Here is a 551,895-nt window from a genome sequence, read left to right on the forward strand (position 1 = left end):
CCCAAAGTGCTGGGATTACAGGCATGAGCCATCACGCCCAGCCCACGCCAACGATTTTTTATACAAAGCTTCTTGGTACTGGAGTTCCAAGTCAGGCATTTGGAACATTGTAAGATGTGACAAGCAAATCTTCTTTCTGGACTACACCACTCCACTAGCTTTGATCACTGCCACATCTCATACACTCAAAAATATCAAAAGTGAAAAATAAGATTTTAGAGCTGATTTGATTTTTATAAAAAACAACTTTGTTGACATATACTTTAAATATCATAAAATTCACCGGTTTTAAACATACAATTCAATGATTTTTAGTAAATTTACCGAGTTATACAACCATCACCATAATCCAGTTTTAGAACATGCCTATAACCCCACTAAGATCCCTAATGTCCACTTAGAATTAATGCCCATTCTCATTCCTGGCCCTAAGAAACTCTACTTTTTATCTGTATAGATTTGCCTTTTGTGGACAGCTCCTATAAATTGAATCATATATTATCTTCTGTATCTGGTGTCTTTCATTCAACATAATGATTTTGACATTCATCCAATGTCGTAGGGTATTTCAGCAGTTTGTTCCTTTTTGTTGCTGAATTGCTGAATAATATTCCATTGTATGGCTGTACCACATTGTCTTTATCCACTTTTCAGTTGAGGAACATATGCTGCTCTGCTTTTGCCTCCACCCTTGTCCCTGAATTACAGGGCATAGACTGACAGTTTTCTCTTTCCCTCTCGTGATGCCTGCTGACAGCGTTAGACAATACGGCAAATTATTTTCCGTAAGGATGTGTGACTAGGCTTTACCAATCTTTAACGACAAGTGAGAATATAGACATCATGGTAAGACTCAATCATTAGAGCAGTGCCTCTGAAATATTTCCAAACGACAGACGACTGTGGCAGAACCCTACATGCCATGGGATATATACCTCACACACTCCCAGTTGTTGCCACTACGGAAAACAGTACCACAAAATAGGAACAACAGCAATGACAATGATGACCACAACAAAACCTCCCGGAAAATAATGGGGAAAATTGGGTTCTTTTAGGTATGCTCTTCTTGGACAACCCCAATGAGAAAAATCACATCAAAATTTCTTATACCAAAATAGTAATGAAAATGTTATCCTGATATAAATATTGGCTGATACACACTGATGCCTATGGACAACAAACAATCCTCTCAGAACATACTTTGAGTACTGCTGTTCTACCCTACATAGTGTACTTGAAGGTAAGGATTATTATAAAGTGAATATATATCCCAACATGTGAGTCAGACTTGTTAGTCACATATTTTGTTTTTTAACCTTAATTTTTAATTTTTTTATTTTTATTATTCTTTTTACTTTTTTAAAAAAAGCTTTAACTTTTTCTTTTGTTGTATTCTTTTTTGATTATATATTTCCAGAGGTGAGTGCATTTTTTAACTTATTTTTAAATACATAAACATATAGATACTAGTGTAATAAACCCCCAAATAGCCATCACCCAGGCCAACAGCCATCAACCTATGGCCCATCTGCCCCATCTGCAAACTCACTAACCTCTCTCTCCACATTATTTTGAAGTAAATCTCAGGCATGATATCATTTTCCCATAAATATTTCATCATGCAATTCTAAAAGAGAGTTCTTTCCTAATAATATAACCATAATACCATTATCACATCTAAAATATTTTAACAGTATTTGCTTAGTACAAAATTTGCAATCAGTGTTTCTGTTACTTGAATTTCTTTCTTGGAGAAATAAACCCTATTGGTAAAATGACCTCTGTCTGATAAGGCCTTTGAAAAGAAGGGCTCAATGCATGTCCTGATAGAGTGTACATGATAACATTTCTTTACATCTAAATCATCTAAGTAATCTTTTCAGGCTGGGATTGAAAGGACTGAAGGGAATATAAAAATAAGCTTGGAAAACGTATGCCATATGGACATTAAAGGATTACTCCCTTCTTTCTGGCTATGAAATGACTAATTAACTATTTGCAGCTGAAATGTGTGGGATCGTTTTCAGAAAATGGAATATCCTTCTCTCACTGAGCATATTGATCAGAGACATAATCTAGACTGTCTGGGAATACTTTTTCTGTAGCAGAACAAATCACACCCTTCAATGCACTGTTTAATTTTAGATATATCTTGTCACATTTATTTAAATGGTTTGGCTCCAGATTTTTTTTTCCCTTTAGGAGTGCCTGATGAACACATGTATAATTTAGCTGTCATTTTTTTTTTTCAGAAGGCAATGTGGGGTAATAGGAAGAGCAAGTCCAAATTTTGTCACACACTAGCAGTATGACCTCATACAAGTTACTTAACCTCTATGAGCAGGAGATTTTTTTCATATGTTGATAAATAAAGATTTGCAAGGATTAACTGAGATACCAGACTTAGCACTCTGCCAGCACACACTAGACAAGAAATCATTGCTGGATGGGCATGGTGGCTCATGCCAGTAATCCTAGCACTTTGGGAGTCTGAGGCGGGCGGACCACTGGAGGCCAGGAGTTTGAGACCAGCCTGGCCAACATGACGAAACCGCGTCTCTACTAAAAATACAAAAATTAGCTGGGAGCGGTGGCACACATCTGTAATCCCAGCTACTCGGGTCACTGAGGCAAGAGAAGCACTTGAACCTGGGACGCGGAGGTTGCAGTGAGCCGAGACTGCACTCCAGCCTGGGCAACAGAGCGAGACTCTGTCACAGAAAGAGAGAGAGAGGGAGAGAGGGACAGGGGGAGAGAGGGAGAGGGGGAGGGAGGGAGGGAAGGAAGGAAGGAGGGAAGGAAGGAAGGAAGGAAGGAGAGAGAAAGAAAGGAAAGAAAGAAGGGAAAGAAAGAAAGAAAGAAAGAAAGAAAGAAAGAAAGAAAGAAAGAAAGAAAGAAAGAAAGAAAGAGAGAAATCATTGCTTTTGTTAACAAAATAGGAATTTTCTATAATAAATATGTATAATTTGGCCAAGCACGGTGGCTCATGCCTGTAATCCCAGAACTTTGGGAGGCCAAGGCGGGTGGATCACTTGAGGTCAGGAGTTACAGACCAGCCTGTCCAACATGGTGAAACCCCATCTCTACTAAAACTATAAAAATTGGCCGGGCACGGTGGCTCACGCCTGTTATCCCAGCACTTTGGGAGATCGAGACCATCCTGGCTAACATGGTGAAACCCCGTCTCTACTAAAAATACAAAAAAATTAGCCAGGCGTGGTGGTGGGCGCCTGTAGTCCCAGCTACTCGGGAGGCTGAGGCAGGAGAATGGCGTGAACCCAGGTGGCGGAGCTTGCAGTGAGCAGAGATAGCGCTACTGCACTCCAGCCTGGGCGACAGAGCGAGACTCTGTCTCAAAAAAAAAAAAAAAATTAGCTGGGCGTGGTGGCACACGCTTGTAATCCCAGCTACTCAGGAGGCTGAGGCAGGAGAATCACTTGAACCCAGGAGGCAGAGGTTGCAGTGAGCTGAGATTGCGCCACTGCACTCCAACCTGGGCAACAAAGCCAGACTCCCTCTCAAAAAAAGTGTAATTTATTAAAAGTTCCCTATCAATAGATTTTTTTCTTTAACAGTATGTCCTACTGATGCCTCAACAAGACCATAATGTTACTATGCATGGGTCAAATATCTAAGGAATAATGTTCTTTCCATCATTGCCTTGAATGTAAACAAGAACTTAGAGTAACAGAACTATAATTGACATTCTCAAATCATTCTACTTCTAAACATTTTTTAAAAATCAGATCAACCTAAGCATTTTTATTTATAAAATATCAAACTTACCTGGTTGAGACTAACAGAAGAAAATGACTAGAAAAAACAAAAAAGCCTCATTCTCTCATCTTAGCAACAATATAAAAAAATTAAATCGTTAGGGTCAATTCCACATCTGATGCTGGCCTGAGGTACAAATGTGGAGAAACAAGAAAACTTCCATTTTTGTCCATCCATTGGCAGGCACAGCATGAAAATCATTTATAGTAGAATATTAGTGAAATAGAATGCTAGGTCGTCAGCAAATGAATACTTTATGCTTCATGAATGGTTTATAAAAAGCTTTATTAAATATTTTAGCCAATTTTCTCTCCCTTTACAAGTAGAAATATGTGTGGGTAACTGATTCTGTGATTGATGGTTCAAGATTTTGTCATACCTTGTAGTTGGCAATACATTTTCATTGTCTGGTTCTACAGAAATTAAGAGCCTAATAAATCAGCCTGAATGTGTCCTGACCTTAACATAGTTCCTGGTACTTTTCTCTGGTGAATTACTTCTCTTTCTTAGAAGAGGACACACTACCATAATTCCAGCTGCTTGTGGGCTCTAGCTCATTATTTGGAGTTTTATTACAATGTGTTATAAGCATTCATGAAATGTGGCATGAAATTTTCTTTAAGAGGTTAGCTTCAAAACCACTATTGTGGTCAATCACATAGATGGATAGCTAAATGCTCAGACTCTAAAGTAGTTTCTTACTATCCCTTGCCAATTGGCTGCAAGGTGAGCTGAGAACCGTTCAGCTGATCACATTTTCATGCTACTGTTATCTATTCAAAAAAACTACTAAGTGCCTAGTCCATACTCAGTCCTCTCTAGGTGTTGGCCTGTAAAGTTTGTAATCTCAGAGTGAAGACACAGTAAATAAAGGACTACTTTACAGTAATAGGTGCTAGTCATTTATCAAATATTTATCCAGAACCTACAATGTGCAGGTGCTGTGTTGGGCACTGGGGATACAATAGCAAACTAAGCAGAAAAAGATCCCTGCCCTCCTGGATCTTGTGTTTTAATGTGCTATAATATGCACAGGGCGCTGTGAAAGGCCAGATGAAGATCTAAAGTAGATTAACATAGGCCAGAGGTCAGAGAAGGCTTTTCAAAGGAGGTTATACTTCCGCAGAATTTGGAAAGACAAAAAGGAAAGCAGCTAGATAAAGAAGACATTCTAGGCACAATATAGGAAGTGTGAAGTAGCAGGATACATTTGGGAAACTACTGGTTGGCTGATACAGCAGCTGCTTTATCTGAGAACTGCAGAGTGTCATTGAAATATTTTAAGTGAAGAGTGTCATGATTATGTTTGCATTTTAGAGTGCTCACTCTGCCTGCAGTATAGACAGTGGACTGTGGACAGGCCAGAGACCAATTAAACAGCTGGTGACACATTTCTGATTGCAGAGAGTTAGAATCTACAGGACTTTGCAACTCATTAGGACAGGAAAAGATGGAAGGAGAGGGATCTAGGTGACTCTGGTTATAAAATAAACTTCTAGCAATAAATGCAACTACTTGGGTCACTGATGCTGATGAAAATTCTTCTTCATCAACCAAACATTAGAGGGATTTTATAGCTCATTCAGAAACCTAAGATTAGGTCACCTTCCCAGCCGCTCTGGACCCAAAATCAGTTTCTGAGTTAAAGAAGCTGAGTATTCTTGGAGGCAGTGATCATTAGCTCTGAGGAGGGCTTTGGTGACTAAGAACGAGCAGTTTATCAACATGGGCTCCCAGGACTCATTATTATCTTCATTTAGGTTAGGCAGTACAGTAGGAATGGAGTAAAATAGGCTGTGTATGAGAGAAAAGGACAGAGGCAGCTTAGGGCTTCCATTGTTTCAGCCTGTCCATCATCTATTCCCGTTGCTTCTAAGAAAAATACCCTGGTTTTCTGCTGAGAAACCACATTTCCCCCACTTTTTGTCCTTTAGTTCTCACAGGGCAGAGCCCACCTCAGCAATGGGCAGAAGACCTGGCTGATAAGAGTATCTCATTTTCCTGCTCATGGTTCAAGTATGAACATGGACTGAGGCAGGGCCAGTCAGCACCAGAAGTGCTGGAATTTTAAAAAGAGAAGCTTTCTCTCTTGGATATGGCTATAATGGTTGGTATATATCTGTAATTTCTGGGAGCGACATTGCCCTCACAAGGAGAAAGGCTGCCTGAGAATGAAGCCGACCTAGAGGAAAACAGAAAGATGGAAATATTCTGATCGCACTGTTAGCACAGGATCCAGCCATGCCTGATGCCCCATTCTATTTCAGGATTTTCAGTTAAGCAAGCCAGTTTTGAGTTAGGTTTCTGTTCCATGCAATGGAAGGAGTCCTTTTTTGCCTCACAGATGGCAAGAAGATAATTCTTTTTCCTATATTTTGTGAACTAGTACTATTTTTTTCTACCTTCTCCTTTTTTCTCTTCCCTTTCCTCCTTCTTTTCTCTACACAAGAATATGTGAACTCTTCGAAGGGCAGGAGAGGGTATTAACATTGATCTCCTAGCCACTTACAGCCCAATAGTTTCTCTAGTCCACATCCTGACACCTCATAGGGCAAAGGTCTAATGGGTTATCCTCCCACAATAAGGTTTTTGAGCCAAAATAAACTAGTTATTTCCTTATAATAGACTGTTCTCTAACCCAGAAGATAGTTTCAAAACAAACGATGCCATTAAATACATGTTTTGTTGACTAGTTACTATGACAATCTACTACAAAGAATTGCAATTCTTTGTGTCTGTGCTTCTTCACTGTGTGAATTCACTCCCCTTTCCAACAATTAAATGGAGTCTATTTCCCCACCCTAGAACCTAAGCTGGGCTTGTGACTTCCTTTAACTAATAGCCTGAGACAGAAGTGATGTTGTGTGACTTCCAAGGCTAGGCCTTAAGCAACCTTGCCACTTCAGCTTTCAGGGTTTTGGTATGCTTCTGTTATCAATTAAATAAAACTGGTTTCATGTTCAAGAGGGTAGGAGGTCACAAAGAGAGAGGGGCTTCACTGAAAGCCACCACCATCTGCCAGACACGTGACTGAGGCCTTCTTGGACCAGCCAGTCCCCAGCTGACCTGTTAACTGACTGCAAACACATAAAAGCCTAGCTGACACCATGTGGAATCTAAGAACTACCTGTTTTAGCCCAGCCAAATTATCAAAATCATGAGCAGATAAGTGGTGGTTGCTTTAAGCCACTAAATTTTGGGAAAATTTGTTAGGCAGCAATAGATAACTGACACAACTAGTTATACAAAATGTTGGTTTTAAAATCAGTTTCTGGAGGGACTTCTCCTGTAAGACATGATAGAGTAACAGGGACTCCTACCTAAAACAACTAAAAAACAGGACATAATATATACGAAACAAAGTTTTGCAGATAGGAAGCAATAGGCAGTGCAAGACAGTGATCCCTGACAGAAAGGAAGCAAGTAAGGTAAGCCCTGTGATTGCTTCAGCCTGTTGTCTGGAGGTTCCAGGATGCAACACAGGGAGAGGGAACCCACAGTGCTCCCACTAGGGACAAAGTCATAAATTCAGGAAGGCTAAAGCAGTAGGATTCGCAGAGGACAGTACCAAAGGGACAAAGCTGCAGAAGGAGGAAAGAGCTGCACAAAAAGAGAGAAAGCTTTGGCAATCTGCACAGGGTTCTCCTTGAATTTTTAGCTACATGCATATAAGGAAACTACTCAAGGCTGGGGGAAAAAAGCCACCAGAAAAGCGAAGGCAGATTAATTCCCTGAAGTTCACATACAGCTGGGAAGTGTTTGTGCTCCCACCAACCGCAGTTGAAAACCCTGTAATACCTCGGGCATTAGGTAGAATACTAAAAGAGGGGTCTTACTTCACTAGTGGAGAAAAATTAGCTCTGGCCTAAAGGCTGCTCTGGTCCCACCTACCAAAGCAAGCCCCAAAAGGATAAAACTATTTTTGAGTAACTTGATTGCATTCCAGAACAAAGCTTGAGAATATTCTAAGAAAAAAAAAAAAAAAATCAGTATCTTGACAATGTAAAATTGACACTGTCTGGCATCTAATCAAAACTTAACAGTCATGCAGAAAAGAAAGAAAATATGTCTCATAGCAAGGGGAAAACATAGAAATAGAACCAGAAAGGGCACGGGTGATAGAATTAGCAGACAAGCCCGGTACAGTGGCTCACACCTGTAATCCCAGCACTTTGGGAGGCCGAGGCGAGTGGATCACCTGAGGTCAGGAGTTTGAGACCAGCCTGGCTAACATGGTGAACCCCGTCTACACTAAAAATACAAAAAATTAGCCAGCCATAGTGGCTCATGTCTGTAATCCCAGCTACTCAGGAGACTGAGGCTGGAGAATCACTTGAACCAGGGAGGCGGAGGTTGAAGTAAGCCAAGATTGTGCCACTGCACTCCAGCCTAGAAGACAGAGGAAGACTCCATCTCAAAAAAAAAAAAAAAAAAAAAAAGAATTAGTAGACAAGAACATTAAAATAATTATATTTATAGTCATACATTCAAGAAGGTAGAGGAAAACACAAGCATGTTTCAGGAAAGACATAGAAGATACAAAGAGTGTCTGGGCGCAGATTACACCTGTAACCCCGGCACTTTGGGAGGCTGAGATGGGTGGATTGCTTGAGCCCAGAAGCTCGAGACCAGCCTAGGCAACATGGCAAAATCCTGTCTCTCCAAAACAAACAAACAAAAAAGAGCTGGGCATGGTGGTATGTGCCTGTAGTCCCAGCTATTTGGGTGGCTGAGGTGGAAAGATCACTTGAGCTCAGGAGGCAGAAGTTGCAATGGGGAGATCACACCACTACACTCCAGCCTGGGTGACAGAGCAAAACTCTGTCTAGAAAAAAAAAAGATACAAAGAAAAAGACCTAAATTGAACTTCTAGAAGTTAAAGATACAATTTTGAGGTGAAAAATACACTGGATGGGATTAATAGCAGATTAAATGCTGCAAAAGAGAAGATCAATAGACATGAAGACAAAACAGTAGAAACTATACAAAAAGAAACACAGAGGAAAAAATATAAGTGAGAAAAAGAAAAAAGAACAAAGAGTCAGTGAGCTACGAGAAAGCTTTAAACCACCTAATAACATATGTACTTGGACTACCCAAAGGAGAAGAGTCAGTATAGAAAAATTACTTGAAGAAACAAAGGTCAAAATATTCCAAATTTGATGAAAACTATAAAACCACAGGTCCAAGTTCACTTAATCCCAAACAAAAGAAACATGAAGAATATAATGTCAAGGCACCTGAAAAGACATTCCCACCAGTGCCACAACAGTTACAAATGCCATGGCAACATCAGGAAGTTACCCTATGTAGTCTAAAAGGGGGAGAAACCCTCAGTTCCAGGAATTGCTCAACCCTTTCCCAGAAAATCCATGAATAATCCACCCCTTGTTTAGCATATAATCAAGAAGTAATGATAAGTATAAGCAGTTAAGCAGCTCACGCTGCTGCTCTGCCTATGAGTAGCCATTCTTTTATTCCTTTACTTTCTTAATAAACTTGTTTTCATTTTACTCTATGGACTTGCCCCGAACTATTTCTTGTGCGAGGTCTAAGAACACTTTTGGGGTCTGGATTGAGACCCCTTTCTAGTAACAATAACACTTAACTCATAAAGTTGCTGTGAGGAATAAATGGGATCATATATAGCAAGGAGAGCTAGCAAATAGAACTCAACAAATATTATCTCTAGCTGTATCTATGGGAGTGGAAGAGATTGGCAAAGGAGAGGGTGTACAATAAGAAAAGAGGTTCAAGAGCAGAACCATGGAGAACAACAACATTTAGGTTGTGTACTGGGTTGAATAGTGTCCTCCCCAAAATTCGTGTGAACAGAAATCTTAGAATGTGACTATATTTGGAATTAGATCCTTTGCAAATGTAATCAAGTTAAGATGAAGTCATACTGGGTTAAGATGGACCCTGAGCCAGTAACTGATATCCTCAGAAGAAGAGGGAGGCCGGGCACAGAGGCTCATGCCTGTAATCCCAGCACTTTGGGAGGCCGAGGCGGGCGGGTCACTTGAAGTCAGGAGTCGAGACCAGCCTGGCCAACATGGCAAAATCCCATCTCTACTAAAAATACAAAAAATTAGCCAGGCATGGTGGCAGGTGCCTGTAATCCCAGCTACTTGGGAGGCTGAGGCAGGAGAATTGCTTGAACCTAGGTGGCAGAGGTTGCAGTGAGCTGAGATCGCGCCACTGCACTCCAGCCTGGGCGACAAGAGTGAAACTCCGTCTCAAAAAAAATAAAAATAAAAATAAACAAGAAGAGGGAAATTTGTTCAGCCGAATACAGAAAAAATAAAAAAGAAAACAATTAAGAAAAAAGGAGGGAAATCTGGACACAGAGACACACACAGAAGGAAAGTGATGTGAAGACACAGGGAGGAGTACATAATGTGAAAAATGCAGACACAGCGAAGAAGGCCAAGTGATGACAGAGGCAGAGATTGGAGTTATGTATCTACAAGCAAAGGCACATCAAAGATTGCCAGCAACCACCAGAAGCTAGGAAAAGGCAAGAAAGAAGGCCAGGCACGGTGGCTCATGCCTGTTATCTCAGCACTTTGGGAGGCTTAGGAAGGCGGATCACCGGAGCTCAGTAGTTTAAGACCAGCCTGGGCAACACGGTGAAACCCATCTCTACAAAAGATGTTAAAATTAGCCACGCAAGGTGGCACATGCCTGCAGTCCCAGCTACTTGGGAAGGTGAGGCAGGAGAATTGCTTGAGCCCAGTCTGGGGTTCAGTGAGCCAAGGTTGCACCACTGCACTCCAGCCTGGATGACAGAACGAGACTCTGTTAAAAAAAAAAAAAAAAAAAAAAAAAGCTGGGCGCGGTGTAATCCCAGCACTTCGAGAGGCCAAGGCAGGCAGATCACCTGAGGTTAGGAGTTCGAGACCAGCCTGGCCAACATGGTGAAACCCTATCTTTACTAAAAATCCAAAACAAACAAAAAAAAATAGTTGGGCGTGGTGGCAGGTGCCTGTAATCCCGGCTGCTCCAGAGGCTGAGGCAGAAGAATCACTTGAACCTGGTGGGGCGGAGGCTGCAGTGAGCTGAGATCGAACCTGGGTGACAGAGCGAGACTCCATCTCAAAAAAAGAAAAAAAAAAAAAGACAAGAAAGGATCCTCCTCAAGAGCCTTCAAAGAGGGCATGACCTTGCTCTTGCTGACACCTTGATTTCTGACTTCTCACCTCCAGAAGTGTGAAAGAATAAATTTTTTGTTTCCTTGAACCACCGTTTGTGGTACTTTGTTACGGCAGTCCCTAGCTAACAAATACAGCTGGTGAGCTGTCATGGAAAACATAGAATAGGTAATAACAAACTTCATCATTTCAATAGTTTCAGAAACATAATTTCAAATTGATCCTTACAAATACCTTGTGAAGCAGCAGAACAGTTTACAGATAAGGAAGTGGACGATCAGAGGTATTAGGGACTTGACAGAAAGTGGCAGAAACAGAATCTGAACTCAAGTAAGGGGTCCTATTCAAATAATCTGACTCTATTAAGCAAAAAATTTAATCTCTTCCCACGTTTCTTAAAGTTTTCTTCCCCGTCACAACTCCAACTTCATTCTCCTGTCTCCAGGAATTTGCTTTCAAGGAGGATCATTGATCAGTAATTTGGACTTAAACATGAATTTTACTAATATCACATTCCAAATTTCTGCATTGTTACAGCCTTAGTTTTTGTTATGGAAATAGCTTATCCCCAACTACCCCGCTAACTCTAGTTACCAACCATTAGAGTAGGGCCTTTTTTTTTTTTTTTTTTTTTTTTGAGAGACAGGCTCTCACTCTTGTTGTTGCCCAGGCTGGAGTGCAGCGGCACAATCCCGACTCACTGCCGCTTTAGACTTCTTGGGCTCAAGGGATCCTCCCGCTTCGGCCTCCCAAAGTGCTGGGATTACAGGTGTGATCCTGCGCTCGGACAGTTGGGACATCTTAATACAGTATAACCTCATCTTAACTTGATTACATCTGCCAAGACTCTATTTCCAAATAGGGTCACATTCTGAGGTTCCCAGTGGACAAGAATTTTGGGGGGGGGGGCATCATTCAACCCAGTACACCAGCTAAATGTTGCTAGTCCTCACCGATTTACCCTTGAACCTCTTTTCTTATTGCACAGCCTCTCCTTTGACAGTCTTTTCCACTCCTATGCATAGATACAGTTAGAGCTAATATTTGCAGGAAAAAAATATTTTCACAGAAAGCTGTGAAGTGACAAAGATGTAAACAGTAATGTAAATGTTAAAAGTAGTGGCAAAAACAGCAATTACTTTTGCACCAACCTAATAGGGGCCTTTGCTTCAATGTTTCTTCTATTAAACCATCCCGACCGCTCCTCTATGGACAGATTCAAGATTCACAGACGCTACTCTAGCTGCTTAATTCTGGAGTAAAATAAAAACTTTCAGAAAGACTACTAACTAAAGTATTGTCTGTACGTATTATTCTCTAAAGCATCATTAGCATAGGCTTTGCAATTAGGAAGTCTGTGGGTTTGTTCCTGGCTCTGCCGTGGGACATTGGGAAAGTTAATCTCTCTGAGCGTCGGTCCCCACAGATAAGAAAACACATATTCTTGTTATTTCTTGAGAAGATTAAATATTAGGCAAAACGCCTAGCACAGAATAGGGTCTCAGCATCTTCTGCCCCCCAAGAGCATGAATCAAAGGTTCGGAATTGCGTCGTCTCTCGGCTGCCCCTTGGCAGCCAGGTCCTCAGTGACCTCTTCACAGTGAGCTGAGACCGAACCTCTTCACAGCCGCGCGTGGGTGCGGCTTTGGGGCGTGGTGGGAGGGAAGGATAGGGAGGCCGGCTCCGCCCCCTCAGGGCGACCGGCGCGCCTGATCGCCGCGGCCTCCGCGCCCCCGCACTCGGATTCGCGCCCGCCAGCGCCTCTTTTCCCCTAGTCCTGGCGACGGCAGCACCTGCAAGGGTGGGTCCAACGCGGAATGAGGCACAGCCTGGGACAGCCCGGGCCCGGCGCGCCGCGGCCGCGCGAGGCCCCCGCCGTCGCCGACGCCCGAGCGCCGGAGCCCCGGCCCCGCCCCGCGAGCGCCGAGACTTGTTGGCCGCGGAGACTGCGACCCTCTTCTCTCAGTCTGCCTTACTACCATGCCGCTCTACGAGGGCCTGGGGAGCGGCGGGGAGAAGACGGCGGTCGTGATCGACCTGGGAGAGGCCTTTACCAAGTGAGTGGCCGTGACGCCAGCTGTGTTCGACCCGAGGGGAGGGCGGGTGGCAGAGCCCCAGGCACTGCCTGGGTCCTCATCGCCGACTCGCTGGGCAGCTCCGGGCCTCCCCTTTTCTTCAACCAGCGCCCTTGCAAATAACAGCTCTTATTATTTCCTCCCTGGGCGATGCGAATCCGAGGATCGGGGTCTGACTCCCAGAGAGGCCCAGAAAGCTTCTGTTGAATTGCCCTCGTCGCCGCCCCTTGTCATCACCCCAAACCCAACAAACCCTTTGGGATCATCTGTGTAGGGGATGACAACCGTGACCTAGACCCCGCTTACCCTGGGCTCCTCAGTTGAGGAAGGCAGCCAACCGAATGTAAATGCTCGATGACGAATTTCATCATAAAATATTGAACGGAGTTTATTTTGGTGCTGAAAATGGAAAGATGTTTAAGACAGGGCTATCGCTGCTCAAGAATTAGGGAGACTGGGCACATTAAGAGGTGAAACCCTATAGATAAGATTCTGGAAATCCTTTGTTGGCTCCCCTAAACTCGAAGGTTAGATTTGACATGTTTTAAACAAACCAACTTGTAAACAATAGAGAGGAGGTTCTCAACCTTTCGGATGGCATAGATCTCTTTAATGGCTGGATGAAAACCACAAATGCACAAATCTTAAGGTACTTATACACAGTTTCAGGGAATTGGCAGACAATCAATGTGGTCCTGGGACCCTAGATTAAGAGTCCTTGTGATGGGCTCAACAGAGAGGGAAGTAACAGGCAATTACATCATATATGTATTTATGAAAATGAAACATTTGAAAAATCTTTTTATATCTCTAGGCACTTCCTGACGTGTAGTAGGTATTTAATAACTATTTATTGACTAAGTGGTTAAAAGAGCCTATTTAAAAATTGGACCCCAGGAACTCCAGAATTGGATTAAACATAGTCCTTGGTTAATGACATTCTCTTATTGTTCTATGCGAGGCCCTTCCTTATTTATATTTTCTTATTAAAATTATTTTGAAAGCGTAATAAACAGTTCGAGGCTTCTAGTCAAAGATAATTATTTTGGCTGTACTTGGAAGAAATAAGCAAAAAGCTATATTTGAAAAAGACAGCAGGAGGATGATAAGATAAATGTATGAAGTAAAAAAAAGGAATTGAAGTCTAATGGCTTGCATTCTGAGATGTTTGAGGAGCACTGATGCAAGTAAACATGGAGACGGGAATAGGAGGAGATGGAGAGAATTATTTGGGAATACGAGGAGAGCAGTATCAAAAACTAGACAGGACAAGAAGACAGGATGTTAAGACTAAACTAGTATGATGATCATTTTTAGCAACGTTTTTAGCAAATTTTTGTTTTACTAACATGAAACAAAAATGGAAATACCTAAATACTCAAGAAAAGAGCATCGTTTTTAAAATAATGAAATATGTGGTTTTAAAAATAATACTGTAATTCCAGCAGTTTGGAAAGCTGAGGCGGGCTGACCACTTGAGCCCAGTAGTTCAAGACCAGCCTGGGCAACATGGGGAAACCCAGCTCTACACAAAATACAAAATTTAGCCGGCGGTAGTGTCGTGCCCGAAATCCTAGCACTTTGGGAGGCCAAGGGGGGAGGATCGCTTGAGCCTGGGAAGCGGAGGCTGCAGTGATCTGAGTTTGTGCCACTGCACTCCAGCCTGGGCGACAGAGCGAGACCCTGCCTCAAAAAAAAAAAAAAAAAAAGTGATAGCAATGAAGATTATGTTAATATGGGCAGAAGCTTACTGTATGAGTTAATTATGTATGAAGTGTGATTAAAACTATGTCAAATATATATGCATAATCATAAGAAGTAGACTGAAAGTGAATACACCAATATGGAAGCTAACAATATTAGAATGATGGAATTATGAGTGATACAGATGAATTATATGAATGAAGTCACATAATGTAGTACAGATTCAGAGTTGTAGATATGTCTTGCCTAAATTCTGCTAAAATTAACAACTAGGAAAAAAGTTGGCCAGGCGCGGTGGCCCACGCCTGTAATACCAGCACTTTGGGAGGCCGACGCGGGCGGGTCACGAGGTCAGGAGATCGAGACTATCCTGGCTAACACGGTGAAACCTCGTCTCTACTAAAAAAAAAAAAAAAAATTAGCCCTGCGTGGTGGCCGGCACCTGTAGTCCCAGCTACTCAGGAGCCTGAGGCAGGAGAATGGCGTGAACCCGGGAGGCGGAGCTTGCAGTGAGCCGAGATCGCGCCACTGCACTCCAGCCTGGGTGACAGAGCCAGACTCCATCTCAAAAAAAAAAAAGTAAATGCTGCCCTAAAATAATACATTTGTTTTTTTCAGCATCACGAATTTCATAGAATTTTTTTCTGTTAATACACAAGCATTAATAAATAGTATTATTAGTTTTGTGGAGTGATTTTTTTTGATCCCTTAAAATACATCAGGTATTTTCAAATGTTATTGTGGCCATTGTTTTGAAACAAATACAGAGAAAATTAGTTTCTGTGACAAATATTTAAAAGAATACTATAAGTTGTTTCAATTTTCCATTTATTTGCAGGTGTGGATTTGCTGGAGAAACTGGTCCAAGATGTATAATTCCTAGTGTGATAAAAAGAGCTGGGATGCCTAAGGTATTTAAAAAAAAATATTAGCAAAATAAATGCCATACTATAAAATGTTTTAAAATATGACTTCAAGTAAGATTGATTAAAACAGTACTAAAGGCCAGCCGTGGTGGCTCACGCCTGTAATCCCAACACTTTGGGTGGCTGAGGCGGGTGGATCACCTGAGATCAGGAGTTTGAGACCAGCCTGGACAACATGGTGAAACCCTGTCTCAACTAAAAATACAAAAATTAGCCGGGAGTGGTGGCAGGCACCTCTAATCCCAGCTCCTCAGGGGGCCGAGGCAGGAGAATTGCTTGAACCCGGGAGGCGGAGGTTGCAGTGAGCCAAAATCAAGCCATCGCACTCCAGCCTGGGGGGCAAGAGCAAGACTTCGTCTCAAAAAAAAAAAAAAAAAAAGAAACAAGAAACAGTACTAAATATATACTTTGTGGCTATATTTCCAAGGAAAAGTTTTTCTTTTTAAATCAACTTTATCAAGGTCTAATTTTGCACACCATAAGTATATCATGTTGTACAAGTACCACCACAATCCAGTTTTAGAATGTTTTCATCACCCCAGTAAAATCCCTAATACCCGTTTACAATTAATCCTCATTCCTATCCTCAGCCCATTAGGGTGTACCTTCTGTTTCTATAGATTTGTCTTTTCTGTACATTTTATGTAAATGGAATCATATATCAAGAGAAAAATTTTAACTTCAGTAAAATACTTTTATAAGTCTTATAACCACTGAATTATTTTATTATTTATAATATATCAGATATTTATTCCCTTATTTACAGTTTCAAAACCCAGAGAATTTTGAAAACAAACTTTCAAAAAGTTTCTTGCCACAGCTAATTTGGCAGATTAGAAATTACAACCAGTAGAAAGAATGATTTTGCATGTTATAAAATTCACTTGTTAAAAAATGAGATGTAGCTGTTACCACAGTAACATTATATATGCATTCCAGAAAATACCTTTGTTCTGCAAAATGGTACATTTTTAAAAAACAAAACAAAACAGGCTTATGGGAAAAATAAGCTTGAGGTAGTCCATATAAAACCTGTGTAACTTTGTAATCAGAGGACTAGCAAAAACAATAATTGATGCCTCCACAAAATTTAAATAGGATTGGCAGGCAGCTGAGTGTGGCTGGAGGCTGTCTTAGGGAATATTAAAAATAAAATTGTGGGCTGGGCAGATTACACGCCTGTAATCGCAGCACTTTGGGAGGCCGAGGCGGGCAGATCACGAGGTCAGGAGATCGAGACCATCCTGGCTAACACAGTGAAAACCCATCTCTACTAAAAAAAAAAAAAAAAATTAGCCAGGCATGGTGGCAGGCACTGGTATTCCCAGCTACTTGGGAGGCTGAGGCAGGAGAATGGCGTGAACTCGGGAGGCGAAGCTTGCAGTGAGCCGAGATTGCGCCACTGCACTCCAGCCTGGGCGACAGAGCGAGACTCCATCTCAAAAAAATAAAATAAAATAAAATCGTGGAGGTGGTGCGCACCTGTAGTCCCCAGCTACTTGGGAGGCCGAAGTGGGAGGATCACTTGAGCCCAGGAGGTTGAGGCTGCAGTGAGCCAAGATTGCACCACTGCATTCCACCATGGGCGACAGAGTGAGACCCTGTCTCAAAAATAAACAAATAAAAATAAAAGTCATGGATTGAAAATGTTAGCCAGTGGGTTCTGAGTCAGTGCAGATGGTAGCAAGCTCTGAGCCAGTGGGACTGTTATTAAGTAGCAACTAGGAGGAAATGCAACCCAACAGAGTCATGGATCCACTCTGAGGCACGAATTGCTGGTGTAGGGAGTTATTTACACTTTTCTTATGAATAGATCTGAAAGCATATCTACCTGTGTGATAACTGAGTTGATGACTTTCTTTTTCTTGATGAAAGTTATACTTCCATTATAATTATAGCTTGTCTTGCCTAATATTAACTAATACAACTATAACATTTTTCTGACATTATTTCCTTTTTTAGCAATCGCATATAAGCATATTTGGTTTTATAAAAACACATGTTGGCCAGATGCGGTGGCTCACTCCCAGCACTTTGGGAGGCTGAGGCAGGTGGATCACCTGAGGTCAGGAGTTCCAGACCAGCCTAACCAACAAGGAGAAACCCTATCTCTACTAAATATACAAAATTAGCCGGGCATGGTGGCACATGCCTGTTAATCCCAGCTACTCAGGAGGCTGAGGCAGGAGAATCACTTGAACCCGGGAGGTGGAGGTTGTGGTGAGCTGAGATTGTGCCATTGCACTCCAGTCTGGGCAACAAGAGCGAAACTCCATCTCAAAAAAAACAAAAACAAAAACAAAAAAAAACATGTTATAGCAGAATAGACGAGACCAGCAGTTTATATTTGGCATTTACATACATCAGAAATCTTTTTTTTTTTTTTTTTTGAGGCGGAGTCTTGCTCTGTCGCCCAGGCTGGAGTGCAGTAGCATGATCTGGGCTCACTACAAGCCCCACCTCCCGGGTTCATGCCATTCTCCTGCCTCAGCCTCCCGAGTAGCTGGGACTACAGTTGCCCGCCGCCACGCCCAGCTAATTTTTTGTATTTTTTAGTAGAGACGGGGTTTCACCGTGTTAGCCAGAATGGTCTGTATCTCCTGACCTCGTGATCCGCCCGCCTTGGCTTCCCAAAGTGCTGGGGTTACAGGTGTGAGCCACTGCGCTCGGCCCAGAAATCTTTTTAATTACACTTGATTAAGGAATCATTTCATTGATTTTAAATTTTTCTGCAAATCCTTGGACAAGCCAGAAATATGGTAGATATTGGTGGTTTGATGTTCAAAAATGTGATGGAAGCCGGGTGTGGTCTCTCATGCCTGTAATCCCAGCACTTTGGGAGGCTGAGGTGGCCAGATCACTTGAGGCCAGGAGTTTGAGACTAGCCTGGCCAACTTGGTGAAACCCCATCTCTACTAAAAATACAAATATTAGCCAGGTGTAGTGGCAGGCACCTGTGGTCCCAGCTACTCGGGAGGCTGAGGCAGGAGAATCGCTTGAATCTGGGAGGCGGAGGTGGCAGTGAGCTGAGATCATGCCACTGTGCTGCAGCCTGGGCAACAGAGGGAGACTCCATGTCAAAAAAAACGGGGGCGGGGGATGGAAGTTCCTGTTTACTAATTTTTCATGTCATTTTGCTTTATAACAATTGGCATTACTGTGTTACCAGATAGATTTCTTACTGGATTAGACCCTGTACGTTTTTGTTGCCACTTTCCTTGGTGCTTTGAGCTTTTATCTTTTTTTTTTTTGAGATGGAGTCTCACTCCATCACCCAGGCAGGAGTGCAGTATCATGATCTCTGCTCACTGCCACCTCCTCCTCTCGGGTTCAAGCCATTCTCCTCTCTCAGCCTCCCAAGTAGCTGGAATTACAGGCGCCCTCCACCACACCCAGCTAATTTTTTTTTTTTGTATTTTTAGTAGAGACGGGGTTTCGCCGTGTTGGCCAGCCTGGTCTCAAACTCCTGACCTCAGGTGATCCACCCGCCTTGACCTCCCAAAGTGTTGGGATTACAGGCATGAGCCACTGCGCCCGAACGAGTTTTTATCTTCATTTGAAAAGACAGATACCTAAAAAATTATTTATATTTGATTATATATGGTTTGGAATCTTCTTTAAGCCACATAAAATCAAGAAATTAGGCTGATGGTACTTCTTTTGAAAGAGTAAATGAAGAGAGGTCTGCCAATGATGCATCAGAGTACTGAGAGCTTTCTGAGGATCATAAGTGAAGCCATTGTTATATATTAGCATTGACTTAGCACTCATGGCTTGGTAATATGTGTGTAGGCTGCTTTTGTGCTAATGGTGTTTGTTGTCATTTTTATCACACATATTTATGAACAACCACAACTATGTACCTGGAACTGTATTATTTGAAGAAAGATATATCATAAGCAAGCCAGAAATAGTTCTTGTGCATAGAGCTTATAATCTAGCAGAAAGGGGGACATTTTACAAGTAATTCAGTGTGGCGATGTTGCAAAAGAGAAGATATCAGTGTTTTTGGACTAACAGGGACTGAACCAAGTTGAGTATTTGAGGAAGCCTTTGATGCTTTTTATTCAATGCTGAATTTTTTTTTTTTTTTTTTTTTGAGACAGGTTCTCACTCTGTCACCCAGGCTGGAGTGCAGTGGCACGATCTTGGCTCACTGCAACCTCTGCCTCCCTGCAACCTCCACCTCCTGGGTTCAAGCAGTTCTCCCACTTCAGCCTCCTGAGTAGCTGGGACTACAGGTGCACGCCACCACGCCTAGCTAATTTTTGTATTTTTAGTAGAGATAGGGTTTCACCATGTTGGCCAGGCTGGTCTTGAACTCCTAGCTTCAGGTGATCCACCTGCCTCGGCCTCCCAAAGTGCTGGAAATTTGTTTGTTTGTTTGTTTGTTTGTTTTTTGAGACGGAATCTGGTTCTGTTGCCCAGGCTAGAGAGCAGTGGAGCCATCTCAGCTCACTGCAGCCTCCTCCAGGGTTTTCAAGTGATTCTCCTGCCTCAGTCTCCAGAGTAGCTGGGACTATAGGCACACACCACCACGCCTGGCTAATTTTTGTATTTTAAGTAGAGACAGCGTTTCACCATGTTGGCCAGCCTGGTCTCGAACTCCTGACCTCAAGTGATCCATCCACCTCGGCCTCCCAAAGTGCTGGGATTACAGGCATGAGCCACCACACCTGGCCTCAAAGCTGATTTTTATCATTCAAGCCAAAATGATAAGTCAGATGGAGGAAAAATGCATGTGAGCCATGCTCTTTACTTCCTATGAACACACACTTCCATTACCACAGACTAAAACATTCTGCCATCTTAGACATTCCGATTCTTAAGGATTCCTAATTTAAGAGATTACTCTGTATTTAATTTTTATATTCTCAATACAGATTGCTTTTAATTTATTCCCAGAAAATGTATTAGTAAATAATTACATTTTAATCTTAATTTGAGGTTATTTTATTAATATAAATTAATAAATCATTTTAATTTTTTACAGCCTGTCAGAGTTGTTCAGTATAATATCAATACAGAAGAATTATATTCCTACCTAAAGGAATTCATCCACATACTATATTTCAGGTAAGATACATTTTGTTTTCTAGCTTTTATGATTAGATAGATTTTCCTAATGCCATAGTGATAATTGGTTGTGTTACAGCTGAGGCCAAAAAAAAAAAAAATGGACTTCTATTGCCATTTTTACATGCTTATTTTCAACCTTTTCAAAAATATATTTGAAGACTAGAAAACTGGCAGACATAAAGAGATACTGAAAATGAAATATTCATTAATGAAGTGAACTGATAATTAAATTATTCTACATTCATACAGTGAAATACCATGCAGCTCTTTAAAAAGAGTTCTGCATCTGTATGTAGTAGTACAGGAAGGTGTGTGGGATATATTGATAAGTGAAATAAGCAAGTTAAAGAACCACATCTATGGAATGAGTATTTCTGTTAAAACATACCCCCATACATCCATAAGAATGAAAAAAAATACAAACTTCTATCAGTGATAGTTCTGAGTAGTAGAGATATAAGGTTCTTGTACTTTGCAAGTTTTACGTGTCATAATATTTGGAGCTTTGTGAGCATATATTACTATTGTAACCTAAAAAAAAAGAAAATATCGCCAGGTGCTGTGGCTCACATCTGTAGTACCAGCTACTCAGGAGGTTGAGATCAGGGGATGGCTTGAACCCAGGAGGCTGAGGTTGCAGTGAGGTGAGATTGCCCCTCTGCACTCCAACTTGGGCAACAGAGCCAGATCCTGTCTCAAAAAAAAAAAAAAAATCTATATAATGGCTCAAGTTGGTAATCATAGTAGGCTATAATTTTAGGTTTCTGAGATAAGTAAGTTAATGAATTTCCTAGCACACTGCACGGTACATAGTAAGAGGTCAGAAATGTTATCTTTCTGGGGTAATAAAATGAAGATGTCTTTTTGTGATAAAATATCTTAAGCTAAGGTAGTACAGTTTCACTGTTCTTAAATTGTATGACTTAACAAAATGAATAAAAACTTTTACTTTTAAAACCAAAACTTTCACTTTTCAGGCATCTATTGGTGAATCCCAGAGACCGCCGAGTTGTGATTATCGAATCGGTATTATGTCCTTCTCACTTCAGAGAGACACTCACTCGTGTTCTTTTCAAATATTTTGAGGTACCTGTCTTTATATCAAATAAGTAAATTGCTTTTGAAATAAAAAGAGAAGCAATAAAATTCTTACCAATTTTTAGGGAATCTTTCTTCTCTTTTTTTTTGTTGGTAGGTACTCAAAACTTAAACTAATAAAAGCCCTTATTTTGTCTCATATTGTGTATGGCACACAGTGTAGTTGGGGAACCAGATGACAGAAGATTCTTCAAACTGGCCATTTATTTTCTTCCTTTGTGTGGTTATTTCATGCTTTAGCATTTCATCCAACACTTACATAATTGGATATTTCTTTTTATTACTGTTTATTTATTTTAATATAGGTTTTTCTATTTGGGGACTTTTTTTTATTCAGAATTAAAAGGTATATTCTGTGCTGTGGACTTTGCAATGTATTTCTTCCAGATCTTTCTAGCTTCCATTGTTTAGTTGTACTGTTCTGAATTTTGTCATTTTAGGCTTCAAATTCCTTTAAAATGGAATATTCAGTGCCTCCCTTAGAGTAAGTTGGTAATGCCAGGAATGAGACTTACCTCATAATATAAGTAATATTACCTGTAGCTTTGATTTTATAGGAATCAGGATTATTTTATCACCAAGAATATGTTTTAAGATTAGTATATTTCATAGTAGACCAGAATCTTAATTATTCAAATTTTTAAAAATCTTTGCCTTAAAATTTAGGTTTTATCAGCAAGGGAAAATGTAAGATTATATGTATTAAGTGAATAAGAAATTAAGCACATATAAATGTATTTTCATACATTTACTGAATTCAAAACATACCTAATACCAAAAATCACAATGTCTTTATGAGGTAAAGGCACTTAATATTTCTAAGTTATATTTTTGTAAAGCAGGTACAGGGAATCAGGTTGCATAGCCTCCAGTACCTACTGATGTCATGAGTCCAGGAATTTCATTTGTAGTAAGGAGAACATAAAGCAAAACAAGAAGTCGTGTCAGCTGTTATCTGAATAAAGTAGAATATTCTCTGTATTTATAATTAGAGTTTGTGTTAATATCTTCTATATGACTAGAATACCTACTTTATTTAGATAAGGGGAATACAGCCATTATTTTGTCTGCCATTCGATTATGATGGACTGTCATATTTTGATTGAATATCTAGTATTTGAGATGGCACCAGGTTTGGCAAATTCTTACTGAAAAAAATGTTGCACAGAGCCAACTATTTGTATATTTTGTTCTTTGGTTTAATTTTAACTGCCAGTTACAGTTCAATTAGCCGGACGTGGTGGCATGCACCTGTAGTCCCAGCTACTCAGGAGACTAAGGTGGGAGGATTGCTTGAGCCCAGGAGGTCGAGGCTGCAGTGAGCTGTGATTGCACCACTGCAATCCAGCCTGGGCAATGGAGCAAGACTTTGTCTCTAAGTTAAAAATAAAAATTTAAATAAAAAGAAACAGTAAAAATATATAGTTCATATTACAAACTTTGCAAATAAAAACAATGAAGAATTTTTTTTCTCTATTTTCATCTTAATGGTAAAGGCATCTATTTTTTAAATTTAACATCTTCCTCTATATTTATGTTTCTTGACCTCTTCTTTTTTTCTTTTTTTTTTTTTGAGACAGAGTCTTGCTTTATTGCCCAGGCTGGAGTGCAATGGCGCGATCTCGGCTCACTGCAACCTCCGCCTCCTGGGTTCAAGCAATTCTCCTGCCTCAGTCTCCCTTGTAGCTGAGATTACAGGCAGATGCCACAACACCCAGCTAATTTTTGTATTTTTAGTAGAGACAAGGTTTCACCATGTTGGTTAGGCTGGTTTCGAACTCCTGACCTCGGGTGATCCGCCCGCCTCAGCCTCCCAAAGTGCTGGGATTACAGGCGTGAGCCTCTGTGCCCAGCCTCTAGACCTCTTCTTTTATCCCTTTCAATTTTCCCTTCCAAAAGAGAACAAGAATAAAGAAAAATGCTTCATAATTGTCATTTTGGAATGAAACAGTTGAGCTATTTTTATTACAGTGTATTTTGGTTATTGAGTGAATTTATATAAATCAACAAACTAGTTCTTAATTACTCTCATAAAATGGTTGAGTAGGTATCACCATATAAATTAATATAATGTTCCTGTGAATTTTTTCAAATATATTTGGATATAAGGCAAATACCTTCAAATAATGACACTCATTCCGGTTTTGTTGTATTGATTTTGTTATTTTCTAGGTTCCATCTGTCTTGCTTGCTCCAAGTCATCTAATGGCTCTTCTGACGCTTGGAATTAATTCTGCCATGGTCCTAGATTGTGGATATAGGGAAAGCCTGGTGTTACCCATATCTTTTTTGTCAGCCAGCCACCTTTGCAGTTTTTACTCTACTTTAACTAAAATAATTAGGCTAATTATAAATGATTTGTATTGTACTGAACTATTTTGGGTTACTATGTACAAATATGAATTACAATGTGGAAAAAGTTCACAGGATTATAAGACTTAAGTTTACTTTTTGTAGAAGTTATTATTGTTTGGTCCCAGGATATACTCCAGGAGTATACCTCATGAATATTATGTTCAGTTTTTAAAAGAAAAATCAGGATGTGTCAAGTTGACTAGAATAGTCAAGTTTTAAGAAAAAAATCATACAAAGAGTAATTGGAGAAACTGAAATGAGTATGTTCGATCCAGAAAGATTTCAAAACTTAATGGCAACATGAAATCAGCCTTCAAACAGCTGAAGAGCTCACTGGCCTCTGTAGTCGCAGCTACTCAGGAGGCTGAGACAGGAGAGTGGCGTGAACCCGGGAGGCGGAGCTTGCAGTGAGCCGAGATCATGCCACTGCACTCCAGCCTGGGCGACAGAGCGAGACTCTGTCTCAAAAAAAAAAAAAGAATACGTTTTTTCTTTTCTTTTTTTTTATTTTTTAAATCTCCAGAGGCTTTCGTGAAGGCAGTATGCCTTAATGTTTACAAGCTTGGGTTTTAGAATCAAATACACAATAAGTGCAATGCAAATCTCAGCTAAGCTTTTTACTACTTGGTCAGGTAGCTTAATCTCTTCGGGCCTCAGTTTCTTTATCTATAAATTGGGGATTATAATATTTCCATCTCATAGAAGAGTTGTGTTAGTTGAGTGAGGTAATATATATAAAGTGTTCAGCATAGGATTTGGCACATAGTAATTTTCTCAGTACGTGCTGTGGTTTTTATATCATTGACCATAGGCAAGAACTTACTAATAATTCAAGCTGTCCCAAAATTGAATTACTGACCGTATAAACTAGTACATTTCTTTTCATTATAAATATTTAAGCAGAGTATAGATGAGCATCTCTTAGAATTGTCCTAGTGGACATTGCTTTATTGAAAAGGATGTTGACATGCATGAATGTAAGACTTGCAATTTTGAGATCTACATGTATATTTATTAGAAAAAATATTCATGGAAGGAAATTAAGCATCATTAACTCCTAAGGAATTTAATCAAGCAGTAGTGTTTTTTAGTATAAAGTACTTTGTGTTTAATTCTTAAAACAACCATGCAACATGAGTATTATTATTCTCCTTATATAAATGAGAATATTGACAGTTGGGATGGGTAGTTGACTCCTCTTCTTATAAACATGTAGCCAGGATATAAACCCATGTTTGTTTCCAAAGCTGATGCTCTTACCAGTATACTTAGCAAACCCACAGTAAATATTGTTTACTTCCCTCTCAGCTCCGTCCTGTAGAAATATAATGTGGACCATGTATGCAATTTAGAGTGTTCTAGGCTGGGTGCCGTGGCTCACACATGTAATCCTAGCACCTTGGGAGGCTGAGGTGGGCAGATCACCTGAGGCCAAGAGTTCGAGACCAGCCTGCCCAACTTGTCAAAACCCCATCTCTACGAAAAATACAAAAATTAGCCGGGTGTGGTGGCACATGCCTGTAATCCCAGCTGCTTGGGAGGCTGAGGCACAAGAATCACTTGAACCTGGGAGGTGGAGGTTGCACTGAGCCGAGATCGCACCACTGCACTCCAGCCTGGGCTACAGAGCAAGACCCTGTCTCAGAAAAAAGTTAATAGAGTTTTCTAAGAGCCACATTTTAAAAGGCATGAGAAAAGATGAAATTAATAGTATATTTTATTTAACCCAATGTATTCAAAATATTCCAATATTCCATCAATACAAAAATTATAATGAGGTATTTTAGTGAGGTTTTTTGGTATTAAAACCTTCTAAATTTGGTGTGTAGCTTAGTCTTAGAGCACATCTCAATTCAGACTAGCCATATTTCATGTATTAAGTAGCTGCACAGGCCTAGTGGCTACTTTATCAGATGCCCCAGCTGTATCTAATGAATTGTGTGTGGTCATGTGCTTATGTGTATTTTTATTCTGTTTTCTTTGATGAAGAACATGAAAAAAAACTTACTCTTTGATTTTTCTGTAACTATGTTAAAAATAAGAAATAAAAATTTGTCACTAAAGCATATTTAGAACAGTACTGCAGAAGGTGAGGAAAATATCAAGGAAACCACATTTTATCTCCTAAAATAGTAGTATCCTTGACTACTCTATAGATATATGAAGGAATCCCAGTTCTAAATTGTTGGGGAGCACTACCCCTAGGAGGAAAAGCTCTTCACAAGTAAGTTTCTTGGAATTTAACATATTCATTTCACCTGTGCCACAAAAACAGTTGCTAATCTGTTTGTTGATCAGTGATCAATAGAGGGCTTGTGATACGGACAGTGAATTTTATTCATTCCGCCCTCTATTAGCTTCGAGTATATTCATTTTTTAAGAATAAACCAGTTTTTTAAATTTTTAATTTTTGGGGGTACATAGTAGGTGTATATATTTATGAGGTACCTGGGATGTTTTGATACAGGCATGCAATGAGAAATAAGCACATCATAGAGAATGGGGTATCCATCTCGTCAAGCATTTATCCTTTGAGTTACAAACAATCCAGTTATACTCTTTACATGATTTTAAAATGTACAATTAAGTTATTATTGTCTACAGTCACCCTGTGGTGCTATTAAATAGTAGGTCTTACTGTTTCTATTTTTTTGTACCCATTAATTATCCTCACCTCCCTTGTATCCCTCCACTATCCTCCCTGGCCTCTGGTAGCCATCTTTCTACTCTCTATGTCCATGAGTTACATTGTTTTGCTGTTTAGATCCCACAAATAACTGAGCACATATAATATTGGTCTTTCTATGCATGGCTTATTTCACTTAACATAATGATCTCCAGTTCCATCAATGTTGTTGCAAATGACTGGATCTCATTCTTTTTTATAGCTGAATAGTATTCCATTGTGTATATGTACCACATTTTTTTCTTTTTTTTTTTAACTTTTATTAAGTTTAGAGATACAAGTGCAGGTTTATTACATAGGTAAACTTATGTCATGGGGAAGACCTTTATTATTATTATTATTATTATTGAAATGGAGTCTCGCTCTGTCACCCAGGCTGGAGTGCAGAGGCATGATCTCGGCTCACCGCAACCTCCGCTGCCTGGTTTCAAGCGATTCTCCTACCTCAGCCTCCCGAGTAGCTGGGACTACAGGCGTGCGCCGCCACGCCTGGCTAATTTTGGTATTTTTAGTAGAGATAGAGTTTTGCCATGTTGGCCAGGCTGTTCTCAAACTCCTGACCTCAGGTGATCCACCCGCTTCAGCCTCCCAGAGTGCTGGGATTACAGGCGTGAGCCACCGTGCCTGGCAGGAAGATCATTTTTATTTAAATCATAATAATCGGGCTGGGTGTGGTGGCTCACACCTGTAATCCCAGCACTCTGGGAGGCCAAGGCAGATGGATCACCTGAGGTCAGGAGTTCAAGACCAGCCTGGCCAACATGGCAAAACCCTATCTCTACTAAAAATACAAAACTTAGCCGGGCATGGTGGCGGGCACCTGTAATCCCAGCTACTCGAGAGGCTGAGGCAGGAGAATCACATGAACCTAGGAGGTGAATGTTGCAGTGAACTGGGATTGCGCCACTTCACTCCAGCCTGGGCAACAGAGTAAGACTGTCTCCAAAAAAAAAATCATAATAATCTATTATGTAGTTGAAAGTATCAAATAAGGATATCAGTTTCAATATTTTCATTCCAGTAACTTTTTTTTTTTAATTTCAGAGAGTTGGAAACTCAACTATTGGAACAATGTACTGTTGACACAAGTGTTGCTAAAGAACAGAGCCTTCCCTCAGTGATGGGTAAATTCATTTTAAGTGGTTTAGGAGTGGTTTACACTCTCTTTTTGTTCTTCAACTTGTATTTTAGTCTTTGCTCCATTGCATGATTATTCTCTTTTCTCCCCATGCCACTCTGATGGTACTGCTTCAACTATAAGCTCACCATTGAACTTTTAATCACTAAATTCAATAGTTTGATTTTAGTCATCCTTTCCAGAACTTTTGACATTGTGGATCATCATGTACTCTTGAATGCTTTCTTCTCCTTGGCTTTCAGGATTCTTTTTTTTAGTGGTTGTCTATTATTTCCCCAAATATTCCTCTGGTTTCCTCTGCTCTTGCTTTCTCTACTTGTATTCGACTAGGGATCTAGTGTTTGTTCCTTCTTTTTCTCTACTGGCTTTTTAACTGTGATCTTATCTACTCCCACAACTTCTACATCTGCATGCTGTTGATTCTGAAATGTGTCACTGGGCCTGATCCTTCTTCTGAACTTGATATTCATATTTCCAACTGATTATTAGAGACTGTGCATGTCTCTAGGCACCTCAAACTTAAGATTTCCAAAAGTGAATACATTATGTCTTTCCTCAAATTCATTTCAATTATTAGATAAAGGTAATATTTTCCTTGTCTCCCGTTTTACAAAACTGGAAGTTAGCCTTTCAATTCTTCAGAAATCTCTTTCAGATCTCATTTTTCTTTCTTTCTTTTTTTTTTTTTTTTTAACCTTCCACACCATTGAACACCCGAGAGCAAAGACATTGTTTTAATCTAGGCCCTCATTTCTTAGATTATTACAGAAGTCTACTCTGGATGGATTCGGTCTGTTTCACACTGTTGCCAGGAATAACTTTCCACAAATATTTTTATGTTTTTGAGACAGGATCTCACTCTGTTGCCCAGACTGGAGGGCAGTGGCGCGATCTTGGCTCACTGCAGTCTCCACCTCCTAGGCTCAAGCCATCCTCCATTCTCAGCCTCCTGAGTAGCTGGGACTACAGGCGCAAGCCACCACACCCAGCTAATTTTTGGGGGGTACATTTTGTAGAGATGGGGTTTTGCCATGTCGCCTAGGCTGGTCTCGAACTCCTGAGCTCAAGCAATCCACCAGCCCCCGCCTCCCAAAATGCTGGGATTACAGCCTGAGCCACTGTGCCCAGCCAATTTTTCACAAAATAAATATAAATACATTGCTCTTTTGCTTGAGAATTTTTGTAAGCTCCTACAGGTTAAAATCCAAATTATCTGTTGGATATAAATGTTTCTTCAAAATCTGAGTTTGTTCTACCTCTTATCCTTAGGTCACTAAACTTTATCCTTTGCTCCTTATTAAAGCTACAGTAAATTTCTTACAGTTGTCGAGGCACCGTGAGTCCTAGCACAGCCCTGTGCCTTCATTTATTCTTTTTCTTTCCCTGGGATGTTTTTCTTTGCCTAGTTTGGTTTTTGATCCCTCTGCATGACTCAGCTGGAATGTCATCTTAATGGTGAAGCCTTCCTCATCTTCCCTAAGCAGAATAAATTGCTCCTCTCTGTTAAGCCCTTGGCAGTAATTTATTATAGCACATATGACACATTCTCATTTGCCTCTTAACTCACTTGTTTCCCCCAGGAGACTTTGAGGATCCCTGTCTTATTTATTTTTCAATCTGCAGCACCTAGTATAGTGCTAGGGCATTGAATATATGTTGGAAAGCGAGATTTTTGCGACACTTAGGCATACCTATGTTTTCCTGTTGTTCCCTATTGATAGTTAAGTTAATAGCATTTTTCATTCTGTAGATCCAATTATAGCTTTCAAATTCCAGATAACTTTGTGATGTCTTAGTATATTTTGGTGACAGGTAATTTATAAAAGGTCTTCAAAGATAATAAATTCAGTGTAGCATCCCAAGATGTTCTTTGTAAAGGTCTTTAAACCCAATAATATTTCCATAAAATTATAAACGATACATTCTTGGATATTCTTTTTCTAGTCAACCTTGTACTGATTCTAACCTTTCCTTTTAATACTCACAATCTGAGTCTGTGATAGCCATGCAGTCCTACAAAATTGTGGAATCAAATCATACAAATATTTGCTGAAGCACCCACTTAGTAGGATCAGAAATGCAAATACGGCTGGGCACGGTGGCTCACGCCTGTAATCCCAGCACTTTGGGACGCCAAGGTGAGTGGGTCACTTGAGGTCAAGAGTTCGAGACCAGCCTGACCAATATGGTGAAACCCTGTTTCTACATAAAAAAAAAAATTAGCTGGGCATGGTGGCTAATCCTGTAATCCCAGCTACTCGGGAGGCTGAGGCAGGAGAATCGCTTGAACCTGGGAGGCGGAGATTGCAGTGAGCCGAGATCGAGCCATTGCACTCCAACCTGGGTGACAGAGGGAGACTCCGTCTCAAAAAAAAAAAAAAAGAAAAAGAAATGCAAACAAATTTAAAATGTCTCTTTTCCAGGTTCTTAGCAAAGATTATATGCAAGTCTGAGATATGCTTGAGTATTCTTAAGTGAATTTTGAATGAGCCTCTTTCATTTAGTGTTTAGAACTTAGTTTAAAAAAGAATGAATATATCATAGTAACTCAAAAAGGCTAACCTAAGTACACTGATTGGAAAAATGTACAGTTTAAATTATATACCAATATGTTATGCTTCTTATTTTCCTAACTGAAATGTAAGCATTTTTTTTAGAGCCAGAGCCAGGGAATGCCTCTTGTTTCTAGTCTTTACTTGCAAAATTTAAATAGTTATAATTATTTGCCCCTTATGATTAAGGAGCTCCTTCCCAAAGCAGCATCTACTCTTAGCTAAATTAAACTCTTTATTTCCAGGCCTGCCTTACATTTGCCTAAAGAAAACAGTTTCTCATATTACCAAAGTTCTTTGACATGTTAAAATTTATATAAATGTTCCAAGAGAGAGCATTGAAGTTGTGGAATGCTGTAGGTTTTAGCACTTATTTTTAAATTGCAGGTTCTTACAGTCAAGTTACATTTCTCTCATCTATTTATAATCAGGATTAAATCTTCTGGCATATCTTTATCCTCTTGATTTTAACACTTAAAGATAGGAAATCTTCAAAAATTTTTTATCATGTACTGGCCCCACAGGTAAAATAAAACTTCGAACATGTTATCTTTAGTATGTCTGTTTATTTATACACCATATATGTACTATTGTTACTATATTATGAAACACAAAAGTAAGCCTTTGGAAAGGATGAGATAATAAAGGTAAAATAATAAATAATTCTAAACTTATACTTACTAAAGATAAAAATCTTTTGCAATATAATTAAATATTAAATATGCTTTTTTTTAAAAATTATGGCTTAACATTTTAATGGTGTGGTTTCTAAGTTTACCTAATTTTAATGGCTCTCAGAACTGAAAGTTATAGTTGACAACAAATGTAGATCCAGGTGGAAGAAGGCCATAATTATGCTTATTAAATAATGATTTATTTTTCAGCTATAGATGTCTATCTTCCCTGATATCAATAATTTATTCTTATAAATCAATGAAAATATTTTTACATATTTTACAATGGGTTAAAAATTATTATTATTATTATTTTTTGAGACGGAGTTTCACTCTTTTTGCCCAGGCTGGAGTGCAATGGCATGATCTTGGCTTACCCCAAACTCCTCCCGAGTTCAAGCGATTCTCCTGCCTCATTCTCCTGAGTAGCTGGGATTACAGGCATGCACCACCACACCCAGCTTTTTGTATTTTTAGTAGAGACGAGGTTTCTCCATGTTGGTCAGGCTGGTCTTGAACTCCCGACCTCAGGTGATCGGCCCACCTTGGCCTTCCATAGCGCTGGGATTACAGGCGTGAGCCACTGCGCCTGGCCCCAAAGTTAAAAATTCTTAGTTTCGAAGACTTTAAGTTAGAAAATTTTGTTTCTGAGACAGATTTTTGGCAACAAAATTTTATAACAATGGTAATATATCCAAACCAAAGGCTCCCTGTATTGCATGAAGGTAGATATACTTGGTATCTTTAGCTGAACTTTGAATGAGCCTCTTTCATTTAGTATTTAGAACCTAATTCAAAAAAGAATGAATAAGTACTTTCTCAGTTGTTTTTTAAATGTCACCTTTACCTTGAAGGACAAGATTAAAAGATTGTGTGTGGTACTTTTTAAAAATATGTTAGCACATTACTGACAACTATTTATTATCACCAGAAAGATAAACTTGAAACTTCAATTTTTTGCTTCAATTTCCATGGTTTGTCTTGGCTTTGAATGATGATATTTCTTCCCTAAAACAAAATTAAATTTTTCTGTTAGACTTTTTGAGAAAATTATAGTAGTTGTATTTTTAAAATTTTTTCTAAATTGAAAAATAGAAATGTGAAGGCAATTTAATAGACTGTTTTTAATTATTAAAGTTTTATAATTCTAAATGAAATATTTGTTTTAGGTTCAGTTCCGGAAGGTGTCTTAGAGGACATTAAAGGTAAACTAAGTTCTCATTTTTGTCCCTTTCATCCTTAAGTGTTACTTTGGAGGGCATATGCTTCTAAACATTTACACAGATAGAAAATATATTCATAATGTAATATCCTAAAAGTATTTAATATATAGGTTATGGGATACTCTAAGTACAAATTCCACTTTTTTTTCACACTTAGGGAAGCTGTGGCATAGTGATGATGTGTTACTGAAGCAGCTTCTCAATTGTATACAGAGTATACAGGGTTACCAGGGAACTAGTATTTTGCAGTGTGAAAGAACAGTTAAATTGCTTAAGAAAGCTACTGGTTTGATGTAGTATAATGTTTTTTACTCTAGTTTTCTTTATACATTTTTCTAAGAACTTCCGGAATTGTGACCAAAGTACTACACAGTACATTGTTTTCACCTAAGTGAGATTTATTGCTTCTACTTTGCTAGGGTGAATTTCTATGATAAAGTTCAAATTGGGTTTTCTGGTATTTTTATTCACTAAAATAAAATACATTTAAAATATAATCTTCAATACTTGGCATGTCATTAATGTTAATAATTTAGGATGTTTAATAGATAGACAGTAATGGATTTTAGAGTTAAATGAGAGCTGGAGATAATCTAATACAGTTGGGGCTGTGAAATGTTATTTGTCCAGTGTCACACAAGTAGGTAGGGTTAGAGCTCAGGCTACAAAATAGATCTTGCTTTCCATTATATTACCTATTATTTTTTATGTGTTTTAATTACCTAAATTCTTTTCAATTGTTATAAAATTTCAATCATTTGTAATGCTTATTACAGTAGTTCAAATAATACAGAAATATCTCAGGTAAAATGGTTTCCTTTCCTCTCTTCCATTTCTATCCTCCGTGATATAACAGTTGTTGACCATGTGGAGTGTTTTCTTTTCATATGACCTCCAACCTGTGAAAAGATGTGTAACTCTTCCATTAGTCAGGGAGACATCAGATTGGCAAAAATTTGAAAGACATCTGGTATTAGTGAGATTGTAGGAAAATGGATGTTTATTGTTAGTAGTAAGGATTGCAAACTAACCTTTTTGGAAAGCAATCTGGCATATTTATGAAAATTCAAAGTGTTGTATCCCATCTAAAAAGTGTTATTGCATGAAGTTTGCTAACTTCATTATAAGGAATGTTATGTAGCTGTTAAGAGCTAGAGTATTGTTTTGGAAGAAGGTCCATAATGTTAAGGAAGAAAGCATGTTGTTGAAGGTATGTTCAGTAGAAACCCTTTCTGTTAAAAACAAATATGCAGGGGCTGGGCACGGTGGGTCATGACTGTAATCCCAGCACTTTGGGAGGCCGAGGTGGGCGGATCACGAGGTCAAAAGATCGAGACCATTCTGGCCAACATGGTGAAACCCCGTCTCTACTAAAAAGTACAAAAATTAGCTGGGCGTGGTGGCACTCGCCTGTAGTCCCAGCTACTCAGGAGGCTGAGGCAGGAGAATTGCTTGAACCTGGGAGGCGGAGGTTGCATTGAGCCAAGATCGCGCCACTGCACTCCAGCCTGGCAACAGAGCGAGACTCTGTCTAAAAAAAAAAAAAAAAAAAAAAATATATGCAGGCTGGGTGTAGTGGCTGGCCCCTGTAATCCCAGCACTTTGGGAGGCCAAGGCAGGTGAATCACTAGAGCCCAGGAGTTCAAGACCAGCCTGGACAACGTGATGAACCCTGTCTCTACAAAAAATACAAAAATTAACCAGGTGTGGTGGTACAGACCTATAGTCCCAGCTATTTAGAGGGGCTGAGGTGGGAGGATCACTTGAGCCTGGGATCTCCTGGTGGAGGCTGCAGTGAGGCAAGTTCAGACCACTGCACTCTAGCTTGGGTGACAGAGCAAAACTGTCTCAAAAGAAAACAAAAACAAAAACTAATATGCAGCATACACATATTCATTGTATTGTGTGATCTTGAACTGGGATGCAGAGGTTGCAGTGAGCCAAGATCACGCCATTGGACTCCAGCGTGGATGACAGAGTGAAACTCTGTCTCAAAAAAATAAAAATAAAACTACAAAAAATTAACCAGGCATGGTGGTGCACACCTGTAGTCCCAGCTACTTGGGAGGCTGAGGTAGGAGGATCACTTGAACCCCAGAGGCGGAGGTTGCAGTGGGCTAAGATTGCGCCACTGCACTCCAGCCTGGGCAAGTCAGTCTCGACTCCATCTCAAAAACAAAAAAAAGATCTCAAGGCTAGGTATTTACTTTGCTTAGATAGTCACGAGAACTTGAATAAAATATAAAACATATAAGTAGCTTTAGTGCCTAGCTCACTGTCTAGCATAGTAGCATATTGTGGATTCTCAACACATGTGTTTTGAATTTGTGAATGAAATTCACTACATAATGTATTATGAAAAGAATTGTGTATAATATATATCATATCAATATGCATTATATATATTATACACAATTCTTTTCATAATATATGGCTAACATGCTTTACAAGTAATACAACCAAGTTGTCAGATTTCTTGCATTTAACATCAATTTTGTCTCTACTTTAAAAAAGGTATTCCTTAACTACCTTGAAATAATTTTAAGCAGCTTATTGTAAAAAATACTTTGCAATAGAATTTTTAAAAGAAAAAGTTTTCAAAATGCAAAAAGTAAAGTGATATAGTAGAAAGAAAGTGGTAGTGTTGGGGTGTGCTAATGAGGAACAATCATTACAAAAAGCCCAAAATTAAGGAATGTTAAATTGCAACTAAGAGCAAAATTTGGCATTGTACCAGCCAGGCGCAGTGGCCCATGCCTGTAATCCCAGCACTTTGGGAGGCCAAGGCAGGTGGATCACTTGAGGTCAGGAGTTCGAGACCAGCCTGACCAATATGGCGAAACCCTGTCTCTACTAAAAATACAAAAATTAGCTGGGCATGGTGGCGTGTGCCTGTAATCCCAGCTACTTGGGTGGCTGAGGTATGAGAATCGCATGAACTCAGGAGGCGGAGGTTGCATTGTGCCGAGATCACGCCACTGCACTCCAGTCTGGGCAATAGAGTGAGACTCTGTCAGAAAAAAAAAAAAAAAAAAAAAAATTGGCGTTGTGTTCTGACCAACCAACATTTTTATTAATTTTATTTCTTTTTTTTTCCAATTTCTTTTTGGTAACATCTTTTCACAACAAGTTTCCTTAAAAAGAATCAGACAGAGAGAGGGAGAAAGAAAATCTGGTTTAAAGAAATATGCTATTCAGTTAGAATAGCTACATTTTTATGATGGTAAAATTAATTTTTATTGTGGTCCTCCTTATACAAGAGATATCAAACAACAGTTTCCTCAAAGGTGATTTTTTTTAAATGAGGTTTTATACAAGATGAATGTACAACATGTTTTATGACACCTTAGTCAATGAAAAAGGTTGTTTTTTTGTTTTGTTTTGTTCTGGTTTGTTTTTTTTCTTTGAGATGGAGTTTCACTTTTGTTGCCCAGGCTGGAGTGCAGTGGCGCGATCTCGGCTCACTGCAACCTCCACCTCCCGGGTTCAAGCAATTCTCCTGCCTCCTCCTCCGGAGCAGCTGGGATTACAGGCACCCGCCACCACGCCCGGCTAATTTTTTGTATTTTTAGTAGAGATGGGGTGTCGCCCTGTTGGGCAGGCTGGTCTCGAACTCCTGACCTCAGGTGATCCGCCTGCCTCGGCCTCCCAAAGTGCTGGGATTACAGGCAAGAGCCACTGCACCTGGCCAAAACAGGTTTTTTAATGAACAAATTATTGTTAGCTAACTAAAGATGGGAATAGAGTTTATAAAATCCAAAGGAATAGATGATGAGCATGTTCACTTGAATAGAATTGTTTTAACTGGGGTGTAGGTACACTCTGTTCAATTATAATAACTAGCCATAATAAGGTCTCCTTTTCTTCCTTAAAGCGCGTACTTGCTTTGTAAGTGATCTGAAGCGAGGACTAAAAATCCAAGCAGCAAAATTTAATATTGATGGGAATAATGAGGTAAGTTTAAAAAAAAAAAAGGCATCTTTTTGCAAAGGTTACAACATGTGTGGACTTATGTTTATGATATTTATATTTCAGCGTCCCTCCCCACCCCCAAATGTTGACTATCCATTAGATGGAGAGAAGATTTTACATATCCTTGGATCAATCAGGTTAGATCTTAAATTTTTACGGCAAAGTAGTAAACTAAAATAAACTTTTGGCTTTTAAAAATATTTGTATGAGCCTTTATTTCACTATTGCCATTTTAACAGTTCAGTGTTTATTGTTAAGCCTCATTATTCATGATTAATTTTATTCAGCTTTTTTTTTTTGAGACAAGGTCTTGCTGTGTTGCCCAGGCTGGAGTGCAGTGGCACGATCTCGGCTCACTGTAACCTTCATCTCCTAGGTCCAAGCAATTCTCCTGCCTCAGCCTCCCAAGTAGCTGGGATTACAGGTGCCTGCCACCATGCCTGGCTAATTTTTGTATTTTTTAGTAGAGACAGGTTTCCGCCATGTTAGCCAGGTTGGTCTCAAACTCCTGACCTCAGGTGATCCGCCTACCTTGGCCTCCAGCAGTGCTGAGATTACAGGCATGAGCCACTGTGCCCGGCCTATTCAGCTTTTTAAATTTTTAAAAATAAAAAAAAAATTATCTCCTATTTATCAAGGTAATTGAGAATTAGTTCTCATAAATACAAGAATTAGCCACCACCATGACTGGCTAATTTTTGTATTTTTAGTAGAGATGGGTTTCACCATGTTGGCAAGGCTGGTCTCGAACTCCTGACCTCAGGTGATCCACCCGCCTTGGCCTCCCAAAGTGCTGGGATTACAGGCGTGAGCCACCACGCCTGGCTGGTAGTTCACACTTGCAACCCCAGCACTTTGGGAGGTGGAGGTTGGAGGATATCTTGAGCCCAAAAATTCATGAAACTAACCATTCTTTGAAGTGGGGCAGGAAGTATGACACTTTAAAACAGGGGTTAGCAAAATATTTCAGTAAAGGACCAGACAGTAAATAGCTCAGGCTTGGCCGGGCGCAGTGGCTCATGCCTGTAATCCCAGTACTTTGGGCAGATCACCTGAGGTTGGAAGTTCGAGACCAGCCTGACCAACAAGGAGAAACCGAGTCTCTACTAAAAATACAAAATTAGCCAGCTGTGGTAGCACATGCCCGTAATCCCAGCTACTCAGGAGGCTGAGGCAGGAGAATTGCTTGAACTCAGGAGGCAGAGGTTGTGGTGAGCCGACATCGCACCATTGCACTCCAGCCTGGGCAACAAGAGCAAAACTCCATCTCAAAAAAAAAAAAAAATTGCTCAGGCTTTATGGGTCCATATGGTCTCTGTTGCAACTACTCAACTCTATAGTTGGAATACAAAATTAGCCATAGATAATATTTAAATGAGTGAGCATGACTGTGTTCCGGTAAAACTATATGCAAAAACAGGTGGTGGCTGTATTTCATTCTCAGGCCATAGTTTGCTGACTGCTGCTTTAAAACTTTTTGTTAGAAAGAATGCATTTTTCCAAATATACTCAGTCTTTAGGACTTAGTAATTCACCGTTTATTGATTTGACTATTCTGTCTGATGATCCAATATAAGTTGTTGTTAAGACTTACATAATCATATTAGTAACAATATAACATTTGTTTATAATGCAACTTTATAAAATTTATATTATAAAAGTTTCCTTGTAAAATATAAGGTCAGAAGATACACAAAAAATTATTATGTAATGTATTGAACATCCTATTAGGTTTTGAGTAATGTAGAACTTGAAGTATTAAAAGAATGAACATAAATACACAGAAGTTAAAGGCAGTAGGACAGGGTAGCAAAAGAGTAAGAATGTAGTACTTTTTGCTAGCTATTTTTATATCATTTTAATCTCTTATTTAAGTTATATTTATTAAATTACTTTTTAAAATTTTCTCCTGATTGTTTATTGAATCTCAGTATAAAAGAAGAAGATAACTACTTAAAGAAATACAGAGGCCAGGCATGGTAGTTCACACTTCTTTTTTTTTTTTTCTTGAGACGGAATTTTTGCTCTTTTCCCCCAGGCTGGAGTGCACTGGCGCGGTCTCGGCTCACTGCAGCCTCCTTCTCCTGGGTTCAAGCAATTCTCATGCCTCAACCTCCCAAGTAGCTAGGATTACAGGCGCCCATCACCATGACTGGCTAATGTTTGTATTTTTAGTAGAGATGGGTTTCACCATGTTGGCAAGGCTGGTCTCGAACTCCTGACCTCAGGTGATCCACCCACCTTGGCCTCCCAAAGTGCTGGGATTACAGGCGTGAGCCACCGTGCCTGACTGGTAGTTCACACTTGCAACCCCAGCACTTTGGGAGGTGGAGGTGGGAGGATACCTTGAGCCCAAAAGTTCAAGACCCTGCCTCTACAAAAAAAAATTTTTTTTTAATTAGCCAGGCATAGTGGTACACATCTATAGTCCTAGCCTTTAGGAAGCTGAGGTGGGAGGATCACTTGAGCCCAGGAGTTTGAGGTTACGGTGATCTATGATTGTACCACTGTACTTCAGCCTGGGCAACAGAGTGAGACCCCATCTCTTTTTTTCTCTTATTAAAAAAATTTTTTTGTAGAGATAGAGTCTCACTGTGCTGCCCAGTTGGTCTCAAACTCCACTCAAGCAATCCTCCCACCTTGCCCTCCCAGAGTGTTGGGATTACAGGCATGAGCCACCGCCCTGGGCTCCCCATCTCTATTTTCTTTAAAAAAAAAAAAAAAAAAGGAAATTCAATGAACATGGAATTGTTGGTTCCAAAATAATAGGAAAATGCTAATGTGAATAAAGGAAGCCAGTATGTCTTACTTTCCAAACCCAATTAATTTACGTTTACTAACATGTTTTTTGTGTTTTGTTTTTTTGTGTGTTTTTTGTTTTGTTTTGTTTTGTTTTTTGAGGTGGAGTTTCACTCTTGTTGCCCAGGCTGGAGTGCAATGATGTGGTCTCGGCTCACCACAACCCCCACCTCCCGGGTTCAAGCAATTCTCCTGCCTCAGCCTCCCAAGTAGCTGGGATTACAGGCATGCGCACCATGCCCAGCTAATTTTTGTATTTTTAGTAGAGACGAGGTTTCTCCATGTTAGTCAAGCTGGTCTCGAACTCCCGACCTCAGGTGATCTGCCTGCCTTGGCCTCCCAAAGTGCTGGGATTACAGGTGTGAGCCACCGCACCCAGCCTAACATGTTGTTTCTACCAAAAGGTATAGTTCCATTGAAACCTTCTAATTAGACACAATACTGACCAGTAGTTGGTTGGTGAAGCAAAAAAAGGGTTATTTAAAGGAAAGGACCATTATAAAAAATCGTATACTAAACATTTTATTTTAACTTAAAATTTGTGTGTATTTATGTTTTTCCAAGACCTTTTATTTGAGGCTAAGTCTGCTTATAGAGTGCTGACTTAAAATTATATAAACCAGTAATTCATAATTTATGATTTCCAGCTTTTTTTTTTTTTTTCTTTTTATAAGTACAGTAAGAGCTTAAAGTTACTAGGAATCAGTCTTGGTACAGAATCCATCTAGTTGGCTGGGCGTGGTGGCTCATGCTTGTAATCCCAGCATTTTGGTAGGCCAAGGCGGGCGGATCACTTGAGGTCACGAGTTTGACACCAGCCTGGCCAACATGGTGAAACCCCATCTCCACTAAAAATAAACAGAATCCATCTAGTTATTTTCTTCTAGACTTTTACAGTTGTCTCACCTGTTACAAATATTTTTAAAAATGAACTTGTCTTTCCAAAGCTTTCAACATTCATAGAAAGAACAACTTGTTTTCTACCTTAATATTTCACTGGTTAAGTAATAATTGTTAAGTTATGTAATTTTAATATCAAATCAGCTGACAAAAGATTGGGAAAAAGAAGAGTGACTCTTTGTAAGCATGCAGCTCAACTGGTGGAAGAAGTCTGCAGGCATAGTGGCAAGGGCCTGACCAGCTATGCCCGTTCAGCATACTGCAGGCCTCAGTTAGTATACTTTAGTGGTGAAGTGGAAAAAATTAGCTAGTAGATTGAGTCTCATGAAGAGGATTTTATGTTTTGAAAAGGATTTTTAAAAGCTTTAAAATAGTTATGCATAATATCCCAATTTTATAAAAAATAGAGTTTATACCTGTATATGTATAGTTAATTTTGTATTGCATTGGTTAGGATTGGTTTGGCCACAGTTATACAAACCTGAAAATAGTGGCTTCAACAACTTAGAAGTTTATCTCATTTAAAAGAAGTTCAAGGCTGGGCGCAGTGGCTCACACCTGTAATCCCAGCACCTTGGGATGCCAGTGCTGTTGGATTGCTTGAGCCTGGGATGTAGAGGTTGTGGTGAGCTGAGATTGTGCCATTGCACTCCAGCTTGGGCAACAGGGCAAGACCCTATCTCAAAAAATTTGAAATTAAAAGAAAAGAAGTTCAGAGGTAGATCATCCAGGGACAATATTATCATCTCATATTAGAGACCCAAACATCTTTCCATCTATCATCTCTGAGATATAGCCCTTATCCTTGAGGTCCAGGATGGCTGTTGGAGTTGTAGCTACCACGTTTTTGTTTCAAGCAAGTAGTCCTAAGAAGGGAAAGAAGGAAGTACTTAACTCTTAATTGAAAGTCCAACATAGGCCGGGTGCGGTGGCTCTTGCCTATAATCCCAACACTTTGGGGAGGCTGAGGCGGGCAGATCGCTTGAGGCCAGGAGTTCGAGACCAGCCTGGCCAACATGGCAAAACCCCGTCTCTACTGAAAATATACAAAAAATTAGCTGGGCGTGGTGGCACAGGCCTGTAATCACACCTACTTGGGAGGCTGAGACATGAGAATTGCTTGAACCTGGGAGGCTGATCCGGGATCACACCATTGCACAGAGCGAGACTCTGTCTCAAAAGGGAAAAAAAAAAAGTCCGACATATTACTTTTGCCTACATCTCATTGACTGGTACTTAACTACATCTAGTTGCAAGACAGACTTTTTTTTTTTTTTTTTTTTTTTTTTTTTTTTTTTTTTAAAGAGATGAGGTCTCACTGTGCTGCTCAGGCTGGTCTTGAATTCCTGGCCTCAAGCCATTCCCCTGCTCTGCCTCAGCCTCCTGAAATGCTGGGATTATAGGCATGAGCCATTGCATCTGGCCAAAGGCTGGTAAATACAATGTTTTAACTAGTGGGATGGGGTGGAGGCACAATATATCCAGCTTAAAAATGGAGTTTTATCTTTTTTTATTTTCAAATCCTACAGATAAACAGGCAGTTGTAAAAGATAATACAGAGAGGTCCCATATACCCTTTCAGTTTCTCCCAATGGTTAAACATCTTATATAACTATAATATGATATCAAAACTAGTAAATTGGCATTGGCATAAAATATATGTCAGTTCTGTGTTATTTTATCATGTGTGAGTTCTACAGTCACTACAACAATGGAGATATAGAACTATTGCCAGACAGAAAGAAAAATACTGCTTGATCTCACTTATATGTGGAATCAAAAAAAAAAGTCAAATATCTAGAAACAGAGTAAAACAGTGGTTGTTAGGAGTTGGGAGGGGAAGGAAATGAGGAGAGGGTCAAAGGACACAAACTTGCAGTTATGAGTGATGAATAAACCTAGAGATCTAATGTACAGCATGAGGACTTTAGTTAGTAACACTATTCTATACTGAAAATTTGCTAAGAATAGATTTTGGGGCCGGGCGCAGTGGCTCACGCCTGTAATCCTAGCACTTTGGGAGGCCGAGGTGGGCGGATCACGAGGTCAGGAGATCGAGACCATCCTGGCTAACACGGTGAAACCCCGTCTCTACTAAAAATACAAAAAATTAGCCGGGCGCGGTGGCGGGCACCTGTAGTCCGAGCTATTCAGGTGGCTGAGGCAGGAGAATGGCGTGAATCCAGGAGGCGGAGCTTGCAGTGAGCCGAGATCACGCCACTGCACTCCAGCCGGGGCAACAGAGCAAGACTCTGTATCAAAAAAAAAAAAAAAAAGAATAGATTTTGGGTGCTCTTACTACTTATGGAAGGTGATGGATAAGTTAGTTTGCTTGAATGTAGTAATTACTTCATTATGTGTGTATATATATGTATATATCAAACTATGTTGTGTACCTTAAATATATATATAATTTTTAAAAAAATATGGAACTCTTTCATCACCACAGAGATCTTCCTCATGCTACCAAAAAGAAATAGAGTAATTTTAATTTGAGATTAAACTGGAAAATGGATATTTTATTAAGCAACTAGTGATCCTTGTATTATTTTAAAAAACAAAGAAATGGGGGGTGATTGCTTATAAATCTCTTGTATCACTAGCTAATCTGCTTATTGAATCTTACTAACTTTCATAGAATACTATTTCTTTTCTCTTATTAGGTTTGGGGAGTTATAATTGGACACAAAATAAATGTAAATCTATACATAATAATAGTAACAGCTAATAATTTAGGGAATGCCTCCTATGTGCCAGACCCTGTTCTATTAACTCATTGCATCTTCACCTCAAACCCTGTGAGGCAGGCATTGTTATCCTCTCCATTTACAAATGAGAACACCTTGTATTTTAATAATTATTCTTTGTTAATGTAGTATTGGTACTTAAAAATACTATGTAAATGGAAATAATGGTGTATTCTGTGTAATATTATAATACGTGACACCAACAGAAAGCTCTCTTTTTCAAATCCCATTAGAGATTCAGTTGTGGAAATTCTTTTTGAACAAGATAATGAAGAGCAATCAGTTGCCACTTTAATATTGGATTCCCTTATACAGGTATTTTATCTTGTCAAAAAATTCCCTTTATTACCACAGTCCTTTAAATATAAATTTTAAATGTTATTTTAGGCAACTAGCAATCCTTGTCACATATTATTTTTAATATGTGTCAACAACTAATCTGCTTATTAAATTTTATTAATTTTTACAGAATACGGTCCTTTTTTAACTTTTTAAACTTTCATTTTAAAATTTTATAGTTCATGAGTTTTACTCTGGCACTGAGAAATGGCATCTACAACATTCCAAACCCCAGGATAATGAGTGCCATGGACATGTGCTTTTTTTTTTTTTTGAGACAAAGTCTCGCTCTGTCACCCAGGCTGGAGTGCAGTGGCGCGATCTCAGCTCACTGCAGCCTCTGCCTCCCGGGTTCAAGTGATTCTCCTGCCTCAGCCTCCTGAGGAACTGGGATTACAGGCACCCACCACCTTGCCCAGCTAATTTTTGTATTATTTAGAGACAGGGTTTCGCCATGTTGGCCAGGCTGGTCTTGAACTCCTGACCTTGTGATCCGCCCGCCTCGGCCTCCCAAAGTGCTGGGATTACAAGCGTGAGCCACCGCACCTGGCCTTTTTTTTCTCTTTTTTTGACAGTGTTGCTCTTGTTGCCCAGGCTGGAGTGCAATGGCATGATCTCAGCTCAGCACAACCTCCGCCCCCGGGTTCAAGTGAGTATCCTGCCTCAGCTTCCCGAGTAGCTGGGATTACAGGCATGTGCCACCATGCCTGGCTAATTTTGTATTTTTGGTAGAGATGGGGTTTCTCCATGTTGGTCAGGCTGGTCTTGAACTCCCGACCTCAGGTAATCCACCTGTCTCGGCCTCCCAAAGGGCTGTACAGGCGTGAGCCACCAAACCCAGTGACATGTGCATTCTTTTAAGACCAGGGACCAGATTTTTATTTTGTACCTAGTGTGGCTTGTGGTTCCTTCCAATTCAGGGTTGTATAGTATTCAATTTTAAATTCCACAGGACATATGGTAATAATATGTCTCTTTCGTTTAATGACTATGTAATTATAGGACTTCGCATGAAATACCATTGCCTTGGAAGATATGTTTACCTCTAGGGCTCCATTCATTGAAGGACCTTATCATCGCTAACTCTTAAAGAGAACTGATGTAGAACCATAATTTTTCTAGGAGTGTTATCTTCCCACTTAACAACTGGCACTGTGAATACACCTTAGAAAAATTAAATTTCTACATATTTCACTTATCCCAAAAAAGAGAAGTTATTTCTTCTCATGCTCTTTGCCCTACTTAATCATTGCTACCCTGACAGTGAGAACACTCACATATGCCCTATGGAATGTAAAATTCTATGCTTTTAGACTTTAAACTATTTTAAAATCTTTAAAGTTTATGTATATATTTGGCAGTATGTTTATGGTGGTTATATTTGCTACATGAAAGAAACCTTGCTGTGGCCCTTTTTGCGATACAAACGATCACCTGTTTAATCTGTAGTATAATAATAATATGTATAATAATAGTATATTTATGTATATTTTCTTAAGTTCAATCAAGCATTATTTGTACAGTTCAGAATAAATCCTTCTTTTTTTCTTTTTAATAACAGTGTCCGATAGACACCAGGAAGCAACTAGCAGAGAATTTGGTAGTCATAGGTGGCACTTCTATGTTGCCAGGATTTCTCCACAGATTGCTTGCAGAAATAAGGTATTTGGTAGAAAAACCAAAATATAAAAAAGCACTTGGCACTAAGACATTTCGAATTCATACTCCACCTGCAAAAGCTAATTGTGTGGCCTGGTTGGGAGGTAAGAATTTCACTTTTAAAATATAATGATTATATAGTATTTGGTCTCTGAATGACACTATTAATGGATATATTAGAATAAATAATTCAGGGTTCAGAATTGCCCACTTTATAAATAGAACTAACACTGACTTTTTCTTTTTTTTTTTTTTTTTTTTTTTTTTTGAGACGGAGTCTCACTCTGTCGCCAGGCTGGAGTGCAGTGGTGGTGCGATCTCGGCTCACTGCAGCTTCCGCCTCCCGGGTTCAAGCAATTCTGCTGCCTCAGCCTCCTGACTAGCTGGGACTGCAGGCGTGCACCACCACGCCCAGCTAATTTTTGTATTTTTAGTAGAGACGGGGTTTCACCATGTTGGCCAGGATGGTCTCGATCTCTTGACCTCGTGATCCACCCACCTTGGCCTCCCAAAGTGCTGGGATTACAGGCATGAACCACCATGCCCAGCTGACTTTTTCTTAAATTGTATTAATTTTCAGAATTTTATACCTATTTCTCTTGGCATTTGCACCGTGATATTAAGTAAACGTTCTCATTTAGTTAAAGTCATCCCTCAAAATAGTGAAAGCTATGAATTTATTCCAGTGATGCTACCATTTCTTTCTTTCTTTTTTTTTTTTTTTGAGACGTTTCATCTTTGTTGCCCGTCCAGCTGGAGTGCTATAGCGTGATCCCAGCTCACCGCAACCTCTGCCTCCCAGGCTCAAGCAATCCTCCTGCCTCAGCCTCCCTAGTAGCTGGGATTATAGGCGCCCGCCACCACGCCTGGCTAAGTTTTTTGTATCTTTAGTAGAGACAGGGTTTCTCCATGTTGGTCAGGCTGGTCTCAAACTCCTGACCTCAGGTGATCCGCCCGCCTCTGCCTCCCAAAGTGCTGGGATTACAGGTGTGAGCCACCGCCCCTGGCTTACCATTTCTTAAAATGTTCATTTTAATGTCTTCTAAAGCTAGTGAGCCACATATGAAAATTGGCCTCTTTAATTTATGAGTATATTTGTGACTGAGTTCATTAAATGTTTTAAGTAGTGATGGTTTCACTGAAATAAGCAATTAACCTAATAAGTACAGTTGACCCTTGAACAACATGGGTTTGAATTATGTGGGTCCACTCATATGCTGTTTTTTAGGAAATATGCTAGAAAAATTTTGGAGATTTGCAACAATTTGAAAAAACATAGACAAACCATGTAGCCTAGAAATATCAAAAAAATTAAGAAAAAGATACATCATGAATGTATAAAAATATATATACAGATACTGGGCTGTTTATGTGTTAATCGACTATTCATGTTATTGGTAAGACTTCTCAGTCAACAGTAGACTATTGGTAGTTAAGTTTTCGGGGAGTCAAAAATTATACATGGATTTTCAACTGCTTGGGGGTCCACACCCCTAATCCCTGCATTGTTCAAGGATCAGCTGTAACTACTTTGAAGGGAAAAACAATCATGAATATGTACATTTATACAGGTTCTGATATGTGTTTTATGATGCAGTTAGAGCTAGAAGGTATCAGGATTGTGCATTTAGAGAAAGAGTAGTATGACATTTTAAAATGAATGTTACATTATTTCTTGTAAAATAGAATTTGGTCAAAACGTAGTTTTGATCTAGGACAAATTGATTTAGTAATGGAATTGTTTTTAAAAGACTGCCTTGTGGGTCTTAATAAGGTCTTCAGTATAGTATGTTAGGACATTATGATGATGTTTATTGGGTTTTGCAGTACCATTTTATTTATTGATATGTAACCTTAGTTGTGAGAGAGAAAACTCAGAATCTTATTGATTGTATTTACACAAAGTTGAAAATACTTTCACTCCACTCTATCTCACTTGCTTTTAAATGCAATAATACTTGTTATCATATTCACTATTATCTGCTAAAGGCCATTTCAATTACTTTAACATGGAGTTATGGCTTACCCTGTTATTCAAAATGTAAAATAAAGAATGGCTTAACTGGAATTACTTTGAAGATTGTGGCTATGCATTGCTGAATTTTACCAGTCCACTTTTGTCATATAGTGAAGTAGATGTATGTGTACATAAAGTTTTCTGGTAAAAGTTTTCATCTTAGCTATAAAAAATATTTTTGTCACACAGGGGCTATTTTTGGAGCATTACAAGATATACTTGGGAGCCGTTCTGTTTCAAAGGAATATTATAATCAGACGGGCCGTATACCTGATTGGTGTTCTCTCAATAACCCACCTTTGGAAATGATGTTTGATGTCGGGAAAACTCAACCACCTCTGATGAAGAGAGCATTTTCCACTGAGAAATAGAAGTTTGATTAAAAATCAACCTTGCTTCATATCAAATATTTAACCAATTATAAGCAAATTGTACAAAGTATGTAGGATGTTTTGTTATAGAGGACTATAGTGGAAGTGAAAGCATTCTGTGTTTACTCTTTGCATTAATATATAATTCTTTTGACTTTGTTTCTCTTGTGTAGTGGTAAAATGGTAGCTGGTGCTTATTGAGATTTGCTGTATTTATATCAATAAAGTATAGTAAAGCAGTTTGATTTTGGAAGTTTGTTATGTGGCTTTTTTTTTTTTTTTTTTTTTGAGACGGAGTCTCGCTCTGTCACTTAGGCTGGAGTGCAGTGGCACAATCTCTACTCATTGCAAGCTCCGCCTCCCGGGTTTACGCCATTCTGTCTCAGCCTCCTGAGTAGCTGGGACTATAGGCATACGCCACCCCGCCCGGCTAATTTTTTGTATATTTAGTAGAGACGGGGTTTCACCATGTTAGCCAGGATGGTCTCAATTTCCTGACCTCGTGATCCACCCTCCTCGGCCTCCCAAAGTGTTGGGATTACAGGCGTGAACCACTGTACCAGCCTATGTTGCTTGTCTTTCAAAAAGAACAGTATTTCTCCACAGTTCACATAACCTGTTCTGGGCTCATTAATTGTGTTTCCAGCAGTTACTCCATTTAAAGCATAAATAGTGTTAACCATTACCAGTTATTTCAAATACTAACATGGGTCCATTTAAAAAAAATATTTATTTTGGTACTTGGGTGTCCATATTATAATAATGTTGTTTTTCCAGAAATATATTTGATCTTTGGACTGAGAATGTTTGGTAACATAGTCAAGCATTTGTTAAGCCAAGTGTGGAAATGTTCACTTTTTAACTTTACAGTTTTTTTAATGAGCAATTCTACATTTCTAAGAAAAAAGATACTTCATTTTTATATAAGGTTACAACTGCTTTATAAAAATGTATTCACAATGTCATTAATCTTTGCGTTTGTGCTTTATATCTTCTCAGGGCAGAGGTTCTTGAAATATGTACTCAATCATTTAACTTTTATTTTATTTTTTCATTTGTTTTTAATGAACTACCTCTTGTTGAAATTTTGCTGGCTTCATTCTTTCGGGATACCTGTGTCCTCTAGTCCTACCGCTCTTCCATAGCACTCTTTCCTTAAGCACAGTATCCATAATTGGGGCACTTCTAACTTTTACCTTGTAATCGTTTCAACAGAGGTTTTATCTTCTTTTCTGGAATATAAGCTCTCGTAGAACAAGGCTTGTCTATTTCTTAACTTTGAAACCTCCCAGGAGGATTGCCAGGAATAGGTATACTATTATTTGCCAATTGGATGGATTTACTATTTTATTAACATTATCTCTTTTTTCAGTAAACATGAACTTTACATTTATATTGACCTCATATTTTGGTGAATTTAGATTATTTATGAGAAGTTTTCATCATTGAATAATATCAAAAACAGGATCTGTGACTGAAATAGAGCTTTAAAACTAGCTATAAAGTAGCAGACAACTAGTGGCTGAAGTTAAGGAATGTAGCCCTCTGTTATAGGTTGAATTATGTCCCTCAAAAAGATAGGTTGAAGTCCCAACCCCTGTACCTTGTGAACGTGACCTTATTTGGAAATAGAGTTGCAGATGTAGTCAAATTAACATGCGATCATTAGGGTGGCGCCCCGATCCAGTAAGACTGGCATCTTTATAAGAAGAGGAAGCCGGTTGTGGCGGCCCATCCCTGTAATCCCAGCAGTTTGGGAGGCTGAGGCGGGTGGATCACTTAAGGTCAGGAGTTCAAGACCAGCCTGGCCAACATGGTGAAACCCTATGTTTACCAAAAATACAAAAATTAGCCAGGTGTGGTCCTGTATGCCTGTAATCCCAGCTACTCCAGAGGCTGAGGCAGGAGGATTGCTTGAACCCGGGATGCGGAGGCTGCAGTGATCCAAGATCACGCTACTGCACTCCAGCCTGGGTGACAGAGTGAGACCCTGTCTCAAAAAAACAAAAAAAAACCCTAAGGAAAGCCATGCCTAACATATTCCAGGATTGACAAGGAGACCAATTTGGCTTGTGTAGAGTGAGTAAGGAGAAGAAAAGCAATAGTAGATGGGGGAGTGGGTGGATATCTTGTAAGGATACATCTTACTGAGTAAAACAGGGTGCCCTTGGAGGGTTTTGAGTGGAATGACAAGATCTGGCTTGTTTATACCGGATTATTCTGGATGTTGCATTAAGAATAGAGTTTAGAGAGACAAACTGAAGCAGGAAAATCAGTTATGAAACCATTGCAGTAATCCCAGTGAGATGATGTTTTAAGCCAAGGTGCTAGCAGTAAAGATGAGAAGCCTGATTCTGGATACATGGAAGGTAGACCAACAGGATTTCCTGATAGATCTTATGTGGGTGTTTCAGTTACCTATTGCTATGTAACAAACTTCTAAAAGTTAGTAGCTTAAAACAATATGAATTGTATTTGCTTATGGTTTTGTGGGTCAGAATTCAGGCAAGACTCAGGTGAGCAGTTCTGTTCCACGTAGTATGAGCTGGAGATAGCCACCTGGCTGTATTTAATTGGTGTGCTGGGATGGAAGGTCTAGGACAGCCTTGTTTACAAGTCTCAGTGTCAGTGCTCTCCACATGCCTTCTCTGTCTTCCACATGCTTCTCTCCACATGGCTGGCTTAGGCTCCCTCAGCATGGTGGTCTCAGAATACTGATTTGTTACTTGGCAGCTTGGATCCAAACTCCATTGTGTGAGTTCTCCTCAAGACACTGTTTGCATCATGCTTTCTGTTGTCCTATTAGCCAAAGTTAGTCACATGGCCAAGCTCACAGTCAATATGGGAGGGGAATATTGAAAGACACTTTCACAATGGGGTTGGAGAGATAGGAATCAATAATGTTTCCAATATTTTTCATCCATGCAACTAGAAGGATGGTGTTACCGTTAATGGAGAAAAAAAGGAAAACTACAGGAGAAACAAGTTTTGGGGCAAAGATCAAGAATTAGTTTTTGTACATGTTAAGTATGAGATATCTACTAAACATCCAAATGGATATAGATGTTTGATATTTAAGAGAGAGATCTGGGCTGTCTTAAAAGTTTTGAATCGGCCGGGCACGGTGGCTCAAGCCTGTAATCCCAGCACTTTGGGAGGCCGAGGCAGGTGGATCACTCGAGGTCAGGAGTTCGAGACCAGCCTGACCAATATGGTGAAATCCTGTCTCTACTAAAAATACAAAAATTAGCCGGGTGTGGTGGCGGGTGCCTGTAGTCCTAGCTATTCGGGAGGTTGAGACAGGAGAATTGCTTGAACCCGGGAGGCGGCAGTTGCAGTGAGCCAAGATCATGCCACTGCACTCCAGCCTGGGCGACAGAGTGAGACTCCGTCTCAAAAAAAAAAAAAAAAAAAAAAGTTGTGAATCATCAGCAAGTATCACAATTGAAACTGTGAGATCACCAAGTGCATGAGTGTGGATAGAGAAGGGGACCAAGGACTCACCCATCGATGGAGCACTCCCAAGTGAAGAGATAGGAGAGAAAGGAAGTAGCTGGTGAGATAGGGTAGAAAACAAGAAAGCGTTAGTGTGCTGGAAGCCAAGGGGGAGATGTGGATCCAGCATGGAGTGATAAAATTTGTAACAAATTTCTGATACTCCAAGTAAATTAGGACTTGCAATTAACAATTCGATTTTGTGGAGATGAATGATGACCTTTTCATGTACAGTTTAGTAGACTAGTGGGGTGTGCCGGGAGGGACGGAAAGTCCTGACTAGGGTGGGTTGAGAAGAGCAAGAAGTGCCTGACATCTGGGAACTAATCTAACACAAGTAAGCCTCAATGCTATTACAGATTGATATGACGCTTTCGGCAAACTATGCTTTTCTTCTGTTTTTCACATAACATACACTTCAGACAAGTTGGTTACTGTCCAACTCAAAACACCAAACCTCCCTCTTGCTAAACGAGTGACTTACTTTATCAGTTTCACCTTTATCCCTCCTTTAGTCTGCCATCCTTATAGATAAGATTTCAGATCCTAGAATTGCCCTGGTTTTCTGAGAGCACCCAATTCAGAACCCCTACTTACTTAGACCCTCCCCCAAATTACCCAACAAAAGCCAAGATCCTATAATCACCATCTTACTGAATCACCCCACACTTCTCCCTTGTTGCCATGAGTAATAAACTAAACGTATTTGACAACAGGTGTGGGGGTTTTCTGGTTTTTTTTGTTTGTTGTTTTGTTTTGTTTTGGTCTATGGCTGAAGGGCATTGTCAGGGTTAAGAGATGGGAGGGAGGGGAAACTTGAGCTTAGGCAAAAGGGGATGGGCTTTTGCTACACAGGGGAACAGAGAAATAGAATGGCAGCCTGTGAGGAAACTAGGTCGAAGTTTTTAAGATAAATAACAGCATGTTTGTGTGTTGAACGGAAAAATCAAGAAGGGAGAAAAATGGATCCTTTAGTAGAGAGCTGGGGGATGACACGTGGAGGGTACAGGATCCAGTGCTTTAGGCAGGGTTGGCTTCAGGTAGGAAGGAGCATAAACCGTTCGCCTACGTGGTCTGGCGGGTGAGATCCTGGAATGTGTCTGGCTGTGGTGGTCCGAGTGGGCGAGGACATTCTGCTGACTTCACAGTTCTCAGTGCAAAGGGGAGAAGGCGGAAACCTTTCCTCCCTCACATATCCAATTGCCTATCCTAATTTTCATATCTCAGTTGTTTTGTACGTCTTTAAAGAGCCTTTACTAGAATCTTAATTTCCTAGTATCCATCCCCAAGAAGAATGGAAGAAAACTTGATGTATGCACTGGTGGTATAAATCTCACTACAAAAAGAACTATTTTTCACTATATATTTCTTCAGGGATAGACTCCATATTGAGAATAGGAAAAAGGACAGAGAGAGAGAGAGAGGAAGAGAAACAGAGAAGGATAAATTGGTTCTTTTTCTTCGGAGTCCTCAGGTGCCTCTGAATGTTTTTACATCCGGTCTCTTAAATTTTAGAAGAGCAGCCAAAATGTGGGGCTCATAGGTTTGTTAAGATAACAATTAAAACTGCCCTCTACCACTAACTATCCAAGTATGCACAGTAACACAAAAAACTAGTCTTTAACAGTGGGCATTTGGTTTCCTCTGTGTTTTAAGGAGAACACGGGGAGGACGTGTGATTTCAATTGCGCAAACACAGTTTGTGACCTGTTTCGTTTACAAAAGGTTAACTTTTTACTGGAGAATCTGGTTAATATTGAAAGTGTTTAAATTAATTCTGCTTGAGAACTCTGTAGTTTAAGTGCTTTAGTGAAAGCGTTTAAGTTTCAGGAAAAAAGTTACAACCCGCGCCCAACGTGGGGCTCGAACCCACGACCCTGGGATTAAGAGTCCCATGCTCTACCGACTGAGCTAGCCGGGCGCCTGTTACGTTAGCCTGCTTTTTTACTTCTTGAGGACTGTTTAACTACATGGTTTTATATTCTCCGCGTAGTTTCTTTTCTAAAAAAATTTATAACGTACTATTAGATCGGCACTTCAGAATTATTTTTCAGAGCGTTCTAAATATTTAATTGTACTTAGATTTAAGAATGTTTGTATATGTATCCAAAGATCATTGAAAACTTATGCGAATCTTTATCATTACAGAGTCATTGAATCTTTTTAACAAAGTGTTTAAAAATATTTACCAACCAATATGTTTTGTTTACATAAACACATATCAAGGCCATCCAACTTCCATCAAATGGCATTCCGGATTCCTACATGTTTGGGCTCCGCATTTAGAAACAAAGTCCAATCTCTGAGGGGTTAGTTTCCCTGAACAACCGCGGGGCTTAGCTATTTTCTTTAGCATGGTCTGATGAAGGAGAGTTAAATTCAGAAAAGGGGGGCTTCGAGTCAATTAATATAAGGTCTCTTTAGCGTAATTGTCTGACAATGAGAGATAGGACGTTTGGAGGGTGCTATTATTCTCCTCAAGTGACAGGAGCTGGGAGGAAAGAATTATAGTCTCTGAATCTAATGGTAAAGAATGTGAACTCTAACAGGCAAAGGGTCAGAAACCCGATTTTAATCAAATTACCATAGGAGATACTGGAATAATGTCATATGGAAATACATATACTCTGAAATGATGGTGAACCTTTCTAGATAAGAAATTCTGTCCGGGCGCGGGATGCCTGTAATCCCAACACTTTGGGAGGCCAAGGCAGGTGGATCACGAGGTCAGGAGTTCGAGACCAGCCTGGCCAAAATAGTGACCCCCCCCCACCCCCACCCCCCCGTCCCCAACTACCGTCTCTACTAAAAATACAAAAACTTAGCCGATCATGGTGGCCGGCACCTGTAATCCCAGCTACTCGGGAGGCTGAGGCAGAAGAGTCGCTTGAACCCGGGAGGCGGAGGTTGCAGTGAGCCAATATCACGCCATTGTACTACAGCCTGGGCGACAGTGCGAGACTCCATATCAAAAAAAAAAAAAAAAAAAGAAAAAGAAATTCTTCTAATTTCTGTGATAATGGAGAGGGGTGTGGTGTTTATACTACTACTTAGCAGTGCAAGTTAAAGACCAATTTGTAAACCTGAAAATAACAAAGAATTCTTAGGATAGTATCCCCAAAGCACAGTATTTGGAAGCTAGAAACATTGGGCATCACATTTCCTGAGGTATTCAATTTAAAAATAACATATGTCATAAAATAGTATACATTTAGAGTTGTCTTGCTCTGTCGCCCAGGCTGGAGTGCAGTGGCATGAGGCTCACTACAACCTCCGCCTCCCGGGTTCAAGCAATTCTCCTGCCTCAGCCTCCCAAGTAGCTGGGACTACAGGCACCCGCCATCATGTCTGGCTAATTTTTGTAGAGACGGGATTCACCATGTTGGCCAGGCTGGTCTTGAACTCCTGACCTCAGATGATCCACCCGCCTAGGACTCCCAAAGGACTGGGATTACAGACATGGGCCACCACGCCTGGCCTTTTTTTCTTTTTTCTTTTGAGAGGGAGTCTCGCTGGGCTGGAGTGCAGTGGCGTGATCTCAGCTCACGGCAACCTCTGCCTCCCGGGTTCAAGCAATTCTCCTGCCTCAGCCTCAGCCTCAGCCTCCGGAGTAGCTGGGACTACAGGCATGCAACACCACGCCCAGCTAATTTTTGTATTTTTAGTAGAGACAGGGTTTCACCATGTTGGTCAGGCTGGTCTCAAACTCCTGACATCAGGTGATCCGCCTGCCTTGGCCTCCCAAAGTGCTGGGATTATAGGCGTGAGCCACCGCGCCCGGCCGAAAGAACCCCCAAATTCTTAATTATTAATAAATATTGAGTGCACTAGGCACTCAAATAGTGTTTATCACACACAAGTAATGATGTTAATTAAAAGATTAACTGATACCTAAACAAGTTTTGAGTACTTACGGTTTACCTCCAAGGCCAAACCTTCTGCAACTATTAACCTTTAGCTTTCTTCAACACTTTCTTGGACTATCTTGGTCTAAATCCGAACTCCCCAGGAAAGAACTGCAACTAGAGGCCAGGTGCAGTGGCTCACGCCTGTAATCCCAGCACTTTGGAAGGCCAAGGAGGGTGAATCACCTGAGGTCAGGAGTGTGAGATCAGCCTGGCCAACATGGTGAAACTCGGTCTCTACTAAAAATACAAAAACTAGCCTGGCATGGTGGTGCACACCTGTAATCCCAGCTACGCGGGCAGTTGAGGCAGAAGAATCGCTTGAACCCCGGGGGTCAGAGGTTGCAGTGAGCAGAGATCATGCCACTGCACTCCAGCCTGGGTGACAGAGCAAGATTCAGTCTCAAAAAAAAAAAAAAAAAACCACTTACAACTAGAATGTTTTAACGAGGGTTAGGTAAATTAAGTGGCTAGTCTTCCAAGTCATTCAAGTCCTTTTATCTATCGGTTTGTTCAAGAATAAAAACATCAATTGTAATGCTTCATTAGCAGGAAAAAGCAAAAGTAACTGAAATTCCTTTTTCCCCCTTACTTTCTATACCCAATTCTGCAAGCCCTATGTCTTAGCCCATATTCTGCTGCTATAACAGAATACCACAGACTAGGTAATTCATAAACAAGAAAAGTTTATTTGGCTCATGGTTTTAGAAGTCCAAGAGCATGGCACTGACATCTGGCAAGGGCATTGTGCTGTGTTATCCCATGACAGAGGATCAGAAGAGCAAGCGAATATGTGAGACAGAGAAAGCTGAAATCCAGTGAAACTCACCCCTTTATTAGGAACCCACTTCCAAGATAACTAACCCATTCTGAAAATGTCATTCATCCATAGTGCCCTCATGACCTAATCACCTCTTAAAGGCCCCACATCGCAATACCATTACATTGGCAATTAAATTTCAACACGTGTTTTGAAGGGGACATTCAAACCATAGCTCCCTACACATCTGAAATCCATCTACATATTTCCACCTCCACTGCCACCACTTTAGTCCAAATCACTCTCCATTACTGCTAGCTCACAAAAGTGCAATAACTTTCCAACTAGTATCCCTGCCTCTCTTCTTTCCCTTAGCTATCATTCTTCACACAGAAACAAGAGGTCATTTAATGATTTAAATCAAATCATATAATTCTCTTGCTTTAAAAACTCCTGATAACCTCACAGTAGAAAACCAATAATAAATGTGAAAAGAATGATGGAATTAGAAAATCACCATTTGGCAACCATTGTAATAATCAATTCAAATAAGAATCATCAGATATTAGAATTAATGAGTGAAATGTTGAGGCGTAAACAGGATGTGTACATATTCTCAAAGTATTTCCTCACAAGATACTAATTACAAAGGGAAAAATGAAACATTATCAGGGATAAATCTTCAGCAAGTGATCAAAGTTAACATTACCAGCAATAAAACAACTAACATCATGTCCCTTCTAATGTAATGCTCTGACATGAATGAATACAAGGTCATTTCTGTAGTATTCCTGCCATAAATGCATCACTTGAATCAAATAACAAAAAAATCAAACCTAAATTAAGGAATATTCTACAAAATAAATGGTTTGTATTCTTCAAAAGTGTTCATGCCATGAAAACTGAAGAAATACTAAGCAACTATTTTCCAGACTAAAGCAGATTGGAAACATGACAACTGAATGCAAGGTGTGATCTTGGATTTTCTTTTGCTATGAAGGACATTATTGGGCCATTTACCAAAAAAAAAAAAAAAATGCATAAAGTTGATAGATCATAGTATTGGTAATTTTCTGATTTTCACAATAATACTGTGTCTCTGTGAAATAATGTTCCTGTGTTGGGGGAAAATACACACTGACGTATTAATATTTAGGAGTAAAAAAAATGCTGATGCCCTATTTACAATCGGATTAAAATTCAAACCACTTCAAGATTTGGTCTCCTGTGCACTTGTTCTCTTCCTGTCATTCTTCCCCACTTAATCATTATGAGAGGTCACTCTGACGTGACAGTTCCCAGCGCAAGCCAAGTTTTTTACTGTTCCCTAAACCACTGTCTTTTGTTACCCTATTTTAGTTTAAATATCACTCACTCAGAAAGTCATTCCCTGAGCACACTGCCTAAAGTTAGTACCTCCATTGTCTATTAAAGCACTCTTTCTTCTTACTATTTTGCTTATTTATTGTTACCTATTTATTCCCACTGAATGGAAATTACATTAGAAATGGGGGTATGCTCTGTTCACGGCTTTTTCTTGAACACGTGGAATATACTAGCGCTCAAAAAATATCTTTAATCAGACTTATCTTTAACTCTTACCAAAAAGCGTTATACTCATAGAAAGAGCACTAATACTTCCGTAAAATTCTAAGCTGAATTCAAAGACGATACCCTTTAAGTGAAACTTCACGAGAGCCTGAGCACAAGGAGGTGAAGTGGATGCCATCAAGATTCTGGGTCAGGGTCGGGACGCGGAGGAAGACAGGTTACTTCGCGCCTACTGCTTTTTCTACTTTTTGTGAGAGTATACCAGCATCTCTCCCTTTGGCTTAAAGAAAGAATAAAGTGAGGAGAGAATAATAATATAAAAGATAAATAATAATTCCAAGGAAAGGAATAGAGCAGCTTCTCAGATACCACGACGCCAAGCGGCTCAAAGTACGCGAACCGAAGGAGGAGCCTTTGCTTTCCCCAACCCCGCCTCCATTGCTTCTGCACATGCGCGCCGCCAGCCTCTCGCGGCCCGCTTTTTTCCCACAATACTCCTCGTCCTGGGGGCCGGAGCCGCGGAACGAGCCACAGAGAAAAAGGTTATTGGTTGGCAGTTCAGCCAATGAGCGGGCCTGTTACTAGTTTGCGGCATCCTGTGGTATAGGGGAAGCGCTCCGGGCCTGGAATCCCTACGCGTCCCTTTGGGTTTAGCACGATGAGCTCAATCGGCACTGGGGTGAGTTCGCTGTCTGTCGGTGTAATAGTTTAACCTAAGGATTGGGGTTGAAGGGAACTCGGACAGACCACATGGGGTTCGCGGACCCGGGGTGCTCTGAGACCGCCTTCGGCTGGGTGGGCCATTTGCAGCTGTTTGGAGACCGGTCGTCTTTATCCCCTATATGCTAGGCCTGCGTCTCAGGTGACCGTGACTCCTGAAGCTTTTCAGCGCAGGTGTAGCCGGCTTGGCGTCGCCGCAGTGAGGTTTGGAGCCGCTTTGGATTGCTGAGTCACTTTCTTCAGCCACTTAGGGAAACCGAAAGTGGAAACTCGTGGGGCTTGAAATAGTGTGTTCTCTTGAGAACCACCGAGGCAGTGAGATTTGGGATTCCGGGGTCTGGAGATCGTGCTTTTTGTGGACTGCGTTTGCAGTTCCTAGGGTGCTGCTGATTCACAGGCCTTCTCTGTCTTTAAGTGTGCAGATCATTGACCGCTCAGTTTAAGAGTCACTGGAAATCCTGTCGGAACAGAACTAATAAAAATGGTCTGAAAAACAATCTGATGAATCCTTCAGTTTTTCCTTTCTCGTTTTTCCTATACAAATTACCTAACAGCGCTTGTAGGCATTTATTCCGTAAACGTTTAAATGGTTACTTAGGAACTTAACAGCTTCAGACTTTTCATAGACTGTTGAGGATTTTGCAGTGGGACTTGTTAACTTGTTTGGCTTTCCTTTGTTAAACGTATTGCATATGTGCAGTCAGTTTACTCCTTTTATGTACTTCTCTATATAGAAAATACAGTTTCTAAAAGATTTATTGGTTATTTGCACTAGAGTTATTGAATAATGAGTTTCTCAGTTCCTCAATTTCTACTTCTTAACAAGATTCTCATGCTCAGCCTTAAGTTCAAGTACCGGTGTTCTAAATTTGATAATAGGCAACTTATGTCTGGAATGGTTTAATCCATTCAGTTATGAATGCTAAAGTTCTGCCATACTTTTCTTGGATAAGTAAATGCTCAATATTAAATCTTGTAGCAAACTGACTTTGCAATTATATTAATATTACCTTGAATTAATAGTATTTCATTCTACAAACCTTTTAAAGAATACTTGATAATGTAACCATGTGGGATATTTTAGTAACAATGGTAGGGTTAATGATCTGGGTTTAACAGATCAGGAAACAGACTCAGAAAGTACCACTGCTGAAGGCTTTTCTTCTGTCTTCATTTCTCCCAAGAACTCCAGATACGAATATTTGTTTGTCTGCTTGACATGTCTGTTCACTTGATCGTTTAATAGTCATTTCGTACTGCATGTGAAAGTAGAGCTCTGGGTTTTCTCCTCACCTTGCCATTTTGCATCTACTACAGTCTTCAGCTCAGTGAATGGTCATATGAAAAAATCTGTTATTCATCTTTAATTCCTTTTTTTACTTTACTCCCAGAACCAACGCTTTAGCAAGTTTATTTTTTTATTTTTATTTTGTTTGAGACGGAGTCTTGCTCTGTTGCCAGGCTGGAGTGCAGTGGCACGATCTTGGCTCACTGCAACCTGTGCCTCCCAGGTTCAAGCAATTCTCCTGTCTCAGCCTCCCGAAGAGCTGGGACTACAGGTGCGCACCACCACGCCCAGCTAATTTTTGTATTTTTCGTAGAGATGAGGTTTCACCATGTTGGCCAGGATGGTCTCCATCTCTTGACCTTGTGATCAGCCCGCCTCACCCTCCCAAAGTGCTGGGATTACAGGCATGAGCCATCACGCCTGGCCTAGCAAGTTTATTTTTATTATTTTTATATTTTACTCTACTCTCAAAAAATATTCCCTTCTACCTCTTCTCTCGTCTAAGCTACTACCGCTATCTTTGGAACACCTTATCTTTGCTTCTGTTGTTCTCTCTACAGCTTATTTTCCGCATAAAGCCAGAATGATGTTTTTAAAAATATAGATGATACCACTCCCCCTGCTTAAATTTCTCATTGCATTTAGAATAAAATACAGAGTCCTTTTTCCATCCTGGAAGACACAACATAATCTGGCCCTCAGCTACCTCACTAACACAGTTTACTCTTCTTTCTGCTGCTTACAGTGCTTGGGACACAGTGACCTTATTTCTGTTTCTTGACTGTGCTAGCCTTATTTCTACCCTAAGATCTTTGTGCCAAATGTCAAGAAGACTTTTCCTTCATATCTTAAATGGCTAGCTCCTTGTCATTTAGGTTTGACTCAGCCTAAATATAACTGCCCAGAAGGCCTTCCCTGATGATGTAGTCTGTAGTAGTTCATTGCTTTACTCTTTTATTTTCATCTTAGTGCCTTTTCTGATTTACTGCTGTACCTCTAGCACCTAGATTCATGTCTGATGTGAAACTGAAGGACTTAATGAATGAGTATACCTTTGTATTCCGTATAGTAACATAATAGATACTCATTAACTGCTTGGTGAATGCCGAATGATTTGTTTGAAGTCTTTTAGTTTGTTAATGGCAGAGTTATCGTTACAAATTTAAATGTTCGAACTCCAGTGCTGGTTCTACTGCCCCATATTAATCTTTTTCAAAAATGAGTTTTGTAGTCTGGGTGAAAAGTGTTCTGACTTCACCTGGGACCTGTATCCATTACTCTTCAATAGCTGAAATCGAAGGTATATAGCTTTATCTTAGCTACTGTTGCTGCTCTGACAAGTTTCCCTTTCCTCTCTTGAAAGCAAGGTCTTTGTTGGGATATAACAGGTTCCTGATGTTTCAGCCATTTAGAGGGGAAGAAACTGTATGGTCATTACTGCCAAAGATACAAGCTTACTGTTGCCCTTTTCTCCTTAAGTATGACCTGTCAGCCTCTACATTCTCTCCTGACGGAAGAGTTTTTCAAGTTGAATATGCTATGAAGGCTGTGGAAAATAGTAGGTAAGAAACATTTAACCAGGTATTACATGTCTCCTTTTATTTTATATATTTTTGGCGATTAGGCTTTGTTATGTTACTTTGGTACAAATTAGTATATGTCCCCAAATCTCAATTTATTCATTTCCAGATCTCTTTCTAGGCCAGATGCTTTCCATGAGCCCCAGTCCTATATTTCTCGTTGATTCCAGGATTATCCACTTAGATTTTCCATGTTGCAGAGTGTATAAATCACATTCATTATCATCTTTTTGTTTTCCATTTTCAAATTCTTGATTTGTATCATAGGCTTCCTCAGCCATTAGGTTTGTGACCTTGTTATTTTTTATTTCTCATACATCTTGTGTTTTAAATGTCTTATGCAATTAGTCACATGTTCGATTCAGCAAAGATTTTTTCTATGTCTGTTTCTGTTTTGAGACCTGAGTCTCACTCTGTCACCTAGGCTAGAGTGCAGTGGCACGATCTTGGCTCACTGCAACCTCCGCCTCCTGGGTTCAAGTGATTCTCTTGCCTCAGCCTCCCCAGTAGCTGGGATTACAGGCATGTGCCACCATGCCCGGATAATTTTTGCATTTTTAGTAGAGACGGGGTTTTGCCACGTTGGCCAGGCTGGTCTCAAACCCCTGGCCTCAAGTGATCCGCTCACCTCGGACTCCCAGAGAGTAGCCCCAGTCCTATATTTCTCGTTGATTACAAAGAGCTGGGATTATAGGCGTGAGTCACTGTGGCCAGCCTAAATACGATTTTAAAAAGTCAGATTTATGCAAATATGAGGAAATATCTTTAAAAAATTGAAACCTTAAAAACGAATGTGTTTTTTCCTGAATGAAGAAAAAATGCAGCCGGGCGTGGTGGCTCACGCCTGTAATCCCAGCACTTTGGGAGGCTGAGGCGGGCGGATCACCTGAGGTCAGGAGTTTGAGACCAGCCTGGCCAACATGGTAAAACCCTGTCTCTACTAAAAAATAACAAAATACAAAAATTAGCCGGGTGTGATGGCACACGTCGTAGTTTCAGCTACTTGGGAGGCTGAGGCAGGAGAATCACTTGAACCTGGCAGGTGGACGTTGCAGTGAGCCAAGATTGCACCACTGCACTCCAGCCTAAGCAACAGAGACTCTGTCTCAGAAAAAGCTAGGATTTTAAAAATGAGACGTAGTTTCACTCTTGTTGCCCAGGCTGGAGTGCAATGGCACAATGTTGGCTCACCGCAACCTCTGCCTCCCAGGTTCAAGCAATTCTCTCAGCCTCCCAAGTAGCTGGGATTACAGACATGCACCACCATGGCCCGCTAATTTTGTATTTTTAGTAGAGACAGGGTTTCTCCATGTTGGTCAGGCTGGTCTCGAACTCCTGACCTCAGGTGATCCGCCTGCCTCAGCCTCCCAAAGTGCTGGGATTACAGGCATGAGCCACGGCGCCCGGCCTAAAAGTTCTTCTTTTTAAAGATGTATTAACCTGTCCTTTGATACTACACCCAAAGTGAACAAATGCTAGTTTCTTATTTTAAAAAAAAATGTTTATTTATTTTAAAAAAGAGGCATGGTCTCACTCACTATGTTGCCTCGGCTGGTCTTGAACTTTTGGGCTCAAGTAATCCTCCTGCCTTGGCCTCCCAAAGTGATGGGATTACAGGTGTGAGTCACTGCGCCTGGCTTATTATTCCTTTTTTTTAAAAAAAACTTTTTTTGGGGGCAGGACATAGGATCTCGCTTTGTCACCCAGGCTGGAGTGCAGTGGTGTGATTACAGCTTACTGCAGACTCGACCTCCTGGTCTCGAGCTATTCTCCTCCCTCAGCCCCACAAGGTAGTTGGGACTACAGGCATGTGCCACCACGCCTGGCAAATTTTTTGTAGAGACAGGGTTTCACCATGTGGCCCAGGCTGGTCTCAAACTCCTGAGCCCAAGTGATCCGCCTGCTTAGGCTTCCCAAAGTGCTGGTATTATAGGTGTGAGCCACCGCACCCAGCCGAAGTCTTTGAATTCTTATGAAAATAATTTTGACCTCGAAGACTGCCTGAAAGGATTTCAGAGATTTCCAGATTTTCAAGAATGTTTTAAACAGTGTGGAAGATGTTGAGTTGAGATAATTAAGACAGGCTTCCTGCTGGGCGTGAGCCACGCCTGTAATCCTAGCACTTTGGGAGGCTGAGGCAGGTGTATTGCTTGAGCTCAGGAGTTCGAGACCAGCCTGGGCAACATGGTGAAATCCCGTCTCTACTGAAAATACAAAAAATTAGCCGGGCATGGCAGTGCGCGCCTGTAATCCCAGCTACTTGGGAGGTTGAGACAGGAGAATCACTTGAACCCGGGAGATGGAGGTTGCAGTGAGCCAAGATCACGCCACTGTACTCCAGCTGGGGCAACAGAGCGAGACTCCATCTCCAAAAAAAAAAAAAAAATAGGGACAGAGTTTCAAAATGTTGGCCTGGCTGGTCTTGAACTCCTGGCCTCAGGCAAGCCTTTCACTTGGGCCTTCCAAAGTCCTGAGGTTACATTCTGACCTGTACTGCTTGAGTTCAACTAAGTTTGCAAACCTTTTGGGGAAATTCATTTAAATAGGCAGTAGTGAAGAGGAAATGTATTCTAGCATCCAGGATAACCTCAAAGACATGGAATCAAAAATGAACATGAGGTTTTTGAAGGTTGACAGTGAGGTAACCAGTAGAGTACAGAATTTATAACAGGAAATTGAATATGCTCAGGGGGTTCTGCCAGACCCTTAGGAGTTTAAACTTGCAAGGGGAGCCATGGAAGACACCTAAAGTGTTGGGGAAGGAGTGTCAGAAATTCTTAGAAAATTTGTTGTGTGCATCTGTTGTTCATTTTTCTGGGAGGAAATGCCATAGTTTCATCAGATTTTAAGAGGCCTGTGAATAACACAATTCCCCTGCTTTTTAGATTGTGGATCCCTTTTTAGATTCTGACTATGGCAAAATGAAACACAGCTAGGAATTAGGCTGGTCTTAGATTAAACGGATTAGAGAAGTAGAAAAGATGGTGTAGTAATCTAGGCCTGAAATTATAAGGATCCCAATGCTGGTATAATTATTGTAAAGAAGTGGACATGAAGGAAATTTTGAAGAAAAAAATTAATAGTAAATAGAAGCTCAACATGGAGGATGTAGAGCTTGGTGATGCTATTATCCAAAACAGAGAAGTTGTGCCGGTAGTCCCAGCTACTGAGGCTGAGGTGAGAGGATTACTTGAGCCTCAGACTTCAATTCAATCTTGGGCAGCATGGCAAGACTCCATTTCTTTAAAATTAAAAAAAAGAAGAAAGAGAAAGTTGAGATAATTTTACCAGAAAACTGTACAATCAAGCATTGCTTATTTTGTCTCTATTGTTTCCGATCAGAACTACCTTTATCAAAAAGGAATAGAAGAATAAAGTGTAACACATTTTCATCTTGAAATGGCAACAAGTAATTTCTCCACATTTTACTTGAGGTTGTGTGTGTGTGTGTTTGAGACAGGGTCTCACTCTGTTGCACAGACTGGTGTGCAGTGGTGCAATCTTGGCTCACTGCAGCCACCACCTAACTGGGCTCAAGCAATCTCTCACCTCAGCCTCCCAGGTAGCTGGGACTACAGGCGTGTACCACCATGCCTGGCTAAGCCAGGTTTCGCCATGTTGCCCAGGCTCGTCTTGGACTCCTGGGCTTAAAAGATCCTCCTGCCTCAGCATCCCAAAGTGCTGAGATTACAGGTGTGAGCCACCATGCCTGGTCTTAAGAGGTTATTTTAAGATCTTTTTATTTTAAACAGTTGTAGCAGAACATATATTTTATTTTTATATACGTATTAGAAGCAATATGTTTATTATGGAAAAATTGGAAGAAAGAGATGAGCAAAAGGAAGAATAAATCATAATCCTTCTACCCAGAGCAGTCACTGTTAACTTTTTAGTTTGTATCTAACCTTTTATGTCTGTTATGTACCATTTTTAATGGACATGAATTTATGTCAACATTTGTTTATAACATGATTATCATAAGCCAGACACTGAGCCATATTGTGTTTCGTTAGCATCATTTTTATACTTACATATTAATATATTTTTAGTCAAATGATGTACTAGATTCTGGAGGGAGGGTCACATGATATTTATATGGATTTAATGTATTTATTACACTTTAGTGTGTTTTCTCTTCCTGGTTTTCAAATGTTTTAAGGTATTTGGCATGCCTTAAATGTTACTTATTTTGTTTTTTTGTTAAACTTAAGTTTATGAAGTTTCTTTTATTTTCAGTTAAAAAACTGATTTTCTTCTCCTTGTTTCAGTACAGCTATTGGAATCAGATGCAAAGATGGTGTTGTCTTTGGGGTAGAAAAATTAGTCCTTTCTAAACTTTATGAAGAAGGTTCCAACAAAAGACTTTTTAATGTTGATCGGCATGTTGGAATGGTAAGGTCATGTTTAAAATGTTCCTTTTTGTCTTGTCCAATTTCTTTTGAAGTAACTGATTGGAATAGATCACTGTGCAGTCACAAAAGTAATCAGAGCAAGTTACTGCATTTGTCCAGTTCACTGTCCAGTAGAAAGGCAGCATTCTCATAACCTTATTAGTGATGGGGGAAAAACCAAGTTGCTGAAAGAAGAGCAGGTGAGGGAGAGGGCTGGGGAGTATGCGTAGAAATGAGATCTTGGCAGCACACATTACTAATGAAGGTATATGCTTGAGAGGTGAAGAATCTTTAGCTTTCTGTATCTCTTGTGGGGATCACTGTCAAAGTAAAGATGCCATCAGATAGCGAACACCTTTATATAAGGTGGAACATCAGGAAAGGATGTTTAATGAAAAGGAAAAGTGAACACATCCATAATAGTTTCATAGGGCATCACTGAAATTAAGTTATTCATGCAGCTGGTATCTAAGTTATGAGTGACTAAATTGCAAGCCAAGCCATAGATACATGACTGGTATATACTAAAGTTACCCTACATAGATGGCAGACTTGGCTTAGTGAGAACCACTACTGAAAGAAAAAAAAAAAAAAGAATCAAATGATTCTAACCCTGCCACCTGAAAAGGAAAGGAAGAAAGGAGAATATCTCTATATTAGGTTTTATGCTGGGAGCTCTTTACATAAATTACCTTGTTTAATCTTGACAACCCAGTGAAGGTTATATCAATGTCATTTTCTTTTTTTTTTTTTTTTGGTTTGAGACAGAGTCTGGCTCTGTCACCCAGGCCGGAGTGCAGTGGCGCCATCTCAGCTTATTGCAGCCTCTGCCTCCTGGGTTCAAGCGATTCTCCTACCTCAGCCTCCCAAGTAGCTGGGACTACAGGTGCCCACTACCATGCCCAGCTAATTTTTATATTTTTAGTAAAGGCAGGGTTTCACCATGTTGGCCAGGCTGGTCTCGAACTCCTGACCTCAAGTGATCCATCTGCCCGCCTCAGCCTCCCAAAGTGCTGGGATTATAGGCGTGAGCCACTGCGCCCGGCCTAATGCCATTTTCACAGGTGAAAAAACAGATGCACAGCAAGTAAAGAAAAGCTGGGATTCAAACTTGGGTCTGCATGTTACTCAAGAGCCCTTTCTAAATGAAAAGACACCTTATATGACCCACATCGTTCAGCTGATAGCTTTCTTATATCTAAATGAGATTTAATGTTACACACAAACACAAAAAGTACTGGTAAAGTATAACCAGTAAACCATAAAGCTAATTTTTTTCTTCTTCAAAGATTATTTTATCTCAACAATATGTTTCTCCTGAACAGATTTTTTTATTTTGCTGCAAATGACAGGATTTTATTTTATTTTTTGAGATGGAGTCTCACTCTGTCATCCAGGAAGGAGTGCAATGGCGCGATCTCAGCTCACTGCAACCTCTGCCTCCCGGGTTCAAGCAATTCTCCTGCCTCAGACTCTCAAGTAGCTGGGATTACAGACATACGCCGCCACACCCAGCTAATTTTTGTATTTTTAGTAGAGACGGGGTTTCACCATGTTGGTCAGGCTGGTCTCGGACTCCTGAACTCCAGTGATCTACCCGCCTTGGCCTCCCAAAGTGCTGGGATTATAGGCGTGAGCCAGCGTGCCCAGCCTAGCATTTTATTCTTTTTAAAGGATGAATAGTATTCCATTGTGTATATATACATTTTCTTTTTACTGTTTTTTTGTTGTTGTTGTTGTACAGATTTTTCTCGTCACCCAGGTACTAAGCCTAGGACCCAATAGTTATTTTTTCTGATCCTCTTCCTCCTCCCACCCTCCACCCTCAAGTAGGCCCCATTGTCTGTTGTTCCTGTCTTTGTATCCATGAATTCTCATCATTTAGCTTCCACTTATAAGAGAGAACATGTGGTTTTTGGTTTTCTCTTCTTGTATTAGTTTGCTAAGAATAATGCTGAACAGATTTATTATTGCCAGTGAAACTGATATGTTTTGATGAAACTTGCTACATTGTAACCTAGCTAGTAGGAGGTGATCTTGTATTCTTTTATGTACTAGCAAAAGTTAATATTTTGAAAAAAATTATGCATGCATATATATATGTATGTACACACACACAGAGGTCTTGCTCTGTTGCCCAGGCTTGAGTGCAGTGGCATGATCATAGCTCACTGCAGCCTTGCGCTCCTGGGCTCAAGTGATTCTTCTGCCTCAGCCTCCCAAATAGCTGTGACTACAAGTGTGCCATCACACCTGGCTAATTTTTTAGTTTTTTTAAGAGATATGATCTTGCTGTGTTGCTCAGGCTGGTCTTGAACTCCTGGGCTCAAGCGATCCTCCCGCCTCAGCTTCTTGAGTTGCTGAGATTACAGGCATGAGCCAATGTGCCCTGTCAACATTAGACATTGAAGAGGGCTGGAGAAAATTAAGACTTAATATCCTCCCTCCTTCCACAGTTGTCATCTTCAAGTGATTTGAGAATTATATGACTTTACAGTAAGCTTTCTCTAAAGCAACAGAAGATTCTTTAAGTGATGTAACTTACTGGCATGGGTTACCTTGGGGAAGCTATTCTAAACACGCGTTTCCTTGTCTGCAAAACAAGAGTGATAATAGTACTTGGCACATACAGTTGTTGTGAGGTTAAAAATTATTATGCAAAATGCTTAACATGTAATGAGTGCTCAGTATCTCTTAGTAATTATCATTATTACTATTACTGGGTAGCGTAGGAAAAAAAGGCTATTAAAGATTGTGATACCACTTTTAAATTCTGTAACTGTCCTGGGCTAGAGGGTTTCAAAAACTTGGTTGGTTTATGGTACCTTAAGTGTCTCAGTAGTTTTTCTCATGGCTTCCCTAGGCCGAAAATACCTAATGGTTTCATTTATTAAGTATTTAGATCCAAAGAACTTAGTGTTTACATCCTAAAAACTTAGTAGCCGTTTTTTTTTTTTAAATACACACATAGTGAAAAATATTTTTATTTAAAAATTAAAATGTTTTATTTTAAGCAACCAAAATTTCTAGTATATACACTGCACAACCTCCCAAATTTGGATGTGGCCACTGTCATTTCCTGTTCCACACTGATTTTTGCACAGTACTTACTTTTTTTCACAGCAACCACTAACAGCCAAGCTTCTCAAAGATGTGGTGGCATTGAAAGGAATGTAGTAAAACGATCTAATGTTCAAACGGAACTACTTGGACATTTTTCTCCAAACTTAGAATGTGCCACACTAGGCCAGGTGCAGTGGCTCACACCTGTAATCCCAGCACTTTCGGAGGCCAAGGCGGGCGGATCACCTGAGGTCGAAAGTTCAAGACCAGCCTGACCAACATGGAGAAACCCTGTCTCTACTAAAAACACAAAAATTAGCCGGGCGTGGTGGCGCATGCCTGTACTCCCAGCTACTCGGGAGGCTGAGGCAGGAGAATCCCTTGAACCTGGGAGGTGGAGGTTGCGGTGAGCCGCGATTGCACCACTGTGCTCTAGCCTGGGCAACAAGAGCAAAACTCCATCTCAAAAAAAAAGATATGCCACACTAACATGTGATTTCACTGCAGTGCCTGAGGACCTCTCGGCACATACATAGTAACTGCAATTCTGTTTTTGTTTTTGTTTTTGTTTTGAGACAAAGTCTCATTCTGTTGCTCAGGCTGGAGTGTAGTGGCGTGATCTCGGCTCACTGCAGCCTCCGCCTCCCGAGTTCAAGTGATTCTTGTGGCTCAGCCTTGGGAGTAGGTAGGATTATAGGTGCCCGCCACCAAACCTGACTAATTTTTGTATTTTTAGTAGGGGTTTCACCATGTTGTCCAGGCTGGTTTCAAACTCCTGACCTCAGGTGATCCCCCTGCCTCGGCCTCCCAAAGTGCTGGGATCACAGGCATGAGCCACCGTGCCCGGCCTAGTAACTGCAGTTCTAAGCCGCAAATCTTGAAAGAGGAATGGTTTATCATTGTAGTTTATTCAGCCAATAGGCTGAAAAAAGATTTGCGATTGTGCCTTTTAGAACAAAACAGTTACAGGTTGAGTATCTCTCGTCTAAAATGCTTGGGACCAGCAGTATATCGGATATTTTTCGATTTTGGAATATCTGCATTATATACTCATCAGCTGAGCATCCTTAATCTGAAAATTCAAAATCCAAAAAGCTCTACTGAGCATTTCCTTTTTTTTTTTTTTTTGAGATGGAGTCTCGCTCTGTTGCCCAGGATGGAGTGCAGTGGCGCGATCTCGGCTCACTGCAACTTCCGCCTCCCAGGTTCAAGCAATTCTCTGCCTCGGCCTCCCAAGTAACTGGGATTACAGGTGCCTGCAACCACGCCTGGCTAATTTTTGTATTTTTAGTAGAGACGGCATTTCACCATCTTGGCCAGGCTGGTCTTGAACTCGTGACCTTGTGATCCACCTGCCTCAGCCTCCCAAAGTGCTGGGATTACAGGTGTGAGCCACCAGGTCCGGCCTGAGCATTTCCTTTGAGTGTCATGTTGGCACTCAAAAAGTTTCAGATTCTGAAGCGTTTTAAATTTCAGATTTTTGGATTAGATATCCTCAACCTGTAATAACTTTAGAGAAAAGAACAAATTTGGGCCGGGCACGGCGGCTCACACCCATAATCCCAACATTTTGGGAGGCTGAGGCAGGCTGATCACCTGAGGTCAGGAGTTCAAGACCAGCCTGGCCAACATGACAAAACCAAACCCTGTCTCTACTAAAAATATAAAAATTAGCCAATCCCAGCTACTGGGGAGGCTGAGGCAGGAGAATCCCTTGAACCTGAGAGGCAAAGGTTGAAGTGAGCCCAGATGGTGCCATTGTGCTCCAGCCTAGGTGACACAGTGAGACTCTGTCTCAAAAAAAAAAAAAAAAAAAAATCTGACCAAGACCCATGGTTTTTATTCGTTATAATGAGGTAGTGGTAGTAAATCAGGGGAAGAGGATTTATGATAGAAGTAGTCCTGAATATTGGCCGGGCACGGTGGCTCACGCCTGTAATCCCAGCACTTTAGGAGGCTGAGGCAGGCAGATCACGAGGTCAGGAGATCAAGACCGTCCTGGCTGACATGGTGAAACCCCATCTCTACTAAAAATACAAAAAAATTAGCCGGGCGTGGTGGCAGGCGCCTGTAGTCCCAGCTACTCAGGAGGCTGAGGCAGGAGAATGGCATGAACCCAGGAGGCAGAGTGTGAAGTGAGCGGAGATCATGCCACTGTACTCCAGCCCTGGTGACAGAGCGAGACCCCGTATCAAAAAAAAAAAAGGAAATGTCCTGAATATGAACATTGGACAAAGCAATGAAGTTATACTTACTAAATTTCTAAATTATAATTTCATACTCAAGCATCAAAATGCCTTGTAGAGAGACCTTTAAGCCAAAAAAGTTTATTTTGAATGGTAATACTTGTTAAAAAAATGTTTAATAAGTCTTTATTAATTGCAGACTTTGATTTGTGATAGGAATGTGTTCCTCTAGTAAATTGGTGCTTTTTTTTCAGGCAGTAGCAGGTTTGTTGGCAGATGCTCGTTCTTTAGCAGACATAGCAAGAGAAGAAGCTTCCAACTTCAGATCTAACTTTGGCTACAACATTCCACTAAAAGTAAGTTGATAACATATTGAGGAACCTTTTGGACAGTAATAGAAGTTTATTAATAAGCTCTTCTGCTTCCCTCCATAGCATCTTGCAGACAGAGTGGCCATGTATGTGCATGCATATACACTCTACAGTGCTGTTAGACCTTTTGGCTGCAGGTAAGAAATTTTGTGAATTATTCAAAAGGCAGATCTGTACTATAGATATTTATTATGTTCCCCAGCATCTTAGCCTTTTACATACTTAAAAATAGAAACTCGTCGATAAGTATTAGGGCAATGATTAAATAAAACAGTGTACATAGAAACTACTTGAGGCTGGGTGCCATGGCTCAAGCCTGTAATCCCAGTACTTTGGGAGGTTGAGGTGGGAGGATCCCTCGCGCCCAGGAGTATGAGACCAGCCTGGCCAACGCAGTGAGAACCTATCTCTACAAAAAAAATTTAAAATTTAGCCAGGTGCAGTATCACATGCCTGTAGTCACAGCTACTTAGGAGCTGCTTGAGAGGATCATTTGAGCCCAGGAGTTGAAGGCTGGAATGAGCTGTGGCCATACCACTGTACTCTAGCTGGCGCAATAGAGACTCTGCCTCTTTAAAAAAAAAAAAAAAAAAAAAAAAAAGGTTTCAATAGTGAAAAGGACTATATAGATCTGAAGTGATTATAAAACAAGGAACTGATAACAATGACTTTAATCTGATTATAATAAGCTCTCGGTGTTAGTCCCTGATATTCTTAGGTAATTTTAAAAATTACGTCTCACAATTCCCATTAGGCACGGTTTCTCTTTCTGTTGAAGTGCTGATATTTTATTGTGGGGTAAAGTGGAGATTCAGCTGCATAAAGACCTGGAATAGGTATAAATATTCAAATTTGGCTTCACAGAGAAGACTTGTGACTAGATTTTTCTAAAATGAAAAGACATGTTTGGCTTATGACTTAAAACAGTCAAACATGTTTGGTCAAAATAATACATATACTAACATCTGAGTGCTCAGCTGTAGTCCTACCTTTGAGTTGTTTATCATCAGTCATATTTAATTACTAAGATATTAAAGAAAACTTGAGTTTTATTCTATTGGTAATATTACATTAGGGTTTTGTTTTTACTTTTTGAGACAGTTACTGTCACCTGAGCTGGAGTGCAGTGGTGCCATCATGGCTGACTGCAGCTTTGACCTGGCTCAAGCGATGCTCCTACCTCAGCCTCCCAAGTAGCTGGGACCACAGGCATGGGCCACCATGCCTGGCTAATTAACAAAATTTTTTTTTGTAGAGACGGGGTCTCACCATGCTGCCCAGGCTGACATTAGTCATTCTTAAGCTTCTCAGTTAAATTACATTATGAAACACTTTGTTTTCAGACCATGTAAAATACCTTTCAACTGAGCTCTGAGTTCATCAGTTAACTTCTCTACTCTTTTTAAGGGAGTAAGAATAGTAGAGATAACTTTTTTTCATAACTTTTTTTTTGTTTGTTTTGTTTTGTTTTGAGATGGAGTCTCGCTCTGTCGCCCAGGCTGGAATGCAGTGGCACGATCTCAGGTCACTGCAACCTCTGCCTCCCGGGTTCAAGCTATTCTCCTGCCTCAACCTCCTGAGTAGCAGGGATTACAAGCACCTGCCACCACGCCCGGCTAATTTTTTTATTTTTAGTACAGTCAGGGTTTCGCCATGTTGGCCAGGCTGGTCTCAAACTCCTGACCTCAAGTGATCCACCTCAGCCTCCCAAAGTGCTGGGATTACAGGCGTGAGCCACCGCACTGGGCCAGAGAGAACTTTTTTAGTAAACATCTATTGGGCACTGAGTTAGTCATAAATGTGGAGACACAGGTGTGAAGTCACATTGATAAAATATTAGTGATATGATAAAGGGACAACAATTAGGGAACGGACTCTTTCTGGACAGGAGGCAAGGAAGAGTGTGAGATGTAGGGAGACTTGGTAGTTGCAAGCACAGGAACTGGTATGAAAATACGTGCGCCAGAGAGAGTTAAGTATGCTTGGTGTGTAGAGTATGAGGTTTAGAGATGATACTGATGTAGGAAGGGGTCCAGTCATATAAAAGTCTGTGCTCCATGCTGATTTTCTTCAAAGAAATGTTGAAAGGCTTTAAAATAGTGACAATGAGCTATATATCCTGAAGGATAAGTCTCATATCGGTAGAAAATGGAAGGAAATGACGGTAGGGATGGGAATTGAATAGTTAAAATATTCCGCATATAAGATGATGTGTAAGATGCTGCTGATTTCTTTTCTACTCTAAGGCAAATATAGTTGTCCCTTGGTATTTGTGGGGGATTGGTTTTAGGACCTCCCATGAATACCAAAATCCAAGGTTGCTGAAGTCCCTGATATAAAATGGTTAAGTATTTGCATATAACCTGTGCATATCCTCCTGTATGTTGTCATCTCTAGATTACTTGCAATACCTAACACAGTGTAAATAGCTGTTACACTGTATTGTTTAGGGAATAATGACAAGAAAATCACAGTTGTTCAGTACAGAAGCAATGTTTTTTGAAAGTTTTCTATCTGTGGTTTGTTGAATCCACAGATGCAGAACTCATGGAAACAGTGCCCACTGTATGTCACAATTTCAGAAAATCAGTATTTCATACAATCAGCTAATAGCCTAATTTGTTGAGCACAGAAAAATACACTGAACCAATTCTGATTATTGCAGAGAAATGATTGGCAGGATATTGGGAAATAGAATGAAGGGTGGAAAGAATTTCACATGGATTCAGTATACTCTCCGTCAGGAATTTTGTTCCCTTGATCTTTTTGTGTTTATGCCTTATTTATTGGGCCCTCTCATAGTTGTGGTTTTCATCTATCGTTACTCCTTTCCCTGTACTGCTAGACTTTCCAGGAGACCTTCATCAGAAAGATTAATACTAAACAAACAAAAGCTACATGAATTTTGAATAATCTCATGTAATAGTTTTAATTAATTGAAACCACTGTTTCAAAGTACTTACTGAGTTATATGTGTATTAGTAATTTATCTCAGAAAGAAAATATAACTGCATTTTAAAATAATTTTTTCACAAATACTTTTATGTTATTGCCATGGTTTAAGCTGTTTGTATACTTTCATGCAGTTTCATGTTAGGGTCTTACAGTGTGAATGACGGTGCGCAACTCTACATGATTGACCCATCAGGTGTTTCATACGTGAGTAATTTTGAATCATTTGAAATTCTATTTTAGTTTAATGGTATTTCATTAGCATTTAAGTCTCATTATAAGATTATATGAAATTAAAAAAAAACTCATTCAAGGAAAGTAATTTTTCTTTTTTTTTTTTTTACAACAACCTCTTGTCCAACAGAATTTTTTTTTTTTTCCTTTTTGGGGGAACAGGGTCTCACTGTGGCCCAGGCTGGAGCACAGTGGTGTGATCACAGCTCACTGCAACCTCTGCCTCCCAGGTTCAAACAGTTCTTCTGCCTCAGCCTCCCGGGTAGCTGGGATTACAGGTGTGCACCACCTGGCTAATTTTTTTTATTTTTAGTAGAAACAGGCCTTTGCCATGTTGGCCAGACTGGTCTTGAATTCCAGTCCTCAAGAGATCTACCCACCTGGGTCTCCCAAAGTGCGAGTATTACAGGTGTGAGCCACCAGGCCCAGCCATGTTTTCTTATCATTAATAACTGATACGAGGCAGAGGAAAGATTTTTTTTCAGTATGTTATTTATAGAAACTGTATAGTGCATATAGTATTTTGAATATGTGATTTTCCTTTATTACTATAAACACTGTCTTAAAACTGTATTTAATGTCTTTTTTCCTCATTCTTGCCCAGGCTGGAGTGCAGTGACACAATCATAGCTCACTTCAGCCTCTCAACTCCTGGGCTCAGGCGATCCTCCTACCTAAGCCTCCCAAGTAGCTGGGACTACAGGCTCATGCCACCATGCCTAGCTAATTTTTGTATTTTTTTGGTGTCTATAGAGACAAGGTCTTTCCACGTTCCCAGGGCTGGTCTCAAACTCCTGGCCTTAAGCAGTCCTCCTGCCTTGGACTCCCAAAATGCTGGGACTACAGGCGTGAGCATCGATGTCCAGCCATGTCATCCCTTTTATTTTATTTATTTATAAGATGGAGTGTCACTCTGTCTCCCAGGCTGGAGTGCAGTGGCTCGATCTTGGTTCACTGCAACCTCTTCCGCCTCCTAGGTTCAAGCAATTCTCCTGTCTCAGCCTCCTGATTAGCTGGGATTACAGGCATGTACTACCATGCCTGGTTAATTTTTGTATTTTTAGTACAGATGGGGTTTTGCCATGTTGGCCAGCTGGTCTCCAACTCCTGACCTCAGGTGGTCTGCCCACCCCGGCCTGCCAAAGTGCAAGGATTACAGGCGTGAGCCACAGTGCCGGACCTAATTTTGTTTCAGACAGCGTCTCGCTCTGTCACCCAGACTGGAGTGCAGTGGCGCCAAACCTCCACCTCCCCAGTTCAAGCAATTCTGCCTCAGCCTCCCGAGTAGGCTGGGATTAGAAGCATGCATCACCACACCCGGCTAATTTTTGTATTTTCAGTAGAGACGAGGTTTCACCATGTTAGCCAGGCTGGTCTCGAACTCCTGATCTCAAGTAATCCGCCCACCTTGGTCTCCCAAAATGCTGGGATTATAGGTGTGAGCCACCTTGCCCTGCCTTCCCTTTTAAAGAGAAGGTTTAAATGTGATTTCTAAGAGCTTTCCCTAAATTATTACCATTTTTTTTTTTTTTTGAGACAGAGTCTTGCTCAGTTGCCCAGGCTGGACTGCAGTGGTGCAATCTTGGCTCACTGTAACCTCTGCCTCCCGGATTCAAGGGATTCTTGTGCCTCAGCCTCTCAAGTAGCTGGGATTACAGGCCTGTACCATCACACCTGGCTAATTTTTGTATTTTTAGTAGAGACAGACTTTCACCATGTTGCCCAGGCTGGTCTGGAACTCCTGGCCTCAAGTGATCCACGTGCCTCAGATTCCCAAAGTGCTGGGATTACAAGCACTTTGTGTGAGCCACTGCACCCGGCCTGTTACCGTTTCTTAACTGTTTTCTTATCCTTACATTTTTGTCGTTTTTACTAATTGAAGAAAATGAAGATTCTTAAATATATTTTGCTGTAACAGAAGTATATATGTGTACATCCTTTTTTTTTTTTTTTTTGATGGAGTCTCACTCTGTTGCCCAGGCTGGAGTGCAGTGGCGCGGTCTCAGCTCACTGCAACCTCTGCCTCCCAGATTCAAGCGATTCTCCTGCCTCAGCCTCTGGAGTAGCTGGCATTACAGGCACCTGCCACCACACCTAGCTAATTTTTTTGTATTTTTAGTAGAGACAGGGTTTTACAATGTTGGCCAGGCCGGTCTCCAACTCCTGACCTGAGGTGATCTGCCCACCTTGGCCTTCCATAGTGCTGGGATTACAGGCATGACCCACCACACCCAGCTGTGCATCCTTATCTTTAAAAAAATTTACAAAATAATAAAATTGGGGGTTTAGAGTACTGAACTCATAGGAATTAACTTTATTTCTGTCTCTCAGGAATATATAATTTCATTTTTCATTGTCATAGTGCTAAAATCTTTTCCGTTCCTGTTCCCCAAAATGTCTTAAAGTGTATATGATTACATAATTTACATATTTTTGGATATACCTTTATTAAAAATACAGGTTGTTTTGGAATTGTTTGGTATTTTAGTATTTTTGAGCCCTTTGGCATTCATCAGAATGTGTTTGACTATATTTTTCTATACTTGCTTTTAAAAGTCATTTAGCATCCTTTCACTAGGTTATAGAAACATTAGTAGTCATTAATTACATATGATAGTGTACTAATTCAGTGATTATATATATTTTTTTCTAAATAGGGTTATTGGGGCTGTGCCATCGGCAAAGCCAGGCAAGCTGCAAAGACGGAAATAGAGAAGCTTCAGGTAATAATTAATGCTTGAATTTTTACTATGTCGTCATCCTAATGCAGTGAAATTTTATCACCACAGACATTTCAGTCTAAGGCAGGGATGTCCAATCATTTGGCTTCCCTGGGCCACACATAAAATACACCAACACTAATGATAGCTGATGAGCTTAAAAAAAAATCTCATCATGTGTTAAGAAAGTTTACGAATTTGTGTTTGGCCCCATGTGGCCTGTGGCTGGGGAAGCTCGGTGTAAGGATATAGTGTGGTTTGATGTTGAGAGTTTATGAAGCTGCTAAGTCACTGAATGGGAAAGCTGGTAACATATTATCTGTAGAGTTGTGTTATACATCCCTTTATAGATTCTGAATAACTGCTATAAAGCCTCAATCTAGAAAAACACAACTTTTGATATGATTTCACAAAATCCTTGAAACCTATTTATGAATCTCTGTGAGCTCTAGTTTGAAAATTTTGTTTAAAATTTTGAGTTAATAAAAAGTTATATTTTTCCTATATTCTTTCTTTGGAACACAGCTTTTATGTCTGGCTGTGCTCCACCGGTTCTCTTAGCTTTGCTCCTAGCCAGGTAAGGCATAAAGCCTACACTCTTACGACTACCCACTTTTTCTTTCACAAAATTCAGCTATTAGTGTGAAAAAGTTTTCTTAAAAACTTGGTTTTCCTTTTAGCCATGCGTTGATCAACTTAAAGACTTCATGGATACTGTTTCAATATTATTGATTACCTGTCAGAAACTTGCCTAAAAAGCAGGCATACCATTTATCAGTGTTTTGGTAAACTGAAGTGAGATACAATTTCACATACATTTAATGTTAATGCTGTACTAGAACCCTGCTCAACTAATTACTCATTCAACTTATTTAAGACCAGCTTCTAGAAAATACTTATTAGTGCTTGGCATTTATACAATGCTAAGTTCTAGAACCCCCTATAAAACCTAATTTGTTTCGTATTTTAGTAAAGCTGACAAAAGGATCTTAGAGGTCATTTAGCCCAAGCTCAACTGCAGATTAAACACACTGCATAGGACCACAGAATCAGCTGGTTCTGAACAGTATCCAGACCTTATGAGTCTTAGACCTATGTTCTTTTCCATTGCACACTTACTAGTATGATGCTAGGTTCCTATCTTCTACTCTTTTCCTTTTGTTTTCATCTCTCCATACTATTATATGGAAATTTGAAAATTAGAATATTTATGTCAGTTGAGGGGGATTACCCCTGTAATCCTACCAGTTTGGTAGGCCAAGTTGGGAGGACTGCTTGAGCCCAGTAGTTCCAAGACCAGGCTGGGCAAAAGAGTAAGACCCTATCTCCCAAAACAAAATGTTAGCGAGGTGAGGTGGTGCGTGCCTGTAGTCCCAGCTACTTGGGAGGCTGAGGCAGGAGGACTGTTTGAGCCCCAGCCAGGAGTTGGGGGCTACAGTGAGCTATGATCACGCCACTGCACTCCAGCCAGGGCAACAGAGCGACACCTTATCTCAAAAAAATAAAGGAAATTAGAATATTTAGAGCAGTTACTATCTGTCTTTCTGTAGTTAAATCCTAGCAAGGAATGGGAAAAACAATAAATCCCAGAGAAAAATCAAGAAAAAAAAATCACTTTAATTGAGGAACACTTTCAGTTTGTGACAAAATTATGCTGTGAATCAGGTGTTGCAAATTATGGCCCACTGCCTGCTTTTGTGTAAGTTTTATTGGAACACAGCTACATTCAGTCCATGGCTGCTTTTAGAATACAACAGTAGACTTTAACATTTGGAACAGGGAACAGAAACCAGAGCCATACAGCTAATAAACTTGAAAATATTTACAAGTTGATGCTTTACAAAATCCATCTGCTGACCCCTGCTCTGTACCATTGTTCTCTTCTGATGGTCTGTTTACTAAAAAATAAAAACTTCACAAACATGTAAAAAATAGATTTGCCATTTAAAATGTGCTTTTCAAGTTTGACTTTTTAGGATGCAATTAATTCACTAAATACAGAACTTAACTAAGGACAAAAATTTAAAGATCAGCATTCTTTCCCTTCCCATCACGCTCAACTTAACATGAAGAACTGTAAACATCCTAAGCTTACAACAAACCTATCTAGTTAGACTTCAGTTAACCACTTACACATCCCCCTCCCCCATGAACTATTTGGAAAAAGCTGCAGGCGTAATATTGGATCCCTAAATACTTTATTCTCCTTATACCATTATCAGACCCAAGTATCATCTAATAGTCCATAATCAAACTGCCTAAGCAGTTTCTACACTGTCTTTTTAACTATTTCAAACTATCAAGGTTCGCATTTTCTTCCTTAGAACTTTTAGTCTTTTTCTTCCCCAAAATATTTGAGTCCATGCCAGTTGCCTTTAGTTGTACCCAAATAATGGTTTGTCTATTTCCTAAAAGTAGTACTCTTAAATTTAAATTTAGTGTTATTTTTGTTGTCATTGTTCCTTCTTCCTCATGTGGTTGTGCAGGCAGAGCTTGAGCATCCAGATTTCAAAATTAAAAAATAAAAGATAATCTAGTTTAATATATAGTAGTTGAATCACCTTAAGTCTAGACTGCTGTATGAGCACCCATTATCTTTCACTATATTCCATCATCCCCCAACATATCCACAGTAGATGAAGGGCAGTTTGCTCAAACATTGTTTTGATCCTGTCATGTCTGTTCAGAAATGCCTGTCTATTCAGAAACCCACGTCTAATAACAAAATCTTGGACTGGTTACTATCAAAACCCAACAACATACAGACTCCTCAGCTAGGCCCTAGGGATATTTTTCTACCTTGATTTCCAAATGTTCATTGAAAGAATGCTTAATTCTAATTTGGAAAAAAGTTTTTGGCTTCCCACTTCTGCTTTACACGTTCATCTTTCTTGAAATCAAATCCAATCCAATCTATATTCTAAGAACCTGCTCAAATCTTGGTTCTTCAAAGCTTTCCCTGGTATTTTGCATTTTTGCTTTGAATAGTTCCACGAAGGATAACTTCTTACTCCTTCCTTCATCTTTCTGTATCTTGCATATAGTAAATATTAATGACTTGTTTGCATTTTGTTATCCTAACTTGGCTATAAAGAAAATCAGATGTCTTCACCAGTCGTTCAAACTTCAGGTCTGCCTACAGATTCATAGATGGCTGTGGATTTTTATAATTTTGTCACAAAGTTAGTGGTAACTACAGGTTATCTCAGAATATCTTTTTTGGCGTATAAATTTTTTTCTTTTCCTTTTTTAGACAGTCTCTCTCTCTGTCGCCCAGGCTAGAGTGCAGTGGCGTGATCCCGGCTCACTACAACCTCTGCCTCCTGGGTTCAAGAGATTCTTAGGCCTCAGCCTCCCGAGTAGCTAGGGTTACAGGCGCGCACCACCTCCATGCCCAGCTCTTTTGTATTTTTAAGTAGAGACAGGGTTTCACCATGTTGGTCAGGCTGGTCTCGAACTTCTGACTTCAGGCAATCCGGCCGCCTCGGCCTCCCAAAGTGCTGGGATTACAGGCACAAGCCACTGCACCCAGCCTGGAGTATAAATTTCAAAACATTAAAATATGAATCAGGAAACTTCGATTCTGGTCTTTTTCAGACTTTAGGTTATTTTCCTTGGTTTTATATCTGAGTATAAAAGTGAAAATAGTTATTACACAAGTGGAAAATGTTCTTCTGATGAACAGTATACATTTTATTTTCTATAGATGAAAGAAATGACCTGCCGTGATATCGTTAAAGAAGTTGCAAAAATGTAAGTTGAAATTTTTCTTACCATCCACAAAAATATTTCATTTGACCTTTGCATATATATATTACATTAATCCTAAGAAGCTGTTTTCCTGTAAAATAACTTAGTGTATAATTTTTAGAAGGTAAATTTAACATTCTAAGAAGCCTCACGAAGGAAGAAAATGTTTTTAAGCAATATTTTTTAGTAGTAATGAATAGGATGGGAAAAATAGCTTGACAAAATAAACTCCTGTTACAGGTTAAGGACATATACCATTAGGGTCTTAATTTGTTAGCTCCCAACTTCTCAAATCTCTTAAGTCCTAATAATAGTAATCTTAAGATTGCCTCTATTGTAAGAATGCTTACAAACTTTATAGGTTACAACTAATTATTTCAATACATGATCCATGAAGCTGGCTCATTTATATAATCTGCTATTTATTTGGGAAAGATATGTTTCACTTTTTCAGGTTTATTATAAAAGTTCCTATAACAAGGTAAGAAGAGCAGTATTACAAAACATTTCAACAACCAGCTTAAGAAACCCTGAATAGTTTATTACAGGTATATAAAGTAGAATACTATTAATATGTAACAGGTATTTGGACAGTAAACAATAAAAAAGTCAATTAACCTGGGTAGTGATGTTTCTAAAATTTTGTGATTCTCTAGATCAAAGAGTGTAGACATTTGGTATTACAAAAAGATTCCAACAAAATACGTTGTGTAGCCAGCTTTTTAGATTCAAAAGTTATGGATAATCGTAATTCATAACAACTCTAAGTATTCCACATTAGAACTACATAAACAAGGTCTAGTCAATCACCTGTCTGTATGGTAGTGTATCAGGTTTTACATCTAACAATACGTGGAAGAAAAAAATTCCAATGGGCTCTATTGTTTAATAAACATACTATTTACATCACACTCAGAGTCTCTTATTAACCGGTCCATCATTACTGCTACTGCCTTTACCCCTCTTGCCACCTCCTCCCCTCCGCCCTCCTAGTTTCAGTTGTGAAGCAAGCAGAAGCCATTCTATGATTGTCAGTTAATAATGGCAACACTAGGAACCAACATGCAGCAGAGCTGCTAAGAAAGGAAGTCAGATATCTTCCTTGAATTGTATAGTATGTTATCATGATATACTCTGTTTCCTTCACCGAACCAATCCTTTGAAGTCCTTCTGGAAATCAGTTCTTACCATCTTTTATATTTAGGTATAATGGTAGTCATCTGTTAAGTGTTCCATGTTAGGAAAGCCATCCCTTCATCATTTAAGAAAATGGAGCAGCATGTTATCTTTTACTTAGTTGTAGAAAATCAAGATCCTCTCATATTATAGCAAGGTTTTAGAAGACCCTCCAAAAAGTAAGGTATGTAACTCAGTGCATAGTATTAGATAAAGCTATACTCTGCTACTGTACTTAATTTGATACTTTTTTTTTTTTGAGATGGAGTCTCACTCTGTCGTCCAGACTGGAGGGCAGTGGCACGATCTTGGCTCACTGCAACCTCCGCCTCCCGTGTTCAAGCAATTCTCCTGCATCAGCCTCTCAAGTAGCTGGGATTACAGGCGCCCACCACCACACCTGGCTAATTTTTGTATTTTTAGTAGAGACAGGCTTTACCATCTTGGCCAGGCTGGTCTTGAACTCCTGACCTTGTGATCCACCCACCTTGGCCTCCCAAAGTGCTGGGATTACAGATGTGAACCACCGCACCTGGCCTCTTGATACTTTTTATGTTACTTTAATATGTTGCATGACAGTGCCTCCTTCTTTGCTGTAATTTGTAAGGTACTACAATGTGAAGGCCAGGTTATGTGGCATATATGCCATTATAAAATGGACAAGGAGCTTAAAAAGACTACTGCCAAGAAGCTATAGGTTGAAGAGACCACTAATAATTGCAAGCACATAAATTAGTTTTTTTTTTTTTATTTTTTTGAAACAGAGTCTCACTCTGTTGCCCAGGCTGGAGTGCAGTGTCGTGATCTCAGCTCACTGCAGCCCCTACCTCCTGGGTTCAAGCAAGTCTCCTGCCTCAGTTTCCCGAGTAGTTGGGACTACAGGCCTATGGCCACCTCACCTGGCTAATTTTTGTATTTTTAGTAGAGACGTGGGTTCACCATGTTGGCCAGGATGGTCTCGAACTCCTGACCTCATGATCCACCCGCCTCTGCCTCCCCAAAGTGCTAGGATTACAGGCACGAGCCACCATGTCCAGCCAATTAGTTGGTTTTAAATATATTTAAGTTAATGGACAAAATATTCTAAAAGGGCACAGTTAATGACGCCTCTTCCTAGTGAATCCGTGTTCTTTATGAGGTATCTTTTATAGTTGTATCTTTTTTTTTTTCTGAGATGGAGTCTCGCTCTACTGTAGCCCAGGATGGAGTGCAGTAGTGTGATCTTGGCTCACTGCAACCCCTGCCTCCCGGGTTCAAGGAATTCTCCTGCCTTAGCCTCCTGAGTAGCTGAGATTACAGGCGCCCACCACCACACCTGGCTGATTTTTGTTTCTTAGTAGAGACAGGGTTTCACCATGTTGGCCAGGCTAGTCTCGAACTGACCTCAAGTGATCCATCCGCCTTGGTCTCCCAAAGTGTTGGGATTACAGGTGTGAGCCACTGTGCCCAGCCAAGTTATATCTCTAAAGCAATGTGCAAAAATAAACTGAACTTGGGTTGATTAGGTATATTCAACATTTGTCGGGAGAGTAGATGTTTCATTTTATTTCAGTCCCTGTGTAATTTGTCTTCTCTAATGTTAAATACTATGTAGAATGTGTCTGTGTAATTTTATAGATACTTTTATTATGGATGGACATTCTAATTTGTACTGACTTTGGGTCTGTGAACTACTTCAATGTTTGGAGGTTACCAAAATCTTACCTTTCCCTTTTCTATTCTAGAATTTACATAGTACATGACGAAGTTAAGGATAAAGCTTTTGAACTAGAACTCAGCTGGGTTGGTGAATGTAAGTTATTTTTGTACATTTATTTGCCTTAGGAATGATCTGTACCACAGCTAATTTACAACTGAGTGTCCTTTCTAATATAATGAAAGCTAAAGCAAATTTACTAGGTTGTCTAATGAAGGGAAAGTTCTGCTTAATAATTGACTTAAGTTGTGAACACGTTATTTTTTGAAACATCCATTTCATGGTTTTAAGATACTATGCTATAAATTAATGCTCAGGATTTATAAATAGCATAATTTACTTTCATTTCCATAAGAACTTAATATGTAGGCACATATAATCTCATGTAGAAGCAGCACACAAAAATATTCGAGTATTACTCATAGTACAACTTTGCAACCTTAGGTGAGTCAGATATGTGGATTGGGTAGATCCTATGGTATACTGCAAGTTACAATATGGTACTCAATTTAAAATTCATTTACACATGTGGCTTAATTTACAGTAACTAATGGAAGACATGAAATTGTTCCAAAAGATATAAGAGAAGAAGCAGAGAAATATGCTAAGGTAAGCCACAGCACAAAAACTTCTCTTGGCCAGGTACAGTCAGGGAATCACTTAGCCCAGGAGTTTGAGACCAGCCTGAGCAGCACAGCAAGACCCCCATCCCTAATTTAAAAAAAAAAAAATTCTCTAACCAAAATTATGTGTTGAATAATATAAATAGACTGGGGTGGTTTCTATGAAATAACACTGAGAGTTCAGTTGAACTAAAGATAGAAATTTTCTAGGTTATCTCTAGTGGGTAAAGTTGCCTTGGTTCCAAAAAAAAAAAACTTGGGAGGTTTAGACTGCAAAGAGTTTTTTAGGACTTTTAATACTTTAAATATTTGTTCTTTTTTTTTTTTTTTTTTTTGAGACGGAGTCTTGCTCTGTCACCCAGGCTGGAGGGCAGTGGCACCATCTCTGCTCACTGCAACCTCTGCCTCCAGGGTTCAAGCGATCCTCCTGCCTCCGCCTCCCAAGTAGCTGGGATTACAGGAACATGCCACCATACCTGGCTACTTTTGTATTTTTGGCTTCACCAATAATACAGAGACGGGTTTTCACCAGGCTAGTTTCAAACTCTTGAACTCACGTGATCTGCCTACTTTGGCCCCCGTAAAGTGCTGGGATTACAGGCATGAACACTGCACCAGGCCTCTTAAGTATATATTCTATCAAAGATACAGTCATTGCATGTTAGAGCAACATTTGCTTAATTAACTTTGCTTGGGTATCTTATTCTGAAACTGTTCATTCAGTTACAAGTAGAGGAATTTAACCACTTAATTCAGGTTGTTGTAGCTTAACTTGCCCACAGGTGTGGGATATAACAATTTTAAAAATCAATTTTAAACACCTGTTTTCTCTTAACAGGAATCTCTGAAGGAAGAAGATGAATCAGATGATGATAATATGTAACATTTACTCCAGCATCTATTGTATTTTAAATTTCTACTCCAGTCCAATGTAACTATTTAGCCCTGGATTATACATACTGTCCAATTTTCATTAAATTTTTGTCTTATAACTATTGAAGTTTGGTTAATATCTGCTTTACAAAATTGGTGGGGGTAAATGAGGACATTTACTCAGTATTAAAATATAGATTTATGACTACTGAAAAATTCCCTGGTTAAAATGCTGCAGAATTAATTCCAAGACTGTAGATTAATTCAAAGCCCCATCTTCATCACTCAACTAGAATTTACAGATCATATTCTCCTGGGCTTTTGTACAAAAAGCACCTACCAACTTAGTGGACAAATAACTGATACGGTTTCCCACTTTCATATGAAGTAACTGGTGGTCATCAGTCACTGTTAATCTTTAGATGTGATACAGATGACAGATGTTTCAGTTTTGGATAATTTTTCAAAAACTGACCCTTCTCAAAAAAGACCCTTCAATACATGAGTCAAGGATGTTTTTGCTTTTTTCCTTTATTGTGGTGAGGGGCGGATTTAAGGATCAATAAAGTCCCTATTCTGTCACTAAAAAAATTTCTTGATCTCTAAAGATTAAAATAAAAATACCAACATCAGACAGCTTTCATGTTAAAAATCAGAATTTATGTTAAAGTGCTCTGTAAACAGAACTGTTACTAAGTGGAATAAACAGTACTGTGGCCGATAAGAATAACTTGAAGCTGAAAAGCAGTACTCACAGCAGGAACAATTTGAACTCAGGCCATGTATACACACCCTCTAGTGGACTCATGCCAGTGTCACTCCATTGAAGTGTTGTGCTTTCCTAAGAAGGTAATCTAGCCACTGAATTTGGGTGCAGGGTATCGCTGGACTTTGAGCATTTGTGTAGTTTAAATAGCAAATCATTATACCTGAGTATTAATAGCTAACTACTACACAAACAACTCAAAACCAGTAATGTCATGTCATTACCATGGCTTCTTTTATGTAACATTATCTGCTACATTTTACCACTCAAAATATATTTAAAATATGTATTTTAAAATATATTAGAGCATATGGCTCAAGCAATCCTCCCACCTCAGCCTCCCAAGTAGCTGGGACCACAGGCAAGCACCACCATGCTTGGCTAACTTTTAAAAATTTTTTGTAGAGACCGCATCTCACTATGTTGCCCAGGCTGGTCTTGAACTCCTGGACTTGAGCAATCTGTTCACCTCAGCCTCCTAAAATGCTGAAATTACAGGCATGAGCCACCGGGCCTGGCCACAACTCATATATTTAACTGTGAATGACACAAGTGTTGGTCTTAGAAAAATACAGGAACAATACTAAATTGGATCCATTTACAGACAGGTAAATTGACTATCCCTAAGCCAATCTATGGTCATTCCTATACTTTCCCAAAGTTCCAAAGTATGAATGTCACATGAATGTTGAATTCTTCTTTGAATGTATCTATTCTTAAAATTTACACCAGCATAGTTAAAACCCTCTTTGAAAGACACTGGTTCTAAAGAGACCCAAATATGAGCAGCTAAGCTACTATAGATGCCATAATATAAGCAGATATACCTAGTTCTTCAACTCTTATGAAAGAAAGAACATCGAGTGACGTGCTTTTCTTTTTTTGAGATGGAGTCTCGCTCTGTTGCTTAAGCTGAAGTGCAGTGACATGATCTCGACTCACTGCAACCTCTGCCTCACGGGTTGAAGAGAGTCTCCTGCCTCAGCCTCCCAAGTAGCTGGGACTACAGGCACCTGCCACCATGCCTGACTAATGTTTGCATTTTTAGTAGAAATGGGGTTTCACTATATTAGCCAGGCTGGTCTCGAACTCCTGACCTTGTGATCTGCCCGCCTTGGCCTCCCAAAGTGCTGGGATTACAGGCGTGAGCCACCATGCCCGGCCACCAAGTGATTTTCATACACACTGAACAGGATTAACAAATGTAGGTTCAATTGTAAGGATACTTTGTAACCACTGATGAGATATGACTAGCCTCTTTAGGAAAAAAAGCTGGTAAATTTTACTTTGATAAACGTAAAATTTATTTTAAGCAAAGACTGAGTACCTTATTACCATAAATCATCTTGATGCTGGTACCTAAAAAAAAAAAAAAAAAAAAAAAAGTTTAAAAGTTTTGCTTTAGAGATTCCAAAGAATATATTTAGACTTATAAAAGCACTTATCTGATAAGATTCTATTTGCTTTTCTTTATTCATAGAGACCTAAAAAATAAGAAAGTCAACTTCTAGGTTACCAATGTTTAACAGGTCTCAACATCAGAATATTCTTCATTTCACAGGAAAAGTAGCAAATTAAGACTACAAATATTCTCAGTTTGTAAAAATATCCACCTATCAAAGGAACTTCAAAACATGAAATGCAACTATTGTAACCCCAACCAAGTATAGCTTTTTTTTGTTGTTCCCACTGACCATATGTATCTATTATGGCTGAACTATAATAAAGTATATACCACCACCTCCCCCACTCCCCCCCGCACAAGACTGAGAGTTGTTTAAAAAAAAAAAAAATCCTTTCCTTGTATTTCAACTGGTGAGCACAAATAACTATTCACATGCTAAAGGTACACACATTGAAATCATACTAACTGCTGGATAAGGTATACTATTTGAAAATCACTGATTCAGAAATGTGTCAATCGAAGGCTTCTAAACTAAGATGAACATGGAGGCTGGGTGTGGTGGCTCACACCTGTAATCTCAACACTTTGGGAAGCTGAGGCAGGAGGATCGCTTGAACCCAGGAGTTCAAGACCAGCCTAAGCAACGTAGTGAGAGACCTTTTCTCTACAAAAAATAAGAAAGTCAGCCAGGCATGATGGCATGCGCCTGTAGTCCCAGCTACTCAAGAGGCTGAGGTGGGAGGATATCTTGAGCCCAGGAGTTCAGGGCTGTAGTGAGCTATGATGGCACCACTACACTCCGGCTTGGGTGACAGAGCAAGATTCTGTCTCAAAGAGAAAGAAGAAAAAAAAAAAAAAGCATGGTTTATCACCTGAACAGATCTGGAAAACTGAATCTTTGAAAATACATAAGTGTGGGGGGACCAATTATTTTATGAACTACAGTAGTGGGATTTTTTTTTTCTTAAAAGAAGTTAGGACTTCCTCTCTACCCCAGTTTAACCACAACAATTTAATAAAACTAGTACTGTAGCTCAAAACAGGACATTAGTTTATAAGCTCATAGATTTCAATCTAGCTTTGTCATTTAGTAACTGTGTGACTTGGGCAAGTTACTTAATTTTCTCATCTATAAAATAAGGATTATGTACCATTTTAAATGGCAACAAAACTGGAATTATTCAGATACACATCTAAATTTGTCCAAGGTTTTAATGTTGGAAAATTATTAAATGAGAAAAAGAACTAAAACAGGAAGTGTTATCAGAAAAGACTGTATTGCTAAGATACCACTTCTCTCCAAAATCATTTATTAGATTCGATGTAAACTTAGTCAAATTCCCAAGTGGCTTTTTGGGGGAAAGTGGTAGAAATCAATAAGCTGTTTCTAAAATTTATATGGAAAAAGTGAAAGAATTAGAAGAGCCAAAACAATTTTGAAAAGCACAAGTGAGAAGACCCACATTACCTAATTTCAAGACTAACTATAAAGTTCATAATGTAGACATAATATAAAATGGAGTTTAAAAACAGACCCACAAATAGTCAACTGACAAAAGTAAAAAAGCAAATTACTAGAGAAAGGATAGTGTTTTTTCAACAAATGGTGCTGGAACAACTGAACATTCATATGCAGGAAGAAAAAAAACCCCAAACAAAAACCTCAAACCATATCTTATACTACCTATATATAAAAAGTAGCTCAAAAGTGATCATGGACCAAAATGTACCTCAACCTGTAAAGCTTCAAAGAAAACAGAAGACATGTGTGACTGGTTTAAGAAAGAGTTCTCAGATACTACACCAAAAGCATGATCCATAAAAGAAAAACAATTGACAAGCTTTATCAAAATTAAAAGCAGCTGTTCTCCTTCCTAAAAACACTATTAAGGGACTGACAAGACAGGAAAAACTCTGGGGGAAAATATTTGCAAATCACATGTCTGACAAAGGACTTGTGTCCAGAATATATGAAGAACTCTCGAAATTGAACAATATGAAAACTCAACTTTTAAAAATGGGCAAAACAATAGGACCATTTACTAAAGAAGACACACTAATGACAAATATGTAAGGAAAGATATTCATTAGGAAAAGGCAAAATCACGATGAGATACCACTCTACATCTATTATAATGTGTATAATTAAAACTATACATTCTGACCACACTAGCACTGGTGAGTACGTAGACTAATGAATGCTTTATTGCTGGTGGGAAAGGAAAATGGTACAGATGCTTTGGAAAACAGTTTAGCAGCTTCTTATGAAGTTTAACACTTAGAGTATAACCCAGCACTCCTATTCCTAGGTGTTTACCTAAGTGAAATGAAAACTTCAGCTACATGATTCATGCATACTATATGATTCCAACTGTATGACATTTTTGAAAAGGCCAAACTATATGATCAGAAAAACAAAGCAGTGGTTCTCAGGGTGGGGGTGGGGGGTTGAGCATGGTAAGAAGTTTAGTTAAATTAGCAAAAAACAACTTCCTGTAGTGATGGAAATGTTCTGTATCTTGATTGTATTTAGCTGTAAGACTGTTTAAATTTGTTAATATTAATGGAATCATACGTATAAAGAGTAAATTTTACTGTATTATATCACAATAAACCAAGACTTAAGAAAAACTGCCTAGTATATAGAAAATGTTGAAACGCATGTTATCCTTCACTTCAGTTGAGCATCTGGGCACCACACTAGCATGTGTGCCACCTGGGATCCTTTTTATTACACTGCAATAATCACACTGGCTAAACCTATTCTTTAAACTTGTAACACTACCTAATTTTAACAGTTTGAGGAAAGCATTCCATTTTAATCCAAAAAATATACCTCTTCCCCCTGCCCCCCAGACAGAATTTTGCTCTTCTTGCCCAGGCTGGAGTGCAGTGGCACGATCTTGGCTTACTGCAACTTCGTCCTCCTGGGTTCAAGAGATTCTTCTGCCTCAGTCTCCCGAGTAGCTGGGATTACGGGCGCTAATTTTTCTATTTTTACTAGAGACGGGGTTTCATCATGTTGGCTAGGCTAGTCTCAAACTCTGACCTTGTGATCCGCCCGCCTCGACCTCCCGAAGTGCTAGGGAGCCACCGCGCCTGGTCTTTTTTTTTTTCTTTTTTTTTTTTTTTTGAGACCGAGTTTCACTGTTGTTGCCCAGGCTGGAGTGCAATGACACAATCTCAGCTCACTGCAACCTCTGCCTCCCGGGTTCCAGCAATCTCCTGCCTCAGCTTCCAAAGCAGCTGGGATTGCAGGCACACACCGCCACACTTGGCTAATTTTGTATTTTTAGTAGAGACGGGATTTCACCATGTTGGTCAGGCTGGTTTCGAACTCCTGACTGCAGGTGATCCACCCACCTAGGCCTCCCAAAGTGCTGGGATTACAGGCATGAGCCACTGCACCCAGCATACCTCAATCATAATAAACATTAATTGCTTATTAGAACTGTTAAAGGACACATGAAATAGAAAACGTGATTCTTGCCCTTTACAAAATATTCTGAGAAGCCGTTTCCTTATAAAACCACTAAATTATATCTTACCCTCCTTTAAACTGGGGTGAATTTTAAAGATACCTTTTCGCATGTTGCTGCTTAAACTAAACCACCACCACCAAAAAAAAAAGTAAGAAAAAAAAACCAAAAGACCTCAGTGTAGTGGTGTCCAACTATGGTCCCAGCTACTCATGAGGCTGAGGTGAGAGGATTGCTTGAGCAGTGCTGCATTGTGCTGTGAAAGTGCCTGTGAATAGCCACTACACTCCAGCCTGGACAACATAGCGAGACCTTGCCTGTATAAAGTTTAAAAAAAAAAAAAAAAAAGATAACAAGGCCAGGCGTGGCGGCTCACGCCTGCAATGCCAGCACTTTGGGAGGCTGAGCTAGGTAGATCACGAGGTCAAGAGTTAGACACCAACCTGACCGACAAGGTGAAACCCCGTCTCTACTAAAAATACAAAAATCAGCCGGGTGTGGAGGCAGGTACCTGTAATCCCAGCTACTCAGGAGGCCGAGACAGGAGAACTGCTTCAATCTAAGTGGAGCTTGCAGTGAGGCAAGATCGTGCCACTGCACTCCAGCCTGGGCGACAGAATGAGACTCCATCTGAACAACAATAACAAAGAAAATAACAAAGAGGGCAAAGAAGAAAGCCATCCATATTCCCACAACCTGGAATAACTATTTTAGGAATTTTTTTTTTTTTGCTTGCTTCCATGGTGTTTTTTTTTTTTTTCCGGAGACAGGGTCTCACTCTGTTGCCAGGCTGGAGTACAATGGCAGGATCAAAGATCACTGCAGCCTCAATCTTCCGTGCTTAAACTATCCTCCCACCTCAGCCTCCCGAGTAGCTCGAATCACAGGCATGTACCACCACGCCTGGCTAATTTTTTAAAATTTTTGAAGAAACACGCTGTATCTATATTGTCCAGGCTGGTCTCAAGTCATGACAAGTGATCCTCCCACCTCGGCCTCCCAAAGTGTTGCGATTATGGGTGTGAGCCACTGCCCAGCCTCCATTGTTTTTGCAATGTAGGTACTTAAATTATGTGGTATGTTCATATGTACCTATGTATTTATTGTCCCTCATATAAATATTAAAACATTACAAATAAAAGTAATATTCCTTCTTTGACCACTCAACCCCTTCAAGAGGTACTCTATTATAAAGTGTATCCTTCCAGTCCATATATCTCTTTGAAATAAATACTAGTATAATGTGATTAACATATAAAGATAGTTGATGAGCAGGATTCCTTACTCATGTATCTTGGGTTTGTCTTTGAAGTGTATCATTTGGACTTATATTTCATTTCTACTACATGGAATCACAAAGTTTTGAGAAAAATTCATGTAAATAAAGAGTTGAACTATTAAGATCCATGTGGAAATGGGAGTTAATTTTTTTTCAGGAAAAGTCAATGGGATTCAAGATTAATATAATATAAGGGAATTATTCTTAAGATAGCACCGAAGAAAATTCTGATAATTTAGAGAAAAGGAAATGGTATAGGAAAATTACAGGTATAAAGATAATAATATATGATATTTAGTAGGTCTGATTGGTTTGGGTGTCAGTAGCAACCAAGTGATAGCAGTAAAAATTCAAGGCAAACATTTGGATGCCTACGATGTATCACATCACCAAGGAAGACTAAAATTTAAAAAGTTCAGATATAGTTCTTTCCCCAGTGAGAAAAGCAGATACTAAAAATCACTGGCAAGGTCTATTAAACGTGTATACAAGCTGGGCACAGTGGCTACCGCCTGTAATCCCAACACTTTGGGAGGCCGACGTGGGCAGATCACTTGTGGTCAGCAGTTTGAGACCAGCCTGGCCAACAGAGTGAAACCCCATCTCTGCTAAAAATATAAAAATTAGCCGGGCATGGTGGCAGGCGCCTGTAGTCCCAGCTACTTGGGAGGCTGAGGCAGTTGAATTGCTTGACCTTGGGAGGCAGAGGTTGCAGTGAGCCAAGATGGTGCTGCTGCACTCCAGTGTAGGTAACAGAGTGAGACCCTGCCTCAAAAAAAAAGTAAAAAAGAGATGTGTATACATATACTTGTATGTCTACACTGAACTATAAACATGTGCTTTGGGGAGGAGAGAACATAAATTCTGACAAATATGGAAGGGAATTTGGGAACATTTCCTGGACACCTAGTGGAAGACCCCTCCAATGAGTGAATTCAGGAGAAAAAGCTTATCAATAATTATGAGTAAAAAACTTCTGAGATTCCAGTAATTAAAACAAAGTAGATTATGTAAAAATATGAAGGACAGAATTTACATGATAGTGGGAATGCATGCAACAGACAACTTTCTCAAAGTGTGGTTCGAAGATCACCTAAGTCAGAATTCTACAGATTTGAACTCACTAGGTAGGAAGAGGGACCCAGGAATCTGTATTTTCAATAAGTATCTGAGGTAATTCTTATTAACACTCTAAAATTTGAGAATCACTGATTTGGAAACAGGTTACTAAAAGGAGAATAGGGTAAGAGAAAAGGTTACTTTTAAAGTGATGACACTTAGGGCAGGGTGTGATGGCTCACGCCTGTAATCCCAGCACTTTGGAAGGCCAAGATGGGTTGGTCACCTGAGGTCAGGAGTTCAAGACCAGCCTGGCCAACATGATGAAACCCCGTCTCTACTAAAAATATAAAAATTAGCCAGGCGTGATGGCAGGCGCCTGTAATCCCAGCTACTCAGGAGGCTGAGGCAGGAGAATCACTTGAACCTGGGAAGCGGAGGATGCAGTGAGCCGAGACCACGCCACTGCACTCCAGCCTGTGCAACAGAGCAAGACTCCAACTCAAAAAAAAAAAAGGAAGAGATGACATTTAGAAAGCAAAATGGGGGATGAAGCAGTAAGGGATGATGGGTGTCTAGGAAAACTTTTTTTCATGATTGTGTAAGGAATGTATGTCTCGGAAATAGCAGCATACATACACCTAGATGAAAAAAAGAGTGGGGGGTGGGGGGAAGGGGAGGGAAGAATCTGGCAGAAAATTTATAGGGATGGTTCCAAATATTTTAGAATTCAACATCAGCTCCCAAGGAAGACAACATACAGATGTTAAGAGAACATTTCCAACATGTGAGTGAACGAAGAGCCAGGGTGCCAATAAAGAAGAAATTCTGTAACTGTTCACTAATGGTCAGGGATTGAAAAGCATCTTTCATATTTTACTGACAGGTCAAAAAAGAGAAAATTAGCTCTGACTTAATGCAGACCAGGTCAATTTGGTCAAAGAGAATTTTATAGACGAGCTTTGGTTCCACCATTGCAAAACAATATTCCGTTACCAGCAGTATTAGTAGGATTCAGGATTACACTGAAAGCATATTCTACTCACACATTCTATTAACAACTAATTGGAATTTCATTTCATAGGATAAAAACTGACAGAAAATTCATCATTTATAACTAGGTGTTCTATTTACTATTTTAGCTGCAAAAGATTTTTAAAATGGTTTTACTGCAACTTCCCCCCAAAACATTTTCAACATTTAAAATGTAGCCCAGTTCTAATTACCATCTAACCTTTGACCTGTCTCTTCTATAAGTGAAGCAAATGTGTCTAAATACAGTTCTTACATATTTCTGGAATAAAAACCTACTAGAAATGAACATAGATCCTTCCTTCATAGGCAATATAATAATTCATTCACAACCTCAAACACATTTGACATGGAAAGCCTAAAGGCAAGCCACAAAGTAGGCAAGTCATACACTAAATAGTTCTGACAGCAAAAGGTTTCTCTTCCTTCCTGGCAACCCTCTCTTTCATGATAAGCAGCCAAATGAATCTTTCTGACAAATGACATCATATATAGACAAGACATGCCATTCTCCCCCACCACCCGCCCTAGATATCTGGACGGCTTCCAAACTGAATTTCAGGAGAAGCTAGCCTAGCATAAAATCCATTCTTTTCCCTAAATGGAAATCTGACAAAACAGGAAGTACACAGCAGCACAGAGAAGCAAGTTTTGTGTCTTAAGTATTTACTGGTAACAGACTAGTTCTTCGTGACTAATAAAATGCAGAACTTCAAATCTGAGAGGAAAACAGCAAGTCTGCCTTGGGTTACCATGGCCTCGGCAATTCTAAGGCCTTAAAAGCAGTATCACATGATACACAGAGGAATAAGAAACAAGAAGGTGGTGCTTTTTTTTTTTTTTTTTTGGTTATGTTCCTTCATACAAAAATTCCCCTCCCTGTCCCATCTGACCAAGATCTAGGCCACCAAAATTATACAAACACTGGAAGAAGCTTTATGATTGCATATATAGACTAAGAAACTAAGATTTTTTGAGAAACAGTAGGAATTCTGGTTTGATTTGAGGGAAATAATTGGGGATTTATTTTTATTTTTTTGCTTGCCATAGGATTTGAGGTAACCCTAAATGTAAATAAATACAAATCCCTAAGATCCCTAAGTGGGCTATTTGAACTGGCAGACTCAGTAACATATTAAACCTATCAAACACGCCAACAAAAAGAAAAAAAAAAAAAGAACATGATTTCATCCTCCATGCCTTTTTTCCCACTCAACCCACTGCTGTTAGGAATTTTTCAGGTAATGATTAATTTGTATCTAACGTCTAAGCTATTACACATAAGTGTAGTAGTATATCTAAGTGCCCAGCAAATGTTAAAGTACCAAATTTAAAACGTTATCTAGTTGATTCCTCACCCTGTCCAAAGAAGGTTGAGACAGACCTACAGTTAAGTCATGAAACCACTTCTGTGGATCACATCAGACTTTTTTTTTTTTTCTGAGATGGCATCTTGCTCTGTACCCAGGCTGGAGTGCAGTGGCATGATCTCGGCTCACTGCAACCTCCACATCCTGGGTTCAAGCGACTCTTCTGCCTCAGCCTCCCAAGTGGCTGGGACTACACATGCGCGCCACCACGCCTGGCTAACTTTTGTATTTTTAGTAGAGACAGAGTTTCACCATATTGGCCAGGTTGGTCTCAAACTTCTGACCTTATGATCCACCCGTCTTGGCCTCCCAAAATGCTGGGATTACAGGCGTGAGCCACCGCACCCAGCCCATCTGATTTTTTATACAAATGAACTACAGAAGAAAATATTGAATCACACGGTAGTACTTTTGTGTGTGGGCAGTATAGACATACATAAAACTGAAATGTCACCATAATGACATTAATGAAATGTCACCATAATGAAATTAATCAGTGTGGCTATTACTTGAAATATCTGTTTTACCAACCAATGAAAGCAATCAGAACTCTTGTTAAATAAAACAGTGAGATAGAGGGGGCATTAAAGTTTCTGTCAGAATTTGATTCTAGGAACATCAGCCAATTCCTCAAATGCTAAAATTATCAAGTAAATGTCTAAGACTTCTGATTCTCAGAGTTTGTTAAAAAAAAGTTAACCTTGCAAAGAACAGGTGGATATTAGAAGCTTAGAATTCTTGTTTTAAAAATACGGTGCTAGACTGCAACCCTAAAATATTAAGAGCTGTAAATACCTAGCCCAATGACCCTCATTCTCTAAAAGCAAAAGCAGTGATGTATCCCAGGTCACAGCCAATGAGTAATAGGCTTATGAGTAGAACACATAACATCCAGTTTTCAAATCCAGTGTTTCAGTATTAAAGTGCTTATTCAATCCAACGTCCTGTTGAATTATTGTAAAAATTCTGAGAATTCTGGAGCTAAGCACACACAATACTGCTTTAACTCCATGAAGGCCTATGAGCCTGATATTTTATCTCCCCAATTCCTGCCATTCTCATTTTGTCCAAATCATGATGCCACACCCTTAGCAATATCACAGCAAGCAAGGATCAAGTGTCCTCATGAAATATCTCATCCAGTTCCTATTCTTAGGCTATACCCAGTTTCACACCTAAAGGCATTATGGTATTGTGATTAAAAAAGAAAAATACTTGGAGGGTGACACTATGGGTTCAATAATTTATTGAGCCACGTGGCTTATCTATCCCACTACTGGCAGGTGACGAACCCTTAGCCCTGGATGAACTTTTCCCACATTTGTACCACTGATAATTATTAGGAAGATCTGTGAAAAATGAGGTAACAACAAGCAGAAAAACCATTCTCTGGTGGTTATTTAGAGATACAATCTTTTTTTAAAAAAGTGATTTCATTTTAAGTGACTGGCCAGGACATTCTTGAATGTACAAACACTGACAAAACACATTTTTACTGGCATGCATTTGTCCATTAAACATAACCTTTTAGCTTGTGATACCTTTTATAAATTTTCATTACACAAATGAATGCCTACTAAGTCCCAAGGCCTATGATAGGTTCTAAACCTACAAGGAAGAAAAAGGTACAGTTTTCTGCCTGTAAAGATTGCACAACACAGTAAGAGAGACATATGTAAATAAAAGGCTAAAGTGCAATACAAAAAGTGGTAAAGAATCATGTAAGAGGAAACATGAAATTCACATGATGATTACCTATATAGTTCTACCTATTGAACTATCAGAAAACTTCACTTAAAAGGTAGCATTTGAATACAAGGAGATGGGATAACAATCAAATTGGTGAGAACAGTATGAACATAAGTAAATGAGAAAACATATGGCTTGTACAAGAGAACCATGATAGTTCAATGTGACTGCAGCATATGATGCTTGAAGGGAAGTAGTAAAAAATAAGGTTGGAGAGAGGTGGATATGACCTTTAGTAGGGTCTCAGAATCAAGACAAGAGAGTCTAGATGCTTAATGTCTGTATATCAATGCAATAAATGTATACATTTAAAACTCACTTGGAATGATATGCACGTAAGAGTATTACATATGTTACCACCACCACCTCATACCCAAGTACTTCCTAGATACTTGGCACCATTCTAAACATTTTACATGTATTTACCATGTAATACTAATTCCAACCTTGTCAAGCCAGTTCTATTATTATCCCCATGTTACAGATGAGGCAAGGAGAATAAGAAATTTGCTCTAAATCACCCCTCCTCACAAAAATCCTGGCTATACCTACACATTCTAAAGCTAGAAGTATCTTCTTTGCTACCCCAGCATAATTTTTAAAGCTATCATTCTTATGGGGGCACAGGAAAAACCTACAAAGTAACCTAAATGACTTAAGAATCCTTAAAAAAATAAAAGGTGTCAAGTGAGAGCCAGACGGGCACTGGGTGACTCTGTGCCTCGCTGAGGAAAAATAACTAAACAGGGGTAAAGGAGATCCTAAGAAGCCAAGAGACAGAATGTCATCATATGCATTTTTTGTGCAAAGTTGTCGGGAGGAGCATAAGCACCACCACTCAGATGCTTCAGTAAACTTCTCAAAGAGTTTTCTAAGAAGTGCTCAGGGAAATGGAAGACCATGTCTGCTAAAGAGAAAGGAAAATTTGAAAATATGGCAAAGGCGGACAAGGTCCATTATGAAAGAGAAATGAAAACCTATATTCCTCCTAAACAGGAGACAAAAAAGAAGTTCAAGGATCCCAATGCACCCAAGAGGCCTCCCTTCAGCCTGAGTACTGCCCAAAAATCAAAGGGAGAACATCCTGGCCAGTCTACTGGTGATGTTGCAAAGAAACTGGGAGAGATGCGGACTAACAGTGCTGCAGATGACAAATGGCCTTATGAAAAGAAGGCTGCAAAGCTGAAGGAAAAATACAGAAAGGATACTGCTGTATATCGAGCTAAAGGAAAGCCTGATGCAGCGAAAAAGGGAGATGTCAAGGCTGAAAAAAGCAAGAAAAGGAAGAATGAGAAAGATGAAGAGGATGAGGAAGAGGATGAGGAGGAAGATGAAGAGGATGACGATAATGAATATGCTGATAATGAATGCACTGGTTTTAGTGGTTTTGTCTATAAAACATTTAACTCCCCTGTACACAACTCACTCTTTTTAAAGTAAAAAATTGAAATGTAAGGCTGTGTAAAATGTTTTAAACTGTACAGTGTCTTTTTTTGTATAGTTAACACACTACCAAATGTGTCTTTAGATAGTCCTGTCCTGGTGGTATTTTCAGTAGCCACTAACCTTGCCTGGTACAGTATGGGGGTTGTAAATTGCCATGGAAATTTAAAGCAGGTTCTTGTTGGTGCACAGCACAAATTAGTTATATACGGGGATGGTAGTTTTTTCATCTTCAGTCGTCTCTGATGTGGCTTATACGAAATAATTGTTCTCTTAACTGAATACCACTCTGCAATTGCAAAAAAAAAAAAAGTTGCAGCTGTTTTGTTAACACTGTGAATGCTTCTAAGTAAATACTTTTATTAGAAAAAAATAAGGTGTCAAAAGAGATAAAAAGTGAAGCAATAAAAACATACACATAACCACACATTCATTAAAAACTCAGAATGTTGTAAACTGATGCACAAATGTTAGGTTTTTAAATATACTGATTTTTTCCTGAATCTGAACACAGGTATCTTTTTAACTCAAAGCTAGCACTACAATGGAAAAACTTTTAAGTACATATTTAAATCAAATCAAAGACTGTCTTGATAAATATAAAAAAATAGCTCAAATTTCATAAGCTCACATACCATCCCAAAAGGAAAACTCCAAAAAAGTTAGGTTTCATAAAAGCAGACTAAAAAGTGGAATCAACAAGAAAAAGTATGTATATTTAATATTGTGATTGGTATGTAATTGATAATGTAAAAGACTGGCTTTTTTCTAAAACAAAATCAGGAAAGAGAGCAGCAAATAAAACATTTTTTTTTTTTTTTGAGACGGGTCTTGCTCTGTTGCCCAGGCTGGAATGCAGTGGTGCCATCTCGGCTCACTGCAACTTCCGCCTCCTGGGTTCAAGCAATTCTCCTGCCTCAGCCTCCCAAACAGCTGGGATTACAGCTGCCTGAAACCACACCCAGCTAAGTTTTATATTTTTAGTAGAGATGGGGTTTCACCATGTTGGCCAGGCTGGTCTTGAACTCCTGACCTCAGGTGATCTGCCTGCCTCGGCCTCCCAAAGTGCTGGGATTACAGGTGTGGGCCACCACACCCGGCTTTTTTTTTTTGAGATGGGAGTTTCGCTCTTGTTGGCCAGGCTGGAGTACAATGGTGCAATCTTGGCTCACCGTGACCTTCGCCTCCCGGATTCAAGCGGTTCTCCTGCCTCAGCCTCCAGAGTAGCTGGGATTACAGGCATGCGCCACCACGCCAGGCTAATTTTGTATTTTTAGTAGAGATGCGGTTTCTCCATGTTGGTCAGGCTGGTCTCAAACTCCCAATCTCACGCCCGCCTCAGCCTCCCAAAGTGCTGTGCCTGGGCAATAAAACATTTTTTTAAAAGTCTTGGGAAAAAAGGCAGTGGAGGTGGGGTGGGAGGGTGATGATGGTAGCAGATCCATAGGAGGCTAACTGGTGAAATCCAGCTCCTTCTCCAGGGTTAGCTCAAAAGTCCACCTACTGCATGTTTTGACGTAATTATTAAAAGTAATTTCTTATACTGAACATTTTGTTGAAATAAAAATGATTTATAAAAACAAGACACAACACCTTTACCTGGATTTCAGATAAAGAATCTTGGCTAAACATTCATGTTCCATAAAAATATCTGTTCCCTCTAGACATTATTTTAAAAATAAACTAAAACAGAATACACAAAAATTAGTACACTCTGGAAGAGGGGAAAAAGAAAGATATTTCACTCTATTCCATTTGAGCCCTTTTAAAACATACATATATGAAGGGACTTCAAAAAATTTGTGGAAAAACAATTAAATGATAAAAAACATAAAGTTTACTTCTCAACGTAAGTTCCACCAAATCAAGACACTTTTGTAAGCAATAATACCAGTCATTCAGTCCATTCCTAAAGAACTGAGGGTCCTGGGAATTTAGCTATGTCAATGCAGTCTTTTTTACATTAACAGAAGAAAAATGGGTGCCCTTAAAAAAAATTGGTAAGATTAGGAATCGAAGTCAGAAGGAGCCAAATCAGGGCTGCAAGGTAGATGCCTCATATTTTCCCATCAAAATTCTTACAAAACTGCCCTAGTTTGATGAAGGGCCTTGGCTGCATTGTTGGGGTAGAGTACGTTTTGGTGAAGCTCTCTCAGGCGTTTTTCTGCTAAAGCTTTGGCTAATTTTTTTCAACAAAATACTCTCATAAGCAGATGTTATCGTTCTTTGGCCCTCCAGAAAGTCAACAAGCAAAACGATTTGAGCATTCCAAAAACCTGTTTTGCCTTGACCTTTGCTCTTGACCAGCCTGCTTTTGCTTTGACTGGACCACTTCCACCTCTTGGTAGCCATTGCTTTGACTGTGCTTTGTCTTCAAAAGTGTACTAGTAAAGCCATGTTCTATCTCTTGTTACAATTTTTCAAAGAAATCCTTTAGGGTCTTGATCACACTTGTTTAAATTTCCATTGAAAGCTTTGCTCTTGTCTTCAGCTGATCTGGGTGTACAGTTGTGGCATCCAATGAGTGGAAAGTTTGCTCAAATTTAATTTTCCATCAAAATTGTGTAAGCTGAACCAATTGAGATGTTGGCATAAACAAGATTAACTTTTCCCTTGCAAATCGATGTGACTGGTCTGCTGCTGCAGGCTTCATCTAAAACTTTGCTTCGTCTTAAACTAGTTATGCATTTGTAAACTGCTACTGATTTCTTTGGGGCATTGTCCCCATAAACTATTTGTAAAGTATCAATGATTTCACCATTCTTCCACATCACAACTTTCACCATCAATTTGATGTTTGTCCTTGCTACAATTTTAGCAGAATTGATTTTGCCTTGATAGGGACTCTTTGCAAACTGATGTCCTATCCTTCTTAGTGCCTCAAACTAGATCCTGTTCAGACATGTTATAACAAGTTAGTATGAGTTTATTTTGGTGCAAGAAAATTTATGTTCTCACAAAACTATATTTTTTTCAATAATGAAAAACAAATCTCTCCTTAATTTGAGAAGCATCTGGTTTTCCTGAACTTATTTTTTCTTAATTCAAGTTGAACTAAAGTATCAGTTACACTTAAGTCTAATAGAATGGAATTAAAAGTCACAATGTAGAAACAATGTAGGGTTTGGGACAATGCCTTGTCCCAATTAGGGAACCCGCAAAGATTTTGACAAAATGAAGAATAAATGCTTACTGGACATTTCAAGCTCTAACTAGCATGTTTAAAACAGATTTCATCATCTTTACCAACCAGTGGCTTTTCTTGACTTGCCAAATCAGTGAATGGTACTGCTCGTTCCCTCTTTCTTAAATCTTGAGTATGTTTCATTTTCTTTCTTCTTCACCTCTATAATCAGAGATCAAATGCTGTCAAGTTTTCCTCCCCCCACCAAAACAATTCCTTGCTCACCTATTCCTTTCTCTCTCCAGTTCCTACTCTAGTTTCATCTCATGCTGATACCACTTCAACAGTATCTTGTCTCCCTACTTCCAATTCCTGTGTCATTTCTTCAGTTACAATGGGCATTGTTTCTAAATAATTTTCCAACACTGTATTTTGTTTATGACATGCCTTTCTGTGCCTATTCAAAAACTCTCAGCAAAAGTAACTAAAATTAAAAGGGAAATCTGTATGGAAAAATATGTGCAGCAAGTTACCACTATAATAAACTCAATCAATTAAGAAATAAAACATCAAGATTCTAATACATAATTAGAAATGTGAATAGACAACCTGTAAAAGAATCAGTAAGTGAAATCACAGAACAAGGTCCCATTTCACTAATTCACAACAAAAACACTATAAAGAAAAAAAGAGCTCAATGTATTTTGCACCTATTAAATTAGTAAAAATGAAAATTATAGACTATTTAATGCCACTAGCTAAACTCACAGGGAGGGTGATAGTGTAAATTATAACCAGCTTGAAAAACAACACAGCAATGTTTCAGGAGTCATAAAAATGTTCATACAACGACTCTTTAAATGTACTCCTAAAAGAACAGTCCAAAAGAGAAAATACTGTATGCATGCAGAAGATACCTGAAGCACAATACTGAAGCACTATGAAACTTACAGTCATGCAATAGAAAAATGAAAAGGATAAAAAAGCTTGATGGAATATTTTCAGACATTAAAATCATTATAGAGACTGTCCATTACACTGAATGCTTGTTATAATGTTAAAGGAGCAAAGAAAACCAAAAACTACCCTAAGACTAAAGAAAATACATACAAACAAGGAGGAAGGAAATTTTAAAAATCTCTTAGAGTGGCATTAAAAGTGATTTCTTTTTTCTTTTGAGACAGTCTCACTCTGTTGCCCAGGCTGGAGTGCAGTGGTCCAATCCTGGCTCACTGCAACCTCCACCTCCCAGGTTCTCCTGCCTCAGCCTCCCGAGTAGCTAGGATTACAGTCACGTGCCACCACGCCAGGCTAAATTTCGTAGTTTTAGTAGAAATGAGGTTTCACAATGTTGGCCAGGCTGGTCTCAAACTCCTGGCCTCAAGCCATCTGCCCACCTTGGCCTTCCAAAGTGCTGGGATTACAGGTGTGAGCCACCATGCATGGCTGCATTTTATTTTGTTTAGTTCCATTATAATTTGTAAAACTTGAAATAAGACAAGACAAAAATAATGGTCAATTTCTGCTTACTCCCAATCTTCCAAGACCCTCTAGAACCCTGTAACACCCCATTGGACTCTGATGTGCAGCTAACCCTAGAAACAGGGGTAGGTTGGCCACACAATTTTCCCTAATCTTCAGCCAATCATCCTTTCTGACCTGGTTTACCCTCTGTCCCAAATACATATTTCCTTGTATTCTTGCTCACAACCTTTCATCCAATTAGAATGTCTTCTCTCCTTCTAATTTTACACATTATATCTCACTATCCTTGAAAAGCCTTTAATAACCATTATAAATTTCTTTCTGCTCTGCTTTCTAAAGCAATTTGTCTCTTTTAAAAGAACCACTAGATCTGATTGTATACAGAACTTTGACAAATCTATTATCAGGAGCCATGTAAGTCTATAAATAAGGTTATATAGATTGCTTAAATATTTTGAAATAACTACTTAGATTAACTTTCCACATGTGTAATTACATTCTCCCTTTTATTGACCTTAAGCTTCTGGAGCACAGATCCTTGTAGGAAAGCCATTATGTAACTCATATTTGCTTGAATCTGAATCCTAAAATACGCTGTCATTCCAGTTTGAATTATACGAACCATTATCTATGACTCCATGTGGCCATAAAATCAGCAGATAAATCTGACACGGTGCCGGGCGCAGTGGCTCATCCCTGTAATCCCAGCACTTTGGGAGACGAGGCGGGTGAATCACGAGGTCAGGAGTTCGAGAGCAGCCGGGCCAATATGGTGAAACCCATCTCTACTAAAAGCACAAAAATTAGCCGGGCGTGGTGGCATGCACCTGTAGTCCCAAGCTACCCAGGAGGCTGAGGCAGGAGAATCGCTTGAACCTGGGAGGCAGAGGTTGCGGTGAGCCAAGATCATGCCACTGCACTCCTGCCTGGAGGACAGAGCGAGACTCCGTCTCAAAAAATAAATAAATAAATAAAAATTGAATAGGGCAAAAGACAACATAGAAATTTCAAAGTCTGCTTTGGTTACAAATAAGTAAATTATGTAACTTTCCATAAAATAACTAAATCTTTAGGAAAGCTGCTACATTCAACACAGCAATCATTTCCACTTCTCAATATATACTCGTGTACAGAAACAACTGCACAGTTGAACAAATTCTATGTTTTTTTTTTTTTTGAGACGAGTCTCACTCTTGCTGCCCAGGCTAGAGTGCAGTGGCACGATCTAAGCTCACTGTAACCTCCGCCTCCCGGGTTCAAGTGATTCTCCTGCCTCAGCCTCCCAGGTAGCTGGGGTTACAGGTATGTGTTACCACGCCCGGCTAATTTTGTATTTTTAGTACAGACAGGGTTTCACCTTGTTGGTCAGGCTGGTCTCGAACTCCTGACATTAGGTGATCCACCCACCTCTGCCTCCCAAAATGCTGGGATTTCAGGCGTTTTAGCCACCATGCCCGGTTATCATTTTTCAAAAGATACACAGATACACACACACACACACACACGAGCAACATGACCAGTCTTGATTACCTAAGAGTAACTAAGTAAAATTACTTACCACAAACAGATCGCAGATCCAGGTTTCTCAAACTGGAGCATCTGCTTAATTTTCCCATAAAATCAGTCTTATTCTAAAAGACAAAAGACTTGTTAAAAATTTTGAGTATGTGATAGCTCAGACGTTCAGAATACAGACTGTTGATGAAAAAAAAAACCACACACACAAATTTGCTTCCTTCCTAAACACTCTCATTGATAAGACTGGTAAAAAAAAAAATCACACACATGTTCATGGTGTTCTGTGATAAAAATATCAAGTCCTTAAAACTGGAAACCACACGAATGGGCACACAAATCCGTAAGAATGTGCTAACTTTGAGATTTCCAACTAAAATACCACATTGGGAAGATAATTATGTATTATCGTTCAAACTCTTATCAAAGAAATAAAACATTCTTCAATATAGCCTTATGTCACAGAAACATTAAAAAGTTGGTAATTATGATTCCTATTAGTTTGGGCTCATTTAACTAACAGGTTACAAAAATACAATTACCTCATAATTTCATTCATTTATACCCAAAACATTGCCTGGTAATTACTAATATTCATCTATAGTTACCATTAAGATATTATAAAATACTTAAAAAGGGATTGGAGAATAAAAAGAGGTCTGAAGAAACTAACACTCCGATACATTCTTTACTTTTTTAATTTTTAAATGGAATGCTTCTTATGTCATCCTTGCACAGGGGCCATGCTAATCTCCGTATGGTTCCAATTTTAGTAGGTGAGCTGCCAAAGCGAGCATGACACATTCTTAATGGTCCTCTAAATCTACATTTTATTAGCAATTACAAATCAATTTGGTATTAAGCTAAGTATCTGGAATATTTTAAAATTTTAAGGTTAAGACAGCATCTGTGAAACATTAATTTTCAAGAAAGAATTATTGTTATGTTGAAAAAACAAGCCTGAGCAACTAACAAAACCCCATCTCTACCAAAAAAAAAAAAAAGTTTTAGCGGGGCCTGATGGCACACACCTGTAGTCCCAACTGTTCAGGAGGCATGAGTTTGAGGCTGCAATGAGCTATGATCATGCCATTGCATTCCAGCCTGGGTGACAGAGTAAGATCCTGTCTCAAAAACAAAACAAACCCGAACAACAACAACAAAAAACCTAAGAAAACGAAAGATGTTAAGTTGGCTTATTTCACATTTTGTATACAAACGTGCATACAGATTTAGAAGAAGTATCTGCAACAGAGCACCTATCAGGTGGGGGAACCTAACAGTGATTAAATAAAACAGTTGCTGCTTTCTGGGAACAGAGTTTCAAATTTGGGAAGAGTCAAACAAATGCAAAGAGGCACACGTACAGGGGGTCTTATCAGGCTACAAAAGCACTGAGAGAATGAATACACACAAGAAGGGGAAACTTTAGAGAAGACTACAGGGAAACACGAAGTAGTTAAACACAACTAACCTTGAAAATAATTTGTTAGTATTCCTAAACATCACTTTTGTGTAGCAAAATGTTTCACTGTACAAATGCTCACCTAAAGTGAAAAAAAAAAAAAAAGTGGAAAAAAAAAATCACTCCTAGGGTCCAAGAAAAATTCTCATATATTTTATGGTATGTGTAACTTAAAGACTGCGATTATTTTTTTTTTTTTTGAGACAGTTTTGCTCCTGTTGCCTAGGGTGAAGTGCAATTCCACGATCTCAGCTTACCGCAACCTCCATCTTCCAGGTTTAAGCGATTCTCCTGCCTCAGCCTCCCAATTAGCTGGAATTACAGGCATGCGCCACCACGCCCGGCTAATTCTGTATTTTTAGTAGAGACGGGGTTTCTCCATGTTGGTCAGGCTGGTCTTGAACTCTCGACCTCAGGTGATCCACCCGCCTCGGCCTCCCAAGGTGCTGAGATTACAGGCATGAGCCACCACGCCCAGCCGATTATTTCTACTTGAAGAAAGAGAGGTCCAGGATAAAATGTTCAGAAATGAAGCTAAAGACAGACCAGAAATTTTTTGGGGGGGGCGGGGCAGTAATAAAAAGGACAACAAATCTAAGTGCAGTTAAGAAAAAAAAGCTTTCTAATGGACTATACAAGCATCCCTAGCCTTAAATACATAATCTATTCATATATATATACATACACATATACACACACACACACACACCTATATATTTGAGATGAAGTCTGTCACCCAGGCTGGAGTTCAGTGGCACAATCATGGTTCACTGGAGCCTTGATCTCCTGGACTCAGGTGATCATCCCACCTCAGCCTCTTGATTAGCGGGGAACACAGGTGCACGCCACCACGCTGGCTGATTTCTTGCACTGTTTGTAGAGATGAGGTTTCACCATGTTGTCCCAAACTCCTGGGCTCAAGCCATCTGCTCACCTCGGTCTCCCAAAGTGCTGGGATTACAGGCTTCAGCCACCACACCAGGCCTTCAGCCTTATATTTCCACTTCTGGGAGTTTATTCCAAAAATAATCAGGGATGTGAAAGAAGATTTAGATGCCCAGAAATTTCAGCATCTAAAATTCATCATTTACGTTCATGCAAAAATAACTGCGGTTTCAGACCATGAATTTTATATCATTATAACTAGGCTCAAACACATCTTTATTAATCAAAATAGAAACCATTACAATCAACACATTTTTAAGTTGTTTATTCCTGTAGTGTAGAAATCCATGCTTTAGGATTCGACGAACTCTTGGAAAGCATTTTCTGCATCCTGCTAGTTGTGGAAGTGTTTTCCCTGCAAAAAGGTGTCGCAATGCTTGAAGAAGTCGTAGTCAATGGAGAGAGGTCAGGTGAATATGGCGGATGAGGCAAAATGTCACAGCCCAATTTGTTCAACTTTTGAAGCATTGGTTGTGCAACATGTGGAAGGGCATTGTGAAGAATTGGGCCTCTTTCTGTTGACCAATGCTGACTGCAAGCGTTGCAGTTTTTGGTGCATCTCATCGATTTGCTGACCATACTTCTCAGATGTAATGGTTTCGCCAGGATTCAGAATGCTATAGTGGATCAGACCAGCAGCAGACCACAAAACAGTGACCATGACCTTTTTTTGGTGCAAGTTTGGCTTTGGTAAGTGCTTTGGAGAATCTTCTCAGTCCATCTACTGAGCTGGCCATCACCAGTTGTTGTATAAAATCCACTTTTTCTCGCACATCACAATCTGACCAAGAAATGGTTTGTTGTTGCAAAAAATAAGGGATAAGGACACTTCAAAACAATGACTTTTTTTTTCGGTCAGTTCATGAGGCACCCACTTATCGAGCTTTTTCACTTTTTAATTTGCTTCAAATGCTGAAGGACTGTAGAATGGTCCACATTGAGTTCTTCGGCAACATCTCAAGTAGCCTTAAGAGGATCAGCTTTGCTGATTGCTCTTAACCGGTAGTTATCAACTTCTGGCGACCAGCCACTACGCTCCTGATTTTCAAGACTTTCCTTCCCTTTGCAAAATTTCTTGAAACTGCCAGGCACAGCGGCTCAAGCCTGTAATCCCAGCACTTTGGGAGGCCAAGGCGGGCGGATCACGAGGTCAGGAGTTCGAGACCAGCCTGGGCCAAGATGGTGAAACTCCATCTCTACTAAAAATACAAAAATTAGCTGAGCATGGTGGTGCGTGCCTGTAATCCCAGCTACTGGGGAGGCTGAGGCAGAATGGCTTGAACCCAGGAGGCAGAGGTTGCAGTGAGCCAAGATCATGCCACTGCACTCTAGCCTGAAAGAGCAAGATTCCATCTCAAACAACAACAACAAAAAAACTTCTTGAATCACCACTGCACTGTAAGTTAACAGTTCCTGAACCATATGCATTGCTGATATGGTGTCTCTGTTGTTTTACAACCCATTTTTAACTCAAAAACGAAAACTGCTCGAATTTGCTTTTTTGTCTAACATCATTTTCATTGTCTAAAATACACATGAAGGCTGGGCACGTGGCTCATGCCCGTAATCCCACCACTTTACGAGGCCGAGGCAGGCAGATCATGAGGTCAGGAGATCGAGACCACCATGGCTAACATGGTGAAGCCCCTTGGCTCTATTAAAAATACAAAAAATTAGCTGGTGTGGTGGCACGCGCCTGTAGTCCCAGCTACTCGGGAGGCTGAGGCAGAAGAATTGCTTGAACCTGGGAGGCAGAGGTTGTAGTGAGCCGAGATGGTGCCACTGACTTCAGCCTGGCGACAGAGCGTGACTCTGTCTCAAAAATAAAATAAAATAAACATGAAATAAACAGAGAGTAATAAGTCATTACCAAAAGAACAAAGCGAGAAATGCCCATTAAAATGATGTATAACATAACCACATTTATTTAACAACGTAGTCCAACATCAAATGGCAAATTCCAATAATGCAAAAACCACGATTACTTTTGCAACGACCTTCTTAGACACAATATTTTGCAAAACATGTACAAGGATATTCACTGACATATTACTGCCATTATAGAAAAATAAACACGTTACATAAATTATGATATATTTATCCCACAAAACACTATGAAGACATAAAAGATGCTTTACGATAAGATATTTCCAATATTCCCAATGTTTTCTATAAAGAATAGACGGTAATGAACAACACTAGAATATTTGGTAAAACAAAACCAACAAAAAAGACAAAGCCTTTTGTATAATATATAACTATAGTGTAAACCGTAACTACCTTTTGGAGGAGGGAAGACATTTTTGTATTCTTCTTTGGGCTTTTTAATAATTTCCAAATGTCCATGCATTATTTGGATTCAATAATAACAGTTTAAACTTTGATCGTAGAATTATGGATGCTTACCCCCTAGAAAATTCAGTAATATATTGTTTTATAAGGTCTTTTAAAAAACTGCTTCACTCCTACGAGATTGCGCCACTGCACTCCAGCCTCGATGACAGAGAGAGACTCTGTCTCCAAAAAAAAAAAAAAAAAAAAAAAAAAAGCCTCACTCCTAAACACTCCCATTTACAAGATCTTTTCTATATAAGAACTTTTTAAATAGGCGGGTGGGGGGGAGGAAATCACAAAAATACGCATAATGTTTTATAACAAAAACATGAGGTATATCAAAGTCCAGAAATGAGAACCACGTAAATGGGTAAACAAGTCCATAAGGATGTCCTAATTTTGGGATTTCATTCTAAAATATTACACTAGAAAGCTAATTATACAGACTCATTTGAATCTGACCAAACAAAACATCTTTTAACTACCCTTCCTCCCATTCTGGTATTTCTTTACTAATCCATAGAAAGTTTTTCCAGGTAGTCCCCCGCAATTCTAAGGATTTTTAGACTTTATGACTCACCTCAGTAATCACTGAGATGTTCTGTTTTCTTCAGCACAACTGCCAAAAAACCCAGTAATTGTTAAGTCACACAATCATTTTCTAGTTATGGGCGCCACCAATATAGCAGTAGGGTTTAAAACAGAGGTATTGAGGGTAACTATTAGGATCTATCCAGTGTGACTAGGTCACTCACTAGAAATGCCAACATGCATTTCACGTTTTTATGAATACTTTTGAGCAAAATTACTGTTACGAATAAAAAACTGATTCTGCTCGGCTGTTTTCTTACTGAGAAAATTTAGTCCACGTGGATTACTGACGATATGTCACATTTTAAAAATTACTCCATTCTATAAAACTAGTCAATTTTATACTCCAATTCCGCTATTTAAAAATGTGTGTTTCGTTTAACAGAATATAAGATGTTAACAGAAAAAGATCAACGTCTATCTTATCGGGGACGTCCTTTTGTCTAAGATGTTTTCAGTCCCTGCAAAACCACTGTTTGCTTTCAAAAAGTAGCATAAGCCTCGTGCAGAGTGACAGACCCTTGTCTAAGGTCACAGAAGAAGCGTCTGCGCTGGCAAGTAAATTCCTCAGCATCCAGAAAGCCAGCGCTTTCTCCAGTTTCCTCATAGCTTTATCCCGTGAGGAGCACGCGGAAACCTCTACCCATGCAGGATGTTTCTAAGAACCACTTCTTCCCTGTCTTAACTAAGAAGGCTCCCACAGCTGGTGCCAATCAGGTGGAGAACATGGCAAGTCCCCGAAATGCACTTCCAAAGACAGGAAAGATTGCAGTGGGACAGAACCCAGAAAATCTCTCACATTCTCGAAAACCCGAAAGAGAACCTCCAAGAAAGACGTTTGCCTCTCCTCCACCTCTTTATCTCGGCGGGAGAGGAAGCCTCGCCCCCATTCATCCCGCCCCTTCTCCCCACCCCGCCGCAGGGAGAAGTTTACCATGGCTGCCTGCGGCCCCTTCACTTCCGGTGCCGGTGCCGCTAGGGCTGCGCCATCCCCCCAGTCAATCGGACAACCATAGCCTCCAACTGACCTTTCTGACAGCTCTGAGACTCCTCCGGCCACGACTAGGTGCTGTCCTGGAGGAAACGGTGGAGGACGGCCGCACAAAAACCAATCTACCTGATGAAAACTCCGTTCCCTTCTCGCCAGAAACATAAAATGCGATGGAGCTACGGCCACCGCTGCCGAGACAAAATGGCGCCGACAAGCTGGTTTAGCGCAAGCGCCTTGGACAGACCCTGCCCCGCCCCCGTGCAAGCCCCTGGCTGCAATTCTGGGTTCCGTTTCCATGGGACACTCCGCCGCCAATCCTCGTGTCGAACTGCTCTTCCTGACCCCTCAATTCACCAATCAGTGCCCAGTCAAGCACATCCGGAGTCGTCTCTACCAATCATTTCTCAGGACTTGCTTACTCAATAACCAACTCTCCAATAAAGTTGGTTTTCGGAAAAAGCCAATCATAAGTGGAAGATGTCCTACCTGCTGTTTTTCTCACCAATCCATGAAGTTTCACAGCTACATCCAATGAGGACGGCAGGTAGCGAGGTCCTATCCGAAGCTCTTCGGCGTCATGAGCAGCCAATAGGAGTTCGTGTAGAAGCGAGTCTGCTCAACAGCTTGTTATTTGGTGGATTGTGGCAGTAAATCGGGGCGAGTGGGGAACCCGGCGCAGGAACTGCAGCCGCGGCTGGGAGTGGTGCTGCCCGGACGGGGGCCCACGGAGGTCAGAGGGGAGGAGGACTCTGGAGCTGACAGCGCGCACTTCACCCGCAGTTGGTAGGTGGGGAGAGGGGAATCCGGGGATACTGAATGGACGAAGTGGCAGTAGCAGCAGCTGCTGCTGCCCGAGGTCCCGGTGCAGTTGGAAGCTTTGGAGGTGGGGAGAGGGATGCTAGGCAAGTGGCACGGCGAGCGCAAGGGAAGGGGCCAGCCATTGACCAGCGGCAGCAACTGCAGGAACCGCCGCCGCAGTTGCAGCCGCCTCCTCGTCCGCTTCCTCGGGTTCCCGGGAAAATGGCTGTGGGGCTGGCCGCGCCGCTAAGTTTGCTTCCGCGCGGTGAAGAGCGGGCTGCTTGGGGGAGCCGTCCCCCAACTCCGCGGCGCGTCCACCTCTGCGGAGTCCGTGGCAGGACTCGAGGGGCTACGAGCTGATACCTCTCTGGGCTGTACAAAAAGTTGAGGCGGGCGCTGGGAGGAGGCAGCGGCTGCTGCGGTGCGGCTCCCCTCCCCTCCCACACCCTGTCCGGGCCACCTCCCCTCCTCCTCCCCTCCGCCCCCCGCCCCCTCCCCCACGCGGGTCCCCCGGGGCTCTGGCGGCTCCCGGCTGAAGGCCGCGGCCCCTGCCCCTTTGGGTGAAGGAGCGCTTCTCCTTTCTGACATGGTGCAGAGCGAAGGAAGGAGAGCAATGGCGCCGTGACACTCCGCTGCCGCCACCGCGGGCCCGGGGCGGGCCGAGGGGGCCGAGCGGCGGAGGCGGGGCGCGGGCCGAAGTCGGGGTATCCGGGGGACCGCGGAGCGGAGGCTCGGCGGTCGTCTCCGCGGGGGACCTGGGGAAGCCCGAAGGGAGCTCTGGCCTTTTCCGGAGCTATCTGTCCTGGAGCTCCGAGTTGAGCATTCCGGGTCAAAGTGGCCAGCGAGGCGGGGGCGCGGTGGGCCGCTGGCGAGCTCCGGGGCGGAACGGGCTGCCCTTTGGCGCTCGTGGGGTTCTCGCTGCCCCCTCAGCTCCTGCGTCCTGGCTGCCCTCGTAAGGGGTCTTGTCCCTTGGCTGGTGAGGATTCTGCCCCTCCCCGCTGGCGTTTGTTTACTTTCTTTCCCTTGGTCGCTCCCCGCAGTTGACTGATTATGTCTGTGCCTGTCTTTCCCCCTCCCCATAGTTCTAGCGACTGCGAAGATAGCTCGCTGAGCTGGAACCCCACAGATCACCAACAAAAATGAAGGTAAGTGGAGTCAACTCTGCCCCGATCCTCGCGCCCTGAACACTGCCAATCCTAAGGCTAGTGCCGTGGAATGTCATTTGTTTTGCTACTCAAAATTGATGTTCCTACTGATCAGCAGTTTCGGCATAGGAGGATGTGTTGAATGGGTGAAAAATGATCTGTGTGTCTAAATGCGGAGTTTAGGCCCTCTCTGTAGCAGTACTTTGGAAAGGCTGGTGCAGCCTTTCAATTGTTGTCCATTCGGATAGTATTTTTAAACACTTCCTGTGTTGGCAGCAACCTTTGCAGAAGTAAAGCTTTTGTCCTGCTTTGGTTCTTTGGGGGATTTTTTGTAAATTTTTTTTCTTCCCGTGTGCCAATGCGATTTTCTAAAAGAAAGAATACGTGGATTAAGTAATGAAGGTATCATTTCTTCTGTGTGTAAAATGAACTTATGTGGCTAAAATATTTGAAGTTGAAGTATAATAATAGTTTTAGTTAAATCTTTCCAATAAGTATTTTAAAACATATACTAAAAAGATACATATTCTACTGAGGATGACTGCAAATATCAGTATGTGGATGGTTAAAGGGAAAGGATCTCATATAGCGTTCTTGAATGCTGTGGCCATTGAATGTTTCAGGTCAGATTTTTGTTTGCCAAAAGCATTCCTATTCAATTTGTATTTTTTGTAAATGCACTTACTTTAAAAGGTACCCAATTCCTGTCTTATTTACTGTTTCAGCATATTAAGCTCTGAAATATAGCATTTTCCCAAACTTTCTCGTGGTTTTCTATTTTCTCGAAGTAAATGACATATTTAACCTTCTTTAATATTACTTGGGAAAACTTATTAGAAAACAAAAAATCATTTTCTACTTCAAAACGTATCTCCAAAGTGTACACTGTTAACTTTGCACTTAACAATGTTAAGTTGAACTTGTATGGATACACTTTAACTTCCGGAAAAAAAAAAAAAAGGTAAAATGACAGATTGAGATAGCAATCATCCTGTTACTGTAAAAATTAAAATGAGTGGTAGAGTGACATTTCTTACATCTTTCTATGTATCATTCTGGTCGTGTCCATTTGCTGAAAGTAGATGTTTCTTAGTAACGCTTATTTTTTTATACTAAGAAGATTAGTGTGGTAAACTAGGTATACCTACAAGTCTGGAGCCATCAGTTCATATCTGCATTCATCGGCTGAATTCAGACTTAAAACCTTTCAAGTGCAGCTTTTAGCAAATGAATTTTCCAAATGATACTTTCCTTATGAAAAGATGTTACCTTTATGTGGCTATGTCAATAAACAATTATGTATTGTTAGTGTTAATATTAGTAGCAATATTTCTTTTAATTTGAAAAATTTCAGGAAGCTATAAATGAATAACTTAGTTTTATGATATGTGTAATATGAAATATTTTTTCTGTTTTTTTCTTATCTTTCTGCTTATATAATAGTAGAATTTTTGAAAAATTTTGTATCGAGACAAAACATTATTAATCACTGATAATTTTGAATTACAACTTTAAAACATTTTATCATATCAGGACATCAGTCTATAAAATGAAAGGTTGCTAATCAAGTATTTAGGGTATTTTTCAAATTTTCAATGATATTAATAAGCAAGTCATTTTAATATTCTTAATGCTTCAAACACAACCTTTTAATGAGACTTGAGGTTGGAGTAGGGAGGCATAGTAATGACATTCACAGTTTTATGTTCCTTTCACCAGGCGGCAGATGAGCCTGCCTACCTGACAGTGGGAACCGATGTCAGTGCCAAGTACCGAGGTGCCTTCTGTGAGGCAAAGATTAAGACTGTGAAAAGGCTGGTGAAAGTTAAGGTAATATTTGTTTTTATGCAATAGTTTTATTAACTCTAGATTGAAGAAATTTGGGGAGAGAGAGACTGCAAATCAGCATTTTATTGAGTCATTATATGAAAACCCTTTATATACCAAACTTAAAGGAAAAGCACATCAAAAATAAAGAAATAAAAAACTCAAAAGGAGAAATTATTCCAAAATGCTACCATCAAAATACCATGCTCATGATATTTCCTGTCATTTGGCTCTTAACTATTTGTGGTAGCATACTTGGACTGTAATCTATTTTCTCCCCTCATTTAATGTTCAGGTAGAGACAATTTTAGTGTTTAGGACAATACAAATACAACAGGAATTATGTTTTCAAGACAGTGTAAAAAAGCATTTAAAAAGTTTATTTTGTGACTGGGCGTAGTGTCTCATGCCTGTAATCCAAGCACTTTGGGAGGCCGAAGTGGGCAGATCACTTGAGGCCAGGAGTTCAAGAGCAGCCTGGCCAACGTGGCGAAACCCTGTCTCTACTAAAATTGCAAAAATTAGACCCGGCGCGGTGACTCACGCCTGTAATCCCAGCACTTTGGGAGGCTGAGGTGGGTGGATCACCTGAGGTCAGGAGTTCGAGACCAGCCTGACCAACATGGTGAAATCCTGTCTCTACTAAAAATACAAAAATTAGCTGGGTGTGGTGGCAGGCACCTGTAATCCCAGCTGCTCAGGAGGCTGAGGCAGGAGAATTGCTTGAACCCGGGAGGCGGAGGTTGCAGTGAGCCAAGATCATGCCGTTGCACTCCAGCCTGGGTAACAGAGCTAGACTCCATCTCCAAAAAATAAAAAAATTAACCTGGCATGGTGGTGCACACCTGTAGTCCCAGCTACTCGGGAGGCTGAGGCAGGAGAATCGCTTGAACCCAGGAGGTGGAGATTGCAGTGAGCCGAAATCACACCACTGCACTCCAGCCTGGGTGACAGAGGGAGACTAAAAATATATATGTATATTTTTGGCTGTGTGAAGTGGCTCACACCTGCAGTCCCAGCACTTGGGAAGCCTGAATGGGGGGATTGCTTGAGCCAAGGAATTCAAGACCAGCCTGGGCAACATAGTGAGATCTTGTCTGTCCAGAAAAAAAGATAAAAAGTATTAGCCAGGTGTGGTGGCAGGCACCTGTGGTCCCAGCTACTCTGGAGGCAGAGGTGGGAGAATTGCTTGAGCCTGGGAGGTCAAGGCTGCAGTGAGCTGTGATTGTGCCACTGCACTCCAGGCCGGATGACAGGGCAAGACCCTGTCTCAAAAAAAAAATTTTTTTTTAAGATGCTTTTACTCTGAAATAACTTTTTTTTTTGGTGGTTCCTGCCAGTAATTTTCTTATATGAATATATTTTTAATAGTCTTCGTTACTTTATACTTAGATACCTCCTATGCTTATTATAAACATTTTTAACATTATAGAGGTATATCATATAGTTAATGAAGTCCTCCTTAAAAAATTTTATTTAAGTTGATGAATAATAATTTTACATATTCATGGGCTACATAGTCATGTTTTGATACATATAATGTATGGTGATTAAATCAAGATAATTTGCATATCTATCATCTCAAACATTTTTCATTTCTTTGTGTTGGGAATATTCAGTATCCTCCTCTTAGCCATTTGAAACAATGTGATATAGCATTGTTAACTACAGTCATCCTGCTGCGGTATAGAACACTGTGAAAGTCCTCCTTGATACGACTCCAAAGAGATTTGATGTGGTCTTCCAGATTTTTTTTACTGTGCCAGTCATAAAATTATTGTCATTGGTATTGGATCATGCTGTATTGCAGTTTGCTTTATTCACTTATATATCTGATGTTTTCCTACCAGAATTAAGCACCATAAAAGGAGGAAACGTCTGACTTGTTCTATGCCCAACACATAGAGTAGTGCCTGATACATAGTGGACCCTCAAAATTTGTTGAATGAATCAGTGAACTAGAGCAGTGATTCCTAAAGGGTCCCTCCAGACCAGCAGCATCAGCCTTACTTGGGAACTTGTTCCAAATGCAAATTTTCCCCACCCCAGATCTACTTCATCAGAAACTCTGGGGGTAAGATCCAGTAATTGTGTTTTAATAAGCCCTTTAAATATTTCTGATGCATGTTAAAAGTTTAAGAATCAGGTTGGGCACGGTGGGTCATTAATCCCAGCACTTTGGGAAGCCAGAGTGGGCAGATAACTTGAGGCTAGAAGTTTGAGACCCACCTGGCCAAAATGTTGAAACCCTGTCTCTAGTAAAAATACAAAAAATTAGCCAGACATGGTGGTGCAAACCTGTAATCCCAGCTACTTGGGAGGCTGAGGCACGAGAATTGCTTGAGCTGGGGAAGCGAAGGTTGAGACCCTGCCTAAAAAAAAAAAAAAGTTTGAGAAACATTGACTAGAGGAGTGTGATTTGTAGGTTAAATAGATGTATCTATGATTATTATAAAATTTATGTTTCAGTTTTCTTGATGAACCTTCAAGTATTAGGATAGGATGTCAATTGACATTCATTTCTTTTTGTTTCATACAGTGTTTTTATCATGTCAGCTATATAGGATTTGATTACTCTATATTTATTTGGGATTCTTTAACAATTCAAATTTGGTATTGTGGCTCTTATTTACTTAAAATTAATACAATGATTGTTTTAGGAGGTCTTACCATACATTACCTAGATTTTGAATTTATTTGGACCATCTATTATTTGGACCATAGTAACCAGCCATCTGTTACGGATGGTTACTTTATGTCTTTAGATGTGTAGTAGAAGGGAGCACTTGTTTGTATCAGTGCATATTACGATTATTGCTTAGCTTCACTTTATAAAGGATCAGAGTTCTGGTTTTAATTTGTTTACCTTTCATATAGGCAATACAGTTTGATACTGTTGTTTTTCTTTGTGTACTTGGTGGCAATCAGAACCTTTTGTGACTTGATAAAAAGCAATAAAGGCAGTTTTTTTTTACAGTAATCATTAAAGATTATTATATAGTTCATTTAGTAAACAGTTATTAAGTGCTGATAATATGCATTGACACTTGCTAACTGTTGGGGATATAGCAATGAAGGGAAGACTCAGCCCTCAAGGAGCTCACAGTTAATAAGAGAATGTAATAAGTATTACATTAGCAGGGGTCACCACATGGTGCTAAGAAAGCATAAATTAAAGACATTATTGTTATAGTGTTACTATAAATGTATTTGTTTTAAAAGTAATATGCAAATTATTGTGCAAAATGTTTTTCAGGTACTCCTGAAACAGGATAATACCACACAATTGGTACAAGATGACCAAGTAAAGGGTCCTTTAAGAGTATGTATGTTGTACGGTTTAAAATCTGAAATAATCATAGATTTATACCATATTTACTGAATTTACATTTCTACATAGACTTAACATTTTATGAGAACGTTAATCAGAAAACAATACATATGAAGGGTTTAAATATAATTAGTATAAATTGTGATATTGCAATGGCTGTATTCTGTTTTAGATACTAAACATCTTCTAGAAGGGTAATTTAATATATATAAACATGTTAAGTTTTTCACCTACCTTTCTGTTTTGAATTCTTGAACTGGATACCTGGCTTTGTTTTTCACATTGTTGCTGTATCTGAGGTGATGTTTAGCCTTCTAAGTTGAGTATCATAACCATCAATCTTTGGTTGTTCTAATTTACCAAGTAAACTATGTTCACTTCCTAATTCAATTTAATGAATACCTAGATTATGTTTTCCATGCATTTCTGGCCATTTGTTTATGTAATAAATCTGTTATATCAGAGTACCACTTTGGTTAATATCTGATATACAAAGGTCTGGAAACTGAAAGAAGGTCAACTGGTCCATCCCTATCTCTCCAGGTGAACCTTTATCTAAAAGGTACCTTAAATACAAATGCTGAATCCAATATTCACTATTTCTGTGAAAGAAAATGGATGCTATTTTGGTTGTCTTATAATTTTACAGTTCTTCGATTTAATTTTCTTGAAGGCAATGTGATATAGTGGAAAAGCTCTAAAGTAAGATTTAAGAGACTGGGCTGTCATGCTGGACTCTGCATATTATTTTCTCTTTCTGAACGGCAATTTTCAGTGTGTAAAGTAGGGGTAATAATAGCTACCTAACTTTTGTCAAAGTGTTTTGGAGCTCAAATTGCATAATAAATAGATAAGTACTATGAATGATAAAGATCTCAGACAGTGTAAGATAGAATTATCATAAGTATGGTGTTTATTTTTCTTAGCTAGATTATATAGTTGGTGGGAGTGATTTGGTTTATTTGTTTAAATTTGGTAAGGAAATTGGGATTTCACATTTTAGGTTGGAGCTATTGTTGAAACAAGGACATCTGATGGATCTTTTCAGGAAGCTATTATCAGCAAGTTGACAGATGCTAGTTGGTATACCGTGGGTAAGTAATTAAGTAATTTAACACAGATTTGATTTGGAGGTTGCATGTATCTGTGTTTTGTGGATACACTGAATCATTGTGTTGGTGGAGAAATATATATTATTTCCTGTCAGTTTACTGGATATAGCTGACTAAAATTCTAAGAATGCCCTGTAGGTAACAAAAATAATTATCTCTTACAGTAAGTTGGCCACTTTTGTCTATTTCATCCAAAAATGTACTTCTATTTTAGGTTACTTTGATGTTTCTTTTCAAGAAAGTTAGATCACATGATTGTGATCACTTTTTCTATAATTACAATTAAAATTGCATAGTTGCGATCGTTACTGTATTGCTACATATTTTATACAAGGGTAATGTAGATGTTGCCAGACAATTTACAGATTTAAAAAATCCTGACCATGGTAGATTCAAGAATAGGTGATTGTTAACTTAGTTTTTGATTTTTGATACAGTGTGGGTGCTCATATTAACAGCTTTCAAGGTCGGGCATGTTGGCTCATGCCTGTAATCCTAGCATTTTGGAAAGCTGAGGCGGGTGGATCACTTGAGGTCAGAAGTTCGAGACCAGCCTGGCCAACATGGTGAAACCCCGTCTCTACTGAAAATACACAAATTAGCCTGGTATTAGTGGTGCATGCCTGTAATCCCAGCTACTCTGGAGGCTGAGGCAGGAGAATCGCTTGAACCTGGGAGGCGGAGGTTGCAATGAGCCCAGATCATGCCACTGCACTCCAGCCTGGGCGACAGAGTGAGATTTGGTCTCAAAAAGAAAACAGCTTTTAAGAAAAATATAGATGCTCCTAATATGAATGCATGAATGCATTCTTAACATTCCATGCATAAGCTTATACTGGCTTTAGATAACTTTATTGTATTAATAGTGAGAAGCAACAAGTGTCATAATACTTGTAAGTTAAAACCTTAAAGTAGTACTTAAATAGTTGCTGTCATTATGTTGATGAGAATAGCATTAAGTAACATTTCCAAATCTCCTCTCAGTACTTTCAAACTGCACAATCCTGTGGATAACATCCAATCTATAGCATTGTTGGTTTTTATACTTATTTCTTGGTTTAAGTGGTATAATTATTTTGTGGTTTTCTTGTAGAAATAAAAGAATGACCATTTAGGTTTACTTTTAGTTTACTTGATTTGTTGCTTTGGGTAAAAATCATTCACATCCAGTTGATGCTCAGTGTTGTGAAGAACTATGCTTTGGTTAAAAATTTCTCTGTCTTACCCTGTACCTTCTATTAGTAGTACCAATTTGCTGTGTGTAAGTACTTTTTTCAAACCTCTTTGATGCTTCTTGGACTTACTAGAATTTAGTGTTGGTTCACAGTGGTGCTATTATTCTGAACTACATATTTTTAGGAAGCTTAGTTGTGGCTACTGATAGTTGTTAAATTTTAAAAACTAAGTGGCCAGATGCAGTGGCTCTAACCTGTAATCCCAGCACTTTAGGGGGGCGAGGTGGGCGGATCACCTGAGGTCAAGAGTTCAAGACCAGCCTGGCCAACATGGCGAAACCTTGTCTCTACTAAAAATACAAAAATTAGCTGGGTGTGGTGGTGGGCGTCTGTAATCCCAGCTACTCAGTAGGCTGAGGCAGGAGAATCGCTTGAATCTGGGAGGCGGAGGTTGCAGTAAGCCTAGATTGTGCCATTGCACTCCAGCCTGGGCAACAAGAGCAAAACTGCGTCTCAAAACAAATAAAAACTAAGCTTAATGTTAACTCTTAGAGATTAAGTAAATACATCTTTGCTTTATCAAACTAAGACCTGATAAAAATTACAGGTGTGTGTAGAATCACCGGAAAATATATGATGCATATTCAGATATTTATATTGCACCTTATATTTTAACTCACTATAAAGGTTGTACTCACTTTGAAGCTTTACTGATAAAATGCGCATGCTCTATAGAAGGATTACTTTTCAGGTTTTCTCATTTTGGGTTTCTTTATCCCAGAGTAGTTATTCAATTATGAATAGCAACCTTTGTCCTCTACATGAGTAGCGTTTTAGTGTTTCTAAAAACTAGTCACTGCTAAGCATTCTCTATGGTGATTTTCTGTGTTGGATAATTACAGAAGAAATTGTATAATTCTTGTTCTCAAAGAGCTTTAGAATCTTAATTGCATATAATTGAGGTATCAAGCATTAGTGGACATAAGAATCACTTGGTGCTTGCTTAGAAAAATGAGGATTTGAGGACCCCAAGCCTCTCCAATTAGTAGGCCTGGGGATGGCAGTACAAGAATGTTTTAATAAGCATGTCAGTGATTCTGATGCAGGTAGTTCACACTTATAAAAACAGGGAAAAACAGATTTATTTGGGAGAAAAATTCAAAATATTAAAGATTTTTGCACTTACGTGCATGAAGGAAATTCATAAAAAGATTTTGAAAGGCACTGTTCCATTCAGAAAACTCAAGATAGCACTGCTCTAAAGAACGTTTAGATATTGAAGGAAGTGGATCACATAAAGAATGATCAGAGTATAATGACCTGAGTTACCAGTTGGTTTAAAAAAAACAGTACAATGAAATGTAAAACCTCTTGGGTCATGAACATCCTGTATTTTTCTTTCAGTGAGTACCTACTACCTACCTATTAGGTGTAATTGCTCTTTTCTGGAATTTTTTTTGATTTCTAGTTCCTAGCAAAGTATTACATGGGTATAGTCAGAAAATTATTCAGAGTGTTTATGACGTGTGTTACCTTTTTTGGTTTCATGAGATACCAGAAATTATGTCAGATTATTAAAAATAAAACAAGAGGATACCACATTGCTGGTTTGGATCAAATAGGAGTTATGATCATTAGTGATCTAAAGTTATCATTAGAGTCAGTGATATTAACTTCTTCTTGCATAATACAGGTATCAATTTCCCTTCTGTTAAACATGATTAACCAATTTTGAAAGAGATTATGGATATAGTATGACTCAGTTTTTAAAAAATCTGGTAATATCTTACCCTCTAATGGTTTATTTCTTGTTTGTTTGTTCGTTTTAGAGACAGGATCTTGCTCTGTTGCCCAGGCTTTTGTTCAGTAGCACTATTGTAGCTTCCTGCAGCCCTGAATTCCTGGGCTCAAGCAGTCTTACCGCCTTAGCCTCCCAAAGTGTTGGGATTACAGGCATGAGCCACTGCTCTCAGCTTCCCCTTTAATGTTGAATAGTAAACAGCACCAACTCAAGGGGATTTTTTTGTTTCTGTTTTTTGAGCAATAGAAATATTTCCTCTTCCTACCATTCCTACCATAGTTTACTCATTGATAGTTGTTATCCTTGCCATTAAAGATAAGGAATCTGTAATATGTGGAAGTGTGTTATCTGTTCAGTCATTCAAAAGGTGTTAAAATTGGGATTAGAATTCATACCTCTATCCAGCCCAAATCTCTAGTTATGTTTTTTAAAAAAGGAATTAATATGTCCAGTTAAATGTTACCACTAACTCCTGGTAAATACAACTGTCAGTAAGACATTTTGAAGGTACTCTCTGTTTTGCCTTTTTGTAATATAAAAACATATACTTGAAAAGTAAGGAAAAGTTAAAGGATAGAAATTTCAGTAATTCTAGTAATTAACTTTGAAAATGTACACACACAGATCATTTATCAAGTTTAGCACTAAAATCTATCATCTGTATTAATGTTTTTGTAACAAGAAGTGCTTAAGATTCAGATTATTTTGTACCTTGTAGTTACTGTTTTGAACATCGGTTATATCAGATTTTGTGTAAGTTCTAGTTAATATTGAGTAGAGGAGGTTTAGATTCAACTGGTGAATTAATTAAATTTTGTAGAATGTCCTGCAGGTTTATAAGGTTTTTAATGTAGTCAGACTCGCTTATGACAAATGTTATAATCAAAATCAACCACAAAATGTTTTCAAACCCAGGTGGCTCTTCTACTGACTAGAAGATAATTCATTAAGAAATAAAGTAGTAAACAAAAAAAAGTGTTTAATCCTATCATAGGCTTTAACTCATTTTTTAAATGGCCTTCCCTAAGACTTAGTATTCCCATGATATTTTCTTAATGTAATTATGTATTTGAGTGTTAATTTCTTAAATTTTCAGATTCCTGGAGTTTTTTTTTGTTTTTTTTTGTTTTTTTGTTTTTACCTTAGCTGCTGAGGGACTTCTATAGTTATCACAGTTGATTCTATGAATAACAGAACTATTGAAGCTAAAGCAATCTTGATCAAGAAGAACAAAACTGGAGACATACCACCTGATTTCAAAATATACTACAAAGCTATAGTAATCAAAATATCATGATACTGGCACAAAAATAGACACATAGATCAGTGGAACAGAATAGATACCCCAGAAATAAATCCACCTATTTATGGTCATTTGATCTTTGACTAGGGTGCCAGGAGCACATACTGGGGAAAGGACAGTCTCTTCGTAAATGGTGTTGGGAAAACTGGATATCTACATGCAGAAGAATGGAAGTAGACCCTCATCTCACTCGATATACAAAAACTAACTGGATCAAAGTGGATCAAAGACTTAAGACTTGAAATTGTCAAACCACTAGAAGAAAACATAGGGGAAGAGGCTTTATGACACTGGCCCGGGCATTGATTTTTTTTTTTTTTTTTAATGACCCCAGAAGCACAGGCAGAAAAGCAAAACTAGACACCTGGGATTACATCAAACTAAATAGCTTCCACACAGCAAAAGAAACAATCCAGAGAGTGAAAAGACAACCTTCATAATTGGAAAAAATATTTGCAAACTCTGTATTTAATACGGGGTTCATATCCAGAATTTATAAGGAACTTAAACAACTCGATAGCAAGAAAACAACCCAATTTTTAAAATGGGCAAAAGGCTGGGCACGGTGGCTCACGCCTGTAATCCCAGCACTTTGGGAGGCCGAGACAGGTGGTTCACTTGAGGTCAGAAGTTCGAGACCAGCCTGGCCAACATGGTGAAACCCCATCTCTACTAAAAATACAAAAATTAGCTGGGTGTGGTGGTACATGCCTGTAATCCCAGCTACTTGGGAGGCTGAGGCAGGAGAAATGCTTGAACCCTGGAGGCGGAGGCTGCAGTGAGCCAAGATCATGCCACTGCACTCCAGCCTGGGCGACAGAGCAAGACTCCAATCTAAAAAAAAATAAATGAAAATAATAGGCAAAGGACCTGAATAGAAATTTCTCAAAAGCAGACGTACAAATGGCCCACAGGTATGTAAAGAACTGTTCAACATCAGTAATCATCAGGGAAATGCAAATTCAAACTACAAAGAGATTTTACCTCACACCTGCTAGAATGGCTATTATCAAGAAGATAAAAGGTTACAAGCACTGGCAAGGATATGGAGAAAAGGGAATCCTTGCCCGCCATTGGTGGGAAAGTAAATTAGTATAGCCATCATGGAAAATAGCATAGAAGTTCCTCAAAAAATTAAAAATAGAACTACCATATGATCCAGCAATCCCACTCCTGGGTATATAACCAAAGAATTAAACTAGTATGTCAGAGATGTATCTGTATTCCCATGTTTATTGCAGCACTATTCACAATAGCCAAGATATGGGATAAATTTAAGTCTCTATGAGCAGATGAATGTATAAAGAAAATGTGATATATATACATAATGGAATACTATTCAACTTTTAAAAAGAAGGAAATCCTGACATTTCTTACAACATGGTTGAATCCAGGGGACATTATGCCAAGTGAAATAAGCCAGGCACAGGAAGACAAATACCATATGATCTCACTTAAAAAGTCAAACTCTTATTAGAGAGTAGAGTGTTGGTTATCAGGGGTGGGGGCAGCTTGGTTGGGGTGGGCGGGGGGTGAGGGATTAGGTAAATGTCGGTTAAATGATACAAAATTTCAGTTAGAAGGAATAAGTTCAAGAGCTCCATTGTACAACATGATGGTTTTAGCCAATAACAATGTATTGCATACTTGAAAATTGCTAAGAGAGTAGATTTTGAGTGTTCTCACCACACACAAAAAAATAAGCCTGTGAAGTGATCCACATGTTAATTAGCTTGCTTAGCCATTCCACAATGTATACATATTTCAAAACATGTTGTATAAGATAAATACATACTATTAATGTTAAATTTTTTTTTTTTTTTTTGAGATGGAGTCTCGCTTTGTTGCCCAGGCTGGAGAGCAGTGGCGCGATCTTGGCTCACTGTAAGCTCCACCTCCCAGGTTCAAATGATTCTCCTGCCTCAGTTTCCCAAGTAGCTGGGATTACAGGCATATACCATCACCCTGGCTAATTTTTATATTTTTAGTAGAGACGGGGTTTCGCCATGTTAGCCAGGCCAGTCTCGAACTCCTGAGCTCAAGTGATCCACCTGCCTCTGCCTTCCAAAGTGCTGGGATTACAGGCATGAGCCTCCGTGCCCGGTGAAATAAATAATTTTTTTTTAAAAAAACTACTGGCCTTACCTAGGGCATCCGTATGTTTTAAATTTTAAAATGTTTGCTTCATTATGTGAAGAATTCTATAATTTTGTTAATCATAACTGCTGTACATGGATATAACAATAATGATACTTAATTTTCCAAAGTCAGAATTCATGACTTCTTTCTCAGACTTCATTTTATACTTCTGTTTCATGCCTATTATGTCTTTTGATATCCCCTTAACTAAATTGTAGCTCATCAGTTAACTTTCTGATTCTGTTTCTTTACCTATAAAAGGAGGATAATGGTTCCTACTTTGTAGAGGCTGTTGTGAGGATTAGGACATGGTAGAAGCTTAATAAGTGATAGCCAATTATATTTATAGACAGATAAAATTAATTTACTGTTATTATTTTACTATCTTTCAGTATCAGTGCTGTGATAACAGGGAAATGGGTCTTTGTATTTAGTAGTTGATCAGATCCTTTTATTTGAATTCTAGCTGATTAGGGTTAGGATTTGTGTGTTTGTTTGCATTGGCATTACTTTGTCTAATGTGTTTAGTATGGTTGGTGTTACTGTGAAAGTCTCAGCTTTGTCATTTTCCTCTTAATAGATTTTAATATTTTAATCCCTATTAGGATTCTCTAGAGAGAACCAATAAGATATAGATAGATGATAGATAGACAGATTGATACAAGAGGGGATTTCTGAGAGCAGTGGTCCCCAGCCTTTTTAGCACCAGGGACCGGTTTCGTGAGAGACAATTTTTCCATGGATGGAAGTGCTGGGGGATGGTTTCGGGATGAAACTCTTCCTCTTTAGATCATCAGGCATTAGCATCTCATAAGGAATGCACAACCTATTGGTAGATCCCTCGCTTGTGCAGTTCACAGGCATTTGCGCTCCTATGAGAATCTAATGCCACTGCTGATCTGATAGGAGGTGGAGCTCAGGTGGTAATGCTTGCTTGCCCACCGCTAACCTGCTGTCCGGTCCGGTTACCAACAGGCCATGGACTGGTACAGGTTTGTGACCTGGGGGTTGCAGACCCCAGTATTAGAGAAATTTGCTCATCATACTATGAGGACTGAGAATGACCATGACAGGTTCTCTGTAAGCTGGAGACCTGAGATGCCAATAGCTAGGCTCTATCCAAGTCAGAAAGCCTTAGAACCAGGGAAGCTGAGGATATAATTCTTAGTCCCAGGCCAAAGCCTTGAGAAGATCTGAGGGACTGCTGGTATAAGGTGCAGAGTCCCATAGCCAAAGAGCCTGGAGTTCTGATGTCCAAGGGCAGAAGGAGAAGAGTGTCCCAGCTCCAGGAGAGAGAGGAAATCCCTTTCTCTCATTTTTTGTTCTGTCTGGGCCTCCGGCCAATTGGATGGTACTTGCCCACAGTGAGAGTGAATCTTCCCCACCTGGTTCACTGGCACATGTGCCAGTTTCCTCTGGCACACCCAGAAGTAATTGCTTTACCACTTCTCTAGGTATTCCTTAATTCAGTCAAGTTCACATCTAAAATTAACTGTCAAAATACCTAACATAGTAACAGAGATACCACTTTTGGTTATATGTATGTTCTGCTAGACTCAATGAACAATCTATTCAAAAGCCATTTTTGGAAAATATAAGACATTTCATAGAATTATTAAATCCTTGTAGTCTGACTTTTTTTCCTCTTAGCATGCTATAGAAGACTGAACTAAAAAGAAGCTAGACTTGCTATATACAACATTAATTATTTCACTCTTACAAAAATTATACTCTTCAGTGCCTACAAATGTTATGTTCTTTTAGATGAGAGCTCTAAGATGGAAGTTAAGAGAGGAACTTTCTTTTAGATGGAGCTTCTTCATGGTTTTGATCATCAGGGATGTCATGATTGATAAGTTCATAATGTTGTTGGTTTTATAAAAAACATAGAAATATAGAATCAGGGTCTCACTTTGTTGCCCAGGCTGGACTGCAGTGGCAATTATAGCTCCCTGCATCCCTGAACTCTTGGGATCATGTGATCCTCCTACCTCAGCCATTCAAGTAGTTAGGACTACAAGCACCTGCCACCATACCCAGCTAATTTTTAATTTTTTTTTTGTAAAGACGGGGTCTCGCTGTGTTAGCCAGGCTGGTCTCCAACTCCTGGACTCAAGGGATTCTCCTGCCTTGGCTTCCCAAAGCACCAGGATTACAGGTGTGAGCCATCACACCCCTGCCCCCCATTGTTGGGTTTTCTATTTCTCTTTCAGAAAATCTTGCAAAATTACAAATTTATAAAGTACCCAACATACATTTGTATAATTTTGTGAATTAAAAAAATCTTAGTCTGGGTTCAGTGGCTCACACCTGTAATCCCAGCACTTTGGAAGGCCAAGGTGGGTGGAACACTTGAGGCCAGGAGTTTGAGACCAACCTGGTCAACATGGTGAAACCCCGTCTCTACTAAAAATACAGAAGTTAGCCGGGCCTGGTGACGTGCACCTGTAATCCCAGCTACTTGGGAGGCTGAGGCACGAGAATCACTTGAATCTGGGAGGCCGAGGTTGCAGTGAGCCAAGATCATGCCACTACACTCCAGCCTGGGTGACAGAATGAGACTCTGTCTCTAAATAAATAAATAAATCTTAAATTATTTCTTTTTGTTCACTTAAGGTTGGGAGGGTTCCTATATAAAACTGTAAAATAGTTGTTTGTATCATAATCCCCTTTTGAGCAATCTCTTTTTTTAAAAAAAAATTTCTATCCATGATAAGGTATATTTAAGTGAAATGAATTTTTCCTTCCAAAAATCTGATTTTATTTCAAAGTGATTATTGAAATTTTTGAATTGTTGAAATTCAAAAATTGCTGAAATATTTTGTTTAAAATGTTGAAATTGTTGAAATTTTTCATCAGAACATTTTGGTTTAGGGCTGCCATTGATTAATGATAAAACATTATAGAAAATATTTTGTTATATAAATTTTGGAGTGTTGGTCTTACATTCACATTTTCCTTTTTCATACCTCCATTTAAATGTGTGTGTGTGTCTAGTATCGTCATCTTTGGTATTGTAGGCATTAAGAAAAGTTGAAAACCTTTCAGGTTTTATTCTTTTTGAAATCTTATACTTACAGATACTAATACTAACAAGAATTATATTGTTTGGTTTGTGATAATTTAATGATTTAAAAACTTTAAGAGAACAGTGGTTAATTTTTTAGACTTGACACTATATGAATCATAGTTTTTATATCAAATATTTAGCACCCTATTACTCAAGTGCAGATCAGTGATGTAATCATTGGAGGATGTTGTGTTTTAACCTGTCATTGTGCCTGCAGCTAGTCATTAATTTCTGGATCATTGACTGTGTATAGCACAGCTGCTTTTTTAGAATCATGGTTCTTTGAGTATGTGCTTCGGGAGTTTTTAATTTTTTCCACATTGTCTCCTGCATGTAAAAGAATCTAAGCTAGGTATCTGTAGTCTAAGAGGGAGAACTGATTGAAGTAAATAAATATTTAACATGTTGAAAGCTTTTATATAATTTTCTTTCAAAAAACTTATTCATTAAAGGTAAGCGTAGGATTTGAAGGCAAAGTGTTTGCTAATAAAACAACCTTTTCAGAAAATAATTCAGGATTATAATTTCATAGGTAACCAATTAAAAAATTCTAAGATATCAAATGAATGTAATGTAGAATTTCTTTTTGTTAACACTGACTTATTCTGTTAGAATGGAAAAAAGTATCTAGAATTGTGAAAATTAGTACTAAATCTTGATAATTGTTTTTGGGTACATATGTATGCTTTCTTGTTAAGTGAATATGGATGTTAAGTGTCTGAAGTAAAGATTATATCTTATTTTATTCATAACCTGGGGCAATGAGGTACCTTCTGAGAGCATTTTCTTTTTAATAAACTATAAATGTTGGATGCTAAAATCAGAATACAGTCTCAAAAGTTAAACCTATACAATTATCAAAATAATATATTGTTAGTGATTAGGAGAATATTAGGGATAAATTGTAAAATTCCTTACCCCATTTCCTTGAAATGTTTAAATATAGTCAAGTAGTACGATTTTGTTTGTTTGTTTGTTTTAGACGAAGTTTTGCTCTTGTTGTCCAGGCTGGAGTGCAATGGCGCAATCTCTGCTCACTGCAACCTCTGCCTGCCGGGTTCAAGAGATTCTCCTGCCTCAGCCTCCCGAGTAGCTGAGATTACAGGCGTGTGCCACCATGCCTGGCTAATTTTGTATTTTTAGTGGAGACAGGGTTTCTCCATGTTGGTCAGGCAGGTCTCGAACTCCCGACCTCAGGTGGTCCGCCCGCCTCGGCCTCCCAAAGTGCTGAGATTACAGGCGGGAGTCACCGCGCCCGGCCAAGTAGTATGATTTTTTAAAATATGTACTAAAGGCCAGGCGCGGTGCTCACGCCTGTAATCCCAGCACTTTGGGAGGCTGAGGCAGGTGAATCACAAGGTCGGGAGATGGAGACCATCCTGGCTAACATGGTGAAACCCCATCTCTACTAAAAATACAAAAATATTAGCCGGGCGTGGTGACGTGTGCCTGTAGTCCCAGCTACTGGGGAGGCTGAGGCGGGAGAATGGCGTGAACCCGGGAGGCGGAGCTTGCAGTGAGCTGAGATCGCGCCACTGCACTCCAGCCTGGGGGACAGAGTGAGACTCAGTCTCAAAAAAAAAAAAAAAAGTAGTAAAAGCAAAAAATTTGAGAAAGCATCTATGTAATTATGATTTTTTTTAAAGTTTCTTTCTTTCTTTCTTCTTTTTTATTTTTTTTTTTTGGGACGGAGTCTTGCTCTGTCGTAGAGGCTGGAGTGCAGTGGTGCAATCTCGGCTCACTGCAAGCTCCGCCTCCTGGGTTCACGCCATTCTCCCGCCTCAGCCTCCCGAGTAGCTGGGACTACAGGCGCCCGCCACCACGTCTGGCTAATTTTTTTTGTATTTTTAGTAGAGACGGGGTTTCACCGTGTTAGCCAGGATGGTCTCGATTTCCTGACCTGACCTCGTGATCCGCCCACCTCGCCTCCCAAAGTGCTGGGATTACAGACGTGAGCCACCGCGCCTGGCCTAAAGTTTCTTTTTAAAAAAACCTTTATATTTGTCTTTTTTTTTTTTTTTTTTTTTTTTGAGACAGAATCTTGGTTTTGCTGTCACCCAGTGGCACAATCATGGCTCACTAACCATGGTTGAGCCTTGGTTTTTCGCGGCTCAAGCAATCGTTCCACCATGGCCTCTCCAGTAGCTGGGACCACAGGCATGAGCCACCACGCCTGCCCTACAAACTTTTATCTTTCTGTTTCCTTATTTCAACCTTTATTTCTAAACTTCTCAGCTGGGTACAGTGGTTGATGCCTGTAATCCGAGCACTTTCGGAGGCTTAGGCGGGAGGATAATTTGAGGCCAGGAGTTTGAGACCAACCTGGGTAAAATAGCAAAATCCTGTCTTTATTAAAAAAAAAAAAAGTTTTTTTAAACAGACTACTTACATCCTTTTCTAACAAAAGAAAGAACTTGTATCTTATGACTTTAGAATTTGGCAGCTGGTACATGTGTAGTAGGTTATCATGCAAATAAATAGAAGCAGTAGAATAATTCAATAGCAATACCAGGAGTCAGTTTCTGGAAGTTAGGGGTACTCTAATATTAAACTTTTGTGGAAAAATCCATAATACTTTTTTTAATCAGGTTTTTGTTCATTCTTCTAGGATTGCAGTTAATTTAATATTTATGCTTTGACTAGGTTGCTAATGAGTTAAGAAGGTGGTTCTGTAGTGATAGAAATCAAAAAAGCAGATGGAAATACTTAAGCAGTCGTGGGCAGCCATTTAACCTGTGTTTTTGGTATCTGTAGAATGAAAAATATGGCATGGTATGCTCATTGTAAAGGTTTTGAAAAATGACTAAAATAATGGTTCTTACAAATATTAAGCTCTAATTAATAGCAATAATAGCATTCTGTGCTTTTAAGTTTTTATTTCATTAGTGTGCATAAATTCTCTGTTATCTTTTGCTTATTATAGTGTTTGATGATGGTGATGAGCGAACATTGAGACGTACCTCACTTTGTCTGAAAGGAGAGAGACATTTTGCAGAGAGTGAGGTAGGGTGACACGGATGGACGATTTGGATTGAACTACAGGTACTGATCTAGAGGTAAAACGTAATTTAATTAATCTATTTCTTATACAGACACTTGACCAGCTTCCATTAACAAATCCAGAGCATTTTGGAACTCCAGTAATTGCAAAGAAGACGAACAGAGGAAGGAGATCTTCTCTTCCTGTGTGAGTTTTTTCATATATGGTATCATTTTAATTACAATTATTATAACCTTAAACAAGGGATTTTGTTAGGATGGCTAAATTCATTTGGGTAAGCTTTCCATAGCATATTGTATCCTTATGTTAGACATTTTACCCTGAGTGGACCTTGTTCTTAATTATTCCCAATATTTGCCCAGGAATGATAACAACTCTTACTTCTAATAGATTATTTTTGTTTTAAGTTACTTTGCCGAAGTTTTTTTTGTTTTGTTTTGTTTTTGATTTTGTTTTTTGAGACGGAGTCTCGCTCTGTTGCCCAGGCTGGAGTGCAGTGGTGCAATCTCGGCTCACTGCAACCTCCGCCTCCTGGGTTCAAGCAATTCTCCTGCTTCAGCCTCCTGAGAAGCTGGGACTACAGGCATGTGCCACCACACCCAGCTAATTTTTTTTTTTTTTGTATTTTTAGTAGAGATGGGGTTTCACCATATTGGCCAGGCTGGTCTCGAACTCCTGACCTCGTGATCCACCTGCTTCAGTCTCCCAAAGTGCTAGGATTACAGGCGTGAGCCACCACACCCAGCCTGAGCCACTGCGCCAGGCCCAAAGTTTTTAATTGATATGATGATTTTTCTATTTTAAGTGAGTATATGTTTTTTATCTTTTACTTCAAAAACATTTCAAACTTAAAGATTGCAAGAATAATACACGAATATCTGTGTATGAATGTCTATATACTCTTTTTTTTTTTTTTTTTTTTTTTTTTTTTTTTTTTTTTTGGTGAGATGGAGTTTGTCTGTGCCACCAAGGCTGGAGTGCAGTGGCATGATCTTGGCTCACTGCAACTTTTGCCTCCCAGGTTCGGTGATTCTCCTGCCTCAGCCTCCTGAGTAGTTGGGATTACAGACACACCATCACGCCTGGCTAGTTTTTGTATTCTTAATAGAGATGAGGTTTCGCTTTGTTGGCCAAATGGGTTTCGAACTCCTGACGTCAAGTGATTTGCCCGCCTTGGCCTCTCAAAGTGCTGACTGGGATTATAGATATGAGCCACTGCACCTGGCCTAATGTCTATATACTCTTTATCTAGATTTACCAGTTCTTAACATTTTTCACACATTTGCTTTACGATTCCCTCTCTATATATATACTAATTTTTTTCTTTTCTTTTTTTTTTTTTTTTTTGAGACGGAGTATCACTCTGTCGCCAGGCTGGAGTGCAGTGGTGCAATCTCAGCTTATTGCAGCCTCTGCCTCCCAGGTTCAAACGATTCTCCTGCCTCAGCCTCCCGAGTAGTCAGAACTACAGGCGCGTGCCACCACGCCCAGCTAATTTTTCTATTTTTAGTAGAGACAGGGTTTCACCATGTTGGCCAGGATGATCTCGATCTCTTGACCTCATGATCCACCTGCCTCAGCCTCCCAAAGTGTTGGGATTACAGGCGTGAGCCACCACACCCGGCCTATACTAATTATTTTTATATTTTGTAATAATTTTATTTTTCTGAACTATTTGAGAGGAAGTGGCAAGCATCATGATCCTTTATCATTAAATATTTAGGAACAAGGAGATGTTCTTACATAACCAAAGTATGAATACCAAATTTAGAAAATTTAACGCTGATAGACTACTATCATAATATATGGTTAATATTTCAAACTTTGTCAGTTGTTCCAATAATAGCCTTTATAGCGTCCCCCAGTTCCCCTGATTACAGGATCCAATTCAGGATCATGCATTGCATATAGTTTATATGGTTCTTGAGTCTCCTTTAATCTAAAAAAATTCTGTAGCCTTTTTTCTTCCATGACATTGACTTTTTTTTTTTTTTTTTTTTTCCCCTGAGACGGAGTCTCGCTCTGTCACCCAGGCTGGAGTGCAGTGGCTGGATCTCGGCTCACTGCAAGCTCCACCTCCTGGGTTCTTGCCATTCTCCTGCCTCAGCCTCCCGAGTAGCTGGGACTACAGTCGTCCACCACGACGCCTGGCTAATTTTTTGTATTTTTAGTAGAGACGGGATTTCACTGTGTTAGCCAGGATGGTCTCGATCTCCTGACCTCGTGATCTGCCCGCCTCGGCCTCCCAAAGTGTTGGGATTACAGGCATGAGCCACCACGCCCAGCCGATGACATTGACGTTTTTGAAGAATACAAGACAATAGTCTTGTAACCTGTTCCCTAATATGTTGGATTGTTTTCTCATTGTTAGATTCAGGTTATATATTATACTCCATAAGTGATGTTGTGTCCTGAAGGAAAGCACAGCAAGAAGTATTATCAGTTTGTCCCATATCTGGTGATACTAACTTTGATTAAGGTGGTGCCTGCCAAATTTCTAAACTTCAGAATTACTATAGTTACCGTTTTTCCCCTTTGTAAAATCTGTGTGGAGATACTTTGAGACTATTTAAATATTCTAGTCTCTGTCAAACTTTGATTCACAAATTTTATCATGTACTAATAATTCTTGCCTGAATCAGTTAGTACTATTATGATAGCAAAATGCTGATTTTTCTAATTTTTCATTCTTGCTACATTTTTTGGTTATCGCTTAGCTATAATGAAATTCTTTTCCTAACGCTATGGATTCTAATTTTACTTAATGGGTTACAATTCAGGTTGTTCCAGATTTAGCCAAGGGAGCCTGGGAGCCTTTCCAGGATGGCTTCTGTGTTCTTTTGATATGGCCTCACCATTTCTTGAGCACTTTTTCACCTTCTGGCATGACAAGGTATCCTAGGCTCATGTTAATTTTTTCCTGCGCCAACCCTGGAATTGGCCATTTCTACAAGGGTCCCTCATTTATTTTAGTGGGAATTAATATTTAGAAACCAAGATCCTGGTATTAGATATGTACTCACTGCTGCTGGGGAGTATATAATGAGTATTTTTAAAGGCAAAGTCAGATAACACCTAAGCTGCAAACCAGAAAATAATAAAAGACCTCCGAGGACCCTAAATGGAAATCCCAACTCAGCCATATACTAGATATATCACTTTGGGAAAATTACTTAACCTCTTTAAAGTTAACTACATTTATGTACATTAAATCTTCACAAAAACCTGCAAGATATTATTATTCTCAATTTATAGCTGAGGAAAATGGGAACAGTAATGTCTTGCTGGTTTTTGTATTAGATAATGTATAGAATTTTCTTTTTTGTTGTTGTTGTTGTTTTTTTTGGTTTTTTGTTTGTTTGTTTTTTTGAGATGGAGTCTCACTCTGTCACCCAGACTGTAGTGTAGTGGTGCGATCTTGGCTCACTGCAACCTCTGCCTCCCAGGTTCAAGTGATTCTCGTGCCTCAGCCTCTCGAGTAGCCAGGACTACAGGTGTGTGATACCACACCTGGCTAATTTTTGTGTTTTAGTAGAGATGGGGTTTTGTCATACTTGCCAGGCTGGTCTCCAACTCCTGACCTCAAGGGATCCACCCGCCTCGGCCTCCCAAAGTGCTCAGATTACAGGTGTGAACCACTGCACCCAGCCGATAATGTATATAAATTTATTAGTGTGTAATAAGTACTCAGGACATGATATATATTTAATAATTCAATACCCAGTATTTTATTTCTAAGCTAACTCCATAGACTTCTACTGAAAACTCCTTCATACTTATTTTATAATTTTAACAAGTTGAGTTATCTGGTTTCTCAGAGTGCAGCAGATTGGAAGATGTGTCAAAAGGAAATACAGGAAAGATCAGTAGATGCAGTCAATAAAGAAAACTGTGGAGTCTCACAGCTGAGAAGTCTATGACAAGAAAAAAAGGACTAAAACCATAAAAATATAATGAACCAAGTGGTTTTGAGCCATTTAATAAGAGTTAATAGCTCTGCATACTTTAATAAACTCCAACATTATCAATATATTGCAGGATGTCTTAAAAATGTAGGCTTGGCTGGGCACGTTGCCTCACACCTGTAATCCCAGCACTTTGGTAGGCTGAGGCGGGCAGATCACTTAAGGTCAGGAGTTCAAGACCAGCCTGGCCAACATGGTGAAAACCTGTCTCTACTAAAAATACAAAAATTAGCTAGGTGTGGTGGCATGCGCCTGTAATCCCAGCTACTCAGGAGGCTGAGGCAGGAGAATCTCTTGAACCCCAGGAGGCAGAGGTTGCAGTTAGCTGAGATAGCACCACTGAACTCCAGCCTGGGTGACAAAGCGAGACTCCATTTCCAAAAAAAAAAAAAAAAAATATATATATATATATATATATATGCTTAAAATTTGTTGAAACTTAAGGGTAAACTTTAGTTACCCAGATAAGTTACCTTAAGTAAACCTTATGGGTGTTTTAATGAGATATTTTCATAGCCAGTTAGAAAATTAAAGTTATATGTTATATTATCTGGCATAAAAATAGAAGGGCAATCTTAAAAAAAAAAAGTATTTGGCACAATAAGTATTTAATGGTGGTGTAATTAGGTTTTTCTGTCCCAGCTGGTGGTGGCATGAGAGCCTAAGTCTAAGCACTCATTGATCTGGCGAAGTGGACTCAGAGTTACCATAGACAACTCAGGACTACATACCTCTGTGAGGCTAAGGAAGGACCCATGTCTTCAGTTACAATAAGAATGGAGAGGCTACTACTTTAGGGTGTAGTCCATTAGAAATTGAATTGACTATATTAAATTCACAATACTCTGTATCAAATAATTGTTTGTGTTAGGATAATGATCAAGTTATTCTAACTTTTAGTACTGAAGATGAAAAGGAAGAAGAAAGCAGTGAAGAGGAAGATGAAGACAAGCGCCGTCTCAATGATGAATTACTAGGAAAAGTTGTAAGTGTGGTGTCTGCAACGGAGAGGACTGAATGGTATCCTGCTTTGGTAAGTAAAGTTTCTTTGCAGAGTTAATCAGCCGTCTAAATATTTGTTTTAAATGGATTTTTTTAAAAGCATTTAAAATATTTTGAAAGTATTAAACAAATTTGGACTTTATTGGAGATTTTTTAATTGAATAATCATAGTCAGGTCCATAATACTTCACTGTCTTCTTTGGTTATTCTTTCTTTAATTCTCTGTAGGCTTTTATTGAGCTCTTTTATATTTCTTCCCTCATAATATGTCCAATGGCTTTTTACTCTATTCCCATTACCTTAGGTTCCCTTTTTTTTTTTTTTTTTTTTTTTTTTGAGATGGAGTCTCGCTCTGTCGCCCAGGTTGGAGTGCAGTGGCGCGATCTCGGCTCACTGCAAGCTCTGCCTTCCGGGTTCACGCCATTCTCCTGCCTCAGCCTCCGGAGTAGCTGGGACAACAGGCGCCTGCCACCACGCCTGGCTAATTTTTTGTATTTTTAGTAGAGACAGGGTTTCACCATGTTAGCCAGGATGGTCTCGATCTCCTGACCTCATGGTCCGCCCACCTCGGCCTCCAAAGTTCTGAGATTATAGGCGTGAGCCACCGCGCCTGGCCTTAACTTGATTCTTGAATTCTTTCTTTACTGTTAATTCAGATTAATTTTCCAGTACTAACTTTTATAGAGAAATCGTTTTTTCTTGCTGTTGTGACAGGGTCTCACTCTGTTTCCCAGGCTGGAGTGCAGTGACGTGAGCACAGCTCACTGCAGCTTCAGCCTTTTGGGCTCAGGCGTTCCTCCTGTTTCAGCCTCCCAAGCAGCTACAAGTACAGGAGTGTGCCTCCACACCTGGCTATTTTTTTATTTTTTATTTTTTGTAGACATGTAGCCTCATGATGTTTCCAGGCCAGTCTCAAACTCCTGGGCTCAAGCAATCTTCTCACTTTGGCCTCCCAAGGGGCCGGGATTACAGGTATGAGCTGGTATGCCTGGCTGAGAAGTCTTTTTAAAATATCATTTAGTCATGATAGTCCCATTCTCAGAAATAGACAACCTTCAGCGAGTCTGCCTAATTGATCAGTTTTGCATTTTTTAAATGGATATTTGAGGCCATCCCTGGCTCTCAATTTATTTCCTATTTTTAATGTAAACTCTACTCAAGTTCTTTAACTGCCCTGTATTTAAGATACATCACTCCTCTAAGCATTTATCCCTGCCTTAAATTAATTAGTATTTACTGAGGATCTGCAGTGAGTTCAGCTTTGTTCTAAGCTCCTTAGAAGATAAACAAATACGAGGCTTTAATGTATTGCCCTCAAGAAGCTTACTGTAGACATGTAAGAGATTACATAGTTATTAAAGATTGTATAGTAAATTAAAAAAAACAATTTGGTACTGAATGGAGTAAGAAAGGAGGGGTTCACCTAAAATTTAAGGAAGATTTTAGAAATGACAAGTTTTGGATGGGTTGGTAGAGAAAGCTAATTTTTGCTTACACAGAGAAGGAATAAGAAGAAGCGATACACAAGAGAATTATTTCAGAGAGGAATAAAAAATGATTGGAAATTAATGCCTTTTTTCTTCTCTTCCTACTCCTTTACTTCCTCCTCCACTTCTTCATCCCCTCTTAAATATCTCTTAAAGTTCAGCTCAAGTCCTACATTCTTTGCAAGGTTTCTCTTAAATACTCTTGTTTTGTTTTGTTTTGTTTTGTTTTTGAGAGAGGATCTTTGTTGCCCAGACTGGAGTGCAGTGGTGTGATCACGGCTCACTGCAGCCTTAACCTCCCTGGGCTTAGGTGATCCTCCCACCTCAGCCTCCTGAGTAGCTTGGGACCACAGGTGTACATCACCACACCTGGCTAATTTTTGTATTTTTGTGTGGAGATGTGGTTTTGCCATGTTCTCCAGGCTGGTCTCAAACTCCTGGGCTCAGACAATGGCCTTGGCCTTCCGAGGTGCTGGAATCACAGGTGTGAGCCACTGCGCCTGGCCCTAAATATTCTTAACATAAGTATGCCCCTTTGATTTTTGGTATCACTTATCTCTAATAATAATTGTGGCACAAAATGTATCCCAAATTAGACTATAATCCTGTAAAGAGCTGAAAGTATATTTTTAGGTTTCTATGTGCATGTAAATATATTACTCAGTTCCTAGATAATAGATTTAATTTGTATGGGGAAATTCTGAAAGTCCCTTGAACCTTTCAGTTGTATAGAAAAATAAGTAATTTGGATTCAGAATATTCAGATTGTAGGTTTGCCAAGAGTTTTTTTTTTTAATAACAAATTCTTTTATTTACTCAGATTTATCATTTACCAGGGGATATTGAAAATAAAAAATAAGTAAGACACTATTCTTACATTTGACGATTTTATGTATAATGTACAGAATAATTCAAGTAACAGTAATATAAAATAGTATATGTTCAATATTAGGACTCCCTGGCCTGAGAGATTACATTTATTTGAGGAAAATACAGAAAGCCTTCACAAAGCAGGTGCTTTTGAGGTGAGCTTTGAAGGATTTAAAGATAGTAGGCAAAGCTTCACTAGAGGAAACAAAAAAATAGGTTAAAAAAATAGCATGCCTGTAATCCCAGCACTTTGGGAGGCTGAGGTGGGCAGATCACGAGGTCAGGAGATCGAGACCATCCTGGCTAACATGGTGAAACCCTGTCGCTACTAAAAACACAAAAAATTAGCCAGGCGTGGTGGTAGGCACCTGTAGTCCCAGCTACTTGGGAGGCTGAGGCAGGAGAATGGCATGAACCCGGAAGGCGGAACTTGCGGTGAGCTGAGATCGCGCCACTGCACTCCAGCCTGGGCAACAAAGCAAGACTCTGTCTCAGAAAAAAAAGTAGGAATGGGTTTGTTCATGGAACTGTTTGCTCTGGGAATCCATTTTGGCTAAATATTAGATGCGAGTGGGGGAATAATAGGAAATATAGCTGTGAACATAATTTGAATCTAGGGCAGAAGGGTCTTTAAAAGTTCATCTAAAGAATTTGGACATAATTCTGCAGAGAATTTTCCAAAAGAGTGTTGTTATTTGAGCTACATGTTTAGGAACGTGAATGAAGAATGGCGTGTTACTAGAAAGACTGGAGGTGGCAGGAATCTATTTGAAGGCCATTAAATAGTTCATAGGTAAGGTAATTAGACCTTGGGTTATGCCTACTCATCCTTTAAAATTTACCTTAAGCTTTTCCTGCCACACCTTTTCCTTGCCCAGGTTAGGTGAAATCTTCCTCCTTGATGTTTTCATACTATTATGTGCCTAGTGGTATCACTGTACTTATCCTCCATTGTGTTCTTTTTGTGTATCTTTTTATGTTTGCCCCTCCAGTATACTGTTAGCTCCTTGAGGGTTGGCACAGCTATATTATTAGTCTAATAATTACTGGCACCAAGCAAACAAACAAATACTTCCATCTGGTGTTAAGACAGCTGATGTGACTGCCAAGAATATTCAATTATCTGGATATACACTATTCAGTATGATAACCATGAACCATATGTGGCCATTTAAGTTTAAATGTAACTTAATTAAAATAAAATAGAATTAAAAATTCAGTCTCTCAGTTGCACCAGCCACATTTCAAGTGTTTAGCACCATGTGACTCACTGCTACTGTATAGGGCAGTGCAGATATAGAACGTTTCCATCAGTGCACAAAGGTCTGTGAATGGTGCTGGAATGTAGCAGAGAGAGGCTAGTGTTAGGGAGAGCATGAACAGATATATTTAATCAGCTTTTAAAAAATATAAAGTTCTATAAAGGATACAGAGAGTATTTACCAATTATATTGTTAAGATACTATTTTCAGAAGTTAAGAAATTAAAAAGTTCTTTGTTCATGTTTTAACTTGTTTTAATTACTAAGGATTGTACATATCTTGGTTAAAAAAGGTAACATAGATTTTTTTTTTTTAATGACCAGATTTCAAAAAAGATCCTTATTCAAGTATATTTTTAAAAATTATATGCCAAATTTTCATCACAGATTATACATTTTATTTTTTGGACAATAATTTAGCTTAGAATAAATCCTCATATTTTTAAAGTGCTGGTCACATTTGAATTTATATTTCTTTTCTTTTTGAAATGGGGTCTCATTCTGTCACCCAGGCTGGAGTGCAGTGTTGTGAATTTGGCTCACCGCAGCCTCCACCTCCTGGGCTCAAGTGATCTTACCATCCCAACCTTTTGTGTAGCTGGGACTATAGGCACACACCACCACACCAGGCTAATTTTTGGTATTTTTGGTAGAGACAGGGTCCCACTATGCCACCCAGGCTGGTCTTGAACTCCTGAGCTCAAGCCATTTGTCCACCTTGACCTCCCAAAATGCTGGGATTACATGCATGAGTCACTAGGCCTGGCCCTGTTATTTCATTAATTATTCACTTTATAATCTAATGACTATGGATAAATTAAATTTCTAGGCAACCAATGTGCAGACAAAACATATAAGGGTATATTTTTTTGTATGCAATTCATTAATAATAGGAGCTATTTATAATGAAGCTGTTTTTTGTAAAATATAATCTATTTGAGAAGTTAGGGGATCCAGAATTGTTCTTTTGAAAAATACTGTTTTTCTGAGCACAGGAAATAGGAATCAATCTGTTCTTATTTTATATTTCAGGTAATATCTCCCAGCTGTAATGATGACATCACAGTGAAAAAGGATCAGTGTTTAGTTCGATCATTTATTGATTCTAAATTGTGAGTAATGAATCCTTTAATGATGTTACGTGGGAGGAAAAAAAAAATAGAATTACAATGATAGACACCTCCCCCACCAAAACTTTATTTTTAAAAGTCTAATCATTCATGAACTGAGAAGTTGTTACCTAATAGGTTTTGACTTTTTGTAATGTAGGGTATTTTTCACTAATAAATTTTATATAAAAAATGTGAACATTATGTGAGAACAATATTAAGAACAGTTTTTTTTTTAGCAAAAGATGGTATTGATTTTTTCCTTAATTGTAAAATTCTATATTTTTATCATGTACTAGTAGTATGTGACATTTATTATTAACTCCGAAGCTTATTTTTTAATCTCTATTACAAGAGCAATTATTTTGACTTTTTTCATGATTACAATCCAGACTTTTGGGCCGGGCGCAGTTGCTGACGCCTGTAATCCCAGCACTTTGGGAGGCTGAGGTGGGCAGATCATGAGCTCAGGAGATCGAGACCATTCTGGCCAACATGGTGAAACCCTCTCTCTACTAAAATATAAAAAATTAGCCGGGTGTGGTGGTGCATGCCTGTAGTCCTAGCTTCTCGGGAGGCTGAGGCAAAGGAATTGCTTGAACCCGGGAGGCAGAGGCTGCAGTGAGCCGAGATCGCGCCACTGCACTCCAGCCTGACGACAGAGTGAGACTCTGTCTCAAAAAAAAAAAAAATCCAGACTTACAGAAACTTTTTCCTAACCTCATCTCTGCTTTGTGATCAAAACAGTGAAATTAAAAAAGTTTTTTGAGTTATAGTTCTCTGTGAAAAATTTAATGCCATAATATATTTTATAGTGATAAAAATATTTCAATATTACTGTCTAGTAAATGTGCTTTTTTACTAAAATGAAAAATAAATTTCACAAATAATAAAATAGACATTGTTGTCTACAAGTGTTGAAAACATCATGCTGATATGAATTACCCCGTACTATCTGTAGGAGGATTGTATAGATTGAAATATTGTGAATGTGAGGCTCTCAATGTACTTTGAGTATATACAACTTCAGAATTAAGATAACTAACTTTGCCCGTATTTCCTCTTCTTACCTTTTGTTAAGGACTAAGATAAAAACATTTTATAGACAATATTTTGATTTTGAGGTTTTTATTTTTCTATGTGTTAACATGAACTATTTAAGTGATAATTTTTATTGAATAAATTGTTTTCCTCCCCTTCTTCTTGATAATTAGTTACTCTATAGCAAGAAAGGACATTAAGGAAGTAGACATTCTCAATCTACCGGAATCTGAGCTCTCCACTAAACCAGGTAAAATAAAGATGAATTACCCTATTATTTTATGTTGTGGCTCTATTTGGAAAATAGCAAATAAAGCAAGACTGATACTCTCTGGTACCACCATTTTAACTGTTTAGAGTTGATATCCACTCTTACTTGATTTTTTTTTAATGTCTAGATACAATATTTGATTTGTGATTAGATAAGTTTAACTTTTCGTATTTTACCATTGTCTCACAGTATTCCGTAAAGTAATAACAAATGTTTATATAACATTATAACTTATGAAATATGTTAAAGCTTACTGTATCATTTTATAAATGACAGCCGAATTTGAATTCAGATCTTTGATTCTGAATGCCATGCCTTTTCTATTGTTCTATGCTGCCAATTCCATAGCAACTGCTGAAGTACATTTTCACTCTTAGGGCTTCAGAAAGCAAGCATCTTCTTAAAAACTAGAGTTGTTCCTGATAATTGGAAAATGGATATAAGTGAAATCCTTGAGTCATCCAGTAGTGATGATGAAGATGGCCCAGCTGAAGAAAATGATGAAGAGAAGGAAAAGGAGGCCAAAAAGACAGAAGAAGAGGTGGTAGGTGTAATTTCATGTTTGTAACAAAAACATCTTAATACTCTCTAGTGAAAATAATACCTTCATATATTTTTCCCTCTGTTTAGATTCTCTATTATTTGTTTCTGTCCGTTTCTAGCATTGCTTAATTTGGGTGTTGAGGAAGCATTTTGGCTCATAGCATAGTGTGTAAATCAGAACTAATTCTTAGTAAGAGATTACAAGAAAATACTTTTCAGGTTAGTTAATCAACAAGTGCAAACTGGTTTTTTTGGGGTCTTTTCCAAAACAACCCAGGAGGGAAAAAAATGTAATTTTTAGGTATTTTATATGTGTAACTCATTTAAACTACTACCATATGAAGTAACTGTTGTTATCCTACTTTAAAGGTAAGGAAAGGGAGATTCAGAAAAGTTAAGTAACTTTCCCAAGCTGGCACAACTAAAATGGGTAGAAGAGGGATTTGTACTCAGGTCTGGCCTGTCTCAACTTTAAAACCTCTTTCAGACATTTCACAATATTTCAAGGATAATTAAGGTTAAAAAAAATCCTATCCAAACCCCAAAGAAAATTTCATTTGGCAATTTGATAAATCATAGAAAATATTTAGATTATATGTTCTAAGTGCTAATGGTTTTCTTTATAATATTGCCATGTCATTTATAATATGCATATAATTGTAGGAAATCATCCATGGAGTACTTCATGATTGCTTATATGAATACTGTTGTTTATTCTGCAGTGTTGTATCAAATGGGATAAACTGTCTAGTACATTTTTGGTTGTTACGGGGTAAAAGGGTTTAGGGGCAAGACAAAGACAATGAATTTACTGAAAAGGGGGACCTATTTGAGCATGAAAAATATTGGCCTGGAAAAATGTGGGATTCTTGTTTCTGTTTTAAATACACAAATATGAATTTATGAAATGAAACGAGTATAGTCATATGTAATGAAGGGCATACGCTATTTCTTTCCTTTTACTTCCCCTGCAGTATTTGGTTTTTTTACACTCTGAAATCAGAATGGCGGTTCATACTTACAGGCTGCCTACAGAGTTGCCATAGTAACGTGCTGTTGGTTTTAAGTGAGCATGCTCGGAAAGACAGGAAGGTTTAGCAGAGGCTTGGCAGTTTGCCAATGGAGGTTTGCCAGATGCTTTGAAATGGGCTGTCTTTCTTTTCCTTTCATGTAATGTCTGATTTTTATGTGGAAGAGAATGTAAGTAGTGCTGTATAACCCTGCGGATGCTATGCCCTAAGAGGGAAAGCAAATATTTGCAAGTCAGACTGAAAAATGTCCAGACCCTGTACTGATTAAGTAGAAGGGGAATCTAACCACTTTGCATTTGAAAGAAAATGCAGCATATAGGTAAGATTTTTTTGTGTGTTTAGTTACCATTTTGATTGCCAAAAACGGGATTAAATAAGAATTTTAGGTATTGATGATGTAGCTGATAGGGAAGGACTCAGAACCAAGCGATATTCTTTCTTGTAAAAAAGACAGTAGGAGTCTATTTTTAGAATATCAATGGATGAAGGCTATTTTTCTGAAACAAGATAGATTCTGAAATGAAAATGATAATGAGACAGTTTGGCAAAATTCAGGATTTAAAGTCAGAATATTAAATGTGATTTTTGTATTTTATCTGTATTTATTTATAGATTATATGTTTTCAGGCTAATTAGGCCACATTTTCAGGGTGTGAACTGTTGCAAATCTGTGATTTAGCTTTTGTTTTTTAAATTAACCTTAGGATCTTATATTGTCCAATATTGAAGAAAGATTAGTCCCTTTATTTTTGCTAATACTTTTAATTGCTGTCCGTTCCAGAATGCATTTTCCCTACCCCCCCCCCCCCAAAAAACCCTGAAATTTTAAACAAAGAGGGTAAAAAGAGCTTTGTAGGAAGTGGCAGAGGGAGATTATAAAATAGTAAATTGTAAGTAGTGCTCTTATTACAATGATTAATTTCATAAATATTGTAATGTTTTATTCAAGCTGTGAGTATACGTTAGTATAAAAGAATGAAGAGCAGAGGCAAAGCTCTGTTACCTATTGTTTGCAGGTAATAGTAAATAAATTTTTAAAGATAAGGAAGCTTACAAGGATAGTATCTTAAAATGTGTCACCTAAATTATGAGCCTGTTAAAATTAAGTGAATCAGGATGCTTTTCATCTACTGGAAAATAACAGCAAAATTACAGAATTTAGGCACTGATTCATATGATTATTTATTTTTCGGATGGTCAATTTCATAGCATATGTTTTATTGAATTATTAAACTAATTCTTTTTCTCTGGCCATACAGGAAGATTTTCTTGAGTGAAATTTTGTTGCTTTAGAAAAAAATCAGCTGCATTTCTTGCTCTTGGGTTTAAGATTTAGTTGCTGAATCATTGTAACTTCTCTTGAACAGTTATTTTTTAAAAGTGTAATATACTGATAAACTGAAAAGCACTTTATATACAACAAAGAGGAGGGGAATGACTATGATGTAAAATGAATAAAAATCTGATAAGCCATGGCCTACCTGGCTTAGTCATTATGGGCCTTTATCACCATGTAGGTGAGGCTACGCTGTTTTATTACATTACAGATCAGAGTCTTCCCAAAATGTAACGATGCTATGCTTTTCGTGAAGATTCAATGTTGCATTACAATAATCAAAAAGATCTTTTGTAAGGTTCTCTAAACCACTATAACAATACTCTAGTCTGTTATTTGTTGTTTTTAGTATAGCAAGCAAATTTTATGCAGTAGAATCATACAAGTGTTAGATACTTCTGCAGTGTTAATGGGCAGTGAACATTGTTTTTATATTTGATGCTTTGGGTATCTTAACTAGCCTTAATAAGGAGATTTGAGATTCTGTGACTTTACATGAAAGAGCACCTTTTCCACTTAATATTAATTTGAATTCCTAAGTATTGGTAGTTCAGGATTTGAGTACAAGATATAGATCTCATGCTGTTACTGTGTGGGAAAAGATTGAGGATCTGACAGAAAGTAGGTTTTATCTATATTGATTACTTTAAACTTGAACTCAATAATTATATTGAAAAAATCCCTGGGGGATATTTTTATGGGTATTACTTAAATGTTTTTGTTAAGAAAATTTTGTATTAGAAAAGATATTACTGGATTTTTCACCTTTGAAATTGATCAAAAAGTCCATGTAAACATAAGTAATCATATCAATTATTCATTTATTCCTGATTTATATTTACTTTGGATAAATATAGGAGAGTTTTCTAAGGGTAAAATAAATGGATGGTTGTTTAGAAAACTTGAGTATTAAGGGGAATGTGACCAGTGTTAGCTTTTAAAATCATTTTGGCTTATAATAAGTAGGCTTATAGGTTGGGCCCTTTTAAAAATTTCCTATTTAGTAATGAAAATTTGAATTCAGTGAATTTTTAAATAACTACTGCCATTTCTGTAATACTGGGAATTGTTTAGGGACCACTGATACATTAATGCCTAAGATTATATTCCAGTATTGTAAAAAATCATAAGTACTTGAGTTTGTTTACTCATGGAAACATGAATATTATTTTTGATGTTTAAATCATATTATTTGTGCATATTTATGCCTTGTAGATTGTAAAGGCATTTGTTGGTGGTCATTCAAGATTACTTTAGGTATAAACTTACAGTAAATGCTGGATAACTTAGGAAATCCATGCTAAATTGGTGGAATTTAAAGAATATTTTAAATGTAATGTTAATATTTTAAGTATATCTAATAACTTAAGTTGCCAATGAAGCATTTCTAAGCAGATCCTAAAAAGCCAACCTTCCATGAATAATTGGGACTTTAGCTTGCAATCATATATGACAACTGACTTGCTAAAATCTTAAAGTTTAGCCCATTAAGCAAACAAAAATGCCCTTATGTATTTAGCAGAGTCTTTCTTCACAGTGTTAGTGTAAGAGTCTAACCCAGTTAGGGTCATCTAATCAGATTAATGAGGATTCCACATTTGTACACAAAAATATAGCTACATACAGCTATATTTTTATGTATTAAGAAAACACTTTTATATCAATGCATTTTATAGTTGTGGTCATATGATATAGTTGACTTGTACTAAAAATCTTGGATTTGATAGCATTTAAATGACATCTTGATGATTAAAATGTGTACCTTTTCAAATGGGGAAAAATTACTAGGCTCAGTTAACTGATAAAATACAAGAATCATGTAATCATTTATTTTAGGCAGGCTGTTGTTAAAACTGTTCTCTGAAATTATAAGTGCCTTACTATGAATATATCATCTCTTATGTGAGCCCTGAAATTTTCTGTAGGTGTAAAACAGGAAAGAATAGTACCACTCTAAATTTTATGATTACCAAATTCCACTGGGCCTTCAGCACTATTGGTCAGTTCCCAATTTCTGTAAGCAAATCATTATTTCCTCCATTAAACCAATAATCCTATACCCACTCCACACAACTTCATAAAGAAATTGGGAGCTTCAGATGCGAGCATGCTGTAAACCTGTTTGCCTGCTCTCTTTCGCTCAAGGCACAATTGATAGTGTTTTGTCCTCCCTATAAGATGAGTCTCTCAGGTTATGCTGTGGATCTCATTCCCTTCCTCTTTTCAGGAAAAGAGAGACTATCGACTCTCTCTTTTCTTGCATCTTTAACTTACTCCTTTCAGTTATATCCTTCTCATCAGCTTTTTAAAACATGCTTACATCTCTCCCAGCCTTCTGACAACCCCTCCATATTTCCTCCACCAGTCTTCAGACAACCTCTGTGCTTTCCTCTCCAGATAACTACATTCCTTCTTCATCGTCATGGCCAGAATGCTTAGAGTTACATACACTGTTCATGACCTCCCCTTTACTCTTAACTCACTGTAGTGTGTCTTGATTTCCCACAACTAAAACAACTTTACTAAGGTCACCAGTGACTCCAACAAACTTTTGTACTAAACCAAACACATTTTTGTCTTGATCCTATTTGACTGTTGAGTAGTATTCAGTACCTCTGACATACCTAACTTCTTAGAATGCTTGATATCCATGACGACATCACATTTTTGGCCTACTTCCTATCTAAAATGATATAATGACTTGATATCTATATGTACATCAAAGATGTCTCTTCTTAGCTCAAGACATTTATATCAAACCAATGAGGATTTTATCTTTTTTTTTTTTTTTTTAAGAGACAGAGTTTTGCTCTTGTTTGCCAGGCTGGAGTGCAATGGCGTGATCTCGGCTCACCACAACCTCCGCCTCCTGGGTTCAAGCAATTCTCCTGCCTCAGCCTCCCAAGTAACTGAGATTACAGGCATGCACCTCCATGCCTGGCTAATTTTGTATTTTTAGTAGAGACGGGGTTTCTCCATGTTGGTCAGGCTGGTCTCAAACTCCCAACCTCAGGTGATCCGCGCATCTCAGCCTCCCAAAGTGCTGGGATTACAGGCATGAGCCACCGTGCCCGGCCAAGGATTTCATCTTAACTTGTACGTACTCAGACTCAGTATGTGCAAGACTGCGTTCATCTTCTTTTTCCCTAAACCTATCCTTTCCCTGGCTGTCCTTAATTCATTTTGATAAAAGCAACATCCACCCAGCTGTCCAAGCCAGATACATAGAAGTCACCTTGATTCTTCTTCTCTTAACCCCCTGTCCAATCAGATACCCAGTCCATTCTCTTCTACCTGCTCGAATAGCTCTCAAATTTGCCCACTTCGTTTGGTTTCTTTTCTTCTTTCTGCCAATCTTACTCCAAGCCACTGTTCTCTTTACCTAGCCTAATGCAATAACAATAACAACTTAATTGTTCTTTCAACATCCATGCTTGCCCTCCTCCAATCTGTTCTCTGTACTGGATCTACAGTAGTTGTTTGTTTTTTTTTTTCTAACTGAAAATATATATGTGATTCCTTTAGGAATAAAATAATTTTAGGGAACAAAAGAGGTTGTGGTTTTTATTCTTTTGGATTAAAATATTTCTAAAGCATATCGCGTAATACTACCTTTTTCTAAAAGCAGTATAATGTACATTATTTAATGTAATATTTACTCAAGATTTAATTATTGCATTCTTATAATACACATACTGTCTTGGCTCTTAGTCCTTACACTAAATGACATATGTCTGTAAAGATTGTGAATTTTTCTCCAAGTTTTCTTTCTTCTAAGCTATATATTGTCAATTGTCAGTTTTTACATATGATAACTTTCTGGACAGTTCTTCAGAATTCCACTTGGGATGGGGCTTATTGATAACCTATGTAGTCATTTTGACCTATGGCTCACCTGAGTTGCCAGACTTACTATTTGTTTTGTTTGCTTTTCACTTTAAGTTAAACGTGAAGTTTAACTGAAGTTTAAAATTTTAAGCTTTCTTTTTAAATTTGTCTTTATTTGCTGTTTCCCTAAGGTGTTGTGACAAAATATATCTGTTGTACGAGAACATACATCAAGATGTACCTTTCATTATACCACTATTAAAACGTTTACCTTTTGTAGGAGATACAAACAAGTAAAGATAACCACGCCAAATAATGTTCTTAGTTTATTCATGGAGACTTGGTGGTTTTTAAAGTAAGACTGTTTGTTTAGTCCTTACAACAGTCTATGAAAATATGTATATAAATAAATATATACATATGAAATCGCCTCAGAGTGCATTGCCTGAGAAAAGAGAGATTATGAAGGGAGGTTAGATACCTTATCCCATAGTTTCTCCCAAAGTGGACTTTCTTTTTCTTTTTTCTTTTCTTTTTTTTTTGTTTTTGAGACAGTCTCACTCCGTCACTCAGACTGGAGTGCTGTGGCGCGATTTCCACTCACTGCAACCTCCGCCTCCCGAGTTCAAGTGATTTTCATGCTTCAGCCTTCCCAGTAGCTGGAATTACAGGCATGTGCCACCATGCCCAGCTAATTTTTGTGCTTTTAGTAGGGACGAGGTTTCACCATGTTGGCCAGGCTGGTCTCGAACTCCTGGCCTCAAGTGATCTGCCCACCTTTGCCTCCCAAAGTGCTGGGATTATAGGCATGAGCCACTGCGCCCAGCCCCAAAGTGAACTTTCTAGAACCTTACAACAAATCTCCTAGAACCTTCTCTTTATTTATATATATATATATATATATAATTAAAACCGAGGTTTAGAGAGGTTTCAGAATTTTTTACAAGCTTTTAAGAAAATGTTCTCTCCTCCTCTAGACTGTAAGATCTGTGAAAGCAGGGGATCTCAGGATTTTTGTTTTTTCCTTTTCCTACCAGTATATATACCTAACAGCTATCAACACAGAGCTTGCTTGGCTCATATTAAACCTTCATTAAATGAATGAATGTGGATTATGCAATTGTTGTAGTAAATTACTCTTTGAAACAAGGTGGTGGGAGATTTGTTATAAGGTTCTAGAAAGTTCACCTTGGCAGGGGGAACTAAGGGATAAGATATCTAACTTCCCTTTATAATATCTCTTTTCTCAGGCTGTGTACTCTGTAGGCAATCTCAATTTCTTACATAATTTTGTGAGTTTATAAAATAAATTATTTTTTGCTTAAGCCATCTTGGGATAGTTTTCTGTCACTTGTAGTAAAAGTTATTGAGTAACAATGCTCCTTGCTTGTATTTTGTTCCACTTACTCCAGGTATCTTCCTTGTGGTGTTTTCCCTTCGAATTCATTATCCATAAACATCTTTATAAAACATAGGCGGTTCCTGATGGTAACCCTTTATTGGCTTTCAGCACCTTCAGGACGAAGTCTGGGTTTTTTATCACAGGCCTTTAGAAGTCTGCCTGATCATGATGTGACCCATGCCCACCTCTTTATTCTCCCTTCCATTATTCTTCCATGATATGGGACTTCTTATAGCTCCCCTGCTGCCACTTAGATATTGTTCAGAAGGTGCTGTTGAGCTGTAAGATACATTACATTGAATATTGCCTTTGTGTTGCCCATTCCCTTTGTTAGTATTAAATATAATAGGAAAGATAAAACGCAAGTTTTAAAAACTCAGAAAATGAGTAAATGATAAACAACAGCTGAGATTTTAAAAATTCAACAGATGTCTGTAGGAACAAAGAGGGCTCTACTTGAATTAAAGTGGGTGAGTACAGCTTACAAATGTTCTATGCATTTACCTTAGTTTTAGTATTTCACATTTTTAAAAAATCACACTATTTAATATATTATAAATTTAAAATTTTATACAAAAAATGTAAGCAGCTATTGGATTCGCTGCTTCCTTCCCGTGAGTCCTCCAGTCCAGACATGTCCTCAGAGCTGCCACTTCTGATGTACTCCTTGCAGTGCTTAGCTCCCCACAGTGGAGCTTGGAGGGTGCTGTCTTAACATCTCTCCTTCCATGATAGGGATCTGCCCATTTCAGGGGATTCTTCCTGCTGCCTTCAAACTGAGCCTCATTTTTGGAGGTGGTAGGGATGAAGGAGAGGGGATGGAGGGGTTGTAAGAGCTGAGGAGTGTGAGGACTTGTGATGGAGTTTCAGAGTTGGGGTGAGAAGGGTAGCCCATGAAGAGGGCCAGAAGAGGGACTATAGACAGCATCATAAAGAAATTTAAATTTCTTTATATTTGGTAAAAGTATTTAGTGTTATAAATCATTATGAATGAATGTACTAAAAGAAAGAATATAATAAAAGATCTTACTTTTATTTATCATGAAGGGGAAACAAAGTTGCTTGTGTCCAAAGTAACATTATTGCACAAAAAAAAGTCCTTTGGTATTGAAAAAAATGAGTGGTATACTGGAGTACACCGCCCCACCCCCCACCCCCAATACACACAAAAGGTAGGGGTGTTATATAATTATTAAAACTTTTTTTTTTTTTTTTTTTGGAGACACAGTCTTACTCTGCCTCTCAGGCTGGAGTGCAGTGGTGATTATAGCTCACTGCAGCCTCAACTTTCCAGGCTCAAGCCATCCTCCCACCTTAGCCTCCTGAGTAGCTGGGACTAGGATTATAGGCATGCACCACCATGCCCGGCTAATTTATTATTATTTTTTTTTTATAGAGACAAAGTTTCGCTATGTTGCCCAGTCTGGTCTAAAACCCCTGGGCTCAAGTGATCCTCCTGCCTGGCCCTCCCAAAGTGCTAGGATTACAGGCAGGAGCCACTGAGCCTGACCAAAAATTTTAAGGGATTCCCATAGAGGTTCTTGAAACCTGAGAATACCCATCAACAATATGTTCTGTTACATACAATACACAGTATAGGGAAACCACAAAGATCAAGTTTAGTTATACCTTTCCTCACTTTAAAAATGTCAATTTTTGTGGCTCCGATATGTTATACGCTAGGAAACTATCCCAAGCCACCAATTAGAACTGTGTACAAGTTACATGGGTCTGAGGAGCTTTGGGTAAAGTTCATCATCTTTTACTGACATATTTTGACAATTTGGACACTATCTGTCCACCTTCCTAATGTGTATTGGAAACTAGAGTTGCTAGCTAAGAAAGTTAATAGCTCCTACAAAAATAAGATATCTTATTTTTCAAATTGTATTTGTCTCTGTATTACTCTGTTCTCACGTTGTCATAAAGAACTTTGTTAGATTGGGTATTTTATAAAGAGGTTTAATTGACTCACAGTTCCACAGGCTGTACAGGAGGCATGGCTGGGGAGGCCTCAGGAAACTTATAATCAGGACAAAAGGTGAAGGGGAAGCAAGCATATCTTCACGTGGCAACAGGAGAGAGAGAGAGAGAGAGAGAGAGAGAGAGCATGAGCACGCAAAGGGGGAAGTGCTATACACTTTCAAGCAACCAGATCTCATGAGACCTCACTACCATGAGAACAGCAAGGGTGAAATCTGCCCCATGATCCAATCACCTCCCACCAGGTCCCTCCCCGAGTATTGGGGATTACAATTCAACATGAGATTTGGATGGGGACACAGAGCCAAACCATATCAGTTTCCCATCCCACTAAAATGGTAGGAAGTCTGTTTACTAGAATTTTTGCCATTTCCAAATGAATAATCGTTCATTTTCAGATTTATATATTTGGACAAGGGATAAGGTGAATGCCAGCAAGTCATGGGCCATAACCACCTGTGTCTTTTTTTTTCTACTTCTTCTTCTTCTTTTTTGGGACAGAGTCTCACTCGTTTTGCCCAGGCTGGAGTGCAGTGGCGCAGTCTCAGCTGGGATTACAGGTGCACGCCAGCATGCCCAGCTAATTTTGTTTTTGGTTTTTTGGTTTTTTGGTTTTTTTGAGACAGAGTCTTGCTCTGTTGCCCAGGCTGGAGTGCAGTGGCACAATCTTGGCTCACTACAACCTCCGCCTCCTGGGTTCAGGTGATTCTCCTGTCTCAGCCTCCTGAGTAGCTGGGATTACAGGCGCACAACGCCACGCCCAGCTAATTTTTTGCATTTTAGTAGAGATGGGGTTTTACCGTGTTGCCCAGGCTGGTCTTGAACTTCTGAGCTCAGGCAATCCGCCCATCTCGGCCTCCCAAAGTGCTGGGATTACAGGCATGAGCCACTGTGCCCGGCCTAATTTTGTATTTTTAGTAGAGACGGGACTTCACCATGTTGGCCAGGCTGGTCTCGAACTCCTGACCTCAGGTAATCCACCTGTCTTGGCCCCCCAAAGTGCTGGGATTACAGGCGTGAGCCACCGTGCCCGGCCCCACCTGTGTCTTAAGAACATCCTCAACTATTCTTATTTCCTCTCTTTCTCTGACTCTTGCATTTATATTATCATAAATCTTAGCTCTCATACTCAATGAATGTGAAGCAAGAAAACTCTACACAATTCATTTGCACAGATATCATTTTCATTCACATGAGTAATGTCTAAACTAAATGGCAGTCATTAGTCGTAAAATTGTGAGTAAGTCAGGCACAGTGGTTCTCTTTTCTTCCCTCTCCCCTTCTCTCTCCCTCTCCCCATCCCTCCATCAGTCTCTCTGTCTTTCTCTCTGTCTCTCTCTCTTCCTCTTCCTTTCATGGGAAGAGGTGATCTTTCCATCCCAGCTGGCAGGACTAATTCAGGCATGCGTTCTCTTCCTTGTGGACTGTTATAATGGCTTCCTTTTCCCTTCCAATCCATCAAACTCATTCTTGGCTGAGAAATTTTAAATATACAAATCTGATCTAATTCTCTTTAGCTGTCTCAAGCTTCACATCTAGCCACAGTATCAAGTTTTGTTTCTTTAGCATACTATTACAAAGTCCTTTCCTAATCCCAGCCTGCCTTTGTCAGTTTCATGCTTACGCTGTTTGCCCATTTGCTGTAGCTCCAGGGCTGTCTACTATTTACATTTTGAAGCTGCCTAATACTACCACTGCCAGTTCATCTCGAGGAAAACCATTCATTCCCTCACTTGCTCCTCCTGTATTCTTTGATGTATTTTACAACACTTACCACATCGTGTTATATTGGCTTCTTTTACCTTTCTACACCTCCTGCCAAACTCAGAGCAGCAAAAATAGAAGGTACCATGTGTTCTCATTTTAATCCACAGTGCTTTTGAACAATCTCTGATTCATGGTAACCATTAGTAGATGTTTGAGCTTAATCTGAAGACATGTGCCTAAAGTCAAAAAATTCACAATCTAGTAGTGTAGATAGATATCCAACTACTTATAATACTAAGCAGTATATACTAATACTAACTAAAATTGGAAATTTCTTGAAATTATCATCATGAATGTGACTCTTGGATCTCTGGCATTTTACTGGGTGCATAGTTATTCTTTACATGTATAAATGTAAATGACTAAATGAAGGGAAGAAGTCTCAGATGGTCTAGTGGACCTCTACCTCCCATTCTTATAACCCTCTCGCACTCCAAAACCCTTGAAAGATGCAACAGTGCCAGGCCTTCACCAGCAGAGAAATTGCTATGAAAATGCCATGGACAGAGAAAGCAAACCGTGATAGCAATTAAGAGCCCCATACAAAAGTCACGAAGGCACATTCTTCTAATTGGAGGCGTTCTCTAGCATATGCAGTTTTACTGCAAGGTGACTAGCAGCAAGGCTAGTTTTCAAAAATAATTTTGAGGAGTGGCTTATTGTAAGAGATAAGCAATTTTAATTTTCACAGAAACATCAGATAAGTTTAAAACTTTGTTTATAGCATCATGTTTTATTTATTTTTGGTGGAAAAGAAATTTCCCCTCAAGGCATTTGTTTGTAAGTAGAATTCTTTATTCATTTATATCTTGTTTAACTGTACCAAAACTACAATTTTACAGCCATAGTTTCTCGTGAAACCTAAAGCACTCTTGGTTACCCACTAACTTTTAAAAAAAATACACATAAATCAAATTTTATCTATAAAAATATATTCTTAACATTAAAAATTTATCAAATGTTGGGTACAACCTAATTTGCAATTGATGAGTTGATTTTGTTTACTTGTATTGGGGAGCAACTTTGATTTTAGTGCCTTTTTAAAGAATTGCTTTTACATATATTGAATATAGAAGTGTTACCTGAATTCTGTAGGATCATAAATACTGGAATGAGGCCTGGTATAGTGGCTCACACCTGTAATCCCAACACTTTGGGAGGCCAAGGTGGGTGGATCACCTGAGGTCAGGAGTTCGAGACCAGCCTAGCCAATGTGGCGAAACCCAGTCTCTACTAAAAATACAAAAATTAGCCAGGTGTGGTGGTGCATGCCTGTAATCCCAGCTACTCAGGAGCCTGAGGAAGGAGAATCGCTTGAACTCGGGAGGCAGAGGGTTGCACTGAGCTGAGATTGTGCCATTGCACTCCATCCTGGGTGACAGGAAGACTCTGTCTTTAAAAAAAAAAAAATACTGGAATGAAGTTTTCGTCTGAAGAGAGAATATTACGATTACAGGGCACAGGCAAAGCATAGAGCCAGTCTGGCATAAGTGGTTTTTGGTTTTGATTTTTTTTCCTCACGCTAGAAGTTCTTAAAATTAATGTGTGAAGTGGTTCTTGGGCTACTGAATTACCTATTTTCTTGAGTTAACTCATTGGCAGTTAACTTTATAAAAGCAAGATTTTTAAATTCACATGGGGAAAAAACTGCCATCTCTTAATCTGAGCATTAAGTAATGACCTTCACTAACTACTTTATAGTGATTATTAACTTTGTAAATTGCTGATTTTGGTTAGAACTTATATTTAAATTTCTTTATATTTGGTAAAAGTATTTTAGTGTTATAAATCATTATGAATGAATGTACTAAAATAATGTAATAAAAGATCTTACTCCCTTTCTCTTGATTGCCTCATGGTTTTTTATTATATATTTTGATCAACTACATGCTTATTGATCCTGGCTGTATTATCAGCTATTAGATAACACAATTTTAAAGTGCCTGTTGCCCTCTGGACACCGAAGACTCAACATTTATTGCTTGAGCATTGCCTTTGTTTTGAATATGGCTTTGTAAAGACAAAAATCCAGGCTGGGTGCTGTGGCTTATGCCTGTAATCCCAGCACTTTGGGAGGCTGGAGTGGGCGGATCACTTGAGGTCAGGAGTTTGAGACTAGCCTGGCCAAATGGTGAGACCCCCTTCTCTATTAAAAATACAAAAAATTAGCCAGGTGTAGTGGCACACTCCTGTAGTCCCAGCTACTCAGGAGGCTGAGTCAGCAGAATTGCTTGAACCCAGGAGGCAGAGGCTGCAGTGAGCCGAGGTCGTGCCATTACACTCCAGCCTAGGCAGCAAGAGCAAAACTCCATCTCAAAAAAAAAAAAGACAAAAATCTGAGCTCTTCTTTTAGAACAGAGGAGAGTAATACTCTAAGTTATGATCATTTATATGGAGGAAACATATCAGTGTTTTGTTTTTCTCTAGTAGTGCTAAACTTTAAGAATTTTAAAAGAAGCTAAATCAGTAATTATGTATCTAGTTTCCTTCCCTAAGAATTACTTCTGGAATTATTTTGTTATCTTATTTTTAGGTGTTGCAAAGTCAAGTACAGGGGCCATACTAGAAAGGCAAAAGAGAAAACCAGGTTATTGTGAGATGAGGGGGTGATGAGGTCTGGGGTAAAATAGAATGTATATGACTCACTTAAATGTATTTAAATATCTTTAAAACATTGTGCCATCTAAACAGAAATCCTTTGCCACTGTGACTTTGCAATCCCTGGTTTATATTCATCTGGCAATAACAAAAACTATGTTTATATGAAAATTATTTTTATATATAAATATATGATATAATGAACATGTGTCATTATTGTGCTCATCTGCCAGTATATTTGTGTGGGCCACATAGTATTTAAATGGGCTTTAAAAAAAATATATCAGGTGAGGTGAAAACGTAACACTCCCATTTTATTCCTGAATGTTTTCCTCTTGGCTAATCTTAGTCCTTACAGTGATACTGAAAAGTAGAGTTAGAGTGGTAAATGGAGTGAAGGGTAGACATTGTATATCTTCATAAATATGACTTAAAATCTGTCATTGTAGGATATTGAGAAAATTCAGATTTTTCAGCTTTATTAAAATTTGATGACTTTACATTGGGTTCACAAAAATAAAAGAAGACATGTATCTTTTCCAGTTCACTGTGCCATACATTTATATATTTTATCTTTACAGCCTGAGGAAGAACTTGATCCTGAAGAGAGGGACAACTTCCTCCAGCAGCTTTATAAGTTTATGGAAGACAGAGGTATTTTCATGCTCATTATTTTAAAGTAGTCATTTCTTTTTCATGTTTACATTCTAGGTATATGCATTGTTTTTGTTAGTATTGCAGATAAACAGTTTTGGATTTTATTTATTTATTTATTTTGAGGCAGGTTCTTGCTTTGATGCCCAGGCTGGAGTGCAGTGATTTGCTCCTGGCTTACTGCAGCCTTGACCTCCTGGGCTCAAGTGATCCTCCTGCCTCAGCCTCTCGAGTAGCTGGGACTACAGGCACGTGCCACCATACCCAGCTAATTTTTTATTTTTCTATTTTTTGTAGAGACGGGTTTTGCCATATTGCCGAGGCTGGTCTCAAACTCCTGGCCTCAAGTGATCCTCTTACCTCTGCCTCCCAAAGTGCTGAGATTACAGCTGTGAACCATCATGACTGTCTAGTTTTGGATTTTAAATAAATCCTAGAATCAGTTACACCTGACAGTAGTAAAATATTTGGAATTAAACTGTTCATACCTATTTTACATAGAAACAAGTGAGAAAATATTTTGATACAATTTAGTTTTCCCTGTCACTTACAAAGCTAAAGAATATTCTGATATTTCAGAAATAGAAAGTGACCAGTTATGTTAATCTGCATACCCACTAATTACTAATGCTATATTTGTGGCAAATAAACTAGATAAACTAGCCTGATCCTTGTTCTCAGCAAATTAAACATAATAGGAGACCAATCGTTATCTGAAAAAGATGAGATTTCTAATATAGGTAGAATAATAGAACAATTATAAACCATCATACTCCTTGCCATTTGTTAGTCCTAGAAAATCTTAAGATAAATTGGTCCTAAACATTCTGTGTGGCCTTCAGAAATCATCCTTCAGATTACTGCTAACAGTCTTAACATTTGTGTCAAAGTAGTGAAAGTGGAACCAGGGTATAAATCTTATCTTTTCTGTTGTGTTTGTTTATGCCTAAACTTTTTTTTTTTTTTTTTTTTTTTTTTTTTGTGACAGAGTCTTACTCTGTCACTCAAGCTGGAGTGCGGTGGCGTGAACATGGCTCCCTCCAGCCTCCACTTCCTGGGCTTAAGCAGTCCTCCCACCTCAGGCTCCCAAGTACCTGGGACCACAGGTGCACACCACCACACTCAGCTAATGTTTTCCTTTTAATTTTTGTAGAGACAGGATATCACCATGTTGCCCAGGCTGGTCTCAAACTCCTGAGCCCAAGTGATCTTCCTGCCTTAGCCTCCCAAAGTGCTGGGGTTACAGGTGTGAGCCACTGCACCCAGCCCTATGCCCAAGCGTCTTGAACCAGCAACATTGTTGGCCACACCATGCAGTGTTTACTTTAGTTTTACTCAATTCATTGGCAGTTAAAGAGGTAGCTTTATTAGTATAACACCTAAAATCTGAAGATCCCCACAAAGCTATATAAATAAGAGAGAATTATTATATATATTATTATATATAAAACATATAAAAAAGAATTATTATATATAAAACAACACAAGAGAATTATCTTGTGTTGTTTTACATTGTTTAAGGCTCTTTAAATATGTGCCTCTAATTAATGAAATTGGGGAAATTAGAAATTGACCGCTTTGTTTTCAAATTAGTATTTCTCATTTGAATAAACATTTTATTTCTACCTACTTACATTGAAAAGGTACTCCAATCAACAAACCACCTGTTTTGGGCTATAAAGATCTCAATCTCTTCAAACTCTTCAGACTGGTTTATCATCAGGGTGGATGTGACAATGTAAGTATAACATTGCTTTTTGAAACATGTATTGATGTGGTAAAAAGTTAAGTTATCTTATATTGCATTATTATATGCACATTGGATAATAAATACATTTTCTTAATGAACATAGAATATTAGGATAAAGATCTTTTCCTGGCCAGGCACGGTGGCTCACGCCTGTAATCCCAGCATTTTGGGAGATTGAGGCGGGTGGATTGCTTAAGCTCAGGAATTCAAGACTAGCCTGGGCAACATGGCGAAACCCCATCTCTACAGAAAATACAAAAATTAGCCAGGCATGGTGTCGCATGCCTGTGGTCCCAACTACTCGGGAAGCTGAGGTGGGAGGATCACTTGAGCCCAGGAGGTCGAGGCTGCAGTGAGCCCTGATTGCACCACTGCTCTCCAGCCTGGGCGACAGAGTGAGACCCTGTCTCAAAAAAAAAAAAAAAAAAAAAAAAAAAAAAAAAAAAAAAAAAAAAAGATTAATTCCCTTTGCAAATGTTAACATAAAAACTTAATTTTCCAGATTGATAGTGGTGCTGTATGGAAGCAAATTTATATGGACCTTGGCATTCCTATTTTGAATTCAGCTGCTTCCTACAATGTAAAAACTGCTTATAGAAAGTAAGTAGTATAGTTTATTCATCAAAGAATATATATTTATAGGAAATATTTTCCATTTACTTTGTTAACAAGAATACATCAATCTAGAAACATTAAAGTTAGAGAAAGTATATAAAAAGGTTTAGGTTGACAGATACTTGTGATTGAAAGTTATTTCAGCGCATCTAATCTGCTTTACTCCATTTCTTATGTTGTCCTGATTTCCTTTCCAAAATCAGGATGCAGGTAGTGTCTGCGATTATGATACATATTACAGAGCTACATCTTTTGGGGTGAACAGCCTTCATATCAAAACTTATGATAGTTATGTTTAGCTATCACAAGCTCAGACGTCTCAGGACGGCATTTTATGATCAGTTTTTCTGTTTATGATTCTATCTAAAACACCAAGAAAATAGTAACACAGAAAAGAGTAACAAAAATTTTTTTAAATTACTGGGCTTTACTTTTTAAAAATGTGTTTAATAACATGAATTCAAGTTAGATGCAAAGACTGTAAGATTTCTTAAATGAAATATTGTTTGTTTAGGTATCTCTATGGTTTTGAGGAGTACTGCCGTTCGGCAAATATTCAGTTCAGAACTGTTCATCACCATGAACCAAAAGTAAAAGAGGAAAAAAAAGACTTAGAAGAATCAATGGAAGAGGCTCTCAAATTAGATCAAGAAATGCCTTTAACAGAAGTGAAGAGTGAACCTGAGGAAAATATCGATTCAAACAGTGAAAGTGAAAGAGAAGAGATAGAATTAAAATCTCCGAGGGTGAGTTCTTAATACTAGTTTTATCTGGTTTAAGTATTATTTAAAATTTTTTATTATAGCCATTTTCATATATACACAAAAGTACTACAGTGAACCTAGTTTATTTTCCAGTATTTAATGCTGCTTAGCTAGCTACTTTTTTCGAAATATATTGTATATTATTTCCTCTACCTGAAAACCCTTCCTTCTGTTTTCTGTTTATATTCGATCAAGTCATTCTTGTCTGGGATGAATCCCAGATATTCCTTTTCCAGTCTTCTGCTAAAGTATCACCTCATTGAAGGCTGTCTTGGTCACCTTATCTGAAATTGTAACCTGCCTCCTCTCTTTGGAACTCTCAGTCCCTCTGATGTTGTTCTTTCTGTAATTTACTTATTTATTCTGTTTATTGTGATTATCTATTTTGCCCCACTCTACACTAGAATCACACTCCACGAGGTCAGGGATTAGTGTTTATTTCGTTTATTGACAGATGCCACGCATTTAGAATAGTGCCTGGCACATAATAAAGGCTTATTAAATAGATGTTGAATAAATGAATCACCTCTTTATAGTGCCTGTGCCCTAAACTAGATGATATCTTGTCTTTGTAACTTTATAGCACACTGTGTAGCTCTAGTGATGCGTACATGTATGCTGGTTGTATCTTCCAACTTTGCTCCTTCTTTCCTTTAATATATAAGGTCTATTTAGGAATTGTCATCTAGCATTTGGATCAGTGTCCAGTGATGTTACATAGTAGGATTTATCAAATTTTAGAAAGAGAAAGGAATTTACCACACTATCAAAGAAGTTTAATTACTATGTCTTATTTTTTGGTGGAATCATATTTAATGAAAGAGAATGTGAAATTGCTTTGTCTTATAGTTCAGAAACCAGTTTTCAAAACTTCCTTCATGTAGTAAATGGAATCTTCTAGTGAATGTCATGAAATTTCCAAATTGTTTTTTTTTAATTTTTTTTAAAATTGTGGTAAGTACATATAACATAAAATTTGCCACCTTAACTCTTTTTAAGTGTACACTTCATTGGCATTAAGTACATTCTCACCGTTGCATAAGTGTCACCACCGTCCAGTTCCAGAATATTTTTACCTTGCAAACCTGAAATTCTGTACCCATTAAACAGTAACTCCTCATTCCTCCCCAACCCTTAGCAATCAAAGTTTTACTTTCTGTACCTATGAATTTGATATTCTAGGTACTTTTATATAAGTGAAATCATACAGTGTTTGTCCTTTTTTACTGGCTTATTCACTCACCATAATGTCTGTAAGACATTATGTTGTAGCACATATCAGAATTTCCTTCCTTTTTAAAGGTGAATAATATTTTATTGTATGTATTGTGGACATACTTTCTTTTCATTACCTAAAAACCTTCCTCATCCTACATAAAATATCTGCAGTGTGCTGTCTAGTATGGATGAACCATAAATCTACCTTCTCCAAGATTTTCTCCCAGTTTTTTACTATTTTAAAAAGTGCTGCCGGGCGCGGTGGCTCATGCCTGTAATCCCAGCACTTTGGGAGGCCAAGGCAGGTGGATCTCGAGATCAGGAGATCGAGACCAGCCTCGCCAATATGGTGAAACCCCATCTCTACTAAAAATACAAAAAAAAAAAAAAGTGCTATAATACATTTGCTTGTAAAAATATCCTCATCACTTATCCACATATATAAGCCAGGCTTCTAAAAATGGCATTTCTCACCTGTAGTCCCAGCTACTCAGGACGCTGAGGCAGGAGAAGTGCTTGAACCCAGGAGGCAGAGGTTGCAGCAAGCTGAGATCGCACCACTGCACTCTAGCCTGGTCGATAGAGCGAGACTCCATCTCAAAAAAATGAATAAATAAATAAAAACAGTATTTCTGGGACAAAGGTATACAGACCCAAATTTTATAGCAGTTGTTTTCATTCATTTACCTATAGATATTTTAAAAGCACCTGCTAGGCCGGGCACGGTGGCTCACGCCTGTAATCTCAGCACTTTGGTAGGCCGAGGCGGGCGGATCACGAGGTCAAGAGATCAAGACCATCCTGGCCAACGTGGTGAAACCCTGTCTCTACTAAAAATACAAAAATTAGCTGGGCATGGTGGTGCGCGCCTGTAGTCCCAGCTACTCAGGAGGCTGAGAATCGCTTGAACCTGGGAGGTAGAGGTTGCAGTGAGCTGAGATCACACCACTGCTCTCCAGCCTGGCAACAGAGCGAGACTCTGTCTTAAAAAAAAAAAAAAAAAAAAAAAAAGCACCTGCCACCTGCTATGTGCCAGCCACTGTGTAGATCTGAGGAGATGGAAGTGCCATCTTGGAACTTGTGTGTTAGTGCTTTAAGATAGAAAGAAATTAATTTCTTCTTTTTCTGCCTTTGAAGTGTAAATAGCACATAGCCAGCAACTAGGGAAAACATTTGTTTACTGAGATATTAATTGTATCCTAATGCTTCCTAAGTTGCTGGCTCTTTATCTGCTTTATTCCAAGAAGAGGAGACTTCTGCCAGTGTATAGAAGTTGACTTGAAGGAGAACCTAGGAGATAGTGAAATTGCTCACCAGTCATGGTCATTTCAGCATTCAGTGGGCTAGATAGAAGCTAGTGGTGGTAAAACATATTGCTGTTGGCCCAGCGAGCTCTCCAGATACTCATTCAAAGAAGTCTGCTCACTTTTTTGCCATTGATGCAATTCAGTCCTTTAAAAATGTAATCATCCACAAATACAGTGACAATGTAAATTTTGTCTTACTAACGGTAGAATTAGAGACCACAGAGCCTTTAAAGAAGCAAAATTCAGGGGATTGGTTTTATTATTGTTACGTTTTATCATTAACATTAGATAATTTATTTTAAATTTTTATTATAGTCGAGAAATAATAAAAGTGAGATAAAATGATGTAGTAAACAAAGGAGAAAATTTTTATTTCTTTTTTGTTGTTGTTGTTTACTTTTTTCATTCAAACAGATTCTGACAGATATTTCTTAGGTAGTATATAGCCAAAGTAGACCTGGACATAATTAAGTAATTCTATCAGTTATTCTTTTACTTTCAAAAGGAAGAGAAAGGTACCTTTGAGTTGGTTTTCAGGGCCACGTTTCAAGCCAGAGACATTGCTATGAAGGTTAAAGGAAAAGATATTTTTTCCTGCTTTTTTCCCCTTTATAGTGATAGCTATTTTAAAGCTTTTATCCCCTCTACTAGGGACGAAGGAGAATTGCTCGAGATGTAAATTCTATTAAAAAGGAAATTGAAGAAGAGAAAACAGAAGACAAATTAAAAGATAATGATACAGAAAATAAGGATGTAGATGATGACTATGAAACTGCAGAGAAAAAAGAAAATGAGCTACTACTGGGGAGAAAAAATACACCAAAGCAAAAAGAGAAGAAAATTAAAAAACAGGAGGATTCTGACAAAGACTCAGATGAAGAGGAAGAGAAAAGCCAAGAGAGGTACATTATCTTATGTTTGTTCTCCAGAAGCACCTGTCTGGGGTACAACAGCGCTTTGTTCCTGCTTAGAGATTCAGGTTTGAGGGAATGTTTTCTTATTGGGACTTCCGTTCCTCTTGTCTAATGAAGGTGAGACACATTGTGAAGATGATGTGTATTGCCTTTCGGAATTGGAGAATATACTGGTCGCACCATTTTAATAGCACTTGTGCCCTAAACAGTGGCCTCAAAGAAGGCTGCGCCACCCAGTCAAAAGAAAGGTCCTGCAGTTGACAGCAGGGAAGGGAGCTGGAGAAAAATGGAGGAAGTGGACAAGAGGAAACAGCGACAGCAAAAATTCCATTTTAAAAAAGGTACAATGTGGGAAAGCTAACAAACACATGGGTGCACAGTACTAGAGATGTTTCTGTGTGTTAGCTTTAAGACATTTTTCTTTTTCAAGTTATTGTATTAGATTATGTGGCATGCACCCCTGATTCTAGTTTGGAAAATACATTCTTGCCCCACATCACACCAATAAATTTCAGATTTTTTAATGTCCATCCTGTTTGCTGTTGAGTAAAACTGTATTTTTTTTCTGTGTATTAGACAAGTATGGACTGAACTGACTTAAAAATAGTCAAATATTAGGCAGTCCAGCAAGATCAAGGTAGTCTCTGACCAAGTTATTAGCTGCTTCTGTAAGTGTTGTCAAATGGATTTACTAATTTTAGGACACGACTAAAAATGAATTTTAAATGAGCAACAACATAACATACTTACTTGTAATACCAGCTCTCTTCCATAGTTATTTTTCTATTATTATGTGATATTAAATTTTCTAGAAATTTGAGTTGTTAAGCCAAATTTGGGAAAACTGACCTGCCATTGAGAGAATAAATATTTGGAAAAATAGGATGATTGGTGAATGGGAGAGGTAATTTGATTAAATACAAATAGGCACAGGAGCTATCACAATTACATATGACCTAGGTTAGTGAGTAAAAAAAAGTTCTGTAATGAAATATAATTAGGATTAGGAAAAGTAGGAGGAACTAATTGGAGTTGAGTATAGTGAGTATAGAATTTTAAATATTTGGACAAAAAATTTAAGCAAAGGTGAAAAACATCAAAATATGTATATTGTAATATGTATATAAAACATATAATACATCTATGTAAAATGTGATTTAAAAAGACTGTAACTCTTTTGTAAATGGACAAAGATTTATTTTAGAGAAAATTTCACAGACTTGAATGTAAGAACAATATTATCTTTAAGTAGTTTTTCTCATAGAGTTTTGAATTTACCTTATCACTCTATTATTGGAAGGTGCCTTCCAAGAGAAAACATTCTCACTACAAATGGGCTGTCAAAGCTTCATGTCAGGACCCCCAGGGATCACCAAAATAATGCCCTATATTTATTACAGAGCCCAGTAGTACTTGTTGAGCTTTTAATGCTTGTGACACTAGAATGATCTTTGATGCAGTTCTCCTATAAGTCTTTACAGGATTGATACACAATATTTTATTATAAAAATATTAAAAGTATTTTTAGCTCTCCCTGTGTTAATCTTCCTTATACCTGATTATCAATACAAAGAAAAGCCGATGGAAGATGAGTAAACAAATAGAATTCAACACAAATGTAAAGCTTTGTTCTTGTGGTGGTATCCTACAGTGTCAACAAATGACCTAATACTCAAATTTCTTTTCTTTGTTAGGGCTGGGAAACCTTTAAAATATAAATTAGTTTAAAAGACATGGTTACTAAGGTAGATAGCCCTTGTTCATTATTTTGCCCACCAAAAAAACTAGTCTTGCCAAGAACTATTCTAATTCTGGTAGTAAAGCAGATTTAAGATAATTCAGTTACAGGAAGTTACAAAATATCCTTAAATCTTTTTTTACATACAAGGTGGCACTTAAATATGAATTCTGAAGAATTTTTTCAGAGCATATTTTTCTTATTTTGTTTTGTCAAAAGTGATTGATTACAGATCATCGTTAGCTGGCACTTAAATATGAATTCTAAAGAATTTTTTCAGAGCATATTTTTCTTATTTTGTTTTGTCAGAAGTGACTTATTTTATTACAGATCATCGTTAACTGTGACTTGATTGGCTTTTAAAAAGTATGGATTTACTTTGGGTACAGTGCACCTTTACATAATAAATTCCTTAGTAAGTAGGCCACAGAAATCTTCTCCTTCTCCTCCTTCTTCTCCTCCTCCACTGATATGTTATTAAGGTAATACTTAGGTTGTGAATAATCTACCTGTTGGATTCTTTTAGCATATTTTATTCTCCATTAAGTTATTAGTAGCATTATCAGTATTATAACTTACTGCAGGGAAGAAACTGAAAGCAAATGTGACTCTGAAGGAGAGGAAGATGAGGAAGACATGGAACCCTGCCTAACAGGAACCAAAGTGAAAGTAAAATATGGACGAGGGAAGACTCAGAAAATTTATGAAGCCAGTATTAAAAGCACTGAAATTGATGACGGAGAAGTTTTATATTTGGTACATTACTATGGATGGAATGTCAGGTAAGCAAGAAACTATTTTCTTACTATTGAAATTTTTTCGATGATTAAATAGAACATCAACTTAATGTTATGAAGAGTGAAAGCAAATAATGGTACATATTTACAAAGCACACCTTGGTTCTGAATTTTCCAAGACTTTGACATTCCTGCTGTTATACTAGCAGTGTCAATGCTTCTAGCCAGAGACTACCAGGATCACACCTGTAGTTAGAACAAGTTACATTTATTACTCATTTATAGTGAGGGAGAACACACAGCAAGGGGAACCATAGGGCATCTTAGTAATATGGTGTTAAATGAATCAACAGAGGCTCAAGGCACCATCTTTGGGAAAACAATAATTCATAATTCTGTGGAGACATATTACTGACTATGAGCAGGGAGCCAGGCCTGCAACTTCCAACCGTGCAAGTGTTTGTTTCATTAATCAGAAATCAAGCCTATGTCAAGCACTGTAATAATTCTAAGTCGACTAATTAATAAAAAAGAACGTTAGAACTTACATTTGATCTTCCGTTAGATGATTTTGGGGAGGGTTTAAGAAAGGCAGGGCATGGGGGCTCTTGCATGTAATCCCAGCACTTTGGGAGGTGGAGGCGGAAGGACTGCTTGAGGCCAGGAGTTCAAGACCAGACCTGGCAACATAGTTAGACCCCCATCTCTACAAAAAATTAAAAATTAGCCTGGCATGGTGGCACGCACCTGTAGTCCCAGTTACCCAGAAGGCTGAGGTGGGAGGATCACTGGAGCCCAGGAGTTGGAGGCTGAGATGAGCTATGATCATACCACTGTACTCCAGCCTGGATGATAGAGCGAAACCCTGTCTCATAAATAAAAAAAAAAAAAAAGAAAAAAGAGATTTTGCTCCATATTGGATCCTGTCAGGAAGTTGGGGTAATTATAGTTGGTTTTCGTAATAAATCTTATCTAGAAGGAGAGACAGTTAGACCAAGGTAACATTATAATTGGTAGAGAAACAGCAATCACCCACATTAGTCAAGAAAAAGAAGATGTTTGTCGTTTTTGTGGATTAGACAATGTTCCTGTTTTTTCTGTGTTCAGACACGATTAGGACATGGTCTTGTTTCTGTTTTGATACATCATGGTCACAGAATGGACTTGTCTGATGTTGATGCTCTTTGAAATTGTTCATGTTTCAACAGCAGGACAGTGTGGCCTAGCTATGAGTGCCAGACTAGCTCTAAGCAACACCAAGGCCCAGCTGATAGTGCCAGGCAAGTTCCTAAATGTCAGGGGCTGCCTTTCTTGTTCTCTTTTACAAAATCTGGCATATTTAATATCTCTGGTTGCCCTGTATTTATTTGGAGCCAGACTGCTCCTGGGTTTCTCTATACACTAGATGTGTGCTCTGTTATAACTCAAGTCCCTCATCTCTACACTGGGAAAAATACAGTTCCTATTTTGTAGAGGTGTTGTATAATGCAGTAGTTCCCTCTCATCTGCTGGAAATGTGTTCCAGGACCCCCAGTGGATGCCTGAAACCTCACATAGTACTGAATCTTATATATCCTATGATTTTTCCTATACATACATACCTACAATAAAGTTTAATGTATAAATTAAGCACAGTAAGAGATTAACAACAATAATAAAATAGAGCAATTATAACTGTATTGTAATAAAAGTTATATGAATGTGGTCTTTCTCTCAAAATATCTTAATATTTTTGGACCATGGGTAATTGAACTATGCTGTGGCTAAGCAGGGACTACTGTAGTGATAATATTTGTATTCAGATGTAAATGCTTAGAACCATGCCTGGCACTTAGTGCTCCATGAATGTTAACTGTTTTCTTTTCTTTACAATGTGTTATTGAATTCAGGGGAAAAGGAATATATCATACCAACTTTCAGTCATTACATTTCCAGTTGCATCACATGATAGCCTTCTTTCTTCCTCAGATTCTTTAGTTCACAACTATCCACTCCTATTTCACATCTGTATATGTCTGTGTTCTGCTTTCTAGAATTTCCCCTATCTTTCTTTCTCATTTTTTTAATGTTTTACTTTATGACTCTTCTCAGCAGTCATTTTATTATACGCTCAGGTTTTGGATTAGTCATCTCTCTAATTAATTACCTAACTAGTACTCTCCTGGTTCATGGTTTTTCGTTGTTCTTCTCTACTCCTAAAAGCTGGTATAATTCTGGCCTGTTCAGTTGAGATGAAGCCACCATGGTTCCTAACGAATTTAGCCAGACTCCTGAAAGGGAGTATCTGCAAGTGTAAGAAGTGTGAGAAGAGTCCTGGTCTCTCATTGAGAAATCCTGGGACTATCCTTTGTTAGCAATATTAGTGCTAGAAGTACCTACATGATATATTGCTTTGTCCAGTGTCGCCAGGACCAAGTACACTAAAAATCAGGCCTGTGCTTCTTGGTTGTCTGATACCTCCTATGGAATTGGATAGAGTTATCCCTTTGTTAGCCCTGGATCAGGTACATATTGCACTTACCAGACTATACTTGATTTTACTATATGTCTATCTTTTATAACAGATTATGGGTTGCATGAGAGCATTGGCCATGTTTATTCTCTACATACTTCCTGATACAGTGCATACTAGTAGGCCCTCAGTAAATGTTCAAATGAATAAACATTTCCATATAAGTTAATAAAGTACAGATGTTTAAAAGCCTAATATGATGCTCATAGCCAGTCTCGTTTTAGAAACTAGATACTGGGTTAATGAGTGAGAGATAGTTTTCAAATCATAGTACAGGCAGTTCCTAACTTATAGTGGTTCAACTTCAATTTTTTTTTTAAATTTAAAATGGTTCAAAAGCTATATGCATTCAGAAGCCATGGAATTTTGAATTTTGATTTTTTTTTTTTTTTTTTTTTAAGACGGAGTCTTGCTCTGTCGCCAGGCTGGAGTGCAGTGGTGCGATCTGGGCTCACTGCAACCTCCGCCTCCTGGGTTCAAGCGATTCTCCTGCCTCAGCCTCCCAAGTAGCTGGGACTACAGACGCACGCCACCATGCCCAGCTAATTTTTGTATTTTTAGTAGAGACAGGGTTTCACCATGTTGGCCAGGATGGTCTCGATTTCTTGACCTTGTGATCGCCCGCCTCGGCCTCCCAAAGTGTTGGGATTACAGGCGTGAGCCACTGCGCCCGGCCTAAATTTGGATTTTTTTTCCTGGTCTAGCGATATGCAGTATGATACTCTCTCATCAGACTGTGCAGCCACAACAAACAGCTAAGAAATCATGAGACTAATCAACCAGTACTGTACAGTGTATTCAATAAATTACATGAGATATTTAAGACTTTATTATAGAATAGACTTTGTGTTAGTTGATTTTGCTCAACTCTAGGCTAATATGAGTGTTCTGAGCATGTTTAAGGTAGGCTAAGCTAAGCTGTGATGTTCAGTAGGCTAGATGTATTAAATGCATTTTTCGACAGGATATTTTCAATTTGTGATGAGTTTATCAGGACATAATGGCATCATAAGTAAAGGAGCATCTGTATAGGTAGTCATGGTACCATGTCAACTGAAATACATGCATAAAGGAACCATGTCCTTACTTTGTACATCTCCATGGTAACTGGCTTATAAAGCAAGAATATGGTTTCCAGATACATGAGTTTCTATTAATACGCTACAGTCTAAAACAAGTTTGTCCAACCTGTGGCCCACAAGCCATATGCAGCCCAGCATGGCCTGGAATGTGGCCCAACACAAATTCATAAACTTTCTTAAAACATGAGTTTTTTTTATTTTTTTGCATGGTTTTTTTTTTTTTTTTTAGCTCATCAGCTATCGTTAGTGTTATTTTATGTGTGGCCCAAGACAATTCTTCTTCCATTGTGGCCCAGAGAAGCCAAAAGATTGGACATTCCTGGTCTAAAGCAAGGACTGCCTGTTGTTTCTTTACTTAACTGTACATTTTTTAGATTTTGACTTAATTCTGTAAATACTTGTATATTTAGATAATGTAAAAACTGTTATTTAGTTCTAGAAACCTTAATTTCTTATTTGCCCCTGATTAGTCACTTGGACTATAGACAATCAAAAGTGATAGTAATCATTTGAGAAGGCCAGGTGCAATGGCTCATGCCTGTAATCCTAGCACTTTGGGAGGCTGAGGTGGGCAGATCACTTGAGCTCCGGAATTCAAGACCAGCCTGGGCAACATGGCAAAACCCGTCTCTATAAAAAATACAAAAATTAGCTTGGTGCAATGGTGTACATCCGTGGTCTCAGCTACTCAGGAGGCTGAGGTGGGAGGATCATCTGAGCCCAGGAGATCATGCCTCTGCACTCCATCCTGGGCAACAGAGTGAGACCCTCTCTAAAAAAATTGCCGGGTCCAGTGGCTCACCCCTATAATCCCAGCACTTTGGGAGACTGAGGTGAGCAGGTCACCTGAGGTCAGGAGTTCGAGACCAGCATGGCCAACATGGCGAAACCCCGTCTCTACGAAAAATAAAAAATTAGCGGGGTGTGGTGGCAGGCACCTGTAATCCCAGATATTGGGAGGCTGAGGCATGAGAATCACTTGAACCCAGGAGGCAGAGGTTCCATTGAGCCGAGATGGCACCACTGCATGTCAGCCTGGGTGACAACATTGAAACTAGCCCCCCAAAAATAAAAATAAAATTTAAAATAAATTTTAAAATAAATTTTTAAGTAAATGTTTAGGGGAAATGAGTTTTCAACTTAAGCTAAACAGAATAAACTTAGATAAAGTAGGTGAAATACAGATATCTCTAAAAAATTTCAGAATCCTAAAGGCAATGTAGTTCAGAAGATTTTATTGGAAATACTAGAGAGAGTGTTGAGGAGGAAAAGGAAGTTGAAATGGACTTGATAAAATAACTTGATAAAATAACCTGAAACTGATCACCTTGCAAATTTGAATTTATCTGACTTAGCTTTCTATTATTCATTCAATAGCACGAATTCTATTGCAGATCTGATTATAAGCTCAGGTCTGTAAAAGCTGTGGAAAACAAAACAGTTCAGATTGTCTTGAATCTAGAGTTTGCTTTCCAAGACTCTCCCTCTAAACCTGTTAACTCTTAAGAAATCCTCTTGCCTTTCCCTAGTGAGTATACAAAATACCTACTACAGTTACTGGCACATGTTACCAGCAAACCAGCCCCTGTGCCCTTCATATTCTTGCCAACACTAAGAACAAACTATTTAATCTGTCTCACTGTTGTTTTCGTTTGGTGAATACATTTCAAAAAGGTTATAATGTATAAAGTTTGTACAAACTCTTTTTTTTTTTTTTTTTTTTTAAGGTATGATGAGTGGGTGAAGGCTGACAGGATAATCTGGCCTTTGGACAAAGGTGGACCAAAGAAAAAACAGAAGAAAAAAGCTAAAGTATGTTTGTAGATTTATGTCCTTTATAATATGTATAGGAATTATCCAAATTGTATTGTGTGTTTTTTAAGACTTTAAGAACAGTTTTAGGTTTATACCAAGATTGAGAGCAAGGTATATAGACCTCCCATATACTCTCTGCCCCATGCATGCATAGCCTTCCCAGATTGTCAACATCCCCCACCAGAGTGGGATGTTTGTTACAACTGATGTGCCTACATTGACACATTATTGTCACTCAGAGTCCATCGTTTACATTAGGGTTCACTGTTGGTGTTGTATATTCTGTAGGTTTTGACAAATATATAATGACATGGATCCATCACTATAGTATCATACAGAGTAGCTTTACTGCCCTAAAAATCCTTTATGTTCTGCTTATTCTTACCCCCACCCCAGCCCCTGACAACTACAGACTTTTTCTCTCTCCATAGTTTTTGCCTTTTTGAGAATATCATATAATTGGAATCATACACCATATAGCCTTTTTAGATTGGCTTCTTTTGCTTAGTAATATGCATATACGATATTGTGTTTGTTTAATAAATCTTATTGTAATAATCATCTTGGCCGGGCATGGTGGCTCATGCCTGTAATGCCAGCACTTTGGGAGGCTGAGGCGGGCGGATCACGAGGTCAGGAGATCAAGACCATCCTGGCTAACACGGTGAAACCCCATCTCTACTAAATATAGAAAAAATTAGCCGGTCGTGGTGGCCGGCGCCTGTAGTCCCAGCTACTCGGGAGGCTGAGGCAGGAGAATGGCGTGAACCCAGGAGGCGGAGCTTGCAGTGAGCCAAGATCGCGCCACTGCGCTCCAGCCTGGGCGACAGAGCAAGACTCCGTCTCAAAAAAAAAAAAAAAAATCTTGATTCTTGACAGATAATTGTGATTTTCTCTTTATAACCCAGGAGCTTAAAACTAACACATTACCACATTGTTTCAGCAAAGGTGAAAACCAGCAACCCCTAGGGCATGACTTTCAAACTCAAATTCCTGTAGAGGCTTTATAGGAGAAGGATAAAGTAGGACGAACCGTGACAAACGAGAGGTCACATTCCTCATTTAGACGGAATGGAACTAACCACTCTGCTGTGGGAATGCAGACCCAGGGTTGCCAGATTTTAGGATTTTTCAAGACCACTATCTTTCTTAAAATGTGAAATTTGACTTTTAAATGCTAGAAGCCAATACTAAAATTTTAAAACACATATATACTGGCCAATTGTACCCTCACCCACATCCTCAGTTGTCAAGCTTTGCTGTAGAGATTTGCCCATTGTTTTGTCTACTGGATGATAGATATCTTTCCTTTCTGCAGGGGATAGTAGGGAACAGCGGGGAGTGCGGAATAGTTGTATAGTCTTCTAAAGCTCTAACTGACCATCACAATATAATTGCAGTATTACAAATTGTACAATATTGTATTTACATAAATACAAAATATGTTAGAAATTCAGCAGTGGAGGATTATATACCAATTTCCGTGACACTAATGTTAATAAGTTCTGATAACCTCTCAGACCAGCCAGAAAACTCTTCTTGATTCTTCTGTAAGCACAGACTAGGAAGTGACATATAAAATATCAAACCTTTTTTGAGATGTAGTTTTCTTTGGATAAGTAGAATGTTCATTTTTCGTAAAGCATTGGCCCTTCTCATACATTTTGTTGTTGTTGCCCAGAATAAAGAAGATAGTGAAAAGGACGAAAAGAGAGATGAGGAGAGGCAGAAGTCAAAACGGGGACGACCTCCTTTAAAATCAACCCTCTCATCAAACATGCCGTATGGCTTATCTAAGACAGCAAACAGTGAAGGAAAATCAGGTACCAGAAGTGCTCGCAGCAATATACCAGACAGCTCACCTCTGTCAAATGGAATGGAAGGTGCTCAATTTTGAGGATGGCTGACTTTAAAAAAAATCAATAACATAAATAATAAAACTTCCATTGTGTGAAATATTCACAGTACAGGTTGAGTATCCCTTGCCCAAAATGCTTGGGACTAGAAGTGTTTTTGGTTTTTGATTTTTTTTTTTTAATATTGCATATACATAATGAGATATCCTAGGGATAGGACCCAAGTCTAAACATGAAAATTAGTGTTTCTTATACACATAGCCTGAAAGTAATTTTATACCATATTTTTAATAGTTTTGTTCATGAAATAAAGATTGTGTTATTTGAACCATCAGAAATCACAGGTATAATTGTCTCAGCCACCCATGTGAACAGTCTGTGATTGTTTGGCATCACTGTTATTCTTGACTCTGAATTTATATGCCAGCTACTGATAAGCAATTTTCTTACACTTATTCACACATAATTACATAACAGTAAAACATATGACTTACAATTAATACAGTGGAAAAATTGTGTGGGGAAACTAAGCAGCAAGGTAGCATCACTAGAATACCTGTATCAGCTGCTAAACAACAGCAAAAACAAACAGCAGGCTTTCAGTCTCCACCTACGATGCTGTGTTTTCATTAAAAGGTTACCCGTACACTAGCTTGGGGTTGCTGAAGAAACTGTTGTGCACCTGTGTTTGGATGCAATGTGTCCCATGAGGTCAGGTCTGGAATTTTTTACTTGTGGTGTCATGTTGGTGCCCAAAAAGTTGTGGAATTTGCAGCATTTTGGATTTCAGGTTTTTGGACTAGGGGTGTTCAACCTGTAAATCACCTAGGATTTTAATCTCATATGATTTAAACTATAAAATTTGATTTGAAGAAAATATTTTGCTGTATCATTTTTATCTAAAATTTAGTGATGTTTTCATTTAGGAATACTTTTTCTCATAAGTATCTTGAAAATAATATATTTTAATAGAAGGTGAATTGACAATCCATGCATCCTAATGTGTGCTACACTTTCCCTCAAAGCCTGTACCAGTGTATCCTATAAATTCAATGCTGTTCATCTGGGATCTTTCAGCAAAGCTGAGACCATGTGGTTCTAAGAGAACACAGACTACTGTGGTGCAGGCATGTTTTATAATGAGTATAGGTGAACATATTTTATTCTGCTTGTACTCGTTTCCCCCACTTTTCTACCTCTGTATACTTTTAAATGTAATTAAGAAATTTTAGGCTGAGTGCAGTGGTTCATGCCTGTAATCCCAGCACCTTGGGAGGCTGAGGCAAAAGGATCACTTGAGCCCAGGAGTTCCAGACCAGCCAGGGCAACATAGTGAGACCCCATCTTTACAAAAAAATTTAAAAATTAGCCAGGCATGGTGGTGTGCACCTGTGGTCCCAGCTACTCAGGAGGCTGAGGTGGGAGGATTGCTTGAGTCTGGGAGGTCAAGGCTGCAGCAAGTGTAATCACATCACTGCACTCCAGCCTGGGTAGCAGAGCAAGACCCCACCTCACTCTGTTGCCCAGGCTGGAGTATAGTGGCGCAATCTCAGCTCCCTGCAACCTCCACCTCCTGGGTTCAAGCAGTTTTCCCACCTCAGTCTCCCAAGTAGCTGGGACCACAGGTGTGCACCACCATACCTGGCTAATTTTTGTATTTTTAGCAGCAATAGGGTTTTACTATGTTAGCCACGCTGGTCTCGCACTCTTGACCTCAAGTGATGTACCCGCCTCAGCGTCCTGAAGTGCTGGAATTACAGGTGTGAGCCACTGTGCCCGGCCACCAAAAAAGAAATTTTAAATGGTTGTCTTATATAAAAATTTCTCTTCTTTCAAGAAAAAAGCTATACTGAACTACATGTTTGCTATTAGTCCATATGGTGCTTGTGTGCAAATTATAAAAGGACATCCTTCCTCTTTACTGCCATCTGCTGACAAATGTTTAAGATGTCCACAAAGTGAAAGGTACCCTCTTAGAAGGCATACCTGTGTGCAGTGTCCAGTCTATACAACTACATACCAGCCTTATTAAACTACCACTGAAAGGGATTTTTTAAAACATGAAAATGAATTCTACATTCTGTTTATGATAAAACCACAAAATAAAACTGTATACACCTTTTCACTAAAAAATTCATGTTTGCAGTTTTGAACTTCTTGAGGATTTGAGCACCATGTGGACAATATTTTTATATTTTTTAGATCCTATACAGTCTTAGAACCCTACTTTACTATTTTACAAGTTCCCTTACAGGGAACAATTTTTGTTTCCTGTACTTTCTTGTCTGTTAAGAATATTTAAAGTTTTGAGGATTCCAATTGCCCATTTTAAAAACTTTTCTTGCTGGGCACGGTGGCTCATGCCTATAATCCCAGCACTTTGGGAGGCTGAGGTGGGCGGATCACTTGAGGTCAGGAGTTTGAGACCAGCCTGGCCAACATAGCAAAACCCCATCTCTACTAAAATACAAAAATTAGCCGGGCGTGGTGGCCTGCGCCTATCCCAGCTCCTCAGGAGGCTGAGGCAGGAGAAATGCTTGAATCCAGGAGGCGGAGCTTGCAGTGAGCTGAGATCACGCCACTGCACTCTAGCCTGGGCAACCAAGTGAGACTATGTCTCAAAAAAAAAAGAAAAGAAAAGAAAAAACCTTTTCTTTCCACAGTTATTTTAAGTAGAATGTCATATTCCTTTCTTAGGGTACAAAATGCCCATCATCTGTCCTTCCTAGATACTATCTCAAACCACTTAACAAATTAACTTCATGTCTAGGATGTCTAGGTACTAATCTTTTGATCTTTTTTAAGGACTATTGTACCTAAATATGATACTGGGGAATGTTGCAAAATAGCTTTTCATATAGATTTGAGTTAGTAATATGCAACGTAATATATTTTTGCTTGGAGCTTAGTTTCCCCTCCCCCTCAAATTCTTGGCACAAATGTTATGATTTGTTTTATTTCAGAAATTTCTACAGGGAGGTATTCAGAGGTACATGATTAAAGATTTTTATTGTTATTTTTGGTAAGATTTTTATTGTAAAATTACATTGGTAATATAAAAACCTGTATAATATAATAATATTTCCTCTTACAGACTCTTGTTCATCTGATAGTGAAACAGAAGATGCTTTAGAAAAGAATTTAATAAATGAAGAACTTTCTCTTAAAGATGAACTAGAAAAAAATGAAAATTTGAATGATGATAAGCTAGATGAAGAAAATCCAAAGATTTCTGCACATATATTAAAAGAAAATGATAGGACTCAAATGCAGCCTTTAGAAACCCTGAAGTTAGAAGTTGGAGAGAATGAACAAATAGTACAGATTTTTGGGAACAAAATGGAAAAAACAGAAGAAGTTAAGAAAGAAGCCGAAAAATCTCCAAAAGGAAAGGGAAGACGAAGCAAGACAAAAGATCTTTCTTTAGAAATTATAAAGATTTCATCATTTGGCCAGAATGAAGCAGGAAGTGAACCTCATATAGAAGCTCATAGTCTTGAATTGTCTTCATTAGACAATAAAAACTTTTCTTCTGCTACAGAAGATGAAATTGACCAATGTGTGAAAGAAAAGAAGTTGAAACGGAAAATACTAGGACAATCATCGCCAGAGAAAAAAATAAGAATTGAGAATGGAATGGAAATGACAAATACTGTATCTCAAGAAAGGACCAGTGATTGTATTGGATCTGAGGGAATGAAAAACTTAAATTTTGAACAGCACTTTGAAAGAGAAAATGAAGGAATGCCATCATTGATAGCAGAGTCAAACCAATGCATCCAACAACTGACTAGTGAAAGATTTGATAGTCCAGCTGAAGAAACTGTAAATATTCCACTAAAAGAAGATGAGGATGCAATGCCTCTGATCGGGCCTGAAACCTTGGTTTGCCATGAAGTAGATTTGGATGATTTGGATGAAAAGGATAAGACCAGCATTGAGGATGTAGCAGTTGAAAGCTCTGAGTCTAACTCTCTTGTTTCTATTCCACCTGCCCTACCTCCTGTAGTCCAACATAACTTTTCAGTAGCTTCACCACTTACTCTTAGTCAAGATGAGTCTCGAAGCGTAAAAAGTGAGAGTGATATAACGATTGAAGTTGATAGTATTGCTGAAGAATCTCAAGAAGGTCTCTGTGAGAGGGAATCGGCAAATGGATTTGAAACTAATGTTGCCTCTGGTACCTGTAGTATAATTGTACAAGAGAGAGAGAGCAGAGAGAAGGGTAAGGACTTTCTAGGGAAAAGTAAGTGTTTATATGAAACCAAAAATCAAAACTGTTGAGTTTCAGGTACTGTTGATCTGTAAAGTACTTTCTTTTTCTTTTCTCTCTTCTTTTCTTATTAAAAAGAAAGAAATGTCAGTGTAGTCTGTTGAATAATATACTTGCTCTTTTTTTTTTTTTTTTTTTTTTCAACATTCTCTCTTTCCCCTTATTTCAGGTCAGAAGAGGCCAAGTGATGGAAATAGTGGATTAATGGCAAAAAAGCAAAAGCGTACCCCAAAGCGAACAAGTGCTGCAGCCAAAAATGAAAAGAATGGAACAGGTTGGTGTCTTTCAATGCTAGCTTTTGTATAGTGTTAGTATTTTTAGCAGTTTGTTGGCTTGTTTTAAACATAAATGGAGCAATACTATATTGTTTTATAACTGCATTTTCATTTAACAGTATTATACTAGATATTTTGCCATTTTTATTCTTAGGAACTCTAGCTCATTCTTTTTAACAACTTTAGGAAAGTATTCAATAGTTTATCATTTTTAACCATTTCCCCGTTGGTGAGCATTTAGGTTTTTTTGTTTTTTTGTTGTTTTTATATTGTTATAAACTTTGTGCATTTGTGCACTTATTTCTGTAGGATACCAAGAAATGTAATTGTTAGGTCTGTTGCATTTTGATATTTAAGAATTTTATTTATAATCTGAGTCAATCTTTTTTATTATTTATAGGACAAAGCAGTGATAGTGAAGATCTTCCTGTCCTAGACAATTCAAGTAAATGTACCCCAGTAAAGCATCTTAATGTATCTAAGCCACAGAAACTTGCACGATCTCCTGCAAGAATATCCCCGCACATCAAAGATGGAGAGAAAGATAAACACAGAGAAAAACATCCGAATTCATCCCCTAGGACATATAAATGGAGCTTTCAGCTCAGTAAGAAGCTTATAGAAAACTTGATAGATGAATACTGTAAAGTGGAATAGATCTTAAAATATCAACTTGGATTAATGTTAATAAAATAAGGAATAATGATTAACTATTTAGATATTCCAAATATTGCCTTAGCAAGAATCACCACATGTTGTCTTAAGTATAAATCTGTGTCTTTTCATAAAACTGACTTGATAAATATTGACTTACAGGAAGGTCTCCATTAAGAAGCCATGTATGATTTATATAAATCAGTGAAATTGAAGTGCCCTTTGTAGCACTAACAATTAGAAATAGCCAGTAGTTATTTCTATTATGTAACTAGTAGTAGTGAAGAAAATGTCAATACAGGGAAACTATTCTGATAACTATAATTATAGATAGGTCAGGGTTAGTTTGTGTTGATGTTTTCTTATGTTTTTCTGATCATTTAAGTAATAAATGTTTAGTATAGAAAATTTGGGATCTAAAAATAATTCTTAATCATGAATTTAATTCACGACTTCCTTGTTTTCAGTCTTATTCAGCTTACTGTAGGAGATTTTAATAAACTAAAGCTTTTGTTGATTTATGAGTTAGACGTTTGATAGAATTGTCATCATTTTTCTCACAGAATTATTTTAAAATCCAAATTAACTTCTTTCCCCCCTTTTAGATGAATTAGATAATATGAACAGTACAGAGAGAATCTCATTTCTCCAAGAAAAACTACAGGAAATCAGAAAATATTATATGTCTTTGAAGTCTGAAGTTGCAACCATAGACAGGAGGAGAAAAAGATTAAAAAAGAAAGACAGGGAAGGTAATTTTATTATGATTTTTCTCCCCTTATATTTCAAAACTATATCCTATCATTTTAGAAGATTTAAATTTGATACTCTTTGAATATAGTACACATTCATTAATTGCTGTTTTTAAATTCCTAGTGTTTTCTATTGTTGAAATGAGTAGGTCAGCAACTGAGTTAATCAGAATGACACCCTTAAAAGGGAGTATGAACTGTTTTCCAAAATGGGTGATTGTACTAAATGTGATGGATTCTCAGGTAGAGCATAGTCCTTCTGAAATTCACTCTTTGCTCAAACATTTATTGGCATCTATTAACAGGCACTGTATTTGTTATGGGGTTCACCAAAATGAATGAGACATAAGGCTTATTCTCAAGGAGATTATCTTGTTGGGATTATAAATCATTTCCTAAGCAACTAAAATATAAGATAGTGCAGCTCAGCAACTTTAAAGAGCACATGCCATGTGCCAGGCACTCTGCCAGGTGGCGGAAGTACAGAAATGAGTTAGATACAGACTTTCTTCTCAAAGATCTTAACATCTAGTGGAACAGTGTGTACCCTGAGAATGATATTAACGAGTACAAGAGTTAGTGGAAGGAGAGGTTACTTTGGAGTAGTCAGAGAGAGGGAGTAGTGTCTGAGCTAGCCCTTCGGGGGTTGTAGGATTGACTTCCAGTTAAACATGAACATGTCCATCTACAGTCCATCCCTAAGCCCTGCTAAAATAACAGTAAAGGAAATTAAAAGCCCTAAACTCAAAAGGACAAGAGAATGACCACAACAGACAAGAAATGTCAACAGTATATCTTTTGGAAGCTGCATAACAGATGGACTACTGTAACTGTCCCAGCAGATGAGATAATGCTGAAACTAAGCTTGCTTGTCCTTGTAGTGGGACAAAACAACAAGAAGCAAGCCAATTAATACCATGTAACCCCAGAAAAGCTTTCAGAAGGGATATGGGACGATGCTGAAAAATGGGATTGGTTGAAAATGGAAAGAGAAATTGGATCTCTTCTTCCCATCTGTGAAGCAAGTCTACCTCACCCCCAACTCAAGCAGAAAATAGATTAACTTAAAAGAGAATGAGGAAATCAGTAGGCCTGTAGACTTGGGGGCACCAGCCACAGCTGAGGGTAATGATTAAGTGCTAAACCAAAATAATGGATGGAGTGAAAGTTTGCATACTGAATAGTTAGATTGCTGTCCCTCTTCTAACTCAAGGCCTAATCCTCTTGGCTTCCTGAAAGCTGGCAGCCAAGCTTATGCTTATTCCTGGGAGGAGATTGGAAGATTCTTCTAAAGAAAATGACCAGCCCAAGAAAAATTACCTACTATTTGGATGTTCCTGAAACAAAAATCAAGATCCTTGCCAATCACTACATGTGCATTTTCTGTATTTAAAAGCCCTGATGCTCATATACAGCTTTCAGTCAGCTTTTTAATGTTAAATATGGAAGCCACATGACCAGACATTTGAGGAAAGCCCCTACATAAAGGCAGAAGCCAAAGTAGAAAAAGGAGAATAAAAAGGAACTGGAAGAAAAAAAACAGATAATGTACCATATTAAAAAAAAAATAGGACAAAACTATTCTTAATAGTTAATCCAAGTTGAGTATCCTTTATTTGAAATGCTTGGGTCTAGAAGTGTTTGGGTTTTTTATTTTTTTCAGATTTTGGAATATTTGTACATAATGAAATATCTTGGTGATGGGACCCAAGTCTAAACACAAAATTCATTTATGTTTCATAGACACTTTATACACATAGCCTGAAGGTAATTTTATATAAATAATTTTGTGCATGAAACAAAGTTTGTGGTAAGTGCTTATGTGTGGAATTTTCCACTTGTGGCACCACGTTGGTGCTCAAAAGTTTCAGATTTTGGATTTTTGGATTAGGGATGTTCAATTTGTATCCAGAGATAAAGGGAAAGAGATTGCCACCTTGAAACAAAAGCATAATAACTATTTTAAAAATTCAGAGAACAAGAAGGATATCTTTAAAATATGATAGCAGGAATTTAAAAAAAATAATAAGGCAGTGAAGCTGAAGAAATTCCACTAGAGGGTCAAAAAGACAATAGGAGAGAAGAAATAAGAGAAATATGGAATCTGGCGAGGAGATCCAACTTCTGAATCATAGGATTTCTAGAAGGAGAGTTGAATAAACAAGAGGAAGTTGTCATCAAAGATATTTTTAAAATTCTAGAACTGAAGGATATGAGTTAGAAAAGGACTCACTGTGCCCTCTATAAATAATGGGGGTGAAAATCACCAAAGCATATGAAATTTCAGAATCCTGTGGATAAAGAGTAGATTCTAGGCCTGGCACAGCGGCTCACGCCTGTAATCCCAGCATTTTGGGAGGCAGAGGCAGGCAGATCACTGGAGGCCAGGAGTTTAAGACCAACCTGGCCAACATGACAAAACCCTGTCTCTACTAAAACTACAAAAGTCAGCTGCGCATGGTGGCAGATGCCTGTAATCCCAGCCACTCAGGAGGCTGAGGCTTGAGGATCACTTGAACCCGGAAGTGAGCACCGAGATCGCGCCAGTGCACTCCAGCCTGGGTGACAGAGTGAGAGTCTGTCTCAAAAAAAAAAAAAAAAAAGTAGATTCTAAAAATTTACCATATAAAGATACATATATAAAAAGAAATGGATCTCAGAACAGCATCAAGAGTCTTACATCCGATTTCTCAATGGTAGTACTAGAAACTAGAAGCCAAGCTAAGAAGACATGGGACTGGCAAACAAGGAATCCTACATAGGAAAATAGTGAAGGAATATCTGAAGGTGATGGTGAATGGAAGCTCTAGGATGACCACTGCATAGCAGACCTAGAAAGCAACTATTCCAGGAGTAGGATGGAACAGGAGGGGAAAGCTCCAGAAGGGATGTCTCTTAAAAACCAAATAAAAGGTAAATTACCTGATAGGGTTGATCATGTTGAGAGAAGTTTTCTGCCTCTAGTAGAGATTTAGTGGATGACTTTGTGGTAGAGTGACGTGTCATGTGTGGCCTTGACCATTGTGCTCCAAGTCCAGCAGTTTTTAATTCCTAGAAATAGGAACAGGATGGAGCAAATGGAAAGAGATCAGACTTCTCATGTTCATCCTTTTCTTTTAAAAACTGTAAATAGCAAGAAGTCTTTACAGAACTTTTGAATATCAAAAGAAGAAAAGAACAAATTAGCAAATTAAAATTTCTTCAAAGAACCCACCACTTGCTCTGGGGTCAGTTTCCTAAAGGTGACATACATTTCAGACAATTAAAAAGATTTTCTTTTTGTTGAGACAGAGTTTCACTCTTGTTGCCCAGGCTGGAGTGCAATGGCACAGTCTTGGCTCACTGCAGCCTCCGCCTCCCGGGTTCAAGCCATTTTCCTGCCTCAGCCTCCCGGGTAGCTGGGATTACAGGTGCCCGCCACCATGCCTGGCTAATTTTTGTATTTTTAGTAGAGATAGGGTTTCACCATGTTGACCAGGCTGGTCTCCAACTCCTGATCCCAAGTAATCTGCCCACCTCGTCCTCCCAAAGTGCTGGAATTACAGGCATGAGCCACAGCGCCCAGCCAAAAAGATTTTTTTATTACCGTCTTTTTTGTTGTTGGGGGGTACAGGCTCTGGCACCCAGACTGGAGTGCAGTGGCATGATCACGGCTTACTGCAGCCTCAGACTCTTGGGCTCAAGCGACTCCCACCTCAGCCTCCCGAGTAGCTGGTACCACAGTGCCTGCCACCACACCCAGCTAATTTTTTAGTTTTTTTTGTAGAGGCATATTCTCACTATGTGGCTCAGGCTGGTCTGGAACCCCTGTTCTAAAGCAATCCTTTTGCTTTGGCCTCCCAAAGTGCTGAGATTATAGGCATGAGCCAACATGCCCAGCTTATTATAGTCTTTTCCCCATTTTTATTTGCTTATGTTTTTATAATGAGTTATTAAATTGAGATTTGAGTGATTTGTAGCATACATGTAAGAATTTGTTGCCTGGGCATGGGGCTCACGCTTATAATTCCAGCACTTTGGGAGGCTGGAGCAGGAAGATCACTTGAGTCCAGGTGTTTGAGACCAGCCTGGGCAACGTAGTGAAATCCCATCTCTACAAAAAATTTAAAAATTAGCTGGGTACAGTGGCATGTCTTAGCTACTTGGAAGGCTGAGGCAGGAGGGTCGCTTGAGCCCCAGAGGTTGTCATGATACTTGAATAAACAAAAATTAAAATTTTAAATAAAATAGGAACAATCAGGCAAAGAAAGGCAGAAGACAAGAGTATTGCAAGGAAAGAGAAGATAAAAGCAAAGAACTTAAAAAGTGGCAAAACACCTAATGCTCAGAGTACCGATCCCTAATCTGTGTTATGTCCTCCTGGAGAAAATTATGTTAAAACCATTTGAGGACTTTTTGCTTATCACACATCATTACTTTGATCCTGATCTCCATGATTCTGATACCTGTCAGAGGAAATCCTCTGAGTTAAATTAATTCTCTTACGGTCCTATGACCCATAGATAAAGCAGAAATTCCATATGGTTCCATGTTTATCTCAGGTTGACCTTGTTTCTGATTGAGCCAAGTTCCTTCATGGGATCTCCCAACTAGAGGTTTAAGAGTTTTTGTCTCTTTAATCTTTACATTTTATGATGTATTTTTAAGTGTTGAGTAGTGCTTAACTGACCAAAGACTAACTCCACTTAATTGAGCCAAACAAAATTTTTGCTGACAATTTGTTACTCCTTCATGTGACATATAAGAGGCCTGTGATTAAGGTGAATAATGTTAAGAATTTTATTTCTAATTTGCTGTTAGCTGGGTATCTTTGTGTAACAGTTTTTGGATCTAACATAGTTGTTTTGATTCCACAGTGTCTCATGCGGGAGCCTCCATGTCATCTGCTTCATCAGACACTGGAATGAGTCCCTCATCATCATCTCCCCCACAAAATGTACTTGCTGTAGAATGCAGGTGATAAACATTTTCTCTACCTTCCCAGCAGTTTGCTGCCATGGACATAAATCCCCAAACCCTGAATTACAACCACAGAAAGCACTCAACTGGTTTGACATTGCTAAGTATATCCTGTATACTTTTCCAGGCTGGATTGTATCTATTCCCCTCTCTCTTCTTTTTTCTTGTTGCAAAAAATAAGCTGATTAATAAGTGAAGGTTAAGCAGCCTGCCATATTTGTCATAATTTTTCCTCTTTACTTTTGTTTTTCGTTTGTTGTGATATAGAACAAAGGGCACTTAGCAAATTTGAATTTGTATAATAAAGCTTTCAGGTGTTACAGAAATCGTAGACAAGCAAGTGCACATGATAAACATCAAAATATTACCCAGCTGAATAGTTACTGCTGCACTTTCACTAAGATGTATTTGAACACTTGGTGAGTAGGGGGTTTATGTTGTGTTTTTTTTCATTATCGTTTTTTTTATTTTTGTGGAAGCACTTGCTATTTAGAACTGCCAAAGTATATGTTCAGCAGTGTGCCCAGGATTGAAGGTGTAAATGGGACAAAATAAATTGTGAAAGGAAGTGTAGTTGACTGAAAACTACAGTTGTAATAAGTCTTCCACTTTTTATAGGATTTTTGAGCACAAAATTATGCAAATATTTTAATGTTTATTAATGTTTACAGTGGAATTGTGAATAAGTTTTCAGTGGACTATCTTATCCCTTGACAAAAATATTTTGTCTTTTTTCTATGTAATTTCAGAGTTTTTATTTTGTTACAAAAAGACAAAAATGAAATATATAACAACAATGAAGTTATTTAACAAGATTTCTAAAGCTGAAATTTTTGTGTAAAATAAGGTATTATCTTGCAACTTGTTAAATATATTTATTCAGACATTGGATGTTGTATTTTTATGTATTTTTTAAAATATTAATAAAATTTAAAAAAAGAAAATTCTAGGTTAATTCACTCTTTGGATGACAATAGCTCTCAGCTGTCCTTTTTACAGGAGGTTGCATCCTGCAGCCTTGCCTGTGTTAAAGGGAGTCTGTCTCAGTCCATCAAACAGTATAGAACTATAAATGGGCATCTGGATCATTAAAGTATGTCCTTGTTTAGAAACTTTGGCAGTCCTAGTATTTAAACTGTTTTGAGGATCAAATTTTTGGTTGCCCTTAAGATACTTTGTCACAGTTTTTATGTTTGCTATACTGCCGAATGAATTTATATCTCCCAAAGTTGAGATGCAACAACTAAGTAAAGCAACTATGTATGCTTTGTCTGTGAATTGTTCCACAGACTGATAGATTTTGTAAATAATTCTTCCAAAATCATGTATTTAAAGCAGTTTTGCATATACATTATGTAAAAAGGTGATTTTATAAAAGCAGTTTTTAAATTCATGTTTGTACATTGAAAGGGGTTTTTTTTTTAAACCTCCTTTTCTGTGTTTAATATGCTGTAGAATAATAACCTAGATGCTCTAGACTGTATATCAGGATCTGATTTACAAGAAAAAGTCAGAGCTAAACACTAGTGATGGCATAGCATTACTGAAATCATTGTTTCTTAATTTCATTTTACTACATTGTGAACTTGTGATTCAGATTCCATTTTCTCAGAGAATTAAAAACAAAAAAAGTACTCTTGTAAAATGCACTTTTCTGTCTTTTCTTTGCAAAGCAGAAGTATCTCAATGTAAAATAAAAATGGAGCTCAGTGGGCAGTATTAATAAAGGCCATGTTTTAAACATAGGCTTTATACTTTTAGTTTTCATTTAAGTGATTGCTTTTTTCCTAAGTGCTTGTAACTTACAGTTGGAAAATCAGATTTCACAAAACCAAGCATTTTAGTATATTCAGCCTTTACAATAAAATATTTCTACTAATTATAAAAATGAAAAAAAAAGTGTCATTTAAATCCATTTGGACCTAGGAGGCAACCTTAGATTTATACATTAAATATTTTAATGATTTCCTTCTGTAGCAATTCAATAAATGTGAGATAAATAAGTTATCAGCTTGAGTACTGTCCCTTCTAATTGATACAAATTTGGTCATGAAGTATTGGGATGTTGCTACAAAGAGCAAAACTGTGTATTCATTGAATAGATACACACTGTTAAAATCCTTTCATTTGGAGGCTGGAAAGGATTATGAAATTAAGTGAATATTGACTAAGTATGACATTTCAAATATTGAGCATATTTTGAGTTTAGGTAAACTTTGAATAGATACCTCTTAAATGTAACTAAGAAAGTAAAAATATAGGCTGGGTGCGGTGGCTCATACCTGTAATCCCAGCATCTTGGGAGGCAGAGGCAGGCGGATCACAAGGTTAAGAGATTGAGACCATCCTGACCAATATGGTGAAACCCCATCTCTGCTAAAAATACAAAAATTAGCTGGGCGTGGTGGCACGTGCTTATAGTCCCAGCTACTCAGGAGGCTGAGGCAGGAGAATCACTTGAACCCGGGAGACAGAGGTTGCAGTGAGCCCAGATCACACCACTGCACTTCAACCTGATGACAGAGCAAGACTCTGTCTAAAAAAAAAAAAAAAAAAAAAAAAAGTAAAAATATAAAGACACTCTAATATAATGCAAGTTGCCATCTGTAAAATCAAGTTATTTAAAAGATTATGGTGCTTTCTGTTTTAGTATTGCATTGTGTGCTTTTATGTATTTCAATTTTTGAAACAGGGTCTTGCTCTGTCACCTAGGCTGGAGTGTAGTGGTGTGAACACAGCTCACTTCAGCCTTGACCTCGTGGGCTCAAGCCATCCTCCCACCTCAGCCTCTTGAGTAGCTGGGACTACAGGCATGTGCCACCACACCTGGCTAATTTTTAAATTTTTTGTAGAGACAGGGTCTTGCTGTGTTGCCCAGGCTGGTCTTGAACTCCTGGGCTCAAGCGATCCTTCTGCCTCGGCCTCCCAAAGTGCAAGGATTATAGGTGTGAGTCATTGTGCCCAGCTGGACATTGTGTGCTTTTATTGTTTGTTATTTTGTGTTAAATTTCTAGTTTTCCTCTCTTTCACTAAGAAAGATGGTTGCACTTAGCATATTAAAAGACTACTACATACTATGCCTTCTATGAAATTGCTTTAAGTTATGAAAATCTATGTGGATTGCCCAGTTAATTTGCTTACATACCTTTCTTATAAGCCCTGTAATTTTTTTTTTTTTTTTTTTTTTTTTTTTTTTTTTTTTTTTTTTGACGGAGTCTTGCTCTGTTGCCCAGGCTGGAATGTAGTGGCGCGATCTCCACTCATTGCAAGCTCCGCCTCCCGGGTTCATGCCATTTTCCTGCTTCAGCCTCCTGAGTAGCTGGGACTACAGGCACCCACCACCACGCCCGGCTAATTTTTTGTATTTTTAGTAGAGACGGGGTTTCACCGTGTTAGCCAGGATGTTCTCAATCTCCTGACCTTGTGATCCGCCCGCCTCAGCCTCCCAAAGTGCTGGGATTACAGGCGTGAGCCACCGCGCCCAGCCTTAAGCCCTGTAATTTAACATAGCTATCAAGAGTGTGAAAGCATTCAAAGCTATATTCAACCATATATAAAACCAATTAACAGAATTCATTCATTGATGATTTATTTAGTATCTTCTATGTGCCAGGCATAAGCTTAAGGCCCAGGAGCCACAACGGTGAACAAGACAGAATAAAGTCCTTCTCTTCATGGAATGTATAATCACGGTGTAATAATATGGTAGATGTAAACAGTTAACTCATGTAATTATTATTTTTTTATTACAGTCTCTGCTTATCCAAACTCATGTAATTCTTAAGTGCAGGTATAATAAGCATATGAAGTTATGGTGTGCAATGAGATAATGATAGAGAGCCCACTAGTTTGAAGGCAGGGGTGGTATGGGAAGGCTTTGCAGAGAAAGCAACAAGAAAACTGAACTCCAGTGAAGATTATGAATTGGCTGGGGAAGTAGAAGGAGAGATATGGAGAGTATAGTGTTCCAGGGACATGGGGGAGGGGAGATTGATAGAAATGGTCCAGGTAATGAGCCAGGGCAAGAGTAGACCTGATGCAGGATAGGAGTCAAGTAGGACTGAGAGTGGTAGGGGAACAGGAGCAAAAAGGACAGGTGGTCAAGGTTTGAGCAGTTCCCTACCACTCTCAACCCTGCTTGTCCAGAGGTGTCTCAAGAGCCACTTTTCCATGAAGCTTTTGCTGACTTCTCACTACAACCAGAATAGTGCCCTCTTTTATGCTCTGATAGCTTTTCAGTCTGTATTATTTTACTTGACAATTTACCTGATGTTTACTTGTGCATGTGTGTTTCTATCCTACTAGATGATTGAGTTCTTAAAGCCAGACATTTGTTTGTTTGTTTTGTTTTTTAGTAGAGACAGGGTTTCACCACATTGGCCAGGCTGGTTTCAAACTCTTGACCTCAAGTGATCCACCCGCCTTGGCCACCCAAGTGCTGGGATTACAGGTGTGAGCCACGGCGCCTGGCCTAAAGCCAGACATTTAAAAGAGGTCTTTAGGGTTATTATTATTATTATTTTGAGACAGGGTCTTACGTTTGACTACTGTCACCCAGGCTTGAGTGCAGGGGTGCAATCATGGCTCATTGCAGCCTCTATTTCCCTGGCTCAGGTGATTCTCCCACCTCAGCCTTCCAAGTAGCTGGAACTACAGGTGTTCATCACTTTGCCTGGTTAATTTTTTTATATTTTTAGTAGAGACAGGGTTTCACCATGTTCCCCAGGCTAGTCTTCAAATTCCTGGGCTCAAGCGATCCACCTGCCTCGGCCTTCTAGAGTGCTGGGATTACAGGCGTGAGCCATTGTGCCAGCCAAGGTTCTTTTCACAAAGTAATTAAAAAAAAATCATTTGAAAAGTGTTAAAGCAGATTTGTTTAACAGTCTGATCTGAAAATATTCCTAAATTGATGAGCTATTTTTCCTTCTCTCCTTGTTTGTTCTTCCTTTTCCCATTACTTTCATGTGGTTACACACAGATTTTTATCACATTAAAGGAAGAGTACAATAAGTGATGACATCCATCATTAGTGAAGGTTGGTTGACTCTTAGAATGGAGTTTGCTCTAATGAGGAATTTGTAACAAATACATGCTTAATGTTTTCACAGAGTAGAAATTTTTTTAGTTCTTTAAATTTTATTACAAAATCAAATGTTTTCCATGTTGACAAGCACAAAAAAAACTTCTTTTATTCATATAGATCCATTATGTATCTCTTTAAACAGAATAAGGGCAGTGCTTATAATTTTGGTATTTGTACTTCACATAATTATGAAGCTATCTTCACTTTGTAATCTGTGTCATGCAGAATTCATGTTGAAAAGTTCTATTGTGAAAAGCTTAAGGAACTTCCACATAGATACAATAAATGATTACTCTGTACAAGTAATTGGATTTCTTCTCGAGGCTAAATTACATTAAACAAGACAATCTGATTCAAGAATCCCATCATTTTAGGGTTGCCAGAGTGAGCAAATAAAAATACAGGATACCCAGTTAAATGTGAATTTCAGACAACAGATAATTTCCTCATATAAGGATGTCCCATGTAAAATGGTTATTTATTAAAACACACTTAGGCTGTGCACGGTGGCTCATGCCTGTAATCCCAGCACTTTGGGAGGCTGAGGTGGGTGGATCACCTGAGGTCAGCAGTTCAAGACCAGCCTGGCCAACGTGGTGAAACCTCATCTCTACAGAAAATACGAAAATTAGTGGGATGTGGTGGTGCATGCCTGTATTCCCAGTTACTTAAGAGGCTGAGGCAGGAGAATTGCTTGAACCTGGGATGCGGAGGTTGCAGTGAGCTAAGATTGTGCCACTGCACTCCAGCCTGGACAATACAGCAAGACTCCATCTCAAAAAAAACAAAAGGCCCAGCGTGGTAGCTCACGCCGCTAATCCCAGCACTTTGGGAGGCCAAGGTGGGCAGACCACAAGGTCAGGAGATTTGAGACCATCCTGGCCAACATGGTGAAACCCCGTCTCTACTAAAAATACAAAAATTAGTTGGGCATGGCGGCACATGCCTGTAATCCCAGCTACTTGGGAGGCTGAGGCAGGAGAATCACTTGAACTAGGAGGTTGCAGTGAGCGGAGATCGTGCCACTGCACTCCAGCCTGGCAACAGAGCAAGACTCCGTTTCAAAAACAAACACACACAAAAACCTCAGATTTAACTGCGTATCCTGTATTTTATCTGTAAACCCTATACTAGTTGCCCTTCTGCTATAACACAAAACATATATTTATTATCCTTAAAGAACTTTTTTGGTCCCAGTTGGAGGGTAACAAATTGCTCAGGTTTTCTCTTGGTTTCCAGGGATGAATGTGCATGGGCAGCCCATCAGTGATTTTTTTTTTCCAATAAGTTTTTGGGGGACAGGTGGTTTTTGGTTATATGAATAAGTTCTTTAGTGGTGATTTCTGAGATGTTGGTGTACCCATCACCTGAGCAGTGTACACCGTACCCATTGTGTAGTCTTTTTTCCTTCATCCCCCTCCCACCCGTTCCCCCAAGTCCCCAAAGTCCAATGTATCATATTATGCCTTTGCATCCTCATAGTTTAGTTCCCACTTACGAGTGAGAACATAGAATGTTTGGTTTTCCATTCTTGAGTTACTTCACTTAGAATAAGTCTCCAGGCCTGGTGTGGTGGTGCACGCCTGTAATCCCAGCACTTGGGGAGGGTGAGGCAGGTGGATCACCTAAGGTCAGGAGTTTGAGACCAGCCTGGCCAACATGGTGAAACCCTGTCTCTACTAAAATAAAAATTAGCTGGGTGTGGTGATGCACACCTGTAATCCTAGCTACCTGGGAGGCCCAGGGGAGAGAATCACTTGAACCCAGGAGGCGGAGGTTCCAGTGAGCCGAGATCACACCACCACACTCAAGCCTGGGCAATAGAGCAAGACTGTGTCTCCAAGAAGGAAAATAATAATGATAATAATAATAATAATAATAATAATAGTCTCCAATTCCATCTAGGTTGCTGCAAATGCCATTATTTCATTCATTTTTATGGCTGAGTAGTATTCCATGGTGTATATATATATACCACAGTTTATCCACTAATTGACTGACAGACATTTGGGCTGGTTCCATATTTTTGCAATTGTGCATTGTGCAAGTATGCACATAAACATGCGTGTGCAAGTATCTTTCATATAATGACTTCTTTTCCTCTGAGTAGATACCCAGTACTGGGATTGCTGGATCAAATGATAGTTCTACTTTTAGTTCTTTAAGGAATCTCCACACTGTTTTTCATAGTGGTTGTACTAGTTTACATTCCCATCAGCCGTTTAAGTATTCCCTGTTCACCACATCCTTGCCAACATCTTTTTTTTTTTTATTTTTTGATTATGACCATTCTTGCAGGAGTGAGGTGGTATCACATTGTGGTTTTGATTTGCATTTCCCTGAAAATCAGTGATGTTGAGTTTTTTTTTCATGTTTGTGGGATACTTGTATATCTTCTTTTGAGAACTGTCTATTCATGTCCTTAGCCCACTTTTTAATGGACTTGTTTTTTTCTAGCTGATTTTGTCTGACTTCCTTGTAGATTCCGGATATTAGTCCTTTGTTGAATGCATAGATTGAGAAGGTTTTCTCCCACTCTGTGGATTGTCTGTTTACTCTGCTGATTGTTTCTTTTCCTGTGCCGAAGCTTTTGAGTTTAATTATTAGTAAGTACCATCTGTTTGTTTTTGTTGCATTTGCTTTTGAGCTCTTGGTCTTGAAGTCTTTGCGTAAGGCACTGTCTAGAAGGGTTTTTCCGATGTTATCTTCCAGAATTTTTATGGTCTCAGGTCTTAGGTTTAAGTCTTTGATCCACCTTGAGTTGATTTTTGCATAAGGTGAACAATGAGGATCCAGTTTCATTCTTCTACATGCGGCTTGCGAATTATCCTAGCACCATTTGTTGAATGGGATGTCCTATCCCCACTTCATGTTTTTGTTTGCTTTGTCGAAGATTAGTTGGCTGTGTTTGGCCTGATTTCTAGGCTCTCTATTCTGTTCCATTGGTCTGTGTGCCTATTTTTAAACCAGTACCATGCTGTTTTGTTGATCATGGCCTTATAGTACATTTTGAAGTCAGGCAATGTGATGCCTCCAGATTTGTTCTTTTTGCTTAGTCTTGCTTTGACTATGCCAGCTCTTTTTTGGTTCCACATGAATTTTAGGATTGTTTCTTCTAGTTCTGTAAAGAATGATGGTATTTTTATGGGAATTGCATTGAATATGTAGATTGCTTTGGCAGGATGGTCAATTTCACAATATTGATTCTACCCATCTAAGAGCATGGGATGTGTTTCCATTTGTGTTGTCTATGATTTCTTTCAGCAGTGTTTTGTAGTTTTCCTTATAGAGGTCTTTCACCTCCTTGGTTAGGTTTATTCCTAAGTATTTTATTTTATTTTATTTGCAGCTATTGTAAAATGGGTTGAGTTCTTGATTTGATTCTCAGCTTGGTCGCTGTTTGTGTATAGCAGAGCTACTGATGTGTGTACATTAATTTTATATCCTGAAATTTTGCTGAATTCATTTATTCTAGGAGCTTCTGGAGAGTTTTTAGGGTTTCTAGTATACGATCATTTTATCAGCAAACAGCGACAGTCTGACTTCCTCTTTAACAATTTGGATTCCCCCATCAGTGTTTTCTTTCAATTAACCATTTCCTTGATGTAGTCATTTTCTCCAGGATTGGCCCTATATGTACTATGATAGCTAACTTTTGACAAGATAGTTCTGAATACACTCAGATTTTTCTGGGAGTGTTCTTTTGATGGGGCACCTTTCCCACCAAGTGGTAACTGCTTTCAGGAGTTCTCCTCTTTCTTCCCTATCCAGACTTGCTCTCAAATAGAAACATAAATTAAATCTCATTAAACTTATCTATGACCAGACATTTAATAATTGTGGATAAAGCCAGCATAAATATTCATATATAGCTTTTTGTGTGAACATAATGTTTTCAGTTCTCTGGACTAAATACCTAGTAGTAAGATTGCTGGATTGTTTGACTGTACCATCTTGAATTCCCCCTAGCAATATACACCATTTTAAGTGGCCATTAACAGGAGAATGGATAAATAAATTGTGGCATGTTAACAAAATGCAATACTATAAAGCAGTTAAAATGAATGGACTGCAGCTAAATGTATCAACATGGCTCAAATCTCAAAAACAAGTAGAAAAAGCAAGTTGCCAAATCATACTTATAACATTTATACAAAATTGGAATATTCAAAACAATATATTAGTTTTGTATATGTCATCATAAATGTAAGAACTTGAAGCTGGGCGCAGTGGCTTACACCTGTAATCCCAGAACTTTGAGAGGCCGAGGCGGGTGGATCACAAGGTCAGGAATTCAAGACCAGCCTGGTCAACATGGTGAAACCCTGTCTCTACTAAAAATACAAAAATTAGCCAGGTGTGGTGTTGCATGTCTGTAATCCCAGCTACTCGGGAGGCTGAGGCAGGAGAATTGCTTGAACCCGGGAGGGGGAGGTTGCAGTGAGCCGAGATCTCACCATTGCACCCCAGCCTGGCAAGAGCAAGACTCCATCTCAAAAAAACAAAAAGAAAAAATATGAGTGGGAATGAAGAACACCAAATTCAGGATAGTGGTTTTCTCTGGAAAAAGGGGAAAGGCATGGAGAGGGTATACAGGGGCATTTATTCCCCCCTCCAAAAAGAGCTAAAGCAAATATGACCAAATGCTATGATTTAATAAGTTGAGTATTTATCATATTTTCTCTATTCCTTGCTATGTTAAAATGTGTTTAATAATTTTTAAAAATACCCAATGAACTGTTTCAAAATAAGATGAAAATAATTGGTAGAACTGAGTGCTCTGTTAGTGAATTAAGCTCCATTCATACTATTTCAACCATATGAAAGAAGCACTGTTATTTTGACACATGAGAAAACAGGTTCCAAATGGTCAAGAGAGTGGTCAAGGAAGTGTCAAAATTAGGACTCAAACCCATTTCTTCTGATTTCCAAGTCCAGCTTTTGTTCCATTATGTCAGTACTGTCTTTAGCCTCTGCTCTCTGGAAGCACTGGTTGCATTCTTACCAAATACTCAGTTCTTGAGCCAGGAACCTTTATGAATCAGAACACTGGCAAGTCGCAATTTTGAGGGGCAGGAGAAAATGCCAACTTATCTTTTACTGTCTTGTCACTTTCCATTTCTTATTTCTCCTTTCAAAATCTGTCACAAGGTAAAATTTGGTGACTCCAAAACTGTTGGCCAACAAGGATCAAATTTAGACAAGGTTTTTATTCCTCTGGCCCCCATAATATTCCAGATAACCCCTTTACTTACTGAACTACTTTTTGTCTGAACAAAATCCTTTATTTTAAATTGTAGAGCATCTGACATTTTTTATAACTTCTGAAACTTTTAAGTAATACATTTTAGTTATAGAAAAGTTAGAATATCAAAATGAGTTAAAACTAAAAATTATTAAGTAACAAGAAATTACTGTTAACATTTTGGTATATATACTTGCATGCCTTTTGCTATGTGTATAAAAATATTAAACGTTATATATAAACATCCTAACTTTTTTTTTTGGTGGGGGGGAAGATGGAGTTTCTCTCTTGTTGCCCAGGCTGGAGTGCAATGGCGTGATCTTGTCTCACTGCAGCCTCTGCCTCCCAGGTTCAAGCGATTCTCCTGCCTCAGCCTCCCAAGTAGCTGGGATTACAGACATGCGCCACCATGCCTAGCTAATTTTTTTTTTTTTTTTTTTTGAGACAGAGTCTCGCTCTGTCGCCCAGGCTGGAATGCAGTGCCCCCATCTTGGCTCACTGCAAGCTCCGCCTCCCAGGTTCATGCCATTCTCCTGCCTCAGCCTCCTGAGTAGCTGGGACTACAGACACCCGCCACTACACCCGGCTAATTTTTTGTATTTTTCATAGAGACGGGGTTTCACTGTATTAGCCAGGATGGTCTCGATCTCCTGACCTTGTGATCCGCCTGCATCGGCCTCCCAAAGTGCTGTCATTACAGGCGTGAGCCACTGCACCAGCCTAATTTTTGTATTTTTAGTAGAGACAGGGTTTCACCATGTTGGATAGGCTGGTCTCGAACTCCTGACCTCAGGTGATCCACCCGCCTCGGCCTCCCAAAATGCTGGGATTACAGGCATAAGCCACCGCGCCCGGCCAACGTCCTAACTTTTTAAAGCATGAATAGAGTTGTACACTGGTTTTAAAGTCAGCTTTTTTCCACTTGGCAATGGAGTATGGACACTTTTTCACATTAATGAGTAATTATTCCACATTAAGTGACTACTTCGTACTCCATGGTATTGTACATTCCTACTCTCCTATTTTTTGGAGGTCTAGGTTACCAACTTTTAGGTATTTCTTAGAACCATCCATTCTTCATCCATACTTTGCAAAAGTATGCAAACTTCTAATGGTATTTTCTGAAACTTTTTCAGTACTGATGGGATTATAAATTTAGAGTACCTTTGTGGGGGATATTTTGGCAATATTGACTGAGATTAAGAATGGACATATATCTTGATCCAGTAATTCCACCTCCAGGAATTTATCCTATAGGTATTCTCACCCATGTGTATAATAATATATGCTCAAGGCTATTAGTGGCAGCACTGATTGTCATAAAAATTAGAATTAACCAAAATGGCATCTCTACAGGGATTGCTAAATAAATTGTGGCACACTGATAAAAATAGATTACTATGTATCTGAAAAAAGAATGAGAATGCATACCATATCTGTAGAAAGATAACTGATAACACTGGTTGCCTTTGGGAAGGGGAAACTGTAACTGGGGAACAGAGGTGGGAGAATTTTCATTGCAGTCATTTGTGTCCTTTATGTTTTGAACCAAAAGAAGGTATTACCCACTCAAAAATAGATTTGACACTTCTTAAATGTCACTGAAATGAAAACAATAATTAAAAACAATTTTAGAATCTAAACCTTTCACTTCACATAAAAAAAATGACAGCAGTAAAGTGATTTGTCCATGTACAAATAGTTAAGTTATAAATGAATGTATTTATAAATCCCAATAAGAAGAATCCCAGATCCCAAAGGTTCTCTTTGCCCATACCAAGGGTTGAGGATGATGTGGAGGAACAGGAACTCTCATAGCCTGCTGGTGAGAGTGCAAAATTGTACAGCCACTTTGGAAAATGTTATGTTTTGTTTTTCTTTTGATTCAATTCAGGAAAGAGTTAATGCTTTGGAAAATTTTTGACAATTTCTTAAAAAGTTAAAGAAGTTACCCAGCTATTCCACTTCTAGGTACTTACCCAAGAAATGAAAGCATATGTCTACATATAGCAGCTTTATAAATCATGGCAAAAATTTGAAACAACCCAAATTTCCATCAGCAAGTGAATGGATAAGTAAATTATTGCATAGCCATACAATGGAATACAACTCACCAACAAAAAGGAACAAATTGATAACATAAGCAACAAAATAGATGAATCTCAAAATACTTATGCTGAGTGAAAGAAGTCAGACAAAAGTATACACTCTGGTTCCATGTATATAAAAATAGAAGATACAAACTAATGTATAGTAACAAAATAAATCAGTGGTTCCCTGGAAACTTGGAGTGGGGTATGTGGAGGGGGTGGAATGGAAGGGTAAGATTACAAAGGGGCCCGAGGAAAGCTTGGGGGTGGTGGATGTGGTTTCATAGGTGAATACATTATAGGAAAATTAATAAAAGTATGTACTTCTATAAAGAAATACCTGAAGGTAGGGGGCAAAAAAGTATATACTTCTAAATGTGTGCAGTTTGAACATTAGAGGAAAAAAACCTTCCAAAATACAAACAGCATAGGAGGCATGCAAACCCAAGGCCACTGTGTTTGGCTGCTACTGAGACTAGAACTCAAGTTTAATCAAGTTGGTGATTTTTTAGCCTGGTGAATACAATGAGAGATTTCTGCTTTTCTCCACCTAGGTATGTCATGGCCCTTTTGTGCTTCCTTCTTTGACTAGAAATCTTAAAATCTTCCCTTTAAATAGGTCAGGAAGTAGATAGGCCCGGTATATTACTTTTCAGTGTTACATATAAATGGAAATCCTATTTTTCACAATTTTCCTAAGTCAATTTATGTACCCCTTCTCCTTTAATATCTGAGCATTTCTCACATACCTTTTTGAAACACCGATGCTATTAAGTTGAAATTTTTACTGTAATGACTGAGGTAGTCATCACTCTTGGGTATGACCTTCATTTGTTGTTACTAGAGTTTAAACTCTTTCATATACCTTTAATATCCCAAGATTACTGTGTTATAGTTTTATTACTCTTTCTCTGATCCACTGTGTCTCCAGCATCCCCATCTGTTTTCTTCTCAAGGTTCCCTCCCTCCCTCATTGCCAGTAGCAAGTTTCATCTCCTTTTAGCCTTCTTTTGGGGCACTTCCTCAAACCTTTCATTTCACTTGGCCTCTGAAGGTGCTACTGAGTTCTATCTTCTTAGTACTAAAGACATAAATAAGAGATAAGGAAATTGCTGATTTCAAAACAGATTGGTCTCATGTCTAAAGACTAACTGCTGTTGTCTAGAACAGTCCTAATAAAAGGACTTTACATGGAGAAATCGGTGGTTCCTTTTTTTTCATTCACTGATTCATTCAATGAATACTGATAGAGTGCTTTCTATTTACCATATACTGCTCTGGCATAGTAGCATTTTAGCACAATGGACTCAATGTGACAACAATAATAGACTTCAAAAATAAACTGTAGTTCTTTGAGGAGATCAATAAAATTGATAAACCTGTATCCAGGCTGATCAGGAAATAAAGAGGAAGACATAAACTACCAGTATCAGGAATGAGGGTCGTGATCACTACATACTGTATCTATAGCTATTATAAAGATAAGGAGGCCAGGCATGATGGCTCGTGCCTGTTAATCCCACCACTTTGGGAGGCTGAGGCAGGCGGATCACCTGAGGTCAGGAGTTCGAGACCAGCCTGGTCAACCTGGCGAAACCCCATCTCTACTAAAAATACAAAAATTAGCTGTGCATGGTGGCATGTGCCTGTAGTCCCAGCTACTTGGGAGGCTGAGGCACAAGAATCACTTGAACCCTAGAGGTGGAGGTTGCAATGAGCTGAGATCGCCCCACTGCACTCCAGCCTGGGCAAGAGTGAGACTCTCTCAAAAAAAAAAAAAAAAAAAAAAAAAAAGGAATATCATGGACATCTTTATGCCAATATATTTGCCAACTTAGCTGAAATAGAAAAATTCCTTGAAAGACATGAATTATTGAGGCTCACTCCAGAAGTTGATAACCTGAATAGCCCTATATCTATAAAGAAATGGAATTGATGTTAAAAAAAACTCCCCACAAAATAACTCCAGATCCAGCTGGTTTCAGTAGTGAAGTCTACCAAACATTTAATGAAGGCATAATAGTGATTCAACTCCAAGTCTCCCAAAAAACTGAAGAAGATTTCTTCTAAATCACTCTACAAGACCAGCATTAGTATGACACTAAAACCAGACAAAGGCATTTCAAGAGAAGAAAACTAAAGACCAATATCTTTCACGAAAATACATGCAAACATTCTAAACAATATTTCAGTAAATAAAAGTCAACAACATATTAAAAGGATAATACAACATGGGCCAAGTGGGATTTATTTCAGGAATACATGATTGGTTTAATATTTTTTAAAAATCAGTGAGGCATAGTGGTTCACGCCTGTCATTCCAGCATTCTGGGAGGCTGAGGCAGGAGGATCACTTGAGCCCAGGAGTTCAGGGCCAGCCTGGGCAGCATAATGAGAGTGAGTCTCTACAAAAAAAATTTTTTAATTAGCCAGGTGTGGTGGTGCATGTCTGTGGTCCCAGCTACCTGGGAGCCTGAGGCAGGAGGAGTGCTTGAGCCCAGGAGTTCAAGGCTGCAGTGAGCTATGGTCATGCCACTACATTCCAGCCTGGGCAACAGAGTGAGACCCTGTCTCAAAAACAAAATAAAAATCAATGTAATTTACCATATTAAGTTAAAAAAGAAAAACCTTATGAGGCAGAAAAAAGCATTTGACAAAATCCATCTGTTCTCAATAAAAATTCTCAACAAAGCAAGCATAGAAGGGAACTTCTTCAACTGATAAAGGACACCTATGAAAAACCTATAGTTAACATCATATTTAATGATGAATGACTGAATGTTTTTCCTCAAGTTATTGATTGATTGATTGAGATGGAGTCTCACTCTGTTGCCCAGGCTGGAGGGCAGTGGTATGATCTCGGCTTACTGCAACCTCTGCCTCCCTGGTTCAAGTGATTCTCCTGCCTCAGCCTCCCAAGTAGCTGGGATTACAGGCACCTGCCACTACGCCCGGCTAATTTTTGTATTTTTTTTTTTTAGAAGAGATGGGGTTTCACCATGTTGGTCAGACTGGTCTCGAACTCCTAACCTCAAGTGATCTGCCCACCTTGGCCTCCCAAAGAGTTGAGATTACAGGCATGAGCTACCATGCCTGGCCTTCCTCAAGATTAGGAATGAGACACATATATACTCTACCTGCTGCTGCTTTTTTTTTTTTGCTTTTTTTCTTTCCCTGAGACAGGGTCTGACTCTGTTACCCAGGCTGGAGTGTAGTTGTTGGATCACAGCTCACTGCAGCCTCCATCTCCTGGGCTGATGCCATCCACCCACCTCAGCCTCCCAAGTACCTGTGAGTACACGCTCGCGCCACCATGCCTGGCTAATTTTTGTAGTTTTTATAGTTATAGGGTCCCACTATGTTGCCCAGCTGGGCTTGAACTCCTGTGCTCAAGTAATCCTCCCATCTTGGCCTCCCAAAGTGCTGAGACTACAGGCATGAGCCACCACACCTGGCCTCTCACCACTTCTTTTTTGTTGTTGTTGTTTTTGTTTTTTTTTTGTTTGTTTGTCTTTTTTGAGATGGCGTCTCGCTCTGTCGCCCAGACTGGAGTGCAGTAGTGCGATCTCGGCTCACTGCAAGCTCCGCCTCCCGGGTTCACGCCATTCTCCTGCTTCAGCCTCCCGAGTAGCTGGGACTACAGGCCCCCGCCACTAGGCCCGGCTAATTTTTTGTATTTTTAGTAGAGACGGGGTTTCACCGTGTTAGCCAGGATGGTCTCGATCTCCTGACCTCGTGGTCCGCCCACCTCAGCCTCCCAAAATGCTGGGATTACAGGCGTGAGCCACCGCACCCGGCCGGCCTCTCACCACTTCTATTCAACATTGTACTAGGAGTTCTAGCCAGAGCATTTAGGTAAGAAAAAGAAATCATATAGGTATCTAGACTGGTGAGTTTAGCAAGATTATGAGATGCAAGTTTAATATACAGAAATCATTTGGATTTCTATGCACTAGCAATAAAGACTGAATAATTGGAAATTTTAAAATACCGTTTACAGTAGCATAAAAATATGAAATATATTGGGATAAATCTGACAGGATGGGAAAGACCTCTATATTGAAAACTGCAAGATATTGCTGAGACAAAGACAGTCTTTATGAGGGACTATACCTTGTTCATGGGTCATAAAACAGTATTGTTGAGATTCTTTGCTCCTCAAATTCAGTGCAATCCCAATAAAAATACCAGCAGGCATCTTGTAGAAATTGACAAGCTAATTATAAAATTCATCTGGAAATACAAAGGACCTAGAGAAGCCGAAAAGAACTTTGAATAAGAACTAAGTTGAAGGCCTAGCATTACCTAATTTCAATAATTATTATCAAGCTATAGTAATCAAAAACAGGGTGGTACTGGAATAAGATGGACAAATAGATCAATAGAACTGAATAGCCAAAAATACGCTCTCATATGTATGGATAAGTGATTTTTGACAAAGGTGCCAAGGCAATATGGTGAAGATAAGACAGCCTTTTAAGGAAATGGTGCAGGGCGGACACAGTGGCTCACGCCTGTAATCCTAACACTTTGGGAGCCCAAGGCAGGCGGATTACTTGAGGTCAGGAGTCCAAAACCAGCCTGGCCGACATGGTGAAACCCCGTCTCTACTAAAAAAATTAAAAAATTAGCCGAGCGTGGTAGCGGGCACCTGTTATCACAGCTACTCAGGAGGCTGAGGCAGAAGAATCGCTTGAACCCAGGAGGCTGAGGTTGCAGCGAGCCGAGATCAGGCCATTGCACTCCAGCATGTGCAACAGAGCAAGACTCTGCCTCAAAAAGAAAAAGAGAGAGAAAGAGTGAGGGAAGGAAGAAAGGAAGGAGGGAGGGAGGGAGGAAGGGAAGGCAGGCAGGGAGGGAGGGAAACAGTTGGACATCCATATGCAAAAAATTAATTTGGATCCATACCTTGCAAGATATATGAAAACAAAGTGGATCACAACCTTAAATAGATCACAACATGGATCAGAAAACCTAAAACTATAAAACATCTAAAAGAAAATAGGAGAAAATATTTGTGACCTTTTGCCTAACTGGGTTAGGCAAAGATTACTGGATACAACATCAAAAGCATAAAGTAACAAATTGATAAATTGGACTTTACCAAAATTTAAAACTTTGGTACTTTAAAAGACACTGTTAAAAGAATAAAAACATAAGAAACAGACTGGGAGAAAGTATTTGCATAGTACACATCACATAAAGGACTTCAAAATATAGAAAGAACTATCAAAACAGTAAAAAATGCAATTTCTAAAAAATAGACTAAGGATGTGAACATATACTTCAACTAAGAAGATATATGGATGGCAATTATGCACATTAAAAAAAGATGCTCTTCAAGAGAATGAGAAGACAAACCACAGACTGGGAAAAAATATTTGCAAAAGACAGACCTGATGAAGGATTGTTATCCAAAATATACAAAGCTTAAAATGCAACACTAAGAAAACAACCTGATTTAAAAATTGGCAAAAGATTTCAACAGACATCTCACCAAAGAAGATATACAAATGGGAAATAAGCATAGGAAACAATGTTCAATATCATATGTATATGTCATTTGAGAACTGCAAATGAAAACACTGAGATACTACTACACACCTATTAGAATGTAAAAATCTAAAACACTGACGATACCAAATGCTGGGGAAGATGTGGAGCAACAGGAACTCTCATTGCTGCTAGGAATGCAAAAATGCTACAGCCACTTTGGAAGTCAGTTTGGCTGTCTTCAGTTTCTTTCTTTCTTTTTTTTTATTTTTTTTTAAGATGGAGTCTCACTGTGTCACCCAGTCTGGAGTGCAGTGGTGGGATCTCGGCTCACTGCAAGCTCTGCCTCCCGGGTTCACGCTATTGTCCCGCCTCAGCCTCCCGAGTAGCTGGGACTGCAGGCACGTGCCACCACGCCTGGCTAAATTTTTGTATTTTTAGTAGAGACGGGGTTTCACCACGTTAGCCACGATGGTCTCGATCTCCTGACCTCGTGATCCGCCTGCCTTGGCCTCCCAAAGTGCTGGGATTACAGGCGTGAGCCACCGTGCCCGGCCTTCAGTTTCTTATAAAACTAAACATGGGCTGGGCGTGGTGACTCACGCCTGTAATCCCAGCACTTTTGGAGGCCGAGGCGGGCGGATCACGAGATCACGAGTTGGAGACCAGCCCGGCCAAGGTGGTGAAACGCCATCTCTACTAAAAATAAAAAAATTAGCAGGGCGTGGTGGTGGGCGCCTGTAATCCCAGCTATTTCGGAGAATAGGAGGCAGGAGAATCGCTTGAACCCGGGAGGCGGAGGTTGCAGTGAGCCAAGATCGTGCCACTGCACTCCAGCCTGGGTGACAGAGTGAGACTCTGTCTGAAAAAACAAACAAACAAACAAAAACCTAAACATAATTATACCACACGATCTAGCAGTCACACTCCTTAGTATACACTGAAATGAGTTGCAAATTTACGGCCACACAAAAACCTGCACACATCCAGCATGGGCAACATAGGGAGACACTATCTCTACAAAAAAAAAATAAAAAAATTATCCAGGCATAGTGGTGCATGCCTGTGGTCCCAGCTACATGGGAGGCTGAGATTGGAGGATTGCTTGAGCCTGGGAGGCTGAGGCTGCAGTGAGCTTTGATCATCGTGCCACTGCAGTCCAGCCTGGGCAACAAAGGAAGACCTTGTCTAAAAAAACAAAACAAACAAAACCTGCACATGCTTGTTTATAGCAGCTTTATTTATAATTGTCAAAACCTGGAAGCAACTGAGACATCCTTCAAGTAGGTGAATGGAAAAACTGTGGGTGTATCCAGAATATGATATTATTCAGCACCAAAAAAAATGAGCTACCAAGCCATGAAAAGACATGGAGAAAATTTAAAAGCATACTGCTAAGTGCAGAAAGGCAATCTGAAAAGGCTATATACTGTATGATTCCAAATATATGACATTCTGGAAAAGGCAAAACTATGGAGATAGTAAAAAGATAAGTGGTTGCCAGCATTTAGAGGACAGGAAGGGATGTATAGGTGGAGCACAGGGGATTTTTAGCGCACTGTAACTATTTTCTATGATGCTAGAATTGTGGATACATGTCACTATATATTTTTCCAAACCATTATACATTTGTACAAAACCAAGAATGAACCCTAATGTAAACTCTATGGACTCTGGATGGTAATAATGTGTCAGTGCCGGTCCATTAATTGTAACAAATGTATCACTCAGGTGAGGGATGTTGATAGTAGTGGAGACTATGCATGTGTGGGGGTTGGGGGGATACAGGAACTCTGTACTTTATACTCAATTTTGTTGTGAACCTAAAACTGTTCTAAAAATTAACGTCTATTTAAAAAGTTGCTCAACATCATTAGGCATTAAGGAAATGCAAGATGAAACTCATGGTGAGAATCTACTATAGCCTTATTAGAATGGCTAAAATTTATAAATTTGACACAGACAAGTGTTAGTGACAATATTGAGGAACTAGAACTCTTTTTTTTTTTTTTTTAAGACAGTGTTTTGCTCTTGATGCCCAGGTTCAAGTGTAATGGCGCAATCTCGGCTCACCTCAACCTCCGCCTCCCAGGTTCAAGTGATTCTCCTGCCTCAGCCTCCCGAGTAGCTGGGATTACAGACATGCGCCACCATGCCCGACTAATTTTGTATTTTTAGTAGAGACGGGGTTTCTCCATGTTGGCCAGGCTGGTCTCGAACTCCCGACCTTGAACACCCACCTCAGCCTCCCAAAGTGCTGGGATTAGAGGCGTGAGCCACCGCGCTCAGTGGAACTAGAACTCTTCTACATTGATGTTGCAAAATGGTATAACCATTTTGGAAAAGTGTTTGGCAGTTTCTTTTTTTTTTTTTTTTTTTTTTTTTTTTTTGAGACAGAGTCTCACACTGTCGCCCAGGTTGCAGTGCAGTGGCGCGATCTCGGCTCACTGCAAGCTCTGCTTCCCGGGTTCACGCCACTCCCCTGCCTCAGCCTCCTGAGTACCTGGGACTACAGGCGCCCACCACCATGCCCGGCTGATTTTTTGTATTTTTAGTAGAGATGGGGTTTCACCGTGTTAGCCAGGATGGTCTCCATTTCCTGACCTCATGATCCCCCCACCTCGGACTCCCAAAGCGCTGGGATTACAGGCGTGAGCCACTGCGCCTGGCTGGCATTTTCTTAAAAAACAAAAACAAACAAACAAACAAAAAAACATATCCCTACCTTAGGATTCAGCTATTTTACCTTGGGTATTTACTCAAGAGAATAGGAAAGGCATATTCATATAAAGACCTCTATATAAATGTTTATGGCAACTTTATTTGTTGTAATAGTCAAAAATTGGAAACAATTCAAAGTTCAACAGATGAATGGTTAAACAAATTTTGATGTGATCATAAAATGGACTACTACTTACCAATAAAAATGAACTATTGATACAATAACATGGATTAATCTCAAAATAATTGTACTGAGTGAAAGAAGCCAGACAATAAAAGAGTACATACTATATGATTCCATTTATATAATACTCTAGAAAATGTAAACTAGTCTACCGTCACAGAAAGTAGGGCATGTTTGTGGCAAGGGAAAGGAAGGATGGAGAAGGTATTAAAGAAGTACCTTTAATGGTAGATAGATATATGGTTACTATCTTGATTTTGATGACAGTTTCCTGGATGCATACATATGTCAAAATTTATAAAACTGTACACCTTAAATATCTGCAATTTATTGTATATCAATTTTACCTCGATAAAGTGATTTAAAAGAAAGAGAGTGGCCGGGCATGGTGGTTCATGCCTGTAATCCCAGCACTTTGGGAGGCTGAGGCGGGCAGATCACCCAAGGTCAGGAGTTCAAGACTAGCCTGGCCAACATGGTGAAACCCCATCTCTATTAAAAATACAAAATTAGCTGGGCGTAGTGGTGCACGCCTGTAATCCCAGCTACTCAGGAGGCTGAGGCAGGAGAATTGGAAATCGTGCCATTGCACTCTAGCCTGGGCAACAAGTGAAACTCCATCTCAAAAAATAATAATAAATAAATAAAAGAAAGAGAGCTATCATCCAGCATAGAACCATGTTTTGAAGACAACTATTAGTGCTATCTCAATATGAAAATTATCAAAGCTTTATAGGAATTCTGATCACCAAATTAGCAAGAGTGGTGCCTATATCTGAGAAGAAAATATCTACCTGTCCCATAGAAACTTGCCTAATTTTTCAATTATGTTTCCTCATGGCCTCTCTCTCTGGCAATTTCAACTTTAGAAATCTGTTTATTCCTAATTGCTGTAATAATTCTCCTACTTTTATGTGTCACTGTTTACTTTGCTCCTGAATACCCAGCTAATCTCAACAGTTTCTCTCGCTCCATCCCTCTCCATTTACCACAGGCATTAACTATGTGAAAGGGAAGGTGAAAGATGGGAAGAAAGCCACAAGATTGGTGGTCTTAGAAGACAAGTTGCCGTCAACCTAAAGAAAGATCAATTGAAGCTGGGCTAAACCCTTGCCAAGATTCTGAACCAGTCCCTGATCACCAGTAATACTTACAAGATGCTGACACTATCCTCTCCTCTGTGTTTACAATCAGGTTTTCACAATAACCAAGTTCCCTTCTAGAAGACAATTATCATGAGAAAAAACATACAGTACTCAAGAAAGCATGATATGTAACTTACCCCTGCTAACTCTTAAATTTTGAGGGCTGAGGCTACTACTCAGACCCATTGGTTTTTTAATCTATCTACTAATTTATAATTTACCTATCTATCTCTATATATATATATATATATATATATATATATATTTTTTTTTTTTTTTTTTTGAGACAGAGTCGCACTCTGTTGCCCAGGCTGGAGTGCAGTGGTGTGATTGATCTCAGTTCACTGCAACCTCCCCGCCTCCTGGGTTGAAGCAATTCTCGTGACTCAGCCTCCCAAGTAGCTGGGATTACAGGCTTGTGCCACCATGCCCAGCTAATTTTTGTATTTTAAGTAGAGATGAGGTTTCACCATGTTGGCCAGGCTGGTCTCAAACTCCTGACCTCAGGTGATCCACCCACCTCGGTCTCCCAGTGCTGGAATTACAGGCGTGAGCCAACACGCCCAGCCACCTATGTATTTTTATAGAGACAGGGTCTCATTCTGTCACCCAGGCAGGAGTGCAGTGGCAGTGATCAGAGCTCACTGCAGCCTCCAACTCCTAGGCTCAAGTGATCCCTGCAGAGTAGCTAGGGCTACAGGTGCACACCACGACCAGTATTTTTTTGTTTTGTTTTATCGAGACGGAGTCTTGCTCTGTTGCCCATGCTGGAGTACAGTGACACAATCTCAGCTCACTGCAACCTCCGCCTCCCGGATTCAAGCAGTTCTCCTGTCTCAGCCTCCCAAGTAACGGATTACAGGCACATGCCACCACACCCAGCTAATTTTTGTATTCTTAGTAGAGACAGTGTTTCACCATGTTGGCCAGGCTGGTCTCGAACTCTTGACCTTGTGATCTGCCTGCCTCGGCCTCCCAAAGTGCTGGGATTACAGGCATGAGCCATTGTGCCCGGCCCTTGTTTTGTTTTTTTAGAGATGGGTTCTTGCAATGTTGCCCAGGCTGGTTGGTCTCCAAGTCCTGAGCTCAAGTGATCCTCCCACCTCAGCCTCCCAAAGTGTTGGGATTTCAGTTGTGAGCCACTGCACCTAGCTAGACCCACTGGTATTCAGAGCAGTGATGAGCACCTTGCTATGCACACACTAGTAATAACAGTAAATTGTAAATCAGTAAATAGCAATTGTATAACCTAAATAAAAATGAATTATCTAGTTCTTTAGGTCCCTAGCTTATGCCTTTTCTCCTCCTTAGTAGAAAAGTCAGAACTCTGGTATTTAGGACAAAGTCTTACCTTCTTTCTTTCTGCTGTGTCCGCTGAGTAAGGCAAATATTAGAAAAGCAGCTAGGCCAGTATCATGGGACTCTCAGTTGTTTTTGCTTTGGGACCTTTGACTGTCAGTCTCAGCCCAGCAATTTAACGTATTTTTCTAGATTAAACAGTGTTGCTTCTGAATTCCTCCCTTGGACCTTGGACTGCTGGGTCCTTTCAGGAGACAAAGGATACCAGATTGGGGAGTACGGGCTACTGTTAGACAATGTGAACTAGGAGGTGACCAAAGTTGACCTTAGAGTCAACTTAATTTTGCAGGTGAGGGAACAGAGACCTAAACGACCACTGGCTCCCAGTAAAGCAGATTCGCAGCATACTGTGCTTTGCCTGAATGGGTGTTGTAGACACAGGGGCAGAGGCGTGTTTGGAGAAAGGGTTCAGAATTTGGAGTGCGACAGACGTAGGTTCGAACAGAGCTCTGCTACTCTGTGGCTGTGAGGGCTCCCGCACACACCCTCTCGAACGCTCGGCTTCCTCATCGGTCCGCAAGCCTGGGTGCGAGGCGTCAACGCGCAGCTGGGTGCGCAGGAGGCCCCGAGGCCGGATGGGCCGCCGCGCCGACGCCCCCTGCCGGCCGGCCCGCGCCCAACGCTCGGCTTGTGGGACGCCCGCGGTCGGATGCCCTCCGTCCGCTCCCTCCTCCGCCTCTTGGCCGCCGCGGCGGCCTGTGGCGCCTTCGCCTTCCTGGGCTATTGTATTTACCTCAACCGGAAGCGGCGCGGGGACCCCGCGTTCAAGCGCCGCCTGCGGGACAGTGAGTGGGACCGAGGCGGAGGCGCGGCCGGGCCGGGCAGCGCGGGCGGGCTGCCGGCCGGGAGGGCCCCCCACTGAGAGGCCGGGCCGTGAGTGCCTCAGCCTCTGCCGAGGGGCCCGCGGCGCCCGGGCAGGCAGGACCACTGGGCCCACGCGTGCCTCTGGACGGGCCTCCCAGCCAGCATGTGCCGTGTTGTGTTCGCAGAAAGAAGAGCAGAGCCTCAAAAGGCTGAGGAGCAGGGCACGCAGGTGCAGTGCTTTCGATCCGCACAGGTAGCTCAGTAGACGCAGGTCCGGGCTCGCTGGGTTGCTTGGCTCCTGGCGGGCTCGGCAGCAGGTAGTTAGTTCCCTCAGCCGCCCGTGCCCGGGAAGAGGCCTGCCCTCGCGCGCCACGCACCGCCTCAGGCCCAGTCACTCTCCTCTCACAAAAGGGAGGGAAGGAAGGAGGAAGAAGTTGGAGTTATAAAAAGGCAGCTGCAAAGCAAAACACTGTACAACAGGCACTTCTTTTAACTGGAAGAAGGAAGAGGAGCCTTTTGCCCTGTCAGAGCCGCACAGGACACTTAAAAACCCAGGCTGGCCACGGTCACATGGCAGTAACTTCTAGATTGTTCTCCCGCAGGGCCTTTCTTGTAGCTCAGAAGCAGAAGGCATCTTCGTGTTTTGTAAATCTCTGCGGCAAAATTTGATTAGTCCCTTTTTTGTTGTTTTTAAGAGGCGGGCCGGGCTTGGTGGCTCACGCCTGTAATCCCAGCACTTTGGGAGGCAAGGCGGGCAGATCACGTGAGGTCAGGAGTTTGAGACCAGCCTGGCCAACATGGTGAAAGCCTGTCTCTACTAAAAATACAAAAATTAGCCGGGAGTGGTGGCGTGTGCCTGTAGTCTCAGCTACTTGGGAGACTGAGGCAGGAGAATTGCTTGAGTCCGGGAGGTGGCAGTTGCAGCCTGGGCGACAGAGCAAGACACTGTCTATAAAAAAAGAAAGAGACAAGGGTGTTCCTATGTTGCCCAGGCTGAACTAGAACTCCTGGCCACAAGCAATCCGCAGTTGATGCTGGATGTTTACTTAGCTGAGATTGTTAGCCAGAGCACCTACACGTCTGTGTGATCTGGGATTCTTCATTTGTGTGATGGGCTGTGTCCCAAGGGACAAGCAAACACATATATGTATGTGTGTATATATATGTGTGTGTGTGTGTGTCTGTGTATAGAGAGAGCACGCACATGCATGTGAACTAGAACATGTGCCCATGTGGAAGAGCAGATGGTACCACTTCTGGCAACATTGAAGCCTACTCAATTTAAAGGGAGAGGAAATAGATTCTACCTCTCAACAGGGATGGCAAGGTTTTGAAAGCACTTGTGTGACCGGGAATATTGCGGTAGCCATTTTTGAAACATGCAGTTTTTCCGGAGAAGACTTTGTAGCGGAAGTGGCATTGAACTGAGCCTGGAAGGATGATGAATTTGTGGCTTGGTTTCAGGGGAGAGGATACAGGATGGAGGGAACAGCATGTGCATAAAGATGCAAAGTGGGGCATCTGCCAAGCACATTCAGTAAACCAGTTTGGCAAAGGAGTCATACTGAGGAATAGTGGGTGGTAAGGTTGGAGAGCGAAAGTAGGATTGAATTAGGGAAGGCTTGCTTTGAAGGCCAGGTTAAGGAACTGAGATTCAATGGAGGAATTACTGAAGATTTCTAAGCAGGAATTTTTTAAAAAGAAGGAAAGAAAGGCAGAAGAGAAATATTCTTAGATTGATCAAGCAGGAGTGTACTTAATGGATTGGAAAAGAAAACAAGCTATTGCAGCAATTTAGTTGAGAGGTAATAAAAATCCTGAACTATGGTGGTGGTAGTGGTAACTGGGAAGAATACAGTTCATGCCGACTGAGTAAAGGGTAATGGAGAGGCGGAGTCAAAGACACTTCCGGGGTTTCAAAATGGAATCACAGTAGAGAATAAAAGCCCATTTGACATAGTTAGCTGGGTAGGGAGTGTCCAAAGAGCTGGACATGGGAGTGGAGATACCTTCCCTGACTTGACTGAGACAGAGCCTGATACAGCTCCATGTCCCTCGTCATTGTCCATGGTTTCACTTGCACATTTGTGTAATTATTTGATTAATGCTTTCCGTTTATTACACTAAGCTGTGTGAGGGCAGACTTTGTTTTTTACTCTCCATTGTTTCCAGTGCCTAGAACAGAGTCTAGTGCGGTAGGTGCCCAGCAAATGTTTGTTGAATATTGTTGTTCATTGTAGGCAGAGGGAAACACCTTGTGCAGAGGCACAGAACATGAAATTGTAATGTTCAAGGAGTATTATGGCCAGAGAGATAGCTGAGGGTCAGTTTAGTGTCTTACCGTGGAGGACTTTGAATGCCAAACTGAAAAGTCAGGACATTTTTCTGTTGTGGTGGATAACTAATGATGGTGACTTTATTTCAGAGAACAGACACAATTATTTTGGTTTTATTTTTTAAATAAGACAATTCTGGTTCCAGTGTGGAGAAAGGAAGTTGAAGACAAGAAAATCAGTCAATGGCAGTTCATATGGGAAATAATAAATGATTTATATTAATATAAATTAATCATATTTTAATTATAATATAATCTAATTATATTCATATTAAGCCATAACTAAGTCACACTATCATTTATTGATATAAATCAATAATTATTAATAATAAATTGTTAATATTATTTCCCATATATGAAATAATAAATTATTTCAAGTGAAGAAGCAGCACAAGCAGGATTTTCAAATGTCCTTTCATATAATTGTCACAACTCTATTCTAATTTTTTTTTTTTTGACACAGGGTCTCACTCTGTTGCCCAGGCTGGAGTACAGTGGCAATGATCACAGCTCACTGCAGCCTCAACCCTTTTGGGGTTAGGTGATTCTCCCACCTCAGTCTCCTAAATAGCTGGGACTACAGGTGCATACCACCATGCCTGGCTAGTTTTTGTACTTTTACAGAGATGGGTTTCGCAACATTGCCCAGGCTGGTCTTGAACTCCTGAGCTCAAGCAGTCTGCCGGCCTTGGCCTCCTGAAGTGTTGGGATTACACGAGGGAGCCACTGTGCCTGGCCTCTATTCTCATTTTACACATGAATAAACCAAAGCAGATAAAGAGTCTCTTCTCACTTTTTCTAGGGTCTTTCTTCCTCTTCTTCCCAGGACTTTCCCAAAGTATGGTCCATTGCTGCATTACATTTACCTGGAGCATCTGTTAAAATATGGATTATTTGACCCTGATCCCAGCAATTCTGATCCAGTAGCCTGGGGAATTCTTACTGGCACAGTGACTGTCAGACTTTAGGATCCATAAGAATCACCTGAAGAGTTTGTTTAAAAATGCAAATTCCTGGGCCCTACTCCCAGAGATTGATTCAGTAGGTCTGGGTGGAGTCCAAGAAACTGCAGTTTTAACAGCTCCTTCAGGTGATGCTTTGTGAAACATGGGCCTTGGGTTCTGTATTCTTCCCCCTCTCCCTAGAAGATCTTTCCCTTCTCCAAAAGTGATTTCAAATGTACTACTCTAGACCTGGTGTCCCAAGTTTCATCTGCCTACCAGACTCTGTCATCTGGACATTCTGTTGGCACCTCACCTTAGTGTGTCCCGAAGTAAATTCATCATCTCCCCCACCTTGCCACTGTGCCTACTCCTGTTTCCTTATGATGCTCCTGGTATCACTAGCCTCCCTGCTGTGACCCTGACTCATCTTGTTTAAATATCAACTTCATCCATCATAAACAATGACCAATTCTTATTTTCAAATGCTCTATTGCATATATATATATATATATATATATATATATATATATATATATATTCCACTTGTCTATTTCTATTACTTCCCTGCAACTAAAGGCTTTTATTACCTTTTACCCAGGTTATTGTAATAGTTTCCTAACTTGCCACCCTGCCTCTATTCTTATGCTGTTAGAGTAAATTTCTTCTAAATGGCAGCTCTGAATATGTAATTCCTTGCAGTAGCTCCCTACTCTGCAGATTAAAGACCAGCTTTGCTGGGTACAGTGGCTCACACTTGTAATCCCAGCACTTTGAGAGGCTGAGGTGGTTGGATCACCTGAGGTCAGGAGTTCAAGACCAGTCTGGCCAACATGGTGAAACCCCATCTCTACTAAAAATGCAAAATTAGCCAGGCATGGTGGCGCACGCCTATAGTCCCAGGTCCCTGGGAGGCTGAGGCAAGAGAATCGCTTGAACCTGGGAGACAGAGGTTGCAGTGAGCTGAAAGTTGCAGTGAGCCAAGATCACACCACTGCACTCCAGCCTGGGCAACAGAGTGAGACTCTGTCTCCAAAAAAAAAAAAAGAAAAAAAAAAAAACAGTCTCAGCTTGGCGCTATGCCTTTGATGGCTGCCTATTCCGATTGACTGCCTTATTTTCCTAGGGATTGGAAATAATATATGTAAAGTTCCTAGTTTATAGCTGGCCTTCAATAATGGTAATATTGTTGCTACATTTACCCTATTATGGCCGGCGCGGTGGCTCAGGCCTGTAATCCCAGCACTTTGGGAGGCCGAGGTGGGTGGATCACGAGGTCAGGAGTTTGAGAGCAGCCTGACCAACATGGTGAAACCCCGTCTCTACTAAAAATACAAAAATTGGCTGGGCATAGTGGCGTGCACCTGTAATCCCAGCTACTCAGGAGGCTGAGGCAGGAGAATCACTTGAACCCGAGAGGCAGAGGTTGCAGTGAGTCAAGACTGCACCACTGCACTCCAGCTTGGGCAACAGAGCAAGACTCTGTCTCAAAAAACAAACAAACAAACATTTACCCTATCATAATCTAGCTAATTAAGTTCACTTGCTATGTTCCCTGCAATTTTGCGTTGCTTATACTTTCCTCATCAAACTTTCACTGAACCACATCTCAAACACTATCTTTTCTGAGAAGCCTTTGACAATTCTCCAACTAGATGTAATGTCTCTGTACTTTGAGCCCCAGAGGACATTGGACTTCGTCTTGTACCTACATGATCACTTTCCCTTTATTAGACTGTGGCTCCTTGGGGATGGGCACAGGGGTCTTGGTCTCCAATTCCTTCCAGCTTTTCCTTGAGTGTCCTGCCCTTGCCAGTGCTCACTAAACATCTATTGAGTAAAACCTCTGATGTTACTGATTATTAGTATATTTGATAATACAAGCTTAAAAGGTGACCCCTGGCTGGGCATGGTGGCTCACGCCTGTAATCCTAGCACTTTGGGAGGCCGAGGTGGGCGGATCACAAAGTCAGGAGATCGAGACCATCCTAGCTAACAAGGTGAAACCCCATCTCTACTAAAAATACAAGAATTAGCTGGGCGTGGTGATGGGCACCTATAGCCCCAGCTACTCGGGAGACTGAAGCAGGAGAATGGCGTGAACCTGGGAGGCGGAGCTTGCAGTGAGCTGAGATTGCACCACTGCACTCCAGCCTGGGCGACAGAGCAAGACTCTGTCTCAAAAAAAAAAAAAAAGGTGACCCCTTTCCAGGCTCATTGCATTTTAAAAAGAAAATTAGTGGGGGAAAACAAAAACAAAAACCTTACAGATTTGAAACACTGGAGCTGAAGTAACTGGCAGTGGAGTTGATATTTTGGGCTAGGCTTTGCACAGTGTACCTTGAAAGACCAACCCTAGGTGTAGTACCAATGATGATGCCATCTTGTGGCCATGGTCGCCTTCATGAACCAACCGCAGTAAACCAAAGCATCCTTCTGAACACTCACTCCCCTGCCAACCCCCAACCAGGTCCTTTGTCCCTTTCCTTTTGAGGGTGTGAGTACAGAAGGCTTAGCATAGTTTTTTGTTTCCCCGATTAGAGAGTTACTGCTACATGAACAGGTCTCACAACTAAAAGACCAAAATGACCTTGTAAGCCAGAGAAATCATGCAACCAAATCAACAGGCACTGTTAATATCCTGGGCAAGAAAATAATTTTGCAACATACAAAACTACCTTTGTTATATTAACTACAGTAGGATTTATGCTATATGTGGCTGGGTAAAATTTGGTATGAGAGTTATTTATTATAAGCATCTCAACCTAACAAATATTTCATGTTTTTTTAAAACACTTAAAATAATCCCATTTTAGAAAATTGGTTTAAATATTATAAAGAACAACTACATTTGTCATACTTTGGATTTAGAGACTAGGTTCAAGATGTCCTTTTTTTTTTCCTTTCTTTCTTTTTTGTGATGGAGTTTCACTCTTGTTGTCCAGGCTAGAGTGCAATGGTGTGATCTTGGCCCATTGCAACCTCTGCCTCCCAGGTTCAAGCAATTCTCCTGCCTCGGCCTCCTGAGTAGCTGGGATTACAGGCATGCACCACCACACCTGGCTAATTTTGTATTTTTAGTAGAGATGGGGTTTCTCCATGTTGGTCAGGCTGGTCTCGAACTCCCGACCTCAGGTGATCTGCCTGCCTCGGCCTCCCAAAGTGTTGGGATTACAGGTGTGAGCCACCGCATCTGGCCCAAGATGTCCTTTTTAAATAAAAAATAATTTGATCAGTAGCCATATACCTTACCTTCATTACTCATTGTTGAATATTTTATGAATATTTTAGTTGTGGGATCCAACGAAGAATAAAAAGTTGCAAGAACTTTTCTTGCAAGAGGTACGGATGGGAGAACTTTGGTTATCTAGAGGTAAGAATGTAAATGTTCTTTTGTGAGTTATGACAGCTTATACTTGAGAAATATTTATTGATTAGTATTTGTATGTCAAATAACTAGCTGGATGTGTTAGCCAACTCCCCTCATTAAAGAAAAACTATCCCAGCATGTTCACTTCATCATACTGTACTCTTGAATTATGTTAGCATTTAGTGCTCAAGTCGTAGACTTGGAAGTGGGCAAACGGAGTAGCAAAGCCAAATACAAAAATACCTCATTTATTGTTATATAAAATTCTAAGTCAGTGAGTTTTCCAAGTGACTAAATGTTAAGAATAAAAACTTTTTGCCAGGTGTGGTGGCTCATACCTGTAATCCCAACACTTTGGGAGGCCAAGGCAAGAGGATTGCTTGAGGCCAACAGTTTGAGAACAGCCTGGGCAACAAAGCAAGACCCTGTCTCTACAAAAAACTTTAAAAATTAGTTGGGTACCATGGCATGTGCCTGTAGTCCCAGCTACTCAGAAGGCTGAGGTGAGAGGATCACTTGAGCCCAGGGGTTTGAGGTTGCAGTGAGCCATCATCTTGCCACTATACTCCAGCCTGGGAGACAGAGACTCTGTCTCAAGAAAACAAAACAACTTTAAAAAATTCTAACTGCTTTATAAAAATGTTCCTGCTTTCTTAGAATATTCTTAATACTTATTTACTTTGTTGATAAATTAATTCCCTATGAATGTCCATTCTTTTACTGTGTTTAGTGGAGTGATGCCTGTCGGGGCTACCTTACACTTAATGGTCATATTTTGAGTTATAATTTATTCCTACCGGCAGGGCACGGTGGCTAACGCCTGTAATCCCAGCACTTTGGGAGGCCGAGGTGGGCGGATCATGAGGTCAGGAGATTGAGACCATCCTGGCTAACACGGTGAAACCCTGTCTCTACTAAAAATACAAAAACTTAGCCGGGCATGGTGGTGGGCGCCTGTAGTCCCAGCTACTTGGGAGGCTGAGGCAGGAGAATGGTGTGAACCCGGGAGGCGGAGCTTGCAGTGAGCCGAGATCGCACGACTGCACTCCAGCCTGGGCGACAGAGCGAGACTCCGGCTCAAAAATTAAATAAATAAATAAATAAATAATTTATTCCTACCTAATTCCAGATGGATTTGAGAAAACTTCATAATATTGTCAGGCAAAATGATGGTAGATAATATTATTATTGTATAAATATTATAATCATAATGTCCTTATTCTGGTGTTAAACCCTGGAAAGGAAAATTTGTCTTGAGGTTTCTTAATTTAAGAAGTAACTGATATTGCTGGATAAATCAGCATTACACCCATCAGTACAATGTATATATACATATATATGTATATATATATATATATATATTTTTTTTTTTTTTTTTTTTTTTTTTTGGAGACGGAGTCTCGCTCTGTCGCCCAGGCTGGAGTGCAGTGGCGGGATCTCGGCTCACTGCAAGCTCCGCCTCCCGGGTTCACACCATTCTCCTGCCTCAGCCTCCCAAGTAGCTGGGACTACAGGCGCCCACCACTACGCCCGGCTAATTTTTTGTATTTTTAGTAGAGACGGGGTTTCACCGTTTTAGCCGGGATGGTCTCGATCTCCTGACCTCGTGATCCGCCCGCCTCGGCCTCCCAAAGTGCTGGGATTACAGGCGTGAGCCACCGCGCCCGGCCATATATTTTTTAAGTGTTACAAACTCCCTTGCATATCACAGTGCCTGTACCTGTTTTTGCCTTTCTGTTGTTGTTTTTTTTCAAAAGGTTTTTTTTTTTAATCTGTAAGGAGCATCCTCCAGGATTTATAAAAACAAAGAGGAAGTCAAAATCCTAGACAACTCACAGCAATGACGGAGATTTTTATTCAGTGGCTTAAAACCATTATAAAGGTTTTGAGAAATGAAAAAGTTGCAGGCATTCAAAATCACTGCACATTAATCACTGTAATTTGTATTTTAATTTTTCATTTAGTATTGATCTTTGCTTTCAGATGGAGTAATTTTTGAATGGACTAAAAATGCCTGCTAAATATTAACGATTTTTGCTTTTAGATGGAGTAATTTTTGAAATGGACTAAAAATACCTGCTAAATATTGATGACAAAATGTACAGTTAGAACTGACTTAAATGATTATAAACAGAAGTGACTTTACATAAACCAGTGAAGCTTATGTCTAAAGACTTTTATTTGCATAGGCCTCTAAGGCCCCCTAGCAATTTTTTTTTTTTTTTTTGAGATGGAGTTTCACTCTTGTTGCCCAGGCTGGAGTGCAATGGCGCCATCTCAGCCCATTGCAACCTCTGCCTTCCAGGTTCAAGCGATTCTCCGGCCTCAGCCTCCTAAGTAGCTGGGATTACAGGCGTGCACCACCACGCCCAGCTAATTTTGTATTCTTAGTAGACACAGGGTTTCACCATGTTGGTCAGGCTGGTCTCAAACTCCTGGCCTCAAGTGATCCACCCGCCTTGGCCTCCCAAAGTGCTGGGATTACAGGCATGAGCCACCGCGCCCAGCCACCCCTAGTAATTTTGTACTCATAATTTTATATTCTTTTTTGTAAACAAGGGCCCTCAAATTGTGGGAAAGAAAGTTCTGAATTATAAGTCAGAAGAAAAAAGATGATAACGTATTTTATCATCACATTTTATTCCTATTCACTGTATGCTTAAGAGCTATGATGTAATAGTTTAATTAGATTTAGAGGTGATCTGAACATAAGTTGCAAACTTGGGTTTTTAAATTTTAAACTGTGAAATTATTTAATAGCTTTTTTATTTTTTGGGGACAGTGTCTCACTCTGTCACCCACGCTGGAGTGCAGTGGCATGATCTTGGCTTAGCCTTCCGGGTTCAAGCAATTCTCGTGTCTCAGCCTCCCAAGTAGCTGGGATTATACAGGTGTGTGCCACCATGCCTGGCTAATTTTTCCATTTTTAGCAGAGACTGGGTTTTGCCATGTTGGCCAGGCTGGTCTCGAACTGACCTCAAGTGATTCGCCCTCCTCAGCCTCCCAAAGTGTTGGGATTACAGGCGTGAGCCACCACACCCACCCCCCTAATAGTTCTTTACAGAAGTTTTATACTTCCATATTTTACTTATATTGCAGTTCTCGGTCTTGGCTGCTTATTCTTTAATTCTTCATCAAACCCCAAACCAATTAAATCAGAATCTATGGGGCTGGAACCCAGGTGTCAATATTTTTTTTAAAAATCTCCCTGGGTTACTAAAACATTGAGAACCAACCAGTACAGTATTCTATCCAATGTGGCAATTTTTCACCCAGTTTTCTGCAGTCTTCTTAACTTTCTCCACTCCCCTTTGCTATCACCCACAATTTTCGTCATTTTCTGTCAGGTAAAATACAGTTCTGTAGCCATCTCAACGGTGGCTATATCTATATGAGACCATAGGGCCAATAATTTTGATTGAAATTTCTGAGTAGCTGGTATGATTGAATTTATTGGTTGGTTGAATTATTTGACCAAATTGATTGTTTTGTATTGTTAGCACCACCAATCTTCAGAACAGGCACCATTATATCTTATGTTGAAAATGTAAAATTAATGTATTTAAATCAGGACATATCCCTATTGTTCAAGCTTAATACAAATCTTTGGAAAGCATTTTTTTCTGTCACGCACTATTCTCTTCCTATAACCATGTATTTCAACTGATAAATGGAAAACTAGTTTCAGCTAATAAAAATCTATTATTATACTTACCTGTAGGGCCATATTTTATTTTCTACCTAGTTATATGAAGTATGTCAATATTTCAACTCCTGTGATTACCGAATACCTGAAAAGAGGCAGTACTCTAGTCTCAAGGGTCAGAAAATTAGATTATATTCCTAAGGCTAGCATTAATCAGCATTGAAACTATACATCATTTCACTGATCTTTGCCTGTTTCCTTAAAGTAAAACAAGGGAGTGGGATTAAAGTCATTCCATGTTCTAACTTAAACAGAAATCCTATGATTAATTTTCACTCTTCACATATTTTCATTTGTTGTTACTTCAAAGCCAATCATCCTAAAACTCACTTTAAAACTGTGCTTAGAAATCAGAGTTCATAAATCTCTTATTTTTTTCCCTGGGGTATGTAATTCATGTTACACTACATCTTGTTTCAACTCTTTGATAGTGAAATCTATTTTTTTTAAGTTCCATTTAGCTGGAACATCAGATGTTTCATCTATAATATTTTTTCAATCACACATGTAAAGATAACCTATCAGATATTAATAAAAGCAGACAACTGCTTACAAAAAACCTCAGTATCCTCTTCCCTCCATACCCAAATTATAGAACACGAGCATTTCCAATGCAAGAGTATACTTCTAAACAGTAAGAGTATACTTGCTGTAATTTGGCTCAAAATTAATATTGCCGCTTCACCACTGTGAAGCTCAACATCTTCCTCATATTTGTACTCTACTCTTCACAAGACTTGTCTAAGTAGTCTTTAGTTGGATATGCTTTTAATTTTTAATGCTTGTTGCTTTCTTGGATTTGTAGAATGTCTGTTTTAAAGAACTTCAAAATTTTGCTCAAAACTTGTCATTCTGTTTCAGGAGAGCACAGAATGGGGATTCAACACCTCGGCAATGCCCTTTTAGTGTGCGAGCAACCACGGGAACTTCTGAAAGTTTTCAAACACACTCTCCCTCCCAAGGTATTTGAGATGCTGTTGCACAAAATTCCCCTTATTTGCCAGGTGAGCACATATTTAATTATCTTTGTGAAATGTACACAGTAAATAGCTATGTTATGCTTGACTACACAGAAATATCAAAGTATGTGTGTGAATTGCCCAAAATCTTAAATAAGTGAAATCTCTGAATTTTTGGCTGCTTTAACACGAAGCAAGCCTATTCTTCATTTTCCTTTGACTATAATAAATTGTATATTTTCTTGTATTATCCGTATTTCAACAGTTCAATTTTAAAGCAGAACATTGCTTCTACTTCCATTAACATACAAAACATAGAAATCACTTTGGTAAATTTAAACATACAGGCTAATTAGCATTCTCTTAAATATAGGTTTAAAATGGTATCAAATGAAATCCATTCATAAGCCAGTTGATTAGTAAGTTTTAGTCCACTTCCATTTTACTAAACTGCTTGGTGTATGTATGCATCAACTAGAATTTCCTGCAAATGCTTGGATTCATTTCAGGATTCATTAGGCATAAGACATTAACTTTGGTTCCCTTTTTATCATTGGCAAGCCTTGGAATCTATCATATTTGACTGTCAGCTTTTGAACAAAACACAAACATGAACTCCATTACAGTATAACAGTCAACTCTTAAACATTCCCAAACTAGGGCAGATGGGATTGTTTCCTGAAGATATACGAAAATGTAGGTAAGATATGTGGCCAGGCGCGGTGGCTCACGCCTGTAATCCTAGCACTTTGGGAGGCTGAGGCAGGCGGATCACCTGAGGTCAGAAGTTCGAGACCAGCCTGGCCAATGTGGTGAAACCCCATTTCTACTAAAAATACAAAAGTTAGCCGGGCATGGTGGCACACACCTGTAATCCCAGCTACTTGGGAGGCTGAAGCAGCAGAATTGCTTGAACTGGGGAGGTGGAGGTTGCAGTGAGCTGAGATTGTGCCGTTGCACTCCATCCTGGGTGACGAAAGCAAAACTCCGTCTCAAAAAAAAAAAAAAAGAAAAGTATATGTAATGCCCACCCTGACACAAGGGAGGCAAGAAAAGGATCATGCATTGAAATGATTAGCAAGTAACTATTTTATGTATTCACCAGCAATTTGAGGCAGACATGAATGAACAGGACTGCTTGGAGGATGATCCTGATTGAAAAACATTTCAACGTATCCACAGTCCAGTGAGAATACTATGGTACCATACAGTATAAACAACTGCTCAGTGATATTTCCATTTATTTTACTTTGAGTAATAAAAATTTTTCTATCTCATACATGATCGAACACATAAGTTGCTTTAAAATTAACAGTCACAATTGAAGAAACAATGGTTTATTTTTCTAATCAAGTGACCAAGCTGCTGAATCATAAGGCCTCAACAAATGTTGCATCTTATTATTTCACTGAACAATAAGACCTTCTATTGTGATTATTCCTGGTAAATAGCAATTTTGTTTCTCCAGCGGTTTCCATTTGCCAAACAGTCATGACAGATGGTTGAACATGGTGGCTACTGCTTTCAGGGGATTCTATCAGATGAGTCCTCATTTCCAATAAAGCAGCTGTTGGCAATCTTTCATCAAAAGTTCATCCATCAGGACTTCTCTATCGTGGTTGGCCAAGGAGTCCTGCTTTGGCTGCCAGGGCTTCATTCTGCTGAATATGATATTCCTGAAATCTCATGGATATTCTTTGTGTCATTTTTAAATATTTCTGTAAGCAATGTTCTGAACAGGTGGTCTAGGAATGAAAAGGGAAGATCCAAGAGGCAACACAAAAATATGAATTTTTTAAAATGCATGTATTCTAAAAGAATCAGTGGGGTAGTTTGCTTTTCTTTGAATATATCTGAGAATTAAATAGTACTAATTGGCAGCAACTGACCATAGCTTTTAATTGATACTTTCATTCACTGACAAGCATTAATATATATTGAATGCCTGCCAGTTTGTAGTCACTAAGAGCAATGATAAGTCTCTGTTTTCAAAAAGCTTCTGGACTAGATTTTCTGCAAGTGTATTAAGTGAAAGCCCACATTCCTGTCTTCTTGTTTCGATTATTAAAATGTAGACCCAGTAGTAAGTTTGTTCCTTTTTAATGAGAAAACAACATTCTTAATTCTCAACCTTTTACTTATTTTAATTTTATTTATTTATTTATTTATTTTTGAGAGGGAGTCTCGCTGTGTCACCCAGGCTTGAGTGCAGTGGCGTGATCTCGGCTCACTGCAAGCTCCGCCTCCTGAGTTCACGCCATTCTCCTGCCTCAGCATCCCGAGTAGCTGGGACTACAGGTGCCTGCCACCATGCCTGGCTAATTTTTTGTATTTTTAGTAGAGACGGGGTTTCACTGTGTTAGCCAGGATGGTCTTGATCTCCTGACCTCGTGATCCGCCTGCCTCAGCCTCCCAATGTGCTGAAGTTCCAGGCGTGAGCCACCGCGCCCAGCCTATTTATTTATTTTTTTGAGACAGGTTCTCTCTCTGTTGCCCAGGGTGGAGTGCAGTGCCTCACTGTGGCCTCAACCTCCTGGGCTTAAGTGATCCTCCTACCTCAGCCCCTGGAGTAGCTGAGACTACAGGCACACACCACCACGCCTGGCTAATTTTTCATTTTATTTTTTAGTAGAGATGAGGGCTGGTGCTTTTTGTTGTTGTTGTTGTTGACAGGGTCTTGCTCTGTCGCCCAGGCTAGAGTGCAGTGGTGCAATCACAGCTCACTGCAACCTCTGCCTCCCGGGCTCAGGTGACCCTCTCACCTCAGCTCCCGAGTAGCTGGGACCACAGGCATGTACCAACATGTCTAGCTAATTTTTTTTTGTATTTTTTGTAAAGACAGGGTTTCACCATGTTGCCGAGGCTGGTTTCGAACTCCTGGGCTCAAGTGATCCACCTGCCTTGACCTCCCAATGTGCTGGGAGTTCAAAGTTACAGTGAGCTATGATTATGCCATTGCACTCCAGCCTGGGTAACAGAGCGAGACCCTGTCTTAAAAAAATAGTTAAGACTTCTAATAGGATGAGGTTTTCAATATGAGCCACCAAAGTCAAGCTTTGTTTTTTCCAAAGCCAACCAGAATTCCCAGGGCCATACAGAAAGGCTGTGCCAAGTTTCTCTAGGTAGGCCATCTTGGCTGAAAGCTAATTAGTAAGAATCTTTGTTGTGAAACAGTAACTCAGCAGCTGCAGGCATCTTCTCTAAAATGGTCTGACTTGGTACAATGTAACTGTCATTAAATTTGGCACTGTTAAACTCAATGCCGTGGTTCAGTGGCTGCTTCAGTTCTTCCAAGCAATGGAACATAAAAGGTAGTCTAAATTCCTGTAATAAGTAGGAACAAGTGAAATGCTTAAGGGGATCCTACTTAGAGTGTTTATGAAGGCTTGTAGAATTTTAGTGAGTAACACTTTTCATACCTCTTCAGGTTTTACTTCTCTTGTTGTGAAGTCTTTAACACAGTCCAAAAAGCAGGTCTCTGTAAGTTTATTGTAGGTCCCCAGAAATTCCTTAAACTACAAACAAACCAGAATGTTCTTTAGTATTTGGTTTTTAAAACAAAGATGCTTTGAAACTTAAATTACTGGTATTTTATATTTAGACAAAATATACTATAACACTTGAAATCATAGTTATTATGCTAACTTAAATGGGTACAGTATGATCTACAGAATAGTTTTATTTTCTAGTTGAATATTTAATTTTTCCTTGATTATCAGTCAGATTAAAAATACATATGCTTGGCCGGGTGCGGTAGCTCATGCCTGTAATCCCAGCACTTTGGGAGGCCGAGGTGGGCGGATTACCTGAGGTCAGGAGTTCGAGACCAGCCTGGCCAACATGGTGAAACCCTGTCTCTAATAAAAATACAAAAATTAGCCAGGCGTGGTGGCGCATGCCTGTAATCCCAGCTACTCAGGAGGCTGAGGCAGGAGAATTGCTTGGGCCCGGGAGATGGAGGTTGCAGTGAACCAAGATCGTGCCACTGCACTCCAGCCTGGCCGACAAAGAGAGACTGTGTCCAAAAAAAAAAAGAACAAGAAAAATACGTACACTTTATAACATTTAATATCCATTTTGGAAATGAAATAGAAACAATTGTTTTGTGAAACCACTGACATGGTTTTTTTTTTTGAGATGGAGTCTTGCTCTGTCACCCAGGCTGGAGTGCAATGCCACGATCTCGGCTCACTGCAGCCTCTGCTTCCTGGGTCAAGCAATTCCTGTGCCTCAGCCTCCCACGTAGCTGGGACTAGAGGTGTGCGCCAGCACGCCCAGCTAATTTTTGTATTTTTAGGAGACGGAGTTTCACCATGTTGGCCAGGCTGGTCTTGAACTCCTGACTTCATGTGATCCACCCACCTGGGCCTCCCAACGTGCTGGGATTACAGATGTGAGCCACTGCACCCAGCCTGACATGGTGGCATTAGTAGCACCTTACATTTTTTTGCAAAATCTTTTCCCCTTAATTAGAATACCTTACCTGTTTTATCTGATCAGATTCTGGTATTTGTGCAGCCATATTCTTCTGGTACCTTTATTAGTCACCTAATTTAAAAATTCAAAACAAGTTTGTCAATCTATAAACAAATGTTTTTAGTCTAACTGAAGAGTTAGGGAATCACTGCTCGTATTTTATAAATCTGTGTATGTAATTGTATGCCACCACCCCCAATTTCTCAGATCATTAATGACCATAGAACCTTACAGTTGAGAATTAGATTTTCTTTTTTTTTTTGAGACGGAGTCTCACTCTGTCACCAGGCTGGAGCGCAGTGGCGCCATCTTGGCTCACTGCAACCTCTGCCTCCGGGTTCAAGCAATTCTCCTGCCTCAGCCTCCTGAGTAGCTAGGACTACAGGCACACACCACCATGCCCAGCTAATTTTTGTATTTTTAGTAGAGATGGGGTTTCACCATGTTGGCAAGGATGGTCTCGATCTCTTAACCTCATGATCCGCCTGCCTCGGCTTCCCAAAGTGCTGGGATTACAGGCGTTAGCCGCCGTGCCCGGCCAGAGAATTAGATTTTCTAATGCTAGTTTGGGACTCAAAGGCCCTGTCTATCAAAATCTCCAGTTTTAAGATAGTTTGCTCTGCTACCTTGCTAAGCTGCTTGTTTAAAGCCCCATTCCTAGGAGGGTTATAAAGGAAACCAAGATGGTGAAGTTTGGGCTTAAAAAAATAATTAAAAAAAGCTGGGTGTGGTGGCTCATGCCTGTAATCCCAGCACTTTGGGAGGCCAAGACATGTGGATCACTTGAGGTCAGGAGTTCAAAACCAGCCTGGCCAACATAGTGAAACCCTATCTCTACAAAAAATACAAAAATTGGCCAGACGTGGTGTCATGTGCCTGTGGTCCCAGCTACTTGGGAAGCTGAGGCAGGAGAATCGCTTGAACTCAGGACGTTGAGGTTACAGTGAGCCAAGATCACACCACTGCACTCCAGCCTGGGTGACAAAGTGAGACTCCATCTCAAATAATAATAATAATAATGATAATAAAAAGAAAAATAAAGGAAATCAAGAGATTTTTGCTGTTTTCCTAAAATTACTTAACTATTCCACTAGTCACCAAATTGCTTATTTTAAATTTTTTACTATTATACTCAGTCGAATACATCAAAAATATCAAAGATTTTAACATTTCAACATACAATCACATAAAAAGTATTAATAAGACATTTTACGTTCCTTTTCTGGTAGTAAGTCTTTGATTTTGGTGAGCATTTTACACTTACACCACATCTCAATTTGAATGCTAAATTTTCATCAGAAATACTTGGCCTATATTTAGATTTAATAAAATCTATTGTTGAAAAAGTAGATTCATATATCTGAGCCACTCCAAATACACTTAAAATTAGTTGCTAATTTAACTCTGACCCTTACTACTAATGATCCTTTTACAATGTAAATACAAAGGTTCTATTAATAGTTAACAAACACCAGTTAACAAACACCATTTGCTTAGAAATTGACAACCCTCATGAAGGATATTCAGAGTTTTAAAAGAAAGTTACAGGAATTATACATTCTACTACACATTCTCTAGTTCAAAAAGGGCAATCACAGAGACTAATCAGAGACTTCTAATTATAATCTAACGTGGCGGCAACAGGGAAGGGAAGACAAGTAAATAAAAAAGCCTTTCTGAATTCCTGAGATTTTCACATATCCTAAATGTAGGACTTAGGTTCAGTTAATCTAGATATAAGAATGTGTATAACATTATTTATTTACTATATCCTGGCTAGTTCTAAAAAGGTTGAGCATTTCATATAAAAGATTTGTATTTGTATAGGCTGGGCGTGGTGGCTCACGCCTGTAATCCCAGCACTTTGGGAGGCTGAGGCGGGCAGATTACGAGGTCAGGAGATCGAGACCATCCTGGCTAACACAGTGAAACCCCGTCTTTACTAAAAATACAAAAAATTAGCTGGGCGTGGTGGTGGGCGCCTGGAGTCCTAGCTACTTGGGAGGCTGAGGCAGAAGAATGGCGTGAACCCGGGAGGTGGAGCTTGCAGTGAGCCGAGATTGCACCACTGCACTCCGGCCTGGGTGACAGAGTGAGATTCCGTCTCAGAAAAAAAAAAAAAAAAAAAAAAAAAAAAGGTTTGTATAAAATAAAGCTGTTTGAAACAGAAATTAAACAGCATGTAAAAGGAAAACATGAATCATGTACACTGTAGACTAACATAAATGCTATACATTTTATTTAGTTAAGAGTTTTCTGATAACCAAAACAAAAATGATAAACTGGATGTGCAAATTTTTATTAGCTTATCAATTATTAAAGTATCTCTGGAAAACATAAATTCTTTATGAAGCTTTGTTGAAACTAATTTTTATGAAGTTCGTTGAAACTAGTAGTAAATTCAAGTTTAGGACAAAGTGTATGCCACCATCACAAAAAAAAATTAACATTCTGCTTTTGATTAACACATACAATCAACAGTAATTCCATTCCACCAGTCTCAACCATACCTATACTTTCCTCCTTTTTTCTTATCCTATAAAATCACAATAACTAGGCTGGGCACGGTGGCTCACACTTGTAATCCCAGCACTTTGGGAGGCTGAGGCAGGTGGATCACCTGAGGTCAAGAGTTGGAGACAAGCCTGGACAGCATAGTGAAACCGCATCTCTACTGAAAATACAAAAATTAGCCGGGCATGGTGGCTTATGCCTGTAATCCCAGCTACTCAGGAGGCTGAGGCAGGAGAACTGCTTGACCCCTTGGGCGGAGGTTGCAGTGAGCCGAGATTGCAGCACTGTACTCCAGCCTGCACCGCATAGTGAGACGCCATCTCAAAAAAAAAAAAAAAGAAAAAAAAGAAAGAAAGAAATTCACAATAACTACTGACATTTAAAAAAATGTCATTTCCTTCGTATGCACAGAAAAGCCTCCCCACTCCCCAGCGAGTGTCAGTGGAAACCACACAGGGAGCCTGGCTTTCCACCCCAATTGGCAGTAATGAGGTACCCATCTCCATCTACTCTGGGGTGGTATCTAAGGAGGCCTACTTGACATTCAGGACTTGCATTACTGCCTCATGACAATTAGGCCATGTACCCTGCTGTAATGTCAGTGGAGGCCACATGGGGAGAGTAACAAAGCACTGTAGTCCTTCCCAGCCAGGGAGTTATCAGTGGAAGCCTGGTGAGGAGCCAGAATGCCTACTCCACCTAGCAGTAACAAGAAACTCCCTGCCCCTCCCTTCAAGTGTCAGAGTGAGGAAGATGAATTTCTACTTCCACCTGGCAGTAATGAAGTGGTACCTCCCACCACTTCCCCTCATGGAGCATTGTCAAAAGGAGCCAGATAAAATGATTAAATAACATCTAGAGCCTCATAACATGATATGCAAGATGTCCAGGCTACAATATATTAAAAAATCACTCATCACACCAAGAACTAGGAAGATCTCAAACTGAATTAAAAAAAGACAACAGATGCTCAACATTGATTAATATGTGTTAGGATTATCTGACAAAGATTTTTAAATAGCACCTTGTAAATACTTCAGTGAGCAATTATGAACACACTTGAAACAAATGAAAAAACAGAAGGTCTCAGCAAAGAAATAGAAGATATCAAGACCCAAATGGAAAGTTTAAGAAGTGAAAAATACAATAACCAAAATAAACTCAATGAATAAAATCAATAGGAGAATGGAGGGGACAGAGGAATCAGTGAATTGGAAGCCAGAAAATAGAATTCTTCAACCTGAATTACAGAGAAAAACAGAATGAAAAACATTAACAGAGTACAAAGGACTTGTAGAAGTATAAAAAAGTGAATATTTTGTCTCATTAGAGTCCAAGAAGGAGAGGAAGAAAAGGGTAGGGTAGTAAAAGTAGTGGAAGAAATAATGGCTGAAAACTCCCCAAGTTTGGCAAAAGACATAAACCTACAGATTCAAAAAGCTGAACAAACCCCAAACAGCATAAACCCGATGAAACCTACATCGACACATAATAGTCAAACATCTGAAAACTAAAGACAAGGCTGAGCGCAGTGCCTCACGTCTATAATCCTAGCACTTTGGGAGGCCAAAGCGGGTGGGTCGATTGAGGTCAGGAGTTCATGACCAGCCTGGTCAACATGGTGAAACCCCGTCCCTACTGAAAAAAAAAAAAAAAATACAAAAAGCAGCTGGCCGTGGTGGCACACACCTGTAATCCCAGCTACTCAGGTGGCTGAGGCACGAGAATTGCTTGAACCCAGGAGGCAGAGGTTGCAGTGAGCCAAGATCATGTCAGTGCATTCCAGCCTGGGTGACAGAGTGAGACTCTGTAGCAAATAAATAAATAAATAACAATAAATAAAATAAAAAATAAAGACAAAAAGCCATTGAAAGCAGCAAGTGAAAAACTATATCTTGCCTGTAGGGGTAAAACCATTAGGATGAAAGCAGATTTTTCTTTAGAAACTATGGAGGCCACAAGGAAGTGGCACAAAATGTTTCAAGTGCTAAAGGAAAACAACTGTCAATGCAGAAACCTGTATCTAGTGAAAACAACCTTGAGAAATAAAGGAGAAATCAAGACATTCTCAAATGTAGGAAAACTAAGAAAATGTGTTACCAGCATAGCTACCTAAAATAATCGCTCAAGTTTCTAAACGAAGAAAATGATAAAAGTAGTAGTCCTGGAACATCAAGGAGGAAAACACAGTAATAGGTACAATACACTTCTCTTGAGTTTCCTAAATTATGTTTGTCGGTTGAAGCAAAAATTATAAAACCATCTATTGTGGTTCTAAATGTATGTAGACAATTAAGGTTTCTATACTTCACTTGAACTGGTAATATGCTGACATCATTACATGGTGATAAACTAAATCAGTGCCATGAGAAAAAGTTTTAGTACTAAATGCATACATTAGAAAAGGAAAAAGGCCAGGTGTCGTGGCTCATGCCTGTAATCTCAGCACTTTGGGAGGCTGAGGTGGGAGAATTCCTTGGGCTCTGGAGTTCAAGACCAGCCTGGGTGATATGGTTTGGCTATGTCCCCACCCAAATCTCATCTTGAATTCCCAAGTGTTGTGGGAGGGACCTGGTGGGAGGTAATTGAATCATGGGGGCAAGTCTTTCCCATGCTGTTCTCATGATAGTGAATAAGTCTCCCAAGATCTGACGGTTTTATCAAGAGGAGATCCCCTACACAAGTTCTCTCTCTTTGCCTTCTGCCATCCATGTAAGATGTGACTTGCTCCTCCTTGCCTTCAGCCATGATTGTGAGGCCTCCCCAGCCATGTGGAACTGTAAGTCCATTAAACCTCTTTCTTTTGTAAATTGCCCAGTCTAGGGTATGTCTTTACCAGCAGTGTGAAAATGGACTAATACACTGGGCAACATAGTGATACCTTCTCTCTCCAAAAAAAGAAAAGAAAGAGAGAAAAGAAAAGAAAAGAGAAAAGAAAGAAAAGTAGCTGGGCATGGTGGCATGTCCTATACCCCCAGCTACTTGGAGGTTGAGGCAGGATTGCCTGAGCCAAGGAGTTTAAGGCTGCAGTGAGCTATGATCATGCCATTGCATTCCAGCTCAGATAAAACAGCAAGACCCTGTTAAAAAAAAAAAAAAAAAAAAGGAAGTGGAGGTAAGGAAGGAAGAAAGGGGAGGGAGAGAGGGAAAGGAGCGTGGGAGGGAGGGAAAGGAGCGTGGGAGGGAGGGAGGGACTTAGGGAAGGAGGGAAGGGAGGGAGGGAGGGAGGGAGGAAGAAAGGAAGGAAGGAAGGTAGGAAGGAAGGAAGGTCTTAAATCAGTAATCCAAGCTCCTCCTACCTCAAGCACCTAAAAAAGAAGAGCAAAATGAACCCAATGAAGGAAATAAAGAGCAGAGATCAATTTAAATGAAAAGAGAAAAAAGAAAGAGCTAGTTCTTTGAAAAGATTAATAAAACTGACAAACCTACTAGCAAGAGAGAAGACACAAATTATACATCAGGAATGAAACAGGGTGTACATTACTACAGGTTTTGCAGACACCAAAAGGATACAGGAATATTACAAACAACTCTACATACATAAACCTGACAACTTCTTTATGAAGTTAGTATTATCCTGATATTAAAACCAGGCAAAGACAGTACAAAAAAGAAAACCATAAAAATATCCCTCATGAAAGATATAAAAAAGTCTATTACTATTAATATTAGCAAATATAATTCAGCAATATATAAAAAGAATTATACAACTTGACCAAGAAGGGTTTATTCCAGGGATGCAAGACTGGTTTAATATTTGAAAATTAATCCGTTTAAGTCCACATATTAATAGACTGAAGAAGAAAAACCAAATGATCATAAACATTGATGCAGAAAAAGTATCTGAAAAAATGCAATACCCATTCATAGCAAAATATCTCAGAAAAAAAGGAAGATCAATTTGATAAACAGCATGTACAAAAAAACCTACAGCCTACACTATACTTAATGGCAAAAGATAATACTTTCCCATAAGATTGTGAGCAAGGACAGATGTCCACTCTCACCACTCTTATCTAACATACTGCTGAAAGTTCTACCCAGTGCAGTGAAGCAAGAAAAGGAAACAGACATAAAGATTGTAAAAGAAAAAACAAAACTGTTCCTGTTTGCATGTAATATAATTATGAACATGCAAAATCGAAAGAATCTACAAATAAACTCCTAGAATTAATTAAGTTCAGCAGTGTCCAGTATACACAATAAGTATATTTAAAAAATCAATTGTATTTCTATATACCATCAATGAACACATGTATACTGAAAGTAAAAATACAATATCATTTACAATTACTCAAAGAAAAAAAAAGATTTAGGGGCAAATCTAACAAAACATGTACGGACTTGTATGTGGAAAACTACCAAATGCTGACAAAAGAAGGCAAAGACCTAAACACACAGAGAGACATACTGTGTGTTCAGAGATCAGAAGACTCAATATAGTAAGAATGCCAATTTTCTTAAGGCTGATATACGGGCTTATTGCAATTTCTATCAAGGTCCTAACAAGATTTCTTATAAATATACACAAATTTATATGGAAATTTATATAAAATTTATATAAAAAGCAAAGGGACCAGAATAGCTAAAACAAATTTGAAAAATGAAGAATAAAGTGAGAGGAATTGGTCTACCTGATTTCAAGACATAAAGAGCCTACAATAATCAATGCTGTGTGCCACTGGTGGAGGGACAGACAAATAGTCAGTGGAACATAACAAAGAATCTAATAACAGATTAACACCAAAAAACCCAACTGGCCAGGTGAGGTGGCTCACACCTGTAATCCCAGCACTTTGGGAGGCCAAGAAGGGAGAATTGCTTGAGCCCAGGAGTTCAAGAACAACCTGGGCAACACAGCGAGACCTTGTCTGTACAAATAATTAAGAAAATTAGCTGGGCATGGTGTCACATGCCTGTAGTCCCAGTTACCTGGGAGTCTGAGGCAGGAGAATCATTTGAGCCTGGGAGGTAGAGGCTGCAGTAAGCCATGGTTGCGCCACTACGCTCCAGTCTGGAAAATAGAGTGAGACCCCGTCACACACACACACACACACACACACACACACACACACACACACACACACACACAAACACATACACACACACACACACAAAAATACACTCCTGCCCAACTGATTTTTGGGAAAAAAAGATGTGAGAACTAAGTTTCTCACCTAATACAAAAATTAACTCAAAATGGATTGGGGGGCCAGGCATGGTGGCTCATGCCTGGAATTCTAGCACTTTGGGAGGCCAAGGTTGGCAGATGGCTTGAGGCCAGGAATTTGAGACCAGCCTGGGTAACATGACAAACCCCGTCTTTACCAAAAATACACACACAAAAAAAATTTTAGCTGGGCATGGTGGCACATACCTGTAGTCCCAGCTACTCAAGAGGCTGAGGTAGGAAGGATGGATTGCGCCCAGGAGGCAGAGGCTGCAGTGAGCCAAGATTGTGCCACTGCACTCCAGCCTGGGTGACAGACCCTCTCTCTAAAAAAAGGATCAGGAATTTAATGTAAAATATAAAACTACTAAAACTTTTATTTATTTTTAATAAACACAGGGTCTCACCATGTTGCCCAGGCTGTCTCAACTCCTGGACTTAAGCAGCCCTCCCATCTCCACCTCCCACAGGGCTGGGATTACAGGCGTAAGCCACCATGATTGGCCAACTACTAAAACTTTTAGAAAAATATTAGAAAATCTGGCTTTAGGGCTAGGCAAAGAGTTCTTATATTTGACATCAAAAACACTATAAGAGGAAAAATTAATAAATTAGACTTCATGAAAATTAAAAATGAAATTAAAAAATTAAAAACTTTTGCTTTATGAAAGAACATTGAGAGGATGAAAAGCTACAGACCAGGAGGAAATATTTGCAAACTACATAACTGACAAAGAACTAATAAGCAGAAGATATAAAGAACTCTCAAACCCCAGCAGTAAAAACACAAACAATCCAATTAGAAAACAAGCAAGAGCCGTAAAAAGGTATTTCAGCAAAAAGGAAATACATATGGCTAATAAGTACCTGAAAAGATGTTCAACATCATTAGCCATTAGGGAAATGCAAATTAAAACCAAAACAAGCTGCTGGGTGCGGTGGCTCACGCCTGTAATCCCAGCACTTTCGGAGGCTGAGGCGGGCAGATCACCTGAGGTCAGGAGTTTGAGACTAGCCTGGCCAACGTGGTGAAACCCCATCTCTACTAAAAATACAAAAGTTAGCCGGGCATGGTGGTGCATGCCTGTGGTCCCAGCTACTCGGGTGGCTGAGGCAAGAGAATTGCTTGAACCCAGGAGGTGGAGGTTGCAGTGAGCCGGGATCACGCCACTGCACTCCAACCTGGGTGACGAGAGCAAAAATCCATCTCAAAAAAAAAAAAAAAAAAAACAAGCTATATACCTATCAGAATGGCTAACATAAAAACAAAACAAAACAAAAAAACAAAAACAGTGGCAATACCAAATGCTAGTGAGGACATGGAAAAACTGAATCACTTACATATTCCTGTTGGGAATGTAAAGAGTTTGGCAGTTTCTAAAGAAGTTATACATTCATCTCCCATATAACCCTGCAATTGCATTCCTGGGCATCTGTCCTAGAGAAATGAAAATTTGTGTTCACAGGAAATCCTATATGTGAATGTTTGTAGAAACTCTATTCTTAATAATCAAAAACTGAAAACCCAAATGTTCTTCAGTGGGTGAATGGTTAAACAAATTGGTACATCTATACCTGTAATACTATTCAGCAATAAAAAGGATGAGGTATTGATACTTGCAAAAGCCTGGAAAATTCTGCTGAGGAAAAAAGCCAATCCTAAAAAGTTAAATACTGTATAATTCCACTTATACAACATTCTTGAAATAACAGAATTGCAGAAATGAAGAACATATGGTTGCCAAGGGTTAAGGAATGGATGAGGGAAGGAGTAGGAAGAAAGTAGGTGTTGCTATAAGAAGGCAACACAAGACCTTTGTAATAGAAATATTCTGTATCTTGATTGTATCAATATTAGTATCCTGGATGTGAGTGACATTGTACTCCAGTTTTGTAAGATGTTACCATTGTGGAAAACTGGGTAAAGGACACAGGGGACCTTTGTGTTAATTGTTGGAAGTGTATTTCAATCCACACTAACCTCAAAATAAAAAGTTTAATAATAAAGAAAAAAAATGTTATTGTATAACTTTCTGGTACCTGCCAAAGAACAACATGCAGCGTGGTAGATACTGTTAGCAAGCATTCCAAGCTAGAGTTCTTCTGGATTCCCACTCAGAAAACAGTCTGAAAAGATCTAAGAACTGGTAAAACAACTTCTAAAGAAGTATTAAATGAAATCACTGTTTTGTGAGAACTTGAAAAAAAATACAAGGGTAATAAAATATGCATTAAGGAACTTTGTTTACCAATAGGCTCCTAGCTGAAAGTTCAAAAGGTCATCTACTAGACCTGAGCCTTTTGAATTGTCGAATAAGGACAGTACACTCACTGCACCTCAGGAGGACACCCAGCAAACTGGACTTTCTACAGTTCACATCAAAAAATAACACAGAGCTGATTTCCTTCTTATAATGCCAAAATCTGTTCTTTTTTTTTTTTTTTTTAATTCCATCCTTGTATTTCTTTGGGTTAAAATTCTTATTTATTGACTTATCAACCCGAGGTCAGAGAGACAGAAAGTATGAAATCTTTTTTTTTTTTTTTTGAGACGGAGTTTTCGCTCTTGTTGCCCAGGCTGGAGTGCAATGGCACAATCTCAGCTTACTGCAATCTCCGCCTCCCAGGTTCAAGCGATTCTCCTGCCTAAGCCTCCCAAGCAGTTGGGATTACAGGCATGCACCACCACGCCCAGCTAATTTTCTATTTTTAGTAGAGACGGGGGTTTCTCCACATTGGTGAGGCTGGTCTTAAACTCCCGACCTCAGGTGATCCTCCTGCCTCGGCCTCCCAAAGTGCTGGGATTACAGGCATGAGCCACTGTGCCCAGTCGAAAGTATGAAATCTTTAAATGTTCTCTAAGTTTCATACTGGTACCCTGTGCTGCCTCTACACACATCTTGTCCTTATTATATATCTCATGGTGATAAATGATGGTTGTTACTAAAAAATCTGAAAAGACATATATGAGGAATGCCCCAAGTGCTGTTGGTATGAATCTTCTTTATTCATTAATGTATTAATATACATTACTTAAACAGTGTATGTTTCCTCTTTTCAGTGAAATAAAGTCTGTCATACTATAAAAGTAATATATTTATTGAGAATTTGAAAAACAAAAGATAGTTCTACCATTCACAGACCACTATGTTAACACTATGATTTATTTTCTTTAGAATCACTCAATTGTGTATTTTATTTATTTATTTACTTATTTTTGAGATTTATTTATTTATTTATTTTTGAGACAGAGTCTCACTCTGAGACCCAGGCTGGAGTACAGTGGTGCAATTTCAGCTTACTACATCTTCCGCCTCCTGGGTTCAAGTGATTTTGTGCCTCAGCCTCCTGAGTAGCTGGGATTACAGGCATGCACTACCACACCTGGCTAATTTTTGTTTAGTATAGATGGGGTTTCACCATGTTGGCCAGGTTGGTCTTGAACTCCCGACCTCAGGTAATCCACCCACCTCAGCCTCCCAAAGTGCTGGGATTACAGGCGTGAGCCACTGCACCCAGACCAATTTGGTATTTTTTTTTTCCAGACCTAACAGTTGAACTCAAGAGCTAACAATCAGAAGTTTTCTTAAGTCTGCTTAAATCTCTAAAGCTATCCTCGGTAGTCACCAGTATCTATCAAGATTACGGTATAGGCCAGGCACAGTGGCTCACACCTGTAATCCCAGCACATTGGGAGGCCAAGGCGGGTGGATCATTTGAGGTCAGGAGTTTGAGACCAGCCTGGCCAACATGGTGAAACCCCGTCTCTACTAAAAATACAAAAATTAGCCGGGCATGGTGGCACATGCCTATAATCGCAGCTACTCGGGAGGCTGAGGCAGAACTGCTTGAACCTGGGAGGCAGAGGCTGCAGTGAGCTGAGATTGTGCCACTGCATTCCAGCCTGGGTGACAGAGCGAGACTTTGTCTCAAAAAAAAAAAAAAAAAAAAAAAAAGATTATGGTATACATAATTGTAGGCAACTGGTTCAGAGAAAATACTGGAGATGACTGAGTAAATCAATGATTTTCAGAGTTACTTGCTAATTTGAGGTCTTCTAAATTTTTCACTATTCACTTCGCAGTTATTTAATAGTAAGCTTAGACTAACAAATTCCACCAGCCACATAAACCACCTGATGGTGAGAACAGGTAGCAGTAATGTGGTTGTTCTTTTATTTGATCCTAGTTTCCATATATTACAGCAAATTTATGTTACTGTGGCAAAGACCCATCAGGGGTTACCTTCTGATTATATCCCTGAAACCTGGAGAGGGAGAGAAGAAATAAGCAAATTCAAGAATCACTGGCTTAGATCTTGGGAATGATTACAATGATGCTGTTATTCTTGTGGCAAACAAAATATATCCTAGAACCAGGGAACTTAAGAATAAAGGGAGATCTTATCAGTCATCAAGCTCTAACCTTTTCTGATGCATGAGTTTCCTTTCTGTTCTGGAAAAGTAGTTGTCCAACCTTTGCTTGAATGTCTCCAATAAGGCCTGATTCTTACCTGAAAAATGAGGTAATATGATTACTAAGTCCCCTTCAAGTTCTAATAGTCTTTTCAATGAAATGTAAACTTCTATTGGCTAATCATTTATTTTTTTAAAGTTTCTTCCTTTTTAGTAAGTGAAATTAGTTTCCTCTATTCTGAGGTTACAATTCTTTGGCATATGTGTTACTATTAAAAAAAATACTTAATGTCATGCTATCCTTATTTATCCAGGTATAAGTATACATTACACTTCCCTTATGATTTTCCTACTAATTCTGGGAGGGATGGTTCAGAAATCTTAAGAAACTTACATGAGGTCACTTATACAGATAGTAACTGGACAGCTGGAGCCTAACTAAGGTCTTTGGACTTCAAAATCCAGTATTTTCCCCATTGCACCTATAAAATGACCTATTTAAGACCTATAAAATGTCTTATAAGCTATTATGACACATATCATCTATCTAAAAATATTTTCCAAATAGCCAAATATATGTTATAAGCTAAGTGACTGACCAGGTGCAGTGGCTCAATCCCAGCATTTTGGGAGGCTGAGGTGGGTGGATAGCTTGAGCCCAAAAGTTCTACATCAGCCTGGGCAACATGGCAAAACCCCATCTCTACAAAAAATACAAAAATGAGCCGGCATGGTGGTGTGCACCTGTAGTCCCAGCTACTCAGGAGGCTGAGGCAGGAGGATCACTTGAGCCCAGGAGCTTGAGGCTGCAGTGAGCCATGATCACGCCACTGCTCTCTTGCCTGGGTGACAGAAAGAGACCCTGTCTCAAAGAAAAAACGTATAAGCTAAGTCATAAAACCTAGCATCACAAACATGGGTGCCAACATTAGGTATTTCTTGGTGGGATGCAGTAAGACAGCATCACCTATGTGGTATTCTGGCCAAAGTTTGATATGGCTCTAATCATGAGGGAATAATTAGGAAAATCTACAACATGGAACAATTTGTAAGACAACCTGGCTGGTCTTTTCAAAAGTGTCAGTCATAAAGAAAAGGGGTTGAGAGGGCTGATTTAGAGTGAGAAAATAAGGCCAGGCATGATGGTTCACGCCTGTAATCCCAGCACTTTGGGAGGCTGAGGTGGGCAGATCACGTGCGGTCAGGAGTTCCAGACCAGCCTGGCCAACATGGTGAAACCCCATCTTTACTAAAAACACAAAAATTATCTGGGCAGAGTGGCGGGTGCCTATAATCCCAGCTATTTGGGAGGCTGAGGCAGAAGAATCACTTGAACCCAGGAGGCAGAGGTTGCAGTGAGCTGAGAAAATAAGCCTGGGCAATAAGGCGAGACCTAGTTTCTACAAAAAAGTAAAAAATTAGCCAGCGTGGTGGCAAGTGCTTGTAGTCCTAGCTACTCAGGAGGCTGAGACAGGAGGATTGCCTGAGCTCAGGAGTTGAAGGCTTCAGGGAGCTATGATCATGACAGAGCAAGGCCCTGTCTCTGGAAAAAAAAAAAAAAAGAGGGAAAGGAACTAAAGAGTAATGACAAAGAGCTGTAAGATCCAAATTAAGTTGTCATTTTAATAATTCAGAGTGCCTACACTCAGATCTTAGGTCACTGTTTCTTTCACATAAGTTTCACCTAGAAGGTAAGAGTTAAACTATCTCCAAGGTCTCTGGCGACTCTGACATTGTAGTTCTTTCAGTACACTCATAATATACAATAAATTGTGAACAAACAAGTACCACCTATGAGCCCAATTACGAAGAGAAAATGTAACTAAAATAAAAAATAATGGCCACGTGCGGTGGCTCACGCTTGTAATACTAGCACTTTGGTAGGCCGAGGCGGGTGAATCAAGTCAGGAGTTCGAGACCAACCTGGCCAACATGGTGAAACCCCGTCTCTAATAAAAATACAAAAAAAATTAGCTGGGCGTGGTGGCGGGCGCCTGTAATCCAGCTACTCAGGAGGCCTGAGGCAGAAGAATCGCTTGAACCTGGGAGGCGGAGGTTGCAGTGAGCCAAGATCGCGCCACTGCACTCCAGCCTGTGCCACAGAGTGAGACTTTGTCTCAAAAAACAACACAAAACTCATTAGAGAAACTCAGCAAGTTACAAAAAAATAATAATTAAAAGGGTCTTTAACGCTGAGCCCTTAAAGTCTTTTTTTTTCTTTTTTTTTTAAGACAGTCTTGATCTGTCACTCAGGCTGGAGCACAATGGCGCGATCTCAGCTCACTGCAACCTCCACCTGCCGGGTTCAAGCAATTCTCTTGCCTCAGCCTCCTGAGTAGCTGGGACTACAGGCGCGCGCCACCATGCCCAGTTAATTTTTTGTATTTTCAGTAGAGGCGGGGTTTCACCTTGCTGGCCAGGCTGGTCTCGAACTCCTGATCTCGTGATCCGCCCGCCTTGGCCTCCCAAAGTGCTGGGATTACAGGCGTGAGCCACCGCGCTCAGACTTTAAAGTCCATTTTAAGTCTAGACTTCTATGAAGGTAGACTGCCGAGATGTAAAAGAAATAAAATTAGTTATTTAGCTTTTAGATCGGATTACATTTTCTGCTTTGATTATTCTAAAGCCTCCAGTAAGGCGTAAAGGGAAAGCTCTAAGTAGCGCATCCTGGGAAATGAGCAGATCAGGGAAGGGGTGTTAGACCTGGTATTATGTCTAAAGACGATTTTCATTTAAAGGAGGATCTTCCCCCGGGCAGCTCAAGGTCACATCGTAAATACCTTATAGTCTAATTCAGTGTCCCAAAACAGGACCCCGACTCCCCAGATCCGGGTTGGGGGTGGCTCAGGGCCTAAAGTTCCTACCCTCGCCCAGGTGACACCATCTCCAGGAAGGTCTGCACCCGACCCGGCGAAGCGCTGTCCCGCTTCGCACCCCCCACTGCTCCAGGTACGTGCGGCGGCCTCCTCGGGAGACCCCGCCACTTTCCTGGAGCGTAGCCTGCCACCCCCCGTCCGGGAACCCCGGATTCTCACGGCAGAGAACAGACACCATACTTAAGCACAGGCTCTCGCATCCGACATCAGTACAAGGCTGGGGGTTGTTGGGGGACGGTTGAGCCTTGGGAGGGAGGGTCAGGGTCTGGACAGGAGCCGCGGCCGCCAGATGGGAAAGAACACGTGGGAGCAGTAATGTCAAGTGACACTTAAACCCTTAGACGCCGATTCGTTATAACGCGAGGAAATCTAGAAGAAAAAGCAGGTACCATCAGCGAATTCTAAAATCTCCTAAGGATTAACTTCGGTTATTTTCTGCTTAGACAACGCTTTCTATTCCCGACTTCCTCTCCAATAATGACCCGAATCTGTCGAAACTTCTTGGAAGCCTAATTTACCTAATCCCACGTCCCTAACGGTCTTCGGAAGCGAAGCAGTGTCAACAGTCCCTGGTAAACACAAGTAGTATTACAAGTCGGGAGCTCTTCAAGTCTTGGATGAGACTGTAGAGCGGTCTTGTGCGGCAATGTGCTACCTTAAAATAAATAAATAAATAAACCCCTGTTATGTCCGGAGTTTGTTTCCACCCGGAGAGGAATGGAAGAGCACCAGAGAGCGCTTAGCTTTCTGGTTGGATGTTTTGGGTGAGTTTCTTGGCGCGCATGCGTGTTGTGTCTCAAGGGCGGGTTTGAAGGGAAGTGGGTGTTGACCTGCGGGCAACTGACGCTGTTGTCAGATTACACCCACGACGGTGCGGGTCTCGGGCGTTCTGGAGATACGTAGGGGTGAATTTATGTTTCCGACGATTGCATCTGGAGGGGTGTGTAAGACTCTGTGGCTGAAGAAAGCTATTACGCTTCTTATGTGGGTCATTATTTTAAAAATAGCATTTCGCTTTTATTTGCTTGACTGCCTCTTCTCAACAAATTTTAAGCCCGCCACTACATGTGTTTGGTTTTGCCCTACCAGCTCTGGGGTTGGGGAGTGCACTGTTATGGTTATTGTTGCTCCTGTGGCCATTCTCTTGTCATCCCCACTTTCACATTTTGGCGTGGTGTATTAATAGACTGAGTGGGATTAATGGGTAAATATGACTTTATAGTCAGCTCTAATCCTGGATTCAATATCAGAATTTAGATTTTCAGCTTTGTGGATGTTCGACATTTTAAAAACAGTTATTGCAAAGAGGTGAAAATTTTGTTCTGAAGTCTTAAGGAAACAGAGAAAGTTTTTCCGTCCTTAAGTGTGGGACTTGTTTTGTGACCAACAATATGAAAGGCTCTGAGGTCAGCTTGGAGAAGAAAAAAAAGATTAAGATGCCAGTGAAGAGACTTCGTGAGGTAGTTTCTCAAAATCATGGAGATCATTTGGTTTTGCTGAAAGATGAGTTGCCCTGTGTTCCTCCGGCATTGTCTGCAAATAAACGTCTTCCTGTTGGAACGGGGACTAGTTTGAATGGAACATCACGTGGTATGTGATTCCATGTAGTTTTTCAACCAGTTTTAGTTTAGTAAATCTTTAGTCCTTATTTGTTTAAATTCCCAAACGTAAGATATAAGTCTAGTTTGTACAGATGTTTGAAAACTGACCCTGTTTCCCGGGAAAATGGCCAGGAAGCCTATAAAATGTTTGAATAGATGGAATGAATGAAACTTTAACGTCCCCTGTTGTGCTTTTTTTTTTTTTTTTTGCATTGACTTTTGCATATTTTTTTTTTTATATTTATGGTGGATACACTTAACTTGTATAATGTGCTTTATTTTCCCCCACGTAGTGTTTTTTATAGTTTTCCCCCAAAGTAGTGCTTTTTACCTAATTCACTACTTTCTTTTCATAGTGGGAAAAGCAGGACTTCTGCCAATTGATGGCTTCTATATTCCAATTCACTTAATCTGTCTAGAGCTCAGTGAAAATAAGGATAACATATGCTTTACCCACTTCGCTGCTAATTGTGAGGATTAAATTAATGAATATGTGAGCAAAAACAGCAAAACGCTTTTGTAATGCTGTTCTTTGGGGGATACAGCGGTGACACTCAAATAGTACTGCTGTTAAATTAGACCTTTACATCGTATACATATTTCTACCCATAGTTTGTCCACATCCAATAGTGTATGGTTATATTTTAAAATGTTTCGTGCTTAATCTCACTTTATTGTCAGTACCGAACCTTATTTTCCCAAATATCAACTGTAAAAACTTTCATTCAGATATGTTTAAATACATTTTCTTAACTTTTTTTGCATGCAAATTGTCTTTCCAACTTCTGCGTTATATGGAGTTTATAGATCTTGAATCATGCATATACAGTTTCTAAAGCTAAGGATCTGATTTTAAAATCACTAAAATCTATTCCTTTGTTTTGTTAGGTTCATCAGACTTAACTTCTGCTAGAAATTGTTACCAGCCTCTATTAGAAAATCCCATGGTGTCAGAAAGTGTAAGCAAAAGGATTCTTAATTATGCTCACGTTAAAATTTTCAGTATTGTCAAATAATGCATTCTTAAATTATGTTTGATTAGCAGCATGCCTTGTTTTTATTTAAATATCACTTACCAAAACAAATGTTTTATATACTACAATTGTGACTTTGAATGGTGTTTGAGACATTAAACAAAAGGCCTTCCCTAGAATCAAAAATACCTATTAGTAAGATAATGGCCGCTGAAAGAGATAGGATAACTGAAAAGAAACTCTCTTACTATTCAGGGAAAAGGTGTTCTTGCCCAGAGACTTAACATGTTCTTAGGTAAAAGAAAAGGAACAACTAACAGTACAATTTTTCTTTAATGTGAGGTGTGCTTGCATGTCATTCTAACACTTGTGAGAATGGTTTTGGTTTTCTTAGAAGGGAGGTTCTTTAAGAATAACATGAAATTATCATCTTAACTTTATAATGCCGAAAGTATTTGATAAATACAATGTTTTGGTTATGAGATCTAATCAGACTTTGACGGCTAATCATAGTGTTGACCTATGTATTGTCAGTTTAATAAGTCTGTATAATGAGAGTTTCACAATATGCTATTTTGAAAATTGAAGCTGGCAAACTAATAATTCAATTGAGACTATATGACAATTTTGTCAAAAGCTCACAATAAAATGTATAATTATTTGCTGTACTTGATCCCTAAGTAAATGCCTAGACTTTGGAGTGTTTTTTTGTTGTTTTGTCTTTTTTTTTTTTAAGCAGGCCTTATTTAATGATATCTAAACTTCTCAAATGTATGGATACACTGTTATTGTATAATTGAGAATAAATGGGTGATCTTCGTGATGTTGTGCCATCCTTATCTACTCCATTTGACTCACAGTGAGTCAGATTTTCACATTTCACTGAAGCAACTGAGATGTTAAATGACTTGCTCTGCTACAAGTGGCAAACTGGTTTGAGTCTGAATCTCAGTGCTACATTTGCTTGCTGGTTCATTTACTCATTCATTCACTTGTCTGATAGTGTATTACTCACCCATTCAACAAATCTTTGAGTAGCTTTAAGGTACATCAGAATTGCATGATGATGGAAATGAAGAATATGAAATACACAGTCCTGCCCTCCCAGAACACAGTAGTCACATAGCTAGTAAACGGTTCTTGATAAATAATAAATCATGAAGTTTATTTAGCCTATTTCTTCCTTTCATATCCCAAAGGATTTTTCTAAAGACGTTGCAGTGCAAGTGTTGCCTTTGGATAAAATAGAAGAGAACAACAAGCAAAAAGGTAAAAGAATAATATTGATTTTTTTAAATTGTGACAACATATACATAACATAAAGTTTACTACTTTAAAATGTACAGTTCTGTGACAGTAAGTACATTCACATTGTTGTACAATCATCATCACCTTTCATATCCAGAGCTTTGTCATCTCTCCCAACTCTACCCATTAAACACTAACTGCTCATTTTTCATCCCCTCAGCCCTGGGCATCCTACTTTTTGTCTCTATGAATTTGACTACCCTAGGTACGTTATATAAGTAGAATCATATAGTATTTGACCTTTTGTGACTGGCTTATTTCACTTAGCATAATGTTTTAAAGGTTCATCCATGTTGTAGTATGTGTCAGAATTTTCTTCTTAAGGGTAGAATTTATTTTTAAACATTTATTACGTAGTCTTATAGTTTTTATTATTTTCATTTTAAATTAGTTTTTCTTCCCAAATTAAGCTATCACTAGAAGCTATAAAATCCAGAATAAGGTTTGCAATGGTGAAGGTTATCTTGTTATTACCAACCTATTGCAGAGGTTTAGTATTAGATATGTTTATAAATTTTTTTTTTGAGACGGAGTCTCCCTCTGTTGTCCAGGCTGGGGTGCAGTGGCGTAATCTCAGCTCACTGCAACCTCCAGCTCCCGGGTTCAAGCAATTGTCCTGCCTCAGCCTCCTGAGTAGCTGGGATTACAGGTGCACACCACCACACCCAGCTAATTTTTCTATTTTTTTTTTGTAGAGACAGGGTTTCACCATCTTGACCAGACTGGTCTCAAACTCCTGACCTCAAGTGATCTGCCTACCTCAGCCTCCTAAAGTGTTGGGATTACAGGCGTGAGCCACCGTGTCTGGCTCCATATGAATTTTAAAATAGTTTTTTCTAATTCTGTGAAAAATGATGTTGGTAATTGAATAGGAATTGCATTGAATCTGTAGATGGCTTTGGGCAGTATGGTCATTTTAACGATATTGATTTTTCTAATTCATGAGCATGGAATGTTTTCCACTTATTTGTGTCATCTGTGATTTTTTTCATCAGTGTTTTATAGTTCTCCTTGTAGAGATCTTTCACCTTCTTGATTAAATGTATTCCTAGGAATTTTATTTTTTGTGTGCCGCTGTTGTAAATGGCATTGAGTTCTTGATTTCATTCTCAGCTTGAATGTTATTAGTGTATAGAAACGCTACTGATTTTTGTACGTTGATTTTGTATCCTGAAACTTTACTTAAGTCATTTATCAGATCTAGGGGCATTTTGTAGGAATCTTTAGGGTTTTCTAGGTATAGGACCATGTCATCAGTGAACAGAGGTAATTGGACTTCCTTTTACTTTTTGGATGCCTTTTCTTTCTTTCTCTGTCTGATTGCTCTGGCTGGGACTTCCACTACTGTATTGAAAAGAGTGGTAAGAGTGGGCATCCTTGTCTTGTTCTAGTTCTTAGGGGGAATGTGTTCAACTTTTGCCCGTTCAGTATGATGTTGGCTGTGGGTTTGGGATTATGAGGATTATATTATTACTTAATCACTTAATTTGTTCCTTGTCCTTTTCGATCGTGGAATGCTATGGCTGAGTTCCTAAACATTCTTTTAGTTAAAAAAGATTTTTTTAGTAGCTTATTAAAGTTTAATAAATATTCAGGAATTTAATATATATTTTTGTGTCTTGATTTTGCAGCAAATGACATCTTCATTTCTCAGTATACAATGGGACAGAAAGATGCTCTAAGAACAGTTTTAAAGCAAAAGTAAGTTTCATTTACAGAAAATAATTGGACCATTTCTTATGTAAATCAGCTTCATTTGTACTTTGGACATATGAAAAACCTTTTCACTATGTGAAATATATATTGTGTGATATGTATAAAGCATTTCTCATGGTGCTAGACACGTATAAAATACTCAGTAGCAGTTAGCAGTTATTATTATGGAAGTGCTATAGTATTAACTCATTTAACACACTTATAAAATAGATTTACTATCCCAATTTTATAGAATCCCCATTTTCTTTTATTTATTTATTTATTTAGAGATGGAGTCTCGCGTCGCCCAGGCTGGAGTGCAGTGGCACAATCTCGGCTCACTGCAACCTCTGCCTCCCAGGTTCAAGCAATCTCCTGCCTCAGTCTCCCAAGTAGCTGGGATTACAGGCACCTGCCATCATGCCCAGCTAATTTTTGTATATTTGTAGAGATGGGGTTTCACTATGTTGGCCAGGCTGGTCTTGAACTCCTGGCCTCAGGTGATCTACCTGCTTCGGCCCTGCAAAGTGCTGGGGTTACAGGCGTGAGCCAGTGCGCCCTGTGGTTAATTTAATTTTGCGTTAGAATCTAAGGAAGAGCCACACTTTACATTTGAATGATATGTCTCTTAAGTTTGTTTTTGTTTTTGTTTTTTTTAAGACAGGGTCTCGCTCTGTTGCCTAGGCTGGACTGCAACCTCCACCTCCTGGGTTCAAACAATTCTCCTGCCTCAGCCTCCTGAGTAGCTGGGATTACAGGCACACACTACCACGCCTGGCTATTATTTGTATTTTTAGTAGAGATGAGGTTTCACCATGTTGGTTAGGCTGGTCTCAAACTCCTGACCTCAGGTGATCCGCCCACCTTGGTCTCCCACAGTGCTGGGATTACAGGTGTGAGCCACCATGATCAGCCTTCAGTTTGTTTTAATCTACAGATTTACCCTTATTTCGTTTTTCTTATAATTTGTTTGTCTTAAGAAATTTTCTACCTTCTGGATTTTGCTGAATGTATCCTTTTGTTGTCTTTAACATGTTTCTTTCAACCTTGAATTTCTGTCAAGTGGCAAGAATGCTTGATAGGTGATATTATATACTTCCTGTGTAATACATCGGGATACATAGATATCTGATTTTATCTCTTATTGTGAAATTAGGATTGATCTGTTAATACACCACCTTTTTGTATCAAATTACAGCATATGGAAATTTGAGGACAAAGAGTCTAAACAGTCAATTTTAGAAATTTAGCAGGAAAATAATTTCTTATAAAAGCTGAAGGAAGCTGGGCATGGTGGCTCATGCCTGTAGTCCTAGCACTTTGGGAGTCCAAGACAGGAGGATCACTTGAGCCCAAGAGTTTGAGACCAGTCTGGGCAATATAGCTAATTTTTTTAAATTAGCCAGATATGGTGGTGTGTGCCTGTAGTCCCAGGTACTTGGGAGGCTGAGGTGGAAGGATCACTTGGGCCTAGGAGTTTGAGGATGCCATGAGCCATGTTCATGCCACTGCACTCCAGCCTGGGTGACAGAATGAGACCCCGTCTCATCAGAAAAATAGGGAGACAGACAGACAGACAGATGCTGAATGATAGGAAAAAAGCAGGGAAAGCAGAAGAAATCAAGTATACCAGATAAAAGAAAACATAAACACAGTAGAATGTTTTCAACTAGTTCTAGAAGTACGTCAGTGTAATAAGCAAATCTTGGACAAGTCTAAGTCAGAAAACTGGTGAGAGAATGCATGTTAGAAGTAAAAAGAGGACATAATGATAGACTTAGAAGGTATTAAGAATACAGTGTATTAAGAATACTGTGTACATGAATGCTACAAATTAAGAAATCTAGATGAAAGAAATAACTCACCAAAAATAACCATATAACTAAGAAGATTTTAATAGGCCAGTTACTGGGAAATAAATTTAAAAAAAACCTTCAAAGAGCAATCTCCAAAAGCAGTCATGATTTTGTTTGAGTTCTTGAAAAATTTTAAGAAACAGATTATGATCATGCTATATATTCTGCTCCAGAGCAATGAAAAGCAAAGAATGCCCCTCATGTCATTTTATGATGCTAACCTAGCCCAAGTATCAACACCTAACAATTAGTTTCATCAGAGATATTTTCATCATGCTATTGTAATTTAAACAAACCTAGTTCTTTAAATAAGTTATGAGTAAATTATATTTTATCATATGTTAAAAGATTAATACACAGTGATTGGAATGCAGCAATGTTTTAAAAATGGTAATAGCAAATTCTGATGTAACACTTATGCACCAGCCACTGTCCTCTGCACTTCTTTATTTTTGTTTTACTTTCTGTTTTTTATTTTGTTGAGACAGGATCTCGCTCTGTCACCCAGGCTGGAGTTCATGGGTAGGTTCACGGCTCACTGCAGCCTTGACCTCCCAGGCTCAAGTAATCCTACAACCTGAGGTCCCCCTAACCGCCCCCCCGCCAGAGTAGCTGGGACTACAGGCATGTGCCACCACATCCAGCTAACTTTTTTACTTTTTGTAGATATAGGGTCTCACTATATTGCCCAGGCTGGTCTCAAACTCCTGGGCACAAGAAGTCCTCCCGTCTCAGCCTTTGAAAGTGCTTGAATTACAGGCATGAGCCAACATACCTGGCTGCACTTCTTACATACTACTTGATCTTTACAAAAGCCTAGCACGTCTAATAATGTTTCAAGCTTAAGGAATAGAAGGGTTTAAGTCACCCAGGCAGTCTCTCTCCAGAGACAGTGCTCTTAACCATTGCGCCACTACAATAATTCATGATCTATTAATACATTTATATCATTTGATCAAATAAGAAAATATATGTGGCAAGCACTACAGTCACATTTAATGACATTTTATGCCCATATCTTCTTAATTTTTTTATTTTTTAAATTGACAAATAATTGTACCTATTTGTAGGGTACGTAGTGTTGTACTTATAATGTGTAGTGATCAGATCATGGTAATTAGCATATCCATCATCTGAAACATTTATCATTTCTTTGTGTTAGGAACCTTCAATATCCTCCTTTTAACCGTGTAACACATTATTGTTAACTATACTCATCCTACTATAGTCATTCCTCCTATCTAGCTGTAACGTATTCCTGACTTATTCCTCCTATGTAGCTGTAATTTTGTATCCTTTAACAAATCTCTCCCTATGCCCCCCTTCCATACCCATTTTATACTCAGTCACCACATACACACATAATACCCACAAACTTCTTTAAGAATAGAATGATACATTCCTTTTTTGTTTTTTTAAGATGGAGTTTCACTCTTGTCACCCAGGCTGGAATGCAACGGTGTGATCTTGGCTCACTGCAACCTCCGCCTCCCCAGTTCAAGTGATTCTCCTCCCTCAGCCTCCTGAGTAACTGGGATTACAGGCATGTGCCACCATGCCCGGCTGATTTTTTGTATTTTTAGTAGAGACGGGGTTTTGCCATGTTAGCCAGGCTGGTCTCAAACTCCTGACCTTAGGCGATCTGCCCACCTTGGCCTTCTAAAGTGCTGGGATTACAGGCTTGACCCATCGTGCCCAGCCAGAATGATACATTCTTAACATGAAGGACAATGTTTATTGGAAACCTGCAGTCAATACCCTGTTTAACAGTAAAATTGGGAACAAGACAAGATGTCCATTATTTTTTAAACTTAATTTGGAAGCCTTAGTTGTAGCAGTTAGATAAGAAAATGAAATCAGTTATGGATATTGAAAAAGAGGAGGCAAAGTTATAATTTGTAGAAAATATTGTGTATTCAGAATATCCAAGAGACCACTAACTCAGAAATTTTTACACTAATGGAAGTTCAGGAAGGTGACCAGATACTCAGCATATTATTCAATAATAAAATGAAATAACAATTACCATAGCAATGTCCCCACCGAAAAAAAAAAAGTTGGGAATACTCATAACCAGAAGTCTATAGAATCTGTCTGAAGAAGTATGAAATTTTGTCAAGGGAAATAACCAAAGGCTAAGATAAATTAAGAGACTCAACATGTTCTTGGATGGGAAGACTAAGCGCTGTAAAAATACAAGTTATTACAAAATTAGCATATGTTTGGCTGTGGTCAGTCTTAAAATTTTTTGTTATTTTGAGAATAAGTGGTAGATGTAAATTGGAAATGTAATTCTAACACTTACCTAGAAGAACATACTGTTGAGAAAAAAAAAGTATGTGCCTGTGTGTATACTGTATGTATATATTTATACTGTATATGTGTGTATATACATACACACAGAATTAAGGATACATCCATATAGAATACATTCAGTTTGGAATAGCTAAGATAAATTTGGAAAAGCAAAAACAAAAATGGGATGATGGAGAACTTGCCTTAATTGATATTATAATGTACTCTAAAGCCTTAGAGGAATGAAGAATCTGGCTAGAGTGTCTAGAACAACGGGAGAACTCCCTTGTGTGTGACTGGAGAGATAAGCAAGGGACTAGGTTATGAACTCCCCTAAAGGAATTTGGTCTTTAATATAAGATAAATGGCAAATCATTGAAAAGTTTTAAAGAATTAGATATATTTCTTAAAATACTCACTCTGGTAGCCATATGAAGAAATGGATTGGAAGAGGGCTAGACTATAGTCCAGCAAATGAATTGGCTCTGGAGTTTTCAGGGAGGAGTGAGTTAGATTGGTCCTGAATACACTGGGCAGTGGTGGTATGGTAATGGGAATCATGCTCAGTTGGAGAGGAAGAGACAAATTTGGAAGATGATTAGGAGATTGAATTGACAGGAATCATTAATTAGATATGAGGGTAAGGAAGGCACTAAGGTTGAATCCCAGATTTTTGGCTTTCACAAATACATGGTGAGTAGTATTACTCATTGAGAAAGGAAATCCTTGTGGGGGATAACTTATTCTGGGCATGGGCAAGGGTTTGAGGTTCCTGTGAGAAATGTGGGTAAGAAGTGTTCAGGAGAAAATGGAATATAAAGGTCAAGTTGCCAGACAGTGGCTCATGCCTATAATCTCAGCACTTTGGGAGGTCAAGCTGGGAGGATGGCTTGAACCTAGGAGTTTGAGATCAGCCTGGGCAACATAGCAAGACCCCATCTCTAAAAACAATAAATTAGCCAGGTGGGGTGGCATGTGCTTGTACTCCTCATTACTTGAGAGGCTGAGGCAGGAGGATCACTTGAGCCCAAGAGGTTGAGGCTGCAGTGAGCCATGGTTATGCTAATACACTCCAGCCTGGGTGACAGTGAGATCCTGTCTCAAAAAAAAAAAAAAAAAAAAAAAAAGGCCAAGTTCACAAAAGGGATCCAAGCTGGAAATTAAGATGCAGAAGTCATCATTATGTAAGTGGTAGTCTAAGTCTAAGCTCTGGGAATAGTTGAAGTGATTCAATGAGGTTATGATAGTGAAAGAGAGATGGCTAGGGCTGGATGCATTCTGAGAAAACCAAACATTTAAGGAGTATGTGGAGAAAGCAAGCTAGCTTCTAAATGCTGCTCAGAAAGTTTGGCCAGAGATGTAGGGGGTATGGTGTTAACAAAGCCAAGGGGAATTAGGTTCCAAGTGTGATATGCTGCTCCGAGGTAATGGAAGCTAAGTACTGAAAAATACACTGAATTGAGCAAGCAGGATTCTTAGTGGCTTTGGTGAGAATAGTTGCAGCATAGCATTGGGATGTTCAGTGGGTTTAAGAATAAAGAAAAACTGGCTAAAAAAGAAGACTAGAATGAAATAATTGCTTCTTAATGGGAGGGTTATGTGCATTTTTTTGACATTTATATGTCGTAGCTCTTTACATTTGCCACATTGAGCATTTATTAATGTAATAATTGGAAAAAATAAAATTTAAAAGCCTATAAAGAAATTTATGTCTAGCCTTATAATGTTTCTCTTATTGGGCAAAGGTAAGTCACTTTCAGACTTCAGGCAGAAACCTTAAAAATAAGGAATTCCTGAATTATATTTTCATACTCTACCCCTCAATTGGTTAAATATATATATTGAGCACTTACTACATACCTAACCCTTTGTTACTTGCTGTTTGGTATGAAAGAAGTCCTGCTACCATTCCCAACCCCAGGTTGCTTACAGCTTAATTGGGGAGATAATATGTATATATATGGAAGAATTAGTGATTAATTACATTCAATATATTATTAAATTGTCCCATACAGATATTTAAACCCTGGGATGGCTAAGTAGCAAGCCTCCGTTGATAGGTAGTAAATGCAAAAGGAGTTAATGAAGGGAGAGATCAAGAGGAAGTGCTAGAAGAACAGGCTTCTTGAAGAAGGTAGTACTTGCATTGCACCTTAAAGGAGGAGAAGGATGTAATAAGTTGGGTGGAAGAAGGGTGAGAGAGCAGAGTGAGGCAAAGTGTGGAGTCACTTGTGGGCATGGCATGGTATATGTAGTTAGTGAGGAGTGCCTCGTGTATGGAAAGCCAAACAGAGGAAATTAGCCAATTCAGTTGTTTATAAGGAATAATTTTAGATTTTTGAATGGTGACGTGTAGGAAGTTTCTAAGCAAGTAGAAACTGGAAGAATGGAATAGTTAGTAATAGGTGATGAAACCTTACGGTTGAGAGAGAGAAGTGAGAAGGGAAATGTGCCAAACTGAGAGAAAAAGCCCTGGTGTCATGGTAAGACCTCTGGGAATTGGGCCCTAACTCTACCACTTAATAAATAGTTCTATGACAGTGATCAAGTAAATCCTGTTACCTCTGTGGACTGCCATTGCTTTTTTTCTTTCTTTTTTTTTGAGACGGAGTCTCGCTCTATTGCCCACGCTGGAGTGCAGTGGCGTGATCTCGGTTCACTGCAAGCTCCAACTCCTGGGTTCACGCCATTCTCCTTCCTCAGCCTCCGTAGTAGCTGTGACTACAGGCGCCTGCCACCACGCCCGGCTACTTTTTTGTATTTTTTAGTAGAGATGGGGTTTCACCGTGTTAGCCAGGATGGTCTCGATCTCCTGACCTCGTGATCCGCCCGCCTCAGCCTCCCAAAGTGCTGGGATTACAGGCGTGAGCCACCGCGCCTGGCCAGACTGCCATTTCTTCATCTGTAAAATTAGGAAATTAGGATATCCTGTGACCTCTGTGGACTGCAATTTCTTCATCTATAAAATTAGGAAATTAGGATGGATGTCCTATAAGTTTCTCTCAGCTCTATAATTCTATGACACTCTTCATGCAATTGTGATGAAATAATTGACAACTCTTTATGATTCAATTGGGTATGAGACGGTAAGCAAGTAGAGAAGTCAAGATGACTTCAACATTTTGAGACTGAGAGAAAAATGTTATTCTTAGTAGAAATGGGGAAATATCAAAGAGGAGTAAGTTTAAGAGTTCTGTGATGCCCTTAAAAGTCGACGGGGAAGTCCAGCAGCTGGAGATGGAATGTATTCCTGCCAATTTTACTTAGACTCTCTTAGGGACTCTTCAGTTTTGTCAGTGGTTCCTTTCATTGTTTTCTTTGAGGCCAAATACCGAGCAAATTGGCTAGCCTTCTTTTTTCTTTCAGTATTTAATTAAATGCCTTATTGCAAGTATGTATCTATTTGCTGGACTTGTTTTCATTTCAGGGTCTTTTTTTAATTTTTAATTTTTTTTTTTTTTTTCTAGAGACAGGGTTTGCCATGTTGCCCAGCTGGTCTTGAACTCCTGGGCTCAAGCAGTCTTCCTGCCTCAGCCTCCCACAGTGCTAGGATTACAGGCATGTAGCACTACACCCACCTAATTCAGGCTTCTTAATAATGTATTTTGTGAACATTTTAATAAACTGAGTGACCTTCCTTTCTTTCTGTCTTGCTTTGCTCTGCTCTGCTTTTCTCTTTTCTTCTTTCTCTCTCTCTCTCTCTTCCTCCCTCCCTCCCTCTTTCCTGTCCTGTCCTGTCCTTTCTTTAGACTGAGTTTCGCTCTTGTCGCCCAGGCTGGAATGCAATGGTGTGATCTCTGCTCACTGCAACCTCCGTCTCCTGGGTTCAAGCGATTCTCCTGCCTCAGCCTCCTGAGTAGCTGGTATTACAGGCTCCCGCCATCACGCCTGGCTAATTTTTTGTATTTTTAGTAGAGACAGGGTTCACCATGTTGGTCAGGCTGGTCTCAAACTCCTGACCTCAGGTGATCCACCCGCCTTAGCCTCCCAAAGAGCTGGGATTACAGGCGTGAGCCACTGTGCCTGGCCTACCTGAGTGATATTTGTTAAGTAAATCTAAATGACCTAGAATTCAGAAAATTCTTTTCAGTGGTGTTATCAATCCCTCTTGGGGACATTATGCTAAGTGAAATAAGCCAGGCACAGAAAGATGAATATCATGTATTCTCATTTACATGTGGAATCTGAAAAAGTCAGACTTATAGAAGCAGAAAGTAGAATGGTGGTTGCCAGGGGCTGGGGGTGGGGAGAAAGTGGGGGATAGAGGTCAAAAGGTATAATTTCTCTTAGACAGGGTTAATACATTCTAGAGATCTATTGTACAGCATGTAACTATGGTTAATAATAATGAATTGTATACTTGAAAATTGCTAAGACAGTAGATCTTAAATGTTCTCATCACATAAAAAGATAATTATGTGAAGTGATGGGTATGCTAATAGCTTGACTATAATCGTTTTACAATGTATACATATATCAAAATATCACACTGTAAATATATACAATTTTTTTTCAATTATACCTCAGTAAAGTGGGATAAAAAATAGTCACAAAGTGTACATCAATAGTGCTGTAATTCTTACAATTCTTTTTTTTTTTTTTTTTTTTTCTGGGACAGTGTCTCACTTTGTCTCACAGGCTGGAGTGATCACAGTGGGGTGATCACAACTCACTGCAGTCTCTACCTCCTCAGGCTCATGAGATCCTCCCACCTCAGCCTCCCGAGTAGCTGGGACTACAGGTGTGTGCCACCACACCTGGCTAATTTTTGTATTTTTTGTAGAGTCAGGATTTTGCCATGTTGCCCAGGCTGGTCTCGAACTCCTGGCCTTAAGCTGTCTGCCCACCTTGGCCTCCCAAAGTGCTGGGATAACATGTGCTAGCCACTGCACCTGGCCGATAATGTTATAATTCTTATATAAATATTTGGAGGATGAAATTATCAATAATGGAAAAACCACAGCAGCTTGTCTGAAGGTAATAAGTTATCTCAATTGATTGTTCACAGTCAGTTACAGACCAAACTTTTTGTTTTATTTTATTTTTCTGGAGACAGAGTCTCGCTGTGTCACCCAGGCTAGAGTGCAGTGGTGCCATCTAGGCTCACTGCAACCTCCGCTGCCCAGATTCAAGTGATTCTCCTGCCTCAGCCTCGTGAGTAGCTGGGATTACAGGCATACACCACCATGCCCAGCGAATTTTTTGTATTTTAGTAGAGATGGGGTTTCACCATGTTGCCTAGGCTAGTCTCAAACTCCTGAGCTCCAGCGATCCACCTGCCTTGGCCTCCCAAAGTGCTAGCGTTATAGGCCTGAGCCACCACACCCGGCACAGACCAGACTTACTCCACTTTTTCTCCCCTTCTCACTACTGTACTTGACTAGTCTTTAAAAAAATAATAAAAGAAAAAAGAAAACAATAGTGTTTCTTGGGTTGTCTGCCTTTAGGAGTAAAGCTTGGTACTTTAATTCTTGGAGCTTTTTCTGAGTAGTTTTTTTTGTTTGTTTGTTTTGTTTGTTTGTTTTGAGACAGAGTCTCACTGTGTCACCCAGGCTGGAGTGCAGTGGCGCAATCCTGGCTCACTGCAACCTTCGCCTCCTGGGTTCTAGTAATTCTCCTGCCTCAGCCTCCTGAGTGGCTAGGACTACAGGCGCATGCCACCACGCCCGGCTAATTTTTGTATTTTTAGTAGAGACGGGGTTTCGCCACGTTAGCCAGGCTGGCCTCTAACTCCTGACCTGGTGATCCACCTGCCTTGGCCTCCCAAATTGGGATTACAGGCATAATCCCACCGTGCCACCTTGTGAGTGTTTTAAATTTGTACTTCTTGAAAATGTCTTTATAATTGTGCTATGCCTTTTTCATATGTTTAATTCTTATTTTCCAAAATAATATTGCTACCTTCAAGGAATTATCTTCTTATTTCTTTAGCCCTTAGTGACCTGGACCTTGATAAATTTTGTTAACCAAATGACCTTGTTTGATAGGTGATTTAATTAAAAAAAATCAAAACCACCTTCGGCAGATTACCATTTGTTAAGTATTTCTTGAAATGTTTCAATGTAGTTTACTGAATACATTTTTATTGCTTTTTTATTTATAGAGCTCAAAGCATGCCTGTTTTTAAGGAAGTAAAGGTACATCTGTTAGAAGATGCAGGCATAGAGAAGGATGCTGTTACTCAGGAGACTAGAATTTCACCCAGTGGAATTGATTCAGCTACAACCGTGGCTGCAGCAACTGCTGCTGCCATTGCAACCGCAGCTCCGTTGATAAAGGTATATTTTTCTTCCCAGATAATCATAACTACTTTGTGAAATATAGAAGTACTTACTAAGAACTGATTCTATAAATGGTTGTGTCCAGTTATAGACTAGGAACATTGTAGTTGCTCTCAATTTGAAAGAATTTTCCCATTTGTGGTTGTGTGTTACTTCTCAGGAAATGTGAAAATTACCCTCTAATACTGTGATGGCACTGGTGAATTTAGAACTTTCCCAGTTTTAGCACTGAGAGTCCTACATCCTGGGAAACACCTTGGTCCTGGCAACCTGGATAATCGGTTATTCTTATTTGAGAGCTAGAGGAACCTTAGAGATAATCTATGCCTTAGCTGTCGCTTTGTAAATAGGGAAGCAGAGAAACAGGTCAGAGTAGGCCTATGAGTCTAGAACGAGTAAGTGACAGAGCCAAAACTAGAACTCAAGGCTGCTGACCTAACTCAGCCTTATGTTAGTAAAATATCAAAAGCTACTTTGCTTTGCTGTTTTCTTCTTTTTAATTTCCATTTAAGTGTCTTGTTTTAGGCATCATAAAATTATTTGTGGCAGATTTGTTTGAGACGGAGTCTCACTCTGTTGCCCAGGCTGAAGTGCAGTGGTGCGATCTCAGCTCACTGCAACCTCCGCCTCCTGGGTTCACGTGATTCCTCTGCCTCAGCCTCCCGAGTAGCTGGGACTACAGGCCGCACGCCACCATGCCTGGCTAATTTTTTGTATTTTAGTAGAGATGGGGGTTTCACCGTGTTGGTCAGGATGGTCTCGATCTCCTGACCTCGTGATCTGCCTGCCTTGGCCTCCCAAAGTGCTGGGATTAGAGGTGTGAGCCACCGCGCCTGGCCAATTTTTTTTTCTTTTGTTTGAGAGGAAACATTTACCTAAGGATAGCTATCTTCTGCCTTTCATTTCTGTGACTCTAAAAATAAAGGCATTAAATCATTAGACATTTAGTGGGTAAAGGCTCAAATTAGATCACTTATCAATGCCAATTGATTTAAATAACATTTCTAGTAATTAGACATATTTTTGGTATCCTATAATGTGAATTTTTAAAAATGTTTTTATTGTTTTAGGTGCAGAGTGATTTGGAAGCAAAAGTCAATTCTGTTACAGAATTACTTAGTAAATTACAGGAGACTGATAAACACCTGCAACGTGTTACAGAGCAGCAAACAAGCATTCAGAGGAAACAAGAGAAATTACATTGTCATGATCACGAAAAGCAAATGAATGTGTTTATGGAGCAGCACATAAGGCATCTTGAAAAGTTACAACAACAACAAATAGATATTCAGGTATCTGTAATAAATCCAGTACAGATTCCATAATCTTTTATCACTTGGATCTCTCAGCCAGTATTCATTGATAATTACAGTAGCTCATTAGATTGTAACAGTTTTAGTTCTGAAATCATGATTTGCTTATCTTTCTTCTCCTGTAATGCGGGTAACTCTGAATGTTATATCTCAAATGTCACTAGTTGTGTGAGACCTCTCCCTCTAGTTGGCTTTTCCTCCTTTTACACTATTTTTGTTCATATCATTTTTATTATTTATTTTTTGAGATGGAGTTTGCTATGGTTGCCCAGGCTGAAGTACAGTAGTAGAATCTCCAGTCACTACAACCTCCACCTCCTGGGTTCAGGAGATTTTCCTGCCTCAGCCTCCCATATAGTTGGGATTACAGGCGCACACCACCACGCCCAGCTAATTTTTGTATTTTTAGTAGAGGTGGGGTTTCACCATGTTGGTCAGGCTGGTCTCTAACTCCTGACCTCAAGTGATCTGCCTTCCTCGGCCTCCCAAAGTGCTAGAGTTACCTGCGTGAGCTGCCATGCCCAGCCATATTTTTAAGTGCTTATATCATATTGCAACTATTGGTTTACGTCAGCAGTTTTCAGTCTGGGAATGTGCACTAGAATTACTTGAACAGCTTTATAAAAATATTTGTGCTTGGCAGGCCAAGCTAAGAGGATTGCTTGAGGCCGAGAGTTCAAGATAAGCCTGGTTGATGTAGCAAGACCTCATCTCTTAGGAAAAAAAAAAAAAAAAAAAAAAAAAAATTTAGCCTGGCATGGTGGCATGTGCCTGTAGTCCCAGATACTTGAGAGGCTGAGACTGCCGGAGACCTTGAGTCCAGGAGTTTGCAGTTACAGTGAACTATGATAATACAACTGCACTTCATCCTAGATGACAGAGTGAGACCCTATCTCAAAAAAAAAGAACTATATACACACACACATACATACACACACACACACACACACACATATACACATACACAAACACACATGCTTAGGCCTTTCAGTGATTTTGAGCCAGCGATTCTGAGGTAGTGCCTGGCAATCATTGAAAGCTTCATAATGATTCTGATGCACACCGTTGGATAAGAACTACCTGGTGTACATGTTTGCTTTTGCATTTAATTAATTAAAATAATGAACATTTTTAATGCCTTTTGAGAGTAAGGCACTGGGCTATTATAAAAAGCATTATCCTCACAAGGAGCTGTAGCATACTTTCTTATTTATTTTGGAATTTCTTTTTCTTTCTTTTTCTTTTTTTTTTTTTTGAGACGGAGTCTAACTCTGTTGCCCAGGCTGGAGTGCAGTGGTGTGTTTTCGGCTCACTGCAACCTCCACCTCCCAGATTCAAGTGATTTTCATGCTTCAGCTACCCGAGTAGCTGGGATTGCCAGCCTGCGCCACCATGCCCAGCTAATTTTTGTATTTTCAGTAGAGACAGGGTTCTACCATGTTGGCCAGACCAGTCTCGAACTCTTGGCCTCAAGTGATCCACCCATCATGGCCTCCCAAAGTGCTGGAATTACAGACGTGAGCCACTGTGCTCGGCCTATTTTGGAATTTCTAACTCCTAGAACACGACTTAGCACTCAGTAAACTCTTTTTTTTTTTTTTTTTTGAGTGAGTGAGGGAATGATCAGCATTGTAAATGTGTTGGTTTTAATTTCCTTTTTTTTCTAATATGAAATTTATTTATTTTTTTGAGACAGAGTTTTGCTCTTATCGCCCAAACTGGAGTGCAGTGGCGCAATCTCAGTTCACTGCAGCCTCCGCCTCCCATGTTCAAGCGATTCTCCTGCCACAGCCTCCCAAGTAGCTGGGATTACAGACGCCCACCACCATGCCCAGCTAACTTTTTATATTTTTAGTAGAGATGGGGTTTCACCATGTTGGCCAGGTTGGTCTCAAACTCCTGACCTCAGGTGATCCGCCTGCCTTGGCCTCCCAAAGTGTTGGGATTACAGAAGTGAGTAACCGCGCCTGGCCTACTGTGCATTTAAAAACTTAAAAAAATTAAAATATAACATTCAGGCTGGGCACAGTGGCTCATCCCTATAATCCCAGCACTTTGGGAGGCCGAGGTGGGTGGATCACTTGAGGTCAGGAGTTCAAGACCAGCCTGGCCAACATGGTGAAACCTCATCTCTACCAAAGATACAAAAAATTAGCTGGGCATGGTGGCACATGCCTGTAGTCCCAGCTACTCAGGAGGCTGAGGCAGGGGAATCACTTGAATCCGGAAGGCAGAGGTTGCAGTGAGTTGAGATTGGGCCACTGTACTCCAGCCTGGGTGACAGAGCAAGACTCTATCTTAACAACAACAACAAATGTATATATATGTGTGTGTGTATATATATACACACACATATATGTATATATCTATAACTTAATGACTTTCTAAATTATATATTTTTTAAGACAAAAATTCAGAAGAATGTACTAAAATAAGTTTATTATACTTAATATATCATCATAAAGTAGACATTAATTTGCTATAATTTTCAAGACTTAACAGGGTTTATCTTGAGCTTTTCATGTGGTTGAAGATAATATTTTATTGGAATGATTATATGCATACCAAGTAAAGTTTAGTAAGTACTCCCTGCATGACTAAAATTGAGCACGCAGCAAATTATCTAGTGAGAGACCAGGAATGAGTCTATAAACTATTAGTTTATAGATAACTTTACTTCTTTAAGCCTCAATTTCTTTACCTAGAAAATATTTTCTGTTGTTCAGGATAAAATGAGATGACACATTTGAAAAGCACATTGATTCCTTAAGGAGTGGCTCCTACTTAGTCCTAAGTACTTACCTGCCATCATCCATCCTTCCATAACTAAATCTGTAACTTAATGACTTTCTAATTTTGGAAGAATGAAATCTGCTAATTTAGATGTCTTACTTATAAAGCTTATAATTACAGAGAGAGTTGAAGTTTTGTTTACATACTGGATATATTAGTTGTTCAGTAAATGCTTAATGAAATGAAATTAGTTGAGTCTGTTTCATCTGTTTTATGTAGAGGGATCTCAACACACTTTTAGAAATTCTGTAAAACTATAAATTTTTTTAGGTTTTTCTTGGCCTGGCATAAAACTCTATTTTGATTATTACTCATTGCATGCCTGTATCAAAGTATTTCATGTGCTCCATAAATATATACACCTACTGTGTACTCACAAAAATTAAAACAAAACAATAAAACCCTCTTTTTTGAAACCAGTTTTATTAGTTAAGATACTTGCTCATTTCAGATATTTTATTTTATTTTATTTTATTTTATTTTATTTTGTTTTATTTTATTTTGTTTTTGAGATAGAGTCCTGCTCTGTCACCCAGGCTGGAGTGTAGTGGCACCATTTCGGCTCACTGCCACCTCCGTGTCCCGGGTTCAAGTGATTCTCCTGCCTCAGCCTCCTGAGTAGCTGGGATTACAGGCTCCCACCACCACACCCAGCTAATTTTTGTATTTTTAGGAGAGACGGGGTTTCACCATGTTGGCCAGACTGGCCTCGAACTCCTGACCTCAGGTGATCCATTTGCCTTGGCCTCCCAAAGTGCTGGGATTACAGGCTTGAGCCACTGCACCGGGCCCCATTTCAGGTATTTTAATAAATAGTGCTGAAAACTATGTTGTCACTCTAGTTTCCATTTATATACAAATGCATATATTATTGCTGCTGCTAAGCATGGATGTTTATTTGAGTACTCACTATCAATGATTTTCAAACCTTGACCTCAAACAAAATCCTACCATTTAGGATATAAAAGATGGGATGTTTTGGTTTAAAATTCTCTGATTCAAGTAGAGGTTTAGGGTGAGGGCCTCTCCTTCCTGGTCTTCTCTTAGCCGGCTGCAATGGCCCCTGAGCCATGTCTGTGGTAGAAAGGACAGCACTGAGGTTTAGAATGGTTAAGGAAAATGATTAAGGTCACACAGCAGAGTCAGGCTTAGTCAGATCTTTGTGCTTCTACATCTTTCCAATGGCATCACTGCTGCTACTACAGTGGATACTTGCAATGTAATACATATTTTTCATTGTTTATTAAATGCAGTAAATTATGTTTAACTCCTCTAATATTTCAATGTATTTTATCATCTAACTCTTTCAAATGATATTTGAAAATAATAAAATAATCTTATTTCTTCTAGACTCATTTTATTAGTGCTGCACTCAAGACTAGTAGTTTTCAGCCTGTTAGTATGCCCTCCTCCAGAGCAGTGGAAAAGTATTCCGTAAAACCAGAACACCCTAATCTTGGTAGCTGTAATCCATCTTTATATAACACATTTGCTTCCAAACAAGGTAAAAATATGTAGTTCTCTATGAATAAAAAATGTCAGCTGTGAATTTTCTTTGTGCTACATAAGCTGAAAACATATTTCCTGAGCAGTAGGAGTTTTTGTTTTATAAAATTTATTTATAGGAGTTTTTGTTTTATAAAACAATTTTTTTAAATGTTCTTTTTTTAAAATTGTGTTTCTCAGGCTACCTTGTCTTAGATAAAATGAGTTCTTTTTTTGCGTCAAGTAATTTTTAGTTTATTTTGAAATTTTTTAAATTATGGATTATGTTCTTAACTGATTTTAATTAATCTCATAAATTATCAGAAGCACTTATAAATTTAGAAAAAATTTACTTATTTACTACAAAAATGCTTGTAAATAAATCAGTTCTCCTGTTCTCTGACAAACTGCATATTTGCTCTTTCTTGATTCTGTCAGAGCAACTACCTGAGTACATTTTTAAACCATTTCTAAATATTTTCAGAATTAGTAATGCAAGTCTGCTTATCTTGATTGAATTTTAAAACTCTATAATAACAAAGGAATACATGGCTTACTTGTTAAAACTTTAGTATTTAAAATAAATGAATAAATGTTTTTCTAAGTTATTGATATTTGAATAATGAACTAAAGAAAATCGAGCTACTATCCCTTTAATGATATACAGATCTATATAGTACAATATTTTCAGCACTTGATTTGTTAGAACAGTGTTGTTTTACAGTCATTAAAGATTGCTCATGCTTTTAAGGTGCTTTACATTTTGCAACAAATGAGTGGTCCTTACAAAACTGTTGTGCCCAGCACTTTGAGAGGCCAAGGTGAGAGGATCACTTGAGTCCAGGAATTCGAGACCAACCTGGGACATATAGTGAGATCCTGTCTCTAGAAATAAAAATAAAAAATTATCCAGGTGTGGTGGCACATGCCTATAGTCCCAGTTACTTTGGAGGCTGAGGTCGGAGGATTGCCTGAGCCCAGGAGGTAGAAGCTTCAGTGAGCTGTGATCATGCAGCTGTACTCCAGCCTGGGTGACAGAGCAAGACCCTGTTTCAAAAACAAAAAAACAAACAACAACAACAAAGAACTGTTGTGAAGTAATATGAGTCCATTTTTAAGTTATGAAGAGAGGACAGTGAAGCACAGAATGGTGTGACTTGCCTGCTCAAGGTTACCTGACTTGGGAGGGAGGATGTCAGAGCTAGGGCCAGAACTCAGCTTTCAGTATGACCCAGCTGAGTGCCTTCTATAGCAGTGGACACTTTTTTCATAACTCAATTCCAGAGAATTTCTTGCTGATAATTTTGTTTTTCTTAAACTTGAGTTTTCATGAAAAAGGTGTCTATTTTGTTGATTGTAAATTGAATTTTTCTTTGTATATATAAATTACAGTAACAAATAAAAGAAAATAAAGAGTAAAAATTCAGTAAATTAAACTTTTAATTTTTCTATGCTTTTTCTTGGGCAAATATCATGTTTACATATTTGTAATTGTAGCATTTTATACAACTTTTTTACTAGCACATAAAAAGATTTGCCATATTTTATATAGTTGTCTTCATAATTTTAACTTGTAATGACTAAAGGGTGGCCTATTGAATAACTATTTTACAATCTACTTGACCATTATCCTGTTTCGGATACTCAGGCAGTTTTTAGGTTTTCATCTTCATAAATAATACTGTAATAAACATCATATTTAAAGCACATTTTCTTTCTTTTATGTTATTTCCTTAGAATAATTTCATAAGAGTAAGATTACTAGGTTAAAGTATATAAAACTTTAATTCTTCCTATACTTATTGCCAGATGGTTTATCAGTTTTCACTGCCATGAAAAGTATCTGGGCCTGCCAGTTTCACCGCAGCTTCAGTAGTTCTGAATATTATCATATAGATTCGTATTTACTAGATGTAAGTGTACAATGTTTGTAGTCTTCATTTCTTTTGATTTTTAATGGGGTGAAGTTATTTCTCTACACTTAATAATTTGTTCATCATTTATAATTTTGAATTTATTTTTAAAGTATAGGCAAGAGTAATATGCTATAATTTTTAAAGCTTTTTAAAAGCAAGTTAAGTTTTTAAAAAATTTTCTGTTAAAGCACCTTTAAAAGAAGTTGAAGATACGAGTTTTGATAAACAGAAATCTCCTTTGGAGACACCAGCACCTCGCAGATTTGCTCCTGTACCTGTTTCAAGGGATGATGAACTATCAAAGAGGGAAAATCTTTTGGAAGAAAAAGAAAATATGGAAGTGTCGTGTCACAGAGGTAATAGAGACTTTTACTAGACCTATCCCAAATTAGGAAATTGTCATGAGATTTTCTGTGCCTAGTAGTAACTGAAGTGGGATCTCTATTTGTAATATTTTACTTTAAATGACCCTTGCTGGGAAAATCAAGCTTCTTTAGATTCTTTGTAAAAGGGTTTGGAGGTATACATTTATAATTATTTTATCTTTTACAGGTTATTATTACTTAAACCTTTAATGAACAAGTTTTGTTAACTTTTTTTTTTTTTTTTTTTTTCTGAGACGGAGTCTCGCTCTGTTGCCCAGGCTGGAGTGCAGTGGTGCGATCTCGGCTCACTGCAAGCTCCGCCTCCCGGGTTCACCCCATTCTCCTGCCTCAGCCTCCGGATTAGCTGGGACTATGGGCGCCCACCACCATACCTGGTTAAATTTTTTGTATTTTTAGTAAAGGCGGGGTTTCACCGTGTTAGCCAGGATGGTCTCGATAAGTTTTGTTAATTTTTATTTATTTTTTATGAGACAAGGTCTCACTCTGTCACCCAGACTGGAGTACAATGGCGTGATCATGGCTCACTGCAGCCTTTACCTCCTCAGGCTCAGTTGATCTTCCCACTTCAGCCTCCTGAGTAGCTGGGACTACAGGTGCACGCCACCACACCAGGCTAATTTTTGTATTTTTCATAGAGATGGGGTTTCACTATGTTTCCCAGGCTGGTCACAAACTCCTGGGCTCAAGCGATCTGCCCGCCTCAGCCTCCCAAAGTGCTGGGATTACAGATGTGAGCCACTGTGCCTGGGCAAGTTTTGTTATTAATAAATAAAAAACAATGCTTTGCTGAAGGTAAGGCTGATCATTTTTAGAGCATGCTTCCTCATATTGTTTTTAGGTGTGAATTTCAATAATAAAACGTAGAGAAACTTAACATTCATCACCATGTTCACTTGGAAAAAGTGCTAATATATGAACTTTTTTTGAGATGAAGTCTCGCTCTGTCACCCGGGCTGGAGTGCAGTGGCACCATCTCAGCTCACTGCAACCTCCGCCTCCTAGGTTCAAGCGATTCTCCTGCGTCAGCCTCCCGAGTAGCTGGGACTACAGGCGCCCGCCACCACGCCTGGCTAATTTTTTGTATTTTTAGTAGAGACGGGGTTTCACCATGTTAGCCAGGATGGTCTCGATCTCCTGACCTCGTGATCCACCCACCTTGGGCTCTCAAAGTGCTGTGATTACAGGCGTGAGCTACTGCGCCCGGCCATATATGAACTTTTTAACACAGAGCAAGAACTTTTATAAGGGACATGTATTAACCAAACATCATATGTTCTCACTCATAAATGGGAGCTAAGCTATGATAATGCAAAGCCATAAGAATGACACAATGGACTTTGGGGACTTGTGGGGAAAGGGTGGGAAGCGGGTGAGGGATAAAAGACTACAAATTGGGTTCAGTGTATACTGCTTGGATGATGGGTGCACCAAAATCGCACAAATCACCAATAAAGAACTTATTCATGTAACCAAATACCACCTGTTCCCCAAAAATCTATGGAAATAAAAAAAATTAAAAGAAAAATAGTATATTACAGAGTCTTAAAATGTACCCCTTCTAACAAAAGTAAGTGAAATATTAAACTAAACACTTTAATTCTTGGAATCATTTAAATGCATGCAGGTCTTATCTTAGACACATTTAAAGAATTTTAAGAAAGTCACAAGATAATAAAATCTTTAATAAAGAAGGCAACCTCACACCAAAAATTATTATGTAGTCTTACTACATACAAACAAGGCTAAAGGATAGATCCACTTATTGGTACTTTGAAGAAATAGATAAATCTCTTCTTTACTAATTTATAAAAGTCGTCTATTTTACTGGACTTCGTGATGATGACACTTATCAAATTCCTTTTTTCTGTGATGGAAATAAATGTAGGGGTTTTTCTATGAATTCAACCTTTTACTTACTTGTTTATGTATTTTTTTGTAGAGACAGGGTCTTGCTTTGTTGCCCAGGCTGGTCTCAAACTCCTGGCCTCAAACAGTCCTGCTGCCTTGGCCTCCCAGAGTGCTGGGATTGCAGGCATGAGCCATTGCGCCTGGTTGTGGTATAGTTTTTATGAGGTGTAAATATTTAGTTTTATTTGATGAGTGTATTTATGGCCTAAATTGTAGGCTACTTTGTAGGCTATAAATTTTTTTTTTTTTTGAGATGGAGTTTCACTCTTGTCGCCCAGGCTGGAGTGCGATGGTGTGATTTTGGCTTGTTGCAACCTCCGTGTCCCAGGTTCAAGCAATTCTCCTGCCTCAGCCTCCCAAGCAGCTGAGATTACAGGCACGCACCACCATACCCAGCTAATTTTTTCTATTTTTAGTAGAGACGGGGTTTCTCCATGTTGGTCAGGCTGGTCTCGAACTTCCGACCTCAGATGATCCACCCACCTCAGCCTCCCAATGTGCTGGGATTACAGGCATGAGCCACTGCGCCTGGCTTTTAGGCTATAAATTGAGTAGATAATCATCATAAGAAGCTAACTTAGGCCAGAATACAAATATGTGAGATATTATATACAAGAGAAATGAATTAGTATTTGGAAAATGATACTATATCTCTTCTATTTCAGGAAATGTAAGACTATTGGAACAAATTTTGAATAATAATGATTCTTTGACAAGAAAAAGTGAATCATCAAACACCACCTCACTAACTAGGTCAAAAATAGGATGGACTCCTGAGAAAACAAACAGGTAAAAACAAGAGATTGGAATGAAAACTAGATTGAAAAGAGTTTTGTTAAGATTTTTCAAATTTCTTTGGGACTTTTAATAAATTATAGCATTGCTTCTTAAATTTATCTTAGATTTAGTTACTATTTTTTGATGCTAATATATCTTCCCCCTTTCTATAATATAGCTATGAAATGAATATCTCATTTTTTCAAAATGCAGGTTATTAATTTCTAACGTATGGATTATTCATTTCTGATTAAATGATATCTAGGATTTGTTTCAAAAATAATCCAAGATAGGTTAGGGGCAAGTAAGTTGGGAGTATAGATAAAATGAGGCTAGCCAAAAGTTAATGATTGTTGTAGTTAAATATTGGGTGTATGGGGTTCATTTTAGTATTTTCTCTATTTTTGTGTATATTTGAAATTTTACATAATAAAAAGTTTTAAAAAAATCAAATCTGGGCCATGATAATTATATTTATCTTCAACATCTTAAAAACTACAGTAATAAGAACTAGAGGAGCCATATGTTGAGTAATTTTATGTGGAGATATTGTATAGTCTATTTACATGTAATGTAATTACTGATAAGGTAGGATTTGTGTCTACCATGTTGCTTTCTATATGCCTTAGGTCTTAGTTCACTGTTCCTCCCTTAGTGCCTTCTTTTGTATTAGACATTTTCTGGTTGCACCATTTTAATTCTTTTGTCATTTTCTCTACTATTATTTTTTGAGTTATTTTCTTCGTGGTCACTCCAGGAATTACAATTAACATATTAATTTAAAGCAATCTAATTTGGATTAATAGTGATTTAATTTCAATATTATTCAGAAACTTTGCTCCAGTAAAGCCTTGTTCCCTCCCCTTTTCTTCTATTATTATCATACAAATTACATCTTTATACATTATAAGCTCATCTATGTAGTCTGATAATTATTACTTGATGCAGCTCTTTTAAATCAGATAGGAAAAGAAAAGAGATATGAACAAAAATACATATACTGGCTTTTATATTCAACTATATAGTTCATCTTTAACAGTACTCTATTTCTTCATATGGATTCAAGTTAGCCCAGTGTCCTTTTATTCCACCCTGAAGGACTCCTGATAGTATTTCTTATAGGGTAGGTCTGTTAGCAGTGAATTTTCTCAGTTTTTGTTTATCTGGTACTGTCTTAATTTCTTTCTCACTTTTTCGTTGTCATTTAAACAGACATTTGGTTTCTCATAGTTGTGGAAGCTGGAAGTTCAAGATCAAGGTGCTGGCCGGGTTGGTTTCTTTTGAGGCCTTTCTTCTTGACTTGCAGGTGGCCTCCCTCTTGCTGTCTCTTCACATGGTCATCCCTCTCTGCACACACACCCCTGGTGTCCCCTCCTTCACTTTTGAACAATAATTTTGCTACATACAGAATTTTTGGTAGATGTTCTTTTTCTTTCAGCATTTTGAATATGTCACCTGACTGCCTTTTGGACTCTGTGGTTTCTGATGAGGAGTTGTATGTTGGTGTGCTTGATGGTGTCCCACAGGTCTCTAAGACTTAATTTTTCTTCATCCATTTTTCTTTCCCCAATTATCCTCATATTCCTTTCCTCATAATCTCAATTAGCCTGTCTTAAAGTTTGTTGATTCTTCTGCCAACTCAAATATGATGCTGAGCCCCTCTAGTGAATTATACATTTCAGTTGTTATATTTTTCAACTGCAGAATTTCTGTTTGTCTTTTAAAAAAATGTTTTCTATCTCTATTGATCATTCTATATTTGGCAAGACTTCATTCTTATACTTTCCTTTAATTTTAAAACTGGTTTCTTTTAGTAATAGCTGATTTATAGTCTTTGCCTAGTAAGTCTAATATCTGGGATTCCTCAACAGCAGTTTCTTTTGACTGTGCTTTTTTCTGTGTTTGGGCTCTACTTTCCAGTTTCTTTGTATGTCTCATAAATTTTTGTTGAAAACTGGGCATTTTAAATAATACAGTGTGGCAACTCTGGAAATTAGATTCTTTCACCTCCCAGAGTTTATTGTTGCTAGTTATTGTTGTTGTTGCTGTTTGTTTAGTGACTTTCCTGGACTAATTCTGTGAAGTCTGTATTCTTTGTCATGTGCTCCCACTGAAGTCTCTGTTTTGTTAGCTTAGTCTGCCAGTGATTGGAAAGAGATTTCCTTAACTGCCTTGAACTGATAAGTCTCCCTCTCTTTGCCATGGATTACGTGTGTGTGTGTGTGTGTGTGTATGTGTGTGTGCGAGTGCATGCACATGCATGTGCTAGAGCATGCCTCCAGTGCCTGGCAGATTATGAGTCTGTTTTAGCCTTTCACTTCCTACTTGCACAGAGCCTCAAGGTCGGAAGTGAGTGATTAGGACCTTCCCAGGTCTCTCTTGGGCATGTACATAGCCCTGTATGTGGACTAGAAGGCATGACCTTCTAGATTCCTAGGAATATGTTGGAGCTTTTCAAAACTCCACTTTGGACATTTCATTGCCTAGATTTTTAACATTTGTTGACCACAATCTTGTTTGCCCCAACTAGTGTCACTACCTCACGCTGCTGAGATGTTAAACAATTGCCACCGTTTTTTGAAAAATGCCCTGGGGATACTTTCTCGCTGAGCTAGCAGTGAGTCAGTTCAAATAAAGACAAACACTATGAATGAGACTTTTAGGAGAGCTTGAAACCATTCTACTGTCTTTAGTGGTTGTGAGGCTGTTGGTTTTCGAGGCCGCCACAGAGTTGGGAATAGGGTCCCGAGAATGAGGCAAGTTAAAAAAATTCCATAAAGCTTGCTCTTCTTACCTAGAGTCAGCCATTTTTCTTGAATAAATGCTCCTGGGGTTCTTGCAAGTCTTTAATTTCCAGAGGTTAGAAAAACTTGATTTTGATGATTTTTGCTAGGGTTCTCATTGTGCTTATGGAGAAGCAGATTTTCAGAATTTCTTACTCCACCAATCTGGAAGTGCTTCTGGATGTTAGCTTCTTGAAAGCATAACCTTTTCCTGCTCCTTTTCTGCTACATCTAAACTTTTCTGGTTAGATAATTTTGTCTCTTGTGATTTTCTGTGTTTCATTTGTTTAATCACATAACTGATTAATTCCATAGTTCAATTTTAATAGGATACCATTTAGTAATATAGCTAAGACTGTATCAAAGATTTGTGTAATGAAATGTTTACTGAATTTACAACAATTTAGGAAACTTTTTCAAAAATCTTCTGTAGCGTTGAAACTCTACCTTCTCAAAGATTTCCTTCCTGTGAAGAGCTAGAAACAACTAAAGTGACTATGCAGAAGTCTGATGATGTTCTTCATGACCTTGGCCAAAAAGAGAAAGAAACAAATAGCATGGTCCAGGTAAAGTGGGAATGGTCTTAAAATTGATGATTAGTTAAGATAAAAATTAAAAAGGAATAAAAGAGTTATAAAGATAGAAATTAGGAGGAAGGATGAAGAAAAAGCACTGAAAAAGATATGTCAGCCACATCTGTTCCATTTATAAAGTATTTCCAGAGGCCTTCACCAAGTGATTTCTACTTATCGCTCCTTGACCAGGACTGAGCCATATAGCCACCTCTGGCTTCCCAGCTTCTGTTGGAAAGGGAGGAAGGGGAAAAGAGACCTGTGAGTGAATGGACTTCATTTATCCAATCCACAATGTCTGCCATTTCTTCCATACATAAAGAGCCAACTTGCTTATATTTTACTTTATTTTGCTTTCTTCAGCAGAGAGAGAGAGCTATTATTGGTCGCTGGACTGCTTAGCACTGCTATGGATTTCTCACCTCTATTTTATTTAACACTCACATTAGTTTTTTTTCTTTTCTTTTTTTGAGTCAGAGTCTTGCTCTGTCACCCAGGCTGGAGTGCAAGGGTGCAATCTCGGCTTACTGCAACCTCCACCTCCCGGTTCAAGCAATTCTTCTACCTCAGCCTCCTGAGCAGCTGGGATTACAAGGGTGTGCCACCACACCTGGCTAATTTTTGTATTTTTAGTAGAGACAGGGTTTCACCATGTTGGCCAGGCTGGTCTTGAACTCCTGACCTCAGGTGATCCACCTGCCTCGGCCTCCCAAAGTGTTGGGATTACAGGCGTGAGCCACCATGCCTGGCCCACATTAGTATTTCTAAATGGAGGAAAAACACTTTGATTGCCAAGTATTCTTTTGTAAGTCTTCAGTTTGACAAATTGAGTCCTTAGAATATATTGGTATAATGTATGGCCTCAACAATAGTGATAGCTGTTATTTTGATTAAAGGAATCGTTGTGAGTTTAGTAACTTTCTGGTCTTTTTTTCTTTTAAGCCAAAAGAATCTCTGAGTATGTTGAAGCTTCCAGATCTTCCACAGAATTCTGTTAAGCTTCAAACAACCAATACAACAAGATCTGTATTGAAAGATGCTGAGAAGATTTTGAGAGGAGTACAAAACAATAAAAAAGTACTTGAAGAAAACCTGGAAGCTATTATTCGTGCAAAAGATGGAGCTGCCATGTATTCGCTTATCAATGCTTTATCTACCAACAGGTAAGAGGATGTTGGCATCCAGGGTTATTTATGAGTCTGTCAGTTCCACTTTCTTCATAATTTTTTTCTAAGCACTGTATTTTCCTATTAGTTTTCATATTTTTAAAAGGTTCTTTATTGACTTTGAAGATGTGGAACTTATAAAGTTGGAATTTGGATATATATATATGGTGGTACTACTTTTTTCTGGTGGAAATTTTTCTTTTAATTTTTTCTTTCTTTGGTACATATCTTCTTGGATCCACATGTGCTTTTCAAACATTTATCCTTCAAATATTTGATGAAAACTAATACCATGAAAACAAATAGCAAAGGTTTTTCCTTTTCAGATGAAGGATATTAGGCCCCCATTCTACTATCCTAATATCCTTTCCTTTTCAGATGAAAGATATTAGGATAGCAGGTTCACAACTAGATAAGAGTTAGATCTGATCCAAGTCCTGCTCAGGACAGTAAGTGCTAATTTAAGAAAATTCCTTTTTCTCTTTTATAGAGAGATGTCAGAGAAAATTAGGATCAGAAAGACAGTGGATGAATGGATTAAAACTATTTCTGCAGAAATTCAGGTATGTCTTGGAAAAAAACTGAAAATTAAGTGAATTCTCAGAAGATAATATTGATTCCAATTTACAGGCATTACATTTGTTTTCAAAATATTTCTTATATAAAAATCCACTTATTTTTAATTTAATTGTCACTCTTTATATTTACTTAGTAATAAGTTTAGCTTTGTTTAACAAGTATATTATCTCCACTTATATTCTGGCTCTTATTTGGCAAATTGTTGGACAAAAACTAAAACATGAATAATCTGAAAGAAAATTTAGCAAAAGTGTTTGGAAAAAGAATTATACTTGCAAAGATATTTGAAGACAGTGGATTTAGGAGCATTGACCCGCCAAAGTAAAAATACCAGAGTAATGCAAAGAGAAAAAAACCAACGAGATTTACTAAGTTTACGGAAGTCAGTTCCAGATGGAAAAACAGCCTCTTTCTCACAACCACAATGGGCATGGTACATCTTCAAACATCCAGCATTGGAAAAGTCTGGGAGTTATCTTTCTTAGAGGGTCCATAATTTAAAGGAAATTTAAAAATTTTATATATTTGAGTGAGCGGAACTAGGCAGGCTAAGGTGTTATTTTGTCCTGGGGTGCAAGGTGTGTTTTTTTGACTGTAGATGTGCTTATATGCTACTTACAAGGGTAGCAAGGTGAAGCATCAGTACTGTTTCCATAGCAATAAACACAGAAATATATTTTAAAACTTTGTTGTTGAAGAATATATATTTCTAATGAAGTTATGAAAAATTTATTTTAGGTACTATATGGTACACACACAAAAAAAAATTGAACTAAGAGTCAGAAGATTTGGAGTCTAGTTTTCGCTCTACAGCTAACTGGCAATGTATCTTACTCTTTTGCAATGAATCCCATGTAAAGTATATTTGTTTAAACTTTCACATAATTTTAATTTATATTTATCTCAGTTTTGTTACAAAAGTGTTTGCTTTTTTTGAAATGTATTTTTAATTTTTTAAACTGTTAGCAAAATTCATATGGTTCAAACATCAAAAAGTATAAGAAGGTTTGTCATGCAAAGTTGTCCTGCTACCCCTGCAACCCTTCTATTATTTCCCATTCCCCACTCCAAAAGATACTAGTCTTTTTAGGGTTTTGTTTATTTTTCCAGAGATTTTTGATTTTTATATATCCAATAAAGCCAATATCCTTTATTTTTAATGCATTTAAAACTGCTAAACTGTATTTATATAGCAGCAAAAAATAAATTCTAATACTTTCTGATGTGAAAGCATTACTATTTGTAGACATTTTAAGTAATTTTAACTTTGGTTATGTTAAGGATGAACTGTCAAGAACAGATTATGAACAAAAAAGATTTGATCAGAAGAATCAGAGAACCAAGAAAGGTCAGAATATGACTAAAGATATTAGAACCAACACACAAGATAAAACTGTCAACAAATCTGTAATTCCAAGAAAACATTCTCAAAAGCAAATAGAAGAGCATTTTAGAAATCTACCTATGAGGGGCATGCCTGCTTCAAGTTTACAGAAAGAGAGAAAGGAAGTAAGATCCTAATCTGTTCTTTTAACATAATTGTTGTGTTATAATTGATCATTTCCTTTAAGAGATAAATAATGAAGCGAATGTGAAGGTGTTTTAAAAATATGAAGGACTATACAAATGTAAGCTATCTTTACACTATTGATACTTAGGGTTTTGGATTTATAATGTGAAAAGCACTGAACAAAATAGATAGTTCCTTTCTTATGAGATCTCACACCCTGGCATCATGATTTTGTAGTTATAGCAGGTATAAAGGTATATCTAGAGATCATCTAGTCCAAAAACTAGATTCTCTAGTTTATGGTACTCAAAATTTTCATTTGCGTGTGTGTATATAGTTTATTTTTCAGTTTAACAAATGCATGTTTAGTGCCTAGTATATGCAAGGCGTGGTACTAGATGGTATGGAGGAAATTTTTTTGACTGCTGTAACTAGGCTATAAGTTTCTAAGTGCCAAACATGGATTGTTGAGCAGATCAGTAAAGCATCTAATTCAATGCTTATACTTAGTAGATTCTCAGTAAATGCTCCCTTTCTGTGACATTTAGATTATGGTTGAAGGTGGGTTCAGAAATATATAAAATTATTTAAAGGTTAAGGTTGTTGTATTTTTATTGTACTGGAGTATAATAAATATGTAAAATGTGTTTAAATGTTTCTTGTTGGTGCTGAAAATATACTTAGTAATGTAAAAATTTTCATGTTTCTTAGGTGGATGATTTTTATATTTAAAGCTTTTCAAACTAATGCTTGAAACCTGTTATCTAGAATTTAAGGGCTGTTGAAAACAGAGGTTATTTTTTACTTAATCATTCTTGTTATAATACTTAAGCTAGCAAAAGGAGGCTTTAGAAAAATGAGATAAGTGTTTGATGACTGTTTTCATGGTGAGTTGAATAACTTTGTACACACAGGGGCTTTTGAAAGCAACCACAGTAATACAAGATGAAGATTATATGTTACAAGTCTATGGAAAGCCAGTTTATCAGGGCCATCGAAGCACTCTTAAAAAAGGACCATATCTCAGATTTAATTCTCCATCTCCTAAGTCCAGACCACAGAGACCAAAAGTAATAGAACGAGTTAAAGGTAAGGAATCTCATTTTTAATGTTTAATCTCATTTCTTAATAGTATCAGTTTAATATGTAAAGTTTCTTTTTGCTTTTTATTTATTGCTTATACGTGCCATTCAAGTTATATGATGCTTGGGGATGGAAAAATAATTCCTCTTAGGAGAGGTAGGAAGAAATAGACCAACATTTTAAAAAAGACACAAGATAGGAATAATTGGGAAGAAATGTAGGATTAAATGGCATCTTCAGATAAAGCATCATAAAATTTTTATTTAGGAGAAAATGATTTTTTTTTTAATTTTTTTTTTAGACAAGGTCTCACCCTATCCCCCAGGCTGGAATGCAGTGGCACAATCATGGTTCACTGCAGCCTCGACCTACTGGGCTCAAGTGATCCTCCCCTCTCAGCCTCCCAAGTAGCTGGGATGACAGGTGCACACTACCACGCCTGGCTAATTTTTTTGTATGTTTTATAGAGACAGGGTTTCACCACATTGCCCACAGTGGGTGATGATGAATCTTGAGCATCTAAATTATAATCTAGGAAAGTAGACATTTTCCTGAAGACCTAGGTGCATTATGAACAGAAAGATCAGCCATTTGCTGTTTATTATAAAAGTGTTGATGAGCACTTTTGCAGTTTGGTTTTCAAAGAGACTTAGGTAGAAAGGTGAAAACTTTTTTGTTGCTTTTGTGCACAACTGAAAACATCTTCATGTATCACTGTGTATTTTGAGTCACATCTACTGTTTCACTGGTACTGTGTATTTAAATACAACTTTTGGTTATATACTGAGTCTGTTGACTTTGGTTATGTATTATAGTTTCTCAGCTTCTGCTTAGCAATCAGTAAGCTACAGCTGACAATATGTGATAACTAGTAGATACAAACCCATTTTCCTCTCTTATCCTTTCTAGAAGTTGGAGCTATGGTGGTTACTTTGGTTCCCTTTGCTTTCTAAAGGTTATGCAATCATATACAGTGTCAGGTTATATAGAAATTTTACTAATTTAAAATAGAAAGCATATAGCTTATGGGTGATATTTATCCTAATGGATGGTATTTACCCTGAAGTTTTCTCTTATTTAGTGTAGTTTTGCTTTTTTTTTTTTTTTTTTTGAGACGGAGTCTTGCTCTGTCATCCAGGCTGGAGTGCAGTGGCACAGTCTTGGCTCACTGCAACCTCCACCTCCCGGGTTCAAACGATTCTCCTGCCTCAGCCTCCCGAGTAGCTGGGATTACAGGCATGCGCCACAATGCCCAGCTAATTTTTTTTTTGTATTTTTAGTAGAGACAGGGTTTTGCCACATTGGCCAGGCTCGTCTTGAACTCCTGACCTCAGGTGATCCACCCGCCTCAGCCTCCCAGAGAGCTGGGATTACAGGCGTGAGCCACTGTGCCCGGCCTAGTGTAGCTTTGCTATTAATTTATATGGGGGGTTTTGAAAGTCTTTGCAAAAAATAATTTGAGGCTTTAAAATGCTTTCAAATCCAAAAATAACTTTATTCAATAACGCTTTTAATGATCAGAAGTGATTAAGAGCCTGTATTAGTTCATTTTCACACTGCTATAAAAAACTACCTGAGACTGAGTAATCTATAAAGACAAGAAGGTGTAATTGACTCACAGCTCCACATCTCTGGGGAGGCCTCAGAAAACTTAGAGTCATGGCGAAGGGAAGCAAGGCATGTCTTATATGGCAGCAGGAGAGAGGGAGCAAAGAAAGCCATGCCCTTTTAAAGCATCAGATCTCATGAGAACTCATTCACTATCACAAGAACAAATTAGGGGAAACTGCCCCCATGATCCAGTCATCTCCCACCAGGTCTCTCCCGTGACGCATGGGGATCAATTTGAGATGAGATTTGGGTAGGGACACAGAGCCAAGCCATATCAGAACCTAAGGACTTATGCTTATCCTAGGGCCTCAGTACCTGCCACTTCCTCTGTCTGGAGAGCTCTTCGTTCAGACACTTGCATGGTTCTCTCTCTCAATTCTTCCGTCTCCGCTCTTAGATGATAGCTCCTTAGAGTGCTCTACCCTGACCATTCTATTCAAAGAATTATCTCCTGTTCCTCTCCATCTCCTCACTCTGCCATATTGTTCTTCATGGCACTTCACATTTCCTGTGTTATATTTTTATTTGTTTGTTTTATTATTTATTTGTCACTACTGGACTGTAAGCTCCATGAGTACAGTTGGTTTAGTCACCTCTGTATTCCTTGTGCCAGAAACAATGTTTAACACATATTAAATGCTGAACAAACATTTTAAATAAACACTTAAGAAAAATATTCATTCAATAGAATGACTATCAGAGAACAAGATGAAAGAATATAGACATGGTATTACAATTTTTCTTCCTGGGGTCATAAACAAAAAGAAACTATATTTAAAAGTCTGGATGTGTAGGTTGGGCACAGTGGCTCATGCCTGTAATCCCAGCACTTTGGGAGGCTGAGGCAAGAGGATTGCTTGAGACCAGCCTCAGCAACATAGCTAGATCCTGTCTCTACAATAAATTAAAAAAATTAGCAGGGCATGCCTGTAGTCCCAGCTACTTGGGAGGCTGAGGTGGGAGGATCACTTCAGCACTTGAGCTTAGGAATTCAAGGTTGCAGTGAGCTATGATAGTGCCACTGCACTCCAGCCTGGGTAACTGAGCAAGACCCTGTCTCTAAAAAAAAAAAAATTAGATACATTAAAAAATTAGATACATAGAAACACCCACATGTGAAGTGGAAGTGTAGGTGACGGTCTGAGACATCACCACCAACCTGGGCACTGGGGAGATGGCCAAGACTGACCCCAAGACCTTGCAGGACCTCACCTCGGTGGTGTAGACACCCCTGCAGCAGATGCAAGATAAATTTCAGACTATGACCAGATAATTGGGAGAATTGATGATATGAGTAGTCACATTGATGATCTGGAGAAGAACATCACAGACCCCATGACACAGGCTGGGCTGGAAGAACTGGAAGGTGAAAACAAGATACCTGCCACACAAAAGAGTTGAGGGTTGCTAATAATTTATATAATGGAATCTGGAACATCATTTTTCTGAGCCAAGAGAAGACTGAATGGCTTTTTTCAGCTAACTACTGTGTGTAGACAGGTTTTATATTATAAAGTGTGCATTCTTATCACATACTATATAGTTAGTTTATAAAGGTTTATCCCCCAGTTTCTTGAATGTGGTATCTTCACATCTTGGACCTTGGTCAGTTGTACTATTAATTATTAAAAACTAAAACTTTGGCAGTTCCTGCATTTAAAAAAAAAAAAGCACCCACATGTTAAAAGTAAAAATGTAATGTCAGGAAATTATTAAGAAAATATTTTAGCCTCTTCCTTTGCCCGCTTACTTTATTCTTTACTTTTTTGTGTGTGTGTTCCATAGACATTTATTCACTTCTCCAAAGAGACATAAAGTCAAATTTTTAATATTTTAAGATTTAGGATATAATGGCTATATGTGTATGTATACATCATAGGAACAGAAAAAAATGTACAGCAGTCCCCCCTTATTCATGGGGGATGTGTCCCAATACCCTCAATGGATGCCTGAAACTGTGGATAGTACCAAGCCCTAACATGTACTATGTTCTTTTAATCTGATAACTGAGATGGTAACTAAGTTATTAATGGGCAGGTAGTGTCTACAGTGTAGAGACCCCAGACAAAGGGATGATTCATGTCCTGGGCAGGATGGAGCAGGACGGCATGAGATTTTATCGCGCTACTCAGAACAGCGTACATTGTAAAACTTATGACAGCCGGGCATGGTGGCATGCGTCTGTGGTCTTGGCTACTCGGGAGGCTAGGGTGGGAGGATCACTTGAGCCTGGGAGGCAGAGGTTGCATTGAGCTAAGATCGCACCACTGCACTCCAGCCTGGGTAGAGTGAGACTCCATCTAAAAAAAATTAATGAATAATTTTTAAATACTTATGAATTGTTTATTTCTCAAACTTTCCATTAATATTTTCCAGCCAAGGTTGATCCTGGGTAATTGAGACAGGGAAAGAGAAACCACAGATAAGGAGAGACTACTGTATAATGATATTAATTAGTAAGGTTTAAGTAAGTATAGAATTTGATTGTCTGTACATAATTTAAAAAGATAAAGCTGGTTATTCAGAATTATGTTGTGTGTAAAGGTGTAATGAGAAAATGAAAATCATCAATTCCAAAAATGATCATTAACTTTTTCGTACCTATGGAAAAAAATTTAAAGAATTCAAACATTGTTGGAATATTCTTCAGAATCTTTATTTAACATTTTTTTCTAGTTATTATATCTATTTTGTCACAGTAGCTGTACAAGTTGTATGTCTATTCAGGGGCTGGCAACTGTGGCCTACACGTGAGCTGCCTGTTTTTATAAAGTTTCATTTGCCTCTAACTGTGTTCATTCATGTATATATTGTCCATGGCTTCTTTCATGACACAACAGCAGAACTGAGTCATTACAGCTGAGATCACGTGGCCTGCCAGACAAATATTTACTGTCTGGCCATTTAAGAAGTTTGCTACCTCTGGTCTATATATTACTTCTGTTTTGGGGCCTTGTAACCTTATATAGAATTAAGATTTTTCTGTGAAGAGCTGTTGTATTTCTAGATGTCTGGATAGTAGATATTCTAACAATATTTTAAAATATCTGCCATTGGTGATTATTATAGGCACTAAGGTAAAGTCAATAAGAACACAGACTGACTTCTATGCAACAAAACCTAAGAAGATGGATTCTAAAATGAAACATTCTGTTCCTGTGTTACCTCATGGCGATCAGCAATATTTGTTCAGCCCAAGTAGAGAAATGCCTACTTTTTCAGGTACATTGGAAGGTCATCTGATTCCTATGGCAATTCTTTTAGGTAAGAATCAACAAAATATGTGGGATGGATTTTATTTTATTTATTTATTTGTTTGTTTGTGTGTTTATTAGAGACGGGGTTTCACTGTGTGGCTCAGAGTGGTCTGGAACTCCTGGACTCAAGCAGTCCACCCACCTCAACCTCTCAAAGTGCTGGGATTACAGGCGTGAGGCACCGTGCCCAGCCATTGAATTTTAAATTCTTATCAGCAGTAGCAGAACTTACAAAATGGTACTAACATGATAGTCATCTACCTTTTCTTGTAAATGTTATTTGTTTTTGTGGGGAAGGCCTCACAATGTATTTTATGCTGTGTAATAGCAATCTCTGAAATGATGGGTTCCTGCTGTAGTTTCACCAATAGGAAAAATTCTTTTGGTATGTTATATTATTGTAGATGAAATGAAATTTTAAACAATATTTTGGCTGGGCACAGTGGCTCATGCCTTTAATCACAGTACTTTGGGAAGCCGAGATGGGAGGATTGCTTGAGACCAAGAGTTTGAGACCAGCCTGGGCAACATAGCAAGACCTTGTCTCAAAAAAAAAAATTAGCTGGGCTTGATGGCTAACACCTGTAGTCCTAGCTACTCTGGAGGCTGAAGCAGGAGAATCCCTTCAGTCCAGGAGTTTGAGGCTGCAGTGAGCAATGATTATGCCACTGTACTCCAGCCTGGACAACACAGCAAGACCCTGTCTCTTAAAAAAGAAAGTTTAAATATGTCATGGACATTCATAATAATTCAATAAGTTTGATTATCTTGTTAATATCATTATGTCTTTGGGGAAGTATTAAGGTACTTTTTTTTGTACTTTTGAACTAGGCTATCATAAGTGAAAGCTGTGTGGGTGTGTAATCTAAGCCAATAGTTGTTTATTTACTTATTTGCCTTCTCTCTGAGTCTTCATGTTAAAAATTGAACAGATCATTTTTGTCCTCACACCAGCTGTTCAAGTCTAATTAGCTCTTTTTTCCCTTTAGTGTCATTGCTGTTCTTTTGTTTTGATTAACAATTTAAGTATGAATATTTTTTAATGTAAGAGACTTTTTTATTTTTGATATTATGGGTTAATTTCATGTCAACATAATAGCTCTCTGTTTAAACATATCTCCTAGTAATAAAATAGCTCACACTTTTAAAGTTCTTACTGTGTGCCCGGTACAGTTCTGAGCACTTTACATATATTCTCTCATTTAATCCACCCTATAAAGCACATGGTAATATACAAATTGTATAGCTAAGAAAACTGAAGCACAAAAGGGTTACATAATTTGTCAAAGGCTACACAGCTAGAATGGTGCCAGGATTCAAACCCAGGCAGAGGCAGTCTGGCTTTATAGTCTGTGTTTTCAACAAGTACACTGTACTACCCCTCTTTACTTTGATATGTAGAAGTCAAGTGGGACTTTGGAAGTGAAAGTTTTTGACATTTTAAAATGTGGATAGTATTAATAGCTTTCTATTAGCCTTTATTTTGAGGTTTAAATTAGATAGTGATGTGAAGCGTTGAGTACATATAAGTGCTTAATAAAAGTCACTGGGTATGGTGAGTATGTCGACAGTGCTGATGATGGAGGGAGGGGTGATTGTCAGATAGGGCTTTTTTAAATATGAGAATATAGCCATTAAGATCCAGATGGTATATTAGACTTTTCCCTTTTTTTCTGAACTAGTTGACTTATTTTTTCTCCTAAACTTCTTAGGACAAACCCAAAGTAATAGTGATACCATGCCACCTGCTGGAGTGATTGTCAGCAAGCCACACCCTGTAACTGTGACTACTTCTATTCCTCCATCATCTCGAAAAGTAGAAACTGGAGTAAAGAAACCTAACATAGCCATTGTAGAAATGAAGTCAGAAAAAAAGGATCCTCCTCAGCTTACTGTGCAGGTATGCCAGGGTGCATGAGTAGAAAATTTTAAGGAAGAAAAAATTTTTTTGCTTAACGTTAGTACGGAAATCCATTATATTGCTTCATAAAAATATTGCTTTTGATCATGACTCTTTTTTTTAAATTTATTTTTATTTTTTAGACAGAGTTTTGCTCTTGTCGCCCAGTCTGGAGGGCAATGGCGCAATCTCGGCTCACTGCAACCTCTGCCTCTTGGGTTCAAGTGATTCTCCTGCCTCAGCCTCCTGAGTAGCTGGGATTACAGGCGCCCGCCACCATGCCCAGCTAATTTTTTGTATTTTTTTTTAGTAGAGATGGGGTTTCATATGTTGGCCAGGCTTGTCTCAAACTCCTGACCTCAGGTGAATCCACCTGCATTGGCCTCCCAAAGTGCTGGGATTACAGGCATGAGCCACCATGCCCCGCTGGCTCTGTTATTTTTAAAACTGTGATATTAATATGATGTTTCTGTCCTGTTTTGCATGATTTAAGCTGCTCTTCTAGGCCAATGACTTATATACAAGTGGCTTGGTGATATTCCAAGGGGAACAATTGAACTGTGTATTATAATTAATTTTAAAAAGTTAATATATGTGACTTATATAATTAATACTTCAAACTTTACACTAACATATGTTAGAAGACTTGAATGAATACAAGACTTCAACAGGCTCATGTGGGAAGAAACCCTTTGACATTTCACAAACATCTACCCTTCGGCCTGGGATCCAGCTGTAGAAGCTGAGGTCTTCACTAGGTCTGGACAAAGGTGAACATGAGTATTTACATGCGACTTTCTATTGACCAGTCAGGAGGCAACTGTAGGAAAGCATTCATGAACTGTGGTAAACTTTTTGGCTGATTTACTCCAACTCCTGTATTCGTCTTACCATCCTTGCTTACTTACAAATAATTAGAACACTCCAGTCCTTAGACTGCTCCAAGGTTCCTCTTTTGATTGAGCCAGGACAAATGAGTTTTCTTGGGCAACTTAGTATGCCCTCTGGGAAGAGAGAAGACTTGCCTCATTCTTGGATCCTGATCACTGAGGAGAAGATAATCCTGGAGCTGTCGGATGCCACCACATGAACAGTCAACAGGCTCTTAGTACTGATTTTTGACTGGACACTCCTCCCTGAACAAACGAACTATCCATTTCTTCTGCACAAATTTATACAGAACAGCCTCAACCCACCAGCCTGAGAGATTCCCAGGGACTTAGAAATCACCCATGTAGCTCCACAAACACTTCGTTCTCATAGATTGACTTCCACCCTGCAGCTAAAATTGATAGTGTGTTTTCACAGCCAAGTTGTTAGGGCTGAGGCAGTCAATGGATCTCAGGAATATTCCCGGCCCTGTGCTTGATAGGAGCAAATGCACAATAAAGCCCTGGCTGCAGAATCTTTCAACTTCCAGTCATTCTTGCAGGGCAGGGAACTCCCAACATGAACCCAAGTGTGTTCCTCTCTTATAGCAGTCTTTGGGCATCCTTCTGACAGCGTAGGCCCACTAACCCAGTGGTGCAGCAGCTATGGAGGCTTCGGGAGACCTGGGGACACTTCAGCCTGGACAGCTCCCTGAGCCAAGTACAAACCCGGTCAATGTGTATTGAACGAATGAGCATCACTAGCACAGTCAGTCCATGGAGGAAATTAGAGGATCTAGATCAGGGGGCAAAGAATCCTGAATTAAAAGGCAAACAACACACAGTAAGAACATATGAAACGAAGATGCTAGTAAAGCATTAATTTTTAAATATAAAGATCTCTATAAATTAATAAGAAAACACAGATCCAAGTCTAGAAATGTTCAAAGGACATGAATAAGACTCTACAAAAGAGGAAGTACAGTTTATCAGCAAGCAAACTAAATAAGTTTTGCCAGTAACCAAGATAATGCAAATTGAAATAACAATAAGATGCATCCATTTAAAAACTATTATTGCTGAAACAATCATATTATCTAATTTTGGTGAGGGTTGGGTAAAACTTAGACTTAATTATGTTTTTGATGATGTAAATAGAGGTTGTTAGGATTACATTTCACCAGTACTTCCAAGAATCTTAAGTATTCGTGTCCTGTGGCCCAGAAAGTTAATCCAATATCTGGCTATCTAGTATAGTGAATTAATTTAGGGTTTAGGAAGAAAATGTGTGTGTGTGTGTGTGTGTTTATGTGTGTGTAAGTTTTTTTTGTAGTGATATATATATAATAGTGGAAAAATTGGAAATTTCCTAAATTTTTCCAATTGAAACATAATTAAATAATTAAGACATGTTTGTTGAAATGTTATATAGTCATTTAAAAATATAATTATGAAGTCTATACAAAAGCATGATAAGTGTTTATGGTTCTTGTAATCAAAATGAAAAATCAAGAATGAAAACTATTTTAAATTTTAGTTATGTATAAGTAGATAGTAAAAGACAAAGGGAATAGTGAAAATGAAGTCATCTTAAGATAGAATTTTGTGTGTTTTCCTCTTTATTTTTCATATTTTATAAAATATGCTTTCATAATTAAAAAATTTTGTTATCCATTGGGTTCACAATAAAAACTTAAAGGGCATGCTTTGTTTTTATGTATATGTGTATACACACACACATATACATGTATATACACATACTCATAAAAATATTTGAGTAAAAATGATAAACAGAAAGCTGAATGTTGTATTCTGTTTTAGGTATTACCCAGTGTAGATATTGACAGCATTTCAAATAGTAGTGCTGATGTCCTTTCACCTCTGTCTAGCCCCAAAGAAGCATCTCTTCCTCCTGTGCAAACTTGGATAAAGGTATATTTCAGAATTTTATCATATTATTTTGAGTAATGTCTGACTGTAGATTTTAACTAATTACTCCATTTAAAGCCTTTTATCATAATGATAACTTATAATAATTTAGATTTTGAAGAAAAGATTGAAAACAATTTTTTTTTTTTCAGTCAGAGTCTTGCTCTGTCGCCCAGGCTGGAGTGCAGTGGTGTGATCTCAGCTCACTGCAACCTCCGCCTCCCGGGTTCAACCAATTCTCCTGCCTCAGCCTCCTGAGTAGCTGGGATTACAGGTGCCTGCCACCACGCCCGGCTAATTTTTGTATTTTTAGTAGAGATGGGGTTTCACCATGCTGGCCAGGCTGATCTTGAACTCCTGACTCCAAGTGATCCCTCTACCTCGGCCTCCCAAGTTCGGGAATTACAGGCGTGAGCCACCACGCCAGCCCAAAACAAATTTTGAATTGTTTATGAACTTGAAAGTTTGTTTCAGATCCTTACATTTATAACTATTTGGAAAGTGATAATCTTTAGTGTAACTTTTTGGTAATTTAAGTTGTGAAACTCTCATGTGAAGAAAGAATTTCTGTCACTTTGGTGATGAATCTTTGATTTACATGGGAATTATAGATATCCTAAATGAATTTTATAGTGACAGTTGGGAGTTTATATTTTGGAATGTTACCTTGTTATCCCACTGTTGACATGATACAAAAATATGCATTTCTTCCTGGCATTTATTTGCTTTTGAATAATGAAGTTATGGCTTTACTACACAGCAAAATAGCACTGTAACTTACCCCAGGTTTTGTTTATTGTAAGCAAACTTGGCCAAGGGTACAGTTTTAAAAGGAGAGAGAATACCAGCAATCTTTCATGATCATAAGTAATGAAATAGAACTGTCCGTAAGTGACATTTGTGCTTAATTGAATTTTTTCATCAGTATTTTTTTTTAACCTTCTGTTTATTGAAACTTCTGTGATAACAAGCAATAAATTTTTGGACTGTTTATCATTCTGCTGTCAGTAAGAGGCTATTGCATGACTACATTTTATATAATGAGGCCTAATGATTAGATTTGTAAAATGACTATTTTGTTTTTTTTCCTGAATTATTTGATTCTGTATCCATCTTCATGTGAGTTCATATATGTTTATACTTAGAGATCTACACATGTAAACACTTTCCTTTATCTTAATTCTGGAAGAGAAGTCTCAATTATATCAACCTGTTGATCAATTAAGTGATATTGCTGATGGAGTCCTTTACAGAAAAACAGCTGATTAATTTTTTAAAGCTATTGAAATGTTGACCTAATGGCTTGGGGACTAGCTTGGATTTCATTTACTAATTAAATCAATTCTGAATAGGGTATTAAAATGATTAAAAAGGACCATGTAATTATAAGCTTATACTATAGGTGGAAATATGATAAATTACTTATAAATTTTAAAAGTGTTAAGCACAACAAAAACTTTCTGAAAATGCTTTCTTAGACTCCAGAAATTATGAAGGTAGATGAAGAAGAGGTGAAGTTTCCAGGAACTAACTTTGATGAAATAATCGATGTCATACAGGTAACAAAGCTTAGAAACCATGAGAAATTATTTTTCTACCGGTATTTTTCCAGGTTGTTGACTATCTTTGGACTATCAATATTATGTTACAGTGCTTTGAGATACTTTCTTTTACTTTTGAGTTAAATATACTTTTAAAAATTATAAAGTTGTTATTCTAGAATGTCTTTAATCTATATCACCTATCTGCCTTCATGAAGCTTCATGATTATCTGCCGTTCCCCACCTAGATTTTGTCTATCTGTTTCCTGCTTTCTTCTTTCTTTCCACTTCCTTTGGCTTCTTTTCCTCCAATTTGTCTTTTTTTCTTTCTGTTAATTTTGGTTTTTGGATTCATGGTGAGGTGACTAGTTAATTGATATTGAGAAAAAAGTTGTGAGAAATCTATAATCCAAAGGAATATCCCATATGGAAGGAAGAGTTATAGAAATGATAGAAATAATGAAATAGAGGGAAAAATAGGTGGAAGTAAATTATAAAGGATGGGACAAAAGATCATAGAACATTGAAACTACTTGACCATTATGTCATTAGACTTTAAAGAACACATTTGATCAAGTTTCTTTGACTTTTAGAGCTAAGATCAGTTTTGTTAATCATAAAATGAAATCCAATTTTAGAATATACAGAGGTGTGCAGTATATTAATGTTATTCGCTCACAGATATGTCTTTTCTCATGTGAGTGCCACATGAGAATTTTGAAGACAGGGACCTTATTTATTTTTATATTCCTAATGCCTAGCAAAGGTACTTGGTAATTGTTTATGCAATATACAAGCGAAAGAAATGGTTATAGAAGTAGCAGAGAATTTAGCATTCAAAGACAAGTGTTCCTGTATTAGCTCTGCCATTTATAAGCTGTGGACTTCATTTTTCAATGGAATAATATTACTGAGTTGTACTATTTAGAGAGACCCAAAGTGTTTTTGATTGAATTATTTATAGATAAAATGATGTGATATCTGTGATTTGCTTCAAAATGATATGTGAAGGGGAAAGTGGCTAGATGAGACAAGATTGACCATAAGTTGATAATTGTTAAAGCTGGGGAGCGGATAAATGCAATTCATGTTATTTATGTAACAGATACAGTACAAGGACACTATTTGTTTACTTTTAAACACATATGATTTTTTTGTAATAAAAACTTTAACAATTCCAGAAATAACTCTATTGGTTATGATGTGGTAATGCAAATAATTTGTAAGATGACTGACCTTATTGCATATTTAAATGTAAATTATAAGTTGTATAAGAGCAAAAAGTGATTTTGGAAGTGTATTAGTGTATTTTGCATTGTTATAAAGGAATTACTGGGTAATTTATAAAGAAAAGAGACTTAAGGCCAGGTACAGTGGCTCATGCCTGTAATCCCAGCACTTTGGGAGGCTGAGGCAGGTGGATTACCTGAGGTCAGGAGTTCAGGACCAGCCTGGCCAAGATGGTGAAACCCCATCTCTACCAAAAATACAAAAATTAGCTAGGCATAGTGGTGGGCGCCTGTAATGCCAGCATCTCGGGAGGCTGAGACAGGAGAATTGCTTGAACCCAGGAGGTGGAGGTTGCAGTGAGCTGAGATCGCACCATTGGACTCCAGCCTGGGTGACAAGAGTGAAACTCTGTCTTAAAGAAAAAAAAAAAGTAAAGAGATTTAATTGGCTCGTGGCTCTGCAGGCTGTACAAGAAGCATGGTGCCAGCAACTACTTCTGGTCAGGACCTCAGGAAGTTTTACTCAGATAGAAGGCTGTGAGGGTCCAGATGTGTCACAAAGCAAGGGAGGGAGCAAGAGAGAGAGGAGGATGTGCCAGTCTCCTTTAAACAATCAGCTCTCATATGAACTAACTTATTACCATGGGGAGGGCACCAAGCCATTCATGAGGGATCTGCCCCCAAGACCCAAGCACCGCCCACCAGGCCCCATCTCCAACACTGGGGATCACACTTCAACATGAGATTTGGAGGGGACAAATATCCAAACCATATCAGGAAGCATCAATTTTTTAACGATAATTATTAAGCATACATTTCTAGAGAGAAATAATAGTGTTTTATGTAGGAATAATTATGTTTTCTAGTTTATTTTGTGATTGCATAAAATGAATATTGGGTTCTAAAAAGACAAACTGATTGTGTAATTAAGGGTTCCTCAATATGATATGTCTGACTAATGTGTATATTATAATTAATGTGATACCACCTAATTAGAAATGCTGTTGGTTAATTTAGAAGGGTTTCTTAATTCACCTAGTTCCTTGCCTATAGTTGGTACTCAGTAAATGTTGAACAAATACATGAATATAATAGTTTTGTTTTTGTTACTACCAGGAAGAAGAAAAATGTGATGAAATTCCAGACTCTGAACCAATTCTGGAGTTTAACAGAAGTGTTAAAGCTGATTCTACAAAATATAATGGTCCTCCATTTCCGCCAGTTGCTTCTACTTTTCAGCCCACTGCTGATATTCTGGATAAAGTAATTGAGAGAAAAGAAACACTGGAAAATAGCTTAATTCAATGGTAAGTTTATAATGTTTTTGGTATGAATAGAACCATAGTAGAAAATATAAATGGAAAGTATTAAAATGTGGCTGAAAATATTCCTTGTCTTCTTTTGTTTATTAAACTTTCTTTGCTTTAGTCACTGGAAAGTGTTTGATATAATGCTGAGGGCTTAACTATTGTTGGAGGTTATTGTTTTTGTCCTTGAATATTTGTACTCAATCTGTCTACTCTGGCACAAGTAGACTATTAGGAAGCCTTAAAAATGTACATGTTCTTTAATCCAGTGATTCATTTCCAGAAACTTATCCTAAAGAAGTAATTATGGTTTGCTGCTAGGCCAGGGCCACGAACCAGTACCAGTCTGTGGCCTGTTAGGAACCAGGGAACTAAGCTGCACAGCAGGAGGTGAGCAGCGGGTGAGTGAGCATTACTGCCTGAGCTCCACCTCCTGTCAGATCAGCTGTGGCATTAGATTTCATAGAAGCACAAACCCTATTGTAAACTGTGCATGTGAGGGATCTAGGTTGCACGCTCCCTATGAGAATCTAATGCTTGATGATCTGAGGTGAAACAGTTTCCTCCCGAATCTATCCCCCCACCCCCTACCCCACCACCCCTGCCCTGGTCTGTGGAAAAATTGTCTACCACAAAACCAATCCCTGATGCCAAAAAGGTTGGGACTGCTATACTAGGCCATATAATACCTAGCACTACAAAGAGGGCACTGTTCTAGGTTTGTTACATACTGATAACAACAAGCTGTAATATGTTATTATTGTTACATATTACAATAACAATTGTAACTTGTTACATATGAATATGAAATGAACGCTATTATTTGTATTTTTACTTGTAAGAAACCTTAAGGAAGTTATGGAATAAGTGAAATGGCTGAATATTAATATAGTCATGAAAATTAGGTTTAGAAGAAATTTAATGATATAAAAAGATATTAATAATGTACTGGCATATAAACAAAGCAGGATACTAACAATGTAACCCCAGTTTACAAGATCTTACTCAAAAGTAAGTAGGCAGCTAGCACAGTGGCTCATGCCTGTAATCCCAGCACTTTGAGAGGCCAAGGTGAGTGGATCACCTGAGGTCAGGAGTTCGAGACCAGCCTGACCAACATGATGAAACCCCGTCACTACTGAAAAAATACAAAAATTAGGTGCGATGGTGCACACCTGTGGTCCCTGCCACTCGGGAGACTGAGACAGGAGAATCGCTTGAACCTGGGAGGTGGATGTTGCAGTGAGCTGAGACTGTGCCACTGCACTCCAGACTGGGCGAAAGAGTGAGATTCTGTCTCAAAACAAAACAAAACAAAAAACTGTGCATAAAACAAAAGTTTGAAAAAGCATACATACCAAATTAACTGTGTTTATTGCTGAACCTAGGATTATAGGTGAGCTTTATCAATTTTTTAAACTCTTACATTTTTTTCTAAATTTTCTACAATGAACACCTATTATTTATATAATAATTTTTAAGAAGTCTATTAACTGCACTAAAGAAATGTTCTAGAAGTCTCCTGTTCCCCTTTCCCTTCCTGAAGATGACTTTGGAAATAAATTTTTTCTTTACATTTTAAGAGGAAAACTACCTATAATACAGCCTATATGTGTATTACCGTGAAGAAAGGGCAGCTGGACATCTTTTCTAGCTCTGATCTGATATGGTTTTTATGTGTGCACTCAGAGTGGAAATCAAACAGTTTAGGTACATGATATGCCAGATAGTCATTGGCCCAAGTCTTATTTTGAGTTTAGGAGTTCTTTTAAGCTTTTCATTAGACTAATCTGAAAGATTTTAATTTGATTTCATAAACTATCTCCCACAAGGAGATTCTGTTTAGTGTGTTTTATCTTCTTCAGAGGTACTTTTTTTTTTTTTTTTTGAGACAGGGTCTCACTCTATTGCCTAGGCTGTAGTGCAGTGGTGTGATCACAGCTCACTGCAGCCTCAACCTCGTGGGCTCAAGCCATCCTCCCACCTCAGCCTCTTGAGTAGCTGGGACTACAGGCACGTACCACCTAATTTTTGTATTTTTTGTAGAGACAGTGTTTTGCCCTGTTTGCCAGAATGGTCTTGAACTCCTGAGCTCAAGCAATCTGCCCAACGTGGCCTCCCAAAGTGTTGAGATTACAGATGCACCATGATGCCCAGCCCATTTTATTTTTTTTCTTCTAGATTTAACTTTCAGAATGACTGCTTTCACACCAACATGTTTGTGGCATTGGTAAAGGTTATTTTTAGGGGTGGTATGTCTAACATTTTTTACATTTCAATCAAATTGAGGAATCTTAACTTTTATCTGCCCCACCATCCTCTCAGGGTAGAGCAAGAAATAATGTCAAGAATTATCTCTGGGCTCTTTCCAGTCCAGCAACAGATTGCACCTAGTATCAGTGTTTCAGTCAGTGAGACAAGTGAACCACTGACTTCTGACATTGGTAAGTGAAATAGAATTTTTTTTTGTTTTTATTAAAAGACAAAAGCTTTAGTTCATCGTGGATTTATATATTCCAGAGGTCAAGTAAATTCTCCAGTAACAAAAGGTAAGCTCTTCTAACCTTACTTCTTAGTACTTCTTTGGTGATGGTTAGTTCTCTCTCACCCTCTTATTTCATATTGCAGCTTTCAGATTATTAAACCACTCTTCATACCTCCCACCCCAAATCTCTTTGTTATCCCCATAGTACTTTGTACATATTTTTGTTATAGTAATTATCAGATTATATTAAGGTTGGTTTCCATATGTACCTCACTCTTTATACTATAAATTACTCAGGATTTAAGGATGTTTCTCCTTTTGTGCCTAGTCCTTGCCTGATACCCAACAAGAGTTTAAGTATTCATTGAATGGTTAAAATGAGCCTCTTTCTTTATGGAGCCTATGCCATTCTTTTCTCCATTTTTTTCTTTTCTTCCTTTCTTTATGGTGCCTATGCCCTTCTCTTCTCCATTTTTTTCTTTTCTTCCTCTTCTTTTTCTCCTTCCCCCTTTTCCTTTTCTTCTCCTGCTTCTCTTCCCGATTTTTTCTTTTCTTCCTCTTCTTTTTCTCTTTTCCCCTTTCGCTCTTCTCCCCATTCTCTTCCCCATTTTTTCCTTCTCTTCCTCTTCCTCCTGTTTTTCTTCCTTTCCACCTCCTCCTTGTTTTTTTGAGGTAAGTTTACTTGCCATAAAAGTCACCACTTCTAAGTGTACAGTTTGACAAGTTTTTTGTTTGTTTGTTTTAATTAGAGCCAGGGTCTCCCTCTGTCATCTAGGCTAGAGGCTGGACTGCAGCGACATGATCATAACTCACTGTAACCTCTAACTCCCGGGCTCAAGCAACTCTCCTGCCTTAGCCTCCCAAGTAGTTAGGACCATAGGTGTGCACCACCATGCCCAGCTAAAAATCATTTTGGGTCCAGGCACACAGTGGCTCACGCCTGTAATCGCAGCACTTTGGGAGGCCAAGGAGGGCAGATCACCTGAGGTGAGGAGTTTGAGATCGTCCTGGCCAACATAGTGAAACCCCGTCTCTATGAAAAATATAAAAATTAGCTGGGTATGGTGACACACACTTGTAATTGCAGCTACTCCGGAGGCTGAGACAGGAGAATTGCTTGAACCCAGGAGGCGGAGGTTGCAGTGAGCCAAGGTCACGTCACTGCACTCCAGCCTGGGCAATAGAGCGAGACTCTGTTTCAATCAGTCAATCAATCAGTCAATCAATTTGGTAGAGATGGGGTCTTGCTATATTGCCCAGGCTAATCTCAAACTCCTGGCCTCAAGTGATCCTCCTCCCTCAGCCTCCCAAAGCACTGGGATTACAGGAGTGAGTCACCGCACCTGGCCCAGTTTCACAAGTTCACACAGCTATATATTAGCCACATAATCATGAGATAGAAAAACATTTCTGTCTTCTCCAAAAGCTTCCTTATGCCATTTTGCAGTCAATTCCTAAACCTCACTCGTGCCCACTGGCCCCTAACAACACTGATCTGCTTTCTATTACTGTATTTTTACCTTTTCTAGAATTTCATACATATGTAATCATGCAATATGTAGCCCGTTGTTAGCTGGCTTCTTTTATTAGCATAATATTTTGACAATCATGCTATTGCATGTAGTAATAGTATAATGTATAGATATACCATAATTTGTCAATCCATTTACCAGTTGATGGACATTCATAGTCTTTCAGTTTTTGGCTATTATGAATAAAGCTGCTATGAACATTTGTAAGCAAATCTTTGTGTAGAAACCTTTTAATTTTGGTTGGTCATATGATAAGTAAATGTTTAACTTTATAAGAAACTGCTAAACATTTCCAAAAGTGGGTGTACTATTTTGCATTCCACCCAGCAGTGTATGTGACTTTAGTTGCTCCACATCCTCCCCAACACTTGGTGTTGTCAGTGTTTATAATTCTAGCCATTTCTGAACATATGTGGAGGTATTTCCCTAACTATACTAATACCTGAGTAGTATAATTATTAATGATGTACAACTTTTTAATGTGTTTATTTGCCATCTGTATATTTACTTTGGTGAAATCTCTTTAAATCATTTGACCATTTTTAAGTTCGAGTCGTGTCTTCATATTACTGAGTATGAAGTTTTTTATCTATTCTGGATACAAGTCCTTTATTGGATATATGTTTTGTAAATATTTTCTTCTACTTTGTGTTTTGCCTTTTTGTTTTCTCAGCATTATTTTTTGAAGACAAAAAGATTGATTTTGAAGAAGTCTAATTTATCAGGTTTTTTCTAGTAGTTTGTAGGGATTTTTGCATGCTGCTTTTAAAAAAATCTTTGCTAACCCAAGATCATTAAGATAGTTTCCTATGTTTTCTTCTAGAAGATGTATGGTTTTAGATTACACATTTAGGCCTATAGTATATTTTGAGTTAAGTTTTATGGTGTGAAGTAAGGATCAAGTTCTTTTTTGTTTGGGGTTTTTTGGCATATGGATATCCAGCTGTTCTAATACCATTTGTTGAAAAGATTATCATTATTCCATTGAACTACCTTAACACCTTGGTTGAAAATCAATTGGTTATATATGTGTGCATCTTGTTTTTGGACTTTGTATCCTGTCTCATTCACCTGTAAGTTATACTAATACCATACTTCTTGATTACTGTAATTTAATAGTAACACTTGAAATTGGATAGTGAAAGTTTTTCTAACTTTGTTCTTTTTTTCTTTTTTATTCCTGTTTATCATTATCTCTACTTTTTTTCTTCTTTCCAGCCTCAGGATAAGCTATTCTTTCTCCCTCATAGACTATCCTTTAACAGCCCGAATCCTAGACTTCAGAGTCTATATTCACCACTTTAATTTCTCATTACCTACTTCCTCTTTGGTCCTTATAGGTTGGCCTTCTTTTGCCCTCCCCCTCAAGAAACTCCTTTCTCACAGCATTTGCTTGTCAAAAATGTTTCCCTTTTTCAAATCCTTGTTTTACTGTATGGCTCAAGCATAGGCACTATTGACCATCTCTGATGCTTAAACTCTTCTCCTGGTGTTGGCTGCTTAGACTTCATTCTGTTAATTCTTCCTCTTTTAAAAAAAAAAAAAAAAAACTTCTTTAAGACCTTCATTTTCTCATTTTATTTTCTGCTACTTGAATAAAATTATTTCCCTAGTTCCCATGCTTTGCCCTCTTTTCTGTTTTCTTCCAGTTTCCTCCTGACATTAGTTATCCTGTGTCAGTTGATGAACCCTAAGCCATGTATTTGGGCCGACAACTTGCAGTTCTGCTGGTTGATGAATATTGTGCTTGATGCTCCCCTGGCATCTCATCTTTAGTATGTCTAAAATTCTTCTCATTTTTGAGATCACAGTTCTCCCAGCACCCAATCTCTAAAGCCTTGGAGTTATTATTTGTTCTATTTTCTTTGCTTTGCTCTTCTTCATTCCCCACTCAGCCATACCCTATATCCCAGCTTCATAGAGTTTATTGTTGCATTTGGCTAATTTGTCCTATTTAGCATAGCTCACATGCCTCCTTCTGTTGTTACTATCCCAGTTTTCTCTCGTCATCTCATCTTTGAAGGGAGGACAAAAATAAACAACAAATTTATGAGAAAATTTTTTTCCTGGTGAAAATCTGACATTTTACAAATTGGGTATTTAGATCCTGTTTTCTTCCCTGTCAAAGATTTGTGTTTGCTTTTGTTTTGCCAGTGTCTGGGTAGGGATTTGGGACCTTATAAAAACGATGTTCTGATTTTGGGCCATGCTCAAAGAATGAATTATGGAAACTAAAAAGGAGATGTATCAACATATATTGTTGAATATGAATTTGGGATTGGGATAGTCTCTGCTATGGTAACTCAAGAGCAAATTGCTGTTACTTACCCCGTCAACAAGTGATCCCACTAGACGTCTACCCACTTTTTAGGGAATTCTGGATATTGTTACTATAGTTGTGTTACTTAAGCAGTACTCTTTGGTGAGGTCACATCTCCATCAGGTTGTACAAATGAGTATCCACTTATTTTCCGCATGGAGCTTTATAAATATCACTACTTTAAGTCAAGTAAAGTCTCTCCAGGAGATTTTACTTAATTTGATGTACATTCATGTAAGTGAGAAGTACAACCCATTCAGATATTAATATACCTATAGGACATCTGATAACAAGCACCTCAACTGCAGTAGATGTTAATAACTGATGTATCTGAAACTAGAAGGAAGGGAGGTTTGCCTTTATATTTAGTGCATTCTTTTGTTGTAGTCAAGATCTATCACAGAGTTTCCTGTTGTTATACTCTTGGAAATGTGAGTTGTATTCAGATGAGGGCATTTAATGTGCCCATTTTTATCACTAAATTCTGTAGTAGTAGAGAAGAGGCCATCTGAGTAAATTTTCATCTCCCTTTTTTTTATTTACAGAGAATATTTGTTATGTAAGTTGTCCTCTTAGTCTTTTTCATAATAAGTAGATACATTTGTATTTTCATTTTTATTCCTCTTTCCACCCTCCCCCACCCACCCCCATACACGTATATTGGCATCTCTAAACTTTGTTTTGTTTTGTTTTGTTTTTGACAGAGTCTCACTCTGTTGCCCAGGCTGGAGTGCAGTGGTGCGATCTCAGCTCACTGCAAGCTCCACCTCCTGGGTTCACGCCATCCTCCTGCCTCAGCCTCCCGAGTAGCTGGGACTACAGGCGCCTGCCACCACACCTGGCTAATTTTTATATTTTTAGTAGAGACGGGGTTTCACCATGTTAGCCAGGATGGTCTCAATCTCCTGACCTCATGATCCACCAGCCTTGGCCTCCCAAAGTGCTGGGATTACAGGCGTGAGCCACCGTGCCCGGCCGGCATCTCTGAACTTTTAAGAATGAAAGTTCGGCCCAGGCGCAGTGGCTGTCGCCCGTAATACCAGCACTTTGGGAGGCTGAGGCAGGTGTATCACCTGATGTCAGGAGTTCAAGACCAGCCTGGCCAACATGGTGAAACCCCATCTCTACTAAAAATACAAAAATTAGCCAGGCATGGTGACGCGTGCCTGTAGTCCCAGCTATTCAGGAGGCTAAGGCAGGAGAATCGCTTGAATCTGGGAGGTGGCAGTTGCAGTGAGCCAAGATCACATCATTGCACTCCAGCCTGGGTGACAGAGTGACACTACGTCTCGAGAAAAATAATAATAATAATAATGAAAGTTTGAATTGCAAGCATGTTTCTTGCCCACTTATTCTGATTTTTTTTTTTTACTTTTAGTGGAAGGAACAAGCAGTGGCGCCCTCCAGCTTTTTGTTGATGCTGGTGTTCCTGTGAACTCAAATGTGATTAAACATTTTGTTAACGAAGCTCTTGCTGAGACCATTGCTGTCATGCTGGGTGACAGAGAAGCAAAGAAGCAAGGTCCTGTTGCTACAGGTGTTTCTGGGGATGCTTCAACAAATGAAACATATTTGCCGGTATGGGGAATTTTTGAGACATTTATTGAAGAATAGTAAAATAGATGAATTTTAAGCTGCATACCATAAGATCATTGTTTGTGGTAGAAGTATTATTATCATTTTTAGAGACATGGTCTTTATTTATTGCCCTGGCTGGTCTTGAAGTTCTGGGCTTAAGTGATCCTCCTGCCTCAGCCTCCTGAGTAGCTGGGATTACAGGCACCAGCCACCATGCCCAGCTTGTGGTAGAATTTTATTCCTTGTTGCTATGATTAAAGTAACGTTTCCCCCAGCATTTTATTTTAAAAACTTAAATCTATAGAATAGTTGAAAGTGTGATAAAATGAACATCTGTACACCCTTTACCTATACAGTTGTCCATTGGTGTACGTGGAGAATTGGCCAATCCTTGCATACTCGACTCTCACAGTTGGCCCTGTAAAACCAAAGAATATGAAAAGTCAGCCCTCTATATATATATGGATTTCTTATCTCATGAATACTGTTCTTGATCCACATTTGGTTGAAAAAACCAAATTTGTATGATTGGCCTCTTGCAGTTCAAACCTATGTTTTTATTTAGTTATTTATTCAAGGGTCATTCATATTTATTGATTGATAATATTTTGGCACATTTATAAAAATCTGTCTTTATATCTGCTATATATTATATATCCTTTAAAAACCATTTGAAAGTTACAGACATCTTTACCTCAGAAGCATCAGCAGTATCTCCACAGAACAAGTTGCTTTCTTACATAACCAGAATACCATTATCACACCCCCCCAGATTTAACATTGGCGTGTTAATAATATAGAATATAGAGACCATATTTAGATTTCCTTAATTGTTTCAAAAGCATCCTTTACAGTTTTTTTTTAAATCAAGATATAGCCAAGGATCATACATTGCTTTGCGTTATTATATGAACTGATATTTTTAATCTTTAAAAGAAAATACATTTCAGGAACTTTTATTGCTTGTTTAATCAACCTTACTTGTGTTAAAAAGAATTTATAATCTATTATAGCAATATGAAATTATACAAAGCCAAAATTTACTCTGTATTACCAGCTGTTTAAAACTATAGTTACTTCTGATCCTATAGATCACAAGGACATCATTTTATATACATGAAACATTTAAACATCATTTGATGTATAAAGTTATATACTGTATTTTATTTTTGTAGAGATTGTTGTGGTATAATGTGATTAGTGTGCCAAAGATTTGATCTGTAGTTTTGATCTGTGCTTTATTAGCTCATTGGGAATATATGCAGTACAGATGTGGTCAGGGTTATGGTTTTTTCTATGCCAATTACTTTGGTTTGCTTTCTGCCTATATATATTGTATATATTTTCATGAGGGTGATTGGATGAGAAAATGTGGGAAAACCAGTGTAAAGAGCTTGGATTTTGGGGTTGGTAAAAGTTGAATTTGAATTCCAAGCTCCACTACTTTAGTTTTATGTCTATAATAAAGATAGAATACTTAGTTTAAATGACCATGGCTTTGCTGAAATCTGCTTCCTAAATATGTAGTAGGGCAAGCACTACTCGCAGCCTGCAACTTATCATTCTTTATCTTCAGAAGTGTCATGGCTTTTCTTGGCCTTTTAATCTCTCACATATATTTTAAAGTTAGTTCTTAAGTTCCATAAAAAATATTGTTGAGATTTCAGTGGGAATTAAACCAATTTTGACTGGTTTCATTTAAGAAGGATTGACATCTTTATGGTACTGTGTTCTCTTTGCCAAAGTTTTGTGGAAGATTAAGTGAGATGATATATGGACAGAGCTTAATCTAGTGCCTAGAACTTGGTAAATAAACACTCAGTTACTAATAGTTTATCATTTTTATTATCCATTACCAATACTAGAAGAATACCTTCAGATCCTTTCATCATGATGAGTTATATATATAAAATATAGTGTTATATTTGAAAATAACACTTATATGCTATATGTTTATGCAGTCAAGAAGAAAAAAAGACATAGTGTACTTCTTTCATTTTAAAATGAAGACTAAGAGTACATTAATTATTAAGCAATGCTATAGAAATTCTAATATGCTTCATGGTTTTAAATTGCATCTTAATTTGCAACCCATAATACAGAATAAAGGGTAATCACCTTATATAAAGACTTTAGAATGAAGAAAAAGTCAAATTTTATATATATTATATATATATTTATATATATATATATATATATATATATATATATATTTTTTTTTTTTTTTTTTTTTTTTTTTGAGATGGAGTTTTGCTCATGTCGCCCAGGCTGGAGTGCAGTGGCGTGATCTTGGCTCACTGCAACAGGTTCAAATGATTCTCCTGCCTCAGCCTCCTAAGTAGCTGGGATTACAGGCGCCCGCCACCACACCCAGCTAATTTTTGCATTTTTAGTAGAAACGGGGTTTCACCATGTTGGCCAGGCTGGTCTCGAACTCCTGACCTCGTGATCTGCCCATCTCAGCCTCCCAAAGTGCTGGAATTACAGGCATGAGCCACCGCACCTGGCCCAAATAATATATTTTTAAAATGGTCAGAGGACAGACAGTTCATATACATAGAAGAAATACAGATCACCCATGTACATATAAAAAGATGAAGATGATCAACCTCATAGATAATAAGAAAAAAAGTTATTGAAATTGCATTTTTACTGATCAGATCGGCAAAACTCTAAAAGTTTGATAAATCTGGGGGAAATTGTCATTTTCCTACCTTCTGGTGGTAGTATAATATAGTAAAATCTTGTAGTAGGAAATCTGGCAATATCTATTCAAATTAAAAACATAATTAGTCCTTTAATAGAGCAGTCCCACTTCTGGGAACTTATTCCATAGATATATCCATATATCATACATATGAAATGACTGAAGTCAAGATTATTTGATAACTCTGAGGAAGGGCTCTAGGTAGAAAGGACAAGAGTAGGAGAGAGACTTAATTTTCACTATCCTTTTGTACCTTTTGAATTTTGAACCATTTGAATGATTACCTATTCAACAAATTAATATTAAATTGTTACATTTTTCCTTCTCCAGTACTTTCCATCTCCCTGCTGTCTTCATCTTTCCCTAACTCCCAATTCTTCTTATCCTTCCATTACTTTTTATATACTCAGTTTGTGTGTGTGTGCAAAAAGGCTGATTTTTTGGTATGTTGTCAATCACTTAAAATGCTTCCTTTCTGTTCTATGCCTTTCCTTCATGTCTGTAACTGGGTTTGATCATCAGCTTTATCTATTTAATCTTTCAGTCTTCTTTATTTTTAAAATTTCAGCTTTTATTTAGGTATAGGGGGTACATGTGTGGGATTGTTATATGGATATACTGGACCCAGGTAGTAAGTGTAGTACCCAAAAGTAGTTTTTCAACTCATTCCCCTTTCTTCCCTCCTGCCCCCTGCCATCATAGTCCACAGTGTCTGTTTTTCTCATGTTTATGTCTATGTGTGCTCAATGTTTAGCTCTCACTTATAAATGAGAACATGTGGTATTTGTTTTTTTCTTCCTCTGTTTGTTTGTTCAGAATTATGGCCTCCAGCTCCATCCATGTTGCTGCAAACGACATGATTTTTGTTCTTTTTTATGGCTGTGTAGTATTCCATGGTTTATGTGTACCACATTTTCTTTATTCAGTCCACCATTGATGGGCACCTAGGTTGACTCCATGTCTTTGCTGTTGTGAATAGTGTGGCAATGAACATATGAGTGCATGTGTCTTTTTGGTATAATGATCCTTAGGGTATATACCCAGTAATGGTCTCAAAAGAAGACATACAAGCAGTCAACAAACATGAAAAAATGCTCATCATCACTAATCATCAGAAAAATGCAAATTAAAACCACAGTGAGATACCATTTCAGTCAGAATGGCTATTATTAAAAAGTAAAAAAAAGATTGCCATAAATATATACACTTGCTATGTACCCACAAAAATTAAAAATAAAAATTTTAAAAACAAACAACTACAAAATACAAACCCACAGATGCTAGTGAGGCTGCAGAGTAAACAGAACACTTATACACTGTTGGTAGGAACGTAAATTACTTCTTCTCTATTTTAAAAGAGGGTGCCTTAGAATTCTGTGGGGACCACTTCAGAGGCAGAGTTATTTCAATTGCCTGAGACTTGCTGCAGGCCAATCGTAGACTAACAGGTAGAGGTTCAAGAGGTAGGGTACTTAACCCTGCCATCAATTTAAATTATATATAGTCTATGAATGAGTTCATATTATTTTCAAATTACTTTTATTTGGGTGATTATAAACACAGTTTATCTTGTTTTATTTATTTTAGGCAAGAGTGTGCACCCCACTGCCTACCCCACAGCCTACGCCTCCTTGCTCACCTTCATCACCTGCTAAGGAGTGTGTTTTGGTAAAGACTCCAGATTCTTCTCCCTGTGATTCGGATCATGATATGGCTTTTCCTGTGAAAGAAATATGTGCTGAAAAAGGTAGAAACTTTATTTCTATAACTCGGTTTTAATTTTAGCAACTATTAAATTTCATGATTTGTATATGTACTTGTTGCTTACTAGGTTTTAGTAAATCATTTTTTCTCACAAGGAAATTTAGGAATTGATTGCGACTTCTTAAAAGTCTATAATTGAGGCCAGGCAGGCATGGTGGCTCACGCCTGTAATCCCAGCACTTTGGGAGGCTGAGGCGGGTGAATCACGAGGTCAGGAGTTTGAGACCAGCCTGACCAACATGGTGAAACCCCTCTCTACTAAAAGTACAAAAATTAGCCAGGTGTGTTGGCACGTGCCTGTAATCCCAGCTACTCAGGAGGCTGAGGTAGAAGAATTGCTTGAACCCGGGAGGCAGAGGTTGCAGTGAGCCGAGATCGCACCATTGCACTCCACCCTGGGCAAGGGAGTGAGACTCCGTCTCACAAAAAAAAAAAAAGTATACAATTGAATAGATGCTTAGACTACTTTAAGTATATGGTGGTATTAACAATGATGTCTTCTCAAGGTATTTTTTAACGCTTCACTAAATTTAGGAATTATCACATTAATGGCTACCACCATTGTCATTATTATTATTAATTATAATTGCCATTATTTGTGTGCTAAAATGGTAAGGGATATCTGAAGCAATGTATCATGCCATCCTATGGAGTTCTTTACTGACTACTATCTTTTTCTGTCCTTTTAAAAAAAAACCTTTAGGAGATGATATGCCTGCCATCATGCTTGTTAATACTCCAACAGTTACCCCTACTACTACACCTCCTCCAGCGGCGGCAGTTTTTACCCCAACTTTGTCAGATATTTCCATTGATAAATTGAAGGTATCAAGCCCAGAGCTTCCCAAGCCATGGGGTGATGGAGACCTGCCACTGGAAGAAGAGAACCCTAACTCACCTCAAGAAGAACTTCATCCAAGAGCTATGTAAATGAGAACATACTCACTAGTAACTGTACATTTCAACTTATGTTTGACTTATGTGATCCATTGAAAACATAGAAATATTATACAAAGCTTTATAAACCACAGACTACCTTATACTTTGAAAGAAAGAACTTTCATAAGTGTTGAGTTTTGAAAAATTATCAAATTATACCTTCACCTTTTTTCTTAAAAGGTTTGAAATAGCTAGAAATAAAGGTATCTATTATATTGTTAATAAAATAGAAAACAATTTCTCCCTATTGTGGATCATTATTTACTATGATCAGTTAACTTTTATATTATTTTATATCTCTCTGTATGGAAGAGCTTTCAAGATGGCCTATGATTAAAGCATGAAAACAACTTTTAAAAATCTTGTTAATTATAGTAGTGCAGATTTAAAAAAATATTTTGCTAAAGGAGACATAGTCTTCGAGTCTGTTTTTTATATCAAAATGAATACAGGCCTTCAGTGACCTAACAAGCTCCAAATATGTCTTTATTTTCTTAGTGTAATGTCTGTGGCTAAGGATGAAGAACCAGAGAGTATGGATTTCCCTGCTCAGCCTCCACCTCCAGAGCCAGTTCCCTTTATGCCATTTCCTGCCGGCACCAAGGCCCCTTCCCCCTCACAGATGCCAGGTTCTGATTCATCAACACTGGAGAGCACATTGAGTGTTACTGTCACTGAAACTGAAACTTTAGATAAACCCATCTCTGAAGGAGAGATTTTATTTAGCTGTGGTCAAAAATTGGCCCCCAAGAGTAAGTTAATTTGTATTAGTTGATTTTACTTGTTAGATTATGCTAATTCCCTAAGTAATACTTTTCTATTTAAAGTGTTTTTACTTAACTTTCAAGATTTAACATGGTATAGTAGAAAGAATAGGGGACTCAATGCAATTTAGTTAACTTTTCTGGGTCTTAACTTCAGAAAGTAAAATCTTCCTCATAATCCCACCCTCCAGAAATAATATCACTATTAATGGTTTGGGGTAGGCCTTTCCAGTCTTTTTTGTCTATGCATATATAGACACATAAATACATACGTATGTGGATGTATGTTTACCTTTAAAAATAGGATCTTACTATGCATATTGTTTTGAAACCTGAATTTTTTTTTTTTTTTTGAGACAGGTTCTCACTGTCATGCAAGCTAGAGTGAGGTGGCATGATCATGGTTCACTGCAGCCTCAACTTCCTGGGCTCAAGTGATACTCCCACCTCAGCCTTCTGAGTAACTGGGACTACAGGCATGTGCCACCACGCCCGGCTAACTTTTATATTTTTTGTAGAGATGAAGTTTCACCATTTTGCCCAGGTTGGTCTCAGACTTCTGAGCTCAAGTGATCCACCCGTCTTGGCCTCCCAAAGGGCTGGGATTATAGGCCTGAACCACCTCACCCAGCCTGAAACCTGAATTTTTTTTTTTACCAAATAATATATTGTGGATATCTTTTAATATAACTCCATATTTTTCTTATTTTTCTTTTCTGGCTGTGTAGTCTGTTTAATCCCTTAATAGAGGGCATTTAGATTGTTTTCAATGCTTTCAGTCTATACACAACTCTCTAATTACCATCCTTTCATGTATATATGTCTTTGTGCACTTATCTGGTCTCTTCCTTAGAATACATGCCTAAAAGCGAAATTGCTGAGTCTACTTTAAAGATGCATCACCAACATGCTTTCTAGAAAGGATTTTTTTTTTCTTTGCTCTAAGTTCTAGAAAGGATTTTTAGCTCTTAATCAGTTTTAATTATATCAACAGTATATGAGAATACCCGTTTCTCAATTTCATAACTACAATTGATATTTATAGTTTTTAATTTCTAACAAACTGGTAGGTTAAACAAAATTCTCATCTTTGTTATAAATTGTACTTCAAAAAAACTGGTAAGATTGAGTAGTTTGTGAATTACTTGTTTATAAACTTTGCCAGTATTTCCATTGCAGTATAATTTTGAATCTAATATGCTATGGCTTTATGGTCAGATTATTTACTAAGTTTGTGTTTCTTTTTTTTTTCTAAACTTTTATATTTTAATTTCTAGTTTTAGAAGATATAGGACTGTACCTGACAAACCTTAATGATAGCTTATCCAGCACTCTGCATGATGCCGTTGAAATGGTAAGTAACGATTGACTCCAACACTGAATTCTGACAGGAAGAATATCTGTATGAATTGGTTGCCACTGATCAGGTTTTTTCTCAATTTTTTGAGTTATAGACACAAAATTTAGTAAAATAACCATGAAATAATTTAGAGTTTCTTGCACATTTCATTATGTAATCTTATAATTATGAGAATGAAAAAAAGTTATTATTAACCCTCGTGGCTCTAGTAGTAAAAAAATATACATTTAATGTAATTAGGTAATGAAATCTAGCTGATTGCAAATTGTTACCTCTGTATGTTGTCTTTACAATATTTAAGCAGGATCTTACCTGTTTAAACCAACTCTCTTGTAATACATTTGTTATTTTTCCCTAACCATGATTATAATTCTTTGTGCTAATAAATATTTAAACTTAATGGCTTAAAAAGAAAAATGAGGTCCAGGGATGTTAACCCTTTCTAGTTTTTATCTAGCTCTGTAGAAGCAAAAGTTGGTATTTAAAAATATCACATTATATATAAATATATAGAAGTGATAGTAAGAATTTTCTTTTGAAAAAACCGTTAAGGAATAGAAATCTTTACTTTTTATATATTTTTAAACAACCTAAGCAAGGAAAGGTAATTGTACTCAACTATCATCTATGTTTATTCACATCTTTTTAAAGCATTGTTGCTGTTTTTTTAAGTTATTTCACATAGGCCTATGAAAATACTTCATTAAGAAGTTTTTTGATAAGATTTTAATGAAACAATTTTTAAACAGTAATTATTTATTGCAAGTAATTGGTTGAGCTAATTGTGAAGAGAGCATAGCAATCACTTTTATGAAATAATATGGGAAGAAGGCATAAATGAGATATCTTTATTTTCAGAGAAGCATTACTAACATTCGGCCTATTAGTGTACAATTATAGCATTTTTCTCCTCTCTTTGAACTTTTTCAAGTGGCAAAGCATGTTTAAATTTATTTAAAGTAAATAGCTAAACCAAACCAAGACTAAATTATAACTTGTTTCTCTTTTTCTACATTTGAAACTAAATTCTAATGTTGATATTTTTACTATGCCTAAATCACATATGCTACAAATTCATAATAAAGTCAAATACAATAGTACAATCTGGAAAAACCCCAAATAACTTGAAATCATGTACCAGTGGGCATTTTATCTATACATAGCTAGGGGATAGGGACTTATAATCTGGAGTTAATAAACTTTATTTCATGAAAAATAAATACAAATACTTTCAATGAATTTAAAGTCATGTTAATATCTGTATTTACAAGATAATCTACTTTGTTGGACTCTGAGGCCCACACTGTTCCTCATTGTTGGGATGGGCCTATTTTGAGGCATGAGGAAGCCTATACAGGGTGCTCCAGTGAGGGTCTTCAATACCAATGCCCTCGCCAAGTAAGCCAGATGTCAGCCCAAAGGCAAAGGGACATTGAGGTCTATAGCTGCCATACCATACTTCTGCAGTTTTTCATTTTTGCTTGTGGTCCAAGTTGCAGCATTACAGTGCTTTGCCCCCATTGCCACACTGTGGCATTACTTTACTGCAGAAATATGAGGAGGAGGCTGTGACCCAAAAACAATGATATCATATAAAACATTTATGATTCATAGTAGCTCAACTGTGTGGGACAGACTGTTTGATTTTTATGTTTTTATAATCTCCAGTTTATGTTGTACCAAATTATACTGTGGTTTATATTTGAGGCAAAGATAGAGGGCTTTTATTATAGACAAATGGAAATGAGAACTAGATGAAAATAAAGAGTTCATCTCCTTTCCAAAAATGCTAATATCATCATCTCATGACTGATAAGTTTTTATTAATCTTAAATTGAGAAAAATGCAATTGTTCGAAATAATTTATTTTTATTAATTGTCTTTATGTTTCTTTTAGGAGGATGATCCTCCTAGTGAAGGGCAAGTGATTAGGATGTCCCATAAAAAATTTCATGCAGATGCAATTCTTTCTTTTGCTAAACAAAACCAGGAGTCAGCAGTTTCCCAGCAAGCAGTCTATCATTCAGAGGTACTTTTTAACTTTAATGACTTTTTTTTGGTTAGATCTAAATACAGGAAAAAATTAAAATATTCTTACTACTAGTTAAAGCATGCTAGTATTTTGGTTTTTTCAAGGGTCAGTGTTACAGCAACTTTAACTTGGAATCATGGAACTGTAGAGTTTTATAACAGAAAGGAATTTAGACCATCTGTTCCAACCACCTTGTTCTACTGCTAAAAAAGCTGAAGCTTTGTGAGGATTCATTATGCAATTATTTATTAAGTATCCATTATATGCCAGACACAACCTTGGAAAAGATACAAAGATAAGTAAGACATGACCCCTACCTTTAAGCAGCTTACAGTCATGTAGGAAGATAAGGGCTTACACAAGTAATTATTCAACAGTGCAATAACTAATCAAATAGCTGTATTTACAAGTACTATATGAACACACAGGAGAAAAGACTCTGCCTGAAGTTAGATGACACTTCATACACAATATTACATTGATGTCAGTCTTTAAAGATGGAGTAGGACTTTGCAGGCAGCAACGAAAGGGAAGGACATTTCAGAAGCAGAAATACCATTTGTTAAGGGATGACAGCCAAGAAATATTAAAGCATATTTGGAAAGTATTGAAAATCTCTGTGTGGCTAGAACTTTAGATGAAGAATCAGATACATCTGGAGAAGGAGATTGAACCAGATGATCATAAAGAACATTTTATTTAGGCCATGGTAAGGCTTGGGCACTGTGGAGCCCATGAAGGTTTTTGGACAAGGGAGTTGCCTTAGGAAGGAGTATGAAGCCATAAACAAATGAGGGAGACATGGGGGATCTGTCAGAACACCACTGGAGTAGTCCCAGCAAGAGAGAATGAGAACAAAGACAGTTACAGCAGAAATAGAGAGGAGAGAGATTTAAATTTAAGGGCATAGGATTGACAGTAATTGGTCATTGGTTGAGAGAGGTAAAGAAGCTTTTTTTTAAGGATAATCTTGAGGTTCCTACCTTAGGAGCTTGGATGGGTGATTATAGAGTTGTTGGCTTAGAAGTGCAGACAGAAGAGTGCCAGATTTTGTGGGGAAACTAATGAGTTTGATATACACATTATATTTAAGGTGCTTAAGGAAATTCCAGGTAGAAATATACAACATTGTCATTCAGACTGGTTAATGATGGAGCTGGGACTAGGATTCTTGATCTATAGTGCTGTTTCTATCATATCTGGTTGTCTTCGCATGAACAAATGTCAACTGGCTTTAGATGAGCTGGAGATCTGAAGACTATATAGGGCCCAAGGAGATGGTTGGTTTTATTTTCTGTTTTTATTTTTAAAACTTTAAATGATTAGGAAAGGTAGGAGAAGATATAAAATTTAGTAATGGGAAAAAATGAAGGCTTAACATATTCCTTCTGAATTTAAAATAATTAAATTTTCTGCAACTTTAGTTAGCAATAGATCATTTCACTGGAAAAATCTTAGTTGTGATATCTGTGTTGCTAAATTCAAAAACATACTCTCATAGCTGCAGAAATTAAGATGATTAGTATCGAAACCATTAAGCTGAGAGAGAGAAAGGAGGGAGAGGAGAGAGAGAAAGCGCATGTGCGGGTGGAAAGGAGAGAGAAAGAGGGAGAGGGAAGAAGGGAGAGAGAATGAGACAAGCAAATGGTACAAAAAGAGGTGGCAAATAGCAGAAGTGTCTGCATAAATTTATAAATTCCACTGACTAATCCTAGTTTTCTTTCTTTTTGGAAATCACTAATATCAGTGTATTTATTCGTGCAATTGTATCAGACGTTTTTATCTTTTAGATGCTGGGAAATTTATCTTCATTCTTTCTTTCTCTTTTTTTTTTCTTCCTTTCATTTTTCCCCCCTCTCTCTAGAACTCTTATTTCCAGATATTGACACTTCTACTTCTGTTTTTCTTATCCCTTAAATTTTCTGTCTTTCTTTTCTTCTCCATTCTGGGAGAACTCCCCAATCTGATCTGCTAACTATTAATTTGTTCTCTGCTATACTGTTTATCCCGTTTATTGTGTTTTTCATACTTGACATTCTTGTTTTTTGTTGTTTTTTTTTTTGCTTTGCATTTTAATATCTTTTCTTATCGCCTACTCTGTGTCTGTCTGTCTGATTAATATCATTCACTTTGTTGTCTGTTTTTTTTTTCTTTTTTAAACTTATTGACTCCTCAGGTATCTGGTTCTTTTGACCTGTGAGTTCTTATTTCACTGATGGGATCAACTATTCTGTCTGAGAATTTGGGTAAGGATAAAACCATGGTCTGTTTCAGAGAGTTAAAGAAGAGGGGAGGAGAGAGCCCTAGGGAGGAGAGCCTTAGGCAGCACAGAACCACCCTTGGTCACTGTCCCTGCTGTTTGCTGTTACTCCACTATATGGCTCTCCTGGTGATTATTGTGTCTTTAAGCCCTTAGGAAGACGTTGCTTTGGGAGGGTTTGTAATCCACTAGTCCTGGGGCTTGGAGGGGAAGAAGGTGAAGGAATGATGCCCACGGATGGGCTTCTGGACAGATTTCATCTATAGTTGTCACCATAGCTAGGCCTTCATGTTCCCTGATATTACTCTGGGGCGCCAGCATTTGCAGCTGGGGTTGTTAATAAGAAGACTTTTATGGTTGAGGGGCAAGCAGTAATCTCAAATTAATGGAGGAAGAAACAATGACTTTTCTCCATTCATTCCTCTCACAAAGCCCCTCCACACAGCCTCCTCGCTAGGATGCAGCCCCTTTCTTTCCACGCGTTCCAGTTTGAGTTAACTGTCTGTCTTTCCAGGGGCTTTTCACAACTTTTACTTTAGTTCTCAGAATCTATGGGTTCTTTTTCACCTCTGTAGTTACTCCAGTGTTGATTTTGAGAGCTGGCAGCCTTTGTTACTGTGCTGTCCTGGCTAGACCAGCAATGCAGAAGTTAGAATTCTATCTTCTCCAGATCTTTTTCTAAGCATTAAGCATTTATATATGTATAAAAATATATTTGTGTATATGTATATGTGTGTATGTGTGTGTGTGTGTGTATATATATATATGTGTGTGAATCTTTTTGAGACAGAGTTTCAGTCTGTTGTTCAGGCTGGAGTGCAGTGGCTCAGTCAGCTCACTGCAGCCTCGAACTCTTGGACTCAAGCAATCCTCCCATCTCAGCCCCCAGAGTAGCTGGGACTATAGGCGTGTACCATACCTAGCTAATTTTTTATTTTTTGCAGAGACGGGGTCTCACTATGTTGGCTAGGCTGATCTCCAACTTCTGACCGCAAGTGATCCTCCTGCCTCAGCCTTCCAAAGTCCTGGGATTATAGGCATGAGCCACCATTTCTGGCTTAGTATATAATTTTGAGGTGTGTGTATATATTGTTGTGCAATTTTAAATTTTAAAAAGCAGGTTGCAAGGCTTTTTAAAATTTAACATAAATCCTGAAGATCTACTATATTCTTTTTACCTACTATGTAGTATACCATAGTTTAATTATTCTCCTATTGAAGGATTTTTAGATTGGTTCCAAGTATTCTCTAATCAAACTATACTAGGTATAAAATCCTTTTTTTGTACTCATGAGAAATTATTTTTCTAGATTTAGATACTAAGGCATGGAATTGCTGGCTCAAAGATATAAGCATTCATAATTTAAATAGGCACTGAAAAATTGCCCCTAGCTGTATGAGATCCCTTTCCCATGTCACACATAATGCTTTTAATCTTAAATTTTTGCCAGTCTGATTAACAGTGACATTTTGCATATTTTCTTGTCTAAAGGGCTATGTAATAAGAACTAGTAATATTGATACATTATAAGTTAAAATATTGCTTTGCTAAGTTGTGGCTTTTCTTTGTGCTTGAAACTTCTTGCTTAGAGGGGCATTTGGTCAGTGAAAGCTCACTGATGGCAAAACTGTAATTTGTACATATATGTAGATGGGCTAGGTATATTACTCTGCATTATAGGCAACCTGACTTAAATTGGCATGAACTTAAGCATTGAGTATAATCCAAAACTCAGAGATACTTATGAGTATGAGACCATTTTGTAAATAGGCAAGATAAGTCTTCAGTAGGGTCATAGAGTATTCTTAAGGTGTTAAATAGTTCAGCAGTTGCAAATATCCTAGAAAACAGATTCACAACAGAGAAGTTACTGTAGACTGTCAGAGTAATATAGGCATTGTGAAATATTTCTCATTAATTTCTGGGGAAAACATAATTGCCATCATTCTAAACACTGCCCAAGAGTCTCCAAGGGATTTCATATTAATTATGAACAGTATTTTTTAATTTAAAGGATGTTGAGGCAATCAGTATTCCTAAAGAAGAGTCAGGCTAAGGGAATAAGGAGAGATAGAGATGTACATAGGAGAATGAAGGCAAATTGAAGAGAATCTTGAATGTTGAGCTAAGAAGTTTAGATTTTATTTTATAGTCAATGGAATCATCAAAGGTGTTTCAGCAGTGATTTCTTCATATAGTCTAGTTAAAAAAAACACTTGTTGGTTGAAATTAAACCCCTTTTAAATGAGAAACATGGGAGCTTTCAGATAATTGGAATTTTGCTTCAGTTCTTAATTAGTAAATTCATTAATTAGAATATCTCAAGTCATAAAATGTACTAGTGATTAGGATATATAATTTTTTAATACAGAAAGAAAATAGGAGTCTTATATTTTTTCATTTGTTCATTTATTTCATAGATTTCATTTAAAACAATTTTTTTTTTTTTTTTGAGACGGAGTTTCGCTTTTGTTGCCCAGGCAGGAATGCAGTGGCGGGATCTCGGCTCACCACAACCTCCACCTCCTGGGTTCAAGTGATTCTTCTGCTTCAGCCTCTCGAGTAGCTGGGGTTACAGGCATGCACTACCATGCCCGCTAATTTTGTATTTTTAGTAGAGATGGGTTTTTGCCATGTTGATCAGGATTGTCTGGAACTCCTGACTTCAGGTGATCCACCCACCTCGGCCTCCCAAAGTGCTGAGATTACAGGCGTGACCCACCATGCCCAGCCAACGATTTTTGTGCTTTTTGTATTTTTTATTTTTCCCAAGGAAAATAACATTATTAAATATGACTAAAGTATTCTTCTATAATCTGTATACTTTTTTTTTTTTTTGAGACAGAGTATCACTCTGTCGCCCAGGCTGGAGTTCAGTGGCTCAGTCTCGGCTCACTGCAGCCTCTGCCTCCTGGTTTCAAGTGATTTTCCTGCCTCAGCCTCCCAGGTAGCTGGGACTACAGGCACCCGCCACCACGCCTGGCTAATTTTTGTACTTTTTTTTTAGTAGAGACGGGGTTTCACCATATTGGCCAGGCTGGTCTCAAACTCCTGACCTTGCGATCTGCCCGCCTTGACCTCCCAAAGTGCTGGGTGGTGTGAGCCACCACGCCAGGCCTCTATACTTTTATAAAAATCTTATTATTGATATATGGGGTAACCTTTATGCTGTTTAAAGTATATTATTCTCCTCATCAATTGTTTATTGTAAAGTTTACACTAACAAACTTTAGGCAATTTTTATTCATGAAGAATGAGAGAAATTTTCTGTTATTCCCATTTTAAGCTGTATGAACAATGTGTAATGCATACCAGCATTTAGTGGTTTTGATTTTTTTTTTTTTTTTTTTTTTTTTGAGACAGAGTCTCGCTCTGTCACCCAGGCTGGAGTGCAGTGGTGCAATCTCAGCTCACTGCAAGCTCCACCTCCCGGGTTCACACCATTCTCCTGCCTCAGCCTCCCGAGTAGCTGGGACTACAGGTGCCTGCCACCATGCCCAGCTAATTTTTTGTATTTTTAGTACAGACGGGGTTTCACCATGTTGGCCTGGATGGTCTTGATCTCCTGACCTTGTGATCCGCCGCCTCGGCCTCCCAAAGTGCTGGTATTACAGGCATGAGCCACCGTGCCCAGCTGATTTTTTGTGTTTTTTTTGACACAGGGTCTCACTGTATCACCCATGCTGGAGTACAGTCGTGCAGTCTCGCTCACTGCAGCCTCTGCCTCCTGGGTTCAAGCTAGCCTCCTGCCTCAGCCCCTTAAGTAAATGGGACTACAGGTGTGTGCTGTGATGCCCAGCTAATTTTTGTATTTTTTGTCGAGACAGGGTTTCGCCATGTTGCCTAGGCTGGTCTTGAACTCCTGAGTTCAAGTGATCCACCTGCCTCGGCCTCCTAAAGTGCTAGGATTATAGGCATGAGCCACCGTGCTGGCCCCATTGAGTGTTTTAAATTGTAATATAATTTTTCTTATGTATTTTATTGCTATTTAATTGGTGCTTGAAAAACTGGTTAATTTCATAAAATATATGAAATTATTATATTGAAAACAAAGCCTATCACGAGGCTTATTAGACTAACTTCTTGAACTTTTCTTGCATGTAATGTATATGTGGCATAGAAGGCAGTTTGTAAAATACCTTCCAAGGAGTCAAAGGGTATTGTTCATGATATTTGGCAAAGATTTCCTGTTTTGACTTGATTTTAATATAATGGTTTTAACAATTGTTTCTGCTTTTTAAAGGACTTGGAAAACAGTGTGGGTGAACTTAGTGAAGGACAAAGACCCCAGCTAACAGCGGCAGCAGAGAACATCTTAATGGGACATTCTCTCTATATGCAGCCACCTGTCACTAATACACAGTCTTTGGATCAACAATGTGATCCTAAACCATTATCTCGGCAATTTGACACAGTTTCAGGTAGACACCAAAATATTTTTTCTTGATGTGTCATAGTAGTATCCCTAATCTGAGTTGAGGAAAGTATACCTATTTTCAGATAGGGGCTTGCAAAATTTCTTTATTAAAAGGGATTTTAATAATTGGAAAGTTTGGTGATAACTTTTTTTATAGTATATATAGCAGTGTTTCCCCAAATGTGATTCATATATCAGTGTTGGTACATGAACCTTTGGGTGGTATGTGAATTAATTTTGGTAATACACATACATACACTTAAAACTTTTTAACTGTGATACTTTTATTTTATTTCATTCTATTTATTTATTTAGAGACGGAGTCTTGCTCTGTCACTCAGGCTGGAGTGCAGTGACACAATCTCGGCCCACTGCAAGCTCTGCCTCCCGAGTTCACCCCATTCTCCTGCCTCAGCCTCCCGAGCAGCTGGGACTACAGGAGCCCACCACCACGCCTGGCTAATTTTTTGTATTTTTAGTAGAGATGGGGTTTCACCATGTTAGTCAGGATGGTCTCGATCTCCTGACCTCGTGATCCGCCCTCCATGGCCTCCCAAAGTGCTGGAATTACAGGTGTGAGCCACCGCGCCTAGCCTATTTTATTTTATTTTATTTTTTTGGAGACGGAGTCTTGCTTTGTCGCCCAGGGTGGAATGCAATGGCACAATCTCGGCTCACTGCAACCCCTGCCTCCTGGGTTCAAGCTATTCTCCTGCCTCAGCCTCCCGAGTAGCTGGGATTACAGGCGCCTGCCACCATGCCCAGCTAATTTTTGTATTTTTATTAGAGACAGGGTTTCACTATGTTGGCCAGGCTGGTCTCGAACTCCTGACCTCAGGTGATCTGCCCACCTTGGCCTCCCAAAGTGCTGGGATTACAGGCATGAGCCACCATGCCCAGCCGATGCATTTATTGTAATATGTACTAGAAAAATATAACGAATCCATGAAAATTGACATAACAGATCTTTAGGACAAGGTTAAATTAGATAATACTGTAGACATTTATTCTTTATGCTATATGAATTTCAGTAGCACTCTGCATTCAGGACTATTTTAGAATTTAAATAAACTTTCTGTTGTGACACACTGGAAATAAGGATAGAATAGAGAATACCAATCACTAGCATATATAGTTGACTCTCATCTATGGACCATTGTTATATTCTGTGGTCACCACAAACATATTAACAAGTATTGAACCATTACTCCTAGGGGAAATACAGGATTAGGTTTCTGTGAGCCTCTGGTCATAACATTTTTATCAACTGATCAATACATAATCTGGTTTTATTTATGTTTCTGTTTAAAGAAGTCTTATTTAATATATATTTTGGATTCATTAATATTGAACTCACAGCCATTGAACTATCCAGCAGTATAACTTGTGCCTGAAGGAAGCCTATCTAACATGTATATTTTCTCCATAAGACACAGCGGAGCCTTTTTGTGCTTAGAAACACTAGACAGGCCAGATGCAGTGGCTCACGCCTGTAATCCAGCACTTTGGGAGGCCAAGGTGGCAGATCACCTGAGGTCAGGAGTTTAAGACCAGCCTGGCCAACATGGTGAAACCTCATCTCTACTAAAAATGCAAAAATTAGCCGGGCATAGTGGCAGATGCCTGTAATCTCAGCTACTTGGGAAGCTGAGGCAGAAGAATTGCTTGAACCCGGGAGGCTCAGAGGGCAGAGGGCAGAGGTTGCAGTGAGCCGAAATCACGCCACTGCACTCCAGCCTGGGCAGCAAGAGCGAGTCTCTGCCTCAAAAAAAAAAAAAAGAAAAGAAACACTAGACAGTACTTCAGCACTAAGGGGCCATTTTAAACAGTGAAATCACCAAAAAAAAGGGGATGAAATCTGAAAAACAGCTTTACGTATACTGTGAAAAGGTCACTTGTTTACAGTATGAGAGCTGGAATAAGGTGGAATGTATCGTTGTTCAGCATCAACTGGAAAAATGCATGTTAGGTAATTTAAGTTTTTCACCACTCTGTACATGTCCACAAATGACCACAAAGGTGCTGCAAGTATTGATTTGGGGGGTTATAAATACGTTTTAGCGAGTAGATAAATTTGCAAATATGTAATTTACAAATAAATGAGGATCTGCTATATTCTTATTATTGATTTTTAAATGCCCATTGTTTCTTTCTCTTAAGTGAAAAGAAACTTCTGGAGGCATGCAGATTTGCCAGAAATCAGAAAAGGAAAAGCCTGAAGTATTTAGTTTCATATTGAGTGAACACCTTGTATCATTCAGAATTGGGAGAATTCCGAGACTGAATTTCCCATGTGAATAAATGTAAAGATTGGCCTTATTTCTCATTTTGTACACATAATGAGAGTATTAAATGTTTTACATTCTTTAAAATTTGTAGGATTCAAATGGCATGAAATGTGACTTACATTTATGTCCAGCTAAATTTGCAGAATGCAGTTAAACAGAGTTAACACTAGGTGGCTCTCGCAGATCACTTGAACTGCTAGGTACTTAAGAGCTACTAGGTATCTGAGAGCAACTAGGTACTTAGTTGAAATGTTACAGAATAAACTCCCTGAGGAGATAGCCTCTTCAGTCCTTTTTAAATATCTGGTAACCCTAGCAGATTACCTATAGTACAGTGCATTTTTAATCTTAGGTACATTGTAGGTATTTAATTGGAAAAAATAAGTAATATGGTATAACATAAGATTGAACACATATGTAAGGCAGTATAGCAGAATAGCTAAGAGTTTAGGCTTTGAGAGTTTCAGAAATGGGTTTGAATTCCAGCTCTATGTATCTTTGGTCAAATAACTTAATGTTCCTGAACCCAAATTTCTTTATGTGTCAAGTGGGGATAATATTGCTATGTACGAAATTACCCCACATTTAACAGCTGAAGGCAGCAAACATTTATTATTTCACAGAACTCTGAAAGTCACAAATCCGGTAGTGGCTTACCTGGGTGGTTTTCAGGATCTCTCCTGATGTGGCAGTCAAGGTGATGGCTTGGACTGAGGTCATCTGAAGGCTTGACTAGGGTTGAAGGATCCACTTTCCAAGTTCACTCACATGGATTTAGCAAGAGGCTTCACTTCCTCACCATGTTAACCAGTCCATAGGGCCGTGAATGATGTGGTAGCAGACATCTCCCAAGAGAAAGTAAGCAATCAAGATGGAAACCATAATGTCTTTTTTTTTTTCTTTTCTTTTGAGACAGAGTCTCGCTCTGTTGCCCAGGCTGGAGTGCAGTGGTGCGATCTCAGCTCACTGCAACCTCTGCCTCCTGGGTTCAAGTGATTCTCCTACCTCAGCCTCCTGAGTAGCTGGGACTACAGATGCACGCCGCCACCTCGCCTGGCTGATTTTTGTATGTTTTTGTAGAGACGGGGTTTTGCCATGTTGGCCAGGCAGGTCTCAAACTTCTGACCTCAAGTGATCCACCCGCCACAGCCTCCCAAAGTGCTGGGATTACACGTGTGAGCCACTGCGCCCAGCTGATAATGTCTTTTATAACCTAATCTCCAAAGTGACATGCCATCACTTCTGTCATATTCCATTGATAACACAGACCAATCATGGAACAACTTAAGAGGTGACTTTTAAAAGGTGTAGATACCAGGAGGGCAGGGATCACTGGGGGCTATCTTGGAGGTAATAGTGTCTATCTCATTATGGTTATTAGGTACATGTATTTGACAATGCATGTAAAGTACTAAGCTCAGTGCTTGGCACATGGTGTTGTTCTCTTTAATAATGCTTGGAGTATGAAAAGTACTATCTTATATGTACTTAATAGAATCAGAAACTATCAACAGTTGACTAAAAGGACTTTGCCTATAGAAAACTAATTTGTTCCTCTTGTTTCAAGATTTTCTCCTGGTGACCACAGACTATAACTGTGGTCCATAGATGAGAATCAACTATATATGCTAGTGATTGGTATTGCTTTTCGTCTTGATTTTTAATAACTTTGCTTACAGAGGGTCATCTCTTCTTACTTTGCCCCTCCCCACCCCTGCTAATTTTCAGGAAGTGTCCTATTTTCTGTAGTCCTCTATCACTGTCTCCATTCCTGAGGCTCTCAGGTTGGGTTGAGTAACTGAAAGTTGCAAAATTGGCTTTGAGGAGTTGTCTTGGGAAACCTAAAATGTAAGCTGTAATTTGAGTGAATTATTTGTGGACCCTGGGATATACTACCAACTACAGCTTTTTATTTACTCAAAAAACCTGTATTGAATACCCACTGTATACCTAGAACTATGTAAGTACTACATTAAGCACTCAAGATTCAAAGATGATAGATATCTGCTCTCAAGATATTTACTAACTAGTGTGGGAGAAATAAATAACAATTATAATATTGTGTGACTAGTACAACACAGACGGCTGTGGGAGTGCAGAGGAGGAACTTAACTCATTTGTGAGGGCTTAGAAAAGGTTTTCTGCAAGATCCAATGTGAAATTGAATCTTAAGGGAATTAGCCAGATGGTAAATTATGATAAGAATATTCCAGTTTGTTCATTTACTTATTCAGAAGATATTTTTGAGTGCCTGCTATGTGCTGAGCATGTGCTAGGTGCTAGGAATATGAAACTTGGTAAGGCCCTGTTCACAATGATTTTTTTTCTCTAGTAGACATAGTAGATAAGAAAGCAAAAACATGCAATAAATTACTGTAGTTATTGTGAAGAAGCCCGTATAGGATGGAGGTACAGGTCAATTGTAGTTGAAGGGATTCAGGAAAGACTTCATAGATGAGGGAAGTCTTGCTTGAAGTGACTCCTCAAAGATGAATAAATGCTTGCCATGTGGTGAGTGAGGAGGGACCTTTCAGACAGAATATGCAATGAGACAGGGGACAAAGGCAAAAAAAAAAAAAAAGCAAGGGTTAATCGTGGAAATGCAGTGTTTTTGTCAAAGAATTAGAGCTTAAGATGCAGTGAAATTGCAGCAGGGAGCAGAAACCAGGTCATGAAAAGCCCTGGATTATCTATTAAGGAGTACAGTAAGGATCGCTTTGTATACAAAATGGGAAATAATAACAGTCTTACTTTTTACTTTATACTTATTCCCATGAACAATTCAGCCTTAAGTTTCTGTCAGTTCTGAATGTTGTGTGATATTCATCAGTCTGTTAAAGATTGTAAGTAAATGAGTGATGTGATCATATTTACCTTTTATTTAGCAAGATCATCTGAGATGCAATGTGATGGATAGATTGGAAGAGTTAAGACTGGAGGCAAGGAGCCTGATTAGACAACCATTAAAGTTGACCTGATGAGACATTATTCAGTAATGAGGATATATAAAAAGGGAGATTTGAGAGAGAATTAAGGAGATGGACAGGAATTCATTTGAATGTGAGCAGTACAAAAGAAGCAGAAAGTCTAAGAAATCCCTAGGTTTCTGTCTAGAATTATTGGATAGATGGTCATCTCAGTCACTGAGAGAGAGCGAATATGGAGGAAGGACAGAATTAGGAGGAAAGAGATTGAATGGGGTTTATACATACTGAATTTGTGATGCCTTTGACTTTCATACAAATGAAAAAAATCCATTAGATATGCCGGACCAAAAACTCTTGCTGGACTGGCAATTTTAGGCAAACTTAGTCTTCTCTAAAAGTCTGCCATGGTTGCTTTCCACTATAACAAAATTCTAGGAAAGTAAAATTAGGGATTTCTAGTTATGATTAATTAAATTAAATTTGACTTGAATGAAATAATATTTTAAATATCCCTCTTTTAAAGGTCTAACTTGCATTATACAGGTAAGACACCCACACTCAATGAGCCTGCTTGTTAGAAGACACAGCAAATTCAGCACTGTTATGATTGCTGTCAGGGAATCCTTTCCTGACCCTTATCACTGGGTTAAATACCTGTCATGTGTACTCTCTATAATTCTCTAATGTCACCTGCCTAATGTTGCTCTTATCACACTGATATTAATCTCATGTGAGGGTACGGACTTTATCTTGTGTACTCTCATATCCCTGTCACCTAGCAGGTTATATAGTATACAGAACATAGTAAATATCTGTTAAATTATAGGATGGTGTATTATGTGAAAGCTATTACGCACTTTTTGAGTGCTCCCCACCACCACTTTTTTCCTGTCCCATGTATGCCTTATCCCAAGTAACCCATGTTAAGATTCTGGCATATAACCTTCCTGTTTTTTACCTCACACATATAATTATATGCACACATGCATGTACAATATATATGGTATGTGTGATTGCCATTATTTTACAACTTAAGATCATATCTTGCACACTTGCCTGCATTTTGTGTTTTACCCAGTAAACCCTTAGATTATTCCAGGTCAACCGGTATTACTTAAATTTATTCATTTTAATGATTACGTAAAACTTCATAGTGTTGATTTCCAATAATTTATTTAGTTGTTTCTCTATTGATGGATGTTTATTAACATGTCCCTGCACTATAAACAATGCTAGAGTAAGTATCCACACACACATCCTACCAGATTGTTGTGTTTTATATACTCCTCCTTACTCCAGTGTATGTACTCCTGGGAAGCTCTTCTATACACGAGCAAATGTATCTTTAGTTTAGAAATAGATAATGCCAAGTTGCTTTCTTGAAAGTTTAAACCAATTTATTTTTATCGGCAATTTATTAGTGCCCTTTCCTTACATCCCCTCCTGAAATTGTGTTGATTAGTTTTTTTACATACCTCAGTAGAAATATGAAGATATGTTTCTGACTCCTGGTGAGTTTATATGTCTTTTCATTCATATGTTTGTTGGCCATTTGTATGTGCTCCTATAAAGTTCTTTTCCCATCTGGGAGGTTCTCAGTTTTTCTTGTTAGTTTTAAAGCTGTTTCTATAGTTTAGATGTTTTCTACTATTTGTATTGTAAATATCTTTATCCAAATTTATATTTTGCTCATTGACATTGTTGATGATCTTTTTGCCATATAATTTAAAAATTTATATGTAGATATTTCTAACTTTTATACTTTCCGTGCTTTCATGGCTTGATTATGTTGCTATACTGTAGGAAAAAGCTAATCACTTTTATCTATTTATCTGTTATCCAGTCACATTACCAATTCTCTTATTAGTTCTAATAGAGTTCTTTTGTTTTCATTAAAGTCTCTTGGGTTTTCTAGGCATATACCATATATCAGCAAAAGAGTTTTCAATATCTTCTTTTTTTAACATTATATGTAATTCTTTTCTCTTAATTCATTTGCCACTCTTAGAAAAATGTTGAACAAGTCACATAGGAATAGAAAAAGGCGTATCAGAATATAAAGAGACAAATAAAGCCTGAAACATTAGTTACTCTAAATTATAAGTATTATTACCATTATTTAAATTAATCTTATGTTAGATAATTAAATGAGAATCAGGTAATAATTTTGATAAATTGTTTTATACAGATTTAATACCATAATAGTAAAAATCAAAACTCAATGCGGCTGGACATGGTGGCTCATGCCTGTAATCCCAGCACTTTGGGAGAACGAGGTGAGCGGATCACTTGAGCACTTGAGGTCAGGAGTTCAAGACCAGCCTGGCCAATATGGTGAAACGCTGCCTCTACTAAAAATACAAAAATTAGACAGGTGTGGTGGCGCGTGCCTGTGGTCTCAGCTCCTAGGGAGGCTGAGGCAGAAGAATCGCTTGAACCCGGGAGGTGGAGGTTGCAGTGAGCTGAGATTGCACCACTGCACTCCAGCCTGGGTGAGTGAGTCTCCGTCTCAAAAAAAAAAAAAAAAATTAAAACTCAATAGATGTATTTCGCTTTATGTAAAAGCCCATTGAAAACCTAGATTAACATAAAAGATCAATCAGAGTGATTATTTGCTATATCTAGGAAATTGTCAACAGAATGCCTTTAAATGGAAAATATCTATGGCGTCTTTGAAATATTTTTTCAGGCTGGGTGCAGTGCAGTGGCTCATGCCTGTAATCCCAGCACTTTGGGAGGCTGAGGCAGGAAGATCACTTTAGCCCAGGGGTTTCAGACCAGCCTTGGCAACATGGCGAAACCCTGTCTCTACTAAAAATACAAAAAATTATCCAAGTGTGGTAGCGCACACCTGTAGTCCCAGCTACTCAGGATGCTGAGGTAGAAGAATCACCTGAGCCTGGGAAGTCAAGGATGCAGGGGGCCATGATCATGCCATTGCACTCCAGCCTGGGCAACAGGAGTGAGACTCTGTCTTTAAAAAAAAAAAAAGTGTATATATATATATGTGTATGTATGATTTTTATATATATGTATGATTTATATATATAAATCATCTATATGTATGATTTATATATAAATCATGTATGATTTATATATATGTATGATTTATATATATATCATGTGTATGATTTATATATCATATATATTTATATATGATATATAAATATATAATATCATATATAATATATCATATATATGAATTATATATATGATTTATGTATATAAATTTTAAATATATATATTTAAAACTTAATTTGCATATAACTCTTCAGGTCTATTTCTATTGATTATATTTTAAAAGGTTGTCTAGCAAGACTGTGAAACAGAGAGCAGTGACTTAATTCCTCTGTGCTTCTTGCTAGCTCTTTGATTTTGGACAGTTAGTTAACTTCTCTGAACCTTAGTAATGTCAGTGAGAGACAGTTACAATGATGTCTAACCTATCTTACAGAATGATTGTAAAGTTCAAATGTAATAAGATAATGTACTCATATATGAAAGTGCTTGGAGTATATAGTGCAATACAAAGGTACAGTGGTTAGATACATAGATATCTCTGCTCTTGTCTTCTTTTTACTGATTTGACTGAGGTGCCATTTATTTATTTATTTATTTATTTATTTATTTAGAGACGAGGTCTCATTTTGTTACCCAGACTGGAGTGCAGTGATGCGATCTCAGCTCAGTGCAACCTCCGCCTCCTGGGTTCAAGCGATTCTCCTGCCTCAGCTTCCTGAGTAGCTGGGATTACAGGTGCCATGCCACCACACCCAGCTAATTTTTGTATTTTTAGTAGAGACAGGTTTCACCGTGTTGGCCAGGCTGGTCTCAAACTCCTGACCTTAGGCATCCACCCACCTCAGCTTCCCAAAGTGCTGGATTACAGGCATGAGCTACTGCACTCAGCCAGAGGTGCCATTTAGATAAGAAAATAAGAGCTTGATCACTTGAAGAACAAAATCTACAGAATAGAGCTAGGCAATACCAACATTTTCCAGGCAGGAAATTGCCCTTTGCTTTAAGATTACATTTTAGATAGAAAGTATTCTATTGACTCTTAGAGATAGGAAAGGTAAGCAGGAGTATTAAGAGTTCGTATGTGGGAAGGAGGCTGCAGATGAACTGCATGGGCAACTTGTTGACTGGAACTTTACATAGAATATTCCATGGATTTGTTTGAACATAGGTACTTTTTGCATTCTCTCTGAGTTTTGGTTTTAATTGCAGTGAAGGCTTGGTCCAGGTGTTTTTGTTTGAAGTACACTGCTAGTTCTAATTCAGCAGGTGAGAAATATTGGTGGTTTTAGTCAACTACTTGTTCATTTTTGAAGATAAATTTAACACTTTATTTTAACTTTTTATTTACATTTTTGATAACAGGTAGTATTTATGAAGATTCATGTGCTAGTCATGGTCCAATGAGTTTGGGAGAATTGGAGTTGGAGCCAAATTCTAAGCTGGTTCTTCCCACAACACTTCTGACAGCACAAGAAAATGATGTTAATTTACCAGTAGCCGCTGAAGATTTTTCCCAGGTACCAAATTAATAGCACTTGTATTTTACTTAAAATGAGAATTGAAACACTGTTGCCTTAGCGTGGTACCCCGTCAAGAGCCAAGCCTCTGGAGTCAGATAGCTTCAAATCATGCCTCCTTTATTTCCTAACTCAAGTCTGAATATAAATCTAGTTCACCCAAGCTGTGCCCTAGAACACATTACTTAGCCTCTTTTAAGCCTTAATTCCCTATCTTTAAATTAAAGAATAAAATAATGGCCAGGTGCAATGGCTCACACCTGTAATCCCAGCACTCTGGGAGGTTGAGACAGTGGATCGCTTGAGTCCAGGAGTTTCAGACCAGCCTGGGCAATGTGGCAAAATGCCATCTCTACAAAAAATACAAAAATTAGCTCGGCTCCTGTAGTTCCAGCTACTTGAGAGGCTGATGTGGGCAGCAGATTGCTTGTGCCCGGGAGGCAGAAGTTGCAGTGAGCCCAGATTACACCACTGCACTCCAGCTGGTGACAGAGTGAGACTCTTGTCTCAAAAAAAATGAATAAGTAAATAAAACATAAAAATAATATATATAAAAGTAAGGTAGCGATTTCATTTACATCTCTGTATCTGCATGCAATACCTAGCTCAGTAATTTACATATAGTAGGTGCTTGATAAGTGTTTATTACATTGAAATTTGTAAAAAGTGTTTCATAAGAAATGTATTGCATAAGAAATTTAATGCTGAGGTAAGCCAATGGCCCATGCAATCTTGTGTACTGAAAAAATAGGTTAATTACTCACCAAGATGTTAATCTAAAAAAGTTCAATATTAAGTAGTTTTTTATTTGTGTATTGGCAATTCGTTCAAAATTACCCATTTTGAACTAATTTATGAATAAGTATTCATGGTATTATGCAGCAGGACATGTTACGGATGAAACCAAAAAATACGTAAGATAAAGATTGTTTATGGAACACATGATTATGTGGGGTTCAGTATTACCAATCTGTGACCAAGCAATGATCAGGAAAAACTAGTTAATAATGAAAAAGTATCTGTTAATAACTTCGATATAAAAAAAATTTTTGTGACCATGATTAGGCAAACATTTCTGGGATATGATACCAAAGGTACTATCTATGAATAATAATTTTTTAAATTGGTCTTATCAAAAATAAGAACTTCTGTTCTTCAAAACACAGTTAAGAGAATTAAAAGGCAAGCCACTGACTGGGAGAAAATATTTACAAATCACTTATCTTATCAAAGACTTCTGTTCAGAATATATAAGGAGCTCACATAACTCAATATTAAGAAAACAAACAATCCAGTTGAAAAATGAACAATAGATTTGGAACAGTCCTTTACCCAGAGAAGATAATATAAATGGCAAATAAGCACATAAAAAGATTCTTAGCTGGGCGTGGTGGCTCACGCCTGTAATCCCAGCACTTTGGGAGGCTGAGGCAGGTGGATCACGAGGTCAAGAGATCGAGACCATCTTGGCCAACATGGTGAAACCCCATCTCTACTAAAAATACAAAAATTAGCTGGGTGTGGTGGTGTGCACCTGTAGTCCCAGCTACTCAGGAGGCTGAGGCAGGAGAATCACTTGAACCCAGAAGGTGGAGTTTGCAGTGAGCCAAGATCTCGCCACTGCACTCCACCCTGGTGACAGAGCAAAACTCCTTCTTGAAAAAAGAAAAAAAGATTCTCAGCAGAGTTAGTCATTAGGAAAATGCAAAATAAAACCACAATGAGCTACCACCACACATCCATTAGAATATCTAAAATCTAAAAGGCGGTCATGCCAAGTGTCGGCAAGGATGTGGAGCAACTGAACTCTCATACTTTGTTGATTGGGAATGTAAAACGATCCAACCCCTATGGAAAAGAGCTTGGCCATTTAAAAATATACACCCACCATATGAACCATGCATTTCACTCCTAGTTTCTCAAGAGAAACTAAAACATATATTTACACAAAGACATGTACGTGAATGTTCATACAACCTTATATTTGTAGTAACCAAAAACTGAAAACAACACAAATGTCAATCAACTGGTAAATGGACAAATTGTGGTGTATCCTGTACAGTGAAATACTTAGCAACCAAAAGGCATGAACTATGAATACAAACAATAACATGGATGGTTCTTACAAAAGTTATGTTGAGTAAAGAAGCCATACCAAAAAAAAAAAACACTGATTTTATTTATATAAAATTTTAGAAAATGCAAACTAATTTATAGTAATAGCATTTCAGTTATTTTGGGGTGATGGTAGGAGTTAGAGGTGGAAAGGGCAAGAAGGAGAAGATAAAAGGGTGTGAGAAAACTTTTGAGATTGATGGATATGTTTATTGTATTATCTTGATTGTGGTGATGGTTTCATGGGTTTATAGGTAGGTCAAAACAGCAAATTGGACACTTTAAATATGTGCAGTTTATTGTCTGTTACATGTATCTCAATAAAACTTTAACAATAAAAGAAAGATTACTTCCTTTTAATTGATGGCTTGTTTTAGAATAAAACTATAAAGTGTTACCAGAAGAAAGGGCCTCAAAAAATTCCCTTGTTAGATTTCTTTAGCTAGCAGGGACTTATGGTTAGTAATAATAGCACACATTTATAGTGCTAGATGCTGTTCTAAGTTTTTTACGTATTTTAACTTATTTAATCATTATAACAGCCTAATGAGGTAGTTGTTACTATTATCCCCATTTCATGAATGAGGAAATTGAGGTATTGAGCAGTTAAATAACTTGCCCAAGGTCAAAGCTAGAAAATGCCTTACCCAGATTTGAACACAGGCAGTTTAGCTCCTGTGGTCACAGCTCTTATTCGCTGTGAGTAAGTAAGGAAACCAATAGAAACGTTCAAAGTCTCAGCAGCCAGAGCCAGAGGTAGTCCTAGTACCCATCTTAGAAATACACACCAAGATAATATTTCCTTCGAGGCAGAAACATACATGACTAACGGCTCTAAACTTGGAAGACCAGAGTTAAGGCTAGTTATTATTACTGCAGCTTAGAGCTACTAATTTTTACCCCTAGATAAAGAGGATGCCTGTCAGAGGTGCAGTGATTACATTGTGTCCATGTGGACAGATGTTTTAGATTCTTCTATGGTTGTATTTATTGATAAGGGTCCAGGGATTTCTTTTTAAGTTCCTGTTAAAGCTATTTTCAGGGGCTCATTTATAATTAAGCGCATAAAATAGGAAAGAGAAGAAAGAAAATCACACAATTTGTGATGTGTGATTACGAAGAGATTTATGACTACTGTAAATTTCAAATTTGGTTATGTTATATGAGAGATGATAGTGCTTATGGTGGAGCGTATGTTTCTTGAATAGCAAATGGAAGATAACAATACCTACTCACACTTCTGAGAATTAAATGATGTTACTATATATAAAAGCTCTTCGAAAATTGCAGTGCATTATGCAGATTTTCATTTTATGCAAAAAGTGGTTATATGGAAGAGTTTGCTGCCAAATTAAGTTCTTATCCTGTCTAAATCCATTATATGTATATAAAGTAGTTTGATTCATAAGTAGCTCTGAATTCTCTAATGAAAATAGACAGAAATGACTTGAATATTTGAAATCTGTATATATGATCCAAATCTTTTTAAAGGTTTTTTTTTGCAACGTCTTTTCTTTTGTAATAGGTACCTCATCACCTATTTATTGGTAGAAGTGCGAATAAATAAAAAGCAATAAAAAGCAACTAGAAAGCAAGCATATTATTAAAATTTTATAAACACTTGAATAATTTGACTTCTCAGATTTTTTTAAGTAACTAAAAAATAATATTATGACTTCATATCTTAAATTATTTAGTACCAACTAAAGCAAAATCAGGATGTTAAGCAAGTTGAACACAAACCATCACAAAGTTACCTACGTGTTAGAAATAAATCTGATATTGCACCTTCACAGCAACAAGGTAAGACTTGTTTTTATGTAATAATACAATAGTTTGATACTTGTCTGAATATTGAACAAATATGAGAATTCTTTACTTTTTATACATCCCACTGCTCTCTAGGTTTTTGTTTTCTTTTGTTTTCTCTCATTTAGTCCATTTACATGAAGAATCGGTATTGTATTTGACTATGTTAGTTCTTTTTACCAGTAAACACTATTTCTAGTGGATTTTTTAAACTCTTAGCTGGTGTCTTTCCTTTACCCTTGCCTTTTAGTTCTTGTTCAATTGAATACCAAGGTCTTTTTATCTGTATATAGGTCTGTTTGACATTACAATATGTTAAAGACAGGGATTATGGCTGTATTTAATATGCTTTGTAAAGCACATTATTTAGTGCGTGGTGGTGCTGACCAAGTATAACTTAAAAGCAATTGCCTCTCATATTACATACTGTGATATGGATGACCATATCATAGTTCTTTATCAAACTCGTGTGGTTACCTTTAATTCCACAGTCAGCGTTCAAGCATTTTGATGTTGTCTCTATGTTTCTACAAGGCTGTTGGCCTTGTGTTTTGTTTGCCATCTTGCTTCTTAGTCATTTACATTTTCTATAACCTAAAATCTGAAATTTGGCAGTAGAAATTAAGATCTCTTCTGTTTAAAAACTTTCTGCCCACAATTCTGGAAGAAGTATTAGAAATATTTTGAGAAGTGGAATTTTTCTTTTTTGCTTTTATAACTGTGATTTTTATTTAATTTTCAAATAATATTTAATTGAGCAAATGCATATTATTGAATGCCGGTATAATTGCGAATGTAACTATGCATTTGGTGTTTTGGGAAGGACCTAAATGAGGAAGTGCTCAAGATAGTAAGATTATGCCACTTAAGGTTTAGGTTTTCACTCTTCCATTTGTTGTCTGTTCCCCTCTTGCTCCAAGTTTTCAGAACTTTGTCCTCCTGACCCTTTTTTTTTTTAACCTCACCATAGTACGTTAATATTAATGTACTATGGAAAATACCTATAAAACTCTTCTTCTGGTGATTTAAGAATTAATCATGATAGTATATCGATATGGGCAGATAAATGTTTCTAAGATAATGTCAGAATTTACTTCATGTTCTTCTACTGAGTTCTCATTTATGAACTGTCCTTCGCAGTCAATGATAGTTTCTTTAATGTTTTTAAAAATCAATCATTTTTGGCATTACAAATGAATTTCATTTTCTTGAGGATGTTGTATGTAATGAAATAATTATTTTTCTCAGCTGATAGGAAAATGTCTCTGGTAAGATGTTAGCTGGTAGAAGGAAGTTTTATGTGGAAAGGGTTTACAACAGTTGGATTTAATACATTTGAAATGTTTTACATTTAATTTTACATCTAATACAAAAGGTAGGAGAGCAGACCTATACCAGCCTTGACTAAAACAAATAAATACCAGTGGGCTATAAAGAGAACATTTTAAATACAGGCGAAGTCTTTCACTCTATAATTGGTACATATCTTTATACTAGAAAATTTCTTGAATGAATATGATTGCCTTGGCAAATATAATCAGTTATGACTTTTTTCCCCATAGATTTTGTGGGTTTTATTATTTTTTTTCTCTGATGAAACTCTGAGACATTGCCAAATGTTGCAGAAAATAGAAGTCAGAGTGCCAAAATAATTCTCTGGAGCTCTCAGGACTTTGGGTGACCTTGAAGGAATTCAATCCTCTCATACATAGAAACCTTGAAGATAATGAAGGAAATTCACCTTATCACAGGGGAATTAAAACCACATCTTTTCTAGCAGATAAATGCTTCCAAGAATACTAGAACCCCAAATTTTGGCTATTTCAGGGGGAAGTATCATGTATTTCACTTGAAATGTGTAGTAGTTTAATATATGTCTATAAAGAAAGGAGCAGTAGCAGCTGTTTTAATGATCATCCATTAAAAATTAACTGAAGAATGGTAGGACACAGATTCCAGCACCATATTGCTAGGAACTTAGTAAAGTACTTAGTTTTTTTCCACCTTGATTATTACTTTCAGATTTTAATATAAAAGAGAGGAATTCATTGTTCTGACAAATGGTATCTTTGGAGCCTTTAAGAGTAAAACCTTTTAATTTGGTATTGAATTTATTGGGTCTATCTTTGACCACGTGATACCACTTACCTGATTCTATGTACTGATTAATGTATCTAACAGTTTTATAGTGAAAGTACTTTTTAAAAAAGTATTTGAATGGTCATTTCTATTTTTCCCCCTTTGCTGTACAAGTTAATTTTTACTCATCTTTTGCTGTACAAATTAACTTTCATCAATACAAATAAGAGGCTAGTTTTAAGTCAATTTATTTGTCATGAGCCCAGGAACAATTAAATTCTATAAAGTAATGTATTAAAATAGTACACTTTAAAAATTATTTTCCTTCTTTTTTTCTCTTTAAATTTTAAGACCATCATAATAAATTATCATTACAAAGTCAAACATACTATATACTACTATCAGTCAATGGGGAAAAAATAAGTCATATGTTTTATGGTAAAATGCTGTAATAGATTGGATTGTCAAATTTGCTTGAAAAAAATCACAGCAGTTTTTAGTTTTTCTTATTTGTAGATTACACGTTACTCAGAAAATAAGTATCAAAGTGCTAAAAGTAATAGGTGTAATTGCTGTTATTTGTCAAAATCAGTTTACATTTTTGTGGGAAATACAGAATCACAAATATTTCTTTCTGGCATTATGTCCTGAGTTAAATTCTAGAAAATTTAGCACCTTTTATACTCATATAGCTGTGACAATAACTTTAAATATGTGAACATTAGGAAATTCAAAGCTTATATATTCTTAGAAGCTAATTTTGACCACGTGCGCAAATTATTTTTCTTTTTTAGTAGAATGGTGCATTTTTTGCCTTTGTATTTGAAATTTAGCTAAATTACAATAGCTATCAGAACTACAATTGACCTTAGTAATTTCAAAACCATAGTTATAAGGGTTTTAAGTTGATTTTTAAAAATCTTAAGATATGATAGGGATTTCAAAACTATGTGTGTGTATCTCTGATAGGGAGGGGTTGGGGCACAGACTAATAAGTGTGCCAAAAATCTGTGAATCCAAATGTGTAACAAGTGTTGTCTGAATAAATGTCCACAAATCCATGCTATTATTGGTTAACAAAAAATAAATTCACTTTGAAATGTTGCTGAATTTGGGAGTTTTGTTTCTACCTAGGATGAGGAAATTGGAAAGAGTGTCACTTTCACCCTAACTATAATAAAATGTCAGATAAACTACAAAATCATTAACATTTCTTGAACCCATCAGAGAGCTTCTGATGCAGAGCAACTAAGTAGCCTAAAGTCCAAGGAAAGACAGACTCCTCCAAAAAGAGATGAGACACAAGCACTGTCTCACTTGTGACAGAGCATGGTTACAGGAAGAGACACCAGGCACCAATCAAGCAGATAAGAAGTATTTGGTTAAACTTTTTAAGTGGGTTTCTAAAGGCCAAGTATAGAACCATTGGTAGTCACAGATACAAGTGGAGTTCACACCCACTTGTAGGCATCTTCTGCACAGACCTCTAGAGAAAGATTGTGGGGAAAGGCAGAGAGTCTCTCTCACTGGTGCAGGCCTGAATGAGAGGAGTGGCTGTCACTGCCAGAAAGACAGGATGCCCCACTTTGACCCTTCTCCTTTAAGAACAAAAGCCTTAAGCCACTGAGGAAGGGGCAACACATCTGTTATTTCCAGGGTATAGGTGAAAACCTATTTGGCTGGGGGAAGGGTAAAGAAAAAAAAAGAATCCACTCCTGGCGGAGAAGAAGGAAATAGTCTTGGTCCCACAATCTTTTATTAGCACTATTAGAAGTTTCTTACTGTTGGGAGAGTGGTTGGAAACTGTCCTGCACAAAATTTGCCAAAGGGACAAGGCAGAATTTAAAATGTCAGTTCCCTCCAAATTGATCTATAGATTCAGTGCAATCTCAAAAACATTCCAGCAGGGATTTCTGGGTAGAAGTTGACAAGCTGAAGCTAAAACTCTTGAGAAAATGCAGAGGACCTAGAATAGCCAAAATAACTTTTAAAAAGAAAAATAAAGTTGGAAGATTATACTATATAACTCTAAGACTTATTATAAAGCTACAGTAATCAAGACAGTGGAATATTGGCATAAATATCAATGGGATAGAATAGAGAATTCAAAAAAAAAGTCCACACATTTATGATTAGTTGATCAATTGATTTTTACAAATGGGAAAGACGATTCCATGGAGAAAGGATAATCTTTTCAACAAATGGTGTTTGGACAGAGCTCATCTATATACAAAAAAAAGAACCTCAATCTATATTTCACCAACACACAAAAATGAGCTAAAAAATGGATCATAGATCTAAATGTAAAGCCTAAAACTACAAAACTTCTAGAAGAAAATATAGGAGAAAATGTTTCTTTGTGACCTTTGGTTGGGCAAAGATTTCTAAGCTATTGCAGAAACTAATGATAATTGGACTTAATCAAAATAAAAATTTCTGTTCTTCAAAAGACAGTGTTAAGAGAATGAAAAAGGACAAATCACAGACTGGAAGAAAATATTTGCAAATTTGCTTTCTGATGAAGCAGTTATGTCCAGAATATATTTTTAAACCTTACAAAACTCAACACTAGGAAAACAACCCAATTTTTAAAATGCATAAAAGATTTGAACAGATACTTCACCAAAAAAGAAATTTGGATGGCAAATAAGCACATGGAAAATTGTTCAACATCATTAGTAATTGGGAAGATGCAAATTAAAAATTAAATACCACTGAATACCCATTAGGTTGACTAAAATCAAGGAAACTGATACTACCATGTGTTGGTGAGGATATAGATCAATTCTAATTCTGATACATTGCTGGTGGGAATGCAGAATGCAACATGCACCTTGGAAAACTGTTTGACAGTTTCTTATAAAATTAAACATAAATTTACCCTATGACTCAGCAGTCCATTTCCTATGTATTCATTCAAGATAAATGAAAACTTATTTTCACACAAAACCTGTACTCAAAACTTTTTTAGCAGTTTATTTTATAATTACCCAAAACTGGAATCAACCAAAATGTCCTTCAACAAGTAAATGGATAAACAATCTGTGTGGTACATCCATACAATGGAATAGTACTCAGCAATGAACAGACGTGAACTACTGATACACACACAACAGCACAGATGAATCTCAGTTGCATTAAATGTAGTGAAAGAAGTTAAAAGGCTACATACTGTATGATTCCATTTATATGGAAAAGGCAAAATTTATTGGAAAAGGCAAAACTATAGATATGGAGAACAGGTCAGTGGTTGCCTTGAAGAAGAGTTTGACAACAAATGGCAGGAGGGAACTTTTTTCCATTTTGATGGAAATATTATATATCTTGATTGGGGTAGTGTCTATATAACTAAGAATTTTTCAATGGTTAGTCTTACTGGTTATAAATTATACTTCAATAAAATGATGTACATATTACTAAGTTTATGACACTTTTGCTTATTATGAATTTTCTTAATTAGCTTATACTAAAAGCTTATCACTTGGGAAAGTATAAAAGGTTTTGTTGTTAAAAGGTGTGTAAATGTGATACTGTATTACATTTATTTACTCTTACATCTTTTTCTTATATTAACACTTTAGGAGGAGATAGTTTGATGTATTTTATAATACAGTATATTTTCAATACAGTTAAATTGGATTTTTAGGTGTTTATTTAAAAATACATTCCATTTAGACTAGAAATCTGAAACATTTATGTTTTATAATTAATAGTGACTAACTGGAAACAAAGAAAAATTGTATGTGCTAATCTACAGTGGAAGTACTCTTGTTTAAAATTTTCTTTTTTAGATTTCAGAAAGGGAAGAACTGTCAGCTCAAAAACTTGTGTTTTTTACTGGCACATCCAATATAATGTGTAATCAACACAGTTTAACTCAGTAAACATTAATTGAGGGCCCTCCACACTCTACGCTACTAAGCTTCAATGCCTTTTTGCATTATCTTCTTTCCACCCAGAGTTACCTTCTCTCCCCACTTCTATATGCCTACAAATTACTTATTCTTCAACATTCAGCTCCATCTTTCTGAGTTCTTACTGAACCTCCGATTGAAAACGTCTTATTCATTTTAACCCACTCTCTTCCCCTAGCTCTTTTCTGCCTTGAACATAATCATAATCTTAACAACAGTTTTTTGCTGGGCACAGTGGCCCACACCTATAATCCCAACACTTTGAGAGGCCGAGGCAGATGGATCACTTGAGGTCAGGAGTTCGAGACCAGCCTGGCCAACATGGCAAAACCCCGTCTCTACTAAAAATACAAAAATTAGCCGGACGTGGTGGCACATGCCTGTAGTCCCAGCTACTTGGGAGGCTGAGACATGAGAATTGCTTAAGCCTAGGAGGCGGAGGTTGCAGTGAGCTGAGATCGCACCACTGCACTCCAGCTTGGGCCACAAAGTGAGACTCTGTCTCAAAACCAAAACCAAAACAAAACAAAACAGGGGAATACATTTACCAGAGGTTTGCTAGGTGTGTTCTATGTTAATTTCATTTATTCATCACAATACCATGCCATGCAGGTAGTTTTGTTTGTTTGTTTTATAGAGATAGAGTTTCACTGTCACCCAGGCTGGAGAGCAGGGGTATGATAGTTCATTGCATCCTCAACCTCCTGGGCTCAGGAAGTCTTCCTGCCCCAGCTTCCATGTAGCTAGGACTACAGGTGTGTGCCATCATGCCTGACTCAGGTAGTTTTATTCCTGTTTTACAAGAGAGAATGATAAGATTCTTGAAGGTTAACTAATTTTCCCAAAGCACATAATTTAGAAAATGAAGATCTGGAATTCCAGCCCAGATCGACTTGATTGCAAAGCTGATGCTCCTTTCCTTGTGTAATACTATTTATTGAATAAGCATTTAATAAATATTTATCGTGTGACTTAACAGCTTGTTGATAAGAGCTGCTTTTATCATCTCTATATTTCCAGGACTGATTATTTAATATTCCAAAGAAAGTGATATATGGGATAGTGTTGTGATTTGTTTTTAAGATATGTTATCTGTTTCTTATTTAAGAGAGCTTGTTTCCCAGTGTAGCACTGTGGTGATCAGTAAATGTTCATGGAATTGAATTTGATGATTACATCATTTGCTATTAACCCCAAACAACATTTAATTCTGTTATTTAGTAATAAGACGGAAGAAGGAAGGGAAGAGAAAAATGAGAATATTTCATTACAATCATTTTTCCATTACTGTCTCTTTTTAATGTAGACAGTCGTGCAAACAGCCACAGTGGACTAATCTAAAGTGATTTTTATTTGCTTTTCCAAAAGATTGATTTCTTTTATAGTATTAACATACATTTTTATTATTTGAGGACAAAATAGTTGAACAGAGGGTAGGGGCAGCCGAGAATATGCCCAAGGGTGGGGAAAATTAAATCAGCTTAGATACTAGTTCATGGGGAATCTTTTTGAACTTTAGATGAGAAAGAAAAATCGTGTTGACATTCATTCACTCTTTCTTTTTAAATTGAGATATAATTCACATACTGTAAAATTCTCCCTTTAAATTCTCACTGGTTTTTAGTATATGCAAAAAGTTGCTGAATTACCATCCCTTTCTAATTCCAGAACATTTTCTTCACCCTAAAAAGAAACTCCATATCTATTAGTAATTGTTTTCCATTCTACCCTCCCCAACCCTAACCCTGCCAACCACTAATCTACTTTCTGTCTCTATGGATTTCCCTATTCTGGACATTTCATATAAGTGGAATCATACAAGATGTGGTTTTCTTTTTGGCTTCTTTCACTTAACATAATGTTTTCTTTTAGTTTTTTGGGGTTTTGTTGTTGTTGTTGTTGTTGTTGTTGTTGAGACAGAATTTTGCTCTGTCACCCAGGCTGGAGTGCAGTGGCGTGATCATGGCTCACTGCAGCCTCTGACCTCCCGGTCTCAAGCAATTTTCCCACCTCAGCCTCCTGAGTAGCTGGGATGGCAGGCGTGTGCCACCATGCCCGGCTAATTTTGTTTTCATTTTTTGTAGAGACAAGGTCTCACTCTGTTGTCCAAGCTGGTCTTGAACTCCTGGGTTCAAGCAGTCTGCCCACCTCAGCCTCCCAAAGTGCAGGGATTACAAGTGTGAGCCACCGCACCTGGCAACATAATGTTTTCAAGGTCCATCCATATTGTAGCAGGTATCATTACTTTATTTTTTTTTGTAGATGAATAATATTCCATTGTGCATTCATTCTTAGGTTAATCTTTTTTAGCATCCCTTTACATAAAGTACCATAGAAAGTGCTGTGGCCCTAGAGAGATGGATAAAACAAAGCATCTGCTCTCCCGGGATAAAAAGAAGAAAGGCCATTTTGTGAAGAGATGAAGACTGAGCGGTTGTGGCCGCCTTGCCGACCTTGAGCAGCAGTTGGCTTCTCCACATAGTACCCGGGAATAGGAGTCTCAGAATCGAATCTCTTCTGCCTGCTCACTTCTGTGAGATTTTTTTGATCTTCAGCTACATTTTTGGCTTTGTGAGAAGCCTCATCATCCAACACAGTGGCCAGCAACGTTGCCGACAAGACGGATCCTCACTCCATGAACTCCCGTGTGTTCATTGGGAATCTCAACACTCTTGTGCTCCAGAAATCTGATGTGGAGGCAGTCTTTTCAAAGTATTGCAAAATTGTGGGCTGCTCTGTTCATAAGGGCTTTGCCTTTGTTTAGTATGTTAATGAGAGAAATGCCCGGGCCGCTGTAGGTGGAGATGTACAGCTCCTCTTTTGACTTGGACCATGACTTTCAACGGGATTATTATGATAGGATGTACAGTTACCCAGCACATGTTCCTCCTCCTCCTATTGCTCGGGCTGTAGTGCCCTCGAAATGTCAGCATGTATCAGGAAACATGAAGGGGAAAAAGTGGCTTCAATTCTAAGAGAGGACAGCGGGGATCTTCCAAGTCTGGAAAGTTGAAAGGAGATGACCTTCAGGCCATTAAGAAGGAATTGACCCAGATAAAACAAAAAGTGGATTCTCTCTTAGAAAACCTAGAAGAAAATTGAAAAGGAACAGGGGAAACAAGCAGTAGAGATGAAGGATGATAAGTCGGAAGAGGAGCAGAGCAGTAGTTCCATGAAGAAAGATGAGACTAATGTGAAGGTGGAGTCGGAGCGGGGTGCAGATGACTTTGCTGAGGAGGACCTACTAGATGATGATGACAATGAAGATGGGGGATGACCAGCTGGAGTTGATCAAGGATGATGAAAAAGAGGCTGAAGAAGGAGAGGATGACAGAGACAGCACCAATGGCGAAGATAACTCTTAAGCACATAGTGGGGTTTAGAAATCTTATCCCATCATTTCTTTACGTAGGTGCTTGTCTAAGATCAAATTTTTCACCAGATCCTCTCCCATGGTATCTTCAGCACATGCTCACTGTTCTCCCAATCCTTGTCCTTCCCATGTTCATTAATTCATAGTGCCCTGCGCCTAGTTCCATTTTCACCTCCTTTGATGCCCTAGTAGTTTTGTTAAGTCTTACCTTGTAATTTTTGCTTTTAATTTTGATACTTCTTTATGACTTAATAAAAAGGATATGTGGTTTTTATTAACTGTCTCCAAAATAATCTTTTGTTATGCAGGGAGTACAGTTCTTTTCATTCATACGTAAGTTCAGTAGTTGCTTCCCTAACTGCAAAGGCAATCTCCTTTAGTTGAGTAGCTCCTGAAAGCAGCTTTGAGTTAGAAGTATGTGTATTACACCCCCACATTAGTGTGCTGTGTGAGGCAGTTCAACACAAATGCAACAACGTAGTTTTGTGAATGAGAGCTGGCATGTCAAATGCATCCTCTAGAAAAATAATTAGTGTTGTAGTCTTAAGATTTGTTTCTAAAGTTGATACTGTGGGTTATTTTTGTGAACAGCCTGATGTTTGGGACCTTTTTTCCTCAAAATAAACAAGTCCTTATTAAACCAGGAAAAAAACAAAAAAAGAGGAAAGGGGTAGTTGAGAAGAATAATTTCTTTAAAACACTGCATCTCAGAAATAATTTGTTAGAATACTATTAAATATGAAAAGGCAAACATCTTTCTATAATTAAACTGTCAACTTGTCACTGTTTTCTTATAGTGCTGAAAAATAAGCGTGGCAACAAGTGTGTTAGGTCAACTTGCAGATTGTTTTTATGTATATACATTTCTTACATTTTATGTGAGGATGTTTGGATGAGAGAGGCATAATCCATATGAGAAAAAATATTTCTCTGGCACAATAATGGATTTTTAAACATAGGTGATTATTTTAACTGTTCCAATGTGAAAGGATTTATACTTTTTATTTAAGAGGTAGAATATGTATATGCATATCTATATATAATATCTATATCTATGTCATATATATATATATAGTCTAACAGACAAATGTGCGTAACTAAGGATGATCCCTCAGAATGAGCAAAATGCATAAAGGATTGACATGGAAAATCTGTTAAATAAGACATTGAATATTATGCAAGGATTTCTATAACATTTTTACTTGTTGGTACTAAAAGTAATTTCCTTTTCAATACAGAAGCATTTTAATTGTGGAAATTATTTGATTTCCTTTTTGTGGAATTAATTATATACTGTGTATGGAGAGCTTGGGTTTTTCTCATCTTTTTGACATTAAACACATCTCACCAAAACCATACACGAGGATTGTTTTGAAGACTTGCCAACATTCCAAAAACCTCTTCAGCCCCTTCATTGTTCTTAACCAGATTTCCTGAAACTTGACTTTAAAGTTTTTATTATGATTTTTAAAATAGATATCAAATTGATATAAAATATAATTTAAACTATTAGATCAATTAGTAGCCTTTTTATTCAACAGCTATTACAAATAATTTAACCTTATAATCACAGAGGTAAATACAGATTTGATAAAAATCTTTACATTTTGAAATTAATGAGGTAAATACTTAAGACTTGGGAGCAGAGGAACCGTCTCCAGTTCAACAGAACCAAAGGTTGTGATTACGATTAGGAGTAGCATCTGATCTTTTAATTGAATATTATTATTATTATTATTATTATTATTGAGATGGGGTCTTGCTATATTGCCTAGGCTGGTCTTGAGCTCTTGGGCTTAAGTGATCCTCCCACCTTGGCCTCCGTAAGTGCTGGGATTACAGGCATGAGCCACCACTCCTGGCCTCAGTATTATTTTTATTATACCACAATGCCCTCCAAATTAACTGCAAGTTGATGTATTACAAATGCTATTCTTCTAATCAACCTAGTAACGATTTACTAAAAATTTTTTAGTGATTTTAATTTTATATAAATTAGGCAGACTATTTCAAGCAGGTAACAGTGGATTATTCCACTAAACCAGTTCTACCCTTTTTGTTCATATAATGAAAATAAAAAGAGAAGCTTGATTATTTCAGTTCAGAATACATTACCCTCAAATAAATTTAGGCCAGAGATGTAGCTACGCAGCTGTCCAGTGTCATAAAAAAGCAATTCACCGGTGAGTGATCTCTCCATTCAGAAGTGTGCAGTCTTAATGTATGGCTGTAAGAAACTGTTATTTTATGATCTTTTTACTAAAAGCTTGACTGAAAACTAAAATAAATTAATAAATTAGAACAGAGAAGTGATATAGTCTTATTATGCATATAGGATGAACCACTACTAGATTGTTAGTCTCTAATACAGTATTCCTCAAACTTTAACAGACATAGAATTCTCCGGGAGTATTTATTAATAAAATGTAGATCCTAAAGTGATTGTTTGCCTGAGACGGGGCCTGGGAATGTAAACATTAAACTAGTACCCGTGGTTATTCGGATGCAGAAGAGGGAGGACCACCCTTTGAGAAACACTGATTAAGGACTCCAGTTGTTTTTGATGATTCTGTTCTATTTAGAATTAGAGGCACTTTGGAGACAAATTGCATGAGTTCAAATCCTAGCTCAGCTATTTACCAGCTGGTGACCCTGGGTGAAATACTTAACCTCTCTGTGCTATTCTTATCTGTAATATAGTATAGATATTTCATGGTAATTAAAGACATAAAATACACTTTTACTAGAACCTGACATATATTAAGAGCTATTAAAGTGTTAGCTTTGCTCATTGCAACCTCTGCCTCCCAGGTTCAAGTGATTTTCTTGCCTCAGCCTCCCAAGTAGCTGGGACTGCAGGTGCGTGCCACCACACCCAGCTATTTTTAGTAGAGATGGGGTTTCACCATGTTGGCCAGGATGGTCTCAATCTCTTGACCTTGTCATCTGCCTGCCTTGGCCTCCCAAAGTGCTAGGATAACAGGCATGAGCCACCATGCCCAGCCCTGAAAGTGTTAGCTTTTATTAGCATGACTGTTTCTAGGAAATCTCTCCTTTTTGAATACTCATGTTATAATCAGCTCTCCTTTAACAGATAGGAAATGAACCTATATTTGTCCTAAGCTTTAAAGGATGCTGGTGAGGAAATGCTAAAGATGGTACATGTTCAATATAGTGTTAGGGAGATAAATTAAGTTTCAACAAAATTGTTTCTCTTCAGTGAATATATTTAAGATTATATGTATAAGATATATCTTAGGGGCCTGGGCAAGATGGCTGAACAGGAACAATTCCATTGTGCAGCTCCCAGCGAGATCAATGCAGAAGGTGGGTGATTTCTGCATTTCCAACTGAGGTACCTGGCTCATCTCATTGGGACTGGTTAGACAGTGGGTGCAGCCCACGGAGAGCAAGCAGAAGCAGGGTGGGGCGTTGCCTCACCCGTGAAGTGCAAGGGGTCGGGGAACTCCCTCCTCTAGCCAAGTGAATCCATGAGGGACTGTGCCGTGAGAAACGGTGCATTCCGGCCCAGATACTATGCTTTTCCCATGGTCTTTGCAACCTGCAGACCAGGAGATTCCCTCAGGTGCCTACACCACGAGGGCCCTAGGTTTCAAGCACAAAACTGGGCAGCCATTTGGGCAGACACCAAGCTAGCTGCAGGAGTTTTTTTTCATACTTCAGTGGCACTTGGAATGCCAGCAAGACAGAACCATTTGCTCCCCTCGAAACAGGGCTGAAGCCAGGGAGCCAAGTGGTCTACCTCAGCGGATTCCACTGCCACGGAACCCAGCAAGGTAAAGATCCACTGGCTTCAGATTCTCACTGCCAGCACAGCAGTCTGAAGTCGACCTGGGATGCTCAAGCTTGGTCGGGGGAGGGGCGTCCGCCATTACTGAGGCTTGAGTAGGCGGTTTTCCCCTCAGTGTAAACAAAGCCGCCAGGAAGTTGGAACTGTGTGGAACCCACCATGTCTCAGCAAAGCCGCTGTAGCCAGACTGCCTCTGTAGATTCCTCTTCTCTGGGCAGGGCATCTCTGAAAGAAAGGCAGCAGCCCCAGTCAGGAGCTTATAGATAAAACTCCCATCTCCCTGGGACAGAGCACCTGTGGGAAGGGGCGGCTGTGGGTGCAGCTTCAGCAGACAGATGTTCCTGCCTGCCAGCTCTGAAGAGAGCAGCAAATCTCCCAGCATAGCGCTCAAGCTTTGCTAAGGGACAGACTGCCTCCTCAAGGGGGTCGCTGACCCCCATGCCTCCTGACTGGGAGACACCTCCTAGCAGGGGTTGACAGACACCTCATACAGGAGATCTATGACTGGTATCTGGTGGGTGCCCCTCTGGGACAAAGCTTCCAGAGGAAGGAACAGGCAGCAATCTTTGCTGTTTGGCAGACTCTGCTGGTAATACCCAAGCAAACAGGGTCTAGAGTGGACCTCTAGCAAACTCCAGCAGACCTGCAGCAGAGGGGCGTGAATGGTAGAAGGAAAACTAACAGAAAGGAATAGCATCAACATCAACATAAAAGGACACCCACGCAGAAACCCCATCTGAAGGTCACTAACATCAAAGACCAAAGGTAGATAAATCCACAAAGATGAGGAAAAACCAGTGCAAAAAGCCTGAAAATTCCCAAAACCAGAACACCTCTTCTTCAAAGGATCACAACTCCTCGCCAGCAAGGGAACAAAACTGGATGGAGAATGAATTTGATGAATTGACAGAAGTAGGCTTCAAAAGGTGGGTAATAACAAACTCCTCCGAGCTAAAGGAGCATGTTCTAACCCTTTCTATTCCTTCAAATTAGCTCTGGAAAGGACTACAGAAAGCTGGACTGTAATTTCCCTTTGCTTACTCAGGTCATCTAAACCTAAATAGTCTGAGTATATTGCCTTAATCAGAATCACATTTTCCCCTCTTTAATTCCTTCCCCCATAATAAAGGAAGCTAAGAACCTTGAAAAAAGGTTAGACAAATTACTAACTAGAATCACCAGTTTAGAGAAGAACATAAATGACCTGATGGAGCTGAAAAACACAGCTCCAGAACTTTGTGAAGCATACTCAAGTATCAATAGCCAGATTGATCAAGCGGAAGAAAGGATATCAGAGATTGAAGATCAACTTAAAGAAATAAAGCGTGAAGACAAGAATAGAGAAAAAAGAATGAAAAGGAATGAACAGTGTCTCCAAGAAATATGGGGCTATGTGAAAAGACCAAACCTACATCTGATTGGTGTACCTGAAAGTGACGGGGAGAATGGAACCAAGTTGGAAAACACTCTTCAGAATATTATCCAGAAGAACTTCCCCAACCTAGCAAGACAGGCCAACATTGAAATTCAGGAAATATAGAGCATACCACAAAGATATTCCTTGAGAAGAGCAACCTCAAGACACATAATCGTCAGATTCAACAAGGTTGAAATGAAGGAAAAAATGTTAAGGGCAGCCAGAGAGAAAGGTTGGGTTACCCACAAAAGGAAGCCCATAAGACTAACAGTGGCTCTCTCTGCGGAAACCCTACAAGCCAGAAGAGAATGGGGGGCCAATATTCAGCAGTCTTAAATAAAAGAATTTTCAACCCAGAATTTTATATACAGCCAAACTAAGCTTCATAAGTGAAGGAGAAATAAAATCCTTTAGGGACAAGCCAATGCTGAAAGATTTTGTCACCACCAGGCTTGCCTTACAAGAACTCCTGAAGGAAGCACTAGACATGGCAAGGAAAAACTTGCACCAGCCACTGCAAAAACATAGCAAATTGTAAAGACCATTGACACTATGAAGAAACTGCGTCAACTAATGGGCAAAATAACCAGCTAGCATCCTAATGACAGGATCAAATTCACACATAACAATATTAACCTTAAATGTACATGGGTTAAATGCCCCAATTAAAAGAAATAGACTAGCAAATAGGATAATGAGTCAAGACCCATCGGTGTGCTGTATTCAGGAGACCCATCTCACATGCAAAGGCACAGATAGGCTCAAAATAAAGGGATGGAGGAATGTTTACCATGCAAATGGAAAGCAAAAAAAGCATGGGATGCAATCCTAGTCTCTGATAAAACAGACTAAACCAACAAAGATAAAAAAAGACAAAGAAGGTTATTACGTAATGGTAAAGGGATCAATGCGACAAGAAGAGCTAACTATCCTAAATATATATGCACCCAATACAGGAGCGTCCAGATTCATAAAACAAGTTCTTAGAGACCTACAAAGAGACTTAGACTCCCACACAATAATAGTGGGAGACTTTAACTCCCCACTGTCAATATTAGACAGAACAATGAGACAGAAAATTAACAAGGATAATCAGGACTTGAACTCAGCTGTGGACCAAGCAGGCCTAATAGACATCTACAGAACTCTCCACCCCAAATCAACAGAGTATACATTCTTCTTAGCACCACATCACACTTATTCTAAAATTGACCATATAATTGGAAGTAAAACACTCCTCAGCAAATGCAAAAGAACAGAAATCATAATAAACAGTCTCTCAGACCACAGTGCAATCAAACTAGAACTCAGGATTAACAAACTCACTCAAAACGGCACAACTACATGGAAACTGAACAACCTGCTCCTGAGTGACTACTCGGTAAATAATGAAATTAAGACAGACATAAATAAGTGCTTTGAAACCAATGAGAACAAAGACACAACGTACCAGAATTTCTGGGACACATTTAAAGCAGTGTGTAGAGGGAAATTTCTAACACTAAATGCCCGCAGGAGAAAGCAGGAAAGATCTAAAATTGGCACCCTAACATCTCAATTAAAAGAACTAGAGAAGCAAGAGCAAACAAATTCAAAAGCTAGCGGAAGACAAGAAATAACTAAGATCAGAGCAGAACTGAAGGAGATAGAGACACACAAAACCCTTAAAAAAATCAATGAATGCAGGAGCTGGTTTTCTGAAAAGATCAACAAAATGGATAGACCACTAGCTAGACTAATAAAGAAGAAAAGAGAGAAGAATCTAATAGACATAATAAAAAATGATAAAGGGGACATCACCACTGATTTCACAAAAATACAAACCACCATCAGAGAATACTATAAACACCTCTACACAAATTAACTACAAAATCTAGAAGAAATGGATAAATTCCTGGACACATACACCCTCCCAAGACTAAACCAGGAAGAGGTCGAATCCCTGAATAGATCAATAACAAGTTCTGAAATTGAGGCAGTAATTAATAGCCTACCAACCAAAAAAAGCCCAGGACCAGACAAATTCACAGGCGAATTCTACCAGAGGTACAAAGAGGAGCTGCTGCTATTCCTTCTGAAACTATTCCAAAGAATAGAAAAAGAGAGACTGCTCCCTTACTCATTTTATGAAGCCAGCATCATCCTGATACGAAAACCTGGCAGAGACACAACAAAAAAAAGAAAATTTCAGGCCAGTATCCGTGATGATCATCAGTGTAAAAATCCTCAATAAAATACTGGCAAACCGAATCCAGCAGCACATGAAAAAGCTTATCTACCTCAATCAAGTCAGCTTCATCCCTGGGGTGCAAGGCTGGTTCAACATATGCAAATCAGTAAACATGATCCATCACATAAACAGAACCAATAACAAAAACCATGTGATTATCTCAAAAGATGCAGAAAAGGCCTTCAGTAAAATTCAACGCCCCTTCATGCTAGAAACTCTCAATAAACTATCTATTGATGAAACATATCTCAAAATAGTAAGGGCTATTTATGACAAACCCACAGCCAATATCATACTGTATGGGCAAAAGCTGGAAGCATTCCCTTTGTAAACCAGCACAAGACAAGGATGCCCTCTCTCACCACTCCGATTCAACACACTACTGGAAGTTCTGGCCAGGGCAATCAGGCAAGAGAGAGAAATAAAGCATATTCAAATAGGAAGGGAGGAAGTCAAATTGTCTCTGTTTGCAGATGACAAGATTGTATATTTAGAAAACTCCATCATCTCAGCCCAAAATCTCCTTAAGCTGATAAGCAACTTCAGCAAAGTCTCAGGGTACAAAATCAATGTGCAAAAATCACAAGCATTCCTATATGCCAATAATAGCCAAATCGTGAGTGAACTCCCATTCACAACTGCTATAAAGAGAATAAGATACTTAGGAATACAACTTACAAGAGGTTTGAAGGACTTTTTCAAGGAGAACTACAAACCACTGCTCAAGGAAATAAGGACACAAACAAATGGCAAAACATTCCATGCTTATGGATAGGAAGAATCAATATTGTGAAAAAGACCATACTGCCCAAAGTAATTTATAGATTCAGTGCTATCCCCATCAAGCTACCAATGACTTTCTTCACAGAATTAGAAAAAACTACTTTAAATTTCATATGGAACCTAAAAAGAGCCCATATAGCCAAGACAGTCCTAAGCAAAAAGAACAAAGCTGGAGGCATCACGCTACCTGACTTCAAACTATATTACAAGGCTACAGTAACCAAAACAGCATGGTACTGGTACCAAAACAGATATATAGACCAATGGAACAAAACAGAGGCCTAATAAATAACACCACACATCTACAGCCATCTGATCTTTGACAGACCTGACAGAAACAAGCAATGGGGAAAGGATTCCCTATTTAATAAATGGTGGTGGGAAAACTGGCTAGCCATATGCAGAAAACTGAAACTGGACCTCTTCCTTACACCTTATACAAAAATTAATTCAAGATGGATTAAAGACTTAAACATAAGACCTAAAACCATAAAAACCCTAGAAGAAAACCTAGGCAGTACCATTCAGGACATAGGCATGGGCAAAGACCTCATGACTAAAACACCAAAAGCAATGGCAACAAAAGTCAAAATAGACAAATGGGATCTAATTAAACTAAAGAGCTTCTGCACAGCAAAAGAAACTATCATCAGATGAACAGGCAACCTACAGAATGGGAGAAAATTTTTGCAATCTATCCATCTGACAAAGGGCTAATATCTAGAATCTGTGAGGAACTTAAACAAATTTACAAGAAAAAAACAACCCCATCAAAAAGCGGGCAAAGGGGCCGGGTGCAGTGGCTCACGCCTGTAATCCCAGCACTTTGGGCTTTGGGAGGCCAAGGCAGGTGGATCACGAGGTCAGGAGATGGAGAGCGTCCTGGCTAACACAGTGAAACCCCGTCTCTACTAAAATGTACAAAAAAAAAAAAAAATTAGCCGGGCATGGTGGTGGGCACCTGTAGTCCCAGCTACTTTGGAGGCTGAGGCAGGAGAATGGCCTGAACCCAGAAGGCAGAGCTTGCAGTGAGCCGAGATTGCACCACTGCACTCCAGCCTGGGGGACAGACCGAGACTCCGTCTCAAAAAAAAAAAAAAATAAAATAAATAAAAAATAAAAAAAAATTGGGCAAAGGATATCAACAGACACTTCTCAAACGAAGACATTTATGTGGCCAACAAAGATCTGAAAAAAGGCTCATCATCACTGCTCATTAGAGAAATACAAATCAAAACCACAATGAGATACCATCTCATGCCAGTTAGAATGGCGATCATTAGAAAGTCAGGAAACAACAGATGCTGAAGAGGATGTAGAGATATAGGAATGCTTTTACACTGTTGGTGGGAATATAAATCAACCATTGTAGAAGACATTGTGGTGATTCCTCAAGGATCTAGAACCAGAAATACCATTTGACCCAGCAATCCCTTTACTGGGTATATACCCAAAGGATTATAAATCATTCTGCTATAAAGACACATGCACACGTATATTTATTGCAGCACTATTCACAATAGCAAAGACTTGGAACCACCCCAAATGCCCATCAATGATTGACTGGATAAAGAAAATGTGGTACATACACACCATGGAATAATATGCAGCCATGTGTATTATGACTAGTTCATGTCCTTTGCAGGGACATGGATGAAGCTGGAAACCATCATTCTCAGCAAACTAACACAGGAATAGGAAATCAAACACCTCATGTTCTCACTCATAAGTGGGAGTTGAACAATGAGAACACTTGGCCACAGGGAAGGGAATATCACACACCGGGGCCTGTCGGGGGGTGGGGGATAGGGGAGGGATAGCGTTAGGAGAAATACCTAATGTAGATGATGGGTTGATGGGTGCAGCAAACCACCATGGCATGTGTGTACCTATGTAACAAACCTGCACGTTCTGCATATGTATCCCAGAACTTAATGTGTAATTGAAAAAAAAAAGGAAAAAAAAAGTATGCCTGAACATGTATGTGTATGCAGCAGACAAGAGGAGGTAAATACCTATGGCTGATAAGATGGCATCAAACTACATACCAAATTGTTACTTCACTTCTGTTTCTCTGGCTTACTTCAGAATTACCTTGCATAGGATGAAAGATTTAATGGAACAGGAAAGGGTATTTGTGTTCAGCCTCAGCTTTTAGGATGGGAGTAGCCAATGGGTATAATCTGGGCAATCCTGCATGTGCAGACTGGGAAACCCAAGTCTTATATCTCATATACCATAGTAATTTTTACAGTTCCACAGATGAAAATGAAATGAAATCAATTCCATCATTTTCAGAAAAGATATCTTTTAAGAAATCTATTATTATTATTATAAGAGCAAAATAAAACAGGATCACTCTTTTATATAATTACAAAATATTTTTAAATATGTGCATGACAAATGCTGTGTAATACACCTCATTATTTTCAGTGTCCCTGATGGGCTCCTTATCCTTGACCTAAAAATGGTGATTCCAAATTTAAGACTTTCTTGGGTATATTTTTTAATTGGAATAAATACAGAGGTCAAAATTACTCTTGGGTTTCTAAGTAAGAAGAAATGCAATTACTTGTGAATTATTTTAAGCTCGAATGCTATTTGCTCTCTGTTAAAATGGTAAAACAAATTACTCGTTATGGAATATATACCCACAAAAGTCTTTCAGTAAAATGTTATTGCTAAAATGTATCTTAAAATCTAATTGTTAGTCTTTGTTACACTTGTCAGCTCAGAATGGTCAGGAACCTTTTTTTGTGATAAGCCTCACAGAGGCTATGGAAAACAGGAGCACTTTTTTCTTGGGAATATAATTGCAGTAATACTGTACCACCTAATGGAGTCAGAAAAAACAATTTATGTAGAAATATAGTTCTGAGAGCCTTGCGATTATTGCCTTTTGTGTCATTCTACCTACATTACACAAAGTAGGACTTAGGAAGTCCTGGAAATCATATGTTGGATATTTTCTAATTACTGTGTCAGCATGATCAATCATTTTCTAAATTTGCCAGTTTCCTGAAATAGCTTAGCTTATGTTCATAGCACTTTAGAGGAAGCAGCATAAAATTAGTTTCTATTGGTGTCACAAAAGAAATGAAATATTTATCTTTGGCAAAAAGACCTGTACACCAAACTTCAATTAATGAGTACAAGAATTAGAAATCAAAACTTTGTTTAGTCTAAGGAAAAACAGTTCTTTAAACTGTAACCACATGGCTGTTTCTTGTTTGCATCAACTCTGGGTGACTGTTATTGTCTTCTGTGAATTCTCTGGGGCAGGGGCCTGACTTTGTTGAATGAGCCAATTGTTTTCATTTGTGTTGCCCATCTAGTAAGTTCCCATCTGGTTTGTATCAGACTGTTTTCACAGCCAACAACTGCTGCCTTCTCTATATCCTGACACTTCAGGGCCCCACGCTATCAAAGCACTGCTGCGATGGCCTTGCTGGCAGGGCCTATACAGCTGTGCCTTACAGCTTGGAACTATTACCCAGAGTAATGGTAACGTAGAACTTGGACTGGCCCTTATTCCCACTGGTGTCGTGTGTACAGTGAGCAGAAACCCACCCTCTCCCTCTCTCCCCCTTGCCCCGAAACTTGCTATTCAACAGAAAATCTTTAAAGCTCTTATTTTAGGATGTGGAATGGTGGTGTTTTTATTTTCTAGTGGCTTCCTGTATTTGAAAGCTCATTTTTCATTCTTTCACTCTTTCAAAAGTTACCAGGTCTGGCCTTAGGGAAGTGAACTGGTCACTATGTCACATTTAATTTTTGTTTCCATATTTAGTTAGGAATGGCTAGAGATGTCAAAACCCACTGTCAAGGCTACACAGATAATACAGTATATTTTTAGTGATAACCACAAGCCATAATTTGAGAGAAGTCTTCATATTTAGGAAGGGTTTCCATCTCAGAAAATAGATTTTCTGTGTATAGATACAGAGGCACTTAGCTTCAAACTGCTTAGTAAATATTAGGGAGTTACTTTGCCATCAGCTTTGGTAATTATCAAATGTCATTTATAAGAATGTTATAATAGTGACCTTCTCTAACAGTCTGTGGCCTGGTATAATATAGGTGTATTAGAATTATGGGTGTTATTATTGACAAAGATATGGTTGAGTTTAAGTGTAGTTATGATATTATTGCTTAATAGACATAAACTGAAACAGCAAACTTCTTTCCTACCAAAGAAAGGAATTAAATGTGAATTTACAATGTATTAAGATTTTTTAAATGCTGAAGATTAGTTAAAACTGGATTATAGTTTGTGCTTTCAATTAAATCAAGTGGCTGATTGTCGTAGAGCACGAAGTATCCTAGATAGTAAGCCCTGTGAGAGTTAAACTACAGCAACAACAAAATCTCACCTTCTGCTTCTGAATAATTTCAGTGCACTGGTATTTCAAGGTTTTAGGAAAAAAAAATAGAAAGGAATTCATCTTTGTAGTCAGCAGTACGGCCTATGACTTAGTGTAACTATTTATTTGATATTAAAGGTTACCTAGTAATGCCAGTAATTTGGCTTAATTTTATCATTGGAAAAAAGTTTAAAACTACAAAGGTATCATCTTTTAATTGCTGAAACTGCCCTATTGGTTTCTTCCATTTTAACTTTTTTATGGAAGAATAATATACATTCAGAAAAGTACACATATTGTAAGTGTACAGCTCAAAGAATTTTCACAAATACAGTACACTTGTGGAAGCAGTATCCAGCTCAAGAAATTGAACACTGCCAGACCCCCAAAGGCCCTCATGCTCCCTTTCAGCCACAGTCTCTACTCCCACAAGCATAAAGCCACTACTCTGACTTCCAACAACCTAGATTAGTTTCCTTGTTTGCACTTCACATAAATGAAATCATACGGTATGTATGGCTTCTTTCACCAGGCAAACCTATTGTAGTTTTTAAGATTCTTTTAGTTTTTAAACTATTATGGCATGCTTTTATAAAGAATGATCTGAGAGGAATTTGTTTTAGTAGCTGTTTCACAGGCTGTTCAACTAACAGGAAGTGAGTTGTAGATAAAGTTGTCTATTAAAACATAGAGTCTCTCAGTTCTCAACCAAATTTTAATGCTGGAATGTCCCTCTAGACATTCTTGCCCCTAAAAGGCAGGCACTCTCTCTGTCATAACACCAACAGGAATACAGTCAAGTACTTAAATGCTTTTTAATAAGCTTTAATAATTGAATGTACATTACTCAAGTTAATTGTGATTTGCATTCAGGATAGGTGGGTCATCTATTTTCTGAATTAACTATCAACTTCTTGGCAGTGGGATATATACTTTTATGCCGCCAGGATCCTATTTCTGAAAATGCTATTATTTAAGAGAGTTGGTATACCTACTAGAGCCAATGAGTAACTTAATTTGGAGGATCTGGCCAGGTTATTTAACAAGTACTAACTTCTTTTTATATATTTTTAAGTACCCTAATAATTTATTGGATTTTTTTTTTTTTTTTTAGTGAACTCAAATTAGTATAAAAATGTAGCTATCCTGACTGTTACTAATTTTAGATGTCTCCTTATTGAGTTTTGTTTTAAATTCTGTACATCGTCCCTTTAAAAATTTATGTTGTTTTGTGGGTTAAAAAATTCACATTTTGGGGGGCTTCATCTTTATATCCTTATTTTGCAGTTAACAGCCTTATAGTTTTATGCTGTTTTCTTAGATAATCCATAAAGAATTTGTTTAAAATAATACTATAAAGATTTACAAATGTAAGTATTACTATACCAGTGACTCTTACTGAAAATAGCATTGAAGAGTCAGAAAGTAAGCTTTGAAGCCCAAAATAATTTTTTTTTAAATATGAGTATAACTGTTATAAAGCCCAAATTTCAATTTTTTAAAAATACCAATTTTTATAAATGTCATTTTATTTTAGATTTGGGGGTACATGTGCATGTTTATTGCATGGATATATTGGTTTATTGCATGGATATATTGGTATATTGCTTAATTGTGGGGATTGGGCTTCTAATGTACCCATTACCCAAATAGTTAACATTGTACTTGATAGGTTATTTTTCAACCCTGCCCCCCCTTCGCTGGCTTTTGGAGTTTTCATCGTGTATTATTTCTATCCGTATGTCCATGTGTACCCATTGTTTAGCTCCCACTTATAAGTGAGAATATGTGGTAATGAATTTCCTGCTTCTGAGTTAGTTCACTTAGGTTAGTGGCCTATGAGCTCCATCTATGTTGCTGGAAAGGACATGATTTCATTCTTTTTTATGGCTGTGTAGTATTCCTTGAAAAATACCAATTTTTGAAAAGGATGTACACTAACTATAACATGGTTTACTTTCACTTGGCACCAGAGATAGCAACAATATTTTGAACGACTATTTGAAATGAAAAGCTAAAATATTGAAATAAGGGGGGTATTTGGAAAAGGCACAGTGTGTACAAGTAGTGCAATCCCAGTACTCCCTGTGTGCCTTCAATTAAAGCTTTTTCAGCCAGTATCCCTGCTTTTCCAGGCTGGAATTCTATTTCCAAATCTAAGTTCACTTGTTCTTTATTTTGTAGTATCTTCAAACATTTAAGTAAAAGCTAACAAGTCAGCTTTTTGTGGTAAAGATAAAAATATAAATTATATTTATAGTTAATATATAACTCAATTTCTAGTCAGCATTGCTCATTCAAAATTTCCATAGAAATGTTAATAGAACTTTATAGATCAAATAATTCCAAAATTTTCCTTCTCATCTTTTGACTTCAATACCAGTATTATGTTTTTTTTTCAGTTTTGATCAGCAGGATAAAGAATTGTAAGAACTGACAAACTTGAGAAGCAGTTTTCAAGTTGTGTTGACCTAGTTGTAGGCCGTGTTTGCTGTTTTAATCATCAACTGCAGAGCACAATACTCACCCTTCCAGTAAACCTCGTAAATCAACAAGTGAGAATTATGAAGCCACTTACTTGTTATAAGAATAAAAGTGGTCAACTCTGATACTGTGATAGTGGCTTATTTTTTTTAACTGTTAAGACGTATCACTGCAGAAGTCAAGATCCTCCCCCAGTTTTGACTGAGGAGAGTTTTATGTTTACAATAACAGCAACAACCATATGTCATAGTAACCATTTATGTACCCTTCCTTTAGGTGGCATACTCTGCTAAGATCCTTGATCAACTCAATTAGGGAGTTAATATTCTCATTACTTGCTATAAACAAGTGGTTCTTCAATGGAAGGGATCTCTGAGGTGGTATTGATACCTTTGTTTTCATGTTTATACTCTGTGTTCTCTGTAGAATTTGAAAGGGAGCTCTATTAAACTGGAGGGACCAAGCAGTAATAATTTCTGTCCCTCTCTAACTCTTGGAAGTTTAGAAACAAAGTGAGAAGTGAACACAGATAACATTTAAACATTAACATCATAGTAAGCACTTTTCTTTTTTTTTTGAGACGGAGACTCGCTCTGTCACCCACGCTGGAGTGCAGTGGCGTGATCTTGGCTCACTGCAAGATCAGCCTCCCAGGTTCACGCCATTCTCCTGCCTCAGCCTCCCGAGTAGCTGGGACTACAGGTGCCTGCCACCACGCCCGGCTAATTTTTTGTATTTTTAGTAGAGATGGGGTTTCACCGTGTTAGCCAGGATGGTCTCGATCTCCTGACCTCCTGATCTTCCCACCTTGGCCTCCCAAAGTGCTGGGATTACAGGCGTGAGCCACCGCGCCTGGCCCATAGTAAGCACTTTTAATACATTTAAAGATTTTTTAAAATTGTATCACAGTTGAGCTGGGCATGGTGACAGACACCTGTAGTTCTAGCTACTAGGAAGGCTGAGGTGGCAGGATGGCAGGATCCCTTGAGCCCAGAAGGTCGAGGCTGCAGTGAGCTATGATTGTACCACTGCACTCCAGCCTGGGTGACAGAATGAGACCCCATTTCTTTAAAAAACAAACAAACAAAACCTATATCACAGTTGTATGTTCAATTTTGGTCTATTTGTGGATATCAAATATATGTAACTTGTATTTGTCCACACTCTTGTCCTTATAAAACATTAAATTTTCTACAGTATAACAATAATAGTTTAACATGAATGTTTATCTCCAGTGAGAATGTATTGCCCAGCATAATGAAATATGGAATGCTTATAAACTTGCTCATTTAAATATCTTCTTATAAAAATCCACCCAAAAATTTTTTTAATTTTTAGTATAAATTTTTTTTAATTTTTAATTTTTGTGAGTACACAGTAGGTATATGTATTTACGGGTTACATGAGATATTTTGATACAGGCATGCAGTGTGTAATAATCACATCAGGGTAAATGGAGTATGCATCTCCTTTGTGTTACAAACAATCCAATTATACTCAGTTATTTTAAAATGTGCAATTAAATTATTTTTTACTATAGTCACCCTGTTGTGCTAGCAAATTACTGGGCCTAATTCATTCTTTCTATTTTTTTTTTTTTTTTAACCCATTAACCATTCCCACTTCCCTTCCGCTCTCACTACCATTCCCAGCCTGTGGTAACCATCCTTCTACTGCCTATCTCCATGAGTTCAATTGTTTTTTCTTTTCTTTTCCAGCCTGGCTCTGTCGTCCAGGCTGGTAGGCAGTGGCACCATCTTGGCTCACTGCAACCTCTGCCTCCTGGACTCAAGCCATCCTCCCACCTGAGCCTCCCAAGTAGCTGGGTCTACGGGCGCGAGCCACCACACCTGGCTACTTTTTGTATTTTTTGTAGAGACTAGGTCTAGCCATTTTGCCCAGGCTGGTCTTGAACTCCTAAGCTCAAGTGATCCACCTGTCTCAAACTCCCGAAGTGCTTGGATTACAGGCATGAACCACCTCACCCAGACTGTTTTTATTTTTTAGTTCCCACAAATAAATGAGAACCTTCAAAGTTTGTCTTTCTGTGTCTGGTTTATTTCACTTAATGACCTCCAGTTCTATCCATATCATTGCATAAGACAGGATCTCATCCTTTTTTATGGCTGGATAACACTCCATTGTGTACATGTACTACCTGAAATTTTTGTGAAATAAATGAAGCTTAAGAGATAACTGATTTTTATCTTAAAGAAAATTAGAAAAGAAATACTGATTATACAACGTTCTAATTTTTTTCATATCACCCTACCCCAAGAATTTGTTTGAAATAAGTTATAGAAGGTTGTTAATTGACTGTACTTCACAGCACAGATTAACAGCATCATAACGGAGCCATGCCCTTAGTATCCAGAGTGTCTTGTTGGCCTGAGACCTATATGTGCTATAGGTTTCTCTCAGTTAACTTTCCGATTCTCTGGCCATAAAAAAGATTTTTTCCTCAGCCTATTTTATCTCAATACTAAAAATTTGCTTTGCTATAATAGTGTATTGCTCTTCTGTGCTCCCTGCCAGCTTTATGGGTTGTTTCCTACGGATTGTATTGAGTAATATGCTCCAGGCTGGCCTAGGAAGAAGGGAGATTCTAAACCTCTTTTTGTAATTATTAAATTCTTAGGTAAGAGAATCTGTGAAAACTTTTCACCTTTGAAGAAATGGCCCATTAATTTCCTTTATTTGATACAAATTTCAGATTTTCTCATGACCCTTTGCTTCCCCCCCCCATCTGTGATGCATAAAGATAATAATCCGTTAAAGTATTTCCTATTGATAGTCATTAAAATTCAGCTGTTTAACTTCCTTCTTTACATTCAGGCCACTAGATCAAACTTCTGTTTACCTGGTTTTATGAGAATAACGGTGGGAGTGCATTTGGTTTGTGTTCTTTTAGTGAATAGGAATGAATCATGATTATTTCTATGCTTAACTGATTTTCTTCTGAAAAAATAAATTTTTATGTAGTTTCACCAGGTGATATGGATCGGACACAAATTGAGCTTAATCCGTACCTCACATGTGTATTTTCAGGTAAGATTTTTACTTTAAAAGTTCTTGAACTTGGAGCTGTTCAGATTTTTTCATTTCCTGATGATTCTTTCTCTCATAATAATCAACACAGTAGAAATACTAATAGCAATTTTTAATTCTTCTGTAATATCTGTAAATTCACCCCAGGTTACAAACTCAGCTCTCCAAAAGGCGTAAGTTAGGGGACAGGAAAGAAAACCTATCGTTTCGCTTTGGAAAGTTTATAAAATGATGAATTAAAAGGCTGCAGGTGTGGTATTCAGAGCACTAAGGATAAGACTCGAGATAATTCCATCTGGGGGAGGTTATTTGTTGGGACAGGACAGTGTTTAAACTTTGAAGTCATTTTAAACAAAGTGAAGCAGCTGGAACCTGGCATAAAAAGAAACAGATCTTTCACATTAACGATTGCTTTTTAGAGGAAAAAATTGGAGTTGTTTTTACAGGTGTCGGAACATTTATTCTTCCTATAAGAACTGCTTTGTTTTTACCTTAAATTATAAATTTTAAAATAAGCATTTGTCAACTCATTTGAAAAATAAAAAAAGTAATAGGATTCATATGCCTAAAAGATATTTTGGGATAAGATCATTGTAACATTTTAAGTTACCCTTTCTAAAACATGAGTAAGGAAAGAAATGTTTAATAGTGACTAATTCTGGAAAGCAAAAGTAAATAAAATATTGCATACTATACTTAACATCAAATGATGAGGCACCTTCTTCATCAAGTCTTTCATTTATTCTCAAACACTGGGGCTATGATGTTGCAAATCTGTAGGACTGGGTTAAGTATGTGAGGAGAATTGAATACAGCAGGATAGTTTAGCAGCTGCTTACACAGGAATTGGAGCAAGAGTGGATGAGTCCAGGGTGTACAGGAAAAATGCTTCAAGAACTCAATAAAACACAGCTGAAATACTGTAACATTTTCACAGACAGCTGGGAAGCAACTGCATTGCTGGAACTCAGGGCTGATTTTAAAGACAAGATCTGGTCAGTGTGAATCTAAGCAAGCTGTTAGCAAAGAGAAACCACAGACTCTCTAGGTAGGAACAAATCAATTTGGTTCAGCAGTCATTTCAAGGTCCACTGTTTGCCCAGCATCATGCTGAGGCTTTGTAGAATGCAGAGGTAAATAAGACACAGTCACTGTCCTAGTGGAGCACATCTTTAATGGAAACAACAGACTTACAAGTTAGTAACAATAATACAAGGTGATAAGGTCACAGATACTTACTGTGTACCTGCTATCCTAGTCACTCAGAACACAAAGACTGTCAATTCCAAAGACTGTCCATGCCCTTAAGGAATGCATTGTCTGGAAGAAATGACAGATACATAAATAATTACAGTGCAGTCTGGTAAGTGCTGCAATCAGAATAAGACAGCCACAATTAACAGGAGAGGAACTAATATTTCACCACTATCACTGGAAAAACAATTCAGAGAATTGAATCCTACCATTCGTTACATAACTTATTACTCAGAATAAATTATAGTTTTTCTTTTACTTAGTTTTATAAATCTGACATCCAAAAACAGAAAACATAAAATTTCTTTATGAATTTTAAATATTTTTAAAGCAAAAAATTGGAATTTCAAATGTCAAAAACGTGTATTAAATTATGTCTCAGGAAGCTTCTAACGCATGGTCTGACTCCATGGCATGCCCCACTTAAATGCATGCCAGGTTAAATGACACACTGCAAACCCATGGAATCAAGGAATAGTCTTTTTTATAGACCTGAAAACAGCTGTTGAAACAATTACATCATAGAGTAATGACTTGACTGTGCAAATTTAAAAAGTCAAACTTTAAAAGCATCAAACTATATTTAATAGAGGTAGAAGATTTATATTTGCTTTCATGGTGATTTATTAAAATGTTATGTCTTTTCTTTAAAAAAATTAATTTTTTTATGAATGTTACCCTTTTCGCCTGTTCACAGTAATCTAAGTGATGCTTTTTTTAATGTTCCCAGTCTAAAGAGTTCTCTTACAAAGTTCTAAAACTGTGATTTAGCTTGTGTAAATGAATACTTTAAATAAAAAGTTTTCAGCCGGGCGCAGTGGCTCACGCCTGTAATCCCAGCACTTTGAGAGGCCGAGGTGGGCAGATCACGGGGTCAGGAGTTTGACATCAGCCTGACCAACATGGTGAAACCCCGTCTCTACTAAAAATACAATAATTAGCTGGGTGCGGTGGCACACGCCAGTAATCCAAGCTACTCAGGAGGCTGAGGCAGGAGAATCGCTTGATCCCGGGAGGTGGAGGTTGCAGTGAGCCAAGATCATGCCATTGCACTCCAGCCTGGGTGACAGAGCGATACTCCGTCTCAAAAAAAAAAAAAATTCCCAAAATATACATTAACAAATACCTTTTGATAAGATGGTACATTTTATTGCTATAACTTCTTGATTAAAACACAGTTAACTAGAGTTTAAACTAGCATAACTATTTAGAGGCCTTCCAGAGTGTACTCTCTCTTTCCCCACTCCCTCTTTTTTTCTTAATTGTATTTCAGTGAAACATTCTTATTCCTCCTTCTAAAGCAGAGTACCTTTTGCAGCCCACCCTGAGCCTCATTGCCTCTTAGATAGTGGCTTTCCAATTACATAAAAGTAAGAGCTGATATGTTTGTGTGCTTTCTATGTTCCAGCACTATATAAAACACTTTGTATGTATTATCTGGCTGAATCCTCATAAAAACCTCTGAAGTCAGCCGGGCGTGGTGGCTCACACCTGTAATCCCAGCACTTTGGGAGGCCGAGGCAGGTGGATCACGAGATCAGGAGATTGAGACCATGGTGAAACCCCGTCTCTACTAAAAATACAAAAATTAGCCGGGCGTGGTGGCGGGCGCCTTTAGTCCCTCGCAGCTACTTGGGAGGCTGAGGCAGGAGAATGGCGTGAACTCAGGAGATGGAGCTTGCAGTGAGCCAAGATTGCGCCACTGCACTCCAGCCTGGGTGACAAAACGAGATTACGTCTCAAAAAAAAAAAAAAAAGAAAAGAAACACCTCTGAAGTTGGTACTCATATTTTTTTTATAGTTGAGAAAACTGGGGTTCAGAGAAGTTACGTAACTTTTTCAGTCTCTTATTATTTTCTATCCCTCTTACCTTTTACCTATTTTTCTTTATAGTACTTAGCACTTCCTGTTATATTAGATGTTTATTTCCTTACTTGTCATTCATCCCCTAAACCCAACAGAATGTGTGGCCAGTGAGGTTAGACCCTTTGTTTTCTTCACTGCTGTATTCTCCAGAGTCTAGAACAGTGCCAGGCACATAGTAGGTGCACAGTTGATATCTGTTGGATGGATGGATGAGCTCAGCTCTGCCCTGTTCCAGAATCCATTCTCTTATCCCCTCTGCCTTTTACTCCTTCCCATACAGAAGCCTCACATCAGCAGTCTGGGTGGGGCCATTCCTAAGTGACCTGATTTGGACCCTACTCTTGATCTGTCATGAAGAGACTTGTGCTTAAAATTTCATCACCGCTCCCAAGTTTGTTGGTGTTCTTATTACTGCCTAGTCAGTCAACCAAATCTGTCATTTCAGAGTGAAACTTGGTTCTTTATAAGTACTAAGTCTCCATCCAAAATATCTTGACCCTATTTCCACTGCCAAGGATCATTAGTTCTTCTATGGACTATTTTTATAGATCCGTCTCCCGTCTCTCTATTTTCCACACAGCTATTAGGATGATTTTTACCTCTTTTTTTTTTAACTTTTATTTTAGGTTTGGGGGTACATGTGAAGAAGGTTTCCTGTATAGGTAAACTCGGGCTGTGGAGGTTTGTCATACAGATTATTTCATCACCCAGGTATTAAGCCTAGTACCCAATAGTTATTTTTTCTGCTCCTCTTCTTCCTCTCACCCTCCAGTCTCAAGTAGATCCCAGTGTTTGTTGTTTCCTTCTTTGTGTTCATGAGTTATCATCATTTAGTTCCCACTTATAAGTGAGAACATGCAGTATTTGGTTTTCTGTTCCTGCATTAGTTTGCAAAGGATGATAGCTTCCAGTTTCATCCATGTTCCTGCAAAAGACATGATCTTGTTCTTTTTTATGGCTGCATGGTATTCCTTGGTATACATGTACCACAGTTTCTTTATCCAATTTGTCATCCATGGGCATTTAGGTTGATTCCATACCCTTCCTGTTGTGAATTGTGCCGCAGTGAACATTTGCATATATGTGTCTTTATGGTAGACTGATTTATATTCCTCTGGGTATAAACCCAGTAATGGAATTGCTGGGTCGAATGGTAGTTCTGCTTTTAGCTTCTTTGAGGAATCATTATATTACTTTCCATAATGATTGAACTAATTTACCCTCCTACCAAGTGAATAAGTGTTCCCTTTTCTCTGCAACCTCACCAGCATCTGTTATTTTTTGGCCTTTTAATAATAGCCATTCTGACTGGTGTGAGATGGTATCTCATTGTGATTTTGATTTGCATTTCTCTAATGAGCAGTGATATTGAGCTTTTATTCATATACTTGCTGGCCTCATGTATGTGTTCTTTTGAAAAGTGTTCATGTCCTTTGGGGTTGTTTTTCTCTAATACATTTGTTTTAAGTTCCTTATAGATGCTGGATATTAGACCGTAGATTTGCTCAAATTATTCCTGTGGTCAAAATTTTTTGTGACTCCTTACTGCTTTCACAGGACTTGGCCCTGGCCTTGCTTATCTCACCATTTCTCCTATCCAAACAATATTTGATATCAGAATACTCAGAGTTCCCTTAACACATTAACTTTATCTTGACTTTATTTTGTTATTCTGTTTTCCTTCATTGCCTTCCCACCATCTTTTCAGTCCCAACTCAATGGCTACCTTCCACTTCATTTAAGTATTCCTATACATGTTTATCTCCTCTACTAGGTGATGAACTTCTTGAGGATGAGGACTCTGTCTTCTTCATCTGCATATGCTCTTAGCTCCATACATGCAGAAGATTCATATAGATGTTTAGTTAGTGCATATATGCTTTTGGAGAAGCCCACTTTAATGTCTCTGGGCCTCAGTTGCCTTGTCTGTTTCTGAGAATTACTGTTAGGATCAGATAATATGATGAAAACGTATTTACAAAATTTGAATTGTTATACAAATATAAGGCAATAACTGCAAGAAATGCTTACAGTGATTGAATTCAGTATGTTCCTTGAGACTTGGAAACTTCTAGGAGATCCCTCCACCCTAAAAAGTTATAGCTCTTATTACAACATTGAGCAATTTAATCTGTAATTTTATGCACAAAGTAGAAAACGAAGGTATATACAAAGTGGTTTTGTGAAATTAAATAACAGAGAAAAGAAGAGTATTTGGTATCACTGTTGTTTTTGGCAGATGCATAACTCAAGGAATGGATTAGAAGGTAACATTAAGTTGTTTGTATGAGTGGAAAATTAATTTGCCCTAGGACTTAGTTATATCCAGTGTTAGTTTTTACTTTATTCATGAGGTGAGCTCTGATATTGGCTGCTTCCCTCAGTTATTTTGTGTATTCTGCATCATGGCTTTGTAAAATATAAGAATGTTTAAATATTATATATTATTAATGCTTGTGTCCTATACACATTTTTAAGGCCAGGCATGGTGGCTCACATCTGTAATGTCAGCACTTTGGGAGGCTGAAGAAGGAGGATCACTTGAGACCAAGGAGTTTGAGACAAAGGAGTTTGAGACCAGCCCCGGCATCATAGGGAGACCCTCCCTCTACAAAAAATTTTTAAAAATTAGCCAGGCATGGTGGTACATACCTGTGGTCCTAACTACTTGGGAGGCTGAGGTGGAAGGATCGCTTGAGCCTGTGAGGTTGAGGCTGCAGTGAGCCATGATCATGCCACTGCACTCCAGCCTAGGTGACAGAGCAAGACCCTGTCTCAAAAAAAAGATTTAAAAAATACAGTCTTTAGTGTCTATTCATTGCATTTTTATTACATCCTGACAAACTGAAAAGACTAAAATCTTTTCCTATTTGAAATATTCTATTTAAATTCACATAAAACTTGTTTTCTTTTTAAATACTATGGTATTATATTATAGTTTGTGATATTGCTGTAATGATACCAAATCTTATCTTCCTCTCTCTTTTTATAAAAAAATGAAATAGTAACAAAAAGGAGTGATACAGTATTTAAAATAGTCTTTATTAAATTTCCTTATATGAAAGGAATTTTCCTTTTACAAGTATTCTGAGCTTGGACAGCTATGATTGAGACATCATTAAAATCTCCAGAACTGTCTAATTATACTGTGGCCCCTATAAAAATTTAATGAAAAATTCTATGTTATTACTGTAGAAACTACTTGAAAAACATAAAGGGATTTTAGAAAAATTACTGTGACTCTTGTCTGAAATATGTCTTTAAGATTGTTTAAGGTAATTTATTTTTAACGTATTTATTATTCTTATGTCTATGGTAAATCCATGAAATTTTAAATGAGGATTTTTGTTTGTTTGTTTTAAATAATACCAAGTTGACAGTCTTTATATTCTTAGGCATTGTGCTTTAAACTTACAGGGGTGAATTTGGGTATAGGCAGATACATACACTTACGTAGTCAACTTTGAATTTTTTACATATTAATGAATTATTTATCCCAAACTGCCTGCCCTCTGCCACCAGCCAGCTTTCATATTAGACATTATAATATTGCTCTCAATCCATGAAGTGGGAATTTTTTTTCATATTTCATTAAATGTAGAGATAATGTCTACTTTACAGTAGAGAGAAAAGTCTATTTTACAGAGAAAAATGCTTTCCAAAGTCAAGTGTCAGTAATACTTGGATGACCACTGCAGTATGTTTTTCCTCTGACATTGCTAACCTTATATCACTTCTGTTGGCTAATAGCATAGCACCCTTAGGCACTCAGTAAATCATTATTAATGACATGCTCTTGAGTTTAAGAGTCCATTTTTTAGGAATAGGAGGAAGAGCAAAGTGCCTTGGCAACCTTTGACTTCAAATGCCTTTTACATGGCTGATATCTTACCTCTTTTAAAAAAAAAAAAAAAAGTTCTTGCTCTAACCACAAACCTTTAATTTCTGGCTATTATAGTGTTTTATTGCTCTCCTAGCTATTTACTTAATGGTAACAGTAGTAATAATGGCTATCTTTTAATGGTAATGGGAGCGCTTAGTTTTTGACCACTTACTGAGTGCTAAGCTCTGTTGTTGAGCTCTTCACTGACACTATTTTATCCTCACTATACTGTGCAAAGTAGGTACTATTATCCCATTTAACATATGGGAAACTGAACTTTTGAGTGGTAAAATAACTTGGTGACAGTCACACAGCCAGCAAGAAGTTAAGTCTGGATTTCAGAGACTAGGCCCTTAACCCGTTACATTTGATCTTACTTAGCATTTATCATCTGTATCACAACTTTTAGCTTGTATACTGATGTTGTCTCTGACTGATTAGGAGTGAGGGTGGAAAGGAGGAAGGTGTATTTTACCTCTCTGACAAGTTCTGAGCACCTTGGGACAAGAGAGTCCCTTGTAGGCAATCCTTATTTGGAATCCGCGCCCCCCCACCCCAACCTCATATTATTTCGCAAAGCATAAAGCACGTAAATACTCAGGTTACGCATGTTGAGCTGAATGAGCTTCTCCTTTGTGCAGGTGGGAAAGCAGTGCCACTCTCCGCTTCACAGATGCCCCCTGCCAAGATGTCAGTGATGCTGCCGTCAGTGAACCTCGAGGACTGCTCTCAGTCTCTGAGTCTCAGCACAATGCAGGAGGACATGGAGTCTTCGGGGGCAGATACCTTCTGAACGGGAAGAGACAGCCAGCACAGTGTTTATGCCACTGGTTTTAAAGTCATTTTACCTTGGCTTAAAACCCTCTCTCAGACTGTTTGGTTTTTGAGCATATTCTGAAAAAAAAATTCCAATATTTTAAAATAAAACAAAAAGCATAATTTGGGTATTTAAAGTTTTTAAATAAAATAAGTATAAGTCATTATAAGTCTGATTGTGAGTTGTTTCTTAGAATCCTGAGATAGCATAGAGTAGTGAAAGGGCATGGCTTTTGACATCTAGGCATTTAATCTATAGGTGTAATTATCTGTATGTATTTATAAAATTATGTAGCTCAAGGTTATTCATTCTAACATTTTTATAACAGCAAATAGAAAAAATCAAATGTCTATCAATAATAGACTGGTTTTAAAGTGATGGTACATCAGTACAATGGAATACTATGTATTACAAAAAAAAATTTAAAAAGTTTATTGATATGGAATAATCTTTGAGATGCACTGTTAAAGTGAAAAAAGCCATGTGCAAAATAGTGTGTGAACTATGCAGTTGTTGAAATTATTTAAAATGGGGTGGGGAGGAATTCAAATGTATGGTATGTCACATATTCTTACATGTATTTGCTTGTAAATATATTATATAAACAAGAAACTGCTAAGTTTGTCTCCAGGGAGTAGAATTGTTGGCTGGGTGATAGGAGAGGCTAAGTGATAGGAATCAAGGATAATCGTGGTTACTATGTATTTGAACTTCAGTTGTGATAGAAAAAAATCATCAGTGAGATTAATTTTTATATGCCTTATGTATACCATATAAACCTTTATAAACCTGTGAAACATGTAACTCTATTACCTTTTGCAACATAAATACATAAAATTAAAGGAAAATAAAAAGCATTGCTTCGTAATCAGATACATGTAGGTTCTAATCCCAATTCTGTAACTTCTTGCTTTGTGATAGGGGCCAACGAAACGCCTTCTTATCAGCTGTTTCAGATTAATGGGTTTAATACTTATTTTTGCAGAATAATGGACATCAGTGATTGTGTGTGGAGATGGGGGTGGGTAGTGCCCAGCACAGTGCTTGATACCATGTAAGTGCTCAATAAATGGTGTTGTTCTTATTATCTTGAGGGATTTCAGTACTGTATAGTAGAGGGCATAAGCACATGAAAAGAAAGGCAGCCTAGCACTAGTGAAAAAAATTTACCTCCCAGAAAAATCATTTTCTGTCACAACTGAATTTCAAACACACAGTAATTACAGTCATCCTTGACTTTTTCAGCATTTTTGTAGGTTGCTAAGTGGATCTCAGCACTGGCAGCACATTAGAACCTCTGGGAGCTTTAAAAAATACTAATGCCTGGGCCTTGTACCAAGGGATTTCAATTTAATTGATCTTGGATGGGGTCCAGCATTGGTATTAAAAAAAAAAAAAGACCTTTTCAGGTAATTTTAATGGGCACTCAAGGCTGAGAATTACTGAAGAGCAATTTAGAATTCCTTAAACTTCTAGTAGGAGCCATTGCCTGGGGATTTTTTTTCTCACTGAACATAGAAGCTGCAAGAGTCTATGGAAACTCAGAAATGTGTCAGCCTTCCACATGCACTTCCTCACAGCTTCTCTCAGGTATTTGGTTACTGGAATGTTTTAGGTTTCACTTTAGAACCCGTTTTCTTTGATATGGCCCTTTGGACAGTTCTGCTTATAACAGTTTCCTTTAAACAAGTGGAAGAAAAATTCTGCTCTGTGGATTTTAATTTGTTTTTGATATTCATCTACAAGACTCTGGGCAAGGTGAAAGCTGGAGAAATGTTGCTTAGTGCTGCTTCATTTTAAACATGACACCCCACCCCCCAACCTTGGTTTCTGGTTTTCATAGTTTTTTCTGCCTTGGAAGGATTTCAGCAAAATCTTGTTTTAGTTAAAGCATTTTTTATTTAAAGGTGTTGGTAGATTTTTCCTCCTAACCATAGAAAGCCTGCCTTTTCTAACTTTAGGGTAGAAGTGTAATCTTTGATTTATTCTACTCCCTGTGCACGTGAGCTTTTCTTTTAAAAAAAATTAGTGTCCATTCGACGGTTTCTTTTTTTTTTTTTTGAGATGGAATTTTGCTCGTTGCCCAGGCTGGAGTGCAATGGCACAATCTTGGCTCACCGCAACCTCTGCCTCCTGGTTTCAAGCGATTCTCCTGCCTTAGCCTCCTTAGTAGCTGGGATTACAGGCGTGCGCCACCATGCCCGGCAAATTTTGTATTTTTAGTAGAGATGGGGTTTCTCCGTGTTGGTCAGGCTAGTCCTGAACTCCCGACCTCAGGTGATCTGCCTGCCTCAGCCTCCCAAAGTGCTGGGATTACAGGCGTGAGCCACCGCGCCCGGCATTCATCTAGTATTTTGTTTTATAGGATTATTTCTGTTCATGGTTACTCCTGTACACATTCCTCTGCCAACCACTTCAGATTCTTTTGGAATAAGACGATGTACGTAAAAACAAACTAAATGGAACTTTTGATTTTATAAGCTTTAAAATTTTTATTTTATATTAAATTTTACAATTTCCAACTTCCGGAATAAACTATTTATGAGACATGCTATTAAGAGACTATCAAGATCAAGGCTGTTACTATTGCTGGGCTGTGACTGGACACGGTGGCTCATGCCTGTAATCCCAAGACTTTGGGAGGCCGAGGGTGGATCACTTGAGCTCAGGAGTTTGAGACCAGCCTGGGCAACATGGCAAAACCCATCTCTACCAAAAATACAAAAAATTAGCTGGTCATGGTTGCACACACCTGTAGCCCCAGCTACTCAAGAGGGTGAGGTGAGAGGATCGCTTGAGCCCAGGATGTCAAGACTGCAGTGAGCCGTGGTTGTGCCACTGCACTCCAGCCTGGGTGACAGAATGAGACCGTGTCTCAAAAAAAAAAAAAAAAAAATTGCTGAGCTATCATGCCTTAACACTAGGTAACGTGTTTAAAATGTTCCTTTCTGCTGGGTGCGGGTGGCTCACACCTGTAATCCCAGCACTTTGGGAGGCTGAGGCAGGCAGATCACCCAAGGTTAGGAGTTCAAGACCAGTCTGGCCAACATGGTGAAACCCCATCTCTACTAAAAATACAAAAATTAGCCAGGCATGGTGGCGTGTGCCTGTAATCCCAGCTACTTGGGAGGCTGAGGCAGGAGAATTGCTTCAACCCAGGAGGCAGAGGTGGCAACGAGCTGAGACTGCACCACTTAACTCCAGCCTGGGCAACAGAGTAAGACTCTGTCTCAAAAATAAATAAATAAATAAATAAAATGTTCCTCTGTTTTAAATCCTAAATTCGTTCTTTGTATACTTTAATAGAATCTTGAATAAATATTTTTATTCTTAGAAGATTATTTCAATATGTTTCTTATTGCTTACAGATTTCTGGTTCCTTGATAACTTTAAAATGCTAAACATATATCTTAAGATCTTTTATTGTTTTTCTATTAACTCAAAACATTTTAAAAATAAGTAAAGTAGCATTTTTAAGTTCATAGTGTATTACCACCCCCAATCAAAAAGTAATTCTGTAACTGGCAGGGCGCAGTGGTTCACACCTGTAATCCCAGCACTTTGGGAGGCCGAGGCAGGTGGGTCATCTGAAGTCAGGAGTTCGAGACCAGTCTGGCCAACATGGTGAAACCCCGTCTCTACCAAAAATACAAAAATTAGCCAGATGTGGTGGCGTGTGCCTGTAGTCCCAGCTACTTGGGAGGCTGACTGAGACAGGAGAATTGCTTGAACCCAGGAGGCGGAGGTTGCAGTGAGCTGAGATTGCGCCACTGCACTCCGGCCTGGGTGACAGAGTGAGACTGTCTCAAAAAAAAAAAATTATTATTATATAATTGAAATATACTTATCTTTTAAAAGATGTCCTGATGCTGTGGTATTTCCTTATATGTGAGTAACTTGAACAATAATGGAGAGTACAGTCCTTAATATTTCTGCGATGTTACTAAGAGAAAACTCACTGAAGCATTCTTTTCTATCATATATCCATATGTGCATCTGTTTAACAAACATGAAGTATGAAGGACATGGGGTGTACAGTGTGGCGTGGATCCTCAGGGGGAGGCTGGGCAGTCACCTCAGGATTTGTCATTCCTGCTTTTGGTCATATGCCTCTCCTGGAGGACAGAGATTAACCATAAGAAATTCTGTCTCCCCCTAATATGGAATCCTCATTTGATCATTAAACATCAGTTGCACAGTAGTTTTTGAAGACTCTATTAGAAATGCACTAGAGAAAAGCCAATTTTCTAATGAGAAATCTGATCATTATTGTTCAGGGAATTTCATGAAGGCAGTGTTTTTATTTGACCTAGGTAGGAGAATGAGGGGTAGATTTTAAGTGTCAGACTGTCAAATCTTTGAGAATCATCAGCCTGTGTCTGTATTCTTTTTAAAATAATTTTTTCTTCTTGTCCTGAAGTGTTTACCTGGAAACAATAGGAAATATTAGCCAGAGTACAGATGCCCCCTTATGAGGCCTGTAAATATTGTAAAGCTATTTGATGGTCCTCTAATTACCAAGACAGCAAGCAAATCAGAGCTCTTTTTCTGGGTCTTTATAGTATGAATGGTGACATTTATAATTTCAGCCATAGTGAGGAATAAGTTATTGATACATCTCTGGAATTCAGGGACCCCTAACCAAAGTTAAAACCCTCAAGCAGTTCAGTACGCTCCTACCATCTCCTGGGAGTTCACTAACGAGACTTCTGAAGAGACCCAAATGATGAGACTGAACAGGACTTAAAATCTTCAAAGGAGCTGGTAAGGAGTCTATGTACCAGGAATACATGCACCCCAGGAGTAGTTCTCAGTATACATAGAGGTCACAGGTAAAGAACAGGCCCACTGGCCCCATAATTAATATATATGTAAAGAGTTGAAAGTGTATGTCTTTTTCCCAGAATTATGAAGATAAACTATTTGAGTTGGCATCTTGTATCCTATTTTTCCTGAACATGGACATTTTTCTATTTTTTACAAGGTGCTACATTATAAGTAAATATGTAAATTGTAATATAAGAGGTATTTCTATCATCAGGATAGTTGTATAGGATTGCTTGTCAAGCTTGATAAGTAATTTTATTTCCTTTGGTCACATTCCCCAATAGTCGGACGGGTTATAAAAGTACCACGGACACTCGAGGTAATTTAAAATGTGATTGGGTTGACTTTTCTCTCCAGATAAAATATCGACTGTGTGTAGTTTTATGTAATTACAACAACAGCCTGAGTAGCTGAGTCTAGAGATATTTGTGGTATGCTCTAAAGTATATAGAAGATGTTCAGATCTTAAACTTGGTGGATTTGTTTGCTAGCATTAAGCAGAGGTATTCCTATGATTTGAGTGTTGCCTGGAGCTAGAAATGGATAACAGGTCCAGAAAGAGGCAGGTTAGCAGATGAAGCTATGGTCTCTCATTCTTAAAAACAAGGTAGTGGAAACGTATTTTGCTTCAAAAAAGGAAGGAGAAAAAAATGAAAAGTAGAGTCATAGAAAAGGAAAGCAATAGCTTTTAGTTACACAGCAATTTTACACGGGAGTCAGTTCATTTGATTGGGCATAACAAAAATATCTGGGTTTTTTTTTTTTTTCATTGTCTTGGGTGGAATTTGCACTTACAAAGCTGTCTGCTTGACCTGAAGATCTCAGGTAAGCTGTTTGTGCCTTGAAACCAGCTTCTGGAGGCTTGTTGGTTAGCCTCAACTTGCGGTCACTCATGGGAGTAGAAGTCCATTGGTTTTAGTTGAAAGTTCATTTTCATTATGACACATGTAACTGTGGGTCAATTGTAGCTGTTGTCAAGAGGACCTGAAGTGGCTCATTCCAATAACGTTCTAATGCATTTTTGTGTCTGTGTCAATTAGCATTTTCTGTAGGACAAACCACCCCAAACTAAGTAGCTTAAAACAATCATTTATTTACTCATGATTTTGGGGATGAGCAATTTGGGCTGGGCTCAACTAGGACAACTTTGCTTTGCTCCACATGATGTTGTCTGACCCTCACACATGAATTTACACTCAATTGATAGTTGATGGCCTCACATATCTGGTGGTTGCTGGCTGTTGGCAGGGAAATGGAGGTAACTGGGTCATGTGTCTCTCATTATCCAAGAGGCTAGCCCAAGTCCATTTATGTGATGTTGATCTGAGAGTGCCTATGAGCAGTAAGAGAGGGCGAGCTTCAGTATGCAAGCAGCGTTCAAGCCTCTGCTTGTGTCATATTGCTAATGCCTTGTTGCCCAAACTAAGTCATATGTCCAAGCCCAGACTCAAAGAGTAGATAATTAGACTGTATTTCTTGGTGGGCAGATTTGTATAGTCGCATACTAGGGAACATGCATATGGAATGGGAAGAATTTGTGGCCACTTTTGCAACTTAAAAAACATTGATTTCTCTTCTAGTGGAACTGGTCACTGAACTAGAATTCATATAAAGGTTTGAGTGATGCCTCCTTTGGAAAGGCGGCTTGTACCTACTCTGCACAAAACCATATGCTAATGAGCTTCTGACAGTATTTAGCTAAATCTGCATGTGACAAAAAATAGTTCTTGGTAGAGTTATTCCTAACCACATAGGGCATGCTATAAATGATGTCCTAGAGAGAAAATCTGCATGAGCTCTGAGGAGGTAGTCTTGTGGCCATTAACACTGGTGGCAAAACATTAGGCTAAGGCAGATTAGGGATTTTTGATACTTTAGACCTGGAGTCAGCACATTTTCTCAGTAAAAGGCCAGATAGTAAATCTTCTTGGCTTTGAAGGCCTCATGTGGTCTCTGTCACATAGTCCATATCCATCTTTGTTTTTTCTATAAACTTTTAAAATATGTAAGAAAAATTTTTTAGCTCATGGACCGTATGAAAAGACTTCAGGCCAGATTTGGCCCATGGGCTGTAGTGTGCCAGCCCCTGATTGGGACAGCTTTTGTTTCAGCACCTCCATTTGTTCTTTTTTTACCTTTCCTGAATGGAGAGTAGTTTTTGTGTTAGGAGAGAAATTCTGCAGAATCCTATAGGACTGTTATGGTGAAATGAGTTCCACAGTCACTGAATAGAAGTAGGAATTCCCTGTATTGGGAACACAAAGTCTAGCAATGTTTTCTTTCTGAAACATCTGTAGATTTCTTTTTCTTTCTTTCTTTTTTTTTTTTTTTTTTTTTGAGACAGTCTTGCTCTGTCGCCCAGGCTGGAGTGCAGTGGCACAATCTCGGCTCACTTCAACCTCCGCCTCCCAGTCTCAAGCAATTCTCCTGCCTCAGCCTCCCAAGTAACTGGGATTACAGGGCCCCACCACCACGACTGGCTAATTTTTGTATTTTCAGTAGAGACAGCGTTTCACCATGTTGGTCAGGCTGGTCTCGAACTCCTGACCTGAAGTGATCTACCTGCCTCAGCCTCCCAAAGTGCTGGGATTACAGGCGTGAGCCACCGCACCTGGCCCATCTGTAGCTTTTCATCAAGGAACAGGTTCTATCCATCCTGATAACAGACTACTACTAATATATATTTATAACTTAATGACCTGGATAGTTGCATAAAACCCATTTGTAAATTCTGAAAGGGCTTTGAGGAGTTTATTTTGTTTTACCTTTTCGGTTATAACTGGGTTATGTTAGTTATAGATGAGACATTATTCTACCACTTCCTGATCGAATTTTGATTTTTTTCATTATTTATTTACCATGGAGCTTAATTTGATTCTTTCATGATGCAAAAAATCATGGGTCAAGTTAGCATCCATTTGATGGATCATGCCACTCCCAGGCTGCTGTCAGAGACTGCCAGCACCCAGCTTTATGAAGAAAATGTCTCTGTAACTGCCAATATTGTTTCTCAGAAGGCTGGATTGATTGTTATGAGCCAATTATAGCTTGTCTAAATTGAGACAATTTTCCTTCCAAGTGGGGATAGATGTCAATTTGATGGAACTCTTTGTAGTTGGGGTAATAAAAGCTACTTGTTTAGCATTTGAGCTAGCAAAGGCATTGTCATTGGTTTTCAGTGTAGTAGTTTGTGAGTTTCTAACTTAACTGACACATATTTTTCATATTGAATAGCTTATAATGCATTTTCAATGTCTTTACCATTTTTAGTAGTTTTAGTGTCTTTACCATTTTCAATCAGAGTAACTTAAAAAGTAAAAATATCCACTTTGTTTCTTTAACATCCCACAGTTATGAGCAATTCCAAATGCATATCTACTGTCTGTTTAGTGTTTACAATTTCTTCTTTGCCAAAGTGCAAGACCAAGTCAGAGGCATTCATTCATCCACTTGGGCAGACTGAACATTAGCCCATGGAGCAGCTTTGATAGCTGCATGTTAGGTATCAACAGAGTATTCTGTACAGAAAATGCCTTTGTTATTTTAAGGTAAGTCATCTACAAATAGTATTAAGTCAGAATTGACTAAGATTTGATCTGGGCATTCTTGTGTGTTTAGTTTTTACTTTCTACTGCAAATATAATTTATATAGTGAAGTACTAATCTAGTGGAGAGCTCAATGAATTTCTACTTTTGTCTATACATACCTGTGTAATAGCTCCCAAGTAGAACTACAACACTTCCTAGCAACCCAGAAGGTTCCCTTGTGCCCCTTTCCTAGTCAATACACACCCCTCTTCCCCCAGAAGTAACCACCATTCTGACTTCTATCACCATCAGTTACTTTTGTTTATTTTTGAATTTCATGTAGGTAGAATTACAGAGTATGTACTCTTTTTTCTAGTTTCTTTTGTAAGTATAATATCTGTGATATTCATATATATTTTTGTAGTTTTTGTTTGTTTGTTTGTTTGTTTTTGAGACGGAGTTTGGCTCTTGTTGTCCAGGCTGGAGTGCAATGGCTCGATCTCGGCTCACTGCAACCTCCACCTCCTGGGTTCAGGCGATTCTCCTGCCTCAGCCTCCCTAGTAGCTGGGATTACAGGCATGTGCCACCACGCCCGGCTAATTTTGTATTTTTAGTAGAGACGGGGTTTCTCCCTGTTGGTCAGGCTGGTCTCAAACTCCTGACCTCAGGTGATCCGCCCACCTTGGCCTCCCAAAGTGCTGGGATTACAGGCATAAGCCACCACACTCAGCCAGTTCGTTGTTTTTTATGGCTGTGTGGCATTCCATTGTGTGACTATACCACAATTCATTAATTAATTCTACTGTTGATGGACATTTGGGGTGTTACCACTTTCTGTTATGAATAAAGCTGCTATAAATATTGCTGTGCATTTATTTTAGTAGACAGATGGACTGATTTGTCTTGGATGCATTTCTGGGTAATAGGGTAGGCATGTGTTTAGTAGGAGCTGGGCATTCTTAATCCCCCAGGTACCACAGTCATGGATTCCTCCTTATATAGAAGAGGGAGTCAATGGTGGGTTTAAAATCTTAATGATGTGCAATTGTGAGGTGGACAGTGGAAGGATTTCATCATCAGTGAGGCAGCTGACAGAGAAATGCTGAGTGCTGCCTAGAAGTAACAGGGACTGCACAGTATGTGGAATGCAAAAAGCTGGTGCAGCAGTAAGCGCTAGTCAGCCTGCTGCTGGAGCTCTGACCACTGAGCTGCTGCACCCCGCCGGTGTAGGCAGGGAGAGTACATTGTAGCCACCAGACCGAGAGATTTCAGAGAGCCAATAGACTACTGGTGTGAAGCTTCTCTCAGCCCAATTAATGCTAGGCAGGGAGAGTACATTGTAGCCACCAGACTGAGAGATTTGTTCAGAGAGCCAATACACTACTGGTGTGAAGCTTCTCTCAGCCAAATTAATGCTCCTATTAGGCAGCTTTGTCTTTCCTCTGTTTGGCATAGTTAGGGATATACAAAGTGTAGAGTTGCTGGGGGAGACCTTCAGAGAGAGGAAGACTTTTTCTGCCTTTTCATCCCATGTGAGGGGTCTGTAATCATGTCTTAGAAAGCTCTTGTAAGGGCAATCCTGAGAAATCTTTTTTTTTTTTTTTTTTTTTTTTTTTGAGACAGGGTTTGCTCTGTTGCCCAGGCTGGAGTGCAGTGGTGTGATCTTGGCTCACTAAAACCTCCACCTATCGGGTTCAAGCAATTCTCCCACCTCATCCGCCTGAGGAGCTGGGACTACAGGTGCGTGCCACGATGCCCAGCTAATTTTTTGTATTTTTAGTTGAGACAGGGTTTCACCATGTTGGCCAGGCTAGTCTCAAATTCCTGGCCTCAAGTGACCCGCCCGCCTTGGCCTCCCAAAGTGCTGAGATTACAGTGGCAAGCCACGGCACCAGGCCCTGAAAATCTTAATTGCCTTTGATTTTGGGAGCTTAGATAAAATGAAATAGTTTTCATTCTGGAGGATAACAGAGAGTATCTGCCTACAGACTGATCATACCCAAAATCATGTCATTTCAAATTTTGTAGATCTTTTGAAATGATGTAGTTAGAAATTTTCAGGTAGAGTTGTAACTTTTCAGTTGACATTTTATGTCCCTTTTCTGCCAATTTCATTAAGAAATAATTGAAGTCTTATAGCAGGAGAACACAGCAATAAATTGTTGTATAAGGGTGGATCTTCATGGAATACTTAGATCCTTAAGATCATTTACTTAGACATTGAGAAAAATATGAAGGTGATTTCACAGGTCCTCAAGTCTGATGATTTTTGCATATGAAACAAGCAAGCACTGAATCTCTTTAACTACTGGCTACTAAAATAAAGCTGCGTGTTTACACACTGCCATAAAACATTGACTCATGGAGGGAATGGAAGACAAGATAGTATTTGGGTAGGAAACACTGGGAATCTAAGAATCATAATTCTATTGATTGCTCTGAGGTTTTAAACAAATCTATAGTCTTTCCCGTTAGGTTTATTAATCAGAAATCTGAGCATTGCAAGGACCGGTACAAGTAGAAGTAGTCCTTGTTCTTAACAGCAACAACAACAACAATAGAATGGATTGGCCCCTGATATCTCTTCAGGTTTGAGTAAGTCTTAGGTAATTTAGACAGGAATTTATAAGGATCAATCTGAATCTTAGTAGGTCAGCATAAATAAGCACAGTTCTTAGCCTTTGGATGCGGTCCTTATTCTTAAGCTATAGTCCTAAGGTTTCAGTGGAATATTCAAGTTGTTTACCAAGCCCTTCTAGATTGGAAGGACATGAATCCTAAACTCTGTCCTTCCAGTATCAGGGAACTGTTGACATCTCTTTCAGGCTTCCAGGTGTTGCTTTCCACTGGATTCCTTGGATTTTCACCCAGCACATGTGCAGTTCACCTATTAGCTAAGAATTTGAGAGAGTCTGTATGCAGATATTGGGGATCCCCCCATCTGTAGCTCTCTTCTTTATGCGATTTTTCTGCTCAATTTTTAGCCTTTCTGGGAGCTCTGGATACTTGTTCTGACCTCCAAGCCCAGCAACACTGTCACTGCTGCATGAGTGTGTCATCCATGCACACAGGCAATGGGAAGTGCCCTGGATAAATGTGGATCTCACCAACTGTGTTCCTCCTTTCAAAGTGTAAGTATTCTCAGTTTCTGCTTGCTTTTGGTCATTCTCCAGTGCTTTCAAACAACTGGTTTTTATATTTTGTCCAGAGCTTATAATTGTTACTGGCAGGAGGGTTAGTCTGGCATAAGGAATTTCACCATTCCTGGCAGCTGGAATAGAAGCACATTTTCATTTTTAAACCTTATTCTCCTTCTTTCTCTTTCCTCTGTCCATCACCAATCTTTCCACCACTGGCCCTGGCCTGAGAAGCCTTGGGAACTCAGTAACAAGAGAGGAGCAGAATAGGATGTCAGGATGAAGAGGTAGCTCAAGAATTTAGAGAATAAAGATGGTTTCCCGCTGCCTGTAAACCTCTCATCAATGAGATCATGAAATACAAAAGGAGTGGTTCCAAATCTGGCTGTGGAGCATTTAAAAACTAAAATGGACAGGCCCCAGCCGGGCGCGGTGGCTCACGCCTGTAATTCCAGCACTTTGGGAGGCTGGGGCGGGCAGATCATGAAGTCAGGAGTTTGACACCAGCCTGACTAACATGGTGAAACCCCGTCTCTACTAAAAATACAAAAATTAGCTGAGCATGATGGCACGCGCCTGTAATACCAGCTACTCGGGAGGCTGAGGCAGGAGAATCGCTTGAACCTGGGAGGCGGAGGTTGCAGTGAGCTGAGATTGTGTCACTGCACTCTAGCCTGGGCAACACAGCAAGACTCCATCTCAAAAAAAAAAAAAAAAAAGATGCACAGGCCCCACTCCATACCCACCAAACCAACAGCTGGTGGGAGGGCCCAGGTGATTCTGATGGTTAGCTGGGATTGGGAACCATTACTAGAGGACAGGAAACTTCACATGTTTCTTGAGTGAACAAATGAATGAATGCATATGCACAGCTGAGTAATGGTGAGATCATTCACATGGTAAAATTGCCTCCTCTTTCACAGGCTGGTTCTCATGTATGCCGGATTGTTGAGGACTTGTCTGAGAGCTGTGGAAAGTATCAGCTGAAGTGCATTTTGACACTGATATATGATGTCTTACTTCACAGGAAATAGTTCAGGAACAGCCAGGAAGTCTGAAGTCCATTGAAAATGTGTTAAATGCGAGGTGTCCTGTGAGGTTTCTCAATCTCTCAGCAGTCTTGAAATTTGTTTCTCGTTGTTTCAGTTTATATGAGCCTGAAAAAGGCCTTTTATTGTCTTGCATCTGTCACTTAAAGATGTCCTTAACTCAGGAAACAAACCTCACTTATCTTTAGCAGTGTTTTACTTGGATCAAAAAGCAGCTGAATTCAAATGCTTTATGATACCTGAAAAATAACACCCAGAGGTACCGTTCTAAAGTGACTCTGAAATCCTCCCCTTTTAATAAGAATCTTTCTCCTTTGGGAGCTAATTTTTTGAGGCAATAATCTGGTTCTTGGCATTAAACTAAGATTCTTTTATCATTATATGTTGTAAACAAAGCTCTTGCTTGTAAGATGAATGTACGACAAGTTTCAGGGACTTTAAACTTCCCAATAAGAAAAGGGGCATATAGTTCCCAAAGAATTAACAGCCTCATTCTGTTGCTGAATTAAAGGCCTGTGGGTTAGGGCAGGGAGACTGTCCACAGAAGGGCTTATATAGGAGTGATGGAATGTGGTTCCCATTTTCCAAGTGCTAAAGTTGACAAGTTGTCCCCTAATAGATTTTTAGAAAGTACATCATTATATCATCACTTTCACTGCATGATTATTGCAGTCACATTAATCCACAGAGAAAGCGTGTGTGTGTGTTGAGATTTTTCTCTTCTGAAGCACAGTCAATAAACAGTTTTGGTTTTAGTTGGTTTTCCTTTTTCTTGCTATACATTTACATCTGGATTTCTCTTTTAAAATATAATTCCTCCAAAGCAGCGATGAAGATTTTAAAGAAAAAATGAACATCTAGTGCAAGACCATAGTCTTTTAATACACAGAAGGGTTTTTTTGATACTCATTAATGTTAATTGCATGCACTAATTTGTAGCCTTGTGAAATCACAAATTATATAAGTAGAGTTAGAATTGGCCCTTCTTTGCCACCTATTTTTCCAATAGGAAAACAAGATAAGAGAACATCTATTTGGAAACTTTATTAACATACTTTCTTTTTTCATTTTAGAGTTTTCTAAAGCTTTTGCCGAGTATTATTATTTTATTTAATTATCCACCTAGGATGAGAATTAATTAAGATATAGAGAAGTGAGGTGAGGCTGAAATGTGTCCTGGGTAACCAAAGAATTTTAAATGGATACTTTAAACTCAAATTGCATTGTTCCTTTTCACATCTATATGAACATAAAGTTTCATGAAAGGGCCCTTAAATTTCCTGTTTCATGGGAGTCTTCCTTCATTTCACTTTTTTTTCTTTTTCTCTTAGAATGCTAAATAGCCTCCTCCTCTGGAGACTAAATTAGATGCATCTTGAATTCATTTCGTACACAAGAAATCTTTTTCTTCCCCATAAGCCGTCAGTACCATTTATATTTTAAATGAAAGGCAACCCTTTTCATGAAGGAGGGACTCCAACTTTCCTTGGGAATTATCTAAACAAAGTCACGTGTCTCCTTTTCTCTGTTCCATCTTCACATGAGAAAGCATAAATCATGTAACCCAACAAATAAACACAATTGACATGTTATTTCTTTTTCTATAGAGACATCAGTTCTTTAATCTCCTATTTCTTGTAAGCAGGCCTGCTTTGGGGGACTGAAATCCTAATGTATACACAATGGTATTCTGTAAGTAAGAAAGAAACTCTAATGGAACTCTATGTTAGAGAAATTTAATGTAACATGACTATATGAATACCTCTTGCTGTTTTGCTTCTCTCATCCCATTTAGCTATAAAAACCAGAAAGCATTCCTGCTGAAAGGAAAGGAACAGCTAGCTAAGAGGAAAAATCTAACCGTAAAGTGCTGGCAATGCTCGGTGCCAAGAACCTGAGACTCTCTTTTTTTAAGCATGATGTTGTATTGTGAAGGTTTTATAAGAAGTTAACTTTAACCTATTAAAAAAAAGAGTGATTTGGAAATAAAGGAAAAGGAGCAATTTTGCCCCCTTATTCCTCTCTAGTATAAACAAGGTATGAGGCTAATGCTTTCTTGGCATAACATGAAACTCTGAACTAACAAAAGAGGTGTAATTAAAGCTCACCTGGCCTCAGAGGTCTTCTTTCCATAAAAGTTAAGCCATAATGGCTGGCACTCCGTGGCCAAGATTGGCCCGAGTTATTGGCTGTGACTTTCAATTGGTACAGAGTAGTTCAAAATAAAAGTCATTAAAACAAGTGGTGGAGGCCTCAGAGAGGAGCAGCTGGGGGAGCCCATTTATGTGTCTGTTTCAGGGATGAGATAGGGGTCGGCTTGTGTGAATGTTGGGTTTGTGAGCCTCTTAAGGCAACTCAGGTATCTCTTGGAGTCTGTTTGAGAAAGGCCAAGAAAGTGAACTTTTTTCCCAAAGAAAATTAATTTTGCTGTGATTTTTTTCTTGTTTCCTTTAGTCCAAGTGAATTCCCAACATTCAGCCCACAGGGTGCAGGCAGTGCAGCAAGGCATTCTGGGACTGAGGTTGGGTATGGCAGCTGCACAGATAATGGCTAGGAGGGCCCAGGTGCTTACTGTGGAATAAATGAATCTTTCCATCACCGGTAAATAAGATGAAGTCTTTCCCAGTCCAAGTCCCAGGCAATAGATGGTAGGTATGCCTCCATTCCAAAATGAGTTGCTGGAAAACTAACAGGGGTCTACAAATGGCATAATGATGACCAGAAGCCCGACACCCACCTCAAACACAGAAAAGGCTGCCGCTGGATAGTAGAGAGAATTTCTTGGAGGAGGGTTGGCTTGTGGTGGCCAGTTTGATAGAGCCCAGTGGAAGGAGCAGCAAGAAGACCACTTGGAGAGCTTGTGCCCCAAGAGTTTAAGGACCCACTAGACTGTTGTCTCAGGAATCTAAAGATGAGATGCTATGGCTATTCCCCTGAAGCAGCAGGGTGGAGAGAGTGACAGCATCTTTGCAGCTTAGGAATTTGCCACACATCCCACCGAGAGGGAGAGGAAGATGCAAGAGTAAGTGTGAGCTTTTTTCTTGGACCAGAAGTGGGTAATGTGAGAGGCAGCCCTGCTAGAGATATTTAAAATCTGCCCAATGGCCTGGAACAGTGGCTCATGCCTGTAATCTCAGCACTTTAGGAGGCCGAGGTGGGAGAATCTTTTGAGGCCAGGAGTTCGAGACCAGCTCAGGCAACATCGGGAGACCACCCCCCCCTCCAACCCCCACCCCATCTCTACAAAATGATTTAAAAATTAACTGGGTTTGGCAGTGTGTGCCTGTGGTCCCCGCTACTCTGGATGCTGAGGCAGGAGGATCGCCTGAGCCTGGGAGGTCGAGGCTGCAGTGAGCTGTGATCATGCCACTGCCCTCCAGCTTGGGTAACAGATCAAGATCTGGTCTAAATAAATAAAATCAGCCCAAGAGGACTGCCTAGAGGGGTGAAGTGAACCCGACCAGGGGTTGGACCACTAAATTCCCTGGGGCTGAAGAAAGAAATAAAACAGCCAGAGGGAAATGCATTACTCATGTTAAGACAATCATGGTATAATTTTTTGTTTTTTTGCCATGTCTATAGCAAGAATGAAGGCCATTCTCAGTAATGAATGTTGACATCACTCTGAAAGGGATGAACAGTTATTGTGAAGAGCTCCAGAGGAACCCTGCAGAGGGACTTCAATCACAATATGACTGTAGAACTCAGTCTTCTTGGAAAGAAAAAGAAGAGGCTCTGGGTTGACAAATGGTAGGAAAATAGGAACTGGCTGTCATTCACACTCTTTGTAGTCACGCACAGAACATGATCAAGGGTGTTACACTGGGTTTCCGTTACAAGGCAAGCTCTGTGTATGCTCAATTCCCCAACAACGTTGTTATCAGGAGAATGGGTCTCTTATTGACATCCAAAATTTCTTGGGTGAAAAATACATGAAAGGGGTTTGGATGAGGCCGGGTGTTGCTTATTCAGTATCTCAAGCCCAGAAAGGTGAGTTAATCCTTGAAGGAAATAACATTGAGCTTGTTTCAAATTCAGCTGCTTTGATTCGGCAAGCCACAGCCGTTAAAAACAAGGATTTCAGAACATTTTTGGATTGTATCTGTATTTCTGAAAAACAAAACAGTTCAACAGGCTGATGAATAAGACCCAAGAGTTGTCCACCTACAGAAATGAGATGCCAGATGATTCCTAAAACCTATTTGTGATATTTGAATGATGCAGTAAAAGACCTTTATTGGAAAAATAAAAGAGAATTATAGTCTGATGTTCCTACCATGATCTCTGAAGAACCCAAAGATGCGGCCTAAGAAAAGTGGTCACCTTTAACCATTCACCTAGTTTAGGGAGGATCAGCTTAAAGTACCTATCCAGCCTGAGGAAATCAACCCCAGATGAAATTGATGATAGTCAAGGAAGATCTTCCATGGCCTTTTTCTTTCACTTCTCTTACCTTACAACCTTCCGGGAGCCAGAGCCAGACTAGTGAGTCGGGGAGAGCAGAAGCAGGAGAAGACAGAGAAATGGAGAAGGATTTTCTCCACTGCAGGTCTTCCTGCTGCAGAGCCCTGATCTCTCCGCGAGGAGAAAGTTCTCTTAAATGCAGCTCAGATTCTCACTATTAGGTAAAAGTGGACATTTCTGTTTTTGTGATTTGTTTTTTGTGTGATTGTAAGTGATCAGAGGGCTTTTTGTTAACTAGGAACGAGTGGATTCCTGTGGGGTCTTCCTACGGTGCTTATGGTTTTGCCTATCATCTAAGAATTAATCGAATAATTAGTAATGTCATTATGATATTACTTACTACCTAAGAGGAGTGAATAAGGTATCAACTTTAGATTTCATCCAGGGGTGAAGGAAAAATTAGCCTCAGACAGTGGGCTTGGATGGGCAGTGTGTTGGACAGGAATAAAGTTGTTTTCTGATTGTAGCAGTCCTTGAGTCAGTTCTGCTCAGTCAATGTACCAGGAAGATTTAAGAAATTATTTTGTAAAAGACATTGGACGTCTCTTCCCACATCTGACATACCTGTTTGCTGCTCCTGAAGTGAATTTGGGTAAATAAATGATCAAATAAATGATTTCTGGAGCAGCTGAGAATGTAATTAGAGAATGTAGCACACACAAAAATGAAGGGAAACAATGCAGCCTATTTAAGATTCACAGACTATATGTTAAATGTTGCTTTGCCCAGGATGGAGTTATGTTTCTTAGCAATCATCCTACCAGTGGGTAGGAATCTAGAAGTAAAAATTAATATTACTATTTTTATGCAGTAGAAGAGACATTATATGTAGAGCTCTTGATGGCAGGCATACTGCTACTTTAATAAAGGCTCATTTCAAACATTTCCCAACACTTTATGAGATCGCTTGTAGTTTTGTTTTGTTTTTTTTTAATGATGTGTTAAGTTCTAAAACATCCCGTTAGTAACCTGTTTCTGAAGTAGTTTTCCTTAGAACATGACAAGGTAATCAGTTCAGAACAGCGACACTCTGCTGGCGAGTGGAGCTATCTCAGGTCAGGTGGACCATCTGTTCTTGAAGAATGTAAACTAGTAAAATAAATTGTAAGTAAAGATAAAGTTGTTCATGCAGGAGGGGGAAGGAGATTAACAAACCTCTGCAAAGCTCTTGAAAAGCATCATTTCTCTGAAGTTTAGGGAGTCCCCTTAAGGAAATGGTGATTAGCACAAAAGCTGCAGGGTGTCTGATAATTAACATTTTTATTTGTGTTTTTATTTAATTAATGCCTGCTCATCTACTCAGCTTCATGAGAGCAAGGACTCACTGTCTATTAGGTTTTAAATGCTGCCCAAGTCTACAATCCTTTGATTTCTTTTCTTTCTTTTCCCCTCATTATCAAAAGTATTTCCCTGAAAAGAATACTGCCTGTTGTCTCTCTGTTTCTCCCTGTCATCAACAACTTCTCCCATTTGGCCACGCAGACTCCCCACATTGCCAGCTTCTATCTCAGGACATAGGGAGTGAGGCTTGCTTAGGCATATACAGGCATGCTGCAGGATGAATGAGGTCAGGAAATACTGGTCCTTTTGAGCCTCGGAGGTACTGTGTCTTCTCAAGCCCAGGGAAAAGCCTAGCTTCTTTGAGAAAATCCAGAAGTGGTAACTGGACTTCAGTGAATAGCCCTTTAATTTTGGTTGATAAATGTTTACTGGTAAAAGCATACTTGAGATTAAAAACAAAGGTAAATATTCTTACTGTCTTAGTCTGTTTTCTGTTGCTTATAAGAGAATACATGAAACTGGATAATTTATAAGAAACAGAGGCCGGGCACGGTGGCTCACGCCTGTAATCCCAGCACTTTGGGAGGCCGAGGTGGGCGGACCACCTGAGGTCAGGAGTTCGAGACCAGCCTGACCAACATGACAAAACCCCATCTCTACTAAAAATACAAAATTAGCCAGGTGTGGTGGCTCATGCCTGTAATCCCAGCTGCTCAGGAGGCTGAGGCAGGAGAATCGCTTGAATCTGGGAGGCAGAGGTTGCACTGAGCCAAGATGGTATCATTGCACTCCAGCCTGGGCAACAAGAGTAAAACCCCATCTCAAAAAAAGAAACAGAATTTCTACAGTTTTGGAGGTTGGAAAATCCAAGATGGAGGGGACACATCTGGTGAGAGCCTTCTGGTTGGTGGTGACTCTCTACAGAGGCCCGAGGTGGCACATGGTATCACATTGCCAGGGGACTGAGTATGCGAAAGTGCTAGCTCAGGTTTCTCTTCCTCTGCTTATAAAGCCACCAGTTCCCCTCCTAAAATAACCCATTAATCCATTAACCCATTAATCTATAAATGGATTAATCCAATCACCTCTTGAGCACCCAGATCTCAATACTGCCACATTTGAGAATTGACTTTCAACGTGAGTTTTGGAGGGGACGTTCAAATATAGCACTTGCATTGTACAAGGGCTGATAGGTACATTTGAAAAAATCAAATGCAGAAATGAGCACCAGCATTTGGTCTTTATTCTGGAGGCTCTTCTCCTTTTTGTTAGCACTGACAACTCTGCCAGGCTTCCTTCTGTTCGAAAAAGAGTAAACAAGGCCAGGAGTGGTGGCTCACACCTGTAATTCCAGCACTTTGGGAGGCTGAGGTGGGAGGATCACTTGAGGCCAGGAGTTTGAGAACAGCCTGGGCAACACAGTGAGACCCTGCCTCTACAAAATAAAGTAAAATTAGCTGGGCATGGAGGTGCATGCCTATAGTCCCAGCTACTTAGGAGACTGAGGTGGGAGAATCACTTGAGCCCAGGAGGCAGAGGATGCAGTGAGCTATGATCGAACCACTGTGCTCTAGCTTGGGTGACAGAGCAAGACCCTGTTTCAAAAAACAAAAAAGAGTAAGCAGACTATTTTTTTCCTTTTAAGGAGGGAGCAGGCAATAAGGAGACAGAATTCCTAAAGAAGCAGAGCACCTAGTCCAAGATCCTGTTTCTTAATCCGGTTGTCTGTGGATTCCCATTTTACAGCTTCCTCTGTCCTCTATTTGTTTTCAGCAAATTTGTACTCATCAACTCTCTCTCCAACAAGTGATTTCAAGTTATTCTTGAAAAGTGAATGGCTTCTGGTTTTATGCATTGGTTCTTATGATTGGCAACTAATCTAGAAAGCCAGGACAGCTTTCCTCCTTGGAACGTATAACTAGGGCCTTTCTTCCTTCAGAGAGACACTTGATTAAGAAAACTTTTTAACAAAAAAGTTCTCTAACACGCACTTTAAAAATTTCAAGTAACTTGTGTGTACAGATGCACGCGCGCGCGCACACGCGCGCGCACACACACACACACACACACACACTAGTTTTACTAATGGAAAGGCAGCTTTAAAGCAAAGGCAATGAAATCTTTTCATTCCTTCCGGACTGTGGTCCAAGGTGAATATATTAGTAGAGCTTCATATTTACCTAATGGTTTCCAGAAGCCAATGCGATAGCTTTGATTAATGCTGCCTCATAATGCCAATGATGTGTACCCCAGTAAATCATCAGAACACTTCCCCGTGGTAATATATCAAAGACATTCATTACAGGCTACTGTGGCTCAGGTGATATATTACTCAGGGGAAAAACATACCCAACTACCCAAAGGCCATATTGTGTGCACTTGGGTAGAATTAAGCCAGGCTACTTTTCCATGGAATCTGTTTGCAACTTTGAGAGTGGTCAGAGAACTTTTGTTTTTTTTTTTTTCCAAACACCAGTGAAATACTTCTCAAATTTGCATGATTCTTTTGTTCCAAAGGACCAAAACTCTCCGTAAGTGCAAATGCATGTGAAAAATGTTGAACACAGGTTAAAAGCATGGATTTTGGAGTGACACCTGGGTTTGAATGCCAGCTCTCTGGCTTGATGGGTTATGTGGTCTTAAGCAAGTCAGTCATTTAGAGTTCTGGTGAAGTGGGAAGTATTTGTGTATGTGATATCTACAATTGTCTGTAAAGGATGACCTGGGATTGAACATATAAAGTAGACTACTTAGTCCTTGTTCCCTAATGAGCCAATAAATGGTAGCTAGTTACAAATGTTCCAGCAGGGAACTCCTGACCAACATTTCTACACCCAACTTGGAATCTTCCCAAAATAATTACGTTGAGCTGCTTTGAGTAACTAGGTTTATATAGGAGTCATGGTTGATGATCCAGATAATGTCCTCCTAATTGGAAATCATAAAGCAAAGTTGCAGGGCAGTGCTAAGTAGCTGGCCCAGTAGGCCCTGTCCTACTTGAGCCAGCTCCTTGCCTGTCAGTAATGACCAGCTTAGTGATGTGATTTGAGCATAGAATACCCTGTGGAGCCATGTGGATGGCATTGCAGAGAGAGAAGAAAAACTGATCATTCTGGTTCTTGCCCCATGATTTTGACCCTCAGTGCTGGAGGTGAAAGAAAAACATGAAACTGGAGAGATAGCCCTTTCCACCAAGCTTAGCTGAAATAATCTGGTTTCAAGCATCCCAGATCATCTCTGCCAAATGTTGGTCCCAGCTGAGCCTCTACTGGTCTGATCTCTCAATCAGCAAAACCCATGGATACCTTTTAAAAATTGTCCCACTTGGATTGTTTTAGAAATCTACCTGTGCCTCATGTGAACAACTTGTGGGGAAAAATTATATTTCTTACACATATAATATAACAATAGCACAAACAAGGAATTTTTCTATAATTTCACCAGCCTGACACACACAGTTTTATTGTCCTATAATCCTCCCCAAGATTTATGCTGTGCATGGTTTTATATAATTACATTATTACATAGGTATAATATTTAGATTGATTTTATTAGATAAGCAATGCATGAATATATATGTCCTGTAAAAATTCAAAACAATAGAAGTCTATAGAGCTAAAAGTGAAAGTCTTCATTACCTCATCCAAATCAGTTTTAGTTTTGTTATCATTTTGTTTTTTTCAAAAGTGAAATCAACTGTAAGTGTTGTCTGTGACTTCCTTTTATTCTCTTAACATGTCTTAGAACTTTCCTTGTCAGTACCTGGACCAAATGTTATAGTGTGCTTTTTTTCATTTAATTTTTTTTTCTTTGAGACAGAGTCTGGCTCTGTTGCCCAGGCTGGAGTGCAGTGGCGCGATCTCCGCTCACTGCAAGCTCCGCCTCCCGGCTTCACGCCATTCTCCTGCCTCAGCCTTACGAGTAGCTGGGACTACAGGCGCCCGCCGCCACACCCAGCTAATTTTTTGTATTTTTAGTAGAGATGGGGTTTCACCATGTTAGCCAGGATGGTCTCGATCTCCTGACCTCGTGATCCGCCTGCCTAGGCCTCCCAAAGTGCTGGGATTACAGATGTGAGCCACTGCACCCGGCCTTCATTTAATATTTTTATAAGTATTTCTTCATGTTGCCAAATATTTTTATAATTTTTTTGAATGATGGGCGTGAGTGGGATTGAGACTTGGTGGCTTATTTATCGGATATAAAATAAGCTATCTCCAAATGGCATGATCCCAAATGAGCAGTGCTTATTTGGTACTGAGTTTATTGGAGAATCATAGAATGGTTCACCAAAAAGGGTTTCAGCCTATTCCCATTTTACAGATGAGGCAACCGAAGCTCCTAAATGGAGCACAGGAAGCAGAATGTCTTGCAGATCTGAGGTTGAGGACCACATGTAAGAAGGAGCTTGGGTACCCGATGACTTCCTTGAGGAGTGTGCCAGCCCTGGGTTGCCCAAACCTGGACTTCTTATTACATGACAAAAAAACCCAGCTTTTGGTTTGGTCACTGTAGTGGGGTTTCTATTACATGTAGCCACATACACTCCCTACTGACACAGCTATGTTCATTCATTCATTTATTCACTCACCAAACAGTTATTTAGTTTTAGTCATGTGCCTGCAATGTACAGGCTATGTTCATAACACTAATAGCTAGCATTTATGGAATACTTAGTACATACAATGCTTATGCCGAGAACTTTACATGTCTGTTCATTTTGTATTCACCACAACCCTCCAAAGTAGATATTATTATCCTAATTTTACAAATGAAGAAACTGAAACTCAGATGAAATAACCTACTCAACAGCACCCAAGTAATAAGCTCCAAAGCCTCTCTGACACTTAACTGCAAGAAATTTCACTTTATTTATCCTTTGGGACATAGGAACCCATACAATTTTTTCTTTGGGTTTTTTTTTTTTTTTAGAAAGATCAAATTCCATCTTTATAATCACACTGTGAATTAGATGTAGTTATTCCCATTTTCTTTTTCTTTCTTTCTTTTCTTTTTTAGACAGGATCTCGCTCTGTTGCTTAGGCTAGAGTGCAGTGGTGTAATCATAGCTCACTGCAGCCTCGACCCCCACCTTGGACTCATGCAATCCTCCCGCCTCACTCTCCCAAGTAGCTGGGACCACAGGTATGTGCCACCATACCTAGATAATGTTTTAAACTTTTCTGTAGAGACAGGGGTCTCCCTATGTTGCCCAGGCTGGTTGGAACTCCTGGCCTCAGGCGATCCTTCCACCTCAGCCTCCCAAAGTGCTAGGAATTACAAGCGTGAGCCACTACAACTGGCCACTGGGCCAATTTTAAATGTCTCTGGCAGGGCTCTCTCCCACATTGCCCACTTCTCGTCCAAGAGAAAACGCTCACTTATCCTTGCACCTTTCCCTCCCCCTTGGTGGGATGTGTGGCACTTCCCATCTTTAAATGAGATTAAGAGAGATCAACTGACTTTAATACAATTAATTCAATGTGACAAGCATGTATTGGGCACTGTGTTCTGGATACTTAGGTGCTGAGGCTACAAAGCCAAATGAGGCAAGGCCTGGCTATAGTGTATGCTGCAGGGAAGGCAAGGCTTTTCTGGAATTACAGAGGTGGCAGAAGTTGTGTTTTCTCCGGCTGGCATCAATTCCTGACTTTCTGTCAGCAGAATATTCCAGACAGGCTGGTTTCTATAAAATTCCTAGGGAGAATCCCAGGGTTTAGGTTCTGGGGGAAGGGAAGAGAGGAAATTGGCAAAAGATACTGCTTGAAAAGGCTGTTTTTCCGTCTTTCCAAATCAGGTACAAAATAATGAACTGACACAGAACGCTTTCTATTTGTTAACTGTTCAGTTTTCCCTAGCACAGGGAGGAGAGTGAGAGAACGGCAACCTTTGCCACATGATTGGAGGCAGATTTGTTTACCAGATCAAAGCCTGTGGGTAATGGAAACCTCGGGGTAGAGGGGGTGGTGCCATGCAGCGGGGCCTACAGAGCCTACTTAGCTGAATGTCTTACTCTGTATATTCTGGAGCTTGAACTGCACTACTTTGAAACGCCAGCTCTCTTTAGATTAGTCACAGGGGGATACCCAGGTTGCTGGAATTGCTCAGGGATTCCAAGATGTTTACAGAGTGAAGCTACTGGGTCTGGATCACGTTCCTTTCAGATACTGTAGACATATCCTGTGACTTAAGGGAAAAGTGACAACGTCTTTGTTCCTCTAACCTGTGGGTAGCTAATTTTGAAATGATTAACATTTCCTGGTGTTAAGCTTTCTGAAAGACTCTCTATGTATCTAATGATTTCTAAGGAAATATAGAATCTACACTATAATGATTTTACTGGAAGCCAAAGGAAATACATTAATTGTAAGTGTAGAGCAAGAGGGCAGGAAAGAAGCACCGCAAATCAACATCCTCATCACTTCCAGTGAGGGAGGCTGGGTGAGAAGGGGGCCAGGAAGACCTTTACTTTAAGTGTATTGTTCAAATTGTTCTTCATAATGAATCTGTACTAATGTGTTACTTCTACAACATCAATATTTGTTGAATGCTTCTAGAAAGAAAAAAATCTTTTCCATAATATGTATTAAAAGTGTTTCTTGAGTTCAATTATTTCCAATTATGGAAATCTCGTTACTCTTTTTAAAAGAACAACTGAACATAATGTCATGTCTTGAAAATAAATGTTTCAAATGACAAGATAGTTTGGGATTGGAATTCCCTTCTCCAGAGGTTGTTTGCACTGGGAATGGACCCATAATACTTCACAAACAGTGCTGGAATGATTTGTGACTGCTAAGTGCCCAGAGACCAAGCAGCCCCTGGTGTGTGCCTGGTACTGTTATTAATATATCTGTCATCTTTGCCTGCTCTACAAATGTTAACTGGTTCATCCTCAAGTGGTATGAAGAAGTTCTTTGCTGCAGTTTTTGCTGAGGAATATATAGAGGTTAAGGGGGCTTTTTCTTTTCTTTTTTTTTTGTTTGTTTGTTTGTTTGTTTTTTGAGACAGAGTCTCGCTCTGTCACCCAGGCTGGAGTACAGTGGCATGATCTCAGCTCACTGCAAACTCTGCCTCCCGGGTTCAAGCGATTCTCCTGCCTCAGCCTCCCAAAATGCTGGGATTACAGGCATGAGCCACTGTGCCTGGCCAAGGGGGTTTTTTCACTGTGATTTTTGTGTGGGTTGATTTAGCAGTTGGTGAAATAGTGAGGGAATGGAAGGCAAGAAATTCTGTTCCATCACCAGCATGATGTCCTTTATGCTTTGTGTTCAAGGACTCCACTTCTCGGCCATGTGTGGGGCGTGGACACCTTCGGTGAGGCTGGGAGTCCCTGTGTGGGGGCGTTGAGAGTAGGGAGTCCTGGCTACTGAGTCCACGGGGGGTAAAGGCTGTCACAAAACCCTTTCCCCTTCTACCTGAGAATTTTACCTTCGAATAATTTCTTTCTCTGTTTCCCCCAGAAACCTGACAAAGGTAGTATGTCAACTGTGTTATTAGGTATAGTAACTGATGTCAAAAATGACTCCTTACTGGTAAATTGCACCTGTACTGGGAGAACTAAATGCCTAAGAGGAAGCCATAGCTTTGGGCTTGGCCGAGAGCAGTGACTCTTGACACAGGGTATGTCCCTTGAGGTGATGCTGACAGCTGTTGTGGAGTTGTTACAAGACATATTGGCTCCTGTGGGGCATGAGGCTCCGGGGCTAGGGAGGATTCTACATGTGCTTGATGTGGTCTCATTTTCTTGTACTAGAACCCTGGGAAGCCAAAGAGGCCATCTCTTGCTGTATGGATTGCTGTATAGATTACTTCCGAGGAAAACAAACGCTGATGCTTCACTGCTAGCAAATAGAATATCCTGGCTTATATCCTGATACCAAGTGTGATTGACTGCAGTCTTGTACGTCTGAATATGTAGCTGAGTCTAAGAAGCCCCTCGATGGGTTTCGCAAATCCACTCTGCAGCCATTTCCTAAGAAATGTCTCTTCCAGAGGCTTGTTGGGAGCCAGACATGGACCCATTTTCCTTCTTGTAGAACCCACAAATCTCTCCCCTTCCTTGTCTATAGGGAATCTCTTCCTCTGAATGTCTTATTGAAGTCTTTTTGATAATCCCATTTTCCCTCATGCTCTTAACACGATCTCTATGGTGAGTATAAGTCCTTCAATAAGACTAGAGGAGCCATTGCCTTCAAGTATCTTTGCCTTCTGCCCTGCAAAAACTGCTGAGACAAGGAAATACTAAAGTTACCTGTTGGGAAAGGTGGGCAGTGGGGAATAGAAAATAAAACTCAAGTTAATACATAGGAAACCATGCCGTCACACTTGTTAATATTAATAATAAAAATCCCTTACCTTTATCCAGGGCTTGGTTCTTTGCAAAGTGTTTTCACAACCAGCCTCTCATTTCAGCCTGACAGTGCCTTGTAAGGGAATCAGGCAGTGATGTGGTAAGCACTCAAAAGGGAGAGGGAATCCCTGGTTTGTGCCAGTTTCATACTACCAATGATTTAACAACTCTGAATTTCTAGATATTTAGCAATTGGCTCAGGGGAGCTGGTGTGAGCAGACTCTAGCACCCCCTTGGAGTCAGGACAGGTATAATCATCCTGATTTGAAGGCAAGGAAAGTGAAGCTCAGAAATGTTGTCGAAGGCCACAGAGTTAGTAAGAGGCAAATCTAGGAACCTGAACTTATACCTGCTATTGCATGCTTTTTCTTGCTGAAGTAAGTCTATCCTTCATGCCATGTGGAATAGTAAAAAACTAAATCCGCAAACCACCAAGAAGAAATGCCTAAAACTCCCTTCTAATGTCTGTATTATCATCAGTCTTCCTTTTCTTCTCTTTCCCTTTTAAGAAAAGATTCTGTCAATGGGCAGTATCCTGTCCCCTCTTCACCCATCTGGGTCCTTACTCCACAAATCAATTTCTTCCTCTTGCATCCTAGAATCACCCCTCTCTAACCTGTGACTAGCGCTTCCTCCCTAACCTATGACTCCCCTTGCAATTTCTCTAAACTGACCACCTGTCTCTGACTTGCTCACCATCTACTTCTGGCCACCAGGCTTCTTGACAAAGTCAAACCGCATGCTGCTTCTATTTCAGCACTTTCCACTCTTGCCTCAGGCCACTGTCATTTGATTCACACTCTTCTAAGGCCCCAGATCTACCCTCTCAAAAGCCAACTGTGTCCTCCTCAAGGCCAAATCCAGGCCTTATCTCAGTCTTCCTCTAGCTTATTCTTTTTTTCGCACTTGACACCACTGATGACATCCTTCTTGAAAGGCATTTCTTACTTTGTTCCCTGCTCGGTGGTGGGTGCTAGATTCATGGGTTCTCATCATGTCTTCCTGAGTGATCCTCATCTTAGGGAAGAGGCTCTCATGAGCATCCAGACAGAGCCTGGGCTAATGTTTTATTACTCAGTCATTGACTCTGTCACCCTCTCTCTTCCATTTCCCTCTGCTGCTTACATCAAACACGACACTTGGCAAAGCTGACCTGACCGCCTTTAAAACAGTTATTATGTTCATTTTAATTTTATCTGCCCCCTGACTCTGTGAAGAAGCTGCCACCTTGCAGCACTCACCAGATAGCACACGAAAGGGGCACACCAGGAGACAGCCTCTGTTGGTAGAAGTCCACAACATGTAGAGATGACTGACCTGACACCTTGGCTCACATCTCTTGAGTCTCCTGGCCCCTGACTTTACTATTCTTATATATTTGTGTTTACTCCTTTGGATTTTACAGCTTGGCATGCTGCAAAGAGCACAGACTTTGTGGTGAGAAGGATCTGGACTTGAATTGTGGTTCTGTTGCTTCCTAGCATTGTGGCTTTGGGCATGCCATGTAAACCTTCTGAGTCTGTGTTGTCATCTGAAAAATATATTATATCCTGTTTGCAAGTAGACTATGGGCTGTGAGTGAGATATTGTATGAAAAGCGTCCAGCATGGCTAGCACTTGACAAATGGCAGCTGTTGTCATTATTTTTGGTCTTCTGTCCTTCTTTCCAGTTTGTCTTTGGTACCTCCCCACAATAACTAGTTCTCAGTCCTGGCCATTGACATTTCAAATATTGACATTTGGGTAACACTGCTCCTGGCTGGATCCAAGATGCTCCTATCTGGAGCACCTGTCCTAAAAATGACATTCTTGTTCAGACCCTAGCATTTTGCTCTTTGGTCTTTATTCTGTTCTCAAAATGAACACATACTGAAAAGCATTTTTCACACTGGTTCAGCCTCATAGCTTTGCCAGTCCCCCAGATCCTCCTGCGACTAGTTTAGGACCTAGTGAGGCCACCTTTTTGGTTTAGAATTTTTAAGTAACTTAATGTCAGTCTGGAATGCTTTCCTTTTAAGTGATATTTATATGTGTGAATGTATGTATTCATTCAAGTTGGTTCACTTTTTTCTTGACTGTTTATTGGCCTTTTGAGATCTGTGAGAAACTGTCACTTCTTATTTTGGAAAGAATTGCCTATCTCTTTTGAGTTCCAAACAAGTAAGTTTCTGGAAGTCATTTATGTTTAACTCAAAGAATATTTTGTATTATTTATTTATTTATTCATTATTTTATTTTATTATTATTTTTTGAGAAGCATCTCACTGTTGCCCAGGCTGGAGTATAGTGACACGATCTCGGCTCACTGCAACCTCCGCCCCCCCGGGTTCAAGCAATTCTCCTGCCTCAGCCTCCCTAGTAGCTGGGATTACAGGCACGTGCTACCACACCCTGCTAATTTTTGTATTTTTGAGTAGAGACGAGATTTCGCCATGTTGGCCAGACTGGTCTCAAACTCCTGACCTTAAGGTCACCTTAAGTGACCTTAAGTCACGCCTTGGTCTTCCAAAGTGCTGGGATTACAGGCATGAGCCACCGCGCCTGGCCTATTGTTTTATTTAAAAATAAATTTCTCTACCAAGCAGTAATAACCTATGTTAACATTTGGTGAACATCATCTTATTCATGCTTATATATAGACAGACAGGAATAATTTCATAATTATGAGAGTACGCTATTTTAAAAAATAAAAGTTTAAATTATGATTTTGTTTGAATTTAATAACAAGGGAAAATATCTTAAACTCTAGGTAAATGCTGAACTCTAGGTAAAGGTTTCTTTGCCACAGAACTCTTAGGTTCTGTAAGATTTCACTAAAATTAGGAAAATAGTTTATAAAAAACAGTAAGAAATCAGAGTATTTTTTAAAACTGCTTGTTTAAAATTTAGATATTAGATATGAAATCCCTACTGTGAATGATGAAGTTGAGTGCTATTCATATGTTCTGTCATCTCTTTCTTCAGTTCTGAATTTTATGTTGTTTGTATTTTCGCTTTTTCAGGGCATATAATATTTGCTTTCTGTTTACCAGAAGTTAGTCTAGCTCTATGTTTAGCCTTAGTTCTATATTTAAATGGATTCAGTGCTTACCATCATATCTTTTCCATGGCTTTTCTATTTCTGTGGTTTTTGTTCTGATTGAGTTTTTAGTTGTCTTGTTTTCATCATGGGGTAGTTGCTTTTTCAAGGACACATGAGTGCTGCATATTCTGTCTTTCTTGTTGAAAAATGTCTATTCATGGAAGACAACCTGGCAGGATCAACTTTTTAAAAAATGTAAACATTAAAACTACGAAACATTTCTAACATAAAGTAAAAGATAGTTCTATATCCACCATGGAGATAATAAATGGAAGATAGCATCTTCCTGTATTTGTTTGAGATCTTGAACTTTTTTTTTAAAGAAATAAAATAAAGCTTTATATTCTATGCTTTCCCCGTCTCTTAATCCCCTTAACATTATCCTGAAGTTGATATTTATCATTTTTGTGAATGTTTTTCTACTTTACTTTTAATACTTACATGTATGCCTTATTATAATATATATTTTAGTTTTAGATTGTGTAAAAATGTATTTGTTATAATATTCTGTTTTATACTTTTTGAACTTGCTTTACTCATTTAGCATGTTTTAAAGATTTATCTGTGATGGTTAATATAGATCTAATTGGTCTTATAAATCATGGGATAATAGTTATTTTTTGCCTACTGGCTGGAAAGTTGTTTTAAGTTTCTCACTATTTCAAATACTGCTGCCTTGAAAAAATAAATAAATAAATAAATAAATAAATGTCTCAATGCTGATTACTGAAAACGTAGTTTCACAGTAGCCTCTCTTTGGGGAACAAATCCAATGTAGAGTTTCTGTCCTTACTGTGATACTATCTGAAGTTCTGTTTGTTCATTTGTTTATACAGCTGACACTTGAACAACACAGTTTTGATCTGCACAGGTTCAGTTATATGTGGATGTTTTTCAATCAAACACACATCAATAATGCAGTATCCATGGGATGCGAAACCCACTTATGCAGAGGACCGACTTTTTATATCTGTGAGTTCCAAATGGTGGACTGCAGGACTTGAGTATGTGTGGGTGTGGGTATCCCTGGGGGTCTTGGAACGAGTCTCCTGCATTACCAAGGGACAACAATACTTATACTCTACTCAGAACTATAAAAGTTGTGACAGTGCCTCAAGTCTGATCATTATCATGTATTTCTGAAAGGACTGAAGAGTTTTTAAATCTTTTTTATTATCATTTCCAGAATAATATATACTCAAATTCAAACAATACAGAATCTGTTTGAGACAGGGTCTCACTCTGTCACCCAGGCTGGAGTGCAGTGGCATGATCTCGGCTCACTGCAACCTCCGCCTCCTGGGCTCAAGCGATTCTCCTGCCTCAGCCTCCCGAGTAGCTGGGATTACAGGCACAACCACTACTGCCTGGCTAATTTTTGTGAGATGGGGTTTCACCATGTTGGTGAGGCTGGTGTTGAACTCCTCACCTCAAACGATCCACCTGCCTCAGCCTCCCAAAGTGCTAGGATTATAGGCATGAGCCACCACGCCTGGCCCAGAATCTTTAAGATATAACACTTAACAGTAATATAGCCCACAGATGATCTTTTTGTGCATATACTAACAATTGTATGTGTGCAAAATATATATGTTTGTGTATGTGTGTGTATTCACATACTTAGGGTTCTGTGAAGATTTTCTCATTAAGAGTGGACTGTCATTTTTGTGTCCATAAATAAAATTTTAATCAACTGAATAATAATGCCAGTGAACAGAGGTGAAATTTTAAGTTCATTCATTCATTTTCATTCCTTCCAACCACAGAACTTTTGGTTCTAGTATATTTCTCAGAAAGAAAGGGCTTATTTAATTAGAAGGATTTGTGTGCTAAAGTGAAAACAGCATGACATCGTGGAGAAAGCACTGCACTAGATGCAAAGGATCTTGAGTTCTAGAGTCTTTTTCTTGGACAAATGACCAGTGTCACCGGGCCTCAGCAACTTCTTTAAGGTGGGGATATTAATATCTGCCTGCCTAAATCAAACATTCTTATGAGAGTTACATACAATAAAATATATGCATGCACTTCGAAAACTATCAGTTCTAGAAATGTGTCATTTAAATATGTCAATGAGTTTGATTGAGGAATAAGTTGGCAGCTTGCACTAATGTAGAGGTCCCTGATTATACTATATGTAGGAGATTTAATGGCCATTAAGTTCTTTGTTATACTTCCCATTGAGAGATTATGGATGATGTATAATTCCTTTCACCTTGACTTTTTTTTTTTTTTAATACTTTAAGTTCTGGGATACTTGCAGGTTTGTTACCTAGGTATATACGTGCCATGGTGGTTTGCTGCACCCATCAACCCACCATCTACATTAGGTATTTCTCTTAATGCCATATCTCCCATAGACCCCCACCCACTGACAGGCCCCATTGTGTGATGTTCCCTTCCCTGTGTCCAAGTGTTCTCATTGTTCAACTCCCACTTATGAGTGAGAACATGAGGTGTTTGGTTTTCTGTTCTTGTGTTAGTTTGCTGAGAATGATGATTTCCAGCTTCATCCATGTCCCTGCAAAGGACATGAACTCATCCTTTTTTATGGCTGCATAGTATTCCATAGTTCTATATGTGCCACAGTTTCTTTATCCAGTCTATCATTGATGGGCATTTGAGTTGGTTCTAAGTATTTGCCATTGTGAATAGTGCTGCAATAAACATGCATGTGCATTGTCTTTATAGTAGAATGATTTATAATCCTTTGGATATATACCCAGTAATGGGATTGCTGGGTCAAATGGTATTTCTGGCTCTAGATCCTTGCGGAATTGCCACACTTTCTTCCACAATGGTTGAACTAATTTACACTCCCACCAACAATGTAAAAGCGTTCATATTTCTCCACATCCTCTCCAGCATCTGTTGTTTCCTGACTTTGTAATGATTGCCATTCTAACTGGCGTGAGATGGTATCTCATTTGGTTTTGATTTGCATTTCTCTAATGACCAGTGATAATGAGCCTTTCTTCATATATTTGGTGGCTGCATAAATGTCTTCTTTTGAGAAGTGTCTGATCATATCCTTCACCCACTTTTTGATGGGGTTGTTTGATTTGTTTCTTGTAAATTTGTTTAAGTTATTTGTAGATTTTGGATATTAGCCCTTTGTCAGATGGATAGATTGCAAAAATTTTCTCCCATTCTGTAGGTTGCCTGTTCATCTGATGATAGTTTCTTTTGCTGTGCAGAAGCTCTTTAGTTTAATTAGATCCCATTTGTCTATTTTGACTTTTGTTGCCATTGCTTTTGGTGTTTTAGTCATGAAGTCTTTGCCCATGCCTATGTCCTGAATGGTATTGCCTAGGTTTTCTTCTAGGGTTTTTATGGTTTTAGGTCTTATGTTTACATCTTCAATCCATGTTGAGTTAATTTTTGTATAAGGTATGAGGAAGGGGTCCAGTTTCAGTTTTCTGCATATGGCTAGCCAGTTTTCCCAACACCATTTATTAAATAGGTAATCCTTTCGCCATTTCTTGTTTTTGTCAGGTTTGTTGAAGATCAGATGGTTGTAGATGTGTGGTGTTATTTATGAGGCCTCTGTTCTGTTCCATTGGTCTATATATCTGTTTTGGTACCAGTACCATGCTGTTTTGGTTACTGTATCCCTGTAGTATACGTTGAAGTCAGGCAGCGTGATGCCTCCAGCTTTGTTCTTTTTGCTTAGGATTGTCTTGGCTATGTGGGCTCTTTTTTCGTTCCATATGAAATTTAAAGTAGTTTTTTTCTAATTCTGTGAAGAAAGTCAATGACAGCTTGATGGGGATAACATTGAATCTATAAATTACTTTGGGCAGTATGGCCATTTTCATGATATTGATTCTTCCTCTCCATGAGCATGGAATGTTTTGCTATTTGTTTGTGTTCTCTCTTATTTCCTTGAGCGGTGGTTCATAGTTCTCCCTGAAGGGGTCCCTCACATCCCTTGTAAGTTGTATTCCTAGGTATTTTATTCTCTTTATAGCAATTGTGAATGGGAGTTCACTCATGATTTGGCTCTCTGTTTGTCTATTATTTGGTGTATAGGAATGCTTGTGATTTTTGCATATTGATTTTGTATCCTGAGACTTTGCTGAAGTTGCTTATCAGCTTAAGGAGATTTTGGGCTGAGACAATGGCGTTTTCTAAATATACAATCATGTAATCTGCAAACAGAGACAATTTGACTTTCTCTCTTCCTATTTGAATACGCTTTATTTCTTTCTCTTGCCTGATTGCCTTGGCCAGAACTTCCAATAGTATGTTGAATAGGAGTGGTGAGAGAGGGCATCCTTGTCTTGTGCCAGTTTTCAAAGGGAATGCTTCCAGCTTTTGCCCATTCAGTATGATATTGGCTGTGGGTTTGTCATAAATAGCTCTTATTATTTTCAGGTACATTCCATCAATACCTAGTTTACTGAGAGTTTTTAGCATGAAGGGGTGTTGAATTTTGTCAAAGGCCTTTTCTACATCTATTGAGATAATAATGTGTTTTTTTGTCATTGGTTCCATTTATGTGATGGATTATGTTTATCAATTTGTGTATGTTGAACCAGCCTTGCATGCCAGGGATGAAGCTGACTTGATCCTGGTGGATAAGCTTTTTGATGTGCTGCTGGATTCTGTTTGCCAGTATTTATTGAGGATTTTCGCATCAATGTTCATCACGGATATTGGACTGAAATTTTCTTTTTTTGTTGTGTCTCTGCCAGTTTTTGGTATCAGGATGATGCTGGCCTCATAAACTGGGTTAGGAAGGATTCCCTCTTTTTCTATTATTTGGAATAGTTTCAGAAGGAATGGTACCAGCTCCTCTTGGTATCTCTGGTACCTCTGGTACCTTTATACCTCTGGTAGAATTCGGCTGTGAATCCATCTGTTCCTGGGCTTTTTTTGGTTGGTAGGCTATTAATTACAGCCTCAATTTCAGAACTTGTTATTGGTCTATTCGGGGATTCAACTTCTTCTTGGTTTAGTCTTGGGAGGGTGTATGTGTCCAGGAATTTATCCATTTCTTCTAGATTTTCTAGTTTATTTATGTAGAGGTGTTTATAGTATTCTCTGATAGTAGTTTGTATTCCTGTGGGATCAGTGGTGATATCCCCTTTATCATTTTTTATTGTGTTGATTTGATTCTTCTCTCTTTTATTCTTTATTAGTCTGGCTTGCAATCTATCTATTTTGTTGATCTTTTCAAAAAACCGCTCCTGGATTCATTAATTTTTGAAGGGTTTTTCATGTCTCCGTCTCTTTCAGTTCTGCTCTGCTCTTAGTTATTTATTTTCTTCTGCTAGCTTTTGAATTTGTTTGCTCTTGCTTCTCTAGTTCTTTTCATAGTGATGTTAGGGTATCAGTTTAGATCTTTCCTGCTTTCTCCTGTGGGCATTTAATGCTATAAATTTCCCTCTAAACACTGCTTTAGCTGTGTCCCAGAGATTCTGGTACATTGTGTCTTTGTTCTCATTGGTTTCAAAGAACTTATTTATTTCTGCCTTGATTTCGTTATTTACCCAGTAGTCATTCGGGAGCAGGTTGTACAGTTTCCTTGCAGTTGTGAGGTTTTCAGTGAGTTTCTTAATCCTGAGTTCTAATTTGATTGCACTGTGTTCTGAGAGACTGTTCATTATGATTTCTGTTATTTTGCATTAGCTGAGGAATGTTTTACTTCCAATTATGTGGTTGATTTTAGAATAAGTGTGGCATGGTGCTGAGAACAATGTGTATTCTGTTGATTTGGGGTGGAGAGTTCTGTAGATGTCTATTTGGTCCGCTAATAGGTCTATTAGGAAAAGCGTAATATCTGGGCTAAAATACACTATTCCTCAAGGCACAATCCCTCAGGGCTTCCCTTGGCTAAGGGAGGGAGTTCCCAGACCTCTTGGACTTCCCAGGTGAGGCAATGCCTCATCCTGCTTGGGCTTGCCCTCTGTAGGATGCACCCACTGTCTAACCAGTCCCAATGAGATGAGATGAGTACCTCAGTTGGAAATGCAGAAATCACCTGCCTTCTGTGTTGATCTCGCTGGGAGCTGCAGACCAGAGCTGTTCCTATTCGGCCATCTTGCCAGCAGCACTCACCTTGACTTTTAATCAATAGAATGAAACAGTGGTGATGTCTGGGACTCTCAAAGCTAGATCATAAAAAGCCTATAGCGTCTGCCTTGGTCTCTTGAAAACTTGCTCAAGGTGAATTCAAACACTGTGTGAAAAGACCAAGTACTCTTAGATCACCATGCAGTGAGGAAGTCTATGCTAGCTGCAATTCAGAAGCTGTGAAGAAAGACATGCCTCTCCAGGCTTAGCTCCTCCAGCCCACTCAGGTTGGATTCCAGACCTGTAAATGAAGAAGCAACCTTGGATGGTCCATTTTTAGCACCTATGACATTGTGAAGAGCCATCTTTGATATTGTATCATATTTCAGACAAAGAACTTGTACCCAATATGTGCAAGGAATTCTTACAGCTCAATATTAATAAGACAAAATCCATTTTAAAATGACAAAAGCATTGAACAGACAGTTCAGAAAAGATATATTAATGGGAAATAAATACATGAAAAAATGCTCAGCATCATTAGCCATCAGAGAAATGCAAATTAAAACCACAAAGACATACCACTTTATACTTATTTCATGAGTTAAAATTATAAAGGCTGATCATACCAATGCTGGCAAAAACATAGAGCTCCCATACCCTACTGGTGGAAATGTAAAATGATACGAGACTCTGGCAGTTTACTTAAAAATTAAATATACACCTACTAGAGGAACCAGCCACTTCACTCCTAGGTATTTATTCAAAAGAAATGAAAACATATGTTCATATGAAAACTTGCACATAAATATTCATAGCAGCTTGACTTGTAATATCCCAAAGTTGAAACAACTCCAATGTCCAACAGCAGATGAATGGATAAACAACTGTGATATATTCATACAATGGAATGCTGCTCAGCAACAGAAAGGAATGAACTATGGATACACACAACAACATGGTTGAATCTCAGAATAATTATGCTGAGTGAAAGAAGCCAGACAAAAAGAGTACATGCTGTATAACTGTATTTATATATAATTCTAGAGAATGAAAAATAATCTATGGTGATAGAAAAATGGGTCAGTGGTTACCTAGGGACAGGGTAGAGGAAGGGTGGATTGCCAAAGGGCACAGCAAAACTTTTGGAGGTAATTAAAATTTTTATCTTTATTGTAGTGATGGTTTCATGGTGTATATATGTGGCAGACAAAACCTATAATGACACAATGATCTCTGCCTCCTGGTGTTCACCCCTTTGGGTAATCCCCTCTCTTTGTATGTGGGAACTGTGATTGGCTTCTAACCAATACAATATAGCAAAAGTGATCAACTGTTACTGTTGTAATGATATTACAGTATTTAAAACTCCATCTTAGTGGACTGCATTTAAAGACTTTCCTTGTGTGCCTGATGAAGTGATCGTGTTGGAAAACCCAGAGAATAAGGAGGATGGCCTCTAAGAACAGTGGGTGGCCTCTAAAACCTAAGAGTGACCTCCAGCCAACAGCTAGCAAGAAGTCAGGGCCTCCAAGGCCAGGCGCGGTGGCTCACGCCTGTAATCCCAGCACTTTGGGAGGCCAAGCAGGGTGGATCACGAGGTCAGGAGATCGAGGCCATCCTGGCTAACACGGTGAAACCCCATCTCTACTAAAAATATAAAAATTAGCCAAGCGTGTTGGCAGGCACTTGTAGTCCCAGCTACTCAGGAGGCTGAGAGGCAGGAGAATGGCATGAACCCAGGAGGCGGAGCCTGCAGTGAGCCGAGATCATGCCACTGCACTCCAGCCTGGGCGACAGAGCGAGACTCCATCTCAAAAAAAAAAAAAAAAAAAAAGAAGTCAGGGCCTTCAATCATACATCCACAAGGAAATGCTTTCTGCCAACTTGAATGAATTTGGACGCATATTCTTCTTCACTCAGCCACCAGATGAGAGTGCAGCCCAGCAAACATCCTGACTGCTGCCTCGTGAGATTCTGAATAGAAGCCCCAGTCAGGCCATGCCTGGATTCCTGACCACAAAACTGTGAGGTGAGATAATAAATGTTATTTTACGCCATAATGTTTGTGGTAAATTGTTATAAGGCAATGGAAAATCAATATAACACGTATATCAAAACAGATCAAATTGCATACTTCAAATATGTACAGATTATTGTACTTCAACTATGTATTAATAAAGTTGTAAGAAAAACGTAGGTCAAGGGAAGTGAAATCTGGGCAGAGGTCTAAGGACATGGCACCCAGGGCAGTAGGTTAGAAAGACTTGAAAAGAATAAGAAATAAAAAGGCCAGGGAAACAGGAAGGAAGGAAGTCAGAAAAAGAATAGAATTTGGTAGAGGTGCAAAGGGGTGGATGAAACATATTTTCTGAAACTTTTTTTCGGGTGTCTTTTTTACAGGTTTTTAACAGTGAATTGACAGTACACTTGTTTATTTTCTGTGGGTTTTTTTTGTTTGTTTTTTTGTTTTTGAGACAGGGTCTCGCTCTGTCACGCAGCCTGGAGTGCAGTGGCATGATCTCAGCTCACTGCAACATCTGCCTCCTGGGTTCAAGCAACTCTCATGCTTCAGCCTCCCAAGTAGCTGGGACTACAGGCACGTCCACCACACCTGACTAACTTTTTTGTATTTTTTTTGTGGAGATGGGATTTCTCCATGTTGCCCAGGGTGGTCTCAAACTCCTGAGCTCAAGCAATCTGCCCACCTTGGTCTCCCAAAGTGCCGGGATTACAGGCGTGAACGACCCTGCCTGGTCAACAGTATGCTTGTTAAGACCGTGATAGAAAGACGTTGAAGACATGAATGCTAAATGTGCTTTTGGATGGCCAGTGGTGAGACTGTGAACTATTTGAAGAAGATTGTTGAAGAGGGGCTTCTTTTTATGTGCCCATTCCCTCAGCAACCACATGTGTGGCTCTGCCTGCAGGCTCCCTTCACCACATATTGGAATGTAACTATACCTCCCTTATGAAGAGTCTGTGATGTATGCATAGTGGACAGGAGCAGGAATCCAAGCCCAGAGGTTCAGAACAGGTCAGCATGGAGACAAGGGGGAACAGAACATCAGGATGTTGGAAGGAGCCTGACAAGGCTGAACAACGCCTGGAGATTTAGCTGTGGTCACAGGTGGGTAAGGTTCTTGAGAATAGGAAGGCGGTGTATGTGGCAAAATGATGAGTACTGTGTGTGTAATCATTTTAAATCTGAGCAGATCTGAATGAAATCTAGAAGCCATGCTGAAGATGTTATAGCCTGGACACCTCCCACCCTCCAAACTCCCCTGCCATAGTCAAATCTAAACATGTTCCAGAAGTGTATATGTTTGGGTATGGTCATGGAGGGGAGCAGAATAGAGACAGAGTAAGGGTAGGAAGACTGCAGGTAAGATAAACTGGAAATATTTTTAAAAGGTAGAAGAGAATTTGATGGGGAGCAACCTAGAATTGGGCATGACTCTTCCAAAAAGTTTTTTTTTTTTCTCATTTCAGTGCCTTCGTGCAAATCAGCAATATAGGAATGCATAATTGTCATTCTTTTGGTCGTCTAGCATGTAAAACTCCTTACTGTTTGACAAATCATCCCATTGTATTGAGTCTTGCTTGCCGGTATGGAAGCTGAAAAAAGGTCATATTTTCCTCTTCCAGTCCCCTAGAGGCTAGGGTGCAGACACATGGTCAAGGCTTAGCAATCAGATATGCTTTCTCAAGTCTTTGAATCCTGAGCTGGTGATGTAAACATCTAAGACTGTTTAGGATTTGTTCATGGTGGTGGCATTTGGAGACTGAGGCTGCAGGGCAGCAGGATGTCTTCACTATCTGCTCCAGAGATGATATGTCTTTGGCTGTGGTTCCTGATATCTATCCTTGACTTCTGGCTATTTTCCCAGCCTGATTCTCCAGCCCTCCAGATTATTCTTTGAGTCACCTGGTAGTTTTCCAACAAGTTCTTATTCTGGAGTCACTTTCTGCAGTTTGTAACAAAGAGCCCTCACTCATTTAACAAAAAGCCTTCTGGAATATTAGCAAGAGAAGGTCACATGTGTGACTTCCTTCCCGACTAGGAATTTGTCTTTTTATAAGACCTTTCTTAATGTTCTTTTTGTGTTATCTAACCAAAGAACTGGAATGAAGAAGCATTCATAGGTGTCAGCTGATGTACAGGAATTTTCTCTATTTAATACTGTTGATTTTTTGCTCTTTGGAAAAGAAAAACAGAAGTTATTCTGACCTCTTTGTTATTCAAGTAGAAGGTATATTTTTGGCTAATAATGTGTTTTAAAACATCTTATTTTGGTCAAAACTATCTGGCTTGATTTAAGTGCCTTACTTATTAATTTCTGTTCATGTTTCCAGAATAAGATACACCAGCTGAAGATCAGTAATGGGCCCCTCAAACTCTGACTGAATCATATAAAGAAGTCAGTAAGGCCAGGTGCAGTGGCTCACACCTGTAATCCAAGCACTTTGGGAGGCTGAGGTGGGCAGATCACTTGAGGTCAGGAATTCAAGACCAGTCTGGCCAACACGGTGAAACCCTGTCTCTACTAGAAATACAATTAGCTGGGTGTGGTGGTGCACGCTGGTAATCCCAGCTACCTGGGAGGCTGAGACAGGAGAATGCTTGAACCTGGGAGGCGGAGGTTGCAGTGACCCAAGATCACGCCATTGCACTCCATCCTAGATGACAAGAGCAAAACCCCATCTCAAAAAAAAAAAAAAAAAAAAAAAAAAATTCAATGAGAGATAAGCCTCCTGATTCCAGAGAAAAAGAAATGATTAAAAAGTCAGGTTTAGCCCGGCCAGCCGCCCCGTCGGGGAGGGAGGTCGGGGGGTCAGCCCCCCGCCCGGCCAGCTGCCCCGTCTGGGAGGTGAGGGGCGCCTCTGCCCGGCCGCCCCTACTGGGAAGTGAGGAGCCCCTCAGCCCGGCCACCACCCCGTCTGGGAGGTGTGCCCAACAGCTCATTGAGAACGGGCCAGGGTGACAATGGCGGCTTTGTGGAATAGAAAGGCGGGAAAGGTGGGGAAAAGATTGAGAAATCGGATGGTTGCCGTGTCTGTGTAGAAAGAAGTAGACATGGGAGACTTTTCATTTTGTTCTGCACTAAGAAAAATTTTTCTGCCTTGGGATCCTGTTGATCTGTGACCTTACCCCCAACCCTGTGCTCTCTGAAACATGTGCTGTGTCCACTCAGGGTTAAATGGATTAAGGGCGGTGCAAGATGTGCTTTGTTAAACAGATGCTTGAAGGCAGCATGCTCGTTAAGAGTCATCACCACTCCCCAATCTCAAGTAATCAGGGACACAAACACTGCGGAAGGCCGCAGGGTCCTCTGCCTAGGAAAACCAGAGACCTTTGTTCACTTGTTTATCTGCTGACCTTCCCTCCACTATTGTCCCATGACCCTGCCAAATCCCCCTCTGTGAGAAACACCCAAGAATTATCAATAAAAAAATAAATTTAAAAAAAAAAAAAAACCTTAAAAAAAAAAAAGTCAGGTTTAGTCTTGCCAGCGGTCTATCAATTTTGTTGATCTTTTCAAAAAACCAGCTCCTGGATTCATTGATTTTTTGAAGGGTTTTTTGTGTCTCTATCTCCTTCAGTTCTGCTGTGATCTTAGTTATTTCTTGCCTTCTGCTAGCTTTTGAATGTGTTTGCTCTTGCTTCTCTAGTTCTTTTAATTGTAATGTTAGGGTATCAATTTTAGATCTTTCCTGCTTTCTCTTATGGGCTATAAATTTAGTGCTATAAATTTCCCTCTACACACTGCTTTAAATGTGTCCCAGAGATTCTGGTATGTTGTGTCTTTGTTCTCACTGGTTTCAAAGAACATCTTTATTTCTGCCTTCATTTCATTATGTACCCAGTAGTCATTCAGGAGCAGGTTGTTCAGTTTCCATGTAGTTGAGCGGTTTTGAGTGGGTTTCTTAATCCTGAGTCCTAGTTTGATTGCACTGTGGTCTGAGAGACAGTTTGTTATAATTTCTGTTCTTTTACATTTGCTGAGGAGTGCTTTACTTCCAACTATGTGGTCAATTTTGGAATAAGTGTGATGTGGTGCTGAGAAGAATGTATATTCTGTTGATTTGAGGTGGAGAGTTCTGTAGATATCTATTAGGTCTGCTTGGTGCAGAGCTGAGTTCAATTCCTAGATATCCTTGTTAACTTTCTGTCTCATTGATCTGTCTAATGTTGACAGTGGGGTGTTAAAGTATCCCATTATTATTGTGTGGGAGTCTAAGTCTCTTTGTAGGTCTCTAAGGACTTCCTTTATGAATCTGGGTGCTCCTGTATTGGGTTCATATATATTTAGGATAGTTAGCTCTTCTTGTTGAATTGATCCCTTTACTATTATGTAATGGCCTTTTTTGTCTCTTTTGATCTTTGTTGGTTTAAAATCTGTTTTATCAGAGACTAGGATTGCACCCCCTGCTTTTTTTTGTTTTCCATTTGCTTGGTAGATCTTCCTCCATCCCTTTATTTTGAGCCTATGTGTGCCTCTGCACGTGAGATGGGTCTCCTGAATACAGCACACTGATGGGTCTTGACTTTTTATCCAATTTGCTAGTCTGTGTCTTTTAATTAGAGCAATTAGCACATTTACATTTAAGGTTAATATTGTTATGTGTGAATTTGACCCTGTCATTATGATGTTAGCTGGTTATTTTGCTTGTTAGTTGATGCGGTTTCTTCCTAGCATCGATGATCTTTACAATTTGGCATGTTTTTGCAGTGGCTGGTACCAGTTGTTCCTTTCCATGTTTAGTACTTCCTTCAGGAGCTCTTTTATGGCAGGCCTGGTGGTGACAAAATCTCTCAGCATTTGCTCATCTGTAAAGGATTTTATTTCTCCTTCACTTATGAAGCTTAGTTTGGCTGCATAGGAAATTCTGGATTGAAAATTCTTTAAGAATGTTGAATATTGGCCCTCACTCTCTTCTGGCTTGTAGAGTTTCTGCTGAGAGATCCACTGTTAGTCTGCTGGGCTTCCCTTTGTAGGTAACCCGACATTTCTAATAAAGAAGAAAAGAGAGAAGAATCAAATAGACGCAATAAAAAAATGATAAAGGGGTTATCACCACTGATCCCACAGAAATACAAACTACCATCAGAGAATACTATGAACACCTCTACACAAATAAACTAGAAAATCCAGAAGAAACGGATAAATTCCTGGACACATACACCCTCCCAAGACTAAACCAGGAAGAAGTTGAATCTCTGAATAGACCAATAACAGGCTCTGAAGTTGAGGCAATAATTAATAGCCTACTAATCAAAAAAAGTCCAGAACCAGACGGATTCACAGCCAAATTCTACCAGAGGTACAAGGAGGACCTGGTACCATTCCTTCTGAAACTACTCCAATCAACAGAAAAAGAGGGAATCCTCCGTAACTCATTTTATGAGGCCAGCATCATCCTGATACAAAAGCCTGGCAGAGACACAACAAAAAAAGAGAATTTTAGACATATCCCTGATGAACATCGATGCAAAAATCCTCAATAAAATACTGGCAAACCAAATCCAGTAGCACATCAAAAGCTTATCCACCATGATCAAGTGGGCTTCATCCCTGGGATGCAAGGCTGGTTGAACATGTGCAAATCAATAAACGTAATCCATCACATAAACAGAACCAAAGACAAAAACCACATGATTATCTCAATAGATGCAGAAAAGGCCTTCGACAAAATTCAGCAGCGCTTCATGCTAAAAACTCTCAATAAATTAGGTATTGATGGGACATATCTCGAAATAATAAGAGCTATTTATGACAAACCCACAGCCAATATCATACTGAATGGCCAAAAACTGGAAGCATTCCCTTTGAAAACCGGCACAAGACAAGGATGCCCTCTCTCACCACTCCTATTCAACATACTATTGGAAGTTCTGGCCAGGGCAATCAGGCAGGAGAAAGAAATAAAGGGTATTCAAATAGGAAAAGAGGAAGTCAAATTGTCCCTGTTTGCAGATGACATGATTGTATATCTAGAAAACCCCATCATCTCAGCCCAAAATATCCTTAAGCTGATAAGCAACTTCAGCAAAGTCTCAGGATACAAAATCAATGTACAAAAGTCACAAGCATTCTTATACACCAATAACAGACAAACAGAGAGCCAAATCATGAGTGAACTCCCATTCACAGTTGCTTCAAAAAGAATAAAATACCTAGGAATCCAACTTACAAGGGATGTGAAGGACCTCTTCAAGGAGAACTACAAACCACTGTTCAACGAAATAGAAGAGGACACAAACAAATGGAAGAACATTCCATGCTCATGGGTAGGAAGAATCAATATTGTGAAAATGGCCATACTGCCCAAGGTAATTTACAGATTCAATGCCATCCCCATCAAGCTACCAATGACTTTTTTCACAGAATTGGAAAAAACTACTTTAAAGTTCATATGAAACCAAAGAAGAGCCTGTGTTGCCAAGACAATCCTAAGCCAAAAGAACAAAGCTGGAGGCATCATGCTACCTGACTTCAAACTATACTGTAAGGCCACAGTAACCAAAACAGCATGGTACTGGTACCAAAACAGAGATATAGACCAATGGAATAGAACAGAGCCCTCAGAAATAATACCACACGTCTACAACCATCTGATCTTTGACAAACCTGACAAAAACAAGAAATGGAGGAAGGATTCCCTATTTAATAAATGGTGCTGGGAAAACTGGCTAGCCATATATAGAAAGCTGAAACTGGATCCCTTCCTTACACCTTATACAAAAATTAATTCAAGGTGGATTAAAGACTTAAATATTAGACCTAAAACCATAAAAACCCTAGAAGAAATCCTAGGCAATTACCATTCAGGACATAGGCATGGGCAAGGACTTCATGTCTAAAACACCAAAAGCAATGGCAACAAAAGCCAAAATTGACAAATGGGATCTAATTAAACTAAAGAGCTTCTGCACATCAAAAGAAACTACCAGCAGAGTGAACAGGCAACCTACAGAATGGGAGAAAATTTTTGCAATCTACCCATCTGACAAAGGGCTAATATCCAGAATCTACAAAGAACTTAAACAAATTTACAAGAAACAAATCAAACAACCCCATCAAAAAGTGGGCGAAGGATATGATCAGGCACTTCTGAAAAGAAGACATTTATGCAGCCAACAGACACATGAAAAAATGCTCATCATCACTGGCCATCAGAGAAATGCAAATCAAAACCACAGTGAGATACCATCTCACACCAGTTAGAATGGCGATCATTAAAAAGTCAGGAAACAACAGGTGCTGGAGAGGATGTGGAGAAATAGGAACACTTTTACACTGTTGGTGGGACTGTAAATTAGTTCAACCATTGTGAAAGACAGTGTGGTGATTCCTCAAGGATCTAGAACTAGAAATACCATTTGACCCAGCCGTCCCATTACTGGGTATATACCCAAAGGATTATAAATCATGCTGCTATAAAGACACATACACATTTATGTTTATTGTGGCACTATTCACAGAACCAACCCAAATGTCCATCAATGACAGACTGGATTAAGAAAATGTGGCACATATACACCACGGAATACTATGCAGCTGAAAAAGGATGAGTTCATGTCCTTTGTAGGGACATGGATGAAGCTGGAAACCATCATTCTCAGCAAACTATTGCAAGGACAAAAACCAAACACCACATGTTCTTACTCATATGTGGGAATTGAACAATGAGAACACTTGGACACAGGAAGGGGAACGTCACACACCAGGGCCTGTTGTGGGGTGGGAGGAGGGGGGAGGGATAGCATTAGGAGATATACCTAGTGTTAAATGACGAGTTAATGGGTGCAGCACACCAACATGGCACATGTATACATATGTAACAAACCTGCATGTTGTGCACATGTACCCTAGAACTTAACGTATAATAATACAAAATAATAATAATAATAACAACAACAACAACAAAGTCAGTTTTAATAGGACAGAAGGGGATGCCACGGCAGGAGTGAAGAGAAGACAGGGAGAGTTATAAAACAGTGGTTTCCAGCCCCTGGGCCACAAAACCATATAGTCTGTGGCCTGTTAAAAACTGGGCCACCCAGCAGGAGGTGAGCAGCAGATGAGTGAGCATTACTGCCTGAGCTCTGCCTCCTGTCGGATCCATGCAGCATTAGATTCTCATAGGACTGCAGACCCTATTATGAACTGCACATGTGAGGGATCTAGGTTACATGCTCCTTATGAGAATCTAACCAATGCCTGGTGATCTGAGGTGGAACAGTTTCATCCCAAAACCATTCCCCCAACCCCAGCTGTGGAAAAATTGTCTACCATAAAACTGGTCCCTGGTGCCAAAAAGGTTGGGGACAGGATGGCTGCTGTAAAAGACACGCACTCTGGATACAGCTGCACTGCCCCTGTCCCCATCATATGCACGAGACCCACCTCTACTAGAAACAGATGAGTCGCAGGTGGCCAGTTCAGTTCCTTGTGGTCCAGGAGTCAAAACTGATATGCTGTCATCATATCCACCCAGACCACAAAGTCTCTACCCTTGGTCCAGAGGTGTGGGAATGAGCACCAGCTACAGCTTCCTCTGTTTACAACATCCAAACAAATTTACCTCCTTAACTTTGCTCAAAAGAAAGTTACTGTGGCCGGGCATGGTGGCTTATGCCTGTAATCCACTTTGGGAGGCCAAGACAGGCAGATCACCTGAGGTCAGGAGTTCGAGGCCCACCTGGCCAATGTGGTGACACCCCATCTCTACTAAAAATACAAAAATTATCCAGGTGTGGTGGTGAGTGACTGTAATCCCAGCTACTTGGGACGTGGAGGCACGAGAATCGCTTGAACTCAGGAGGTGGAGGTTGCAGTGAACTGAGATCATGCCACTGCACTCCAACCTGGGCAATAGAGAGAAACTCAGTCTCAAAAAATAAAAAGTTATTGTGTAATATTTACTATATACTAAAAGACATGTGGAACATATATGTAAGTGAGGAAGGGCGGTGACAAAATAGACAGACACCTGCAATCCCATGACCCAAACTAAGAGCTAGAAAATTACCAGTAGCAAGGCGGGGCGCAGTGGCTCATGCCACTTTGGGAGTTTGCCCACAGTGCCTCCCAGCACTTTGGGAGGCGGAGGTGGGCAGATCACCTGAGGTAGGGAGTTCAACACCAGCCTGACCAACATGGAGAAACCCCATATCTACTAAAAATACAAAATTAGCCGAGCGTGGTGGCGCATGCCTGTAATCCCAGCTACTCGGGAGGCTGAGGCAGGGGAATTGCTTCAACCTGGGAGGCGGAGGTTGAGCCAAGATCGAGCCATTGCACTCCAGCCCGGACAACAAAAACGAAACTCCATCTCAAAAAAAAAAAAAAAAAAAAAACAATTACCAGTAGTAGGACATTTAACCTTTTTCTTTCTTTTTTCAAAATTTCTAGTGTGGAGAATTAGTTCAGTCAAAGTATATCTATAGACTTGGATTGATTGAAATAGACAGTAAATAGACTATAAACAAGTATCCCTCATAGATGGCTGTCTAGTCTTTAATTAAACACTTCAAGTGACAGGATATTCACTACCTCATAATGCAGGTGATGCCATTATTAGACCGCCCCTATCTTTAGAAGGGTCTTCCCTATATCGAACTGAAATCTGCACCCTGAAACTTCCATCCATTATTCTTAGCTTTACGTTTGAGAGACACTGTGGCTCAGATGCAGGCTCTGCAGCGGAGTAGATCTGAGTTGAAGTCTCAGCTCATTTACTTACTGTGATCTTGGACAAATTACTTAACTAACTTATTTTTACCTCAGTTTCATCTTCTGTAAAATGGGAAGAATAATAATACATAGGGCAAGCGAGACCAGACCACACGTGCTGGTCTGGGTTTGAGGATTGGTGGGAATGAAAACTTGGATTTGGCTTGAGTTACTTTGGCTTTCTTTGGGGGTGTGGTGGCCTGAGCCTGTAGTTCCAGCTATTTAGGAGGCTGAGACAGAAGAATCACTGGAGGTCAGGAGTTCCAGACCAGCTTGGGCAATATAGTGAGAACACATCTCTAAAAAGAAAAAAAAGAAAGAAAATTACTTTAGCTCTTGTGTATTGTCTGAATCAGGAACATGGTCAGTTGTAATTTACAGAAACTGAAAAATACAATGACTTATACAAGATAGAGGTTTAGGGGTTTTTTGTTTGTTTGTTTTGGTTTAGTTTTTAGAGAAGCAGTCTCATTTTTGTTGTCCAGGCTGCTCTTGAACTCCTGGGCTCCAGCGACCCTCCTGCTTCAACCTCTGGAGTAGCTGGGACTACAGGTGCATGCACACCACTGTGAAGCTCTAGGATTTTTTTTTCCCTAGGGAAAGGGAAGTAGGCTGTCCAGAGATGGTATTTTTCTGCTCCACCAGTTTTAGGCCCTGGTTTCTGTGGCCCAGGATGGCTACTGGGCCACCACTTCCGCGTTCTTGACAGGAAACTGAAGAAGGAGAAAGGACAGAAAGAGTGTGTGCTAGATCCTGTCTTCCGTTCAAGTGGCTTTCTTACAAATCTTGTAACCCAAGGTCCTCAGTTTTTTGGGTACGTACTGTGAAAAGGTACCTGCTTGTAACTGTTGCATCTTGAGTTCTTGTTGTTTCAAGAAGTTCCAGGAAGAAGCTCAGCCCCAAAAAAACAAAAACTGGTTGGATCTAGAGATGCCTGAGTTGGAGATGAACTTTAGTGAAGTCTCCTCATTACCGTACCAAAAACCCTGCCCAGGGAGGAGCTTATCACCATTTTCTATATGAATGATGTGTGTAGAAGCATGATCAGTTACTGTGTTGTCTTTACTCTACCTCTACATACAAAAACTCAGCTAACCAGTCCAATAAAAGCCCTATTTTCACCAGTGTTTGGGAAGGCGCTGCTTTGTGGGACTATCCCCGGTATCCTCCTTACTTGTTCTAAGTAATAAAATTCCCTTGTTTAATTCTCCTTGGTTAGGTCATTGGACTGTCACCTGTGAAGCTATTGAATCCATCTGTTATGTGAATAACAATCCCATGTAACAATGTACACTCACGTGTCACTGGACAGAGCTGAGCCACATGGCCATTCTTGGCTATAAGGCAGGCTGGGAAATACAGTCTTTTAGCTAGAACATTACCACCCCAGATAAGGTTAGGATTCTGATGCCAAGAAAGAAGAAAGGAGTGGATATTGAGCAGGCAAACTGCAGTCCCCACCACATGATTGAATCAGCAAATAAGCAGTACAAAGTTTATAGACATCTTTGCTATGTTGTATCTGTCTATCTATCTACCTATCTATCTTCTATATGGATATACAACATAGCAAAGATGTCTCTCCCTCTTTATATATATATATATATATACACACATATATGTATCTACATACGTACATCTTTGCTATGTATTTATCTCTTTCTCTATACATATACACACACATATGGAGAGAGATCTATATATCTATATATCTATATCTATGTCTATATCGAGAGAGAGAGAGAGATTTTAAGGAATTGGCTCATGTTATTGGCTAACAAGTCCAAAATCTGCAGCACAGGCTGGCAGGCTGGAGACCCAGGGACGAACTGATGTTTGCAGCTCAAATCTGAAGTTAGTCAGGAGACAGAATCCTTCTCCCTCGGGGGACCTCAGTCTTTTCTCTTAAAGCATTCAACAGATTGGATGAGGCCCACATTATGGAGGGTAATCTGCTTAACTCAGTCTGCAGATTTACATGCTAATCATATTTAAAAATGGCTTCACAGGCCGGGTGTGGTGGCTCACACCTGTAATCCCAGCACTTTGGGAGGCCAAGGCGGGCGGATCATGAGGTCAGGAGATCGAGACCATCTAACATGGTGAAACCCCAACTCTACTAAAAATACAAAATTAGCCGGGCAAGGTGGTGGGTGCCTGTACTCCCAGCTACTCGGGAGGCTGAGGCAGGAGAATGGCGTGAACCTGGGAGGCGGAGCTTGCAGTGAGCTGAGATCGTGCCACTGCACTCAAGCCTGGGCGACAAAGCGAGATTCTGTCTCAAAAAAATAAATAAAGAAAGAATAAAAATAAAATAAAATAAAAAATAAAAATGGCTTCACAACAACATCTAGACTGGTGTTTGACTGGGTGCCACAGCCTAGCCAAGCTGACGTAAAATTAACCATCACACATGGTTGCAGATGCAAGCAGATCTGGCTGCCTGGTGGCTGTTTGTTTCTAATGGATTCAGTGGAGATGAGTTCAGTGGGTTCACCAGCTTATACAGAGAAGGGACTCACCAGGTCAGAAAAGCCCAGAGCCCTGGGTTGTTGCCTTTTGCATCTTCTAAGGCTGGAGGTACAGAGGGAGAGTGTGGGGATGCATGGCACTTAGGGGCCACATTGTTTCCTGGAAAGTAGTTCTTGTGTCAGGGTCACAAAACCTAGTTAGTTCATGTTTTATTTCTTATGGCCCCTAAGGCCTGCACATGGGCACACTGTAGAGTTGTGTTGTGGACTGAGTCAGCTCTGTCCCGTAGAACTGCCTCAGCACAGTGCTTGGAACAGGCTGGGTCCCCAACAAATGCTAGTCGAAAAGCTGTAGTTCCTTAGAAATATTTGACTATAGTTCCACGTGCTTTCATAAGTATTTCTTCTTCTAAACATACCTGATTTCAGGCTTAGGTCTTTGTAACCTTGACTACACATTGTAATTTTGGAGGTGGGAGGCGAGGGTGGGAGGAGAAATGGGAATGGGTGAGAGGACTTTCTCATTTTAGCAGATGTTAGTGGGCACTGTAGCTAAATACATCTCTAACACATGGGGAATGTTATGTTTAAGTTGAATAACACAAGGAGTTTGTTTATATGCAGTTAGATAGCTCTCTCTCTGTAGAGGAAAGAAATCTTTTTTTCACCAGGAACACTTATTTTGTGGGTGTGCAGCTTCCTCCCACTTCTCCTTGGTTTGATGTGGTGACAACTCATTTCACAGACAGCACAACTGCAGACAGACCAGATCAGAGGAAAGGAGAGGAAGGGGTAGACTGAATATGTGGTATTTGGTGATATTGTGTAGCTAAATGGCAACTCTACTCTACTTTTCCTGAAATCCTTCAGGTATAAAGTTCAGGGAGAGTTGATACCTGATTAATACGTATAAAGAGGTTAATATAATGTACTTGCAATTACAAATGGTGAGTTATTCTCCTACTTGCTTTCTTATGCCAAGTAAGTAAGTCTTACCTTAATGACAGGAATAGTGAAATGGAGCAGGGTAGGCGGAATACATTTCAGAAGTTACATTACTTAACAATAACAAAATATATATGTACATATTCAATTTGAAACTTCCCTTTGGTTTTCATAGCCCATCTGCAGAAGGCCACCCAATTAGTTAAGAAGAAAAGGGGTTGGAGATCATGGCTGGTTATTTTATGTGCACTGAAATGGAGGAAATGGCCACAGTTGCTTAGCCAGGGGTGTACAAACCCTGCCCCCCAGCACCGCCATTAGACTAAAAAAGGCATCTTATAGCATCAAACAACTTAAAGAGATGTAATAAGGAAACTGCTTCCTTTGCACATCTGTGAAGAACATCTGGCTCTACGGTGAGCCCTGGCAACTTTAACAGTTAGTTGGTGGCCCACAGATTAAAAGGGAGGCAAACCCTCCAGTCATCAGGCTCGTCTGCAGAGTTTCTTGGTGGCATAACCACGAAGCCTAAGGGTAAAAAGCATCTGGTGCCTTTTTCTGCTGCGCACTTCGCCCGTGCTGAGCTTATTCCCTGACCACAGACTTAAAAGACAGGGGCTTACGGAGACTCAGGCGCTGGCCTCAGAAAGCAGTACATCTGAACTCTGCCCTAGAGGCTCTTCATCCTAGCACTGTGGGGCTGTTTGGGGGTCAATCCCTCAATTATTACTTCATCTCTTTTGTGGTATAGGATTATTGAAGACACGTGCCTTGTTGTATTTTCCAAAGATGGCCACAACAATATCTCTCATCCCACATGCTCATCTGCAATATGACCTCTCCTCTCCCATCGAGATGCAGTCTTATTTCTCTCCCCTTGAATCTAAGCTGGCCTCAGTGACTCACCTGCAGCCAATAAAATGTTGTGGAGGTGATGTGGAGTGACTTCCAAGGTTAGGCCAGAAAAAGCCATGCAGCTTTCTCCTGGCTCTCTTGGAAGGTTTGCTTTTCAGACATTCCCTCCTGAGATGCTCTGTTATAGGACCAGCTGCCATGCTGTGGGAAACCTACATCACGTGGAGGGCCAAATGCAGGTGCTCCTGTCAACAGTCTCAGCAGAATCTGGCCTTTCAGTCATTTTAGCCTTGACACCAGATATATAAGGGAAGAAGCCTCCAGATAGTTCCAGCCCCAACTGAGTTTTTAGCAGGGGTCCAGACATTGTGGAACGGAGACAGTTCATCCCTGCTGTAACATCCAAATTCCTGACCCACAGAATCTTTGAGCACAATAAGATGGCTGTTTTATGTAAGTTTGAGGTGGTTTGTTACACAGCAATAGATAATTGGAGCATGCACATAAGAGATACTTTTGGAGGAATCTGAAAGCAGGCTATTAATCAGAATGCCCCACTTCCCCTCCCCTATACCAGGACACTTTTCTGCGTGTCCAGCACTGTATTGCACAATGTCTAACTTGTAAGAGAGGTATAGTTACCCCCAGCCTCTCCTTTGTAAGCAATGGAAAAAGATGCCCATTCCCCTGAGACAATGCAGCCCTACCCCACAACACATAGCCTGGCAGGCCAAGTGCAGGTTCCCATCCCATTGCCTCCCCAGCCTGGCTGGATATCTTGTGCAGTGCAGGAACTATACAATTGTATACAGCAACCTTGAAGAAGTGTAAAGTAAGCTCTCTGTCCTCAAGGAATTTACATTCTTATTGATGATATAAAATATGTGTAGTTTAAGATGGAAAAGTTTTAAATGCTAAATCATGAAATAATACTGATTCTACAAAGAATTTTGCAAAAATAACAAAAAATATGGAGCTATAGAAAAAGCACTGGACTTTTAAGTAGGAGATCTGGGTAGAAGAGCCAAGCTCAAGCCATGTCCTGCATGATGCTAGCATGGCCTTACTTGGTGCCTGGGAATAGGCACTTGAGTTCTTTGGGCTTCAGTTTCCTTTACCTGGGGAATGAAGTTGGTCTAATTGGTGCTTCTCAAACGTTTCTGTTGTGATATCCTTATGGCATAACAGAATGGTGTCTGAGGGTTTAATCTGGATTGCCTGGCAAGAACTGGACTTAAAAAAACTGCACAAACCCTTGATTTGTTCAGATGACTCACTTCTCATTGCCTTTAGTTTTCAAGAAAAAAAAATGACCTTAGTGGAAAAGTCTTCCTCAACCACTGTATTTCAAAAAGCACAGCTCCTTCACCATTACCATTCTCTATCTGTGGTACGTTAAAGATGGCCACAGATTCTTTAATACTCTTCCTGTTGAGAGGGAGGTCTATGTCCACTTAAATCTAGGCAGGTTCAGTGGTTTGAGCAATGGAATATAGCAGCAGTGGTGCTGGACTAGTTTTCAGGTTGAGGTCTTAAGAGATTGGCAGCTCCCACTTCCTGACTCTTGGAACAGTTTCTCCAGGAGCCCTGAATTTGATGTCTTGAGACCACCATGCTGAAGTGACCAAGTGTAGGTGCTCCAGTCAACAGTTCCGGCTGAGCCCTACCTTCTGATGATTCCCACCAAGGCATCAGACATGTGAGCAAACCCACTTTGGACTCTCAAGATAGGTCCATCTGCCAGTTGATGCCACTGAGTAGAAGGACCACCCAACTGAAGCCTGCTGGAATATCTGGCCCATAAAATTGTGAGATATCATAGAACAGTTCTTATTTCGAATAACTAGGTCTTGAGGTTGTTTGTTACACAGCACTAGATAACTGGAACGTGAACGCTCAACCTGCTTTGCTTTCTTTACCAGGAGTGCTGTCTTGGATCTAGCTCACACTGGATCACAGGAAGTTAAATTTTCAAGAATTGTATGAGCCAGTTATTAAATAAAGCCACCATCAGGAATTGAATGATTTAACTTCCAATTAAATTAATTATATTAAAAATGAAGTTAATAAATTCTCAAAACTCATCACTTCCTAGTCTTTTACTACATATTTCTCTTATGCTCTTGAGATTATTAATGTCTATGATATCTGTGTGGTGGAAACACTCTACAGTCAGGCCCTACTGCACTCTCCCAACTCCCTATCCAATGACATTGCATTGGTAGCTTGAAATTAATCGTGGTAGAACTATTTACACCACAGAAATTTTCCAATGCCTCTCAGAAAACTGGTTGTTAGACATTTATACCAGCACACCACTACCATTGTTTACTGCATTTATAACCATCTGATACAATTGTTACTTATTAATTATTTGCTTATTCCACACCCCCGACCCCTGCCAATGGAATACAAGCTTCTGGAGAGGAGGAGCTCTGTCTTTTTATTCATCACTATCTCCCCAGAACTTAGAAGAGTGCCAGGCACAGAGGTGTTCAGTAAATACTAATTGAATGAAGGCATCCTCCTCCTGTTGTTTGCTACATCCCACTTCTTGGAGACTGCTGGCTTCCTTCTCAGCAGCTGTGTGACTCTACCCCGCTGGCCATAGACACCTGATTCAAGCGGGACCAGTGAGCATCCCTGAACTGCACATATGGAATTGGGTGAGACAATGCTTTTGCAGAGAGGGAGAGGGGGACACAGTGAGAGCACAAGCCAGCAATTGGAGTGACTGGTACTTTAAAATGTGAATTTGGAAGCTATGGACAACCATTTTCAATTCACCATGAGGAATGAGTAGTAAAAATAAGAAGCCCTTCTTGCAAGAAGAATGAAGCCACTTCTCAGAGAGACACCATGATGAGACAGAGGAAGGGAGAAGACTCCCTGGTCTTTGCCCCTCCTGGGTCTCATGGATTTTTGCCCTTTAGTTCTGTGAGACTCCACTGTCTTTACAATACATTTTCCTCCCCTATATTCACTAACTTGAGTTGATTTTTGCAACCCCGTGTCTTAACAAACATAACCTCCATGCTTGTTTTAATATAGTCTCTCAAATTATTTATAATCATCAAAAAAAAATACCTAGCAAAAATATTTCCTAGGGATCCTTTGGGCAAGTTTAGGAGGCTGAGTCTTATTCAGTCTATGAAGTCAAAAACATGTACATTAGGATTGGCACCAGTAATTTCTCTTGTCTTTCTCAAAGTCATAGTCTGTTGAGAATTAGGTTAAAATGCAACTGTGGGTTCGAATAGCAACAATTTTCTTTTTCAAAGTTTGCAATTCTTTTTTTTTTTTTTTTTTTTTTGAGACAGGCTGGAGTGCCATGGTGCGAACTTGGCTCACTGCAACCTTCGTCTCCGAGGTTCAAGCGATTCTTCTGCCTCAGTCTCCTGAGTAGCTGGGACTACAGGCGTGCATCACCATGCCTGGCTAATTTTTGTATTTTTTGTGGAGACAGGGTTTCACCATATTGCCCAGGGTGGTCTCGAACTCCTGGCCTCAAGCAATCTGCCTACCTCGGCCTCCCAAAGTGCTGGGATTACAGGTGTGAACCACCACGCCCAGCCTACAAGTTTGCAATTCTTATTAGGGCAATGACTGTGGAAAGGACACTGAGAATTGACATGGTATGCAGTTCTGCATTGGAGGAAATTTTACTTAACTAGATCTTCTTTTAATATGGTCAGTTTGGGGGAGGGTAAGTCTGATTCCTGATGGTCTCACTTGTCAAAGAAATACTGGTCAAAGGACTTTTTCGTGAACAACTATGATTTAGGATGTTAGCCAGGTGCAGTGGCTCACGCAGGTAATCCCAGCACTTTGGGAGGCTGAGGCGGGTGGATCATCTGAGGTCAGGAGTTCGAGACTAGCCTGGCCAACATCGTGAAATCCCGTCTCTACTAAAATTACAAAAATTAGCTGGGTGTAGTGGCGTGCGCCTGTAATCCCAACTACTTGGGAGACTGAGGCAGGAGAATCGCTTGAACCCAGGAGGCGGAGGTTACAGTGAGCCGAGATCGGGCCATTGCACTGCAGCCTGGGCCATAGAGTGAGACTCCATCTCAAAAAAAAAAAAAATTAGGATGTTATTCTTAATTTTGCCACTTAACTCTGAAATTTTTATCACAAGTAAATGAACTAAAAGTCTCAAACAACACATACTCCCCACGATCAATACTTCATGGGTCCTTAGGTTTCATTTCCCTCACAGTAGCTGTCTCGTGTGCAGGGAAGGCATTTATAGCCTGTCCTCAGATTGGACGATGGAGAGCAGTCAGCCTCACTGTTTGCCAAGTAAGCCAGGGTTGGGAGGCACTCGTGATCAGGTTGAACAATGATTTTCATTCCCCCATCCTGGTGTTTCCTCTTTGTTTTGGTGTCTTTTATTTTATTCCCACATGAAGAAACAAAACAATTCAGTTTTAAATTTGTATTCTGCACTTTTTCTTGATTATGTCGGTCTGTATTTTTAAGAAAAAAGGGGTTTCGAAGTTACCTCTCATTTGATCACCATTCTGACCGAACCAATTCGTAACCCAACCATTGTCTTGTTGCTGTTGGATATTTGTTAGATTATTAAAAATTATATTTCACTACTTCACTGATATTAAGGAAAACAAGAAGTGAACACTGAGTGGCTGGGAAGTGCTGGGACAGTGCCCCTCCATCCCAGAACTTTGGCTTATTTGAATTAAAACAGATCTTTCTTACCCACATCAATGACATATTCCGGGAATCACCACCACCACCACAGAAAGAGGCTGGAGGCTCTCCGTACCCTGTTCATTCCTTAAGGGCCCTGCTTCCCTTATTACGTTAGTCTATGGCCCTAAATATGCAAATGAGAGTTGAAGGTTTTTAAAAGGTAGAAAGGAAACGATTTACTAATTTATTTTCTGCTTATATTTCTTGTGGAGAGAGTAAGGATAGAACCAACAAGGGGCGGAGTAGCTGAGAAAGGGGCCACCTAAGAGTGAAACATACTTTATACCAGAGGAGCAGGGAGCCTAATGCAGCACATTATCATTTGTTATTTGGGTTTAATAATTTTGACATCTTTTCACTCATACACAAAAAGTCAGAACTGGTTTTATTTACTGTTGATTTCATCCTCCTGTGGATGAAATAACTGAAGCCTAAAGGAATGGACTAGTGCTACTGACCTGTTTGTTTAAATTATTTTTGTGTTAATAGTACACTTTGAGTATCTTTTTCCACATTACAAACTTTCTGAATTATAAATGTTTTCCTTACATTATTTAACAATGTACACTTTAAAAAATATAAAAGTTCAAACTTCAGGGGTTTCTCAGCAGTCATTAATTGTACATTTTGCACTAACTCTGGGTGTTGCGTTTCTTGTAAGATCGCGCTTTGTGCTTCAGTTTGTTACCTTTGTAGACTTATTTAATGAAATCATTCAAATAAACCAAACTTGCTTTTGTTGAAAAATAAAAATAAAAAAATAAATAAAACAGATCTTTCTGCATCAGAGGGAAGGAAGGGTTTTGACATGAACTGTTGAATGGCACCTTCCAGGTCATTCTGAAACTTACCTTGAAGGAAGCTTTGCATGCTGATTGTATTTGCTCTTAATTGTGCTATTCTTAGCCAAGCCTTCTCCCTTTTATGTTGCCAAAAACTATGTTGCTTTTCCTTCAAAATCTACATAATTGTTAAAAAAAATTTAAATACTTTCAAGCCTTTAGTCAAGTGCAGAGAGCAACATAACCAATACCTACGACTTACCACCCAGGTTTAACAAATATTTACCTTTGGCCATAATGACTTGAAGTCCTTCTTAACGAAACCCAATATTACAGATGGAAATAAAGCCTCTTTTGTAGCCTCTCCTTTCCTATTCCTCTCCCTTCCTCATGACTGGTTTTAAGATGTCACCACAAGAGTGACGGCTTCATGTCATTATTCCTCAGGGCTTTCTCACATCTGAGGCACTATGATTTAGGGCCATTTACATCTCCACGATCATAAAAGCCACTTTTGAAATGAGCATCCAGGTACATAGCCTATGCTTTGCAGAGTGACAACTGCAACTTCCTACAGATGGACTAATTGTCGTGGGACTGTGCTCTTCTTTTTGTCTCCAGTGTCTGGTGGGGGTCCTCAGGCACCTCATGTCTGTCAGAGCCTTCATGGTTTCCTTGGTTCTGAATTTCTCATGTATTCCATAATTTCATCCATGTTCCATTTACACTTCAAACTTCCCCCGACTCGTGTTCCCCACTGCAAATTATTACACTTCTAGTAAGGTAAATGAAGAGTGACACAAAAGTTACGAAGCCAAGAATTTTCAATATGCCTGTGCTACAGGAAACTCCAGAGGCCCTTTGGTGATCTGGGTGAGGGAGAAACAGTCAAATGCCCCATCTCCTTACTCCCTGAGAAGTGTGATTCTCCACATAGATAGACCCTCTGCCGTGTCTCAGCTACAGATATGGGCCGACACCATTCAGCCCTCATGCTCAGTTTCAAGAAGGCGAATCTCATTTAAGATTAATGAAGATAGCCAGGTGCAGTGGCTCACATCTGTAATCACAGTACTTTGGGACGCCGAAGCAGGTGGATCACCTGAGGTCAGGAGTTTGAGACCAGCTTGGCCAACATGGTGAAACCCTGTCTCTACTAAAAATACAAAAAATAGCTGAGTGTGGTGGTGCACGCCCGTAATCCCGGCTACTCGGGGGGCTGAGGCAGGAGAATCGCTTGAAACCAGGAGGCGGAGGTTGCAGTGAGCCAAGATCGCACCACTGCACTCCAGCCTGGGTGACAAAGCAAGAGCGCAAGACTCTGTCTCAAAAAAAAAAAAAAAGATGAATGAAGACTTTAGAGGAAAATTGCAAACCACCTGCCACAGGGAAGAACTTATCTCTGAGGTGCAGTTTACCAACTCTGATTCCCAAGCAACACAATGTGAAAGCGTGGAGGAAACAGAAGAGCTCATTCAAGTGATATGTGTCCCAGGCATCCAAAATTGGCAAAAGGAACTCCATTTCTGTAGGACGGAAAGCTGGACTCAACTTTCACTATGTCACTAACATCAGGAGAAACAAAAAGTGAACTCAGTGTTGAGCGGCTGCTGGGAAGTTCAGGGCAGGGCCCCTTCATCTCGGAACTTCTGTTTGTTTAAATTGGGCCTTTGTGCCCAAGGACAACTTTCCCTTCACCACATAGCAGGTGGCCTCCCAGAAATGCTTCCAGGAACCCACTTCCTTGTCTGGGTTATTCTGGCCCATGCACGTATGCAAGGTGCCAGTACTGGTGTGGGGGCCAGTCAAGAAGATCACAAATATAATAGCTAGCTAGAGTGCTTAACATGTGCCTGGCACTGCCCAAAGTCATTTATCTACTTTAGTTCTTATCATTCCCATAACAACCCTATTAGCAGGTACTGTTAGCATCCACAAGGTCACACAGGAGTACAGTGGAACTAAGGCAGTGTAACCCCGGAGCCTGGGACTGGGGGTCATGCTGCTGCGTCCCCTTCCACACAGCTCTAGGACAATTACCATAAAACCACCTCGGCAGCCAGACGCTGCTAATAGCTAACTGTCTAGCAAAGGCTGCATTGTCTTTGCAGCCTTAAACACAGCCCTTTTAATTGGAATTGCTTCCTAATTCAGCTTCATATATCTTCTCTCCCCTCACACAAAAGAATCCATTGTGCGGATCTCAGGAACACAATGGATGCTCCTTTGATATACTTTGCATGTAAATGTGAGGAACAAGACTCATTTGATTTCATTATATCCTTTATTGATGTGCCTGCAGCATTTTATTGTAGGTTTTTGTGACTAGAATTCCTAACAAAGGAGGGAGTGGGCTTCTAAGCTGGCAGCTCAGCAGAGAGAGGATTTACCACATCGGGCTCTAAAGGGACACTCAACTCATTGCTGTTGTAGTTTCCAGGCTTTTTAAAGGGCTAGGTGTTTTTAGGAGCTGGTGCTGTTCTATGCCAGTAAAAATGTTGTCAAGGCATGAGATGAATGCAAGATATTATCTTTGCTGCTATGCATTGGGTGGGGAATTTATTACAATTGCCTGAAAAGAGAGTCTGGCTGACATCGTATTACTGGGGGAATGTGCTTGTGTGCCCAAAACTGACAGAAATCCTGTGTGTCTGCTCAGTAGAGGACACACAGAGCTGGTACCTAATCCTTCCTACTGCAGTGACAGGCTCCTGGGACTATAGAACAGGGTTAATTATTCCCAACATTCTTCATTATAATTCTAAATGAGATAATGATTAGAAATGGTACACAGTCATTGAACTAAAAATGCCCAAGGCATTTGCTGCTGGAGAAACTCGCACTTTCCCTATGACATGCTTATTTCCTTAAATCCTTTTTTTTTTTCCTCCGGGGTTGAGTCAATCTTTTTAATACAGTCATGCATTCCTTAATGATGGGGATGCATTCTGAGAAATGTGTTGTTAGGAAATTTCGTCTTTATGCAAACATCAGAGAGTGTACTTACACAGACCTAAATGGTATAGCCTACTAAATACCTAGGCTATATGGTATAGCCTTTGCTCCTAGGCTACAAACCTGTACAGTGTGTTACTGTATTGAATACTGTAGGCAACTGTAACACAATGGTAAGTATTTGTGTGTCTAAACATAGAAAAAGGTACAGTAAAAATATGGTACTATCTTATGGGAACATTGTTGTATATGCACAATCTGTCATCGAGGCAAGCATCATAATGCGGTACATGCCTAACTGGAGCCTCTAGAACTCCCTTGTGCTAGATGGTAATAGCTAGCAATGATTAAAAACATGCTAAGTATAGGCGTACTTTATCAAAGTCTTGCATTTAATCTTCACACTAACCCTACCAAACTGGGATTTTATTATTCCAATTTTACAGATAAGAGGTGGGCACAGAGTGGTTAAGAGCTTTCCCTGGTGAACACAGGTAGTATGCCAAGGTTCCAGGACTTCAACCCATTAAAGTCTGATTGCAAAATGTAGGATACTGTCTCATAAGACCGTGAGCTCTCTTTCCTTAACATCCTGGCTCGAAGGTAGGCCTGTATCCTATTCAGGAGCCTCCAGTGTCTATAGCCCTCCTGGTGGACATAGCTTTCTAGAGGCCCGTCAGCCTCCCTTTTTCGGTGTCCCAGATCAATCTGTGTTCATGCTGCTATCTTCCAGCAAGGCTCATCTGGGACTATCCCACATCAGCTGAGGTTTCTATGGACAACTGCACTTCATGAAAATGAATCCAAAGTAGTTTTTGGTTACCTGTTCTCCAGTTTAAGAAATCCTGATATTAAAAAATCCGTATCGGTACAACAGAAGCTTTAGGTTGCCTAATTATACACACTCCAAAAAGCTAATTTGCGTTACTTTGATTTACTGCAGAGTTTCTTCAAATGTTGAGCTCTCTGATGCATTTAAAGTGATGTTCAATTGATGACAAAATTTATTCACAGCTTTTAGGAGCTAAAGCATAACATAAACAGCCTGCTTTAAGTAAACTTTTAAATATATTCATATATTTCCTATAACCTAGGATCTCCAATGCTAAAAATTACTAGAGATTTTTCAAGGCTTCTACACATCAGTGGAGCCCAATTCTTTCCCCTACCCTTTCATTCCATTTCAAAATGGAGTATCAGAATGATAGAAAAATCAGTAATCAGGTAATGCTTTTCAGTGACCCCAGGGCTAACACACTGCTTTCTTTAACTATTTGAAAGATCTTCACATTTTCTAGCTGGTTGGAGAGTTGGGTGAGAGCAGTACAGAGGGTGTAAATACTATTATCTTTCAAAGACATTGCAAAGGAGCCAGCATTGCTGACTAATGCATGTAGACACTTTGGAAGATAATCAGTAACCTTAAGATTAAGTTTTTTCTCTTTGTTTTGCAAAAAGATGTCTGAATTACATAGCAAACCAGCTACGATTAGGGATGTGCTTCAGATAATAATCGAATGAGTGATAGTTTTTATTTCAGATCTGAAAAGGAATCTGTTACTGCTTTTCTCACTTCTGTCTCCCCATCAAGTGGCAGTGCCATGCTGTGGCTCTTAGCAGCTGTGCATTTCCAGTTAGCTTTAATTATCATCAGGCTCATCATGTTTTTGGTAGGTTGGTAGGTTCCCTATTTGGCCTTCACCCCTCATTTTCAAGCCCTTTTATTGAGTCTTCTATTGCTTGTAGCAAATTACCAGGAACACAGTGCCTTAAGATAGCATATACGTATGATCTCACAGTTCCATGGGTCAGAAATCTGGACACTGCTTAGCTGGCTTCTCTGCTCAGAGTCTCACAAGGCTGAAATCACAGTGTCAGCTGGGGCCAGAGTATCACCTGAGACTCAAGATCCTCTTCAATTTCATGTAGTGGTTGGCAGGATTCATTTTTTTGCAGCTATAGAATTCATGGCAGTTTTCTACTGCAAATCCAGCATCTCTGAATTTTAGACTCCTTTTAAAGGGCTTGTCAGATTGGGTCAGGCCCATCCAAAATAATCTCTCTTAGATTAATTTAAACTCAACTGGCTAAGGACCTTAATTACATTGGGAAAACCCCTTCATTGCAATATAATGTAACATAATCATGAGAGTGATGCGCCATCACCTTTGCTGTATTCTACTAGCTAGAAGGGATATCTGCACTACTATGTTTATTGTAGCACTATTCACAATAGCCAAGATATGGAATCAACCTAAGTGTCCACCATGGTTGAATGGATAAAGTGTGGTATATATACACAATGAAATATTAGCCATAAAAAAGAATGAAATCCTGTCATTTGCAGCAACATGGATGAAACTGGAGGCCATTATGTTAAGTGAAGTAATCCAGGCACAGAAAGACAAATATCACCTGTTCTCACTCACGTGGGAGCTAAAAAGTGGATCTCATGGAGGTAGAGAGTAGAATGGACAGGCATGGTGGCTGATATCTACAATCCCAGCACTTTGGGAGGCCGAGGCAGGCAGAGTGTTTGAGTCCAGGATTTTGAGACCAGCTTGGGCAATACAGTAAGACCTCATCTCTACAAATAATTTTTTTTTTTTTTTTTTTGAGATGCAGTCTCACTCTGTTGCCAGGCTGGAATGCAGTGGCGTGATCTCAACTCCCTGCAATCTCCACCTCCCAGGTTCAAGCGATTCTCCTGCCCCAGCCTCCCGAGTATCTGGGACCATAGGCGCATGCCACCACACCCGGCTAATTTTTGTGTTTTTAGTAGAGATGGGGTTTCACCATGTTGGCCAGGATGGTCTCGATCTTTTGACCTTGCGATCTGCCGCCTCGGCCTCCCAAAGTGCTGGGATTACAGGTGTGAGCCACTGCACCCGGGCATCTCTACAAATAATTTTAAAAAATTATCCAAGTATGGTAGTGCATGCTTGCAAGTCTGAGCTACTCGGGATAAAAATCAGTTATATTGATTATCTGGTCTTTCAAAATGATATAATCAGAATAATTATTCTGGCTATATTAATGTGCCTTAATCAGTTTTATAGTATTCTGTCTAATATTATGCCACTGATATTTTTCTTTTTCTTATTCTTTCTTTATACAGACAGGGTCTTACTGTGTTGCCCAAGCTAGTCTTGAACTTCTGGTGTATTAGTCCATTTCACACTGCTGATAAAGACATACCCAAGACTGGGCAATTTATAAAGGAAAGAGGTTTAATTTCCTCACATTTCCACATGGCTGGAGAGGCCCCACAGTCATGGCAGAACACAAAGGAAGAGCAAAGAAGCATCTTACATGGCAGCCAGCAAAGAGAGAATAAGAACCAAGCAAAAGGGGTTTCCCCTTATAAAACGATCAGATCTTATGAGACTTATTCACTACCAAGAGAACAGTATGGGGGGAGCCGCCCCCATGATTCGGTTATCTCCCACCAGGCCCCTTCCACAACACATGGAAATTATGGGAGCTGTAATTCAAGATTAGATTTGGATGGGGACACAGCCGAACCGTATCACCTGGGCTCAAGCAATTGGCCCACCTCAGCCTCCCAAAGAGCTGAGATTATAGGTGTGAGCCACGTACCTGGCCTTACTGGTATTTTTCTGATAAATTTTTTCAATATGGTCTTATTAAATTAAAATTTTTTTTGAGACAGGGTGCCCAAGCTGGAGTGCAGTGACATGATCTTGATGCACTGAAGCCTTGACCTCCCAGGCTCAGTGATCCTCCCACTTCAGCCTCCTGAGTAGCTGGGACTACAGATGCATGACACCATGCCAGGCTAACTTTTTGCATTTTTTGTAGAGACAAGGTTTTGCTGTGTTGCCCAGGCTATAAATTAACTTTTTACATATAATTGCTCAACTCATTTTAAAGATTGCATTTTAGGGTTATAATACATTTTGAAATTGTTATCACCTTTAGTTGATTCTTGTCTGAGAAAATAACTCTGTACAGGTGCTGAGGCACTTGGTAAACTCAGAACGAATTCTGCTAAAAATATACACATTTTCAATTTAATTTTTTATTTGAATTTTCACAAATGAAATATTTAATTTTCAAATTGAATACTTCATCACAAATATTTTCACAAGTGCTATATTTTTGTCTCTATTTAAAGTAAATATTTCAAGTTGGGTACGGGGGGGTCACGCCTGTAAGCACTTTGGGAGGCCAAGGTGGGTGGATCACTTGAGGTCAGGAGTTCAAGACCAGCTTGGCCAACATGGCAAAACCCCGTCTCTACTAAAAATACAAAAATGAGCTGGGCGTGGTGGCACACGCCTGTAATCCTAGCTACGTGGGAGGCTGAGGCAGGAGAATCACTTGAACCTGGGAGGTGGAGGTTGCAGTGAGCTGAGATCGTCTCACTGCACTCCAGCATGGGCAACAGAGTGAGACTTCATCTAAAAAAGTGAAAAGTAAAATAAATATTTCAGCAAATAATTTTATAAATAAAAATTCATTGAAAAAAGTTGTCTCTATTTACCAATCTTTTCTTGAATGTTATACCAAATGTAGGTGCCCCCAAACTGAAGACCTTCTGAATAATTTTCCCATTCTGGTACAGAATATGAATTTATCCAGTTAAAACAGGAATGTTATCAAAAGATATTTCCCACGAGATGATATATTCTGAAGCATAATCATGGATCGTTTGAGCTCTCTTTTCTAGTTTATTCACTTTCCTCTTGCTTTTGTCAGAATACATTTTGATATTTTTCATTTGCAAGCTTTGTTTTCAATAATTGCAATTTATTAAAGCATCAACAGCCTGAAATATTTCACATTTTATTTAATAAGCACTTTGACTTAATATTTCCAACTAATTTTGAATAAAATGCAGGCCAAATTCAGAAGAATTTTTTATATAAATGTTCAATGTCATTGATAGGCACTTAGGTTAATATATAAAATAGTTCTTCAAAGGCTCAAGTATTTCTAAAATTCTACAAATAACAGAAAAAAAGACAAAGCACATAGTGCCATGCTGGCATAATTAAGAGTGTTCAACATCAGCTTTGTAGTTCATAACACTGTATTTAATCATATTTGTTCACTTTATCAACCACAACTTCTTCATTGATTGGTAGAATATCACAACTTGTTTGAATATGACTGTAAATTATAACTACACCAATTCTTAGTACATTTCTGCTCCACAACTGGAGAACACTGTTTTTATCATGACTTTCTGCTCTACCAAAACCTGTATTATTATCACCACAGAAGTAAATTTATTTTCAAATTCCTACTTTTACATAGAATTTTCAAACTCATTCACAATGATATCGGTGTGACAAAATTAACATCTAAAAGCTCTATTTCGATTCCAAGAATTAGATTTTTAAAAATTGACCCAATATTGCAATTAAAAGATTTTCTATTTAAAATAAATAGGCTGGGTGTGGTGGTTCATGCCTATAATCCCAGCACTTTGGGAGGCCAAGAGGGTGGATCACTTGAGGTCAGGAGTTCGAGACCACCCTGGCCAACATGACGAAACCCTGTCTCCACTAAAAATAGAAAAATTAGCTGGGTGTGATGACATGTGGCCGTAATCCCAGCTACTTAGGAGGCTGAGGCACGAGAATCACTTGAACCCGGGAGGCAGAGGTTGCAGTGAGCTGAGATAGTGTCACTGCACTTCATCCTAGGTGACAGAGGGAGACTGTGTCTCAACAACAAAAATAAATAAAGTGAATGATGATGCTGACATAAAACTGGTGATAATTAACTGTGATTCTGTTAATGGAAACAATACATAACATTTCTTGTTTTACTTTTTCTATGTACACAGGGAAACTTAAAATGGAAAAATATATTAAAACATGTCTAGAAGAACATTCATTTGATTGAAACAAAAAGTCAAGCTTCAGAGTGATATGTAAATGGACCTCCTGAAGCTTTAGTGGTTAACTTTTCTGCCAGCACATCCTTAAAAATAACTATTAACCATTGATACCTTTGCTTCCTTGGCAGACTTAGCCTTTTGATTCTCATGTAGGCAATGGTATCATTATGACCCCCATGGAGAATGACAAATGTCAACAAACTTTTTGTCCAAGAAACATGTTCACTATTAACTTTCTTAAATTGGATGTTTAGTACTTAATTTTTCATTAAATTTCACCTCTATTGATTTCTATTTCCTTCTATAGCTCTCATGGCTGTCAAAGGATTTAATGCATATAAACACATTATCAATAAAATAAATAACTGTAGATTTACAGTAAATGGCAAAACCACTATGTAAGGACTTAATCTTGGCTGGGCATGGTGGCTCATGCCTGTAATCCCAGCACTTTGGGAGGCCGAGGCAGGTGGATCACTTGAGGTCAGGAGTTCTAGACCAGCCTGGCCAACATGGTGAAACCCTGTCTCTACTAAAAATACAAAAATTAGCCAGGCATGGTGGCCTGTGCCTGTAATCCCAGCTACTTGGGAGGCTGAGGCAGGAGAATCGCTTGAATCTGGGAGGCAGAGGTTGCCATGAGCTGCGATTGTGCCACTGCACTCCAGCCTGGGCTACAAGAGCGAGACTCCATCTCAAAAGAAAAAAAAAAAAAGAACTTAATCTCTAGACTTTCTCACATATGTTATACACTGCGGTGTCCATACATCCTATGTTTCTCATTGACCCCAGTATCTCCCAGGCTGTGGCACTGGCCATGGCACAAATAGTTGGCACACCAAGTGGCCAGTAGGGCAGCAGCTTCAAATACTTGCCCTGCCACCACCTGAAATCAGGAGTCAGTAGCCATGACAAGGGCTTGCTTGTGTCATGGTGCTCTTTGTTTTATCAGTGGGTGCCCAGCACATATCCTTAAGAGAGAAGTGTTGGTTTTGTGTCACATGGAAAGGTTCAGGAGAAGAGAGACAGAGTGTCACCAGTTGTCTGTCACATTTAACATGGATTAACATGAGAACTGTGTTCACCTCACATGCATATCACACACTATGAGGTGTGACATGGCAGACACTGAAAATACAGAGTGAAAATACAGGAGAATCACTTGAACCCTGGAGGCAGAGGTTGCAGTGAGCTGAGATTGCACCATTGCATTCCAGCCTGGGTGATGGAGTGAGACTCTGTCTTAAAAAAAAAGAAAAGTTAAACAAGATAAATAGCTCTTTACCCCTTTTATGTTGTATCTTGCATTATGATCTCTGCTTTCCTGGAGAGAAAAAGTAATGATTAAATGATTTCAAATTTCAAAAATCTTTTTTTCTATCTGTACGTCCTATTTGTTCTTCAAAGAGCATGTATTATTAACATAATAATAATGAAGAAATAAAGTAAAGGTTGGACTACTAATGTCCAGGTTGATGGAGGGAGGAAAGAATCAATAGCAGAGACAGTGGCCACCAGAAGGAGATCAAGGGCTGCATTTTTCAGTGCCGTGCACAATGCCTGACTCCTAGTAGGTGCTCAAGGACTGCTTAAAGAATGAAAGAATGAATGCTCAAAAGATGCTAGACAGAGTTCACAGCACATGGAAAGAAAGAGAGAGGCTAGAAAGTGACAGGAGAGCTTCCACTTCAGCTAGGGCACATCACAAATCTGACAAAAAAGGACTGATAACCTCCAAATGTGGGAGAAACCTAGGTCAGAAGTGTTACACTAGGCTTAAATGCCAAGATCTCTGCATTCTCCGAGTACGCTTCAGGCCGCTAACATACCTACGTCTATGGAATTGGAAAGCCTGATTATGGCAGGTGAGAAGGTTGCTTTCTACTATTAAGTGATGACAAGGTCTACAATACGCTGAAGCCCCACTAAGCACAGGTACCATAACTAAAAGGAAAGGCCAAGTTCCTAATGTAAACAAAAACAAAAACAAAAAAAAGGAAATTCTATATCCCCCAGAGCTGAGCTGTGCAAGTTTCAAAAGTGATTTGAGGGTGTTTTAGAGTAAACTATTACTCCTATGTGTCAGGTACAGCTTATTGCAAGGGGAGAATGGAGACTGGCTTCTTTGCTAGGCTTCACTAACATGCAATTGTCCAATGAGGCACTATTGTTTGCCCTACTACCAATAATAATTTGTACCACTCCTCAGTCTTTTCTTGAATGCCTGGATAAAAGTCTATCATGTGTACTAAGTATGGTGTGTGCTTCTCCATTATTCATGGGTGTCAACTGCACAGGCACATTTCAATAGTAATTGTTATTATGTAAATAATCGAATCTGAAATTACTAATACATGTAATTTCACCTGAACTAACTGTAATGAATCTTGAGTGTGTAGTTGCATTGACGAGCTTCTTTCCTAGGTGAGGGGCAGCGCTCATGGGCATCCTCACTCTGTGCCCACATGGAATCCACAGGTTTGATAGGTTTTCAGAGAGGCAAGGAAGGCTTTCTTTAAAAGAGCTCTTAAATCTTCAGGTCGATACCCCTTTCCTTCATGGAATTTTGAGTGACCATTATATGAAAACATTTAATCAGTTGTAATGGAGAAGCAGCATACTGTGATTTGAGAAAAGAATTTCAGATTTTCGAATAATTTTTGATGGCTCTTTGAGAAATGTTTATGATTATTTTCTGGCACCATGACTCTGTGAGCCTACCTATTTTTACCAAATTAGCCATTTAGTTTCTTTTTTACTTTCTTTCTTTTTTTTTTTTTTTTTATTTTCTTTTTTGAGACAGAGTCTCACTCTATCACCCAGGCTGGAATGCAAGTGGCACAATCTCAGCTCACTGCAACCTCTGCCTCCAGGGTTCAAGTGAGTCTCCTGCCTCAGATTCCCGAGTAGCTGAGACTACTGGGTGCCCGCCACTACTCCTGGCTAATTTTTTTTTTTTTTTTTTTTTGGTAGAAATGGGGTTTCACCATGTTGGCCAGTCTGGTCTCAAACTCATGACCTCAAGTGATCCGCCTGCCTTGGCCTTCCAAAGTGCTGGGATTACAGGCACTGAGCCACTGCACCCGGCCTAGCCATCTAGTTTCACTTCCAGCCTGTGATCAGGTATCTTTTATGGTCAGTCACCTAGCTGAGTCATGTACTTGCATCTTCTGCTTCCAACCCTAGAATTAATTAATTGATTGATTGATTGATTGAGACAGAGTCTTGCTCTGTCGCCCAGGCTGGACTAAAGTGGCACAAGCTCAGCTCACTGCAACCTCTGCTTCTCAGGTTCAAGTGATTCTCCTGCCTTAGCCTCCAGAGTAGCTGGGATTACAGGTGCCCGCCACCACACCTGGCTAATTTTTATATTTTTAGTAGAGATGGGGTTTCACCATGTTGGCCAGGCTGGTCTCGAACTCCTGACCTCAGGTGATCCGCCTGCCTGAGCCTTCCAAAATGCTGGGACTACAGGCGTGAGCCGCTGAGCCCAGCCCAACCCTAGAATTTAATAGTGAGGGGAAACTGAGGCCGCAGATATGGAAGAGACAAGCTTGTCCCAGAACGTTTCTCATCCTTCTCATGCAGAGCCTTTTCTCCCAGGTCATGTTCTTTATTGAAGCATCACTTCTACAGGCTGCAAGACACAGAAGATCAGGGACCAATTGATAGGAGCAGGAGCAAAGGAAGTAATATTATTTTGTGGCTTCCAAAACCACAAGGAATGAGAGTTGCAAAATGTGTTCATTCAATCCATTCAACAATTATTTATTGAGTACTTTCTATGTGCCAGAGACTGTTTTAGGTGCTTGGGATACAGAAATGAACAAAACAGAAAAAAAAAAAAAATCCTTGCCCTTGTGGAGGACAGGTTCTAATGATAGTAAAAGTTTCACAACAACCTCGTGAGGGAGGCAAGATCATTAGCCACATTTTTCAGATAAATAAACTAAGGAACAGGGACTAAAAATGAAGTAACTTGCACAAAGTTATGCAGCAAGTAAATGACAAAGCCAGGATCTAGCCCTGGCTGGCTATTTGGCCTTCAATCCCTCCTCTTATCTACTACACGTGATTGTCTGATTTTTCATATATATTTTAATTTTGTTATTTTATTTTTTATATTTATTTATTTAGAGACAGAGTCCTGCTCTGTTGCTCAGGCTTGAGTGCACTGATGTGATCTCAGCTCACTGCAACCTCCACCTTTTGGGTTCAAGCAATTCTCGTGCCCCAACCTCCTGAGTAGCTGAGACTACAGGCATATACCACCACACCCAGCAAATTTTTGTATTTGTAGAGATGGGGTTTCACCATGTTGCCCATGCTGGTCTCGAACTCCTGACCTCAAGTGATCCATCCGCCTTGGCCTCCCAAAGTGCTGGGATTATAGGCGTGAGCCACGGCACCCGGCCTGATTGCCTGATTCATGAGTGATGTTAGAGTCATAGGTTTTTTTTGTTTGTTTTTGTTTTCTGCTGTCTCTCTTTTTAAACAGAAGAACTCTCCTTTTTAAAAATAAACTTTTATGTGGAACACCGAAAAATAAAAATAATAAAAGCGGACCTGTTCTGGATGAAGAGTATGGGTACAGGGCAGAAGAACGAGAATTCAGACTGTAGCTGCTGGAGGTGGCAGAAGTTGAATCAACAGATGCTTGCTCCCAAACACCCTCTGGCTTCTTCTCCTCAGTTCCCACTGCATTGTGCCTTGCAATCTGTGCAAAGGCTCTAGAAAGAGCTGGGGTAGAAGCCTGGAAAACTAGAGAACAAAGTGGCTAGGTCAGCACTAGGGAGGAGGGCTGAGTCCTAGGAGAATGGCCCAGGACTCGTTCAAGCTGTAGCCCCAAAGTGTGTGTTTTGGGACAATCTCCTACCCTTTGATAACTGACGCTGTGGCAATCTTCTGTGGCTAATCGGGGAGGGTCTTATGGAGGGAGGAGGGGGAGGTTGAAGGCATATTGAAAACGTGGAGATGCGGCTGGGTGTGGTGGCTCACGCCTGTAATCCCAGCACTTTGGGAGGCTGAGGCAGGCGGATCACCTGAGGTCAGGAGTTCGAGATCAGCCTGGCCAATGTGGTGAAACCCCATCTCTACTAATAATACAAAAATTAGCTGGGTGTGGTGGCACCCACCTGTAGTCCCAGCTACTCGGGAGGCTGAGGAATGAGCATCTCTTGAACCCTGGAGGTGGAGGAGGTTGCAGTGAGCTGAGATCGCGCCATTGCACTCCAGCCTGGGTGACAGAGGGAGACTCTGTCTTAAAACAACAACAATAACAACAAACAAAAACAAAAACAAACAAACAAAAGGCTGGGCGCAGTGACTGACACCTGTAATCCCAGCACTTTGGGAGGCCGAGGCGGGTGGATCACGAGGTCAGGAGTTCAAGACCAGCCTGGCCAGTGTGGTGAAACCCCATCTCTACTAAAAATAAAAAAATTAGCCGAGCGTGGTGGCGCGCACTTGTAATCCCAGCTACTCGGGATGATGAGGCAGGAGAATAGCTTGAGCCCGGGAGGCGGAGGTTGCAGTGAGCTGAGATTGCGCCACAGTACTCCAGCCTGGGACAGAGTGAGACTCTGTCTCAAAAAAAAAAGAAAAAAGAAATAAAGAAAGAAAACATGGAGATGCTTGCTTTGCGTCTCCCCATACTTCTTCCTCCTGCCTCCTGCCTTGACCACACTATTTGGAGCCACAGACAATACCAGAAAGAAACCTCACAGCTCTCAGGCTGATGGTATGTATCCGTTTGAGCATCCATTGAAGTTAAGGTCCCACAGATTTCTAATGACTACTAAGGCAGCAGTGGGGAAATTGCTTTCTAATGCAGCCATTATTTCATTGTCTCCTAAAAGACCAGAGTAAATTATACACCTCCTCCTCTCCCCCAAAAACCTGTCCAAAGTGGCCAGATCCAAAGACTAGGCCTCCAGAGCAGTGCCTGGGGTGTTTTGTTTCAGAGTCCTGGAGTGGAGCGGTTTCTGAAGTCATTTCACTTCATCTTGCAACCCCTCTAATTCCTAGCCCTCACCAGTCAGCTAAGTTTTTTAGAGATCACTTGCTCAAGGCCAGTCTAGGGGTCGATTTTACTCAGCTACTCCCCCAGGTCTCTTTTCACTGTCCTCTGCTTTGCATTGTTAATTTCCTCTCTGAAGGTGCATTTTAACTTTGTTAGCAGGTCTGACACTGGCTGCTTGCAAGGAGCAGCAGTTCCTGAGTGCCAGCTGGGTGCCAAGCCCTGTGCTAGGCATGAGACAGAAAGGGAAATGACCCTCTTTCTAACCTCAGAGTGCTCACTGTTGTCTAGTAGGGAGACAGTCCCGACAAACACATTGTTACACCAAGGTGTGATATCATCCTGTAATTGGCAAAGGATGGCTGTAGGGTGCTAGTAGAGCAGAAGGATGCCTGAGTCTGCTCTGGAGAAGCAGGAGAAGGCTTTCTGGGTGAGGCAACGTCGAGGTAGGACTTGGAAGGAAAGAAATTGCTTCTAGGGATATATAGATGGGGTTGGAAGAAAACCCTTATCAAGCGTTTTATGGGCATTATGTGATATTTAAGGCACTGGGCTGTGTTACCAAGAGAGAGGCCCTGGTTTCCTATTTCTACTTTTCTACCTACAGGGCAATCAAAAATCTGTAGTTTGGAATTTGATCTTTGCTTCCTTCAAATTCTCTCCCCTAACCCCCCACCACCAAACTCCTTGACAATAAGTGCTTTTTAAAATTTCACTTTCCCCTTTTTGCTACCCCACCTCACCCACAGGGACAAATATAGTGCCTTGGGAGCTGAACTGAATAATGAAAGGGTAAAATGGGAAATAAAAGTTAGAAAGTAGCTGGGCCAGACTGTGGAGAGTCTTCAATGTCAGACTACGAAATCTGGGCTTCAGTCAGTAGCAGAAGTGACCATCTTTTGTGGACTAGAATTTAAGAGACAGGTCAGAGCTAGAGATATGGTTTGGGCCATCATCAGCTTGCTGATGAAGAATTAGTTGAAAGTAGCTAAATGGTAGACTTCTCAGAGAAGGGAGAACTAGAAAAGAAATGGGAGCTGTAGGTAGTCATGAGGATACCACAATGAGAGAATAGAACCAGAAAAGCTTATCTTTAGAAAACCTATCTAAAGCTTCAACTTCCACATCTGTATGTGGATATTAACAGCAGCACCTAGCTTAGCTGTTGTGAAGATTCACTGAAATAATGCAAGAAAAGTGCTTAGCACAGTAACTGGTGCAGAGCACTTAATAAATATTACTCTTCGTTATTATTATTAGAAAGAGTGATCCTCTCTTTTTGCACTGGGATAAGGTCAACTAACGTAGAAATACTAATTGTTAATATATGCATCGATGATTTGTTGCCCGGTAACTATGATTTCTGAAGTGCCAAACTCATTTCAGTGTTTGCCTTTTAATTAAAATGGGTATTTTGGCATTTTAAAATTCATTTTTGAAGGAACCCCCTACTGAGCTGCAGCATCTCAGGCACAGCAGGGGTATACTACCATTTTTAAAAAGCTAGCTAACAATTAATGTCATAATTTTATATTTATCCTGCTAATTACGAATCAGACAAACCCCAGTTTGTCCAAGATTGTACAAACAAACAAAGAAGCCTCAGCACAGAGAGGCAGGTTACTTGCAAATTTGCATATTAATTACTGTTTACTGCCTTCGCCCCTGCGGCTGATTAAGAGCATAACTATCAAAGAGCACAACTTATACAGGGGCTCCGATTGTCTGGTAGAAGGAGACAACCTGTAATGCAGCCTGCTACTCTCTGAGCTGGCAAAGAGAAGGCCGCTGTGCTGACTAATGATTACCTGAGCAGAAGAAACAGTCTATGCCCACAGCTCAGAAGATCACTACATAAATAACCATGAAGATTTCTGCGACACATTTGAATAAAGTACAACAGACAACAAAGACAGTCCTAGAGAGTCTCACTCAAAGAAGACCACCTTTGCTTTAGGGTACTTTGGAGGGAGCAATATTATTCTTGATATGTGCAAGACAATAACAACAACATATATATATATTTTTTTATACTTTGAAAAGTTATGTATGTATTCAAATTAAACTGGTCACAGTGCCTTAGATCGGAAGAGTTTCCTAAGGGTCATGAACCTGCTTTCTTTCTTGAGACCTGGCACCAATTCCCTGGGAGGACAGGGTATTCTAAAAGGAACTACCTATAACCCAGTCCTCAGTTTCCTCCTAGAGCTGTTGGACTGATTGGGATGCTGGGGAAGTCTAGGGTGTACTGAAGAATTTTAACTTGTCTGTAATTGGAGACCAAGAAAATCACATTAATTGATTTAAGGACACTAACCCTAAAATAGACTCTTTGTACTCACAATGTGGAGAAGCAAAAGCAGCCTCCTCCTGAGATGAAGTTCCGTCCAACAAAATCCTTGATGGAGGCAGGAAGAAAATCAACGGAAAAAATTTAATCCTGACATAAGCATAATACATTATGCATGATAATCTTCAGAATTTGAAAGCCACTTAAAGGCAATCATCTGAAAAAGCAGTGGCTGGCTTACAAGGTGACTTTTCAGCTTCCTGTGGTTGTGTGAAAAATATTTAGGAAGTACAGGAGTGTAAAAACAGCAAGTCCTCTCTGATTTTAATCTCTGAAATAACAAAATGAATACTTTCACATACTGTCTCAATAACCACTCCTTGGGAAATTTCATGGTAATATAATAATGATGATAGATAACAATGATCAAGTGCTTACCTTGTGCCAGGCACTTGATATACACGATCTCATTTAATCCTCTCAGTGAGGAAGGTGATATTTTTTACGCCCATGAAAAACAGTAGAGGAGCTCAGAGAGACTAAGAAGCCTGCTCAAGACCACAGAGGGGGACATGGCCTTTAGCCCCTTAAGGGTTCACCGAAAAATCACTGACATGAGGCAGATAGATTAATTGGAGAAAAGACATACAAATTTTTTTAATGTGTTTACATGGGAGCCTTCAGGATGAAGATCTAGCCAGGTGCTGTGGCTCAGGCCTGCAATTCTAGCACTTTGGGAGGCTGAGGTGGGAGGATCATTTGAGGCCAAGGAGTTCGAGACCAGCCTGGGCAACATGGTAAGACCTTGTCTTTACTAAAAAGAAGAAAAATTAGCCTGGCATGGTGGTGTGCACCTGTGACCCCAGCTACATGTGGGACTGAAGAGGGGGGGAATCATTTGAACTCAGGAGTTTGAGGCTGTAGTGAGCTATGACCGCCACAGCACTCCAGCCTGTGCAACAGAGCAAGACTCTGTCTTAAAAACAGACAAACAAAAACAAACAGAAAGACTGAAGACCCCAAGATACAGAAGAAATTGTCCATTTTTGTGCTTAGGTTTAACAAAGTATGGATAGCTGTGTAGAAATATCTAATATGATCGGACAAGCTGGGCATGATGGCACACATCTGTAAATCCCAACACTTTGGGAGGCTGAGGCAGGTGGATCACTTGAGGTCAGGAGTTTGAGACCAGCCTGGGCAACATGGAGAAACCCCATCTCTAGAAATACAAAAAAATTTAGCTGGGAATGGTGGTGCATGCCTGTAGTCCCACCTACTTGGGAGGTGCATGGGGGAGGATCACCTGAGCCCAGGAGGTCGAGGCTGCAGTGAGCTGAAATTACACTACTGCACTCCAGCCTGGGTCACAGAGTGAGACCTTGTCTCAAAAAATAAATAAACAAATAAATACAAAAATAAAGTGTATGATCTAATGCTAATAAAATGCATAGGGAAACCCAGCAAGGCTTCTCTGTCGAGATTCATCTTGGCCCCTCTGAGCAAGTATTCCTTCCTTCTGGGTGTGGGTAGGGCCCTCCCTGGAATGGCGGTCTTATGACCTACAATCCAACAAAGTAGGTCAGATAATTTCTTTATGGCCAGTTTTTACATAAAATCTTTTTAGGTTTTATGACTAGTTTTGGGGAAAAGCTGTTTTGGTTTGTATGACCCACCTTAGGGAAAAAAGATTCTGGTTTCTATGGCTGGCCTAGGGGGAGAATGGGACTAAGAGACAGGAGAACGGGAGAAGGTGGTCAGAAAAAACCTTTTGCTTCCGAAGCTGCTGCTGAGGCCTTCATTTTGGGGCATTGTTTTCTGAACCCCAGTATTACAAAGGTAGAAAGTGGCAGAGCTGGAATTTGAACCCAAGCTCTCTGACTGTGTAGGCCACTTTGCTGTGTTATTTCTCATTTTAGGCATTAAGATACAGGTTTAGTTTCCTAATGCCTCATAGTGTGTTGTAAAGTTAGGATTCTATTCCAGCTTTCTGCACTCCCAAAGTGATTCTTTTTATATCCTCCCTAACGCTGCCTCTCTTAATTATAACTGAGCATTCAGTTTAAAAATATCATGGTATCTTAGGGCAGAGGTCAGTGAACTGACCTCTACTTATTTTTTTTTTATTTTTATTTTTTTGAGATGGAGTCTCACTCTGTTGCCCAGGCTGGAGGGCAGTGGTGCGATCTCGGCTCACTGAAACCTCTGCCTCCCGTGATGAAGTGATTCCCCTGCCTCAGACTCCTGAGTAGCTGAGATTGTAGGCGCACGCCACCATGCCTGGCTAATTTTTGTATTTTTAGTAGAGACAGGGTATCACCATGTTGGTCAGGCTGGTCTCGAACTCCTGACCTCGTGATCTGCCCGCCTCAGCCTCCCAAAGTGCTAGGATTACAGGTATAAGCCACCGCGCCCAGCCCCTTCTACCTATTTTTATAAATAAACTTTTATTGGAACATACCCATGTTCTCTTGTTACTTGTCTGTAGCTACTTTTGTGCTACAATGACAGAGTTGAGTAGTTGTGACCAAGACTGTAGGGTACACAAGCCTAAAATATTTACTATTTGGCTATTTACAGAAAAAGTTTGTTGACTCTTGACTGAGAGGAAACATTTCCTTCATTTTTCCTAGCTAACCTGTGGTCCAGTTCTTCAAGAGCAACATCTTTGAGCAAGAGAATTGGTGTAGTGATGACTAGCCTGGCTAGCAGCTTATTTTAAATCTGAGAGATTGTCTGGGGCCAGGAAAAGTAGCCAGGCGAGCACAAGGAGAGAGGGCTGTGGGTGGCTTCTTCAGTGCTGTCTCTCTATCTCTTCCCGGACTCCCAAGAAATTACTGTTCCCTGCTGCATCACCGGGACCTTGAACACTGCCTGCAATATCATGGGCACTCAGTAGGTAACTGTTGAATTAATAATCAAATATCTTTGATTTTTGATTATTCATCTATGAATTCTGCCTCCAGTCAGTCTTTCCTCAAATGGCACCTCTAATCCATTCACCAGATTATGCTTCGTAAATCACCCTTTTCATCCGTTGTTCCCTTGATCTAGACCTCTTCCAACAGTTTGTCCTTCATGTCTCCCAGGACGGAGTTCAAATAATGCTTTTGCCTGGCAGTTATGGTCTTGTCTCTGGCCCCTTTTCTTCACCCTACACACAGGATCTCATTTGCCTAAGCAACACTTTCTATTTTTTCAAGACTTAACTCCTGACCATTTGACCACTCAGGGAGGTAGGGTTTGCTAGGTGGGCCGGATCACAGACAGCTTTGGAAGAGAACAGCTGTGATCAAAACAATGCTTATGATATGCAAAAGAACCTGTAGGAGGGAGAGACTAGGAGCTAGGAGGCCAATTAAGAGTCTATTTGAGGTGATAATTGTGTAGACAAGGGCAATGAGAATAGAGAGGAAGGGACAAGTTGGAGATATTTGAAAGGAAGTGTCTTCAGGAATTTGATAAATTAGTGACCTGGGGGATTAAAAAAGAGGTAAAAGGAACAGGAAGAACAAGAATTTTAGTGTAAGGGCTTAACAGATTGTGTTATCATTGATAAAAATAGGTGCTTTGGGAAGAGAAGCGGGATGGGGTTGAGAGAAAGTGAAGGGTATTTGGAAATAATATTGGGATTATCCTGTGACACTTTAGGGGCCTATATAGAATAGGACATGTGGCATTCGTGTCAATTTTGAGGTCAGGGCTAGAGATCTTGCTCTAATGAGATTGGCTTTTTAATTCATTTACTCAATAAACACTTATTTGAGCAAGCGCAGTGTGCGAGGCACTGTTATAGGCCCTTGAGGTATATTAGTGAACAAAACAAGATCCCTGCCTTTGGGGAGTTTGCATTCTAGCAGATGAGACAGGCAATTAACAGCGAATATAATAAATAAATAAATTGACATAGTGTAATAAGGCACTATGGAAAAAAGACAAGTTGAGGTAAGGTGGCTGGAGCCTATGGAAGCTGGGTGAGGCCTTTGCAGACAACACCCAGAGCTTTTTTCTACAATCACTGGTTTGTTATTCATCTTCTGACCAAGGTGACAGAAGAAATTATGGAGCCCTGGCTACTGTGTGATATTTTAATAAAGATTCCTCTGTATGCCACATCTGGAGGCAATTTGAAAAAAAGGGAAACTTCTTGTGGTTCCCATTTCCTGAATGAGTAGCACAGTGCTCAGATGAAATTCAGATGACAGAAATTCAGATGAGTCGAGGCTGATAATTTGCAGCAATTTAAATGTCACTGCCTTTCCTAGAAGGAAGAGCTTTGTTTATAAACAGCTGGGTCAATAGGAAATGTAGTAGCCTCATTACTCACATTCTTCTAACAGGATTCCAGTCTGAATGCAGAGTACAAGGGATACATAAAAGACTGAAACATCATCACATAGCTTTGGACTTTTGTTCTTTCTGATGACCTGGGGGAAAGGTAAAAGAGCTAATTTTAGAGGCCGGGTGCAGTGACTCAACGCCTGTAATTCCAGCACTTTGGGAGGCCGAGGTGGGTGGATCACTTGAGGTCAGGAGTTCAAGACCAGCCTGACCAACATGTTGAAACCCCGTCTCTACTAAAAATACAAAATATTAGCTGGGCATGGTGGCAGTCACCTGTAATCCCGGCTACTCGGGAGGCTGAGGCAGGAGAATCACTTGAACCCAGGAGGCGGAGGTTGCAGTGAGCCGAGATCGCGCCATTGTACTCAAGCCTGGGCAACAAGACCAAAACTCTGTCTCAAAAAAAAAAAAAAAAAAAACTAACTTTATGTTCTTTTGGAAGATAAATTGGACAGGATGACGACTTTTGGTAAAGACCAAAACCTTGGGCAATTACCTGGTGATATACAGGAACAAAGACTGTATGTATCTGTATTCTTCCCTGCTTGAGTTATTAACAAATAAAGTCCTTGCGTGGGTCACATGCTAAACTGCTCTCAGTTTTCTGTGTTTCTTCAACAGGAGCTGGTGTGCCAAGGATCCTCTTTCATTTCTATTGCCTTCCATAGCCAAGATGCTTATTGGGGGTCTTCAAAGGAGTGGGGATATTCCAAAGGGAAGGAGGGTGGAACGGGTTGGGTGACGTCGTTTGGATGTCAGAAGACACAACTGGTATAGATACAAGAGTAGTATGTGCTGTAATTCTAAATTGGGCTCAGCTCTATTAAAAACAGAAACTGAGGCTGGGTGCAGTGGCTCACGCCTGTAATCTGAGCACTTTGGGAGGCTGAGGCGGGCAGATCACGAGGTCAGGAGATCGAGACCATTCCAGCCAACATGGTGAAACCCCATCTCTACTAAAATACAAAAAATTAGCCAGGCATGGTGGCATGTGCCCGTAATCCCAGCTACTGGGGAGCCCAAGGCAGGAGAATCGCTTGAACCCAGGAGGTGGAGGTTGCAGTGAGCCGAGGTTGAGCCACTGCACTCCAGCCTGGGTGACAGAGTGAGACTACTTCTCAAAAAAAAAAAAAAAAAAAATTCCAAAAACAGACACTGAATTCCTTCATGTAGAAATGAGCTAAAAAGGAAAGGAAAAGGTGTGCATGGAAGCTCGGGGCTCTTTTTCTGTGTTGGTTTTTCTAAGCCAGTGAAATCCCCCAGGTGCACGGTGCAGCGTGATGCATACAGGGACACCCCCCCGTGGTGCAGCAGAACCAAGTTTTCCTCCCTCTGTTCTGACCGAAGCAGCTGCTGGCAGTTGGCAAGGTATGATCCAGCCTTCCTGGGAAGAGCCCAGTATCATTCAGAATATATTTGGGTCTGCTGGGTACATGTTCAGCAGGACAGAAGGGCTTGGAGTTTGAACACTTTTTAACGTAAATATTTCTGTGCTCAGGCAGGTGGGCTTGCACAGTTAGAAAAGCCCTCACCCTAGTGGACATGGTATTTGTTTCATATTTTAATGCTAGTGATTTCTACCCCTTCCTCCAATTCAACAAACATTTATTAAACCTCTTGGAGGTGCTTAGGACTCTGTGAGGTGCTTGGAATCATAACAAAGAGGTAAACTTGAATTAACGACAAACCAAAGTGAACCAATTGTTCAAGAATCTTCTTAGGAATTAATTCCATTACTGGGAGCAATAAGAAAGTCACTTCCCATCCTCACACACACGCAACACACACACGTGTTCAGGTAGAAAAGCCCTCTAGGTAAAAATAGGCAGGGCTTTTTGCACAGTGCCCGCAGGCCTTGCCTGGGCGACCCATGATGAAATGCTGATTAAGCTGCTTTGTGCTCCACAATGGACTGATGGGTCGTTCTCTGTTTCTCCTCAACTTCAAACAGGCTGAGCGGTCTGAGTTTGTTTTAACTCCACTGAGCCCAAATGCCTTTTGTCTTTATCAGACTTTATTCTTATCTTTTCAGAAATGGAACTGTTTCTCTTTTTCCTGCTTCCTCACATTTTCCTATGAGGCACAAACTCACAAGAGACATGTCTGAAAGTGGAGCAGACAGGAAAAGCACCCATTTTGGTTTGTTTCTAAACGTCTATTTCTAGAATTTTCCAAGGTCAGTCCTTCTGGTGTGTCACAGACAGGGGATTCGATCTCAATCTACTTTGAAGGTGATTACATTAAATAAGCTTTTGTTGAGTATCTGCTTTGTATTGGGCTTCATTCTGAGAGAGTTAGAGATGATACAGAATTTATCCCTGCCCTTGAGGAGTTTAATTGAACAAGAGAGGCCACATTAATTAAGCTAAGAATTCACTTCTGAGTTTTCAAAGTCACATTCTTGGCTTCAGTGTTTCTATGCATAATGGCCGTAATTTTAATTTATGTAACATAGTGTTAAATTAACTTTAGCCTAAAGCCGCCTCCTTGCATTTTTAAATAAATAGAAATGGGGTCTCACTATGTTGCCTAGGCTGCAGTGCAGTGGCTACTCACAGGCACAATCTCGCTTCTGAACAGCACCAGAGTTTTAACCTCCTTACATATTTTAAGTTCAGCCTAAAAGTTTCTCCATATATAGTGAATCTTAACCTAACTGGATGTCCAAGCAGACTTGTAAACCACAGCAGATCAGTTTTAGTCAATCACAGGCAGCCAACTGTTTAAATCCTGTTCAAAAAGGCAAAAGCAAAGCTGTAACCAATCCCCCTGTTTCTGTACCTCACTTCTCTTTTCTGTATGGCACTTTCCTTTTTCTGCCCATAAATGTTATCTGACCATGTGGTAGCCCCAGGAGTTCCTCTAAACCTATTCTTGTTAGGGCAGTGTTGATCAAGTGGGGAGGGGTGCTGCCTGATTCAAGATTGTTCTTTGCTCAATAAAACTCTGTTAGACTGGGCTCAGTCGCTCATGCCTGTAATCCTAGCACTGTGGGAGGCCCAAGTGGGTGGATCACCTGAGGTCAGGAGTTTGAGACCAGCCTGGCCAACATGGTGAAACCCAGTCTCCACTAAAAATACAAAAACTAGCCGGGCGTGGTGGCGCATGCTTGTAGTCCCAGCTATCCAGAGGCTGAGCAAGACTCCACCCCCGTTCCCCCCCAAAAAACTCTGTTAAATTTAATTTGTCCAAAGTTTTTCTTTTAACAATAGTAAATTTAGTTGTTCATGAAAAATGGCTCTGACACACCCAAATAAAGGAAACCGAATCTAGACATTAGGGATGCTTTAACTAATTGGCAAGCTAGCTAATTTGGCTTAATGAGTTCTTTGCCTAGTACTTTGTTTCACACTTTTTTTTTTTTTTTTTTTTGAGACAGAGTTTCCCCCTGTCGCCTAGGCTGGAGTGCAGTGGTGCAATCTCAGTGGCTCACTAAAACATCCACCTCCCGGGTTCAAGTGATTCTTCTGCCTCAGCCTCTCAAGTAGCTGGGATTACAGGCGTGGGCCATCACACACAGCTAATTTTTGTATTTTTAGTAGAGATGAGGTTTCACCATGTTCGCCAGGCTGGTCTCGAACTCCCGGCCTCAAGCAATCTGCCCACCTCGGCCTCCCAAAGTGCTGGGATTACAGGCGTGAGTCACCGCGCCCGGCCCAGACTCTATGACTTTAGACATAAAGCATTCACCCAGTCCTGCCACTCACCTTGGAGAGTAAAGCTGCATTAGCAGTGGATCCAGCTCTCAAGAGGAGCTCACTGTCTACAGAACAATGAAAAGCAGAGGGGGCAGTAACTGGAGTCTTGTCCTGAGTGGCTGACAGAATCACTTCACTGCCTGATATTTAGAGTATCTTTGTCTTCCCACACCATGATATATTGCAAAGATTTTGGGAAATCTTCTTGTGCTCTTTGGATGAAAGGTGTGTTATATTAGGTCCATAAAAAGGTTTTGGATAAATTATAGAAAAAAATTGATAATGATGATAATAATGCCATCTAGCATTCATTGAGTGCTTATTATATGTCTGGCACTAAACTAATGATGAAAATACATCTCTAATCTGTAACTATCTTATATCTGGTAGTCCCAAAATTGTCAAAATATTCATTTCTAAATGGGGCCTGTTTATAATCTGCAATTGTTAATTTGGGTGATGGGTTCATGGTGATTAATTATACCATTTTCCCTACTTTGGTGCTTTGAAATTTTCCCTAATAAGAGGCTAGGCAAAAAAGGAAGAGGCTAAGCTTCATAAACCATATTCCAGGATGTACTGTGTACGAAACCCTTCACAATAGCTGTCTGTGAATTAAGAGCAAGCCCATTTTACAAATAAGGCAGCTGAGGTTCAGGTTAAATTACTTGTTGAAAGAGTTGAACCCTGGCCAAAATTTATATTCTTCCCCATATACCCTGCTCCTGTTCTACTGGGCCATATGGTTTCAAAGAACAGACCTCTGTGTTTTATCTTGGCAGCACTGCAGTACCCAGATTTCTGTCCTTGAGTGGGTGGATCTACTTATAGCTCAAAATAAAGGTTTTTTTTTTTTTTTTAATGTAATGTATATGCCTTATGAAAACTGTCAAGGCAATTATGGTGGCTAATGATAATTTTTATCTCATAAGAATGTCCTTGTCCTTGATTGTATATTCTATGTGTGAGTGTGTTTGTGCACATGTGTGTATAACATTTGGAACTTTGGGGTCCACCTCCCTCTTAGGTTGGTGGTGATTTAGGCATTATTTTACTGATGAGAAAAACAAGGCTCAGAGAGGTCAAAGTTGGCAAAACCAGTGTATGGTGAACATAATGGAGTGGCAGAATGTGGTGCATCAGGAGTTAATCCAAACTGGCGGGATTCCGAAATCTCTGTCTTTCCACCACCTCAGTAAGTGCCACATTAGAATCGGATTCTTTCTTCTAAGAAAACAGCTTCTATTAAAGCCAAGAGTGGGTAAACCAAATTCCTCTATAGGACCAAACTGAACAGAAGCGAATTGTCCCATCTGTTGTCAAAACCACCCTCCCGGACTTCAAAGCATCTCGGCTCAGGAGGGAGAAGTCCCTGGGCGGGGGCGGCCAGAGGGAGATGGAAGTAGAGCCCCTAGGCTTCCTATCGGTCCCTTCAGGTCTCTGAGCCGCACGCAGCCACTGACTGTCATCCCAGCCGACTTCTCTTTGAATCTGAGGCTCTTCACGACCCCCATCCTTTCCCTTAGCCCAAACATACACTCTGGGCCCGACTTCTGTTTGAAGTGGATGTGCTACTCTTCACACTGCACCCTGCGGAGGTGCCACGGGATTAGAGGAGGCGGCGCCCCGTGGGGCAAGGCGACCCGAGCCGGGCCAGCAGTGTGCATTTTCAGCCTCTCCCGGGGTGATAATGGCATTCTGGGCTTTTCCACAGGGATCCCTAAGCCCCTGAGGGGTCTTAATTAAAGAGGCTGTGCGGGTCTTGGAGGCCAACACGGGCCAGGAAATCAGTATGGGAACTTGTTTAGAGTTCTTGCCTGGCCTCAGAGAGGCTGGGTTCACAGGAGCAAAGGAGATGGAAAAGTTGGACCAAATGTCTATATCCTAAATCAAAAGCCTCCACTTTCATGTTAATAATCTAGGGCTCTCCCACAAAATGTCACTTCATTGATCATTTCTGTATGCTATGTAGAAACGATCAGAAAACCATACTGGAAATTGCTCATAGTACCATGGGTTGGAGTGATGCTTTCTCTTTCACCTTTCTGGGATTATTCTGAGGAAAAGGTAGTACTAGATCAGTGCGGTACTTAAGTTATCTTAAAACTTATTTACATGTACTAGTTACTCCCTTTCAGTGGAAGATATTTAGATGAAATATTGAACTGTTTTGCTATACAGCAAGTATCTTCCTAAAGAAATTTCAAATGTGGCTTTAAGGAGAATAAATATTTTTTAAAAAAAGATAACACAAAGTAAAATATAAGATCTCCTTCCCCAGAAAAAACTTAAGGATTATAAAGGTCAGTAATATATTTTTGTGATTTGAGTATGACTTTTTGGATATAATCATAGAATATATCTGTTTAAAAATATTATTTTGCAAATTGTGATAGTTTCACAATTTGTAAATGCACACATACACACTTATGTATGTGGTTATATAATTAGTGCCAGTTTACCTTCTAGACCATAAGCTCTGTGAACGTAGGGACTATATCTGACTTGTTTACCCACTGTATTCCCAGTGCCTGGTATTAGGTACTCAATAAATATCTGTGAGTGAATATTCAAAGAGGTGCAGTGTAATTATGATGGTACATATTTGTTTTTATCCCAGGAAAATGCCTTTTTAAAAAAAATTAATATTTCAGTTATTAAGTATTCAGGTTATAAATTTAGATGTTGTTTTAAGAAAGTACTAATGTCTGTATATAAAAATGTGATTGAAAAGATTCTATGAATTATGAAATCATATATGCAACTGTTTGCCAGTTTGTGAAATTAAATCTTTTTTTTTTTTTTTTTGAGACAGTCTCACTTTGTCGCCGCTGGAGTGCAATGGCGCGATCTCGGCTCACTGCAACCTCCACCTCCCGGGTTCAAGCGATTCTCCTGCCTCAGCCTCCTCAGTAGTTGGGATTACAGGCGCGTACCACCACGCCCGGGAAATTTTTGTATTTTTAAGTAGAGACGGGGTTTTGCCATGTTGGCCAGCCTGGTCTCGAACTTCCGGACTCAAGTGATCTGCCCATCTCAGCATCCCAAAGTGCTGGGATTACAGGCATGAGCCACCACGCCTGGCCTGAAATTAAAATTTTTAAATAATTGGAGAAATGGTCCCAATAAAGCAGAGTAAGAGCAAAATCCACCTAATACAATTGGTTAAAGAAGCCACTTGTGTAATCCTAGCATTTTGAGAAGCCAAGGCGGGTGCACTGCCTGAGCTCAGGAGTTCAAGACCAGCCTGGCCAACACGGCAAAACCCATCTCTACAAAAAATATAAAAATTAGCCTGTAGTCCTAGCAACTTGAGAGGCTGAGGAAGGAGGATCACTTGAACCCAGGAAGTCATGGCTGCAGTGATCTGAGATCGTGCCACTGCACTCCAGCCTGCGTGATAGAGTAAAACCGTGTCTCAAAAAAAAAAAAAGCCACTTGTCTCTGAAACACTTTTAAATTTTGCTTTGAAATCAAATCCTTTCATTGTATTAGTACCACAGTATGTGGCTCTAGGTATTTGCACACATGGAACTCTGCACCTTCCATCTGTAAAGATGACCGGTAGAAATGGCAGAGCTAAGGGACAAAAGTCTGAGGCTGGTGGAGACTTAATCACCTTAATCAGTGATTACGACGGTGGGGAATGCAACTCACTTCCAGACATTCTAGAATCTTTGGAATCCACAGTGCTCTGCAGGAGGAAGCAGGAGCCTCTTGAAAAACTTACCACCAAACTTCATGGAATCACCCTGGCCTTCTTCAACAAAAACCTCTTTAACAGCACTAAAACACAGCTAAAAGGTAACCTTTTCATGTAGGATGGTTTATTTGGTAGTGTTTGGTTGTGCACCAGAGAGGATGGAAGGAGTTGTTTCATAGCCTTTCAAACAAGACCAGCATTGTCAAACATTTGCTGTTTCTTCTGCTATTCCCCTATTCCCTTCTGCCCTCAAAAGATGTTTAAAATTTTCAGGGCCATGATGTTGCCCCATTTTGCTACCACGCTTCTTTTTTCTTGATCTTTTGTTTCAATGTCTGCTTTCTTTCCCCTGTGTGCTCACTGAAGCCTGATTGTGGGGTCAAGCTATAATTAGTTTATATATGAAGTTTAATTCACTGTGGCTTTTTTGGCATTAGACTCAAATGGGCTTTGATGTCTGGCTGGGGCTTTGATCCCAGACCCTCGAATGGTGGTCATCTCTCCAGCTCAAAGGATTGCCCTTTACTCTTTTCCTCCTATTCGGAGACAGCTTTTCCCAATTACATCATTTGTGTTTGTTTGGCCATAAAAGCTGCAAGGCATCATTTTGTTGCTTTGCTTGATGGCAAAATGTGCAACTGATGCCCCTTACTTTGCTTGGCTGCAATAGAATGTTCACCGCTGGACAAGGCATTTGTAGAATGATGCTCAGACTTTGGTGGGGGTGCTGTTAGGAGCTGTTCTGCCTAAGGACAAAGCATCAGACTGTGTGATATGAGGGACATGTTCTGGCTCTGCCCAGGAAAGATCTTCAAGCATAAGTTAACACCACTGTAATATATTCAGCCAAGACTCTTTTTCATGCTGGCAACTTTATCTTACTCTCCAGATCATCCAGGCAGCAGGTCCACCCCATCGTTAGTGGTACACTTTCTGAGTGTCAATTAACAGTTTTTCTGAGCAGACAGGCGTGTCCAGGGAAAGCAAAAGAACCAACTAGGGCTGAACAACATTAGAAAGGAGATAATGAAATAGCACTAGTGGAGGAAGAAGTACCAGCACCTGCTTTAAAAAGAAAGGGAAAGAAAAATCAAAACAGTAGGGGGAAGTGAGATTCCGTTGGCAACAGAAGGGAGCAGTAGGCGATCACTTTCAACTGCTTCCGGAATACCTGCAACAAAAACAAAGAATCAAAGAGGAAAGAAAATCCAGGCAACTAGACTGGAGGGGAGAAAATTTGGCTGCTAGCTTAAAAAGAGAATAGGGGCAACCCAGCCTGTCTCACTTAATCTGATGACATTGGGAGTTTTCCTGGAAAAACAATTACAGCATTGAGCTCCTTGCTTCTAACTTCATTTGACAGCCTGAGTTTGTTTTAATTGGCATGTGAATGAACAGCATTATTTATTAATGTGTAATGGATACTTTGGAAAGCATAACCTTTTTTCCTATTCGTGACCATTTTATTGGCGGAACCATCTGAATATATTAGTTTTAATATTTAAACTTGCTGAGAACACTTTTTCATGGAGATATACAAGCTGTTACGGCAAATGGCTTGCTTTGGACTAATGAGCCAGCTCAAAGTGGCATTTGGTGAGGAGGGGGGTTGGGAGGGTGGGGAGGTTTGGAGACATAGCGAGCTTGTCTGCCTGACTTAAGATTTATTAGTAGTGTGTAAAAATGTGTTTCAGCTTTTTTTCCCCCTCAACTATACAAATATAGTTGTCGATGTGTGACATAACACAGGCCACAATAATAGACTCCACCCAGTCAGAGGAATCTAATTCAGAGCTGGAAAGCAAGAAGCTTGTTTAGAAATGAGCAGAATGAAACAATGACAGAGGACATGGGTGAGTGGCATTTGGCAAGCAGGATAAGTCACTATCCTTTCGTGCCTTACTAAAATTAGGGAGGAAAATTAGTTCCTATATTATAAAGTAGTGTTTGGCAACAGCAGGCATAAAGAATAGATAACCTGAAGAGAATCGATTTTGTATGCTTATGAACACCTGACCATAATTCCATTTTTAGAGCTAATATACAACCTTGTTAATTATGAATCAAGTTTGTAGTTCTTTCATGTCTGTGGGAGGCAGCAATGGGGAGGAAAGTGAAAGGTGGCAAGGGAGTTCTTTTGTTTTTGTTTTTTGGTAAATGTCAACTTAATTCTATTTGTAGTAGAGATTAAATGGGTACTATTAAGTTTAAAAGTATGCTAATGAAAAAACAATTTACAACCAATCTACATTCTCGAGTCTCTCTCTAGCAATTGTCAGGTGAATGCTTGCAAGGTAATGTGCTGAATACAGCGATACTAAGAGGGTATTAAAACAGTCCCTGCCTTCAGGAAGCTTTCATAATGTAGATGGAGAGAAGAGATACACATAAACACCTACGTAGATAGATATGCGTGTGCACACCCAGATAAATAACCATACAGGTAGCATGGGATCAGAATCAGATATTTATATAGTTAACTGGAGCTCAAAGGTTGGAAGGGTGGTTAGACCACACAGAGAGGGGAGGAAAGAAGAGGAATTCCTAGCACGGGTAAGCAGATGGGCAAAAGTGCAAGTGTCTGAAATAATGATATAGGATGCACTCTTTCACACAACACTTTGCCTGAACTTCAGCAATTGTGACTTGCTGGATTGAATTTCCGAGGTTCTTGGATGTACTGCTTTTAAAGATATATGTGGTACTTTTCCACAGATAAGCCAGCTAGTGGAATTTTCAGACCCCTATCCCACCGGAAATTTCAGTGGGATAGGGGTCTGGAGTAGTGTGTTCCAAGCAGAGATGACCAATACATGATACTTCAAGAGGGAAGACTTATAAATCCCTCTGGAGAAAAGCTACAACTCATATCACCTTTACTATCTATGTGCTAGCCACGTTGTAAGTGCACAGCCCCCACAATATATAGCATATGCTGCATACTATTATAATTCTTCAACAGCAGGTTCCCATAGCAGCTGCTCCCTTTTACAGTGGGGGGAACGTACACAGAGAAGGGAGTAAGTTGCCCGCACAGCTATTTAGGGGTGAAACTGGGATACAAATCCAGACAGTCTGATTTCTGAGTCAGAGCTCTTATTGTAAACGCAGACTAAGTAATAATAAAAGCTCAAACAAAAACCAAAGCGCGCACGCGCGCGCACTCAAATCGTAGGCTTGTAAAAGAATTGATGCAACCTCTCGCTATACAACGACATCCTCCTGCCTAATTTTAAATGCCGTCCATCGTAAGACCGACGTTAAAAAATTAAAACGACAACAAAACTTAAGTTTTAGAACACTGCATTGTGCTCTGTATTGCTTGCCTTTACAAAGTGGAGTTAAGGAACCAACCCCACAGTGTCTGTGAATACACTTGCAATACCTTGCTTGGGAAGTGAAAGAAACCTAACTCGGTGTGAGTGGAAATGAGGAGTGGCCGTGTGGGGAAAGGGTTAAGACTGTGCTGCAACTTGGTCGAGTTTCAGAAAGTTCTCCGGAGAGCCCAACTGCCGCGTCCCGTCGCGGCCCCTGCCTGCGCGGCCGACTGTAACAGGATGCTGGGGCTCCAGGCGCTCGCCCCGAGCTTTGGGCGACGAGAAAGAGCCAATGAGGAGCGAGGGCAAAATCGGGTGCAGTAAACCCGAAAAGGGGGCGAGGAGGCCCGCGAAGAGAGCGGGGGAGGAGGCGGGGAGGGGCGAGGAGGGGCGGGGAGGGCCGAGCGAGGAGGAGGCGGCTCTGGGGGCCGGGCGGCGCGCCTGACAGAGGAGGGGAAGCCTGGGGGCGCAAGCGTCGCAGCCGAGGGGCCGGCGCGGGGAGGCGGGCGCCAGGCGGGGGTTTGCAGGGCCGCCGCGCGTGACGTAGCGCCGGGCAGGGCGTTATCAGCTGCCGGGCCGCGGCGAGGGACGCGCGGCGACAGCGGACGGCGCTGCCCGGGCCGGGACAGCAGCAGCCGGCGGTCGCGCGCAGGACTCGAGGGCTTCTAGCCACCGTCCCCGCCAGCGCCGCGCCCCGCCACAGGGCGGCATGAGCCCACCCGCGGCCGCAGCCCTAGCGCCCTGCTCCTCCGCCTGGGCGGCCCGGCTGCGGTGACGGCTCTCGCTGCCCGACTGGGGGCCATGAAGCCGAGTCCGGCCGGGACGGCGAAGGAGCTGGAGCCTCCGGCGCCGGCCCGAGGCGAGCAGCGCACGGCGGAGCCCGAGGGGCGCTGGCGGGAGAAGGGCGAGGCAGACACCGAGCGGCAGCGCACCCGGGAGCGGCAGGAGGCCACGCTGGCCGGGCTGGCGGAGCTGGAGTACCTGCGCCAGCGCCAAGAGCTGCTGGTCAGGGGCGCCCTGCGCGGCGCCGGGGGTGCGGGAGCCGCTGCGCCCCGCGCTGGGGAGCTACTGGGGGAGGCGGCGCAGCGCAGTCGCCTGGAGGAGAAGTTCTTGGAGGAGAACATCTTGCTGCTAAGAAAGCAATTGGTAGGTCGTGCCCGAAGGTGGAGCACGGCTGTTCCTGCCCAGGGGCTGGAGGTCGGGCAGGTGGCCTGGGGCGGGCGCGAGGTTGACTCTGGCTGGGGAGATGCTCGCTGTTATGGGACGCCCCCGACCGCCCCATACCTCCCTGATCCCCTTCCTGAGTGCCCGCGGCGTGTGGGCTGCCGACGCCCACGCGTTTCTGGCGTGTGCCCGCTTTGTGTCTGGCGACCTCGCGCGGATTGCGGGAAGGGGGTGGCCGCTCTTCCCTCCTCCTCTGCCTTCGGGATTCTTGGAGTCGCCTAGTTCTAACGTTCGGTCTCCTTAGTTAGATGAGTATATGCCCTCTCCCCAGCGGTTTGCAAACTCCCACTTAAAATACCATTTTATTTGGAGGTTTTCTTGACTTTATCTCCTCCCGCCGAGAGGGGCCAAAAGCCAAGGAGGGGGTTTGTGGCGTGCTTAACTGTCCAGGGCCGAGTTTTACGATTACACTGGAGCGCCTGTAGGGAGCCGTGCCTCTCCGAGAGCTCTCCCCAGCATGCCAGCTTTCACCCAGGCTGGTGCTTAATTTCAAATAGAAGCCCTTTGTATAAGGCAGCTCAAACTAGATGGAAATGATGGAAATTTGGCTGGAGACTGTGTCCCCTCCTCTCATATTTTATACGTTCTGCCAGCTGTGATTGGTGGTGGAGGTGGGAGAAAAGAGAACCTGCTCTCGGTAAGCATTTATCTTACTGGGTTTCTGTCAGTGTCTCAGTCTTTCTATGCAGTCTTCATTAATGGGGAAGAAAAAGAACTTTGTAGCTTAATGTATTGATGAACAGCTTTTGACCCCGCCTCAGAATAATGGCGACAGCTTTGTTTTCAGTGACCTTAAAATGTAGTTTTGGAAACAGCAAACGTCCTCACCTGACCAAGTGATACTATCTAAACTAGACACATGCCAGGTAGTGGCCCTCCCACAATAAAGTGGTGATGCTGTGCAGTTGTCATGTGTTTTCTTCTATTATCTCTTTTCAGATCATTTCTTTTCTCTGTGTGTGTGTGTGTGTTTTTAAGCACCAAAGTGCTTTTACTTGATAGGTTCATTTTTCCTGAAGAAATTAATTGTAGCAAACAAACATACAATTTATGTCTCCAAGCTTTTTAAGTCAAAAGACAAGAGGCGTAGATATTCATATGCATGTGTTTTGTAAGGATGTACACTGTGGTTTGTGTAATATCTCTGTTTTGGCATTTTACTGTGCTGCTTCGGTCACAGACCAGATTCCTATGTAACATTCATTTGAGCCAGTTCTCACTGGTTATGGCTGGTGACTTTTACATTTTATTGTTTTGTGCAATTGCACCTTTTTGTCTGCATGAATCTCAAGATTGTAAGTGGCGCATTCCTATTGTCCGCTTGAGGGGAGCAAAGCAGTATGTCAAGAGAATTCCAGTCCAGTCAGTATTTATGGTACTATTTTCATTTGTAGACTTGGCATTCATGATTTGAACCAGATGCTTTTTGAGTTCTCCCGTTTTTCCAGCAATAGGAAGCACTAGGTGGCAGTGTGAGTTAGCACAATCCATCTGTCACCTTTGGAAACCCAGAGGCGTTCAAATCTCGATGGGCCTTCCCATGAGGGTTTTGGATTCTGCCAGCTCACATTATACTTGGCACTGGCTATTAGTATTAGTTTCTCACTTTCAAAGGCTCTAAGACTGATTAAACCCCACAAAGCAACTAATAGAAAACAAAACTCTGCAGGCCAAGACATTTGGCCAGAAAATCTCACCTAAGATTATAGTGTATTATAGGAAATCTCTTACTCTCATTTCAAATTAAAGAGTCTACTGTGAAGTATTGTTTTTTAAAAGACTGGTTATACACCAGATGATTTAAAGTCTCAGTCCATTTTTCTTGTCCCTATCTATGAAAAGTCAGTTTGTATATATTAGTTGAAACTAAAAACAAGTCTTGTTTTTATGAAGAAACTTTATATCACCACAAAATGTGAGAAAGTGGAATTAAACATAGGACATATTCTTGAATTCTCGAAGTTTTTCGTTACTTCAGGTCATCCAGTAAAATTTTGGTTTTCTAAGTTTAGTGAACTCTTCAGATGGGTAATTTGAATCCTTAGAGTAGACTTTCTGGTTCTTTTGTCACCCCTGTATGTTCATGTTTCCTTTGTTTCTTCCTAATCAGAACTGTTTGAGGCGAAGAGATGCTGGTTTGTTGAATCAGTTGCAAGAGCTTGACAAGCAGATAAGTGACCTGAGACTGGATGTAGAAAAGACATCTGAAGAGCACCTGGAGACAGACAGTCGGCCTAGCTCAGGTGAGTGATTGAGCACAAGGACAGAATTCTGCACTCTTGAGTTGTATCTCAGCCCCTTGTGGTTAACATTCCCAGACCTGCAAATGGCAATGGAGTTTGTTTCCAGTGCAGAGAGGATAAACAAAAAAGAAGTCTGCCATTCAGTTTTATCGGAATAAGAGGGAAATAAACTCAGACAACAAAATTTTTAGTAATGAGATCAATGTGATTGGAGTCCCCCAAGTTTAAAAATAAAAGCTATTCAAATTTCTGCAAGAGGTGCCCTCCTTTGAAACTTGAGTAAGTCAGAACTGGGCTAGAAAATTAGTCACACTTCAACTTCCTGAGACCACTTCAAAAGTTTTTTTTTTTTTTCTTTTAAACCATTTGGGCTCCTTAGATTTTTCTCTTATTATTGTTCTGAAACAATCATGATAAAGATGAGGCTTGACAGATCTAAGTTTCTTTCCTTGGACATGTTCAAAGGCGGGGTCAAGGAATAAGGTCAATTTGAGGGTGAGGGTAACTCTGAAATGTACCCCTAGTTATGGGCTCTTTGCCTTTTCCTAAGGATTGTTTGAAATAAGACCATAAGATTAGGACACCAAAGTCCAATGAATCAAAATTGGCCAAAAAACAAACAAAAAATCTCCTTTTCCTAAATGATTATTCATTTTCCTGTTAAGCGTGAATATGCATTATTTCTTGACATGATGTTAATTCCAACGGTGTTTTTATTTGTAGGGTTTTATGAGCTGAGTGATGGGGCTTCAGGATCCCTTTCCAATTCCTCTAACTCGGTGTTCAGTGAGTGTTTATCCAGTTGTCATTCCAGCACCTGCTTTTGCAGCCCCTTGGAGGCGACCTTGAGTCTCTCAGATGGTTGCCCCAAATCTGCAGGTAAGAATTTTTAGCACTGATAGAAATTTTTAATTGGAAGGCATCAAGGGCCCTTAAAAGGTTATTTGGCTCCAGCACCTTTCACTGGTGGAAAAATGAAGGTTCATCACTTTGCGGCATTTAGTGCCATACTTACATCTAGAACTCAGTTTCATCTAGGTGAGTATCTAGAACTATTCCAGTACCCTTTGGGTGCTACTTGGTTATATATTTTGATAGCAGCAAGACACTTTATCTCTAGAAATCCTGTCCCAATATTGTAGGTCTTGAGCTCTGTTTCTGAGCCTTTGCTGTTAGGTTGTCTGTATTTTCTTTCATTTTGGAACTGTTTTCTTCTTTTAATTATGTAAAGCTAAAACTCAGCCAGGTGCAGTGGCTCACACCTGTAATCCCAGCACTTTGGGAGGCTTAGGCAGCTGGATCACCTGAGGTCAGGAGTTCAAGACCAGCCTGGGTTGGCCCGGTGCAGTGGCTCATGACTATAATCCTAGCACTTTGGGAGGCCAAGGTGGGTGGATCACTTGAGGTCAGGAGTTCAAGACCAGCCTGGCCAACATGGTGAAACCCCATCTCTACTAAAAATACAAAAATTAGCCGGGCATGGTGGCACATGCCTATAGTCCCAGCTACTCGGGAGGCTGAGGGAGAATTGCTTGAACCCAGGAGGTAGAGGTCATAGTGAGCCGAGATTGGACCACTGTACTCCAGCCTGGGCGGCAGAGAGAAAAAAAAAACAAAAAACAAAAGACCAGCCTGGGCAACATGATGAAACCCTGTCTCTACTAAAAACACAAAAATCGGCCGGGTGTGGCAGCATGTGCCTGTAATCCCAGCTACTTGAGAGGCTGAGGCAATAGAATCACTTGAACCCCAGAGGCGGAGGTTGCAGTGAGCCGAGATTGTGCCACTGCACTCCAGCCTGGGCAACAGAGTGAGGCTCCATCTCAATCAATCAATCAGTCTAACACTCACATTAAGTTAAATATGTCCATCAGCCTGGCCAAGAACTGGTTGGCACTTCAGGGAGCAATGGCCCTTTCATGTTCTCCAGAATGTTCTGCATGATGGCAGCTTGTTTTTTCTTTTAAGTGGGTGCCCACATGCCATTATTCCTTATTTTGGGATATCTTTGCAATGACCCCCAGAAGGAATCATGCTATTGTACTAGAAGAGTTTCTGCATTTCCAGTATGTGTCACACACTACTGGATGCTCTGTATGTATTTATCTCCAATGAATCCTCCCAATAGTCGTGCACAGTACAGGTCTTGTTAGCTCCATTTTATGTATTAAAAAAATGAGTCCTAGTAAGGTTACATATGTTATTTAAGGCTCTATAGATGGTGAGTGGCAGAGGCAGAAGTTAAGCTCAGGCCTAACTGCCAGGTCCACGTTTTTCATCATCCCAAGGGAATTCAGAAATTGTTGTTTTCAACCTTCTCATCTAACAGAAGAGGAATTTTGGCTTATAAGCTAATTGTCAGAGGTTCTCCATCTGCTGAATGGCAGGGTTGCTGCTGGAACTCAAGACTCCTTCCTTAGTCCTGTTACATTGTGAATTCTTATAAGAGTAGAGAAAATATGAAGATTAGAATTGCTCTGGGTCCTGGGCACAAGTCATCACACTCCTGGTTTGTCTGTGTTCTCCACTTGGGTATAAGCCTGAATTTTTGAGTCCAGGCAAGGCAAACAACACTGAGCAGCTGAGGGAGCTAATTGGCTGGTGTCTTCATATCTGTGTGTTGTCAGCAGCAATCATTTGAGGAAGCACAGAACTGTGTTATCTAGAGGGTCTGGGCCTCAAGTTCATTGGTAATTGCTCCCCTTCATTCCACAGATCTGGTTTCAGAGGGAAACTTTATAAACCCATTAAAGGCACTTTGGTTTAGGTTTTCCTTCAAGACAGACCCGTGCTCTTCCAAATGCCACTTCCTCACATAATTGAGACAGTTGCACCAGGCCTTGGGGGCTAGGATATCTGTTTTGTTCAACTCTAAAGAGGGAAAAGGGATGAATAGTGAAGTGTTTGTCAGTGTGGCTTTAAGTAAGGCAAAGATAGGGCTTACGTTGCTGGGAGAGGAAGGATGGGGAAGGATGTTAGCTAGAGAGGTTTCCTTTTAGAACAAGCTCTTTATTGGGGGGGGTCATGTGGGTGGGGACATGGCACTTTTGTTTTATTATGTTTTCTTTACATATCATCTCTGGGTCTAGACTATTTTTTCCCTGAGACCGCTAATTATCATTGAAGTTTATGGAGCTTTCTCAACATAGAATCAGGCACATATAGGTTCTCAGTATTTGAATGAATAAATACAATGGAGGACAAATTATTACTGATAAACTCAACTTTAATTTTCTCTGATAACTGAAGGTCATTAAATGGATTTGTTATTTATAATATTCACCAACTTAAGAGATCAAAATCCTTTAAGACAGCAAGCTTGATTTTGCTGTACTTTGGCATCTACATTTTCAAGATATGGGAAATTTATCCATTAATATTACCACATGATCTTTTAAAATATTACCAAGAATTCTTTATCCTATTAAAAAAACATTTTTGACAAGTGGGAAATTTATCCATTAATACTACCACTCAATCTTTTAAAATCTTATCAAGAATTCTTTATCATATTAAAAAAGTTTTTTTAAATTAAAAATTTTGTTGTAGAGAGATGGAGTCTCACTGTTGCCCAGGCTGGTCTCGAACTCCTGGGCCTAAGCGATCCTCTGGCCTCAGCCTTTTGGTGTTAGGATTGCAGGCGTGAGCCATCATACCTGGCCCCTGTTTTATTTTTTTAGCATCACTATTGAAAACATAAGGCGATTATTATTTAAATCTGATCAGTTTTTACTGAAGTTTGATCAGTTTCCATCACCTTTCAATTGACAGTTATATTTGAATGGATGTCATTAAGAATTAGGTTTAAAAAAACACAAAATGAGGAGAAAGCCTACTGAACGTACAGTTTATCCTAAAGAAAGCCAGGAATAGAACAGAGGGGAGAGCAGCCTAGAGAAACAGTGATTCAAAAAATGTTTCCCAGTTGTAAACGCAGTACAGACAGTTTAACAGAAAATAAAGAAGAAAGTAAATATCACTTACTTCTGATCATTCTGAAATACTACTACTAGAATCTTGGTGTGCTTCATCTCAGATGTTTTTTCTTTGCATACATGTGATCCTAATAAGATTATAATCATATTCTAGTATTATATCATGATTTTCACTAAACTTTAAAGTGTTTTCCCTCTATTATGCAGTAGTTTGAAAACACTCTTAATGGCTGAATTTTTTTCCTTCAGAGGATATATCATATGCTGTCAAAAATTTTTGTTAAATATTTCCCCCTCATCCAGTAGCAGTACCTACATGTGAAATGGTAGGGCAGCACTTTTTAATCCTTGGCAATCTCTTTTTACCCATGGATTTTTCATAAAAATTGGCCAAAGAGTCAAGCTGGTGCTGACCAATTCATTTCTTCAGAGTGTACCTTTAACTGTTTTTCAGATCTCATAGGATTGTTGGAATATAAAGAAGGCCACTGTGAAGACCAGGCCTCAGGGGCAGTTTGCCGTTCCCTCTCCACACCACAATTTAATTCCCTTGATGTCATTGCAGATGTGAATCCCAAGTACCAGTGTGATCTGGTGTCTAAAAACGGGAATGATGTATATCGCTATCCCAGTCCACTTCATGCTGTGGCTGTGCAGAGCCCAATGTTTCTCCTTTGTCTGACGGGCAACCCTCTGAGGGAAGAGGACAGGCTTGGAAACCATGCCAGTGACATTTGCGGTGGATCTGAGCTAGATGCCGTCAAAACAGACAGTTCCTTACCGTCCCCAAGCAGTCTGTGGTCTGCTTCCCATCCTTCATCCAGCAAGAAAATGGATGGCTACATTCTGAGCCTGGTCCAGAAAAAAACACACCCTGTAAGGACCAACAAACCAAGAACCAGCGTGAACGCTGACCCCACGAAAGGGCTTCTGAGGAACGGGAGCGTTTGTGTCAGAGCCCCGGGCGGTGTCTCACAGGGCAACAGTGTGAACCTTAAGAATTCGAAACAGGCGTGTCTGCCCTCTGGCGGGATACCTTCTCTGAACAATGGGACATTCTCCCCACCGAAGCAGTGGTCGAAAGAATCAAAGGCCGAACAAGCCGAAAGCAAGAGGGTGCCCCTGCCAGAGGGCTGCCCCTCAGGCGCTGCCTCCGACCTTCAGAGTAAGCACCTGCCAAAAACGGCCAAGCCAGCCTCGCAAGAACATGCTCGGTGTTCCGCCATTGGGACAGGGGAGTCCCCTAAGGAAAGCGCTCAGCTCTCAGGGGCCTCTCCAAAAGAGAGTCCTAGCAGAGGCCCTGCCCCGCCGCAGGAGAACAAAGTTGTACAGCCCCTGAAAAAGATGTCACAGAAAAACAGCCTGCAGGGCGTCCCCCCGGCCACTCCTCCCCTGCTGTCTACAGCTTTCCCCGTGGAAGAGAGGCCTGCCTTGGATTTCAAGAGCGAGGGCTCTTCCCAAAGCCTGGAGGAAGCGCACCTGGTCAAGGCCCAGTTTATCCCGGGGCAGCAGCCCAGTGTCAGGCTCCACCGGGGCCACAGGAACATGGGCGTCGTGAAGAACTCCAGCCTGAAGCACCGCGGCCCAGCCCTCCAGGGGCTGGAGAACGGCTTGCCCACCGTCAGGGAGAAAACGCGGGCCGGGAGCAAGAAGTGTCGCTTCCCAGATGACTTGGATACAAATAAGAAACTCAAGAAAGCCTCCTCCAAGGGGAGGAAGAGTGGGGGCGGGCCCGAGGCTGGTGTTCCCGGCAGGCCCGCGGGCGGGGGCCACAGGGCGGGGAGCAGGGCGCATGGCCACGGACGGGAGGCGGTGGTGGCCAAACCTAAGCACAAGCGAACTGACTACCGGCGGTGGAAGTCCTCGGCCGAGATTTCCTACGAAGAGGCCCTGAGGAGGGCCCGGCGCGGTCGCCGGGAGAATGTGGGGCTGTACCCCGCGCCTGTGCCTCTGCCCTACGCCAGCCCCTACGCCTACGTGGCTAGCGACTCCGAGTACTCGGCCGAGTGCGAGTCCCTGTTCCACTCCACCGTGGTGGACACCAGTGAGGACGAGCAGAGCAATTACACCACCAACTGCTTCGGGGACAGCGAGTCGAGTGTGAGCGAGGGCGAGTTCGTGGGGGAGAGCACAACCACCAGCGACTCTGAAGAAAGCGGGGGCTTAATTTGGTCCCAGTTTGTCCAGACTCTGCCCATTCAAACGGTAACGGCCCCAGACCTTCACAACCACCCCGCAAAAACCTTTGTCAAAATTAAGGCCTCACATAACCTCAAGAAGAAGATCCTCCGCTTTCGGTCTGGCTCTTTGAAACTGATGACGACGGTTTGAGTGACATCATTGGTGTAGAAAGTTTGTGTGTTTTTTTTTCTTCTCCCTAGTTGCCAAAATTAAAAAGGTGGTGTTTTCATTTTTGTATAATACTTTAATGGAATGCTTTTTAAAAAAATATAAAACCAAGGTAAATTATTGTTTCATCTTCACGTATGGATGCTAGTGCCTTTAATGGAAGGTAAAGAATGTTTTGCTAGTTAGAAGTACATATTGAGGTTTTAATGGTGGTGATAGTGAGTTTTGTGGCACCAGCTGTTTTTTATTTTAAACTTTCTGAGCATCCGGCAAGGTACAGGTTTTGATGTTCAAGTTTTATTGGGATAAGATCTTTTGATCCCAAGGTCAGGTGGATGGAATTTTTGGATTTATATTTGTTCCTTGAGTCTTCAGGGCAGTGTCTCCATGAGGGTTTTCCTGTTGAGGGGCACCACATACAATAGTGTGAAGTAGGTATGAGGGGCAGTCATTGTATTCTATAGTTTTTTTATGTAGTCTACATTTCTCAGATGTATCCCCATTCGGTTTTATTCTCAGAACTGTTACTAGACTCATGACTTGGAGGCCAAACCTTAAATCCAGAGATAGCAGCCTCGATAGGGACCTTAAAAGGATTCACAAAAACTTTTGCCACACTTGGTGCCTAGGCCCTGTTCCTAATAACCCCTTCTAGGGCCGTTTATCCAACATTTAGATGCCTTCTTTTCCCTCCCTAATTTGTAGCCAGTCCAACCTTTCATTCCTTGGAGGATTTAGTTTTGGGATAAAATTTTGGTCCTTGGGCACAGAGACATTCACTATTAATGAAGTAACCCTTGGGCATGACTCCAATCCCAGAATTGCTCACTGAGCGCTATGCCACCGAAGCGTTGACCTGAACATATTAGTGCAATCCAGTCCAGATTGGACCTTTGATCCTATGTGGAAGGGCTGTTTTTTAAGAAAAAATTTTTGGTAAACAGTATTGTGTAAAATTGCTTTTTGTATACCAATATATGCATGTTTTGTGCATGAGTAGTACTTGTGTTGATACTCCTGTTGATGTTAAATTACTATATAATATAAACAGTATGTGTTTTTATATATCATTGTGTAAATTTAATATAACATATGCAGTAATAAACCATTTGTTTTACTGCTGTTAAGTTTGTTATTTGGGTATAAAACCAGATGTTTACACCTGTAAATCTTGTGCTGGTTATTGGTGTTATTTGTGAGATTTATGTTAGACCTATTCTAGCATAAGAATATCATTTGCAATATAGATAGGTTTTAGTATTAGAATGGACGATGAGCAAGCAAATGAAGGAAAGCAGACAACTTCTAGTTAAGGTACTTTAAAATTTAAGGTAAATTTTATAGGTGTCATCTAAGGAAAATATTTCTGAAAAGAATCCCTTCTCCCAACTTTTTATTACAAAAAATCTCAAACATGGAAAAGTTGAAAGGATAATATAATAAACAACTATATGCCACCTAGATTCAACAGTTGCCAACATTTTGCCATGCTTGCTGTAACTGTATGTATGTATTAGGTTTAACTATATTACTGATTTTTCAGGTCAAAAACATATAATAGCAATCCTCCCCTCTCCTTACCCCACACTGATAAAATATTTTAAAGTAAATTTCAGGTATCATGATATTCTATCTTTAAAAAGCATGCATTACCCAAGAACAAGGAGATTCCCCTGTATACCCACAATATCATGATCACACTTAAGGAAAATCAGTAGTAATTCATAATATCAAATATTAATATAGAAAATTTCCCAATGTGTTTCAAGAACTTCTTAATAGCAGCTTTGTGCCCTCCTACCTCCCCTACAAAGCAGGATTCAGTCAATGTCATGCATTGCATTTGATTGTAGGTTGTAGGTTTCTTTTTAGTCTAGAACAGTCTCCCCACATTAAACAAAAGATGCTAGGTTTTTATTTATTTATTGAGACAGAGTCTCACTCTGTCGGGGAGGCTGGAATGCAGTGGCTTGATCTTGGCTCACTGCAACCTCCACCTCCCAGGTTCAAGCAATTCTCCTGCCTCAGCCTCCTGAGTAGCTGGGATTACAGTGTGCGTCACCATGCCTGGCTAATTTTTTTGTATTTTTAGTAGAGACAGGGTTTCACCATGTTGGTCAGGCTGGTCTTGAACTCCTGACCTTGTGATCCATCCCCTTCAGCCTCCCAAAGTGCTGGGATTATAGGCATGAGATACCGCGCCCGACCTATTTATTTTTGAGATGGAGTCTGGCTCTCTCCCCCAGGCTGGAGTGCAGTGGCATGATATTGGCTCACTGCAACGACTGCCTCACAGGTTCAAGCGATCCTTCCACCTCAGCCTCACGAGTAGCTGGGAATACAGGCCTGAGCCAGTGTGACCAGCTAGTTTGTATTTTTAGTAGAGATGAGTTTGTCAGGCTGGTCTTGAACCCCTGGCCTCAAGTGATCCACCTGCCTCCGTCTCCCAAAGTGCTGGGATTACAGGCGTGAGCCACCGTGCCTGGCCAGATAATTGGGTTTTTAAAGAGTAAGGACAGTTTTCTTGTAGAAAGGCCAACATGTTGGATTTGGTTGTTTCCTTATGTTGTCTTAGAATCCAGGCCCTTTATTTCCTGTAAACTGGGTGAGACTTGATTGAATTCAGGTTAAACATTCTTGGCAAGAATATTTCACTAATGATGTTGTATACTCTTACTCTTTCACATCAAGAAACAGCAGCAGGCTGTCCCACTATTTGAGTGATACCTTGATTAAGTTGGTGAACATAGATTTCTTCATGATAAGTTGGTGAACATAGATTTCTTCATGATAAAAGTAAGTCTTCTTATGCAAATAATATTTGGGGATGGATTCTTTGGTACTGTGGCTGTCCTATCCCTCAACAAATTCCACTTAATGGCTTTAGCTTATGTGGCTGATTCTTTTTTTTTTTTTTTTTTTTTTGAGACAGAGTCTCGCTCAGCCGCCCAGGCTGGAGTTGTAGTGGCGCGATCTCGGCTCACTGCAACCACCGTCTTCCGGGTTCACGCGATTATGCTGCCTCAGCCTCCTGAGTAGCTGGGATTACAGGCACCCGCCATCATGCCTAGCTAATTTTTGTATTTTAGTAGAGACGGGATTTCACCACGTTGGCCAGGCTGGTCTTGAACTCTTGACCTCAGGTGATCCGCCTGTCTTGGCCTCCCAAAGTGCTAGGATTACAGGCGTGAGCCACTGCGCCTGGCCATGGCTGATCTTTGCTTGAATCAGTGATTGCTGTGGAGATACAAAGTGATAGTTTTCTAAATATCCTTCCTTCTACTTTTATTAGTTGACATTCTTAAAAAAGAGCCTTCCTTATTTTTTCTTTTTCTCTTTGAATATCATTACGGACACATGGAGTTTTATTTATCTGATGTTTTATAATCATTTTACAGTCTCTGTTCTTTTTGATGTTCAGCATGTCCCAAATTTGGCCAATGGGAGGATAAATTTTATTAAAAGGAAATTATAGAATCAGCTCAGTCTCTCTCATAATTCAGATACTTATTATGAAATATATCCAATTAAAATTAACTCTTCAAATGCTGAATTTCAGATGCTGAGTTTTAATGCAACAAAAATCCCTTACTATTCATTTTTTACATTTTGTCTTGGAAATGTTCCTTTTTTTCTATACTTTATATATTTCTTACCTCTAGCAAGGCTTTTGGTCACATCTTTTAGCAAGACATCTTTGTTTGTTTGTTTGTTTGTTTTAAGGCATCTCAACTCAATTCTTCAAAATGTAGAGTTACTAGTCTTTTAGTATTCAGAATTTCTTTGATTACTTGACTAGATCTAAGCCAACCACAAGTGAGGGGATGATCTCACCATCTTTTCTAATGCTGTGATCTGATCTCTTTGGGGCATAGCTATAAAGTTTATTGCGTAAGGCAATTGTGACCTGCAGTCAATTCTTGAATCATTTCCAAGTTGTTCTCAATAAGCATTATTCTCGGAAGGGGACACTTTCTAAGAACCACCTGAGTAATTACATTGTAGGTGACAGGATGCCAAATTAAGAGAAGTGTGAAAAACAGGATTTTCAAAGAATCTTGGGTTTGTCCTTCTCCTAGTCCATTGCTTGACTTTCCTGTAGCTCGCAGTTGTACTGCACTCAGAAAACTGGGTTTTGTCCGTTATTTTCAATGACAAAATAGTTGCTGTTGTTGTTACAAGCAAAAGAGCTCCTAAAAATATTTTCCTTTATTTAAAAAAATTACAAATGCTCATTGTCAAAAGAAAAAACTATATCTGAACAATATGTCAATTTTAAGAACTCTTCCCCCTCAATCCTCCCCAAATCCTACTTTTTGGTAAATTTAGTGTATACATTTCTATACTCTGTTATATGTACATACAAATACATAACCTCTGTAGTTTTTCTTCAAAATGAAGTTTCAAGCTATGTTTATTATTTTATAACTTGCATCCTCCATTTCTTGGACCTGTATGGCAGAATATCATTCCCAATTCTTTTTAATGGGGTTCCAAATATTTCCTCACTGAGGAAAAGATATCAGATTTTGTAGGTTACTTGAAATTGCCCTGCTTAGAAACATTCTAATATTTAGCAACAAAGTGCTACCCAAATGTTATACATTTGTTATACACACATTATTGCCTTTCTGGTTTTCTTATATATTTGGTTATTTTGTATTGTGAGCTTGCTTTTAGTGAGGTATTATTGAAGGAATCTGGTGAGGCTTGGTTAAAGATTTTGCCATACAGAGAAATTTTGTGTTTTTTCTGCCAGGTGCCTCAGGGATATTTCCAAGCTGGACCACTTTTTAAGTTAATTTATCTGTGGTGGGTTTCCCTGACTACAGAGGTTGTATAAATTCAAATCCTAAGTGCATATGAGGGATAGGTTGTGGTTACATGTTCTCAGAGGCAAACGAGGCCCATAAGCTTCCTTCTTTTCTTTTTTATTTTTTTGAGACAGAGTCTCACTCTGTTGCCCAGCCTGGAGTTGCAGTGGCGAGATCTCGGCTCACTGCAACCTTCGCCTCCTGAGTTCAAGCGATCCTCCCACCTCAGCCTCCCCAGTAGCTGGGACTACAGGCACATGCCACCATGCTCGACTAATTTTTTGTCTTTTTAGTGGGGACAGGGTTTTGCTATGTTGCTCAGGCTGGACTCGAACTCCTAGTCTCAAGTGATCACCCACCTCGGCCTTCCAAAGTGCTGGGATTACAGGCGTGAGCCACCGTGCTCAGCCTAGCTTCCTTATTTTCATCCTGGACCAGCGAGTGAATTTTTTTTCTAGTCCAGTCTTTCACTAAGGGTGTAGCCCTTCAGTGATCTCAGGAATATAGGGCAGTCTCATTCCTGAATCCTACCCTGTAAGGGCCAAGTTTTTGTCCCTGAGTGACTATCAAAACCAAGTCTCCTTGCTTAAGGGACCAGCAGCCTCTCTCCCAACTCTTCAAGGGGAGCCCAAAGTATACACTTAAGAGGTGTTTGTAATAGTTTATTAATCATTTCTAAATGTTTAGCAGTGAAAATATCAGGTTTTCTAGTCCACGGTATGGCTGGAAACAGAAACCATAGAGCCACCCATTGCTTTTGTCAATAAATTGGGTCCTCCTCCCTCCACTCACTCACTCTTTCTTTCTTTCTGTCTCTCTCTGTCTCTCTCCCTTCCTTCCTTCCTTCCTTCCTTCCTTCCTTCCTTCCTTCCTTCCTTCCTTCCTTCCTTCCTTCCTTCCCTCTCTCCTTCCTCCCTCCCTCCCTCCCTCCCTTCCTTCATTTCTCTTTCTTTCTTTCTCTCTCTCTCTTTCTTTTTCTTTTTTTTTGACAGAGTCTCACTCTGTCGCCCAGGCTGGAGTGCAGTGTCGTGATCTCGGCTCACTGCAACCTCTGCCTCCCGGATTCAAGCGATTCTCCTGCCTCAGCCTCCCAAGTAGCTGGGACTACAGGCGCCCGCCTCCACGCCCAGCTAATTTTTGTATTTTTAGTAGAGACAGGGTTTCACCATGTTGGCCAGGATGGTCTCCATCTCTTGACCTCGTGATCGCCTGCCTTGGCCTCCCAAAGTGCTGGGATTACAGGCACAAGCCACCACGCCTGGCCTCCCTCCACTTTTTTGGTACAACTTTATTGATGGAAAATTGAAGTACAATAAAATGCACATATTGGAAGTGTACAATTTGATCAGTTTTCACACATGTACACACCTATGTAACTATCACAATCAATATAGCAAGCATTTCCATCATTCTCAATAGTTTCCTTGAGAACTTTGTAATCCATCTCTTCTTTTACTCCATTCCCTAGGCAACCACTGATGTGCTTTCTGTCATTATAGATTACTTTGTCTTTTCTAGAATTCTATATAAATTGGAATAAACAGTGTATACTTTTTTCCTGAATTGTCATTCAGCATAATATTTTAGATCTATTCGTGTTGTTTCATGTATCAGTGGTTCATTCCTTTTTAATCGCTGAGTTATGTTCTTTTCTATGGATATACAACAATTTGTTTATCCATTTACTTCTTGTTGGATGTTTGGGTTATTTCCAGTTTGGGATTGTTACCAATAAAGCTGTGATGAACATTCATGCAAGGTCTTTGTGTGGTCGGGCATCTTTGTTTCTCTTGCGTAAATACTTTGGAGTGGAATGCTTGGGTGTTATCATAGGTGTGTGTTTAACTTTTTGAGAAACTACAAAATACCTTCCAAACTGGTTCTATCATTTTATATTTCTACTAGCAGTTTGTGAGAGTTTCAGTTGCTCTATATCCCTGTCAGCACTTGGCATGCTCATTCTTTTTACTTTTAGCTAATCTAATGGATGATTAGTGGTATATAATTGTGGCTTTCACTTGCATTCCCTGATGCCTAATGATGAGCATCTTTTCACAGGCTTATTGGCCGTCTGTATATCTTCTTTGCTGAAGCATCTGTTTAATATTTTGTCCATTTTAAAAATTGGATTGTTTGGTTTCTTATTATTGAGCTATAAGAGTCCTTTATAAGTTCTCTGGAAAAAGTCCTTGCATATATGTTGCAAATATTTTCTCCCAGTCTGTGGCTTGCATTTTACTTTCTTAATGGTGCCTCATGAAGAACAAAAGTTTTTAATTTTGATCAAGTCCAATTTTCTATTTCTTTTTACATGGTTTATTATTTTGGTGTCCTATCTAGGAAACCTTTGCCTAATCCAAGTTAGCAAAGATTTTCTGCTATGCTTTCTTTCAGAAGTTCTGTGATATTTGGTTTATATATCACCAATACCAAATTGTCTTGATTTCTGTAGCTTTATAGTAGTGAGTCTTGGAATCAGTTAGGGTAAGTCCTCTAATTTTGCCTTTCTCTTTCTCCTTCTTTTCCTCCTACTCCTCCTTTTTTTAATTCCTCTGATTACTCTAGATCCTTTGCATTATCATATACATTTTAGAATTAGGTTGTCCATTTCTACAAAAAATTAAGGCCTGCTAAAATTTTTATTGGTATCCCATAGAGTATGCATTACTATGAGGATATTGCCAGCCTGGGCAACATAGTAAGACCTCGACTCTACTATAAATAAAAAGAAAAATTAGCTGGGTGTGGTGGTGTGCACCTGTAGTCCCAGCTACTCTGGAGGCTGAGGTGGGAGGATCACTTGATCCCAGGAGTCCAAGGTTGCAGTGAACTGTGATTGTGCCACTGCATTCCAGCCTGGGTGACAGAGTGAGACCTTGTCTCAAAAAAAAAAAAAAAAAAATAGGGCTACCTTAACAACGAGTCTTTCATTTTAAGTATGTGATACCTTTCCATTTATTTGGTTCTTTTTCTAGATCTCCTGGGCTCAAGTGATCCTCCTGCCTCAGCCTTCCAAGTAGGTGGGACTACAGGCATGCCACCACGCCTGGCTACTATTTTTTATTTTTAGTAGAGATGAGGTCGGACTATGTTGCTCAGGCTGGTCTTGAACCCCTGGGCTCAAGTGATCCTCCTGATTTGGCCTCCCAAAGTGCTGGCTTTACAGGTATGAGCCAACATGCCTGGCTGGTCTTCAGTTTTCTTCAGCAATGTTTTGTAGTGTGGAGGTCTTGATCATCTTTTTTTTTTTTTTTTTTAGACAGTGTCCCACTCAGGCTGAGTGCAGTGACATGATCATGGTTCACTGCAGCCTCAACCTCCTGGGCTCAAGTGATCCTCCCACCTCAGCCTCCCAAGTAGCTGGTACAGGCATGTGGCACCACACCTAGCTAATTTTTGCATTTCTTTGTAGAGACAAGGTTTCTCCATGTTCGCCAGGCTGGTCTTGAACTCCTGAGCTCAAGTGATCTGCCAGCCTTGGCCTCCCAAAGTGCTAGGATTACAGGTGTGAGCCACCATGCCCGGTCTTTTAATTTGAATAATTTCTATTGATCTATCTTCACCTTCATTTAATCTTTCCTTTGTTATCTCCATTCTGCTATTGAGTGCCTCCAATGAGCTTTTTTTTTAAATTTCAGATATTATATTTTCTAGTTCTAAAGTTTCCAAACGGTTCCTTTTTTTTTATAGTTTCTATTTCTGTACCAAGAATTTTTGTCTTTTTATTCATTTCAAATGTATTTTCCTTTATCTCATGGAATGTAGTTATAATAGCTCCTTTAAAGTCTTTGATAGTTTCAACATTGAGGTTATTTTGGGGTTGGCATGTGTTGATTGTTTCTACCTTAAGAATTGGTCACATTTGGCTGGGTGTGGTGGCTCACGCCTGTAATCCCAGCACTTTGGGAGGCCAAGGCAGGTGGATCACGAGGTCAGGAGATGGAGACCAGCCTGGCTAACACGGTGAAACCCCGTCTCTACTAAAAATACAAAAACAAAATTAGCTGGGCGTGGTGGCAGGCACCTGTAGTCCCAGCTACTCGGGAGGCTGAGGCAGGAGAATGGTGTGAACCTGGGAGGCGGGGCTTGCAGTGAGCTGAGATCGTGCCACTGCACTCCAGCCTGTGTGACAGAGCGAGACTCCGTCTCAAAAAAAAAAAAAAAAAAAAAAAGAATTGGTCACATTTTCCTGTTTCTTTGGTTGTCAAGTAATTTTGGATTGCATCCTGAACATTGTCAGTGTTATAGTGCATAGTTTCTAAGTCCTTTTGTAATCCTTAGAAGAATGTTGATGTTTTTGCTTTAGCAGTCAATCAGTGCGGTTAGGCTGTGACTAAGTTCTGATGATCTTCTGTGGGCACTGGTTTAAATTTTATAATAAATTATATGTCTGTGCTGTGCTGCTTTGGGTCTGTCCTGCACATGCATAGTTCAGGGGTTAGTCTGAGACTTATGCGGGTGGTTTATATCTCAGTTAAATTTTGAAGGTCTTTGCTATAGTGGTTTGTGTCTGTTCTGTGCATTCTTGACTCAGATGATAGACTGAGCCTAGGGTTCATACACAGAATTAGGGGACCACTTTCTCTAGTTCTTTCCCCTTTGGAATTTCTCTCACTCACCTGCCCCATCTGGTTAACGTTTCCCAGTTCTTCTGGCCAGAAAGACATGTTTCTATTGGAATTTTAGCTATGAATAGGCCACTGGGGCCTGCCCTCAGGATAAAGCTGCATCAGAAAAAAAAAAAATGGGAAAAACTCACCAATCCCCCCGAATACACCTGCTTTTGTTTACTTTTACAGTCCTCAGGTAGTTTTTTCCTCCCATGTTTTTGTCCACGTCTTTAGTTGTAATCAGCAGGAGGGATAGGATATTTTGGGCTCACACTGCCCTGGCAGAACCAGAACTCTACTGACCCATTTATTTTTCATATGGATACAATTCAAAGACCCAGCAGAGTCCTGCAGGAGAGCCAGCCATGTGCTTCACCCAGATTCCATACCCTACTCTGAAAAACATATATAGGCTTTCTGTATTCTGGTTTTAAAATATGATGTAATAGCAAGCAAGTCATTAAAAGCAAGGAAATCCTTTATCAATGACAAAGATTGGAACATTAAGTTTTATTTTACTTTTTTCTAGGTGCAAACCTTTAATTTGGAGGGTAGAGGAGAACTACGTAATCATTTATTCCTATACAATTCTTTCTTTGTGGCTAAGGAAATAACATTCTCTATACATATGCATATTGCCTGAAAGGTGGTGTAAAAGTGCCTTTTGTTTCCTTGTGAGTCATTTTGTTGGGTTTCAGAACTGTCACTTTTAGTTATTTACCTTACCATAATATCTCTGACTATAATATAAATACAATATATAATTATGCTTTTGAAAAGGGTTTTTTACTTCTTGGCCCACAGTGGTTATTTTGGAGCTATTACAACCTATCTGTTGAACATAAGGACTAACAGCGTGGAACCCAAATTTGATTCAGAGAATTATTTTGATTTGAAGACTGTTGCCCAGGTAAACAACAGCTGCTTTGGAATCATTACAGCTGAAGTGGTCAATGAATAATTTACTTTTATATTTAACTATTACAGGTGAATATTTCAGGGTTACCAAAGTAGGAAGTATTTCTTATCACTAGTTTATCTTGCTGTTATATTTTAAAGGGAATACTATAAATAGATACTAGGATATAAAGTTTCAGAGTTTCTTTGGGAGACATTGATTAACGGTGGGCAAAAATCAAAATGATCAGAGTACGAATTTGGTATTGTATACAGCCCTAAAATATATTTATTTATCAAAATCTTATGCAAAATGTATTATGCCTTTGAACTTGGGCAGGGAGTCTTGCAAGAGCAACTTTTTCCCATGATATTTTCTTTTAAAATTTATATTCCTTACTTAAGAAGAGGTTGTTCCCACATTTTTGGCATTATAGTAGGTTCTGGCATTTTAATTTGAACATGGTACCTAGACAGAACCAGGAAATGCAAAGATCTAAATTTTTAAGACTAAGGGGAACTTTTATTTTTCAACTGAAAATAACCTTTTGTTATTACAAACACAGTATATGTGTATTGCAGAAAGTAAAAATAACATAAATAAGCCATATATATATATAATGTAAGCAAGAATATAAACTCCTTTTTATTTTCCAGGGATGATTCCTGCCACCTCTTTACTGTCTGTTCTCCCATATCTCTTTCCAATTATGCATATATGTATTTTTTCTGAGAATAAGGTCACACTTCACTAGCTATTTTGCCACTTGCTTTTTTTTTTCTTTTTTTTTTTGAGACAGAGTCTTGCTCTGTCCCCCAGGCTGGAGTACAGTGGTGCGATCTTGGCTTACTGCAACCTCCACCTCCCGGGGTTCAAGCGATTCTCCTGCCTCTGCCTCCCGAGTAGCTGGGACTACAGGTGTACGCCAACACATCCAGCTAATTTTTGTATTTTTAGTGGAGATGGGGTTTCACCATGTTGGCCAGGCTGGTCTTGAATGCCTGACCCCAAATGATCCACCCACCTCGGCCTCCCAAAGTGCTGGGATTACAGGTGTGAGCCACCGTGCCCGAATTTTGCCACTTGCTTTTTAAAGTTAAGAATATCTGCTATTTAAATGCATTTTGTCTTATCTAATATCCAGTCTATGATCACATTTTTCCCAATTGTTTAGAGGAGCTTTTAGAAACAAATTTAATATTCTAAATTAAAAAAATTCATCCAAAAATTAAATATCAAGCTTTGATAACTAAGGATGTTATTTTAAATATTCACTTGATTTGATTTGGGGATTTATTTCATGGGAGGTCTTTGGAAGGCCTAAAAGTTGGTATTGATAATCCCATGGTCAATCTGTCACATAGATTGATTCTGATCATGGCTGTAGAGTTACCAAAATTACAAATGAACTGCCTGGGTTCTGGTGAATCCAGGGACTGAAAGGAGACATTCTGTCAGTAAGTTTCTAATAGAAATGAAAAAATATATGAGAGGAAGGTAATAATATTTGTATTTGTAGCATTTTACTTTCTTTCGAATACCTCATACCTCATGCAACATGTGAATAGGGTTCACCTTGGGAGCAAGTTAGGACCTTTGGAAAGGGCCTAGGTACTTGCTGGCCATTAGAGTGGATCCCATAAATGAGTTTTGAGTTTTGTCCTCCAAATAATATCCCATGTTAGCCAAGAGTTACAATTCTTCCAAAAGAGCCACAACTAGTTAAAGAGAAAGATTCTTTTTCCAGTAACTCATCAATTGACATTTAGAGGAAAGGATTTAGGAGGCTAAAAATATGGCTCATTGCCTAAGACACACAAATTTCACTCTTAAGAAACAAATTTCTGGAAAAGCGGTACTATTAGATTCAGATAAATGTACCTAATTTTCCTTTTGCCTCCCTACTTAAGTTTTTAAATATAAAAGTAATCTAAACCTATACATTACATAAAATTTAACAAATATACAGAAAAGGCAAATCACCATTTACTTTCCTAATCAAACAATCATTAGCATTTTGCTATGGTTCCTCTAAGTATTTTTTTCTATGCATATGCCATAGTTACTATCTCATATATATATATGAGATTTATATATTTATACATATATGCTTACACATAAGTACATACCATATGTCCATATGTATGTACATATATGTAAGCATATATGTACACTTACTTATACATACACATAATTCCTTATATATGTCACATGTACTACATATACATAAACATATATGCTTGCATTAGTCAAGGATTTTCTTAGATTACTATAGTCTTTCTAATCAGTATTTTGTAGTTGTTACATCCTATTTTATTGCAGTATTCAATTATTTATCCATTCCCCTCTCGATGGAAATTTTTCTTGTTTCTATTTAGGACCCAGTGTCTACTGGCCCACCCACTGACTGGGACTGAGATGCTCCGCGGAGGCTTCTTCCTTCTCTTCCCCACCCATTCTCAGGGCATATCTCCAGGATCCACATTCTGGAACATTCCCTTGGGGGGCCTGATCTCAGGGGTCAAGCTTTGTTTTGGCTCTCTTGCTTGGCCCTACCCCGATGTACTTGACATCTTGAACTTTTTCTTCTTGTAAGTCTGCCTTGCCAGGAATTTGGACTTAAAATCTCCTTTCTTCTCCGCTTCTTTCCAATCCTGTCTGCCTCTTCCCGGCTAGTCCTGGGTTTATAGATCTGTGCTTGAGCCAGAGTGCTAGGCCTTAGCTCACCATTGGACGGAAGGAAAAGGTCACTAAATCTCTAGTTTCTGCCTATAAATAACACTGGGATGAACTTTTTTGGTTAAGATTTCCCCCCCATATTAAGGATTATTTTCTTAGAATAGAATCCCAGAAATGGAACTACTGAATGTGATTATTTTTAAGACTGTTAATATTTATTGTTGAATGAATGTAGCTAATATTTATTAACCTTTTCTGAGACATTATCTCATTTAATTCTCACAACAGTCCTATACACGTTCCTATTATGGATAAGGAAATAGAGGGCTGGACATGGTAGCTAACGTGTGTAATCCCAGCACTTTGGGAGGCAAAGGTGGGAGGATTGCTTGAGTCCAGGAGTTCAAGACACCATTCTGGGCAACATAGAGAGACATAAATAAATAAATAAATAAATAAATAAATAAATAATTAGCCAGGTGTGGTGGTGCAAACCTGTGGTCCTGGCAACCGAGGAGGCTGAGGTGGGAGGATTGCTTGGGCCCAGGAGGTCAAGGCTGCAGTGAGCCATGATCATGTCACTGTACTTCAACCTAAGTGACAGAGTGGGACCCTGCCTCAAAAAAAAAAAAAAAAGAAAGAAATAGAAAAATGGGGGTTTGTGTAACACTACAATTCATTATTTTGGGCTGTCATCATTTTTCATTATATTTTAAAAGGTATCAATAGAACTTTGTTAATGTGTTTATTTTTGGGGGGCAGAGTGTATGGTAATGGAAGTTTGGTTAAATAATTTTCTTTCTTTTAAAAAACAGTTGTGATTCTTTTTTTGAGCATTAGTCATACAAAGATTTTCAGATTTTTTTTTTTTTTTTTTTTTTTTTTTTTTTTTTTTTTTTTGAGATGGAGTCTCACTCTCTTGCCCAGGCTGGAGTGCAGTGGTGCGATCTTGGCTCACCACAACCTGCACCTCCTAGGATCAAGCCATTCTCCTGCCTCAGCTTCCCGAGTACTACAGGGACTACAGGTGCGTGCCACTATGCCTGGCTAATTTTTGTATTTTTATTTATTTATTTATTTATTTTTTGAGATGGAGTCTCACTCTGTTGCCCAGGCTGGAGTGCAGTGGCGTGACCTCGGCTTACTGCAACCTCCACCTCCTGGGTTCAAGCAATTCTCCTGCCTCACTCAGCCTTCCGGGTAGCTGGGATTACAGGAATGTGCCACTACACCTGGCTAATTTTTTTGTATTTTTAGTAGAGACGGGGTTTCACCATATTGGCCAGGCTGGTCTCGAACTCCTAACCTTGTGATCCTCCCACCTTGGCCTCCCAAAGTGCTGGGATGACAGGCATGAGCCACTGTGCCCGGCCGATTTTTCTATTTTTAATAGAGATGGGGTTTCGTTATGTGGCTAGGCTGGTCTCAAATTCCTGACCTTGTGCTCCTCCTGCCTCGGTCTCCCAAAGTGCTGGGATTATAGGTGTGAACCACCGCGCCCGGCCGAATTTCAGATTTATAAACAAAATCAGTTTAATACTAAAGGATAAACAGTAGGGCTCATTGTGAACTCATTCATCCAATATTTCAGCACCTACCTGTTCAGTGCTACTGTGTAGCACTGTGTTAGGAGCTGTGTGGATACTGCACTAGAACAAAGCTTTACAAGGGGAGAGGCTCTGCTTTGTTCAGTGCTGCATTTCCAGAGCCAGGACAGTGCTTGGCACGCAGTGAATATTCAGGAAATCATTTCAGAATGAATGAAAATATGGTCATGCACTGTTTTTACCAGTTACGGTGAGTTCAGCTGTGGGTGACAGAAACCCCTAAATTACAATGGCTTAAACTGGATGTAAGTTTGTTTTTCACATGAAATAAATCTCGAAAAAAGCAGTCCTGACTGCCAAGGAAGGTTCCTAATACCACCAGGGCCCAGTTTCCTCCTGTCTTATTGCCCTGGATTTCTTGGCATATAATTTTTTACTTCAGAGTCTCAGCTGACTGTGTGGGCTCCAGCCATCATGTCAACATTTCCAAGGAAAAGAAGAAAAGAAGAGCATGCTTCCTGTTTTTCACAGCACTTCCTGGAGGTTGCACACAACTCTTTTACTTAAGTCTCATTGGCCACAACTTAGTTACATTGTCACATCTAGCTGCAGCAAGGTTAAGAAATGTGAACTTCATTATGGGTGGCCATGTGCCCCAAGTAAAATCAGGAGTTCTATTTATGTGGAGGAAAGAAAGAATGTATTTTGGGAACAACTCGCAGCATCTCTTGATAATGAGCTTAAATCTTAGGAGGTGAAATTATAAACACATTAAATTTTAAGTAACCACATAAAACTGTATATTATTGAAATCAAACAAGTAGTACAGATGATAGGAAGCACAGAGAGAGAAGATCCTTACAAAATCTTGGTTGATTAACTGCAGGAATATAGTGAAGGGCAGCATCATAGCTGAGGGGGTGAACCCGATACACAGAGAGTAGTGGGGAGAATTGGAGTCCAGTCCAAAGGCTACAGATGTTTTATATTAGATAGAGGTGGTAAAAATACAAAAAAAATGCACAGTGATTAAGAATAAAATTCAATCTGCTTTTGATCATCAAGAAAAGGTCATAGTAATAGTTTTAAAATCAATATATTTTATTTAAAAAGACTTTTACCACCTTTAAAGAAATCTTTAAAGCCATGTTACTTAGATTTCCCCCTGCAAGCCTCCTGTGGTTCTGCTGTGTTTAATCGGTGGTTCACCAAGGTTGTAGTTTTCTCTATAAGGCTCTTCTATTCTCTTGCAGGGCACAGAGCACTCAAGGGACTCTTGTGGCCAATGGAGGTTTCCCTGAGAGTTGGGAAACTATAGTGCCCCTGTTCTATAACTGCTGTCTCAAAAACAAGTAACATAAAGAAGGGAGGAGTGAAAATTTGGTCCACGTATTTAGAGGCTGAATTTCTTTCTCTTAACTTACTAGTTTAAAAATTATACATAGAGTACACATACATTAAATAATTAGAAAATAAAGTTAAACATAAAGAAAAAATAACCTGTAATCTCCAGAGATGGCCTCTGTTAATATTTTGATGTAAGCTCTTCCAGACCTTTTAGTGCCTTTTTATAAATACATTCACTTAAACATTGATTTAAAAAATACTCTCAAATTGCTGTCTTATAACCTGCATTTTAAATTTAACGATCTAGTGTGAACTTTTTTTGACCAATAAATCTAATCGCGTCATCATTTCAAATGGCTGCATAATATTTTATTGGGAAGATGTCAAGGGCCGATTTCTAGTGGCAGGAAATATGTCTGCAGTACTTCTTTTATCAGGAATTTAGGAGAGCTGCTAACTCACAGGAGCTGAGTGGGAGCAGAAGGCTTGAAAGAAGGTCATCAGAAAAGGTTAGTTGCACAGTTGCCCCAGGCTGAGAGACTGAATCTAATACCTGGACAACTGGTTACTCCCAAAGGAGGCTGTCTGGAGATGTGGCTGTCAGCATGGATGGGTATCTCTCATAGCCTGTGGCTCCCCCAGGAAGCCCAGGTGAGGGCCTCTTTAAAAGCAGATGGCTCTGGAGAAACCACCTCAGGCCAGCAGCTGGTGTTCTGTAAACAGCCCTCATCTGCCAGATGCTTGCCTGTTCTCCAGTTGGTGTTAGAGACTAAGAGCTCTGTCAAAGTGGGTGTAGTTTTAAAACTTCTTTAGCTGCTACATCGTCCCCCAGTAACCTCACCCCTTCACCCCAGCATTGTTCACATTCTGCTACCGATATTTGATTTACATAGAAAGCAATTACTTCATGAGCTGGGTATGTGCAGTGCTTAAGTCTTCTCACTCAGGAGCCTTTAGAAATAAAACTCAGATTAGGTAACAGCTAGGGCAGGATCATTGAGAACATTTTTTAACAGTGACATAATGACTTTCCTCAGTTATTTTCCCATTGTTTGAAAGGAATCATTATCTCTCTGTGAAACCACATTTGACATTGAGGCTTCAGTGAATTTCTGAAAGGCTGGCCCTTCCATCTGAATGGTAAGAGCCTACCTGCCTTCTGATAATGGGCTCTGCACCATCAGGGTACAGAATGGATGCTGGGTGCTTGCAGGCTGCCCTGATGTTATCCATTAAGGGTACATATCTTACAATGTGAGAACTATATCTGATACAGATTTTGCTCCACAAGAATAAACTTATTCTTACTTGAGGATAAATGACTGCAGGGATCATTGGCTTTTAAGTGTCATAATTTTTTATGTCATTATGAAAAAAATGGGGGCTGCAGTAAACCACTTAGTATTATATTTCCATTTTCTGGATAATGGATTAGGTGTAATGTTCCAGCAAAAGTGTGTAGACCTACAGAGGGGAGGCTAGAAATAGAACAGGATACAAAATATGTACAACAAAGTTTCCCAAGAAAGTCAAGTTAGCTTTCCTCTGATATGACCAAATATTAAAATATAAGGTGAATGCTTAGGAGAAGGGTTCATGATTGATGGGGCACTAAATTTTTAAAAAACCTGATTAAGTTCTTAAGGGACCCTAAAATGGGAATTTGGAAAAGGCAAGGGTAGTCAGAATAGCAGAGATTAGGGCTGGATAGTAAACAGTAACCTGGGGAAGTAATTAAAGATAAAAGCAGAAGAATTCAACACGGGAATGCTGAGATGTGAACTTGAGAAAAAAAAGACAGTAAGAAAGGGACATAACAGTGCATATAACCTTTATATAGTGTGGAAATAAGATATTTTAAAATTCTGACTTGGGTTTTCAACTAGGAAAGCAGGAGTTTTACTAGGACTCATACATTCTGAATAAGAAGAAGAGTCAATTTTACGATTTTTGATAAAGGGGAAATGAAAAGCTGCCTCATGTTTCTAGTGGACAATCTTTTTGAGGTAGGTTTCCTGGAAGATATTCCTCCTGTATGAGTAGCTCTCGCTCTCTCTCTCCTTTTTTTTTTTTTTTTTTAGGTGAACTAAGGTCAAAACCACTGGCCATTGGGCTAGGTGTCCAAGGGTGCTGGTGTTCAGAGAAACAAAATACTCTGAGAAGCAAATGGGGAAATAGAGAACCACAAAACACTTTGGGGAAGGTCACACTGGCAAATATTGGCATAGCAAATTGCTTCATAATGTAGGTATTGCTGAAAAATTCAGTGACCCCCAGGGTAAGTTGTGGATTGATTGGCAGGAGTCCAGTGAATAGCTTGTTTTAGGGTTATACATTTGATGTTGTCACTTTATATTTTTCTCAGCCTCCATTTCTATACCTATAAAATAATGGCTTTGGAACAGATGATCATGATTTTAGCAAAGACTGAGGAGTGGCTAGAGCTGTGCTGTTGGGGGTGTTGAGTGTTATTATCTAAGATAATAATGCACCAATCATCTAGGTAGAGCTAGCTAGGAGTACAAAATCTACAGAAGTCATGAAGCTTAAGTGCTGATGGGTCAATGGTGGAAGAGGGAACTTCTAGGACATGGTCTTTGGGCATAGTCAAATGGCCAATGCTTTGGCATTTTGCTTTTAAGGCCTTCTTTCTGCCTGGCTCTGGACCTGAGCCTTGTCAGTCTTATAGCAGCCATGTCTGGGAGCAGCTGTTAAACACAGATATATTTGTGAGAAGTTTGCAAGTATCAAAAAAAAAAAAACAGTGGTGACAACTTAAGCAAAATCAGGGAACTTATTATTAGGAGACAGGAGTGACTTGGGACCTTGGGAACCAACTAGAACCAAAGACCGGAAGCCTGTTGGAACTTTCCATCTCTAGTCTTGGTTCCTGTCTGTGTCTCTGCCAGATCTGTTAGGCATAACCTTATTCTAGTCAGCACTATCAGAACACAGTTGGAATACAGTATCCAGGCCCGGTCATCACATCCTGAAGGGAAACATGAAGGCTGTTTAAAGGAGAGCCATAGAATGACTAAAGACCTAAAAAAGAAAAAAAAAATTATGTCAGAGAGGAGATGCTAGAGGCCTGGAGATAATTCATTGAGAAAAGTCTGCTATTGGTGCATAAAACGGTCTTAATTAGATGATGGATTATTAGTGTAAGAAGATGATGACCAACTGTTCTTTGTTTTCACTAAGGATAAACTCACAGAAAAAGTGAGTCAGGCTAGATGAAAGTAAAGAGGTGATGGCAGTGGTGACTGTGGCATTATGATGGCTTTCAGGAGAAAGCTGAGGCTTCTCCTGCAACCACTTGACAGACAGGTAACTTGTGTCTCTCTGGAATGATGTCCATTCTGTCTTCAGGCAGGAGGATGGCCTGGAAGGGCCTATCAACCCTTCTTAATTTGGGGGGCAGGTATTTGGTTGGGTCATAGCAGCTCTTAATTTTTTCTGGTGAAGCAGTGTTTGAAGGGGCTTCTTAGGCTCTTTGGTGTTTTCTCAGGCTTATATCGTACTATATTGTACCATTAAGTAACTTTCTACCTTTCTGGCCCCTCATCTCAAGTTTCAGTGTCTAGCTGACAAAGTGCATTCATATTTTATTTGCAGGTTTGGAACATATTTGTTGCTGGTTATTTAGAAAATTATTAAATCTGATGTTCATGTTGTTTTTTGCTTTCAAGGCATCCAGTGGCCATTTGAGAGAAATGAGACTGAAATGCTTATTTATTTTGCTTTCAATTGCATGATTTGACTTTTCAAATAAAAATAATTAACATATCCTCTCCAATTACAAAAGAAAAATAATCCCTCCTCCTCCTCCTTAATTGCTTTAAACTCAACATTTACCTCATTTAGATACATGTGACTCAAGTACTGAAAGCTGCTCAGCTCATAATGTGAGGGGGGAGGGAAGAGTAACATTTTGTAATGAAATCCTCAAAAGTAGCTCTAAATGTTGGCTGCCTTATGTCTTAAATGACATACTTCATATGATAGAAAAAAGTCAATGAAAAGTTTGATCTGGTATTTATTAGGTAAAAATGGCTTCAGATGTTTCCCAGCTAAATAGACCATGGCAGAAAAATTATAATGAAAGAGCAGAAGAGTTGCTATGGGTGTTTATTCCCTAGAAAGCCATTAGAATAAAAGTCACCCTCACTTTTTGCTGGCCTCTCTCTGGTGCATTAATGTCACTCTCAAGTCCCTCTCTGAGATGGTGGTGTTTCTGACCAGCCAGAAGTAGTTTTAGTGATGAACAGATTATTTTCTGAAAAAAATGAGGTTGTCACTAAAAATAAGGCCTCTGAATAAAAGAAACTACTTGTATCTGATAATGACACACACATTTTGACACCTATACACTGTTTTGCTTCCAGATAGATGTCCATTTAAGTCACCCTATAATGCCTTCCCCCACATACTACTGATTTTCCCATTATATTTCCTAATGATGGAAATTTCTTATCTAAAGTTATTATGGCCCCAATTGTTACACTCAGTATGGTTTTGTTTTATTTTTGTATATTAGGTTTGGGTGAAATTATAAAGAATTTGGGTTCAGAACTGTGCTCGCCTTCTGGAGTACCTATCACTCAGGTGAGAGGTACCTTTGGAGAGGGTGTGCTGCCTAAAGCCACACACCACTGAGTAAGATGACAGTGGACAGGTGAGGCTCGAGGGGCCTGGGCTACTGGGAAGGGCTTGTGCATCCAGGAGCCAGGTGGGTGTGGTGGGAATGGGAATGGGGAGTAGAGGTGTCTCCTCTGTGAGGGCGGGCAGGCAGTGAAAGGCCAGAAAAACACCCAGAGAGCACAAGTCAGACCTTCTTTTTTGGAGGAACCACTGAGATGATTGTTGGGGACCTGACTGCATCCAGAGCTGTGTCTACCCTATGAACCTTCACTTCCACTGACCCTGAAGTCCTTTAGAAATGTTGGCACTCTCATTAGACGGGCTGTTTCATCCTGATTTCACATTCTCCCCATGTGCTAGTCTTGAAACCATTAGGTTTCTCCTGTTTTTCTTATGATAACGTTGCTTGACTAGACAGTGTCGTTTTAGCCAATAGCCCAAGGCAAAAGCTGAGTGCCAGGCTTTCTGTTTATCCAGCCTTGCAACCCTCGGGTGCAGGCAACGCTCTCCCTCTCCCTTACTGTGTTAGTCTGCTTTCAGTTAGATGCCTTCCCAAATCTAAGAGTAAAGGTCTTTGGATAGCAACACCTGTTGTATGTGAAGCAACTGGATAGGGTTATGAATCCTCATGTGGCTCTTCCACATTCAGTGAGAGAAAAGCACGCAGGTTCACTTAGACAAAGCTGGCTCACCACTTTACAGTTTAGATGGCATTTATTCCCTGAATTGGTTAAAAGTAGAAGTCTCTAAGAAGATTAATCTACTCTGCAGAGATTTTTTCATGAAATAGAAATGCACCCTTTTTTGGTCTTTCTCTTAACAGAGAAAATGAGACAGCTGTCACCTGGCCCTTGAAAAGATAGAACTTTTCACTAAAGTTGTCTGGATATATACATTGCCCAAGTTCTCCCAAGTCTTACCACTGAACCATGTCTGCAATGGTCATGTTCCTTGTCAGCTCTGGGGGCTTTGAGCCTTGCTGATACAGAGCAGAGTAGGAACGGGAGTGGGTGTGTAGGTGAAGATGACTGGAACTTTAATCTCTTCCTGAGGTCTGTTTTTGAATTTGCCAAAGATAGAGGACAAAGCTTTGAGAGTGAGAACAGTGGTGGAGAGAAAGAGCGTCTTTTTAAAGAGGTGTTGAGATGATGGGGTCAGATGGCTTCAGGAAGGCCAAGGATTTGTTGCTAAAGGTAGGGGCAGTGTCATCGGGACCACTTGTGGGTGGATGAGAAGTGAGCTAGCCAGCCCAGGGATAAAAGCAACATGAATTAATGAGGCTTCTGAGAATCCTCAGCAATTGGACTGACCCCTGCTGCCTAGCTTCCCAGGGTGGGTTCCAAGCACAGTGTGGCCTCACATTCTAAGTAGCTGACAGCAGGAGGTGCTGATATGGAGTAGTGGAGGAAGGGTTTGCCAGAAGAGAAGCTTGGGAAAGTCTCAATCCCCAGGCTTTGGAATAAGTAGAAGAAAGCCTTGCTACCCTAAATAGTGACAGCTGGAAATCACGAGGGAGCATTCTGTTTGGGAGTCATGACCCTTCCCGTCACATTTCTGCATTCTGGCAGGCTGTTGGAGAGATCTGTGTGACAGCCTCACCTTTCAGCACGCCTCAGTCACACCAGGGAGACAGCAGGAGTGAGGAGGAAGGAGAGAGAAGAGAGCTTGCGCCTGCTTCCTAAACAGTTCCTTCTCTCTGGGTCAGGACCAGGTTACAGAGGTCACCAGTCATGTGGTAACATCCTGATGATAAGGTGGAAAGTCTCTCCTCTACTCCCTTGAGGTGGCATTTGCATGGGCCATTAAAGAAGGGATGTTGATCTCTCCTGGGCCATCGTCCACACACGTATCTCAGCCCTCTGCCAACCCCCTCAGCAAAGGCACCCGGGTTAGAATCTAGACATTCACAGTGGGGAACTCTTGATTTTTAATTATGCAGGAAACCACTTTATCTTTTTAAAATGATAAATGACTTAGGAGAAGCAGACACAATCATGCCTTTTCAGGATTGTTTAGGAGATTTGGAGGTAGAAATATGATGGATTGGATTTGAATTCACTTAGCGCTGACTAAGATAAATTGTCACTAAAATCATAAGGCTGCATATTTTCACAGTCAAGCCCATTTCACTTTTAAAACTAGCTACTCTCTATAGGCTTCTTGTCAGCAACAGGGAAGGAATGGGATAATAATTATCAGATTAGGAGAACACCATTAAAATCACTAAGGTAGTCTGCTTGCCTGGTTGAAATATTTGGTTAGGAGGCTCATCTCATTGCTTCCTGCAGTTGCAGCAAGTGAGGAAATATCCCTGCGGCCACCGTTAGAATGAAACTTACGCATTCCTGTCGCAACAAGCACCATGATGTTCCACAATGAATTCAAAGCAATTGTCTGTTCACATCATTAAAAATAAAAAACATTTCCGATTCATCTTAGTAATACTCAGATAAAAACAATGAACTTGCTCTGGGCAAAATTTTCCTAAAGATTATATATTCATAATTACTTATATATATGGGCAACCTTTGAAATAATACACACGAAACTGGTAACTTTGAATGTCTCTGAAGGGAATCTGGATGATTAGGAGAGTGGGCTATTATTATTTAGATTACAATGTAAAAACTACTCATTAAAATATTACCTGTTAATATTAAAAACATTCCTTTTAAATATCTTTTTTCTTTATTGAAAAGGGGACACCATGCTGGCTGATTTGCTTTTTCTGTTAAGTATGTGATGGACTCATAGTATACATTCACCTGCCCTGGGTTGTAATAAAGACAGATACAAAGACATAGGCACAGACATTACTGCAAAATCATAACAGAAAGCAAAATTCATCACGGTAATTGTCCCACCACATCATTGGCTGGAGGCTGATAATGGTTGTTAATTTAAATGTAAATTTAAGATAAACTGTCTTTTATAATGTATCTTATAAATATAGTATCTGTTTAGAGTAGAACATTTAGAAATGCTGATAAACAGAAGAAAAATCACCCATAGTCTAACCACTCTGAGATCATTGTGACTAACCTTTCAAAATATATCCATATATATCTGTATAGGCCCCTTTTCTATGTTAATCTTTTTATATTTGGCTGTGTCCATGCATGTGCATATGGGATGCTGCCAACTAATTTCCCTCCAAGAGCCAGGCAGATAACATAAACGTGTCAAATCAGCTGGATATAAGGTGAATTGGAGAATGATGAGTATTATGCTAACCTGGAGAGCTTATACTTTGCCTAAAGATATCTCAAAGTTTCAGTAATATGTGGCCAAATATAACAATGTAGGCAGGATTTAGCTTGTGGGCCACCAGCTGATTTCACAGGAGGTAACCAAGGTTATTATTTTCTTCTGTATCTTTTCAGAGATATTCTGTATGAGTGTATGTGTATATTTTAGCTGTGCACACTCACACAAATTCATTCTCTCCTCAACTTCTGGCTCTTTTTGTTAAGCAAATGATAGCATGCCATTTCCAATTTTACCGCTGAGACTGAGACTGAGTCAAATATTTTGGCAGATAGTTTATTGTACTGTCTGCATTATCACTTATTACCTCCCTCCTGATCATCTTCTAGGTTCTCCTTGGTCCAACTCAGAGAATGTAGGGATTCTTTCCCACTACAGTATGTTTGCATTTCCTTTTAGTGAAAAATCTCTTCCTACTTTAAACCTTATGCAATTCCCTACCCTCTTCTCTTAACTTTAAACCATGTCAATTTCCTTTTACTTTCTTTCCCCGACTTGTTAGTATTTTAATCACCTAACAGTTATGATTACCTTCAGATTCCACTAGCATTTTATTATGCATGCTGCAAGAATCGTAATAGATGTTAAGTAAGATTAACCCTGAGCTTGACCTGTGGGTCATCCTATTAGAGTCAACAACCTTCTCCAAATTGAATGCCATGTCATCTATCATTGTACTTTCTAAAGTCTCTTGCCAACGGTTTTAGCTGTGATGAGCTGCTTTCAATATCACCCATCTGCTACCAACTCCTATCTAGCAATATAACCATTTAATGAAGAATCTCGTTCAACTAATAAGATTATTAGGCAAGATTCTGTTGACAGTGCACACATTGGCAGCTTTTCTTGAGTGCTTTTTAAAAAAATTGCTTTGGCTGCAGATAAAGTGACGCTTTTCCCCAAGGTGTGTAGAGTTAACAAAGTACAGTGAAAATAGCAGAGTTTAAATCTTGACTTTATTGATGGATGATCTTGGTAGGCATCTGACTATGGAGCCTTGATTTCTTCATTATAAAACTGGGCTAATATCCGTTCCAGTTATGTCACAGGGTTATTGGAATAATGTTACAAAACGAATGCAAAATCACCTTATCGAATGCTATCTGAGAAGATTCTTTTCCACTTCAGGGCTACTCAACAATCAACTGAGAAAATAGGATAGCAGTGGATTTATATTTATACTGTTTAAAAACCACAATTCCCCTCCAAACCTCCCTACTCTTCTTCAACCTTTCCCTTAGTACTCCTTATTCAGCACCTGAGTTTGATTCTGACTTCTTGGAGGCTCTGGTCAAAGGTTCTCTGCTTCCAAAATCTTCACTTTTAGCCTTTCACACCTGCACTGAAGATATTAGGCTCACTTCTTCATCCTAGTGTATATTTCCACCTATGCCCGGCTTCTTTTTTTAAATCTCCTCCCTGAAGTTGCTCCATTCATTGCTCCTTTGTTTTTGAGACAGGGTCTGACTTTTTTGCCCTGGCTGGAGTGCATTGGCATGATCTCAGCTCAATATAACCTCTGCCTCCTGAGTTTAAGCCATCCTCCCACCTCAGCCTCCCAAGTAGCTGGGACTACAGTGAACATCACCATACGTGGCTAATTTTTGTATTTTTTGTAAAGACGGGGGTTTCACCATGTTGCACAGGATTGTCTTGAACTCCTGAGCTCAAACAGTCTGCCTGCCTAGGCCTCACAAAGTGCTGGGATTACAGGTGTGAGCCCCCGGCACCCAGCTGCTGGTCCATCTTTTTGGAGTATATTTTTTCTTCTCAGGCAGCTCCTTCTCTCCTACGCGTGTGCCCATGTTTCTTTTTCTAAAATCCTTCCCTTAGTGCAGCTATTTCTTTAAGGCTACCACTCATCCCATCTCTCTCCTCCACACCACCAGATATCTGCTCCTTCCATTCCCTTCTCACTCACTTTGTCCTTAGCTTCTTGCAGTCACATCCCCCCCTCCCCATACTACCCTGAATGGGGTAGCTGAATCTGATGCATTAAAGGTCACTTTCTGATAACCAAATCTACTGATGTATACTCAGCTCTCATTTTTCTTGAATTTCTTACAACTTTAACATGATTAGTAATAAAACATAATTCTGTTTTTATTCCCGCCTTCCCAGTCAAGTTTCTCTTTTTCTTGCTCCTCCAATTCAGGTGTTCTTCAAGGTTCTGTCCCCAAGTCTTGATGATCTCATCAAGTCTCACATCTTTTGTGAATAATCACCAAATACCCAGGTCATATCCCAACTGTAGTCCCAATTTCGAGGCCTTCCTTACCAATAGCTGGCAGGGTACCTCTACATGAAGGTCATGATGAAGCCGTTCAAACTTAATATTTCAGTTGAACTTACCATCTTCTCCTCAAAGCTGGTCTGTACACTTGGTATCCCTATTTCCGTTCAGACAACTTTTCCTGTAAATTGACAATTACTTCTAAATTGCAAAATAAACTGAACCCCAGGTCTCTAGGCTGTCGAACTGGGTGAAAAGCAAATCAGGAGAACTATTAGAGTAATAGCAATCAGAGTGAAATTAACATGAACCACAAGAGAAAGCCAGGCAGGGGAACAGGAAATCAACATCAAGCATTTTGCTTAGGAATCAGATGACCAGTGCTGTTCAATATGCCAGTGTTTGTATTTCTAGTCTTCCTTCAAGGCTCCTGCCCAGCAGATATGAAGACTGGGCCCTCATTGCAGTTCATTGTTTAAGAACTACTGTATGATAACAATATCTCTTTAGACTATCTAATTCCTTATTCTCAGTTTTTAAATTTATACATTCTCCCTTTTTTTTTTTGTCTCACTGTGAAATCTTTTCAACATACAGAGAAGTATAGATGAGATAACGAATACTTCATTATCATCAAACACTTAACCATTTGGTCATGTTTGCTTCAGCTATTTATAAAACTCTTCATCTTGACATAATTTTAGATTTTGAAAAGTTGCAAAAATAATACACAGTCAGCATATGTCCTTTGCCCAGCTTTCTCAAATATTAACACCTTATGTAACCACAGCACAATGATCAAAACGAGGACATTAATGTTGATACAATACTCTTAACTAACCTGCAGACCTTACTCATGTGTCACTAATTGTCCCACTAATGTCTTTTTTTCTGGGCCAAGATCCTACCTTGCACCTGGGACAGTTCCTCAAGTCTTCTTTTATTTTGTATGACGGGATATTTTTGAAAAGGACTGGCCCGTGATTTTGTGGAATGTCTCTCAATTTGGATTTGTCTAGTATTTTCTCATGTTTAAATTCAAGTTATGCATTTTTAGCAAGGATACCACAGAAGTGATTTTGTGCCTTTTCCAGTATATCATATCAGGAAGTACTCAATGTCAACATGTTCCATTACAAAGTGATGTTCACTTGGATCACTTGGTTAAGGTTTCTCCAATGTAAAGTTACTCTTTTCCTCTTTGTAGTTAGTAAGTATTAATAATTTATCATTCAGAAATACTTCGAGACTATGCAAGTATACTGTTTTTTATTATAATTTTATGTACTAATTTTAATATCCATTCTTGCCTGCAACAATTTTTACTTTGGTGTTTGCCAAAAGGTGATTTTTCTATTTCCATCATGCCTTCTCTCTGATGTATTCATTTAGCCAGCTATTTATTTATAGCTTTATGGGCTAATGGAATTTGCTTTATTCTATAAGCTATAACCCATTGCTATCACTGTTTTGTTATTTAAGGTGTTTCAGATTGGGCTTCTTCACAATGACTCCTGTGTTCTTTCTAGATGCTCTCTTTTTTCTTTTTTTTTTTTTTTTGAGACAGAGTCTGTCTCTGTCACCCAGGCTGGAGTGCAGTGGCACGATCTCGGCTCACTGCAACCTCCTCCGCCTCCCGGATTCAAGCAATTGTCCTGCCTCAGCCTTCTGAGTAGCTGGGATTACAGGTGCACGCCGCCACACCTGGCTAATTTTTGTATTTTTAGTAGAGACAGGGTTTCACCATTTTGACCAGGCTGGTCTTGAACTCCTGACCTCAAGTGATCGCTCCACTTTGGCCTCCCAAAGTGCTGGGATTACAGGTGTGAGCCACTGCACCTGGCCTTTAATTTTTTTTTTAGTACTTCCTTACTCCCTGGTACCACAGAAGTTCCAGGCTCATCTTGTACTTTCCCTACTCTACCCCAAAATGTTTCTTTCTTTCTTTCTGTTTTTTTGTTTTGTTTTGTTTTAATAAACGAAACATCACAAAAATCCTCTGTAACCTGTGAACACTTCTTATTCAAATTATTTTTTGTTTCCCACGGTGGATGTTTTTACTGTCCTGATGTGGGACCTATCAACCCTATATATATTTCCATCCATGACTTCATACATTGATTACATGTCTATGTATCCATAAATAATACAGTAGGGATTTTTGCATATTTTATGACTCTGGGTAAATGAAATATTATAAACACATGTAACTAGACTTTCTAAACAAATTAATATCAGTATGTGTGGCTCAAAAGCTCATTCATTTTAACTGCTGTGTCACATACCGTTGTAGGATTAAAACAAATGTATTTATATTTTTTTCATCACTTGATAAACATTTTGATTGCACCCAATTTTTGCCCTTATAAACATGTTCTTGTAAGCTATCTCCTGAACTATTATGTTACAGTTTCATTGGGTTATATACTTAGAAGTATAATTACTAGGCCTTAGGGTATTTATGTATGTCTTCAATTTCATTAGATCTCGTCTCCAAAATGGTTTTTTAATTTGTACTCCTACCAGTGATACGTGAGAGTTCCTATGTCTACATAGTTTCCCTTGGTATTGTCAGTCATTTAAAATTTTTGCCAAAGTGGTAGGAGTGAAATGGTATTTGTTGTTTTTATCTGCATTTCCTTAATTATTGGTGAAGCTGAGCATCTTTCATCCTTTGTGGCCATTTCTCCTCTGTAAGCTGTTCATAATCTTTTGCCCATTTTTCTGTTGGATTATTGTCCTCTTGTTGATTTGTAGTTTTTCATGAGTTCCAGCTACTGGCACTTTGTTATCTGTGATGCAAGTATTGTCTCTCAAGTCAATGGCTTGTCTTCTAACATTGCTTGAAATGTCTTTTCATCCTTTTAACTTCAATTCAGTCTTCCAAGTGGGTTTCCTAATAGGACGTATTAATAAAGTGGCTTTTTGCATGCTACTCATAAATCAATTTCTTTTAACTAAAGTCGTTCAAGAGAAGTTTGAGACAACTCGATGAGTTTGAAATGAATTTTTAGACTCAAGGGTCAGAAATTCACTTGGGGATATTTAAAAAGAAAGAAACCAAAAAGCAACTTTGATCCTTTCACAAGTGAGGTGTAGCCTTCATCTGTTTTTTTTTTTTTTTTGTAATATAATCTGAGGCTGAGAAGGGGCTCTTTGATATCTGTAATATCCAATTTAAAATTCACTGAATTCTAGAAATAAAGACCTAGAAGGAACCACAGGGACCATCTGGTTCAACCCTCTCATTTTACAGGAAATAGAGGCTCAGAGAGATGAAATAAAATATTTAGGGCTGAAACCTAGTTTCTTTTCCTTAAAGATTTCAATTTTTAAAAGGATGGATTTAGCTCTTCATTCCTCCAAGGGAATGGGACTTTCATAAATTGACTCGGATACACATAATCTTCTAGAAGTTTCCCTCTTCTTTTGAGGTGTTCCCCTGCCCCCCATTTACTAACACTCTTGGAGTTGCATATAAATCCTGGTCAAATGCTTTGGACACATAGCAACTAATATTCCCCTGAGCCTACTGGGTACTATAAATCAGCCTGCAGAACGGATGGGGGACTTCCATTTTCTCTTTGTTTTCTTACGTCTCTTTCTTCTTCCTTTTCTTTTATTTATTTATTTTTTATTTTATTAAGCCCCATTTCCCTTCTCTAGGGAGAGTATACAATAATATTCTTTCTTAGACCCTGGAAACTTGGGTTAGAAATACATCTCTCCAGATGGTTAGGGGAGAGTCCCTTGAGCCAGACTAAAAGCCTTCAATATTCTTTTTTCCCACTTATTTTTCTTATGCTGGGTCCACATCTAAATAGCCTAAAAGCTTATTTTGGTTAAATCAGTTTTCTTTTCTAAATAAAGTGCTGCACGAGGGGTTTTGTTTCTAGTTAGAATCCTTTTTTAGCTCTAAAATGTCTATGAATCTAGGGTAAGATTCATCAGAAGGGTGTTGAGAAAAAGCAGAGCAGGCAACTGACTGTAAAGATCCTTCGGGATTGCTGGTAATGACCGTGTATCTTAACTGCCCAGTGCTGTTAAACTACTCCTGGATTACCCGTAAGCTGCTTTCTGTAGTAGATGTCAGATTTCTCTGGGTCCTAACTTTAAAAAACAGCTCTCCACCACCACCACCAACTCAGTATGCTAGAAACAAGACTTAGCTCCTAGAGGACAGTGGCTGCGTCTTAGTCATTTTTGTTCACTCGTGCTGCCCAGTGATAATGATGACAGTGGTGGTGATGGTGATAAAAATAAAAATAAAATAATTATGCTTATTACATGCCTGGCACTGTTCACAGTATTTCACACATATGAATAACTCATTTAATTCTCATGTCTAAGAGGTAAATTACTATTATTATCTCTATTTTACACGTTCAGGCATAGAGAGGCTAAGTCATTTATCCAGAGTCATACTGTTTACCATCAAGATCCAAACAGAAAAGAGATGACATATAAAGTAGTTAAATTGGGAGGTTTATTTACAAAGCGGGCTGGCTACAAATGTGGGTATACAGGAGGCATTGACGGAGCTAGGAGCAGGCAAGCTGTTACTACCCCTAGGCCTGAATGGATGAGGGAAGGGAGCCGTCAGCAGAACCCAGAAGGAGAGAGAACTGTGTGAAGCCAATTGCACATTGCACAGAGCAGTGATTTCTGGGCAGGTACACTCCCAGTCTATAGCAGTCTTGCAGAGAAGGAGTCAAGGGAATAAACACCCTAACCCCTTTCTCTGCCCTCCTTCTGCACTCCTGACAGGCCCTTTCAGTGGCATACTTTGGCAGACCTTCAAGCGTCCTGAAGACCACTGATGCCATTCATGCAGTCCAGCACCAGGGCAGACAGCAGAGTTCATATGGCACACACCAGAGTTAAGTAGTAGACCTTTGAACCCGGGCAGTCTAACTCCAGTGTCCATATTCCTAACCACTGTGCCAAATAATGCCTTCTATATTAAGGAGGCACTGCAGTACAGTGACTAGCATGTAACTGGAATGTATTAGATAACTCATCAAAGAGGCATGACTTGCTCAATAAATGACTGGACAGCTTCACCTTCTGCCAATGCATGTCCTGATGGCAAACAACCATGTTGATTTCATTATTGACTTATTTGTGTGTTGCTAGCTTGATCTAGAAAGGATTAGAAATTATTGGACTCATCTTCTCCATCATTAATCATATTTCTGTTTTCATTTTTCAGATAAGGCAAAAATCGACTGATTTTTCTCCAATTATATATGCTTTTGTCTAGGTGTATTCTCTTGATGGTTATTCCAAAATAATTGTATTACAGCTGCTCACAGTTGAAAGTTGCTAGAAGTTAAATTGCTCCCTTTCAGTTTCCAATTTTGGGGGAGATCACTAAATTAAGCTGAATACTTAACTGATTTTTTTTATAAGCAATTGCCAATTACTTCAGGAATCACCATCACTGATATAAAATGTTTTGATATTGTTGTTTTTAACTAAGTTTCTCTTTCATGGAATGGAAAAAATCCCAGGGCACTATGTGGTCATTCTAGAGAAGGAAAGCTAACATAAGGAATTTTTGATTCTGTATGAAAAGTAATTGAGGAGGAGAGAAATGGAGGGTGAATTCCATCCTGGGAAAGTGGCCTGAAGGCAGAGTTCATATCAGAGGCTTCATCAAGGAGATGACCCAAAGGAAATTCACAGTCTTAACCCTCTCCTTAAGGACAGAGGAAAGAAAAGTAAGTAGGAGGAGAGCATGAGTGCTGTTTTAAAAAAATACGTATGCCTTTGATTTTCTCTTTTAAACTTTGGGACACGAAAAATTGCCAACAGGAATAAGAATTCTGATTCAAATATGACCATAGAAGTTATGATTTATTTTGAAGTCCCAAACACAAAAAATAATTGAGAAAGGCAGGTATAACAGTCTCCAACTTCTTCAAGTTGTGTGTACTAACAGCATCTGCCCAGTAGCTCCAGAGGGGAAAAAAAAAACCCAGGACCGAGGGGGCAAAGAGCTCTCTTAATAAAGGAACTCACTGCCTGAGAAAAGAACAGCTAAGGTGCTGTATTGAAAGATCTTTCCTCTCAATTACAGAAATACAAAGCACAGTATGGAACTGTGATTCACTCTCATTTTTGAGATGTGAGCTGCATTAAATTGCCAAAGCCTATGAAGAACAGCTCCAGCGATATGGACCACGAAGCCATTTCAAGGATTGCTCAGGAGTCTGAATCTCATTGTTCAGCAAAACGGTCATGAACAATTGAGAATTGGTGTGTTCAGTGGGTGACACCATGCCACCATGGCCCAGTAAGGGGAACAGAGGCTCTGTGGTGTGGTGGGCAGCTCTACCAGAGGGGTCCCAGTCAGAGATTTCATTTCTTTGTTCCCACTCCTTCCACTTCCTTTAGCAAGAGGAAGTTGCCAGCTGCTTCACATGCAGGTGAGGCCAAAAAATTATTTTGAAGCACATTTTTCTTGTTATTTAAAACAATCGCTTTCATGGCTTCCCTTAGTTGCATGTGTGAATGAGTAGCTGTCATGGTCTGGGGAAGAGGGATGGTTGAGATCCTGAAGCCAGTTCTCAGCCAGCCTTCCTGGGGTCGGCTTGCTCACTTGGAAGGGACTATACATGTGAACTGATCACTAAGAGGGGAACATCTCGGCTTCAGGTCTTTTGAGGATGGAGTCCGGTGGGAGAGGAAGGGATCACCATGCCTCGAAGAGCAACCATAATGGAGTTCTCTTTGGCATTCATGGTAGCAGCTTGAACTGAGATCTTAGCTGAAAAACATTGCTTTTGACCCAACTTTTTGGATAGTTTTCCTGGTGCAGGTGATACTTCCTCTCCCTTTAGCCAGTATCTTCCTAGTTGACTACAGTCTGAATTTCTATTTTTCCACATCTGTGAGAACGGTCATAGGAGTCCTGCCTGTCAGACTCATCTGGGAGGGCTTGGTTCCTGGTGGATGTAGCTGAGCAAGGAAAGAAAAAGCCTGAATGGAGAGTGTACTAGCTAGTTTGGCAGAAAGCTTCTTTAATGAACTTTAATTTGGGGAGCACAGAGTCCAGCCCTGAAAAGTTGCTAACACCTCAGCCTCTATGGTTCCTACGGGAACTAGAAACATCACCCAGCTTTTCTGCACTTGGGAAATAAAATTCATCAGAAATATCCCACCAGAACCCCTCAGCTTCAGTCTGTGTCTTGAGATGGGGCTCTGCTGTATTGGACTTATTCTTCAGACACCTGAAGGGCCTAAGCAATTCCAGGATGCAGAGTAGGAAGGATGTTAGAGTCTTGTTGGATAGATTAGAAGTTCTATTATTACTGCCACATGGGTGTTTTAGCCTCATTCTTTAGAAATTACTGATGTGTTATTTGCACCTCAAACTCTATAGATTGTTCCTTGTTTATAGAGCATATAATTTGCACTTTCATAAAAGGCTCTCTATTTGTAAAATTGTTTGTGAAAAATATAACAATTAGACATTTTTATCCCGTGCCAAGTGATTTGAATGCCTGGGTGCAAAGCAATGGATTAGTTAATTTTTGTTATTTTAAAAACTAAAACCTATAGGAGAGAGGCGAAGGAATAAAATCCTTTATAATACTGCTGTAATTGCAGATACTTATTTGAAATTTGATTTAAAAAAAAATGCCAGGCTTTTCTTGGAAAGGTTTCTGCTGGCTTTGAACTTTTTCAGCTAGCATTTGTGGGGAGCTGGTTGGAGTCACCTGGTGCAGATTCCTGAAACAGACATCACAATGAACATATTCCCAGCTGACCAAGTGGCTTAAGCGCTCCACGATAAGCAGGTGTGGTGCTGATACCCAAATTGAAATAGTGCTCTACTTTATGATTTGGGGCTAAGCAGCGAAGCAGGATCAGAATAAGGACAAAGAGAGGCTTATAAATTTTCAGCCCTAATGCCCTTTTCCATGAGATCGTTAGATCAAAGAGAAAGCTGGAGTATTAGGATTTAGGGTCAGTGAGACTGGCCTGAATTATGTGATTCCGTACTGTGCTGGGGAAAAAGAATCACTAGATATGCTTTGAACAACTGAGATAAATAGGTTTTTCCATCACTTAGAGGAGAGTGGGCTTGAGCCCCACAACTGTCTCTTTAGTTTCCTTAAATCAGGAGGGCAAGTTGTGATCTCCTTTGATAGTATCTCCGGACTTTTAAAGCAGGTCACTCACGCCAAATGTATGTATCTGGCACTTTCTTTTCTGTAAAGTGGTGATCTCATGGGAGATTGTAGGAGAAAAAAATGAGAAGTCAAGAGTGGTGCTGGTTGCCTGTTATCCCAGCACTTTAAGAGGCCAAGGCGGGCAGATCACTTGAGCTCAGAAGTTCGAGACCAGCCTGAGCAACATGGTGAAACCCCATCTCTACAAAAAATACAAAAAAATTAGCTGGGCCTGGTGGCGTGTGCCTGTGGTCCCAGCTATTTAGGGGGCTGAGGTGGGAGGATTGCTTGAGCCCAGGAGATTGAGGCTGCAGTGAGCTGAGATCTTGCAACTGCACTCCAACCTGGGTGACAAAGTGAGATCCTGTCTCAAAAAGAAAAAAAACAAGAGTGGTGCTGGTGAATCGAGCTGTTCATTCCGTGCACCTGGCACACCTGACACGTGGTAGGTCCCAATTCAGTGAGCATTTATTGCATTTGCACTTATTGGTCCTTCATGTGTCAGGCAAGGTGCAGATTATAACATGCTGTCCCTGCCCTCAAGACACTTATAACTTTTTGCTTGCTCCTTATAACTTTTTTGGAGACCAGAAGGCACTGGTGTTACACCTCAATGATCTCAGGACTCAATTAAGCAATTAGTTACCTGCCTTGTGCCTAATTCCACACTAGTGCTCTTCCTTATCAGATATTATTCTAGCCTTCAAGAAACTTGGCTTGAGACAAGAAAGGATTAGAAAAATAATACCTGAGCAAATATCATGGAATGCTGTAGCAATCAGGCACCCAAAGGCTGCTACTGCATGAAGATTTTGTCCACAAGGAAGGCAATATTGTGCTTTGTGGAGGAAGTCAAAGCTCTTCCATCTTCCCTCCCTCCCTTTGCTCCCCAGGTGCAGAGTTGCTTCAGCAGCTTTCTTCGTGTTAGTAATTGGCTCTGAATACTTTCTGGTATTCATTAGTTCATTTATTTCATAGCTTCAACAAAATCTCTGTGCCTTCCATGTGTGAGGTATTGTGCTAGGGCAGGGAGAAGGAGCAGAGAGGAAGACAATGCTTACTTTCATGTAGGAGAGATGGATGTTAAACACATAATTACATACTGAGTTAATTGTATTTGTGTTAAATGGATGAAAGGCAAACTACATATTATAGGACCATATCACAGAGGATTTGCCATGGTTTGGAGAATCGGGGAGTTTTTGGAGTGAAGGATGTTTGAGCTGAACTTTGAAGGATGAGTAGGAATTAACTAGGGGAGGAACAGGGGGAAACATTTAGACAGAAGGAACAGCATGTGCAGAGGCCAGGCAGGCAAGACCATGAGGGGACTTCATGGATCTTAGTTATTGCTTTTACAATGAGAAGCCTTCTGAGAATAAGAGGTAGCACAGTGAGATGAGCTAATTTGCCTTTTTTTTTTTTTTTTTTTTTTTGAGACAGGGTCTGGCTCTGTTGCCTAGGCTGGGTTGCGGTGGTGCTATCATGGCTCTCTGCAGCCTCAAACTCCTGGGCTCAAGTGATCCTCCCACCTCAGCCTCTTGAGTAGCTGGTGCTACAGGCATGTGCCACCATACCTGGCTAATTAAAAAATTTTTTTTTTTTTTTTTTTTTTTAGAAATGGAGTCTCCTTTTGTTGCCCAGGCTGGTCTCAAACCCCTGGACTCAAGTGATCTTCCTGCCTCGGCCTCCCAAAGCACTGGGATTATAGATGTGAGCCACCAAGCCTGGCCCTAATTTGCATTTCAAAACTGTGGTCTGGGCACTGTGTAGATAGTATGTTGGAGGGAGGAGAGAGTGGAGGCAAGCATGTCAGTGAGGGAGGAGACGAAGGTTTCTTAAACTCTGTGGAGGAGATCAAAGGAAGTAGACGATTCATGACATGCTTAAGAGGTAAAATAGGACTTGAAGATTGATTAGGTCCAGGGGTGAGGGAAAAAAAGGAGTGAAGGAAGCCAGGTCTGTGGTGGAAAAGGACCAGCTTTGGTGAATGGTGGAGAGGGGAAGAAGGGATGATGAGCTGAGAGCTGGATATGATGATTTTGAGGCACCTTTGACACAAGTGAAGATATTCAGCAGGCACATCTCCATCGTAAACACACTGTTGCTTGGCTAACCCAATTGTCATTCGCAACACACCTTTCCCTTTCTCAAATCTCGTGGTAGAATAAACCAGAAACACTCTCATTTCCAATCTCCCTTACAGACCTAGGTGACCACTTGGGCCAATGAAACAAAGGTGAAGCATGTTGGTGGGTCTTTGGCTTTTCTGATAAAAGGAACAGATGCAAGTGAGGAATTGCTTCATCATCCCTTCCCATTTCATCCTGTCTTGAATGTGGATGTGATGCCTAGAGCTGCAGTAGCCATAAGATCGATCATGAGGTGACAAACCTGAGAATAAAAAGCAAATGAGTGAAAACATCAGAGTGGAAATGTAGGAAGTGCCTTGGTCTTTGATGATTTTTCAGAGCCCTTGAGTGAACGCTGAGACCAAATGCTTCCAGACATGTTGTGACATAAACTGTAAATGTCTTTAAGGTTAAACCACTCTTAAGTATTCTGTTACTTGCAGTCGAAAGTATTTTTTGTTTGTTCAGATGGAGTTTCGCTTTGTGGCCCAGGCTAGAGTGCAGTGGCGCGACCTTTGCCCACTGCAACCTCTGCTTCCCGGGTTCAAGCGATTCTCCTGCTTCAGTCTCCCGAGTAGTTGGGACTATAGGCACCCACCATCACACCTGGCTAATTTTTGTATTTTTAGTAGAGGCGGGGGCTATTTGGGTTAAGTGGTTCAGAGACCAAGCGTAGTCTTCTCTCTGGGTGTTGGTAACATGAGGTGCTGGCAGCTGTTAAAAACCAGCTCTTCTGGCCAGGCACAGTGGCTCACGTCTATAATCCCAGCACTTTGGGAGGCCGAGGCAGGCAGATCACCTGAGGTCAGGAGTTCAAGACCAGCCTGGCCAACATGGCGAAACCCCATCTCTACTAAAAATACAAAAAATTAGCCCGGCGTGGTGGCTGACGCCTGTAATCCCAGCTACTCGGGAGCCTGAGGCAGGGAAATCGCTTGAACCCAGGAGGCGGAGGTTGCAGTGAGCCGAGATTGTGCCACTGCACTCCAGCCTGGGCAACGAGAGCGAAATTCTATCTCAAAAAAAAAAAAAAAAAAACAACAAAAAAACACAATTTTATTGAGATATAATTAACATATCATAAAATTCACTCTCTTAAATTGTTAATTTGTTTTTTAGTATAGTATTAGAACTGTGTAACCATCACCACTATTTAATTTCATAATGTTTCTACTACCTCAGAAGAAACCCCATATCCATTAACAATCACTTCCCCATTCTCCCTCTCCCCAACCCCTGGCAACAAGTAATCTATTTTCTGTCTATAGGTGTGTCTATTTTAGACATCTTATATAAATGATATTATATAACATATGGTCCTTTGTGACTGGCTTTTTTCATTTAGCATATTTTGAAAGTTTATCCATGTTGTATTATGTAAGCGGTATTTTATTCTTTTTATGGCTGAATAATATTTAATTGCACAGACATACCCTTTGTCAGTTGATGGACATTTGTGTTGCTTTTATTTTTTGCTCATTATAAATAATGCTGCTATGAACATTCATGTACACATTTTTGTGTGAACATATGTTTTTATTTCTCTTAGGTATATGTCTAGGTGTGGAATAGCCAGGTCATACAGTACTTTTTTCTTTTTTAAAGAGACAGAGTCTCATTATGTTGCCCAAGTTGGTCTCAAACTCCTGTGGCCTCAAGTGATCCTTCTGCTCTACTCTTGAATAACTGGGATTACAGGCACCAGCTGCAGTGTCTGGCCCATATAAAAATTTGATGTTTAACATTTTAAGGAACTGCCAAATTATTTTTCAAAGCAGTGGCACCACCAGCAGTTCCCACCAGCAATGTATAAGGCTTCCAGTTTCTCCATATCCTCAACTCTTGCTGTCTATCTTTCTTACTTTAGTCATCCTAGTGGATATGAAGTGATATTTCATTGTGGTTTTGATTTGCGTTTTACTGATGGCTAATGATGTTGAGCATCTTTTCATGTGCTTACTGGCTACTATGATTTGAACGTATGTGTCCCTTCAAAATTCATATATTGGAAATTAAACCCTAACATGATGGCATGAAAAGGTGGGGCCTTTAGGAGTGATTAAGTCCTGAGGGCAGAGCCCTTGTGAATGGGATTGGTGATCTTATAAAAAGGCTAGAGGAAACTAGCTAGACTCTTTTGCCCTTCTGCCTTACACCACGTGACGGTGCAGTGTTCATCCCCTCTGGAGGGTACCCCAACAAGAGACAGAGACCAGGCCCTTGGACACTGAACCTGCCAGTGCCTTGGTCTTGGACTTTCAGCCTCCACAACTGTGAGAAATAAACTTTTGTTCTTTGTAAATTACCCAATCTCAGGTAATTTGTTATAGCAGCACAAATTGACTAAGACACAGGCCACCTGTATATCTTTCTGGAAAAATGTCTATTCTCATCTTTTGTTCATTTTCAAATTAGGTTGTCTTTTTATTGTAAGATTTCTTTATACATTATGGATACAAGTTGCTTATCAGATGTATGATTTGCAAATATTTTCCCATTACATATATTGCATTTCAACTTTCTTGATGGTGTACTTTGAAGCACAAAAGCTTTTAATTTTAATAAAATCCAATTTATCTTTTTTCTTTTGTTGTTTGTGCTTTTGGTGTTATATTTAAGAAACCATTGTCTAATCCAAAGTCATAATGATTTACTCCTATGCTTTCTTCTGAGAGTTTTAGCTCTTAAATTTTTATCTATGATAAAATTTAAGTTAATTTTTGTATATGGTATGATGAATCCAAATTCTTTTCCCTATGGATTTCTAGTTGTTTCAACATCATTTGTGGAAAAGATTATTCTTTCCCCATTTAACTGTGTTGACACCTTTGTCAAAAATCAATTGCCACGAAATGTAAGAACTTATTTCTGGACTGTTGATTCTATTCCACTGATTTATATATCTAGCCGTATGCCAGTGTGTCTGGAACTGGTGGGTTCTTGGTCTCACTGACTTCAAGAATGAAGCTGCGGACCCTCGCAGTGAATGTTACAGTTCTTAAAAGTGGCGTGTCTGGAGTTTGTTCCTTCTGATGTTTGGATGTGTTCGGAGTTTCTTCCTTCTGGTGGGTTCTTGGTTTCGGTGCCTCAGGAGTGAAACTGCAAACCTTCGCAGTGAGTGTTACAGCTCATAAAGGCAGTGTGGACCCAAAGAGTGAGCAGCAGCAAGATTTATTGCAAAGAGTGAAAGAACAAAGCTTCCACAGTGTTGAAAGGGACCGCAGCGCATTGCCACTGCTGCCTCAGGCAGCCTGCTTTTATTCCCTTATCTGGCCCCACTGACATCCTGCTGATTGGTCCATTTTACAGAGAGCTGATTGGTCTGTTTTACGGAGAGCTGATTGGTCCATTCTGACAAGGTGCTGATTGGTGTGTTTACAATCCCTGAGCTAGACACAAAAGTTCTCCAAGTCCCCACAGAGCACTGATTGGTGCATTTACAAACCTTGAGCTAGACACAGGGTGCTGATTGGTGTGTTTACAAACCTTGAGCTAGACACAGAGTGCTAATTGGTGTATTTACAATCCCTTAGCTAGACATAAAGATTCTCCAAGTCCCCACCAGATTAGCTAGATACAGAGTGCTGATTGGTGCATTTACAAACCTTGAGCTAGGCACAGGGTGCTGATTGGTGTATTTACAATCCCTTAGCTAGACATAAAGGTTCTCCAAGTCCCCGCTAGACTCAGGAGCCTAGCTGGCTTCACCTAGTGGATCCCACACCCGTGGCCCCAGGTGGAGATGCCTGCCAGTCCCATGCTGTGGGCCTGCACTCCTCAGCCTTTGGGTGGTCGATGGGACCGGGTGCTGTGGAGCAGGGGGCAGGACATGTCAGGGAGGCTCGGGCTGCACAGGAGCCCACCGCGGCCGGCTGGGGGAGGCTCAGGCATGGTGGGCTGCAGGTCCTGAGCTCTGCCCCGTGGGGAGGCAGCTGAGGCCCGGTGAGAATTCGAGTGCAGCCACTGCTGGGGGACCAGGCGCACCCTCCATAGCTGCTGGCCCAGGTGCTAAGCTCCTCACTGCCTGGGGCCGGCCGGCCGCTCCAAGTGTGGGGCCCGCTGTGCCCACGCCCACCTGGAACTCATGCTGGCCCACAAGCGTGTGCGCAGCCCCAGTTCCCACCCGCACCTCTGCCTCCACACCTCCCCGCAAGCTGAGGGAGCCACCTCCGGCCTTGGCCAGCCCAGAGAGGGGCTCCCACAGTGCAGCGGCGGGCTGAAGGGCTCCTCAAGTGTGGCCACAGTGGGTGCCGAGGCCAAGGAGGCGCCGAGAGTGGGCGAGGGCTGCGAGGGCCGCCAGCAGGCTGTCACCTCTCACCACTATCACACTATCTTGATTACTGTAGCTTTGTAGTAAGTTTTGGAAATGGGGAGTGTAAATCCTCTGGCTTTGTTCTTCTTTTTCAAAACTATTTTGGCTCTTCTGGGTTACTTGCATTTCTATATGAATTTTAGAATGAGCTTGCCCATTTCTCAAAACAGGCAGCTGGAATTTCAACAGGGATTATGTAAAATCTGTAGATCAATTTGGAGAATATTGTCATGTCAACAATCTTAACAATATTAAGTCTTCTGATCCCTGTAAATATGGAATGTCTTTGCATTTACATTGACCTTTAATTACTTTAGACAATGTTTTGTAGTTTTCAGAGTATAATTTTTTACTTTTTAAAAAAATTTATTAGTGTTAATATTTTATTGTTTCTGATGCTACTATAAATGGATTTTTTTGTTAATTTTCAGATTAGTTATTGCAAGTGTATAGAAATTCAACTGATGTTTGTATACTGATCTTGTATCTTGAAACTGCTGAACTTGTTCATTAGCACAAAATATTTTCGGTGGATTTCTTAGGATTTTCTATATATAAGATCAGGTCATCTGTGAATAGAAACAATTTTACTGCTTCCTCTCCAATCTGGATGCCTTTTATTTCTTTTTCTTGCCTACTTGCTCTGGCTAGTACCTCCAGGATAATGTTGAATAGAAGTATCAAGAACGAACATCCTTGTCTTATTCCTGATCTTAGGGGAAGGCATCCTGTCTTTTACCACTCAGTTGTGGGTTTTTTAGATGCCCTTTATCTGGTTGAGGAAGTTCCCTTCTATTCTTAGTTTTCTGACTGGTTTTACTATGAAAGAGTGTTGGACTTTTTGAAATGCTCTTTAAATTGTTTGCCAAATTATTCTTACCTGATACTGTCATTATAATACATAGTTATAGCCACCTCTCCAGGTAGCTCTAAGCCTGAGATGACAGGGTCAACTCATTATACATCTTTGTATTTTCAGAGCCATGAATAGTGCCTGTCACTGAATAGATGTACAATAAATGCCTACATAGTAAACCAACAAATAAATGCTACCAGGCACTGTTTGATAGGTTTAATGCCAAATAAGTGATGTGGAGTAGATAACAAAGAAGAAACTAGAAGAAGTGAGCCATTGTCCTAGCTTAAATACTCTCAAACTGGCTTGGTTTATGACATACAGAGATACAACACTTTCTTTTCCTCATCTCCATGTTAATTTATAAGTATTCAGGATTCAATCTTTTTTGCGGGGGGAGGTGGTTGGGTTGCCACTGTTCTCCATCCTGGACAACAGAGCAAGACACGGTTGCAAAAAAAAAATAGGCAAGTTGAAGCAAAGTTTTCCAAATTATTAAAAAGATGAATACAGTGAATAATGTTTTATCATTGTTTGCAACCCAACACATACATTATGACAAGACAACACACTATGACTTTTACTTAAATGTTATTGTTCAAACACATTTAAGCATTTCCACTGAAGACTCCTCATTTTGTAGTTGATTAAGAGTGAGGTCAAAATTAGCCAAGCATAGTGGCATGCACCCTCCCAGCTGCTTGGGAGGCTGAGGCACAAGAAACATTTGCACCCGGGAGGAGGTTGCAATGAGCTGAGATTGTGCCACTGTACTCCAGCCTGGGCAACGGGCAAAATTCTGTCTCAAAAAAAAAAAAAAGAGGCCGGGCACAGTGGCTCACGCCTGTAATCCCAGCACTTTGGGAGGCCGAGGAGGGCAGATCACAAGGTCAGGAGATCGAGACCATCCTGGCTAAAATGGTGAAACCCCGTCTCTACCAAAAATACAAAAAATTAGCGAGGCATTGTGGTGGGCGCCTGTAGTCCCAGCTACTCCGGAGGCTGAGGCAGGAGAATGGAGTGAACCTGGGAGGTGGAGATTGCAGTGAGTTGAGATCACGCCACTGCACTCCAGCCTGGGCGACAGAGAGAGACTCTATCTCAAAAAAAAGAAAAGAAAAGAAAAAACAAGAAAGAAAGAGTGAGGTCAGGAAACAGTGGGTGACTGTCAGGCACACAGGCCTCCTGACATGCAGGTCAGCAGGTCTCCACTTACAGGTACCGCCCCATCTCAAAAAGAATAGAATCTCCAGAAAGAAAGGGTCCAAAGATAAAGTTTCTGCATTAAATGACTCATAAATGGAAAATACTCAAATAATGTAACATACATTTGTGGTTATTAAGAAAATTGACTTCTTGGATTTGAGTTGACTTCCTGGACCAAGGATGACAAACTGGGTTCTTCACATGAGCCAATCTGATCAATTGTCTGAAGATTCCAAAGCTGTCTCTGGGTCTGGTAGGAAAAAGTAGTGCAATAGATTAGTAAGTCTATCATGGGCAAGGAGAGTCATGTGTTGGTAGCAGGCATGCCATATATTTACCATTCCTAATTTAGACACTTAGATGTTGAATGTATTGTGGATTTTCTCTGGCTCTGTCTGGTACCTGAATTCCATTCTCTCAACACAAAAATAGCTACTTGCACAGGTCAACCATCTCATAGGAGAAATAAATAATAGGGGAGCTGAGAGCTCCCTTGCTTCAGGTAGAACCATCTAATTGAAAGGTTGAATCAGTATGTCTGAATTATTTGCTTTGTAAATATACCTCAAGAAAAAAATCATAGAATATAAAGATTCCAATTTCCCTTGAAGGAAATCACACTGTTCATCTTGGAGTTGGTGGGCATTCCACAGTGAAAATAGCCTGTCATTTATCATCCACTGTACATGAGATAGTATAACATTTTAAAATATTAGCTGATTTATTTCTGTCATTATTTACCCCCTTTCCCTTTCTTACCTCTCTCCCAACTCCCAGTTCAAAGACAGAATGTATTATGGGTTCACTTTTCAGTGGAAGGATTTGACAAGACAACAACACTGGAATTGTTAGCGGTAGCGAATTCGTTCGGGTCTACAGCAACCTCAATTCTTGCCTCCTCAGAAGAAAGAATTTGAAAAAGGGGCATAAGACAGAGTGAGAGACCAAGGCAAGCTTTAGAGCAGGAGTGAAAGTTTGTTAAAAAGTTTAGGAATGAAAGGATGTCAAGTACACTTGGAAGAGGGCCAAGCGGGCAACTTGAGAGAGTCAAGTGCACTGTTTGACTTTTGACTTGGGGTTTTATACATTGGCATGCTTCCCGGGGCGTTGCGGGGAGTGGTGCGGGAAGTTTGCATTGCTTCTCCCCTGATTATTCCCTAGGGATGGGCTGTCTGCATGCGCAGTAGCCTGCCAGCGCTTGGGAGGGGCCGGCACACGCAGTGTGTTTACTGAAGTTGTATGCATGCTCACTTGAGGCATTCTTCCCTTACCAGTCCAGTGTTCCAATAAAGTCATATACCAGTTAACCTCCACCATTTTGCCTCTTAGTCTGCATGCTTGAGCCCACTCACCCAACTCCTGAGATCTTATCGGGAAGCTGATCACCAGCTCCAGGTTTTTTCTGTCTACTGAGAGACTGACGTTCCCTGGCGCCAGCTGCAACCAATTATTTTAGAAAGACAGCTTAACAATGCCTGACCATCACCTGATGGTCACCTGACATTCTGGAGTGGGGTAAGGAGGGAGCCTCTCCTGCCCCACTCATGTCTGCCTAGCTACCTACTGTAACAAAATCGCCTGCCAGACACTTGCATTTCAGTTTCCAAAAGCTTAAACGGATTTTGGAAGCAAGCAATTCTCAGACCATGTTATAGCCCAAAGCCATGTTTTGTGGCCCTGCAGAGCACAGTAAAAATTTCTGAATTATTTGCCAATGTTCCAAAATCAGGAGAGTTCACATGAACTTCCACATTTCCACCCTCCCTTTTATTTTAAAAGCAGAACTGTCAACACTAATCCTGTTTTCCTTAGGGTAACTTATCCCTTTAAAAACCAATACACTGGATCTGGGCACGATGGCTTGTGGCTGTAATCCCGTTTACTTTGGGAGGCTGAGGCGAGAGGATTGCTTGAGCCCAGGAGTTCAAGACCAGCCTGGGCAACATAGAGTGACCTCATCTCCAAGAAACAACAACAAAAAACACTATACATCAAGTAAAAACAAAGCAAAAAGTAACAACCCTCTCCTTTTCACCTTGATCCCCATCCACCTGCTTCACTGATTACTCACCTCTCTGGCCTTTATGGGTTTGGCTGTGGGAATCTGCACCAGAAGGCCTAGACCCTGGAAGGGAATCATGTCAGCTGCCTTGGAGGCAACACCTTCATGAGAGTAAGTACCTGTGAGGGGAAAATAAAGTTCAAGGGATTAGAAATTAGAATAAAAATTCCTGCAGTAGGGACAAGGAAAATAACATCGTAGAGTCTAGAATAAATACTATTTCTCGGATAGGTGTGGTGGCTTAAGCCTGTAACTCCAGCACTTTGGGAGGCTGAGATGTCAGGATCATGTGATCTCAGGAGTTTGAGACCAGCCTGGGACCATGTCTTTGCAAAAAAAATTTAGAAAAATTAGCCAGGTATGGGGGTGCATGCCTATAGTCCCAGCTACTCAGGAGGCTGAGGTGGGAGGATTATTTGAGCCTCAGGTGTTGAGGCTACAGTAAGTCGTGATGGCACCATTGCCCTCTTTCTGGGGTGACAGAATGAGACCCTGTCTCAAGAAAAAAAAGAAAAAAGAAGAAAAAAACTCTCTCCCATGCAGGAGTCAGGAGGAAGACAGCTGGACCTGCTGGGGCTCCATAGTGAGAAATGACCGCCAGGGCTGCGCTCATGATACATCAAGTGATCCAAGAAGCACCAGAGGATTGGCTCACAGTCCTTTCCTTTGTCTTCCTTTGTCTTAGCTGGGATTATAGGCGTGCACTACCACGCCCGGCTAATTTTTGTATTTTTAGTAGAGACAGGGTTTTGCCATGTTGGCCAGGCTGGTCTTGAACTCCTGACCTCAAGTGATCTGCCTGCCTCGGCCTCCCAAAGTGCTGGGATTATAGACGTGAGCCACTGTGCCTGGCCAGAAGAGCTGGTTTTTAACAGCTGCCAGCACCTCATGTTACCAACACCCAGAGAGAAGACTACGCTTGGTCTCTGAACCACTTAACCCAAATAGCCCCCACCTCACAAAATCCAGATCACAGCTCACTACAGCCTCAACTTCTCATCCTCAAGCCATCCTCCTACCTCAGCCTCCTGAGTAACTTCAGCTTGCCAATTCTCGGTCAGGTTTTTCCATCTTCATAGTCTTGTTAAGCACCACTTAAAATCTAAGCAGAATCTAAGGCACTCATCATCTCTTAATTCTTACATTAATTGGATACAGGTTTGGCAACATGACTCTATTTGCTTATAGGTTACACCCCTTTCCCCTTTGATGCCACTCAGCATAGGTGAGCCCTGCCCTTCTGAGCTGACATGCTTTTTCAATTATACAAATTGGCCTGTTTTTCAGTTTAGCCTTTTCATCTATCTGAAGTCAGACACTTGTTGATCTGCTACTCTCAGGTTGTTTCAGCATGGACGCTAATTTCAGGGTTCTGTGGGATAAAGAAAACAAAATCATTTTGCTTCCCTTTTTTCAGGGCTCTCGCCTATTCTTCAGAAGCCGTTAAGGTGCCTTCCCTGTGATTTAGAGGTAAGCATCGTTTGTTTTGGGCTTTGCTTCTTTTTAGGTGGTGTTTACAGTGTATCACCACTGGCCAGTTATTTAATTACAGAGTGACCAGTAAATCCTGCTGAGTTTTATGCGTTTTTACAGGGTCAGGAAAGTCAAGGTCACTGACCAAAATGAGGTGTTTGACTGTCAGTTTGGTTGTGTCTAATCAATAACCAAAGCAAACGGTTTCCACTCATACAATCAAGTATGATTTGTCAGACATTTATTGAGCATTTACCATTGGACATCATTTTTGGCCCTGGGGATATCAAGTTAATACAAAACGTGACTTTTGCCTTTGAAAGACTTATAGTCTCCCTTGAGTTGCAGGACCTATGTGTAGCGTGATGAGAATGTAAGGACGAGTATCTGAATTTGTAGAAGTCTATTATTTACAGACTTCTGGTTCAGAGAAGGATCTGTTTCTAAGATCCTGGGCCATAGGAGAAGGCATCATGAAAGGAGAGGTTTGAGGGGCTTCTTAAGCCAGTAGGAGGAATAAGTTGTGACCTGGCGGAGTGGGTGAAAGCCACGTAGCTGAGGGAGATATTCTGACTTTGAGAGACTGTGAGGGGATGTATTTGCCTGGAGCTCAGGGATCATGGGGTGGGTGTTACAGGAGAGGAGGCTGAAGAAATAGGTCCGGGCTAGACCTCAGGTGCCTTTGAATTCTAGTCCGTGGCATTTGGAGCTTCTAATATATGTAGAGAGTATCTGATGATAGTTTTAGATGGCATTTAAAAAAGATTAATCTATCAGTGTTGTGTAGGAACAACTGCAGTGGTGGAGAGGTAGAGGCCGGGGAAATGTTTAGGAGACATTTAGCTACAATTTTAGTTGCAAGATTTTTTAATTTTTTATCAGTTTTTTTGAGACGGAGTTTCGCTCCATCACCCAGGCTGGAGTGCAGTGGCGCGATCTCGGGTCACTGCAACCTCTGCCTCCTGGGTTCAAGCAATTCTGCCTCAGCCTCCCAAGTAGCTGGGACTACAGGCACCTGCCAGCATGCCTGGCTAATTTTTATACATTTTTAGCAGAGACGGGGTTTCACCATGTTGGCCAGGCTGGTCTTGAACTCCTCACCTCAGGTGATCCAGCCACCTCAGCCTCCCAAAGTGCTGGGATTACAGGGATGAGCCACCACACCTGGCCGTTGCAAGATTTTTTTTAACGGCAAAAGAACAAGTTGAATGGCTCTTGCTGGGATGAAGAAAAAGCCACACAGCCAAGAATTTCTTACTGTAAAAAGAATTTTCTTTTTGATTATTATTTGTGAAAAATAAGGAATGATTGGATCTGGACTGTAGCAGATCTGCATATCTACAGATCATCTCTGGATTACAGTGGGTTTTAGTATTAAATGAGGGGTGTTCTCATTTATTGGAAGGTGTTCTAAGACCATTGTGCTTCGGTGACATCTGTGCTTTCTGCATCTCTCTACCCTCAGGCAGGGCAGAGTGCAGTATCTGGTGAACTACTGCTGCTTCAAAAACTACCTTGAATGATTGAAAGCCATTAAAGAGAAAAGTGGATAAACAACACAACTGCCAGAGAAAAGATGAAGGAAAGAGAGTAAGGATGCAATCCAAAGAAACAGAAAGGAGGTCACTAAACTTCCCCCAGCCTCAAGGGAGGGAAGCTGGAGAATAAAGATTTAGAAAAGGTCAAGGCCATTGTGTTGCGAGGATGGAATCAGATCAGCTTACCTTAGTTGAAGAGGGTTTATGATAAAGATTCAAGGGAAAATTAAGGAAGATAGAAATCGACCTCAGTATAATCAGTCCTTGATTATCTGGTTACCTGTTCATTTCTTCAACAACAGTTAGCAAGTTTTTATGCTGAGAAAAACTAGGCAACTGAGATGCTTGGATTGAGGGAGCAGTGTTACAAAGGCATGAAGGTTTGAAAGAGTAGGGTGTTAGTAAGGTACTCCAAGGGTTGGGAATTGCTAGAGCAAACAAAAGTTAGAAATTGGCTGCCCACAGATGTGTGGTATTTGGCCAGAACAGTGTTTTGTTTTGTGTTTAAATTTATATATTAGTTGTCAATGCCATAATTGGATTTCACACAAAAATACCATTTTTGTTTATCAGTTACTATGTAAGAAATCATATCAAAACTTAGTGGTTTAAAATTTAACCCTTATTTTATTCCTTATATTATTATCTCTTACAGTTCTGGGAAATGACTGGGCTCAGCTAAGAGATTCTCATTCAGGGTCTGTCATGTGGTTGCAGTGCAAGGATAGCTGGGATTGGGGTCATCTTGAAAGCTTCCACCCACATGTGGGTGGTTGATGGGACTGTAGCAGGGGCTGTGAGACAGAACTACATGTAGCCTCTCCTCCTTGTCCCTGGGGCAAGTGTCACAGAGAGATAGGAAGCAAAGTTCTCAGTTTCTTAAAGCTTGGGCCTGGAAACTGTCACTGCATCGCTTCCATTGTTCAAGCAGTGCTAGGGCCTGATTTATGTCCCCCCAAAATTTGTATGTTGAAGCCCTGTATTAGTCTGTTCTCATGCTGCTAATAAAGACATACCTGAAACTGGGTAATTTATAAAGGAAAGAGGTTTACATGGCTGGGAGGCCTCACAATCATGGTGGAAGGCAAATAAGAAGCAAAGTCACATCTTACATGGCAGCAGGCAAGAGGGTGTGTGGAGGGGAACTTCCCTTTTATAAAACCATCGGATCTCCTGAGACTTATGCACTATCATGAGAATGGCACAGGGAAAATTCGCCCCCGTGATTCAATTACCTCCCACCAGGTCCCTCCCGAGACACATGGGGATTATTACAATTCAAGGTGAGATTTGGGGGAGGACACAACCAAGCCATATTAAGCCCTAACACCCAGTACCTCAGAATTTCATTGGGTTTGGAAGTAGGGCCTTTAAAGAGGTAATTAAGTTAAAATGATGCTGTTAGGGTGGGCCTTAATCCAATATCACTGTGACTTTATAAAGAGAGGAGATTAGGACATAGAGATACCAGACATGTGCACACAGGGGCAAACACATCAGGACACGGTAAGAAGGTGGCTATCTGCAATCAAAAAGGAGACGCCTCTGAAGAAACCAGATCTGCCAATACTTTGATCTGGGACTTCCATCCTCTAGAACTGCGGGAAAATAGATTTCTGTTGATTAACCCCCACCAGTTTATGGTATTTTGTAAGGGCAGCCCAAGCTGACTAACACACACCTGAAGGGTTTTAGGTCCTAGGTAACATGACCCTCTCTTTCCACCCATCCACCATCTATCCATCTCTCTGGTGGTGGTGTGATGGCTAGGCTGCAGGCTGGTGGCCAGAGGCAGGGAGTGTGGCCCAGCAGTTCTCTCAATAGTTAGATGGAGGACAGGTGATGAACAGGCATATTGGGAATGGGAGAAGTACAAAGCAGAGAAAGACTTCCAATGTAAAATTGGCAGTATCTGGTGATTAGATATTTGGAGTTGAGGGGATCCTCAGAGGGAAAGACCAGTGAATGCCAGATGGAGAGTAATGAGGTCCTGTGGAGGGGGAGATTTGGTTGGCAACATTTCAATAGCATCTTTCATTGACAGAGATTTATTATTGCCTGAAGTAATACAAGACACATAGGTGGGACCCAGAAATTAGAGCCCATATTTCACCCTCTTCTAGGCAAGGTGAGCTAAGGCTCTGTTTAGGTGGGAGATTGGCAAAGGCCATTCTCTCCTTTTGCAGGTAGCCCTTTGCCAAGGGGACCCCAAGTATACCTATCCCATGGGAGCAGCTCAGTGTCCAGGTAGGCTGGGCTCTGCCCCTACAGATGTATCCAAGAATAGGGACAGAGAAAAAAATATAGAAGAAAATAGATTAAAAAAAAAAGATTTAAAAAAAGGTTAATAATAGTAAAAATAATAGAAAAACATAGGTTAAAAAGAATTGACAAAACTTTAGGCATAAATGAGCGCCTCCTCTGCCTCATTGCAGCTGCTACAAGCTCCCCACCCCAGCATCCTCAACATCCCCATCCTCTAAGTGTCCTGGCTGACTTTGTTCTCAGGGGAGCCTGTTAGTAAGGCACCACTGCAAAGCAGCCATGATGGCAACATCATATGTATGGGACGGTATTTGAACAGGGAAAATGGATTAATTTGGAATTTATGTTCATTCCCAATAGGAGCTAAAGTTGACATTTACTTTAGAAATACCAAGAAAAAAAATAAACCAAATTGAGTAGAATAGACCAGATTTCAAGAGAATGCTTACCTCCTCAAGGGAAGGAAGTGTTTTCCAGTGCTTCAGAAGGAATCATTTGCATATAAACAATGCCCTCATGGGCTGAGGCCAGTGTGGCTCAAGCTGCCTCCTTAGAGCTAATTATAAGTCATTTTTCTTTTTTAAAGCAGTGTTTCTTCCACTGCACCTCTCCTGCTTTGATGCTGCCTGCACTTGAAGTTAAGAAAATCTCATTTCCTCATTCACAGACACCATTTCAAACTTTCTTAATTTAAGCAGATTTTCTTTCTCAAATACTAGAATACAAATTAGGGAAAAGGAAAAGATAGATTAAAAAGGATTGACAAAACTTTAGGCATAAATGAATGTCATTTGACTTATTCTCCCTGCCATTCTACCTCTCTTAATTTCTATTTGCTGCTGAAAAGCCTGAGCTGGGCTCAATGCCCTGGGTCTCCATGAACGTGTTCCCAGCCAGCCAGAGAGTGATCCTCTTTCCAAACTGGATCTCTGGCAATCTGCAAATCTGCCATGGCTTACACGGCAACTGTATAGGGAATTTTTCTTCCTAGAAAATGCAAAGAGATGATGTTTTCTGATTAAAAGGGGAAAAAAGCCTAGGTATTTTCACTTAAGATTATAAAATCTTTCATTCATGTTGTGCACATCCACAATGCTGCCACTGTTTTCTTTTCCTGACCCTTAGACTCTCAGTTGGGCACTGCCCTTCTAAGGTTTGAACATGAAGACAATGACTGCTTGAATCACCACTCAGGGCACAAACAGCCCTCAAGCACTCTCTGAGGTTTTTTTTTTTCCTTCTTCTCATATCTGTTTAAACATTTCAACTCAGCGTGCACTGTGTCTGAAAATGGCTCTGATGTAATTATTTACAATGATACCTCTCTGCCACAGCCTGTAATTCCCTCTTGATTAAGATGGTGATATTGATTTAGCTGGGATTGCATGCAAATAAACCATGACATCGGGAGAAGTGTAGTTTTTCAGTACGCCAGTGTGTCGGTGATTTCCATTTAGTAGTCGTTTCTCTCACCCATATGGCTTGACTACAGCATTTATACAGATTAGTAACTGTCTACTAGGCTCAGATATAAACTATAGTCACCAAAGTTCTCATCTGGAGCCTTTGTTTAGGTTGTACCTTTCAACCACAGCCATCTCCGCTCTACATTTATCAGAGTGATCGAAGAGGAATGAGCTCTCTCCGTTGGCCAAAAGCTCGTGGTACTTCAGAGGGAGACAGGTGGAGGAGGCGATTGAGAAAATATTTTAGGGCAATGGAGTGATTTGTTAGTTGGCCACTACACAAGAGTCTGTGTGGCATTCTCCAGCCATGTATTGAAGGCTATAATCTTTTAAATAAATAGTGCCAGTTCACATTTACTTGGCGCAAAATTTGCAGTTGTAGATCTTTTCAAGGGTAAGGAGAAAAAAAAATGCTTTGGGAGGGCATAACTATACCTACCACCCAAACAGACTTTGTGCTACCTGGAGTTCCAGTGTAAGGAGGGATCAGGAAGAATGAGTGCCATTGAGGACAAATCTAGGAGCAGTGGATTGACAGGGATTCCTTGCAACGTTAATTTGGAAAGTGTGTAATTCAAATAAAACTGATGTCTGAATTAAAAGGGATGCTTTTGTGTGTGCATGAGTAAATGTTATGAGCTATAGAAGATTAAAGAGGCATGACAACTAAAGGCAATACTTAATCCTAGGCTGGATCCTGTTGTGTGGGAGAAAAAAGACATTATTAGGTCAAGCAACCAATTGGAATATGGACAATAGATTAGATTAAATTATTGCATCAATGTTAAAATTGCTGAAGCTGACAACTGCAGCGTGGTTATACAGAAGAACACCCTAATTTTAGAAAATACACATAATGTACACCACTTACTCTTAAGTGATTCAAAAATTATATATATGTGATGTTTATCAGAGAGAGAAAGGCAACAAATGATAGCAAACAAGTGAACTGTTAATAATAGGTGAATGTGGGTAAAGGGTATATGGGTGCTGTTTTTTCTATTTTTCTTGCAATTTTTCAGTATGTTTAAAGTTATTTCAAAATAAAAAGCTAAAAGAGAGGGTGAATGCCTTTAAAGGTCTGACCCAAAGCTTGTCTGACTCAAAACTCTTTTGCCCTGGGGTAAGTAAAAATTCTGACTTTGCTTTTTTGGTGTCAGCGAACAAGTATTCCTGTGCTGCTTCCTTCCTGTTGTCCTCTTTCTGCAAAGAGTTTACTGGGAGAAGATATCAAATATCAGTTGTTGATGAAACAGATGTTGAATTACTCTGGATGCACTGCAAGAGCAGAAGTATTTTTGCTAAAGTCAAGATTCTGATTGGATGAAAGGGAATATTGTAGAAGCCCTCTTGGCTATTGTCTCTTTCTTTCTTTTCTCCCCTAGACTCCTTCCTAGCAGTTAGAATTGTCTTCATCCAACACTGTTTTTTCTCATGGTTTTCTTGCTCAATCACTTAGAATTCCTCCTTTTTATGCTTTGTCCAGCCTCATCCCCAAACTCCTGTTGTTTCTTATACTTTATCCTCAAATAGAACTTGCCTTCATTTCTGCTAATCAGTCCAACTCAAACTTTATACACTTTAACCAACCAAAGCTCTCTGATTACTTTTATTTTCTCCTTTTATATAATGTGTCTTTTTCCTGATAGCTTATGAAAATAATACATGTTTATCATGCATGGCTCACTGCAGCCTCAACCTCCTAGGCTCAAGTGATCTTCCCACTTCAGCCTCCCAAGTAGCTGAAACTACAGTCATGTGCCACCGTGCCTGGCTAATTTTTTTGATTTTCTTTGTAGAGACAGGGTTTCACTTTGTTGCTCAGGCTGGTCTTGAACTCCTGGACTCAAGCAGTCCTCCCATCTCAGCCTCCCAAAGTGTTGGGATTACAGGCTTGAGCCACTGTCCCCGGCCTAAAAAATGATTTTTAACAGTTACATGATTTTCAGTTACGTGGAGGGATTCTTGGCTGATATCCAGCAATGTGGTGGCTATCTGTAGGGTTATGTACACCTTCAGGCTAATTGATTGGTACATCTGTTATGATTGGTTGGTCTATTGGTTTTGATTGGTTGGTATATCCATTCTGACCGATTGGTGTGTTGGTTATAATTATAAATTGGTTGGTGTTTATGTCATATCAGTTGTGAAATACTTTGAATATGACCTGTAATTATACTGTCACAGAGTTAACCTTCAGTCTATTAAAATTCTAAACAAAACAAAAAAAGAAAAAAACAAAACCAACATTAAAAAAAAAAGCTGATTGTTCCTCTGGTTAAATTTCTAAAACTCCAATAGCAGGTTAAAGATTTGATAATTTTAAAGGCTCTGATGCCTACCTATTGCCCTGCAAAAAGATTGGACTCATTTACAGTACACTCCTGCCAGAAGGGCACATGGGTTACACCAAAACCTACAAGCCTGAGTATTATCATTTTAAAAAGATCTTTGCCACTCTGATAATTGAAAAATGGTTTCTTGCTTTAAGTTGTACTTATACAAATAAAATGCTTATATTTTAATGTGAGCATTTGAATATTTTTTAGAATGTCCTTTGCCATTTTTCTCTGCTCACTTTTCTGCTCTACATTTTATCAATGTTTCTAGGCTCCGTCTTGACTCTTTTTGTACATGTGACAGCTGTTCCATCACCGATTGCCAGGATTGGTTTGGCTACTTTCCTTGGCAAGGCTGGTGCCACTTTCTCCCTTTACAAACTCAGTTGCAAGCCTCCTAAAGCAGTTCCTTAGTTGAAAAATATTGTTGTTGTATTTGTGGATAAGTTATATTGTGGAGTATTTATGTTGCTTTCTGCGGGTATGTTGCTGCCTTGGCTATAATCTAAGTTTTCCAAGGGCAAGGCCTTTGTTTTTCAATAAAAACAAAATAATTATTTGGAGCTGACTTGATTATCTATTAATAATAAGTTGTTGCTGTAAATCTCTAAGTACCATCCCCAAACTTAGAGATTTACAACAACTTATTCTTATCTCTCATGTTTTTTTTCTGTGTTAGCTGGGCTGTTCTTGAGGTTTCTCATGGAGTTGTAGTCACATGGTGGGAGAGACTAGAGTCATCTGAAGGCTTGACTGTGCTGGATATCCAAGAGGACTTCTGGTCTCACATGTCTGAGTCCTCATGTAAGATAGCTGGCACAGCTCAAGGCTGTCTGGATCTCTCTTTCTCTCTCACATGTTCTCTTTGTATGGCTGCCTGGGGCTTCTTCACAGCATACAGTCTCAGGATATTTGAACTTACTTGGTGGCTGGCTTTTCTCAAAGCAAGGACTCCAAAGAAAGCACGGTGGAAGCTGTATGCTTCTTATGACCTAGTCTTAGAAATCATGCAGCATCATGTCAGCCACATTCTATTAGTTAGAAGGAAGTCTCAGGGTCTCAAAAGTGAGAGCCCAGATTAAAGAGGAGAGGAGCCCAGATTTACATAGGGGTGTAAGTGCCAGGAAGCATGATTGGAGGGATATCTTTGGAGACAAACTACCACAGGTACCTAACATTGGTTATGTTAGGTCCATATGTAACATTCAATAAATTCTTATTTAGTGAACAGCCCAGAAACAGGAGATAAATTGTTTTCTGAAAAAGCCATTTGACCTTTAATTTCCTTTGCTGGTGGCAGGGGGATGGGAGCGCGCCATGAAAAATGAGACTTTGGCATAGCTGCAATCTAATCTTGGAAGAGCAAGCAACCTTGAAGAAATTCACTTATGGGTGTAAATATATCCTACTGACAACTGGATATTTTATTCCAAGATTCTATTATTTTTAGTTATCTAACCAATATTTTTCTGTTTATGTTCATTCTCTGCCTCTGAATAGGGAGAGAGCTGCACTGATGCCAGTTCTCCAATCACACATGCTATTGTCAAATGTTAGGAAGTAATTTCAGTGCCATTGCTTATCCTGGTCTAGCTCACAACATTTAGAAGTTTGGTGTTGGTTACTATGACAGCCCATCTTCTCAGGAGAGACCTAGATCTCAGAGTTTCTTTCTGAATATGAGTTGGGGGCAGGGGCAACCATTGTGTCTCTGGCTGACTCAGTCAGGGATGTTTTTGTCAAGTCTGCTTTGGGCTAATGTGTAAAATTGATCCATCATTTCCCACACAATAACAACTTCTTCTGATAGCATCCAAATAGAAAACACATGTTGCTGTAAGATTCCATTAATTCAGCTAAAAATTATTGCTCATTTCTTATATTTAAGATTATACCACATGCTTTCCAGAAGCTTCTATGAGAGAGGAGAGATAAGACATGTATAGATACCAGACAGCCTATACTGCATATAAATGATATAGATGTGAAATTCTACAGCAATTCAGAGGAGGAAGAAATTACTCAGACTAGGGTGGCATTCGTTGGCTTCTGAATAGAGTTTTGATAGATAAATTTGTCCAATTTCAGAGCTAAAAACAGTCTTAACACAGAGCTCAACACAAGTGGGAAAGGAATGGGGCTTTGTTACTTTGGTAGCATTTTCTAAGCATGCTTAGGCACATGTGGAGACCAAAGAGAGTTAACCTGCTCCATGCCCTCTAAACAGAAACCAGACAACCAAGGGAGGAACCTCCCTGCAGCCTATGGAAGGCAGCCTGGAGTTGGGCCAATGTCTGAAACAGCAGTAGGTGTGGTGGTTTCTCTGCTATAGGTTTGCAGGTCCCCTGATGGGTGGGAAGGCCTGGCAGAGGAGCAATCCCAGCACATTTTGAGGAACAAAGGTTCAAATATTCATTGTGGGGGGGTGCGGGGGGTGGTGTTGAACAGCACATGTCAATTTCAGCTCTGGAGCCTGCAAAGGTTCTCAGCAGGGAAGTGGTTAATGTATCACAGCACACTTTTCAAGTCTGAAGAATCTCACTGCCCCTTCCCCGCATCTAGGGCTGGCTTCTAACTGGGTTGAGGGGATTTGGAAGGGATTTGAGGTAGGTGTGGTTCTGCCGTCTCAGTTTCTAGGAAATAAAACAATCCTTTTTTTGACCTTTAATGTGATTCAGATCAATGTCCCCTTGGCAGTTTGCTGTGAGGTTATGAGTATAGCAACTCGAGACCTCAGTTTTATGCTTTTTCTCTCTTTCACCAGCAGCCTGAATTCTGAGTGGGAAGCTGGGGGATTGGGAGCTCAACCTTTGACTCTTGTATTGCTCAGGAAGTTCAAATCCCAGCTCAAATCCTGACTCTTCAGATAATTGCTTCTCCTCCATTATCTGTAAATGATGGAGGGGAATAGGCCTCCTTTAACACTTGGTGAGTGACAAAATTGCAGGGGCTTAAGGAAGGACTTATAACTGGTGATTGGATGGTCAGGAGCCACACTTTGGAGTTGTCACCTGATCCCAAATGGCACACATTGTGCTCTCCGGAGGGAAGTTGAAAAGCAAGAATCAAACAAATTAGGAAACAAAGGAATGTACAATAAACTCCCTCACAAACCAGGGATTTTATGAATCCCAATGGAGTCTTGAATCTGGCAGTGGCAAGTTCTGTTTTTCGTGTACCCTGTGGTGCCTGGTGCCCCTCTGTTGAAATCCTACTGTATATTGAGTGCTCTCTTTTTTCCTCTGCTCTGGTGTCATAACACACTTGACTGTGCAATTTGTAGGTAAGAAAGAGCACATTTTAACATAGCATGTAAAATAAAAATCTAGACTAGGTTACCAGGTAGCTTTTCAAATCTGTAAAGACTCAATGTAAGAAAGATAAAATTTTTCACTGTTAGGGAAACAGATTTTGCTTAATCAATGGAGTTAAACAGGGTTAACTACAGCATCAACAGAATGTGAGGTGAATGATCCACCTTAAGTGATAAAGACTGTTCAAACGGAACAATTAATTTCAGAGAAACAGTGTAAATAACGTAAAGGGCTGCAGTGGTTCTCAGATTTCAATGGCCATAAGAGCCTCCATGGGGACTTTTTAAAGAGGTCAACTCCCAGAGATTCTGATTCAGCAAATCCATTTTGAGAGCAAGAAATCAGAATTTTAAATAAGCACCTCAGGTAATTCTGATGATCTGGCATCCACACATTGATTGAAAAGAGTGGACTAGTGCAAAATAGAGATTCAGAACCCAGGTACTTTAAACCATGGTCAGGATCAATCCCTAAAATACTCCTAACTCCTCCCTGAGTTAAACAATCTATTATTTAGGGGATGTATTTGGCTGTGAGTTACAGAAATTTGAAAAATAGTAGCTTAAACTCATAAGAAGCTTTATTTTTTTTGGAGGAGGATGAATGGGGATACTTGTGGTGGGTGATCCAGGTGTCATGGGTTGAAAAGTGTCATCTCCTCTGTCGACAAAAAGATATGTCCATGCCCAAATCCCTGAAAACAGTGAATGTTACTTTATTTGGAAAAGGTTCTTTGCAGATGTAATTAAGTATCTTGAGATCTTCCTAGATTACCTGGGTGGACCCTAAATTCAATGACAAGTGTCCTTAGAAGAGTGAAGGAGAGGAAGAGTAGATAGAATAGGAGGCAGCAATATGACTATGTGGACAGAGATTGGAGTGATTTGGCCACAAGCCCAGGGGCGGCCACCAGATGCTGAAAGAGGCAAAAAACAGATTCTTTCTTAGAGCACCCAGAGGGATCTCAGTCCTGCCTGATTTCAGATGTCTGGCCTCCAGGACTGTGAGTGAATACATTTCTGTTGTTTCAAGCCACGAAGTTTATAATAATTTGTTACAGCAGCCTCAGGGAACTAACACCAGTGTTGGTATAGAGGCTCCACCAGGGACCACATTTCCTTCTGTCTTTTTGCTCAGCCATCCTTAACATGGGCTCATTGTCTTGTGGTCATGAGATGGCTTTTCTATCTCCTGAATGGTATCTGCATTTCAGGCAGGAATAAGAGGAAAGAGCAAAGGGAAAGGCATGAGCTAGTTTGGTTTGTCTCTTTTTTCACTTTACTGGAAGCTCAATCCGTAATTTTTTATTAATTATCTGGCCAGAACTGGGTCAAACAGCTGCCCTACCTGCAGAAGAGGCTTGGCAAAGTATCTTTTTAAAATGTTGGATAAATTGCCACATCCAACAAAATTGGAGTTTTATTAGTAAAGGGAAGAATAGATAGATGAATATCCTGTTGGCAACCAGAAAACTCTGCCAAGGCAAGTGTGCCCAATATACCCCAGTATCCTGGTACCATGACACCTCTTTGGAACCTGGACAGTGAGAGACTGAGACTGGCTGGTCAGAGCTACCTGAAAACACTAAGTGAGGAGCTGAGATTCTTTTTTGACCAATCTGTGGTGATTAATCCTTTCATATTTTAAATGAGTTAGCCTAAGATTGAAGGCAATGTGACTCACTGACTTCATTTTGTACTTAAAACAATTTTTCTTTGGACCCCAAACTGACAAGTTTCTTGCCTGGGACCCACAAGCTTTGCATACTTGGATCCCTAGAATTATTAATAAAAACAACTCCTTTTAAGAATTCATTTTAAAACACCATGATTTAAAGAATTTGTTTTCTTTAAATTAGAAGATAATGGGCTGATGATGTGGTTGGAAGCAACACTGTAGTCTTTGTTCCCTAGCTGTGGGAGTTTAGAAAGGACTGAATATGGCTAAGGAACTTGTATTTTTTTTTTTATTTCCAACTTTTAAGTTTAGGAGTACGTGGGCAGGATGTGCAGGTTTGTTAACATAAATGTGTGCCATGGTGATTTGCTGCACAGATCATCCCATCATCTTGGTATTAAGCCCAGCATCCATTAGCTATTGTTCCTGATGCTCTCATTAAGGAGCTTGTATTTTTTAAAATTAAAGTTTGAGTTTTCTTGGCCAGCTTTTGGTTAACAAACACTCCACTTCCAAAGGGGCCATTGCAGTGGTGGTAGGACCTCTGGCCCCATCATTGCTGGACTGTAAGCAAAACTGTCCACTCAGTGCCTACCTATAGGCAATGGTGCTGATGGGCTTCACTGCCTCCATTTCCTATTTTGACAGCTATATTACTTTGCTGTAGAACATACTTATGTGAAACAGGACTCCTTGAGCCAAGCTCTTGCATTTAGTAGTTCTCAATGGGGAGGCATTTGGCAACATCTGGAGACATTTTTGGTTGTCACAATTTGGGAGGCAGGTGTGAGTGGGAGGAGGTGCTACCGATATCTAGCAGTTAGAGACCAGAAACATTCTACAATGTACAGAACAGCCCCCTACAACAAATAATTATATCACTTTAGAGATCGATGTATTTGAGCTTGAGACACTTTGGCACAAATGAACAATAACATTTAAGGGTAAATTTTTAAAAAAATCCTTAAGTTAAAAAAAAAAAACCTCTTTTCCTAATATCCTTCCAATTTTTCCATGAAGGCAAAAGAGTCAAGAAAGAACCAAGTTGGCTGCTTGCTATGAATGAAATTATTATTATTATTTTGTTTGATTCTACTTTTAGATAAGACAGTAATAGGTAAAGTTTTTCAAAAATAAAGTTAACATTTTCACTGTGTTGTCTTGCTTGACTTTTGTACAGGTTTTAAATGGAAAACATTTGTTATTGCCATGAATCTCTGTGTTAGACATTCTGACAGCACTTCCAGGTAGGCAGACAGCTGAGACCAGCCTGTCAGGATCTCTGACAAGTCCCACACCATCTCCTGACCATCAAGAGTAGGCGATTTGCCATTTAGCATTAGGTATATCTCCTAATGCTATCCCTCCCCCTCCCCCCACCCCACAACAGTCCCTGGAGTGTGATGTTCCCCTTCCTGTGTCCATGTGTTCTGCTTGTTCAATTCCCACCTATGAGTGAGAACATGCAGTGTTTGATTTTTTGTCCTTGCGATAGTTTGCTGAGAATGATGGTTTCCAGTTTCATCCATGTCCCTAATTAATGGGTGCAGCACACCAACATGGCACATGTATACATATGTAACAAACCTGCACATTGTGCAAATGTACCCTAAAGCTTAAAGTATTAAAAAAAAAAAGTAGGGGATTTGCTTCCTATGCAGTGAAAATGTTATAAAGTATTTTAAGCCAGGCATTTACTAGTGATTATAAATGCATCAGAACATATTGGTCAAAGGACTAAGGCTGTGGTACAACATGGCCAGATATTTTTGAGAAAACTTGTGTAACATCATGAAATAATGGTGTTAGTCTATATTGTGTGGTTATTTTCCTTTCCATTTACTGGCCTCTATAGTTCATGTCCAAGTGAGGATCTGTTAAGTAGATCAACTTAAACCCAAGAGAGATAACATTACTAATTTGAAGCATTCCAAACAAGCATGGATGACTTCATCTGTTAATCTTCAGTTAATTTATTTAAAAAGCTGTTTTCCAATGAGTTGACTGTATATGAATCAAGTGCATCAAATAATGTTCCTTGAGAGTTTTTAAGTTGCTTCATCATCTTTCCACTCTAGCTTTTGTCCATAGTCCTCTGGGGTTAGCAGGCAGACTACTCATTCAGATGCTTATTAATAGTTACACCTATTTGGATGCTCCAAGAGAAAAAGTTGGTGAAAGCATCTGTCGAGAATCCAGTCCTTCACTGCCTGGAGGGATTAGCCACATGAGAAAACTCTTAGGAATCATGTTTATTTCTCTTCCAGGCACTATTTGTATCCAAGCTTTGCATGAGCCCAAATTAAATAGATAAATTTCTTTTTCTGAGTATTGTTATTTACATAACTCTCTAGACTTTGGAGTTTAAGCCCATAAAAGCTAATATGTAAATGTCTTTAAGCTTTTTAAAAATTGTAGATGATCTTTGGCTACACTAGAGCATTTGCCTTTTGAGAAGAGAAATCTATTAAATGTCTGCTTTTACCTGTAAAATATAACTGAGATTGGCTAACAGCTTGATGATTAAGACCGAATTCTCTCTAGGCAAACAATCTGTTCGAGTCTCGGATTCATGGTCAAGAAATGCAAATACGTATATGTGAGCTTGTATGGAAAATCATTTCTGTGCCCATGGAGAAGTATGTGGAATTAATTTTGTTTGTTTCTTGGCCTGAAAGTGGATGCGTGTTTTCTATTTCTTCTCCTTCCTTTCTCCTTCCTACCTCATTTCTGCTAATCTATTGACCTGATATTGAGAGAATTCCTAGCTTTGAACAAACAGACCACATTGCTGCTTCTAGTTGCAGAGGGACTTATTCAGCCACGTTTTGATTCTGGTTAAAAAAGCAATTATGCTTTGGAGGGCTTTGATTTGATAGGAAAGCTTTCTTAAAGTCCACAGAATTTTATCTTTTGGTTGTCTTAGAAATTCTTACCTGGAAATTTTACAGCTTCAATTATTTGAAAGAAATGAGACAGTTTGTGCTGATTGAAGACATCTATTCTCTAATTAACCACAAAAGGCCTGAATCTTAATCCCTAATACTTCAATCAGGAAAGATTTTCACAACTTGCACAGCTAGAGCCATGTAATTTGGGCAAATCGTTTAGCCTCTATGGATCTGTTTCCTTATCTATAATATGAGAGAAATTGCACTGTGACCTCTAATGTTTCTTCAAGGTCTAAAACTGTACGATTCTATGATTTCTTATTCCATATGCAGATTGTCGTTTGTTGAAGTGAAGTTGAAGGTCTGTGGCACATACCACAAAGAAAGAAAATCCAAATTACAGGTCTGGAATAATATCCCAGCTCCTCACCACTTATCTGCTGTGTGAACTTGAACTACTTATATACCTTTCTGAGATGGGTTCTTTTATCCATAAAACGGGCATAGTATCACCTATCTCATAAGATTCTCATGAGAATTATAAGAGATAATTTTACAAGGTGCCTGTAATAGTGCCTGGCACTTAGTAGATGCTCAATAAATGTTAATTTTCTTCTCTTTTGGAGCTTTATAATAAAATTCTCTTAAATGCCCTGATTTCTTCCAAGTTTGTGAATCATTCCTCATCAAATAAACAGTGGCATGGCTGCCCCTCCTTATTAAGGGGGCCCAAGTGGGGCAAGGTGAAATCCAGCCCTAGAGGTCTGCCTTTTGCTACAGATGCAACTTCCTCATTTTTGTTATTAAGAGCTCTCAGCAACAAAAGCAATTTGGAATTTAACAGGAAAATGATATTAGTCAGATTGACTCCTGTCAAAAGCTCTGTTTCAATAAACATTTACAAGAAGGGAAGCTTGATAAGTGTGGCCCCAATCCAAGAAACATGTGGCAATGACAGCTTTGAGTCTGGCATTGAGATCCTTCCAGGTTATTTTTCCATTCTGCATGAGTTTCCTTCCACTACAGAAGTACTTGAAACCGAATATCTATGCAGTTTATAGATAGTAACACTGTCTCGTTTGAACCAAGAAAAACAGTAACAAAGAAAGAGATGTGCTTCTAAAATAAGACAGATTTCCTTCTGCACTTAAGGCGGAAAATCCCTTGACTTCTTGCTGAAGATGGACCTGCCATTCTTCATGGTGATTAAACACAGCAGTGGTTTATTTTGACCAAAGAAAACTTTATTTGTTCAGGCTTTTGTTATGTTGATGGAATCTTAGGATTCTGGAACTGAAAGAAAACACAGAAATGATTGTCTGAATCTTCCTTCCCCAACTTTCAAGTGACTGGTGTGGGCACAGCTGGGATGTTAGTCTAGCAGACCAAGATCCAAGCTAGAGAGTGGTTATTTGAGGATAAGCCAATCTCATCATCCTTTTTGGAAAGCCAAGAGACAAAACAGCAAAGTCAATCACCAATGCGGGCAGCAGGGGGTCTGGAGATGGCTCTAAGAGAAAGGAACCAAGCAGGAGCTGGAAGAAATAAAGGAGAGCCCTGGATCATCGCACCCAACAGTAGGGATGTATGTGCTTACAGTGTGGGAGAGTCAGGCTGCTTGAAAAGCCAAGCAGACAAGAAAGGCCAACCCCTTCATTTCTAAGGGAAAACTGCTGCACAGAGCAGTTAAGGGACAATGCTGACATGGACACAGCTAGTTGGTGGCAGAAAGGACTAGCTCTGGAGTCTCCAGTGTCGTGTCTCTCTCTTCCCATAACTCAGTTTTTCTTTGGTATTGAGTTGATGGGCCCCCCTTTATAGATGTTACATTCTGTTTATCACAGTGATTCTCTGTTTCATTTACAATTCTTGTTTAAGGTGGGTGGAGGATGTTATTCTGTTCAGGGTGGACTATCATCTCTTTTTTAAAAGACAAAGTTGTATTCAAACTATGTATGTTCAGCAACCTACCTGTTCAGAAATGCATTCTTCACATGGCACTGCATTCACAAAGATGGAGTGAGAGTAAATTTAGGACTAAATTGCAGAATAAGATGATCTTTTTATCAATTTTCCACCAGCTTTTCCCTATTAATTTATTATTTCTTTCTTTCTTTATTTTTTGAGATGGGGTCTCGCTCTGTTACCCAGGCTGGAGTGCAGCAGCGAGATTGTGGCTCACTGTAACCTCCACCTCCCGGGTTCAACCGTTTCTCCCACCTCAGCCTCCTAAGTAGCTGGGACTATAGGCGCATGCCACCATGCCTGGCTAATTTTTGTATTTTTTGGTAGAGATGGGGTTTCACCATGTTGGCCAGGCTGGTCTCGAACTCCTGACCTCAAGTGATCCACTTGCCTCAGCCTCCCAAAGTGGTGGGAGTATAGGCATGCGCCACCGTGCCCAGCCTCCCTATGAATTTAAAAGAGGATTTTATTTTATTTCTGTGTAATACTTTTCTGGTATCAAAGGTAAGTTATAGAAAATTACTTAAAATTTTTTTTGACATGGAGTCTTGCACTGTCACCCAGGTTGGAGTGCAGTGGTGCATTTATGGCTCACTGCAGCTTCGTTCGAACTCCCAGGCTCAAGGGATCTTCCCAGCTCAGCCTCCTGAGTAGCTGGAGCTGCAGGCACACACCATTATGCCTGGCTAATTTTTTGTATTTATTTATTTATTTATTTATTTATTTATTTATTTATTTAGGTAGAGATGGGGCTTCACCATGTTGCCCAGGTTGGTCTCAAACTCCCGGGCTCAAGCAGTCTTCCCACCTCAGCCTCCCAAAGTGCTAAGATTACAGGGGTAAGCCACTGCACCTGGCCTAGAAAATTATAAAAAGTTTTATTAGAATATTTTCCTTAAATCATTTGTGTTGATATGTATTTTATTAATGCTGACTTAAAACTTTACATGATAATTTTACACTTATTAACACATCACTTGTCAAAATAATTAGTTCAGAGAAATCTGATAAAACATGGGTGAAATGTATACAAGTATTTATATTTTATTCCTTTGGAAATGTCACTAAAATGAGAGGGATATTAAGCGTTAAGAAAGAGCTAAATCCAAAGAACAAAGATTATGGGTGAGGCAACTTCACAGGTGAGAGATGTCCACAACATTTGGATGACAGAAGCAGATGGATAAGTGGGAACTGACTTAACAGAGTATAAAACAAAGACTCTGATGTGGGTGGCAGAAGAAGCCACCAAAAAGCAGCCCAGAGTATGCTGCAATGCCCTAGAAAGCCCACAGAATTGGAATCGCCAGTTACCTCTGAAGGCAAAGGTAGCGGGTGGCGCTGAAAACAGAAAACAGATTGGCTGGATCTCCACCAGCTCCAACCTTGCTACCTCTTTGTTAAGAAGAACTGCTACATGTCCTTTTTTTCCTTTTTAAAATGTTTACAAAGATTCACTTTACATTTTCCAATTGGACCAGGTTTCCACACACAAATTGAATTATGGAAAAATTGGATTTAAAGATGCTTATTTTGGAATTAGTTTAATTGAGTAGACATCTGTCTACTGTGTTGAGCTGATACAAAGATGACTAAGCCAAAACCGCCTTCCCTCTGGGTCTCAGAATCTAACTGGGGAGACAGATAGCCCAGCTAACCATAAACATGACAGAATGTGCTCAAGGGCTGTGAGAGAGGCATGGACAGAGGGAGGAGCCGTGGCCAGGCCTGTGGGAGGCACGGAAGGCTTCAGGGAGAAGGTGGCGGTTGACTGGATCATGAAGTGGCTTGTGACTGGGGAGTGACAGGCTTCCAGGGAGCAAAGGCCCTAGGGACTCAAAGAACGTTTCTGGGCATAGTGAACTGTCAGATTGTGTCTGACGAGCAATGTGGGGCCGTTGTTAGAAAAAAAAGTACACGTAAGGCTTATATTATGAAATAGATATAAAAGTTTATCACACTGGATTTGGAAACGAGAAAATGATTTGGGTTTTAGCTTCTCTCTCAGTGCATCACTCTAACACTGAACGTAAAGCTCAGATAAATGTAAGGAATTACATTTTTATTGCAAGTGGGTTGTTGTTGCTATCATCATTTAGTCAGAGGATTTAAAGGGATATTCTAGGAGAAGCAGGCTGATAGTCACAGGTAACCTTCTGTGAGGGGCCCTCCCCTGGATATCCAGATCTTCACTGGAGGATGACTCCACTGATGGAACCATCAGACATCACAAAAGTCTTGAGGGAGATATTTTGGGGTACATGAGGATAAGGGGGGCTCAGTGAGTAGAGCCCACTTGGGCATCAGATTGGTCATAACCTCCAAGGCTCCTTTACCTGTTGTGGTGGAGAAAAGCAATAGAAAGACTGACTGAGGAAACTCTACCTGTTATGGTGGCTCCTGGAAAGCGAGGGCCATGGTGTACTCTGCTTGCCATCCCCAGAGCCCATGGTAAACTGCCACCTAGGAATCAATGGTACTGAGTCTCCCCTTCTCACTGGTAGAAGTTAGTGCTGTTCTATCAACTTAGCTACTCTACAGCAATTAACTAATTAATTCAAATAATTACCGAATAGCTTCCATGTGCAGTTGAGCTCCTTACCTCTTGCAAACCACACCTGTCTCCGTGGGTTTCATGGATTTGCAGGGATGAGCTCTTTCCTCAATTATCCCACTAAAAGGGCCCTGAGTCCTGGATAGCATAGACTCGGGTCACCTATATTACGTTTGCCAGATTTTATGATCTAAAAACTTATTATTTGACTTTTAAGTTCTGAATTTTATTGGCTATTTATAATGATTTATGTTCTACTTATTTACCTAACCATTTGGAGTTATAAGAGTTGTTTTATAAGCATCATAACTTACTGTCCTGGATTAAATATCCATTTTTAAAAGTTCCTAGTATTTGCTGCAAATCCAAAACTTAACAAGCGCAAGGTTTATTTTGAAATCACAGCAGAGAAATTGTATGGTTTTTAATGTCCACGAGGGAACAGCATTCCCCCCACATTCTGAACCACAATTTATTATTGTTTAAATGAATGCATGACTCTTTGCATACCAGTCTGTACTGTGGGTCATACGAAGTAACCTCAGAACAAAATCACTTTGTTCAATAAAAAACAGGGCCCCTCTAGTCCTCTGGACCCCTTTCGATGTATACCGTATGAAAAAAAGTTTATTTGACTGTGTGATAACCTCAAGCATAATTCCTCATAGAAATAAACCTGACAAAAGTCTTACCCACCCTGCCACAGAGGGGAACTTAATGTCATCTTCAGCATTAACTCCTGCAAGGCAGGTAGACAGTACTTTTAAAGACAGTAGTCTAGGAGAGTAGACCCAAATGCTTAACAAAATGCAATATAAAAATTCTCATATTTGTGAGAAGTTCTTTTACATATATTCTCTATTTTATCCTCCCAATAATGCCTCCTCTCTCCCAATTATTATGCCACCAAAAACATTTCCTAGAATTATGGAAATGACTTCAGTTTTTTTTTTTGTTTGTTTGTTTTTTGTTTTCTTTTTGAAACGGAGTCTCGCTCTGTCGCCCAGGCTGGAGTGCAGTGGCGCAATCTCAGCTCACTGTAAGCTCTGCCTCCCGGGTTCACATCATTCTCCTGCCTCACCCTCCCAAGTAGCTGGGACTACAGGCGCCCGCTACCATGCCCAGCTAATTTTTTTTGTATTTTTTAGTAGAGACAGGGTTTTACCGTGTTAGCCAGGATGATCTCGATCTCCTGACCTCGTGATCTGCCCACCTTGGCCTCCCAAAGTGCTGGGATTACAGGCGTGAGCCACCGTGCCTGGCCGATTTCAGTTTTAATTTCTCTAAAAACTAGGTGGTTAGAAGGCGAGCAGTGTTTTTAAAGTTTCTGGCATGTCTGTGGTTTAGCTCCCCTTTTAAGAAAGACATTGGTCCAATAGCCCCAGTATTTTGGTGTCATCTTAGAGATGGAGGTGCTGCTCCTTAAGGGGTCACTGCATGAATCTGAGTCTACCGTGGTATAATATTTTAAAATCTTGCTTGGTTGAGGATATCTAAGACACTTAGGAAAAGTGATTTTACTTAAATATTTGAACTTTGTGACTTGGCAAGTCCAGGACTCTGTATGTCTACTGTTGTCAGGTCTAGTAACCTCTGGGGCTGGGAAGCCAAGGATAGGAATAGTGCTACATAGAATTGCAATAAAGTCACAGCTTGCTCTCTCCCCACCCTCACCTCTGATATGGGTTATCAGTCCCCCAAGACCCTCCCTGGCCTGGTCTCTGTGGTCAGTGTCTGTTCTGTTGCTGTCCCCATTATTCAAGGTCTCTGTTCAGTGGGCTCTCAGCGTTTGGGTTGTTCAATATAGCCTCTTGTCTGAGACTAGCACCCCAACCCACACTACCCCACTAAATGTTTTGAGAGCTTCTCCTACCTTTACTCTTACAATGTGGTTCCAGTGAAAGCTGCCATGATCTTTTATGAATATGTACAGTGACCTCCACGGCCACAGCTGATTAGCCTAGAGTTGGCATTAAGTCTGGGGCAATCAGACTCCTGCCTTGAGAATTTTGCAAACTAGAGTAAAGAAGAGAGTCAGTCCCTCTCTGGAAGTGCCAGTGGTTGCAAAGCTCAGGGGAGCTCTGGGAGTCTTTATTTCCTGCCATGGGGAGGAAACTTATCTGCAGTGGTGCTGCTGTATTGAGAGAAGCAGAAATGCGGATGAAACCATGATACGTGCTTCTGGTTCCAAGTGCTCCTAAGCAAAGCTGGATCCTTGCCTTTCTCTCACTTTGATCCTTCAACCCTTCCTTGGTTTCTGTGAACTAATAAATTTCTCCTTCAATTCTGCTAGTTAAAATTGCATTTCTGTCACTTGCAGCCCAATGAGCTGCGTCCAACACCCTCCCACCTCTCCCTCTAGCATTTGAATAATACCTATCTTGCACCTCATCTTTTCTATGCCCCAAATATCAACTATCTAACTTGATTAAATAACTAGTTACTCATGGTTTAGAGAAAACAGAGGTCAGTTGCCGCTGGGCTCTGGAAAAACATTCCTGGTTTATTTTATTGATGATTGACCATTAAGGTGGGGATTTTCAGGCTTGGCAGAGGGTTTCAGGCTTGATGAGTCTGGGTACATTGGCTCAAGCCAGTAATCCCAGCACTTTGGGAGGCCAAAGCAGGAGGATCACTTGAGGCCAGGAGTTTGAGACCAGCCTGGGTAACATGAGACCCTGTTTCTACAAAAAAAAAAAAATAATAATAATTATATGGCACATGCCTGTAGTCCTAGCCACTAGAGAGGCTGAGGTAGGAGGATCACCTGAGCCCAGGAGTTCAAGGCTGCAGTGACCTATAGTCAACACCACTGCACTCCAGCCTGGGTGACAGAGAAGACTGGCGATATGTATTAGTTGCATGGAGGCAGCTTAATGGAGCCCTGCCATGCATTAACACCTTCTGCTCTTACAACAGGAGAGCCCTCAAAACTTTGCTGACTAAAGTGTTAAAGAAATATGAACTTGAAAGAGTGACTGTGATATTAATTGTGCTAAACTGTGTAGTTTATATCAGCACAATTTTGTGACATGATCTGGGTCAGACATTAAGGAATTTTATCTGATGGCTTCCTCAGTCTTGCTTTCCTAGTGGAGGGGTATTTTCTCTATTTGAATGTTGTAACCTTTTAGGCTGGCATAATTTTCTGGGAGTAAAAACATTAATGCCTCAAATGAAAGTAGTTCTTAGGAGAAGAGAGTAAGTAGAGATGAGGGAAAAATTTAGAAACTGAAAGAGACAAAAAGAATAGAGGAGTGTGATAAAGGAAATGGAAAAGTGAGGGGAGGAGTGATAAGCAAATATAATGAAGCAGGAAATGGGGTAGAAAGACCAACGAAATTAAAAAGAAATTTAAATGGGAAGCTTGAATCCTCTTCATCTACTTTGGAAAAATGGAGAGCTTCTTATGCTTCCAGAAGAGAAAGATGTCAAACGTGAAAGCAAAGTTCTAGCCTACGATTTCCTGTCCAGCTGGAATGAGTTGTTAGGTGAGGATGAACACCAGCAGTGTTAGCCGAGCAGCATTTCCCGCTTGCTTGCGGTCCAGGTTGGTTCCAGTTTTGCTCTGGACATGATGTTCTGAGCCAAAGTAAGTTCTGTTCAATTTGGGACTGGATCTGGTTTTACCAGGATCCTTTGGTTTGGGAAGATGCTGCCAGCAACAGTCTGGCATCCCAGGTGTCATTCCCTGGCCTCTCCTGGTGGGAATGACTTGAAGACAGGGATTCATGTAGCACACTGGCAAACCTTCTCCTTGACTTAGAACTCTGGGAATGCATGTGCCCATGTCTCTGGAAACACAGCTCCTAATTTGGATTCTTGAGTGAGTGAGCTGAGTACTATCTCCTGAAGATGATATGTCTGTCCTGTAATCTCATTTTTTCCTTTGTTTTTCTTTATTTGCCATCAAGTGTTGGTTAGCTTTTCTTGCATTTTCATTAATGCCTCTGATAGCTTGTAAAATGCAAAGAATCAGCTGATTCATCTGGAAAACAGCTTCATGCTCCCTACACACTGTGGATTCAGCATAAATGCAATTTAATCCTATTACCTCCCAGACAAAGTCAGCCTTTCAGTTCTTTCTAGAAGGGAGGACAAGAACAATATGAGTGTGTTTCAGTAGTTTCAGAATAGTTAGGAGCAAGAATGTTACAAGCCATGGAATATACAAAACCTTTGCCAGCCAATATGTTTGATAGATGATAAATATGTTTGTAAAATAAATCCACACTTGGGCAGGGACCCATTATCAACAGCTGCAAAGCTTAAAGAGGATATCCTGCAGGGCTATCATTCACAAACACAACAACACATAAATAAATACCAGGGTGGTTTCTGATGGACTCTGTCATGACTCAAAGTTCACTTTTTAGAGGAAAAAAAGGTCACCCTGAGAGTTTCATTGCTTCAAGGATGACCTTAGCTATGTTATTTATGGACTAGAATGGATGATATGTCCTTTCTTTCAATATGCAACTTTACTGAGCTGGAAATCAAAAGGAGCAAAGACGGTGGGAAGGAATTGTTTGTTTTGTGTGTTATGATGATAGAACAGCATGAGGATCCCAACTGCTAAAACAGCTGCATCATAAATAACCCATGTAGAACAGATACAATGTGGGTGTGTGTGTGTGGTGAGGGGAAGGGCTTCAGTGGGGGCTGCAGAATGAGTTCGTGAATGAAATGGTTAGTCACACAAGACTTATAAATACTGAAGAGTAACTAAGATTGCTGGCATGTGTTTTTATTAAAGTTCTGAGTTGGAAAGTTAGATTCAAGACTTAATGGTGATGGAATGGCCATTCTTTATTAATTTGGCATTTTAGTAAACCTGCATTTCATTTTATACAGTTCTCTAATTCAGAAACCTGAGCGAGAAATCTTCTCTTTCTCTTGCATCCTGCCTCTCTCCCCCAGTTCAGTCAGTCATCAGGCCTATCAGTTCTACTTCCTAGATAGTTCTTAAGTTTAGCCCCACCTCTTAATCCCCATGGCCAGTTCCCATGGTTTAGGTTATGTAATACATTTTTGACTGAGATTCCACTCCATTCCCACAGCCCTTGTGTCTCCAATCCAACACATCTTCCATGCTGCTCAAGAGATTAAATGCTTGCTCAACATATCTATCTCAGTGTTCCTCATCTCTCCATGCAGGATAAAATTCTGCATCCCTGTGTATAGCATATAAAGTCCAACACAATCAGCCTACTTGTATGCCTCAATTATTGCAACTTCCCACAGCACATCTATAGACAAGTTACTTGCATTTCCTTGAAAAAAATCAAGACTTTTTTTCTGTCCACTGCATTTTTGCATGGTGTTCTCTCGGCTTTGAATGGCCTGTTTACTGTCATTGCAGCCTTTGGCCTGTCAAACTCCTACTTATCCTTCCCAGCTTCCTTCTAAAATCTCTTCTAATTCTCTATGAAGGATTTCTTGATCATCCCTGCAGCGTTGGGGAAGTGTAATGAATGTTTACTAACTTTGCCATTCAGCACCTGCACAACCTTCTTGGGGACACAGTTTTACTTCGATGGTTCCCCTTTCCTATTCTCAGTCCATGTGCTTCCTGTGAGGCTGATTTCATCCCCGGGCCTGAAGGAGTGGAGCATGTAACTAGGTTAGGTTGAGCCAATCTGTGCAGTCCATTCTCTTGGCCACAGCCATGTTTCAGCCATGGACATGTGACTGAAAGTGGGCCAATGAGAGCCAAAAGAAATTCAATTTTGGCATTGGTGTTTGAGGTATTGGGAAGCAGATTTTCTTTTTGTTGGACTGAGGTTTCTGAAGATATAAGCCTGAATTTTCTAGAAATACTTTTGTGAAGTCATGGATTGGAGCTTATCTAGAGGAAGAACTGCTAGAAGGAGGAGCCCAGAGACATTGTGACTGATCCAAGCTCCTTCAATAGGCAAGATTGAACACGGACTTTTCAGTTTTTTTTTTTTTTTTTTAATGGAGTGTCACTCTGTTGCCCAGGCTGGAGTGCAGTGGCATGATCTCAGCTCACTGCAACCTCTGCTGCCCAGGTTCAAGCGATTCTCCTGCCTCAGCTTCCCAAGTAGCTGGGATTACAGGTGCCTGCCACCGTGCCTGGCTAAGTTTTGTATTTTTAGTAGAGACAGGATTTCACCATCTTGGCCAGGCTCGTCTTGAACTCCTGACCTCGTGATCCACCCGCCTTGGCCTCCCAAAGTGCTGGGATTACAGGTGTGAGCCACCATGCCCAGCCTAGACTTTTCAGTTTTATGAGCCCATAAAATACCTTTTTTTTCCCCCTGGTTTGCTTATATCAGGTGGGATTGGGTTGTTTTTATTACTTGAAAACCAAAGAATTCCAGCTTTAACTGTTTTTCTTCCCTCTGCTCCAGGCACCTTTTATATCCTTATATTTTGTTCTTGCCCCACTGTTGACTAATACCTGGTGTTTGGGTAAGGTGGAGAATGTAGGGCTTTCTTGTCTAAGGGAGGCATGGACATCAACTACCAGGGTCATCCTTCAATACTAATGATTGAGCATATTATGTATCTGGCATACAATTTGTATGCCTTGGGGAGAAAGAGGAAAAATGGAGAAGGCAAAAATGGAAGGAAATAGGGCAAGGAGAGAGGTGGTTTCCATACTAAATGGAGAGGGATGCGATTACCGCCGGGTCTTTACTTCTATTCAGATACAAAGAAAAGGAAGGACTGGGCCGGGCGCGGTGGCTCACGCCTGTAATCCCAGTACTTTGGGAGGCCGAGGCGGGTGGATCACGAGGTCAGGAGATCGAGACCAACCTGGCTAACACAGTGAAACCCCGTCTCTACTAAAAACATAGAAAATTAGCCAGGCATGGTGGCAGGCGCCTGTAGTCCCAGCTACTCGGGAGGCTGAGGCAGGAGAATGGCGTGAACCCAGGAGGTGGAGCTTGCAGTGAGCCAAGATAGCACCACTGCACTCCAGCCTGGACGAAAGAGCGAGACTCCATCTCAAAAAAAAAAAAAAAAAAAAAAAAAAAAAAAAAAAAAGGAAGGACTGACTTGGGAAGGAGGGAGATTGGAGGTTCTTACCCAAACCCCTCAGTGAGGACCAGGGAAGATGTTAGCTTCCTGTTTATATTTGTAAGGAATATGGAGGCAGGAGTCGGAGGCAGGAGTCGGACAAACCTAGACTTGACCTGTCTTAGTCATGATTTCCATAGATATTTGTCATGGGCATAGACATTTTCACAGCTTCCACAAGGAGAGTCCTTGATTAGAATTTGAGAGTGAAACCAAGGCAATATAGTTTCCTAAGGTGGCAACCTGGATACTGCGGATTGATATAATAGGTCAGTTTGCAAGTTAGTGATCATGCTAAACAAAGCCCTAATGGCCCTCTTCTAAAGATGGATTTACTCCAGACACCTCCAGGAGCTCTGTTTGATGAAGTCTTCATACTAAGCTCAGAATTTTCTTATTTGGAAAATATCAGTTTGAATGTATCCTCAACAGATCTTATGGTGGATGCTGGAATAGCACATGCAGAGGAAGTATGTTATTTCAAAATTCCCTTGGATTAAAGAAGAGGCCAAAGACTATTTGATTTCTGTGCTAAAATATCAATGAATGCTCCTTATTCTGGAAGGGAGAGGTACAATAGTCAATAATAAAGACCCCATAATAGCTAGTCAAGCACATACATGGAATCTAGAAACACTTTTAATCCACTATTTCAAATGCCTAATCCCAGTGCTACATTCTGTCTCCTTCCAAGTCTTCATGGTTGTGGAAACTGGAAAATTCAATTTGTCTCTGACCTCTGCCCATGCCTCTGTGGTTTTAGTGCTAAATATTATACTTGGGAAACATCATGTGGTCAATCTCAAGGAAAATGAAGACTTTTGGACTCTCATCCTTTTTTTTTCTTTGCCTTACAGATCTTCAGCGCTCTGCTCTTCTACTTTATTCTTCCTTTTCTCCTACCCTCTTCCTGTCGAATTTTGTGTCTAGCCTTAGGGGAGGGTTGTCTGTCATCCTATGTTTTGCTAGGGATGGGAGTTGGAGTAAGGTAGGGGCTTTGGGTCCTAAATGCGGAGAAGGGATAGAAAACATTTTCTTTGAAGGTAATCTTAGAGTAGAAGATTTAAGTAATTGGATTGCAAATACTAGTTTTCTGCTAGCACTTCCCATTGTTATTATATTAAAAGAGTTTCCATCTCCTTAGTTTACTTTACAGAATACCTCATCCTTGGTAGGTATCAGGCTCCAAGAACAAGTGTAGGAAAGACCTATTGCATGAGAAAAGGAACTATACAGAGAAGAGGATTTCTATACCCCTGACACCCAGGGCAGGAGACACTCAGATATTCTTTTAGGCTTTTACTTGGTCGCATGGCAATTGCCCTGTGCCATGGCTTTTTTTGATTGGAATTCCTAAACTGAGAAATCAGACACTGAGTGGATTATATATTCTTGGCTGCCACTAGGAAAAGGAGTCATGGTCTCAGCAGGGATAGCGACATTGTTTTAATTTCTACCATCTCAAAACAGATGGAACCCTGGCTTAACTCTGGTTTTGGCTCTGCTAAACAGTTAGTATATGGAAATTGAATATTTAAATACAGTATATTTATCCCATTGTGTTTTAATTACCCATTTACTTGCTTATCTTTTCCCATGAGACTGTTGGTCCCTGAGTCTGCTTTTTCACCTTTATCTCCATTGCGTAGCACATAGCCTGGCACATCATTGGTGCTCATATCTGTTGAGTATGAGGGTGAAATAGCCCCATGGCACAGAAAATCCAAAATGTTTATTTGACGTGTTTAGAAGGTGGGTAGGAACATTTTCTTGCTTTTTGCATGTGTGGGACATTTTTACTGACAAACTTTGTTTTTAAGGAAGCAATGATAAAGACAAATATAAAGAGGTTGAATAAGCTGAAAAAATAGTCAGTGTTGACAATGTTTCTCAAAATGTGGCCTGAAGACCACTAGCTTCCTCCCGACAGCATGCTTATGGTCCACATTGCAATTTTTTCTTTTTCACTCTGTGTCCTCTGTCCCCCAATCTTCTACAATTTATTAAGTTTAATTTATTCTTGCTTCAAATCAAGGAAACCGTGTGGGGTTTTTAGTCTCCATTTTTAGAGGGAGAAATTGAGGCCAAATAAATGCAGTGGCTTGCCCTATCATGCCCCAGGAATCCCTGGACTCAGATGTGACTGTTTTTCAACCCCTGTTTTAAACATCCTGTTTGCTATTGGGCTCGGTGTCCCTTCCTGACCCATTTTGAAACAGATGGAAGAAAGGTCAGCAAGGAGGAAGTGGAGATATATGGGTTTGTTTTCTGGAAAACAAATGTAACTCAAGGATTTTTTTGTGTGTATTTTACTAATATGATCTTCAAAAATACCCACCAGGATCAACAAATATTTATATTGCGAACACGAAATGGCTCATCCTCAGAGATACCAGCTGTTCGTAAATTGTACCCAGAAAATAAAAGTATAAGATGTATATTTCTTTACAGAAACATATAATTTGTTTCTCTTTTCATCCTTTTAGTCTCTTCTAGATAGGCTATAGAATTATTTTGCTTGGCAAATTATGGAATAATTCTTGGCAAGCTTACAAAAAGAGAAGTTAAAGTAGAAAAGGATTAATTTCTAGACATAAGAATTTTGCTCTAAATCACAGTGGAGTTGAGCATGATATTTTAAGAATTAGCCATGATGAAAATTTGTTGTTGTTCCATCCGCTAAATGGTTGCTAAAAATGTGATAATATCTGGGGAAGGGTTCCCTTTATCTCTCCTCTCTCCCCTCCCTCCCCTTTCTCTCCTATCTTCTCCTCTTCTCTTTTTAAAATTTATTTCCAAGAATGCTCCATATATTAAGAAAAAACACCTATCAGGGTATTTGGTTGGAGTAACATCTTGTCATTTTTATTTTATTTATTTATTTTTTTTCAAGATGGAGTCTCACTCTCTTGCCCAGGCTGGAGTGCAGTGGTGCGATCTTGGCTCACTGCAATCTCTGCCTCCCAGGTTCAAGCGATTCTCTTGCCCCAGCCTCCTGAGTAGCTGGGATTACAGGCATGCACAACCACGCCTGGCTAATTTTTGTTCTTTTAGTAGAGATGGAGTTTCACCATGTTGGCCAGGCTGATCTTGAACTCCTGATCTCAGGTGATCCGCCTGCCTCAGCCTCCCAAAGTGCTGGGATTACAGATGTGAACCACCATGCCTGGCCGAACATCTTGTCCTCGATCCCACTTGGAGAACCCATTTGTGTGTGGCCCTGGGCAGTTAGGCTGCTTGATGCCTTTCAGCTTGCACTAAGCCACTCATGCTTTACATCCCGAGTTCCATATTTTATTTTATTTTTTTCCTTCAAACTTTTATTTTAGGTTCAGGGGGGTACATGTGCACTTTTGTTACATGGGTAAATTGCATGTCACTAGGGTTTGGTGTACAAATTATTTTGTCACCCAGGTAGTAAGCATACTACCTGATAGGTAGTTTTTTATCCTCATCCTCCTCCCACGCTTCACCCTCAAACAGGCCCCAGTGTCTTTTGTTGCCTTCTTTGTGTCCACGTGTACTCAGTGTTGAGCTCCCACTTATAAGTGAGAACATGTAATATTTGGTTTTCTGTTTCTGTGTTAGTTCACTTAGGATAATGGCCTTCAGCTGCACCCATGTTGTTGCAAAGGACATGCTTTCATTCTTTTTTATGCCTCCATAGCCATCCATGGTGTATATGTACCACAATTTCTTTATCAAGTCCACCTTTGGTGAGCATCTAGGTTGATTCCGTGTCTTTGCTATTGTAAATAGTGCTGTCACAAACATACGTGTGCATTTGTCTTTATGAGAGAATGATTTATATTTCTTTGGGTATATATCCAGTAATGAGATTGTTGGGTCAAATGGTAGTTCTGTTTTAAGTTCGTTGAGAAATCTCCAAACTGCTTTCCACAGTGACTAAACTAATTTACATTCCCACCAGCAGTGTCTAAGTGTTCCTGTTTTCTGACCTCCAGAGTTCCATATTTTATACTTTCAGTGTCTTGGTAGGAGTGAGGGGTGTGGAGTGTCCTTTGGCTGGAGATGGGATGGTGATGAAGGAGATGACAAATATTTCACCACTAATAATGTCAAAATGGAGGTGAAATTTTAAGTTTTCAATCAACATTTTTTGAAGTTGCTTGCTTAGATTTACTTTTTTTTAGAGAACTTTTAAAATTGATGCATAATATTTTACATACTTATGGGGCACCTGTGAGTGTTTGTTACATGCATAGAATGTATAATGATTGAGCCAGGGTATTTGGGGTATCCATCAACTTGAGTATTTACCATTTTTATGTGTTGGTATCATTTCAAGTTCTCTCTTTTAGTTTCTTTGAAATATACAAAATATTCTTAGTATAGTTACTCATTAACCAACCTCTCTTCATTCCTTGGCTTCCACTCACCCTCTCTTTCATTTCCAGTCTCTGGTTATGTATCATCCTATTCTTGATCTAGCAGAGATCAACTGTTTTAGCTACCACATATAAGTGAGAACATGTAATATTTGTCTTTCTGTACCTGGCTTATTTCACTTAACGTAATGGAACCTCCAGTTCCATCCATGTTGCTGTTAATAACAGGATTTCATCCTTTTTATGGCCAAATACTATTCCATTGTGTACATATATCACATTTTCTTTATCCATTGTCTGTTGATTCAATGAGCATTTAAAAAAAAAATTTAGTAACTCAAGAAAGTAGGACCTAAACTCAGGGACCTCACAGTTTCATTCTTTTCTGCTGGTTTTATGATTTCCTGGACCAGAGTTGCAGTAAAATGAATATACAGTTGACTTTCCTCCATGGGTATCTGGAGGAAAACAAATGAATCATAAAAGAGTTTTTCTATTATTGCATGAAAAGTACTAAAATACTACAAAGTGCTGCTCTGTTTTATAGAGGGAACCATGAAGTAGTAGTCTTTATGATGAGGTTTCTTGGAATTTTTTTAATGCAAGAGGATCTGAGGATGCAGATTGGATGTAAGTTATTAAACATCAAGACCATGGCAATAAAGATGCCACTGTTCTTTTGATAATGCACAGACCTTTGTACTTTTGTGTGTGGGCTTTCCTTTCAGAAGATAAATATATTTTTAAAACTTTGACAAATGAAGAGTGTTTTGACTGTTTGTGAGTTAAGGCAAAAAAGAATGATGGCATGAAATCAGTAATGTGCCCAGTGATTGATTCCACACTCATGTTGAGAATAAACCCATCTTAAGATGTTCCTTTTAAAAAAGTTTTTCCATATAATATATTCAAAGTCTTATAGGTCAGTATTTTTTATTTTACTTCTAATAAATTTTCTCTTGTAAGATATTTTTTGTTAGCTGCTGTTCCTTGGAATAATGTTTAAAAAGGGATTTGCTACATATGTATGAGATTTAAATATTTTGAAGTTTTCCCATCTTTTTTTCTTCTTGAAAGTCAAAACACCTCTGAAGATCAAAGAAATCTCTTTTCCCGATTATCCAGGAGTAGAATTTGGGATTTTATCTCAGGAGAAGTACACTTAGAAAATGTAAAAAGAAAAACAACAAAAGTCCCAGCTGGAGTGAGAAAAATCAATCCCTCACAGACGTTTTTGTCTGTGGCCAATTGGTGACTTTCCAACAGGGTCTGTCTTTTGAAATCTGGTTTCCTCTCTCCCAAATTAAACCCTGGTTGTATCTTAAAAAGAAAAGTCTCCACCATTCTGTCTACCATGACTCTCTATAAACTTTCCTTCATGAAGGAAAGGGAGAGCATTTTGAGAGTCTTGCAATAGTCAACATGGTGATTTCACAGTTGAGTTTACATTCTCTGCATTCTCTCCCGTAATATTTCTTTTACCTAAAGCAAATCCTATATTGAAACCTCAATAGCATCAGAAATCTTTCTTAAAAACAAGAAGTTTCGGTGACTTTTGATTATAACACAATATAACATTCACATAGTGTTCACAAGTGGCTACTTAAATTTATTTTTCATTTTTTTATGATTAAAACATTGTTTTCAGAGACAGGGTCCCACCATGTTGCCCAGGCTGGTCTTGAACTCCTGAGCTCAAGTAATCCTTCTGCCTTAGCCTTCCAAAGTGCTGGGATTACAGGCGTGAGCCACCATGCCTGGCACAAGTGGCTTTTAAGGTTCATAATATTAACCACACAGGTGATCTGTTTGGTTCATCACACTTTGATCTAGTGAAATAGTTGAGGATATTCAGTTATGAGGAGAAGACAAACCAATACAGATGAAGAAAAAAGTAAGCAATCTATTGGTATGTATCATGTGCATTTTTGGTACCTGCCAATTTAGAAGGCACTATGGCAAATAAAGCAGATGACATAGCCCCTGTGTACAGAGAACTTGGAGTCTGGAACAAGATGCAGAGGCAAAATGGTATTCCATTGTTCAGAGGCAGAGGTCTCGGCTGCAGTCACAAAAACTAACAGAAAGAGAGATGAAGGCAGGAAGACATATATAACTGTGAAATATTAGAGTCTTTTTTAGCATAACACTCTTTCAATTTTATTTTTCGAAAGTAATAGTCACCTCATTTTGCTTTTAAAATGGTTGTGGCTTCGTTTTGGCCTTGCCATGAGGTGATCCCCTTGCATTCCATATCTATCTCCCAAGGACCCAGGAGCTTAGATCATGAGTGTTTGCAAGTATCACCATAATTATTACCTTGCTCACTGGATAGGTTTGCCTTGCTGTAGGGCAGGTGAGGGGTTAGGGGAGACCACCGTTATCAGAAGTGCTTAGCTGCTTAGCCAGTGGGGAAGGCTTAGAGGCCTGACTATGTGCTTTACCTATCCAGGTAGCATCAGGGGTGTGATTCTCTAGGGGTGGGGAGATTCAGCATCTTTATCTCAGACCCAACAAGTTTGCTATCTGTGTCTTTTGGCTAAGGATTTTTCTCCTCTCAAAAATCTTTGAAAACTCACCAGGGTTTACCTGGCTAAGAATACCTGACTAGAGGGATAAGCATTTGCCTCCTTCATTAGGGTACTCAGCGATGTTGTCCTATAATTCCTCTGGAAGTCCCCGGTTTCCTAGTTCGACTGCTCCAACAGAGATGCTCAGGGAGCCCAAATGGCCACACAGTCATTCCTGCAAGAACAGCAGAACAAGGATAACAATGAGCAGCCCAGGAACAGCTGGAAGAGGAGAATGCCACATGTATTAAATCTCTGAGGATAGAAAAAATAAAGAGGAGGATCACATAGGAACCCCAAAGTGAAAGACATCAGGGCAGACACACTGAAATATGCTAGTTCACTTAGGACAAAGCTGTTTCTCACATGAATATTTCTAGGTAGGATGCTCCAGGGTGGGTAGTCCCAGGTACATACAGATTTAATGAACACTAATCATTTTTTAAACTGGTGATGTCCAGTAGAAATACGACGTTTGCCTCATATGTAATTTTTTTTTTTTTTTTTTGACACGGAGTCTCACTCTGTTGCCCAGGGTGGAGTGCAATGGCGCGATCTTGGCTCACTGCAACCTCCGCCTCTTGGGTTCAAGCGATTCTCCCACCTCAGCCTCCCGAGTAGCTGGGACTACAAGCTTGCATCACCGTGCTCAGCTAATTTTTGTATTTTTAGTAGAGATGGGGTTTCGCCGTGTTGGCCAGGCTGGTCTCAAGCTCCTGACCTCAGGTGATACACTGGCCTTGGCCTCTCAAAGTGCTGGGATTACAGGCGTGAACCACCACGCTGGGCCTATGTAATTTAAAACTGTCTAGTAGCCACACTAAGAAAGTAAAAAGAAACCAGTAAAATTAATTTTAATAATGTCAAGAGATTCAAAATACTATCATTTCAGCATGCAGTCAATTTTAAAAATTATAAATGAGGTAGTTTACATTATTTTTTCTTCTGTACTAGGTCTTCAACACTCAATGTGAATTTTACACTTACAGCACATCTCAATTTGGTCTAGTCACATTTTAAATGCTTGACAGCCATTGGTGGCAAGTGGCTTCCATAATGCACATTGCTGCTCTAGAGAATGGCCTAGTGGGCTAACTGGTCTCTGCATGAATAAAATCGTGTGTGTGTGTGTGTGTGTGTGTGTTTTACTGTATTGCTGAACAGCAATAGCCACACAAACTATTCTATTGCCCCTACTGAAGAAACAACCAACCAACCAAATAAAAAGCTAATAAGGACAGCTAGCCGGATTCTCACCAAACTTGAGAATTACTGGGGCCCAGAGGTGGGCCTTGGTGAGACTGGCAATTCTTCACAGAAGGTTTAGTGAGAATTTTGTGACTAAACATACTTACCAGCTGCACTCTGTGTGGTGTACTCTAAGGTAACATGAGCAATGCATTAATTTATTGCTGGTTAGAAGTTCTTGTCAGTGAGGTGGGAAAGGCCAGCTAGTGTTTTGATATGCCAACAGCCACGTAGATCCCTCACACTGGGACAGGCCGGTAGGAGAAGAACAAATTAAATTCATTCTCTTTTCCAGCCTGCACTGAGATTCAACCCAGATGCCTCGGTCTGTTGACCACAGTCTGTGTGCCCCAGTGCCTTGGTGGGGAGAAGGCACGTTGCTGGAATCGCTTGAGGGATGGAAATGGCCAGGGGTTTTGGAATAAAGGATATTTGCAGTAGAATGAAAATGATTGTTGACTTGCTTTGCTAGTTTTTCTCAATACTTAAATAAGAATATGGGTGTTTTTAACTGATTTTAAAAGTTTGGAGGAAGAGGAGCCTCACTAGGCACGCTGTTTACAGCGTTAATTTCCTGGGTACCATTGTTCTTCCTCAGAAAACCCAGATGATACAAACAAAATGACCATTTTTTTTTTCACTGTTGCTGAGAAAGAATTTGATTTGTAACAAGAAGTATACTCCACTTATAGGTGACATTTTTATTTTTGTTTTTCCCATTATACAAGTAATTTTATAGAAACCTGAAAAATTTTGAAAAGTATAAAGAAAACAATACAAAAATGCTCCTCTCACCATTCAGTGATGTACAAATATAACGGAAACTCATTATTTTCTTGAGTCTTTTTTTTCCTCTACAAATGTAAATATATTTAGGAGTTGAAATTATAAATATTTGTGTTCTTTTTCACTTGACATAGCATAAACATTTTACTATGGTTTATACATTCATACATTTACAGAATATAATCTGCTATAATATACCCATTCTTTCCCTTGTTGTTGGACTTTGAAATTTTATCTATTTCCTAAGTGACATGCAGAAAATTTTTAATTTTACTTGATTGAAATCCTACATAATATCTTGGTTTAAAAAAAAAATCACTATTTGGCCGGGCGCGGTGGCTCACATCTGTAATCCCAGCACTTTGGGAGGCCGAGGAGGGCGGATCACCTGAAGCCAGGAGTTCAAGACTAGCCTGGCCAACATGGTGAAACCCCGTCTTCACTAAAAATACAAAAATTAGCTGGGCATAGTGGTGCATGCCTGTAATCCCGACTACTGAGGAGGCTGAGGCAGGAGAATCACTTGAACCTGGGAGGTGGAGGTTGCAGTGAGCTGAGATGGTGATATTGCACTCCAGCCTGGGGGACAAGAATGAAATTCCGTCTCAAAAAAAAAAAAAAAGAAATCACTATTTGACATGCATAGTAAAATAATCAGCTACAAGGAGGAGCTGAAATTTAACAAAAGTTATTTCATGACCCTTTGTCTTGTATTCAGAAGCTCTTCACTGAAGTAGAGTTGTGCTGTGTGTCTTGAATAAAGCAACAAACAGTTGTGTGCAAATAACTTTTTTTTTTCTGGTCATGGACTGTTTGAGTTATTAGACACAACAACGGTGGACAATGGACATCAAGACAAAAGCCCACTCTTGCACTCCAAATCATGATACGTTCTTCCTCAAATTCAGGAAAAGCCATCCGATGGTATTTATTCTTATAGTGGCATTTGATTCCTTAATAAATGAGCTTTTTCCACAAAAATATTTCAATAAGAAATGTTGCCTGAAGTGCTGATGACACTGATGAAATTACAAGAGACTTGTATTTATTTATTTTTAGATTTCTATTATGAAAAAATTCAATTGATAGAAAGTAAACGGAATAGTATAATGACACTTATGTACCCTTCATCCAACTTCAACTATTATCAATAGCCTGCCATTCCCACTTCATCCATACTTTTACCCACTCCCCACACCTTCTACTTGATACACCACCTATGTAACTCCTATCCCAATCATGATATAAAACATTTCCATCTCTCCAGAAAATTCCTTCATGTCCCTTCCCATGTAATTCTTCTGCCCATCCCCCTGTCCCAAGAGGCAACCGCCATTCCCATAAGTCTTACCTGAGATTTGTCTTGCCTATGTCTTAATGTCATGTAAATTGAATGATATTGTATATACCCTTTTGTGTCCAGCTTTTTCCACTAACATTATGTCTGTGAGATTCATCCGTGTGGTTGTGTGTATTGGTAGACTGTTCATTTTTATTGCCAAGTAGTAGTCTATTATAAAAATAGATCATATTGTGTTTACTCACTCAACGACTAACTGGTATTTGGATTATTCCCAGTTTGGGGCCATGAGCATTCTTGTATAAGCCTCTGTATGAAGACATGTTTTCAAATTCTCCTCCTAAATATGTAGGGGTAGAGTTTCTGGGTCAAAGGGTAGATATATTTTAAGTTTATAAGAAACTGCCAATGTTTTTTCCATTTCTGCCAACCACACCTGACAGTTCCGGTTGTTCTTCATCCTAGCTAACATTTGCTGTTGTCAGTCTTTTTAATTTTAGCTATTCTACTGGGTGTGTAGTGGGTATCTTGTTGTAGTCTTGTTTTGCACTTCTGTGATGACTAACAATGTCAAGCATTTTTTAATGTGGTTATTGTCCACTTAACTTTTTTTGTGAGATGTCTGCTCAAGAGACACTTATTTTTCAGGATCTGCTGAAGTAACCTCATGTCCTAGGTACTGTTTCTTTGGTTATGCCGGCGCACAGGATAAGAAGTGCATTTCTCAGTGTAGGGTGCATAGGAAAGTTCTGCAGGGTCACAGATTGCCTCTGCGCTTTATTATAGATTTCTCCTCTATTTGTGGCCCCTCTTTCAACTCTCTGGTATGATTCATTTCCTGCTACTTGCTTTCTGGACTTCTCCCTTGGCTGGGATTGTGATTCCCTTTGCCTTTTCTCTGTCTGCTTAGGGCAAGGTTTAATGGGAAGAAGCCATTACCAAATTCCTTTTGCTTTGTGGTTTTAACTCATAATGTGTCAGCATCTCCAAAGCTCCACTGAGAACTTAGGATCCCTTTCTAACCCAGAGTCATGAGAACTAAAAATATCTCAAATAACTCTATTTTGAAACATTGGAATTGAGTCAAGAAGTAATATATTTTGGGACTGCCAAGTGACTCCAACATTATTCATAGGAACTTAAGAGCATTTGGAGAAAGGCTGTGATTTATATCTAAATCACAGTGCTTATGTGATAAGCTAAATAAGGTTCCTCAAACTCTATGGTAAAAGACAAGAATGTTTTACAATTTCCAATAAATTATGGACCAATAGTTTTAGAAATAAAAGTGTTGCAGTGATGTTGACTTGCTAGAAAGGTTTCTATACATACACTTTCACTTTCTCCACAGAGACAGCTAATAGTTTGTAGACTGGCACCAGCCTGTGGGTCACTCTTTGAGCAACCTTGATTCAGAGCACTGAATCTGGAGCCAGACTGTTTGTGTTTGAATGCTGGCTCCATCATTGTTGGCTGGGTGGTCCTTTTTTTTTTTTTTTTCTCATCATTCAACTTGAAAGCTGGGTGGTCTTAAGGGAGCTTTTTGATTCGGTATTCTCATTTGTAAAATGGAGATGATGATAATAACAATGCCTGCTGCACATATTGTGGTGAAGATTAAATGAGTTCATATATGGAAAGTGCTTACAAGAGTGCCTGGCATATAGTAAGTGCATGATAAGCTTAGCTGCTATTATCATTGCCATATCCTAAATCCCAGGACACTTGCAGTTATAGCTATCAGAAATCCAGTTCAAGTTACTTAAACAAAAGGAATTTATTGGTTAGTTGTAACCAGGTGCTCATATGATGCTATCTAAGTCTGAGACTCCTTTTTCTTCTATGTTGGCTCTATTCTTACATGGACTTTCCCTATAGGTGTTGAGGTGGCTGGCAGTGCTCCAGCTTACATCTTACCAGTTCACAACCCAGTGGAATGAGAGTCTCATCTCTTACCTTTCCAAAGTTGTGGTTGTTACTTTCATTGGCTTGGCTTGGTTCTTGTCATGAGCCCACCAAAACCATAACAACTAAAAATTCAGAAGAGGTACTCCTCTTAAGAAAAGTGCAGTGCTGTTACCAGAATAAGAGAGAATGATTTTTTCTTTCAGATGACTGGGGAAACATGTTAGAATCTACTGGCTTTTTGGAATAAATAATGGTTTTGATCAATGATGGAGCTCTTAGGAAAAGATGTCCCAGAAGAAGAGAATACCATTTCTTTCCTGGGAGAAACTTCTAGCCTATGTGGTAGAAGGATGTGGGGGACAACTTAATGAAAACCATGATTTGGGCCTTCTAAAATGTGGTCTTCTTATCAGCAGGATATGGTGCTTTGGAAACTGTCTTAGTCTGTCTTGGATATAGCAGAATACCCAAGAATGGGTAACTTAGAAAGAACAGAAATTTATATTCTTACTATTCTGGAAGCTGGAACATCCAAGATCAAGGTGCCAGCATCTGGTGAGAGCTTTCTTGCTGTGTCCTCTGGAGAGGAGGAATGCCATATCCTCACATGGCAGAAGGAGAAGAGAGAGAGAGAGAGAGAGAGAGCGCAAGAGATAGCACAAGAGAGAGTGCAAGAGAGACCTCTCTCCCTTCATCAAGCCTTTTATAACAGCATTAATCTAAACATGTCCCATTGGGCTTCACCTCCCAACAGTGTTGCCTTGTACATTAAGTTTCCAGTTTCTGACATGTGAATTTCTGAGGGACACATTCAAGCCTAGCAGGTATATTTTTAAAAAATGACTTAATAAAATTAGCCAACATGAACCAGAAGAGCCTAACCTCTTACCAATAAGAAACTTAAGTAGATTAAACGTGGAAAATCTGAGTCCAGTGGCCATAGATGGAACACCTGCAATGTGAGGGAAAAAAAGGCATGGATGTTTTGCTCAAATCAAATGAGAAGGTGAGTGGGTGCCCCTTCCATTGCATCATTTGTTGGGACATTCTGTGCTGAGAACTCTATAGATTCTTTCAATGATGTGATGGAGGAAATGATTGGGGTTGTGAATGTTCTCATTTGTGCCCTTAATGCTTGCCAGGTTGTGAGAGGTTGGGAAGAAATTAGTTGATGTAGGATATGGAAACTTAGTTTATTTCTCTGCAGGCAGATGGCTAGGTCATGGAAACTTGTTGGAAAGATGGGACCCTTTGAGCTGCTTTCTTAGATCAAAGGCTTTTTTGAGTTTAAGGGGCTCTCAGAGACCCAATTTATTGGATCCCAGAGACTCACTGGACTGTACTTCCTTACTGAGGAGTGAAGACATCTAAACACATTCATTCTGAAACTGCAGAGAAAAAAACCCCAAGCCTAAGTGATATGGTTAAAGGAGTATAGGTGTTCACATTCACACCACAGGTAACTGGATACTTCACTGATTTTTAGTGGCTGAGCTGCTCTGAGCTCCCCAGAATCACAAGATTTGAAGAACTGTGTGGGCATTTAATAGAGGCAAAGCCCCTTTTGCAGATCAATTTTGCAAATTTTGATCCATGTGAATCTTACTTTAAATTTTTGTAGCTGTCTATTGGAGTTCTGTTATAACCTCAGAATGATCAAGTATTCATTTTTAAGATACCTTACTTTAAAGAAGAAGTGCTTAATTGAATTCCAATTCTGTTCACTAGGATGAAAAGTATCTTCAGAGTTTTGGAGATGAGTGTGTGAATTTCAAATAATCTAGAAATGCGGCCAAACTTTAGGAAATGTTTGCATCAATCTGGCTTTGTGGTGCAAACTGGCAGTTATGAATTTGAATATTCACTGCTACAATAGCATTAGAAACATGATATTGAGCCAGGCATGATGGCTCATGCCTGTAATCCCAGCACTTTGGTAGGCTGAGACAGGCGGATTGTGTGAGCCCAGGAGTTTGAGTACAGCGTGGGCAACACGGTAAACCCCTATCTCTACAAAAAATAATAATTGAAAAAAATTAGCTGGGGATGGTGGCATGCACCCGTATTCCCAGGTACTTGGGAGGCTGAGGTGGGAGGATCATCTGAGCCTGGGAGTTCGAGGCTGTGATGAGCTGTGATAGCGCCAGTGCACTCCAGCCCGAGTGAAAGAGTGAGACCCCGTCTCAAGCAAAACAAAACAAAAAACTGAAAACAAAAACAAAAACAACCCTGGTATTGAAATTGAGCTAGGCTCACACTGAAAATATTGAGTGATTTTTAAGCATGATTTCAGAACCCGTGCAAATCAAAGTGTGATCCAGAGAATCAGTATCATAGGCATAATTCAGCTTGTCAGAAATGTAGAATCTCAGGCTACCCTCTCTTCCCCTAGACCTACAGATTCAGAACTTGCATTTTAACAAGAGTTCCAAGTAATTCCTGTGCACATTAAAGTTGAGAAACGTTAGTGTATGCTTTTTTTCCCTTTCACCATCAGACACCAGAGATGATGATGAAAATTAGATTTTTCTGTCCTACCTGAGACTTTCATTCTGAGTTCTTCATAATCTCCAGGGGATTCCGCTGAATGGTCTGATTTTACTATTCAAACTAGAATCTCCAGTTAGTCTCTTAAATGGGGATTCTTATTCTTTGATTAAAATCATTAATGAATAGTCCAATATCCCTGTGTGCTTTTTTTTTTTTTATCTAGGCAATATTGATAGAGCTGATTTTATCTTACTGCCAAGATTACATGGTTTCAAATAGTCAACAAGTAATATTTTACTAGTGTTATCAACAGAAACTCATGTGACTCCCCTCTTTCCTACACACACACACATTCATGGATTTCTGACACAATAGTCACCAATGGAAAAAAATTGGGCTGTTTTGGCCACCATGAAACTTCTTTGATCATAGCTATTTAGATACATGTATTATCTTTGCTCCTAGATTCTATGGGAGATAAACACATTTTATTAAGTTACCAATTACTATAGATAACCTGAGAAACAAATTATTAAAGATCTTGTAGAGCACAAGTTCTGGAGACTCAAAGCTGGAAAGGAAGAAATTGCATTGCATGTGTGTGTGTCGGGAACAACTTTGCTGAGATTTGAGATTTGTGCGGAAAAACAGGGAACTGAGCTGGCTACCGGGAAGTACATTTCAGACAGAGGAACCATGAGTACAAACTCAGAAGAGGATAAGCACGGTGACTGTTCCTGGAATAAGAAGCACTCTAGTTTGGCATCTGCACTTATTTAGTTTATATATGCTAAGTACCTATGAGGTTTAAGGCTTAGAAAGTAAGTTAGGCTATAGTTTGGAGAGTAAGATGAGGAGAGGAATCTGGACTTCATTATTTGGGCAATTAGGAACTGGAAGTTTTAGGGAGAAACATGACCATATCTCTGTCTTTGGAAGATTTATCTGGCAAAAGGACTTTGGAGGGATGGGAGGTGTGAATAAATGGAAGAAGAAAAACATGGGGAGATTATAGAGGCAGTGGCAATGGGACTGGAAAAGAGGGAACAGATGGGAGGTCCACCAAGGATTTGAACTGTTATGGTGGTAGTAGGAATAAAAAGAACAGGGAGAAAGTGAAAATTCTAACAGAGATTCAATCTATAGAACTTGATGATCTCTTGGGTCTTTAGGGCTAAGGATTTTGAGATGATACCTCTCACCTTCCCATTCATCCAAATTATCTCTGGATGAATGAGAAAATAGTGACACCATTAAAAGAAACTGTAAAATTTTGGCTGGGTACAGTGACTCACACCTGTAATCTCAGCACTTTGGGAGACAGAGGTGGGAGGATCACTTGAGCCCAGGTGTTTGAGACCAGCCTGGGCAACATAGCAAGACCCTGTCTCTACTACAACTTAAAAAAAAAATTAGCCAGGTGGGGTGGTGCATGCCTGTGGTCCCAGCTTACTCAGGAGGTTGTGGTGGGAGGATTGCTTGAGCCTGGGAGTTCAAGGCTGCAGTGAACTATGACTCCACTACTGTACTCCAGCCTGGGTGACAGAGTGAGACGCTGTCTCTTAAAAAAAAAAGTCAAATCAGGGAAAGACTTTTTTAGTTTGAGGTAATATCATTACTTAGAAAATGATGGGTGGAAATGTTTAGTTGCCAGATAAAAATGTGAGTCTGGAGCCAAGAAGTTACGTACCCAAAATACAATAACCGAAGCCATAGCAGGGGAGGAACTCATCTAAGGAGGAAGTGTTAGGAAATAGAAATGGAACAATGATGAAAGTTAGGGGCCATCTACATTTAGGGGTGAATGGAGGAGAAAGAATCTTCAAGGTAATCAGAGAGAGACCGGAAAGGTGGGAAGAGAATTAGGCACTACTATTTTCTGTTTTGTTTTTTTTTTTTTTTTTTTTTTTTTTTTAGACAGAGTCTTGATGTTTCACCCAGGCTGGAGTGAAGTGGTGTGGTCTTGGCTCACTGCAACCTCCCCCACCTCGGGTTCCAGCGATTCTCCTACCTCTGGCTCCTGAGTAGCTGGGACTACAGGTATGCGCCACCACACCCAACTAATTTTGTATTTTTACTAGAGACGGGGTTTCGCTATGTTGGCCAGGCTGGTCTCGAACTCCTGACCTCAGTTGATCCACCCACCTCGACCTCTCAAAGTGCTGGGATTACAGGTGTGAGACACCGCACCCGGCGGGCACTACTATTTTCAAAAATCAGACAGAACCTTTCCAGATGAAGCAGGTAAGCAACGGTGTTAAACGGTATAGCAAAACAGAAGAATCGAGCATGAGGAAAGGCTGTCAGAGAGAAAAGGCAGGTAAGTGGCTCCCAGTGACCATGAAGGGAAATAGTTTCAGGAGAGCAGTAGGAACTGATGCCAGGACACAAAGCTTCACACAGTAACTAAGTACAGTTATGTGCCGCTTAAGGACGTTTTGGTCAATGACTGCATATATGACAGCGGTCCCTTAAATTATGATGGAGCTGAAAAATTCCTATCCTCTAGTAATGAAGCCAACATAATGTCACAGCGCCATGCATTTCTCATGTGTATGTAGTGATGCTATGTAAACAAACCTACTAGCTGACAGTCATAAAAATTATAGCACATACAATTGTGTATGCTACATAATACTTGATAATGAATGACTGTGTTTCTGGCTTATGTATTTACTGTAGCACAGTTGTTGTCATTATTTGAGAGTGTACTCCTTCTACTTATGCGGAAAAAAAGGGTTTTTGTAGGACAGCCTCAGGCAGGTTCTTTAGGTGGTATTTCAGAAGAAGGCATTGTTATCATAGGAGATGACAGCTCTGTGCATGTTATTGCCCCTGAAGACCTTCCAGTGGGACAAGATGTGGAGGTGGAAGACAGTGATATTGATGATCTTGCCCCTGTGTAGGCCTAGGCTAATGTGTGCGTGTTTGTCTTAATTTTTAACAAAAAAGTTTAAAAAGTAAAAAAAGAAAATAAAAAAATTAAAAAATAGAAAAAAGCTTATAGAATAAGGACATAAAGAAAAAAATTTGTTTGTACAGCTGTACAGTGTGTTTGTGTTTTAAGCTAAGTATTATTACAAAACAGAAAGTTAAAAAATTAAAAAGTGTATAAAGTAAAAATGTTATAGTAAGCAAAGGTTAACTTACTATTGAAAGAAAGTATTTGTTTATAAATTGAGTGTAGCCTAAGTGTGCAGTGTTTATAAAGTCTACAGTGGTGTACAGTCATGTTCTAGGCCTTCATGTTCACTCGCCACTCACTCACTGACTCACCCAGAGCAAATTCCCCTCCTGCAGTTCCATTCCTGGTACGTGCCCTAGACAGATGTGCCATTAAAAAAAATTGTTCTATTGTGTTTTAAATGTACCTTTTCTATATTTAGATACATAATTACTTATCATTGTGTTACAGTTGCCTACAGTATTCAGTACAGTAACATGCTGTACTGGTTTGTAGCCTGGGATCAATAGACTCTACCATATAGACTTGGTGTTTAGTAGGCCATATCATTTAAGTTTGTGTAGGTACATGCTATGATTTTTGCATAATGACAAAATTGCCTAGCAATGCATTTCTCAGAATGTATCCCCATCATTCAGCCATGCAAGACTGCACTTCAGTTGTGAAGGCTAGAAGCAAAGACTCCTCTTTCAAGAAACTGGTGGTGAAAGAAAGCAGAAAGAACGGACAGAAGAAGGAAACTGCAGGAAAGAAGAAATAAAGACCACCAAACTGATCTAAGTTATTATTATTAATTTTAATCAGATGACTACAGTTTATTTTAAGACTGAGACAATGGACCCAAACATAGGAGAAAAACTGATGTAATCATTTTTTGGGGTAATTTATGAGACATACGTCCCTGGAGGCCAGGAGGAATGGGAGAGGATGTAATCAAACACAAGGCTGAGCTGCTTCTCCTTCAGAGATGGACTAGTTTCAGCAACTGCCACTCCCTGCCCTCCAGATGTCCAAGATAGTAAAAGAGAAAAGAAGTGCATCAGATAAAAGTGATGCAGAGGGTTCCACTACAAACCACAGTCCCTCTATGCCGTGTTCCTGAGATTCTTTTTCTCTG

General features: G+C 39.5%; 7 protein-coding genes, 3 long non-coding RNA genes, 1 other non-coding gene and 5 pseudogenes across 81 annotated transcripts, besides 32 other annotated features; 11 read left to right on the forward strand and 5 right to left on the reverse strand.

Moving 5' to 3' along the window:
• Window positions 12,289-12,418: an enhancer, noted in NCBI's record as "active region_8441". NCBI's record gives its function as "activates an Ori minimal core promoter by ATAC-STARR-seq in GM12878 lymphoblastoid cells {active_cell/tissue: GM12878}" and the evidence as "EXISTENCE:reporter gene assay evidence [ECO:0000049][PMID:35858748]".
• Window positions 12,489-12,878: a silencer, noted in NCBI's record as "silent region_5797". NCBI's record gives its function as "represses an Ori minimal core promoter by ATAC-STARR-seq in GM12878 lymphoblastoid cells {active_cell/tissue: GM12878}" and the evidence as "EXISTENCE:reporter gene assay evidence [ECO:0000049][PMID:35858748]".
• ACTR10 (actin related protein 10) lies at window positions 12,846-48,333 on the forward strand. Of its 4 annotated transcripts, none has more exons than XM_011536960.2 (13): window positions 12,846-12,991; window positions 15,552-15,624; window positions 20,633-20,715; window positions 21,696-21,804; window positions 23,989-24,096; window positions 26,328-26,395; window positions 27,902-27,981; window positions 32,391-32,426; window positions 36,298-36,398; window positions 36,480-36,553; window positions 43,096-43,177; window positions 44,763-44,964; window positions 47,067-48,333. In XM_011536960.2, exons 1-13 carry the CDS (start codon window positions 12,915-12,917, stop codon window positions 47,246-47,248), a joined length of 1,275 nt encoding a protein of 424 aa, XP_011535262.1. In that variant the 5' UTR covers window positions 12,846-12,914; the 3' UTR covers window positions 47,249-48,333. The 4 variants fall into 4 exon arrangements, with proteins under 4 accessions (XP_011535262.1, NP_060947.1, XP_011535263.1 ...); NM_018477.3 differs by having other exon boundaries at window positions 36,319-36,398; XM_011536961.2 differs by lacking the exon at window positions 32,391-32,426 and having other exon boundaries at window positions 36,319-36,398.
• Window positions 13,039-13,228: an enhancer, noted in NCBI's record as "active region_8442". NCBI's record gives its function as "activates an Ori minimal core promoter by ATAC-STARR-seq in GM12878 lymphoblastoid cells {active_cell/tissue: GM12878}" and the evidence as "EXISTENCE:reporter gene assay evidence [ECO:0000049][PMID:35858748]".
• Window positions 51,348-51,407: an enhancer, noted in NCBI's record as "active region_8443". NCBI's record gives its function as "activates an Ori minimal core promoter by ATAC-STARR-seq in GM12878 lymphoblastoid cells {active_cell/tissue: GM12878}" and the evidence as "EXISTENCE:reporter gene assay evidence [ECO:0000049][PMID:35858748]".
• Window positions 51,418-51,507: an enhancer, noted in NCBI's record as "active region_8444". NCBI's record gives its function as "activates an Ori minimal core promoter by ATAC-STARR-seq in GM12878 lymphoblastoid cells {active_cell/tissue: GM12878}" and the evidence as "EXISTENCE:reporter gene assay evidence [ECO:0000049][PMID:35858748]".
• Window positions 51,598-51,647: an enhancer, noted in NCBI's record as "active region_8445". NCBI's record gives its function as "activates an Ori minimal core promoter by ATAC-STARR-seq in GM12878 lymphoblastoid cells {active_cell/tissue: GM12878}" and the evidence as "EXISTENCE:reporter gene assay evidence [ECO:0000049][PMID:35858748]".
• TRK-CTT1-1 (tRNA-Lys (anticodon CTT) 1-1) lies at window positions 52,592-52,664 on the reverse strand. Its single transcript has one exon. It is a non-coding gene; the product is annotated as a tRNA-Lys (tRNA).
• Window positions 57,094-57,143: an enhancer, noted in NCBI's record as "active region_8446". NCBI's record gives its function as "activates an Ori minimal core promoter by ATAC-STARR-seq in GM12878 lymphoblastoid cells {active_cell/tissue: GM12878}" and the evidence as "EXISTENCE:reporter gene assay evidence [ECO:0000049][PMID:35858748]".
• Window positions 57,184-57,383: an enhancer, noted in NCBI's record as "active region_8447". NCBI's record gives its function as "activates an Ori minimal core promoter by ATAC-STARR-seq in GM12878 lymphoblastoid cells {active_cell/tissue: GM12878}" and the evidence as "EXISTENCE:reporter gene assay evidence [ECO:0000049][PMID:35858748]".
• PSMA3 (proteasome 20S subunit alpha 3) lies at window positions 57,540-84,701 on the forward strand. 3 transcript variants are annotated; one of them, NM_002788.4, is made up of 11 exons: window positions 57,540-57,638; window positions 60,447-60,529; window positions 64,816-64,939; window positions 70,442-70,543; window positions 70,622-70,695; window positions 73,645-73,717; window positions 76,402-76,467; window positions 80,171-80,217; window positions 83,115-83,182; window positions 83,631-83,695; window positions 84,548-84,701. In NM_002788.4, exons 1-11 carry the CDS (start codon window positions 57,618-57,620, stop codon window positions 84,590-84,592), a joined length of 768 nt encoding a protein of 255 aa, NP_002779.1. In that variant the 5' UTR covers window positions 57,540-57,617; the 3' UTR covers window positions 84,593-84,701. The 3 variants fall into 3 exon arrangements, 2 of the variants coding, with proteins under 2 accessions (NP_002779.1, NP_687033.1); NM_152132.3 differs by having other exon boundaries at window positions 73,666-73,717; NR_038123.2 differs by lacking the exon at window positions 60,447-60,529.
• Window positions 57,552-58,449: an enhancer, noted in NCBI's record as "H3K27ac hESC enhancer chr14:58711573-58712470 (GRCh37/hg19 assembly coordinates)". NCBI's record gives its function as "activates a minimal SCP1, AML or CMV promoter by ChIP-STARR-seq in naive H9 embryonic stem cells {active_cell/tissue: H9 hESC(naive)}" and the evidence as "EXISTENCE:reporter gene assay evidence [ECO:0000049][PMID:30033119]".
• Window positions 57,564-58,013: an enhancer, noted in NCBI's record as "active region_8448". NCBI's record gives its function as "activates an Ori minimal core promoter by ATAC-STARR-seq in GM12878 lymphoblastoid cells {active_cell/tissue: GM12878}" and the evidence as "EXISTENCE:reporter gene assay evidence [ECO:0000049][PMID:35858748]".
• On the reverse strand, window positions 78,062-110,834 carry PSMA3-AS1 (PSMA3 antisense RNA 1). Of its 2 annotated transcripts, NR_029434.1 has the most exons (5): window positions 110,652-110,834; window positions 104,332-104,404; window positions 98,288-98,453; window positions 86,676-86,707; window positions 78,062-80,090 (listed from the first exon to the last, which is right to left on the reverse strand). It is a non-coding gene; the product is annotated as a PSMA3 antisense RNA 1 (long non-coding RNA). The 2 variants fall into 2 exon arrangements; NR_029435.1 differs by lacking the exon at window positions 98,288-98,453 and having other exon boundaries at window positions 86,676-86,832.
• Window positions 85,403-85,547: an enhancer, noted in NCBI's record as "145 bp enhancer 46 fragment used in the MPRA reporter construct; PK_construct_1867". NCBI's record gives its function as "activates an SV40 promoter by MPRA in HepG2 cells {active_cell/tissue: HepG2}" and the evidence as "EXISTENCE:reporter gene assay evidence [ECO:0000049][PMID:23512712]".
• Window positions 85,468-85,480: a transcriptional cis regulatory region, noted in NCBI's record as "HNF4 motif; enhancer activity is reduced when this motif is scrambled". NCBI's record gives its function as "necessary for full MPRA enhancer 46 activity {active_cell/tissue: HepG2}" and the evidence as "EXISTENCE:site-directed mutagenesis evidence [ECO:0005528][PMID:23512712]".
• On the forward strand, window positions 97,406-98,530 carry HMGB1P14 (high mobility group box 1 pseudogene 14; annotated as a pseudogene).
• Window positions 100,730-101,850, forward strand: LINC00216 (long intergenic non-protein coding RNA 216). The gene has a single exon (NR_146595.1). It is a non-coding gene; the product is annotated as a long intergenic non-protein coding RNA 216 (long non-coding RNA).
• RNU6-341P (RNA, U6 small nuclear 341, pseudogene) lies at window positions 104,990-105,085 on the reverse strand (annotated as a pseudogene).
• Window positions 110,482-111,205: an enhancer, noted in NCBI's record as "NANOG-H3K27ac hESC enhancer chr14:58764503-58765226 (GRCh37/hg19 assembly coordinates)". NCBI's record gives its function as "activates a minimal SCP1, AML or CMV promoter by ChIP-STARR-seq in naive H9 embryonic stem cells {active_cell/tissue: H9 hESC(naive)}" and the evidence as "EXISTENCE:reporter gene assay evidence [ECO:0000049][PMID:30033119]".
• Window positions 110,502-110,921: an enhancer, noted in NCBI's record as "active region_8449". NCBI's record gives its function as "activates an Ori minimal core promoter by ATAC-STARR-seq in GM12878 lymphoblastoid cells {active_cell/tissue: GM12878}" and the evidence as "EXISTENCE:reporter gene assay evidence [ECO:0000049][PMID:35858748]".
• Window positions 110,942-110,991: an enhancer, noted in NCBI's record as "active region_8450". NCBI's record gives its function as "activates an Ori minimal core promoter by ATAC-STARR-seq in GM12878 lymphoblastoid cells {active_cell/tissue: GM12878}" and the evidence as "EXISTENCE:reporter gene assay evidence [ECO:0000049][PMID:35858748]".
• Window positions 111,102-111,191: an enhancer, noted in NCBI's record as "active region_8451". NCBI's record gives its function as "activates an Ori minimal core promoter by ATAC-STARR-seq in GM12878 lymphoblastoid cells {active_cell/tissue: GM12878}" and the evidence as "EXISTENCE:reporter gene assay evidence [ECO:0000049][PMID:35858748]".
• On the forward strand, window positions 111,252-186,573 carry ARID4A (AT-rich interaction domain 4A). 11 transcript variants are annotated; one of them, XM_005267964.3, is made up of 24 exons: window positions 111,252-111,397; window positions 112,495-112,557; window positions 114,277-114,387; window positions 117,641-117,706; window positions 118,719-118,809; window positions 131,239-131,318; window positions 131,408-131,502; window positions 136,182-136,314; window positions 140,934-141,013; window positions 142,225-142,301; window positions 142,700-142,866; window positions 157,392-157,464; window positions 159,108-159,202; window positions 159,717-159,814; window positions 160,344-160,575; window positions 163,770-164,020; window positions 166,355-166,552; window positions 171,829-171,913; window positions 173,598-173,799; window positions 176,867-177,997; window positions 178,215-178,319; window positions 178,721-178,927; window positions 179,580-179,726; window positions 184,583-186,573. In XM_005267964.3, the coding sequence occupies exons 2-24, from the start codon at window positions 112,552-112,554 to the stop codon at window positions 184,684-184,686; spliced, it is 3,834 nt and encodes a 1,277-aa protein (XP_005268021.1). In that variant the 5' UTR covers window positions 111,252-111,397; window positions 112,495-112,551; the 3' UTR covers window positions 184,687-186,573. The 11 variants fall into 11 exon arrangements, 10 of the variants coding, with proteins under 10 accessions (XP_005268021.1, NP_002883.3, NP_075376.2 ...); NM_002892.4 differs by having other exon boundaries at window positions 173,598-173,739; NM_023000.3 differs by having other exon boundaries at window positions 173,598-173,739; window positions 178,721-178,765.
• Window positions 111,822-112,341: a silencer, noted in NCBI's record as "silent region_5798". NCBI's record gives its function as "represses an Ori minimal core promoter by ATAC-STARR-seq in GM12878 lymphoblastoid cells {active_cell/tissue: GM12878}" and the evidence as "EXISTENCE:reporter gene assay evidence [ECO:0000049][PMID:35858748]".
• Window positions 144,088-144,137: an enhancer, noted in NCBI's record as "active region_8452". NCBI's record gives its function as "activates an Ori minimal core promoter by ATAC-STARR-seq in GM12878 lymphoblastoid cells {active_cell/tissue: GM12878}" and the evidence as "EXISTENCE:reporter gene assay evidence [ECO:0000049][PMID:35858748]".
• Window positions 182,720-208,402, reverse strand: TOMM20L-DT (TOMM20L divergent transcript). Its single transcript, NR_187161.1, has 2 exons — window positions 207,998-208,402; window positions 182,720-182,777 (listed from the first exon to the last, which is right to left on the reverse strand). It is a non-coding gene; the product is annotated as a TOMM20L divergent transcript (long non-coding RNA).
• Window positions 208,435-208,954: a silencer, noted in NCBI's record as "silent region_5799". NCBI's record gives its function as "represses an Ori minimal core promoter by ATAC-STARR-seq in GM12878 lymphoblastoid cells {active_cell/tissue: GM12878}" and the evidence as "EXISTENCE:reporter gene assay evidence [ECO:0000049][PMID:35858748]".
• On the forward strand, window positions 208,627-229,777 carry TOMM20L (translocase of outer mitochondrial membrane 20 like). Of its 4 annotated transcripts, none has more exons than XM_011536743.3 (5): window positions 208,627-208,790; window positions 208,995-209,062; window positions 215,377-215,458; window positions 220,023-220,165; window positions 229,740-229,777. In XM_011536743.3, the coding sequence occupies exons 1-5, from the start codon at window positions 208,655-208,657 to the stop codon at window positions 229,740-229,742; spliced, it is 432 nt and encodes a 143-aa protein (XP_011535045.1). In that variant the 5' UTR covers window positions 208,627-208,654; the 3' UTR covers window positions 229,743-229,777. The 4 variants fall into 4 exon arrangements, with proteins under 4 accessions (XP_011535045.1, XP_011535044.1, NP_997260.1 ...); XM_011536742.4 differs by lacking the exon at window positions 229,740-229,777 and adding an exon at window positions 221,226-221,399; NM_207377.3 differs by lacking the exon at window positions 229,740-229,777 and adding an exon at window positions 221,226-221,399 and having other exon boundaries at window positions 208,995-209,038.
• Window positions 209,025-209,074: a silencer, noted in NCBI's record as "silent region_5800". NCBI's record gives its function as "represses an Ori minimal core promoter by ATAC-STARR-seq in GM12878 lymphoblastoid cells {active_cell/tissue: GM12878}" and the evidence as "EXISTENCE:reporter gene assay evidence [ECO:0000049][PMID:35858748]".
• Window positions 221,191-240,228, reverse strand: TIMM9 (translocase of inner mitochondrial membrane 9). 13 transcript variants are annotated; one of them, NM_012460.4, is made up of 6 exons: window positions 240,089-240,228; window positions 239,751-239,939; window positions 236,705-236,792; window positions 224,604-224,668; window positions 223,540-223,635; window positions 221,192-221,865 (listed from the first exon to the last, which is right to left on the reverse strand). In NM_012460.4, exons 4-6 carry the CDS (start codon window positions 224,640-224,642, stop codon window positions 221,731-221,733), a joined length of 270 nt encoding a protein of 89 aa, NP_036592.1. In that variant the 5' UTR covers window positions 224,643-224,668; window positions 236,705-236,792; window positions 239,751-239,939; window positions 240,089-240,228; the 3' UTR covers window positions 221,192-221,730. The 13 variants fall into 13 exon arrangements, 9 of the variants coding, with proteins under 9 accessions (XP_047287220.1, NP_001291419.1, NP_001291418.1 ...); XM_047431264.1 differs by lacking the exon at window positions 236,705-236,792 and having other exon boundaries at window positions 221,191-221,865; NM_001304490.1 differs by lacking the exon at window positions 240,089-240,228 and having other exon boundaries at window positions 221,191-221,778.
• Window positions 238,420-239,363: an enhancer, noted in NCBI's record as "H3K27ac-H3K4me1 hESC enhancer chr14:58892441-58893384 (GRCh37/hg19 assembly coordinates)". NCBI's record gives its function as "activates a minimal SCP1, AML or CMV promoter by ChIP-STARR-seq in naive H9 embryonic stem cells {active_cell/tissue: H9 hESC(naive)}" and the evidence as "EXISTENCE:reporter gene assay evidence [ECO:0000049][PMID:30033119]".
• KIAA0586 lies at window positions 240,097-374,787 on the forward strand. 34 transcript variants are annotated; one of them, NM_001244189.2, is made up of 34 exons: window positions 240,097-240,334; window positions 240,935-241,160; window positions 242,060-242,130; window positions 243,345-243,414; window positions 245,085-245,154; window positions 253,918-254,040; window positions 255,403-255,577; window positions 256,651-256,872; window positions 261,037-261,190; window positions 263,276-263,443; window positions 266,047-266,170; window positions 269,399-269,507; window positions 270,456-270,676; window positions 271,170-271,242; window positions 272,540-272,767; window positions 273,683-273,857; window positions 278,532-278,726; window positions 280,432-280,619; window positions 283,310-283,420; window positions 284,896-284,976; window positions 287,304-287,494; window positions 289,820-289,938; window positions 295,210-295,409; window positions 299,704-299,863; window positions 300,584-300,806; window positions 301,318-301,571; window positions 302,861-302,937; window positions 304,841-304,972; window positions 311,480-311,657; window positions 321,252-321,406; window positions 325,219-325,324; window positions 352,768-352,833; window positions 356,580-356,664; window positions 360,478-363,994. In NM_001244189.2, exons 1-34 carry the CDS (start codon window positions 240,326-240,328, stop codon window positions 360,671-360,673), a joined length of 4,935 nt encoding a protein of 1,644 aa, NP_001231118.1. In that variant the 5' UTR covers window positions 240,097-240,325; the 3' UTR covers window positions 360,674-363,994. The 34 variants fall into 34 exon arrangements, with proteins under 34 accessions (NP_001231118.1, NP_001231119.1, NP_001231121.1 ...); XM_024449779.2 differs by lacking the exon at window positions 240,097-240,334 and having other exon boundaries at window positions 240,416-241,160; XM_047432002.1 differs by lacking the exons at window positions 240,097-240,334; window positions 240,935-241,160 and adding an exon at window positions 240,416-240,554.
• Window positions 240,378-240,427: an enhancer, noted in NCBI's record as "active region_8453". NCBI's record gives its function as "activates an Ori minimal core promoter by ATAC-STARR-seq in GM12878 lymphoblastoid cells {active_cell/tissue: GM12878}" and the evidence as "EXISTENCE:reporter gene assay evidence [ECO:0000049][PMID:35858748]".
• Window positions 240,498-240,687: an enhancer, noted in NCBI's record as "active region_8454". NCBI's record gives its function as "activates an Ori minimal core promoter by ATAC-STARR-seq in GM12878 lymphoblastoid cells {active_cell/tissue: GM12878}" and the evidence as "EXISTENCE:reporter gene assay evidence [ECO:0000049][PMID:35858748]".
• On the forward strand, window positions 276,581-277,118 carry HSBP1P1 (heat shock factor binding protein 1 pseudogene 1; annotated as a pseudogene).
• Window positions 313,948-314,242: a silencer, noted in NCBI's record as "tiled region #13498; HepG2 Repressive non-DNase unmatched - State 12:CtcfO". NCBI's record gives its function as "represses a minimal TATA promoter and a strong SV40 promoter by Sharpr-MPRA in HepG2 cells {active_cell/tissue: HepG2}" and the evidence as "EXISTENCE:reporter gene assay evidence [ECO:0000049][PMID:27701403]".
• On the forward strand, window positions 333,631-335,443 carry HNRNPCP1 (heterogeneous nuclear ribonucleoprotein C pseudogene 1; annotated as a pseudogene).
• Window positions 347,554-347,754: a silencer, noted in NCBI's record as "peak2159 fragment used in MPRA reporter construct". NCBI's record gives its function as "represses an SCP1 promoter by STARR-seq MPRAs in K562 erythroleukemia cells {active_cell/tissue: K562}" and the evidence as "EXISTENCE:reporter gene assay evidence [ECO:0000049][PMID:32103011]".
• Window positions 370,275-370,775: an enhancer, noted in NCBI's record as "H3K4me1 hESC enhancer chr14:59024296-59024796 (GRCh37/hg19 assembly coordinates)". NCBI's record gives its function as "activates a minimal SCP1, AML or CMV promoter by ChIP-STARR-seq in naive H9 embryonic stem cells {active_cell/tissue: H9 hESC(naive)}" and the evidence as "EXISTENCE:reporter gene assay evidence [ECO:0000049][PMID:30033119]".
• Window positions 376,755-377,435, forward strand: RPL9P5 (ribosomal protein L9 pseudogene 5; annotated as a pseudogene).
• Window positions 438,060-438,771: an enhancer, noted in NCBI's record as "OCT4-NANOG-H3K27ac hESC enhancer chr14:59092081-59092792 (GRCh37/hg19 assembly coordinates)". NCBI's record gives its function as "activates a minimal SCP1, AML or CMV promoter by ChIP-STARR-seq in naive and primed H9 embryonic stem cells {active_cell/tissue: H9 hESC(naive and primed)}" and the evidence as "EXISTENCE:reporter gene assay evidence [ECO:0000049][PMID:30033119]".
• Window positions 439,056-439,680: an enhancer, noted in NCBI's record as "OCT4-NANOG hESC enhancer chr14:59093077-59093701 (GRCh37/hg19 assembly coordinates)". NCBI's record gives its function as "activates a minimal SCP1, AML or CMV promoter by ChIP-STARR-seq in primed H9 embryonic stem cells {active_cell/tissue: H9 hESC(primed)}" and the evidence as "EXISTENCE:reporter gene assay evidence [ECO:0000049][PMID:30033119]".
• Window positions 440,867-441,753: an enhancer, noted in NCBI's record as "OCT4-NANOG-H3K27ac-H3K4me1 hESC enhancer chr14:59094888-59095774 (GRCh37/hg19 assembly coordinates)". NCBI's record gives its function as "activates a minimal SCP1, AML or CMV promoter by ChIP-STARR-seq in naive H9 embryonic stem cells {active_cell/tissue: H9 hESC(naive)}" and the evidence as "EXISTENCE:reporter gene assay evidence [ECO:0000049][PMID:30033119]".
• On the forward strand, window positions 446,758-461,018 carry DACT1 (dishevelled binding antagonist of beta catenin 1). 7 transcript variants are annotated; one of them, NR_165651.1, is made up of 5 exons: window positions 451,534-451,959; window positions 452,110-452,188; window positions 453,433-453,565; window positions 454,289-454,444; window positions 458,066-461,018. NR_165651.1 is itself a non-coding variant. In NM_016651.6 (4 exons), exons 1-4 carry the CDS (start codon window positions 450,900-450,902, stop codon window positions 459,829-459,831), a joined length of 2,511 nt encoding a protein of 836 aa, NP_057735.2. In that variant the 5' UTR covers window positions 450,659-450,899; the 3' UTR covers window positions 459,832-461,018. The 7 variants fall into 7 exon arrangements, 2 of the variants coding, with proteins under 2 accessions (NP_057735.2, NP_001072988.1); NR_165650.1 differs by lacking the exons at window positions 451,534-451,959; window positions 452,110-452,188 and adding an exon at window positions 446,758-446,882 and having other exon boundaries at window positions 457,955-461,018; NR_046093.2 differs by lacking the exons at window positions 451,534-451,959; window positions 452,110-452,188 and adding an exon at window positions 446,758-446,882.
• Window positions 450,450-451,159: a silencer, noted in NCBI's record as "silent region_5801". NCBI's record gives its function as "represses an Ori minimal core promoter by ATAC-STARR-seq in GM12878 lymphoblastoid cells {active_cell/tissue: GM12878}" and the evidence as "EXISTENCE:reporter gene assay evidence [ECO:0000049][PMID:35858748]".
• Window positions 475,865-476,366: an enhancer, noted in NCBI's record as "H3K27ac hESC enhancer chr14:59129886-59130387 (GRCh37/hg19 assembly coordinates)". NCBI's record gives its function as "activates a minimal SCP1, AML or CMV promoter by ChIP-STARR-seq in naive H9 embryonic stem cells {active_cell/tissue: H9 hESC(naive)}" and the evidence as "EXISTENCE:reporter gene assay evidence [ECO:0000049][PMID:30033119]".
• Window positions 476,367-476,867: an enhancer, noted in NCBI's record as "H3K27ac hESC enhancer chr14:59130388-59130888 (GRCh37/hg19 assembly coordinates)". NCBI's record gives its function as "activates a minimal SCP1, AML or CMV promoter by ChIP-STARR-seq in naive H9 embryonic stem cells {active_cell/tissue: H9 hESC(naive)}" and the evidence as "EXISTENCE:reporter gene assay evidence [ECO:0000049][PMID:30033119]".

This window comes from Homo sapiens, chromosome 14 (genome assembly GCF_000001405.40).
Source record: "Homo sapiens chromosome 14, GRCh38.p14 Primary Assembly".
In the NCBI taxonomy this organism is placed as follows: domain Eukaryota; kingdom Metazoa; phylum Chordata; class Mammalia; order Primates; family Hominidae; genus Homo; species Homo sapiens.

What these genes read in the sequence shown, in the direction of transcription:
- ACTR10 (XM_011536960.2), top strand. Translation starts at nt 12,915, where the DNA reads ATGCCGCTCTACGAGGGCCTGGGGAGCGGCGGGGAGAAGACGGCGGTC. An exon ending in TTCTTTTCAAATATTTTGAG is followed by an intron (nt 21,805 to 23,988) that starts GTACCTGTCTTT and finishes GTTATTTTCTAG; the next exon opens with GTTCCATCTGTCTTGCTTGC. An exon ending in GAGCCTTCCCTCAGTGATGG is followed by an intron (nt 27,982 to 32,390) that starts GTAAATTCATTT and finishes TATTTGTTTTAG; the next exon opens with GTTCAGTTCCGGAAGGTGTC.
- PSMA3 (NM_002788.4), top strand. Translation starts at nt 57,618, where the DNA reads ATGAGCTCAATCGGCACTGGG. An exon ending in GCTACAACATTCCACTAAAA is followed by an intron (nt 70,544 to 70,621) that starts GTAAGTTGATAA and finishes TTCCCTCCATAG; the next exon opens with CATCTTGCAGACAGAGTGGC. An exon ending in GTTAAAGAAGTTGCAAAAAT is followed by an intron (nt 80,218 to 83,114) that starts GTAAGTTGAAAT and finishes TTTCTATTCTAG; the next exon opens with AATTTACATAGTACATGACG.
- ARID4A (XM_005267964.3), top strand. An exon ending in AAATGAAAAGAATGGAACAG is followed by an intron (nt 178,320 to 178,720) that starts GTTGGTGTCTTT and finishes TATTATTTATAG; the next exon opens with GACAAAGCAGTGATAGTGAA. An exon ending in AAAAAAGAAAGACAGGGAAG is followed by an intron (nt 179,727 to 184,582) that starts GTAATTTTATTA and finishes TTGATTCCACAG; the next exon opens with TGTCTCATGCGGGAGCCTCC.
- TOMM20L (XM_011536742.4), top strand. Translation starts at nt 208,655, where the DNA reads ATGCCCTCCGTCCGCTCCCTCCTCCGCCTCTTGGCCGCCGCGGCGGCC. An exon ending in CAAGCGCCGCCTGCGGGACA is followed by an intron (nt 208,791 to 208,994) that starts GTGAGTGGGACC and finishes TTGTGTTCGCAG; the next exon opens with AAAGAAGAGCAGAGCCTCAA. An exon ending in AGAACTTTGGTTATCTAGAG is followed by an intron (nt 215,459 to 220,022) that starts GTAAGAATGTAA and finishes ATTCTGTTTCAG; the next exon opens with GAGAGCACAGAATGGGGATT.
- TIMM9 (XM_047431264.1), bottom strand. Translation starts at nt 224,642, where the DNA reads ATGGCTGCACAAATACCAGAATCTGATCAGATAAAACAG. An exon ending in AATCTGATCAGATAAAACAG is followed by an intron (nt 223,636 to 224,603) that starts GTAAGGTATTCT and finishes GTTTGTTTGTAG; the next exon opens with TTTAAGGAATTTCTGGGGAC. An exon ending in GAGAAGTAAAACCTGAAGAG is followed by an intron (nt 221,866 to 223,539) that starts GTATGAAAAGTG and finishes TTTCATTCCTAG; the next exon opens with ACCACCTGTTCAGAACATTG.
- KIAA0586 (NM_001244189.2), top strand. An exon ending in AAACAAATAGCATGGTCCAG is followed by an intron (nt 269,508 to 270,455) that starts GTAAAGTGGGAA and finishes TTTTCTTTTAAG; the next exon opens with CCAAAAGAATCTCTGAGTAT. An exon ending in CAGATTATTTCATCACCCAG is followed by an intron (nt 356,665 to 360,477) that starts GTATTAAGCCTA and finishes TCCTTTGTGCAG; the next exon opens with GTGGGAAAGCAGTGCCACTC.
- DACT1 (NM_016651.6), top strand. Translation starts at nt 450,900, where the DNA reads ATGAAGCCGAGTCCGGCCGGGACGGCGAAGGAGCTGGAGCCTCCGGCG. An exon ending in TGCTGCTAAGAAAGCAATTG is followed by an intron (nt 451,245 to 453,432) that starts GTAGGTCGTGCC and finishes CTTCCTAATCAG; the next exon opens with AACTGTTTGAGGCGAAGAGA. An exon ending in AGACAGTCGGCCTAGCTCAG is followed by an intron (nt 453,566 to 454,288) that starts GTGAGTGATTGA and finishes TTTTATTTGTAG; the next exon opens with GGTTTTATGAGCTGAGTGAT.